Source organism: Lutjanus erythropterus, chromosome 10 (assembly GCF_056507025.1).
Source record: "Lutjanus erythropterus isolate fLutEry1 chromosome 10, fLutEry1.hap2, whole genome shotgun sequence".
NCBI classification, from domain to species: domain Eukaryota; kingdom Metazoa; phylum Chordata; class Actinopteri; order Lutjaniformes; family Lutjanidae; genus Lutjanus; species Lutjanus erythropterus.
This window is the reverse complement of record NC_139326.1, coordinates 16,599,967-17,176,682: the sequence shown is the minus strand read 5'-3', so window position 1 is coordinate 17,176,682 and position 576,716 is coordinate 16,599,967. Positions and strand designations below refer to the sequence as shown.

The following is a 576,716-nucleotide window of genomic DNA, read 5'->3' as shown; positions in this document are numbered from 1 at the left end:
GGTTGCCATCTTGTTTTTTTGCAACCACACAATATGCAATACCAACGAGAGTGTGGAACTGGTGGGTATTGAGACTTGCCTGGTTTGTGCTCGTCTGTTCAGCAGAAAGTTTCTCAAATGTTTCTGAAAACATTGGCAATGTAGTAACACTGATCCATATTTGATCAGCACTTGCTAATTTAACACTACGCACTCGTATTACAGCTAAACTGCGCACTAAAACTCTAAATATACTCTATTTAGGCAAGTGAAATAAGCAATAGTAACAGAATATTGATCTATATTTATCAGCACTTCCTAGTTTGACGGTGTAGTCTGAGTTTTGTGAGCACTGTGTGTTGGACAGACACAATGAGAATGACCTGTCAGTCACATGATAGTCCAACCCTAAAGCATACCCTGCTTTATTGCATATTTTACTCTAAATAGGACCATAATTTACAAAATTAATATCATGCTGAATTGAAGAAGACTTGAAAGTAGCGATTGAGACCATTAACTCATTGGGAAACTGAGGTAATAAATCAAGTGAGAAGTGCACTCATTTTGCCGTTAGAGTGCATACAAACGGGCGTCTTTTTGCCACTAGTGGAGTCGCCGCCTGCAGGCCACGAGAAAGAGTGCAGGGTGGAGCAGTCATCATGGGATGTTGCTCATTGATAATTTTAAGATTATGCCACACATTCTCATCCCTGCTCATCACATATCGAATTTGTCACTGCCTCTCAGCATCTGATACTAACGAAACCAACCACCTATTAGCAGCTGCTGAAGTTTCAATGAACTGATACAGGAAATGTCCCAAATTTATAACAAAAACAAGAAGTGGATTTGCAAGTGAGGGTAACAATATTTGACTATACTGCTTTTGCATAATAAAAAAAATAGCAACACAATATATTGTTGTCCCCTTATATGCGAAAATCACATCTCAGATAAAGCTGTCCCCTTTTAATATGTTGGTGTTAAAAGCCAAATCGTGAAAGCAAAACACGATAGTTCCACCAAAAGTTCCAGTATCTGTGTGAAATTTACCTGCATGTGAATCGGGGGAAGAATTTGAAGGAGAAACATCAAATGCTGAAAAGTGAGGGAGGGAAACAGAAATAGAGAGAGTAAAGTAAAAAAGGAGCAGATGGGAAAACAGGTTTAGTGGAGGATGTGGGGACAAACAAGGAAATGATGGTGGGGAAATGATTGGCATCTCTGATTATCATCATAATAAACCTCACAGACAGTTATGTGATATATTTGTTACATGCTAAATGAATGAGTAGAGGAATAAGTGTGGTTAAATTACTACCTGCTCACTGTATTGTGATTATTGTTGATGAATGAGCCAGATTTTAAATATATTAAAAATGTTTAAATATATTCTAAGTGTTGTCCCTAATGACAGTTTAAGATTAAAAATGTCTAATTAGGGACGGCACTAACAAAGCTAATGTTAAATTGCCATTAGGGACAACTTTAATATGTTTAGTAATTAACAGACAGTCAAAACAAGGTGAAGTATTACCATTCACATTCTGTCAACATAATTTGGTGACAATCCCAATGATGTGTCCGTGCTTCCAGGCCTTTTTGCTTTGTGACCCTTCAAAGTGAAACAGTTTCTACTTAGGACTGCTTGTCACAGGTTGCATATACCTGTAGCTATAAGCAGAGATGGGACCAAGTTATTGTCATCAAATTTGTGACTTATGTCCAAGACATGTGACTCACGTGCAAACTTCTGCCTGTAAGCTGTGTGTAGTCCAACCAAAAATGTAATTTCAGATTGTTTTGTTTCAGTAGTGTCTAGAGGCCTGCAGTGGCAAAACACAATAAAAAAGTTGATAGAAAATTCAGAGAAGGCTGGGTGATTTTAAGTCTCTCCTTCCATCTTGATAATTACCTCACAACCCCTCAAATTTATCTTGTGACCCCTGGATGTCCCAACAGCCAGGTTGAGAAGCAGTGTTTTAAATAATACAAAATCTTAATTATATCACAACCAGCTGATGAAGGCAATTTAACAACTGATTTCACACCCCTATAAGTAACCACACATCGACTACAAATAAGGATGCAGTGATACAACTTTTTCTTCCCTGATACTGATTTCTGTACTTATTACTCCAACCATTGTTCTCTTTTTCTGTAGAATTCATTGGGATTGTTGAGACACGAAAAACTGAGTTGTTTTGCCCGACATGACTGAATAAGTTTAAGTTATGGTTGATACTAGCACTGGTGGGTAGAGTGCTGAAAATCTATACTCATGTCAAAGTACAATTACTCCATTCCATTAAAAATTACTCAAGTAAAATTCAAGATTACCATTTGAGAAACCAACCAAAAAGTACCTGGTTAATAAATCATGAAAGTAGCATTAATGTTGGCATTAGGTTGGTTAACTGTTTTCTAAAGTACACCAATTTAAAGGCCCATTAATGTCAAAGTTTAAGATTACGCATGAAAAATTAACAAAGCTAACATGAGCTAGCTGAGTATATTTTTGCCTACAGTATGTGCAACTTACTTCAGTGTACCTGCAGAGATTTTAAAAGCAGAGATCTCAGTGTTTTCAGCAAGTACTTCGTCATGTAACTGTTGTCTTTTTTAGATTTTGTTATTGGCCAGATGAGGTCAGGGGTTGTTTCTGGAAGCAGCCCCAAGTTTTGCATTTTGCTCCTTCATCATTGCATCATGGTCAAAAGACAGGGGGTGTTTGTTTTTCTTCAGGCCAATACAGATCAAGTGCATCCCCAACACACTGCAAGTACAGGGTTAAAATGTGAGATGCCGGCCCTGTTTGTCACTCTAACATCCACTGGCTGGGATGTAACACAGAAACTGCTGATATTACCATATTTCCCATCTCCCTGTGAAGGAGACAAGAACAGCAGTAATCCTACTGGGTGTTGCGACGGCCCGCTAAAATGACAGGCGAATACCAAACACCCCAACAAACTCATGTAAACAATAGGTTTTCTACTCCAAAGTCAATTCTTCTTCGTGCAATCAGGCTAGACCCCTCATCAAAATAATTACAGCTATTACTTTCTCTTTTCTCTGGATATCATTAACGTCACTCTCCCCCTCGCTCTGATTCTATATCCACAAATTTGTTTCCTTCACTTGTTCTTTTGTTGTCTTTTCCCCTTTTCTCGCTTCTCTGTTTCTCATAAATTTACATCCCCCGTTCCCTTTTTTTATTGATTCTGTTCTCTTATTTTCTGCCTCTTCCTGTTATTTCTCATCTCTTCAGGCCTTTTTTTTCCCAGAAAGCTACAACAATAAAAGGAACGGAAAAATCACACCTTGGCTGTAAGTTTGTGTTTTTTTTTTCCTTTTCTTTCCCTCATAGTCGTCCGTCTTCCCAAACAATATTACAAAAGCAATTCCACACCAGTCAATAGGTTCCAGGATTGGCTCTCATCTGCCTTGTCCCATAGGGGCTGCCATATCATCAATACAGATTTATACTGTAGCCTGGTAGCTAATATACACAAATGCCAATACGCTCGCTCTCTCTAGCCGGTAAAAATACATGGAGCAATCTGGGCCAATTTTATGAACAGTACTAAAAGATTGGCAGTGGAAAGAAAACAAGCCAGAGAGACAGTAGCTGGGGAAAAAAGAGAGAGAAGTCAGGATAAATTAACCCAGGAAAGTTGCAGGCGGGCAGAAAAAGAATACAGATATACACAACCAGCTGTTCTAGAGGAACTGTCTGTCTGGTCCTCAACATTACTAAGGGCACACCGCCATGTTGGAGAAGTGTCAACAAACTAAAATGGTGCCTTCGTAACTCAGGCAGCAGTAAGACTTAACTTTTTAAAGTTTAAAAAAACTTGCTTGTTTCATTATGTGCACCAGGTAGCTGCTAACTATAGCCAGGTTTCAATCCTAATGTAATGCAGATTGTTCTAGAAAATTTTGCAAAAGAAAAAAGTGAGTGGATGCATATTTCTATCCAGTACTATTATGTAAATATTAGGAATTTGACTAATATTCAGCTGGTTGTAGGTCATTATAGCCAAGTTTGTCTCCATTGCATTTTTTATAGATATGATTTTTATATTTCAATCATACAGAAAAACATTTTCGCAATATTTAAACTTTTTTGAAGGTTGCCAGTGTTTGCACTTTGTGTGTGCCAATTGAAAATCATATGCAAAAACATGTGGATGGATGTTTCTGATATTTGGTGTGAGGTAGTTACAGTAGCATATACAGTTAAACCCTCCTAAGTCTCACTGGAACATCTGTCAACTATGTTTAGAGTCACTATCCAGTTAACTAGATAGCTAATGATTGGTGTAGGTTAGTTAGTTATTTAACTAGCATTTTCCTAACAATAGCTAACTTAATTTATGACTATATATGTCACTTTTGCAGGTCCCAAACTTCTGTTAACCATCTTCAAAATGTGTTTTTCTTTTTTAAACATAGACAAACCTTACACATTGCATTGTCTAAGTACAGGATCCAGGAAAGATGAAAGCTGAGCAAGGTTACGTCGGGTACTCAGCCTGCTCAGCTGAGCTGGAGCTCAGAACGAAAAGGGACAGGACTGAGAATGGGTCGACTGCTTTATCAGAACTTTTGACTGAAAACAGCTGCCTGATGTGTAGAAACAACACTGTTGAGACCGCTGAAAGATGCTAAAAAGCTCCGTAGAGCTGAGGGGAACTGCAGTCAGGTGATCATTTTCTGCAAGTTCATCAATATGAGCAACCCCTTTCGCATCGAAAAGAGTAAGTTTTGTCATTGTTAATATAAAATATCAATAAGTGCAGCTGTTCTGTGCCACTTTTGGCTCGTAACATGAGCACTTCACTTCCACAGAAACCTCAGTGTGGATAAGATAAGGTGGCAACATTACAGTCATCCCTTTTGTTGTCATCTGTTCAACAAAGTGGCCCTGTATATTTTGCTAAACACAAATGGAGACTCTATCATATCCAGGAATTATGATGTTAAAGAACCCAGGATTTCACAATGTCAGTCAGTATGATATAGTATCAATACATACCTGGAAAAAAAGCCCATGCATATGTCTTGAGAGGTGTGGTTATAAAATTGTGATAGTGACAGTGATAAATTCCACTTTAGCATTTTGTTTGATCCACCGCGCACACAACTTCACAGTGTGTTCACATTTCATTTTACTGCTTCATTGCTGCTTCAAGGACAGTTCATCCCAAAATCAAAAATACATATTTTCCCCCTGGCTTAAAGGGCTGTGCACCCATCTAGATATTTTTGGTGTGAGTTTCAGACACATCAGCCGTAGAGATGCCTTCTCTCTAAATTAGTTCCAGTAGATCTCTAAAGGAGTTCTAGTAAATTCTACTGCAGAAAGAAAGTAGTTCCTGCATGTAACCGCTCACACAAATTTGATTTTTGGAAAGAGACATTGCTGTTGAGTTTTCCAAATGTTTATCTCGGCTTTTTGAGCACCACAGGACTTACCGTGCGGGGCAGCTGGATTCGCTAGATCATGAGATCACGTGAGAATCTGTCTTGCCAGCCTCCACCAGAGGTTGTGTGAGCCAATCAGTGTCCTTTGTGGGACTAATGGCAGTTACAGGCCTGGTTTTAGGTACGCTGACAATGAGAAGCATCCATGGAAACAACTCGTGTCAAACAATGGCGGCTCCTGAAGATGCTGGTGTAGATACTTCAGTGGCATCAGTTGTATCAGAACTAGAGAGTATTTCTTCCTTGAAAGAAGAGCAGAGAACGGCACTGAAGGCTTTTATCGATGGAAAAGATGTTTTCGCTCTTCTTCCAGCCAGCTTCAATTCGGTGAGTTGATCTGATTGGTTGAAGTTAGCCTGTGTTAGACATGACAGATGGTTCGTCCAATCACCTGCCAAGCGTTTTTACGAAAGCGCCCGCCCTTTTCCAAACAGTTTCTCTGGATGTCCTCCCAGATGGTTCTGTGTAACAAACCATCTGGCGTGTCAGGTTACCACAGGACTAGTGTCCTCTAGTTGAAAGAAAGGATGAAATCTCTCTGGTCGATATTTCCAAACCTCAGCAACTTAAACCAAAACAGTATAGATGGATACAGACCAGAAAAATAAAAGATTTTGGGGTGCATTGTCTTTGTAAGATAAAACCTTGTTTTTCCTAGACTTATTTACACATCTGACTGACCGTGAGAGATTAACCTCCCCGTGACCTTCATGTGATGGTGTGTTTTTATGCGAGCCTTCCTATCTTCAAAATGCCATTTTGGTCTCAGGTAACAGAGGAAGCATTATTTTTGTTTTGATGATCACACTGGCAACTGTCCATTATGTGGCAGGGAAAAAAAGAGCACTGAGGATGTATCCAGCTGTGATGATAGCCTCGAATTGTGATTTACCTTTTGCTAAGACACACACAGATACACACACATGTGACAGGAAATTATTGACTTTGTAGACTGGGACCAGATGCTACTAACATGTGCTGGGGTGTGTGTGTGTGTGTGTGTGTGTGTGTGTGTGTGTGTGTGTGTGTGTGTGTGTGTGTGTGTGTGTGTGTCATAGTGAGAGTGTATGTTGTGGGGGGGCAGCTTAATGAGGCTTTGTATAGCAGGGGAGGCAGGAAGGGATAAAGTGTGTGTGTCTGTGGAGATGTGTGTGTAGGAGGTAAGGAGGAGTCCCTTTGCAATAATATCACCTTGTCCAAATGGACCGTTTTCAGAGCTGTAATGGACACACACACACACATGCACACAGAGGGAGGCTTGCTCCTTAGATGCACAGCTAACAACAGCAGGATCACAGTAGGAAAACATAACTGGGATCTGAAGCAGGAAGGGAGAACAGATGGAAGGAAACATTACACACCCCACACACACACTCACACACACAAAATATCAGTCACTGACACACACACACTGACCTCCTTCTGACTCCCTCACTGTTCTAAAACTTGCAGGCTTGTCACCGGCTGTAGCTGAGAGCATCTACCTTCTTGTGAGTGTGTGTGCAGGTGTGTGTGTGTTTATTACCTGCACACAGCTGTCAATGTGCAGGTTACAAAGGCACCTTCTACAACACGATGCATCCCATAGTCTTGCCATATGTGAGCTCATTCCAGCTCTGTGTCTCATTGTGTGTAATGTGTCATATTACAATCATGTACAGATGTAGTTGTTATAACCTCATTTTTCCTGACATTCTAAGAGGAAGCATTTAGAAAAATAAACGTTGTTGCCTTTTTTTTTAGCTGTGTATTGTGTGCTTGTATAGTAATGCAGCAGAGACTGCAACTTTTCAGTGAAAGATGTTTGAATTGTGCTTTTTAATATAGACATCTAAGTTGGACTGAATTCAGTCTCCAGTGTTGCAGCTGTAGAGCCCTTGAGAAAAAACTGAAAAATATAAAATGCATTGCCTCCATTTCTTATGTGTTTCTCATACATTACTGCTCTCAAGAAATAAGTCAGCACTAAAAGACAGAGCTGTACTTTTGGCTCAACTCTATTGACCACTCGAACCTGTCTGAATACTTATTTAAACATTAAATACGGTGTGTTATCAATCATCAAGTGTGGGACGGAGAGGTGTCATTAATTTAACAAAGTTAAAAGCAAATGCCACTTCACATGATACAGAATTACATTTGAAATCTTATTTAAAATAAATGCCCCTTTCTCAGGACTTGATGAATATTTCTTTCTTTGTCTATGGGTTTTTGTATCAATAAATCAAAAACTTTGAAAAATGACAAGCTCCTAAAATTAGGTCAGAAGTCGGAAAGCTTTGTGAATGTCTGCTGGTGTTTTGCAAGGTCATATATTTGGCTCCACCAGAGCTTAGTCAAAATTCAATTTGCATGAGATGTTAAGATGCACCAAATAAAAGCACAAAGACATGGCAGCAAAATTTGTAAGGTGAAATGTTTTTAAAGCAGTATGAAATGATGTTTTGACTACTCGGGGTCAGTGGACTAAGCTGTAAACATATTCACATGCATTGAAATATTATCTTAGGCATGTTTTTTATTAGAGTTTTTTTTTCCGGTACTGATACCAGTATCAGAAAATGTCCCTGTTGCTGCCTAAAATGCAGCATCAGGTATCGGCGAGTACACAAGGCTGTGCACCAATCCGTTACCATGTAATGTATTAGCCCCGAAACAGGACCCTGCTACCTCCCGGCAGTGTCTTGTATGTTAAATTTCATGGTCAGTGGAGGAGAGAAAGCTTTCCCTCAGCATCAGATTGCACTGTAAAGTAACTGCAAAGCGTTATTGTTGCCTGTAGTAAGCTAAAGGTCTCTGCAGTCTGTGACAGGAGGAGAAATAATCTAGTGGACTGTGTATTTCTCAGTCAAAGTTTCCTCAGCAGTTGCCAGGGTTTCAGCTAAGCTTTCGAGCTAAGGCTGACACTGCAAACCTGACTGACTGATCAATCAGTGCCGTGAGTACTCTGTGTTTATATTGTACATCATCTCTGTTACTGAACTGTGAACAGATGCAGTTATTTAAATTTCAATTCACTTTATGTTCTGATTTGGTTTGTTTTTGTAGGGATCCATGGTAAAATTCTGATTCTTTGTGACTGTGTACTGAATTGGACTGAAGTGTTTTGCGGTTGCGGGGAAAACAAAACCGACTCTTTACTGAGTGGATTGAACTCTGAGGTTTTGTACTGTGTCCAGACATGACCAGTCTGTCTGCATGGGTTGCCGAGTGGAAGATGTAGGTGTCAGAAACTGCATATGCTGGTGACACAGCTTTTTAAACCAGAAGCAGCTTTGCTTATAGAGAAACCCAGTCCCCCAAAGTACTAGCAGACCATTTATTTCAATGTCTGTCCAGGCATTGTTGTTCTCTGTGTTGTCCTCCATACTGCCCTGCCAGTAACAGCATGATGCTTGCTCAGCCACTCTGATGCACTTCCATCATTGGATTTGATGTCATCATTATGCGCAACATTGTCAGCGACTCAAAAGAAATCAGGTTGAAATCAGTTGTGAGCAGCTGGACTGAAGTGCATTTGTGCAGATCCTTTTTGAATCTCCTTTCAAACCACCTCCAAATGTGGTTTGGGTCTGATTTGCAGAAATAGCATCTCATGTGTTTTTTTTTGTGTTTTTTTGGCTATCAAAACTTTCTAAAATGAAATTGCATTCAACCTGGTATACCAAAAAAATGATTTAGTTTGGCCTAAAGGCTCCATTATGTTCACCAGCAAATTGTTAACTTTGTCTTCCTGTTGTTTCGTGCAGGTACAGTAGCAGACAGTTGATTTATCTGATATTTTTTTGGTGAAAACAGCAGCCATTTACAGCTCAAAGCAAGAATGGTGAGAGCGGTAAGACTGAACCAAAATAGTAAGGATCCCCATAAAAACAAAACAATTTGCCTTAAATACACCAAAGTTCTTTGTTTTATCTCTGTAGGTTTGTTACAACGAGTGACCCTTCCACATTTGATCCATTTGTTATTGGTGCAACTTCACGGTGCTCTCCATGGTGAAGACTTCAGATCACTCTGTGCGTCAGGTGACTGATGGCATCCAATATGAAAAAAATAAACTTGAAACCTGATATCCAGATGTGTTTGCTGCATGCAGACACCAACAGGAATGACACACACACACTCAGCGCAGACTGGTGTTATCCTCCTTGGTGCACCTTTGTCCTCTGCTTTAACATCTTATTTCTTTCCTTTCATTTGTCTTCCTTTACGCCTCACTCCCCCCCCCCCCCCCCCCCCCCGTCTCCCACATCTCTCTCTCTCACACTCGCCATTATATTCATATGCGCTTGCCAACAGGGAATAGCTGAGCCTTAATGACAATCCAGCCCATGTGCACGTTCATGTGTATGATAATGTGCATACCACATAATTGCATGTTTCCAGTGTGTGAAGCGTATGTCAGTGAATGAGAATCAGCGAGAGGAAAAATGTGTTTGAAAGTGTGTATATTCAGTTGTCTGCCAAAGCCACAGCACAGTGTGTATAAGTGTGTGAGTTTGTGTTTGAGTCAGATCCAGGCTGGCTGGTCTTTAGGGTCCCAATGATGCTGGAACCAGACCTACCTTCACACACTTTCTCATAATTCCCTAGTCTCTGTCTCTCCAAATACAGTGCTGCCTTTATCATCAGCTACAACAAATAGCCTCACACTCCCCAGAACGGCACACACACACACATGCACAGCACAAATCATTCTTGAGAGGACCGACAGGTGGCTGAGTTTAATTCTGTAACCCTTTTACACCAAAGTACATTAATTACTTGACCCCAACTTTAACCCAACTCTAATTCTAACCAATTTCCCTCGTGTTATTCATGTGTGTTAGAGTGAAGATCGATAAAATCTCACTTTAGAAAACTTTCCCACCTCTTAAGTCTGTCCTCGCAAGGATAGAAGAACAAAAAAGCGCATGCACACACACAGACCGGTGGGAATCATTTCTGTGTGTAATTTTTCCCATTCGCTGCCAGTGGAGCGGCTTGTTTGATTGGTTGCTGCAGTGATAGATGCCTGGCCAGTTTTCTGATTACTACAATCTTCGATCTCCAGGGCCCAACATAATCAGAATAAATGTCCCCTACTGTAGAGGGAATAAAGGTGTATGTGTGTCTAAAAGGGAGACAGACGGATAGAGAAGAAAATAGGTATGAGTGTGTATTGTGTGACAGGGTGGTGCGAGTTTTTGTGGAACAGTGAGTGACAGATGGTGTGTAATGTGTGTGTGTGTAGCATTGATGTAGCAGGACAAATTGATTTTGGTTTGTTTTTTGGTACTCCCCCTCTCAGTTTTTTTTTTTTTCCTTGACATAGTCAGGTGTTTTTGGTGTTTTTATCTCTTTTTAGAAATTTGAATCTTTTTTGCCACTTTCAGATGACCGTGCTGATGTGTGATCCAGTCTGATCCAGTTTTGAGTACTTCAATAAACTGTGGTGAGATGATAAAAGCAGTGATGCTCAATCATTTATCTTTTTTTCTTTTTCTTCTTTCGGCTGCTCCCCATTAGGGGTCGCCACAGTGAATCATCTGTGCCTCCCTGTCTCACTCAACCTGGTATGGGAATTGACACATGCACATATGTCAGTATGTTAGAAATGGACACAATGAGAGCTCCCCAAATGCAAAGCCAAACCATCTGGATCGCCTCCTGGTGGCTGGCTGCCGTGTAGATCATAAATCCTTTCTCCCCAATATTAAAAAATAGGGTATAAGCACATCAAATAAATTTTTCTCTAACGTTGTTTCTGTCATTTTAGGTGGTTCTAATCACGCTGATGTTCATTTTTCATTGCCCTTTTTTTCTGGTGTTCATTGTTCTGTCCAGTTTGGTTTTATTTGGTTATTTGATGCTATAGAAAGGCCCTTTGCTGTGTGTCATCCTCATCCTCTCTCTCCCCTTTTCCTGTCATATTTTCAGCTTCCTATCCCATAAAGGCATAAAAGCCTCCCAAAAAGAATTTTAAAAAATCAGAAAGAAAGGGGGTTTGACATCCCGATTGACAGCTGAGCCCTGATCATGATTGAGTCGGCCAGCCGTGTGGGCGGGAACTCAAAAGCTGAAAACTCCCACCCTGATCACTACTGTTCAGACTCCAAATGATCTCTCCAAACGCAAGACACCACTGCTCTTATTTGGGGTATTTTAGTTTTAGTTCAGTTTTATACAGTGTTGCGTTGTCCATCTTTATCTACAGTCAGTAGATCCTCATTAGAGCTTGACCATTACTGCACTTTTGAGAGGCAAAAACAAACAAACAAACAAGCAAACAACAAAAACATAAGTATGATGTATTTTTAAATCACTTGACAAATCTGAGGACTGAAGACTGTCTAATTTTTTTTCATCCACTCATCACTTGCAACACAAACTCACTATTTATTGTTGCTGTGCAACTTCAAACTCATTTATCACGGGCCACGAGTCAATTTTGGTATCCACTCAGAAGCGATGCATGGTGAATGTTCAGGAAATAGCTCGACTGTCAGCTATTTCTCAACAGGCACTGAAGGAGGCCGGTTACCATGCCAGGCGACATCCATCATCAGCGAAACTGATTTGCAAGTTGAAAACATACAATTTGAGACCCCTCATGTTCCCCAAAAGTGGTTTTAAAACATTCTGAGAGGCATTTACAGGAAAAAGAAAAGACGTGACAGTTTAGTTGTGTTCTGTTAGCAAGCCGTTCTCTGTCTTGTTTGAATTATCTTCTTATGATGCATCTTCAAACACTCAGCATTAAAAAATCTCACACATTAGCACATTTGTACCCCGTTATTATGTGTGTTATATGAAGGCAGGAAACTACAGGCAAAAACAGCTTTTCCTGCACTCGTCAATTTTGAGATTTTGTTCTTTTACTTCCATAACATGTCAGACTAATGGAATGAAAATAAAATACACATTTAGTTGTTTATTTTACTACACATTGTGTATTTACATCTGTAGATTTATCCTCAATTTTCCAACAGTTGCCATTCGATAATGCCTCCTTCGCACATTAAAACATAAAATTCAGATAACTTGTAATAAAAAAAAACTGTCTTAATGTAAGTAAACAATTGGGGAAGTTTCATGGTGATATCTATTAGTTACCCTTTTTACCCTATTCACCTGTTACCTTGCAAAATGTATGGAATTTTACATATCTTCAAAGATTATTTTCTCAAAATGAGTTTTATTAGTACTCAGAGCTAGAAACTTAAACCCAACTTAATTTTTCATTCCTATTTATATTCCCAAGTGTTTAATGCATTGGTTTGTTCATATATCATCCATAGCCTGATTTATGACATTTTATTCCTAAAAACATAGCTGTTTCAGCTGTGACAGTGTTTTCTGATTTACTGAGTGATAAAAAGAGATATCCAAAATTTCCTCTTTAAAAAACGTTGACTCTTGTGTCAGCAAAATGAAACAAGAAAAAAAAAATTGTTTTAATATACTGTAAGTTTCATGGTGGTATTTATTAGATAGAATTGTCCCCCTAGTCATTTGCAGGGGTGGAAGTAACTGACTGCAAATACTCAAATTACTGTAATTAAGTAGCTTTTGGGGTACTTGTACTTTTACTCACACTTAGGTTTGCATTGCAAGATGTAACCAACATAGTTACTAAAATCATAGTTGAGTACTGAGTACAATTAGAATTAATATCCAAACCTTTCATCTGCAAGAGAGTCACGAGCTGTCAGTTGTTTGTTTAAAAAGCCGTTCTCTAAGAACAGAGGCCTCACATGACCCCACTTTACAACTAATGCTTTCTTTGTTAGATAGTCACCAGCAAATGTAATCATATATTTGTAGGTGACACTTCTGCCTGTCAGAGCATATAGAAGTGTCTGTGTGAAGTGAACTGAATGGACAACATGTCATATGGCAGTTCTCACCCCTCCACTGACTGTAGAAGACGATCCTTTCTTGCATTTATAAAATGTAATGTCATTAAAACAGTGATTAACAATAAAGAAATAAACACGTATACAAAAAACACTAACATGGTGAAAGCTGTAACTTTTCCATATATACTTAAAGGCTTATTCATATGTTATTTAATGCCCATGAATTCCCTTTGACAGTGATCTTTATAAGCAACGAACAACAATCACCCCTGACCCATCTTTTTCAGATTTCAATCAAGCTCCTTGCATCACGCAGATCAATACCTATTAAATCAGTATTTATTAGCCTTGAATTGACTGTGGTGTCAACCTAAATATTGAATTGATCAAGATATTGGCGTGTCAAGGTAAACGCCTCAGTATTTATGGCACATGTATGAATAATGGATAGCAAAGGTCAGTGGTTAAAATAAGAGGTTGCAGGTTTAAATCTCATTTGTGAAAAGCATTTATTTGTATAAAAAACTTTTTTACATAGTTCTTTATACAAAAAATGAATCAATAAAGTAAGGGAAAAGAGACAATAATGAAATACTTTAGGCAGGTCCTTCCACAATTTTGACAGCAAAGGCGTAAATGAAGCTTATCATCAAGACTGAAGAACTCCGATTTTGCGCCTGTCTCCTAAGGGGTTTAAAGGTCAGGACATGCGTTCAGGGACCAGGCGCAGGCATAAAAGCAATCAATAAAATCTTAATCCAAAATGCAAACGCTGTCTGTGTTGAGGCCGAAACTGACAAGATATGTTCCCTCATTCTGCACCTACAGTAGTGAGGATTGTGGCTGCAGCATTTTGCCCTAACTGAAGTTTAAGACATGACAGATTCTCAGCAAAAATATGGATTATAAAAAGCTGCTAATAACCTGACATACCTGTCGATTGGCAAAGCTGACTGTTCACTGACAGTGTGCATTGTGCAAGTGTACCTTCATTTGTGTATAGGTTTAATTAAAGCAACACTTCAAATCAATATTGGAATCATCTTTGTAAAAGTGTTTTTTCACTGAGACCTTTGGGAACAGCACAAGAAGGAGAAGTGGTGAGGGATAAAATAGCGGGGAGTAGGAGTAGAAATGGGAAATAATAATGTAATATACTATTGATTCCTCTGTTATTGATTTTAACAACCCAGCCAATCTTTCCAGAAAGAAAAACACACAAGAAAGAAGTAAAGTCCCTTTCTGTCAAATTCGACTTTAATTTGTAGCCACGAACACAAATTTTTCAACAACCCACATAGCGTTTGAAAGTTTTTTAACAATTAAGCTGCGTCTCCTTACAACTTTCAAGGAGAGGAGTGTCAGCATGGAAAGCAATGTACTGCTGTGGACAAGGTTAGCACTTAAACACATAAAAACCACTTAAAAGCCACTTAAAATATATATTCACCTCATTACAGCCTTTTATCATTATCAAACCAAACTTATACAAGCCAAATATTGCTTTCTCAGTCAACCAGACTCAACACACCTCCGGTTTGGAGTCCTGGTGTAGGATGCTAAGCTAATCAATATTAGTTTAAGTCTACACTATAGTTAGAATATGCACTTTACCTCGCTGTCTGAGTCTTATAGGAGCCAAATATTGCTCTCAAGCAGACTCCTTTTGCCAAATGAGTCATTTTAAGTATCTCTTTACATGTTAGCGGTGATTTCCACTGGACATTACTTTTCATTAATGGTATTTGTAATACATGCTTAGGGCCATCATGAGGTAGGCTACTTATACAGTTAATGTTGTGTTCTTCTCGCATGTGTACAAATAACCAATGAAGTTACAGGACCGACATCGCTGGTTGCTACCAAGACTTTACTAATATAAAGGTGCTGTCACTGCAGAGAGATATACTTTGATTTCCTTATTTTGGTAAATATGTGTTGTAATGCAGTTTCAGTTCCATTTTACAGCATTTGCTGTAGCAGAAAGGAGACAAAAGGAAACAAAGAGACTTACAGAGGGTACATACAGACATGAGAGGACAGAGATTGCTGGAAATGTGAATGTTATCTGCACACCTTAAAGAAAAAAAGAGGTCATGGCTGAGCAAGAAAATTACTTTTGTGTCAAGGGCTTAAGAAAACAGGGCTATTTTGAAACTATGTAACGGTGTTTACTGGGTTGTTTGGCGGTTTATTATGTGAGTGGAAAAACATGAATTACGCAAGCTGTGAAAAATAATTCAGTCATTCAGACTAGATTTATACATACTATTTGGTTTGGACACCAAATTAGAACATTTGCTGTTTTTTCTAACATGTGTAAACTTTGCAAAAAATAGGTGATTGACCCTTTTCCCATTCCCAGTAGACTCATTTGCCTGTCTTTTTTTCTGATGTGTGGAAAGCCAAGACTCAACTCATGTTTGAGCAGGAGAGCAGAGAGACAGAGGCTTTTAAAGGTCTCTGTGTGTTCAGCTCTCAGTACCTTTGTAGCTTCCAAATGAATCTTTGTGGTTTTAAGTTTATTTCTCTCCTGTCTCGCTGTTTGTACTTTCAGCTGCATAAGAGTCATGTTAAGTTACTGCTGATGAAAATGTAGCATTTCCTGATTTTGCTGTTTCATAATAAAAGCATTCAGATGACAAAAGAATGAGGGACTTTTATTGAAAAGAATTTATAGGAAGTAATCAACACTAAATCAATGCAAGAAGACATTTTAACAACATTAAACATTTCAAATTTTCCAAATGCAATAAACGCTGACCTCAGCACACTCCTACCCCTATGTGCTTCATCAGTTAACAGAGCTGTGCAGCGACATTCACAGCAACTCATTGCATTAATCTTAATGCAATAAAAGCTTCTCAACAAAAGTAATTTATGTAATCTATATTAAACCAAAAACTGACACGTCGTACTTAAACCAGCTGGGCCAGAGCTCGTCGATGACTCCCCGTTTTGCAATGTGTGCAGGAGAGCAGAGAAAAAGACATTTTTAAAAAATCTCTGTTGTTTCAGTTCTTAGTGCTTTTGTAGCTTCTAACTAAACCTCTGTGGTTTCAAGTTAGTTTGTCTGCTGTTTCACTGTTTGTATTCTTAGGTATCTGCCTTGTTTTACTGTTTCGTGTTGTGTTAATTTTTTGTGCTGATGAAAACTGAACATTTACAAAATTTGGTGCTTCATAATAAAAGCTGTTAAATATCAAAACAACTGAGGACTTTAGTGTGAAGACTCTCTAGGAAATGAAACATTCACCATTTACAGCCACTCATCTCAAGACAAAGCAATTTTTGGACCGTTTAAGTTTTTGCCTTTTCTGAAAGCGTATCAGACCTGTTAGAAAGTTGAAACAATCTATCATTCTCTCATTGGTTCGACTCATGAACTGGACCTTCAGGAGTGAGTATGCCCTTACTCTGCAGCTGCACATCATTCATTTCCCACAGGTAATGCTTTCATTTTTCACTCAGCTTGAAGTAAAATGGTCACACTACAGTGGGTACTAAGCCGTTTCAGCTAGCATTATTACTGCTCCTCCTGGTGGATAGCTAGAACATTGCAACTGGTTTCCATGTGTGGTGCTTAGGGGACGTCATTGGAGGGGACGGGGTGGGTCACATATCAAGTGTGGAACAGCGACCCAGCGCAGATCAGCCACTTGTTTGCCTGGGCCCTGTCACTGTCGGTAATTTTAGATGGCTGGTTTATATACTGCAGTGATGGCCCAGAGACACATGGAAAGAGACGAGGGGAGCAGTGTGTATGAGTAAAAGAAACTCTTGTGAGATTAGTGTGTGTTTGCCATTGCTGTTTGTTATAATATGTGCACAGTTAGGAGTGTGAAAGAGGAAAGTGTTTTTATGAGGATGTGTGTGAGCCGAAGAGAGTCTAGCAGAGAGAGGGGAAAAGTGTGTTTATGTCTGTGTGCATGTGTGTGTGACAGTGACTCTAATTGCTCTTCACCTCTACTTCAAAAGCTTTTAGCCTGGTCAGCACTCAGCCAATCAGAATGCCCGCACAAAAGAGCCAGTCGGTGAGCAGAAGAGAGTCGAGGCGAGACTGTCTCTCAACTAACTGGATTACCTTCACACTCTCTCTGTCGTACTGCGCTGAACACTGTGCTGCACAACTAAAATTAACTAAATTAAGTGACAAAAATTGTGACTTTCCATGATTTCTGTTCCCCTGTCTCTTCCCCAGCAGCCTGAAAGCTGATTGGTTTCATTGTGGATTTTCTCTCTCCCTCTGTTTTCTCAGTATTCCTCTCACCGCTCCCTCTCCTCCCTCCCCCCCCGGTCCTCCTACTTTCACAGCACTCATTTCATTTGCATTGATAAGTATGTTTCTCAATTTGGGGAATAAAGAATAAGTGTCTTAAACTGCCTCCTGCTATCTAGACGCAGCTGTGAATAAGCCAGCTACAAAGCTGGAATAAATGCGTTTGCAATTACAGAGGAGAAAGGGAGAAAAAGAAGACAGAAAGCTTCAGCTGTCAGCGAGATATGTGTGCGCCTCATCTCTTTCTCTCTCGCTCGCACAAATTCAAAGATGCCTCACTCTGTATCACTGTCAGAAAATAAACAAAATTGCAAAAGCGGTTTACATTTACAATACTCAGTGATAAAAACACAAGCGTATCAAAATAATGAGATTTTTTCCAATGACCTTTTCAGTCAATCCACCGTCTGTCACTGAGGAAAGGTGCCTTCATTTGTATGTGGAAATCTGACCGCAGGAGCGTTTTTGTTGTGACAGTACAGTTGCGACTAACAACGCATTCCAGCACATAAGCTCTTCTCAGCTCCCAGCTATAGCAGCAGAGAGATGCTTCATAAATATAAAGGCTCCATTTCAAAGATTATATGGTTCCTGTTCATGGAAGACATTTTGACATGTCGCAGTTGGAAAAGCACAGGTGTAAATAATAAAATTAACAACAGTTGATTTTCATTTAACTGCTCCTGGTATTGTGCATGTTGGCTCGCCGTCACACCACTGAATATAACTGAGCAATTGTCAGTTATTAGTAACACCTGTTTTAGCTTGCTAAAGACATCACGCTAAAGATAGAAGTGGCAGTCAGTCGGTCACTCCACCATTTTTTTTTTTTTTTTTTTTTTACAGACTATTGACTAGATGGACATGAAATTTTGAACACCAACAGGTTGGCAATTATGGTTTTAACTGAAATGTCTTTACAATTATTAGATGGATTGTCTTAAAATTTGGTACACACATTCATGCCTCCCCTCTGGATGATATGTATTAAAATGATCCTTAATAACTTTTTATCTAGCACCATTATCTGGTCAAAATTAATAAATGACATATTTTATGTTTAGCTCTCATTAGTAAGTGTTAGCATGCTGACAGGCTAATTCAACATGGTGAATGTCAGGGTCACAGGTTAACCTTTTATCATTTCTGATTGGTTGCAGAGCTTCAGGGGAGTCTTGTGTAATAGAAGCCACTCTCACAACAAGAGAAGAGAGAGTGTGCAAGCCTATGCCCCAATTCAATACCACATAATATTTAAGCCCTGAAACGGGACCCGGTACTTACCGTACGCCAAATTTGATGGTCAGCAGAGGAAAAGCAACCTACCAGCTTTATTTCAGCATCAGATCGCATTGCAAAGTCTTCATTATTGTAGCCAGCCTGTGGTAAGCAGAGAGTCTTTGGAGTCAGTTTCAGGAGGAGGAATTGTCAGGTGGATTTTGTACTTTCTGTTTCTGGAGTTTCTGTAGGAGCTGCTAGTGATGTAGTCGAGGTAAAGCTGACTCTGCAAACCTGATTAAGTTACTGACTGACTGACCATCGGAACAATGAGTACCCAATGTTAATATTCTACACTTTCTGTTATGCATATAGTTGCTGTTATTTCAGTGTTTATTTCCTGATTTGGTTTGCTTTTCTTCTGAAAGGTCTGATCTGTGGTAAAACCCAGAGCTGACTTTTTGAGTTGTCTTTGTTTTGTTATTGTGAGCTAGATTGGACTGAATTGTTTTAGGATTGTGAGGAAAACAAAATGGACTCAATATCAAGTGGACTGAAGTCAGGCATTGCAAAGTTCATGTATTGGAATCAGTATAGGAAAAAATTGTACTATGACGATTGTATCTCAGTGCTGTGGGTACGATAAGAGGACTTATGCGGCTGGCCCAACTGTGCATTTGAGTGAGCAGGTTATACTTAATACCCTAAAAGACAATTGCCACAGTACAATGTCTCCCTACTGGCTGTCAGGCTTCGGGGTGGATTTACCTGGTCCTGTGAGAGTGTTGAAAGGGGCATGCCAAAGTCATTAAATGTGAGCCAATGATGAGCAGCGGGGAGGCCGCTGGAGGGAAGAGTTGTTTGTTTGTTCGACTGCTGTGTTGAAAGGACTGTGAAGTTCACCGTTTTCCACGCAAGGCTTTGTTTTGGGTTATTGTGCACATGTTTAATATCTATAAAATGAACTGTCAGTGGAGCCCAAACAGAAAGTGGTGATGGACTGGGGAGACTGAGGTGGCCGAGTGACTGGTATCTGATTGAAGATGGAGCAGGGAGCTAACAGGGCAACACACACATCCAGTTTCTGTTGTCTTGTTGGCTGGACACTTAGTTTGTCAGTGTTGTATTGTATGCATGGGTGACCAAGCAATGGAACCCTCAACACAAGTGTTTGCCAAGTTGTGTTTCTGTGACACAATACCTACCCCAGCAATACTTACCCCTGCTGTCTGGCAAGAGATACAGGAGTATCCACTGCTGTATTACCTGATTCCAGAGCAGATTCTTCCCTCATGGTGTAAGACTACTGAACTCATCATCAGTAGCTTTTTTGTAGCATACAGTGACTACAACTTGCATTTTGTTGTACAATCCTGTGCTGTAGAATGAGAAATTAAATGAACCTTGAACCCTTATTATTGGCTGGTAAGTCATAAGGCTCGGTGGTAATTAAGTCACCTAACCAGTGGCGGCAGTCTGGTTCTGCTTGAGGTTTTTGCCTGTTAAAAGGAAGACTTTCGTCACCACTATTGCCTTAGTACAGGCTCTTGGTGGGAACTACTGGGTTTCTGTAAACATATTATTTTATTTTAATATTTTATTATTGAGGTACAGTCTAGACATGATGTGTGAAAGTGCCCTGAGATAGCCTTCATTATGTTTTGGTGCTATATAAATAAAATACTGTCTTTACTTACGCTGTCATGTTCACTGTCACCACACAGTACTGCCTGCACATGGTAAAACCAAAGTATCAGAAACTAGTGAGCAAAGCTCACAAGATACACTTTGAACACTTCATTCTCAGTGGATGAAGTCATTGCAGTACTCTCCTTCATTCTGTGGGACAACCCTAAACCCAGAGCTGGTTTCACTCAAATATATGAATACTTTATTCCCCTGAACCTTAAAATTAGTTTCTGTGAATGACGTTTTGCAATTGTAACTTAAAATAAAACTTAAATTATGTTTGTGTTCCTAAGCAACACCCACACTAACCCACAAACTGCACGCACTTTAAAAATAACGATTTTTTTATGTTAAGACAATCATCTTAAACCTTTGAAGAAGACAACCACTTCAGTATCTCATAATCAGTTTCTAAATTCCTCCACAGCTGTGGGCTCTTACTCGATAACTATGAAGTATACCTTTTTTCCACTTTTCCAATTTATCCTTTGATAAAGTTGCCTTTGTAAAAGCTCATTTCCCCCACGGTCTAACTGTTTCCTCCACAGGATTAGATTACCCAACTAACACCTCCACTCCTCTCTTCCATTTCTCCATGCACCTCTCTTTTTCTCTCTGGATCTTCACCTCAGCTTTCTCTTTTCCTTCGTCTCCTCTCCCTGTCTCCCCCGTCTTCACTCTCCATTTTATTTTTCTTTCCCTGCAACCGTTTTGGTTTCTCTGTTTCTCTTTTTTGCCACCTCCTACTCTCTACTGATTAAGAAAGAGAGGAGAAAAAAAGAGAAGTGTATGAAGAGAAAAAAAACAGTCGGTAGATCGGTGGGAAAGTTCAATTAAACTGTGGGCCTCTGGGCTTTTGTGTTGGTGTGTAAATACGTATGTGTGCGCGCGCCTGTGTGTTTATGGTTGTGCATGCTTCTGTGGGACATGAAGCGCAGTAATTGTGTGTGTACGTGCATGTATTGAAATGTGTGTGGGTATGTGTGCACACTTTGCATCTCTGCTGGTGTGTGTTTCAGTCTCAGCTCTCCAGGATTAGTTTTTCCTCCTTAATCAAGTGAGAGAGAAGCCCACAGGTAATTACAGCTCCTCTCCAAAAACAACAACTGGGCTTCTGCTTTCCTGTTGGACTCCATCACAGACAAATAAAGCCACAGTTAGCTACAATTCTAAAGGACAAACAAAGTCACAGAGTTGTTTCTATCATCCTGCTGCATGAAGCAAAACGAAGAGATGTTTAATTGGACTGAATTTACACAGTTTCACATGCAGGGAGGTTGTGATGCTTCTCATTAGTTTAATATATAAACCCTGTCAGTGATTTAAATTTAGACACTTTTCTTGTGGGTTTTTCAAAATGAGTTTGTCTGTTTTCATATAGATCTGTTATTCTTCTGTTAGGGCTACAGATGTTCAAAAATAAATCAAACAAAGAGCTGGTTGACAAGTATGATTAGTGGAGCCCTCTGTCATGGCTACCACTCAATATTTAAAGGCACAGAAAACCTGTTTTCTTCATTGGCTTTGTACAATTAGTGATGGACTCCATAATGAACGATTTAGAAGTGAGTAATTAAATGGAGAGATTTCTGTTTGTTCTCTCTGAGCTCGTCTCACTTGTTAAATGTTGGCAGGGTTCAGTTGGTAAATGGTGATGTCATGTGCTTTTGTGCAAAAACTTTACAAAAGCACACACATGAAAACCGCAAGGAATATGAGGTGCTGGACAAAAGTACATGTCGAAAAGGAAAAACAGAGTCCGCACACTAGATGTTGAACACATGGTGGTATAGCAATACTGTAAATGTTCATGGGAGCATTATCTAGTGTATCGTAGCGAGAAGGCACAGACTGGCAGACATCAGCTGTGTGTTTATGTGTAAGCCTCTGACAGAACTCACCAGAGAAGTCTGCTCTTTCCTTTATATCCCTCCTGTGATAGACTTGAATGACCGCAGCTCAAGGTAAAGTGAACTGACAGCCTCCTGGGCCTACTTACAACTTACAACTAACAAGCATGTTGCTTGTTAGTTGTTTTACAGAGACTTTTCCCACAGGAGTTTCTGCCATTGATTCAGGGACTCGCTGAACGAACATGCATGCGCAGCTTCACTATGAGAACAGCCAGCAGGAACGCCCACCTCTCAGATGACCTGTGATTGGTTAAAGCCTGCCGTCACGGGCTAGACTTCTTAAAGCCTGAAAACAGCGCCAAACGGAGGCACAGATGTCTAGATTTCTCTCAGACCACTTGATTTACAATATGCTGGAATTATTGCTCTTTGATGCCAAAAAACACGGATGAAAGAGGAGGAATGTGAACCACATGTGTGTATGGTACTGACAGAGTAGATGTTGAAGTGCAGATTTGATGAAGACACATTTATTTAAATTGCTTTCATGACATTCAACTCTGATGGAAACCACATACCAAATGGATACCTTTCTACTATAGCTTTCTGTTTTACATAGTGTGCAATATCTCTGAAAATTGTTGGTTATAAGACAGACATAAACCTGCAGCCATATGTATCCCCTCTACTTTAACCGTAGCTCTAACATCTACTTCTCACATAACCATATTTGTGATGCCCCTCTGCTAACGAACATGGAGTACATTTGAAAATGTACCTCAAACTTAAATTTTAGAGAACAAAAAGAATACAGACTGCTTATTTTATATTCCAGGAACTTGGATAAACATTTGCTTCAAATCAGCCTGTTGCCAAACTCTTAAACTATGTAAAACACCTTGCCAAAACTCAAATAAACAAGCTTAATTTGATTCTGTGTATTTTTGTATTGTATTACAAGCTCTGGTTTAATTTGTGCCAATCCAAAAATCCAGTGAGTAAACTTTTACTCTATGGTTCAGATTCAGTGAACTGTAGACTTGACTGCGTGTTCAGCTGTATATTTTCACAGAGAGGAGCAAGAAAATGTTGGTGTGTGTATGAGACAAAGAAGCCTGACACACAATGATTATCCTTAATGTCAGAGCTTTTGGCATGTACTCGCAAAAAAGTATTCTGTAAATCTTTAAGTGTATATTTAATAACAGCTCTATCCTTGCATCATCAAACAGCCCGTGTTTTATCTGTCTTGTAGCCCTCCAAAGACTTTAATAAGCTTATGTGTTGTCAGTAATTAGCAGCTAATATGTGATGAAAGAAGAGCTGCTAATACCTCATTCCCCCAATGCTCTGGCTTTAACATGCAACAATCAATGGTGTGGGAGTGAGGGAGGGGCCAGGGATGCAACGGGCTGGTGTTTTCTCAAAGATAGCCCTTTTCAGACAGGGTAATTAATGCAGACATGCCATTAGTCCTGCATTTAGCCCATCTGATTATGATCCCAAAACTGCCAAACCAGTAAATTTATACCCTCTTTCAGAGGAAGAGGAATCAGAGTACCAATTATGTTGCATCCAGAAATTGATTGAAATGGCCTTACTATTCATGCAGCATTTCTGATTTGGTAATTTCTTTTAAATCTTTTTTTATCCAGGGAATATTGACTGACTCTAGGCTCTTTTTCTCAGCAGCACTCGACAAAAACAGGAAACTTTCACACAGTTATTGCATTCGCGCCCAAGGCTGCCTTGTACTGTATGACTATAGTCGTTTCCAATTAAACATTTGGCCATTTAACAGCTTCACAGAAAAAAATACTAAACAGTAATTGGCTTGCTCACAGGCACCTCAAGTGGAGTTTTTGATTAACACGAGAACGCTACTCACTCACGCTTGCCAGCCAGATTTCTCCAGCTGTCCACAACTTTCTGTTGCCCACGATGATTTATCATTTATGCAATGTATTCACAACAGATATAATATCCTGGTGGCAAATTGGTTTCTAATACTCTACTGATGAATATCTTTGTGTTTTCCCTCCACAGCGAGGTCAAAGTGCAGCGTCAGCGACAAACTGCACACCCAGAGCTGCGGAGAGGATTCACTGTCTCGCTCAAGGATACTTCAAAAAGGACAGTACGCCTGCTGTCACGGTGGCTTGAACCCAGGTCTTCCAGTTGAAGGTCAGCCCACTTAATCATTGCCTCCACTGTAAATCCCTATCAGCTATCAGGGCAGGATTAGGATTAGAGATCGACATGAGATATGTAACTAGACCACTGACAGGTGAGAAGGGGCCGAGCAGAGAAGTATGTGAAAGGGCAAGATTAACTTTGCACTCATCATGGTTGAAGTATGGCAAAGGTTGCACTTTATGCCCTTCAGCTGAATAACGGCGAGAATGTGGTGAGGCACCTACACTACCCACAATGCAATACAACTGCCAGTGATTTAGTCTGAGATTTTGGTGTGTTATGCTGGTAGCTGCTGATGTTGCAACGCTATAGCTTGCTCTGTCTGTTAGTCAGTTCACAAAACTTTTTATAATCTTTAGCAGCCAAAGGAAAATGAAATTTGGTGTGTGTGCGTGTGTGTGTGTGTGTTTGTTCTAAATGACCTGGTGGTAATGGGAATGGCCTATCACAAAAAGGTACATGGCCTCCAAATGGATTCACAGACTTGCACAAAATTTAGTTGAAAGATTGGTCATGAGCCAGAGGACAGCTGATTAACTGTCTTCACCCTTTGCTTAGTCCTGCCCCCATTAGTTATTGTTGCTAAGACTGCCAAGCTTTCCACTCTCCTTCGCGCAGGTGCTGCTTACAGCTTTGTCGGCTAAAATGATGAGGCTCTTTGGCAGTTTTCAAGTGTAGCTGGCTAATGTTAAAAATTAACCCTGTGAAAGTGTATTAAAAATGTAAAGTTACTTAACAGCTATGTATGTGATATAACGTTAACACTGGAAGACTGAGGCTAAAGCTAGCTTACACTCCAGCAAACATTGGTCAGATGGTGATAGATGACAGAAGTACATTCATTAACATGGGAAAAGGAAGCAGAATCCATTCTTCACATGTGCTCTTGTGTTTCGTGTTTTTAAGCGAGTACAAAAAAGACGCCACTGTCCAGACTCGAAACACTTAGTATCGCTGGTCTCAGAGCAGAAATATGCCTTTCCTTTGTTAGTTGTTATTTCCTCTGTTTGTACAATGAAGTAGTTCATCCATTAAAACTGCTGACACTCAATCACAATGCAACTAAATGTGCAGTCATTAGTAGTATCCTACTCTCTGGAGAGCTAGCCCACAGGAAACCGTTTTAATTTGAAAAAGTGGTCTGTTATAGCCACATTGGTCTTTGGATCTCATGTCAGCGTTGCCACCATATTAGTCTTGCATGGTCAGACCTCTCTCCACAGCATTCTGCGCTGTTGAGAGGTGTGGCTCCACACATACACATTCTGCTATAGGCGAAAAAGTCCTGCCTTGTTTGCATTTACTTAAACCAGTCACAAACAAATCTTTGGTGGCTAATAGCCCAGGATGCAGTGACAGTGCTGGTGCAAAGTAGTGTAGAGGGAGAGCTTGTTTAGGTGGAACATTTGCTCATCGGGGGGCGAGTTCTGGTTTATGAAGACTGCAGCCTGACGCAAGGGACTGATGGCAGGACTTATACCTGCAGTGTGCATCCGGTGAGTCAGACTATCACCATATTAGACAGGGCAGGACTGGCCTGTGAACAAATGCATGTCAGCAGGCAAACAATGAATAAAAAGCACTATAACTTTTTTTTTTTTGTCAACAGATTTCAATGAGTAGTGTCGTGTTTAAGGGTTCATTATCCACATGGAGTAAGAAAGCCTTTTTTTCTAATATCAGTTAGAAAAATCAGTTGAGAAATAAATATTATAGGGCTTTTTATCCAGTAAAATCACTACTCTGCCATTTAAATGTGTTTGTTTACAGGTCAGTCTTGCCCTGTACAACATGGCGGCAACATTGACATAAGGCAGCAACAAGTCAAAGCGGCCAGTGTCACGTCTACATATAATGAGCCTGGCCGCCATCGCCTCATGTCAGCGTTGATAAGCTCCACCAATGATTCTACCTCCAAGCTACGAGTGGACAGTTGATCATTTTTCAGTTTGGCAGGGACCGTGCGTCTCCTTCTCCAAAAACAAAAAACTCCCCTTCACCTGCCCATGAAAACTAATTACAGTGCTTTGCATTTAGTTTTGGCAGGTTTGTTCTGCTTTCTGCTGGACAACACTTTGTTTTCTGTGTTGGTGTTTGATTTTCCGCATGGACATGGGTATTGTTTTGAAATACATCTCTCTAATGGCAATATTTTTCCGTCTGAAAAATCACTCAAGCATAGCGCTGTGTTTTCACTAACAATATTGACTTTTCAGTCATATTTACATTTCAACTAGTAGTTTCCTTGAAACCCTACTGTAGTAAAAATATATACAGCATTTCAGTGTGCTGCATGAACGGCAGGTTCTGAAAAGATCGTCCTGGTTCCTCTGTTGTCTCCTCATCTTTGTCCTCGTGTCGCCATGTGTGACAGGTTTTTGTCTCTCCTCAATGAAAAGCTCCGTCTCTTTGTATTGGCACATGTGATTACAGACTCAACACACCTCGAGCTGATTTTCACAGACGTGAAAGAAGCTTGAGGCCTCTGTGATCATGAGCTCTGGGTGAAATTTTTATTGACTGATTTATATGTTTCTTCTGAAAGTGTGTGAAGAAATTATTTGAGGGGTTTAACAAGTTCATGCAGCAGGAACACTAAACTGCATTCGGACCCTTGTCCAGACGTGCACATCTGGTCTGGATGTATTTATTTATTCAATTATGGTCAGACATTGAAAAAGCTCTTTGTGTCTCACCAGCTTATATTGGATTTCTTTGTGGGTTTTCTCAGCTTTTTGTTTGAATATGCAGATAAATTCAAACTTGTGTAATTCACCAGTTACTGAAGTAGTGACATTCTCCCTATTTATGCAAGGTCACCCTTTTCAATTACCTGTTTTCTCTCACAAAAGGGAAGGCAGTAGCATCAAAATTAGATTCTGAAAATAACTAAACTTTAGAAAGTTTGTCACTCCCATGAGTCAGAGTTTGGACACAGTAATCAGCCTCGCTGAGGGGAGACGATGATTATTAGCAGGCTAGATGAGGCGGATACTTCTGTGTGTGTTTGTTTGTGTAGAACTGAGCTTCTGGCTTCCCCTCATTGACAGAAAACACACAGGCTCTTTCAAGTCGGTTACAGTTTTTATTGATATCAACTAATGAGGTGAAATATAGAAAGTACACACAGCAAGGGTTTGTGCAAATTGGGAAGTTGGGTTTACAAAAATCTGCTACTAATTCCTCAAACCATTATTTGTCAGAACAGTGGCATACAACCATATGAGAAACAGCAATAATACAGCCTGTTCAGTACACTGCATTTTATACATGAAATAATCTGCTGTAAAAACTGTGGAAGTAGACTTTTAGACATGTAGTTTCAGTTGTGGTTGAATTTAGGATTATTTTGGGGGCTATTGACTAAGAGCATTTTTCAGTTTTTTAAAAGACATTTAAAAAATGATTTCCGTCAACAGTTAAAAGACGTTCAGAATGGGTTCAAAAGTGAAAGTTTTTTCACCAGCTGATTGAAGATGTTATAAACATTCCAACACATCCTCATACCTAAACAACAGATCAGGACCATTGTCAGTTACCATCAAAAGGCTTAGTGACCTTTTCTATACTGCATAAGTCACCTGACATAATTCAAATAACATTTCACACATGGTTCATGTGGCAAAATGGTTGCAGCTTGGTTAGATTTAGGCACAAAAACTACTTGTTTAAGTTTAGAAAAAGATCTTGGTTTGGGTTAAAATAACTATGTTACACATGGCACATGATGAAAGTGACGTCACTGTCATAGTAAAAGTATACACATTGACTACACATTGAGATTATGGTGTTTTGTTGGCAGCACACAGCCTATATAGTTCAGTATTCATGACATTTTATATTTAACATTGAATGCACTGAAATTACGTCCACATGCAGACCAGATTTTGCTCACTGGTGCAGTATGACTTTGGAGAAATGCCTTCACAATAATAAGTATTGCCTTTCTTTCAACCTACAACTTAACAAACTCTGAAAATGATTGAATAAATTTGTGTTTTGTGACACACTGATGTTGTAATCATACTTTAGTTGATTAATAATAGCATCAGACTGCTGATTTCTAAAAAATAGAAATCAACGTTGAAGTCCCGGTTGGCGTTTACCGGGTACTTTCATCCAGCTGAACTGCTGTCAGAGTGATACTTCTCTTTACACAAACATGTGCACATTAAACCTTTCCTAGCATCTCAGTCAGTCTTCAGGAACTCAGATTTCTCCAGCAGAAATCTAGGTATGAAACCAGGTTTCTTGTTTACATAGTGTTTATGAAATCAGGTTGCTGACGAAACCACTTTAGTGCATCTAAACAAACTGTCTACAAAGGATAGGAACCAATAATTAATCCCTCTTCACCAAGCACATTCACTTAATATAACCACAGAGATAAATGAAAGATGTACTGTACCTGGCAGATAACATATTGTTCACGTCAAAGGCGGTAGCATATGTTCTCATTTAAACCTCTACACTAATCAGCATATCACATTCTTCTGGAAAGACTAGAGTGTGTTTCTGTGTGCGTGCACAATGCTTGCTCATAACCTTGTTAGCTGCTATAGTCAAACCACTGGACCACTTTGATTTATGAGTGGTGTGTGTAAAATAATGGCATGGTTCTAAAATTAGGGTTAGGGTTAGGAAGTGCTTCGTGCTGTTTCTCTTTTTTCCTTTCTTCCTTTGTGAAAAGAGAGCAGGCCACTGCCCTTAAGCTTTTTTTCCCCAAGACTTTTTACAGTGAAGACACAATTAAACTGAAGCTTCCCCGCAACACCTAACCTCCAGGGTTTTTTTTTTCCCTCATAACTCATGGTTGCCTGTAGTTGTAGTTATTTAGGAATTTTAGCTCAAGTTTAAATCAGCATTTTCCAAACTATCCTAAACAACCACAGTTGTCGCTGAACTAACAGCCCATTACTGCCAAGTTGTTCAGCTCAGCCAGCTTGCAGTCCAGGCTGAGAAAGGCAGGGGTCACCACAGTCTGTGACCTAGCGGGAGCACGGGGCTGGAAAACTACAGGATTGGAAGCAGAAATCGGCACAAGGTCGTGTCTTTTGGCTCGGCAGGCTGTGGATGGCATTCGCGCCATGCTCACTGGCTCAACCAAAGCACAAGCTGCTACACCAGGGAAGCCTATCCATTGAGATTCTGAATAGCCGACCGTGAGGAGAGCACCACATGCAGTGTCAGTGAAGGTTAACCACCAGGTTGCTCTGAGGCGGGTCAAGCCACCTCAGTGTTCACGGAGTCTGGAGCCCCACACGTCTCTGAGGGTGCTGCATAAAGCTTACAAATGAAAGCGTGTTGCTGATGTACATTTGAGGGCGAGGCATGAGGTTATCACATTGGACAGCTATGAGACACACCTTGATCCCGCCACAGGGCAGGGCTGTCTGCACTGCAGGGAGGCAGAGAGGGTGCAGCACTTGCCCTCAGACTGTGGCGGGGCGGAAGGGTTTGCGGGAGAAATGTCTGAGCATTTTTTTTTCCTGTATGTTGCAGAGTAAACATACAGTATATACAGGTAGAGGGGTGTAAAATTACATGGAAAATCCGGAAAAACAAATAGCATATGTTGTAGTCAATGAATCATTTATCATTTTAGCTGTTTTTTGACGGGTTATAGGTGTGATTTTAAACCAAAATGATGGTCTTTCTCTGATAAAATTTATGCTTTTTCCTGATCAATTTACCTAACCCTACCCTGATTTATTGAATAATACATTTAAAATTTCAAAAGACACTCAAAAGTTTTTTATAGAGACTCAAACTGATAAAATAAATTGAAAGAACATAAAAGTTAGAAATTAATTAAGACTACAATAAATAATAACAAAACATAATTAAATGTGGGAAGCTCAAAAACACGCCATAAAAGAGTCTACACAAGTGACTTTTAAAAGGTTAATAAAAGTTGGCATTTAATTAAGTTGTAAATTTGGAAATTTTCATGTTCATGTGTAAAATTGAATGAAAGTAAACTGTTCTGTCGGTTTAGTTGTTTTGAGTCTGTCAGAATAGATACAGAAGTATAAAGGCCAAGTATTGATGTAATTTACATACATTTTCTTTTTCCCATTGTGCATCTGCAAGGGTTGATCCAAACAGGATTTTTCAGACTTACCAATGACTGCCGAGCACGTCAATGCAACACACCACAATCAAGAAGACACTATTTCTGTGAGACGTGTTAGTGTAACAAAACCAGTCAACGTATCCAAGGTTACGGTGCACGTGTGTGTTTGGTTTGTGTATTTTTTTTGTGTGTGTGTGGACACGTGTTTCCCTGCACGTGTTAGAGGCGCAACTTTGCATTCATGCTATTTATGTTAAGTTGCCTGTGCATACTGTGTACAAGTGTATGTGAAAGCAGCATACCTGACCGAGGACAGCTGCATTCACCCTGTGTCAAACCTCTGAATCACCATTCACATCTCAGATTTTTGTCCCCTGACTGGAGATCAAAAATGTGGATCATCTAACATAGCTTGTTTGCCACCTTGTTACATTCATTGAAAAAAAAGCAATTGAAAAAAATCCATAATAATGATGTTAGCAGGCTATGATGTAAGTTCGAAGTCAAACAGAATTCCTTTGTGAAGACCAGTTTAAAGTCTGCGTAAAGGATTTTTGTTTTCTTTTTCTTTTTTCTTTTTATTTATAAATGTTAGAAAATAGTTGCTGAAAACATGTGAAAACACTGAGAACTATGTAGTACTGAATTCTTGAGTTAGACCAGAGCCAGCATTTCACTCACTCACTTAAGTTCCAAGAACCCAACACAGGAAGAAAAAAAAAATACCATCTTGTTACCGTCCTCTGACTCTGGTGGCTCAAACATGTCCAACAAAGCTGCTAGACAGGGTGTCCATGTTTCAGGTTGTTTTCAGTTCGCACTGGTTTTTGACACTCAGGCAGTGGAGCGGACACGCCCCCAGCATTTCAGAGCGGAGAAAACTGCTAATTTTTTCATGATTTTGAGACCTAATTTTCTGTCTTTTTTTAATTATTCAAATTTGGCTTGGAGGTGTGACAAATTGAGAACGTGGGCTGCACAGTGAATTGCAACATTATTGAAATTGCAATATGGCCAAGTGCAATATCCAAATCACTGAACCAGATCACAATTTTTTTGAAAAAGGAAAAAAATGTAGCAATATATTGAAGTGCTATAAAGCTGCAGAGGCACCCTGGCCTAAAACTCTTTTTCTCCAGATGTAAGAAAACATGGTACAGACCCCAACAAATGTCACATCATCCAGATTTCAATACATTAAAATAGGTAGGTAAAAATTAAAATTCTAATGCAAAAGTGATCATTCACACTAATCATATAATAATTTCAGTCAGAATAATCGCTAAATAACTTTTTTAGCGTATTGTGCAGCACTATTGATTGTGAGAACATTTTGCAAAGGGGGGACGTTTAATGCAGTCCTCACTTTTTCAAAGGCTGTGAAGGGGCTCAAACTTGGTTTTGTTTTTTTTATGTTTGTGTTTCCTTATGCAGCTGTCTTGTATCTGTCTTGTGTCTGTCACGTCTCAACCTTCTCACTTCCAGACTATACCTTGTTGTAGAGAAAGAGAAAATGATTCCTTAACAAAATGTTGTCTCTGGGGTGACACCAAAGTTCAGCAGCAGTTCACTTGAAAGAAACTGGGACTCCTCGCTGCTTGTAAGCTTGATCAAGTCTGAATCGCAGCCAAAATCACTTTTTAATGGTGTCATTATTTTAGAAACTTCATCTTCGATTAAGCTGTCTCACTTGGATTGACACGCTCAAATTTAAATTATCACAAGTTGATAGGAATGTATAATAAGCTCCACCTCAGCGGTGTGACCTCGGCGATGACTCCCACAGATATAAGAACAGTTAAAACCAGTTCTCACTCGCTCTTGCACAAAGCCAATATTTCACATTATTTCACTTGCTTTCAATATAACCTCATGTTACTCCAACCAAAGCACTGTCTGGCATCTGTGTCTGCTAATAGGGTCATTAATATTCATATCTTCACAGAGATGAGATGAGAAACACACTGGCGAGCACACATTCACACACATAAGAGAGAGTACACACACTCGACAAAGAGAAATCAGTTGGCTGCTCAAATATAATTACTTGACTGCTGGCTGCCATTTAGGCCGATGCCTCGATAGATTATTTTTGTCAATCTTCTTCTCTGTCTTTCTGTCTTTTCTCTGTATTTCTCTTGATTTTAGTTTTCTCTGTCACTGGATGTTTTCTCTCTCTCTCTCTCTCTCTCTCTCTCTCTCTCTCTCTCTCTCTCTTTCTCTCTTTTCTCAACCATCTGTCTTCTCTGAAACATTGCTTAGCAGATCCAAACATGCTGATTTAATTCAATTTACAAGTGTTTTATTTATATAATTTTCCATATCAGCTCACTCTTAAAAGCTGAACCGAATTGTGAAGTAATGCTGCTCTACATTAGCTTTTAAGCTATAAAATCCTGATGAAGGCCATGAAAGACAAAACATGCAGGTTCCTTTTCACTTAAGCTGCTTCCAAGTATATAAATTCCATCTGGCAGAGTAGCACAGCATTGACAGTTTAATATTGTCCAAGTACATGACTTTGGCAACCTCTTGAGTCCTTCAGTGGTTGTGTTTTACATGAGATATCAACAAGGCAACTGGCATTTATAGCTGAGACTGAAAGGTCATTCTTGACCTTACAAACAGTACTTGACACAACAGTCTCCCGACAAGGTCTATTAAGATGCTGTTCTTGAGCTTCAGATTGTAGCCCAGAAAGAAATGGTTTGTTGTCTGGAAAAGAAAAGTTGAATTGCGCATAACTTTTGCAACAATAAAGTGTGAAATCATCCAGCCAGGCGCTGCATTGGCCCATCAACAACATGCAAACATTCCTGTAGATTGCTTTGAAAGAACAGCTGGTTTTTACTGTTCAGGTTCATTACAGTCATTGAAGGGGATAAAAAGACTGTGGCTGTGATGACTTTCCAGAGTTTTAGCTGGAGTGTGGGGCAAATATTTATTAGTGTCTGTTATATTGAAGCCTTTGCCAAGCTAAATCTCTCCGTATTTTACTTTACGAGTTTTAAAATCTGGTGTTTGTGGTGACATTCCCATGCTGGTGTACCAGTAGGGATCCATTTTATGTCCATCAGCAATAACTGGTTTGCCCAAGCTGACGGGGGAATAACTAGGCCTATGGTTAGAAATACCTAAGAAGCGTCCAAGAAAAGTTTCTGTTTCCAGATAAAAATGAAACTCCATGTTCATAAAAGGGATTACAGTAAAAAAAAAAAAAAAAAAAGAAGAAGAAAGCAATTGATGGTGCGTACAAACACGATTAACCATTGCTGTAGCCTCATTTTCTCATTGAGGAGTGCTGAAAGAAGAAGAGGGACTGAAGGCAAACACAGATGTTGACTTACTGTTCTTGAACAGGTTTTTATTTGTAAAATATTTGTAATAGGCTATGTAGCCACTGACATTTACTCAACCTAAATTTCTGCAGCTATTTCTGAACAGGAGCCTTCCCGAGGTTATTAGTGTTTCCTAGTGTACGACATAAGCACCTGTCAACAGTGTTTGTGTTATTACTCACACTGCTAGAAGGATGCGAGACAAAAGTTCAAATCAGCCTCTTTGGATCGTTTCATCGGTAGCTGAACCTGTTTTCATTCTGAATGCTTTGTAACAGACTACACTCGTATCCAACAACACGACATAACACACAGCAGCGATGCCCCCTGCAAAATAATGTTAGGAGAACTTGTTTTGGTGCAACGTTTGCATGTGGGGAGGCGAGCCCTGGCATTAAAATGGCTAAATCCCCACAAAAGAAAAGGTAACAGCTGTTTACATTTGTACTGTTAACAAACAGTTAAGGGTAACTTGCCATTTTCAGCATGTCGGTTGCCAGCTCACAGGTTGGTGTTGTCGTTTCCCATTACAACAAGGATTTTGGAAATGATAACATGCCAATAGCAGAATGGTAGGAAAATGCCACCTGAAATATGACGATGGCAGGTTGGTGGTGAGTCAGAGTTGCACAAAAATGACTCGGTCATGGTTGAAAGAGTCCAACATTGAGTGTCAGTAGAAGAAGAAAACGACAGTCAAAGTTCAACATTTTTTTTGACCTGTCCATCCACTGCAACTTCCTCGGTAACAGCGTCAAGCTATTTCTTCCTTTCTTCATAATTCTTGAAGCCACTACAGGGGTTTCTCACTTGAATATAGACGTATGTCCCATTTGCAAAACAACTGTCATTTTTCTTGGAAGATCTGTCTCTTTCATTTTAATAATAACAACGCAAGACCAGCACTTTGTTGTTTTAATAGAAATATCTAAATCAACAAAATTAATTGAAATTCGTTTAGAAAAGTATTCACATTAACAAATCAATGATGAATAAATTGTAATTCTTTTAATTTTTATTATGAATAACATGCTTTGTTTGACAGTCTTAACTAGCAGAATAATTAAAATAAATGTTTTATCATTATGTTAGATATTAATCTCTTTCATCTTGTAAGCCTGTCCCTTAGTATTTATCTGATAAATAAAGCTCAAAGAGATGTCAAAAGATATTTTATAGTGTCATTTTAGCAGAATAATTTCTTGTTGTACTTTGTATATTTAATACTTGATAATTCCTTTGATTAATAAATGAATTCTACACAAAACAGAAGAAGATGAAGGTAGCTATTTTAAGATAATGCTGCCCACTAACTTCATTATTTCTCGTCTTTCATCCAAGAAAATCTAAGTCTTGGCTATTTAGATATGTCACGAGCACCACAGGTTAAACATTTAAAGAGACTGGAATAACATGATATAGTAACATTGTATTATAGTATTGGATGGTTGAATGATTAGTTGTGTCTTAAATGTATTTAAATCTTCAGTACATTCAAGTGACATGGGTACATTACATTTTGTAATTTGAGGATAACGGGTGGCCCTTTTACTTTGGCAGAGAGGAGTCTGCATGGCAACCCAATGCACTTAATTATGAGATGAAGTCTCGCTCATTTTGGTTGCCTCCACGGGGAGTCTGTATCTCCCAATCATTGTCCCCCACATAAAAACTGTTGTCAAGCATGTGTGTTGATGCTGCCTCCCTTTTTTTAGCCCGCTCATGATGGTGAAATGATGAATCTTGAACATTGGACATTGCTACCTCAGGCGTTTGCATGTGTGGACAGTTTAAAGGAATACTACGTCAAACACCACATATTTTAACATGAAATTATACCAAGTGCAATGCAAACTCCCAAATGTTCCCATCTCTTTAGATGAAATCTGCAAAACCTCTCACTCTCTGTGAGTGCCAGAATGTCTAGTATATTTGTATAAGTCTGTTTGTATTTACACATACAGATGTAAGAGTATATTTACTTGTATGTGTGTATACTCATACATACATATAGGTGTATGGTGAGTGTGCGGAGAGATAACACACTGATTTCCCCTTGTCTAAACACAGCGACTATTTACCTTAGAAGATTGGAAACCCCTGGCAGTCCTGGTAATCACGACACGGTTGCTTGAGAGTGTGTGCGTGTGTGTGTGTGTGTCAGCGGGTTATTGAATGTAGTTAAACAGAGATAAAACAAAAGAGTGGAAAAGAGAGCTGCCTGCTCGAAATGTTTTTCCAACAAAATTGCTGTCAATGCATGAAAACAATTGATGGAAGTAATTAATAATAAATTTAGGAGACATCTTTAGCCTTGTCCTTGGTAAATAGTAAATGTGTGAGCAGACAGATGGCCAGTGTTTTTGAAATTATGAGTGGTTGAATTGTTTTCAAGTTGGCCTCAACTTTTCCCCAAATGGATTTACAGTGTTTGTAATTAAATGCTTCAAGTATTCCATTACAGGCTGACACAATCCACCAGAACAATGAGGGATTTTTTTTCTTTAGACGACTTTTTCATGTAGTGGCTCCTGGTTTAGATGATTGTTCAAATACCTGGAGGGGTGAATCAAGAACTCACCGAGTGCTTCAAATATCTGACATTTTCAGATGGATATCTGCCCACAGCCGACTCAGACGCAAATAATCTCTATTTTTTCACAGTCCAATGTTTTTTTTTTCTAGATCTGTTGCAGTGCAATATTAACCCCATTAGTCATTTAGTCATTTTAGATTTGTGTATGATGAATAAACAATAATGCAATCTTTTGAAGTACAACTCCCCAAGCCTGAACTATCAGAGAGTGTGTGTGTGTGTGTGTGTGTGTGTGTGTGTGTGTGTGTGTGTGTGTGTGTGTGTGTGTGTGTGTGTGTAGTGACCACACACACAGGAGCTGGCCTTGTGGGTTTTGGATTCAGACTTTCTAAGGACAAGTAAGAACTCAAAGAAAAGCCAAGCTGTCATTAAATCATGCCATTCTTCTAAGCGATACAATAGTGAGATACCACCTAAAAGAATATTACAGATAGTTCCCCTGAGACTGAGTAGCTTGTAAAGACATTTATATGTACCCTGCTGTCTAGTTTACTTGAAAATAAATATTTATCTGCAAAAACACTTTCTTTACAGAACTGTGTACAGACAGATCTTAATTGATCTCTTGATTGATCTCATCTTCTTCCTTTTAGCAACAGCATAAGTTTGCTTTAAGAAGTGGGCGGGGGGCATAATGGAGTTAAAAAATACAAATTTACTATGAATACCTGATACCTTTTAAAAGTTCATGTTTTATTTGTGCCTGTTGCAAAGAGGACTGTACTTAAGTTTGTCTTGATGTTCAATTCTGGCGTTCAGTGTCTACAGGTGGGTTTTTAGGCTGCATACAGCCCCACCAACCTTCAACAAACAGCTAGGGCAGGCAGAAAAACGAAAAACCCAGGACAAAAGCACTCTCTTCAGTTTGTTAAGCTTATTGCTTTGAGCACGAGGTAATAACTAAAGGGGACTCAGACAAGCATGTCAACATTTAATCAACTCTTCTCTTATTTAGACTACAGTGGCTGGACACGAGGTGGACACTGTCTTCAGAGACTTAAGTGGGAAAATTATTCTGAAACAATAAAAGAAATCCAGAGTCCAGACTTTAAATCATGCCCTTGTCTTTCAATAATGCTCCATCCCACTTTAAAGGCAGACTATGCAGGATTTTACCTACAAACAATGCATAGACTCGTAATAATCCCTCTCATTCATTATGAATGACCCTCCTGAATCTGTATCTGCATCCACAGACGCCCCACCCTGCCTTTTATACTGAAATATAACTCTATGAAAACAATTATGTTATTCAAAAGCAGTATTAATAATTTCTTATACACACCTGAGGACTTTAAACAGTATTGAACAAACTTAAAAAAAACTGTTAACACAACATTATATCATCCATGTAAATACATTATGGAGAATGCACTGCTGACCAGACTGAGTCACTAGTCTCTAGAAACAGGTTTTTTTTCTTACAGAGGAAAGGTTGAGCGTTTATTTCACTGGCTTAACTCTGGGGATCCATGATAGTCTGGATGTCAAGACCTCCAAATTGGCTTTTAGGACCAAGAGTGAGGGAGAGCGATAAAGAGAGAGCACTGAAGTGTTTCCTGTGGGTGGTGGAAATAAGAAATGTGTGTAGACAGTGATGGAGAAAAAAAAAGTTTTAAAAGGTTTCTTAAAGAGAGGGAATAAGATACAAAGAAAGAAAAAGTTGGAAAGAAATAGAGTTGAAGTATTTCCTCAGGGGTGAGAGCTGTCTTTTAGATGACTGTTTGAAGATTGTGAATCCATTCTCTATGGATATTTATCATTTCCCTGTGGATGTGCATTCCCAACCAGCTGCCATTTATCAAGGTAGACAGACAGGGAGAAAGAGGGCGTGGCTGCAGGGCAGACAGAGAGGAAGACGAGGGAAAGGAAATCACTATTTGGATGGAAACACTTCTGAGGACGGTGTATGTTAAGTAACTGCTAACACAGGACATCTGCAATATTAATGGATAATTTACATGAGATAAGAGCTTTCTGTAATTACTGTCACAAATTACAGAGATGGGAGCTTGGACCACTCCAATTCCATCACAGCAAAAATGTAAGAAACATCATACTTCACATGAATTCAATGAATAAGAATGACGTGATTGAATGTTGATGACACAGGAAGGCAGCAAAAGGGAGGAAAATTGGACAGCTCAAGGTGGCTGTATGATTACAGAGTTGGCCGGATGAGGTTTGTATCATGGTCTGAGTGAATACTCAATTCTGATTGGCTACTGGGATAGTGGACGCTTACTAAGTAGTTCCAGTGAAAGTGTGTGTTCTCCGTTCTAAGATAATGCACTGGAATAAATAACCATAACAAGAGGGTTTGAGCCAAAACCTGTGTTTACAAGTTGTTGCAGCAAGTTAACAGTGACTGACTGACTAACATTTCTTTTAACCCGTTTGGAGAATATGACAGCTTAGATGTCTGTGATGCAGCTGAACAAGAAACTGAAAAGAAAAAGGAGAAACGGCAGAAGGAGGAACTATGTGCCTCATCCTGTGAACACTCCAGGATGTTGACTGTAACACAGAAGCTATGAGAAGTACGCTGCCCCTCTGAGCTTACTGATGCTTTGTGTCACATAAGCGATCCTCTCATATCCCATTCACCATTCAACTCTCTACTTGAGGCTGCGGGTGACAGTAAACATGGCACATCTTGCTAGAACAACACTAGCTTTCTGGATCACAGCTGAGCCAAAGAGTTGCTGAGTGGACTAGAAATATGTCGTGTTGCCAAGTCGTATCTAACGTTAATCCTATTTACTGGAGAGGTGACCAACGTTTACATTTCATAAGAACCTTGTGGGATTGTAATTATTGTTCCAGATATTCGTCAAACCCTCAGGTGTCACCAGTGAAGCAGAGTTGCAAAATGCATGAAAATATAAATTATTCATCTTTATGTTTTTTTATTGGTAAGTGACCATGGTATGAGCAGGATTATGCCTTCTGAATAGGGATGTCACCATACCAGAACTTTTGTAGCTGATACCAAAACCACTGAATTTCCATGATTCTCGATACCCAATTCAATACTACAGTAAAAAAATACAATAAAATTGCCAAAATTATCATGCTGACACACACTGACAACATTTACAGGCTGTTTAGCAGTTATGATGTTTACCATGTTCATAAAATCTAAGTAGTAAAGTGAAGTAATGCTGCCAACTAATACTTTTTGAGTTATTCTGTCATTAAACATAAACAAACTGATGATGGTGCTAGATGGAAAGAGACAGGATCAACAGTGGGATCACCGGCTTCATTACGAACATCTAAGAGCCATGAATGTATAAAACACTGTGCCACTCTATCCTGTGAATTTGGAGATATTCTACTGGATAAGTGAAAGTTTTGACCTGCTGGTGTCACCAGAGGAAAAGTCAGGGAAAAATCTGTGGGATTTAATGAATGTTTGCACAAATTTCATGCGAGAAGACATCTGCCTTTGTTTGGTTTTTCAGGCACTTATGAATTATTTAGCATCAAGTCAGTCTATTTAACACCAGTCATGATCATGACGTGAATGTTGATATGAACTGTATTCACAAATCAGAAACCGGAAATTATGCAAACTTGAACATGAAATGAACACAGCATAAAATCCTTGGTAATTAATATAGTATGACAGTTTCCTCTTTTGTACTTGTCTGAATAATGGCGTGCTAGAAGACAAGAAAGAAAAAGAACAGAAAAGACAGATGGAGTGGACCTACAGTACAGTATATGAGGAAAGCAGAATAGAAAGACACTTTGGAAAGAAAAACGGTTACATGAGGACACCCAAGATGACTATCAGGCCTTTTTATATCAGGTTTTCCATAAGAGAGGAGGCTCGGTTGGGATTGATGGTCAGCAAATATTATCTGGCAGTGGGATGGGTTTTAAGATTTAATCTTACTCAACTTAATTGAATAGCCTGCACAATCATATCAAACATGCTTTAAATGTATTATCTACCACCTGCAGCTTCCTGCACAAGTCCTGTAATGCGTGGAGCTGGCATGCTCAGTGCTCAGGTATCTCCGGAGTCTCAGCCCGTGGGAGTAAATGGGAGAAAAACAGGTCCTAATATCAGTAATATTTCAGGAGTGAGGAGGATATTGTCAGTGTGTGTACAGATGAGAAACAAACAAGTCTGTCAGATTACTGGTTTTGTACGTGATACAATACATTTTCAAAATCTGATGGGATTCTTAGGAACTCTTGTAGTTTCTCAGCAGCCTCTGGCAGAATAAAAAAGAAACAAGAAAGAGCTCCTTGATAGAAAAAGGCACAAGAGATGTTAAGTATGTGCTTCCTTCGGGGCAGAGTGTAATGCTCCCTGGAAATACTTCAGTTATGTTGTTTTTTTTATATACTTTTCAGCCATTTTAAGGCAAATTCAACCTTTGGATATTTGTAGCTTCTGTGAAACATTCACCGCAGTCATTGACGGCGACATTGACCACCTGGTTCTGACATGAAAATAAAGACATTAAAGCATACTGTTAAAGTTATGAGTCATCCATACACCTTTACTGCCAAGTTCTGTGTAGCAGACAGAATTGATTCGGTCAAAGAAAATTGATATAAACAGTTTTCATTTAAGTGAGCCACAAGTCAGCAGTGTAATGGTGTCTGTTACATGAGTGTGTTGTGGCTTCCCACAACGTGCTTGTTAACAGAGCTGGAAATCTCAGTCCGTCCATCTCCATTTCATCTCCTTCTGGAGATGCTTTTCTCTCTTTTCTTGACATTTTTGTTACAGTTTTTTTTTTCTGTTTGAAGAAGTTGTGGTCTGCAGAACCATGGAGGAATTATAACAATAACAGTGGTGACCACTATAGACAAAATAGATAGAAATGGATTCAGTATCAGTGTCGACTTAAAATGATGTTAGATCTGTTGGTCTGTAATGATTGATTTGGGGAAACTGACCCCCCCCCCCCCCCCCCCCCCCCGGCACTGGCAGTATTGCAGCAAAGAATCCCCCACCTGCCCAGAGAGCATTTTCCCCCATAATCCACCATGATAGAAGAGACATCTCTCAAACTGTTGACAGAACTCCTTAAACTGCAAACAATACTATAAATGAATATTTCTATTAGGAAGTTTTGATCAGTAGAGTTTTCATATTTGTAAAACTTTCTGTGAGTTGAAAAAAAATATTTAAAAGTCTGTGCTGTCATCACAATGTCTATGGGCTGAGCAGAAACTCATGGGCGGGGACAAGGTGGGAAACACTACTGTGCATATTCAGTGGGAACCAGGAAGTAAACCTGGAAGCTAGACAACTTTTTTAGCTTTTGCTCCAGACAATATGCTGTCTAGTTTGCTATAATATATATCCGTGGGAGGCAATGTTAGACTGAAGATGGAGATGGAGTATAAAGAATTCATGTTAAATCAATCTGTGCCAAGGTCTAGTTCCTGAGAGAGCACCTGGGTCAGAGAGCAGGGTTCAGCAATGTCTACCAAATCAGCATATGATGATGTCCTCAGTCAAACATTGCGATGGACAATGATTTTGCTGTTATATTTCTGTTATGTGCTTCAGCAAAACAGACATAGAGATGGAGCTGTGTTACCTCTGCAGCTTCTTCAAGTCACAGTGAGCCCAGGCAGTGACGAGCCAAAAGTGGTGATAAGTGGGATTAAATCTGTAAAAACTTAATGCAGACAACATTCTCTGCAATATATGTAATGCTTAATGCAAAGCTGCCACTCAGCCGCTGTGGACACTCAGCCACTGGCTGCGTCCAAAATTCCTGACGAACATGCCATTTACAACAACAGGTGACATTTATTAGTTTGCCCAAAACCTTGGTATGATAACACTATCTGTGAATTGCATACTTTCTACAGGGAAATGTTGCAGTATGAAGCATGACGGTGGTCAAAACAACATGTCTTTCCTCTGAAACACACACACACACAGCATTAAAAGCAGGTTGGCAGGCTGGAGTTTCTTGGGACAGGTTTGGGAGAGGAAAGGGAGGTAGGTAGGGATTTAATTTTTTGTGATGTTTAAAATGTTCTAAATAAATAACACAAATGTTGAAGTTTGTTTTTACAACTGAAGTTACATTTTTCTTATTACAGAGAGATAAATACCAAAAAAACCTACCTTTGGATAACGGTACTGTATTGGTTCAAATGTGAACAGTCCCCAACCCTAGGCAAGAGGGCTCCTGCAAGAAAAGTAAAGCGGGATTGTCCAGCGAGAAGTTAAATCTCAACTTTTACAGCGATGCAAGAAATCTTTATCCAGCACAGTGCTGCACTTGCCAAACCAATATGTTCGTAAGTGCTCATTCGTTTTACTGATTATCTTGCATTATCTGCACACTGAGTAGGTCTGATACTCCAACAGGTGCCTCTTATCACATAACTCAGGATTGTTTTCTGTTTGAGAAGCAGATAAGACGGCACTTTCCCCCAGGCTTATGGCCACCTTAGGGTGTTCCTTTCATTGTCTGGAAGATGGACTGCCACCTGCACTCATTTTTATAAGGAGGGGAAAAAAAGTTAAGACCACTCCTTGCATCACAGCTGGGTGTTGTCAGGCGTGGTCTGTTGTACTTGACCACACCCAGCTGGGATGTAGTGCTATGCTCCGCTTACAGCACAGTGACATGCTTATAAGTAATGACTTTGGCATTTGTTGCCCTGTTTGTTGGGAAAAGTTGTCCAACCTAAAACTGGCTATGATTTAATCAGTCAGTGTATCTCCTCCTCTCCATATTTTCTTTCTTCCTCTATCCGTTTCCATCATTTTGTCTCTGTCTCTCAATCTCCCTCTCTCCATCTGTTGCTCTCTCCCTGTCTCGTCTTCCCTCCTCCCCCTCCATCTGTCTCAGAGGAGGTTTCACTAACAGGGTACTTGACAGGAGAGAAGAGTGCAGGGAGAGTGGCCTTTTTCTAGCAAGTCAGCTAGTCATCCAAGGCTAATTAAATATCGCTTCTGAGTGCTCAAGTCTCTCTCTCTCTGCCTTCTCTCGCTGTCTCTCTCGCTCTCGTCCTTAAAGTGGGTGCTTTTCTGGAACTGAATTAGCACTCTTTCCTCCTTCTCTCTCGCACTCTCTCTATCCCCTTGTTCCTAGTCATCGCCTTGGGCTCCTTACACTCAAATTAACCTTTCACTATAAAAATCACACAGGGGACCAGTAGCCAGGCAGGTGTGTGTGCCTGTGTATGTGTGTGTATGAAATTTGCAGAGATAGGGAGAGAAAGAGGAAGGCTGTGTGTGTGCGTGCATGTGTGTGTGTGTGTGTGTCTACAGGGTCGACCTAAGCCCCTGTCCATGTAATTGTAAATTAGAGTCTTAAATGAGCTCTAGTTCCCAGAGCTGATCAAGAAAGCAGGAGGAGGGGAGATGGAAAAGGTAAATGAAGAAGAACAGCAGCAAAAAGAAAGAAGGCTAAGGAAAGATGACGAGGAGGAATAAGAAAGAAAATACCGAAGGGAGAAAATGAGGAGAAGGAGAGGAAAGAGACTCATATTTAAGAGTTTAGTATGTTTGAAACAAACCACAACAAACTACAATGTCTAGCCACACTTGAAGACAGGACCAAAAGTCTGGGGACAGTGGGACGGTGCACACACTTTCTCCTTGAGTTTTGATGGTGTCGTACTCGGGTGAAAACACAAACATGAGGAAAGCCATTGCCTGAAGAAGGAAAAACAGCTGGGAGAGATCTTAAAGTCCTGCTGGCTTTCACTCCTACACACTCCCTGCCTTTTGCAGCATGAATTGGGTGTACTTTGTGAGTTGCTGGTTTTGGAAGGTTACAAAAATGCCACGCACATCCTAAAGTCCATTTTAAAATTATTGATGTATTAAAAAACATATAAACGTTGAAACAAACAGATACGCACACAGAGAAGCTTCCGTTACAAGGATTTATTATGTGAGTGATGTTCCAAGCACTTGGCTCTCCCTCAGACTTGTCAAAGTCAAGATCTGGGGTTTCTTGAAGTCTAAAGACGAGCCTGAGTGCTCAAAGCATCACTTACATAATAAATCCTTGAGCTTCTCAGTGTGTGGATGTTTGTTTGAAATACTAAAATGTCAGACAGAGACAAGATCTGAGGATTCAGATGTTAGACAACCCAACCAACAATTTGTTAAACTGGGACGGAAACAAGCAAACAAGCCTCAGATGGTTTCTTTTTTTTCCCAGATAAGTTGTCCTAACCTGCTCTGTGCGTCAGCAAATAGGCTAAGTGATGTGTTGCTTGTTTGAAAAAAAAAATGCTCACCCTGGCTCTGATTTAGCAAAGGATCACGCACTTGCTTCACTTTCAACGTATATTATTTGGCCAAAATCGACTTCAACATCCAACAACAAGGTTGAGAAGTGGCACATCTTTTATGATCCTAAGCACTATTTTTATGGGTATATCCTCAAAAATAACAAGGTTTGGAAGGAAAACGGGGAGCCTTTTGGAGTGTTACAGTGTCCCTCAACTGTCCCTTTTGTCCTAGAAGCTTAGAACAGTTTTTATTTTAGGTAGCAAAGAAAAGTAACAATGACTGAATTTTATTATTGGTTTTGTTTTGTTTCTTACTGTGGTATCGCATTGGGTATTTGTTGAACTTTACTGGTATTGGTATCAACGGCTAAATTTGTGGTATCATGACATCCATAATGAGAAGACGGTGAGGGATTCTGTCCTTGCCGCTGCACTAGTGACTCCTGCTGGTTGGTCAAATACCTTCACTGGGGTAGTTAGATCTGTGGGGTAATAATGTGAACCTCCAGCGCATTTTACTGTTTCAGTGTAGCACCTCTCTGGTAGGAGAACAGAAGCAGCTGTTAACACCATGTGTAGGAGAAGAAACACACTGCTGTTTGCCACCTCCAACAGTGGAGTCAGCAGTGACAAGGAAACATAAGGCATATGTTGTAAATGGACTTTCCAAATTGGGAGAAAATCGGGGGAAAGTAAACTTGAAATAAATCACACAGAATAAATGTGAACTTCAGTGGTGCGCCAAAGAAGTAAGAAATTACTAAAGCTGGCAGAGAATTCCTGCTCATGTATCAGATTGTACACCTTCCTTCATTATGTAGCAGCTGGTATCATTAGCAATAAGGCCTTACTGGTTACAAGCTAACTAACTAGCTCTTGTGTGTCTTGTGTGTTAGGAATCAGTAGGTTTCTTTAAGCAACTGCAGTGTATTTTTTTTTTTTTTTTTTGGAATGGTAACTTTTTTTGCCTGTGCTGTGGAGATAACTTCCAGCTCGAGGTATCACTCCAGACACCAGCACATTTGAATAAGTTCCACCAGTAACCATTTAAGTCAAAGTTTGCATTTTCCCACTTGTACTCACAAAATCTCTTTCCCTGTCCTCTCCCTGCTCAGATTCCTCGAAGGAATCAAGGCCGCGACCCACTCGGCAGCCCCAGACAATTAATAAAAATCTGTTGAAAATTTCACCAGTCCGAGGGAATTTTTGAGGAGGTGACTCTGTGGTAGCATTGGTAGGGAGAGCCAAGCAAGCTTGCCTCCAGGGCTGGAAATTAAGCTTTCCCACTTAAAAATGTCACATACTACTGACAGGCTGTGTCCAACAGGCTGAACACCACACTGTCAGCCTGTTGGACACAGCAGTCAAGAGTGGGCAGCTAGAAATTAGGCCATCCAATTTCCAAGTGTTGGAAATGAGGAGAGGCAAGGGGAGCAGAAGGAAGGTACAAGAGGACAGCAGGGGCAGGAGATGCAAGTGGAGTGAAAGAAGTGGAGTAATTTTTTAAAATTTGGACTTCTTGTCTCTTTGGCTTCTTTGCTTCCGTTTACTTCCTTTCAAATAAATTATGACTTGCATGAAGAAAACTATTGTAATGTCTCAGAATTGTGTTTTTCTTTTTAAGAAAAAGGATATTCTAGTAATAGTCTTGGCACTCTGTGCCTTTGAAGAGCAAGCTACTTTGGCTAGAATACATTTGCCAAGCTAGATTAATGTTGCCCTAGTGAGCTATTAGCACACCTGTCTCTCTCAGTGTTTGTATAAGTTTCTAATAAATAGCTAAGCTGAACTTAAACGGAGAAAGAGAGTAGCCAAAGACTGCTGGCCTCCTCTCAGACTAAGCTTGGTAAAATGTCCCTGTAGTTTATTTGCTTATTTTTCTCAATTCCTGGATATCAGTTGGATCAACAGTTGAGCCAAAATAGCCTAATACTGCTGTTTTACAAAACTTGAGACTACATCAAATACATCAAAGATGTATTCCGAATTCATATGCTGATATTTATTTATTGAGATGATGTCAAAACTACATACTGACCAGCCAGTCGATCACCTGGTCAGTCAAAATTGTCTTCAGTGCATCAGTGCAATAAAAACATGATCTAGTCTGCCGCTATGTCACCCTGGTGATCATTATTAATATAACAGTAATTTATCAACCCACAAACATTAATTAATCAACATCACATGGACACGCACAAACTTTCAAACATTTTCCCACTTGTAAACATATATATAAAACAATTTTAACTACAAACCAGTGAGCAGTTGATTAATATGTTAATCAAAACTCGCTCAGAATTTTGTCTCACTCATCCAGAATGTTCTTCCCCAAACTGCCTAATCCTCAAAGAACAGATCCAAACTGGCCATTGTTCTCCCTTCATATTATGAATATCGTATCATGTGTGTGTGTGTGTGTGTAGTCACAAACCTCTGCTGCTTCTATTTCTTCCTCTGAAAGAGGTGGAGTAGTTATTGACAGACATGAAGGTGAAAGATGGAGGGAGACAGAGAATGGTCTGATGATGTAAAATATTCAAATTCTTAATAATAATTATGGGGGATATAAAATAACCATCCACTGTTTCAAATCTGGTTTTGAATCTCAATTAAATCTCAATCCTCAAATAAAGTACATAACAAAACATATAAATGTGTGTATGTCTTACTCAATTCAATTCAATTCAGTTCAATTCAATTCAATTCAATTCAAAGAGGCTTTATTGGCATGACCATAACAAAGTACAGTATTGCCAAAGCACATTCAAGATCCTCTCTCTCTAATTGACTGTCTGTATCTATACGATGTCTTTGTTTCTTTTTGTCTCTCTGTGTCTCTTGTTTTCATGTGAGAATTCTAATATACAAAAAATATGAGTGTTGGTTCAGTGTGTGTGTGTGTGTGTGTGTGTGTGTGTGTGTGTGTGTGTGTGTGTGTGTGTGTGTGTGTGTGTGTGTGTGTGTGTGTGAGGGAGAGAGAGACAGAGACAGAGTCATGTTGGGCACACAGATGGGAAAGCAGAGGATGATTAGAGTGGTATTACATTGTCACTGGGTTGGCACACACTGCTTTAATTACCAAGTGCAGCAAACACACAAAGACATTTCTAGATACACACATGATTACACAAACAGACACACTGCAACACAAATTCATGCAAACACTAGGCACACACACACACACACACACACACACACACACACTTACCCTTGTACTTCTATACATTTGAGGACCCTCATTGACAATGCAGTCCTCTGCCCCTTACAGCTGAAATCCATGGGGCATGGACACAACGTGTCATGTAGACTGGGCGGAGCAGACTTTGTATGTGTGTTTGCATTTTTTGTTAACTGGTCTTGAATTAATTAAAGCTGTGGTGGGCAACATTTTTGGCATTGATGAGCAATTATACCATGATGACTTTTCAGAATATTGTAAATCAAGTGGTCTGTGACAGAACTAGACTTCTTCAGCTCCTCTTAGCTCTATTTTCAGACTGTAGAGAATCTGGCCTTTGACGGTAGACTTAAACCAATCACAGGTCATCTCAGAGACCAGGCACTCCTGCTGGCTGATCTCATAGTGTAGCTGCATGTGCACTTTCCTTTGGTGACACCATAAATCAAAGGCAGGAGCTCCTGCAGTAAATATCGCTACAAAATAAAATGATCAGAAAGAGAATCCTAAAGAGTCCTGCTAATGAGCAACTTGCTCAGCCCAGGAGTTTTTCAGTTCACCTGGTTACTTTTTTTTTTTTTTTTGAAGATTATTTTTTGGGCTTTTTGCTTTTATTCAGATAGGACAGCTGAAGACATGACAGGAAATGGGGAGAGAGAGATAGGGAATGACACGCAGCAAATGTGCTACAGGTGGGAATCGAACCGGCAGCCGCTGCAGAGGACTGATAGCCTCAACACATGGTGCGTACACCCTACTAACTGAGCTATAGGGGCACCCCTCACCCTGTTACTTTTGAGTTTACCGTCAGCTGCGCTCATTCACGTCTATCACGGGGCTTTTGCCGAGGGCCAAGAGGACCCAGCGGAGCTGAGCCACAGAGCCAACAGACAGCTGCTCAGAGCCGGGGAACTCTGGGTGAGAGCAAACAGTAGCAAACTATATGAATATGCAAATAGTCCCCGCCCCCTCTCCACATACCCCATTAGTGTGTAATGAAGAAACAACCACAAGTCAACAAACAGTGCCTTTGAAGGTCAATCCAAAAGTGAGGACTGGAAAAGTCCTCAGTCCTAAGGCCTAAAACTCAAATTGGTTCTCACAAAGATAAATATATAAGTACACAAACACACACATCCACATTATTGTGCCTTTGAATTCAGATGTTATTCCATAGTAAAACCAAGTGGATGCTTTATGATACCCATTTTGATTTCCCTAATGGCAACAACCAGCTTTAAATGTGACTTTTTAGTTGATTTTGCAGCATTTTAACTCTGTTTTCTTTTTAGTTAGCAGTGAAACACCACATGGTTCCAGAAAGCTACTGATTCATGTACCTCAGGCTGCTGAGAGGAACATCTACTAACTGTAGGGTTGGTGATTTGGTCTCCCTGTCTGTGGTTGAGCACAATACTGAACTGTATGTTCAGTATATGTATATGTATGTACTTAGAAATATGAAATCTCTCTCTGCGTGGGTGAAAAGATGCAATTCAAATTGGACAAAAGGGTCTGCCCTCTATTGATAAAATATATAAAGTGATTGTCAACAGTGAGTCAGGATTGTGCTTTCTTGCTCGTACAAACAAACCTTTATTTTTGGAGAAAGACGGAGTGAATCATAAGTGAGTGAATCACATGAACTCTTCTGTAAAGTTTTCATTGTAAAGCATAAACTCACTGAATGATAATGCAATCTCAAAAATGTCCTTGTTTGTTATATAGTCAGATCCATCATATATCAACAAAATGTTGGTGAAATGACGGTCACAGCATAAACAGTTTCACTGAAATGAATCTTTAATGTTTACATTGTGTGTGCCAGTCTTTTCTTCTCTCACTCAGAACACTTTATATTAGATTATACAGATCATAAAACTGTATTAAAATTTGATTTGCTCTGTAGACACATAAATTGATATTTGACATACAACATGATGGAGGGGAAGATAATATTTGACATTGTTACAGAAGGAAAGAAAAGAGACAAAGCCCAGCTAAGTGGTTTATATTTCTGTTTCATGATAAAAATTGGTGGTGACCATGTGTTTGACAAGCAGGACTAGATATCAAACGTCGCTGCTTTTTTGGGACCAATTGAAATGTGTCTGTAGTATTGATTGCCTACTGTCAGATTTATACTGTTGTCTAATTTTTCTTTGATCAGATCAGAGTTTCAAATCATAATTTAATACACAATTTTTTTTTTTTTTTCATTTGATAATTTCCCAAACTAAAGCTTTGAAACTGTATAATGTTGGTATGCAATTCAGAAACTCTTGTGTTATATTTGCACTGGTTTCAAACAATATCACTTAGGACAAGATTATTGTCTTCATTACAGTTATTATTATTTGTTCAACTTAAAGGGGCAGTTCACTCTAAAATAAAAAAAAAACATATTTTTCCTCTTACCTGTAGTGCTGTTTATCAGTGTGGATTATTTGGTGTAATGAGCTCATGACAGGGCAGGATGTAAACCTGACCTGTAAACCTCTCGTTCATGAGTAGATGCACATTATTACAGTTGGAAAGAATTTTTCACGTGTTTTTTGACACTTTGTGCAGCTGGAGAGTGCCATCTAGTTCCATTATATTCAAGAGACATCTACAGATAATACTTTCACTCTGGAAACTGCAACTCACACCAAAATGATCTAGATGGATAAATAGCACTAATGGTAGGAGGAAACATATGTATTTTTTATTTTGGGATGAACATTCCCTTTAAAAACAGCTGCCCCCATGCTCAGATCCAATACCTGTAACCAGTGTTAGGCTGCCATTGATGTGTGGTTAATGTGTTGAATACATGTACCGACTAAGAAAGAGGAAAAGGTAGAGGAAGAAAATGTTTCTTTTCTTTCTCTGTCTAATATCCAGCTGCAGACAGTGGGGATGAATTGAGGAGGAAAGAAGATGTTGAGAGAGGGAAAAAGAGGAGGAGGAGTGGAGAGGGTCAAGAGCTCAATCTATCCCTTAGATGAAAAGCAAACGGCAACCGGTGCGGCACAAACATGCGTGTCATCCCCGGGAATTGGTCGGCGGTTGGTGGCTCATCAGGGTCCTTCTTTCTCTTTTTCTGTGCAAATGGGAGAGAGATGGAGCAAGAGAGGGAGGCAGACATTTATATTTCATTGGACCAGACGCCGCGATGCCAGTTAAACTGATGTCGCCGCTCTCCTGAGGAGGGAGAGAGGGTAGAGAAAGAGCAGAAGAGCAAAAAAAAAAGGAAGGAGGGACACGAGAAAAGGAGATGAAAAAAAGAAAATGGTGAGAGATGAGTGAAAAAGCAACAGAGAGGGGAGCGTGAGAGGTTAATCTAGAACAAATATCCATAGTGACAGAACAAGAGGGCCGGATGCGGCGAGTTGTTACTGGGAGTGGATAAGTGGGGATTTACACAGCGAGTGGAGAGGGAGGGAGTGAAATTGGAAAACAGAGAGGGACAGACACAGAGAGAGACAGAGATGGCAAAGACGAGGGCAAGGTGAGAGACAAAGAGAGGGAGACAGAACAGAGAGAAGTGGGGACTGAGTCAAGAGGGAGAGCTATGAGTATGACAGATGGAGAAAGATGAATGTTGAGATGATGAAAGAAGTACATGACAGGAATTGCAGCAGCGGGGGACAAATGTATAGAGACACAACTTGAAAAAAGTAGTGGGAAGCAGGGAGACAAGAGAAGGGTATAGCCGATGTGAAGTCAGTCACACTCTAAGAAGTAAAGCCGAGTGCAAAGAAGATGAAGACAGACTGAGATGGTGAAGTTTCTTGATCCTCTGGTGCCACTCGAAGGTATTAAGGGCTGAGCTGAAAGTCGATAAGAAAGCTGTGGTCAAGAGAGTCGTGTTTTTACAGGCGGAGGTGAAGACCACAAACCGCTGTATCCTCCATCCCCCCGTCATCGAGAGTGTGGGTTGGCCATTTTATTACCAGGCCCATGATCCAGTGGGGGGAAAAAGACACAGATCAAACAAACAGATTACAGTTCACACCACATCACAGGGAGTCATCATCATCACATGGTTATGGCGAGCTTTCTGCTGTAACCTGACTTTATAAAGCTGCATTGATTGTGGGGTTTTTTTTGTTGTTTTTTTTTTGGTTCTGTGGGGCAGCCTGCCTGGCATCGTCAGATTAATATGTGTATTACTCTGGAAACTCTCCCCACATTTTCGATTTCCAAGGGGTGTTATCAATGGCCGCAGACTAGGGTTGGGTGATGTCTCCCAAGCTGGCATATGACAGCTATGCAGTCAACCATGGTTTTTGTTTACTTTAGACGCTGTGCACCTGGCATGCTTTGAGGTCTGATGTTGGAAATTACAAATGGGAAATTCCAATCTTCAACACAGCATTAGCAACATGATAAACTAACAACCAGGAAGGAAACACAAATCTGAACATTTCTTTCAACTAAAAAACATTTGCAAATATACTCTGCAGTCATGCTTAATGATAACTTACATGAATTTTATGCCTTGGTTTAGTCCACCAGTACTGGCAGCAAGTACGGTGTAGCAACTTAAATGAGATTTAGAGCTGTGTTATGTCAAAGGTAAGTTCTTGCTCCATAACGTTCACTTTTGAGTGTAAAACTTCCACGAAAAAAATAAGTGAATATTTTTATTTTATATTGTTGGCAAATGACCATGATATGAGCAAGATAATCAACCTGTAGGTGTGCACTATACAGTTTGAAGTCACTTTGCAGAGGCTTCACGTTGGATGGATCGTTGCCTCCATGTTGTGCCTTCAAACCATTCAATGCACACCTACTGGTTGATTATCCCTTATATAATCAACATAGTAGATATAGTAATGCATGATTTTTTTACAAGATTTTTTAATAGAGAAGAACAAAACCTGAAACTGAAAAAAATTCAGGCATTTGTAATGTGAACTCAGTCACTAGAGCCTGTCCTCTCACTTACTATTAGTCCAAATGCTCAAAATAAATCAGAAAGTATTTTATCAATAATTAAATAAGAAGCTTGGTAGAGAGAATTATCACTTTCCTGCATGTGAATGTAGATTTTATCATGGATGGATTACTACAATGCAGGTAAATGTGTTGTCCAGTTTCCTCCATACCCTGCTTTCTCTCAGTAACCTGGTTTCTCATGTGCATGCAAATATACTCAATTAACCATGTTCATGTCGACTCCCTCTCCCTGCTCTTTTCTATAGGCTCGCTTGTCATTCATCCTCTCTACGTGTCCCCCTCTTTAAGGGGTAGAGAAACAGGGAACAGTCTACCTGTTCAACAGTTACCCATCTTCCCATGGCCCTGTTGGCTGGCTCTTTGCCTGCTTCCCCTTCGGCTAGCCCTCCACCTGTTTACCCTTAAGCTAGTTCTTTGCTTCAATCTCCCCCGGCCGGCCCCCTGGTTGTACCACCACTGGATACAACTCCACCTGCTTCACTGTCAGGTAGCATTATGGCTGTTTCCTCAGCTCCTGCAGTCATGTTCTCTGTTCCCTGAGTGTCTCAGACTCCCAAGAACCACATTTTCTGTTGCTCAGCCTGCTAAGCCTTCAGCAAACCATGAGGACAAGCAAGCATCACCTTGGGTTTCCCAGCTTCCTGTTGAGTTCCCTTGGTACAGTGTCACAAAGTACCATTACTGTGGCTCAGCCTGTCTATGTTTTCAACAGGTCTAGATTTCTAGCCTGTAGGGCTACTGAACTTGGTACCGAAGGGGACTGACCAAATTACATCAGTATTACCAACTACTACTTCACGTTAAGTCAGTCTGTACCAAATTTCATCACATCTCAGTGAGAGAGTGCCCTGCAGATTGTTTGAGCCACAGTGATTCAGGGCAATGTCAAGCCACAAACAGTTGCAAGTGTAAGTGCAACACTTTTCAAAACTCAATCCAGACGACACTCGCTGTAATATTTGTAATGCTAAATACAAACCTGATCAGGTCTAACCTGAGCAAACACCTGGTCACTAACAAAATTTATCTAAAAGCTGAAGAGTGTACCACGTTTCATGAAACAGTCTGACAACCAAGTTTTACATAGCACCCACAACATTAGTACACCTACAGCCAGTGCTGAAGTTTAATCCTCCATGGATAACAAAACTTTCATTTAGCCACCAACGACATTGTCACCATCTTCAGGTGATTAATTAGCTAGTTGGATTAGTTGTTATTAGAGATAACTGGACTTTTTTCAATGTGTTGGTGGACAACATGTTATTTAGGATGCTAAAACAGGAGGTGAAATTTATTAGTATGTCTGAAACCTTAGTATGAAACCAAGAGTACATGAATTCCATACTACTTATGGAGAAATATATAATACAGTATGCACTACAGTGGCAATGACAACAATGCAGTACAGTAAGTGCTGCAGTAGCAATGTCAATAACAGTATCATAACAGGAGATAAGCATAAGAGCCTTCTTGGCAGACTGTGACATGTTGAGAATGTCAAGTTGACATGAAAAGGTTTCAATTTTTGTTATGACAGAGAGAGTAAAGTACTGTAAAAAGGTACCATACCCTTCTACTCAGTGCACTAGTTAATTTCAGAGATCTCTGACCCAGCACAGATCTTTGTTACAGCTTCAACATTCCTACAGGCCAAAATTTATGCAAAATCATAGCTACAATCTAGCTGTCTTCTGTGTTGTTTCGAGCTTTCAAAATGTTGCATCTTGATAGAACTTCTTCCTCAACATATTGAAAAATTAATTAACAATCTCAACTCTTATACACTTACTTTACACTTTACATTCACTTCTCCCACTGTTCCAGTTTTCTGCCTCTTAAATGGGGCTTGAGAGCCCCTTTTCTTGATTAGACATGTACTTGTCTTGTTATTGTCAACTACCGTCCAAATATGGATAATGTGACATCATGCTGTGATACTTGAAGAGCAGTTACTGATGGTAAATGACTAAAACATCAACAGTAAATGACTTTATTGTTCCTATAGACAATTATTCAGGCATCAGAGTAAGAGATGGCCAATTTTGCAGCCTTAAGCAGATCAGGATGCAGTGAAGTCTTTATGTGTTCTTTTATCCTTTACTGCCCTTTCTCTGCCTCTCTCGCTGCTACCATGGTGTCAGTGTCACTATACTGCATCCTTACTTGCAGTGACACACCACAGTCAAAAATATTGCACCTGTTCTCCAAGGGCTGTTGAAAATAATCACCAGTGCGAGAGTGTTTGCAGGTGGATTTTTCTTTTTCTTTTCCCACCGACCCTCTTTTTAAAAACCAAAACATCTTTGGTTTTCTCATTAATTTCACTGTGGAATTAGTTGTAACCGAGATGAGAGACACCCAGACAGACAGACAGATGACCAGATGCACATATAGCTAGACAGAGAGACAGATGCAGACAGATAGGGATGATGAGAGGAGAGGGGGACAGATGGAAAGATGTAGATAGATGGAGACAGCAAGTCAGGGAGGATATTGGAGCATTTGGCCTTGAGCCTGAATCAACACAGCAAGCTGACAGCTATATCTGTAGGCTTTATTAACATGGAGAGGCACAAATCCATGTGTGCACAAACACACACACAGATATGTACACACACACACATTAGAAACGGAGTAAACTTACAGGAATATGTAAGTGAGGTTTGCATAACACGTGAAATGAACTCTGAGATGTAGCCAAGGTTCCCAGGCAATCATCGTGTGTGTGTGTATGTGTGCGTTCGCACACCACGTGTGTGCTTGCAGGCGGGAATTGGCACCCGTGTAAATGTGCGAGATCAGGTATCCAGGTGCATCATTTATATCTCTCAGCAGATGTTCTGAAAGACAACCTCCAACACACACAAACACACACACCTTCCTCACCTCTCTGCAGAGACACACATACACACACACCAACCCCATACTGATGGCTTTCCAAGATATTCACAAGATCCCAATGACATAAAAACACAAAAGTAAACAACAGGCAAATAAGGAAGAGAAAAAAGACAGCAAAGTTTATGAGTACAGTCCGTTTAAGTTTTTTTGATGTAGATTAAGCTACTGTATAATATAGATTTTACTTCAAAAGACTACAGGGAAACCTCAGGGGCTTCATATTTAAACATGTGGAAAAAAGGACAAAAGTATGAAAATTACTCCTAATACCTACTCTATGTCAGGCCTGCACACTGTGGTGCTCTCCGTGGTCCTCATAATGTTGCTGTCAGCAGCAGCAGAGTTGTCTCTGGAACTTATTTCTGTCTGCATCTGCTGTACTGGTTCCCACCACTGGGACATCCAGTAATTACCACGTCTAATTATTCATTTCTGCAATGTTTTAGGTTATATCCAGAATATCCTTTGCCGGTTAAAGGAGCAATATGTAGCAATTTTGCGAGTAAAAGTAAGTACAGCAGTCCAAATAGTGAGTTGAAGCAATAAAATGCACATACAGGTTAAATATATATAGGTAGGCTGTCTTCCACTGTAAGTTGATCAGCTGTTTATAACTGTCAATTGTAATCCTGAAAACAAAACCCCACTGCTCTGAAAATACACACTCCAGAGAGACTGAATTTAACTGTTACAAACATCTACTCCTTCTGAAAGATTATTAATAATTCCTTATAGACACTTTTTCATTCAGGGAACATTCAGCATAAATTTGAGCTCTGATTAATGCGAAACGGGCGAACAAAAGCACAAGTTCACAGAACAGAAATTTCAAAGGAGGATTCTGTGGCTGCAGTATTGTTGTCAGAGAAGCAAATGTTTCCTTAATCTCTGATGACACATCATGGTCATTTTCTGATTAATGTTCTAGAGTAATATCTGCAAAGCCTTCTTAGTGGTTCTGTCTTGCCCTAAAAGTATTCATCTTCCCCAGAGGATGACTCAGATTGCTTCAGTGATCTCTTCATCTAGTGCTTCAGACTGGTAGTTTTGGCTTTTAGTCTTGACAATTATTGGATGGGTTGTCCAGAAATTTGGTGCAGACATTGATCTTCCCAAAAGGATGAATCCCAGTTTGGCAAATTTCTGATTTGTCCTCTTGTGCCATCATGAGGTGGAAATTAGTTTCTTTATTATCTCTGCCAGGTGTAAAAACACACTTTTTTCTATGGCTCCATGCTGGTGACAGCTGTGGCCAGAGGCATTGTGTTTTTGGATCATTCTTGTGAACGTGATATCTGAGGAATGCTTGAACAGAATTTCTTCATGCTTTGCACAAATGACCATTTAGAATTCAAGAGTAAAATGATTAAATTTTGGTCTGGCCCATGCTTATGAGCACGATATCTCAGAGGGCATTTCTTCAAATTTGGTATAAACATTCACTTGGAGTCAAGTCAAGTCATGAACTGCTTGTATTTTGCTGGTCAAAGTTGCAGGTCACCTCAACTCAAGGCCATAACTAAAGGATTGATATACTAATCATGACAAAAATCAGTCAGAGTGTTGGTAATTACTTATTGTTTTCAGTTTTCTATTGAATGCACTCACCTTGTTCTTAGATTTTGTTGTTTGCGAAAATTCTCAGCAACTGTTGGGTGGATTGCAATTCATTGTGTGAAAAGAATCCATATTAGATTGACTTGGGCAAATACAGGATTTTAAATTGTGTTTTTTACTTCCAGACTGTGTAAATAGATACTCTCAACAAAATAACCTGTTGAAATGTGATCAATATTTGCAGTGAAAATTTGCGAAATCTGTATTATTTTCTCTTCATTTGGAGAATTTAGGGGGGAATTTGTGTGTCTGTGTGTGAGAGAGCGAGAGACGTGGCAGCTGGCTAACACAGTGGGCATTAGGATCGGTATTCTGTCAGAGTTGGCACTGGGAAGTGACATCACCTGTCACAATGTTTAATTAACACCTTGGAGTGTGTGTGTGTGTGTCTGTGTGTGTGTCTGTGTCATCTCCAGGCCTGTGTGTGCTTACTCATGTGTGTGTATTGATTAATTTGTAAAGTGGCATGTTCATGTAATTTGCTTTTTGGTTGCATACATTTTAGCACCTGCATGTGTGTGTGTGTGTGTCATGTGTGTGTGGAGTTTAATGAGTATCACAGTGTGTGTGATTGTGACAGTATGACACACGCTTCCTGTGTATGTTTGCATACATGCCTAGGTGTGTGTGTGAGTGTGCGTGCGTGCATGTGTGTGTGTGAGTGTGTGTGTTTGCGTGTCATTGACAGCTGAGGTCACTCCTGGGGGTTTTAATCTGGACTCACATCAGGAAGTGGGATGGCTTCAGCTGGTCTGATTGGAGTTTCCGCCGGCAACCCAGAGGTTCACCAGCTGTACCGATGATACGCTTCCTGTTACTGTGGACTCCTCTCTCTCTCTCTTTATTCCTCTCTAACTCTCCCTCTCTTGCTCTTACACACACACGCACACTCAAAGGCATGTACGTAGACACGCTCATGCTTTATCTCTCATTATCCAGCAGTGAGTTGGACCTTACGACAGCCTTTGTCACACCTTGGACTGGTGATTAGATTTTCTTCCATTTCTTTGTTCACCTTCTCATCCGGCTAAATACTTTTCAAATCACACTGTTAGCTGTTGAGTAACGAAACTTAATTCTGGGTTAATTTCAACAGTTATGGCAATAGTTATACATTTATGGTGAGCTACAGGGCAATTCTTAATACAACAGGAACCTTTTATAGTGATGATGTCCAAAGCTTTCATAAATGTAACTGAAAGCAGTTTCTACTGTATATATATTAGGTACATCAGAATATCAGATTTTCATGATTATCGTGGCCAGAAGAGTTCACAGTAACATTTTTGTAATATCTATAAATAATTGAAATAATAATGCTATCAGTCAAATTCATCTTTAACATTGTTTATAGTGTGTTTTGTCTCATTTATCACATGAATTACACTCAAAATGTGCATGTAGGGAGGTGGAGAGAGTCTGCAGCCATTACTGTAAAACAGAGGATAAAAAGTGCAATTACACTAAGAGCATATAGTATGTATAAGAGGTGTTGGGTTGTTTGCATAATATTATCATCTTTCTTGGATGACTTCAAGAAGGACTTCAAGTCTTCATAGAAAGATGTTTCCTTAGAGATCCTCCTATTCAGGCCAGTAAAGTTAACTATTACAAATATAGGAGAGACATGAAATGTCCTAGTTTTGACTATATGATTTGGCTGTGATATTGGTTGTGACATAATAGTATATATATAGTCTGGCATATTACTCATCTCCAGCACTCAGAGTATAGAAACCCTCCATATCTTAATCCAAATTGGCATTTTGCCCCCTACATCTATGGCTTCTTTGTTATTTCCTCTCTCCTTAGTGTTTGTTTGTCTGATTTCAAATTAGCTTTTGTTTCTTTTTATTTCTTTGTCAAGACACTTTTCATGAGTGTTTTCCTGCCTCTGACACTATGGCTCTCATCTGTGAATTTATATTTTAGGGTCACCCGTTTGCAATTTAGAAATACAGCTTATTTTACACACTTTGTTGTTTTGTTATCTATGAAATGCCTCTTGGTTTTAAACAAAACAATTTATTTGTTTACTATTCACCTGATCAAAATGGTGGGATTGAGAAATTTTTTATGTTTAACAGAGATTTTTCTGTAAAAGAAACATCTTCTCCGTGATCTTTTGCTTCTTTTCATCTGTCTGCATTTTGATCTCTCTATCTTACTCTGACTTTTTTTTTCTTCTTTCCATCTTCCTGTGGTTTGACTACTTCATCATCTGGGGCCCTGTGACAGCAAGGCATTAATCCTGGCCCCTCTCACACACACACCCATGCACACGACACCGTAACACACACATGTGCATGTACTGTAGTAGCCCACACACAATATAGCCACACATAGACACCTGCACAAACACAGATATATATTTATATGAACACACACATGTATGCGCATAATGCGCCCATATTCCTGAATATAAACGCATATGCAGTCGCATGGATGAGCACAGAACCTGGTATGGATGACGGCTTTGGAAAGAGATTCATACCCTCTTCAAGCACATAGCTCGTGTTCATTTTATTGCTGCACAGTCCAGCCGGTGCAGTGAAACAGTTCTGACATTTACAACATTAGACAAACTTCAAACGTCAGTGAAGCAATGAAAGGTAACACAATCAATAGATAGTACAAAGTGCTACAAGCAGCATCGTACATTTCCATATAAAACACATCCACTTTCACAGATTCATGTAGACACTGAAGTGGCAACTACCGTGATCAAGGGTTGAAGCCGATACAGAAGAAACTTTTAGTCACTTAAATTGACACTACAGTAGATGCTGGTTCCAAGAAAATATCTGGATTTGAACAAAACATGTTTTAAAAAAGTCATTTTCTCCCCCTCAAATGCAAAGTCAGTGATGTCAAACACAACTACAGACGACAGTAAAAGCCTCATGGGAGCTTCAGTTTTAAATGCTAACTAATACTTGGCACTTTACCTTTGTTCCCGAGATGAAGCCAGTATTTAATGGATGCCTATTTAGCTTACAACATTGACAGAGAACATCAATGTTCAAGCTTTTCAGATATGAAAATGGAGATAGCCCCCTTCACGTGAGAAGAACAGAAGCTAACTTGAAGTGGCATGCAACTTCTGATACCAGTTCCCAGCTCCAAAAAAAGAGACATTAAAGTGGGTACAGACAACTTTTCAGCCCCCAGCTTTTCCAAGTGTTATTAATGTTGTGCTGCTGTGGCAAACACAGCAAGTGTTGTGTTGAGAACTGTTTCTCCATCTGGACAGAAGCACACTATGATGGGATTCCTTGGAAATGCACTTGTTTTTAAGGTATAATTTTGGCTACTGTCAAAACACACTGATCATATTTAAGGCAACACTATATATAACAAGGACAGATGTTGGTTCCAAAGTTGACCACTTTAGTCTATTATCTGGTGGCATTAATAATATCTGAGGAGAACCCCATTACAACATTTAATCATCATTATAATGAACATAATAGAAACTGCATGCTGCATGCAGCTCTGCCACTGTCTAACTGAACAGCCTATTGGAAGTGATACTTTACAATTTTTCATATTGTAAAGAAAAAGAATTCATTTAAACAAGTCATTAGGTGTTTTCAAAGTTATTCTATTAAGCTGAGACAGATTTCGCATTGTGTTCATGTTCAGAGGCTGCGACTCCAGCAGAGGGCTCTCTGTGTGCGAGCAGCAGTGTTAGATATAATCGGCCTAATAGAGTTCACTCACTCAAAGTTAAAAAGCAAAGCAAGATTTGGGGCATCTTTTTTCAGTGAGAGGCTTATTTCACCAGAGCCAACTATTGAAGGTAAAGCCATCATATGCTGCCATCTCTGCCAGCATTTCACCCAGAAGTGTTTTGGATTAAGTATGAATCCGGCTCGCATGCTTTGGGCTTTCACTTGGAATTCAGTCTGACATGTCGCAGTAAACACGCTCCTGAACCTCAGTCCAGCACATTTGATGATTTGGTCAGAGGCCACACTTTGAATCTTTATTGTTTAATCAGATTTTTTATGATGAAAGCAAGGCTTATAGGCAACCAATCTAAACACAGATGGTGTTGTTTTTCTATAGCCATTTCAGTGGGCAATCAACATTTACTTCATAATGATAAATTAAAGCAAAAAAAAAAAAGTCTATTTACACTTTAGGCCAAACTTGAAAGCTTAAGCCTACTCAAATCCAAACTTCTAGGTTATGTACTTTTCAAAATCCAATGTTAAATCCCTTTAGTAGGCTGTAAGAACTTTTGCACATGTATGTATAGTAACCAGAGGCTTCTCTAATATCTATGAATGTTTAAGAGTTACTTAACACTTACATTAAAAAAAAAAGGTACATAAGGCTTTTCAGGCTCTTGAAGATGTTGATTTTAGGAAACAAATGTTAATAAATGCTAGTTGTGCAGCTGATTGCTCAGCTGAACCAGTCAGCTTGATGATGTAACAGGTATTAAGATATCCTGACGGTATGATTTTCAGTACCGTCATAAATACAGATGCTCCTCTTTCTATTAAACCGATACTGAAATGCACTATTCTTCTACTGAGAAAAAGAGTAGTGCATCTGCTCCTGTTCTGGATTATACTGGATTCTGTCCTAAATAAAGGATAAAAATAAAAGTAAGCTTGCAAACAAGCACTCTACTGACTGGTCAGAGTAGCATTTGGTCATGAGTGTGTTAGTTTAGTGAGCATTACAGAGAGTAACGGTGAGTGAGTTGTCATTCTGGCAGAATAAGTACAGAGACAGTGCTGCATATTTACACTTTAGGTTTGACTTTGTCAGTGAATAAAGGCTGCATCCTCTTGAGACTGAAGTGGAGCTCCTGTGTGTCCAGACATTGTTTCCCAGCTGTGGGAATAGCATTGCTACGATAATCAGCTCCACCTACATTATGGGAGTATTAAGTACAGTAGAGTACAGTGTAGTTGAGCCATTTTACAAATTTTAACACAAATATCGCATAGCATATACCCTGTTAAAATGTCAGGGGGGTACGAAGATATGAAAAAATGGATACCGTCCAAGCCCAGTCACAGGCCTACATTGTTTATAATGTAGCATTCAGCTTTCAGACCAATACAAATTTATATCTGGTGATGACAAATGCTTCTTTATATCTCAGTATCTATTTTATTTGGTTTGGTTCTGTAATATCAATGATGCCGTTGAGCATATTGAAAATGTTTGTAGCAATTTATATGCTCTGTTTTCAGGCTTTAGAGAATCTAGTCTGTGATGGAAGACTTTGCCAAATCACAGGATGGTAAGATAGTTGATTGTTGAGTCTCATTACCAGATTGTCAAATATCAATGCTTTAATCCCAAAGTGTTGGTATTTGACAACCTGGGAATGAGGCTCAACAATCAACTAATTTTCTCCAGAATCACTTACTGCAACTTCAATAAAGACAGATGGATAATTCATGAATATGCAACAAAACTGGGACTGTGAAAATAATATATATTGTTTTTACAGTATACCATAACTTTCATGTAGTCATCCATTCATCCAGCCATCCTCAACCCTCACTGTAGACGTCCACAGTTGATTTGCCCTGAGTTGAATTTTTGGAGGAAGTAGGATTGTTGGACCTTGGCACTTGAGAGGACAAGGATGGAGCTGCTTGGTGGCCAAGTTTTTCAGACGTCAGAGCACTAAGCAGCCTCACCAGAGCAACTATCATTGCGCCTTTGAGCATTGACTTAATTAGCAGCTGAGCTCCCAGAGTCATTATCAAGGTGGGAAGAGAGCTTACTCTCCCTGCAGATTTTACTCAGTCTGTCCAGGATTTGCGTAGGCTGCCCCCGGTCACAATCATGCTGCTATAACTCGGCCACCTCCTAAATAACATTTTTCACTTTAGAGTCAAAGATACTGCTGCATCCCAGCCCAGTCCTCACAAGGGCATAATAGATTAAAAACACAGTCAGCCAGTAATTGAATAGCAACATTATAATGAGAATACATGTGAATATAGATTTTATTTTGGCGTGGAGGCTCTGTTTCATATCACTCCATGTGAAGGCTAATTTAAAGACAGCAAAAAGTGAGAGCGGGGAGAGATCAATGCAGCCCCCAAGGGAGAACCAGGAAGAAACAGCAGCATTTTAAATAGGCCGCTCGGCTGGTGATAGTGATATGGAAGCTAAGCTGACACATCAGCTGATCCGGAGCACTCCAGTTGTCTCAGTTAAGTAGCTTGAATTTATGACATTTATGCACATTTTTTCTGCTGTCAGAGGTGACCAAGTAAATTACTTTGGGTCGGGGCTGTAGTTACTATGGGGGCTGATTAAATTCATGAAGTTGGACTTTATATAGGCTGTTATATAGGGGAGGTTTACATCAACCTTGTTTAGTCAGAGCATTGCCCCCTGGGTGCAGTCGGTTTAGATTGGTGTGAACACCGAACTCAAACTCTGGTACAAACCAAACAAACTGCTTTCTGGTCTGTCTGGTCTCGATGGGGTGTCGTCGGACTCAAATGAATTTTGATTTGGTTCATTTCTGGTGTGAAAACCATTTAAACCAATCGCAGAAGCGTACCATTTTTGTGTAATTTCATTGGTTTAAAAAAATGTTTCCTCAAGCAGCACATTTGCTGCCAAAATCTGGACAGGCAGAGGACAAACCTGGATTCATGACAAAGTGAGTAAGCCCTGTTTTTATTAAATTATTTAATACACCCTGTCTGACAAGATGTTCATATGCACGGTCTTCTAAAGTCCTCTGATATGCACCTCTGAATTATAAAATGGACTTACAGTTAATTTTGGTCTTAAGTATGACATAAGCAGAACCTTACATACATGACGTGGAAATTATCTTCTCTCAAAGCAAAGTCTAGACTCAAGACGATTATTTAGGTATACTGCAGTTTGAGACATATATGCATATAGGCTGTGTGAACATTGTGTTAGCTTAATTAGAAATGTCATGGGAATTATCACTTTAAGGCGTGAGGAATTAATAGAGACACACCTCCAAGCTGCATGTTTGGCTTTGTTTGTCATCCCACCATTTAGTCCACCAAATAATACGTGTTGTCTGCTTTCAGTCTCTCTCTTCCTCTTCCTGTGATCGCGTCTTCCAAAAGCTTTTCTCTTTTGGGCTGTGACTTCTGCTGACAAAATCCTCCTTTATGCTGCATTATATAAGAGAAAATCAGTTATTGTAAGGCAATTTTAAGTTGATTTGAGATTTAAGGATCATAGGTGCTTAAATTACTATTCTTTCTTCTCGGTAAGTAAGGTCTTTTTATGCTCATTATCTTTTTATGAATAAAATTAATATTATAAAATAAAATTATATTAAAATAAAATAACATAAAATTTAGGCACACTGTCGGAAATTATCTTCAGACTAAGTTCAAGTGCAAATCTAAGAATATTTTTCTTAATGAGGCCACCAGTATGAACAGAACCTGACAGAGCTCCATGATGTATGATATCCAGCTAGAAATTGAGACGAGTTTGCTGTCTTTGTACCCACTGACTGTATGACCAATAATCAAAATGAATGTCCACCACATGAATTGTGGTTGCAGTTTCTCGCTTTGACTTTTGCCTTTGTTGTGTGAACCTGCCCACAGTCTAACGTGACTTTATAGATCTGGTTTGGGCCAGAGATTCGTTGGTGGGGGGTTAAAAATCCCATACAAACATGGTATTCAGAGACGTGTGATTAATACTGAAATGATCCTACTTCTTTCACACGGATGTGTGCGGGGATGAGTGGGCGGGTGTGTGTGTGTGTGTGTGTGTGTGTGTGCAGTTCCGACTGAAAACTGAGCTTCCTTTGACTTGATTAAGCAGCATAAAAGCAGAGACAAGAAGCGAGAGTCAGGTCCACTACTGTGAGAACAACTGCTGTGTCTATGCCATACAGTATGTGTGGGTGCTGTGTTTTGGTGTAAAATCAACCCTTAAGTGAAAGGTAGCCTTGAATACAAGAAAAGCATACATGGTGGTATGCTTGTATATAGTGGACGTACAGTATTTATTCCCAAGGAAGGCCTTCATGACGTGCAGTAACAACAACAGAATACGACAGCCAATAAAACAGATGAGACAGAACATAATCAGTAAGTGTGCACATATGTCAGTTAGTACGTGACTGCACAATAATGTACACCTGTGTTTCTCCTATGTCGACATATGCACAGGAATATATCTAGTTTGTACAAGGAGTAAGATAAATAAACAGTGAAAACACTACAACAAGCTAAAGAAATAATACAAAAATGACCAGAAGACTCAAAAAAAGGAAATTCTGAACAGGTGGGTGTTGAGCTGCTGTTTTTCAAAGGTGTCCAAACAGATCAGTTCCTGTGGGAGTGATTTGCAAAGTCTGGGAGCCAAAACTTCAAAAGCATGAAGCCAAGCGCCTTTGATTTTAAGTCTGGGGAGAGGTACAACTAACAGGCCCTGGGCTGTAGTAATTCTGTAATGTAAGAGGGAGCTTGACCATGCAAAGCTTTCAAAGTGATAACAAGGATTTTGAATTGAATTCTGAAGTGAGCGATAAAAGAGGGAAAAGGAATTAGACAGATAAAAGGACCAAGGAGACAAAAAGAAAGAAAGAGACACAATGAAAGAGAAGGAGGGAGAGAGAGACACGGCAGTCTGCAGACAAATTGCTCTCGGAGCTGCTAGCTAGCTCGATAAAAGACAGGTCTTAAACTATGACCAAGGTCAACTCCCCTGCTTTCCAGCTCGGCCACACTGACATATTTACACCGTTATCGCCACCATCTTTGTGTCTTTGCTCTTTTTTTCTTGCTTTGCTCCTCTATCGCTGCCAGTCTCTTCCTCTTTCAATCACTCACTCACTGCAACACAACAACACCGCAGCTGCACAGGGCAGAAATGCACCATAGAGATGTTTTTTTTCTTCACCTACACAATGAAGCCATTTCATTACAAGATGCTTAATATTTCTCTTTATGGCAAGTAAATATACAAGGTAGAAACACCATATGTATTGTTCATACAAAAATCCTGCATCGATGCTGTAGTTATGACCCCTTAAAACAAAGAAATGTGTATTAGCAAACCCTCATCAAGGTTCCCTCAAGCAACCTTCGGGAATTTACATTATGCAATTAAAAACTTCAACATTAGATTCAACTCTATTGTCATCACACTCAATAAATGCCAGTAAAACGCAGTGGTTCCTATTTTACCCACTTGAGATTTTTTTTTCCCTGGCAGTGTGCAGAAATCTTAATTTCTTGTTTTTATTCCAGGGTGTTGAAAAAGACCTGAAAACAATCAAATCCATCAATGCATCCTCAACGACCAACAAATAGGTGGGTTTTTTTGTACATTTAAGTGCATAATCTATAGCTGTTACAGCCTTAAAATTAATTCACATCAAAAACAGACACATGATGCTAAGTCCAAGGAGCTCAATAATGGACAAAGCTACTTTACTTTAATATCTCTTCATTATGTTTTCATAATTACACATGTTAAATGTCGCACTAATTAAAAACATCAGCTCTCGTCATGATATATGATGGCCTATTGTTTGTCAGGTTTCTATTAATAGCTCATTTAGCGGTGGGCTTAATTGATTTCCTAGTGCACTAATTGACTGCACGGCCAGAGGGAGATTTGTTTTGGAAGGTGAATCGAGCTGATTGTCTTAGAGTTTAGAAACTGAGACAGTGAGAGAGAGAGAAAATGACATCCGAGTCACACGGATAATTAAGACTGAGTCCCTGACCTCTGCTAACAGTGCCTAATTATAAGTTTAGTTTGGAACAGAGCCATGTGGCACTGTGAGATGTTTATCAAATTTAGTTAAACTATAAATAACGTTCTGCTTTTAACTGTGCAATCTGCATATTTGTTTATCCGTTCGTTTATCTGGTATCATTTGAAAAACTGTTAGAAAAATTAAGTCAAACTGGAATCTGATCTTGAGTTAACAATGATTGATTGGAAACTTAATTATCTAGTTTAGGCGGTGATGTGGGGGAGTATTAGAATTAAAAGGGACCACAGACTGATTTAGTTCAGTCTGAATTTAGGAATCTATCTCATAGAGCGATTAAAAGCCAAGAGAGCAAGAATACAAGATGCCTAATTTTACAAATGAAGTACTGGTTGATCATCTAGAAAGCTGCCTAACTAGCTTAAAGGGTGACTCTGGTATTTTTAAACCTGGACCCTATTTTTTACACATTTTGGGGTCTAAATGATCGCCTCAGTCAATAGGTCAACACATTAGTTTGGACCCGAACTAACCCCTGTTTTTGTCAGCGGAGTCGGGTGGCTTTCAACAGAGTGTTTCTGTTTCTGATTTAACAAAAGGGATTCTGCTCTTGAACAAAAAGGTCTCATCACAGCCAGCTTTGGGGATCCACTGGGCTAATTACAATTTATTTTTCTTTTTATGTATTAGTCATTTAGACCCCAAACTGTGTTGAAAAAGGGTCCCAGTTTAAAAAAAAATACTAGAATCACCCTTTAAGTGTACTGTATATTGCTTTTGAGAAGTACTATTCAATTAAAACCACACTGGGAATAAAATGCCTAATTTCCGATGTTGCCTGTGGGAATATCATCTGTTTGTTTGTTTAGTCTTCATTATGTAGAGTTCTATTGCCATTAGACTCAGAGAAAGTTATTGCAAATGATATGTAAATATATTAAATGAAGCAAAAATCGATTCGCTAACACAAGCTACAGATCACATTCACTCATTATCTTTCACTAACATCCACAGTGACATAATAAATGCCTCATCATTGTGATTATTAAATGAATCCTCGTAAAGCAGCTTGTTATCATGTAAATGATGCAAACACTCATTAGAATATTTCTCATATTTGATTACTGCAGGTTATCAAGGTTTTTGTTGGTGGGAATGCAAATGTATTTCCTGTGTGAGCCCACTGGCAGATAACAGGGTGGTCATTACTTTAGAAATAGCTCGCCGTCCTATCTTTCAGTGCATCTTACGGTGACATTAATCTGCTCTCCAGTGCTCTGTGCAACCGTGTTAAATCCGCTGCAGCACCTGACAGTCGTCTGATCCCGTTGAATAATTCCACATTTATTCAACTGTGCAAATCTCAATTACCAAACTGGGCAAAGTATGCGGCTGCCCCAGGGCCCAAGACGTCGGAACCCAGTAAACATGTTTGATATTTGCGACTGACATTGGCGACCAATGACATCACTCGTGTTGCCTGAGGAGGACATACCTGTAAATAAACAGCTTTACCTGAAATTTGATTCATTTCACTCACCTCAAATTCCCTCTGTAGACTAAACAGCCACCTCTTCATCCAGGATCTCATCCAAACTCTGTGCTTTTTCCTCCTCTTTCTGCCCTTTTTAAAAGTACAGGCTTTATTTATTTATTCATTCATTAGGTTTTTAAATTATTCTGTAGCTGTTTAGTAATATTCATTATGTATTGATATCTAAACATACAGATTGTGGTCCAACTACATATGTTACCGCCTCAAAATGCTGTATTCCTAATCCTTCAAAAACTTTCTTCCCACTGAGGAGTAGCATGTCGTAAAGCGGAGAGAGGCAGCGAGGAACCACAATATTTAAGGACTGAGAATTTACTTTTTAACTAAGCCAGAGCTTGTGATTGTTTAACAGTGGAGAGACTAACAAAGAGTTTTTGGTGAGTTTGAAGTTTGTAGCAGGCTCGTCTTACTACAAGACAGAAACTTGAATTCAGATGGTGTAAAGTTTATTTATTTATAACAATCCATATTGGTACAAGAACACACCACAGGCCTCCTGCATTCTTGGAGATATTCGGGGTCGTCTACCACCAGAACTCTAGTCAGGTACTGACTGTGTGTTGTTCACTGTGCTTGCACAGATATAAGGCTTATGCTCCTTCCTGACTGTCTTACTTACTTTAAAAATTTGTGTATGTTGGTAGAAGCAGTCTTTATGTCTGGTTTGTCCAGTCTTAGTTGGTTTCAGCCAGTCTTTAGGTTTATCCCAAGCTTAATTTGACTGTTGTAGCTAGTTGATTCTTTTTTGAAGCCAGTTTACTTTCTAATGTCCTAATTATGTTTTACTTTACAATACCTTTGGCTTACTCTTGTTTTACTTGAATCTCATGAATCGATACTAATATTTCCAAACCCCTAAATTTAGTGGTCAAAGTAAATTTTTTGCATAGTTTCAGATGAAATATGAGCTAGACATCTCAGCTAGTTGCAGAAGCTAGTGGCACACATTGCAGTATATACCTCCTTATATTCCATCTATTTAAACTCCTTCTATTCACACCTAAATCTTCAATGCTGTTTTGTTTCTTCGCCTGTATTTTGTGTTTCTGGTTGTTCTGTAAGGATTATGTCAGCAGTTTGAGTAGTAAACCCAGACTTCAGTGGCCCCGACATATCAGTAGCTAGCAGGAGAAGAAGAAGTAGTAGAAGGAATCTTGTTGTCCACAGGGGGGCATCTACATATAATATTTGGTGGCTAGAGTCTAACTTTTTGTGGTCATGAGCTGTTGAGCTGTTTCTAATGTTGAACCCTTAATTTGCTGTCTGCTGGCTTTAAGTAAAAGCTTCAGAAGAAAATTCCTGTCTTCAACTTGTATTGTGTGCTTCACTGTGTAGCTGTGCACCTGCAAAAATAGTGATGGCAAAAGACTGTCGGATTTGTGGTCTATTTTTCCTTTGCACAGCTTCCTGTAGTAGTCTGTTTTCTTCCTTGTTTCCCCTCTCAGTCTGTCTCTCCAGCCTAAATGGATCTCTCCAAGGTCTTCTCAATATACCCTTTGTGCTGTTTTGGACACTTCACTATAAACCAATTTACTTAAAGCAACTGTCAAACATCTCACCTTGGGAGGAGACAAGTGTGGCAGCGAAAAGGATGAAAAAGATGTAAAGAAATAGAGAGAGAGAGAGAGAGAGAGAGAGAGAGAAATGAGAAAAAAGGGTGCAAAAAGAAGAGAGTGAACATATCAGGAAATGAAAAGATAAATAAATGAGCGGGTTGCAGGTTCTATGTGAGCACATTTCAGAGTGTGTGTGTGTGTGTGTGTGTGTGTGTGTGTGTGTGTGTGTGTGTGTGTGTGTGTGTGTGCGTGTGCCCAGGCATCATTTAGCGTGGGTGCGTTGTTCGCCTGGTCCACATTTCCCACAAGGCCATGCATGAGCGGGCAAGCGGCTGGTCCCCAGGGACGATGACAACAGCAGTTCCATTGTTGCCACGGTGATATATTGCCAGGAAACCCCTGGGGGCAGGAACCACTTATTTAGACATCAAATTAAGGCTAAAGACACACACACACACAAGCACACCACGTAATAGGTGCACACATACAAGATGCTTCTTCAAGCACACATACACACAAGCTTATTTAGAGGCATTCGTGCACACGCACACACACACGCACACACACACACTAAAATAACAAAGTCTTGCCACTACCTTACACAAACTCTCACATGCACACAAGACAACACATAAATACACAGACACACACACACACACACACACACACACAGGGTCTCAGCAGGAAGCTGACTAAGGATGCAGACACATTGCGGAGACAAATCTGAGAATCTGTGGTTTGTGCTTATTTTTTCTTTGTGGTCAAAAAACACACAACTATACACAGTTAAAAATATAAAAACATGCAAATGTCATCATAACATTAGATAAAGGCTTTCTTAAGGGGCATGGACATGACTAGGACTAAGTCTGCTGATAGGTTAAAAATGAAACGATGAGGACTGAAATTATTTCTAGTACATTTGACAGTAAATATGAAGCTCTATATGGAAACAAGTAAGTGATTATAATCCTAGAAATACTTCTTATCAGATCGATTGATCTGTTAAAATTCTGGAATTGTATTGATTCTGCTTCACTACATTTAGGAGGCAAATATTATATATTAAGCTCAACAACATTATTTGATACCTTCAGTTACTGCTTAAGCTAACTTTTGTTTTTGTTATTTAAAGTATGTGTATTTTGATGCTAATTATTTATTACTTTTACTTTAATGAATGCAGGACTTTTACTTGTAGCAGAGTATTTCTTTATTGTGTTAATCCTACTTTAAAGGTAGAGTGTGTACACTTTATAGAGATTTCCTGGTAGAATATGACAGAAATAGAAAAGATTTATTCATAAGTATGTGTTGATTAGTGTATAATTCCCTGAAAATAAGAATCATTGTGCTTGTGTTTCCTTAGAGTGAACTATTTACATCTACAGAGGGCACAGGTTCTCTTCCATGGAGTCCGCCATGATGCACCGCCATGTTTCTACAGTAGCCCAGAACAGACAAACCAAACAGTGGCCATAGACGTGGAAGTTTCACAGCCATCATAGGTTCTTATACATGCTTGGAGAGTGGGAGAAGGTGCAAGCTCACCACTAGATGCCACTAAATCCTACAAACTGGGCCTTTGGGTAAAATTATTTCTTCCACCACTTATGCCTAAACCAATAATGGGTCTAAGTAAAAACTTATGTGTTGTGCATGTGTGTGTGTGTTGTGTATGTGTAAAGCTCATTCATTTATTGCAGTAAATGTTTATGATCAGGTGCATACAGGTCTGTGGCACACATGAGTTACATTCAGATAATATCAGCTATTTTTCATGTCTTTTTCTTCCTTCTCTCTGTCCTTTCCATTTTGTGTCCAGTGGAATTTGTGCCCTGCCATCATGTCCTTCCACATTCCTGTGGAAAAACCTCACTTTTTTTCTACACTGTGACAGCACCACAGTTGACACTTGTTACATACTGTAGTTGAAACTTTTTAATGGTAGTTTGACAAGTTATTTATTTTAGAAGACAAGGGACAGGGCCAGGCCAGGACTCCAGGGACACAAGACAGGACAGAGTAGTCACTCTCCATTAGAGGTGAAACGGGAATAAATCTATCCACCTGCCTTCTGTGGTCCTGCTTATTTCTTTATGTCCCCTCTCCAGTTTTTCTTAACAAGAAACTAGGTATGCATTAGGACATGTATAAAATGAGTTTAATAAACCCTTGCTCTGCTCATGTTGGCTATTCTGGGTTGAACAGACTCAGGAACAGCCACTAGTCTCCTTAAGGGGTTGGCAGTGGTGACAAGGAGAGCGCCATCTCCTTTCTGAACCATCTCTGCTCACAGTCACCAGACATTTTTATATTTATCTTGCCTACAATTCCCAGTGACCATCAGATTCCACTCACAACTGTTTCATATTCCATCTCATGCTCATGTTTCCACAAAATAATTGAAAATCACTTTTTTCTAATGTTGAACTTCTTTACTCAGCCTCTGCTCTTATCAAGAAAAGTCTTCTGCTTCTCTCCTAATTCCTTATTTTTATTTTCTTTTTAGTGCTTCTCCTTTCCTGACTCAGTGATAACCTTTGCACTCCTTGTTTGTGATCTCACTACAGTTTTAGTTGTACAAAACAGACCACTATTTTACCACTTAAAATAAGCCAGACATGACCTTTATGCCTAACCTAACATGAAAGAGCCAACACTTGGTCAGCTTACATCTTTAATTCAGTAGCAGTATGACAATATTCAATTACTGTGCACAGTTAACAGTTTAATGGCTTTTTTGTATATTTTTTTCAGTCTTCTGAATTTTCGAAATTCCCTTCCTCCGTCGGTTCATTAATTTGTATGTTCCTCTTGACTTTACTCAGCTGTCAATCGCTTCTTCTGACTTAGTGACACTAGTTCTACTACGATTTGTTAGATACTATTAGGTTACTCCACCTCCCTTTACATCCGTATTAAAATATTTCCATGTGTCCGTTTTTCTTCCCATGAATGAATCCTTTTATTTCTCCATCATTATGTGCATGTCATGTCCAGTCAAACAAGGGGCCATCCTTGAGTCAAAGCAAATGTTTGTACCAAATATTAAGAAATTCCCTCCAAGCATTAGTAAGACTTGAGGTTGGACCTTTGACCACCAAAATTTAATCAGTTCATTCTTGACTTCAAGTGGTTATTTGTGCAGAGTTTGAAGACATTCCCTCAAGGCATTGTTGCGATGTCGCATGCAAGAATGGGCTGACCCAATAACATAATGCCTCCGGCCATGGCTGTCGCCCGCATGGGAGCATAAAATAAGTTCTTTTTATGAACCACAGAGTTTTTTTTCAGCATACAGTCATTGATTTGCACAAACCAAAATTAGGTTACAGGAGTAGGCAAGGTTAGCTGTAGACGAGCTCCAGGTCTGCTTGTTAGAAACACATGAACACATGCACACAATGCCACCAATAGACAAAACGTGAGTAGTGGCCATTTTATCATGCTACAAGTTTTTAGGCTGCTTATACTGCAAAGTATTTTAGTTTTGTCTCATGTTGAACTAGCAAAGTCTCAACATTGTAAAGACTTGGTTTTGACAGTCTGGGAAAACATTAACATAAACAGCCTTTACTGACCTGGTGTCTTAGTCCTACTTACATGACCTGTCACATACTTTTACACAGTATCACACAGTCAAAAGCTTATATTTCAGTCCAAATATTTTCAGACTTCTCTGCATCTTACTATCACCACATTGTCCAAAACCTTTTCTAGCCATGCGCATGAAAAAAATGCCTAATGGCACAATCACCTGTCATAAAAAACAAAATATACCTTTATTCTGACACATAACTGTACCAGTCCATCTATATTTCACTATTCAAAATATACATAAACTTAAATATTAGAACTTGTATAACATGATAACAGCATAAACATTTTACCTGAGCTTAAACCTGAGTTTTTACTGTAGTTTGTTATTGCTGCCTGTTGTAATGAACGTGTTGTAAGAGCCGCTAAAGACAGTCGGCCAGGATGCATATAAAAATGGAAATAAGAGTAATGGACAGAAAAGCTTACAGATAAGTGATACCTTACAAGAAAAACAAAGCATGGTGAATTTTCTGAAAATTTCTCCTTCAGTCTGCTCTTGTTCTTCTCTCTTTTTGATCATGTTCATCAGTAAAACACACTCATCTGGAGTGGCTTGAGTAATTCCCAGTAGATGTCTTCCCTGAAGTTGAAAATGAAAATTACACCCCTAGGCCACTGCAGTCCCAGTGAGTTTTAAATTACAATTTAATAACAGGTTTGGACTGTTTAATAATCAGGAATAAATTTGCTGCAGAAAAGTTAGCCATTTATGGCAATTACGGCAATACTGTTACTACTACCACTACACTTCTAGATTATTTGTGTACCTTTTGCATATATGTATAAAGTTGGAACGGCTTGGGAGGGAGAGATGAATTATGGGGGATTTCTGTGCCCAGCATTGCACTGGATACTGCAGAGGAGAATGAAGAGGTTATTCTGATGCGTCTTGGGAGGAGAGTGGGAAGGCGATAGGATATTAGAGGCATGTGCGGTAAATTGACTGTGAAGGTGAGTGAGTGAGGTGAGGAGGTGCATAGTGGGTGATACACCCGACTGTGAGCGCACTGATTGGATAATTGGATGACTGGACCTCACCAGCATCTCCCTGCCTGGAGAAAAAAATAGAAAGGGAGAACTGAGTGGAAGAAAGTACAGCCCTGTGAGGTCAGAAGAATAAGATAGTATGAGATTGTTTCCCACATAAAATCCATTTTGAGGCAAATCTATTTCTACCCATCCTGTAAAAGGGATCCCTCTGCTCTTTCTGAGGTTTGTTCCTTTTCTGAATCAAGGGTCAAAGAACAGAGGTCGCAGATCAGGCCACTGTCAAAGTCACCCTCTTTAGTTCATACCTGCTGATCATCTATTGCATTTTTGCTCAGTCTTACATAAAAGGAAGCACATATTTTCTCTGTCATTTAAAGGTAGAATACAGTATGCAGCACTGTTTGTAAGTGCAAAGTTGGCCCCTCCTCCTCGGCTCAACGAATGAGAAAGAGGCAGAGAGAATTAGCAAGTAAATTAAGCTAAAGCGATCCTCAGTCTGCTCTGCCCATCTGTATATTGTATTTTGGCTCACATTACAGACACTGAACTTCGTATGGGTGATACTATATTAACCATCAGTCATTTAATTGTGCATGAAAGCTGTCTTTTGTTTTTTGGGACACTTTAACTGTGCTTCGGTACATGTGTTACATATGAGTGTAAATACTCACCAAAGGTCTGTTACACTATTTAACATTATATTCACGAAAATGATTATGAAACATTCTGCATCATTGTAGAAGAAATAGTCTCTTCACCCTACGATTTTACATTTTATCATGTATTCAGTTAAATACAGCTAATGATGTCCTGTTTGTGTCTCCTGAAGCAACACACTCGACAATTTTGAAGTCACATCTGTCATTGTTGATCCTCACACAGTTAGAGCTCTTCAGTCTGCAGAGCAGTGGTAAGATTAGCATTTTAAATAACCGCAGGTCTACAAAAGCACTTCCTTTCCTCGATGATATAAGCATTTTCAGTCTGAGTATCCTCGACCTGTCATTGCTTTAGCCACACTATAAAGAATTACTTCAAGAATGCTGCAGGGAATTTAAATTGCAAATCTAAGATGCAAAATTCTAATCTTGACTCCTATTAGCAGAGTACATATGGAGACTAGATCTGAAACTTGACTTGGGACCAAAACCATTCATTAAAGATTTCTGCAGGGTCCCTTAATCATTAAAGTGCCTTCATGTGTACGTGTATATATCCATGCTTGTATGCAATATGTCTGCAAGTACATTTGATTGAATATGCATCCTTACATCTGTTTTTATGAGACTGAGTTGAGTTCTACTTGATTTTCTGCGTAAGTGTGCATTTGTGTGTGCCCTTATGTATGACTCAGCATGGAAGCATATGTGTGTGTGTGTGTGTGTGTGTGCGCGTGCTGTGATTGCCCATTTGAAGTAGTGGCCAGAGCTGAGCAGGTCTATCAGGGCTTGGCTGATTCAGCACTACACAGCACAGAGAGAGAATTAAGTGCTGGACACACACACAAGCACACATACACACACACATACACACACACAAACTTCCTCCTGCCAACTCACCTTACGGCATGCATGCTCATACAGACACTATCTCAGTCTTCACGCACACCTAGACACACATGATTAAAGAAACTGCACATGCACTTTAAACTCATACAGGCAGACGCTACATTACACAAGTGCACATACACACACACACACACACACACACACACACACACACACACACACCCTCGCTTCTGGAGCGCACACCTAATGGAAATAGGATTAGATGTAGCACTAGTTATTACAGGAAAGTGGTGTGTAGTTCTTTGCTCGCACAGGTCGCACTGTCCTCATTGACATGTGTGCGAGTATATGTGTTTGAGAGAGAGAGAAGTGTGTGTGTGTAGGTGTGTGTGTCACTGCAGTCTGTATGCTGTGCGCATTACACATTATGTCCTTGTGCAGGTATAAATGCTACTCACTACAATATGTGCATGTATAGATTTGTGTTCAGACAACTTGTGTCACAGCCGTTTCTCCACAACAAAGCAAATTAATGTCTGGCTGCATCAGAAATTAAATTTTCTGCTCTGTGAGTAGTTACTGTTTAACTTACCTTTTGAATGTCATTTTGTTATGAAACAAACAAGAACCAACCAATACATTTTCAATACTGAATTCATACAATGTTCAATTACATGCTGGTAACTGATGTAAAAGCAATTACACGTCTTTCATTATCACTACTGACAGCATGCTGAACCTTAAACTACCAAACAAAAGTTGTTTTTCTGCAAAGGACTTTACCACTTTACACTTCACACTATGATATTTTATATTTTTATGTATGTGAATGACTTGTAAGTATGTTTAGGGGGTTCTTATGTTTTTATGACCACGGTTAGGTGCAGTCTGTTGTACCGTCACACTTCGTGACTGTGGACTGCCTGTAGCTGGTCAGAACATCTCTAATAAAATTAAAGGAAGCTGTGATTCCAATGTGCTGATTTAACTTATTCGGTTGTTCTTGTGATCACAACCCGCTGTGATGAAGTGCTGAACTACAGTGTGCATTATTATAACAAGCGCTTCAAGGAAAAGAGCATGTGAGCAGTAAGAGCAAAGTCATTTGTCCTGCATAGTGCAGTTCTCTTTAAAGCACACAGTGCAAGTTTACATCTTTGCTTTGCGTAGAGTTCAGCTTTGGTGATCTAATCTCTGACTGACATAGATGCAACCAGTAGCAAAGACCTGAGTGTGGTGTGATGCACATTTGACACGGAAATATCATGTAGTCTATGTTTCACCTGCCTATTATTTAAATGCATCATATGTAAAATCAGTAAACATGTAGTTTCATGACATTGTGCAGTGGTGTGGGATCATGAGAGTTGTTATCTTTACTTTAAAACAACCACTGTAGCCTATGAAAAATCTATCTGACATGACTCAGGCAGAAATCATGTTCATGGATGAGGTAATATTAAAGTTTTAATCATATTATGTTTAGTCACATTCACCACCTTCCTTCATCACTTTTTCTCATATCCGACATGTCCTGCACTGTCCCGGAAGGTGTAACATCTAACACCTAGGTAGCAACTGCTAATAGGAAAGTCACCGCTACCCTGAATGAACTACTGACTTCTCTGCATTTGAACACTGTTGGACACATCTGGCATAATGTAAGTACACAACTCAGCAAACATAATATGAGTATAACATATATCTTGTGTATATTATAGCTTCAAAACACTGAGTTTTGTTGTTTGTTTTTTTTGTTTTTTTTTAGAAGAATCAGCTTATTTAACCATAGAGCTAATAAGTCCTGTAGTTGCATATAATAAAGTTACATGTTACCATGGCAAACATATCGGATACTGCGCCAATCAGATATAAGACCTTGGTTGTATTGCTTCTTATAGGCAGCGACGAGCTATAAACAAGAGTGAAATAATCATATCCTGCTCAAAATAAGATTCATCCTATTACAAAGCATAGAGAACAATCAGTATGCCATCAAGGCCACAGGTTTTACTCTAAAAAGGCACTACTACAGCTGCCCACGTATTTACACTGAGACGAAAGACATAGTAACAGTTTAACATATTTGTTTGTGCTATATATGTTAATATAATCATGTACACACACTTGCATGCTCTGTGCAAGCTGCTGCATATCTGCAAGAAGCATTGATTCGTCTGTACGTGTACTTAAATATGCAGCGACAGGTACACACACACACACACACACACACACACACACACACACACACACACACAGAGGAGGCCTAATGATCAAACTCTGTGGTTTGTGACAGCACGGTCTGGCTCATTGGGAGGGGCAGCTTCAGTGTGTGCATATGTGGGTGTTTTGGCTTCTAGTTACCTATGCATATATTTGTGTATAAGTGTGGAAATCCTGTGGTGTGTGTATGTACAGAAGATGTGTGTGTGTGTTTGTTTGTGTGTTTATCATTACTTAAGAAAGATGTTTGTGTATCAAAATCTGAGTGTAGGTACTCAGGTGTGTGTGTGTGTATGTGTGTGTGTTTGTAGGTGTCCCACGGGGATAATGTGACGAAGCCTGCGGTGTGATGTGTGATGTAAACAGGGATCATTAGCATAGCGACAGCCACTAGCATTCACACTGTGTCTACACCACCTGGGAGCTGATAAACACACACACACACACACACACACACACACACACACACACACACACACACACACACACACACACTCACAAGAAGAATGTGCATAAAGATATGCACCTGAAAAGTAATACAGAGTCACTGCATGTACATTATAAGTAAACAAAACCAGACCTACACACATACACACACATGCACACATATTACATTACACATAACATACATTCAATCCCATCTCATCCCATCCTGGAGCATCCCCCTTGTATCTTTATGGAAATTGACTGCAGACAAGGATTGGCTTTTTATGTCTGATTTATGTTGCCGCTGTTTGTGTGCGCATGTGTGCGCATGTGTGTGTGTGTGTGTGTGTGTGTGTGTGTGTGTGTGTGTGTGTGTGTGTGTGTGTGTGTGTGTGTGTGTAAACTGAGCCCAGACAAGGATTGTGTTTTTATGCCAGTTTTATTGGACAGCCTCTATTGCTGTCAGGACCGGGTAAAGAGAAAAGAGGAGACATGAGAGAATGAAGGAAAGGAAAGGAAAGGAAAGGAAAGGAAAAGGTGTTAAGAGGTGATTCAGAGAAGTGACATTAAATCAGAAAAGGAGGAAGAAGAAAGGAGACGGATTAGGAGAGTGGGTAAGGGAAAATATTTAGTGAGAATAGGTGGCAAGGAAAGGGGGAGAAGTGTAGACATTAAGAGAGCATTGAAGGAATAAATGGAAAAAGATGTTGGAAAAGAGGGAGGAAGGCAAACACAGGAAGTGAGAACAAGGATGAGAGAGATAAAGCACAAAAGCACAAAATATTCTCTTTTTTTTGCCACTAGTCCCACAAAGACAATATTCCTACTAAGCTGTATACATGGTTAATGAAAATGAATATTCCACTAAATATCCATGCAGCTGTGCATACATTATTGAGCACAGATCCCATGAAGCCCCCCCCCAAGAAATTATTATAATATAATAAAATATAATATTATTATACACTATTATTATGACACTTCAGACAGGTTAGTTAATGATGTTACTGAGTAAATGATGTATGCCGATTGTGCCTGTAGATCAAAACAAATCAGAAAAGAGTAAAAACATAAAACACCAGCTTTTAGACTGGAGTTTGGTTTAACAGTCTGTTTTCTTGCTGGGAGCAGAGGGTATTAAACGTAAATCAAGCTAACCTCATAATAATGCTTAAAGTAAACAAGCTAAAACTGATCAGATCTGATTAACAGTGGCCTGCTAAATTTTACTGCTGTCCGCCCTAAGCTGTAATGACATCTGCACCATTGCATACTGTGATTACGGAAAAGTGGAAGCCATTTTGCTTTTTTATATCAAAACAGTTTCACAATTTACAATTTCATTTAGCAGACGCTTTTATTTGAAATGACGTACATCTGAGAGCTGATACAACACATGCAAGGATCTAGTCAGGAGAGAACAACACAAGGAGCATGGCCATGGAGCAAAGTTCAAGTCTGACAGGATGGAGGTGCCTACAGTCAATGTCAGTGGCAGTGCATAGATAGTGCATAGTCAATGAGGAGAGAAAAAGACAGGGAGAAGAGAAGGATGAAAGCACGTGGAGGGGAAGAGGAAATAAAAGAGGTGTTCGGGTGATCAATCCTCGCCTGCTCACAGGAGCTGCCCATTTTTCAACCCCTCGTTTAGCAACCTGTGGCACTACACAGTGGAACTCAACACACTGTGTTCCTGAATGACCCCTCTACCCTCCACCAACCAGCAACCACCCAACACCTCAGGAAAGCATTAAGAGTGTGTGTGTGTGTGTGTGTGTGTGTGTGTGTGTGTGTGTGTGTGTGTGTGTGTGTGTGTGTGTGTGTGTGTGTGTAAGACAGAGAGGCATGAGAGCACATTCCCCTCTGCTGTTTATTGATATTCTGTTTCCCTAAATACAGACCGATCCGTCTCTGCTGTCACACACTTACAGACAGACACAGTTACAAGCATGCTGTATGCACACACACACACACACACTTCCTGGATGGGTCTTGAGGGTTGGAAGAGAGGAAGTGAGAGGATAGAAATGTAAGATGAGGAAGAAACAGGGAGGTAAAGAGAAGTACAAAGGTGAAGAGGAAGATTACAGAGAGAAAGAAGAAACAGAGGACAAAGAAGAGGAAGACATGAGGAGGAAGAACACAAAAAGAAATGGGGATGTAGAACAAGAGGGGAGTGAAGAGAGGAAAGGATCTGAGCAGAAGGTGAAGAGGATGTGAAGAGGAGAAACGCAATCCAGTGTGATTGATAGGCAATCTGCACATCTGTGTCAGCCACGCCATCCTTACCAGATAGAAAACAAGGGATTTTTCTTCCTCTTCTCTCCCTTATTTCTCTCATTTTTCTTGTTTCCACTCACTCGTCTCTGTTTTATCATTATATCCTCTCTGTCTCTCTAGAGTAAGAGGCATTAATTTGCTTCAGTTGATTGCTTTGGAGCATTTCATAGAGCAAACATACTCATCATAACTCTCCTCTTCCACTTCTCTCCCCTGACTCCTCTTTCCTTCTCATCCCCCCTTCTTCTCCCTCTAGTCTCTTTTTCTCTTTTTGCATAATTTCCAATTTCCCCCCTCATTCAAAAAAAAAATCAACTGCAGCCACTGACTATCTACTCACATTTATTTCTCTGTGCTCCTCACTTATTCTTTTTCTTTTTTTAATTATGGTTTGAATTATTTAGTGGCACAAAGTAAACAATAACTTCAGAAGCAGAGTACAAAGCAATTTCGAAGCTCAACTATGAATTATATGAACTGCAATAAAGCATCAGCTCTAACTGGTTAACAATAATATTAGGTTATCATTTGATTTAAAGCTCCAATAACTGATTTTTTTGGGTCACTTGGGAAAGTGAAAACAAGTTGTGAACGCAACACTGACATATCGTTACCTTTTAAGCTGACATGGAAAACTTTAAGGAGCAATATTGTAATTCATTTGGAGTCATGTTTCTAGCTGCTTGATCACTCTAACACTAATATTCACACCATTGAGGGAGATAACTGGCTCTTAAGCTGCTAAATCCTCCATTGTGTCCACCAGCTAGTCTCCAACTGTGTCTGTCTGCTGTATGAGCAGGTAGTATTGTGGCTATGCAGAGCTTTTTTCGTGACAGTAGCTGCCTACTGCTCCCAAAAATAATGCTGTGAGCGGTGAGAGTGAACCAAAGAGGTAAAGTTATAGACTGAGTGGCCTTGTGCCTACAACCGAATCACAGCTGTGCTGATGTTCAGTACAACAGCATGCTTCAAGTGTGATATTGCTTTTATACAACGGTTCTGCAAGTGCCATTTGTTAGTTAATAATAATAAGCAATAACAAATTATGATTGAATGTTTATTTAATCATTTATTTCACTCTGCCAACACAAATAGTTTTGCAACTGGACTGTTGCTAAACATTTTCCTGCACACTAACATTAGCTTGAGAGCTACTTTGTGTAGGTCTACACAGGCAATAGAGCACCCCTTTACTTGTCCAGATGAATCCATAAAATTGCCTCAAGACTGTGTTCAGCTTGGCCCTTTTAACAGACAAAATGTCCATGTTTATTTTTTTGAGGCTCGCCCTGGTGCGGACCCAAGAACCAAACCAAGACTGCTTGAAAAGGGGCGGTCTCAGTCCACAGTCCACTTGGAAGCAGACAAGAATACCCTTTTCAGGCGGTCTTGGTCCACTTCCAAGCAGACTCTGCTGAGGCTCAGTTGTGGTCTGAAAGCAAACAAACCAATGACAAGGTTTTATGATAACAGATGATTTCAAAAACTAAATTGCTGCAAAATCCACTTGATTTGGTCATTTTTGTACCCATAGTATGCACTTAAGTGTAAAAAAAAGACTACCTAAGTACCTCCATCAGTGCATGGTATGGCAGAACACACTGAAAAGCTGTTGATCCAAAGATTCTCGTGGTCAGATATAATGTCTTGCTCATTTCTATGTTATGGGTCTTAACTGTTTAATCCTTGTTTTTCTGGATCCCAATAAACATGCAGACACTAACACTACTGTCGCTCCAGCTGACATGCTAACTGATGTGTTAAAGACAATCTGACAGCTGTGATCTCGCCCCATGCATATTTCACAGGTCTGTTGAGATTTATTAGGCTTTATAATTACAATAACAATTCCTTATTCATTATTAGTCAGAATAATTTTAGAGACACACATGCCTGAGCTGTCTATTTACTCTTAAATATGTAAATACAAAATATGTTCAAGTAACACTTTACTAATCCACACTCCTGTGTGAAAAAAATATATTAATTTTTAGACCTCCTGGCCATTCGCACACAGAACGTGGGGAAAATGTGGGGAAAATAACAACTGCGCCGGTGTGAAAAAGTGTTCAATGACAGTGTTTCTGATGTTTCAAGATTCTTGCCATAACATCTGAGCATAACAACTACTATGTGGTTAAGGTGTGGAAAAGATTGTAGTTATGGGCTAAAAAATATATATATATATAAAAAAAAAAAAAAAAGTCCAGTCCCCCACACCAGAGTCTGACTTATGAACCCCCTGAATCAACCAAATTGAATATTATTCAGGGGGCCAATGGGCCGAGCTGGCTGACACTGTACTCACCACAAAAACAACAGCAGTTTGTCTGTTCAAACATTTAATATGTCGTGTTTATGTTTTCCTGGCAAGAAACACCTTGTTTGCTGAGAGTAAACAGACCTCTCTAAGTAGCACAGATGGGAGTAGCTTAATATTGTTACACCATCACAAAACATCTCAGGGAGGATGCTGGGGTGGATGTTTGGGTTTAATACTTTTTTTAACATGTTTTTTCTTTGGTTTCTCTTCACCATGAGAGGGATGTTAAAAGGAGAGTTTGGATTTTCATTTTTATCAATAGCCAGTGTATCATCAGTATCAGGGTAAAGAATTTTCACCACTTTACCCTGCTGTCAGACAGCCCTTTTCCAGTGGGAAACCACACTTAAATAAGCCAAATATCTCTGTCTCTCACTCAACCAGACTCCTTTGACAAAATCTGTAATTTTACCTTGCAGAACACAGGAGTTGCTGGTCTACCGCTGTGTGACTTTCATGAAACTCAACTAGGTTTTCATAGCATAGAAGTCAAGCAATAAACTAACCACTCGAGGCAGTGGTAGATCAGCAGCTCCCATGTTCATGTTTTTTTAATGGAGTCTGGTTGCCGTCTTACAGCAAGGTAAAGTAATGAAAATATTCTAAATATGGCATACTCTTAAACTGATATTATTTTTTTAGGTGGCTAAAATAAGTTTTGCTGCTGACCTTGTCCATATCAGTTCATTGCTTAGCGTCCTACACCGTACCCCTGCTGCTTCCACAAACTGACTGCCATCTATTCCAGATAACACACTAACTGTTAATAATCGCCTCACACAGACTCACTTCAAAAAACCTGAACTATCCCTTTAACCATGAATTCACCTCTTCTAACATTAACCAAATCTGTTAAGTTACCTAAATGTTTTTAAGTATTTCCTCTGGTATTTTGGCCTTTATTAGATACTGTACCACAGAGAGCTGACAGCAAAAGAGGAGAGAAAGAGGAGGGAATAACATGCCCAGATGAGATTAAAATAAGGGATGTTAATTCATTTTATTTTATTTATTTGTGTATTTGATAGGGGCAGCACATATTAATGAACTTAATGAAGTTGTAGATATGCCAGATTATACAGCAAGTACAAAAACTTACAGTTCATGAGCTGGTATTTAAATGTTGCAACCACAAGTGCATAAAAAAAAAAGATTTTGTCAAAATGACTGCATTCAAGAGGCAGGTCATATTCAAGTCTCAACACTGGTGACAAATGTGTGACTTATGACACACATTAACAAATATTTATGGGGATTTTTAGGGAGTTGATTGTCCTTCTTCCTCTGCCTTTTTCCTGGTAAATGCATGTCAAAGACATAAATGCATCAACTCCTGTGTGTCACATAAGTTTTCCCAGGAAAATCAGCAAAATGTCAAAGCTTTCACAGCGTAGCACACAGTAGCTTGTTACACTGCTGAGTATATTCGCATTCTATGTGACAGTAGAAAGTAACAAAACTAATAACATTTGATTTTATAAAAATGCCACACTTACGTAAACATATTTAAAGAATTAAATATATCTCCTTGTGTGTCTTCCCTTTCTTATGAATATCACCCAGTGGAGATTTATTCTGACCCTGACAAAGGAAGCATTTTTTGATACATTGAATAAAAGATAGATTTGCATAATGGCCACTGTTATGCAGCAGCATCCTGTTATTGAAGCACTCTTTTGACAGACAGGGACAAAAGGAAGCTGGAGAGATGTGGGGACAGGAGAGGAGAGCTGGAGTGGAGGAGAGGCGGGATAGAAAGAGGCTGGAACGACAGAGTAACAGGAGCGGGAAATGTATGGATAGATAAAGGATGAGGGCAAGAGCGGATGAGTCAAAGAAGAGAGGGGTGGGAGGAGAAAAGAGGAACTGGAGAGCAAAGGAGACGACGCCCAGGAGTGTAGACTACGAGACGAGAGAGGAAACATTGGGTAGGAGAAGAAAAAGGATGAGAAAAGACCAAATATATCTAAGGTGCTCTCCAGAGATGCAGTTTTTCATTTTTGTGACTCATCTGTCATTATGACAATCATACAGTCAGTCATGTGTAGAATTTCCTTGGGGTTCATTTCTGGAAAAAAGTAAAACACAAAAGAAAAAGAAAAAATCCTCAAAAAGACATTGTCTTCAGTAACTTTGTGACTTTTCTGTTCAAGACCTGATGCAGATAAACTGGCTTCAGCAATCCAAAAATAAAAAGTATTGTTAATTTTAATGTTGTCATAACCCTTACCTGTCCTAGGCAAAATATCCCACTTAATTTCTCCCCAAAAAACTAATTTTATACCATTTGGCCCACAACAAATGCTGCTTTTTTTGCTCATACATTTAGGTGAATAGAGTAAAGATTTTGATTAAACATGCATAGAGTAACAAATAGTAGGAACAACTTTTTTTCAAACAAAATGTAGTGTTTAGGGATTTAAAATTCAGATATTAATCCTGAAAAAACAAATGTTACAAATGGAAGAGAACAAATACCCACCAGCTGCACCATTTACAGAGTTTAAAATTAGCTTTTCTTCTGCTTCTTCACATTATTAGAGTGAACTTCAGATCCTTTTGTCTGAAATGCCCTTGTATCTTTTTACTAATATTTGGTGGAGCCTTATAAAACTTTTGTCTGTTAACATCCTCTTGCTCTGTCATTATCAGAAAATGATGAGCCCTGCTAGTTAAACACAGGTCAATAAAAATCCATCAGACGAACAAAGATGAATGTAATTTGAAGAAAGATGAGGTTAAACAAAGAATAAAATGACTAAATGAAATTTGTCTAAAGGGATCCTTTCTTTTCCAAATTATCGTGGAGAGACGGTCATTCATTTTCCTTTATGAGAAACGTCAGAAAGAAGTCCAACAGAGTAGACACGGAGTACACACAAAGCCCGCACCTAGTAAGAAGTTTTTTATCTACTGTTGAAATTAACATTCAGTTTATACAAGGTGTAAAACATTTGAGAGCTACAAAAGAACAATTAAAGCACAAACTCGAACACACAAGCACTAGAGAAATCACATACACACAATTAAAGTGTGTGACAAAATTTCACCTGTGTGTCTGTGAGGTTTTTCAAAAGGATGTGATTTTCAGAGTAAAAGACACCAGTTTCTTCACTCACACTCAATTTGCCAAATGTTAGTGAGGCTGTAAAGGTTCAGTAGAAGTGTTTGACTGCCCTCTCTGGTGGAAAGTAGAGCTGAAACAATTAATTACATAGTTGGTCTACATTAAATGAATCTGCAATATTTCTTAAAATATTTTAGGCATTTCTCTGTGCTGGGTCTTGAGTCGTGAGAGATTGCCACATCGACAGCAGTTTTTCAAAGGATGTTGCAGCTTCAGCACAGAAACTTCAGAATAAAAGTACACAACCAAGTGAAACAACAAAAAAACAATCTTGCACTCACATGATGGTATCACAAAAATAAGGATAAAATTGAACACCTAGGTTATCTGTTTGGAGGCCAAACCTTCTTCATGTTGTGATTTACTTTCTTTTTCTTTTTTCTACCCACTTCCATGCAGCGCCCATGTTGACCATTTGAGTTGTCCAGACAGACTGCAGCTGGCTCGCAATCTGCAGTGAGAGTTTCGGCATCTGTTCAATTTATTCTACACACCACAAGTGAATCTAGCAAAAAATAAAAACACTAGTCTCTATAATCTATTTTATAAATGATATGCCACATATGATGTGATTCTGATAAATGATAACATGTGCATCCCATGCTTTCCGACTCTTTTGACATCTCTGACCCTCTCCCAATACTTGACAACCTCCCAATTTTCCCAGGAGACTAGCAATTTTCGTCACCCTCTCCCTGTTTCTTCCCGAGATCACAGTTCTCCCAATTCATGACAAATTGTCACACCTTTTGTTCTTTTTCATTATCACAACAATTTTTTCTGGCACTGCACAGCGTTTAATCTTGGGGGCAGGTCAAAAAAATAAATGAATGAAAGAAAACTGATGAATATTAGTTTATAACAAAAATGTACCCAAGTTCATCTCAGAAGGGCAATGTATTATATATTCTCTCTTAAGAATTAAAAGTCAAATAGAAAGTATTTACTATAAAAACGTTGTTACAGTGTTCCTTCCTTTAAATGTCCCCAAAATGCGGGAAACGAGTAGATGTTTTACTGTGAGTCTGGCCCTGTTCAATTTAACAGTTTGTTAATGGACAGCACAGCAGTATGCCCTGAATCCACGCAGAACTTTCTGCTACACCAACATTACTTTTAAATGAATCGACACACATATTATGGAATCAGTCCACTTATGTAACTGATACTTACCAAGACAGACACTGCGGGATGGTGTGTTTTCAGGTGTCTTTTGTGTTTTTTCTGCAAGTGTTTAATCCACAAGGTGCTCGTCTTTGCAGGGAGCGATACACTCAGTCTGGCTTTCGGTTTGAATACAAGAGAAAAGCGTCCACAGACAGGTCGTCTCTTCTCTTCCTTTTTTGTTCCTTCCCACCTGACAGGCTGCTGGTGACGATGAAGCACTTTCCTAGATTTATTAGTACTTTGCGATGATTAGTTATTGCAATCTAATTAGGTTGTCCACCCTAACAGAGCCAATTATTTTGTCTCGTCTTTATTCGTTAGAGCATATTGAACAGAGATTTGGTCCTAATTTTTGTTGCCAATATTTTTTCATTTGCGTCATTGTCACAGTTTAGTCATGGAATAAAAGGACATCGACAAATACTTAATTCATTTTTATTGACATAATTAATTCTGACACACCCACATAGTCCTTTTGACTTCATAATTCATAAGGTTAAATGAACTTCTGCTGTGAACAGCCAGGCTACTGATTGTGAATTGACAAGAATTGACGCCTGCTGCGTGTCCCTGGCGTCATACTTATGTCACACATGTCTTTACTGGCGGATGTGGTTGGTGCAGCGCTCTGTTGCACCTGTGACCACACCCACCAGTGATGTCACAGTGTACTGACGTGTCCTGAGGTACAATCATACATCACTGCTGCAAAGAGTAAAGTTAAACCACTTGAGGTCAGAGCGAACAGTGTTTTGGTTTGGTTTTGAGCAGGTGTTGCTCGTTGAATTGATCTTTAAAGATGTAATCGGTGAATGTTCTGTACTGCGCTGCGTTTGGGGGACAAGTCATAGTATTATGCTTAAAGTTATGCATAGGCCTGACATTTTTGCCCAAGCCTGACAGCTAAAAAAGCCATTATTTTAACGTCAGAACTCTCTCTCACACACACACACGTTCTCTCTGTCTCTATAAGAACAAAGCATTTTTCACTATTTTCTCCTCGCTTTAACTCTGCTGACAAAATCTATTGTTCAATATTTCTGTTTTCTGACAGATCATTGTGACACACATATATGGAGAAAAGAGCCAGTCAGAGCGAGCTCATATGTGGAAAAACATAATTATTGTGTTCTGTCTCACAAAATCTCACACACACACACATACACACACACACACACTTGACATTGATGTCTCTGAAATAGGACACAGTTCACTTAGCTGTAACAGTAATCAGCCATTAGCTTTTCTCCCTGGGGTTTCCACCTTCAGATGCCTTGAGATGCAGGGGCTGAACTCCACCAACTATATGTCTGTGTGTGCAGCTAAACTGTATATTGTTTGTGTCCGTGTGTCTCCTACTTATGTGGGCATCTATAGTATGCATGCTAACCTTGAAATCGCTTTGACATGATCATTTTATACAGGTGTATTTAACGCTTTTCCCTCCTCCTTTCGTCTCTGTTTACATTCACCCCCTCACATTTCTTTTCTAGTTCTCCTCTCCTATTGAATTAGTCTTTCTCTCATTTAATAGTCCTCTTGTCCATCTACCCTGCTCTCTTCAGCTGCTGTTGACACTTATATCTGCCTGTCTACATCTCTTTTCTTCTCTGTGTATTACCGTTTATCTGTCAGCCTTCTGCCTCTTCCTCTTCACTTCCGTTCCCTCTCAATCTCTCAATGTCACTCTATGACATTGTCATGAATTGTCAGTTTCTTTTTTTCACTTGCCTGCTGCTAATTCAATTAACAAGATGCCATCTCCCCAATTAAGCTTTCCAATTACCGCTCCGCTCTCAGTCCGAATGAGAGTTGTCCCTCCGTTTGGTGAAGGTTTTTCTTTGTGCTGGATGTTGAATTGAAATGGACTTGCAGCCTGTGTGATAAGACCTGCTCATCATCATCAAAAAAAAGAGAAACTATTAAAAAAAATGTTCACAGCTCACTCACTCTGATTGCTCTTGCTCATTACTGTTTGGGCGGTAATAGTGGGTTTGGTTCCACTTTACTCTGACCTCATTCAGACGTACCGTCCTGTGCATTAACACGTAATGTAGCAAAAGTGGTTAAAGAAAATCTCTGACTCCGAAAAAATTGTGCAAATTTAATCGTGACTCCCGTGAGGTGGAAGAGCGCTGCTCTCTCTCACTGTATCCAGTTCTCCATAATATATCCATGCTCAAGCCCTTCTCAGTGAGTGAGCTGCCATTTTGGCTCTCTTTCTTGTTTTACCACTAAACAGTCACTAAAATATGATTCTGCAAGCATTTTTAGCGAGATTTAGGCAATGTAGCAACATAATCTTGATCCATATTTGATCAGCACTGTCTAGTTTGACAGTTTGATCAGTTTAGTGAGCAGTGTACACTTTTTCCTCCCAACTTTATTGAGGTAATGAAGCTTGCATTTGTTTTGGTCTAAGATTGCTGGTGCTGTACTTCTAGGGTAAATGTTGGATACAGCACCTTTAAAGCATCAAAACTAAAGGTACTCTTGCAGAAAAAATTGCCCCGGTGACTGGTGACATTATTAGATTGGTCACATAAAGGGTCACAAGATAAACCTGAGGGGCATGTGATGATTAATGGGGTAAAAAAAAAAAACAGTATGAATTTGAATTTGTTTTCAGTTTTGGACCATTTTTTATTGTTGTTAAATATTAGATTGTTTTACTTCCTCCCCAAAATTGTATTTGACTGCAACATTTTCCTAAATAAACAAGTCAGTTCTAAGTGATTTATGACCGACCTGAAGTGTTTGGTGGTGGATGTATCTGCAGAGGCCCTGCCCTCTGCCTGTATTTCCTTATTTTGTCATTAGTTTGCTGTGCTCGGGACATTTTACCAACCAAAAACATCAATATTTGATTTGTCTTTGTCTGAATATTCCTTCATCTACCACATCTCTTTCCTCTCTAAGCTGCATTATAGCAGCTTGTGTGATTTGCCAGAGTTACAAGCACTGTGTTTATTTACAGCAGTCTATAGAATTTATACTGCACTAATCATTATTCAAATAGTGGAGTAGCTCAAACTGAGGTAAAGGCAGCTGATCAATAGGGAGCCAGAGAGCTGTTATCACTCATTCAAATAAACTGATAATTAATTAGGACTACATGTCATCGCCACAAATGCGCCATGGGACTGGGCACTGTTGCTGTTGTTATTTTGGGCGAGGTGAGACAGCGTCTCCCCTTCAACCTTGATTATCTTTGGTGTTTGTCAGAGTAACATTGTAGAAACCAGCAGCAGGTGCAGAGAGCTGATTAGGCTCTGGCACAGTCACATGATGATGACTCATCGAAACACATGCGAGAAGACGAGGAGGAAGAGGAAGTGGAGGGCAGGACCAAATCATCAGCTTCTCCCTGTATCTCCCCCGATCTCTCTCATGACTTTGTCAAAAGGCACACAGATTAAGAAAAACAGCACTAATTAAAACTTTTGTATAAAACTGAATCTAATTGAGCGGGCTGATTAAGTAGCTTTTCAGATGTTCGCAAGGCCATCGATGTGCCAGAGCTACGAGCAGGGGTAAAACTGCATCAGCTCGGATTGGATCTGAGGTTGTCAAAACACGGTCCAATTAAAAAAGTTAATTCATTAAAACTTGCTGGACTTGTAGACAGACCTGCAAGATGACTGATTTATCTGATGTTTATTTCAGCACGGCTCCCATTCTAGTTTTTTTTTTTTTTTTTCTGAGCAGCTCCGTGTCCTTGCTCTTTCAGGAAGGGATAAGAAATGCTGTACTTCTCAGCAAGTTAACGTGCGGTCTAATTAAAATGTTAAGAACATACTGGGCTCGCAGACATGTAAGATTACATAACTGCTAAGTTGTGCAGCAGCAGCCGTTTCAGTCCACCTTGAAGCACATATCAGATCTCTCTGACAGGATTGCTGCAGAAGGGTCTTTATTGAATTTTGTGCAGGAGTGCAAAAATTGAATACTGCGGGAAAGATTAAACCAACAAATTATTTCTTCAATGGTCTGACTGCTGACGTGAGAGTGAGAGATAATTGTTTAACAATTTTCTTGGGTTTGTAGAGCTGTAACGGTTCAGATCCGCAGTTCAAAAGTTTAGCTTAATTATTACTTAGTTTTTACTAAGTGAAGACTTCAGCTTTCACACAAACAGTAGCTTCGTTCTTACACAGAGATTAATTGTTTATACTCAGTACTGCCAAGTGAGACTGTTGCAGATAACTGAACCAACTGACAAAGCTAGCTAGCAACCTGTTTGGATTAAAGAGAAACAAAGTTAATATGGAATGAGGTCAAAAATGCTGTTTTAAAACCATGCTACTCAATGACATCATCAAAGTCCACTTTACGTTATTGTTTTGATTGAGAGAAAGCTTGCGGTGGAAATTACACACTGCAGTATATCTCAAATTACAAAACATCATGCCAGCAAAATTATGCTAAATGACCAAACGGCATCATTAAGGTTAGCATAACTGGACATTTCTCTCTTATTTTAAATCACATAAATACCTCTAACTCTAAACATATACTTCTCCATGCATTCTCAGATCAACTGTTTCTTCACATGTGGCAAGTCCAGTCCATGTAAATTATGTGCTAAGCACAACACACACAGAGAGGCACAGCTGCATGAGAGGCCAGAGCCTGCTTACTGCTTTATGTGTGAACAGTGTAACAGTGTCTGTCTGCTCATTGGTGCTGAGCAGGAAGTGCACACTGGGTTTTAGAGCTTTCTTACTGAAAACAGCAGCCTGCTGTGGCTGAACACAACATTATGAGAAAAGTGAGAGTGAACCAGAACTGTAAATTGCAGACCAGACAGCTGAACAATGATCCAAAACTGACTGTACAGCTCCATGAAATGTTAGGAGAGCTGCAGATTCAGCTGATTAGCTGATAGTTTTAAACTTTTTTTCTTCTTCCACTGTTTCATAAAAATATCGACTATGGTCACTGCAGCTAGTTATGAATCTAATCTCTAGTTTGAAACTAGCTAATAGTTTCTAAAACTTTAAATTACTGGTGTCCATTGATCTAAAAAGATGAATTAATCACAAAAGTAGGCTTTGATTAATCATGATTAATCAGCAGTTTAAAAGGCAACTATCTACTTGTATTTTTGGGGGGAGATAAAATACATGTATGGTGTTGAAATACAGAAATTTCTAAGTTTTTTGTATTTGACTTTACATCTCTGTTTAGTTTTGACGATTTCTGAATTAGAATCTCACCGCTCAACCACCACTGTGGTGGACACGCCTCTGAGCTGAAAAAACAGTCCAGGATTTTTAGGTGCTTCATCATTAGACTGACTGAAAAAAAGTCTCATGAAGCGCTTTACCCACAACATCCATAATGAACTGCAAACTTAATTAGCAGACTGCATGAAGAGCATTGACAAAATAACTTCTATTACAAAGTGAATGTCAGCAGCATGTCTGTAAATTGTGAAGTAAAATTTTACCCAAATACACTAAGTAGTCTGAACAGTAAAACGAATTCTCCTCTTCACCCCTTAACCCCCTGGCAGGTAAACATCTGTGCTGGAGGACTACAGGAAGATGTTGTGGTCAAATTTAGTAATACACAAACTATAAATACTAATTTATTAACATTGTGCAATCCAATGTAGGTTTAGGTTTAAAGGGGTAGGTTTAAAGAGTATTTAGAGAGTATTTATAGACAGGAGGCATGTGTATTCACACCTGATTATTGTGTACATATTATGTAAAAGATAATTATGTTTCTTTTCATTGTGTAAATTACCCTGACAGCTTAATATCAAGTTTAAAAAAACATCCTGAGAAATCTTTTTAATGAGGTTTCTCATAATACCACATGGAGGTTTGAAGACCCAGAACTATAAAGCCTTTACTGTTGATGTATGAGAAATGTAGGAGATGTTAAAAAAGAAAGTAATAAAAGTAAATTGGGTTTTTCTTTGTATTTTTTAAGACTGTATGCGTAGTATTGTTCTCGACAGACTAATGGACTGACTGGATAATGACAACAATAATCAGCACACCTCAATGAGTAAACTAATGAACAAACGATCTCCGGATTAGAGCTTTACCTCCTGCCGGGCCCACCGACACTAAAATGAAATGCTCTTGTGCTGCAGTGCCGTGAATTACTCTGGATTGGAGCGTCCACCAGATGGCATCGATATGTTCATATATGACAGACCACAGCAGATGGAGGGAGAAGCAGTCAAGGCGACATACTGTAAGAGACACAGAATGGCAGAGTGGAGCAGATGGGGAGAATTACTCAGAGGAGAACGAAAGGATTTCAGAGTAAAGAAAATAAAGTGTATGTACAGAGGGGAGGGAATGTGGAGGGCCATGTGAAAAACCTTTTCAAGTCCAGTGCTATTACACGAGGTGATTCAAAGGAAGCCAAGGGAGAGCCATCCTTTTTACTTTTAAATTCAAATCCCACAAAGTTCCAGTTCTCTGAACAAGCCGCGTTTATTCCAGTCTGTGAAATACTGTTTTTCTTTATTAGTTTGTGGTTTTAAGTATCACATGGAATAATTTTATGGAACAGTCCTTTTTGCTTGTAGCTTAGCAACATATAAACGAAAAATGCCGTTTTGAGAATTGGATCTTAGAGTAAAAGTAGCTACGACAAGTTTGTTCAAGTGAAATGACATGTTGTCAAACTCACTGCTCACTCGTATTGCTGTATGTAAATTCCATAAAAAAGATTCATGGATTTATTTTCCCTTCAAAATCTGCTCCTGTGATACTGTGCTACTGTGCAGCCCAAATAACAAGGTGAAGCTATAGATGGTATATTAAATAGATTGAAATATGTTAAAATTCTATTTAATATTCAGTCTACGGTTGGAGCAAGTTTGAGTTCAGTGACTGTCTGCCTCACTGCCTGCCAAACCCATTAACGTATTGCTCAATTTAACCGTTATAACAATCTACTCCTTCCAGGAAATTATTAAAGATTTGTTACGATTCATAAAGACACTTAGTCATTCGGCAAACATCCTCCATTAATTTGAACTGTAATTTACGTTAAAAGGGCAAACAATAACACAAGTTACAGAGCAGAACGGAAATTTCAAAGGAGGACACCGTAGCTGTACTGTTGTACCATGTTTCCTTAGTCCCTGATAACATATCATGGTCATTTTATGATTTGTTATAGTGACTGTATTACATATTTCTCCTTTTAATAACACCATGTTCAGCCAAAAAGCACTCTGCTCAACCCTGAAGCTGAAATATTTGACTTTTTAAGTTTATCTTTCATTTAGACATGAATTCTTACGGCCTCATGCTCCTTGTCTTTCGCAGTGAATCCAGTCATCAGGGGGTTTCTCCTTCCTTTTTCAGCCCAACGTCTTTGGTGACCCATGCATGCTAAACACATCATGTCAGGAAGACAACAGGAAAAAAAAGAGAGTGGATTTTGAAACCAGCTCAGAGGAAACTGGTGAGCTCTGTCTCTTTTTCTTGGCACGTGTGCTGGTTCTGAGGATTAAAGTTGAACACTGGATGCTCAGGTGTGTGTGTGTGTGTGTGTATGTGTGTGTGTGTGTGTGTGTGTGTGTGTGTGTGTGTGTGTGTGTGTGTATACACCCACACATACACAGCCACTGGAAGTGTAGTTTGGCAGTGGGGGAGCTAGCCGTGGTGCTGAACAGCCGAGCTCGGCCTGATTGTCTCTGTCCATGGTGCTGAAGCCCGGCAGTGAAAATAGAGGATTTTTGCCCTCAGTCAAGTTTGTCAGACTGTTTTTCCTCAGCCTACAAATCTCACACAGCCAGTTGGTGCCATGCCATAGCCAAAGCCAGGCGCATCAGGTAGTGACTGATCTCACCAAGGGTTTATAATGCCTGCAGTATTTCTTGGTTTTCATTGTGGTGCCAACTGTTGGCAACGTGCAGGACTTTGACACCTCAAATCGTGCTTCGCAGCCGGAGTTCACCAAGCGATTAGGTTGCAGCTACAAAAGCATTTTGGGTTTAGGTAAGGGAAAAAGTTATGGTTTCAGTTAAATGTTACTAAATACATGGATTCTTGTGCTTTTGGCTTTTCAGTATTTTTGCCATGTTTGACCAGATATGGTTGCTGCAACAAAGAAAATATGTTGTCAGTCCACATTTTGCAACAAACATAAACATAAATAAAGTATGTTCACTTGAAAATTGTTGATTAAAAAATTCAAGTAGCATTATATTTTGCAATAAAACACATTTGCTGTCACAAATTTGTAATAAATAAACATATTTTCTCACACACAAAGGGTTGGAAGCTGGCAGGTGCTTAAGTTTAATGTACAGCTTTGGATTGTGTTGAGCAATAGTGTGTTTTAATTTGGTTTAAAGCTTTTTTACATAGCTCCAACTTTCTTTACTCTTCTTTGTTTGAATGATAGCTCTGTGTTGGTTTGTGTTACACAAGTATGCTGCCACTTTGGCCAAGCTTGTCGCAAACAAAAGGAGATATTGATTTCAAGAGGCAAATAGTTGTTTTTATTAACCTTAAAATACTTATCATTCAGGATTCACCTGACACAAGAGGAAAAGTGTAGGCCTCCTGGCTCCAGACTACAGTATGGCAGCTTCAGACAAAAAGTGTGACCCTTCTCCATTAGGCACACTGATGTTTGCGTATAAATGCTATATTATCCAGCCACTCCCCCATACTGTCATTCAACTGTATGACGACCTTCTTCTTCACCCCTTTCATGTTTTGCTCTTCAGTTGTATTAAGTGGTTATGGACAAAAATGATGGAATGAAATATCAAAAGTAAAATGTTCATGTTTGCCCTCCCCTTTTTCCCTTAAAAAAAACTAATTTCAACTACAAATCAACTGAGCACCGGACTTCTATTTTTTTCAAAAATGTAACAAATAAATGTAGTCTTTAATTTCCAAAATGAAATGTGAAAAACCTGGCATCTGCTGTGACAAAATAATTACTGGCATGAAAGTGAAGCAGGGATGGGCTATTATTAAAGTTATTAAGACATTTTCCCAGAAAATACTTACTTTTGACTTTAGACCAAATGTGTTTAGAAGAATTAAACGAGTCGCATTTACTGACTCATTTTGTCCATTTCACAGACATTCACAGTTATTTTCTTTCACAGTTATCACAGAGAAAACACGGATGTCCTGCTGTGCACAGGACATATGTAAAGGTGTTTTTTTTTCTGATCTGTTGCTCTACATCTTTTCTTTTTAGTTTTCAATTTCCACACACAGCAGAGTCATCATTTTATCTCTTTTTCCAAATGCAATTCATTCTGAACTTTTATTCATCAAAGTTTATCCTGCCACATATACTTTACGATCCATTTTTATAAGAGTGTGATGGAGATGTCCTCATCTCTCTCATATTTTACAGAACAATCAGTCCATTTCACGTTGGCTGAGAAAATACATTTTTTCTTTTATTGGTCTTCAGTGTATGAAATGAGCTTGGAAAGTAATTTTTTGTCTCTCCTGCTCCTCTCCTATCTGATCTTGATAGAAACAGTAGGAGGATGATTCAGACATTGCCCATTGTCATTTAGATGCTTTTTTATCAGCTGAGTTTCCAATAAGAAATCCACTATTCTGTTGCCCTAAAAGTCTCTTTCCCCAATCTTTTGACTTTAGGGCATCTTGATATTAAGGAAAATGTGACATGTACATCATCTAAGGTTAATGAAAGATTAGATACATAGTGATGAATATATAACCAGGGCTTGACTTGTCATAGTTGATGTTCACACTGAAACCTCACAACACAAAATTTGAAGTTTTCAGAGATGTAAAATAAACTGAACCGAGTAAACCTGACCAACACTTCCATCCAGCCAAGGTATTAATCTTCTGCTAATCTTTTCCAAGACAAAAATCTGAAAGAGAAACACATAATTCAAACAAGGTATTGACTCGCTTGGCATTCTGATTAGCTGATATTTGTGTTATAATGTGCTGAGCATTTGCTATGAACATGACATGAACCCAACCCAAATGTACCCAAATCTTTATCTGTACATGTGTTTCCAGCCACCTGTTTTTATCCACATTTTATGCAAATTTGCACATAAAAAAACAACTGAGTAGAAACACCAGGAATTCAAAGAAGAAAAAAAGTCAAAAAATTGCAAAACATCTTTTTATACTTGTTGAGATGGAAATTGGCATGTCTATAAAAGCAAAATGTGACAAAGTGCAGTGGAAACAGACTTAGTGAATGAAATATGACGTAAATGCAGCATGTGACTTTAATACCATCATACTGTTGTGCTCTGTTGTGCAATGGTTTAATGGCATCTGACTGGAGTATTAGTGTTGTGCATTCATTTCTTCATTGCATTATATTTATTGCATTTTCTTTCACCAATTCTCCATTTTCCATTAGCTTAAGTATTAGTAGTGGTGGTAGAGTACCAGTAGAGAGTAGTCATGAAGTCACCAAACTGACTGTAATGTCAGTTACACAACAATAAAGCTAACACTAATAAACTAATAAACTCTGAAAACTCTTGAATTTTAACTTTTGTAGTGTATTCAAGGTTTAAAAAATGCTTGGACTTTGGATAAAGACTTGTGTAAAGTCACCAAATATCATGAACCAGTGAGAACAATGAATGTGTAACATCGCTCCCACTATCAGAAACAAAACTAGTAAACCAAAACTGCTTGAAGAGAGAGAGATACCAATCAGGCACAGTCTGAGAAAAGACCCAATGGTAGAGCAGAGGCAGAGCGGGTCGTCGACTAATCAGAAGATCTGGGATTCAATCCCCGGCTCCTCCAGTTGACACTGAACCCCAACCTGGCCCTGAAGGCTGTGCCATCGCTGTGTGATTGTGTGTGAATGAGCATTAGCTGCTCCTTCTGATGAGCACTTGGCATCGTGCTGCAGCCTCTGCTATCAGTGTGCGAATGTGTGTGTTGACATGTAATGTGTAGCACTTTGAGCAGGCAGAAGACTAGAAAGGCGCTATACAAATGCAGCCCATTTGAGTGAAAACACCTGTATTGGTGAAGCATGGGAGTACAGGGCAAAGGCTTAAGACTCCAATTATGGCCCATCACCCATCTGCCTTGTCTTCTACCAAAGATGTTTCCCTTAGAAACGCTATGAACATCTGATTATCTGTTCTGGTGTAAGTGCCGACCTGTCTTTGTACCTTCCACAAGCGTCTTTCATCTTCCTTCTCATCATTTGAAGTGCCATGAAAAGGACAGGTCATGAGAGCCTTGGATGTGAGGCTCTCTGTAGGTAAGGGGGCTTAAGAAGCTGCCTCCTCTCAGAGGCATGTCGAGTTGTATACGAGCTGGTCTGGACCGCTCATAACATTAGCGGCAGGAGTCCTGGGCTGCTAATACTGTCACACTGAGAGAGAAAGTCAAGCAGGGAAAGAGGGAGACAGAGGTGTGAGTGTGTGTCTGTGTGTGTGTGCTGCAGTTAAATTACAGCAAGATATACCTCATTGGTTGATGGTGACTACAGGGAATCATGTAGAGAAGCGCTGACATGTGAGTGTTTAAGTGTGTGAACACACACGCATGATTGTAGTTTGAGGGTTTTGTGAACAATATTCTCCATGTGTTGGTAATATAAACAGCCACAGCAGGCAGTACCTCTACTTGTGTGTGAGTGTGTTAAATCCTTAATATAATCACACTGTGGTAGTCATGCACACACAGAGAGCACATACAGAGAAATACACAGAGGGGTCTGTGGGATGAATTAGATGCCGGCATGTGTAATTTACACATTCTGCAGGTCAATATTTTCCTGTTTTGCTTTTATAAGCCACTGAGATTAATTTATTTATTTTATGTGGATACATTTTGTTTGTAGAGGACTTTTTTATTTGCATTTTCGCCCTCTTGCTGTTCTGATGTTGAGAAAGTGAAAAATATATTTCTTTTTTTCCTCTTCACCTGTTTGCCTTATAGAAACCTCTGGTGTTTACCGTTACAGGGTACTGGTTTTCTTTTTGCTTACAGTCACTTTTGTTTACCCTCTGGCTCCCAATGCGCTGCAATACAGTTCAAAAGGGTATAAATTGAAATTGAAACACTGTTGGCAGTGTTCAGTTTGAGTGTGTTTTACTGGTCTATCATACAGATCACTCTGGACTGCATGCTTACTGAAATACCACTTTTCTTCCATGCACCAAAAGAAATAGCCATCAGTGACATAGTCTGGTAACTAATGGGTTAAATGTTTGTTGGTTAGTTAGTTAAAGAAAACAGCATTTTGTGTTAATCATGAAAGAATTTCCTATATTTAATTTAAGATTAAATGCATCAAGATGAGCTTTAACAGAGACTGAAAATTGAAACCACAGTTAAATGAATTAGACTGTATTAGTCAGATTGTGTCTGAGGGATTTGTTCACATGTAAAGGAGCCGGATGGCAACTAAACTAGACTTGACTGCATTTCAAATAAAACTTCTTTTCAGTGGATTTTGATCATTCAGTTTTTTGCTGTTTTTGTTTGTTGGGTTCAACTCTGAAATTTGTCCCTGTAAGAGGTGAAATGCATTGTACAAAAGACACTTATTCAACTAATAAGAGCAGAGTATAAACAGATTTGTTAGGAGAGGTCAAGAAACCATAGTTTTGTATTGTGAACATCTCCCCTAATTAACATATGAGCATGGAGCTAAATGCTAATAACAGCTTGCTAACATGATCACAGTGACGATGCTAACATGCTGATGTTAAGAGTAACTGAGATCATAAACCAAAGTATTCAGCAAAAGTTAACTGATGATGACGCTACATGAAAAGTGATGAGATCAACCAAATTTCTTTATTTCATTCTTAGGGGTGCACAAATGTCTTCACCAACTTTTATGACAATCAGAGACAGACACCAGTATTTTCAAGCACTGTGTCCACAGGCCATCAAGCTCCTAAATTTGGTGGCCAGTGTACATTTTTGTGGTCCAAATGGAAAACCTGTGCAAAAACAATAGAGAGAAGGCAATTTAATGCAACTTAACTCAGCATTCTTTAAGTGGAACACTTGTGTTCTCCTCTTTTCCCATGAATTATGATATGGTGTTTCCTGAAAACATTATTTCCAGTGAAAATTAGTTTGATTTTTTTTTGTCCAGGTAAGAAAACTGGCGACACACATAGCAGTATGTTACGGCCTTAGATGTGTCAAATTCTACCCACTTAAACTTCTGTTTCCATTCACTCCTAAACTTTTGTTGCCATTTTGTTTTTTCATAGACCGCCTTTTGTGATTCTGGTTCTTCTGTAAGGTTCATGTTAGCAGAGTGGTGATTTCACAGGTTAAGTGAACTAACTTTATCTTCTGGAGTTGCTACACCAAAAATCAAGGGATCACCAGTGACAGTAGGCTTCCAAGAACCACGAATACCTTTACTGAATTTCCCGGCTATTCATATAATAGCTATTGAGTCTCTCAGATTTTCTGCTGGAAAATGGCAGTGGTGGGTGAAGTGGAGCATGAGATCAACAGGCAGATTGGTATGGCATCACCAGCAATCTGGGCATTATAGTCGATCTACGTTCCAACCTTCATCTATGGATATGAGCTTTGGTGTCGTGACTGAAAGAATGAGATCACGGCTACAAGCAGCTGAAAGGCGTCTCCTCTGTAGGGTGGCTGCTCAGCCATACAGATAGCGTGAGGAGCTCAGACATCAAGAGGGAGCTCGGAGTAGAGCCACAGTTTCTTAATGTCAAAAGGAGCCAGCTGAGTTGTTTCTGGCATCTGAGGAGGATGCCTCCTTGGGTAGACCCCACGGAGAGATTATATTCCTCATCTGACTTGGGAACATGCCTGGATCTCCCAGGAAGAACTGGAAAACGATGTTGGGGAGAGGGATGTCGGAGCTGCTGCTACGGTTTTTTATTGCCCCACAGATGACCTGCTGCACGGGCCCTAATATTGATTTTGTTTTGGTCACAATGCTGCACAGAGTCTGACCAGCCTTGAGTCATTAGGCTTCAACAGAACAAACCCTCAAGATAACACTTAAAAAGGTCACTGGTTCAATTACTGGCTACACTGGTTCCCCAGGCTGGGCTCTTAAGATGTATTATTTCCTCTCCTTTTGCTCATCAAGTTGGGTCTTAATGTAAAACGTTAACCTTTACATACATGCGTTGCCAATTACTGTCAAGAGTCGCCGACTTTTGAAGAGGTGTGGGGGCTGGATCGCCTGCTTGATTTGTTACCATGGAGACATATAAGGAATCGAAGGTCAGTATCATGGGTGAGTGAGAGTGGGATGTAGTGGCGATCTCTGAGTTAATGTTACATACCAGTTCCTGACATACACTGCAGTGTTGAGTCTGTGGGTGCATGGGTTCATGGGAGCTGGATCAAGTGGTTCAGATCTTTTATTCTAGTCAGAAATTTTGTCCTTAAAGGGAAAATTGCATTCAGAGTACTTTACAATAACATCTAAATACAAAAACACCGTACGAAGTACACAATAAAAAAAAACACTTACTTACATATTACAAGCCATATACAATCATCAGGAGGTAATAGTTCAACATGGTGCAATATAAAGTCACTTATCAGTGCAACATACACAGTACTTACACAGGGATAAGATGCTACTTCATTTCATGTGCAAATTAGGCAATCTAAATGCAGTGAGGGCAGAATGAGACGCTGCTTCTGTTGTACGTTTGGTAGCAGATTTTATACAAAAGGCCTCATCACTTTTATCCAACCACCTTATTCCAACCAGCGTCAGCTACTCACAGTTTTCCTCTCTGCTTCTGACAATACAACGTCTGTAGAAAAACACACACAAGCATCTGCCCATCTATATTCACACACACACACACACACACACACACATACACCAGTCGTCCTTTGAAAGACTAATATTTTAAAAGAGGAGTCAAACTTTGAATAGGTGAGGCCCCTTTTTTACAATCACATTTGAAAATGCTATAAAAATTAAAGTGTCACATAAGGGGTCTCATTCAAAATGCCACAGATCCATTAATCTGAAAACTTTTGGAATAAAAAACATAGTTGTTATAACATAAAAAAGGTAAGAAAGTAACAAGAATATGCTTGATTTTATAGCAGTTTTTTTAAACAGTACATCTCTCTCTCCAGTTGTGCATTGCATTGTTTATAATGTAGGAAAACATACACAAAACATATGGAACTAAGACGAGTAACATGATTTGTTGTAAGGGTTAACACTTGATACACAGCATTTGTATTTGTGCCATGGCAGTTAAAAATGTAATGTAAATATACTTATGTGGGTTTCTTGTCTATCAAAACATTTTGAGACATTTACGTTTTTATCAGCCTAATGCATGTCTTTAATGAATGTGTTTGACAAGTTATTAAATGTTATGACTGAACGTTACTGCAGAATTCTAGTTTTCGTTTTTTTAGTTTTAGTTGTATTTTGCACAGTTGAAAAAAATGCACTAAAAAGGCAAAGATGACAAATGATATACAGTGCAATGGCTTATTTGAAGCTTCCACCTAAATAACATTTTCATTTAAATCCAGCTTTAGTGAACGTTTGTCATCCAGTAAACATCCACAGTATTATGTGAGAAAAGACTGAAATATTTCTGATGAATTTTAGGAACCACTTGTTTGTTGGTTTTGTGTGTCCCTGAACTATTGAATTTCTCCGTCCCTTACTTCCGTCACCATTTTCGAATTTGTTCTGCAACTATAGCAATGAAATGATTTCATATAAGCTGTGGTTTAAATGAGGCAGTTGTCGCTCAGTGGCTATGCTGCTGCCAAGTCACCAGAGTGTAATTACCAGGCACAGCAGGGAACGTCGTTTCATTTTGAAACACACTTTAGACAAATCTGCATTCCAGTAAAATGGAGATACCTCAAGTGTTGGAGGAAATTGTCATTAAGTGTGCATCTAAATAGACCCAAGGGTTTCAACTTGTGCCTGTGGGGGAATTTGGAAAGGCTGAGAAGTTCCTGTTAGAGATATTTGAGAAGTAGTCATTACAAAGCAAGAGAGAGAGAGAGAAAAAGAAAAGGAAAGAAAAAGTGAGTGCAGTGAGTCTGACAGAAAGTTAGAGGAGAACAAATAAAAAGGGAGAACTGAGAAAATTATTGTTGATATAATGAAAGAGAAAGAAAAAAATGACCATCTCTCCATGCAACATCCTCTCACCGCCTTCAACTCCCGGAGTGATGAGGTGTTTGTGGCCTTGAGATGCAGCTGAGTCAGTCGTTGAGCATTTTCTTAATTAACTAGTGGAAAAACACACACACACACACACACACACACACACACACACACTGAGATACAAATTAGAAAAGCACACGTAGCAGCTGAAATATACACCAAAACAGAGGACATGCACCTGTTACCACAATCTTTTACAACAGATTGGGGTTGTAGTGGTAAATATGAAGATGAGTGAACTGTAATTTAACATTTACCTTTTTCTCCTCATTGATTTTTTTCAGTTAATCTGAAAATGTGTAAATAAACTCTCAGCCTCATTTCAAAGAGGTGATAAAAAGTTTACTTGAGTTTAACCTCCACTACACCCCCAGAAAATTCACCTTTGATCTCTTATGTAAAGTCATATTTAGAAAACTTAACACAAAATGACCTCCATGTGATCCCTACTTCATTACTGTGACTTGAGACATCATTTGCCAATTTAGTAGACATCACAAACATAACATCTCATAGGTATATGTGGAATATGCATGTTTGCCTGACAAATTTGGATAATTCGATGCATCATTTTGCATGTGATGACTCAAATGATGAAAAAATGTTCAGAAGTTATGACGAGTTCGACAGTTTCGCTGAGAAATGACTCATCAGTTTTGATCGGCGATGCCATGTGTAAGTGGATATTGTGCAAAATTGTAGAAACTTGTACTCTTTTGCACACATGAGCCAAGAAGTGTGCAATTTGCTTTAATGCAGAAATTCCAGTCTGTTGTGAACAACAAACTAATTGTTCTAAGAATTGAACTTACTGTTTTGTAATTCTCATTTGAGAAATGGACCAAAGTGAATGAGAAAAAAATGTAATGAAGAAACAATTTGTTTTGGAGCATGAATGAAGTGTTTCGGGTGAGTAAAACCTTTTGCAAACATACAATAGAGTTTTGATGTCCCAGGAAACAGCTGTGACAATTGCACTTACAGTTTAGAAAATGTTAAGACTGTTCTGAAATGACTGAGACTGAGAAAAACTGTAATCCTCCTTGAGGGAATTTTTTTTTTTTTTTCCACTCCACTGTTAATTACTTTACACACGGCCTGTATACACATATGCAGTTTGTGGGAGAAGTGGTGGATGCTCAAAAGTGATGGATGCTGCCTAGAATCAAGCACCCTGAGCAGTTTGGGTTTCAAAGCCTTGCTCAAGGGCACCTCAAACAGGAGGTGAGCTGGCACCTCTCCACGCTACCAGTCCACACTCTGCACTTTGGTCCAGTCACCTCTATGTGGTTTATATTCGAGGAATGGCAGACATCTCTACCACCAATATGTCTCGGCTTTCAGCCTTCCCCTGTGAGGACAGTAATGTCGTGATTAGGCCAGGTGAGGTCATGTTGTATTCTACATTTACAGAAACTAATCCATGTGAATTGGCCAGTTAATATAATGTAGAATCATTGTGCATTTTATGAGAAGTAATTTTGAATTTGAGAAACACTATGTCGAGCAGTGATCCAAGTAGCACAAACATTTATCCTTCCATTTTCAGATCCATAGCCATCGCTATAATTAGCACTCTGAGTTTCAGGGTTAATTTGACTGGCGACTCTAAACAGACAGCTGGCCCTTGTCTGGCCCCTGTGGTTTAAATGGGCCACTATTTGTCTTTCTTTGTCTTGTTTTTGACTGATCTGCTGTTTCTGATCTGAAGTTCACATCCTCCTGAAGCTCTCAAGGCCCAGATGAAGCTTGATAGAGCTTATTATCTCTGCATCGACTGTTTCATCAGCCTAATATCAAATAGGTCTGCTTTTTACGCTTAACTGAAATGGCTAAATGGAAACACACAAATAAGACACACCAGGGTAGAAATTAATGAGTTCTCTGGGCAAAACTGCCCTTGAAAGTTCATAAAATGTCTGTGAATTTTAAAATGATGTGCAAATATGGTACAGGCTTTGACGAAAAGTTTGTTAAGTTTCTTGTGAACAACAAAGTTGATGATGAACAATTTGACATACCTGTCTGTAGGTAGGTAGGTATTGTCACTTCTCAGGTTTCCTCACATTGCTTCTCTTGAAATGAAGGAAGGGGAGAGGACAGACGAGGCACAGAGCAAGGGAGGGAATGATGAGCAGGGCAAATAGAAAGTGGGAAGGTAGACATGGGGGGACGAGTTTTCAGAATAATAGTCCTTTTTATTCTACCCCTGTATTTGTCTCTTCTCTCTCTATGGGAGTCTGGGTGTGTGTGTTTGTTCAGGTATTGCGGGCAGTCGTAGAACGTCCATTTTGGTTTTGGGGCTTCAATAGCATTTCAATCTGTTCTGTCTGCCTGATGGGTGTGTATGACCAGCAGACACACACACACACACACACACACACACACACACACACCAATCTGTCCATCCCTGTCTAAGACGAGCTTCTGTTAGCATTTCACTAAGGCTGTTGACAGTTTCTTTTATAAGCACAAAGGCATGTGCACAAGGTATGTACAATAGCTTCAACACATCAGAGATAGATATATAGATGTATAGATAGATAGACAGAGAGAGAGAGAGAGAGAGAGAGAGAGAGAGAGAGAGAGATTTCAAAAATTTCAAAAGAGAACATACTGGCTGTGTTGCCAGTATTTCAGATGCCAGTATTTCAACTTGGCATGTTTCCTCAATCTCTGATAATATATCATGGCCACTTTATGATTTAGTACAGTAGGCCTAATTACATTACGTTTCTCTTCTAAAGATGTTACGTAAGTAAATTAAATATAAAAAAAACTAATTCAAATTCATTCTGTTTACTGTATCATCATTTCATTTGAACTTGTCACACTCATAAATGAGAAATTTACAACAAGTTTGCGCAACTAAGAGTTTTGTGAACCAAACTTGGAGCGCTCATACAGGCAAACTTTAGAGAAAAACATCAAAGAGGTTTAGGATAGTGTACATGCATGAACCTCAGTTTGATATTGATTGTAAGATTGCACAAACTTTGCCCCTCTCCACCTCAACCTTTCCTATATGTCTACAATTTAACGTCAAAATGAAAGGGATACAACGTCCAGAAAACAATGCAGACAAAATGAATGCTGCATGACATCCTGGATACCTGGATGTTTATGAAATTTGACATACCTTTTTGGGTGTGTGTGTGTGCATGTGTGGGTGAGAGAGAAATGGGACACCAGAGTATTTCTGTGTGAGGAAAAGGGACAGGAGGAGTTAAATCAGTGCCGTGACTTCAACATTGATTCAGACATGCATACTGTTATGTGCTGACATAATGACAAAACACTGAATGTACAGTACATCTACACAAAGATGTTTCTCACTTACAGCTACGCATACACAACAAACCCCCTTTGGTCTCCCTCGCTCAAGTGTGTGATTGCAGCGTTTGCTGTGTGACTGTCAGATTGCAGTGCAGCATCAGCCTCATGCATTTTGATAGCATCATAGCTCCTCTTCTCTTATCCCTCTTTCTCCCCCTGAAGCATCGTTTTATAATATGACACATGTATCTTGCACTGTGCGTGTAGCGAACATGTTGAACTGCTTTTGTTTGGTATTATGAAGAAATAACTAACTTTTTTGATTATTGAACAATTTTGTACTTAATTAACGATCCTGGAAAGGCCCAAAAAAGTGGTGCAGCAAAATTTATCTGTGCACCTATTTGCGAGATATTTAATTTGAGAAGTTTGGTGACTAGGACTAGTTGGTAATTGTAGCAGGTGAGCAAGCAGCAAACAGGCTGCATTATTCAAAACAAAATCCAATCATGTCTTCCTCTTGTAAAACCAACCAAATTCAACAAATAATACAATGACATCCATGCATCTGTCAAACTTCTACCGACACAGAGCCAGAACTCAAGACATAACCAAAAACACCCACTTTTTGACATTCCTATCAAATTCCTCTCAGCTTTATATTCCAACTGCCTATCCTGTTTCACTCAGAACCACGACACGAAAAGGAAGATAGATAGGTTACTCTCGATATTCCGTTTCATCTCGACTTTATTGAAAAGTCAGGAAAAAGCTTAGCTAGCGATCTCTCTAATTGTTATTTAACAAGTTTATTAGCTTGGTTGCTAATGGGTCAGTGACTTCTCACCATTTATTACACACAAGACAAGTCTCCATTTAAAATGCTGGTGCACAAGCAGGGATAGATGTTAATATTTTAAGCACTGGCCCCATGGGACACCAAGCAGCTAAATTTGGTGGCCAAATTACATTTTGACCACTTTTCACATGAATTTTGATGAGTTGTTTGAAGGCATTGTTTCTGTGGAAAAGCAAGCTAGAGCTCTTGGCTATGTTGAAGGTAGTGGCACATGCTGCAGTACATTAGTCTGTAGATGTGTTACATTCTCGCCACTTAAACTCCTGCTTCCATTTACGCCTAACTTTTTGTTGCCATTTCATTTTTTCATAGCCCGCCTTTTGTGTTTTGTCAGCTTAGTAAACCCATAGACATATATACGTAGATGCCGCATGTGGCAAGAGCGAACGGAGAAGATGCCTCATTCATGTGCTGCATGGAATTGTACCAACCAGTTTACAGTCCAAACCAGATCTCATGGGATTACCTTTCACAGGTAAGACTGAAAAAACACTTTTGATTGTATTTGGCCATTATAACGTATTTTTACGAACAGAATTTGCTGACTTTGTGGCTAAGTCCCGCACATAATACTGTGGATTCCCACGGTGAAACCAGCCTCCAAACAACGAAGAAGCCTTTCCTATTTAACTAAATTGGCCCGAAGTAAGTACTCTGATTGTTGTTAGTTGCTTAGCTAACTTTTCACATGCTATGTAGGTTTTCCAAAGATAAAGAGCTGAGAAAGCAGTGGGAAACAGCTGTCAGACGGGAGGGGTTTTCTGCTAGTCCATCATCCATGCTCTGCAGTGAGCACTTCAGACCGGAGGATTTTGACAGGACAGGTCAGACAGTCAGGATAAGAGATGGAGCTTTTCCTTCAGTATTCAGTTTCCCAGCTCATCTACACAGGGTAGGTGTATAGGCTGTAAGGATTAGATAATTCAGTGCCACACTATGCTGAAAATGTTTTTCCCTTTCTGAATATGAAGGAATCAGTGATGTATTTTGTTTTACACTGTGAGATAATTTCTATATTTCATCCTTCACTTCACCAGAACGTCTCAGACCTCAAAGAAAGTACAGGAGACCCTGTCACTGGACTGTCCCAATGTGTGTATGTGTGTTACAGTGCCCCCCCCCCGTACAGATATATGTATGTATATATGTTCATCAATCACTGAATATCAAAATGATTAATCAAAATCAGTTAAATGTAAATGTTTGTGCTCTTTATTCAGAAAACCCACCTGTCACATCTACGTTTCAGGATCTGGTTATTATAAACACAGATGTTTAATATTAATATTTCAATATTTGTCATCACAATAACAGTGTTACGTACATTGGTAGCTGTAAAAACTCATAAAAACATTTTTAAAAAAAATACATACGTTGGTTTGGTGCTTACCTATGTTCTAAACATATAAAGAGTAAACATTTATAATCATCACATTAAAAGTTACATACATTGTTTTTGATGCCTGTTTGTTTCCCATATATATTAGTGTGCGTGTGAGTGGGTGAATAAACTGTCACTTTGTAGACAGGTGCTTTATGAAGTTTGATCCATTTCCTTGCATTACTTTATGGGGCTGATCTGCCACATCCAATATGGCGGACACTGCGATGACGTATCGCAGCAACGGGCCAACCCGCTCAATGAGGCGTCTACGTTTATATGTCTGTGAGTAAACCCATATGGTCATATGGTTAATGTCCTGACAACCTGAGAAGTTTAAACAACCAGTTATGCAAGAGAGAGGCACACGATGCTGTATTGATTTTTCCCCAGCTCAAATAAAAAGTAGCATATGTGATTTTTGCTTTATTGGAGAGTTCTTTGTCTGTCCCTAATACAGTATGATGGCATGTACTTAACAATCAAGCTAACAGTTAGACAGCCAGCACTGTGGTATTTATGCAGGATGCTAAAGTTAGCTGTGTTTACTGTTGACCCATTAGTACAGCAGTATGGATTTCCCATCAAAAGATATGAGGCAAACAACAAACTGCTAGCTTCTGGTTATGAGTCTTTATAAGCCTTACTGTCAGACTAAAGAATTAAAACAATGCTTCTGTAGAGTCACTTCAGCTCATCGTGAGGGAGAGAAGGAAGATATGAGAGAGACAAGAAAGAGACGGAGAGAGAAATTGCATCATAAAGCAGTAAAGCTGGCAGTATACTCCAAACAAATCAAATTTGTAGTGTTCAAATCAAATACGGCACTGTGTGCAAATGTCTGTGACTGAGATTTGTTTCTCTAATGGCATTCATGCAAGAGAAGTAAACACACAACAAGAAGGACACACTTAGAAAAAATAGCTGAAGTTGGTAAAAGGTAATTTAAGAGGTCGTGAACTAGATTGTCAAGATTATCTTCATGAGAAAAACATCATGCTCTTGTGGGCATGCAAATCATCACTTTTGTGTCCCAGAAGCAAAGGCAGAAATAGCGTGACATTATTATAACCCTGCAAAACCTCTTAGGAAATGCCTCTTATGTCATTCAGACAACTGGGGCACCAGATCAGAAAATGCTCATATGGTTTGCTCTGGGAGGCAGTTTCAAATTAGCTATTACATCATTTAGTGTGGAAGACTTGTTGAGATCATCTGAAAGATTTCAACTGGCCGGTCTGTGTGCACTGTGGCCATCAAAGAAAATAGGACAAACAAATGTAACTCTGTTTTTCCAGACCCACTGTTTTTTTTTTTGTTCAGTCATGCAGCACTGGCTTGTTGTCATGGATTCAGTGTCAGACAGAAAAGACTCACCGGAAGAGAACAAATCTCACAGTGTCACCTGTCACCTCTCACTCATCACGGTGAGCATGTCAGTGCTAGCAAGCAGTTTGCTCTGTAGCAAACATCGTGTCAATAATCAAACCATGCTATCTCCCACAATTAACGTGACATTCTTCCAAGCACAACTTCTTGTTTATATATATATATATGCTCATTTATGAAAACAGATACAGTGTGCATACTTTCTTTACATTGGCATGGATGTTAAGCAATACATCCTCTAGAAGGCACCCCCCAGAGTCAAAAGTTTCTGACAACAACAACCGTAGCAACACTGAAAGAGGTTGTAATAATGTGCCTGCTGAGAAAGAGACAAAAGTGAAGGCAGCATTGTTGGTGGTGGGGGGTCTGTGCAGGCATCAAATACATTGCAACAACAGAAAATTCTTTTCTTTTGCTAATTTACGACAAACATAATTTCCAATACTTTCAGATTTTTAAAACTTCTTTGTTGTGTCCTGCGGTCATGCTGAACTGCTGGCTACGCTGCTCTGCCCCATGACTAACGGAGCAGCAAAATACTGCATAGCTAGCCACACTCCAAATAAGCTCTCATTTACATAAAGTTTCCCATTGTTGGTCAGTCCTGCATCACGAGGTATTCCGCAATGCCTTGCAAAGCAATTCGCTCATGTCCCGTGGAAAATGGCGGTGGATATCAGTCTTTTCCCCAATGCTTTATGCTCATTTGATAACGTGTCACATTTACTAGAGAGCAAGTCTACACATTGAAGTCAGAGCAGTGGGCCTACAGAGACTTGAGTGCAAATAAGAACACACGTATGTTTTTGTTCTCTCCCTTTTTATTTTCTTCACCCAACAGAACAGAATTTGCCCATTTGTTATATACTAAAACCTGATGAGGAAGAGAGAACGAGCTAGACAGAGCCCACAAGAGAGACGGAGTGGGCGACAGAAAAAGTGGAACTAAACAGAAGCTTAACTTCACATAAGTCATTGAACTTAACTTTATTTCATCCAGATTCCAGGATGCAGTTGAAATATACTGTGAAAATATAATTGGTCTGAGCACAGTCTGTGTCCTGTTGCATAAATCACCCATGTTTGATACAGGAGCGACTTGCTTCAGACGTGGTTGTGACACTCAGAAACAATGTTGGGGAGCCGACTTTCTCACAGCCTGGTGACATTTAATTCCAAATGCTATGGGAACCAGTCCTGCCGCATACTGGGCACCGACTCTTCTTGAAGACACTCCAGCAGGTTGGCTTATCACCCAGAAAGTTAACTAATTCTTTGGTTCTTTAATTTACTAATTTATTTAGACAGGCAGTCTCATCGAAATTAGGGATGTCACAATATACAAGCACTGAGAGCGCATCCTCATACTTTCACAACACAACAAGTCAATTGCCAGTGACTCCCAAAACAATATGTGTTACCTGTGAGTACTGGCAGGGACAAGCTGAGCAGATCTTAACTAAGTTGCAGAGTATGTGTGGGAATTTGATCATTACAGCATCAGCTATGTGACGCTGACCGATCAGGTCCGGTCTTGCTGAAAACTGTCGACCGGTGCATCCACACTTTTCACTATCCAGTAAATGTAACTACACTTTTTGTGTGCTTTTGTACAGTTATGGTTGCAGCCTCTCTCTCCCCCTAGACTTGTGTTTTGAGTGTAAATCATATGCCAAAAATAAAACAAAGCACACATTAAACAAAATTCTAGATGAATTGGCTCATGGCTTTTTTTTTTTTTTTTTTAAATTTCTGTATACATTACACTAATATTATTATTGTGAATTCATTTGACTACCTGTTTTATTGAATTATTGTGGCAGCCCTAAGTAAAATAAAAGTGTCTTGTTCAAGAGAAACCTGTGCACATTGGTGCGAGCAGCAGCAGAGAGGGTTTCCAGTAACCAGCTTTTATGATCTGTTACAGTCAGGCCACTGAAATGAAGCAAGTACACAAACACAATGTGGAGCAGCCATCTTTACTCTGAACTAAGTTGTCCAGTCTTTAAAAAGTTAGTTTGGTAATGATCAATCCTCCTCACCTCCTTCACAGGACGTCACTAATTGTCCATCTTAAATGAGTTTTTCTCAGACTTCATTTTAAGTTTTCCTCAGAACTCATCTTGAAACTGAATGCTTTGCGCAACTCCAAAATAAATCAAGTAAATTCATTCCTTATCTCATTACCGAGATGTCAGCATCTTTGCCAGGATGTGAAATATGGAAACCGTTTTAAATTATATTAATAATTCTGTTTTCCACCAAACCATTACTGGACTTCTCCAACAGAAACTCAACAAAAAAACAAACTTGGACTTCAGCTTACATTAATGTCAATAGATCACACATTTGGGATGCAATGTGTAATTGAATTTGGGATGAGAAATTAAAGTAGTGCTAGTTTAATGATAAACTGTTCATCAACTGGAGTCTCTCACACCAACTGAAGCTCAGATTACACTTGTAGTGTATGCTAATGTGTTTGCGAGTGTGTCTAAGTGTGTGCATCTCTTTCCTACCTGTCACCATAGTGTTGCAGCTCAGTGACTGACTGATTGTGTGCTCTGATTGGGTCTCTGTTGCCAGGACACGGAACATTAGCTCTGTGATTGGTGGATTTTTTCCCCCCTTTTTTCTGACACATCACAGTAAAAAGTCACAGCAAGAAAAGCATTAATTGTAGTGATGGAAAGATTATTTTCTCTTTTAGAGTCACTTTTGTAGACTTTTTAAAACAAATCCAACATGAAAACTACTTTATTAGGAGTTGTGAGAAAGGAACTTTATTTATCTACTTTATCCAGTGGCTTAACACATGATTTGATCAGGGCTTCAACTTCAAAGACCAATAAATGAGACACAAACGAATCATTGCCTCTTTAGCAACTTAATGTCCAAATTCCAGCAGCAATTCACCACATCCTGGCATCTAGTGGCGCCCGGATAACATAACATCACTCACAATACTCCTAATGACCCCATTCGCAAAAGAGATTACTTGCAAATGAACTAATCACTCGCGAGTTGCACATTGCTACAGGGAGAGGAAAAAAAAATTGGGTGAATTAGTAAGCAGTTATGATGATGGAGAGCAACTGACAGTTAGTTATGCAGCGAGAGAGATTCGAAGTTGTGTTTACCCGACTGTTTTATGTCTTCTCCGCATGTCTTTCTGCTTCGATGAGAGAACTTTCCCAGGGCTTAATGAGTTTGGAGCCTTGGGCGTTTTAGATTGATGTGATGTGGGTTGAAGAGGTAACTTTTAAAATGTATTCTGGTGCAGTGTAATCATCAGTGTAATCCATGTAGTTAGTCCTATGTAACATGGTCTGTGTTTTCATTTAGATGCAAGTGAAATGTGATGTATATAATACCAAGAGTTGAACATCAACTCTTTTTTTGAAAGGTTGCAGAGAATAAATAAAAACTTACCTGGTTAAAATTCAGTGGATGTTGCAATACAGTTTCTTACTTATATAGGTAATACCTTACCGTACAGTACGTTACACTGTGGCATTTTTTATTTAAATGGCAAACAGATGAACAAATGGATGAATAGATGAATGGATTGGTGGGTGTGTATTGTAATTTGTGCATATTTATTATGTTTTGTATATGAATTGTAAAACCCTAATTTCAAAAAAAGGCGGTACATTGTCTAAAACATAAATAAAAACAGAACGCAATCATTTGCAAAAACCTTTAGATTTTTATTCAGTTAAATACAGTACAAAGACAAGATATTTGTCTTGTTCAAATTAATAACTTTATTGTTTTGTCTAAATATACTCTGAATTTGATGCCTGCAATGCATTTCAAAAAAAGTTGTAGACAGGAGTAACAAAAGACTGCGGAAGTTGTGGAATGCACAAAAAAACCTGCTCCACGGGCTAACAGGTTAATTGCTGACTTGGTATTAAAGAGGCACCCTCAAAAGTCGTTCAAGTGAGTGGTGTATGTATGTATATATATATATGTTATTCCACAATGAAAAGGCAGCATATTTAAAAGCTTTTCTGCTTAGTTTTGTTCCTGTCATGGAATTGTAGAAGTTCAGAAGTTCATTTTAAGCATTTTATATTTCCCCTTTTCATTCTTATATTGCACAGAAAAAAACTGAATTTTAGTTTCACTAACTACAATTCCTCAAACAGCTCCAAACAAGCACCATGTGTTGATGAAGATCATGTGATGTGACAGAAAGACCAGAACAGCTACAATACTAAATGGACCTTGAGATAAGACTGTTTCATCAACTATTATTTCTAAGGTCAAGTATGGCCTTTGCATTAAGACAAGTGCATTTAAGAGGAATAGTACAGTAATAGTATAATAATATTTGTTGACACAGAGAGGCGACTTCCAGGATCTTAATCTTTACAGGTTTAAGGATGAATGCAGCGTTCCAGGTCAAAGATTTCTCTCAGCACAGTCAGTTTTTACTGAGAGATGTCTGGAGGCTAGGTGACAGCTTGGATAACACACACACACACACACACACACACACACACACACACACACACACACACACACACACACACACACTCTGTCACACTCTCCTACATGCATTCTGTTTCATTCACACACACACCAGAGTAGTTAGCAGTGTGGCTAGCACTGTCAGACCATGTGGTGTGGTGTTAATCACACCTATGTCCATTAGCACTTCAGCACAAGGCGCCCTCAGCGTGCATATAGACACGGGTATAGACACACTCACACACGCACACCATAGAGAGAGAGGACATGCAGATAGTTATGAACAATAGAGAGAAAGAAAGAGGGCTGATGTTGACTCGTTTTTCCATCAGTATAACTACAGCACTGACTGAGAGAAGCTACAAATATTCATTATTTCCCAACTTGACAAATGTTCATGCTAAAAATATTTTACTTTTTTGTATTTTAGTTAAAATATGTTTAGGAATGTTTTAAAATATTTTTCATCATTTCATAACCCCATACTGAATCTAACACTTTGTATAAGGAGTCACTATTTTGAGCCTTTTGAGGATTAACAGCCTGTCTGAACAGCTGCGACTTCAAAGAGGTGTTAAAAGTGTCAACAATGTCAGCAAATGTGACATTATGGAGGAAGTCAACGCTTTTTTTTTTTTCTTTTACAGAAGCAGCTACACTGAACGAGTTTTTAAAAAAATGACTTCACATTCTTTCTTTAGCTGGTGTTGCTAATATTATCATCTTGTAAAGGTATGGCAAACATTTAAACAAATGGTTACTTATCATGGCTCCGTAGTGTGTGAGATGAGATAGCTGGTAGTCAGATCCAGCACTGATGGAGCTAACCAGCCATGAGCAGCTGCTATCAGACTGTTTATGTCTGCGCTGGAAACACAGAGGGCCCCATTTTACACCAGGCGCAAAGCGTATGCACTGCTACCTTACACCAGCGCAGTTTCCTTTTTTTGCCACATCTGCATGGCAGCGAATGAACTTGTGCTTAGTCTCTAAAATTGCAAATTGATGGCATGGCGAGGTGCATTGGGCATGTTGTGCACCATGCATTGGAGACAAAACCACTTGCGCCTTAGACCAGCTAAAACCTGGTCGAAGCACAAAGTCTGAGGCCCAGTACGTCCGTCTGCACAAGACAGCAACTGGCGCATTTGGCTGTAGCACACACATACTAATCACAAAAACACCTTTCATTTATGCTACATTTTCCCCACACAGGAGTGCGGATTAGTTAAGTGTCCTTTAAATATATTTTCTATCAGAAATAAAGTGTACAATGAGCGTGTGTGTCTCCCATTTGGTTGAGGTGCACACACACATCTCCACAATCACAAGATACCTTTTGTTTACGTTAAAAAGCATGTGTGTGTCTCTAAAATTATTCCCACTAGTAAGGGATCAGGAATTATTATAATTTTAAATCCTAATAAATCTCAATAGACCTGTAATTTGCGCATGTGACGGGATCACAGCTGTCAGATTGTCTTTAACAGATCAGTCAGCATGACAGCTGGAGCAGCTGTAATGTTTGTATCGGTGTGTTTATTGCGATCCAGGAAAATAACAAGCCATTATATCTGACCATGAGACTGACCCGACCCAGGGAGAAAAAGGTATGTGTCAGAGGATGATGTTGGATGTGTTTACCCGTTTGATAACCCGTGTTCTGATTCTGTTTCCTAAACCCACCGTGGTGTGGCAGAGGAGCAGTGGAGCTACATAACAATGATGATGGTAATAATGAATTAGAAAATACTATGTAATTTCAAGGTGCTTCAATCTAAAACATAACCAATTACATATCTGCATGACAATTATAGTTCATGTATTGTATTACTTTTTGCAGTTAATGTAAAATAAACTGCTGTCTGTCTGTCTCTGTCTCCTCACTTGAAAATCTTTTCTCTTTGTTTCCACCTGGTAAATCCACCGTAATGCTGCCAATGCTTGCCCTCTGGATGCACCTGCTTCTTAAAGGTGATGAGAGCTGGCTTTCTGATTGGGTTACTGTATGTTCGTCCTGCTCTGCACTGCAGGTTGCAGGTTGTGAAACAGGGCAGGATACCCCTGCGCCCCTGGCAAAGGTGGATTTGAACACGGCTTGAATAAATACACACAATTACACAATTACACAAATCGTTGCACAGTTTTGAATGAAATATTTCATTTTGCAAAAGATCTGAGGTGTTTTGCTAACTGTGCTTGGGATTGGGTAAACTGTGTGTAGTGCTTGACTATAAATGCATTGCGCCATGCACTTTTAATTTGCACTTTAGATCAGCGTAAGATAGGGCCCAAAGAGTCTGCTGGAGCTTTGACAGTCACTATAAAGTACATTCATGCCCTTTGTAAAAGTTTCTGTGTGGTAGCTTACCTGTGTTGTAGCTGAGTGAACTATTAGCAGCTCAGTGAGGCTCTCTGCTGTCTGTGTGTGTCTGTGGAGGAGTGTCAGTACAGAGCTGTACTCGCCACCGTGAAATCAGTATAAAGCACATTCAGGACCCTTTGTTAAACTTTCTGTGTGGTAATGTATCTGTGTTGTAACTGAGCTAACTGTTAGTGGGTCTTTTAACAGCTTAGTGAGACTGAGAGCGAGGCTCTCCAGTGTGTGTGTCTGTGGGGCAGTGTCAGTACGGAGCCGTGGCCACAGTGGTGAAGCTAGTTTCAAGCTGGATATTCAAGAAGACGCTCCTGGATCCACACAGTGTCATTTATGTGTATTTGTATAACCAACCTAAAACTCACGGCGGTGTCGTAGCCCTGCTGTTGGACTCTGTTTATCATGGACCATGGATCAAACCACTCAAAATCAAAAATATCAAGTGGAGGAAAACAAAAAACAGCATAACTCTTGTGAATGGTGAGTCTTGATTAGCATGTATTTGAAAATGAGTTTCACAGGCTCACACTCAAGAGTGGGGTGGGGGGCAAAGTTGTTGTTTTTTTTTGGTTGGTGACGAAGACGGCATTATATGTCACTTGCCTCCCGATTAAAAAAAACAGCAAAATTCAGTTGCAAAAGCAGCAAACCCAGGGCCACTGCAGAGGACTGACGGCCTCAGTATGTGGGATGCACACTCCACTCCGCCTGTGAGGAGCCGTGATGGTCATTTGTCACTGTTTTCTAATATTTCATAGACCAGATGATTAATCAATTAATCAAAAACATAATGAAGATAGTGAGATATTAATTGTTAGCTGCAGCCCAGCTGGGGTCAGACCAATGTCCATGTTGTCATCCCACCTTCAGTTATTATATGATTAGAACATATAAATAAAGTGCAACAAAGACAAAACTTATCTCTGTCTAAAAATAGAAACCTGTCAGCTTAAAATAATGGAAAAGATGTTTGTGATCATTTGAAAAGGGGTTGTATGAGCTACTTTTCCATAGTCAGAATATTATCCACAATATATGGTGGTCAGCATATACTGTGGATAATACTCTGACTATGAGGACTGAGGAAGCAGCAGAACTGTACTGCTGTGGACGGGGTCAGCGGCAAAGTGTATCTTAGCCTCCAACAAAAGGTTAATCTAAAAACGTAAATATCAGTTTAAGTGTTCTCTGTATTTAGAATATTTTCATCATTTCATCTTGCCATCAGACAGACTAGAAGCAGGAAAAAAAGATATGTAAGCCAAAGTCTCGCTGTCTTTGAACAACCAGATTCCAATGGCAAAATTTAGTAGTAATTTTACAAAGCAGAACACATGAGTTGCTTGTTTACTGCTGCCTTCATCAGTTTGTGTTATTGTTTGACTTGTGTTTTAAAATGTTAGTTTGGATTCACTAAAGTCACATAGAAACACAAACTAACGCATGAAGGAAGCAGTAGACCTCAACTCACATATTCTGCAACTCAAAATGACTGTTTTTGCTAAAGGATTCTGGTGGCTTTGGAGAGAGCGATGTTTGGCTTTAGCTTACATCCAGTCCAAGGCAGTACATTCTTTAGTTTCCGTGGTGGTTCTCCTCTCTGCTTCTCCAAACTGAGGGCGTCTCAACCGCCATCCACTGCAAGTAATACGCTGACTACTACTTCATACAACCCCACGTCAAATAATCCAAACTACCCCTTTAATTATGAAAACAAGGTGCCATAACATCATAATGTTAACTTTTTATGCTTCTTTTTGCTGTTTTGAATGACAACCTAATTGTGCACTGGCGGGTTACATATTCTATCAGGTCTGCCTAATCAAACTTACCCACGGATGAGCTTCAGAAAAAATAAATCTCAGCAGAATCACATGCTGTAGGTGTCTATTACTGTAGCTTCATTACAATTTCTCATTTCTGCAGTGTAGCAGGTCTCTGCTGGGCAGCTGGAATTTACATTGATTCTGTATGCAGCGTTGTCGTGTTTGTTTTATTGTCCAAGCAAGGCCATTATTAAAACGGCAACGGCTGTGATGTGTTTTCTGATTGGATGCTAAAAGATTACAGTCGCGATGAATAATAAAATCAGATGCACTAATGTGTGGCTTTCCTGGAATTCCAAATTGGCGGGCTGTCTGGGGACTGAAACAGAGCAAAGAGCGGCAATTTGTGGACTGAAAGCATGTGTCAAATTCATGCTTAAAACATGATAACGCTGAGGAAATTTTCATGATGGTGATTGCATGTTTCCTGAACTACTTTTTTTTTCACAAAAGAATGATCTTGAGCTTGAGCTTCAAAGGTGCACGGAGTAGCAGATTTATATATGTGGAATGGGCACTCTGTTCCCCGTCTTCTCTCAAAAAAAGAAAAAAATCTGTTTGTGTTAACAATGTCACTTCAACTTCAAATATTTGAAGTAGTTCAGGGGCACTTGATTTACCTCAGCAGACTGGAACAGCCGCCAACGCAGACACATTACTGGTGAGATTAAAGTAAATCAAGCACCCCAGTTTCTGCTGTGTTTGCTGTAGGATCAAGTGGCAGGGAAGGAATGGAGCTTTCTGTCTTGATCAAGATTTAAAAGGCTGTGTGTGTGTGTGTGTGTGTGTGTGTGCGTGTGTGTGTGTGTGTGTGTGTGTGTGTGTGTGTGTGTGTGTGTGTGCATAAAGTATACTTTCATGTGTCACAAGGTTGAGACCAGGACTCACCACCTCTTGCATGTTTCCCACCACTCTCATTCCTGTCACCCTCTGCCGTATGCTATTGAAAAGTAAACCCCAGTACCATGAAATAATCTTTAAAAAATTGACCTGTTTTGGTTATGGAAGGCCTCTGTAAAGCCAGCCTCCCCGCGCCCGCAGTTGAAAAAGAGACTGCTGAACTAAATAAAAAATCCACATCCCTTCACTTCACATCATGTTTTGACTCAGAGACTAAATTTCACACCCAAACAATGCCAGGGCCTTTCATATACATTTACAGTAGCCTGAGCGCATAAAAGGCTTGTGATTGGTCACACAGTGTGAGTGCCACTGCTCCAGGACTTGACTGTGCAATTTTGTCACCTCCCAGTATCACTCCAGTGTGGGTGTGTCCACATACGTGTGTGTGTATGTGTGTATGTGCAGATCAATATGTCGCCGAGTCAAAGCCCTCTACTACCCTCAAGTGGTCAAAATGCAGAATTGGCAGGACTTACCTGAGAGATACAGGAAGCTGTTTGCAATATGACATTGTGCGTGCGTGTGTGTGCGTGTGTGTGTAGTTATTCTCTGTGTGCATTTACTTGCATGTATACACTTATTTGTATTTGGGCCTTACTTATGCGCCACTGTGTGTGTCTGTATGTCACGCTTGCTTGCATGTCTCTGTGTGTGTGCCTAAGTATAGTGTGTGTGTGTGTGTGTGTGCATGCCCATGCCTCTTATTTAAACTACAGATTAGCGGATAGGGAGGGAGCGGCAGAGCAAAACGAACAAATATACAAACAGTGTGGTGGAGCTGTGGAAGTGGTGGTTGAGGTGTGGAACGGGGGAAATGAAGGGATGAGGCGTAAATGAAAAAGCAAGAGAGTTCCTGGCCGTTCAGCATTCAAAAGAATGCAAGGGGCCACTCTTGCAGGCTGGGTGGCTGTGGTACTTCATTTAACTGCAAGACAATGAAACATGATTCAGGAAGTCTAATTTAAGTGACAGATTATCAAGTTTGAAGGATTCTCAGATGCCAAAACACAGCACAGAGGTTTATGAGGAAGGATTTTACAACTTTAGAGAAAAAAATTTTCAAACCGTGCACAGTGGAAATACAGCATTCATATTCAAAGTTGTAACCTTTTTTTATTGGATATCTCAGGTTTTTTTCATACAGTAGTCCTGTGCATTGGCACCCCAGCTACATTAATGAGTGACCTCATTCAAAAGAACGAAGGGGCTGCTGTTTTTAATGCAGGACTGTTGTTTGTTTGATTTGGGGGCAGTGATACACAAATCTTAATTATGCATTATGCATATGCATGATAGGTCATTTGGAGTGTTGATTAAAACTATGTCTTCACAAGGGGCAGCATTAACATTTGGGCACTGGGGACAAAGTACATCACTCAACATTCAAATGAATGGAAATGTACCTGAGTTAGCCAAAGGCTAATTTTCACTGGCATTCCCTTTGCCAGATGTTGTTTGGCAATCTACACGCAATAAAAATATCTCAGTTTGTGAGGGAAGGACAGCAGCAGACACCAAACAATATGAGGGAAATTCAAAGAGAGCCACAAAGGACAGAACAAGCTAAAGATTTCAGACTCTGGAAAGAAAACTAGTGAGAGATGTGTCTAAAGACCCCAGAACAACTGCCAAGACACTAGTGAATGACTTAGCCAAGTCAGGAATTGTAGTCTCAAAGAAAACAGAGCAGATGAGTAAAAAGTTTACTCGATTCCTCACAGATTTGGTCTTATGTTTTATGTTTTTGAAAAAGTACAAAAATGTATCACTTATGTTAGAGCCTCATGCACACCGCTCCAACATGTAGAGGAAGTTTGACAGGCCTACGATGCACTAGTTACAGCTGCTAATCAATGATTGGACAGTTGCTGCTCACAGGAGGGGTGTAGCAAAGGGTCCGTACAGAAATACGATGACTCTGTATCACATTCCACATTCCAGCCAAAATCTCAAGACACACCTGTATTTATATCCATGCAGAATAGCCTCCATAGCCAACCTAACAAACTGAGGCAACGAGTACTAGCCAATCAGAAACACAGTTCTGAGGCTGCAGGTGGGGGAAAAAAGTGTTGATTAATCAGTCCCATTGACGATTCACACAATAACTCCCACGTCCAGCAGCTCTGCAACCAGCGAAAACTGGGGTTTGCTCCAAAAGAAGAGTTTTAAAGGATTTTTATAGAGTATAGAATTTTCCTCCATATTGGGAAATGAGTGCAATAGTCAATTACCAATTCATTTATAAATTTTTGTATAGTTGTGTATTATATAAGCAGTAATAATGTATGGTTGTGACAAAATCCCACAGCACACCAGGACTGGCCTCACAGCACACCACTGTGCCTCAGCCTCAGTGCAGTATCGCAGTTGGCCACAAATCAGTAGCATGACTTATTGGCACTGTCCAGCTCTGCTAATACATACATTGCAAAATTAAAAGTTTGAACGGTAGAGGAAGGCTCTAATCTGCCATAGTAGTTATACTTTTTTAATTCTAAGGAGAGGAACATATGAAATTTTCATTATAGTCACTTGTCTGTGTTAAGTGTTGGTATAAAGAGAGTATATAAAGAGTCTTAACAAAGACAAAAAAAAAATAAAAATATGTTAAGAGAGAGGAAGGGACAATAATACTGGGAGGGGGACTAAAAGTAGAAGAAAAGCGGATAAAAAGTGGACTAAACTAGCAAGGGCAGATGGACAGAACGATAGAAAGAGAGAGTGAGAGGCTGAAAACGGATGAGAGACAGAAAAAGGGTGATGAAAAGGGAGAAAGGTTAAGTGGGCAGCGAAAATAGAAGAGCGAGAAGGATGTGGGCCAAAAAAGAAAACACAGCCAGAGAGGACGATGTGGAGAAAAACAGCAACGCTGAGTGAGAGATGGACAGAGTCGCAGAGAGAGAGAACAGACAGAGGAAGAGAGAAATGGACGGATGGATGGATGGATGGAGAGAGAAAAGAGAGACAGAGGCAGCAGAGGTGGTGAACCGTTCATGTGGAACTCATCTCTCTCCATTGTTGACACTCTGTGACCTGTATCACACACACACACACACACACACACACACAGATAGTGCTCGCTGAACAGGTTGGAATGCACACACAAATATGCAGCCAAAAACTGGAGGGACAGGAAATAACCGCAACATTTAGTCCAACGGACAACAACAGATATTTGATTTCTGTTGATCTGAAAACAAACCCGATTAAGAGAAAAGGGCTTTAAGTAACTTAGTTTCTGATATTAAAACACATCAAAAGTTTCTGTCTGCAACATGAAGCATTGTTTTCAACTACAAGTAATTATGACTATGCAAAACGTTATGGGCGGGGCTATGTCAGTCATTGATCTGTTTATGCTATTGATGTATTTACACTGGAAAGAGAAATAATGCCCTTCATAATATGTTTTGGTATCTGAGCTATTTTTACTGAGCACGGTCACATTCATTCTCAGCATTATTCAAGTGTCTATTTTCACATATACATATATTTTATTGTCCCCGTAAAAATATTCTCCTTACAGCCAGATGTGTTGTGACAAGCTCGGTGAGATATAATACAGGTAACAGGAACCATAAGTTACTCTGCGAATATAATCCACTGAGAGACTTTTGAGTAAACGCCATCAACATGTTATTAATAGTAATAAAAAATGAAGAGTTGGTGTGAGTTAATTCCTTTTGTGCAGGGAGGAGAAGTCGTCAATTTGTGTGGCACAGCCATGTTTCAAACCTTGGAGGAGAAAAAAACTTGACAATCTGATAGCGTATTCTGCGTTGACTTCATAAATGAGGGCTTGTGTACAAAATCAGTGTGAATGATAATGTTAATGATGTCAGCAGTGGTTGCTGTTCAGCAGTGCTCAGCGTGCTGCAGTGAAGCCACAGGTGCACCAGCCAAAGAGGACAGAAGGGCCTTCCAAGGTTTCCGAATTTTTGAAGCACAGTTCAGCTTCAGTCCAGAGGTCACGTTAACCGCATATTATAAATATCCACTTGAACTCAAAGATGAACTAATCAGGTTTTGGCGGTCAAAGGGCCTGGGTCACTGTGAACTCATGTCCGTCTCATTCTTGTGAACTTAATATCTCAAGAACGCTCTGCTCAAACATCCACTTGCATCGACTATGAATCACTTAAGACTGAGCGATCTGGGGCCGTTGGTGAGTCACTAAGTATCTACATTTCCAAAATAACATTGATAGAGTATTGAGGTTTTCCAATTAATTTGAATTTATGATAACAATGTAATAAACCACTCAGTTTGATGATTAAAATTATGTTGATGACTTATTCCTGCTAGAACTGCTGTTGTAAATTTATTTTTACAGATAGAGGATAATTGATTGTCTGCTACAGCACTTGCTATTAGAATTTGATTTGAACAAAGTATAATAACAATTAACATACAAAAAAATTAGTTCCCATTAAACCATCAGGTACCAACCGTTCCCTCGTAGCAGAGAGTGCAGGGGCAGAGGGGTTGTGTAGTTGATTATGTCCGTCTGTCTGACTAATTGATCCTTTATCTGACCATTGCTCTGAAATATAAGTCACCTGTGCCTAACAGTATTGATCAATCCATGCAGGAGACGGATTTTTAATTTCTCTTGATGAGTTGGTTCACCAATCGCAGGTGAACAAAACCAACTGGGTCCATCCCCCAGTTAAAAATTAACAAATCACCTCCTGCCCCCATTCCCATTCGTCAAATAGCAACATCTTTGTCACACCCCTCGGTGTCCCCTCTTGATGCATAATGTACCTTTTAGCATCTGCATGAGATGCTGTCAGAAAGACTTTTTAACACATGATTAATGTTAATGTACGGTCAGGCAACAAAAGTACTTGGTTAGGTTTAGGAAAAGATCATGGTCTAGGTTAAAATAAGTATGTTCCATGTTTGTCACATGACATAAGTGAAGCAAGTCACACACACATAATGTTCTAGTTTAGAACTTTGACATTTGGTTTCACATGGGACAAACTTTTTCTTTTTGTTATTTATTCAGCTAATTAAAAGGAACTATACACGGTTTGTTTGGATAAGGTTTCACACGTTAACAAGCTGTTATATTGAATATGATTAAAAAATGGCTAATTTAGTCTTATTCAGGGTACTGTTTGTTTGGTATGAGTGTAATGTTAGCAATGGTGGTAACAATCATGGCACATTTCAGCACAAGTCTACATGATTTGGGAATCAGGAACATTTTTTGTACAGCGGGAGGTTGTTTTGTATGCAACATGTATGTGAATGCATCATTTTCCGTCTGAGTAAAATGAAATCAACAATGTAGAAAATGTTACATGTGAGAAAACAGTAATGTGTCTTACACAAATGTGGTATTTTAAATTTTGAGTTTTGACTTCAAAGGTGTAAGAATGGAGATGCAAAAGACTTGTTGATGTAATTTGTGTACTTGTCTGTTTTTCTTGCGTCTGATTTAGCTGCTGATGTAAAGCAGTTTAAAATGGCATCTCAGTAGTGTTAAAGGCAGACTCACTCTCTCTCTCTCTCTCTCTCTCTCTCTCTCTCACACACACACACACACACACACACACACACACACACACACACACACACACACACACACACTTAGGTAAATCTCCAACAGACAAGACTTTAAAAGGTTTCAGAGTGTAGCAGCACTTACACAGATTACCTCTATCTCTTCACTATAAAGGCTCACACACACACGCACTCTCTCTAACATTCAATTACCTCTATCTATTCACTATACAAGCGCGCACACACACACACACACACACACACACACACACAGACACACACATAATCATTCAATTACACTAAACTTGCTCTATCGATTTTCATTCACAGTGGCACACACATTCTGTTCAGCCTCGTGTGTATATGTGTGTGTGTATGTGTGTGTGTGTGTGTGTGTGTGTGTGTGTGTGTGTGTGTGTGTGTGTAAAAGTGGTTTGGAGTATTGATGGGCAAGAAGGTGGTGTGTGTGTATCTTGCATTTCTATGTTTGTGAGGACCAATTTGAGTTTAACACCTTGCAAGTGAGGAAATGTACAGAAAGTGAGCACATTTTGTCCAGTCCTCACTTCTACAAAGGGCAGTTTGAGGGTTAAAACTTGGTTTCAAGCTTAAGGATATAGTGTTAGGGATATAGCTGTGATTGTTAAATGTTAGCAGTTGACTTTGAGGTTGAATCTAAGGAGTGTTGTACACCATAAAATCTCAGCATATCTGAATCCGACTGGGGTGAATAGGAACAAAATGCCAGTTGATCATTGTTAAAGAAAAAGGCAAAATGTTACTTGTGCAGCCGTGTAGTGCAGGAATTGCTTTGTGGTTGGGTGTTGGATTCCACTCCCATTGATAGTACACAATTGGTGTGTAATTAGATATACTGCCTGATGTCGTCTTTCCTATCAACATGTTCCACAGATACTGGAAACTTGTAGGAGAAAACAGAAGCGGCATTAGATGACCTGTCACAGTTTTTGCCAATCTCCACATAGCATCTCCACAGTTCTGTTAGATTTTTGGGAACTAACGACAGAGCTACGGCAGCTGTGTGTGTACAGTCCTTGGTTATTTGCACCAAATAGCCAATTTAACAATTACACATATGTTAGCTGTAAGGCAAGGTTTATTTAAGCACCATTCAACAACAAGAATAACAACAAACAATTAAACGTGCCTTACATAAGACATGAAATGCATTCAGAGGAGAAATTTTCACTGCAGCTTACAGCTTCTGGTCGGTTTTTCAGTTAAATGCCTCAATTCATGCTGCACAGGACAAAAACTGTCTCATCCTCATCCAAGACACCTTCGCACCATGGGTCGGCCATCTTTCAATAAGGTCCTCACAAGTAGTGTGTGCATGTATGTGAATGTGAGACCTTGAAGGAACAATGTATTTGAAAGGTGTTCAGATTAAACAATAGAATGCTTGTTTATCTGGTCTGTGTGTGCTGAATGTGTAAGGCCTGCACTCTATTCACACACACACATGCACGCACACACACACGATTGAGTCAATTTAATGCAAGAAAGCTATCATCAAGTGATTCACATCCACATACAAGAAATGTAGTCGCACGCATGTATTAAGTAATTAGAGCCCAGTATACACACTCACACACACAGACACACACACACAAATAGCTTTTGTAACCATCTTTCCATCAGGCACTGCTGTCATGAAAAAGGTGTTGTGGTAAAGTAGCAGCTCATAGTAATGGAGGCTGGTAAGAGTCCAATACGTCTTTGAAGGCTTTTACAATCAGGGATCAGGGGTGTGTGTGTGTGTGTGTGTGTGTGTGTGTGTGTGTGTGTGTGTGTGTGTGTGGGTGCGTGTGTCTGTGGGTCACTGCTCTCAGATCAGGTCCTGCTCAGCACCATTTTGATTTCCCCACTGAAATCACCACCTGTACCTGCTCAACACACAGACACACACACACACACACACACACACACACACAGATGTTTCTCTGCTACCTCTATTTACTCTGTGCTGTTAATTTTTTTCCCTTCGTTTAGCTTTCTTTTCTTTCTCTTCCTTTTGTATTTTGTGTTTTTTTCCACCACTGGAAACCAATGCCCTGTTGCCATGGGAACACTGCATGTCAAACAATCAAACTAAGCAAAATAAAGAGTTGTTATAAAAGTCTGACATTTTTGTTTCAAATATTTTTATTATGAAGCCTGATTATAAAAGAGTAAATCAAACACAGTCAAAATTGATGGGATGAGAATTTAAAGGTCGGGATACATACAACAAAATGTCATCTGCATACAAGGATATAGTTTTAACAGTATATTCTGTGTTGTCTCCATGTATATCTGGATGGCATCGAGGCCTAAATACACACCTGCCTAGTTTCTCTGCAACAACCAAATTGGGTAGACAGTGTCCGGTTTATGAGGTTCCTTGCAGTGGGTACCTTTTTTTGTGGATGGAACACTACAACAGAATCTCAGCAATAGATATATTTGTACAGATCAATTCATATTACATTTCAGATGTAATTTGTGCGAACAAGAAATGGGCAGTGGTGGAAGAAGTTCTCACATCTGTTCCTCAGGTAAAAGCTGCCTGGTTCAAGGACACAAAAGCACACATTGTACCTTCAGTTTGATATTTTTCACCCTTAGTTGAAATTCGAAGAATAAATGTCAAGCATAAGCTAGGAGGCACGGACTGTGCTTTTCATCGCAGGTCACTGCATAGTACGTACTCCTAAAGCAACAGTGCCCAATCTTAATCAATAAATTTGTTGATACATAATGAATCATTGTGTATTCACATGTGTGAATCACAGCACTCTTTGCACCCTTTGACGTTTTATTCACAGTCAGTTGTAGAAAATATGATTATATGTTACGAATTATGTTTTTTATTTAGAGTTTTTAGTTTACTTATTTAGTTTAGCTCCCCTTAAATTGACCGCTGCAGCCAGCACGCTTCAAACCGCTCAAAACACTCAACTGTGACTTCGAAGGCCAGCTGCCTCTGTTCGCAGCTCTCAACTTACTTTTTCAATTTTCATTGTACAAGTTTGAAAATGTAATGTTGCTTTTCTGTTTAAGAAAGAAAAATGTCAGATGCAATGTTCATTTGTATTTGTTAACATGAAAAGAAAAAAGTGTTGCAATTGCTTTTCTGTTTACTGGTTTAAGAGAAAAAAACGATTGAACCGAAGTGACTGGCATTTTTCATTATACAATATGAAGAACTTTTGATGAATTTTACGTCATACACAAAGCCAAAAACATAATGGCAGAAAACTTTCAACCTTACTCATTTGTCGTAAGACGATCCATTGAGTTGACCTGAACCAGCAGCTACACTTTATTTCAATGGCAGTATTCAATCAGAAATATGGAGAAATGCTTTAATGAGCAGATCCCTGTTTTATTTGCATGTTCTGCTAGCATGCATACAAGGACACACACACACAGAAATAAACAGATTTACAGCCTGGTAAAATTATTTTTTACATAACTCACTTATTTAAATCATATCGTGGCCTTAAAGTTATGCTAGGTCGCTGCTTCATTCAGCTGCTTCAGCTTCACTCACGCTCCACCTCTGTGCCCATTTTTGATAGATATGCACAATAAATATCTGGGCGGTATTGGCCTCTTCAACTATACTGGTCTGAATCAGTATCAGCATATGTTAGATGGTTATAGTAATATCTGATATGACTGATTTTCAAAGCATTTAATAGAAATTCTAGGGCAGAATTCTCCATAAAATCTTATATATATTTATAAAGTTTATTGATGAACTAATGAACATTTAAAGAGTCAGAGCTGGTGTTTTTGTTGTAATAACGATGTCGGTCAGGTTTAGTTCAGTGAAAGCTTTGGAATATTAAATCATCCATCCTTGTTCACTGCATCTCAGCTTTTCTTAGCAAACACGATTTATGTTGCACATTTCATTCGTAGATGCTCAATGTACTGCGTGGAGAGTGGGCCACAAAATTTGAGAGATAAAACCAATTAGGTTACCAAGTAAAATGAATTAAGACCGGCAATCCTCCAGTAAAACAGTAAGGCATGAGAAGGAGGAAAAGATCCATTAGAAGCAGTTACTATCAGTTATCATATTGGCTGAAAAAAGTCCAAATTGTGCATCCCCTTTTTTTTTGATTAGCCAGGAGTCATCCATTGATACAGTGGTTCCCAAAGTTTCCCTGGCATGCCCCCCTTCAAAAGCCAAAACAAAGTTACATCCCCCTATCCAACAAGCATTATAAATAATTAACAATAATCAGGGAAGCAATTGATACAAAAAAAAGGATTCAAGTTGAACTTTGGTGACATAACATCATCAAATACATTTAATTTTGTTCACTCTGTATTTCTATCTTGATAATCTACGTCCTCCTGCACACCGTGCAGTTTGAGAACCACCACAGTAATCATAGGGCTGGAGGCTCGATCCCTGTCTCCATCCATCCACATGTTGTAAAGTGCTTGAGATAAAAGCGATATATAAATTTAATTTATCCAACTATATATTTTACAGCCTGTAACCATCACGTACACTGTTGAATTTGTGTATAAATGCCAGTCAAGGCAATGAAATACAGAATGATGCTGTTGTATGAAATCCAAAACTTGTCAGTGCTCGTAATGCGCCCTATGCATTGTTACCCCACTGCATCCAGAGACCTGAGGGTGCAGTGCTTTTAACAGCAGTCACTTACTACACAACACTTGCTGCTAATATAGGTCAACAATTCCAATTCTTGTGCGAGTGAGGTTGAAGTAAAATCGATTATTAAGTTGAGATGAAAACGAGGCCATCGTGTGCGGATATCCTGCTGTATCACCGGACAAGGGAGGAGCTGTGACCTGATTAGAAACAATGCAGTGAACGGATGACAGTGAATGTGTGCTGACTTCCAGAATAACTCAAGGTTGAAAACAACTTCATGTGGCCTTCTTTTAAAAACTTCCACGCATCTCATCAAGGAGAAGTAGGGCAGAAAATCACTAAACAACAGCCACAAAGGCGGAAGAAAAAAAAAATCACTGCCAGCTGCAATTGTTTGCTCACGTAATGTCAAGTTTTAATACCTTTCAGTGGCCCTCGCAGATGTTTATAAGACAAAGAAAAAACAGCCAAACAACCCCTCACTTTATTTGCCTGTTTTGTTTGTTATGATAGGTGTTAAGTAAAACCCAAAGGCGAGGTAGTTGGGCATTACACCTGGATCCCGTTTAAACCCTGCAGTGTGTTCCTGCCTGATTCCTCATGTTGTTGTTTAGCTTTGCCGTTATTACTTTTCCTCCCAACAGATGGATCCAAAATGCAACAGGAGAGCCATGGAGGAGAGAGGGGGGCGGGGGAGGCGAGAGAAGGGGATTAGAGAGAGGAAGAGAGGCGATGTGAAGTGAGGTGATGAGAAAATGAAAAGAGAACAGAGACAAGAGTGCATGGGATTCAAGAAAGAAAAGCTAAGGAGACAGAAGAGGAAGGGACAGTAGATTCGCCTGGAGGATACAGAGGCAGGAAGGCGAAAAAAGGGCTCAGCTTTGTTTATAACACCCTCCAACGAGTGTTAGCGGAGGGCTTTCGTTGCCTCAGGTATGACTTAGCATGCACTGGTGAGTCACAATGCTGCCAGAAGGTGTGTGTGTGTGTGTGTGTGTGCTTAAGGGTTAGAGGAGGACCTTACAAGTATCAGGCAAATATTGTATGTGTGAGAGCATGACTTAGCCCCTCAGGCCTATTATCAGCATGTGTTCATGAATGTTATAGTATGTGTTGTTAGTATGAGTGCATGTTTCTTTGTAAATGTTGGAGGCACTTTGATCAAGCTGAGGTTATACAAACTGAACAATATGTGATTGAGGGAGTTGCCGCTCGGCGAATGGCAGAATAGGTAATGAGTTAGAGGAGCTCTGCTGTCGTTCTGCATGTTGTTGACATTTGTTGTGTTACTTACCCGTCTAAAACTGGGGAACTTGCTTCTGAAACTGACGTCTGACTCAATGTGCACTGTATCCAGTTCAACATGGGCAGTACTACCACAACTGAAAGTAAAAAAAGCTAAAAATGAGACCGACAGCGGAAAAAATGGTGCCTAGCAACTGACCTCCTAGCTAGCAATGACCCCACGCATGGCGACCGCCGCAAGCCAGTGGTATCTCTGTCATATATACAGAAAAAGGAGTGGATTGATGCAAACCTGACAGCACAAATTTCATCCGGTCACACAATTCAAGTCATTGAAACATCAGTGAAGGACTTCCAGGGAAGAATTATTACACTGGAATCCACAATGAATAACCTTATGAAGGAGAACAAACAACTCATGTTAAAGGTCGACGACCCCAAGGTAGATCGGAGAAGGCCGAGGCCATCCAGCCCACTTCTTTCATTGAATCCTGCTTAGGAAAAATATTGGGTGCCGATGCCGATGCCATGGCCAGAGCGCTCAGGCTGGCCATTCAGCGGATATAGTACGGTGCACCTTGTCTCTTCATAGCCTGCATTCACCACTTCCTGATGAAACACAGAGAAATACAGCTTGCACGAGAGAAAGTGCCCTGTCTTGCAAGAGCTTGGAGATCCACATCCACACAGACTGCAGTGCTGACTGAGAAACGCCAGGTACTGCTTCAGTTGGCTCGGGTGATCATTGATGGAACCAGGCAGTAGTTGAACGCTCCGGCTGAATCTGCTGCTTTTTTGGAGAACAGACAACCTAGTGGATAAGACCCCTTTATTAACCACAATATGAAGAAAAACTCAGGGGACAGAACTTTTTTTCAACTTAACAACTTAAAACTGAATAACATTTCCTACTGCTGTATTTTTGTTGCTCATGTTTTTTCTAATTTCATACAACATGTTCAGAAAATAAGGACATATGAAAAAGGTCAGAGTTATGACCACTTTATGCGGAGCAGCATAACATTTTTTAGTTGTTTTTCAACTCCATGTCTTCCAATTTTGTTACATACATGTTAAACTGCATCTGTTGTGGCTGATACCAGATGCTTGTCATAGCAGCCTCCCTGTTTGTTAAACTTTCAACTGATGAACAGGGTTTGACCAACTAAACTATATGTGTGCCTTGAATCTCATACATAAGTTGACTGTGGGGCAGCTTATTGTGTTTAAATGTGATCAGAGGGCTGGACTATTTTATTAAATCCTGACGGCATTATTTCTGGCTGTACATGAAAACATCATGACTAAAAACGTAGGTCTTTAAATTCTCCTTCAGCCTCATCTGACTCAGAGTCTATATATGAATTATAATTCATCTGCATTTTTCTGTTCTTTAACCAGCAAACAGAAAAGCGATTGCAATTCTTTTTTAGCTTTTTCTTTTTATCTTAATAAAATACAAATTGTACATTGTACCATTTTTTCTCTCTTAAATAAGGCAATGAAAAAACAACAAATAGCAGTTACAATCAGCTTGTTTCATTATCAGACTTGTGCAGTGAAAATTGAAAGTCGAGAGCCGTAAACACAGGCAGCTGGTCTTCAAAAAAGTTAAAAGTTTAATGTTTTGAAATGATTGTGAATAAAATGCCAGTCGGTGCAAAGACTGGGATAATTGTGTGTATGTTGTGATTCATTATATTCATCAATTAATTTATTGATTAGGGTTGGGCTACTGTTACTTTGGGTGAACGTCATGCTATGTTGCTACCTGTGATGAGATGCACAATCCGTGTACCTTGCTGTGCACTTGGCATTTATTGTTCAAATTTCAACTGAGGGTGCAAAATACTAAACTGATGGCTTTTGCGTCCTCAAACTGGAACTGAAAGTTTTCTTTTTTCTGTTCTTAATTTTATGGGAACCTTGCAAAGCCTATGCAAGAGGGTTGATCATGTCATGTTCTACAACTAAGAGGTGCCAGAAATTGGAAAAACAAAAGTCTGTAAGGCCAAGTCAAGACAAAGTGTAGTTTAGCTTGCCATCACTTACTTTATTACAAAAAATTTCTGCTCTCAGATGAGGTGTAGTTTGTCTTCTTCCTAAAGATACAGAGAAAAGAATTAATAATATTTAACAGAGGTTTTATGAATACAGAGATAAACCAGGGAAATGTCATGCATATCTCGTCAAAAAAACAAGTGGAGTCTCAGTCTATAGCAGGTATGGCTGCTGCTGAGGGCAACAGGGTGTATGAAAGCAAGTTGAGAAATGATTCCTTCATTGTGTTTGAGGTGTTCAAAAATGCTAGGGAAGTGTGGACACTAGATGGAAATGTAGCAAAAATATGCTTTTTAAAATGAAAACGTAGTAGTGTGGATGTAGCCTAAGTCCAAACTGGGTTAGCTCTTGTCCCGGCTCAGGGTTAGGTTTATTTATATATCATATCACTTATCAAAACCAGACAATTCGCTTTACAAGGACAACATGAAACAAATGAAATTTACTCAAAAACCAAGCTGCATTAAATTTGAACTGAATACTGAAATGAAATGTACAGACGCAGCCTTCAATGTGTGGTTCATGCTTTTTGTTTGCCGTCTGACTGACAGTGAGTTTGGCACCGTGAGGACTGATGACTAATCAGTAAGACACTGGCTAATCAAACACACAGACACATGCACAAACACATACGTAGAATAACACACATGGCTCAGGCTATAATTGTCAGTGATTGCATTTGAATACCTGCCCATGCTTTCACTGATTAGCATTGTTGCACAAATTGCTGTTGGATCCCTTGTTCCTCAAACCACCAACCTATCACTAAAGTATCTGGTATGTAGCTATTTTCCAATGATGTCTGTAACATCTCTATCTCCGCGTAACCTCTGTTTCCAACATGAAAACACAAGTACTTTTTGTTGTTGTTGTTTTCCACTCCAAGTGACTGCTAGCTGCCACAGTTTCTCTGTAGTGTGTTCAAAGTTGTTCATAACCCCAAAGATCACCGCAAACCACAGATAATTCACTGCAAAGAGAAAAACATGTCAAAGGTATGCTTGGGAGAAAAACAACTTTTCATTCTTTTTATGAGTTGCACAAATGCTGTCTTCTTGGAGACTGCAGGTTTCAACAAGGCAGCAGTTACAACTGTAACACGTTTTGGCCTTTGGTGTGTAAAGATATTATCATACTGATTATACAATAATAAAATAAAGCATTTATCATCCCTAAGAGACAAACAGAGAGAAAGAAACAAACAGATAGACAGAGAAATGAGGAAAGGAAGGGAATTTCTTTTCCATCACGATGCAAACTGCTCCTGCTCCTTTGAGAGTGCACACAAGTGGGAGAGGCAAAGAGAGGAGGAGGAGGAGGAGGAGGAGACGAATAAATGAAGAGAGGAGAAAATGAAATGAGAGGACAGGAGATGACGGGCTGCTTGCGTTGATCAAAGTGTGAATATTCACAGCACTCTCCTCTCCAAGATTAAATACTAATTACTCTCAACAGCTGCTCAATGAGCTCGCTAAGACTCATTATCACAATGTACTACATGTGTACCACTTTAGAAACACAGACCTTCATTGCTAAACAAGACGTCCACCGCAAGGAAGTAAAAGCAGCACCTTCTTGGGTACAAATATTCCTGCAGGAAAGTTAAAAACTTTATTACAAACAATTTGCTAAGACCTTCAGGAGAAAGATAGAGCTGCTTTGTTAATTAAACAATAAAAGTTTATCTGTCACATCTCCAGTAATTATTTAGCAGCTATTGGATGTGACACAGAAGTGTTATTGCCATCTCAAATTGTTCCATTATGTGAATGACATAAAAACTGTATGAGTTTCTTCATATGTTCATTAATCACCCAGTGTACATGAAATACATAGTATACTTCAGTGAAATTCACATCGGCATGGATGTGTGACAGAAGGTAATTTTCAAGCTTTGAAAAATCAGTGCTTTGCTGGAAACATTGCTCTATTAAACAATAACAATCAACCAATTAAAGGGAAAAAAAATACATTCCACTTTGCATGAGAGGGTTGATACTATTTCTTTGCCAAAACCAGTGAGAAATAAATCGTCCCACACATAACACCTGGTAAAACCACTATATGTCACTTTTACAGTTTGGTTTTTGCACACATGAAATAAATGAGATATAATTTGTTCATTAGTGAGCTGCAGGGGTGTTGGAAGGTGATTTTGTTTCCTTCGGGCAGAGCCAGGGCAGCTATTCCCCCCTGTTTATAGTCTTTGTTCTAAGTGAAGTTAACCAGCTGTTGGCTATAGCTTCATAATTAATGCACAGACGTGAAAGTGGTATCAAATGGGGCGCCCCTCAATTTGCAGAGCGTGCACCCTATGTGCTGGAACTGTCACTCCTCTGCAGCCTGTGGCCCATTTGCTGCATGTTGTCCCCTCTCGCTCTCTAGCCCTTTTCCTGTCATATCTATGGCTGTACCTATCAAATAAAGACAAATTTGCCCCAAAAAACCTTAAAAACATCATGACTTTAAAGCCACTATTTGTAGAATATTACTGTCTTTGTTGTTGGTGCCCCCAGGTGGTGGCATTTAAAAAAACAGCACTTTCTAAGATGCTATAATTACTTAAAATCTATGCCTAATCTATTACTGTTTAACAACAGCCTTGACGTAAATTCTGCTTTTAAGACATTTGTAATGTTCAGTTCTTGGCAACATTGTTGGAAATTCAATTATTTTCCTGCGGTCATGGTTAAAGGTGGTGTTGTACTGGGCCACATTGTAGTGAGAAATATTTTTTTCTTTCTTATTTACTTATATGAGGGAGGCAGAATAAAAGTAACACCTCTCAGTATAATACAGCACAACAACACTATGGTGACCTCAATTCTATATCATATAATTTAATCAACTCAAAAGATGAACATTGTAGGCATCATAAAAGTAGGTTTTATGGCTGAACACTTGTTTTGCACTTTAATAGCATTAGATTGCACAGGTATACATAATTAAGTGTTATAACATTGGTCACTGGTAACATTATAAGGTTGAGCAGTTGGGGATTGTGTGAAGGGTTGCTCTTGAAATGCCAGTTGGTGGGGAGTTTTCATTCCAAAATAGAGCACAGGCCCATTGGTGCTGATCAACAACAAATTACCACGGACATACAATATTTCAGAATGGTCATTTTGTGCTGTGTGGCAGCACAAATCTTACTTGTTGCCATTTTGAGAACTCAATCCATTTCATCAATTGCACCTGCTCTTCTTCGAACTCCCTCCGCACCATAACTCTGGACAGTATCCCGAAGTAGCAGAATCACCATAATAACATATAAATAACAATAAAAGAGTGTGGCAGATGGTGGGTGAGAATGTCACACAAATGGGTCAGCTTGTTGGGGAGTGGACCACACTGCACAGTTTTCACACAACAGAATGAAACACAGTGCGGCTGAAATAGATGACTGCAGCTGAACTTGCACAATAAAGGCTATAAGAGTCTAAAAACAAGGACGGCGAAGCAAGCAGAAACTAGAATTTCTACCTTGCCAACCAGTCAAGTTGCAGTTTTAATTCTATTCCATTCAAATGGCTTTACTGGCATGGCGTAACATATTGCCCAAACAAAGTATTTCTGAAAATGCTAAACATATAAAAAAAAAAAAAATGAAAACAGACTATAACAAGTCACAGTTTACACCATGTCTGTCAAGACTCATTTAGTGTACGTAGTAAAGGTATTAAGTGTATTTTTGTCAAAATTAAGTTATTACTATATTGACATGTATGATTCCAGTGAATAATTCCTAGTGAGAAACAAACTGTCTTCACTTAGAGACTAATTTTACAGAGAACTGAGAGCTGAACATTATGATGTCACAGTGAAGTTGACCTTTGACTTTTTGCATGTAAAATATCATCACATCAACATCACCATGCCTGTCACTACTGCAGAAGCATAAAAGTCTCAGAAAGTTACCCGGGAACTAAAAAATACCGTATTCAGCTGATAAATGGTGTTCAGCTGAAACATGTTTCCCAACTCTTTCACTTATTTTATTCTACTGAATTAGCTGTAGTTTATCCTGCTATTGTGGCCATGACTGTGACAAGAATCCCGAGTGCATAATGGGTGGAAAGCAAATTGTGTGTGTGTGTGTGTGTGTGTGTGTGTGTGTGTGTGTGTGTGTGTGTGTGTGTGTGTGTCAGAGGATGTTGCTTTTTGTTTGTTGTCTGCGTGACTGGCAGTCGGGCAGCATGAGAGTTGACGGCTAATCAGTGCATCACTTCCTAATGGGCTAAAATGTACACATGCTCACACAAATGCACACACACACACAAATGCACACAGGCACAGCAAGGAGTATAATTGTCTGTGATTGCATTTGGATACCCATCCACACTCATGCTGATTAGCAATGTGGCGTTAACTGAGAAAGAGCTGCAGAGGGAACGAGAGAGAGAAACAGAGAGTGAGTGAGGGAGACTTATTAGCTCGCACAGTTGTCTGCATATTGCTATTAATGAGAAATTTTAACCAATTAAAGTGAGCCCAAATCCACTAAACAGCAGCCCAATATATTTGCACATGGCAAATTAACTCCAACACAGCTGCCATATCAGTTTTAATTTTACAGTTTAAAGTTCTGACTCGATACACTATTTTAGGACACATCATCTTTCAAGACAGACCGACGGAAAGATAGATAGGGTCAAGCTCACATGAGACACCAGTTGGTAACAGGTGGCAAAAATCCACCAGACGTGTGTGCAATCTCAGGAGACCTTTTTCACAGCAGATATTTTGACTTGTTGCACAGGTGTTGCTAATAAAATTAATGATGCTTCTATCCTCTTCAACTTTCCAAGTAATCGCCCAGTCACACAGCGTTCAAAATGGCAAAATTTTGCAACAAAATCAGTTCATTTCACTGTGATATTTATTTATTTATTCATTTTAATTTTTTTTTTTTGTACAGATAAAGTAAATCTGTGTAAATGTATCACATGAGCTTCAACTTTGGTGAACTTTGACATGCAAATTTGCACTGTTGACTAATAGCAAGCTGGCACAAATACATCTCTTGAATAAACTCTTATGTGTACTTGCTGGCCTGTTGTAACCAGACTAATAACCTTTCTAATCAGAGAACTTTTTCCCTGATTACTTCAATACCTCTTTAATAATTAAACAAGAACAAAATTCCAGATGGGAATGAACGCAGAACAAAGGAATTAGAGGGAAGTTTCGGGGGCTACTACAACTTACTTGCACTAGCTAGGACGTTCGTGGCTAGCCTGACAAAAAGTCAGCACAAGAGGAGTTCACATGGGTATCCTGAGATCAACATGTGCAGTACTAAGTATAGACTGGATTTGTGTAAAGTACATTGTATACCTCAAAGGAGCCCCCAGCTTGAAAAAGAGGTCTGACCAGGAACAGGTGGAGAAGAAGTGACCAGGCAAATATGTCTGAGAGCGGTCTCATATGAGGAGATCTTGAAAGAACCACCAACAACTGATTGAGGCAGAGAACATTTGTCAATGGTCTATACGCCACTGGACCAGAAAAAGGCTTTCCCAGCTCCAACTTCTTCATCAACAGAACGTAGTGTGGATGTTTATTGTCTGAAGTGATGAATCACAGTTCACTATCTGGCAGTCTGATGGACGAATTTGAGATAACTGCCTGAATGCATAGCGCCTGCTGCAAAGTTTGGTGGAGGAGGTCCAGGTCTCTTTGTTCTAATAAAGGGAATCTTGTACAGTATAGGGTGCTATGTTAGACAAAATGTGCATCAAACTTTGGCATAACAGTTTCAAGAAGGCTCTTTCCTGTTTTGATGTACCATGTGCAATGCCAGGCCCATAAAGAAATGTTTTTTCCAGATTGATGTGGAAGAACAGTGCCCTGACCTCAACCCATCCAACACCTTTGGAATAAATTTGAGTGTGCAAATCAGGCCTCAAGGCAAAATATCAGTGGCTTACCTCACTGATGCTCTTGTGGATGAATAGCAGCAGATTTCTGCAGCCAGGTTAAAAAATCTTGGAGGAAGCAAATCAGCATATTAATGGATATGGTTTGTTCAACAATCACATATAGTTGTACTGTTTTGGTGTACACATACTTTTATGGTGTAGATAGACGAGATAGATGTTTTGACGTATTACTCCACTCCATATGAGGATTTATTTAAATGCACCAATATTGGCAGAACTGAGATTTGTTTTTAAGGCCCCATTTTGCTATTTAAACCCTCAAGATGCTGTTGGTACTTACATCAACAATAGATTTTGCAGGCAATCAAGCATAGAGACTTCCATATTCAGTCAAATTAAAACACCAAGCAGGTCCTCTGGGTTCATACTTGAATGTGAGAGGCATATTTGTTATTAGAACGTATCATCATATCTGAATTGCAGCAAATTATTGCTAATAAGCAGATCCTGCACGTAGCATCTCTATGAAAAGATAAACAGTTTTCACCGCAGTCTCTCTCGGTCGATCACATGAAAAGACTGAAGATGTCTCGCGCTTTCTATGTGCGCAGATGGGAACAGAGGAGGAGATTGAATTGGTGAGAGGGAGGGAGGGCAGAGAGGAAGTGGGAGAAAATGGAAGCGGGAGACAGAAAGATGAGAGTGGGCAGGAGAGGAGGAAGGAGAGTGGCAAAGATGAGGAGATGAAGGAGGGGGAGCAGAAAAAGGAGTGGGAAGAGGAGAGCAGTGAGGGAATGATAGTCTTAATGTATCTGCATGAGTGACAGCCATGTATGAATATTGCATGTGTGATTAGGGAGCAGAGAAGATGGGGCATAAATGGCTTGTTAACCAGGCCCCTAAATACTGGCAGTACGATGGAAAGGAGCAAGGGGACAGGAAGCAGAGAAGGAGAGGGAGGCACCAAAGTACTGATGGAAAAGAGCTGAGACCGAGGGAGGAGGGGAGAAAGTTAAGAATGGAAAATTGATAAGAGAAAGTAAAAGGAAAGAAAAAATATTTAATCTTTTATTAGCCGATACGGCAAGACATGGTGAGAGGAGAAGTGGAACAAAAGCATAGAGGAAATCAGAAAAAGCAGCCAACACTGGAGAGGGACATACAGGTAGTCAACCTGGACACCCAACAGGCTTCAAGGACCATTCAGATTGTTTTGCATATTTGCATCAACTACAAATCACCTATTTTACATCTCTGTCAAACCATTTTACAAAACAGAAAATGCATTCTTTGTCCTCTACGTAAGGACCCTTACTGCTGTCCTGGAATGGCCTCTCCTACCACTGTTATACTGACAACACCCAGCTATTCTTATTACTCCCCACTTCAAATTCTTAGGTGGGGACATGCATCACTGCTTGCCTAGCAAGTGTCTCAGAACAGATGTCAATACACCACCTAAAGCTCATCCTGTACAAGACTGAGCTTGTGTTCCTTTCAGGGAAAAGGATCCCTGTGTTATGATCCTTTTATCACATTTCACAATACTGGGATGCTACCAACTCGGATAACAAGGAACCTGAGTGTGACCCTGGATGATCGAGTAGGGTGAGTGAGTGACCCTGCCATTCACACCAAACATTGCCGCAGAAGTTCTATTCTGTACTCCTGGAAGATCAGGAGGAGCTGTCCCTTACTGGAGATGCCTGATGGTGCTCATCTCGGTACTTCATTATCATCTCCTGTCTGGACTACTGCAACTCCTTCCATGGCCGCGCCGCTGCACCTGCTACCAGAAATCTACAACAACTGCTGCCTGTCTGGTGTCTCAAAGTTTTCCTGTACTTCTCCATTTCTCCATGCACTTCACTAACTCCCTGGTGCAGCTCAATCTTTCCGGTCCTATCAGGTCGGTGGTGCGCTCCACTCTGATGACTTGGGATCCCACCTCAGCCAGCATGCCCTGGCCCTCTCTTTCATTGCACCATCCCATTAACTCGTACATAAGAATCCTTAGTCCTTGTTGGGTGGGTTACCAACACTGCCGCAGACCCATGATGCCTTTCATGTGATCCAGTCCTGACACTGACAATGCAATGCCTCTGGGGCGCTCTAAGGACAGTCTGCCCTGGTCAACGGTCACACCCGGAGCAGGGGCTCCGTTCCTTCCCACAGGTAGTGAGGGTGCAGCCCAGAAAACAACAATGTCCAGGTGAGGGAAATTAGATCATGCCTCATTCTATTGCCACAGGTCTCAGCTCTTTGTGTCAATAATCTTCTCAGGAGAAAATTATTTTGAGACAAAATAAAGAATGTGTAGTGCATTACATTGATTTTTAGGACATATATTGCTGCTCTTGGGTGGAGCATCATGCTGTTGCCAGTTTTTGTATTCTCTCTTGATTTGGATCTGTTTGGGTGTCCACATTTTGGATCTGGATTATTTATCTTCAGGTCTATTGCAGACTGCTTTTGAGGGTTTTTGGGTGCCATTAAGTTTGGGTATTTTCTGAAAATGTTTTCAGCTTTGGGCAGGTTATGGGTAGGCCCAATTCAAATCATTTTAATGCATGAAAACACCTTTTAAAACAAAAGTACTTTACTATGCAACAATAAAGGAAAATGTCAATTGATGTACAACAAAAAAGATAAATAATTTATAGTCAAGTTTCTAAAACATGCAAACCCACTAGTATGTATATTGGTTTGTGGAGATTTATTGATAGTTACTCTCAAATATTCTATTTTATCCAAGAGCCTGTGTCATTAATTCTCACTAATTCTCACTAATTGTTGGCCAACAGTAAACAAACAAACAACACTTATGGAGTTTTGCAAGACTGGCATGAGCAGCACCATTTCTAATTACAATTTTCTTATCATTGTTTTTATTGTTTGCACTATTCTGGACAATTTTTTTGGCAACTGTCGGGTTTTGTTTGCAGCATCTCAAACTTGTTTTTGGCAATATGCAGTTTCTCTCAGCACTCTCGACCAGTTTCTGGCAGTGCTGTAGCTGTGAATGGGCAGTGTTGGACCATGCTAATCGAAAGTGGCTGCATGCCCGATTTGGCACCGTGTCACATATCGACAGAGCAGCGGACACTTTCTCAAGTCCAAATTCTTGCTGCAGGACATTTTCTGGCAGAGGGAATTAGCTGTCCAAGCCAGACATACACGCACATAGGCACACAAACACTGACAGCGCACAGACTCTCACAAACACATACAGTCGCACACAGTAGGACAGACACTCATAAGTGCAGGAATGTGTAAGCAAAAAGGACAAATGAGACACAGACTTAGTGGGGGTGGGTGGTTCTGGTGTGAACATGTAAATGACAGGCGTATGGACAAGAATAACCAGCCAACACGTCCCTCTGTTTTTCTTCCCTCATGTCTATGAATAAAAGATAGACAGGACTGCTTGGAGTGATTTGGTTACATTATCATAGGGAAATATTGAGCTTGAGCTTACCTTTAAGTTACCTTCTAGTCATTTGAGTCAGTCTGATCATCACAGCCTCTTCTCCATCTCATTCATATTTTTTTTCACTCTTATCTCTGGTTCCATTTTACATTGTACATGTCAGAGCAATCTTTTAGTTAAACTGAAACAATCTCCAGCAGCAACTGAATGAATGCATCATCAATCAAGTGTTCCTCAAAGGTTTTATAAGCTGGAGCTCACTTTAGCATAAACTAAGTTCATCAGTAGTGTGCCACAACCATTATTATTATGGGATCATAATAATAGCACGATCGACGGACCTGACGCTGGCTGTAGCTAATTTCAAATACTACTGGACCAATCAGACTAATTTGTTTCATGACTATGTTGAAGGATCTCTGTGATTCACAATTTTTGAAAAATCTTGAAAAAACATTTTTATTATGAATCCACACCTGCAACAGCTGTGGACACAGGCATTATGTTTTCAGGTCATCCTATATCTCAAGAATGCATTGAGTGAATTTTTTAAACGAATGTTCTCTTGGACTTAAAGATGAACTGATCAAGTTTTGTTGGTCAAAGGTCAAAGTCGTGGTGACCTTCATACACACTAATTCTGACAAATTTTCACACAATTATCTAATAGATAAAATGATGATGACATTTTATATCCAAAGCATCAAAGATCAGCTTCACTGTGACATCAGTCCTCTGCTCTGTAAAAGTGAAAACAGCTTGTTTCTCACCGGAAATTATTCACTGGAATCACACATGTATAGTGAGAACTTCCATTTCAGCAAAAATACACTAAATACCTTTTTCTAAATTCCTTCAAAGTTAGAGGTCAATATAGTGGTGAGTTCCATATTAAATTCCCTCAAAGTCCTCGCTCTATACATTGTATGAATCTAGACAGACATTGATGTAAACTTTAACTTGACTGGTAGGTGGAAACATACAACTGCAATTTGTTTTCTGCTGTTTTATACGACCATTGACTGCTGACTTCTCACGCTTCTCAACCACCCACTAGGGGCCGCCAGTGATCAACAACTGCTTCAGTTTGAAATCTTTTTTCAGTCATGGTCAACGTATGTGGGGGGTCATGTTAGTGTTGGCAGAACTCTGCAAATCTCTGTGGGCTGCATCTGGCTGTTGTGTGGCCAGATGTAGTAGGTGCTTCATCTGTTGCCTTTTGTGCTCTTCGGTGAATATCAATCAAATAAGTGTTGGGTTGTTTTTGTAAGATATCTCTCTTTTTTTTTAATTCTCAGAAATCATGTTTTTTTTTTATTGTGCACACAAGGAGACAGCAAAACTGGTGTTGATTTATTCGTTTTAAGAATGGTGCTTATCTGCTTCTACAAATGTCTTTGATTTCCATTTGAATTATACCAGGGCTATCTGCAACTAATGTTTATTTTGCTATTATTTTTTTTGATGAATCCATAATTCATTTAGCACATAAAATGTCAAAACATGATTACAAATTCCCAAGTCACCAATTCCCAAAGTGATTATGATAGTGGTGTTTGTCTTTTTCTCTATTTTTGTATTTTTTCTGACAAACAGTAAAAGAAAACTAGAATGAAATAGAGAAAGACAAGCAAAATTACACTTTTTACAAACTATAGTCAGCAAATAATTTGTATTTTTTACTCAATACCTGACTAAACATATTTTCAGCTGCGGTGGTGGATAAGTTAACTGCTTCTCATCTTTCATATTTGAAAATTTGTGAAAATGTTTGTTGATTTAACAAAGGAACTGATGTGCCATTGGTCTTCCTCCTCTTCTTGCAGTCTGTGTGAACATACAGCCTGGGAGACGTGCCTGGGCACTGACAGATGTACAAGCTGCCTCACATGCTGTTTAGTATTACAATAAGAGCTAAGCAACTGCCAGGATCACATTAACCCCTTGAACAAACACATACACATGCATATCAAAGCTTTAGCCTTGATCATACTCCAGGACTGACGCGGGCAGCTGCAGACTTGCACACAGAGTCACACATGCTTATATCCACTACAGTCGGAGGTATACGTATGCAGACATGTTCCACAGATGTGCACAAGAGAACATCAAGGCAACATCCTGACAGCAGAAAGACGGGCTCATTTGTTTGCTGTATTTGGTTGAACAACTTGAAAAAAATCAAAAAATAAAAACTGTGTGCAGCCAAGAACAGGGCAAAGGATGGGGTTAGGTTATCTTTATTGTCCCCTCGGGGAAATCTGTTGTGCAGGTACAACAATAAATACACCACTGTACAGTACATGACATCAAGCAACATGTTACTGTTGCAGATGCATGAGGTGGAGCTAGTATGGACTACTTTATATACAGTTAGCGAGTTTAGTCCAGTGGTTCCCAAGCTAGGAGTCAGGCCCCTCCAAAGGGTCACCAGATAAGTCTAAGGGGACAATGAGAAGAGTAAGGGGAAAATAAAGAAGAAAAGTTACACAAATCTTTTGACTTTTTCTCTAATCCTTGATTTTTTTTTGGCCAAATGTTGGAGCATTTGAGCATTTACTGAAATGAAATCATGTGAGAAATTAAGAGGGAAAATGGCTTTGCACTTTTGGTGCAACTCATAGGCATCTGAACTGTGACATGACTGGACAGAAACCGCTGGAACCACTGGTTTAATCTTTGACAGTGTGTGGTATTTTGAGAGCTTGTCATATTATCCACCGTGTCAAATTTTCATCTCAACAAGTAACTAAAGCTGTCAAATAAATGTAACAGTATAATGTACATTATTTCCTTCTGTCATGTAATGGAAAGTAGCATAAAATTTAAATATTCAAGTAAAGTAGAAGTACTTCAAACTGTTCTTGAGTAAATGCACTTAGTTACTTTTCACCACTGCAGGATATACACATAAAGATATATAGACAGAGTCCTTACAATAACCCTTGCTACAAATATAGAGATAGAATACTACTTACTATTTGCATATTCAAACTTGTTTGTTTTTTTTCACCAAGGAGGACATTGCATTGACTAACAAACATTACATCCTTTGAAGATTTACCCTAACATTAACCATAATTACTATGTACTTAATGGCCACCTCTAATCAAAACCAAGTCGTTAACCTAAAATTTAAAGGTGTAACTTGTGGGTGTGGGTGTGCATGTGAATCCTCAAAGTTAGCAAGCAAAACATGTAAACATATTGCTCCCAAAAAAATAAATAGTTAACCTTGTGGGGACCAAATTTGTGTCCCAGTATGAGTGTTGAGTATGTGACTGTGGAAACAGACTTATGTCCCCACAATGTGATGAATAGGTAGCACACACACACTTCACCCTCCTGCCAGAAATCACATCTCTCTCACAGACCATTCTGTTGTGTACTGGCGCCCCCCAAACCATTTTTGCATTTTGCTTCATTGAAAGCTAATGAAGTGGGGTAAATATGATCTTTCATGCTGAGGTGCCTCTTCTTAGATGCACCGGCCAGACAAAATATGAAGATCATTCCAGATGACAAATACCTTTTTACCGTATTCAGCATGCTGTCAAGGAACACGCACGTGTCATTTCTTTTGTGAGACTCCCATCAGTCGGGTGTTGTGTATTTTTCAGGAGAAAATGGGGCGTGTAAAGAGAGAGGGGTCGCCTGTGAAGACTTTCTTCATGCAATGATCACAACATGTAATCAACATATACTTTGAATGATTGCACTTAAATGGCACTGAAGGAAAAGTCTCCAGTGCTGATCTTTGCTGTTCTTTCGGTCAAGAAATACTCTATAGTACTGGTATAATGGATGTTATTGCAGTATCTACGCTAACCTCTTCGGGAGCTGTCATTGTTTGTTTGAGACGATCCCCACAGGATGCTGATTGGCTGCACCACTTTTGGTGCAGACACAAACGGACAACTTGATAAGATGGATTCTTGCGTGATCTACCTCGCAAGGTTACATCAATAATAAATTTAATTAATTAAATAAAATGTACAAAATTTTGTTTGTATTTGTTTTTCTATTTTGTAAACTTACAGAGAGACCAATCCACACACAACATATGAACATTTCCTCAAGTATTTGCCACAATATTTCTGTTGTGTGTATCTATTTGTAGGAAACCCCAAGTTGCCATGCTCTTGTGGTGGTATGTGATGGTATCTCTATTCAACAGATGGCAGATTCTACTGCTCTGGTAACTTTGGGACAGATCTTCATTCTGTGAGAGTTTATTGCAGTTTGTGAGGGAAATTAAGCGTCTGGTCAAACAGCATTACAGTGTTGAGAGTGGCATTATCAGCTCCGAAGAAATGGCCTCAGCATTTAGAAATGCTTCTGACCAACTGTGGCAAAACTAAATAAATAAAATTTTGAATCAGTCATGAAGCTTCATAAGACGTTTATTGTATTTGCAAAACATGTTCACGCCTGACAAGTCCCAGCGTCTATATAATTAAAGCTATGAAGCTTGAAACATTTAAAGGGTGTTATCAACAATGTTTCTTAAATGCTACAAGACTGAAGGCATATTCAGGAAACAATGCACGGATTGATACAAAAATAACTGCTCTCAATTTTTATTTTCTCATTATTTTTTTGTGTTCAGGATGTTTTACCTACCCAAAATGTCGGTATATGACGCCCTGAACATGACACTCTCATATACTATAATCTTACTGTAAATGTAAGACCCTGAAATGAGACATTCAAGGCTGTATCCAGGATTCCTGAAACACTGAGATCGCAAGTCAGTTGTGCGGATTTTTACACTTTACAGTAAGTTGTAATCCTTGAAGTCTGTGTAAAGGAAAAGGGGAATTTTACCTTCTGAAGCTTTCCCCAATGGTATGAATGAATGTATCAGTATCATAATCAGCTCAGCAGTTTACTTCGGTTCCAGCAGCCCGACACAGAAGAAAAAAATGTTATCCTGTCTCAAACATGGACTCAAACATGTCAACCACTGATTGGTCAGAGAGAATTGTCACTAGAATCATAACTTATGTGACACAGAGCAACAGAGTCGTCTCGTCTCAAGTCTGAATTAGGATTTTCCCAACTCTCCTGTATTTTTCAGCAGTCTTGTCTTACTGCATTCAGCCTTTTCTAAGACAAAATTTGTCTCCTCACTGTGACAAAGAGCCACATACTGAGAATCAAGAATACCATCTCTTTGATATTTCCTATTGTTCCTGCGTTTGTGTGTTTGTGTTGCACTGAAGATGATGTCGCAGCAGTTTCGCTTTGGCGTCGCTCTGACAATCAGCTACTGCCTACATTGAGAGGAAAGTTAAGAAAATTACCTGGTACCAAAAGTGAGTCACGGAAAGTGGAGCCAAGCGATACCATACAGTGGAAACATAACTAAACACATCACTTTCCCAGTGGCTGCTTCATAATAAACACCAACCCAGTCGAATGCAACAGTAAGAAATGTTTGTTTGACATAAGCTTAGGTAGGCCACCACTACCAATAAAAAACTCTATACAGCATATAGAGATAGGGTTTGGGTCGAATCAAACCACCCAATCAAATATGCACCATGCGCACTTTAATAACTGTAGAACATCCCCAGGTTACTAAAGATCCCAGATTCCCAGAAAAAATACAGAGGAAATGACATCAGTGTCTGAAGGCAATGTTTTCAGCATGATTTAGCACTCGTGTTCAATTATTGGTTACAAATCAGCTGAGAATGTTAGTGTTCAAATGCAGCTCTTGCATGACTGCTATGGATAAGATAAACTATGATATGACATTTCCAAGTAAAATCCGAGATGCAACAAAAGTTTAAGAGCCCTTTTCCAGAAAGGAAGGAGAGAGCGAGTGAGAGTGGGAAAGGGAGATGAAAAGAGAGATGATGTAACGTATGAGAGTAAGATAGTATAGAGCACAGAGAGAAAGACAAACAGTCAGGGGAAAAAAGAGAAAGTTTTATAAAAGTGCTCTAAGGAGCTTATCACTCATATGATAATCATCATTCAATTTGATCGGTTGGCTGATAGAAGGTCAAGAAGGCAGCTAGTTATAATTGTGCCTCCCAGCTCAGCCCGAATGAGTCGTTTCAGGTACTGTGTATCGTGTGCATCTATATGTGTGTTTGTGTATTCTTGTGCTTCTATCTCTGTAAGGACCAGTTTGAATTGCAGCCTTTGAGAACAGGACATTTTTAGAAAGCGAGGGCATTTTGGATGTTTGCGTATTAGAGTGTTTAAACCTTGGTTTTAGTGTTTTGGTAAGAGTTGAGTTCAGGTGAGGTAAGTTGTGGGGTTAGGCAAGGTTAGGAGAGAGACAGACAGCTACAGGCAGACAGGTAAAGACAGAGAGATGAGATTATGTCCAAGTCCATACTAAGCTGTAGTTGACATTATCGTGGATAAAATAAAGCACAGCTGTGCGTGAGGCAATTTTGTGGAACAGTATTTTCTCTAATCAATTATACATTTCTGTAAAAAAATAAAACTATCATTTCCATCTGATGTTTGTACTTCAGACTTGCTAAACCCAGCAAACTGCTCACATTTTTTACAACTGACAGTTTTGAATTCTATATATGTCTGAATATTTTCAGTCATCCAGGTCACGGTTATCCAAGAAAGGTTGAATTAAAGTGTTTCTAGGGCGGCCTGCAGTTTTGACAGTGAGATAAACAGTTCAGTCTTCTGAGTTTTGTGTCACTGTGGACACTTAAAGGAGGAGTATGTCATATATTTATTGTAATAAATCCTTAAAAAACAAATTAAAGGTAGGGTGAGTCATGCTAGAGAAAGACAGCTGATATTTGAACACAATATCCAAATGAACACATCCCTCCTTCAGTGCTCCCTCAGCAGGTCCACTCCTAAAATTTGTGAACGCGCAACTAAGCAATATGGCAGAATCCAGCACATCTACAGCTGAAGGTAAGTAACCAGTAGCCTCAATTAGGGTAAGCAATATTTTATTTCTATGAAAGTACAAGTGTGAGAGGGATGGAGCTGACAGACAGATGCTGAGAGCCGGGGAGGTTTTGGGGGAGAGAGCTGGGGACGGACCAGAGCTTCTGGTTGAAGAAACTCCGTAGTCAGACTGATTTAGCTGTGATGTGGACTCCTTTACTGGCAGGAGGAGAACTCAGAGTTTATTGTCAAACTTTTGGAAGTTAAAAAAAAAAAGCAGATTTACCTTCACTCCTGCTTCAATCTGTCTGCAGAGCGACCCACAGAGGAGTCACAGACCCATTTACTGGTGAGAGGAGAATTCAGTGTTTGTTTTTTAAACTTTTGGGATTAAAAAGTGGATTTATCTTCACTCTTGCTTCTCTGCCTGTCTGCTGCAGCAGGGAGGAGATGACTGTGCATGGCTGTTTGTAGTAAGCTAATTAGTTTCTCTGTCCATGTTGACTGCTGACTGGAGCAGTAATGTATTTCATTTTTATTTTTTAGTTTTCTTATTTTATTTATTTCTATTGCATGTAGTTCCTAATCTGATCCAAGTTATGGTTTAATTTAGGACAATGAAAAACACTGCAAAAAATATTGGGGCACATACTGTGCAGAAAAAGATTTGAAGGTTGGAAAATAGCAATCAATCAAAATTCAACAGTGAGATTAAAACAGGTTCTGTATTAATGCAAAAAAATCTTTTATAAGAGGTCAAGTCAGTCCTATTGAAATCCTGCTGCTTTCTTTCTTGTATTGAAATTATGTCATTCTGTGTGTCATTGAGCAAAACGGAGAATCTGTTCTCATCTGTTAATGTTCACATTATATGCTGGAATAAAGTCATTGTCACATAATGTGTTACTGAAAAAACATAAGGTCAAGCAGACATATCCTCAGCTTAGTTATTTTTCAGAAGCAATTGTAATTCTCAAAAGAGGACAACAATGTGATTTATGATGAATCATTTCATATTCACGCCATTGTACACACTTGAAACATGACCGGAAACAGTGAGAAGCCTCATCCGTCATCGCTCTGTCAAGTTTTTCTCCAACGACGCTTTCAACAAGAAAGATATTGATGCACCACTGTCACTCGTTCTTAAAAATGACTGATGTGAATAAAAAATATTTAAAGAAATTAGTTCAGTCTTGAAGAGCAGTTGTTCTCCTGTGCCTTATTTGCTAAATTGAATGATGAATTGCAGGTGAAGTCTATTTCTATTTGTGTGTGTGTGTGTGTGTGTGTGTGTGTGTGTGTGTGTGTGTGTGTGTGTGTGTGTGTGTGTGTGTGTGTGTGTGTGTGTACATGTGTTTGGCTGGGAGAGACAGAGGCGCAGGTGGTGAGTTTCAGGCATGGAAAGCCTTTGGAGACTGCTCAAACCACCAGGGGCCATAAGAAAAAACATTTTTACCTCTGTTCTTTCTATTTTTCATCACCACTCTGTCTTTTTCTCGTACTCTTTGCCTCTTGACTACATGTTCTTCTTTTTTTCTGTATGTAGTCCTTCATGCTCAGGTTTCCTCTCTATGCAAGTTGTGTACACATAGCTCCATCTAGTGGTAAGTTGTATGCATGGTTTCAGTTTCACATAGGCTGTACATCACTATTATGGAAAGGTATGTTTTTGTTGCAAGAGAAAAACCTCTGACCCATGATTTGACTTTTTAAAGGTAGGCATAAAACATCTTGTTAGAAAACATATTTGCACAAACTGTCTAAAAAACTGCTTCTTGAGTTCATTTAAATGCACCTATCGTATAATATCTGCTGTTCGTAGTATCCTGGTTTTGTTTTGTGAATGTAAATATCATGGTCCAGTTTCAATAATGAGACCTTATCCTGATTTTGAGAAACCTGGATTACTTTCATAGAAATCAGGATACTATGTCATGTAAACACCACCATCTTAGTTTCTGAACATTCCTTGTTGGTACAGAACAGAGTGCATGTAAACATAATCAATGATATTTTCAAAAATATTAAATAACTTTGTATGTATGTATTTGCTCTGAGTTAAATGATACGGTCTGATTAAAGAAACAAGATATTTACCAGTGAGCTGTAGAGGTGCTATTATATTATATATATTATATATATATATATATATATTTCTCCTTTGTTTATGCAAACAACACTTTCAGATTTTAGAGGGAGCTACACGCTGTTAGCTGTTATCCACTGCCACCAGTCTTTATGCTATGCTAAGCAAATTACCTCATGGGTCCAGTTCCATACCATTAATATTCTCATAGAATTCTTGGCCGAAAAGTGAGTAAATGTATTTCCTCAAATGTTGAACTCACAGCAAGGAGGCTCTGGATTCAAATCCTAGTTCGAGCATGGCCTTTCTGTGTGGAGTTTGCATTTTCTTCCTGTGCTTGTATGTTTTTTTTTTTCTGGGGGGCTCTGGTTTTCCCCACCATCAAAAACATGTATGCTTGGTCAATTCTCCAGTCAGTACCCCTGACCAGAGTTGGTCCCAACTAACACTAAGATGGCTTAAATGCAGAGACTGAATCTCACCATGTTGTACTAATTGACCTTTACATTTAAATATGCAGTTTACAGACATAAAGAATATCTAAACTTTTTCTGCTGCTCTCTCTTCAAGTCCTTCTCACCCTCCTCACTTCCCCTTCTTCCACAGACCCACCCTTGTTTTCTCTCCTGCTCTTTGTCTCAGTTCCTTCACTTGTTCTTCTTCCTCTATCTCTCTCCCTTGCTTTCGTTTCCTCCCTTCCCTGCCTCTCGTTCTCTTATTGTCTCGTTTTTTCTCCCTCCACCTCCTCTCTCTGCCGTGGGCAACCCGGCTGTGATGCTGTTTTAGATCCACCGAAGGGATAAGTGTTGGAGCAGAACAGACTCTGCTGTTGCTGCATGAGTGTGTGTGTGTGTGTGTGTGTGGGCATGCATGAGTGCTATAACCCAAACACCTGAGGACATCCTTAAGATATTTTCTGTGTGTGTGTGTGTGTGTGTGTGTGTGTGTGTGTGTGTGTGTGTGTGTGTGTGTGTGTGTGTGCAGGAGCAAAGACAAGTGTCACCTGAATGCTCCAAGACTCTCCTAATGCCTTTATTTGTCAAAGTGTGTGTGTATCAGGTGTTTGCCCATGGGTTTCACCAAGGGATACAAATGTTTGCCTTGCAGCAGCTTTTGATCTATGTCACAAGCTAACTAGCTAGATAGCTGCTAAGAAAAAATAAAAATAATATATATATATATATATATATATATATATATATATATATATATATATATATATATATATATATATATATATATACATATATATATATATCAATTCTATCTAGCACCTTTGGGATAAAATGGCCGGGCCTTATCACCCAACTTCCAAGACCAACCTCACTAATGCTTGTGGCTGAAGGACAGCAAATCCCTGCAGCCAGATTCCAAAATCTTGAGGCTTAGCATATTTCTGTAGTGTCCGTGGTAAATGGGATCTAACATTCAAGTGGTCACATACTTTCACCATACCGTTAAGATAGATTTATGCCCATTTATGCTAATAGTGCTGTGGGAAACACAATAACTTTGATCAGTAGCAGCCTCAAAAGTCTTGATGCTGACCATGTTAAGGAGAGAGTAGCTCAACACCCCATGTAGACCTGTGTGTCCAGAGGATGCCTTGTGCCCCTAATGCTTCTGCCTCTGATTATTCCCTACATGTGTTTAATGGGGAGATGAGCGAGAGCAGCAGGTCTACAATTGGTAGGCTCTGATGGGTCGACCTTTTAAGGGAGAGAGCTAATGGCAATGTCTAGAAAAGCACCATGAAAATGCCTAATGACCCAGCCATGCTACAGACTTTCTCTTAAAAGCTCCTCACTTTTCTAACTTTTTCTAATTTTTCTATATGTGAAATGACACTTTGGGAACACTATTTCTGCGGACACATGTTGAGGTATGATTTAGCCTCTAAACCAGTCCTAAGCAAGGATGAATACGGCAAAAAAGCATGTAAGCAGATTAAAACGTAAGCATCCATATAACTGACAAATTTAGGACAAATGAGTAATATCACAATCTACAGCCGATTAATATTATGATAAAGTTGAATCAATACCCCACTGACAAATTTAACAATAAAGTAAATTTGTTACATAGCTATTGTTCTGCATTGCATTTCATATTAAAAGTCTTTACTACTTTGTCTTCTCTCTGACCCCTTCTACAACTGTGCTGAAATCTGTGCAGCTAGTGGTTAACTGTAGTTTCGGTGGGTGGGTATTGGTTAGGTTGCTGGTTTAGTTGATTGACAAGCAAAGGGGGCTGATTCTATTTGAATATGCTGCCTTCAGGGACTCATCGTAACCTCCAAATTCTCAGAGTCAAAGTTGTATAAGTTATAAGTTGTATAATAACTTAGCAGGCATAGATATAATGAATCAAACTGTATGTGCAAATTTGTATAAGAGCCAAAAAAATGTGGGGAACACCATCAATTTCTGTGTATACATTCATTCTAAAAGAGAAGTTGCTTCCAAGTGGTAGATTTTATACATTTAAATTTTCTGTTTTGCCTTCTCTTCTGCTCACTGTAACTTGTTATGCTATTATTTTATCAGGATAATATAATATCTATTTGTGATATGATACAAACTCCAACATACAAAATCTGTTTATGGATATATTTTTAACTATTGGCTTTTAAAAACATTGTGAGAATATCAAAGTTTACTTTCATTTAAGTAGTATTAGTGGCCTATGGTGGTTAAATATTATTTTACTGTTGACATTTGAACACTTGTACATTTTAATAATAAAAGAAATGTAGAATTCTGACATTTCTGACAGCACCTGAAGGCAGCATTAGTATGGTGGGAGAGGGTGGTTTGTTGACTGACTTGGGGCTTCGGCTGCGCTGTAGCTGCCACTGGCAAACTACCTATCAGCTGCCGTGTCACAGTTATAGCTATTCATTTGACAAGTTGTCAATAATGTAACTCTCGTCGTACAGCTGTTGCCACATGTTCTGGCGCAAGGAAATGGTTGTCTACAGATGAATTCCGTGTTTTCGGACCAATTTTTATCAGAGCACGACGTGGTTTTAGCTAGCATTAGCTTAAGTTACAAGATTGACAAGATAGACGGCTGAAGTTCCTTCGGAGTGAGATGGGTAATGCTAGGCTAAACAGAGGTAGCTTCTGTAGCAGGCTAGCCAGTTGAGTGCGACATGGAAATAAGAATATTTCCAGATGGATTGCGACCATAAAATAAATTGTTATTCATTCGGACAGTCGTCTGAGTGCTGATCGTATAGAGCTGAGACAGCATTGTCGCAGGGCGTAGCTGTCAAACTCGCTCGTCCTGACTGCAGCGCTGGCCTAGGAAGCTAGCAGCTAGCTAGCTAGCTAGCTGCACGTCTGGCTCCTCTACCAAAGTAAGTGTTTGCACACGCTCACAATTTTTTGACAGTTTTATCTACGTTATCTTTTCAGCGTTCACACACGTAAACGTCTAACTTTATGTTGCTGAAATACATTGGCTTACACTATTTGTATGGCACCTAACGTTAACTCGTATAGAGGTAGGTCTGTGAGGCTGCTAACGCTAGCGGTTAAGTTAATCTATTGAAGCTATAACGTTAGCTAATGGTAGCACGCAAGATCACGGCCTTGATGAGTTTGTTCTGCAGCTAAGTTTCTGATATTTGACTGGGTATGTCCGGTTTTACTGCCATTTTGGAATTTGCTACTTGAAATAATAAGCTTTAGGTGAGCACTGAACTTATCATAACAACAAACAGCATCCAGAAACTGTAGCATTGTATACTTGACATTCATGTCTGGAATATGCCTAGTTGTAGTTGTCCAAATATAAAACTGATAACGTAGTCTGTGTGAAGATTTTAGATGGGGGAAAAAATGAAATTGTGGAGCTTCATTGGAAACCTTTAGAGTAAAGTACTGTGTAAAATGTTGTGGTATATTGCAATGTATTCTTGTGTTTGTTTTGCAGAAGTTAAGAGATTATTTCAAATCCACTAAAGTAATAGGTGGCATATCCTCTTTCACACTTGCTGTGGGAAATGTTATTACAACAAAGTGCATGCTGAATGATTCAGTGTTTCTCTGCTGACCGATCACTATACATAAACGTACTAAATAGAGTAGTGTATTAAAGGAATAGTTGGTTGACAGAAAATTAATCAACAACCATCTTGATGATCAGTTGACAGTTTAAGTCACTTGCCAAGTGGGCGTTTAGTAGTTTCAGTTCCTCTAATGCAAGGATTTGCTGATTTTCTCAGTTTTGTTATATTGTGAATTGAATCTCTCTTTTTTGCCTCTCAGGGATCTGAGAAGTTGTAATAGGCATTTGTCTCTATTTTCTTACATATAGACTCTACCAGTAATGGATTAGTCAAATGAATAATTGACAATAAAAATCCCCCTTGTTTTTTTGCGTTTGGATGTTTTGTATTTTTGAATCAGGGTTGAGGTCATTAACCTTTTATGAATACAGATCAACAAAAAAGATTCATAAAGTCTGAATGAAAAGAAATCTATAAACTTATTTAAATTTAGTATGAATATGAATCTCAACATAATGGGTGGAGTTGTCACCAACCAGTTTTGGAGCAGGCACCTTTGACAGTGATTATAGCCACAGCTGTGTACATCTTTTATTTTTTTTGCCAGTCTGCCATGAAGGGTCAACTGGTAAAAGACTTGGAGAACAAGTTTTGTGTGCAGAGTGCCTCCTTTTTCAGCCATACAACCTATACTCGTTCAGAATTGGCATAGACTTGATCGCACCTTCCCTCATAAGTGTGCTTTGGCTTTTTCTCTTGTATCCCTCCCTCGTGATTTGTAGTTTCACTAACTTGTTCCTTTTATAAATTATGTAGTTTTTACTTTCACATACAGAAGTATTTTTTCTGTTGGAGAAAAGTCTAATTACATCCACAGTGATTCAGTGATATAAAACATTAAAAACAAATAGTTTTATGTATACAGCATAAAAGAACACATTTCATCAATTGCAATCTAACATTTTTAAAACCAAGAAAAACATGTAGACAAGTTTTTATTACTGTTACAAACCCGTCTGATTTCAGTTTTGGTTAAATTAGGTTGTTTGGTGAACTGGTTACATATAAAAAGGAGGAGGACCCCAGCAGTGACGTAGCCTGTGTATTCTAGGTTATGATTGTGTAAGAAATACAGCACCCATAATTCATCTCTCAGTTTGATATAATACTGTCTTTGAGGCAGAGGGAGAAGGGTTCGGCTGAATAGCAGCAGTTTGGATGAGGAAATTTGATTATTCTGCTTTGCCTCTGCTGAGTACAAAATGTTTACATCTTCAGTAAAATTGATCAATAAACACTAAGCTTGCATTAGAAATATCATGCAACAGGGCTAAAATCTCAGTAGTCCTTTTACAGTGAGACTCTGACTGTATTTGATAACTCTCACTGAGAGTAGCCCCATTCTTTAATTAGATTTACAGATTTTATAACCTTTCTCCAGACAATGGTTCCTCTGCACTGCAGCTTTATGTAAGACTTGAATCTTCATAACAGTTTATGCAACCATTGAGACCATGTACCCTATTTAATTCATCACACTTTGCTGAGAAAAAGAAACAGGATCATTCTGTCTGCTGACATTTTGCCTTTAACTGATTGAAGCTTGCATGTTGTTGATGGCCTTCCTGCCAGCCATGGACACTCTGACGGACACATGCCCTGCGGTTCACCAAAATGGGACTGCCCATCGGGAATCTCCAGACGTGAGACCAGCCGCTGCTGTTTTGAGACTTCATTTCTACCATAGCAGTCAAGGAGCAGACGAATGCAGCTTTCTCAGCTACCCACCGGGGGACTATGTGGCTGAGGAGCTGTGTATAGATGCAGCCAAAGCATGCAGTGAGTAATCGAGTTGTAAAAGCCTGCATTATGCACCCCCCATTCATGTGTTTTGTCGTAACTCGGGGCATAGGTTCCAAGATAAGGTTATCAAGAGACCACAGTGAAACCTATCGGCAGAAAAAGTGTCTTCTTTAATCATCTCTGCTTTTTATATATTCTATCTGACTTTCTTTACTCTGTTTGAGGATGAGCTAAGATATGGTAGCTTTGCTTTGCTTGGTGTTTGTTTTTTCTCTTTTTCGCAAAGATATTTAAGAATCAATAAGTATAATGCAGCTAATGCTTTCGTTAGTTGCATTATACAGGGCTGGTCAAACCCCTGCAGGAGGAGGGGTCTGACTAGCCGGCATGTTGTAGTAATCACATGTTATGTGTTTGATGATGAACCAAACACAACTGACATTTTAGACAATCTTAATTGACCTTTTGTTCACCTGTGTTGGGACTAAAAACAGCTTGTTTTCTAAAGCATAACCTATTATGTACTTCTGAGTTGCCCTTTAATCAACAGCTTCTGGTATTTTGCAATTTTTTTTGTTCAGTTAATTAGTACAAATGAATAAGAAAGTTTGTTTTGGATAAGGCTAGTAACACACAGTATAGCTCACCTGTACTGTTTTAAAGAATATTGTAAATAATTAAACAAAGTGAAACTTTACAGAATATAATGTGGTTTCTGTTTCTGTCTTGCTCTGCTTCAGGTATATCACCTCTGTACTGCAGCCTTTTTGGTCTCTTCCGAGAGCGAGACCGCTTGTGGTTTTCACCCAACCACATCTTCCAGCTTGACGAATTGGCTTCAGAGGATGTGTTTTTTAGAATAAGGTAGCATACATTATTTTGCTTATGCATTGCCTCTTCTTCTGTCTCTTCCAGATTAGAATTTAAATGCCCTTGTGACTGACATATTTTTTTTATTACTCTTTACTTCAGGTACTACTTCCCTGGCTGGTACAGTGGTGGGGCATCTCGGGCATATCGACATGGGGTCGCCAAGGGGTCAGAAAGCCCTGTCCTTGATGATTTTGTGATGTCATACCTTTTCTCTCAGGTGAGCACTTGCAGCATACAGCCACCCTCTTTTATTATGTAAACTGGTTAGAAATTAGATGGGTTTTTTTTTACATGTGAATCAATTAAACAAATACATTAAAGAGTAGGGTTTTCAAAAGTATCGATAATTCAATACCTTTTCAATATGATGTGTTTAAAATGATACAATATCTGTTAATTATAGTATTTAAAGTAGCAAAACTGTAATAAAAATATTGTGAGTGCTGTGTACCAGCACTGTGTGAAGGTTGTTAATTAAAAAGGGGAAAAAAAAGTAGAATTAATATATAGTTATAATGTTCTATATTATTTTCAGTGCCTAGGACTGTTTTTTTTCTTTTCTGGTATTGTTACAGTTACATTCAAGAGCATGTTGTACTTGTTTGCTCATACTTTGCCTTGCAGCCCAGTACTGTAGATTAGACATGAGAAAACAAGCAGCTCATATCTTTGACACGTGCAGTCATATCAGTTTATTTTGCTAATAAGGTCACATCTTCAAATTGCTTTCAAAGGAGAAGTGTGTAATTTTCAGTGACATCTAACGATCAGAATGCAGATTGCAACCAAGCGGATTTCCCCCTACACCGCCACTCCCTTTTCAAGCGAAAGGAGGCCGTCACATGACAAAATGGCGTTAACACTTATATCGACTAGTCTTTCAAGTGATGAGGTTTGTTTATGGATAATCTTAGAAAATGTGTTTTGTTGTTAGTCTCTATAGGTCACGACTTTCGTGTAAAATGGTGAATATAACTGTTATTTGCTCTACAGTGTGGTCATATTTTGGTGAGCAGCTTTGCATGGTGATGTACACTGACATTGTCGAATTAATTGTATTTAAGTGTGATAGTACAATAGTTATGGCTGGACGTAGGGCTGGGCGGTATGACCCAAAATTCATATTGCGGTATAAATTGAATCCCTTCACTGTAACGGTATATATCGCGGTATAAATGTCGCGGTGTAAAACTTATAATGGAAGTGTTTCCGAATGGGTTTTGTAGTCCCTTAGCAAAACTAAATTGATTTGACAAAAAAAAAAAAAAAAAGCAAAGATATAATGTAATTTTTTGAGCATTTATTGTGCAGAAGAACAACAGAAGTAAGGATAGTGCCTCAGAAGTACAAAAATTCTTACAAAAATAAAGTGGATATTGTAAACAGTACTTCAAGTAAGAGAGGTTTTCTATAAGGCAAATGGCAAAAACAGTGAAAAGGTTCTGTAATCCTTGAAAAATCTGTTAAAAAAAAAAAAAAAACCCAAGTAAAGAATGTGAGTATTTTTTCCATCACAGCAGGTCAGTGATCAGTGTTTCAGTGACCCACTGTGGATCAGTGAATAGTGTTTTATTTATGGCGGCCGCCACATTAAAAACATCAACACCACGACATGATTTTCTATTTTTGGAATTGCGCATTTGCACAACTCTCGCGAGAGCAGTGTGGAAGCTTCGCTGGAGGATGAAGAGGAGTTATGTGAAGCTTTCCAAAGGACCAAAGAGAAGTAACAAAGGTATGTATTTAAAAATGTACTTTGTTATATTCCTGGTCTGAGCAATATGAATAATCCTAATCCAACACAGTTATATTTACAGTTCTGTGCTCTTCGTGTAGTGATGTTAGTGTTGTGTGTCGTTTGATGAGTAATCTCAGAATAACGTGTAATTTCTGAATAATGCGAGTCATCATTACCTGGGACGTTACTGAATGATAGTAAATACTGCAGTGGAACAGCATCATACAGCACGTGTTACTCTGAACAGCCTGTACATCATAAACTGCAGTGATATTAGCATATTACCAACATAATATCAAACATCTCATTAACCTTGAGTGTATTATTTCTTCAGAGACTTGTTGAAGAGATGACCCTGGAGGAACACAGGCAGCTCACCACTCAGTTCCTGAGGAGGCAGCCAGGACTGTTTGATGCCCTGATGATGCATCAGCTCAGGCATGGTGCCCCACCTTTTACTGGAGTACCAGGGTATCATGGTGTGCTTGTGGTAACTGTAGGAGTATGCTAAGGGGGCTGGGGTTGACAACAGGGAGTACCGTTACACAGCCTGTAGGCATTTTATTTTTTGGCAACATGACTCTTTAGTGCAGGGGAACCAACTTGTCATTCCCAGCTGCTGCATTTGGAGCATCAGGGACAAGTTCTCTGATCCCACTGGACATCACGCAAGTTTCATACCCAGAGTTTTCTTCCAGGCCCTCTGGAGTGTCAACACAGGACCACAAGTACTCACTAGCCTGTCTATATATCATCAGGGAATCAACCAAATGTTTAATTTGTTCTCAATTATATAGATTATTTATTTTGATATTGCAAAGTATGTTCCTTATTTTTATATTTTTCTGCTAATATTACATATATAGTTTATTTATTCAGTCCAATTTTTTATTCAATGTTACAGTGAATTGTACATGGAATTAATAAAAGATGATAATTAGTTATACCTGCTGTATTAATTGCAATTATATACATATATTTACTGTTTAGTAAGTTATTTCCTGCAGTGTTGGTACATTTTCATGACCACTTCAGGTTTCACTAATGTATATTATCATTACAGGGGTCAGCTGTACCTTACAATTTTGTACAAAAGATGAATCTAAAAAAAACACCACTGACAGTAATGACACCAGCAATATAAATTGTTATTTACACAAACAGTTTTGGTCATCCCTGTCAATCTTGACAATACAAGAAGAAATGCTGTCTTACAATCACAAACCTGAAGCTTTTAGTGTTCGAACAGACAAACATTTCTGCAGCTTATTCTGTCTACATCAGGGTTACTTTGATAAAGACAGAAGAAGTTGACGAGACGTTTGTCTGTTTGAACTGAAGACTAAAAGCTGGGAGTTTATCATTCTGTGGTCCTTTTATTTATGACTGAAATGTAGGCATTAACTATTAAAAAGAAGCTGATCATCAGATGTGCATGATTTATTTTTTGCAGTGATCGACATGTAAACATGCTTACAATTATACAGTAATGATGACAATACTTCCCCGCAATGTCTGTAAATTTTCATTTCTACTTCAGATTACACTAATGTGTATTATCCTTACAAGAGACAGCTGTGCCGCACAATTTAGAATGAAAAGATGAATATAAAATAGAACACAAGAATGCAAATAGAAGAAGAAATGTCGGTGTACAATCATTACTTGCATCTTTTAGTGAACAAACAAGCATTTTGACAACTTACTCTGTCCTCATCAAAGTCAACTTGGATAAAGACAGAAGAAGCTGTCGAGACATTTGTCTGTTTGAACACTAAAAGCTGTGAGGTTATGGGGGTTATCGTTGTCTTCCAGCTCTTTCATCCTGTGGTCCTCCCTGAGAATCACACTGATTCAGCTCTTTGCTGTTGGATGAAACACGGTGAACTCCTGTCTAAATCATTCCAAATCAGCCATAATAAAGGCAAATAAATGTGTGGCACTTACGTAGACCTCTCCTGATTTGTGTCTGCACCAGTTCTGATGTGGCACGTATGTTATACTGTTACCTAAAGCTGTCTCATAATAAAGTGCAATTGCGTGTTTAGGATGAATTACCTGCCCAGCAGAAAACAGGCAGCGTTGGTTTTACTGTGAAAACAGTCCCAGTGATTTCCATGTGGTAAATGCCACACCAATGTTAGTCCTTGTTTTATGCAGTCTCGCGTCACGCTGCCGTTTGGTTTCTTCATGTTTTCGCTTCTTTGAGAATGAGAGTTCACAGTCTGCTTCTTTTCCTTATGGTAAATAACAACTATGATCATCCACTGATCAAAACTGTGGTTGTCAGCCTTCAGAAAACAAAACAGTTTGCAAGTAAACATTGTTGTCTGTCCTCTTTATCATCCATATTTACGCTGCGGAGTTTAGCTAATGCGTCTGTTCTGTGCAGCTGTAGAAAACATGGCGGTGCAAGATGGCGGCCTCCGTAAAAAGCGACCCGCTTCCTATGTAACTATAAATGGCTATTTCTAAGGTGACGCAAACATAATGATTATGAGTTTAAGTTGATTGATAATAATAACATACTTGTGTATAATATATTCCATTTCTGTCACTGAATCCCCATAAATACACACTGTACCTTTAACAGAGACAGAAGTAACAAATTATAAAACTGTTACTGTTTTTTAAACCTTGTTTGTTTATGGATGTATTTGGTAAGAAAGATTTTGGTCTGTTGATATACTGTAGTCTGAGCTGGAAAGAAGAGGGCTGTCCACATTTGCAAGTGGCACTAATAAGAGAAGTGATTCGTTCAGTGAGTGCAGTTATAGCCCTGATGTGAGAGGGAACTCACTTTGGGAGCAGTTTTGCAACTTGCATGCAAAAATCCGCACCTGAGTGTGCACAAAACCTGAATAAGAGAGCAAAATTAAACCAGCATTTGCAGTCTTTTAGGTGCACCCCAGGTTTTTTTCTCTGCTGAAGGTATGACGGATCACAGCAAGCTCAGAGCAGACATATTGTCCATACATGTAATTGCTGGCTGGACCGCAGGGGCCAGCTCTGTGGGTTGCTTGGTAGCAGAGTAAGTACGTAAGTGAAGAAGTTGCACCATTGGTCAGTCAATAGAATGGTCCTCAACTACGTCATCAGGGGCCATTGCTTTCACCTTGTGCAGCACCGAGGGTGTGAGTTTATTGCAGGCACTGACCGAACAGCCGGTTGTTTCTATTATTTCCCTCCAGCCTCTTTTCTTTCCCCCTCTCCTCACTGTACGTCTGTGCATTCATAAAGTAAAGTACCTAAGTACATTGAATCAGAACAGATTTTGATGAGACTCACTGCTTGTCTGTCTCTGGTCCCTGCATTCTGCTATATGCAAAGCCACACACATTTTGCTTAAGGTGACTATTTTCAACTCATGCTTTCAACAGGCACTTAATACAGTGTTGTCTGCCACACTGTATTAAGCATGCATTTTTAGGAATTATTAGGAATTCTCCTTTAGGTGCTTTTTAACATGTTTAACAGCTAAAGAGCCCAGAGCTACTAGCACTAGATACAGGTCATTTCTCAACTGTGGTAGCCCTGTAGTGTCAGACAGAACAGCTAGTAAAAAAAGCACATTGACTCTCACTGTAAATTTAAAGAACAAAACAGTGCCATAGTAACCATCAATAAAAACTTGACTGTGTTACTGGAGTAATGTTTTAGTGTAAATGTCCTGTTGGTGAGTCAGGTCAGTCATCTGTAGTATTGTAACTGTTCATAGAATAATTCATGGGCAGTGTGGGTCTATAATACATATTATATTTACATTTGACTCAGTAAATGCAACAGTTAGCCCTCATGTATATGAAATTAAAATTAAATAGTTTAGATTTCATTGTAAATGTATTTTATAAATGGGTCTTATGGCATGCTGTATGCCCAGGGTCTGATCTGTTAGGTTTCAAGTGTTGTAGTACTATTAGTAGCGTTTGAGTCTCAAATGTTGTTGTTTTTTTTTGTTTTTTTTATCAAGTATTGTTATACTACACTGGGTATTTGTATCAAAGTCAAAATTTTGGTCTTGTGACAACACTACTGTTCAGTATAATGGTGGTCCAGTCACTAGGCTTCACCTTGTCTTGTTTTCAGTGAAGTTTGTGTATTAGTCTGAAACAGTTAAGTCTACCACACAAAGGAGAATTTCTTTATTTTGAAAGGTTACAGTCAGGATGGCAGTAAGGCTCAATTATTGACAGTGCAGCGCAGGAAGTTGGAACCTCAAGACTTTGGCTATTACCAGGTTTAATGTGTTGATTGATTTCTGGAATTTGACAAAATGCTAATTTTAGGGAGGAATACACACTATTTTAGCACTAGGCGTGGTACCATGCTAAAGAAAACAATCATAAAAACTCATTTTTGTGCATTGAAAACGCATTGAAACTCAGTCACCATCTTGATGAGTGTCTTTGAGGTGCTAAGTTGGAAGTGGTTTGTTTTTTCATCTGAAAAGTTTGATGGCACAGCTCTTATGCTTAATCTTACAGTTGATCTTACAGCTGCACTCACTTTCATTTCCAACATATAGGTATGTATGCTGCGCCTGTCAGGTCGGGATTATTTGCATCCCCGGTACCAGGGATGCATGATGAATATTGGGCAGATAAATTATTGGCTAATATTGGCCCAACCAGTTACATTGGCCTAGATTGTCAAAGCATTTGATTTCAGGTCTTAGGTAAATATTATATAAAAGCTGAATTGTATTTGTGAAGTTTGTTGATGTACTAGAGAAGAAAGAATTCTGTAAAAAATAAATCAGCATTTGAGGAGTCAGAACTGTTCTTTGATTCAATTAGATTTGGTTCATCCATCTTTGCTCACTACATCTTTGCCTTTCTTACCATCATCTGTGTATAAACTACAGCTTATATGACTTAATTTTTAAAATACAAAAATGTGAAATGATCTTATTTTCTCCCTTTTTTTTGGTAGCGTCTGAATTGTCTGAATTGATATTGTGCATCCCTACCTGGTACCTACAATACTGTAGAAAAACAGAGACTTCATGTTTTCAGAATTTTGGCTTGAGCTTGCTACCGAAGTCACTCTCATTACATCTCTAATTCGCACAGTATCCGCTAAAGTGATAAGTAATTGTTGTTACTTGTCAATACTTTCCGATGCCCATTGGTGCCTACTGAAGACATAAATCTTAAAACTGGTTGCAAATATATCCTATTATTTAAAAAACATCAAAAAGTAATATTTATGGTACTAGTTAATGTGGAACTCACTTTAAATAAACTGCCGTGCCCACATTCATAGTAATTACGTACATAGTCAGCCAAGGCAACGATATGGCTCATCATTTGTTTATGGGCTCAGTGTGCAATTTTGCCCCAGGGCAGGTTAATCTGGCCATGGATGCCACAGTGTCTCACAGTTTTACTACTTTATTAGTGCATTTGAGGTTCCAAAATCACACAAGAGGAAGGTTTTCCCACCATGGTTAGTAGACCAAACTCATGCAGGATTGAGGTCAGATCGCTGCATGGCCTCAGTCAAGAAATTATTTGTTTACATCACATTGTAATAGAAAGGAGGTTTGCTTTATAGGTGAATCCAGGTAACTCAAGCCAGTAATATGACTGGAGCTGAACTCAGGGTGAACTGAAGGATTATGTGGAATTATGCCTGTTGAAATCTGCGCTGTTGGCACGGGAAAAGCCTATAAGGCAGAGGGGAAGCACCATTGCGTGGGTCATTTGAGGGTGTAGCACACTGTGTTTGCAGCTATTAAGCCATTACACATGCTTTCATTCACTGTGGACAGATGCTGTGTTTTGCTTTGTGAAGGATATGTTGAATTCCTCGCAGTCTAATCTAGCCCTTGTGTTTGTGATAAAGTAACGCTGTTATGACTTGCAAAAGGAAGTGTGTCGCTGGATCTGCCAGTTAGAGGTTAGCATCAACATTAAACAAATCAAAAGCCTTCCTTTTTAAATGGATGATGATAAATGATAGAGTCTGTGGTGAACTGATTAACATCACTCGTTTGTGGAGGGTTGGAGGAGGTACACAACACTGAAGTGAATAACTAAAGCTAGAGCGACAAAAGCACAGACCTCTACCAAGGCCAAATCTGCAAGTGCAGCCATTATATAAATCTGAATATGCAGTTTTTTCCAAAAGTATGATTATGTTAAATTATAGTTGTGCTCAGCTGAAGCCTCATCATTTCAGCTGTACATTTATTATGTACCTCAAAATTGAAAATACTTGACATACTTAAGGCTACTGCGGAGAAATTTCATATTTTTTTGGCCCCTGTGAACAAAAACAGTAGTGTTTCCTCGATAATCACAAAATATAATGTAAAAAAAAAAATCTAATTATCTGGCTCATATACTACTCACTGTGACTTTAACAGGAAAAAATACAAACACAGGCTTGTTTCATTTGATTTCAAGGAGAATCCGTCCTGGTGGAAAGTATTAAGGATAACTATATAGAAATAGCCAATATTTTCACAGATGGTCTTGTTTGCTCAGTGGTAAAGTGACTCTTTGTCATCGTAACACTTAATCATTTTCATACGTAGGACATAGGAAGAAATGTTGACATGTGTCTGATGAATCTGATTCAGATTGCTCCAGAATTCTGGGTTCTTCCTTGACCCATTCTAAACACTTGCACCACGTTTCATGAAAATTGGGCCACTAGTTGTTTTTGTAATTTTGCTGGCAAACCAAAACGAAAACATAACCTCCTTGGCAGCCATCGTAGAGCAAAGGTTTTCAAACTGTCAGCCATGCCTCTCCAGGGGCTGTGGGAAAGTTGCAGGAGGGGTGTGTAGAGGGGCGTGATAGATGTGAGGCAAACATACAAAGTGAGGTGTAAGAAACAGATATAACAGAAATCTTTATCTCAGATGTCCATTGCGATTGAATATCCATAAGTTTGCTTATGCACATATACTCTACCTAAGTACAGGAGTGTGACTGTGTTAATTTCATCTGTGTGTGCAGTGGAGGAATGACTTTGTGACTGGTTTGGTGAAGATCCCCAACTCCCATGAGACTCAGGAAGAGTGCCTCGGTATGGCAGTACTTGACATGACAAGAACAGCCAAGGAGAGACAGCTGTCACCACTGGACATCTACCACACTATAAGGTACAAGTGAAAAACAAAGGTTGTTTTTGAGCTGATTATTGGGGAATTATCTGACACCTGCTAAGCACTAATTTATGTAATGATGTAATTAGTGCCGATGCAAAACTGTAATTTTAGCACAGATGTCAAAAATAAAAGTTTTCAATTTCATTTTCAGTACCTTCTGAAATTAAAAATATTGAGGTTCAAGATCCACTCCTAATGACTCACATAGTGTTAGTTAAAGCTGAAAGTTTGTATGTTGAAGTTATTTGACATTAAAAAAAAGTTTTGTTGTGCAACTTTAATGTTAAAACCTCTAATCTGTGCCACCCTGTTCAGGTCATGTTGAATATTGGTGGCTTATTATGAGCATAAGAATAAGAAAAACATAAATGAAAAATGTCAGTGACGTTCTAAAAATATTTGCAGCAGGAAAATGCACAAGAGATACAAAATTTCAGACACTGACACATAAAAAAATCATTTTTTCCTCTATGTCTAGCTACAAGTCCTTCTTGCCAAAGGACATGAGAGCTCAGATCCAGGACTGCAACTTCTTGACACGCAAGCGAATCCGCTTTCGCTTCAAGCGCTTCATCCAGCAGTTCAGTCAGTGTCGGACAACAGTGCGTGACCTCAAACTCAAGTACCTCATCAGCATGGAGTCCCTGGAAAAGGCCTTCTACACAGAGACCTTCCAGGTCAGGGAACCGTCCAGTGGACAGCTCATTATCCTGGTGGCAGCAGACAGTGGCATCCAGTGGTGTCGAGAAAAATTGAAAGATTCTGATCAGGTTGGTATTTTAAGTGCTGTCGATAAGGTTTGTTCTTTTTCCTTCTTTGGTCCCTTTGGAGGCATCACTGATAATATTGTTACAAGAGTTTTTTTCTCATGCTGTTTGTTCAGGAGCTGCAGACCTTGTGTGACTTCCCCGATGTTACTGACATCAGCATCAAACAGGCCAGCAAAGAGGGTGCTGCAGAGACTCGGGTGGTCACCATCAACAAACAAGACGGCAAGAATCTGGTAATTTCACTTTATGGATGCCTGTCTGAAGTCTGTTGTGTGCAGATGGAGAAATACTTTTTTGTCCACAGTGTGCAGCCAGTTTCTGTGACCCTGATTTACCTCTGAGAGGGGTGTAAAACTAGAAAAACCTAGCAGCCATAGGAAAAGATTTACAAGTATCTGACTTTCGACACCCTCTACTGTGAAAATTAAAATATGCAGTTTTGTGACAGTTGGAGATGCTGGAGGTTTACACATCATGTATAACAGTGGCTTTTGCATATTTCAGGAGTTGGAGTTCCCCAGCCTGTCTGAAGCCCTCTCCTTTGTGTCCCTCATTGATGGCTACTATCGGCTGACTACAGATGCACATCACTACCTTTGTAAAGAAGTGGCTCCTCCAAGGCTTGTGGATGCCATCGCTTCCCATTGCCATGGGCCCATCTCGTAAGTGACGAAAAACAAATCACAACTTTTTCTACCAGCAGCATTATACCAGTCACTTTCTTTCAAAAAATAAGTTTGACTGGATAAAAGAAACATATTTTTTAATTAATTTGAGCACAACCCATGTAGCTTAGTCATGAAATTTGTTATAGGAATGACATTTTATGGTTATTTGCGTTGCCTTCACTGCCTCACTTGTCTGACAGGCTAACAGATGACTCCTCAGGTTTTTGAATTCATTCGCCAATTTTTCAGAACTTTCCATAAATGCCTGGCACAAAAGGACGTACAAATGGCCACAGACATAGAGACTTTTTTATATTGGGGAGGCAGTAGCTCAGTCTGTAAGGACTTGGCTTGGGGACTGTAGGTTTGCCAGTTCAAGTTCAGCTCAGACCAAAAAGTACAGGGTGGACTGGCAACCGGAGAGTTAACCTTGAGCAAGGCGCCGAACCTCCAACTGCTCAGGGTGCCTGTTTCTGGGCAACATCTTTCACTCTACCACCTCTCCCGCAAAAATTGCATGTGTATGTGTGTATACAAGCCTGTGTGTATTTCGTATTCATTATTTTACATTATTAACGCTGCTATTCTTCTACTTTACATGTTTGCAGCTGAACACAAAGGATATGATACATGATTTATATATTTTAGAAACACTTTCAAAATTAACAAGCTTTCCTAAGCTGGCTTGTACTTATGATGGATCCTAGCAGACAATACTGCATCTCTCAGCTGTTCTGACTGTACTGTATGTTGTTTTGTTGCAGAATGGAGTTTGCCATCAACCGGCTTCAGAAGTGTGGAAATAAGCGAGGGTTGTACATTTTGAGATGTAGCCCGAAAGATTTCAACAAGTATTTTCTGACTTTCCCTGTTGAGGTAGGTAACACCTGCCTGTGGTAGTTGACAAATTTCACTATTTATATCGACTTAGAGAAGAGTAAAAATTAAAATACAGTAGAAATGTCTCCTGTCTGTATTGTTTTGCTTTTCTTATGTGGGACTTCGTTTGGGTATTGTTGGAAATTGATAGTGGTGCCAGTATAGTATCTCAAATTTTGGTACCAACACCAAAACATTTTTCAGTACCTTACTTTTTAGTACAACTTTTCATTGCTGTTTTTAACAATTTTTTGTAACCCTTTTAATTCTGTTTTATTTAAAAAAGTCATTCAAACTTCTCAGATGAATCAGTATCAGAATCAATATGATCCTTAATGTACGAGACAAGCATAATAAAGTAAGCCATTTTAAATCAGGAGGCATCTGATCTAAGAATAAGTTAATTAGACTACGCCCCGACTGATGGCACTGTGTTATCATTTTAATGGCACCAACACAGAGGGCTCCGCTCTGTGCCAGCTTCAGTATGTGACTGTCTTTAGTGTTCAATGTTATGAACACAGTTTGGTCACATTTGGGACCAAGCTGCACTGTAAAAGGCTGCATGTATAGTAATGCTTTTGATGATGTTGTATTACTGTCAATTCCATGACTGAAACTTCAATCATCTACCCTCTTCTTTGTGTCCACCAGGTGTACGATGCTGTAGAATACAAGCATTGCCAGATAACCAGATCTGCCAGTGGGGAGTTCAACCTCAGTGGAACCAAAAGAAACTTCAGCAGCTTGCACGAACTACTTAGCTGCTACCAAAAAGAAACTGTGCGCTCTGACAGTGTAATTTTTCAATTCAGCAAGTGCTGTCCGCCTAAATCCAAAGGTAAAACTAACAGACTCTTGATTTATTTAATCTGAGAGATTAGTAAACATTGGGGCTCATTTAAGAAAATTTTGGATTCTTATCTTAGATTTCTAAATTCTAAAATTAAAATTTGCTTGAAATGTTTAAATTTTTTGCTTTGAAGAGCTCATACGAACATGTCACATCAGATTCTACAAACACTCTTAACTTGAAATGATCCATATGTGCCTATTTGAGTGCATGTGCACAAGACTTGTAAATTAGCATAATTAACACCCCAATAATACCATATAAGGCTAAACTTTCTGTCCTATATGTTAGGAAATGGCCATTTATGAAAAAGACATCAAAGAGTAAAAAGAAAAACCTTACAAGTTCAGAGTTTGACGTCCTGCCTTCAGAGATCCATGGAGGAAAATCTGTCATTTCAACAGCATCAACAGTGGAATTAAAAAACATTTTGAGATGCATGCATAGTGTACATACTGCAGGGAGCAAAGAGGATGTCAGGAAAAGATTTTGTTCTGCTGACCCTGTGAATTGCAAAAGTTATGAAATGAAAATATTCAATATGCTAAGAGGAAAACACCCCTTTTATCCCTATTATCCAGTGATTTATAAGCAGCTGAGACAGAGTTTGGACTTCTGTTAAGAAACTTTGTCTCCAAAGAAGGAATAGACTGCCCTGCACAAGTTAACACTTATCTAGTGCATCCTAATATGATGCTTATTATTAGTTTTCAAATAAAGCCAGTGCTCTGGCCAGTCATTAATAGTAAGAGAGATCATTTATTTTCTGTACTGGGATGCCTGGAGTACAAACTGACAATCAGGATGACTCAGAAGTGTCTTTGCTTTCATAATAAAACCAGAACTGGTCTGATTCAGGATTTTGGTAAAATTGTGAATCAGTTTCCCCAGAAACTCATGATAAAGAAATGCAGAAATGAGTTTCAACATGTCACGTATTCCATCCCTTTGTCACGTTGTTGTCATTTCTCAGTCAGTCTGACTCATAAGTTTGATCACTTTCAACTTTGCAAACTTGAAAGTTTGGATATCTATAAGATTGTTTTTTTTTCTCTCCACCAACAGAAAAGTCCTGCCTCCTCGTGTGCAGGAGCAACAAGGGCTCTGAAGTGCCTCTATCTCCGTCACTAAATCGACACAACATCAGTCAGATGGTGTTTCACAAGATCAAGAAAGAAGATCTGGAATTTGTAAGCTTTGTTTTCTTGTTCAGGACTATCATATGTCTGTATTTCCTTATCTGTCCATGATTTTAAAATTAAAAGTGCAATAATGGTGTCTCTTTCAGATGGAGAGTCTAGGTCAAGGGACATTTACCAAGATCTTCAAAGGGGTCCGCAAGGAGCTGGGAGACTATGGATGTGTGCACCAAACTGAAGTTGTTATGAAAGTCTTGGACCAGGCCCACAGGAATTACTCTGAGGTGAGTGGCTTTAAAGATTTACCTCCATTGCATTTAGGCTGAGAAATAACCAGCTGCTGGTTCATTCAGGCAGTGGCTGATAATTTATTTTACCCTGGCAGGTTTCTTGCCCTTGTTGAGATGTTCTCTTTTCTAATGTTCAATCTCTAGTTTCTAGTGTTTCAGTCATTCTTGACGCAGAAATGCCAAATATTCACTGGTTTCAGCTTCTTAGATTTTAGGATTTGCTGCTTTTCTTTGTTACCTTTGTCAAGGCTGTCACTTTATAAGATAGCCACTTGATTTGTCTGAGACATATAAATGTGCTTTGTACAGAAGGAGAACTGTGGATTTTGTCTTCCATCGCTTATATTATCAGATCATGAAAAAGGGATCATTGGATGGCCAGTATTCATATGAACATCTAACTGTTGTTTTCTGACAGACTTGAAAAATTGTGAACCTTGTAGGCCTATGATGGTGTACCATTCTGCTTATCATAGACACATAAATGATTTGGTTTTCTGTCTTCTCTGTCTTCTCTTGTACTACAGTCTTTCTTTGAAGCTGCCAGCATGATGAGCCAGTTGTCCCATAAGCACCTGATCCTTAACTATGGTGTTTGTGTCTGTGGAGAAGAAAGTAAGTCAGCCTTAGAGGCGCATACTCAGCTTCTCATTCTGTAAGCAAAGCGTTAGGTCCTCATTTGTCCTTACGGTGCGAAGCAAAAACACAAGTTGTGTATAGTACTTATTCATTTGACAGACATTATCAGCTTATGTCCTTAATGTCTAATGATGTCAAGAGTCTACCATGCCTCGTTATAATCTTGACCAGACTCTATTAGCTTGAGGCTCAGAGCAGTGATTAAACCATGGGCATGGTGGGCTATTCTTAGGAGGATTACAATACCCCGCCCAAGAAACCCTTTCACCTGCACCGCTCCTGCTTCACCTCAAAAGACTTCTGATACTGTAGGCATCTGTTGAGGCTGCCAGGCACGTGCCTTTGTTATTTTTTGTCTTTATTATCATAATTGGCATTGAGCAATTGGAAATTTCAATATGATTAGTGAAGAAAAATCTCCAAAAATGGCTGCTTGCAAAGTATGTTGCATTTTTGGATCTTTTTGCTTGTCGGGTTGTGTATTGTTCTTATTTCTTTGAGTTTCTGTGTGCATATTTGGTAAGTCCAGTTTAAATTTTGGGTAATTATTTGTCCAGACTGATGTAGCTGTTAGTATTATCTGTACTAGGACCATAAAGACACACCAAGATATATTTCTAGTCATTTTTAAGAGGACATTTTTTAGTTGTCTAAAACCTTTAGCATAAAAAAACCCAGTGTGGAGCATTCAGAGGTTTTTACACTTGAATATAATCACCTGAACATATCGGGATATTGTCTTCCCTTTAATCTTTTCTCAACTGAAAAAGTGAAAAACTGTGATTTATCAGAAATAATTAAGAAACAGTGAGTGATGTTAGGCACACCAAAACAAAAACACTTACAACACAAATCAATGGAAAAATTAAAGTAAAAGAGTAAAAATAAACTATATTGTTCTTTATTTTTTAATCTTTTGCATTCCCATTAGCTTCCACAAAGTGGGGACTAGTCTTTCTGGAGTTCCCACAAAAACAACAACATAAAAAAAAACACAATTTAAAATCACACAGAATCAAGAAAAAAATGAAATGCAACATAAGCTAAATTTAAAGATCGGAAGGTAAGTGAAATGACTCACTTGAAACAATAAGTAGCAGTAACCTATAATGGAAACAAAAACAAAATTTTCACAAGCACAGCACCAAAAACAAATTAAAAAAAGAACAAAAAAGGTTCCAAATCAGCAATAACAAAATAACCTCTGAGACTCAGCAATTTTTGTTTTAGTGACTAGTTACCACCGTTTGAGTTTGTTTCTGAAGTGTCTTTGAGAGAGAAACAAAGTGGCTCAGAAGGGTAACGACATCATGTAGGGTCACATGAAATTGATATGTTAAAGAACTGGGTTGTAGTCGTTTTTTTAACCTCTGTTGAAAAACATGTTTTCTGTCAGACATCATGGTGCAGGAGTTTGTGAAGTTTGGTTCTCTGGACACCTACTTGAAGAAGAACAAGAACTCGATAAACATCCTATGGAAGCTGGAGGTGGCCAAGCAGCTGGCCTGGGCCATGAACTTTCTGGTAGGAATTTATGTATAGTGCCAGATTTCATGCCAAATCAAGTAGCAAATTGTGTGCTCCTCCAGTTTTTGTTTTTAAAAATTCATGCATTTATTGTGGTACACAAATGGTAATAAAGAAAATTAAATTGTAAAAAGAAACTAAGAAGAGTGATTGACTAATTGTTTCTGGTCAGAATGGGTTAAATGCAGAGGCTGAATCTTACTTTATATTGTATTCTATATGATTGTGTAACAATATAGTTGACCTGACCTGAATTGTTTTCTCAATTGTTTACTCTCTTACTTTCTGAACCTACAGGAAGAAAAGCATCTTGTCCACGGGAATGTCTGTGCTAAAAACGTTCTTCTGATCAGAGAGGATGACCGAAGGGCTGGGAATCCTCCGTTCATCAAACTGAGTGACCCTGGCATCAGTGTCACTGTCCTGCCCAAAGAAAGTGAGTTTATGTGTAGCCTCAGTTTAACTGTAATACTGTGTTTATTCAGCAGAGGGCAGCTAATCAACAAGGTTGAGACTGCAATGAGATGGTGCCTTGTTAGATCAACATGGCACTGGATTACATTATTTTGTGCTTAGTTACAGAAAACACAGGTAAAATGAGGGGGTATTATGCTATTAAAATAAAGAGTTTTGTTAAACAATATGTTCTGTTTCTGTCAGTGCATGAAATCAAACTGAAAAACTGAAATTTTGCCCAAAAATGTCAGTGCTTTGATCAAAATGCAGAATTTACTAATATATGTGGGTTAAATGTTTTTGTTTATGATCAGTCTTGATTGAGAGGATCCCTTGGGTGCCCCCTGAGTGTATCGAGGACCCTGCCAACCTGAGCCTGGCTGCAGACAAGTGGAGCTTTGGCACCACTCTATGGGAGATCTGTAGCGGTGGAGAGAAACCTTTAGCAACACTGGACAACTCTAAGGTAGGCGTGGATGGTACAACCCTGTTTCCAGAAAAAGTTTGGATTCTGTGTTAAACATAATAAAAAACAATGCAATGATTTTCAAATCATTTTTGACCTACATTCAATTTAATACAGTACAAAGACAAAATGTTCAATGTTCAAACTGATAAACTTGCTTTTTGTAAATAAATACTTATTCTGAATTTGATGCGTGATCCCAAAAAGAAGTTGGGATGGATGCATCCATCACCTTTTCTTTTAACAATACTCAGTAAGCGTGTAGGAACTGATCTTGTTGATATATGGCTTTCAGTTTGCATGGTAGAGTGCTAACTTGCATTTGTAGATGCAGTGACAATCTGTGTTTGTTAGTAAATTATTTTCCTAAGAGTTCCAAAGCCATGTAGTATCCTTTAAGCAATTATATGAGTGATCAGAGATCACAGGCGGTCAATCTTGGTTTTCAGCCTTGCCCATTACATGCAAATTACTCTGGATTTTCTGAATCTCATAATGATGTTATGCATTGTAAATGCTGAAATTTCTGAATTCCTTGCCACTGTGCATTGTCTTAATTTCAATAAAGATTGTTTTACGTGCAGTACAAATGCAGAAGCTGGAAATTTGGTGGTATCGCACATTGCTGCTCAGTTTCAAATAGTGGTCAATGCTAGGGATTTTCACCATTGCACCATTGGTTGACTAACCAGTTAAGTGTTGTTACCATCACTGGTTGGCACCAGAAGTCAGCAGTCCCCCACCTCTGTCTCCCCCCCTGCTCTAATGCTCAAATGTAAACCAGTGAGGTGGAAAGTGGACACACAGCATCTCATAAAATCAGCGTGGTTTAGCAGTATTTTGATGTATAGGATGAAAATCAGGCTTTATGTAGGCTTCAACAGAATGAACTGGTATAGAACCACACATCTGGAGCAATGTGTGACCACATTCAGCACAGCCATCTGAACGCTAACCAGCAAGGAAAGAAGGCTGCTAGCACTGGTAATGTTAGCAATCCTGTGTGACAGCTTCAGACACACCATATTTTTTCAGACAATGTTTTACCCCCTGAATTTGTGCTCAATTTTGTTTTCTGGGTGTTTTCTTACTTTTAATTTTAAAATTTCTGTTTAATCAACAGGGAAAGTAGTCACTGGGAACATCCAGCATCAGTGTACCTTAATTCACTTTAATATAGTAATATAAATCATATATATGTACTGTCATAACCACTTAACATGACAGAAGTAGGTCACCTTTCAGGTTGCTCCAGCTCTGGGTGGAAACACAGGGTGTGACAGTATCTCATAATCTATCTTTAACTTAATCTTTCCCCTTCACTACACTGTAACATAGAATCTAAAATGTGTCGTTTTGTTTAGATGAAAAATCCAAAACGACAGTTAAATCAACAGAGGTTTTTCATACTGTTTGTCCATTATGTATCATCTATACACTGTACTAACTTTGAATTTTGTTTTACAGAAAACCCTGTTCTACGAGGACCTCCACCAGCTTCCTGCACCGAAGTGGACCGAACTGGCTAACCTGATCACCAGCTGCATGGACTACGAGCCCACATTCAGGCCCACATTTCGCGCCATCATTCGTGACCTCCACAGCCTCTTCACACCAGGTTGGTATATGCTGAACTTCAGCTAGCCAGTTAAACTGCCCCTAATAGTGTCGCAACAGGGAATCTAGGTCACACCAGTGCTGAATCTCAAATATGTTAAGACACACACACCACCTGACTACACACACATTTATCATGGCGTCTTCAGATACATGTCTGTGAAAACAGAGACCTGCCTTCATGCAGTCATCATTCCGCTAACTGGAGTGTGGTTGTAATGGAGCAAGAGTAGTGTTCAGGGAATTCTCCAACATTTTGGGAATTTTTTTCTGTGGGAATTTGGATGAGAAAAACAAAATGAATGCAGAGATTGGTCCCAAGACATGATTAGCCTGGCTTTTTCCAGGATGTCATGATCTGTGGCATTTATTCTCTGTATGTGCTTGTTCATGTAACCTGACCCAGGCCATATAACAAAGATAACAATAATGTCACATCCAAATGTGGGTAGCAGTATATAGCTGTTAAAAAATAATAGGGAAGGAAAAAATGGTATTGGACCATCTCTAATTTTTGTTTTTGTGTCCTCAGACTATGAATTGATCGTGGACAGTGACATCCTGCCAAACAGGACAGTGGGCTCCGGCTGGTCGACTGGGGGTTTTGAGAATCAGGAGCCGGCTCAGTTTGAAGAGAGGCACCTCATATTCCTACAGCAGTTGGGCAAGGTAGGAAGAAGTGTGGAAAATGTAAATGTGTAGATGTTAATAAGTTTGCCCTGCCTGCCTGAAATGAAGTGTTTTAAGATATTTAAGTGTTGCTTTATATCTGAAATTCTACAGGCAAACATTTTTAGCATGCTTTCTTTCCTCAGAAGGGATTGAACCCTATAGTTTGTGATATGTTGTATTTACTAAGTTTTTGGCAAATGTGGTTTCCGTTGAGTTAGTTTGATCATATTCTTGATAAAAGGACTTGCATTAAACCTCACTTTAGTCTGCACCTCACTGTGTGTGCACTCTCAAAGTAAGAAATGAAGTACATGGAAAATTAAGCTATGAGTAAAAACTTATGGCTGGTCCTCTCTTCAAGGGAAACTTTGGGAGTGTGGAGATGTGTCGATATGACCCGCTTCAGGACAACACAGGAGAGGTCGTGGCTGTGAAGAAACTCCAGCACAGCACTGCAGAGCACATAAGAGACTTTGAGCGAGAGATCGAGATCCTGAAATCTCTGCAGCACGAGAACATTGTCAAGTACAAGGGCGTGTGTTACAGTGCAGGTACAGTTGACCTGACGTTAATTCTTTGATTCTCCTAATGTTCAAGAAGCAGATTTACATAAAACATCCTCTACACTTCTCTCTACAGATTTGCTTCTTAAACTGCAGAAGCCTGTCTGAATACTGAATACATTTTGTTGTTTTATGTTTTTTTCCTCACTTTCAGTAACAAGTAAAGCAAGACTTTGATAATTACACCAAACTCTGTTATAACATAAATGCATTTACTGTAACTATACATACAATAAGTCGTGTTGAACAGTAAATGGTCTGTCATAAATAGACTTCAAGTATTTGACACCAAATATGATAGTTGGTACATTCCTCACCAAGTAAATTTTACTTACTTTACTAGTTGTAATTTTTCCATTTTGCATAAAACGATTTTGATCTTTTTTCTTTGGTTGTTGATGGACATCTACAAAATATATCATCATTGTGTCCACCCCCACTCAATGATGAACAACAGTTTCATGACAGTTTCTTTTTGGCTTCTTTCAGGACGACGAAATCTGCGTCTCATCATGGAATATCTGCCCTTTGGAAGTCTGCGAGATTACCTCATGAAAAACAAGGAGAGGATCGACCACAAGAAGCTTGTGCATTACACGTCTCAGATCTGCAAGGTACTCTTTTTGTCCGGTTTTGTCAAATGATGACCACTGGAGCTACGGATGCCAAATTCTTTTGAATGTGATATCTCAGGAAACTTAAAGGAATGTCTTCAAATTTGGCACAAATGTCCACATGGACTCAAAAGATGAACTTTATAGATCTTGGTGGTCAAAGGTCAAGGTCACTTTGACCTCAGATTCATCCCATTATTGAATGTGATATCTCAGGAATGAATGAACACTGGATTAGATTTTAACCTTAAACATTCAAGATGAAAAATTTTGGTGCAAGAGAATTAAATTTCATTGAAGTTTAGAGTACAACAAATTTGAGACTTAAAGAGTAGTTTAAATGTAATGTTTCTTAATGTTAAGTTAGTTTTAAAGTGTGGTATATAATTTAAAGTTAAACCAATCTGAATTAAAAATTAGTCCTTGTTGGTGCAACCCAGCCTCACACTCAAGGATGAAGTGATTAGGAGGAGGGAGGGGTGATGGGGTAACTGCTTTGGTAGTCTGTTCAATGTGAAGCCGAACTGCTGTTTTTATTTTGATAGTTGTTTGTGTCTATTACATGACCTTTTACTATGAGGCAAGAGAAGAAGAAAACAGGTCCGTTTTATCCCCACCTCCTACGTTACTTTATGCCGTCTACAAGACTCATTATTAGAAGGTCACTCAGCTCAATTTAGGTGAATTATGTGACTTAGGTGAATACAATCTGCTTCCAGTGCCCTTTCACGTGGGCTGACTATTGAACCAAACTCCATTCTAAAATCTGTATATATCTTATGTTGGTAGGGTTGTATTTTTTCACAGTAAAAACTTTATTTAAACCATCATTAAAATTGTATTGATTGGCCATTTGTTATGTCTGTGGATGGCCTGAAGCCACAGATCTCTTCTTGTGCTGTGGAAACAAAAATTGTAAACTGGGTTTAGGGTTAAGGTTTGAGGTGCAAATTGAGATGCAGCAGCTTTTGGACACGGTGCTGCAACCCCCCCACATTTAGCTCTGGACCTTTAACACCAGTTGTTTTCACCCAAAACAGTTCAGACCACTGAGCAGGACACACAGAGGGGACACAAACAAGAAGTGTTGTGTTTATGTGTGAATTATTTCAAAAGTGGAGTTGGCTTCTCTTATTTTCAATTACATAATGTATTGAGAAATAATTTTATTCTCATTTTATTAGGGGTGACAACTTCATGTTTTCTTTTAAAGTTGGAGTGGATTCATCTCTGTATTATTAGTGTGGACAGATACTTGTGAAAACTGCAACTTCATTTGCTGTCTGAGGGTTACGACTGCAAGGCAGTAATTCCAGTTTTTCTGTGTGTTCACAGGGTATGGAGTACCTGTCAAGTAAGCGGTATATCCACAGAGACCTGGCAACACGAAATATCCTTGTAGAGAGTGAACTGAGGGTGAAGATCGGAGATTTTGGCCTCACCAAAGTTCTGCCCCAAGACAAAGAGTACTACATGGTCAAAGAGCCAGGAGAAAGTCCCATATTCTGGTCAGACTTGTGTTGTTTTTATCTTTTAAGTATTTTTGTTGCTCTCTTCATCCTCGTCATAGTGCTGCACAGAGTGCTGGCACAGAAGAAGTGTGATTTTATTTAAGAAATTATGTACAATTGTTGTTTTATTTTTTTTCCAAACCAGTTTTTGTAGAGATTTTATATTTTCCTCTTGTAGGTAATGCAAAACTAATGAATATTAATGAGGTTATTCCCGTTCAAAACCTGTGATACCTGTCCTAGTGTTTAGGTTGATTGTAAACTCTTAAGATAAGCAGAACAGACAACAACTGACAGTCACGTTGCTTCTTTTTTAGGTATGCCCCTGAGTCGCTGACTGAGAGTAAGTTCTCTGTGGCATCAGATGTCTGGAGCTTTGGAGTGGTGCTTTATGAGCTCTTCACCCACAGTGACAAAAACAGCAGTCCTCCTGCAGTAAGTAGTAATACACACTCACACACATACATTTACTGGCTTTTTCACTGCCTGTCCAAATGAATTCATGTCCAGTTTTTTAGACCAAGTGTAGAGCGTAAGTGTTTTATTAACCAAAAAAAGGAGTATTGAAAACTCTTGCGGCACCCAGTCCTTCAGAATGATCCAATAACAATTGCGCTATCTTTGTTTTGAATAGTTGAAACAAACTGTAGAGTCAAGGGAATTTCTTATTGTTTGCCATCATACTGTAAATTGTTTGCTCTGTTAATCTCTTCTCATAAGATCCCATTTTTAATTTAAGAAAATAAGTGTAACTTTATGGGCTACAGCTGCCTAGAAGTTAAACCTGTTACGTCTTCCAGCAGTGTTGCGTAGGGAAACTTTGAAGAGTTCCTCATTGTATGATGACTGTCATTTAACAGTAACTGGTTATGTTACAGCGTTACCACCTGTGAAAAGTAACTCTTAGCCAAAAATTAAGACCAGTTAGGTGCGCGTGTTTGATATGTTGTCCAGAGGGGACGTACCTTACCGTAATTGCATAGCCTAGTCTACGGCCTGTAATCTGTAATTATCTTTGATTACAAGTAAACATAAAATCAAGAGAGTACTGGGCTCAATGCACATAGCCTAACCCAGCAATAAACTGCATGACAGAGGTAACGTTATTCGTGTCTTATTGTACATTACCAAAATGTTTCTTAACAACGCATATCAACACAATGCTTGTCATTCTTTGTAAAAACAAACTGGTTTAAGCTTGTCAACTAGCCTGGTCAGTAAAACTGGAAACAGACCCTACCTTAACCTCAAGGTGTGTGCATAAATGAGGCCAACAGTTCTCATTGTGGGGGTGTTCCCTGGGGGTGTTTGTGTTTTAAAGTCTTCTGAGCCAGAATACGACACAAGTAAACATTATTATATTTTGCTACAGCCTTAACCACACAGTTTCAAAGTTTTATCTTATCTTATTTGCCTGTTTATAGTTGGAGCTGTTTGTTTATCAGTAAGGATGGAAATCCTTGTCATTTCCTGTAAATGAAATTCATTTAATTTAGTAATGAAGTTACACCATTGGTCAGTCAAGTGTACACGCCACCAACACAGCTGCTCTCAGTCAGCACACTTCACCCTGAAAACAAGCTGCAGCTGAAACACCTCGCTCACGATCTCTTCAAGTGTTTGGCTCTTTATAAGCTCTTCTTATTGGAAATTATGTTGAGCTTGGAGCCATGTTCATGTGCACATGTACATTGTCAGAACTGGGTCTGTATGTTGTGACAGTATGCAAACAGCATGTCAAGACTTTAGGAGGCTTGGATTACACCAGATGAACACTGTTGAGGCATTTTATGATTTTTTTTTCTAGTTATTTTTATGTTTGAAAACTGGTCACCAGTCACTTCCATTGTTTGGGAGATTCTGCAACACTGCTTCACTGTCAAACTCCAGCAGTGTTTTGCAGACGGACCAAAAATCCTGACCCTCAGCTGGCATGAGGATGAGTAGATAATGACTGAAATTTAATTTTTGAGCAAACTATCCCTTTATGTCTGTCTTTATCTTGACTGTCACCATTCTCTTCTCAGGTGTTTATGTCCATGATGGGGAATGACAAGCAGGGACAGTTGATTGTCTATCACCTTATTGAGCTCCTCAAATCAGGCAGCAGGCTGCCTCAACCTCTTGGGTGTCCCGCAGAGGTAGGAACATGTACTGCTGTTTTCTTTCAGATCGGATCCACTTCTCACATACATGTACACTTACAGATTGTGTGTTTGTGCATCCACAGTCATGCAAAATACAGGGATGCATGTATGCATTTACACAGTCTGTTTAATCTGTGCTGTTGTATTTGTTTATTAAATTGTTTTAACCTACATTTAAAAGCCTAATCGAGGATGCTTAATTCGTATTAGCCTTAGATGTCCTCTTTACATTGTGTTTGTTGCACTGCTCCTCCATATGTAAAATGGTTATCTGTATTGTCCATTTTAAATAAACTGACGCATAAATAAAAACATACAAATTGGCAACTAATATTAGATGTCATATATGATATGTATACCTCCAGCGACTGATCTGACAAGGTCTGAGAAGCTAATGTATTTGGTGAGTTTTGTCATGTTTGACACTGCACAAAGTACCACACATTTCAGTGCCCTTTAAAATACAATTTGGTAATTGAGGAATGATATTCACAGCTTCAAATGGCTCTCAATAAACGCAATATTTTTGGGACAGTGTTTAATTTGGACTGTTTATTGAGTGTTTTCTTACTTATAGATTAGTCAACTAGTCTATGAACATTTTATGCAAACTATTTATAAGTTGATTGAGATGGGAGAAACCTGTCATGCTCCTCATTTATGTAATGATTTCATGGCCTCGCCCTTAGAGAATTCAGGACTGAGTGGTGTTCAAGCCACTTATTTGCTTGGTCAGTGCAGTGCCTTACAGATAACATTGCGTTGTGAAAAAAGTTGAATCAGTTTGAAGTTTTTTGCTGGACAAACATCCATTTTTTTAATTTAATTTAATTTATTTTTTGTAGTGAGCTTTGCTGTTGCACTGCCAGACAACTACAACAACTCTCCCCACACTTCCTGTCTCTCACTGACTGTCAGAATAAAGGACACATTCATCCACAAATAATTATCTTTCTTTCTGCTTTTTCTCTCAGATACACGAGATCATGGAGGAGTGCTGGGACAATGACCCCTGCTTACGTCCTTCTTTCAAGGAACTCGCTCTGCGCATTGACCTGTTCAGGGACAGTAAGGAGTTTTAGACAGAACAATCACCCAAAGTGCCGTGCTCCTCTTCAACCAAGTCACTCTTAATATTGTTGCCCCGTTTGTGGCAAAAGGACAAAGGCCAAAGCAAGATCTTTCTCCTGCTGAGTGCAGATCGTGACTGGAAGAGTGGTGGTTCGAAACTAGGACCAGCTCAAAAACTACTGCCATGGTGCCTTTAAGGAAGGCAGTCAACCCTCATTTCTATAGTGGAGCGGCTTAGTGGCCAGCAGCAGAACGGAAATGGAGGCTTGGATTCAAGGAACTGCTGAAGGTGATATTGCTGAAAAAGAACGTGTTCGGTGTAACGTCCTGAATTAAGGTTGAAAAGAAGAGTTCAAGAGTTTGTGGAGACTGTGAGTAGACTATCACCAGGCCTAAAGCTAGAGATGCTTGTGTCAAACAAGTTCTGTGTGTGTGTGTGCGTGTGTGTGTGAGAGAAAGAGAGTGCTTGTGATGTGTCCATACAAACAGCTAGCAGGGCTAGCTCTCGCCATCCCCTTTTCCCCTCACCTGAAGAAAAATGGACTTAGTGTTTTCTATGTTTGTGTGTATATACCTTCAGTATATTTGTGTAAATATGTCCAGAAAAATTTTATAATTTTATAAAATGAAAATATAGTAAATACTATATTTCAACTGCCAGCAAGATGTCAGTGTAAATGAAGTACATACAAAAGTGATTTAAAAATCTGTTAATTGTTTTGTTTTCATTGTGAGAGGTGGTGTGAAAATTAAAGAACAGTTAAATTCAACAACATATCTATTGAGCCATGTCTTCACTATCACCTTAAAACTACTACTTATTTCCACAGTATAAATTAACGTGTTGGTGAAACAGCACATTGTGTACTGTGACACCAAAGCCAGCTAAGAAGTTAAAAAAACTACATATGGTTTTGAAATAAAATTAAGATGAAAGAACATTAATTACAACGGAATAAATAAGCTACAGTTGATGGTCTTCACAAGATAAGTTTTCTGTATTTGGTATATGGTTCACACTGCACATGTGAAACCTAGAAGAAAATAAAGTTGATCATAAAGATGACACATTAAACTACCCTGCTCCAAATTCAAGACACATTTTACATTCACCCTGCTTCAGTGTCTAGCCTGTTGGTGTCTTAATTTTTTTAAGGAAAGTTGTCCACAAAGTTTATTCTGGTTTCCACAAAAGAGTGCAAAAAGAAGGATTTGAGGTGAGAGTCCAAGTATTTCTTTCATGTTGTTACAGATGTGTGTAGTTTAAGATCAATTGAGTGCAGGGGCAAACAGACAGACGCTGATACCGCAAAACTAGCCCTCATTATGTAACTGCAGTAACAGAGAACATGGAATACGGGGGCACACTGAGGGGTTTTCACCATGTCTTAACTTCACTTTCACACCAGAACATGACTGTACTTAAGGTGCAATCTGCTTGAGTAGAAATCTAGCAATAAAACTACTTAGAAAATTGAATCTGTAATTAGCACCAGAGTTCAAACTACAGTCTCTGGGTATTTTTTTTTTTTATTTTTGTGCAAATTATTGTGCTTTAGCACTACTATTTACCTACACTTTTACTTTTTGTCTTTGTCTTGAAGCTTAATTTAGCCAAATAGCCACTGGCATTCATGAGCATCGAACACTACTACGGATGTACTGTTGTTAGTTCAAAACAAATAATTAGTAATAGAAGGTGCAGCTATTTCGACACTTTATTTTGAAATCCGGACATTGAGTGCACTACGAATCAGTTACAGCTTTATGAAAGGGCCGTGTCTAGAAGGGAAACCCAGACGCACGAAAGATCTCGCGAGAGTGATCATTTTCAACCAAACCATGATTTTTCCTTACCTTAATCATACATTTTTTTGTCCTTTGACGCACTCAGATCGTAACCATAGCGTTGCAAACATAACTGTCTTATACAATATGCACAATGTAGATATAACGCGTAAAAATCTCGCGAGAGTTTCGCAAATCTCGGGTTCCTTTCTAGAAGTGACCTCATGAAAGCCGAAGACGTCTGACCGGCGAAGGTCGGGTCCCCGAATGATGAAGGTAGCTTGCAGCTGTTCACGCAGTTCTTAGCGGTTGCGTGCTCTGACGCTTGTTTGATATACTAAGAGGCAAAGGCAAATTAATCGCACACATCCACAATACCGCTCGCCTGTTTTCTGTTGTTTTTATGCGATTCCCTTAAACCTCGGAGTAAGAGCGCACTGCAAATTAACTGCGCAGCTACGACTTTGCCGCAGTACAAAAGGAGTGGTGAGCTGGAGGCTGAGACACTAACATGCCGAGGACACACGGAACAGGACGGTAGCGGAAAAAGGTCAGTTTGAAATTTAAGTAACTTTATCATTTTTGTTTAAAATTTCGGTGAGCTAAGCATTATTCTACTTTTGTGTTAGTTTCATTTTGAAGTAACCGTCATAATTTGTGTTTAAATGCCTTGGATAGAGTGGCTGCAGTTCAGAAACGCCAGTGATGAAGTCCTTGTTTAAAATATTCACTTTTGTTTACTAAATATTTTGGTCGCCAAGGTTGTAGGCTGTACTTTACGCTGCTGGCGTATGGCACTGATGTTTCTTATAGTTTTTTTTTTTTTTTTTTTTTTTTTTTAATATGTATGGATGAAGAAAAATATCAGAAAAAATCCTCAACAATAGGAGTTATTACTGAACCGATGTGTTTGATTGCATGGTCACTATATAAGTCCATTCACAAAATGCCCGAGGCATTTATTTTAATAAAGTTGACACTCTACTTTTATTTGTCTAAATTGAAAACAAAAAAGAATGGCTGTCTGTACCAGTAATTAAAGGGACAATTCACCCCAAAATGTTTTCTTTCAGACTGTAGTGTTGCATTGTCCATGATGTAGGACACCATTTTCTTTCTGCAGAAACATGAAACAAGCTGAGTGTAGCCTAATTCCAATTCCATTATATTTAAGAGAAGACAGATGTCACTACAACCGATATCTTCAAAACTTGGTAACTCCCACAAAAACAATCTAGATGGATGTATTTTTTATTTTTGGGGTGAACCTTCTCTTTCTCTTTGACAGTTTCTTGCTTCTGATAAAGTAATACAACAGTTAATGTTTTTCTGTTCGTTTTGCATGCTCATTTTCATGAGCTCTACCTTGAGCTTTATCATTTTATTGCATGACAACCATTCAGCAGAGGCGGGAGAGAAGCCTGCAGAGCAGCTGGTGAAGATGAAGTCCAGTAGAGCCAGACCTCCTGATGGGGGTTACGGCTGGGTGGTGGTCATGTCAGCCTTTTTCATCATGGGCCTCACTGCTGCCGTCCTCAAGAACTTTGGCCTCTTCTTCCTGGACATCCAGAGTCACTTTGGAGTGCCAACCAGCACCACCTCATGGGTCACCTCCACTACGATTGCCATGTTTCACCTCGGAGGTAAAGATGTGTTTTTCAGCTTGATGTTGTTTTTGACTTAAGTTATAGTGTGTAGTGTTATAGTGGTGTTTCTAATTTTCTGCTCAGCTCCAGTGGCCAGTTTCCTGACTTTGCAGTTTTCTCAGAGGGTGGTCATCATAGTCGGAGGCCTGCTGGCTTCCTCAGGGATGTTGATGGCATCTCTTGACCTCAGCCTGCCTGGGCTCTACCTCACTATGGGCATCCTGCAAGGTATGACACTCAGGACATCCTCTGAACTCGAGGAGGCCTTGTTGCTCTTTTCACTTTTAAATTAACCACCTACAGAGACACTTGTTGGTCTCTTCCTCATTCCTTTCACCCTCAACAGCTAAATTAGCACACCCACATTAACATCAGAATTATTTTCAACACTTCTGAAGTGTCTATATGGGTCGACACTACAGAGTTTAGAGTTAAAAAATTAACATTTCTTAACACTAACCAGTGCCAGTTTTTTCTATATCATGTTAAACATTAACTTTCTTATGCTGTTTAACTATACAAGTGTTGCCCCCATATTAACACTGTTAAGTCTAAATATAGCTCTTCAGGATTACCAAAAAATACGTCATATACACATTTTCTCTAACATAACATATGTTAAATTCTCAAACTGTGCAAAAATATGATGGTTTTATAGAAATTATGCTTTCCTAGATCAAACCAACCAACAGTTTAATGTAGTTTGGCTTGGGTGACACGGATATTGGGGCTTTCACAAAACATTAACACAATGAAGTCTTGGGTAAATAATCATCAGTAATGTGGATATAATGACTAAGTTAGTTAGCTAGAACAGTCTGCTAAGCAGGGCTGCACAATTAATCGCAACTGCAGTAAAATCGTAATGTGGCCAAGTACAACATTCAATTCACAGAGGCAGAAGGAAATTGCAATTTTATGAAAAAGGAAAAATGTATGAGAAAACAGCTTAATAATGAGGTACTGTAGTGCTGCACAGGTGACTTGGCTTAAAATCTTATTCTCCAGATAAAAGAAAACATGTTTGTTTGGTACAGACTTCAATAAATATCACATCATCATGATTTTTTTTTTTTTCAGTGAACATGAAAATTGTAATGCAAAACTGATCATGTCCACTAATTGTATTACATATCATAATTTCAATCAAAATATTCGCAATATGACTTTTTTTTATACTAAATCGTGCAGCCCTACTGGTAAGTTCAGAAAATAACATCACTCAACTGTAATGCAACCATTTAAACCAGGAAAAGACAACACTTAACGTCATATCATGAAATAATGATGTTGAAAAAATAAGATCAAGTTTTTCAGTGAAGCAATTAAGAAATTTATCTGTAGGTCAGTTGCCAATGAAAATAATCTTTATTTGCAGCCTTGATGCATATGGTGTCTGATTCCATCAAATGATTATTTTTTAAAAAATCAGATTTTATTGTTTTTATACCAAGTTGGCAGAAAGAAAATCTGTATGTAGGTGTGTCAAAGGTAGGGATCCAGTATTCAGCATTGTTACAAATATTGGAATCAGTGTTTTCATTAAATCAAATTGTCATTTTGTGGTCTCACCCAATGTCCCACCCACATCATGATCTGATTGGTAGAAAAGTTCTATTTTATTTAAACATGTTGTCACCACCTTGTGAAAAAATGGACCTCATAGGCTTTTCTATGACGTTTTGTGGTAGAGTTTATTTTATTCTAAATGTTGATTTTCAGTTTTACTGTAATGTGTATCCATTTCCTTGATTACTAATAACTGCTATCTGTACCGACAGTGATAAAAACATATCGGTTGACTCCTTGTCAAAGGTGACAACATTTTTTGGCTGATACAAAAAGATCCCAAAAAGTTTAGATGGTTAAAGGTTTACTTCTTCTGTTTCCAGGAATAGGCATTTCCTTCTCATGGATCCCTGCCACCAGCATGGTGAGCCACTACTTTGTACGATGGCGGCCCATCGCCTACGCCATCGCCAGCTCAGGAGAGTGTGTCTTCTCCGTCATGTTCAGTCCCTTCTTCCAGTGGCTGATTGAGATGTACAGCTGGCAGGGCAGCTTGCTCATCATCGGAGGCCTTCAGCTAAACCTTTGTGTCTGCGGCGCTCTTATGAGACCCCTGGACACGGTCCAGAGCCCGCTGCAAGAAACCAAAAATGGACTAGAAGGCGATGCTGTTCTTCTCCCTCCAAAGAGGAAGGTTCTCTTCCGGTGCTCTCTGATGAGAAAACCTGAATTTTTCCTCTACATCCTGTTCGCAATCTTTGCGGCTGCAGGGTTTTTCATACCGCCACTGTTTCTGGTGCCCTTCGCCAGCAGTGTGGGGATGGAGAAGTACTGGCCAGCCTCACTCCTCTCTGTCCTGGCACTAGCAGACCTGGCGGGGAGGCTGATCTGCGGGTGGATAGCCAACATGAGGCTGTTGAGGAACCTGCAGCTTCTCACCATGGTGGTCACCATGCTCGGAGTGGTCCTCCTGCTGCTGCCCATCAGCCACAACTACTGGGCTATCTTGGTCTTCGCCTCCCTCTATGGCTTCCTGTTTGGCTGCGTGGTGGCCATTCATGTCACCTCCATTGTGGACATTGTAACCCTGGAGGGATTTGACAATGGGCTGGGGCTCTTCATGCTTTTCAGGAGCATCGGTGGCTTCGTCGGTCCACCTGCTGCAGGTGAGCAGTCTTTGTTTAGATCATCAGGTAGAGAAAAAGGCCACAGACAAAGGAGTTTAGAAAAGATGCAAGAAGAATAAGTGTCAACGCTGGTTCCAATATGATACCTGAGCATCACTCCTTTATGCGATAGTTCAGGGACTGTCGACATCATTAAACCATTTTCTATGTGATGAATAAGGTGTCCCAGCAGCTCAAGCAATGGAAAATATGTGTAGAAATCCACTGAAAAACACTGGAAAGTTGTTTGATGCAACACTGTTCTAAAAAGACAACTTAAATAAGCTTTTTTTATTCATGTAATTTATTCTTAATAGTAGAATAATTCACATGGAAAATTCCACTAGAGAAACTTTGCAAACATCTTTCTAATTTGGTTCTAATTACTGGAAAACGGGAAATTCAATGGAGATATTTTCCTTTAAACCCAAATAAATGTTAGTTAATTACTGTTTTTTTAGTGGAAAAATTAATTGTGAAATATCTGAAGATGTACATAAAATTAAAAATTGGTTGTGGTCCTCAGAGGACGTGTCATCAAAGTCGGCTTTGACGATTCCCTGTCATTTCTTCTAGCAGATGACATTTGTGATTTTGAGTGAAATGTCACAACAATTATTGAATGTGCTGCCAAGAAGTTTGGTACAGACACTAATGGAGTCCATCAACCTCTGCTGCTCTTTGTGTTCAGTGGTAATTGTCAGATGTTAGTATGCTGATGCACATTGTGGTTTAGCCTCACAGAGCTGCTAGCATGACTGTAGACTGTCTTTTTCTATGCAACATTACAGCAATTTAAAAAGTTAATCGGAAAGTGACACGACAGTGGTTTCTGTCATTGTTCATGTCATAATAATCACTCGTTTCACTGGATGCCCTATTCTGTTTTTATGTATGTCACTCTTTTTGTTTACATTTTTCACAGTTGGCACTTATCAGAGTATCTCCTATATTTTTAAATTGACTTGCAGCATAAGACAAAGTTATCTAATCATTCCTTTAACATACTCAGACTCCTTCTCATAACAACATCCATTCAAGGGGACTGATTACTTACAGAGCTATCACATTTACGAAGGAACATCTTCACGCAGGTCCAGGCAACACTGACAGTCTGCGTTGTCCTGAAGGAACTGATATGTCTGCTCATTTATTCATCAGCCCCCTCCGTCTCTTATTCTTCTCGTGCAGGCTGGCTGGTGGACGAGACCAACGACTACAGCGCTGCCTTCTACCTCTCAGGCCTCTGCCTCATTTCATCAGCAGTGTTTGTCGTCCTGGTCGACCGCTTCATTGAGAGGAGAAAAGCTGTGGAGGCTGAGGGCCATCAGGCAATCAACCAGGAGGACGAGCGAGCAGAAAAAGTCAAGTGAGACTCTTTCGTAAGACATTTTTACCTCAGCGAGTTAAAGATGCCAGAATGACTTGTTCAGTGTTTGATCTTGTGCCAGCTGCTGGGTGTTTTGACCTACTTTAATTTGTGATGCAGGTATAGGTCATTAACTCCATCAGTCCCAGCAGAAGTCTGCCATCCTGGCATATGTTTAAGTAAGACTTGCACGCCGACTGATCAGACAATCGACAAAAGTTCTTATAAGCAAAATGAGTCATCAGGCTTGCTTCGTGACCCGTCCTTGTGTGTCTGTTACGGTGATCCAGTCAAGTGTGAAGGTTAGTCAGGGGGAGTTTGGTTCTGTCCTGTTTTACTGAAGTGAAAAGTCACTTCTTTTATGTGTTTTCATGCCATTTCAGAGCCAAACTCTTAGTTTGTCCGCAGCTCATCTTGAATACTACTGGACTCATCAGCCTTATTTTTTAACACATTCATGACTGCACTGTACGTGTTAAATTTGTTAACACTCTGGTGTTATATTTTTATGTTTTGGACAAACAATATAAATTAATTCACACACGTTAATATTTTACTTCTGGGGCGACGTTTCAAATGGCTCTTGCTTGACTCATCGGCTGTCTGTTGCATTTTTCTAAACAGCAAAAAAATGACACTAATCAGTGTTTAAAGGACAAGGCTAGTGATTCTATTTTTATTAGCAATAAATCTCAGGAAAAGACTATCACTACTACCTCAAGACTGTGTGTTTCTGGATCTTTTAAGTGAGTTTTTTGGCCAGTAAAGGTGCACCATGACAACGAAGAAAATTCTTGTAACACATTTATATAATTGTTGATTTTGGTCTTTTCATGGAATCTATTGATAATTAGAAACATGTAGAATATCGCCAGACGCGTCCTGTGACTGTGTTGCTGCTCTGCCTGTATGAAATATCACAACAGATGAAGTTTTGAAGGAATCATTCAGGCGTATTAATCTTTTTGTCCTCTCAAAAGAGCTGATTTCCTTTTTAGGAAGTCATCAGGAGGGCAGGAGGTTCTGTTTGAAGAAAAATTTGAATTTTTTGAAATGATAATGTATTTTAGGAAAAAGCAGATACATTATTACTCTGTTAGTTTCTTGGAAGCCTCGTGTGGACTGGTGTATATTATCAGGGCTGTAACGTACATGTAGGTCAGGCAGCAGTGTGGAGCCAGCTGTAAATAACTCAGCCGTCTGTGATAATTGAAGTGTTGGCTCCTAGTATGTTGGCCTGGCTCTTAAAGGGCATATTCTGTTGTTACAGTCATGGTGTGGCTTTTTAGTCGTCCATTCGAATCAGTTCTTCCTATGCAATAGAGACTGAAGATGAAGTCTTATAAGGAAATGAGGTTTGGTAACATTTAACTACTTAAAATATTTTTTTTCTATCTTTGAAAGAGAACTTGAAACCAAAATAACTTTTGTAGTTTGTTATTTGTTCCTGAAGTACTGTAGTACCAGTTCTCACATGCACAAATGTCCTGCTTGAAAAGTTGACTTGTTAAAGCCATTTCATCAAGGAATTAGTTTTAACAGTCTTTCCAAGTTGAATCAATTGTTTTGTTACTTCTGTAATTTTTGATGACGAGGTTCTTTTATGTCTAAAATATTTTTCATGTAACCAGTACATTTAGCAGTTAAAGAATTTTAAGAAATAAATCACTGCACTGATGGTTTTAAATACCTGGCTTTTCCCATCTTCTGTATTTTTGTCTTATCTGCCTTTGTGACATTCCAGAGTTAAAGGCTGGTCCCAAACAGTCTGCTCGCGCTCTCAGGAGCTGTGCACCCTAACATGAAACTGATACCAGGATGAGGATATTTGTAGTGACTTTTAGGAATGTGATATGTGTCGTTGTACAGCTCTGCAGTTTAAGTACACTTATGCAACTTAATTGTCAAATCCGTTTCAGCCCCTCACACTGAGTTTGTTCCCCATGGCTAAGGACATTAAGTGTATTAGGCCATGCCTTCAAAAATTACGGTAAGTGATACCCAAAAATGAAATCACAAGTCTTATTTGGGGTTATTTAAGTGTGCTATGTACCACTTTTTGGTGAACATTAGATGAAATATGTGCCAAAAGAAGCAAAAAATGCCCTTACCAAAAAATCCACAATGGTGGTGGATTATTATATTCACAGATGGGTGTGGCTTATATCCTTTGAAATGGCTTCATCCAAGGAATCCTCTGTACTCTACTCCTAATGGTTCTTGAGTTATTAGCCACTAGGTGGCGGTGTTGCCTAAAATGAAAACTGAATCCAAGCACGTATTTAAAGACAAATGTTTAATACAGACATTTTTTTTCTACCGACAAAACAGTTGAGATTAGAAAATAATTAATTTAAAATTAAGACTATCCTCATCTACTGTCAAATGTCACAACACACATTAAGACATTTTCATACAACAGATGCATATTAACAAAAACCTACACTGAACTACCGCCTATGTTTTATCAGGTATATGAAAAAAGGGAAAGTCAAGGCAGCTATTTTACACAACAGAAACTGAGGCACAAAGGGTATTTTTATAGAAGTTGGGAGTCTAGAAAGCAACTGTACTTGACTTATAGCACAGTATTTCAGAGGTGTGTTACGGAGCAGCCTCGGCGTCGAAGGGTGCACTCATTTTGCGACCTGGAAAAGCAAAAGTTGCACCTTTGGTCCACTGGAAGAGTTCGAGTAGGGGAAAAACCCCTGACCCCTGTTAAAAGGGTACGATCCAACAAAGCCCAGTCCCAGTGTCTGCCTGACAGACTTTAACACCCACTTGTAATAATTCGGCTCGGGCCCTGGACTGATCCGTTGTCAGATCGGCAAGTTTGAGAGTATTATTGTTAACAGGGATGACCAGGAAAGTCTGAAATCATCAAAAACAAATTAACTTTGGAAGAGCAGCAAAGAATGTCCAGTTTTTGTCCCACGAAAAGCCTGACAGTGATGATTTTTTTTTTCTAATTTGATCAAACTATAACATTAAGGTGATTAATCTGTGAGGAAAAAATGTCTCAGTTTTATTGAACCACAACTGACAAGCCTCTGCTAATGTGATTTCACTAAGTAGTGTTTTGAGCCCTTGTACCCTCCTCCTCCTCCTCTCATTTTCACAGAGCAAATGGGTGTTAAGTCTGAGGTTTCAGAGCTTAGACCGGACACTGGGACTGGACCACAGGGAGCATCTATGAGGAGGCCCTCTTCTCCTCATACGGAGACTCGTAGGCCTCCATGGGTGGGCAGGTGCACACCAGGTGCTGGTCGCCATAGATGTCATCAATCCTGGAGATGCTCGGCCAGAATTTGGTCTCGGGCCTAATGAAGGGCTGGAAAGTTTAAAAAAAAGGAGGAGGGAGGATAAATGTAATGACAGTCATTTAATGGGGTTTAGTACACTGCAGACATAAAGTGATTTACAGTAGGGTATTGAAACATGGTACAATAAAGTTTATCAGTGGTGGTGACAACGTAAAAAAGTCATGTAAAATTAGTGAATTCAAAAACATTTCTTAAATGCTTTAACAATTCATTTCTTAATTTCTTTGATGAAATGCTTAAAAAATGTCCATCTCAGTTTCTAAGCGCTTAAGACAATGTATTTTGATGTCCTACTCTGTTTGGTCAACAGTACAGAATCTAAAGGTGTTCCATTAACAGTGATATAAAACAGAGAAAAATCAGCAAATCGTCACATTTAAGGAGCTGGAACTAGCAAATTCTTGTCATTTCTTCTTGAAACGTAAATCCACTGACTAATGTATTATTAAAAATAGTAGCAGATTAATTTACTGTTCATTGATGAGTCAACTAATAGTTTCGGCTCAGGTTTTTTGTGCAGAAAATAAATCAGCTCTTTAATGCAAAAAAACCAAATATTCCCTGGTTCCAACGTCTCACATGTTGGTTGCTTTTCCTCATCACAAATGTGTGAAAATAATGTTTGATTTTTTAGGCAAAACAAGACATTTGAATTATAGATGCCTAAGATTTGTGTTTGTTTTTTGTTTTTTTTTAGAGAATTGTGACCAAGATAGATACTAAGCAACCATTTTTTACTGCAGTTTCCTGTTAAGCTAGGCTATGGGAAAATTGTGACAAGTTTAGAAGTAATGTATGCAGCTTTAGAGGCTGTTGTACATTATCTGAATAAAAGAAATCATAAATTAGATAGCTGGCTGATGAAAAACGAACACTTTTTTGCTGTTCTCTGAGCAGGTTTTGGAGGAATAACCATTTTGTTGTTGCAATTCTTGCTTTTCACCACTAGAGGGCGACGCAGACAACACATTTCTTATCTTAAGCACCTTAAAAACCACAGAGAAGTTTAGCAGGGAGTGTGTGATGGGGTCAGAGATGAGGATACTCACCAAGGGGAAAGCAGCGTGCTCCCTGGAGTAGGGTCTGTCCCAGTTGGAGGATGAGATGCAGGCCAGAGAGTGAGGAGCCATCTGCAAGCAAACACACGTGAGAACCTCACATGTCAGCCTGTACATTACTGCTTAATATATCAGCAGCTGTAATGCATTTTTTCACCTCATACAAAAAGACAAATGAAGTCAGCAGCGTACCTTGAGCGGGTTGATGCGAGAGTCCATCCTTCCCTCCTCGATGTCTGCGATCTCCTGTCGGATACCGAGCAGGGAGTCACAGAACCGATCCATCTCGGCCTTGTCCTCCGATTCTGTGGGCTCGATCATGAGGGTGCCAGCCACAGGCCATGACATGGTGGGTGCATGGAAACCTGGACACCAACAACCACAAAAAAGAGAGAGAGAAACCAGAGTGCCCTTTTATTGTATTTAAGGGCCCAAGATAAACATATGATTCTGAATAGTCAGTGTCTAGAAGAAGGCACCAATAGCTGCAGACCACTTCCACCAAATACTGTAGTATAACTGTAATTTTATGGAAGCTCATATTACAATTAAAGGCAAAATATGCAGGATTGTCCCACAAAACAAGGCATCGATCTCAACAGACATGCTGCTCTCTGCCTGTTCCTGCTTATTTTCTCATTACTTTGCTGTGCTCAGCACACTTTACCAACTCTATATTTGTTCCTGGGACTGAGACTCAACAATCAACTATTTTTCTGGTTGTGTTTACAACTAACAAATCCCATTTAATCTACCTGTATATAATTCAGCCTACCATAATCTTGCAGCCTCTTGGCCACGTCGACAGCCTCAATGTTGGCCGTCTTCTTGAACGGCCTCACATCCAGAATGAACTCGTGGGCGACAAAACCTGTTCAGACCAACACAAAGAACATCAGGGAGAACATTTTAAACATCTACATGAGCTGATTATATTTCTTAGAAGCATAAATTCTCTGCAAATGAATTACCAACATCCCCAGAAAGTGTAAAATGATAGAAATAATGCTCTTGCAGCCATACCTTTCCTGCCTCTGAAGAGGACCTTATAGTGACCTTCCAGCCTCTTGGCCATGTAGTTGGCATTGAGGATGGCCACCTCTGTAGCATGAAGCAGTCCTTTGGATCCCATCATCTAAATACAGAACACAGGAGTGATGTTAATAGTCATTTTCACTGATCATAAAATTAAAATTATAATCATTTTATAATTCAGACCCACTGCAAAACTAAATTTCATCTAATTGTAGCTCAGGTTTCCCTAAAATATTTATGTAATGTTCTGAATTGAAAGACTTGGTCTGGATAATGATACAATGTACTGGTCAGAAGGTCAGTTCTGATCAAAATGTTCCTTCAAAGTTGTGTATCAACTTTCTCAGACATCTAGGTAATAAAATAATATCTTAAAAACAAATTAAACTGTTGAGAGTTGTTTCACTCAAAATGTTAGCAGCACTTAGTAGCTACCGACAGCATCATCCTGACATTCCTCCTTAGGCAGTTTATCACAAATTCACACTTCGCACACTAAGTTCATGTGACTGATATGACATTCACATGACAGCCAGGTGACTTTTAATGATTCGTATGTGAAAACACGTGAAGAAATTAGGTTTAAATGCCTGAAAATGTCTCAGTGAACAGAACTGATGTGAGTTACATTAAATACCTGAGACCAAAAAAAAGAGTTGCCTTTAACTCATTACTTCCAGAGAACAAACATCACAACCATTACTGTCAAAAGCATTTTTATACAGAAAAGAACTGTATGATTCCAGTCACTTAGTCAATAAGATTTTATTTTCTGAGCTGATTCAACTGCTCTGAATTCTTCCTCCTTTTATTACATATTACCGTCTGTCTTGTGTCCTTCATCCCCTTGTATGTTATTGTGAAACATTTCATGTCAAGATAACACAACATGAATACAACATGAAAACTGATGATCTGGGCTGACCTTGATGTAAGCCCAGGAGATTGGCAGGATGGCGCTGGAGCCCCAGGGCGCAGCGCTGATGGTGCCCAGCGAGCTGCCGGTGTTGACTGACTGCATGGGGACCACCGGGTGGCTCGGCAGGAAGGGGGCGAGGTGGGCCTTCCTGTTGAAGAGTAGGTAAGTGTCATGAGAACATACACAGGTGTGTGTGGGTGTACACTCTCCGTCTTAGATACTGTCACTTTCAGGATTACAGTACATTTAGCACCCTGCCATAAATGTTAACACGTTTAGCTGAACAGGCACAAACCAACATGAACATTTTTCAACTTCACCCAGAGAGTCTATACGCTGACTTACACTCCGATCGGCCCCATGCCAGGTCCTCCTCCACCGTGAGGGATGCAGAAGGTCTTGTGCAGGTTGAGATGAGACACATCAGAGCCATAATCCCCAGGACGACACAGACCCACCTGGAAAAAACGTCACCATTGTTACTTTTAAACCTGATAACCAATACAGGACAGAAAAAAAGGGAAAACTACTATCATTACGAAAATTTGACAACATTTGGCTATTTGCACACCACACAGACTGCCAGTTTGGAGTAAAGGATGCTTAACCTTGACTTTACAGGCTGACGTTGTATACACCATAAACCCAAGATGTTATGGGAAAAATGAATATATAACAGATAATAATCTAATTTATTTAAGATTATTAATATTAGACTAGTTTAAGTTCTCAGAAAAGAAAAGAGGGCCGGATGGGATTATTTTTGCTACAGCTTTGTTGAGCATTTCAAATTTCAAAATAAAACATTTATTTACATGTATGGCAACTAAAACCGTATTACACCACAGCACTAGTAAGTAATGAAACAAACATGCAAAAGTCTTAGCTAAGCATCCTCTTTAACTTGATCTGTCCAATTACTGTATTAATCATTACCACAGCATTTGTAGCAGTAAAATAGGAGCACGTTTCCATCTTATAAGTCAAAGGGGGCAGGGTCCGTAAGCCTGTCAGGGATTGGTTGAAGTAGTACTAGCATAAAAAACATCATCTGCATATTGTGGAGGCTAAGGGTTATCTATTTACAGCATGATAACACACACACACACATCTATAAACCTTTATCCTATTAGCCTTCAGTTTTCACAAGTAATATTTTAGTTTCCATGAACAGCAGTCACACTTTTGAATTTTTACATCACAGAACAGAAATATTTTGTTGTCATGTTATGCTGTTTGTTTCCTCTCTCACCTGGGCGTTCATGTTGGCGCCATCCAGGTACACCTGCCCACCATTCTGGTGAATAAGATCACATACGTCTCCAATATGCTCCTCAAATACACCAAAGGTGGAGGGGTAGGTGATCATCATGGCTGCCAGACTCGCCTTGTGTTTATCCACCTGGTAGGGGGGGCAGGATTTTGATAAAAAATTAAATCATGTGTTACCTGTGACTTCTGACCTGTGATGACCATTATTTCTTGAAAAAATAGCGGTCAAAATCTGTGGAGCAATGGCTGTGACATCCTGACGTTTCATCACTAGTATGGGTCAAACAGTCCAGTTCTCACCAGGGCCTTGAGGTGTGGCAAGTCGATGTTGCCGTCCTTGTCCACCTCCACCACCTGAACCTTCATGCCAGCCATCTGAGCGCTCGCTGGGTTGGTGCCATGAGCCGATTTGGGGATCAGACACACCTGTCATGAAAAGAAAAATATAAATGTAGAAGGGAAAAAAGGGAATATTGAGTATCAAGGAGTCGTGACATAGTTGTAACCTGGATGCTTCAATTCAAGGTATGCATCAGCTACAGTAGATGGGGAAAAAAGTTGAAGTATATGCTATATTTAGAGTATTTTCACAGCTTTACTTTGCCATCAGACTGTTTTGTCTGACAAAAATAATAATTTTACCTCGCAGAACACAGGAGTTGCTCATCTCGTCAGGGGTTACACTTTCTTGATCAAGTAGTTTGTGTTATTGTGTGACTTCACTAAATCCAAACAAGGCAATGGTAGACAAGCAGCCCCCACGTTCTGTGAAATTACTGTTTTTATCAATGGAGTCTGACGGCTTCAGACAGAGCGATGTCACAGCTTCAGGTTTCCATCAGAAAAGCTGTCTGACAGCAAGGTGAAGAGGTGAATATATTTAAAATATTGCATACCCTTAAAATGATATTGATTTTCTCCATCTACACTAACACTAACTACGGATAATTACCTCATACAACCCCATTTCAAAAAACCCCAAACTATCCATTTAAGACAGGCTGAATTATTAAAGACAAATGATATGTGGGGACTAAGTGTGGATTGAGAGGCTTTCAACTAAAAGAGGTGAATATTATTATAACTCATCTCCTTGAGTGAGTTTGAATCTAATGCTGCTCTTTTGTACAGAAAGTCGAGCAGAGATTTTAAAGCCAAAATATATTAAATTCAAAATGAAAACAAAACAGCACACAGCTGGTGGCTCGGCCCATTTCCTGTTAATAAATACTAGCTGCACTGTTGTTTTACTTATGAATGTGAAATGTACAAAAACAGAAGGGTTTTAAATCTGAGTGGGAATTTTTTTGATCCAGGAAACACCCACCTCTGGCACTAATGTGAACCTGCCACGAACTGATTTTATCCCTCATGAGGGTGATACTTCTAACATTTTGTAACTAGGAATCTGGGTCTCTGTGACCTGTGGGTTGGGTAAAGTCAACGAATGACTGACTGAGAACTGCAAGTCACTGCTCTTACAGGCTCAGCTGTGGTTTCCCAAAGTCTTAAAACCTCCAAATATGGGATCTTGAAAGCAGGTAGCCTATAGTGCCATCACAGCGCTTTCAGCCCCTCTGTTTGCACAAACGGTTGTTAGTTTGGACCTTGACTGTTTCAAGGGATCACGCCACTATCTAAGATGTATTAACGAGGGGAGCCATTAAAAAACAAAGGCCAATTGAATGTGCAGGGAAAAAAAATACTTTAGTCAGCCAGTCCTTAATCTGAGGAGATGCCTTATCTTCCCTTGTCACTGAGCTACTGCCAATCAGCACGTCAGGATACTGAAGGAATTTCCAACAAGAATACCTGAAACACGTCAGTCTGTAATATCAAAATGACCTGTGGTAGCCTGGGAACAATAAACCTATCAGGATCTCAGACTGATGGGGCAAATGTACTCTTTACTAACCTCTGTCAGTAGGCAATCTGTCAGCATAATGAAAGGAACTACTGGTGATAAATCATTATTAGATATCAGCCCTGTAACTGTGGTCATAATGACAGAACATACATGACTAAGAACAGCACTGACATGATTGCTTTATTGCCACTTTAATCTTCTTTAAAGCTTCATTTTGAATTTGGGTTTGTGCACCAACTGAGGCTTCATAAACAGTATTTTAATTTCTCCTGAGTTCCAGAGGTTGTTTTGGCTCCTTTCATCCTCTCTGCCTTTTAACTCCTAAGAAAACTGAACTGGGGGACCAGTATTACTTATTAACAGACCGGTACAGCCCAGGACACAGACTAAAATAAAGACATTTCCCACACAGCATTCGCCTGTTTAACAAACTTTCTGGAACTTGCACTTGATGTCCCATTGGTTTCCCAAAATTATGCTTTTTATTATGTTTTTATGATGCTTATGTTTTATGTTATATTATGTGCTGGTTGTTGCTGTTCTGATAGTCTTTTATGCTCTTTATGCAAAGAAAATTCCACCAATAAAGATTTTAATTCATTCATCATTTCATTCATTTAGGTAATGGATAACGCATATGGGCTTAGCTTTGCATAAAGACTGGCTGTCCTGGCTCTGTCACAAGGCAAAGCTCACTAATTTAAGTTATTTCTCATTTGTTTAATCCGTACAAAAACCAAAGTGTAAAAATAACACGTCTTAGTTTGTACAATGGGTTATGTGTCAGACTATTTCTTGGACTGTGACTTCCAGGAGTTTTGATGTCACTGTGAGGGTTCAGACTCCAGGAGGACACTGGATTATGAGTGAGACCATTTTGTTGGCGGCAACACTCATTTTCTTACCTCAGTTTACTATGGATTCTCTAGTGCTGATGCTAAGCTAACTGACTGCTGGCTATAGCACATGAGACATGAGAGTGGTGTCACTTTTTTCATGAACCCACGACAAGAAAGCAAATATGCACATTTCCCAAAATGTTAAACTATTCCTTTAAGTATATTTTTTTCTCTAAATTGCTGTGGGACATTGCATGTGGCTCTGATTCTAACATTCCTTTGTGCTGTCTTGGGTGACAGAATCGGACAAAAGCCTCAAGTCTTATTAAATCCCATTAACTTCCACATAACACTAATTCACACTGATTTTTTTCCCCCCTCTTAACAGCAGCACACTTACACTTCTTCCGCTCTCTCCCTTTGAGTTCAGGTAGGCTTTTATGGCAGCCAGGCCAGCGTATTCTCCCTGAGCACCACTGGAAGACAAAGGCAAACACACCGTGGTCATGTACTACACACCTACACACCTCCTTACCTCAGCACAGTTCAAAGACCAGTCTGCACACATTACCAAAAGAGGAGAGAAAGGTGAATGAAAAGCTAGCAGTATGATAACTCTCCAAGCCAATGAAGTGTGGTGTGCTATTCATAAACCCTGTCCGCAGCTGATAAGTGGTGATCCACAGCAGAGGTGGATGGGTGTGTGCTTTATCAGCTGGGACCTGAAATATGAAGCATGTTGTTCCTAACATTCGACTACTAGATACTGACACCAAGTTCAAAGGGAAAATCAGAGCACTCACACAAATAATGTCTCATTTTGTACTTTTATACCTTCAGTCAGAGTTCTCTTAACAGTTCAACCTGATAACATGTGCATAATAATATACTGTAAAATCATGTTTTTTGAAGTTGAGTAATCTGTAAACTGCATTATTATAATCACATATAACTGCATGTTGTTCAGCCAGAAGAACATTAATTTTTAATGAAATCATTTTCAGATGACTTCAGGACTCAAATATTAACAAACGTGGAAAGTATACATTTTTAACCCAGTGTTTTTGGTAAGAAATGCCTTAAGTTGGTTAAATTATTGAAATGTAAATGAAGCATCGCTTTATTTTTGTGAGGCAACAGTAAAAATTATTCCGTGACTAATCAATGCGGTTTCATTTTATTCTTTTTTGCCACAGGCTGCAGAACTCACTGGCCTTCATTGTCCATGCACAGACTTACTCAAAGGCACATATTAGTTTACTGTCTATTCTTGGTCTAATCCCCTCTTATCTTAAATCATGTTTCGACCAAAAGTACCCAGAACTTTTAGCCCCTCAAACTACTTTTTACACATCATATTTATGCACTGGTGAACAAAATTCTGGTCTGCAGCTGCAGATTTTTAAAGAAGATGGCGAAAACAAAATGCTATGAGTGCAACTTCACCCACAAAGTTCCTACTGTTTTGGAAAGTAACGTAATGTCTCCAGAAACTAAATGAAATGTGGCTTAAGTGGATATATCTCACTCAAACCTAGTAACTACTGTTTTTGCTCAAATGTTGGCTTTTATGTTTTCCTGAAACCACTTGCAGACAAATTTGCAGTGAAATAGGCTGATTTAAAAATGCAGCGAAGGGTTTGGAGGCAAATTCACTTGGAATATGTCATTGTATTTTTAGCTGGATTTGCATCCTCCTGTCTGGCCTCTTAGGCATATGATTCTGTGAGTTGATACTGAAAATTTCATTTACTGTGTTTTACTGTGTTCGCTTTATGTCTTTGGAAACATTGTACTGCTGCTATCTTGGCCAGGATTCCCTTGAAAACTTTGTTGTCTCAACAGGATTTGTCCGGCGAAATAAAGGTTTAATAATAAAAAAATCCATGATGAGATAAGCAACTTTGTGTTGCAGCAATGGTGGGTCTTACCTGTTTGGCTGGAAGGAGATCTTGTCATAGCCCGTCACCTCACAGAGGTCTCTTTCCAGCTGTCTGAAGAGCTTCTGGTAGCCTTCAGCCTGATCCAGAGGCACAAAGGGGTGGATGTTTGCAAACTCCCTCCAGGTGATTGGCTAAAGAAAGAGAGGACAGCAGTGAGTCGGAGACTTTCCAACTTTCCAAAACCACATCCTCTTGACCACAGAAATAGTTGCTCATGGAAATGTTTTAGTAGTTTACTTAGTGCATATTATAAAAAAAAAACATCTCCATTACAAGTGGACTTGATGATGAAAGTTTCCTGGCCACCTCTTCACTTAGCTAATTTGTTCTGAAAAAGTCAGATCTATTGAATTACTCACCATGAGCTCTGAAGAACTGTTCAGCTTCATGGTACAGGAGCCCTAAAAAAGAAAACAACATTTTATCACATCATAACTCTCACCTACAGCGTGAGATCAATTTCAAATTTGGACTATCTTCAGGTCGTACTGACCAGAGGGATCATACTGTGCACCAGGGAGATGTCCTTGTTCTCCAGACGCTTCATGTATCGCACAATGTTGGTCTCAGAGTGATAACTGAGGACACAAAGTAATCACAAAGACAGATATAGCATTAACTGAGGGCATATTATTCTCTGATTCTAATATCTGGAATGTTATTTATGTTACTTACATTAATTCAAAATGAACACCAATAACCTGCTTAATAAGTGCCTTATTAAAAGTATGAAGCTTTTTTAAAATTATTTCACAATGTTTATGGCACTAATAAAGATAATATGTACCACCTCTAGCAGCCAAGAGAGATGCTCGTGTTGCCACTAACATTTAGTATTGAATCTACACCACTGATTTACAGTTGTACATAGACAATGCACAGAGCCTACACATGTGCCCTTACATCAGTGTGAGCAGTTATACTTGTGTGCTGGTGTGTCTGCATTTTTATGCTTTACTTTGTTAAGTTTCTTTGTGTACTTCAATTGCGATTAAAACTGGCTGGATCATATCAGAGTTGGAGCTAATATATGTTGAAAGAGTGAACAACAGCAATCAAGAGATGTACAAAATGTACACATTTACTGACTTTCTCAGTTAACTTCTCCTCAGTTTGGTCCAAAATAGTTAAATTCACGTTCAAGGAGCGGCCAGAAATGAGATGATACCACAGTTGTTGTGGTCTGCAGCATCACAAATTTCTGGGGGAGGTGAACATCAGGCTATGGTGTAGGCTGCGGCGTAGTACAAACCACGCTTAGACTGATGTATAGTTAAGATCGTTATCGTTGAAGCTTCTATTGCAGTAATACTGCAGTTTGTTACAATGCTTAAAAGCACACTAAATCTTACTTTCTCAGGAACAGCAAATACTTTATTTAAAGAAATAAATTTAGAGTATTCAGAGTATTACTTCCTGGCTATACAGATCAATGGCAGCCACATGTTTATTATGGGCAGCAGGGGATAACTACATGACTTTTGGTTGAAAGTTTTTGAACTGTTACATCATACAATGATTTAAGCAGCCACATTAGGGTTGGTTAAAATACTCTGAAGCCAAATCCTTGTTTGTTAAGCCAGCACAAAAAAAGTAGCAGGTACAGAAGTTCTTCATATCAGATGATTTGTACTGAAAAGTCTGAACACCACAATTTTGTCTGTTATGTAATCTGGTGAGTGGCAAGTTCAGTGGTCGATAACAGACAATAAATATAGAAAATCGTTCCAAAGATTCTGATATTTGTAGCCCAACATGTCGTAAAGACATAAAAGTGGTATCATATCTGTGCATTTTTGTTATCATTGGTACAGTGCTACACTATGTGCCATAGTGTTCCAGCTTAACTGAGAAGACCAACCTGTTAAAGACCTGGTGTGTGAGGTACTTGCTTGTCCTCTTAAAAGGACTTCCCATGATCCCCTTCACACGCTCACCCATCTTCTCGGCGATCAGCTCCTGAAAATGTAGCATTTCAAATTAAAGCAGGTGGCCTTTTATTTTGACACTAGTTCTATAAATAATAACCACCAAACAACCCTGAGGCAAAGACACAGGTGAATCTCACTAAATTTAACAAATGAAACATAAATAACGATGTGTTAATAACAATCAACATACGGCTGAAGATTCACAGCCAAAGACCCAGAGCAAGTCATCCAAGTCCCTCTCTGTCACGGTTTCATCCAGAGAGACACCCAACTGTTGACACAGAGAAGAAAAAAAATATTTTAACAACTGTATGCACATGGTATTTGAGCCTGTCTTAAATTTTATGTTCATCTAGCACTGTAGATCATTTCAGGTTGATTTCAGGTTGACTGTAGTAGCTTGAGTAGAGGATAATTCAGTTGAAGCAACAGCTTGTTCTACAGCAGATGTTTAATTACCCACGTGTAGTAGATTAGGTCCTGAGTACTGAAAATAAACTCAGCATGATTGGGACCAAGGCAGTGTGGGAAAGTGGCTTATAAATACTCAGTTTAACTTTCCATTATTGACAGAACTCTTCTTTTATTTATTTCCGTTTTTAAAAATGGTTCCTGATTACAAATTGGTCATGTAATCTCCATGCTGTAATTTATAGTGATGTTTCATGCTGTTGTACACATTTATGGTCACATCCTGCAGTGCAACCACAAAGGCAAAACACTGCTTGCAAATATAATAATGTTAACACCCCACAGGCTATAATTACTTTATTTGTTTTGAAGCTGCCAAACCACCAGTAAAGGTACAAGAACATAATGAGCTCTTACCACTCCCTCAGTGTAGACTCGGAGATTTATCTGCCTCTGTGCGGCTCTCTCGAAGATGTCTTTGGCTGCCACGCTACAGTTGATCTTTAAAGTGTCAAAGAACATATCACTGTGCAGCCGGTGTCCTGCTCTCTTCAGACCTGAAACAAAATCACATACAGTTACTGAGTGTATTATTTTGATGTATAAATAACTGAATGAATGTGTTTATCTATCCATAGAAGGTGGAAACGCGTATTTAAAAAAATGAGAAGACTTTGTTTTTAAACCTTTCCTATATGAATGATGACATACTGGTCTTTGTCCAATGGATCATTCATCTATAGTGTGTATAAGATGTAGTCATGACTGAATGTATGTTGACAAAACTTGAAATGATGAAATGAACCAGCTCACTGTCAAACACTTTAGCATTACATACTTAATTTATTAATGAATCCATCTCTTTCTTTTATCTCTTAAGAGGTCATATCTGGCATCTTGGTGAGATGTTGACAAAATTTGGAAAATTACACATCTCACACTTCTGTAGAGAAGAAATTTCACAAGTTGGCAGACATGACAATGTCCAGAAAATGATCTCAGTGCTGCGTCAATAAAAGCTTGATTTCAATCAATAAAAAATAAATAAATAAATAAAATAATTTACCTTCAGCAAGGATCAGAGCAGCATTGTGTGTCCTCTCAGCGATGTGTTTGAGTCCCTGAGGACCGTGATACAGTGCGTACATAGCTGCCATGTTGGCCAGCAGAGCCTGGGGTACAGAGTTTTGGTCCACATCAGTTTATTTATTGAACAACAAATAAAAAAAACCCACACACTCTTCTATAACCAAAGATTTGTTCCAAATGATTTAGCTTCTTACATTGTTTATTAATTTGTGCAAATGATAAAAAATAGCTGTGCATCTGGTCATACCTGTGCAGTGCAGATGTTGCTGGTTGCTTTGTCTCTACGAATGTGCTGCTCTCTGGTCTGCAGAGCAAGCCGATACACCTCCTTACCAGCTGCATCCCTGAAATAGAAATATAACTTTTTTTTTAAAAGTGTTCCCAAAGGAAGCTCTGATGTTTCCTCCATTGGTTTTAATATGAAGCTCTGTAATTTTCTAAAGGGTACACTACACTTCTCACTCAGGAAACAAAACCTGCGTCTTACCTGGTGACTCCAACCATTCTGCCAGGCATCATCCGGACCAGGTTGTCTTTTACAGCGAAGAAGGCAGCATGGGGGCCACCATAGCAGAGAGGAACCCCAAACCTCTGGGAGCTGCCCAATGCAATATCAACGCCAAACTCCCCAGGAGGACGCAGCACACAGAGGGCCAACAGATCTGTGGCACAGCAAGCCAGTGCCTGGACAAGGAAAAAAAAAAACACTGTATAATCAAGTCAATGGTCATCATAAGACAACTGTTCTGACAAATCTGCAATGTCACATAAATGTCAGAGATGACCACTTCCTGTAAATCAATGGTCCAACCCTAACCAAATCTTGATAGTGGTTTATGCACAACAGAGGTGGGACAAAGTCATTGTTTTGCAAGTAACAAGTAAGTCTCAAATCTTTAAATTCAAGCCCCAAGTCATCAAATCATCAAAAAGGCCACACCTCTGATGTACAAAGCCAGTTCCTCTATGTAAATATACTACAGTGTCATCAGCATAAAAGTTGAGGTAGAGCTGCTGAGAGAAGGGGCAGGCATTCACTTCCTTGAGACAACTTGAGAATTAATTCGGATATCAGAGATCTCAGATATAGACTCTCCCCTGGTGACAAATCACAGCATATGCATAAAAACACGGCAGCACCTCCACTGAGGGAAAACTACAGTTGCAAACCTTTGATCTTTCTTTTGATAATAAGTCATTGCAAATCAGTCGATTTAATGCGCCAACATGCTGCTTCCAGTCTATCATCATCAAATTGCATAATTTCTGGATATTCAAGAGTAAAATGATTCATGTAGCCACTTCTTCCTTCTGCATTTTCAACAATCAACTTGCACACTTGCCTGCAAGCACCTTGGTTATGCTTTTACTTGTTTTCAGTGGTTAAAGCTCCCTTACCCCTCCCTTGTGTGCCCGGTCCACAAGAGCTGTGAAGTCTTCCACCCTGCCGTCAGTGTCTGGATACTGGAAGAGGACACCACTCACATCCTTCCCACTGAAGTCCATCTCATGAGGCAGCTTCAGCACAGTTTTCACCCCAATGTAGCTGCAACGTAACAATGAAAATTGTTACGGGGCAATATAGATATTTAATAATGCGTGTTAGTAAGAAAAGCTGTCAGTAGTGGTTTTCTGTTCTCATACAATAAAAGAATGTTCCACTATACACTATACATACTTGGCTCTGGTCTGCACCACAGCGATGGTCTGGGGATGGCAGCGTGGGTCAATGTAGAAAGTTCTTCTTTTGTTCTGTCTGTGAGGAGTAGACACAAACATAAACATAATGAGAGTATTTTGTCACATCTGCTACAAAGGAAGATAACAGCCTGAATACTCCTGGTCACTTGTATTGGACGAAAAAGATTCCGTTTCTAAGTTATACATGTCTGTATTATTGCAAATGCATCCATTTTGCTTAGTTTGTACTTGTGGCTAAAATTTGACTCAAACAATCATGGGACAATGATTTAGATTTTTATTTTTTTTTTTATATGCAGAAGTCTGATTATAGAGATTAGCCTCCTACTCCATTTTCACATCTCAAGTCGGATTGTTAACAGTGAACGACACACGGAAGAGGACTGGATATCCACTATCCGTATATCGACTGGCTACTCCACAAGACCTGAAACATTGGTCTTTGCCCACAGAAGCCAAATCATTGTCATAAAATAGCTGATGGGTTCTGAGGTTGCTACTTTACTGCTTGTGTCTGTGATCTGCAGTGGGTCCGATACCTGTGGCAGAGCTGCATGGCCTCTGCAGCAGCTGTTCCTTCATCGAGCAGGGAGGCGTTGGCCACAGGCATGCCTGTGATTTCACAGATCATGGTCTGGTAGTTGAGAAGTGACTCCAGGCGACCCTGAGAGACCTCAGGCTGGTATGGTGTGTACTGAGTCACCCTGAGAACAAGGCACAATGAATCAACAGAGTGAGTTTGGACATGAGGACAATAGTGCAAAGTTGGTGACATTCAAGGAACTGAGACAGGACAGTGGAATGCATTGTATGGCCCTCCCAGTACTTGGATTTCAGACAAAATATAGCCAAGTATGGCTGGTTTGGATTTGGGTGAAAGAAAATCTTGTTCAGCACAAAGCATCATCACGTGAGTGAAATCCTAATAACATCAAGTCACAAGGCTTCCTATTAAGGGCACATTACTCTGTAGCATCATTACATTACACAAACATCATTAGTTATCTGTGATGGTCAGGCTGAGGCGAGTCATCTGAGGGAACTCACCAGCCTGAATTCTCCAGGAGATTACGCTGGATGGGCGGCGGTACTGAGCAGTTGTAGTAGCCCATGCCGATGTAGGACCTCCATACTTTGTTCATTGATGCGATCTTCTGTAGAGACTCCAGAATCTCATTCTCACCTGTAAAATATTTAATATTCCAATTATGATTAGGTCTTTTGCGTCTCTGCTTTATTGGACATGACACTACTTGGTAGGGTTGGACTATCGAACAATTCAGTCCGAAAAACAATGAGATTTGTCTGCACTTTTTTTGTTTTTACTACTACTGGATAGTCATATTAGTAGCAACATTGGATTTACAGGATTTTGGCTCAAACTCCTTCCTGTCAGACTATTCAATGTATAAAGTGTTTCTCAACTGAATTTCCAGAAACTTTTCTACATCACAATCACAGGCCAAAGACTGCATAATAAATTGTGGTTGGAACCATCATGTCACCCGGTGTTTTGTGGACTACTGTTTTGAAGCCTTGAGTTTGGCATCATGGCTGTTGCCATCTTGGGGTTTTTTTTGGATCTGGACCAATACTTAAGTGGAATGGATGTCCACCAGTGGGACTAAACCTCAATGAAATACAGGTTCTCTGTCAATGTAAATAGATAATTCAGTGTTTTGGTGTTAGCAGTTTCATATGTGAAGTAACAAGCTTCAGACACAACAGTACCTGACCTCATGTATCACATATAAAAATGATCACAAGTGCAATTAGGTACACAGATTTTTAGGTTAGGAAAAGCGAGTTTGGGACCAGGAATCAATATTGGTTGATATCGCTCCCGAATCAGAGAGAATAAGTCAGCCTGGTGTTGACAAATCCGTATTATGAAGTAGAATTATACATAAAACAACTGCATCTTTCAAACTGTATATTCGTGTCTGACACAGCACGATAAAAATAACGATAATGTCAAACAAGATCTGATGAAGAGCATCTTGTCTCTCATGTGAGGAACTGGCTGTCTAACTAATAAGATTAAAAAAAAGATCAGTGAGGCATATGACCAATTAGAGCTGCCACACACTCCATGTCGATATTAAAAAACCTCTTCTACCCACAAAATAGTTAGGCTTTTTTCAAAGTAAAACTGAGTAAAACTGTAGAAGAAATATTTCAAGAGGAAAAAACACCTTAAAACTGAACTAAAGAGAAAACGCGTATTAAGACATTTCTGTCCATCTCAAGCAAACATCAAGATAAGAATTACACTCATGGTTTATTTGCAGATGGCCAGTTATTTAGCCTCATTCCCCAGTGCTCTAAGATAGCTCTGCCAATGCACAACCAGTCTCTGAGATTCCTCTGGCCTTCCTGGCTGCCTAGCAACTCCAAGGAATGGACAATACTGCCCGTCTGAACTGAGAGCCCTAACTACTCCCGTTTACGGAAAAGAAAGACACCTTTAAGTGCCAGTACACAAGCGGATATTTACAGCTTCTTCCAAAGACTAAACAGTGCAGATTCAACTTTGTAAAAGTGTTTTGAGGTGATGAATCAGCCAAATTCACTACAGAAAATAAAAATGTAGTGGTTAAGGATTATCAGCAGGTTCAGGGTGAGCTGTTAGTGTGTATTTTTGTGTGTGTGTGTGTGTATCGGTTTGTTTCAGCAGAGCGGACCGCTTTCCCATGGTCCCGGACTTCTACAGGGCAGCAAAAAAGCCTGATTCAGAACCAGGAGGTCTATTGTTGAAGAGAGAATCCCTCGCTGGCTTTGCAAACTGAAGCCCTCCAAAGCTGAACAAGCAGAAAACCAGCACGGCCTCCAGTTTGTTCCTTCAGCATGGCTTGTCGCATTATGAAACCTGACAGAGTCAGAGGAGGGGCCGACTGACACAAGGGCGGATCAGAATGACTAGGTGATATTTAAAAAGCCACAGTACCTGAGGATCAGTAACTTAAGTACTTTAACAACTCTCAAAGTTGGATTATCCAGTGGCTCTGTTGGTGGTGTTGAAACTGTCTCAGATGAATGATTGTCATGGTTGTTATCAAATCAACGACTGCAGTTTATGGTTGCAGAGTCATACAATAGAGTCGTGTCAGCATTTATTTATCATGCACAATCACAGGTGACTCAGCACACCTTAAATTAGATAGAATGTAGGAAAGTCTATACAAGGTTTGGATTATGAATCAATATCATAGTTTATTGACGTTCAGTGGTATCATATTGTCACATGATGCAGCTATTATGATAATTGTTTAATTAATTTAGTTTTTTTTTTTTTTTCTTGCAACCCTAGTTTCAGCTTCTCACTTGTGAAATTTGCTGCTTTTCTTTGTCTTCCCTGTTTTTTGTTTTTGTTTTTGTTTTTTTATGTTTCTAAACTGGGTTCAAAATGAACTTTTTGGCTGCTGGTCAAATGGCTGATGAAAAAATCAATGGTTTGTTGCAGCACTGATCCATTTATCCATTTATCTGTACAAGTGATGAGTGTATATTAGTGTACATAGTTTTGTTTTGCTTTTTTTATTTGAATTTAGAACATTTTTAGAACTCCATCTCCCTCTAGTTTTGACTCTTGCGCTGATGTAACAAATATGGAATCAATGTTTACCTCATCTTATCTTATTTAGATTTTGTGAGATGTGTTGACACCAGAAAAGATGTTCTTATTATCATTACTAAAATATTGATTTCAACCACACTGTTGAGGCCAACTGTATTCTTTGAATTTTATACATTTACACACTCAAAATAGCCTCAATCCAACAAATTAATATGAGCCTCACTCCAGGCTGAAATATATTTGCATTAGGAAGCAGCTGCAACAATTGAGCAATTAAATATTTACCAATAAATTAATCACCAACTGTTTTGGTAATTGATTAATGGGCAAATAGCTCAAAATTATCAGATTTAAGCTTCTCAAATGTGAATACTGTCTGTTTTCTTGACTCCTCTATGACATTAAACTGATATCTCTGGGTTGTGGATAGAGCTGCAACATTTATTTGATTAAATGATTTGTTGCCAACTATTGATTAATTGATTAATCATTTTGAGTTATTTTTTAAGAAAAAATGTCTCTGATTCAGAGCTTCTCAAATGTGAATATTTTCTAGGTTTTTTTTTACTCTTCTGTGATCAGAAACTGAATATCTTTGGGTTGTGGACAAAACAAGACACCTGAGGATATCTTCTTCGGTTCTGGGAAAGACTAATTGACATTTTTCATCATTTTATGACATTTTATTGACTGATCGATTGATCCATACAAATAATCGAAAGATTAATCAACAATGAAAATGATAATTAGTTGTCCTATTAGGAAACATGTAACATTTATGTGGTTAGTCATCGTTTATTTATTCATCTCACCAGGGATTTAGAGAGGAGATGTTTGCTGGAAATCATCTGTAATAAAACCACCCACATTACTCTGATATGTTTGATAAGAAATAAGCCAAAACAAACTCGTTAAACGGGAAAGACTGTGTATCTGGTGCCCGAATGGACGCATATTGCATGGGAGACAAGAGGGAAAAAAAGACACCCAGGCAAATCCCATGCAAAACATATCCAAGTCACCTTATTAGGAACCCCCTCGGCTGTGATGTAATGTGAACGCTGTAACCAGATTGAACTGGACTTGGGACCGGAGCTCAAGGCTAAACTTTACACTCCAGTTGCCATCCTATGAGCATCGGCTTCCCAACAGGAGATTGGTGCCGCTCGCCGAGTTTCGCAAAAACAACTCCAAATATGTTCAAAGGAAGACTTAACAGGGAGAGCGCTCCACGGCACACAATAGAGGTGCAACCTACATTTCAGCCACTCACTTGGCTTCATTTAACGCCCGTTTAATGTGGGGCAAAACCCCAGCATGCAAAATATCAGGAGAAATACAATGTTTTCACATGCATTTTGGTGATATTTAACATTATAAAACGGGTTTGGCGCTGCTGCATCGAGGCTGATCGCAGCCGTTCAGCATTGGGATGTCACATTATGGGGTTGTTCTATCAATAACGTGAATGTAAACTTACACACTGGATCATCCATTTTCATACTCCGCTTCATACGGATGGAGCTGGGAACTGTGTTTTCAATCAACTGGTCGATCGACTGTGAAAAAAAAAAGAATTTAAATCAATAAAAGCGCGCAAAACAAGGCTATGAATGCCAAAGAATATCAATGGAAAAGCGAATGCTTTCATGATGAGCTTTAACGAAAAAGGAAAAGCGTGTTTCTGCGCTGAATTTATTTTGGAAATGAGCACTAGTGAATCTTACCTCGACTCCCACAGCATCCAGCATTTCTCTCTTCTCCCTCTCACCTGGACCGATATGCCTCTCTGCGAAATCATCATGTCTGGGTAATATTCTCTCTATCTGTCTGGAGGAGACGGCTGCAGACGTCCTCAGAGCCCGGGCTGCTGTGGTGGTCAGGTATGCCCCACTGTTTCGGATCCTGCACTGAAGTTTCCAAACCACGCGGCTCTTGTCATTCACATGCCTGCACGGTGCGCCGGGATTCACCGACTTGGCCAAGAAGATCCCCCAGGACTTGGCGCAGCTCTGCATCTCTAAATCACACAGCAAGACAAGTCTGCAAAAAAAAAAAACTGGTGACTCCTCGTCCTCCCCTTCGCTCGCTCGGCGGCAGCAGCAGCAGAGTTTCCCCCCACTGAGACTGATGCGATCCCTGCAGGAGACTCTGCCAACTCCTTCAAAACTGCAGAGTTTATACAACTGCACAGTTGCACAAGAGCGGACCAATCAGAGCGGAGATGCTGCGTGACGCGATGAGGAGCCCCGGTCAAACAGCTGCTAAACTTTCTCACGTGCCCACCCTGCACTGACAAAGAGGAGGAAGAAACAGAAGAAGAAGAGTCACATCAGCAGCCAGAGTTAAAGTCTAACCTGAACACCCAGAGCTCACACACTCAATAAACATCAAGGTGTGCTCAGTGATAATGAGTGAGCGCAAGTGGGTGAAATGGGATATAGTGACACCCAGACCTCCAGTGGTCAATAAAGTGGCATAGGTCAGAGGTTCTCAAATTTATCTCAGACAAGGACAGCCAAGGATAATTTGGATGTAGCCTACTTTTGTGGAAGAGCAACAGAAACGTATGAGAAAGATGTTAATATTTGCACTATGTCTGTACAGAACATCCATACGTGCACCCACAACACCAAAGTGTTTTTTGCTCTTAGTGCGTACAGAAAATAAAATGTGGATTCTGAGTTCTTGAGATAATATTCAATAAAAATAAATAAATCAATGAAACACCACTAGAAATGTACAACTATGGCAACAAATCTAATCCTCTGGAGAGGATGTGGCCTAGTATGGGACTTTTCCCCCATTTTTTTGAGAAGGAAATGCTCAGGGCATTTGAGCCACACCAGTTGATTCTTGACAGTGTATCTATAAAGGGGTTAGAGAAAAATTAGATTATATATAAGCCATGAACTGTATAAAAGATAACATTGAGACTGCAACTCTGTTTGGACATTAGTTTGATAGATTTCTCCTTTTACAATATACCTTGCAAAGTAAACTTTTGAAAATAAATAAATCTTTGTTTTATATCATGATAATTAGGATAAATGAATCTGAACTTTTGATGGACCCCTTGGCAGAGTGCATCAGACCTCTGTTTGAGATTCCACTGCCACAGATGGTTATTCATTCCTATTTTACAGTTTAAAAAAAATAAATTATAATGTAACATCCGTAGAATAATTCCTGGTAATGATGCCTCTTCTTACCATTCTTAATGGCACATAGTTTAGTGCTTCATGAGTTTGTACAAAGGAATCAAAGCTTCCACTGAAAAGCCCTAAAGCAAATACTGCTTTCAGCGGAAACCAAAGTTGGCCCTGTTGTTTGTTATTATAAACCCATCCTGTGATGGGTCTGGGCAGATGCCTTCTTCGATACCACACATGTTTTGGCATTGCCTGAGCTAAAAAGTGAGTTAATTGTTGGACTTAAGTATTCCAAACTCTCTTCAAAGTTTTACAGAAACAATTCAGACTAGACCCAGCAGAGTGAAAGCAGCTACGATAGAGCTATGAAGCAACCAATGTAATAACTACTAAAAGATCAGTTCTGTGACATTATTTGCACAGACTGATTTTGTTCAAATGTCTTCTTAACTTTGCACTGAATATGTTGTATTTGACATGGCAAGATTTTAACTGATTGGCTTAATACACTACTGATGTTTTTATATGACCTACATAAATTAATAAGACCATCCACAAGTAGATCAGCTGTTTCTATATAATTATTCCTAAAGCCTGCCATTGGGTAAACCACCCCATTCACAAAAATACATTTTTGCTGGTAGAGAATGAACTTGATAAACCATCAAAGACCTCATTCATTTTCTAGTAACATCCAGCAGAGTAATACTGTTCAGTATGTAGCCATGGGTTAAATACCAGCGTGATGAATGGTATAACCGTCACCATGTTGCAACTTTTTTTTGGCAATTGTTAAAGTGTAACAGAAACATTTTAATGTGCCATCCAAAAGTTTGCTGAATGATTAAAAAAAGAGGCCTGAGGATAAGAGCATAAATACTGAGCAAAAAAGATTGATCAAACGGATTAACATTGACTAAACTACACAGCAAATTAATAAACCGCAGTGACAATACATCATCCTTGTTAACAAAGTGTGAGAGAACTGATCGAGAAATGTGTCCAAACATGTTACAGAAGGTGCAGTCAAACCGCCTGAGAGAATTTAAACTTAAACCTGATGAGGAAAATATAAAGATAAAGAATGTGTCTGGTGCTTTTGGTTCCTAGATGAAGAATTGTATGAACTTTAGTGATCCTCTGACATTACCTCTGGCACCACCATGAGCTTCACACTTGTGGTTTTGAGTGAAATGTCTCAACAGCTTTCAGATGAAGTGCTGTGAAAGTTGGCATTATCTCAGTGATCCCTTTAGTTTTCATCCAGTGTCAAAATCAGGTCAGAATTCTACTTTGTCTTCCACTTTGGTTTATGAGCAAATACCTGCAAAACTAAAGTCATTCAGCTGTACTCTGTGTCTATTGCAAATCAGCAAATAGCGGTACAGCCTCACAATGAGAGACAGTCTTGGCAATCTTGACACTGAATGGAGGAACATCAAAAACTTTTCATTGTTGTTTTGTTATGATCCTTTTCCCTCCCAGAACTGGCAACCATTGAGCTTGTGTCCTCTGAGCAGTTTGTTTTGGCTGCTTGAAGTTCTGATTTACAGTTGCCAAGTGTTGATTTGCTCCTGCACATGAACATGATTCAGACAGTAAGAATTTAAGACCGAGATGCCCACACATGTAACACAACGTGAGAACTTTTGACTTTTATTGTTGGTTGACGCTACAAAACACAGTTGTATTATGCATTATGTTTATGTGCATTGCTAATCAATGTTAACGGTTCATGTCATTTAGTTGCCCTTGGCACAAACATGCTGCCTAACAGGTCAGACTTGCTAGCCTTTGACATGTTCTTCTATTGAGAGCAGCCCAAAACATCGTACTGCACCCATTTTTGCTTTATCATGACTATAATCATGATAGGCAGACAGAGTCCTCTCAGTGAATAGAAGAATGAAGGTGTGCTTTTAGTCCAAGAATGGACTGTTGAGGTGGCAAGGGTGGCAGCATTCAAAAAGATTTCCTGTAAACAGTTTGGAGGATTGGATGTATACATTACAAAATGGGGCAAGTTGCGTATGTGGTGATGACAAGACGTTAACTTTAGTTTTGGCAGTCTGTATGTATACTTTGTGATTGATATTTTGTATTATGTTTGAGAAACGATAAAAAACCTGTTAAGCTGGAAAACAAGTGCTCTACTCTCTACTCTGTATGATGTTGATTCAAATCAGGTCTGAGACCTCAGTGGAGCAGGAGCATCATTTAGCTTTAACACTGAAAAACACTTAATAATGGACACTTGGTCAGAAGAATTTTAGGGAAAGTTCTCAGAGGTGACTCGTGAACCAAGCAAGACAACTGCACAGAATCAAAGACCGGAAACTACCTGAACAAGGACACAAAGGCTTACAGCATCTCCTGTGGTACCGAAAACAACTTTAAAAAGGCAAAGAAATTAATTATACATTGTATTTTAGTGTCTATAGATACAACTTGATTTAAAAAGTCCTGCGTTCATGATCCTACTTAAGTTAAAGTACAGCTTAAATGTAGTTAAAAGCACTACAAGGAGAAAAATGTACTGAAAATACTACAAGGAGTTTTTGACTGGTGATGAAACAGATTTTAATTAACAATTTAATAGTGATACCTCTATCTGAACAACATAAGCAAAAAAGACATTTTTTGAGAATCTTGGCTATTCATAATGCCTGCCACTCGGTCGAATTATCAGTGAAATCAGATGATGTGATTTATCCAGACAGACATTTTCCCAGACAAAGTTACAGTGAGCAGTAAATCAACGATTTAAAAAGAAGCAAGAGGAGATTTTTCTTTCAAGCAAAGTTGCTTTTCTCTAGTATTTGCATCTTAGTAGAACACTGGACAATTTTACATCTTTGGACTAAAAACAATAATTTGCATCCACGTGAATCCATGTGAGAAGATTACAGGAGAAATATGACAGAGGAGTCAGAACTACACACTAATTTTTGTTAGAGATCAGTGCTTTAAAAAGGTTTTGACACACTGGTTTAATTTTTAACAATGTATTGTATTTTACAAGCTTCATGTATGTTTTTAAATATAAAATTTAATCAGAAAAGTAGTATGGAAAATACTTTCCACCACAACCTACAGTTTGTTTAAAAAGAAAAAAAAAACCACTATGGAACAACAGAGTGAAAACAGGCTTCCTGAGTTGCTGTGTTTGACCTTGGGAAACATAAAAGACAAACTTCTCTTGATTCATTAATTATCAGGTTGCTACAGTTGCTGAAATATGGACTAACAAAAAGCTTCTGTGTCCCACACTACTGATAAAGTTAAACAAAGGGGACAATGATAGTGAGTACTGATGGTAAACAGGAGGAGCTACTTTAATACAAGCCACGGTTGGAATGACAAAGACAACGAGTCCAGGTTAAACAAATAAATTCACTATTTCACCAGTTTAATAGGACAATTGGCACCAAATGTCTGCTATCAGTGGTTTTGTTCTTCTCTCTGTGAGTTTCACCCAGACACTCAGATATGGGTCTGATGAACTGGTTGTGGGAACATCATCAGTTTCTAATGCAACAGTGTTTTTCACTTCCATATGCATTTTTGTTTTATTTTCTTGCTAAACAGGGATATCTGTCCTTGACATGCAGGTATGTAATTACAAATCAATCAATTTATTTTATTGTAGACTTAACTGTATTTTATTTAAAAGCAATGTGTCGAGTAATTAATTAGTGTATTACATGGAACTGTTACTAAATACTCTAAAATAATTAGGAGTATATAATTTAATATCTATTTGTATTTAAATTTTTGTAGTTTAATGAGGTTGTATGAAATAATCAGCCCAACTGGAGCCTGAGGTAATAGCAAGAGTAGTAGTCTTTTATATTTATTTATACTTTTTTTTTCAATATTCATTTAGTAGTATTTTATTTATCTGATTATAAATTTAAAATCTTGGTTAAAGCAATTTGGTAATTTGTTTGTTTGTTTGTTATTAGATGTGTTCTTCAAATAAAATGACTTGAGAAATTTCAGTCAGCGAGTTGTCAGAAGAAATGCAGCTAATGATTTTAATTATCAATTACTCTGCAGATCATTTTCCTGATTAGTCAAACGTTTTTGTTGACATCATCACATCTTATATTGTCCAAGCAACTGACAAAAATTCCAGGTTATTCAATTATCAAAAACGTGAAACAGAAAACTAGCAAATCTCGACTTTGTTGAAACAGCAACCTGAGAAATTTGGGCATTTTTGCTGAAAAACAAATAGATGAATTGACTAATTGTTGCAGCTCTAGTTGTCAACATAGATTTCTGTCTACAGGTACCTGTTTGTTGCCGTTGGAGGATGTGTCCTGGCAGTCGTCACGATGGGCATCTACAGCGTGCTTCTGTTCACCTCCACTTTCGTCTTTATTCTGCTCGTGTGCTCTGTGGATCCCAGCTGCATCCACACCTGGACGTTTGGTATCCAGATGCTGTGGCAAACCTTCTGGCACCTGCTTATACAGTACAGGGAATACTACCTGCATGAGCCCGTCTGCACCAGGTACTTCTCTCATACTGTACGAGTTAATCAGTATGTAAGCTGACACCGTGCTTTGCCAAAGCATCAAATATCAATTATGAACAATCAACTTAGCTGTGTGGTTAATAATGAATATATTGACAGAATAAAGCTCAGTAATATTTTCTTATTGTCAACAAATGCCAAGAAAAAACAAAAGCCACTATGAATTCATCCAACTAACAAGTTTCACTTGATATAATTTTAATAACACATCAATTACCTAAGTGGGTTCACCAGATGGTATTTTCCTTTCTTCTAATGAACATGGCTACTGTATTTATTTTCATCAATCCACATACATCATCCTGCTGCTCTCACTACACCCAAAATGCACCGCCTACTCCGTCTGCAAAAACTACAGCGTCCAGGTATTTTATGAAATCATTCATCCTTTTACATAATTATAATTTACTAACCCATTTTTATAATGTCCTCAGTATGAACCAATAGGCTTGGCGCTGTGTGCCACAGACAAACTTTGGAAGTCTGAAACTAATGAGATGGACTAACACATTGTTGGTTTTGGGCTTTTCATGGGATTTATTGGCAGTAACCTGTGTTGAAAGATTACAGATCACAGGAATCTACTGCTTAGTCTTAATACATTGCCTAACTATGTAATGTTGATTGAACACACATTTTGAAAGAAAAAACCCTGAATATCATATGAATGTGGAAAATAAAAACTAAAAACATTATTCACTATTTAAAGCCAACTGTGTACCAAAGTAACCACTTCTGTGGATATAATCAAGTGCCAAAACATTTAGGGACAGTGGATCTAGAATGAAACCATTTGTTGTCCATCAACTGGAAAACAGCTGGAATTGGAATTTCATTAATAATAATCAATAATCTTACCATAAGGTGCATTTAGTAACTGTCCTGGAGCTTTTGACCACATCACACTGTCCTCATCAGCAGAGTGAGTTTGCTCAATCACCATACAACTGTTGATGTCAAGTTTTCCTCTGGGATTCCTCATCCACATTGGCTTTTTGTCAGAAATTGTCAGCTGCTGTTTTCACCTTTGTAATACGATCGAAAGATCCAGAAAAGTTACTAAATGGACCTTACGGTGATTTGTCAAGTGCCGTTTCCACTCTTGAGGACAAACCTCAGTTATTTGATGTTATTATGCTCTATTCTCTGGGGGAAAAAAACAAAATGCATTCAGATATTAAAACATTTATTCCCTTCATCGTAATCAAGTTAACATCTTTTGCTTTTCAGGTTCTTTTTGTCAGTATCCTCTTTGATGCTGCTCACTCAGAGAGTCACCTCAGTGTCCATGGACCTCCAGGAGAAACGAGTCATGCTAACGTTCAATGCTTCATCCAAAAGGAAGGCCTGTGAGACGCTTCTCCCTGTCATCAGCTACATCCTCAGTTTCACTACACTGCTTGGTGGTCCTTTGTGCTCCTACAGCAGATTTGTGTCCCAAATGGCAGCAATCAGGCTCAACCCTCCACCTAATCCACTGGGTGTGGTCTTCTTTAAGCTGTTGCAGGTGTTACTACTGGAGTGTTTAAGGTATTGTCTTGTCCATTTTCTGAAACATAACCCCTACAATCCCTCTGACGCCATCCTTCTCTACGGCATCCTGTGGGTTTGGGCTCTTGCCATGGTTTTGAGGATCCAGTATTATTCTCACTGGAGGATCAGTGAATGCCTTAATAACGCATCTGGGTTTGGCTTTTGGGAAAATTCACCGGGAGACACCCCGGACTGGAACAGACTGTCCGATGGTGATTTCTGGACCATCGAGGCGTCGAGCCGCATGTCAGAGTTTGCCCGTCGATGGAACGCCACAACAGCTTCATGGCTGCGCAGATTGATCTATATGAGGTGCAAGCGTTTCCCTTTGTTCATGACTTTTAGTTTCTCATTGTGGTGGCACGGTTTGCATTTAGGTCACTTTGTGGGAATGTGGGCCTGGGCAGCAACGGTGAAAGCAGATTATCATATACACAGACACCTCCATCCCAATCCTTCATCACCATGGAGCAAAACTTTCACTTGTTTAAGCTGGATAAACACTCAAATGACTGTTGCTTGTGTTGTTATAGCAGTAGAAATAAGAAATATGGCTAGTTTAAGACTTTTGTCTGCAACATACATGGGTCTGTTTCCACTTTTTAATATAATTCTGTTCCTTATCTTATTGAAACGCAACAAAATTTACTAATGCAGTCATGCGAATATGCCCCCATACCTATATATTTGTGATGTGAAGCGTCCACTACAATGTGACAGGGTTGTTCTGTCATTATTACTGTTACATAAACTTTAGGAGTAAAATCCGGACAGGGCTGTTCTCTGCTAGCATTAATTAAAGATCACCTTTAAAATTTGAACCTTAATTGAGTAACACTTTTGATATTATAATGTAAATGACACGAGGTCATGTTAATTGTGCAACCTGCACAGAGTATATACTGCATGAATGAGAATGACTAATTTATTCAACCGCTCACAAGAAATTTGCAGTGACTCCCTGCAAACAAGCTCAGTCATGCTGAGTGTAAGCTACCTGCCTGAGAGCTGAAATAAACCAGTAACTCATGAAGACAGTAGAAAGCTAACACTAGGATCAAGAAGGAATTAATAAGGAACAGCCTGATAATTAATAAATCAAGAACAGACTAGGTAATACTATATTAATAAATCTTTCACCATAGTGACCACTTTCTTTTTGAGCTGTTTCTGGTAAACTCTGAACCAGCAAACTAGTGACAACTCATTAATTACTAATTATTTAATCATCAGTTACTCATGTTTGTGCCCCCCTGAAGTAAAGTGATACACCACAGAATGGTTGCTAAGTAATCCCACATTACTTTACTAAAATGTTATCGAAAGTTGAGTTAAAGCCCAGATATTTTTCTCTGTAGTGGGTGGACAAAAATTAAACTGAAAGGCCAGTAAGTACTTTGAAAAGTGGGCATTGTTTTGGAACCTTTCTGCTCCCTAGTGGTAAAAATTGCTCAGTGCAGCTTTTAGGTGTATTCAGAAACAATAACATAATACTGTATATTAAAATGTCAACATTTATGCATGTTTATTATGACAAAATATTGCTGGTTTGTGTGTGTATGTGTGCAGCCACTACAGGTCCACTGAGCAGCACTTGAACATACTGCAGAACTATATTTGTATGTACCAGGAGGTATTTCAATTATCAATTTAATCTCAATATAATCAGGCCAAAAGTGATTATGTAAATCAACAAATGTAAAATATGTGTTATGAGTCAAGAAAATGTATCCAATAACTTGATTGTGTGGATCAAAATCAGTTTCTAAGTAAATCTTTTGCAGCTTTGATTTGAGTGAAAATCTCAAAGGATACTGTCCAGTGTTGTATTTATATGTAATAAAATCTACAGATAGTCACTACAAATTACATTTGTAGTGACTATCTATGTCACTTATCTGAATGCTTCCTCATTTTGCAGCAAAGTCTCTCTCCTTTCTTTCCACAAATTGCCAACAACAATGCCTAAAAATAACAGCAACCCAAGGTTTCTGTTTGAAACAAATTTCCTCCAACAGTCCTCTGGTTTGTTGATGTCCAGTGTGTAAATCTAGAAAACAGGAGAACAAATATCACATTTTAATGGAAAACCCATCTTTGTTTGGCTAGGATAATTAGAAGACCGGTTACTCCTGGTTTTCATTCATACATTAACATCACAAATTAACTGAGCAGAACATTATCTCACTGTGGAATCAAATTGTAATAATTAACTGAGCATTCAACACTTTGTTCCTCACCTGATGTGTCAGGTGAAGGGCCACTGTGGACAGTACAGCGTAGTAAGGCAGAGTCTGTTCAGCATTCACTCCAGCTACAACCAATCCCGACATCATGGCCACTGCAAAGCCGCTCAGCCACGGTTTGGTTTGCTCCTGGAACCTCAGTGCAGTAGATCTGACTCCCACCTTGACGTCGTCTTCCTTATCCTAGTTATCAAATAGAGAACAGTATTTAGAATCAGTATACTGACCTACTTTAAAATGTGAGCCGTTAAGCTTATGTTCAACACAAGAGTGACTGAAAGTGAGAGCAAACTAGTCTCTCTCTTTGTCCTCTTGACATTCATTTCTGCACATCCAAATTAATAGTTTGTCAGTAGTTTCTCATAATAGTCTAATTGACAGTAAATGTCATGTGGTTTTTAACACAGAGCGAGGACTGTGAGCTTGATTTTGATTGTTCTCAATTAACTGTAATAAACTTCAGACTGATTGCTGGAGCTGTGTGCCGAGTATAAAGAAAAAACGATGCCTGGATAACTTGACGAATACAAAACAGACTCTCAATTATATACTCATCACTGACTAAAATGTCACTTCAACCAAATCCATATTGAAAAACTGTGAACCTAGCTTGAAAATTAATGAACCATTATGTGAATTTCTTTACTAAATGTCTGCAAAAGTGTCCAAACAACTTTTGTGTCAAATAAGTGCTTTATAGGAAACATAAACAAGAACAGTGGAGTCCCCCACTTCACCTGATGTGCATATATGGTGTCATATATCAACGTCCACATCACTCCTGAGAAATACAGCGGGAGGCACACGGACCAATCACAGGAGCCTTTGACAGCGGACCAACCGAGCAGCGCTCCCCAGTTGAAAGTGAGGCCTAAAGAGTGGAGAAGGAAGGAAAGTGAGACCAACTTAAGTTTTGCTGATGAGAAGAAATATTATCTATAGACATAACACACCACAGGATAATCTTATGTTACATATACCCAACACAAATTGTGGCCAGTAAGTGATCCTCTTCATCAGTGGGTAGGTAATGACCAGAGATAATGAAGCGGCACCCAAAGCTATGCTGTGGAGAACAGTGTGAAAACTGAGCCAAGCAGTGTCAAGCCATGAAATATATCAACAACTCTGCATTATGCAGGAAGAGCACAGGAAACGAAGTTTGAAAACAGCGGTTCTTGACTAACCGACACACTTGATTATTTGTTCCATCATCTTTGTTTTTCTTTTTCAATAGATCTAATAAAAACATGGGAGATCACTGGGTACCTGTAATAGTTGAGACACAAGAGAACCCCAAGTGCCAGAGAGAGCTGCCCTCCTAGAAAGACTAGTGCCTGAATCCGTGAGATCTCTCCTGATGCGATGGGTCGAGTGGCCGTCCTGGCCACCTGCATGAAAACATCAGCATCAGGTTTACTGCCAAGCAGGTTTACAAATACAAGCAATTTGCCTTGGTGCTTTTAACAGGAAAATATAAATAAAGAAAAAAGCAAGCGCTGCAAGTAAAGAAGCAATAAATGGAAAAATATTGTGAAAAAATATATACAATATGTTATTTAAATCAAAGAGCTACAGTGCATAATGTGAACTTCTGCACATTCCATCATCACTTTCAATTAGTCAGTGCAGAAATCATGCATTAATATAGTAGTAAGGAGCGTGTTACTGACTGTGACTGTGTGAGTGATGGTGACGCAGGTAAACATTAACAGCACTGCATTGGGTACTATGGCTTTGTTATCACTGTCCATCGTTATCAACATGTACGAGCAGCTCAAAAAGAGCTAATCTGTTTGGCAGTTATTATACTAAGTTAAATCAAACTATTTGCATAACAAAATCGACCTGTTGCTCTTACCAAATATGTGACTGTATATAAGTTTCACATACCTTTTTGTCAAAGTCTTTGTCCCACATGTCATTGATGGTGCAGCCCGCTCCTCTCATCAGCAGAGCACCTGTACCAAACAGGGTGAGCATGCCCAGGTGGGGGAGACATCCAGGGTCAGAAGCCAGAGCAATGCTCCATGTACACGGGAGGTACAGAAGCCATGTCCCTACAACACACAGATACACCATAGCTCAAGAAAAGAAGCACTGAAACAAAGCAATGAAGAAATGAAGGCCAAATTGATAAACAGTGAGTCTTCGACATTTTTTAGGCCGTGGTCTGGTGGGGAAAGCTAAGCAGGGCAATTTGGCTCGTGCTGAGGGGCCCTTAAACAAGACATTTTCTTTCAACAACTTGCATGGTGCTGGCAAAACAGACAGTGTAAGGTCAATGTGTGTAAATGTGTGTGGCTATGTGAGTATGAAGCAGACTGCTTTCTGAAAAGAGGATATGAACTAGTCTGCCTTTCCTCAGTATCAGTCACAACTTCATAGTACAGTCTTTGTGTTCAACCTCTTAGTAATAACAGTAGTGTCACTCCACTCTAATTGGAGTAGAAATGTATGTTTGTTTGTTTGTTTTTTATGTATTTTAGGTTGCTGTGACCTTTTTGTTTACCTCTGTTTCCAGACTAGAGGTGAACAATTTTGAAAAAATATCTAATTGTGAATATTTTATCTGACATTGCAATTGTGACATGATTTGCATTATTAGAGGGAATGATCATTTTAAAATGAAACCTGAATCACTATAATGAGATTTTTACGGAATCTGTACCAAACAAAGATTATTATTTATTTATACAAATATTGTGCCATATTGTGATTTTGATAAAATTTCAATTAATTGTTCTGCCCAACTGCAGACAGGCAGATCTAATGTCACATTTTGTTAACTTGATTTGCACAATAATGCATAAAACATCACACTGGAAGTTTAGACAAAATTATAAACATGTGTATGCAATCATATGATTTTTTAAACCTGATACAAATACCTTCAATAGACAATACCATCTGAATAGTGACCATTAACTTTTGGAAAAGTCAATCAAAATGCAGCTGAAAATTAAGTTAATTTTTGACTCTCTATCTCAAAGCCATTAAGCACAGATTTAACAATATTCCCAAAATTTACACTAAAAAGAATAACCAACCCCAACATTGGTTTATAAAACTAACATAGGGCTATATTTATATTATGTCCCTATACATCAGTTTCTTAAAAAAAAAAAAAAAAAAAAAAACATACATGCATAGAAAGATGTGATTTTTCACTACAAATGAATGTACAAACCAATAGGTTTGTCCAGCCTCATCAATCGGAGGTATGGTTGGACGGGTGCTGGTGCTGAATTCACAATTGTAGCAGCTGACAGACTGAATGATCTTCTTCCATAGTGCTGTGATTCACGTAGTCTGAGCGATGGGTAGATTGCACTCTGGCTATAAAACACTTTCCTCAGCACACTGGAGTCTGAGTAGAGACCATTTCTAGTCCTTCCTCCTTCCGTATGAAGGCAGCAGTTTGTCAGGGAGTAAAGACAGGGGTAATAAGTTCCATGCTGAATCCTTCTCAGGACATTCAGAGTTAACCGGCTGGTCAGCTTGGCTGGGAGCATGGTGTTTCTCTGAGATCAGACTGGCATCATCTTTTTTTCCCTCAGAAAACGTCCGCCCTGAACGCACAAATAAACACACACACAGACAGGTTTTGCAATGGCTTTTACACAGAGGAGGACTAATTTGCTGCAACAGGCATTCCTTTTGTACTAGAGTGAATCACCTGCACAAAGACAAAGGTGTTCGTGTGTCAGAGAGCAGTCTCCCTTTCAGATGTTTGCGTGCCTGTAGTTGCAGCATTAAGTATTATATCTGTCTGTCTGATTATTATTATTACACAAGCTGTTGCTGGTAAAAGTAAGTTAACTGATAAGAAGATTAAGTCGTATTGAAAAAGGCACACACTAATTATTACTGAGGGTATAATGAAAGCTAGCCACAACTTTGCTAACACTAGCTTAAGGTAGCAAACGTTTCACATGACATGAAATAGCGTTAACTTGTCTTGAACATAATAGAGGGCGGTGGAAAAACACTTACACAGTAGGTCAAAGTAGAGAGAAGAGAATTTTGACACTAACCTCTACACAGGTTGTTATTTGGTCACTACTACTACTGTCGTGGTTTCCTGTTATGGTACGCCCGATATATTGGTCCGGAGGAAATAATGTCAGTACACGGAACCAATGATAACCGCAAAAGATACAACCAAATTTTGTCTTTGGGGCAATTTCTGTTGTTAGTTAAAATCGGTATGTTGAAAACACAATTATTTAAAGTAATTTTAAGTGGTTGAGTTCTATTTTGAATGTGATTTTTAAACCAGATGTAGTATTTTATTTATGCTTTTCCTGTTTTATGGATACTTTACAGAAAACATATAACTCTTGTGACCTTAAAACAAGTTATATAAGAAACAAAGATAAAAGGAATCTTTAAGTTTTCTTCTAAGTTTGTCTGCTGTTGTCAAAGTTTTGCTAACAAAGGAGCTCATGTTTTCTTCCAGGGATGCTGTTATCAATCGCAAAGTAGCGAGAACAGGGGGTGAATAGATGGGTCATTTGATAGATCAGTTCATGATTCGTTAATAAGAATGTGAAACGTTATTACACACACCACACACGAATAGTACTTGGAAAACGGTTTGATAAAAGAGATAATATAATAGCAAAGTAGCCACAAAGCGAAACTGAGGTACTTCCGGTCAACCGTGTTTCTGATTTCACAATAAAGGCCTAAACGCACCAATAATGAAATAGTAAAACTTAGCATGACATTAAAGACCATAATACTATTTTGTATAAATTGCAGTATAATGTGATTTTAGTTTTAGTTTTTTTTTTTTTGTTTTGTTTTTTTATAAATTTGTTTTTCATCAATCTGCTCTTGTGCCCTGTTATTAAAGGAAGAATTATCAACGAAAAAAAAAAAATTATAAAATACACACAAAATACCAAAAGTACACAATTACACCCCCCCCCCCCCCCAAAATACACTCTATGAATTTCTGCACATGAAAAAAAAACATATGACATATTCTAGCATGACTTTCATCAATGTAGGTTTAATATATCATGTTTAATTTCAAGGAAAACTTTTTTGCTGTGCTATAAACTCTATAAACTATATAACTAAATTGTTTAATCAGTTACAAACTATTCTAATGCATCGAGTGAGCTTTTTTGTTTTTTTTATGTCTCTCTAATACGTTTTATTTTGAAGGTTAGGTGATCGTAGACGGAAGTCTGGTTGTGGCTAAAATCCCTCGATTTCTTGTTGGTGGAGGGGGAACACAAACCAGTTGTACTCGCGGGAAAAATGGCGGAAATGTGTGGTCCGTTCACGGTATCAACATCAGCGGTTGAAAACATTGCCCCATAAGCTTCATCCTGTGATTTTCGACATGCGTGAGTACACAGTTGCACTGAGTATTTTCGCATGTTGTATTTGTACAGTTTTTCCTTCGGTTGAGTTCTTGAAAGAGTTCGTGCCTGTTTAGTTTAGTAATGGAGCTGAACTCGGTTTTACGTCTTCTTCCTGTTGAACATACCGTTACATACCGGTGTCCTAAATTGTTTCTAATTCATTGTCATTACTGGGGTTCAAATTAGACCTTGAGAAGAACAGTACATCTGTTGTTGGTGGTGTTTAATTTCATTAAAATCCCAGCAGAAAACCCTGGTAGTACAGTTGACTAACAGTGGTATCAAAGTATTAAATAAATCTGTTGCGTTAGTCTTGCACCTTGTACAACGCAATCATGTATATTTTTAATCCTCTAGGTGTGTCACTGTGCTTTTATATGTAAGGCACTGGGATTACAGAGGAATGCAAGATGCAGAAAGGTATATATTAAAGTCAAGTCTCTCACTATGTCAGGTGTTTTAATGTAGTGCCTGTCTGCTCAAATTAAGTTGAGTATTCAACATTGTTATTTATCCCCTCAGATTCAATGGACTTTTCCACCTCTGTGAACTTGACACACAGTCAAGCTGCCACTCAAGAATCTCCAGTCAAGTCTCTCCAGTGTTGTCACTGTTCTCTCCTCTTAAAATCAAAGGTCTACCTTTTTGAGCACCTCAATGAAGTGCACGACATGGATGTAGATACTGCTTTGAGAGAAGCTGGTTTAAAACACCCTGGGACTGACAAAACCAGCACTGACAATAATGGCAACGGTTCAGGAGATCATTTCGAATGCCAGCACTGTGACTTTAAAGCTTGTAGTCGGGATGTTTTAAACAAACATGAGAAACAATGTCAAAATAAATCAGAGAATCAGAATGTGAAGGGAAATGTAATCAGCGCTGAAATCCCGGAGAACAAAACCCATTTGACAGACCAGCATAAGGAAGCTGCAGGTGCACAAGAGATTTCCTCCGCCTTATCAGTTATGTCTACCTCAAAAGCTAAATGCACAGTTAATTCATCGAAGGATCTAAAAACATATGAGAGGACACTGCAAACCATCACCACGTATTTTACAGCTTCTTCTGAATCAAATAAGAAACCCCCTGTAAAGTCAGATGACACCCCAGTGCATCTAGATAGCACCAAAGGGACCCTGATTTTGCAAGAATCTCCCTCAGACTCAAGCCCAAACAGTAGTGGTGTGTTTAAAGTTACTGCAAAGCCAATGATAGACCTCTCCAAATCTTTTTCTGACCGTTTTTTGCTGGATGACCACCTTGTAGTTAGTGATCTGAGACCAACGAAGGTTAAGGAACAAATCAAAGAAGTCATTTCTAACAACACTGGGAAGAGGCCAAATAACGAAAGCTTAAAACATTTTCCTGCTAAAAAGACCAAGGCTGACCAGGAGGAGACGGAGAAAGAAAGAGAAAAAACAAATACAAATACAGAACAAACAGGCAGCACAGACTATTCATTTGAATTTAGTGAAGATGAAGAAGAAAACGAAGATACTCTTGTCAATGGAGACACGGAAAGCCCAAGTGTTTATTTATGTAAGCACTGTGACTACAGTGATGTGAGCATCGGTCGTGTGTCAACCCACTATCAGAAAAACCACCCTTTCGTGAGATATAATGTTGTCTACATTCAGGATCGGAGTGATCAGAGTGCTACCTTTCGGTGCCTGGAATGTCCAGTTGAGTTTTTAAGTGTTGGTCAGCTAAAGAAACACTACACAGAAAACCATCCAGGTGCCCCAAATGTGTTCAAGATGCAATCACGTGAACTCAATTTGGTTTTCAAATGTTTTGTGTGTCCATTTATCACCAATGCATTGAAGACTTTGAAAGGACATTACAAGCAAACACACCCAACACATGCAATGGATAATTCCTTGATGTACTGCAGATATTCTGTGACTAGTTGCCAAGAGAGACCATCACTGTTCAATGCATGTGAAAAAGCGACCCGTTCAATCAGCCCACAAAGTCCTAAGAGTTCCTGTGCACCATGTAAGGAAGTCAAAAATGCACCTTCACCTCAACATCCCACCTCCAAAGGACAAGACGTGACATTGTATCATTGCAACAACTGCAAGTTTAATCATAAGTCAGCTGTTGTTATGCATGTTCACTACCAAAAATGCCACCCAAAGGAAGCAATCACAATAGACAAAATCAAACAGTCAGCTCGCATCACAGTACATACAACACTGCAGGTGATGCCCGATAAGCCTCCCAACTCTGTGACAAAAATAGAAAAATCTATACCTCAAAAGAACATTTCAGAACCTTCCATGGAAACAAGAAACAAATCTGAGCTTGCACAGCAAAAGAAGGCTTCATTGTCTTTGAGAAAATCTGAGAACACACCAGAAGCTTCTAAGACTCATTCAGAATCTGCCAAGACTGAGAAAGTGGAATCAGCTGAAGACACATGTAAAGGAGTGAAGTTAACTATCAAACGTAAGAGAGAAGCATCTACTGGAAAGGACAGTGTATTCTGCACTTCACCAAATAAATTGTTTTACTGCCAGTTCTGCTGTTATTCAAGTACCAACATCAAAAGCGTTGTTGGTCATCATAATGCAAAACATGCTGACCTTGCACCAACAGACATTGAAGGGATCTTGTGTTATAGTGCTAAGGTGCAGAAAAAGAAGCTTAAATCTGAAGCTGAAGCCAGAACCTCATCTTCTAATTCTAAAACTCCTAAACATGTTGGGGTGTGTGGTGAAGAACTTCAGCACAAAGAGGATGTGGCAGCTGATGCTTCGGTGATGAAAGTTAATGCTTATGCACATGCAGAAAACTTGTTTTACTGCCCAAAGTGCAACTATGGAAATTCATCTGCAAATGGAGTATTGTGCCATCAAGCCAAAGTGCACCAAGGCGTTAAATTCAGTAAGGACAGCATGATTGAATATTCAGCTTTGATTCGTGATGAGATTAAAAAATCAAAAGCTCAAGGAAAGGAGTCACACTCATCTACGCATCTGCCTCTTCCTCTTATGCTTGAGGGCAATGAAGATGCATTTTTCTGCCACTTTTGCAACTACAGACATAGTGCTGTGCAAGGGGTTTTGCGGCATTACCTCAAAAAACATCGTGGGTTTATGGTTAAGGGCGAGCAGGTCTGCCAGTATACCTCTGTGCTTCTCAAATGGGCAAAGACATCACACGCAAGAACAACTGCAGACCAAGAAGTGAATCATGAATCCCCTGGGATAAAAGGAAATAAAAAGAAAAAAACAAAGGAGCTTGACAAAGTTTCAGAGTCACCCTTACAAACACAAAGGATCCTTCAGTGCCACAGATGCCCATACAACACTGAGTATGTGAATGTTTTAAGAAGACATATGTGGAAAACCCACAAGGCAAATCGTTCAGTCATGCAGATTTTGAGAGTGTGTTTTCAACAAGGAGCTTTACAGACAGGGCATCACTGTGACGTGTGTGTTTTCTCTCACAAAAAAGCGGAAGTCGTCTATAAACACTACCAGAAACAACATCCGGGACGTATACCAAACCTTGAGTATGTGACTACTCGGTTATATGTAAGTCCTGAAACATGTTCTCCGAAAAAGAAGAAAAAGAATCCTCAAATAAAACGCACTGATGGTATTGGTGACAGTGATGACACTGATAGCACCTTATCATCTCAAAGATCTGGACAAAATGAAAGCAAGGTGTATTCATGCAGAGCATGTTCATTTAAAGGTAGGTCAATGACAAGTATCGCAAACCACTACCGTGCTGTTCATCCTTGGTCTGTGAAAGAAGATGGCTCAGTTCTTGATGTCATCAACAGCAAGAAGCAAAGTGCAAACAGGCAGATGGAAGACCACAATGAAATACCTGTGTCATTTGACAGCTATCAAGTGCCTCTTGAATTTGATAACTCACCTGGGTCATCTCATGAAGCAACAGTATCTTCCACTGAGCTCAAGTGCCCTTACTGCTCCTTAATGTTTACTAGTCAGCATGGTCTCCGCGTTCACTGTGGAATGAAACACCAAGAAGCTGTAACTGAAAATTTATATGAACAGCAAGAAGAGCATGCTCAAACCCAAACGCGTCTCCATGTCTTTAAGTGTCTACATTGTACCTACTTGAACACCAGTTATCACGGAGTTCTCACTCACTGCCAGATGAGGCATCCTGCTCTCGAATCCAAGACAGACAGTCTTTACATGGATGAAATGCAGTTACACAACTTGGAGGACTGTTTGAAAAGAAATGGGGCTGATTTGAGACTTAGTGGGTACATGTGTAAAACCTGCCCAGAAATCTATGCAACGGTGAAGAAGCTGAACAGGCACTGCAAGAAAGACCATAATGAGACTCTGGCAAACACACCAACAAAAAAGCCCAATTCAGCACCTAAACCATCAGCTGTGATTAAAAAGAAACTATCCAAGGCCCACAGCCATCAGGTGTCGGTGTCAAAAGCTTCCTTTTTAAGTAAGAAAAAACTGGCAGTGTTTCGGTGCCAGCAATGCTCTTATGGTTGCACCACAAAAGTTGGCCTCAGTCGACACATACATTTTCGCCACAACGTTGGATCTGTTTCAAAGGCTAAGGGTAGTTTACACAAGTGTGCACTGTGTTCCAGCTCCTATTCAATGAAAAAGCATCTTGGAAGCCATTATAAAAAGAAACATGGAAAAGAAGTTTTCTTTAAATACTATGCACCATACATGCATGTCCACAGGAGGCCAGCGCCAACTGTTTCTGACTGGACTTTGACACAGCAACCAGAAAACACTTCTGATGCATGTAAATCTAGCGTGACGGCAGAGACAAACAAAATATTTGTCTACAAGTGTCCGAATTGTCCATATGTGAATGCTAGCTACCATGGCATTCTCACTCACTGCCAAATGCAGCATCCAGATGTCCTAGCCAGGGCAGACAAACTTGAAACCGATGAAATACTTGTAACCAACATGGTCAATTGCAAATTGGGAAAAGGTTGTAATGAAAGAGGGTACATGTGTAAAGAGTGCCCACAAATCCATGTGTCACTGAAGGAACTGAAAATTCACTGTGAGAACAACCACAGTCAGGCTAAGGCCGCAGGTTCTGAACTTTCAGCTGAAACTGAAGCTAAAAACCAACCAGATCTTGGCTCTGACAGCTCTGTATTGGTGACTGGTGCTTTGGAAAACAAAACGTCAGCTGTGAAAGCCACAGAAATTGGCCTCGGTCACCAGTTGGACACTCCTGAGACATGTCAGTCAAGCACACCATCAGAACAGAAGAAGGAATCGGAATACAAGTGCCACGTTTGTACCTATACAGGATCGTGTCGAAAATACCTGCACACTCACTATAGAAACACTCACAGATTTGACAAATTTACCACACACAAACTGCTAGCAAAGTACAACAAACGTAACAGGTTCAGAAACCTACTTGAAGCTGAATCTGAGGAAGGTACACATGTCAAATGTAAGCTGTGTCCAAACATCATGTTTGACTCATCTCAGCTGCTTATTGCCCACTATAATGCTTTTCATAGCTCAAATTCCATATTGGACTTCACCGTTTTAACACAAGCATCAAAGACAACCACAGGACTTTACAAATGTTCCCTCTGCAAGAAACAAATAAATGGAATTAAAAAGCTGTGTCGTCATCTGGATAGCCACTGGGAGAAGAAGATGACAAAGGGAGAGGCTTCACCTGTTATTACAACAACACCAGAGGCCAAATCCACCAAAGTAAGTCTGCCAATATGGTCATTTACACTCTCTTCCACTCTTTGCTTTGCAACATGCTTTAGCTACACTTGTAAGTTAAAAATTTGTTGACATTTGCTGTGTTGAATCTTTCAGTTCTGTGGCCAAGATGAACTGGTTATATTAGACACTGTGGATGAACTGGCCCAGTGGTATATGACACCAGTGGAGACCTTCACTTTGCCAACAAGTCCTCTGTCATCATCGTCACAACCCACTGATGTGGAGCAACCAGAGCAGGAATTGAGAGAAGACAACAAATACACTTGCAAGCAGTGTAGGCGGTCATTCAATTCGCTGAAAGGTTTGCGCTCACATGAGCGCAGCCATGCAGCCCTGGCAGCCATCAAGAAACTGGACCTTCAGTCTACCTCATCATTTAAGTACAAGTAAGAAAAAACATTTGGTTCTTTGGAGTTTGGAATTAGGACCAAAATGACCAGAGAGTCAACCAGCATTTAGCTATGTCAAAAAATATTGCTTAATACTGTCTGTTACAGTTCAAGCTTTTCAAAACAAAAGTTACACATTTGTTCATGTAAAACACACATTGTACATTTGGGTTTAGACTTAAATATAAAAGATCTCTCTGGCTGGACACCTTTAAATACTCTTTACAGAGCTCATTAATACTGTCATAGTATCAGCAGCAGTACAATACAAATTTAATTTCCTTTATGTCTAGAGCGCCCAACATGTATTTGCTTATTGATGAACTTACTGTGATTATATCTGACTGTATTATTATTATTTTTTCCATTATTTCAACAGCATCAACAAGTATGTCCTCTACAAAAATGGGACTATACGGCCTTTCCTATGTAGCTTCTGTAACTACAGGACAACCGTCATGGGCCTGTGGAGGAGTCATTTTATGAGAAAACATCAAGGTGAGTAACCTTTATATAATGTATTATTACCATTACCTAACATTCAATAAATTGGCAGGGGTATCTTGTTATGATGATGCATCATATATTGTCTCTTTAACCTACAGACAGATTCCATTAAACAACATAATAAATTATCTGTGGACTTTGTAGGTTATCATGACCAATATGTGGCATGTTCAAGGGTATCTTGGCATACATGCTATTAAAATAAGGTCACTAGTATACACTCAGCTGCCAGCTTGTTACATACACTTAACTACACACTCTGGATGTCTTAATATTGTATACTTACAAGAAAATAAAAGGGGCCGTGGGTATTGCATATTCTTAGTATTAAAAATTGTTTTCAACTATAAAAGTTGCAGCCAGGTTAAGCAGATAATATAGCCCAAATGCTAATGATCATCTTTACTGCACAGATTATGTAACACTTGTATTGTGATATCGCAAGTTGTACTGTCTTTCTTTTCATGTACGTGCTGCTGCTGAATATCCAGAAGTATTGATGGGTCCGCCTCAGACTGACAACCAAACTGACGAGAGGGCTCAGTGGGCTGATGAGGAGACCCCTAATTCATCAGAGGAATTGAACAATTTGGCTGAACTTGATGAAGACCCTGATGTTACTGAAAGCAAGTCATCCCTATCACGTTTCATGAATCATACTATATGTAACTGTCAAAATGTATATTAAATACACGTTTTTGCATTGGTTGCTAGATTTACAGAGACTGTGACTTATCATACTTTGACAGGATCGCTGTACTTGGAGCCCCCAGATGTGCAGCGACAGCTGGCCCACTATAGCTTGATGGCACAGGGTGGTGACACATCTAAAGCAAATGTACAAGAAACCATGTTACCTGACAGTCTGCTTCACTGTGAACTTTGCAATTTCAACACTGAACACCTGTCTAGTATGCGACGACACTATCTGAATCGCCATGGAAAAAAGATCCTCAGGTGTAAAGACTGCGACTTTTTCACTGGGTTAAGGTAAGTTACAATCACCATGAGTATTTTTCTTCATGTAAAAAAGGCTGTTTTTGTAATTTATTTATTATTGTTATTGTTGTTATCATTATTATTATTTCTTCTGTCTTTGTTAGGAAAACCCTGGAGATGCACGTGGAGACAGGCCACTCTACCTGCCAGTCAGAACCTACTCATCAGAAAGACCTGCACTGCCCTTTCTGCCTCTACCAGACCAAGAACAAGAATAACATGATTGATCACATCGTCTTGCATCGTGGTAGGTTAGATGCTCGACAGGATTCAGTAGTCCCACCCACTGACACTCTGATCTGTCATGTTATGCTTAGTCTTTTTGACTTTTGTGCTTTCAGAGGAACGTGTTGTGCCAATAGAGGTGCGTCGCCCGAAGCTGTCACGTTACCTTCAAGGCATCGTCTTCCGCTGTCACAAATGCACTTTCTCAAGCGGTAGTGTTGAAAACCTACGTCTGCACATGAGGAGGCATAATGACATCAGACCCTACAAGTGTCGGCTGTGCTACTTTGACTGCACTCAGCTGAACGACTTGGAGGCACACCTGAGTGATAAGCATCAGGTGAGGATTTACAGCTAAACCACTCTATGCATCACTGGAATTCCTTTGTGTCTGAATTGAGAAATTATCCACTATGAATGCACTGGAATTTGGAAAAAGTAAAAGGAACTGTAGACATCTTCGTTGTTTGACATTTTCAGTAGCCATTGTAAAAATGCATTCATGGAAGGGTTCAGAGGGTATTGCAGGTATTACACAGTATTACACAGTAGACTCTTTTCGACCACACTTCCTGAAGCCACAGTAACTAAACTTGCAACTAAAAGTCTCTTCACAAACATGAAGATGAGAAAAATACTCCGATAACAAATTGAAGAATTATGGCAGCATTTAGGAAGCATTTTTCACATGTTGGTGCTCACTGCACATTGGCATACACTGGTCTCAGTTGCCCCCACCGCTCACCCCAAGGCATTCACAGACTTTGTAATTTGTACCCTCCTGTAAGTCTGCAGCTCTGCAGACTTTTCTTCAGGGAATAACCTACAATACACAGTATTGTGATGTTAAAACGTAAATGACCTTGGAATTGCATATCATTTAAAAAAGAAAAATTAACAAAACAAACTCAGTGAGATGATATATGTTTTTAATCAAACTAGGGTTGTTGCGATATACTGGTATTGACAATATCTGTAAAATAAAATAAAAAAATGAAGTATTGATTTGATGTTAAATGTCCGTTGTATTTCTTTTGTGCAGGTTTTGAGGAATCATGAGCTTGTGGGTCAGATCAGCCTTGATCAACTAAAGGCAAGGGCTGGAAGGATCCCAGAAGAGGAAGAGGAACCTTTGTCTAACTCAGAGTACCATGACAATGACAGTGAAGATGTAAAAACAAAGGAGTTCCATACAGACTGTGATGGAGTTCCACATGAGACACAAGCCGAGGACCTGGCAGAAAATAACATCAGGGAGAAAATTACACTACATCTCAAAGAACATTGTCAGCAGCAGAATGGCCGGAATGGAAATGAGGAAATCCCTGTTAAGAGCTCTGTATCGGATCTTTGGTATGAGAATACAAAATCAAACACCACTGTCCAAGAGAGGCATGAGCGGGACCTACAAGAACAAGCAGAGATTGAGTTCTTGCCGGATACTGAAAGAGGACAGAGGATAGAAAATACAGCAGAACAGACAGTTGGTGAAGGAAATGACGCAGATATCCAAAATGAGGATATCAATCGTCCAGAGAAAGAGAGGCAGACAAATGAGAACCGGACCAAACCCAAACACAGACATAGTGAGGTTAGCAGTGTAACGTTAACACAATGCAAAGAGGAGGCAGCAGAGGGGAGCTCAACATATGGTAAAACAGCTGAAAAAGCACATCCCCTCAAGCTGCAAATGAAGGCGCTAAAGCAGAGAGCATTAAACATTGAGGCTAGCATAGAAGATGATATACTACGTCATATCCTACTGCTGGACGAGGATGGCAGCATCCGCAAGATACACAAGAGGAAAGATCAAGATAGAACGGTTAAGACTGAGCAGGACACTGGACCTGAGGCTTTAGATAACGTTTTATTGCTGGAGAAAGAGGGCAGCACTTCAGTTCACAACAGAAAAAAACAAGTTAATACAGAGGCAATTTCAGCCTCTGCAAATATAAATAATAGGCAGGAAAATATCAGGACTCAAGAGCGTTTTACAGTTGAAAGGCATTTGCTAAGTCTTATGCCCAACTGCGGACAATTTAAGATGAGCAGTAAGGAGATCTTGGGTGTTTCATTTACAAACTGCAGAGAGAAACAAGTTCAAAATCAGAAGAACAGTGAGGAGGTAAGAGACCTGCATGGGGAAATGCCGGTACTTGAGCATGAACGTCTTGAAGAAATGGACCCTCTTGATTGTTGCAAGGAGGAAAACGCGAGTGGTCATCTTGAGCAAAAACAGGACAAAGCGGATGGGATTATTGTTGAAGATGATGAGAACCAGAACACGTGTCAGGAACATCAGGAGAGTGACCGGATAATAGAAACTGAGAATCCACATGTGCCCAAAGGTAAGATATTAAATCAATCATAGTGATAGATATTATCTATCTATCCATTGATATATGTCTGTGTGTCAGTATTGTATAAAGTTTAAAATTCTGCTATTGTGAAAACTATTGTTTACCATGATGTAAAATAGAGAAAAGCATCAAATTATCACAGTGAAAGAACGGGCAGAGTATTGAGTTGTAATTCTTTGAAAAATGACTAAAACGATTGTTTTTATCAGAAAAGTTGCATATGATTTTTCTGTTGCTGTAGTCAACGAGCATCAGAGTCCCAGAAAAGCAGCACTGTCTTCGCATCTTATTGATTGACATCTTTGTTATGATACCAACACGACCACTTCTTATATCTGTATGGCACGTCTAGTGTATTAAATATTGTGTCAACTGTTATATGTTCATAACTAAATGGAGCACATGAGAATATAAACTAATTAGCTCTGTGTGGGTTTTGTCCTTTTTATGTCATGTCTAGCCTTACAGAACAATACATACCATACAGTACATACAAAATAAAAAAAGAAGCCTCATGGCTGTGACTGTGGGAAACACTAGTGTTTCAAAATTCTGAAATGTAAATATCCATTGTATCACACATTTAATGACAGATTTCATTGATCATTTTTGCCTCTCAGTTGTAAATGTAAGAGATTCAAGCTTTTTGATCCCCTGACAAAGCCTTAATCCTGAAAGGTGTTGGCTTTTGTTTGTTATAGTGTCTAACATGACCATGCTGTGACAATAAAAGCATTTTAATCATTTTAAGAGTGCCATGGAGTCCAGGAAGCACTCCTCACATTTTTAGTGAATTTGATTATTTTTACTTGTAAATTTGATCTCCTTTCAACCTACACAACTAAATATTGCTAGTATCGTGCATAAAAGTCAGTCTGGAAACCTGTTGAGGGTTATTTTGAACAACTGGATTTGCTTAGGTTCTTGAAGATGTTTTGCGTCTCATCTCAAGAGGCTTTTCTTCAGTTCTGAAACGTTTTTAGGAACCTAAGCAGATCCATTCGCCTATGATAACTCTCAACGAATTCCATGACCTGCATGACTGAGAATCTTCACAGACAATCTGGCAACCCGTTTTTGATCATTTTCATAATCAGGTTTTGGAAATGACGTGACTCAAGCCTAACTAGCTGCAATCCACAATTACTTCCATAAACGACTACGTTCATTTCTCTCGTTCTTCAGGTGGACTCACGGTCCCGGTTGAAGCACCTGCAGAGGAGAAATCGTTTACCTGTGAGCTTTGTGGACGAAACCTCAAGGACAGCTCTGAACTGGAGCGTCACATCATTCGGCATAGAATATAATGTTTTTCTTTATTTTGTGGATGGCAGCAAGGGCTTCCAGTGATTATTTTTGTGTGGGAAGCAAGATTTTATTTTAGTGAACCATCCTCTACTCACTGACTGTACTATGTGTTTCTAAACCACATGGTTCCAAATTAATGTTTTGTACGTTTTAAAACCTTTTCTAATTAAATGTTTTTATGGTACAGCTGTTACGGATAGAATTTAATTTGTGATTCAGTAAATAAAAGTGTAAAGTGTTACATGTTGTTATTAAGATCTTTAGGTTTGTTTTGTTTAAAGAAATGTATATCCATGATTAACCATCATGCAAAGATTCAGATTTTTTATTCTTTATTAAATATGTTCTTATTCTTTATGTCAAGGCCAAGGGAGGTATTGATCAGAGGTTATTACCATAAAACATGCAAAAATCATTGTACTGTGAACTACTGTCTCTGGTATTGAAGATCCTTGTTCACTACCAAGACCTGGACCAGCCTCAAAACCACTGACTGTTGAAATACTTGTGCTACCTTCAGCTGCAGTTGGATATTTGAAAATAAAGTTATATGCCCTTTTAGAAAAGTAAATACTTTCACAAAGTTCAATAAAAACAGTATTTAGATTGTTTTTTTGTGTTGATAATAACCTATGTTTACTTTTTGAACTCTCTTGTATATCATTTATATTTGCTGTAAATAAACTGAAAGTGTGTCGCTACAGTGTCTTCATGAAGTTTAATTAAGTTGTCATCACTATTATTTTGTTACTTTTACTGCCAGAAAGCGTAAAATGCTTGCCTGTGTTAACCCCAACATTCAAGTCTAATATTTTCACAAACTGCATGGGCAACGTTACTGGCCTTATTTATTATAAACTAGCTGGCTCTATGGAGGAGCATGAAATTGATATAACTTTAGTATAAATGAGCTGATCTGCACCAAACTTCACATTTGATAACACTCCCGGCCTGAACACATCTACATGACAATATTCCATAATAGTCATAGCGCCACCACTTGTATGCACAGTACTGTAAGAACTTATAAATGATCATGTTTCATCATAAACTAAACTAAGTGCAGCTAAAATTATCAGTTCATTAATTAATCAGAAAGATTTGGGGATGAAGGGTGATCACTTCACAGTATTACCTTATGTAGGTAGTTATCTGACCAGTACCATCAACAAAGGGTACAGTGTCTTTATAGATACATCAACAAGTGTTGATATTAGTTTTGCACACTCACAACAAGCAAGTCAGTCTAACTATTGTTAACTTAAAGTACACGTTAATCTAACTAGTGTGCACTCATTACAAATTAGATTAAGTATTGTGGACTCAAGTTATTTTACTTTAAAATCTCAACTTTACTTAGTTTTTTGAGGCAATGAGTTTGCATAATTTTTTGAGTAGACCTATCTTATTAGATTTTACAGTGCAGTCTTCCACAGCTATTACCCTGACTAAGAATTTAATTATTATGAATGTAGTAGATGTCTGTGGGATGACACTAAATATTTGACCGAATCACAAAGCAACAGAGGGATTCATGATAGAGGTCACACATGGGGCCAGCAGATCCCGAGCGAGCCAGGAACCCGGAATTACGAGCTTACGAGAGCCACCTGAAGGCAGCATTCTCGTCTGTGTGCGTTGGTTACGACACATTCTTGTCATCCAAATGTAAGAGGACACCGCTTCCTGGTGTGGACTAGTAATAATGGGCTGATGAGAGACAGGAGGAGGTAGAAGTGCTCGAGTCCGGTAAGTCTTCGGTTTGATTGTGTTGCTCTGATTTGTGATTTAGTCTGCTGCGTTTGTGTCGAAGCTGACAGAAGGTTTCGGTTCGCTTGGTCAAATGGACTAGTTATGTCCGAGAAGAGGTGATGCTGTCAGCCTCACTGGATCGATATCATTGCTCCACAAAGTAATTGTAGGAAATGCGTTTTTAATGGGCTAAGAATGCAAGTTTCAAAGCCGATCTCAATTACAAATTGTTTGGATGTGAATGCATTTACTCAGGAGACTGGGATCAACTTTGATCTAAGTATTTACTTGTTTCCTCCTTCCTTGAGTTACACCTTTTTTTTCTGTCTTTCCTGGTGACTTGCTGTAAGAAGTAGTAAATGGAGTAAATGGATGATTGCATCTTAACTGCCACACGTCTACTTGTCTATCTTCAATCTGTAGCTGATTTTATATAATCCATAGTCATAGTAATCATTATCCATGCACTGTTTTTACTTTCAAATTACTTTTACATCTCTTTGCATTTGCACTACAGTGCCTCCCTTAGCACACACCTTACTACAATAATAGCTCTCTGTAGTATGTGTTGATCAGATTATCACTTCATCACTGTTTTTTATTCTTGTATTATGTGTCATGTAAACTACCGGATGCCTGCATTTCCCTCTGGATCAAGAAAGTTTCTATCTACACTTTTATTTGTTTATATGGCGTGGATGCTTTCACCAAGGGTGGCTGCTAACTAACTTAACTGATAGGATCCTTGGTTAGTGAAAAGTGTTGATCATTGTTTCCCAAAGTCCAAATTGATGTCCTAAAACACGCAGTTTTGTCCACAACCCAAAGATATTCAGTTTAATGTAATATAAGACTAATGGAACCAGAAAATGTACTGAGATCTGCAGACTGCAACAACAAACTGTCTGTGTTAATGCTTTATTTAACAGGTCCCAGTGTTTCCTGTAGTCATAAACTCATAGGATGTTTCCTGTTAAGAACTGTATAATCTACTAGTAATTACAGTGAAGCTGAGACAGTGTTCAGTTACTAGATTTCCAGTTAAGTCAAATTAAGTGTTAGTATAACCTACAGTACACAGCAGGCCACTTAGAGACACACACATGTACAAATTGTCTACAGTCATGCATACAATTCAACATATATGGAGATTTATGTTTCCAATAATATATTAATAATGAATACATTATTACAGGACATTCAAGAAAATGCTGTCTGAATTTTGTATGTATATGCCCTACAATTGGTTTCAAATAACCATTTTTTTCCAGGAAACTTTGAAGGAAATTTCAGACCTGTGTGTTGTAACAGTGGCACTTCCCCAACGGTTTACTTGTTCCTGTTCCTTGAGATTAGAAGTCATATTTGATGTACTACTTTTTCTTTCATGTCAGTGCCGCTCTTCTACTTACTTTTACTTATGAACAGGAACAGAAGAGACACTGTTTTCAGTCGGAGGAATGTCAGTCGTAAACAAATCTGCAGAGGATGGCGGCTCCTTCTCTTCAAAGGTCATCAAAATTGTGTTTGTCATCCTGCTGCTGGACCTGCTGGGATTTACTCTGATTCTACCTCTGCTGCCTTCCATCCTGGACCATTATGCACAAACAGGGGTTCGTTTAGTTTTGTTTTTCCAAGAAATAACATTTACATGATAGTTTCTGTTACAACAGGGTGTTGACATATCACTGATGTGGACATAAAAGTGATACAATATTAATCTTTATTTGTAGAACATGTTTCAGAAACACAAGGCTCAGACACAGATTGACAAAACTACAACAATAAAAACACAAATGGAAACCCTATAGGTGATTAAAGAGCAGGTCCATTATTATTATTTTTTTAGACTTTTATATCATTATGGAGCTTCCTAGTAGTGTCCCAAACAATTTTTTTGTCAAAATACTTGTGTTTCAGTGTCAAAATGCTGTTTTTCCAAGCCTTTTTGAAAACAAATCTTTTCCCACGTGACCTGACGAAGGTTTCAGCATGCTGATGTTGCAAGACCCCTTTGGTTGAGGGAGGGGAGGTTTTAACCTACGTCTCGGCTTTTTGCTAATAATGGCTGAGTGGGGGTGTCCATTTGAAAAACCTGGAAAAAACAGATGGAGTTGACCTTTCAAGGTATTAATTGAAACAGAATAAAATGCGTTAAATCATTGCTCTGGTAAAACCAATTAAAATGTGAATAAATGTTAGGATAAAACAACAAGAGAGGGGATTTAAAAGATGATTACGTCCATATTTGCATTACATTTGATTGTTTATAAATTACACTAAGACAGTTGTACACCACCAGTGGCCCCAGTATATATCATTTCCAACAGTAGAAACTGATTCTACTGTGGTTTTAAAAAAAGAGTTAAAAAGGATTGTGAATGTAAAGTATTAGACACACATTGTGCAGAATTTGATGCACATTTTCTGTCACATCTGTTGAACAAAGGGAGGCTTTGTGTGAATAATCTGTTTCATAAAAAATGTAACCAGTTCATGAGTGATTAGATTAGCGGTCATGGGCTGTGTCTGTGTGCTGACTCATACTGAACTGAACTCTTCACTTGTGTTTGTATTGTCCCAGTGATGTTGTATTTTCCCTGTTTTTTTTCTCGGTCAAACAGGATGTTGTATATCAGTCTCTGCAGAGTGTTGTGGACTGGTTCAGGGAGGCCGTGGGGATTCCTATGGAAAAGAAATACAACAGTGTCCTGTTTGGAGGTATATCCGACCGATTTCACATCCAATATTAAATATGTGGAGCTCTGCTTTTCTTTTTGTGATACTGTGTTCAGTTAAACATAGAATTTTAATAACCATTTTAATAATAATAATTTGAGTGCTCTTAAATTTGCCTTTCAGGTCTGATCGGGTCGCTGTTTTCTCTGCTGCAGTTCCTGTCGTCGCCTGTGACTGGGGCTCTGTCAGACCAGCATGGCAGACGACCCTTGCTCATTCTCACCACAGTGAGTTAAAATGCGACATTCCTCCACTTTTTTCCTTACTTTACAATATAAATCTCTGTGTTATTTCATATTAGAAGCCATATAAAAAAGAACATCAGTGTAATAATATAATTATTGCTTGTTAAACATGGAGTCATTCACTTGGCACAGTTCATACTTGTGGAAGAAACCGTGCTGTCTTGCCATCAACGCAGATTCATTCAGATCTAACTGGTGCCTTATTCTCCAGTTAGGGCTGATGTCCTCCTATGCGGTCTGGGCCATTTCCCGGAGCTTCAGCATGTTTCTTTTGTTTCGAGTAATTGGGGGCATTTGTAAGGGCAATGTGAGCCTCTGCACTGCCATCGTCGCCGACCTGCCTTGCCCGAAAGCCCGGAACAGAGGAATGGTAGGCACAGACCTCACTGCACAGTTTTCTGTCTCTTTTCTTCAGATATTACTCTGAAGTCAGAGCGATATTCATCAGAATTGTTTGTCTCTGACCCTCATGTCATTGTTGTACATAATGCTCATGATTAGCAAGTTAATGCTTTTGTAATTGTAAGTCACACTTGATAAGACCGTCAAAATATAACTTTAATTTTATCATCACCAGGCCATTATCGGCATTGCCTTCTCCTTGGGCTTCACGGTGGGACCTCTGATGGGTGCCTACTTTGCTGTCAGCTCCAGAGAAACAGGAAGTGTCTTTTATCAGACTCCAGCTCTGCTTGCCTTGGCCTTCAGTGTCGCTGATCTGCTCTTCATTTGGCTCATGCTGCCAGAGACGCTCACAAAGGATATCAAGGTTGGCTATGGAAACATACATACTGTCAACTGACAAACTGAATCACAGACAGTTTTACTCTTTTATCAGTCACTCTGACTAGATTGCACCTCTTGTCGGGCTGAAATTAGATGAAGCAATGCTGGGAATATAAATAAATAAATGAATGAATAATGAATTCTGTGAGCTAAAAACAATATACGTTCACACTAATAGACCCTTTTTCATAGCAGCTATTTTGACATATAATAGTAGGGTAACCACGGTGATTGCTAGTGATACCAATTAAGGTCCTTTTCTGTCTAATGTAGAGGAGCCTTTTAGAGTGAGCCAACATGCACAATGGCAACACTAGTTGACCTGAATAGCAGGGGACCTTAATTAATATCGTTGTAACACTTGTGTTTACCCTGCTAAAAAAAAGTCTATTTGATTTAAAAATGCTGTGGAGAAATCTAACTGTAATTGCCAAGAATCTGTTAAGTTTTCTAAAATCTGAAAATCTGTCTCTTTGTGAGGTTTTTTTTTACACGACAGCAGCAATTAACCTTTTTCACAACAACCATTTTGACACAAAATAGTTGAATAAACACAGGAATGGCACCTTAATTAGTATCATTTGTAATACCTGTGTTTATACTACTATTTAATAAATAAATATGGCTGCCGAGAAAAGATCTATAACCCAGTATTATTCTGAGTATGATAGTATTTTGAATTTGATGTGGGTCATGTAAACAGCATACTTTGTTTGGATATTTCGATTTAGGCCTTACACAACACAACATTTTCCAGTGATTGGGATTAGTGGGATATACCAGTATTAGTTGTTTTATTGGAGCGTTCTTTGTATATGTAAACCGCACATTTGGAATATGTGAAAAAGGTGTAAAGCTAAGAGAAGACTGAAGGAGCTGTCAATCAAGTACAGTCTGTACACGCCCACTGACAGGAGGTTAAATCAGGTAACATGAGTGAAAACCCCAGTGTGGGTCGGCTATGGATGTGTAGGGACTTTAAAACGTAATATAAAAAAGTAAAATATATGCTAAAATCTGAAAACCTTTTCTTCTCATTTTTCCTGTTTCATCTTAGGGCTCTTCGTCAGGATTCGGGGACTCCAGGGACCTTTTGAACCCATTATCTTTGTTCCATTTTTCAGCTGTTACCAGGACAAAGGATCCGCCTTCAAAAGAGAGTGAGTACGGCACACGCTGGATTCCTCCTTGAGGCAGAAGCTTGCACCCATTCGACCCATTTGTAAAGCGATAACTGAACTTTAGCACACTGATAGAAGGTGGAAATTATTTACAGGAATGCAAAAGCTTCGGGTGTTGGGCCTGGTTTATTTCTGCTACCTCTTCCTGTTCTCTGGCCTGGAATTCACGCTCAGCTTTCTGACTCACCAGCGCTTCCACTTCACAAGGTATGAACTCAAAGATAAACGTGTGCACTCTGTCAGTTATAGTAAATGCACCTGAACTGCAACTTCATGGCGACATTTTTTCTCTCATTAGTATGCAGCAGGGAAAGATGTTCTTCTTCATTGGTGTTATCATGGCTTTGATCCAGGGGGGCTATGCTCGCAGAATTAAACCTGGGCACCACATCAAGGCTGTTCGTGTGGTAGGAGTACTTTCTGTTTACATGACAAATAGCTTTGACTGATTTACTCTTTAAGCTGGTGAAAGCCCAGTGATGTGCCAGTGCACACTTTATTTCTTTAATTAACCATGTTTTTTGTTTTTAGGCAATCATGATGTTAATCCCAGCGTTTATTCTCATCGGGCTCTCATGGAATATAACCATGCTTTACGTCGGCTTGGCATTATACTCATTTGGTGAGCTCATTTTACACTGTATGTCATGTTAAGACAAGTTAAAACCTTTATTGTACTCAGAAATGTGCAAAATTAGTTAAACAATGAACAATGCAATAAAGCAACTGAGTATATGATTTCTATGTTAAATATCAATAGTTGAAATAGTGTCCAGAATACTACAAATCATGAATCACAAAATACTGGCTTTAAAGGTCTGGTGTCTAAGATTTATGGGGATCTACTGGCAGAAATTAAATCTAATATTTATGAGTATGTTTGCATTAGTGTATAATCATCTGAAAGTAAGGATTGTGTTAGAATGAGGTTTATATCTACAGAGGGAGTGGGTCCTCTTCAACAAAGGCTGCTGTGTTGCACTGCCACGTTTCTACAGTAGATCAGAACTGACAAACCAAACACAGGCTCTCGAGAGGGCCTTTCGTGTTTTTGGTACTCCCACACACTTAGAAGGGGAGGGTGAAGCAAACGTTTGTTATCAACAACCTCACTGCTAGATTCCGCTAAATATGACACATATGACACTCCTTTAAAAACCAAAGGGATGAATACCACACAGTATGTGTCAGAGTCCCTTAGAATAAAACAAAATGGCAACCACATTGCACTTGTTCTGCAAATGGTATTTTGGAAATCTGATTTACATTTTTTTTATTATTAACTAAATAATAATAATAAATAAAAGAAAACAACTTAATATTAAAATGGAAAACTAGAAGATACAAAGGCAGATTTATTGTATAGACCTGGTAAAGAAAGTTTAAAAATATTAAAACAAAGCACCACCAATCACAAGAATTACAGTTTGTCTGCAGCAGGAACATATCCACAGACAATGCATGGTGTGAAATGTACCTAAAACTTGAAATGTATTTATATATGTATTTATTTTAAATGCAGTGTATTGTGTTTACATTTGATGTTATTCTTTTTGTTACAGCGGCTGCAGTAGTAGTTCCATGCCTGTCAACCCTTGTTTCTGACCATGGTGAATCCCTTCTTCATTCTCATTTAACAGAAACTCACAAACCGTTTAAATTTTGTAGTAAAATGTGCACACTGTTACTGATTATCTTCTGTGGATGTTCCTACAGGCTCAGCCAATCAGAAGGGCACAGTGATGGGGATTCTGCGTAGTTTGGGTGCTCTGGCCAGAGCACTGGGACCAGTGGTGTCATCCTCTGGTAAGAAAGACAGATGGCAGTAAAGGCACCAAATGCTGCTAAAATCTGAAATTTGTTGTCTGTTTATTTTAGCCATTTTTGAGTTTTTGTTTTTGAGAGAATACTATTTGAATGCCTCAGTTGTAATATTTTATTCAGATGATAAAATAGCATGGAAACTGGGCATTGTGACATATTTTACAGCATTGCGTATGAATAATTTTGCTTGGTAAAAGTTGCTCTTTGCACCGTCCTCATTTTAACCTTTCTGTTTTCTTCACAGTTTACTGGATCGCTGGAGCTCAGACCTGTTTTCTCCTCACATCAGCCTCTTTCATTATCCCTCTGGCCCTCCTGAGGACAGCTGCGAGGTTAAAGGAGGAGTGAAAGACAAAGACTTAAAGGAGGCGTTTTTCGTAGTCACAATGAATGTTATAATGTTTACATCTGCTGGGAAAACAAGCACTGACGTATACCTTTGATACAAACAAAAATAATAAGGGGATTTATACTTTCTGCACTGTTTGCCAATGATCATCACATGAAACAAAATAGAAATTAATAGTAATAGAAGACGATGCACATGCCAAAACAGTTATTGACGTTATTGTATAAATGAGGAGTGAGTGGACATAATGCCCTTTAACAAGGACATGTAGACCTGTGTGAAATGTATAGGTGAGGGTGGATTACAAATAACATTTATGCTTGTAGAATATAGATATCATTTTTATAATGCAGTATTTTATCATTCAGATTTTATATTTTTCAAAGTGTCATTGTATTTTAGTTCACTTTAGAAATGTGGATATTCTATTTTCTTGTAATTAAAGAAGAATGAATGAGAAAGTCAAGATGTGTCTATGGAAATGAATTACTCTTTTCTTTAAGATTGTACAATTCAATTCTAACTTTATTTCAAACTCACAAAAGGGTCCATCGTACAAAGTGGTTTTCAGTAAAGGTTTTAGTGGTGGAAGGTGACCAAGTAAATTTACTGTCCTCAAGTACAACTTTGAAGTACTTTACATTATGTACTACTACTGATAGTATACTGATAAACATACATTTTACTCCACAACATTTATGTGACTGCTGAAGGTTTTTTTCAGATTAAAATGTCACACAAAAACATGTGAACCAACTATAAAATAAGGTGCTTTTTTGTAGATTAATCTACATAGATACAGATTCTACAAATGGGTAAAAATTAGGTACACCTTAACAAGCTACAACTAACTACAACTAATGCTGTTCATGTTAATGCATGAAAAAAACAATGCAAATACTGGAAATGGTGAGAAAAGTTTTTTTTTCTTGTAATACTTACAATATAATTTGCTGATGATACTTTTTTTTACTGTTACTTTGAGTAAAAATCTTAATGCATGATTTCTTTCCCTATAAAATAGAATTTTAAATGCATGGATTGGATTTATTCAGAAATATTCACTAAGGATGCACAAAATAAACAAAAGTTCAGGATTAAAGGTGTTATAACCACTCTGCAAGACTGTGTCACCACATTAACTAATCATTCAAGTAACAATGCCTAGTTGATATTCTGCTTTACTGGTGCAAATTTACAATTAAATTTGTTACAGACAGTGAAGTGAAAGCCATGAACCTGGGGCTTTGGCTGGAGGTTTGAATTGGTTTTGAAGAGTTTTCTCTTTTTAAGTGGCATACTTAGATGGTGACATGTTGTGGAGGATAATTTTGGTCAGAATTACAAAATTTAAAATCGAAATAGAAAATTAAAAGAGATGAAAATCAATAACATATCAATACATAACATAATAATTTTACTACACTACTGGGGATAATCTGGTCATAATTAAACTTAAAAAGAAACATTTAATTGAAAAAGCAATAATAAATTAAATGTAAACTGATCATCTGAAGTGTCAGCATTCCGTTATGAAACAGTAAAAGAAAATAATTTATATTTGTCAGTTTTCTTGGGTAAAGTTGATTTGTTCCGCTGTAAACCAGAAGATGTCGCTGTAGGCTCTCATGACTGCACACACTGTAAACATCAGCTGTTTCACTCAGGTTCGACTAGCTGCTAACTGCTATGCTATCAAACAGGTTGCCTGTAGCTTGGATAGCCAACGCACTGTAGCTGTTCATAAATGCACCACGGGTACAACAGGGAGTTTGACAGCACATGGAAGAGCGAGTGAACATGCGGACATGTGACTGCATATAGGAAAACCTGAAGATGGACAAGGTAGGAAACGGAAAGTAACGTTTTGGGTTTTTTTTTTAAGCTAGCTAGCTCAACTAGCCACTAACGCTAACGTTAGCTGGTGCATGTAGTTGGACGTAAGCTAACTTTTAGCAAACTTTAGCTGTTGAAAACGCTAAAGTGATACTTGTGATAAACTGCTTGTTTTTTCCACACCGATAACCTTTGTGTTGTTGAGTTTTGTAAATCGTTAAGTTTTAACGACAAAACTTACGACTGTGTAATGTTGTCTGTGTCTGTGGTTTATTTGAGATACCAATTAAATAACTTAGCTAATCGTTAACGATGGCTGATAAGAATCAAAACTCGAGCGGAACACATGTCATTTGAGTGAGGTGTCAGTCAAAACGTGGATAAAGTGATCAGTGTGTTGAACTAACTGTGGCAGTGCGTGGTCAAAGGTCGCTGACTTTTTGTGACAGACACTCTGCACTTTCCCCAGGAGAGCAGGCTGTCATCTGCTGTCCCGTCTTCTGACCACAAACAACATAGGAGACAGAGGAAGGAGCCCGCTGAGACACCCACAGCCTCACCGCCGCCTCTGATGTTACCAAATCCTTATGTGTCTGACCAGAGTTTGAGAGGGTAGGAGGATAATCACACATCTAGATTGTTATCTCGATCAAAGTAATCGATCACCCAATGATCTGAGGCTATAGATCCTAACAAACGAAGTGTATGGTTTTCGTGGGACACATTGCTGAGAGGTTGGCTGAAATTTTGATGTAGAGCTGCAACGATTAACTGATTATTAATAATGCAAGCATATGATAATCTTAGATTATTGTAGGACGGGGCTATATGGACAAAATCAAATATCAGTAAAATATATATATAATGTAATAATTAACACAACTTCTGATCTTTGTTAAGGACCCGGTCAGGTGTGAGCCGAAAGCAGAATGCATCAAATACAAATGGAGTGGCAGCAGAAAAAGGAGGAAATGTACCGAGGAGTCATGGCTACAGCAGCAGCCGTCGCGTTAGAGAGACCAGTGATGACTTCTTGCAGAGAGACAGGTCCATACGGGATCCACAAGCAAAGGTTGGTTTCATTTTGAGTACCAGAAATAATAGATAAGTACAGACTTTCTACATAACATTATTTTCAGTGATTTTTTTTTTTTCATGCATCTCGACAGACATCAAAAAGCCACAATGACACTAATGCTCCAGGCAGAGTTATGGGCAAGAACTCGCTGGATACACAGAAAAAAGGTAGATATCACAGAGGGCATTGTTAGTGTTCGCTTCAGGTGATTGATAATATAATTTTCCTGAACATAACTTATAATCTTACACTTAATTTCTCTCACTTTGAATCATCATTAAGCAAATTTTGTTTGTAATTGGCCCACAGGTTTTAGGGGTGCCCGATCTGCCCCGAACTCTGCAGGGAATTCAAAACCAGCGCAGACCGATTTGGTCCCATTTGAAGTGAAGATGACTGATTTCCCAGAGTTAGCTGGTGTTTCACTGGGCAAAGCAGGCCCTCCTCTTGTTCAGAGAGAGTGCTGGGGTCCAACTCCTCCATCCACGAGCCATCAAACACAAACATCGGCATTTTCCTGGAAGGTGAGTTCACTGGAATAGCTGTGACGTTGTACAGTCATCTGCTTCATTTGCGCAGAGTTATACTCATGAACTTTGTGCTACTGTGATTTTTTGTTGAATAGTCTGGCAGGAGAGGATCCCCAACACAGCCTGGCCCCCAACAAATAGCCACTAATGTTAAATCAGTTTCCTCTGCTGCTACACCAGGTAGGTGAAAGTCCCTGTGGTCAGCCTTACTATGAGGCAGTGTCAGTAATATGTCAGATATTATCAACTGATTTTCTTTTGTGAACAGGTCAGACAGTGGTGACCTCGTGGGCTAATGTCGCCTCTCAACCTCCAAAGAAACCTGTCCCTAAAGAGAAGACAATCAGCAGCAACCATATGGAGGTGAAATGAGATGTTTGATGTACTCTCAGCTTGATTTTTGAAAAGTCATTATTGTAAAAGCAGTTAATTAAAAAGATCTTGCATATTAAAAACCCTTGCATTTTATTTACAGATGTTTTTCTTTGCAGTAATGTTAATTATAACTTTTTGTGTGGGTGATTGCTAATTGTCAGGAGACATTCTACATCTATAAACTAAAAGTGACACTGAAGGAACATTGAAAAAAATGTTGTAGAAGCAGGTACATTGTATTCATCATTAGCCATCTTAAAAGTGAAACATTATCTACATTATCAGGACAGTCTGCCTTTTTTATCCAGAATCTCCACAGTCATTAAGTCAGTCGTCATGGCTAACTACAGTTACATATTTCACAACTCCATTACAAATGCTGATAAATTAATGTTGCGTTTTGTCCATTAAAGGCATCAGCCACTTTCCTTGGTAATAAATTGTAGTTGTCAGGTAAACCTCGTTCTCTGAGTATTAATTTTGCTTCTCATCAGCCAGAGGAAATTGCTGCACATCAGGAAGACGGAGCCCCAGGGAAGAAAAAACGGAGGAAAAAGAAAAAGGCGGCTAAAGGTGCTGGTGAAGATGCAGACGCTGGGATAGAAGAGCCAGCAAATTATCAGGAGCCTCCAAAATTTGAGGTAAATAAAAATTGTTTCTTTGTTTAAGCATTGAAAAAAATTTTGAAAATGAGTGTGTTTCTAATGGATGGAAGATTATTTTTGTTGTCTTTTTGTTTTGTCAGGATGAGGAGGAGTTTCCGGGCTTGACTCTTTCTTTAAGTGGAATTGATAGATTGATAACAGGCAGCAATGCAGCAAAACTATGCAATGAGGTACATGTCCTCACATGTCGTCACAGAGGTTTTCACATGATAATTTCTAATACTGTGTCTTTTAGAATTTGCTAAAATAATATATAGGTGGATTTTCAACACATGTCAAAGAACATTAACATTACATACACACAGTAACATTCGACAGTATGTCATTTCCAAAATTATGTTGTGTTTTTCTCAGGAAAACCAAAGAGAAGGAGTTCAGCGTCAGTCTGCTGAACAAATCAAGGAAAAATCACCTGCAGCAAAAACTCAGCCTACAGAGATAGTTAAAAAAGGACTGGTGTGTATTTTTGTATTATATTTTTAAATATATGATATTTTCCTGGAGAAAACGCTAAAGATTGAGCCTGGTTTGTACCCCTGTTCTTGGTTGCCCAATTCGTAGAAAGCTGAAAAGGTGTCTGGGAAGAAGAGCAAAGTTCCTGTTCAGCTGGACATAGGAAACATGTTGGTCGCCCTGGAAAAGAAGCAACAGTCTCAAAAAGCCAAACAGGATGCCAAGCCAGTCATCCTCTCAGGTGGGTTATGGTCGGCATCTTGGTCGGTGCTACAGTGGGTTTCTCATGTCTCTCTCTTTCTTGAATATAGATTATTTAAAAGTATATTTTGGTTGATAACTCTTGGTTAAGAGATCTATTGGTGCAGGGTATTAAAGCCTTGCCCAGAATAAATAAGTCTTAAAATTACTTCTTTGTAGTTGGTGGAGGATTACCTGTTGTCCAGAAGCAACCATTAGGCCCAAAGAAGCCTCCCTGGCAGCAGGATAAAATTGCCCACAATCCCTTGGACTCTACCAGCCCTTTGGTGAAGAAAGGCAAACAGAGAGAGGTGCCCAAAGCCAAGAAACCCACTCCTCTCAAGAAGGTAAATCTACTCACTTATTCTCGAACAAACACAGATGCAGTACATTTTGTAAGAATGTAATTCAGCTGTACAGCCATGTTACTTTATTTCTGTCTGATGCTCAGGTCATTTTGAAAGAAAGGGAGGAGAGGAAACAAAGACGTTTGTTGGAGGAGAGAGGGCTGCTGCCCGAAAATGAGGTCCAGTCTGCTAATGATGCTGCTGGAGAAGAACAGTGTGACACAAACGCTGCAGGTGAGATTATGTAAGAAAAGCAATGGAACAGAGCTGCAACGATTAAGAGTTCAGGAGATTGCGGTTGTAACCATAGCTGTAAGCAGACTCAGGAAATGGTTGATTATAGCTAAAATTTGATTTGTATTTTGTGCTTGTGAACACTCAGATGAGGTTGTAAGTCCTGCAGAGGAATCTGATGAACAGTCAGAGTTAAATGGGACAATCCAGATGTTAACAGAGGTGGATGAAGAGACCAACAAAGACGAGACTGTTGAACAACAAACCACCTCACATGTACCCTGCACGGCCAATCGTCCCAAAATCCACAGCAGGAAATTCAGAGAGTAAGACGTCATGATTCTCTGTATCACAAGTTGTAATTTTTGTTTGTCTGTGATTTTAATCACTTCTTTCCCACATTTTTGTTAATTTGAAATGTATATTGTTGTACGTGTCAGCTATTGCAACCAGATGCTGAGCAAAGACGTCGACGAGTGTGTGACCACTCTGCTAAAGGAGCTGGTTCGTTTCCAGGACCGCTTGTACCAGAAGGACCCCATGAAGGCCCGCATGAAGAGACGGATTGTAATGGGACTCAGAGAAGTCCTGAAGCACCTCAAACTCAGGAAGGTCAAGTGTGTCGTCATCTCACCCAACTGTGAACGCATCCAGTCCAAAGGTACTGTGTCCTTGTGAGAGCTTCACTGTGTATGACTTGTTTTATGGACCCGTTTTCACATTTTCTCTTAGTTTGTGCCGATCTGTACTGTGCTGTAAAAAATTCAACACCTTATTGAAGGACCAGTGTGTACGATTTAGTGGTATCTAGTGGTGCAGATTGCAAACACTTGGCCTTACCCTCCCCTGTGTAAGACAACCCACAGTGGCAGCAAACTCACAAAAAACAAGAAAAACCCATATCTAGAGCCAGTGTTTAGTTTGTCCATTCTGAGTTACTGTAGAAACATGGCAGCGCCACATGGTGGCCTCCATGGAAGATGACCTCTTTCCTACCATTGATAAAAATGGCTCATCTTTAGGTAACATAAACAGCAATTCCTGATTATACGTTAATGAAAGTATATTTATAAATAATCTATTTCTTTTCTGACATATTCTGTCAATAAATCCCTATAAATCTTACACACTGAACCTTTAACACAGTCTTGTTCTTGTTTTGTGGAGAAGTGCTTCATGTGTACATAGACTGACGATAACAGTGTTTGCAAGACATGGTGTTATCTTGACTTTAATTTAAACCTGAGGGCAGATCTGGACAGGTTAAGAAAACACTTCAAAAAATAGATGCTGACATTGACGGTAAAATTACATATTTTGCAGGAGGCTTGGATGAAGCCCTTTACACCATCATCGACACTTGTCGTGAACAGGGGGTGCCGTTCGTGTTTGCCCTCTCCAGGAAAGCTTTGGGTCGCTGCGTCAACAAGGCAGTGCCTGTGAGCCTGGTGGGCATCTTCAACTATGATGGTGCACAGGTCAGAAACCATACAAACAAGACAGTTGTTTTTGAAATGAGCTTTGATGTTATTACAATGTGCAAGTCAATATATTATTTTTTATTATTGAAGAACAGTATTACGTACGAGCTGAAAATGTTGTCTGTCTTAACCACAGGACATCTATCATAAGATGATCGAGTTGTCGTCTGAGGCCAGGAGAGCGTATGAGGTGATGGTGTCGAGCCTGGAACAGACAGGCCAGGCCGAAGTGGAGCAGGCAGGGAACACTGAGGCAGAGCTGCAGATCAGCACCCTGACCAAGGAGGCTGAGTCCAGTCCTGATACCTGCCTAGAGGAACCAGAATACAGTAAGTTTACTGCCCTCACCCAGTATTCATGATATCTGCTCTGTAAAACAAAGTGAGCTGTGATTTCATGACTTGACCAATTAACCCCATTCTAGGTAAGATGCAGGGTCAGAGGATGCAATTTTGCCATCAAACATCAAATAAAAATCAAATAATCATTTTCTTGTGTTTCTTCTTCTAGTAAAAATTTGGAAGAAAATGTTGGAGAAGGATTGCAACCACAAATATCTGAACTTTGAGGAGCAGCTGAGCTCCATGCACTTGGAAAGTGAATGTACTGAAAACACTGATGAAGATGAGAAGAGTTGACAGTGGCAAAGCCCTCCGTGCCTAAAAAAAAAATCTAACCCACTTGTGCTGATCACCAGCTTCGAAGAAACTAGGATGGACACAGTCCCACATGCAGAAAAAGAGCAATCCAAGGCGCTCTGCTGTGTTGGTTCTCAACCAGAGGATTTTTTTTATCAGGAAATTAATCATGTTGCAGTGTATTTGCAATGAATCACAAATTCCTTTCTCTTTTTTTTTGAAGTCATATTTTTGTGTCTGACATAACTGGGCAAAGATGTGTTTTTTAAGAATGTGTTTGTGGGTCACATATTTACTAGGTCCAAACCAGTCACTTGAAGAGATCCCACAATATGAATTTTCACCCATGTTGTCTGTGAACATGCCCAGAGAACATGCAGGGGTTTATGTACTGAATGTGTCAAATATCAACTAGTCTTAAGGCACTAAGCAATTATCACTGTTTTGACTTGGATCCATTGTGGTGCATTTAGTTTTTCTTTTACCAGTCAGGTTTGAATTATATTCCTGGCTCTTTTTTGCCTTTATTTGACAGTGTCAGTAGAGAAATGACAGGAATGAACAGAGAGAGGATGGATGACATGCAACAAAGGTCAAAATCAGACCCTGGCATTGCAATTATATGGTCAGTATCATATATGGGTTTTAAAAAGGGCCAATGAGGTTTTAAGCCTGTGAGATACTAGTTGTGTATCACTGTGGGAGGAAAGACTGTATGAAAAATCTAAGTTTGTGTATGTAGATCCAAAAAAAGTCCCGCTCACAGTTCCCATAGTGCACGACACTGATGCTTCCACTTGCTCACAAATTTGTATTTGTAATGTAATTTCCTTGGTTACAAAACCAAGGAAACTTTGAGCTCTGAGTTCCACACAAGGCTTTTTGCTTTTAGTTTTTACTCAGATGTTCACTAAAGCCCTTATTTTTTTTCTGTGCTTGTGTAACTTCACTGTTGATATAATTTTCACAATCACAAACTGTTTTTCACAGGTTTACAAAGGGTGATACAAAAACATTTGAATTATTTCTGAACATTATTTCACAAGCTCAAATCTCATTGACCCTTATTTGAGCCCCCAGTCTGCAACCCCATGGCCACCGTGACACACTAAATTCAGTTTTTAATTGAACCATTTTTATTTACCAAAGTACTACACGTTGGATGTAGTACTACCTGTTGTGCTTCACTAGCTATTAGGTGTAAATGGCACCATTTCATTTTCTTGTAACATGGAAAATAGCAGAATAATGTTAGGAAACATTATCTGCCGTTAACCTGACTTTGTTTAAGTTGTTTAGTGAGTTTTCTGTTGACCTACATAGTTAGGGGAAAAAACTAAAAAAAAAAAAAAAGATGGAAAAAAAAACTGCACAAATTCTAATAATCTAAAGTGCAGTCACACATTGAAATAAGCAAGTGACAAAATTTGAGATGGGCAAAATTAACAGTCAGATTTTGGAGGACTGAGATGAATATTGTAGACATGATTATGAATCAGAATCAGAAATTGGGTTATGTGACATAAAGACTCAAAAAAATCGTAGCTATTTTTTGACAAATGTCTCATGTAATCATTTCAGTTGTGAAAGGTCATGTGATGCCTGACGTGGTAAAGCAAATGTTTCAAGTCTTAGGTTAAATGTAGAAACGTAGGGTTCTTGGTGAATGTTTTTTTTATTGGAAGTTGGTATTGGATTGGTTTTATAGAAGCTCAGCCTGATAGCATGCAGAAGTCTTGCTGAATTATGTCTTGTTACAGTTCTGTAAGGAGGAGATGTTTACAAGGGGATAATAAGCAGTTTCATGGGAGACATTTTGACATGTTAAAACAGGAAAAGCACAGATGTACAAACATCATTAGTTATTGCTGCTTTCCATTTACTAATGTGCCTGGATACATTATCAAAGTTATTATAAACACTTGTGCTTTTTCTGCTCCGACAAGTCAAAATGTCTGCAGTGAAAAAAAAAGTTTGAGCGCAGTCTTAAGCTTCATATGAATCTTACAGAAGAAATTCAACATTTTAGGATATATGCTCATTTGCTGTCTGGTGGTGGTGAGATGAGAAAAAGACACTGCTCTCATATCTGTAAATTAAATATACAGAGCTCCAGCCAACAGCTGGTTAGCCTAGCATAACATAAAGACTGGAAATCAGGGGAAACAACCAGACAAAATCTGGACTATTCCTTGGCTCTGAGTACTCCTCAGGAAGTAACTGTTTGCTTCCAGTAAATAGCCCAGCACATAACTCCCTGTAAAATGGCAAACTGAAAGTTTTACTCTTTGGTTTTGGTTGCCTTTAAACAAACAAGATATAAATAATGAAGCATAAATAGTGATCTTTAGGCAAATGTTCACAAAAGGTCAGCTGTTTCTCCCTCCTTCTGGTCTTTGTGCTAAGTTAACCAGCTACTGCCTGTAACCTTACCTTTTAGATAAATGTCATAGGTATCAATTTTCTCACCTAATTCTCCACCAGAAAGCAAATAAACAATTCTCAAAACATCATAGTTATCCCTTTTATGCTCTACGAAAAAGTGGTTCAGTAAATTCTGTGGTACTGAGAGACCAAACTGTGAAACAATATGAATTTAGAATTGCACAATGAAAGACCCAATGTTGTTGTAAAGATATATTTTTTTGATTCAGCTTTTATAAATCATGGAATTTAAGTTCTGTATGTAAGATGGAGTACAGACAAATTTCCTAGGAGAATGGAGATACAAACCATACATTATAATTTTTTATAATAGAGGTGTTTCTGGTGTTGCATGTTCAATAGGAAGATAAAATGAGAGGAGAGTTTGGAGTTGATAAATATTCTTCGGAGTATCAGTGTAAAATGTCATTTGCATAAAGAGAACAAATGCATTGTTTACTTTGAGTGAGTATGAGTCATGAATCTAAAAAAGGAAAAGTAGGGAAGCAAGCACACTTCCCTGCGGCATCCCAAAGTCCGCAAACTACAAATCTAAAATCTAACCACCTTGGATCTGTTTAGATAAATGTAAATAAAAGCAGAAAATTTAACAAGAATTGTATATTTTTGTAATTTTAAATGATAAACATTTCTCAATAAATATTACAATAAATAAGTGAATTTTAATCTGAATAAAGAATCTTTGAAAACATTTATTGATAACTGATGCATTGAATATACTTAAACATTTTGTTTATTTGGGTTAAAGAAAAGAAGAAACATCTTCCAGACGATAATTTTCAAAACCATATTTCAGAAATAAACCAACCAAGAACAAAATGCATGTCTACTCTTTAAGCTTCTGTCCTTAATAATTAGTTTAAACTGCACTATCCAATTGCCATTCAAGACCAGACAGTCCTTAAAATGTACTATAAACACAGATTTTAAAATGCTTTATTTCTATGAAACAAAAACACTTAATCATGAGATTTTACCTGTGTTAACACATCTGAATTGTCTTACTACTACCCTCCTTCAATGGGAAAAAAAGATTTCTTAAATCCCATGTGAAAGTCAGTGTAGTCTGTTGGCTCTAAATGTGAAATGTCTCATTCAAAACTGCCGTCCTGTCCCATATTAAAACTGGAATATCATTTATTAGCAATTTAAATGATCACATTCAAAACATTTGTGATTATAAATAAGATTAAGAAAAAGAACACCAAATAAAAAGTATAGATAGGACGTGTCACCCAGGAACCATGAATGTCATTCCAAACTTTTGTGCCAATCCATCAGGCAGATGTCAAGCATTTTCACTGAGTAAGTGGAAACTTAACTTACTGGTAGGGCTAGAGGGAAAGTAAAAGGATCACCACTGTCATGACTCATTGGATCTAGACTGCGAGTATAAACCTGCTGTTTGCCGCTGATTTCCAGCAGAATTATCCTCGCCTGCTGTCTGTGTGTTATGATTTTCAAAATCTTAGTCATTGTGGGAAAACCTAACCTGGTTATGAACAGTACAAACATAAAAAAATATCAGCCATCAGCTTTTCTTTTATGGGGATTTAGCCATTGTCCCTGCGGACACCAAAACAAGTTCCTCCTGACACTTTTGCGGGGGCACTGTCACTGAACATCTGTAGCAAATTTCACAGCGATCCATTTCAGTAATCAAACAGGCGAGATCAAGGTGATGCTCAGCTGTTCGCCACAGTACAATAAAATCATATTTCATGGAAATCAATCAGATAATAGTGACCCACATATAGAATATCTACAGCATTTTTCTTTAACTTTCAAAAGTTAATCACCGGGGATGTCTGCCATATATTTGGTTGCATTGCAATGAAACAAAACTTTACATTAAAGGTGTTCCTGGAATAGTTTCTACATATCCGCTGTTGATAAGTTCTGTGCATGGTCCCTCTTTGTTGGGGACAGTCACATGGGGATTTATTGGCTTCTGAAGGACACACTCTACATAGTGGTTACTCTTCTTTATACATGAAGTGTCAACTGACACATTTTGTGTCTGCAAGAGGACCATATTGTCCACCTCTTTCACCCTGCTGTAGTCCTGTGGTATGTTCTCCTCTTGTCTCTGAACATCCATGTAGTCACCGCTGTTAGGTGGGAGATTTTTACTCTTAAGGATGAGAATATCGTCACAACTCACCTCTTTCACTGTGCTGTAGTCCACCTGTTTCAACTCCTGTATATTTTCCACATGTCTCTGAATATCTACATAACCACTGTTTGTGAAGGGATTTGTGGCGTTTTCACGGTTTGATGGACTCTGTTCCGTCACCTCTGTCTTTACAAGGTTTATACTTAAACACTGCTGTTTCTCCTGGAATGGCTCCATGTTAGATAAACTCTCCCCTGAGAGAGACTTATTGATCTTTACAAAATTATCAGTTTCATTCTTTGTTTCCCCAGCCTGTGCCCAGCCATTTTGGATGACGGCTGACTCTTTACATTGGATTTCCGAGTCAAAGCAGACGCCAGCAGGAATAATTACGCTTTTCTTCCTTTTTTGAGAAGTGGAGTGATCTGGCAGAAGCCCGCTGTCATTCTCAGTCACGATTAGGTAGTCCTCCATCTGTTCCTTCCAGGCCCCCATAAGAGGAAAGTTCTGGTTGATGATCAGGGCATTGATGACGTCTTCAGATTGCCCGTTCTGGAAGGGTTAGTTTGGGTTAATTCAATGCATTATGACCTCACTATTGTTTTCTATGGAAGCCCATTTCTGCCAGTATCATAAAACAAGAGGGAACTACATTAAATGATTAAAAAAATCACCTTGTATCTTTGCAAAATAATTACTTAATTACTGTAATTTTCTTGACATACAAGGTCATTATTTAAAGAAAGTTTCTCAGAATGACTTAGGATCTCTTTTTATTATCACATTACCAGAAATCAGCTTCCATAGTTTTCGGATGCCATGTAAGTTTGGATATCTTGAAAATACGATGCAGATACAGTATTACCTTGAGAAGCTGAAAATCAACTCCTCTTATCTTTGGACCAGGAACAGGAGGAAGAACACACCGCTTCACACTGGAGAACAAATGAAAGTGAGCCATGAGACAAATTACCTTAATTATCCTGTCTTTACATAAGCAGTCATGCATTTTTTATTGCATGTGATACATACTATTTCCTCTTTATGACCAAGATGCACATTGCTGCTATGAAAGGCACTGCAGAGAGGGTGGAAACCTTGATCCGAAACGGCCTTTCACTCTGAAGATCTAAATGCAAAACAAAGAAGCATTTTTCATTGATTATTAGTACTTGCAGCAGTTTCCACCTCACAATAAAGACAAAGATGGAGCAAAGAGCTTGTGAGACTTACATTTAGGAACTGTCATGTAGGTGGTGTTACTCCACTCACTCCAGGAGCTATGATCTAGTCTACAGCGCACCTGAATCATGTACATCGCCCCGGGACTGACGCTGTACAGACTGAAATGGGTCTGTGTACCTGACGTGTACTCCTACAGAAACAAAAAAATATAAAATAAACATTCATCTCATAACCAGGTCTTCAATGATCTGAAACATTAATTGCAAATATATGTGTTTTACTTGAACTGGTGTATTATGTGTCTGATTAAATCACAGTACAGTGATTTACTGATTTAGTGTATAGCAAATATAAAACAGTATACAAAGAAAATGTTTGTATAGCACATACAGGATAGTGTTAGTGTGTACTATGGAATTGGGTCAAGGCAGTTGACGCTACACGGATCCCCTTTATTGCCCTCCGCTGGCTGGCTACATTACAACTTGTATGTTTACCTTCACCAGAAAATAAAGGCAGCTCCTTCCTGTTTGGACGGCTGCTGTTCATACCACAGCAAGATTTATTCTGCAGCTGCAGCTGCTCTAAAACGCAGCCACGAGGCACGTAAAACAGGATGCGTCACCCCTTATCTTAGCCTCCAATCAGTTGACACCAGGTAGATTTTGCAATCTATTTTAAAATCTTTCTGATTACCTAGGCAGAAAAATTAAGTCTGGCCCTGAGCGTCTGAACTTTTAACTAATTCTGGATCAAATGGCAGCCGCAGATCCTCTAGCAGGACTGCTCCAAGATTTTGTGTGCCCCTGCTATGAGAGCCCCCATCTTTTGATCCCAGTGCAAGGTACTCGTCTATAAATTTGAAAGAACTTAAAATTACAGAGTATTTTTATTTTAATATTGTACTTAATTATATTTATTACCCCCAGTTTGTTTACCAGCCAGTCCCTTGTGTGTAACATTAAGTTAAACACACCACTTTTCACGCTTTATGATGCGTTTTATTAGTAATTTTCAACACAAAGATACAGTATGCACATGTGTGTTTTGAGCATGTATGGGTGTGTGTGTTTTCAAAGTAACATACAATCGTGCTTAATACGGACAAGTCTGGCCTTTCATGTATGTTTCCCCCTTTACTTTGATAATGATGGCTGAAACGGAGTCAGTGGGAGAGTTCAGTCATGTCATCTTATGGGCTTATGTCAGCAGATTATAGCTGATGATAAAGGCCTATGTTGCTATTGTTTATACATAACTGATGTAAACAAACTCGGGCTTATTAATTATTATTACTAATTATTTTTGTTGTTGATCATTTTTACAATATTTTGTTTTCAAACTAATCTTTTGTTCCAGAAAATGGAATCATCACAACTTCCCAAAGACCGAAATGTCAGATATTTACATTTGACATTTTACATGAGCATCATCCACTGAGAAACTGAAAAAGGTAAAACATCACTGTAATACTAGCTGACCACAAAAGAAGATACTGTTTATGTACAAATTATTTCAGTGGTTTGAGGAATTCAGCTTTTACCATTTGAAACTCACCTTCCACTTGTTTTCTTGCTTGACTCTTAGTTGATATTTAATGGTGACCCAGCCGGACGTGGTGTCTGTGTTATGGGGAGGCTCCCATCTGATGTGGAGAAATGGATAGTCTTCTCTCTCCTCCAGCAGCAGCGTTACATTTTCAGGGGCGTTGGGCTTCACTGTTGAGCACAGACAGAACAAAACTCAGGGTCTATGGTCACACAGGGAGGCTGTGCTTTGCATTCACCTCACCCCTGTTAAACAGATATAATGTCCAGTGTGTTCACCCCCTTTGTTTAGAGTGTTAGCATTTCAATTTCAATGCTGAATTGAAAATTGATTGAAATGACCTTTCAATTTCAATCAAAATCAAGGGCAGGATCTGCGATTCTCCCTGTATTTTTTGCATGCTGACCCAGTGACAGCCATTAAGATTACATAGAAATAGTCAGACTTCTCACTGATGGTCTCATTCGCTTGCGTAGGTCATATACAGGCACCAGTATTAAACTGATAAGCAGTTAGAAAATCCCTGTTGTACATTTAACTACCCCTTATAGTGAAGGAAAGCATGCACTTTTCTGTGACTGCAGCACTGTGCTGCCACCAAAGGCTCACTTCCCACAACAAACCCTCTCGTCTACATATTAAGATTCAGACCTTCCCTACAGAGGTGCTATTGGATTTTTGCAGGTGAGAACTCGATTGTCTAACAATGGAATAGACGCCATTGCTAAAAAAAAAAATAAGTTTAAAAGAATCAAATTGGATCAAATTATGACCTGAAAAAGTCAAATAAAACCATGCATTTGGAGACTCATGACACCTCTAGTATAAGTGTGCTAACATTTGTTAACTAGAACTAAAAGCAGTGTATTGTAAGTCAAAGTGTTGGACAAATTGAAATTTTGACATTAGATGAAAAGTCAGGGGATCACTAAAGTTATTATAATTCCTCTTGAGAGAAACACAAATGTCTGTATCAAATTTCATTGTAATCCATCCAATATTTGTTGACATATTTCATTGGATAAGCTAAAATTGACTTGTGGTGCACACCTCACCAGTGTCTGTACAAAATTCCATGCCAATCCATTCAATAGTTGTTGTGACATTTCAGTCTGGACCAAAGTGGTGAACCAACTGACCATTCCTAGAGCCGTGCTGCTAGCATGGAAAAAAACCTGATCTCTGAGAGGACTTGCAGTAGGCAAGGGCGTGTGCAGGAACCACTATCTGTGATTAAACTCACACATGGGGCTCATGAAGTTGGAGATCAGTGTCTTTAGAGAGTTATAAGAATCCGCAAAATATTTAATTTCAGTGATATGTTTGAAATATTTCATCTAATTTCAGTCTAGATCCCTGAAACAAAATCCTTTTACAGCGGAGTTATTATTTTCTTCCATGTGACAGGATGTTGTTAAGTACAAGCGCATGCAGATCACATACTCAACAGCCTGCATAAACAAACAAAAGATGTGAAATCTGATCCGAGACTGTACACGTTTTACACTGGGCACAAACCAGTTCCACCTCATTCTGTGCAGGTTTTTATTTGTGCCTCGTGTCTGCCACCTGGTACTTTTCCATTCCTTACTAAGCCTTAGAACGCTGCACAGCAAAATAAAACTGTACCAATCATTAGTGAAATCAATACAGATAATTTTCTGCTGTGTTAACGTCTACTCTAATGAATACACAGATCTCGTAGTTGTCAATAGTTCAAAGTGTATTGCTCCTAGTCTGACACAAAGTCACTTTTGAGCTAAGCAGGTTAAGCTATTGTAATTATAATTATTCATAATGTATAGTCATTTGTTTTCACTTTGAATTAAACTTTCATTCTGAGTCACATTTGATCAGTGTAGAAAAATCCTCATTATATCCACTGTTGTCCACAAGAATTATATTTTACACATACCTCATAACCCAGAACTTGGAGGATATTTCCAAGATGTACTGACATTTTCCTCTAGTTACAGTCCTTCTTATTTTGCATTTTGGTTTTATTACTTGGCTTTCTTGTCTCTATTTAAGTACAGATTGTGTTGATGTTTAAATCTTTTGCTCTTTTTATTTTTGAGTGCACCTATTACAAAAACCAGTGACACTGAAAGAATAAGAAGAAGATAGTCGGTATCTGTCTGAGGTTTGAGTAACAACTTACCGATGTCCATCACGTCCATCTTAAATGGGTCTGAAGTGGCATTCCCAAGGGCATTGGAGGCCACCACTCTCAGGTAGTAGTCCACCCAGATGGAGGTGTGGTTCTTGTCAAAGAAACAGGAGTTCCTCCCTGCTGACTGATAGTCCGGACACTCATACACTCCCTCTAATCTGAATGTAGACGAAGCAAGACTTTTACTGATCAGGTTATGAGTAAACGATGCTTAAGGCATTTTGCTTGTATATGTATACAAATTAAAATTGTGCCAGTGCCAGGGAATACATGTTTGCACTCAGTAAACAAATACAGGTAATAAATCTAGTGCTGGCTGAAGTAACGACTGTGGTTGACACACAGATTTTCATGTTTTGTTCTAAGACATAAAATATGTCAAGTAATACACCACTCGTGAATTTTTTAACTCTTACGTGTCTTAGAAAAGGCGGTTGCAAACAAGTGGCTAAACTAGACCACAGAGTCACTAGCTTAACATTAGCTTTTTACTTCAGGTGACTGCATTTACACTTAAAATGTAATAAGAACTATGTTTATTTGTGAAGATTATCTTGCTGAATAAAAGTCCAACTATAATAAACTTGTTGTCACAGAGTTCATTTTCTGCAGTAATCAAAACGCAATGAAAAAAATCCAATTGGCCTTTTGTGGAGGAAACCAGAGTGGCAATAACACGTCACTCCTGCAGCACTCTACAAAATTTCATCGAGACTTTGTCGAGATATTTCAGTCTGCATCAAAGTAGTTTCAAGACCAACCCACTGATGCAGCCATGCTTGAAAAGACTTAAATTATTTGGATTGGTATTTTGCCCTCAGGCCAGGGTGAGTAAGGGTCACACAGGTAAAGCAAAGTGAAGTCTGCAGGTTTCCTTCCACTGAAACAAAGATTTTAGCACAAGCATGTGAGCAAGGTAGCTGGTATTTTTCCACTCACCTGTCTACACTGACAAATCAACAAAAACAACAGCTTTACTCTCACTTGCTCTCAGTGTGGATGATAAAATTATCTAAAAATTAAGGGAGCATCTGGTGGCCTGGTGGTTCAGACACATTCAATATACTGTGATTTAAACACCTTTGTAGTTTTCATTCCCCTCTGTCTCTCCCTCACCTACTGTGATCAGTCAAATAAAGAAAAAAGTTCAAGTTAAAACATTAAATTTAAAAACAGCTTGGTTGCTGACTGACGGACTGACCTTTCTCTCTCATAATAGAGGCGGGTTGTGGTTGGCAGCCCTCCGTCAGAGCCTGGCTCCCACCAGCAGGTGAACGTCTCCTTCTCAGGGGACCTGCAGCCAAGCAGGACTGGTTTCCCTGGTGGAGATGAGCCTGACAACACGTGACAAACAATCATTAGCTCCCAATGTCCAATTCAGCACTAATACTATTTAAAAAGAAAAAAAAACTTTAGGCAAAGTAAGACTGGTTCACCCAAATTCCATACTAGGGCTGCACAATTAATCAAAATTTTATCGAAATCACAACATGGCTTTCTGCAATATTCATATCGCAGCAAGTGCAATATTGGTTGAAGGCAAAATGTGTGTCAAAAAACTGAGGCAGAGATTTCCTGTTATACAAATCAGATTCTACAGACTGTGGAGGTACAGATTCCTGCAGAAAAAAAACATCACACCATAGTCATTTTAAGGTTTTTCAATCAAAAAAAGAGTAATGATATAAAAATGATCATTACCTCTAAATCATGTCACAATTGCAATATCAGTCAAAAATAATCACAATTAGATTCAGCCCTATGCTATACATTTTATTCTCACCTGCTGTACCTTTAGTGGTATCTAGACATGCAGATAGTTTTGGTTTTATTTGCTCAGGTTTTGAGGACATGTGTCTGCAAGATAAGTTAATTTTGTTTATGCTCACAGCTTTGAATAACTGCACTTTCAACAGTAAAATTCATTTTCCATAATCAGTGTTCTGGATGTCTTGGATAATCCACAGAACAAGAAAACCAGTGTGGATTCCAGAAAGTTACATAACCCCCTGCTGTATTTTTTTCACTTTTTTTTACCTTTAACTAAAGTAAACTAACAGGCTGCTGGCTGTAAGTTTATATTTATAGGACCAGTGTGTAGAATTCAGTAGCATTTAGCAATGACCTTACAGATTGCAAAAACCTTGTCTGCCAAGTGTGCAGGAAAACCTATGTTGGCCCCAAAACCTAGGAAAAATGCAAAAAAAAAAGCTGCATCTAGAGCCAAAGTTTGGTTTGTCCCTTCCTTCTCTGGAAGAGGCCCCACACCTGCAGATATAAATGGCTTATTTTAAGGTAAAAAAAAATCATAGCGGTTTTCATTTTCTGGTGCTTATACACTAATGAAAACAAGCTTATGAGAATTATATTTTATTTCTGACATATTCTGCCAATACAGATGTCTAGAAGGGACACAAATATGTATTTTTTCCAAAGAAAGTAGTTCCAGTTAACATTGGTCAAAGTTAGGTCTGTGGATTATCCAGAGTACAGAGGTTGCTGTTTTTAAACTGCATTTTTCAATGTTGTGAAATCTCAGAGGCAGATTTCCAAACCCAGACAAATAAAAACCAAAACTAAACTACAAATCTACATGTCTAGATCTGCATACCACTGTTTTAAGCCAAAGATGACATAATCCAAGCCTATCAACTTACTGTTGCACTCAACAGCTGCAGACAGCAGCAAGAGCAATGTTAACCCAAGATCTGTCCTCATCCTGACACAGACTGTCACGCTGTGTGTCCTGAAAAAGGAAGTGACATCACCAGCTTGTGGTTAATGAGGTGATATAAACCCGTGGCTTGGCATACACGTCTTGTTTTTACCTAAAACAAGGAGATATGAGGGGAAAACAATGAGCCCAACCAATAATTGTTTGTACATGTTGGAACCAACACATGCAGGCCATCAATGGGCATCACATGGTGATGGCAGATGATATACGACTAAAAGTATCTGAGAATTAATAAATAAGTGGTGATTGAACCTCTGATGTAAGACTAGATATCATCTTTGATTTTTGATACTGTGATATGACATTAGTGTTGTTTTTTCCAAGTCTGCATTACAGTAATGTGATGAAATTTTCTGAACTTACCACACTGCTCGAGCTGCTCTATTATTCTATTATTTGCCTTTACCCACTTAGTCATTATATCCACATTACTGATGATTACTTATCAAAAATCTCATTGTGTTAATATTTTCTGAAAGTACCAATGGCCATCCCTGGAATATTATCACAATATTGATACAGAAGTTGTCAAAAACATCATGATATTTGACTCTGTTCATACTGCCAAGCCTAAAATTTGACTGACAGCAACATACAACCATTTCAACACCCAAAAATTATTTAAGCTTCACAAGTTTGTAGGTAAGATATCTCAAAGGTGAGGAATAATACTGGACTTACCAGAATCAGCCAGACAACTGTCTGGTGGTACTGTGTTAAATTTGTAAAACAAACCTCGAATCTTCAGTTTAAGAATACTATTGGTTTATATAAACTCATCTGTCTTGCAAATATCGCTCTGTGAAATAACACAAATGGACTTTATATACTTCCTCAATCCTGGGAGTTCATCTTCATTTAGATCACACACACACACACACACACACACACACACACACACACACACACACACAGACACTGTGCACAAACTTATAAAACACCAGCATAGCCTGTAAGTTGGAAACTCTAAAATGCATGTCAGAGTTTTAGGCATTCCTTTTTCTGCATGTTTTTGGACTCCTGCAATTTGAAGGAGGTTGACTAATGGGCTCAGAGTCAGCTCTTCGCAGATTTATGTTCCCTGGGTCAAACTCAAAAATGGCTTTTCTTTGACACACAACAGTAAAATGCTTTTTGCAATTAGTCACCTGAAGAAGTGTGGGAAAACTTTCTTCACTGGCTGCCAGTCTGTAATTTACTGGATGCCACAAAGGGGATAGCCCACACCTTTTCACTTAGTATAATCTTGTTTTGTATGGTAACCACAGGGACGACAAGCTCAGCCCTGATTAGTCTTAACAGGATCACTTTGGCAACATCTGACCTATTTCTCAAATCTAGACCTTTTTCAAATTTCAAAATTCCTCATGTTAAATATTCAACTTTACTCTCAGATTAAGCTGTGTCTCTGTGGTAATACTATTTTAATGTAATATAATATTATTTATTTGCAGATTATTTTATTTAAAAACAAATGTAATTTAATCAACTAAATGACATATCTTAATGGTTGATGCTTAATAAACTTAAAATGTAATAGGAATAGGAATAAATCATTATGATGATTAGACCCTACATCAGAAACAAAAAGTAGTACTATTTATGTAAATACTGTGCCTCTAAGGTGAATTACTATTATACAAAAATTACACCATACATTGTTATGATTCGTTTCAAAACAGAAAAAAAATATTGTATCATTATTATTTCTATTATTATTAAAGGTTTATTGGCAAGATACATGCACGAAATTCTGTACACGACATACCACAGAGATGAAGAAATCCTTTCTGCGCAACTCCTGGTGCAAATTATTCACTTTTAACTGATTATTCGATTAGGAGAAATGCAATTTGATGACACTATGATCCAGTTTTTCGTCATATTATCACAAACATTAGGTTACAAAACGGATTATCATCCCGGTTTACAAAGTGAACAATATATGCTATTGAAGATGAGTAAACCTGCGCAAATAAAGGTAAACGCAGCTCCGCTGTTCACTCACCTGTTCAGGTCGGTCGTCTACCTTCGCCACTCTGTAAATAAACTACATTTAACTGATAACAGACACACCGACAGGAGGAAATAACCCTCTTCAGTCGGGAGCTACATTACTGCAGGCGACCATCTCACACCTGGCAACCGGTGTGTGTCACCTCAGGTAAGAATAAGGAAGAGAGGTGTCCTCTGGTTCATGAAGGGGAGGGGCTTGATCTCCGGAGAGCAACTCCAAACTGAAGCGGCTCACTTTTAAAGGGATAGTTCACCCAAAAATGAGAATAAAGTCATTATCTACTCAGTCTCAAGTGTATTGAGGGTCGGGTTTATTTTAGTCCATGAAACACTGCTGGATTTCACAGGAAAACAATGTTGCACAATGTCCCAAACAATGGAAGTGAACGGTGACCAGTTTTCAAACATAAAAAAAACAACTGAAGAAGAAACTTTCCACAACACACGCAATAAAATTTTCATTTTGGGTGAACTGTCCCTTTAACATATTTTATGTTCCTGCCATAAGCATATTAATATTAAAAATAAGTCGATGCAACGAGAGGCGAATATTTAAAATTAGTGGAAAAAAATCTTTAAATGAATAAATAATGACAGACATTAAGTTGAAGTTTCATCAAATATGTCTATGTAATATTTTTTTTTAAATTTCCTTTTTATTGTTCGTAAGAACAAGAGATTTAAGCACTGAGTTAAAATAAATCAAACGAGGGTTGCAAACTTAAAAACTTCTGTTCATTAAAAAAAGAAAATATCAACATAGTTAAGAGTTGTGTGACTCATATTGTGATAATGAATTATATCTTTAACAGTGAAACAGTGACTAACATTAGTGATTTTGAAAATATGATTATTCATATCCACATATCTGGAGATGATTGAATTCACTGGATAGATTTTATTTTAAATTTTGAAATTGATTTCTTTGACTTTTGTAAGGACTACAAAATTTATTGGATAAAAGCCATGTTTATTTCTTCCAAGTGAGTTCTGATATTTTTTTTCCTCTCAGGATGATTTTGATTTCACTTTGAATACAACATAATATTAACCGATATTAGCTGCTAGTAATGAGTTACAAGGCGTGGCTTACTCTTTGTACACAGGCATCCAAAGTTAATCGAATAACTTATCCTCAACGATATAACACACTTTTTAACACACCTGAGAAGTGTCACACAACTCTATTTCCTATTACAAAAAAATCTTCAGCCACAGTGGGTCATCTTGATGCATAAACAATCTTGGGCAGAGCTAAGGTAGCAGTGTGTTAGTAAGGTGTAGAGTCCAGACTTTTTGTCTTGAAATGAACTGTCAAGTGTAAGAAATATAGGAGACAGAGACAGGCAGTTTATTATCAGGTAGTTTGAAAATTCAGGAAATGATCAAAAGAAAACTGCAGAAGATTACAGTAAGCTATTTTATTTTATTTGTTTTAATTCTAGTATGTCATTACTTGAGTAGTCCTGTGACACAGTGAAATAGATAGATAGATAGATAGATAGATAGATAGATAGATAGATAGATAGATAGATAGATAGATAGATAGATAGAGTACTTGATTAAATATAGCAGCAAAGTCACACAAGTAACCAAACAAATTAGGAAGATATAGGCCATTTATAATGAATGTCTTATTAGAAAGTAGTACCAACAACCTTTTAACTTTGGTGACTGAGGGTCATACAGTTTTCCTGCACAGCAACAAAGATTTGTGCACAGCTGACTGAGCACACTGTACATGTGTGAACAAGGGGGCTGGTAATTTTCCACTCACCTGTGTACCAGAGCCAGGCTCATAGCCCGTCTGACTCGAGGCTGCAGTAAAAACATGTGAAGAAGGCATATTGTTGCAGTCATCATTTTATCACTCTGGTTTCAGTTGTGTGAACATTGGACTGTTTTTGTTTCTTATATTTGTGCACCACGGCTGCAGCCAGCAACCCCTGGGTCTGCTGTCTACAACACCGTTTTAAGAACAACAGTTTTACCTTCTCTTGCTCTCAGTGTGGGTGACAACCGCAACTGAAACTTCTTGGAGCATCTGGTGGCCTTGTGGTTAAGATTCATGCAGGACTGTATACTGTGAAATGATGGACCTTTCTTTGTTGTATGTCTTTCTCTTCTGTGACCTGGTGAAACATGGCGAAATGCTAAACAATCCTTTCTCCAATTCTCTGTCATAATAGACTTGTTGCATAGTCAGCAGCCTGGCAGCCATGAACAAGTAAACGTCTCCTTCATAAGGGGTTTCCCCCAGTGGAGACATGTCTGGCAAAATGTGACAAACAACCATTAACTACCAATTTCCAAATATTTAATAATAAAACAAAACAAAAATGTTGTCATGGTAAGACACAGGAGGCGTTTGTTCCTTGCATTATATGGAATACATAAGCACTGAATGGAAAGCGAGATCCATTTTTTAGTCTGATCTGAATTATTTTCCCTCCTATGTTTATGACTTAAGAACAGGCGAAAAAAGGTTTTGCCAGGATAATCTTCTTTTCATCTGTCAAAAACAGGATTTGTTTATTGTTGTAATGCTCACTGCTGCCACAAGAGGCTGTACACCAGTAACACATGTTCTAAATAGGTCTAAACGCATTCATGTTTTCTTCCAGATGAGTTTAAAATTCTCTATGCACTGGTAACACAAGTATGTGACATTACTGTCATGTCTGTCTTTCTGGCACATATCCTGCCAGAAATGATCATGAGCAAAAAAAATCAGCTGCCAAAGCTTTTTTCCACCGGTTTTCCCACATGAAAATTAAAATTATCCTGACAAACCTTTTGTTATCACCTGAAGAAAATATTTTAGATCAGACTTAGAAAATGGATCAGCATTTTTTTCTCATTTGTCTTTCCATACACCAGTCGTTTTCAGAGGTTAGATTTTATTGGTAAAATGTACCTTAAATTCTCAAGAATAAGTCTTTTAGGTTTTATTGGGAAACATTTCAGCAAACCTACATGTATGTATATATATGTATATGTATATATATATGTATATATATATATATATATATATAGTGTGCAAGGGCCCCAGACTTAGCTTTTGGTGGGAGAAAATCATGACGTCAACTTTCTGGGTGTGTAGTCTTTCTAATTTTGTATCTTCACAACAGTTTTATAACAAACTGCAACTGTGTTGACTTGAAAAATTATCTTTTAAACTGACAACACACATTATGTATGACTCCTAGCACAGTTCAGACAGGATCAAAAATAATTTGTCTTGCCAATGTGTCTCACTGAGAGTCTGTATACCATTGTGACCTGAGTCTGTGCGTGTGTTGGTGGTCTAATGTAGTGGCCATTTATCATGTCCCAAATTCCTAGGACCCTTAATCAGCAGAGTATCTTGTTTTGACTCATGGTCCACATAATGAAAAACCCAACGTATCCACATTTAACGAGGCAGGTGAACTTGAACTAGGGTTTATTGAACATTGATTACAGCATCACAGCATGTGATCCAACTTACAGACTTATATCTAGTACATATTCAGATAACACAATCAAAAAACTACAGCGATCCAAACCTCTGCTGATTTCCAACACACATTTCCACAAAACCTGCATCACAGTATTATCACCTGAACATATAAATAATATAACAACAAATGGAGCAATATGAGATGTGCTTAAGTGGCTCTTACATGTAATATTCCTAGCTCACTTTTACACATGGCACTACTTTTTTTTTATGATAAAGTAATGAGTAAAGGGGGGCCCACACAAAGAGTGGCCTAGTGGCCCACTACCACCTTAATTCGTCACTGGTTAAAATGCGTTTATCTGCAGTTCCTCATCTTGACCCATACACGATCTTTGGCAAAGGCAGCCTGCAGCTGCGTGAGGGGAAAAACCAAGACAGCGCGGTAGGTGTGTCTGCATCACTTCTGCCGTTTCTTCCAGGAAGTACAGTTTTTTTTTTTTTTGTCTTGTTGTCAAGTGCATTAGCATTGTCTTTGGTCTGAGAGAAACGCGTTAATGGTGAAGTTTTCTCGGTGGCTGCCATGTCGGATTCTTTGGATCGGTCCACGAAGATCAACCTGTTTAAGGAGCCGGTGGTGAAGAAGCTCTGCGAGGTGCTGGACAAGTCCACCAGCAAGGGATGGCGAAAACTTGGAGAGATAGTCGGCAATGACCGACGGTTCAAAGTCAGGTGGGTTCAAACTATTTCAGACTGTAAACTTTATAAAACTACAGGTGTATTGTTGTTAATCCTATAGTGTGTTATTTTATAAATATAGTGCCTAGTAAATACTCACAGGATTATGAGATAACATAACAGATAAAAGGGACATTGTCTAGGAAGTCAGATGAATTATTAAGAGATTGAATGTAATAAATGTAGACTAATACATGTTAAAGGACAATCCCAGATGAGCCCCTTTCCTGACATAAAATGAGATGTTGTACTTCCAGGATCGTGCAGTTTAAGATCTCAAAGTACAGTATAAGACATTAAACGCCCAAACTGTCACCATTGTACCTTCAATCATAAATGCAAGACAGAATTATTCAACAAACAAGCACGGAAAACTTTAGACAAGAGTTCATTCAGTTTTGATCCTTGCCTTATTCTAAGAAAGCACAATCAGTTTAAATGGGAAAGCCTCATCAAATGCAGAAATGTTCGCCTAGTTTACAAGATTATACCTGGTTTAGCTCCTCCTCCTCTGTCTGGTTGCTTCAATTTCAAATATACCTTAAACAGAGCCACTAGAGGTGCAGCCATGGTGGGTCTGCACAATCCCACACTTTTTCTTCTTGTGTTCATTAATTGTATTATAAATGTTTTTTACTGTAATGTCATATGTCTTAAACTGTTGCACATGTTGCAGTATTATTATTTTTTATTATTCTAGGAGGCCTTAAAAACAGCTGGTAAAGGGACCACAGATGAAAACTAGCCTTTAACAAACTCTTGTGCATTTTTATATTGAGTGCTGATTAATGTACATTTACTCTTGTTTAAAATTTTGTCTGTATTTCTTGTAAATTTGTTCTTTGCACGTGGTTCTCTGTAAATACATTGACCATTACTGACAACTGTAGTCAAAATCGTTGTATTTTTTTTTAAAACATATTTTGCCAATAAAGTTTATTCTTGTTCTGATATACTAAACATGACGTTCTGTCAATCTCCTGCATCGTTCTCCAGCTCAGACGACATGGACATGTGCTCTCTGAAGGTGTTGCAGCTGGAGGGCAGCCCGAGCCGCATGCTGCTGAGGCTGATGGGAGAGCGAGGCTGCACCGTGGGTCACCTGACGGACTACCTCCAAACTCTGGGTAACACGGAGGCCCTGCAGTGCCTGAAGCCAGCAGGTACAGTAAAACCTTTCAAGTGAGGTTGATCTTTGTTGTCTGTGTTGTATTTTTAGTTTAAAGGGAATTTATGACTCATCCCATGGTGTTTGGAAAAAGTATATTGCCAGGCGTATTTGAATTCAGTGCAACAGCAGAGAAGCGTTGGAGGCAGCAGGGTTTAATGAGTTTGGATTTTGGGAAGAGGAAACTCCAGACTTGTATTGTTTTCTATATTATAACTAAGATGTCCTTTTAACCAGGGTGATTTTGATGTGCAACATTAGATGTCACCTCCACACAGAAATTGTCTACCTTTGCTATGAGTATATAACTTATCTGAAATCAGTGTAACAAAGATAAGATGAAGTGTGAATTCATAGTGAAAGTATTGTAAATGTACAGCCTTGCAGATCCTCATTCAGCCCCAGTCTGTCGCTCTTATATCTGGCCACAATCTACGTCTCAGCTGCCACGCTGTGGGCAGATCTCCGGTACAGTACCAGTGGTTCAAGACCAAGGAAGAGGTGAGCTGCAGTCACCCCCCGTCCACACACACACACACACATGCAGATATAAATAGTTGTTTTTGCTGAGACTTCTTCATCTCTGCTGTGTTTGTTTCTTTGTTGTCAATGCTGAGTTTGTGTGAGATGTTTTATGAAGCAGCTGCACTGATTATTTTGCATCATCTCCTTGTTGTTCTTCATACTTTTGTCCTTTTGTTAAGTATCTTTTAGTTTGCAGTTTAAGTGCCAAATTAACAATTTTGGCCTTGAAATCTTCTTCATCAGCACTTCTTTATTTTCTTTGCTTAGTTATCCAAACCCCAACTTATATCCTGGGACGAGCCACTCGAATGGCAGATCTGCATTCCTAGGTTGAGAAACATGTCTATATTATTTTTAATTAGTCCATAATGTTGACATAAATACCATAGGTTTCGCATTGCATCACCTTGTGCAAACCTGAATACGAAAAGAAACTGAAAACCTGAACCCGAAACTTTTACAAAACTACACAATGTTCACCTGCACTGTATTCTGTATAAAAATATTGGGTGACTAAAAGTGAACTGGATACTGTCAAACTGCTCACTTTTCCCCTTTTCCACTGACATCTGAAACCAGTTTTTTTCCATAGCTGACCATCCAAAATTTCAAAAGAGTTTCAAAAGAGAGTTTGACTGCTCTGTGTTTTAAAGATAGCATTTTGTTTTGGCGGCATTCTTTGTTTTAAATCCTCTGAAGTTGCACTTTGGTAACCATGCTTCGACCCTAAAATCCTGCAATCCATCTCATGTACTCATGAGACACTGTAGGATATAGGATACTTCAACAAAAGACTTTTGAAGAGCGAGTAGCATTAGCAGAGGAGAGTGAACATGGGTGGGTGAGGAAATTAGATTTCAGTTTACAGATGGGGGACTGCTGTTTCGCGTCTGAGCTGGAATGACGTTACACCAAGCTTATATGTAAATGTGATTCACATTTTCACAACTTCAGGTGCCAAACAGCACCTCTCCGGACCTGATGATAAGTCCAGTCCATCTGAAGGACGCTGGGTTTTACATCTGCAGGGTCAACTGTGGGGACGCCTATGAATTCAGCCAGTGGGCTCAGGTGGACGTCCTGAATGCCACCATGTCTTGCGGTAAGATGTCACAGGTGTTTTAGAGCCTGTTTACACCTGGCAATAACGTGTCTCGTGTGATCCAATCACGAGTGGACAGCTCTATGTATGTGAGTTCATATCTGGCATTACAGTGTGTTTCCATTTGCGTCTTGAGTTGTGATGTCACATGTGATCTGATGTCACTTCCCCGCTCCATATGCAAATGAACACATTGAGCATAATTTCCATTTTCAAACACCAAACACTTTGTTGTTTGGAACAGGTGACAAAACAGTACTAGTCAACATGCTGGGACAAATAGACACAAGAAAGAAGAAATTAATAATTTAATGTATAACATTTGCTGAATTTACAAGAAGACCCAAATAATCAGGAACTTTGTCCTAACTCAACAACTCAAAGTTTTCTTGGGACTTTATCTACGGGTGACAAAGAAGTAATCTATATTTGATATTGTTGACAGTATTTGTAAAATTTTATGTTAACCATCAATAATATGTTGTCTTCTTTCATACATTTAGCGTAAATGGTTGGCAGGTAGATGCACATCAGACATGGAGTAGCCATCGGTACAGTGATGCCGCGACGATCACAGTGGATCTCATGCATGAATCATTCATTTGATTTGAACTTAAGCTGTGTGGGCGAACAGTTGAGTACCCTCAACCACTTGTAAGCCAGTAACCACAAAAGCTAACTCACATTTTGTGTTTTGAAATATTAATAAAAAGAAGAAAAAGTATTTCGCTTCATGGAAGCACAGAAAAAAATGTTAGCATACAACTATTTAATAGTTTTAAATGTTTACACTTCAAGATGCTCGGGTTTCCAAGACTGATTCTTTGTTCTGGGGCCTCAACTTAAGATAGGTCTGACATGTCCCGATTAGTTGTTTAACTGATATTCAGGCTGGATTATTCCAAATAGATGTGCACATGGACATCTGCAGACACCACAGACCTGCAGTGCACCCCCCAAACTTCTCCAGTTATTAACACCACATTTCATCCAGCTCACATACCACTGCTCAGTGGACCAGATAAGCACTATACTTGTGTGTGCATAAAGGCAGCATCTCCACATCCATTTTTGTTCCTCAAAAAGCAAAAATCCATTAAATAAATGTCCAAATGATATTTGTTGCACAGAAACTGAACCCAGTGGCCTGCTGGTCATTCCAGCGATACTCCAATTCACTGGTCTGTTTTTTTTTTTACTGTCCTTCGGTGTCATTTCTGTTCCTTTCCGTTTCTTTTCTTCCTTTTTCTGAGTGATACTTCACCTCTCAAATGTCAGTGGCTTGTTGGTTTGTGGTTTGCAGTTCAGTCTGCACACATATCAAATTAAAGATCAAACGCGATTCATCAACACACCCAGGAGGATAAGAACAGACCTGGCTGTCAGTGCACATGTCATGACTATATATAGGATTTTCATATTTTCCTCCCACTGCTTTGTTTAAGAACAAATATAAAATAAAAATAAGGAAACATTCATGCATGAGGCCCATTGTTTTTTAAAAGGTAGAAACAACTTAATGTTTTGCATTTAATGCTGAATTTACAAGAAGGTACAAATGATTAAGAACTTGCCATTTTGTTTCTACTCGCTCAGCATCTCTCAAAACTGTGCAATATTTAGAGGGGATATTGGTGAAATCAATTTATCTTGGTAGGTAAGAGAGCACAAACACATCATTTACATTACAGTGAACCACATGGAAATCAGACACCTCTTTCACGAATACTTGAGGGACAACAGCTAAAAAGGAGGTCTTTCAGTGTGGCCCGGGACACATTGTGTACACACTGCTAAAGAATGTGGTCACATCCAGCCCAGATCATCGCTGAATGTGGTCAGAGCAATCAAACCTCATTGCACCTTAGGTGCATTCAGATCTGCACTTAGAGCTGTCCACTTGTGATCACACCACCGAAGACACTTGTTGATACTGTACCAGGTGTAAACTGGCTCTAAATCTCACTTTGACTGATGTTTCCTGCTCTGTGTGCTATCTTTATAAATTTATTGTTGTTTTTTTCCACCTTTATTTGAGCCATTTTTGTGATTTTACTTATATTTGACGTCTGGATTAGTTGCAGGACAGGATATGTTTATGTCTTTAGAAGAGCTGAACCCCTATTTTAACTGGATGTAGTAGATAATATGCTAATGATGCCTCCTCTTTCTACACCAGGGCAGAGTTATCATTCCTTGGAAGGTCGGCTTAAGATGGTGATCCAGCCTCAGTCGCAGCGGCTACACGTTGGGGAAAACCTGCAGCTGGAGTGTGGAGCCGTGGGACGGCCGATCCCTCGATACCAGTGGCACAGAAATGGTATTCCAATCCCCAGTGCCACAAAGAGAAAACTCATGGTAAGTGGATTGCTGTTAGAGGGATTATGATGTTCCTCTTAGAAAGAGAATCTGCTTTTAACTTCTTGTGTGGAAACTGTTTTCTCTGTCTATGCATTTCAGATTCCTCATGTGATGCAGGATCAGCACGGCAGGTATCGCTGTGAGATCAGCAGCAGCACTGAAAGAATGTGGACCAATGAAGTTGACGTTGTGATAGGTATGTAACATTTACGTACATTTTTCTGATACTGCCATGACAGCCCAGTACAACCAGCTCTCATGTCATTACCTTTGAGTCATTATTTGCTCTGTTCTTGACTGAAAGCACCGAGGATATCTGTCCAGGTTTCAGGAGCAATGGAGTGCTCTGAAGGTAGAGTTGAAAGGATTGGTGCATGATGAATCTGGTGGAAATTGGGTCGCGATTAGTGGGCAATTTCTGCTGGAAAGTGTTGATCTTAATTTTGTTCAAAAGTCTAATATGTTCCTGTAACTGCATGTGGATCATGATCTGGAATATTGTCACATTAACACAAAACAGCTTGAGATTCACAGGGTTTGATCTTTAGGTTTCACGTGCATGAATTTTTGATTTGATTAATGCCGTTACTTTCAACTAATTTTACATTTAAGGTGCAACATGTAAGAATTTTGGTTTAAAACAGTCAAACTGAAGTTATCATCAGAATGTGAAGAAAAAACAGTTTTGACCTTATGTCAAAGACGTCTACTGCATGTGTGTGCAGAGATATCGGTTTAACATGTTAATCAGCTAGCCCCCGGCTCATCCTGTCTCGTAATACCACTTTATACCTCATGAGGTATGAAGGTCATTTTTCCATCCGTGATTCTGTTTTCACAGCAGGAGGAGAGCTGCATTTGGAAGAAACTTGTCGTTGACTGGGTATATTCAAACGATGTGAAACCGATTTGGTGCTGAATGACATCAACACCAAACAGGTGCACTTACAAGCTTTTACAAGTGAACTGCGTAGGCATATACATTAAACAGGATACTCTCTGTGTTTCTCTGCAGTATGTGTAATTTTAACTTCTCACGCAGCAGAGTGAACAGGTGAGGGAGTGGTAGAGCGTGGGGAGACTGTCCACTTGTCAGCAGATACCGTTAGTCTCTCAGATGGATAAAAAAAAAATGAAAAATGCCAAATGGGTCACAAAATATACTTGGGCACACACCCAAATAAAATCCGTGTGTCTAGGAAACACTGCAGAATATGAAACATGCTGTTTACAGACGGGTCCGTCGTCACGAGTTTGTGGGAGTGACAGACAGAGAGATGGGGGTTGCGTCTAGAAGGAAACCACAGATTTGCGAAAGATTGTGAGAGTGATTGTATTTAAGAGAAACAGTGAGAGAGAGTTTTTAGAAAATCAAGGGCTCCCTTCAAGCTCCAGTTACCAGCAGTCAGCGGTTACTCAAGCGACAGCGCTGTCCTCGATTGGTTTGAGTATGACTCTGACAAGTAGCCAGTTCTTACATATTGCACCTTTAAATGATAGCTGTATTCTGTATGTGTCTTTCTGTCAACAGATCCCATGAACAGACCAAAACCAACAATTAATTGATCCTGCTATCTGAATCCTGTCGTATTTTCTGTGTATCAAAGCCAGATATGGCTCATTGCTCTGTCATAAACTATGACATGGACACGAGTGACATGTTCTTTTGTTTCAGTGAACACACCAGTTTATTTTCAGTCAGTCCCACACACTGCTATAAAGACTCAGAAGAGCAGCTTAAAATAGCCCCCAACAAAAGCACTAACTTCTCCTCTTTGAGTAAATTTGAAATAGTAGTGATCTAAAGATAAACAGACAGCGTGGGGAGGTTGGAAAGTATCGACAGACAGACTAATGCATTGTTGTTTTTGGTGTTTTTTTGGGGATCTGTTGACAAAAAGAAAAACATAGAATAACACTAGCCATAATCTCTAAATTTAATTACAACCAGTTGATTCAATTGCATGAAAGTCAGACGTCTTTTTAGGCCTACCTTCCCTTTGACTAATAATTTTTTCCTGAATCAAAAAAAATATTTTTCTAACACCGATGTAAAAATGTTCCGCTTATAATGTTGGTTAAGTATTTGTATTTTTGATTTCTAGATGACGTTTACGCCATTGGAGGAGGTAAGAGTGAACATACTCATCGAGTATTTATTTATTTAACTGTTTGCACACATATTTTCCATACACAGTAACTTGTCATATAATCCTTTGTTGTGTGTTTACTATAATTTACAATTTCAGGTTCCAGTGAATTTTTCCTAAATAGTATACCAGAACAACTTTATGGTAAGAGTCTTACAACACACTTCTGTTTGCTAGTGTTTGTGAATTACCAAAATATGATCACAGTGTTCTCTACTGTGTGTTTCCACTTATTCTAGTGATTACTCTGACTGATGTAAGGGTTTTTTAATATGTCAACCTTGTAACTGTTATATCTGATAGAACCATCATCCCCCCCCTCAACCAACTTAAACACCAACTTAAACTTGAAGCTTCCTTTAACATGATATGATGATGATGATATAATCAACTTCCTTCCTGTCTGCATTTCTTTGAAATAGTCTTTTGTAGCACCTCTATCTGATTTACCAGTGAATCAGTCAAACATATTGTGAATTTATTTAAGGTCAGTTCTTTCCATGCTGCAGCATATTGTTGGGAAAAGAGACTAAAAATAAAATACAGGAATAATCAAGGGAAAAAACAGACAAACAAATGGGTGGAGGTAAGTTAATAAAAGCATAGAATATCTTGTTAATATTATAACACCAACAGCATTGGACAAACAACAACATAAAATATAAATTTAATAAAAACCAGAGAGTGATCAGGTGTGTCTTCATGACAAAAACTGAGTTTTCTTTCTTTTTTGTTTGACAGTTTTAAAGATATAAATGGAGGGAGAGTATCTGATTGTTAGTGACAAACTGTTCCATGATTTGGTGTGTGTCATGACAAAGGATGTTGAGTAAAAGCAAGACAACAAAAACAAATTAGATTGAAACTGCACTTGAGCAGTGTTCTCGAGTAAATCCTGACTGACTGACAGCTGCAACAAAATTAAACATCCATCAGCCACAACAGACGTTCTGCAGGGCAACTGTCTTGCACTACACAGTGATTCTGTTGATTTTTGTTTAGCACAGATATATCATGTTGGAATATGTTGAAAATTTCTTAAAATAATGACTGAGATATAAAATCATACATACTAAATCAATATTTTGAGATAAGCGAGTCATTATTTTTAGGGTGTTTTTCACCATAATGACTTGCAGGATCTTTCTTTTTTTCAACACATTGGAAAAAATGGGCTTCCATAATTCTGATATATGTAGTTTACTGAGGAGAAAATGTACAGTTTAGTCATTGGGGATCATTGTATTAAAGTCATAATATTGTTAAGGATGTTTGCAATCTTGACAGTTATTTTAAAATTCCGCTTCACTGTCATGTATGAGTTGTTCTTCCCTCCAGTAGTATCTGGGATAACAGTATGGTTTCTCCCCTCTTCTGCGTCCCGTCACAGCAACTGACAAAGTGGCCCTGCTGATCGGCAATCTGTCTTACCAGAACCACCCGCAGCTCAAAGCTCCCATGGTAGACGTGTACGACCTCACCAACCTCCTGCGGCAGCTGAACTTCCAGGTGGTTTCGCTGCTGGACCTCACGGAGTCGGAGATGAGAAACGCCGTTGATGAGTTCCTGTTCCTGCTTCACAAAGGCGTCTATGGTATGTTGGGATTTTACAAACCAGTGGATGCTTCCAAAGCATCAAATATTCACAACGTAAAACATGTATTATGTTTTAGGTGATTATAGTCTTTTAGAATGACAGATCTTTGACGGTTTCGTTAAGGAAGGATTGATATGCTCACTTCCCTCTTTAGGTCTGCTGTACTACGCTGGTCATGGATATGAGAACTATGGCAACAGTTTCATGGTGCCAGTAGATGCACCGAACCCGTACCGCTCAGCCAACTGTCTGTGTGTGCAGAGCATCCTTAAACTGATGCAGGAGAAGGAGACGGGCCTCAATGTGTTTCTGCTGGACATGTGCAGGAAGAGGTGAGTCCTTGATTAATCGTTTGGTCAAGAAAAATAGATGTTCATGTCAGAGCCCAAAGTGATGTCTTCAAACTGCTTGTTTTGTCCAAAACGTCAAAAAATTCAGTTAATTCTCATGAAAAGTAGCACTTTTTGACATTTGAGTAGGTAGAAAATTGTTTGAGCTCAAGTTTTGTTACTCACATAAAATTAACCTTTACATCCCCGTAGTGTTTTTATCCAATGTGATGTTTCCCTTAGTTTAAACTTATGAATGTCTTTTTTTTTTTAAAGATGATAGACGATATTAGGTAGAATATGAGGTGAAGTAGATGGTATGACATTCAATAAAGGCAGTGGTGGAATAGAAGTACATTTGCTCAAGTACAAATTTGAGGTACTTGTGCTTTGTTTGTCTACTCCACTACATTTCAGAGGGAAATTTTGTACTTTATACTGCATTACAATTGATGCTGTGTTACAAATTAAACTAACCAACAAGTTGTGCTGAAATTATTATTTTATTGACTGAAGATTAATTGGCAACTATTTTGATCTTTCAAATTATTTTCCAAGCAAAAACATCAAAAACAAACCATGCTGTATATTTGCAAACCAAACAATCATTTGATCGAGAAAATAATGAATGAATTATGAATGAATGAGTCATTACCTTGGTTTGTATCTTGGAAGTTTCATAGATTTATTAATTTTCCAGGAATATTCATGACGACAGCACTCCTAACATCGTCCTGAGGGTTACGGCCAACATCGTCTTTGGATACGCCACGTGAGTTTGAGGCACCAATTATCATTCAAAATTTAAAACGGTACACTTTTTTGTCTCTCAAGATTATAAACTGTTGTGTTCTTCGTTTTGCTGTTCAGATGTCAAGATGCCGAGGCCTTTGAGCTCAGCTCCAGTGGCTTCACCAACGGCGTGTTTGTCAAGTTTTTGAAGAAGCGACTGCTAGACGATGAGAAAATCACTGTGGTGCTGGACAGAGTCGCCGAGGGTGAGAGACGAACAGAAACACAATATAATAACATCATATGTAGCCCTGCAAGAAGCTCAGAGATAAACAGTGAAAATCCTAGTTACATCAGAAGTATTATACATAACATATAAGTTAAGATTATTCCCTTCAGTCTTGAGCTCTTTGCGTAATCACAAATAGTAAAACATACATCTTAAAATTAATTAATGACTGAGGGATTATTAAGTTATCATAAAGAATTATGATAAAATAATTAAATGACAGTTTTGCTGTGTTAATGAATTGAATGTGATTGCTTTACAGTTACTGTTTCCCTCAGGATGTCTTGCAGATTATTTTTCAATAGAAGGGTAATAAAGTTAATTAATTGTAGCATTTGTATTAATTGAACTTTTTGTATTATTTATGTCAAAGTTGTATCAGCTTGCTTGTGGGCTAATGGAGTTTAGGATATGGACAAGATATGTCTTTAATATGAGCTCAGGGTGGATAAATTATATGTACTTAAAATAAAATGCTACTAACAGTGCTCCCTTTGTTTGCACCCATTTTCAGCTTGTGTTTTGGATATTTTGTGAGGTGTTACAGGTCTTACAGTCAACACAGGCTGTTGTTGGTCCGGTTACATGCGATTTATACCTTCTTGTGTCCAGACATGGGTCAGTTTGATGCTACGAAGGGGAAGCAGGCTCTGGAGATCCGCAGCAGTCTGTCAGAGAGGAGAGCTCTGACCGATCCTATTCTGCCCGGCGACAGCGCTGATCTCGCCCACGCTCACAGCCGCCAGTGGGCAAAGGCTCACGGTGAGATTAAAATGCAAACTCTTTTACTTTCTTTTAAATGTTTGTTCATCACCTGTTATCGCTGCACTGGGAAGCCCCCATTTGCCTGCTGCAGAAGTGCACACAAATATTGACTCACTCACACTGTACACACTTGCACATATGGTGGCTTTCCTGGACAATCACACTGTTGTTTGAAACTGTTGTTGGGGCAGCAGGAGGGAAGACTGATTATCACCTCCTCTTCAGCTAATTAACATTTCTTTATGGAAAACAGAAGTAAAAAAAACATTCATTCCTGTAGTTTTGTTGTAATTATTCCAAAGTGATAGACTTTCGGTTGATTGTTCCCTATTGCAGTGGTTTCTAAGGGTGCGCTTTGCCAAACAAACAGATGTATTTCGGCCAATAACGAGAAGTGGTCGCACCCTTTGTGGTTCCCAATTTTTGCTTATGATGTCTGCGTGTGACCCTTTTATGAGGTTGCAGCCTCAGTGTTGACACAAGTCATGAACAGTTCAACCAAAGACTTATTTTTCTGTTGGTTGGAAATTTCTGCTGTATCAAATTTTAAGTTTCAGGGACTTTTCCCCGTCTTTCCGGTTACTTTTGTGTCTGATATAACAATGACGTTTAGTGGTAATTTCAGTAATTTGTTGATTGTTGAAGGATATTATGCTTTTTGGCACATTTTTAACTAATTAGTCACAAACTTCTAGGTCAGCGAGCAAACACAAAACACTGATATTAAACAAGTAAGCACACACAAAGTGGATGTGCTTCATGATAAATCAGTGAATGTAAGTTAATACTCAGGACATGGAAATGAAAACCAGGTGTGGCTTTTGAAATGTTTGGGGTTTTTTTGTATATTATTCCAGAGCTTCCAGAGAGTATGTGTCTCACCTTTGACTGCGGGGCTCAGATCAAGTTGGGCTTCGCTGCAGAGTTCTCCAATGTGCTCGTCATTTACACTCACATCGTTAAGAAGCCCGAGGACATGTCCTTCTGCCAGGCTCACGTCACTGACTTCTCACAGGTTAGTGTGTTGTTATGTTGTCATAAACACTGGTTATTAAGAAAAAGCAGATAATTTCACACCTTTCCCACCAGTCTAACAGGAAACTTGTAGGGAAACTGGAAAATTAAATAAGAGCATAAGACAATAATATTATAGATAAAGCAAAGCCACAGAATGCATGTACTTTGAATGTATGTGTTTTTGTGGACTGTTCACTTCCTGACTGCAGGACCTCGATGTGGATCCTAAAGAGATGAACAGAGAGACTCCAGAGGAGACGGGGATCTACTTTCTATCCAGCAGCCTGCCGCAGCACTGTCTTTACACCAGAGTCAGCTCACTGCAGAAGCTCAGGGTAAAAACTTGGTCTTGGCATCTCATGTGTTAAACCCTAATGTCGCTTGTCCCTCACCCTACTTCTGTTTTTGTGAAGTTTCACATACTTGCACCTCTTTCAACCTCTTTTCATTGCTCAAAATTGATGCTATTATCCTTCACATTTCCCCTCCAGTCAGCTGTCAGCATGAATGACGACGCTGAAAAGCAGCACAACTTATATGATCCACTGCACCGTTTTTTATAAGGATATTCTCAAAAAGGACAAAAAATAATCATCCAGACCTTCAAATCTGCCCACTCTACAGAGTTGACTGATTATATATGGATATATTTTATAATGAAATGGAGTGTAATGAGTTGGGTTGTGACTGAGTCTAATTTTAGGCCAGAGGAAATGATCAAAAGTTAAGAAAATTATGTTAGTTATAAAAGTCTATAAATTAAAAAATCATTTAAAAAAAGATCCCATCCTCTCCTCACTCTGCAACATCGTAGTATCTAATTTTTCACGCCCTGTCTGTCTACAGCCATGCTAGCTGCACTTAGGTACAGCAGGGCTTTTTTGTTCTCGGGTATAATATTTACCATGTTCACCACCTTAGTTTAGCGTGTTAGTATGCACTGAGTAGCACCAAACATGATGTGCAGCTGATGCTGATGGACGTGTCAGACGTGTTGCAGGTATTTGTTCATGCTGCTAATCCACGCAGTGCATGCAGAGGTAGTTCAGTGTGTAGAGGAAAACACTGACCTGCTGGTGGTGCTAGAGGGAAAGTCAGGGGATCACCAAAGTCGCAAGGATTCATCCTCCTTGAAAGTCTGTACACGATTTTGCTTAGTTTTTTTTCGGTAGATGTTGAGAAATTTTACTGACAGTCTGACGTTTCTCGAGCCTCGCTGCTACTGTGGCAAAAAAATTAAATGAACAGTTAGAAACAAAATAATCTACTTCTCTTTCTTTCATTTGTGTTCACACAACATAGAATATCTTTTATTCTGTGATCATGTGTCCATCCTAGAAAGTATTGGGTTAAAGGGACAATTCACCCTCAAATAAAAAAAAAAAAAAAATTCTACTTTTTCCTCTTTTTTTCCTCCATTTATACTGAATACCAACCGTAACTGGCCACTCACACCAAAACAATATAGATTGATAAATAGTACTACAGGTAAGAAGAAGAAAATTATGCATTTTTGATTTTTTTTTCATTACCGGCCCCTTTCAATAGAGCTTAAGACAAGTGAGTCTGGCCATAAAAATGAAAAGGGATCCCACTGTGTTTCTTAACAGTGTTTCTCCTCTAATCTGACATACAACAGGAGGATCTGGTTTTTACCGTGTGCCTTCAGGGCACCTTCACTGCCATGGATGACGGCCCCGTCCACTGGACCAAAAGCATCGACATCGGCAAACCGCTGATCGCCCGACTGGACCTGCACCGGGCCGTGCGGCGAAATAGCTGCCTGCAAACGTGCCTGATGCCCCACAGCCCATCCCACAGCCCCTGTCACAGCCCCGGGCCTGAACACCGCCTCCACCTCCATCACGGGCTGCACCAAACCCAGGACTACAGCCGCCTGTCGCCGCAACACCACTACCTGGACACTTACGGGGCGGTTGGAGGTTGTGGAGACTCCTACTATGAGAACCTCAGCCAGCCTCGCTATGAAGCTGAATTCAGCTCAGTTGGTGGGCTTTCAAGCTCACCGGGCAGGTTCAGCATCCCTATAGAGGCATCTGATGACATCACCGAGCTGCAGACTGTGTTCATCAACAGCCTGCAGCTTCATCAGCAGTGAGACGGCTGCTGCATGTCATCAATATTCCTGAGAAGAGAAGTTTTAAATGTCTGATGTTGTATCTGGAATACTGCTGCTCTTTCTGTTACATGTTGTGACTTAAAAAGATTTTTTAGAATATTAGATTCTTCAATTTATAAGCATTATTTACCTCAACAATCTGTACACTGACTTTTGTACTTGGTTTTGAAAGAATTTTGTAAATAAATTTTATGAGAATGAAACTGTGTGTTTCAGTGAACTTCATATTTACATGAAGAGGACTTACTGCTGTTATCATGTGTTGTCTAGGCGTCAGTTTACTAATGATTCTCTGACTTTAACAGAAAAGCAAAGATAATGGATGGTAAATTGTCAAGACTGGATATGTTACAGTCCTTTTGTAACATCATACCAAAACCTTTTCTCAGGGCTGGGATTGTTTTAGTATGTGTACTGAGTATGAGCCATTCATTCATTCATTCATTCACTGTCTGTAACCACTGACCTTTAAAGGGTCGTGGGGGGCTGGAGCCTGTCCCAGCTGACATTGAGAGAGAGGTGGGGTACAGTTCATCACAGGACTGACAACCACTCATGTTCACACCTACGGGCGATTTAGAATCACCAGTTAACATGTTAAAGCTGGAGTACCCGGAGAGAACCCACTCAGGTCATGAGCCAAATAATTACAAATTAAAGAGGCATTACAATTAAGGAGGTACAGTGTGAAGCAGCCTGCACACCAGGCCTTGGCTGCTCTCACTGCAAGTAGAGCATTGCAAACATTTGTTTATGTAATCAGTTTAAATTTGCATGAGATTCCTCTGCCTCAACAGATATTTTATAATTGATCAGACAGAGGTCTGGCATGGTTGATGTCCATACCTGAATGTAAAACAAAAGTACAACAATGTCCTTGTATTAGTACTCGTGACAGACGGAGCCAAACCCTGCAGAACACATTATGAGTAGAAAAATAATTTGACCCTTTTTTGCTATCCCATGGTGTTTCATCAGGCCTAGACTGTTTGATAGAAGTTCAATTTAAGAAACACTGAAGGAAAGAAATGAAAAGGAATTAAGAGAAATAACTTGAAACAGCAGAAATTAATAACAATGTACTAATGTGGAAAGAATGGAGAACAAATGAGGTACAAAAAACACTATGAGTACATCTCTGGTGAAGAAACTGATCACAAATAAGATTAATCCAAGTACCTATTCAGAGAACTTTGTAATTGTCTGAATATGAATGGTGCAGTTCACACTTTCTAGCAACCTCACAGAATTTAATTGTCCTATCAAGACCATACACAAAGCATTTCTTATCTTAACCAAAAATATATTATTGCATCTTCAGTCCCCATTTTCTTGATGAAAGATGTTCAAACAAATTATTTTGAGCCATCATGACAAATGATTTATACCCTGACCGGTTTTCTAGAAATAATATTTTGAATTTATTTGACCAATCAACAGTATCTAAATTGAGGACAAAATTCATCAAATGCCCAGTTCCACCTAAAACAAAAGCAATGGACTACAAAATAATGAATGAATGAGAGCAATGTGTGTATTCAGTGTGCAATGATACTGAGTGATACTGAAACAACAGAATATCTTTTTATTTCATGCACTCATACACAGTTATTCTGGAAGCAAGTTAGAGAATGGTTAAGTAGAAAAACCAAAGACCTCTATAGATTAATCAGTAATGAATTCATGTTTTAAATAGTTTATTCAGCCTTTTTTCAATTTTTGTTTAGTTTATGTTTAATGATGCTTAATTTGTGCCGATATTGTTTTGTTTGTCTTTTGTTGTTGTTGTTGTTGATGATGTGTTTTGTGTCTCTTGTGATTTGTTCACTGCATCCAGTAGGATGGAGGAAATATTTGATATTTGCCTTTCTTATGTTTGTACATTCCCTGTTTGAATAATTTAAAAAAAAGCCGTAAATTCGGACAGTTTTTGGTAGTTTTCTTTCTTCATACTGTGCTACAGGCAATTTGAGTGTGCTGCCCTCTTGTAGACACAGTAAGTAACTACAGCTGAACTCTAGTGAAAATGAATATTCCCCCTGTGTAAATTCAACTGCTCCTTATGTTGGATATACTGTTCCTATTTTTATATTTCCCCTCTTTATACTGTTCCTATTTTGATATTTCCTCTGTTTAAAGTGTTCCTATTTTTTATTTGTTTACATATTTCCTTTGTTTAAATTGTTTATTTTTTTTATATTGCCTCTTGGTTATATTTTTAGATTTTATTTTTATATTTTTTATTGATGCTTCTTTATATTTTTCCTATCTACTTTGATGCTGTAACACTAACTTTCACTGTTGTGGGACTAATAAAAGAATATTTTATTTTATCTTATCTTACTAAACTACTACTCACTCACAAATACAACTACTGCTGTTAAAACTAAAAAGTGCAAAGTATTCTTTTCAAAAAACAACTCAGAGCACCAGTTACTTTTTAACTGCTGATGTTTATGCATTACCAATAGCAGCATTAGATCAAGTTGGGTTTTATTTTTTTCATATGTTTATCATGATTTCCATTGGCCTGTTTGTGATCACATAGCTTTGTTGGCTACAAAAATATATATGACATGCTTGGATATTGATTCAAATTGTAATCAGCACCAAATGGTTTTTAAAAGTAACATAAGTAAGTATAAGTATATTACATAGTGCAATGCATAGTTGAGTACAAGTAAAAATACAAACTAGAAAATTTACTCATAAAGTACAAGTACCCCCGAAAGCTACTTAATTACAGTATTACAAGGCAGGCAGGTCATGTGACCTTCAGCTCTCAGGTCCTCTCAAATAACAGAAGAGGACACCTGAAAAGCTCTACAGCAGCAACATAATAGCACTCAGGTTGGGACAGGTGCAACATTTTTTTTAATCAGAAGACACACAGAGGGCAACATCTTTCTTTAAAAGCACAACAGTGTTTATTTTAGCATGTTCTGTCCATGCACAGCCCTGCAGGACAGGACACTGCAGCACAGCATCGTGACATGAACCCTGTCTGGTTGAATAATGGATGTAGTCAGCCTCCCACTGGCTGCAGGGTGATGTTATGGCTGCGTCACTTGCGCAACTGAGGGAGGAGGGGAGGGCTGGTTACACGATGCAGCAGGCAGAGACACGAGAAAGCACAAGTGAGAAACCTACCTACAGAGAGGACAGAGGGATAATCATCATGTCAGCCTCCTGGAAGCAGCTCTTTTCTCAGATCCTCCTGCTTCTCGTCTCCTGCAGACACATCAATACAAGTAAATGACTATTTGGGTTTAATTTTGACTATGTGTGGTTGTGTTAACACCTTATTCTGCTTTCTGTAAATTCACTAAATTGTCTGCAGCCTTGTGAGGAGTAGAAGAAAATGTCATAGGATTTCCACATCATCACGTACTAATGTACAATCTACCATGTTTTGGTTAGAAGTTGCTGATTGTCAGTATTTATTGTCTTTTTGTCTCTATTTCATTGTCCCCCAAAATTAAGCTTGTCCAGCTGTAAAATCCTCTAAGACAGCATTTACATCATCATTATAAGTCACTAAAAAAAATCAAGAGCAATGAAATATTTTAGGATACAAAAATAAATGCCAGTATGAAAAAACAAAATAACAGAAAAAGAAAAATCTTTTTTAGATAGCTGTGTTCAGGGACATCACACAGATTAGTATTTAGGGAAACTGATGATTCAGTTAAATACATTATGTCTTGTACTCGCCCCACGTTTACTGTTGGCTTACTGGCTGTACCCAGTTACCGCTGATGTAATACTAAAGAATACTTTTCACCTTTCTCTGGAATCTTAAAAACGGACTGAATCATTGTCAATTTCCACGGGCTTCAGTAAATTAATATCTGTATTTCTTATTATAATACCACTACAAACTGGAACAAAAGGAGGACTTTTTGAGGTCTTATTTTGGTCTTTTTCTACATTTGATCCTGCCCTTGAGAGGATGTATTTATAAAGTTTTGTTTATTTTTGTGCATGCTTTATCTTTATCAAAATGACTCAACCATAACCCTGGGTCAAAATGAGCAACACCGTCAATTCCACTGCAAATACCACAGAAACCTTCAAGCATCACATTAGTAAACACCAGTGGTGGAAAGAGTACTGAAAATCTGTTCTCAAGTACAAGTACTGTTACATGTGACAAGTGAAAGTACTGGTGGTAGAAATATACTTAAGTAAAAGTACAAAGTATTTGCTACAAAAACTACTCAGAGTATTAGTTACTTTTAACCGTTGATGTCACAGTCACCTCTCCAAACTACGGTTGCAAATTTTGCATGTTTTCCTTAACCAGTAGTTGAAACGCTCAATCATTAATTAATCATCAATAATTCAAATTAAAAACACATTTATTTCCTTGTTTTCATTTCTTTTTTATTTGTTACTCATTTTAAGTCTAAAATGACAATGTCAAATGAAGTGGAATTACTGCCATGATTATTGATTAAATATTCATGTTTACATCTTTAATTGGTTAAATTCTTATCAGCAATTAATTGATTACGAATTAATCGTTAACATCCTTACTCCAAATGGGTGCTGCCACAGCGTTTTGTGTTTCATTTGTATCTCATTGTTTTCATTGGTCCATTTGTCATCAGATCACTTTATTGGCCACTAAAATGCAAATTAAAGGTTTGATATTCAAATTGTGCTCAGTACTCAACAAAGATTTTAAAAGTAACTATAGATTACATCTTGTAATCTATCATTAAGTACAAGTAAAAGTATAGACTTGAAAATCTACTCATTTAAGTACAAGTACCCAAAAAACTACTTGTTTACAGTAACTTGAGCATTTGTAATTAGTTACTTTCACCCCTGGTAGCCAGCTCACAACACTTACTGAGGGTAAAATGTCCTCAAGAAATCCAGTTGTCTTTGACCACCTGGCAGTGTTGGGCAAGAATATATTACTGTAATTTTATTACTTTACCCAGTAACAAGTAATGCAAGGGATTAAAATGTCCAAAACAGTGATTATATTACAGTTACTAATCCAAGTTAAGTTACTGAGTTACTTTCTGACCTGGGTAGGCTATTTTATGATAATGTGTATGTGCAGCAGGTCAGGGCAGGTCATGTCAGCTGGTAGCCAAAAAGTTAAACAAAGGATGGAATTTGAAGGCCAAACTCAGAGAGGGCGACTTTGTTTCCACCACACCCAACATCTGGACTGCGAACAACAAAATATCTCTGGGTAATTAACAGTTCACTGGATCAAAAGTTCAACTTCGGAGCTCAACAAAACCGTCAACAAAATGCAGTACAAATGTCCATTTGTCCACTGATTATACGTCATGTCTGTCTCATTATCATGAATGTGATATCTCAAGAGCGGCTTGAAGGAATTTCTTTAATTTTGGCACAATTGTCCGCTTGGACTCAGTGATGAACTATAGTATTCAAAAGGTCGCAGGTCAACTTCATTGTGGCAACATAATGTTCAGCTCTCCATCAGTCCTCTGTAAAAATAGTCTCCAAGTGAAGACAGCATGTCTCTCACTGGAAATTATTCCTACCAAAAATACTGTTCTGTGTCTGCTGGTATAATTATTTGCTTTCTTGTCAGAGACAACTGGCCCAACACCTACGCCCAGGGTTTCCATCACTCCCCGGCAAACAGATGAGAGGAGCGTTGTGTTCAAAGGTAACTGTTTTCAAAGTATCTGTCCATATGACCACATTTTATTTCTCAGCATATTGTGTCTTCCACCACTCAAGCTCAATCTGTAGTTCAGGCCATGATGAGTTCTTGGTCGTTCAAACGTAGTCACGCTTTTCTGAACGAACAGGTGTCTGAATTTCCGCCGTGTCTGTGTCTCTCCACACAGGTGAAAGTCAGACTGAGAAAGTTGAACTGTTGAACCCTGTCAGTCTGACACTGAAGTGTACCTGGGCTGGTAATCACGACAAACTTCCAAACATAACTGGGTTCTGGAGACATGATGGGAACGAAATTGAGAACAGTCGCGTCACAGTGCAGTTGGAGAACGAGCAGTACAATCTCAAACAAGTGTATGTACTGGACTGTAGACTATATAATGAAAATAAATACTTTATTTAATTTACATGAAAGTACAGCACACTTTGTTACTATCATTACTATTTTTTGTTACACATCAAATAAAATAATCATTTTAGGACATTCATCCAACATTTAATACGTTTCAGTGTAAAATATTGCATTCAATTTTAATTTACAGGGTCAACATCGACAGTGAAGAGGACCTTGGAAATTACTCATGTGTGTTTGGAAATGAAGCAAAAATATACTTTGTTCTGGCAGGTACAGATCACATCCTTTAATGAGTTATATGTATAAACTGTACTATATATCACATTTCACATTTCCCAGGCAACATTGTATTGTTATCAGCTTACCGAGCCTCTGCTGCTCGTTCATGTTAAGTTTCAATATTTACACTGACTAACCATTATTATGCCCGTTTTCCTTGCCGCCCACCAGCTCCACAGATGGGTGAAGTGCGAGACAAGCCGATTGTCAGCTATGTGGGGGACTCTGTGGTGATCGCATGCAAAATGGAGGAAACCAAACCGAAACCCAGCACCTGGAACTGGTATAAAACAAATGGTACAGAAAAGGTGTGTGAGCTGCTTGTGACCTTTTGCGTGGTCCTACATGAGATTTGTGTCACTGGTGACTTTTGAATTGACACCCATTCAGCATTAGTTTTACCATCATGCTTCGTTTTTTGTTTTGAGCACATCTGTGCAGGTATGGAGGGCCTTTAAATACTTAACTGAGGAAGACACAAGTCATAATAAACTTTATATGAGACTTCAGTCATAACATTGTCATGTCAAAAATCCTGGAGAATCACTTCAAAACAAATGTTGATGTTGAGAAATATAATTAAATATAATCTTAACTTTCAAGTACTTTGAATTAATTTCCAAAAAGGGGGAAGTTCTTCAATGACATGACAAAAAGATGGCACTTATCTAAAGTCAGCAGATGCAAGCTTCTTTAAAAATGTTGACGTGTTTTCAAATGATAGAGCAACTATTTTGTGAACATGAAATCTACTAATCAAAATATTTTCAACAAAGTGCAATGGACACTCCTTAATAATGACTCTACAAGTAGCCTCTTTTATATTTAAAGTTTTTTTTTTTAATCTCTTTCACTCAAAAATATAGTTTTTATTTTTAATCTACAGTGGTGACATGATGACTAAAAGAGCAAAAGATTTACTTGTTTTTCAGTCCTGAACCTCTTCCCTTCCTGTGAAAAAATGGAACTCATCTAGTTGACTTCTTTCATCATTTTGTCACCTCTGTGAGAAAGGAAGTGCATTTTTTTTCCTTTTTACCAATAATTTAAACCTCAACTCCTTGTTACTTCTGTTATTTATGCATTGCAGTTTATAAGCAGCGTCTTACGCGCTTTAAAAGTGCTTAACGAACCATTCATACTGTGCTGGCAATGACTTTTTGTCCCCTTTTTGAGTTTGTCCTCGCAGTTTCAATGAATTTTCAAAATCCACAAATGTTGTATTTTGATATCTCCTCCAGGCATAAGTGTGCATGCATGAGTGTGAGTCAGTGTGTGATCACTGGACCTACAGCTTGTCTGCAGCTAATCTCGAATACTACTGGACTGATTGGCTTATTTTTTTTGCACTTTCATGATTGTATGTTGAGGCCCTCTGTGATCCATGAACCTTGAAAAAAACCCTTTTTTTATGGCCACAGGTATGATGTTTTCAGGTCATACCACTCTTGTGAACACGATATCTCAAGAACATGTTAAGAGAATTTCTTCAAACTTGGCACAAATGACCATTTGGACTTGAAGGATGAACTGATTAGATGTTGGTCAAAGGGCAAAGGTCAAGGCCACAGTGACCTCACTATACACATTTCTGGCCATAACTCTCCATGACAAAATTACACACAAATATCTAATTGGATAAACTGAAGACATGATTTCATTTCACATCCAAAGGGTCAACTTCACTGTGACATCATAATGTTCAGTTCTCCATCAGTCCTTTCTACTCTTTTGTAAAATTAGTCTGTAAAAGAAGACAGCACGTTGCTCAAAGAAAATTATTCACTGGGATCACACATGTAAAGTGAGAACTTCCATTTTGCAAAAAAAAACCAAAAAAAAAACCAACCACTTAAGTTATTTTATAATTACAGGTCAATATAGTGGTGAGTTCCATATATAATTCCTTCAAAGTCTTCGCTACATCCGTCATATGAGCCTGGACAGACATGGATGTAACTGTAACTTGGCTGGTAGGTGGAGGCATGCAGCTGCAAGGCAGTAATTCAGCTGACATCTCACTCTTCTTAACTGACCGCTAGCGACCACAAGTGACCAACTGCTTCAACTTAAAGTCTTGTTCCAGCTAGAAACATCATATGTGGGGGTCATGTTAATTTTGGCAGAGCTTTGCAAATCTCTGGCAGTTCTGATGTTCTTTTGTACTGTTGAAGACTTACAAACATAGGAAAAATACTTAATCCCAAAGGCTTGAGAAGACAATGAGACAGTCACCATCTGTTGAAAAATGACATTTTAACATGATTATGGCCTTTCTGACCCATCGGACTGATTTTTATCCTAGGAGCAGATTCCTGCTGCAGAGCCTCACCGGTATGAAATCAAAAATGAAGAGAGGAGCACCAAACTGCTGGTGCACAACCTGACAGAGGCAGACTCTGGCTTTTATTACTGCGGTGCAGTGTACGCCATCAAGACCACCATGGGCCACGTGGAACTGAAGGTCAGTTATACAAAGTAGATAAGGATTTCTAGCTCAAGTTCATGTGTTCACTGCTACATTTCAGTGAGGAATATTGCACTGTTTACAGAATGTGATGTGTCAGTGTTAATCCTTTGTGACATAGCAACCAATTGAAAACAGTATAAAGACAATATATAATATAATATTTCACCTCATCAATTTCTCTGATTTTTGTAAATATACACTACCAGTCAAAAGTTTTAGAACACCCCAATTTTTCAATTTTTTTATTGAGAATTATGCAGTTTAATGTGTCATTGTACTCTGAAATGAAAGCATAGAACAAATAAATAATTGAAGTTAAAAAAAATAAATCATGGAATCAATTTATAAACCAAAATATATTCTAAACTTTTGATTAATCAAAGTAGCCACTTCTGGCAGATATAACAGCTGAACACACTTGTGGCATTTTTTCTACAATGGAAATCAAATATTCTTCAGAAAGTTCTTCCCAACTCTGCTGCAGAAGTTTCCATAAATGTGTGGCACTCGCAGGTTGCTTTGCTTTCCCTCTTCTGTCCAGTTCATCCCAAACCAGCTTGATGGGGTTAAAGTCTGGAGACTGTGTTGGCCACTCCGTGTTTTCAAGCTTACCATCTTGTTCTTTTTTCCTAAGGTAGTTCTGGTATAGCTTGGACTTTATGTTTTGGGTCATTATCTTGCTGTAGGATGAATTCCTGACCAACTAGGCGCATACCAGAGGTTACTGCACGGCACTGCAGAACGCTGTGGTAGCCATTTTGTTTCAGAGTGCCTCTCAGTCTGTACAAGTCACCGACCCTGGATCCAGCAAAACGGCCCCAGACCATCATGCTTCCTCCTCCATGTTTGACAGTTGATGTCACACACTGAGGAACCATCCTTTCACCTACACCTAATTCTGTGTGATGAACTGAAGATTTCAGATTTTGATTCATCAGTCCATAACACCTTCTCCCAGTCTTCAGTAGTCCGTTGGCAGTGTTTCATGGCCCAGGCAGGCCTCTTTTCCTTATTCTGACATCTTAGCAATGGCTTTCTTGCTGCAACTCGACCTGTCAAACCTGCAACCTGAAGTCTTCTCTTCACAGTTGAAACTGAGACTTGCTTACTACGACTACTATTAAGCTGTGCTTGAAGCTGTTGTCCTGTGAGCCGCCTATCAAACAAGCTGTTGACTCTCAGAAACTTGTCTTCTGATTCTGGTTGTGGCTTTTGGGTCTGCCATACCTTTTCCTCCCTTTTCCATACCTGTGCCTTTTGATGGTGAAGTAAACTGTATTCACTGACACCTTGACTTTCTTCGCTATTTCTCTGTAGGAAAGACCTACATTTTTAAGTGTTACGATGGTCTGTCTCTCTTCCATTAATTGCCTTTTTCTTGCCATTTTTATAGCAACACACTACTTTCTGCAGTACAATACTGTTCAAATAATGCCTGGTACCACAGTGTGTTCCAGCACTACTTTTATGCAGACAGAGGGGGTTGTAAGGAATCAAGAAAAGTTGGGACACCTGTAGGAATTGGTAGCACCAACTTTCAAGGCTTGATCAACCTCCATTGCTGCAGAACACCTTTAAGTTGTTAACCCATTTCTTGTTCCCTGAAAATGGCCTTTTTGTATAATTCTGAAATGTACTTTTTTTCAGTTTTGGGTAGTCTTACCTGTTTTTTTTAACCTCTGGCAGTTCACCACTTACCTTTGTACCATTTCAAGCTATTCATTGGACTTGAACTGCTTGAATTTCAATAAAAAATTGGAAAAATTGGGATGTTCTAAAACTTTTGACCGGTAGTGTATACTTGGGTATGAAGGGGCAAGGTTGGGACGAGGTTCACCACTTTGTAAGACCAATAATTCTACAAAGAATATCACTGCATAGGCTCGGGAACACTTTGTTTATCTGGGGTTGTATCTAACAACTGTGATTACTTGTTAACCTTGAACATTTTACATAAAAAAACAACAAGCTAATAAAACACAACAGACCAACAAATATTCTCAAACATTCTGGCCTGTGACAGATAAGATACTGATATTTTAGTCAGGTATGAATGAATGAATGAATGAATGAATGAATGAATGAATGAATGAATGAAGACTTTAACTCGTAATGTTACAATTACTTGAAGGTCATCAACTTCTACGAGCCTTTGAAGCCCTTCATAGCCATCGTGGTCGAGGTGATCGTCCTGGTCGCTGCCATTCTGCTCTACGAGAAAAGTCAGTCCAAGAAAAACTACACAGCAGGTAGTCAGAAAGCACTGAGATTTACTCGTTTGTGTCAGTGTGTAGTGTGTTGTGCAGTGTGTTGTATATTAATGTCAAATTATTTGCCTTATTCTCAGGAAATGGGACGAACGACCAAACTAGCACACTGTGAGTACTATGAGAATGTTGTTGTCATTTTTGTTTAAGTTTGATGTTTGCTGTTATTCATGATTTATATTTTTTTACGCCCCATCAGGACACAGGGAGAAAATAATGCATCAGAGGGAAGTTCTTCAATGAGACAGAGGAAAGTCTGAAGACTGCAGTTACTTAAATCCAACTGACCCAAGCTTCTTTAAAATATTTGGATTCTTTTCAGATATTAAGACCTTAAAAGCAATATCTCAGTTCTTTTGTGTATATGAAACCTATTATTAGTAAAATATTTTCACCAAACAAAAGGCAATAACCTCCCCCTGATGATCACTCCACAAGTAGCCTCTTTTATGCATAAGTTTTATTTCTCGCTCCAATGGAAGATATAGTTTTTTAATAAATATTTTCATCAGTAGTGGCGTCAGGATGTATAGAAGAGCGAAGCATTTTCCTATAAGTGTTAGTTTCGAAAACTCTCACCCACTTCCTGTGGAAACACTGACACACGTCATTATGTCTCAAAAAGTAAACTCAAATTCTGACCTCAGCCTCTCTTTACTCGGTGCATTATGGTTTGTGAGCAGTGCCTTACACTCTTAAACACACTTAACTAACCAGTAATGCTGTGCTTGCAACAACTTTTTGTCACTTTTCAGTTTGTCAGTGCAGTAATGTGTGTCTAACATGCTTTAACACATATATCAAGATAAATAATCATATATGCAGAGGCTTGTGTGTCTTTTTCATGTTAATGTCTGAAAACAGAATGAACATGTTGTCCCGTGATCATTTCACTTACATGTCTTTAGTTATCAGCCTGCATTTAACCTGAAAGGTGTGTCACTGTCTATGTAAACAAGCAAAATAAAACTATATACGTCACAGTCATTGTGTTTGTTTTAATAACTGTCTGTAGCTATCAACTTGTGTTTGACACATTGTGTTAGACAATATGGATGTTTTGTTAATTTTACAGTATGTTCACAGGTTTTGTCACGTTCTGCTGCACACGTGAAAAGAAAATGTACTCCAGAGGGATCTGCATGCAGTCTAATAAAGTGCCTCAAGTGTTGTCAGTAGAGTCAGTGTTGGTTGGCAGCCAGATTGAGGCGTTTTTAATAACTGCCCATCATAAGTGCAAGGTGAAATCTGTGTAGTGCTCCTTTAAAAGAAAGTGGTTTCGAGTTAAAAAAAACAAAAGTCTTAAACAGTGAATGACAGAATTTTAATAGTAAATCACATGACAGTCTCTAAAGGCTTCATTCAACAGAGACTCCCGGCTTTTGTTGCTAAAACTGGGTGGAAAAATTAGAGTTTTAAAAAAAAATCCATTGCTGAACCAACTCTTTAGGATGGCCTTCATATCAGGACAGTGACACTTTGTCTTTAGTACTGAGGAGACTGGAGACAGCACATTATCTCTGGTAAGGCATGCAAGGCTTTGTAAGAGGTGTACGTTTGTTAGCAGGCCCCAAATCCCAAAATAAGTAAGTAATCATTGACAAACACACAAGAGCATCAACTTGACAAGCATGGTTTTATTTCAGCATAAATACAGTCTGCACAATTATAATAAGAGATGTGCGTATAGTAATTTTTCAGTACTTGGTTCAGTTTCCTGTTTAACACAGCCTTACAAAGGTTCTTCTGTTTTTTTTTTTAATTGAAGATTACATTTTTTACAGTTGGACAATACTTCCTCATGTCTGCCATGTTGGGCTCTTTAAAAGCACTCTCTGTTGATTTATTGAAATGGCATTGGAGAAGACAGACTTAAGGGAATCTCCACTAGGACAGAAACCTGAAGAACTCTACGGCTGGTTCATGAGGAACTGGACCAGAAGTCTGATGACGCTGTCATTCAGACCCACCACTTCTCCGTCCTGCACGCTGTCATAAAGCCTCAGGCTCTCTGTGCCCCACAGGAGGTTTTTCCTGGGGTTGTTGGCGTCCGTCTCCACGGAGAGGGCCACTGTGTTGAGCTGGTAGCAGAAGAAGGAGAAGAACTGGCCGTCTGTGATCACAGCCTGGGACACAAATGGTCTGGTGACATCCTCATGGTTCCAAAAACCTACAGGAAGTGATAGGGAGGTATGAGCACCAACCGCATAAACATAAAGTCGGCCATCCACTTATATAATTTACTCTTATTTCCTGTTTAAAGCACACCTGGTATTTATTAGTTGTAACACCTTATGATGACTTTAAAACATAAAACTTAAGAACATAAATCTATGAGTATCTATCACAAGAATACAGTATATTCTGCATCCTAAGTTCTGCTGTAGTAAGAAATACACCTGATATCTCTTTTCTGTGTTGATAACTCACCCTGGTACATGGCCTGAGCTCCTGTCCAGGCGAAGAGGCTGGCAAGTCCATTGGCCCTGAGGAAGACCTCAACCTGATCAGACTGCTGCTGCCGAGCCATCCGGTCTCTGTGGTATCGGTCAGGCACCAGGTGGAACTGCGTGTGACCGTAGCATGCTGGGTCTGGTAGCTTGGCACCTGTTAACGAGACCAAGAGGATGGGGTTAATGTAAACAGACAAATCAGCTTTATAATTCAATATTTTAATGTTGTCCATATCTGATTGATATAAAATAATGAAACTGTTCTATGTAACCAACAAGGATGTACTGTCTTTGCTAGAAACATTCAGAGCTGCAACAATTAGTCTATTAGTCAACTGAAAAATAATTAAGCAGCTGTTGCTAAGTAAATATTCAAGCAATTATGCCAAATATTTTTAGGGTTCTTACAGATTTTTGAGAGTAAAATTCAGGCACTTTCAAGGAACCTAAACCAAAAAAATTCCAGGCTCTCTAAGACTTCACATCACATCTATAAATGTAATTTCAAATTCTTTTATACCCACAGTAATCAATGTATATGGTCACTTTTTTATTTTACCAGCTGTTCTCACTACCTTTATTTGTATGTTTTGATCGTGATTACTTATTGCCTGCTAATTTCAAGAGTAACAGACAGTAACAGACAGAGGCCTTATTTAGTTATAAATAACAAATATGATGACAGGATCATTTCATTTCAAATATTCAAAGATATTTGGTTTTAATGAGTGTTTGTGTCAATGAAACACCAGACTATATTGAAAATCAAGCATTTTCCAATGTGTATATTCAAATTAAAGCATATTTCTGACCTTGAAATCATAAATGTTCAAATGAACCATTTTCCAAACTTTCAGGACTTTTAAAAGCCCAGTCTGATGGTTTCAGCTTCTCAAATGTCATGACTTTGCAGTTTTTTCTTCTTTCTTTGCATTACACTAAATTGCATTTCTTTTAAACTGTTGGTAGAACAAAACAAGAAATTTGATAACTCTGGGAAACATGACAGAGATTTGTCACATATGTATATTAAGGAACATGTTATTAATCTATGAAAATTGGACACCCCTTAATTTGGAACACAGAGCATACAAAAAAAATGCAAGAAGCATCCAGAGGGCTACAACTGTGTGTACAGCTACACCATGTTAGACTAGTGGAAATGTTTAGAGCGAAACACAAAAACCAATGTTTGTCTCCAGTAATTGTATCTCCAAAATCTGCATGTTGGCGCCCCCTTGTGACAGCAAGGGGTAACAGAATAATCCAACTCATATCACGTAACAAGCATACAACATGATGCATTTATGTTCTTTTTTGGCTACTAAAATCATCAGTGATCAGGAGGAGGAGTTACGACACAGTAGGTGTGACTGGTCTCTTGTAGTTGTGTTACCTGTAAAGATATGATTGTCATACTGTCTTCTGAACAGAGGCATCAGGTTTGGAGCTAATGTGACCTCAGGAACTTCAGCTGCATACGAGGACTCCAGCGGGACAAACTAAGAGTAAATGAAACGACAGAAAATGATTAGAACAAAAATCACATATATTATTAAATGTATTTATATTTATTTTACGATTTCTACCTGTGGCAGTTGTTGTGTTATCCTAATCTGACTCTGCGGGTGGTCATCAATCTGGAACCTGGTTGGCTCTAGCCGGCCTCTCCGGTGCCCCTTTGGGATGATTCTCTGCCCTCTCCTCCAATAGAAGTTTACCTGGGGATTAATATCTGATGGAGAAACACAAACAATATGACTCTCAGAGGTGAAACATTTCTGGAATAACAGCAATCTGGTGAGGACTGTGCTAAAATTAATCTACTGTAATACTCTGATCGTGATCTGAAGCTAGATACTGTCTAGGCTTTTGGTTTATGTTTTATTTTTGTGTCTGAGAATAAAACCTCAAAACCTTTTGTATGTCACTGAGAGTCTAGCCAGATTTATATTCATAACTTATCCGTTGGTCGATAGTTCTTTATTCAGGCTAAGTCGTGAATTTGTTGCTTTTAAACTGTATGTCACTTGCACTAAATTCTCAGCTGCTTGTGTTTCAATGTTTTTCAAGTTTCAGTTTTTTGTTTAATGGAATTAAAGGTTAGATTATGTTTTATTTTTGACAGAAAAAAGTACTGTTCTGGTATCAGATTTAGTTTCAAAATTCAGCTATCACATTGACACTCATATCTAAACATAATAAATAATACTCTGTCCTAGAAATTCTTTTAAGAGCTGATTATTTTTTATAATGATTTAATTTCATAATACTTGATTAAACGCGTATTCTATTCTAAAATGGTGAAAAAGGCACTCTAAAAATTGAGTGACAACAAAAAATAGCTTTTGTGTCTGAGCAGCAGTCCAAAATTCAAAATATATTATATTTACGGCATAAAAATACAGAGAAAAGCAAACCCTCCGTTTCAAAAACTTGCACTAACAAATATCATTTTTGTTTGACTGTTTACGATTAGTTGTGGACTCAACACTTCAGCACTAAACTGAAATGAACTATGAATGTGTCTAATTTGCCAGCTGTATACATCACTAATAACTGATTCTCAAATTTCTGTTAATTAATGCTGTTGATGTTCTCAAAACCAACAACAATCACGTTGGTATAGAGGTGGTGACTCAAGAGAGTATCAGGAAAGTGCTCTATTTAACCTGTTACTAGTCCATATATCTAACAAACCAGTCTTAAGTTGTTTGAGAGAAGCACGAGCCCTGAAAATTATGATTTCAAAGTGCTTAACTGGATGGCAAGGCAGCTAAATTAAGAAGCTTGACTGATGTCAAATCAATCATCCATACCCAGACTGGAGTGGAGGAACAGTGGATTGTGTTTGGCCAGACTGTAGGTGAGTCCAGTCACCAGGTTTCTCAGAAGAGGTCCAACCATCAGCTCCTGCTCTCTGTACAGGAATGGTTTGCGTTTCTTCAGGTGCCACTGCTCCTGTAAAATCACACGAGTGACCAAAGAGCGTATGTCCGCGAACGCATCATTTTCAATGCCCGGTACTGTGGTCTGAGCTGCGGCTGGCGGCGAGATCTCCTCCCCCGCGGACTCCTCCTGGCCCAGAGTGAATTTCTCGGGCAAGCCCGGGATATAAGCGGTCTTGGTGAAGTGCTGGTACCATCTGTCCGCGTTCCGTGCGAAAGTCTGAGGGTGAACCACAAATTTCTTTCTCTGGACACGAGTGATGAGGGAGAGCTTCTCCTCCACAGGAGAGGCACACACCTTCCGTACCTGCTCCTCAACCTGACGCAGCCGGGCAGATTTGCTTTTAGCCGTGAGAGAGGGGACGATGGGGGGATAGGCGGGCTCCTTGGCCGCAGCCTCGGTGTGGACAAGCTTATGGTTTCTAAACGAAGGCAAGTTTTTAGGGAATAGCAAGGGCAGTCGTGTGCGAGCCGCCATGTTTCACATATGACTTCAACTTGTTCTTCCGGTCAATTGACATATGAACCAGCAACCTCCCACAACACCGCCCCCTAGCGCCTGAAAGATCATAATAAAAATGTAATTCTCGTATTTAACTATGTTTAAAGCGTGTTCGTGTGTGTAGGAACTGAGAAACGTAAAGGTAAATACTCTAGTTTGATTCAGTTTGAAGGCGTACTGAATGATTTAGTCTACTTTTATACAGCTAATCATGTTAGCATCGAAAAACATTGCTGATCTTGAAGCGACCCTTGTACCCATAAAACTGCCCCCTTTGGACGCATTCTTAGTGTCGTAAATTTGAATTTTACATAATATTATCGTGGAAATAATAAGACCCTTGGAGCCTAAATATACACGACCAGGTGTAAAATTTGAATACGGTAAACGATGAAGTAATATATAACAATTTATAGGAAAGGTATAAACTTTTTTGGCTAGAAAATTACTTTATACTTGAATTTCGCACCTGAGGCGTATTTTTACGTCTGATCCCGACATTGCTAATCAGATTACCCCTTTATAAATTGATTTCGGATAAACAAAAACCTCATACCTTTCTAAGTATACGTGTTTTCCGGCAACCTATTCTAAAAGGAGACAAGTCGTATTCACGACCTAATTCAGGACGGGCAGTGTAAACGTTACAAGGGGCTTGTGAAGGCAACATCGACGTACAGTGCAGTTTTCCGGTCTTATATTGAAGGGAACCTTTGATTTGCGAAACTCTCGTGAGATTTGTACGCATAGTTTATTCATTATGTACGTGCGACAAACTAATAAAAGACAATAATAATAACTAATAATGTTAAGTGTTGTGGCTAAGATCTGGATAGGTTTTGGAACAAAACTGTTGGGTAAGATTTGAGAAATCTCATAGTTTGGGTTATAATCACTCTCGCGAGATTTGTCAGGGGTCTGGGGTTCCCTTCTAAACAGGACAGGCACGACCGAGTTGACGTCTGGGAAGATTGTTGGACTGTGCAGTGTTGTGTCAAAAACTATACTATAGCTAGTTAGCTAGCTATGTATTTTCGTCAGATTTTACGGGCGCAGTTCGTCGGAACCAGAGCGGCTTACCTGACCCGTTTGCACCGTGTTTGTCGAGCTGAGGTAGCTGGTCTAAAACTAAACCTTCTTGTTCTTATTCTTTTAAACATTTTATTATCGGTAGCTGCGGCAGAGCATTATGACAGCACTGGTGGTGGCTGTGGGAAACCTGCAGTGCCTCACCACCAAGAGGTTTGGTTTGTTGTGCCTATCATACGTTGTTTTGATACGTGTTGTGTGCATGCTAACAGCAGTTATCAGTTCAGAGCGTTTATTGTACTGTCTGTCACGTGTCACCGACCCACAGAGATCACTGTGCACAAAAAGTGACGAGGTGAGGCTGGCAGAGGAGGCCAGCAAGAAGTATGGTTCCCCAGCTCCAACCATCTTCTCCAAAGTGATTGACAAAAGCATCCCTGCAGATATCATTTATGAAGATGAGAAGGTAAACAATCAGCCTCTTCAAAACATGTTGGAGTTATCTCATTTGGCCAATTCCACGTGGAGTCCAGAGATATATTAACATATGTTTGCTGAATTGTAGATAAAGGAATTCAAAGTAAAGTTGTGCAATGTAACACTTTGCGTATGTTGTTTTGTGTCTGTTTATCAGTGTTTGGCATTCAGGGATATCAGCCCACAGGCCCCTGTTCATTTCCTGGTCATTCCAAGGGTCCCCATTCCCAGAATAAGTGAGGCCAAAGATGATGATGCTGCGGTAAACTCATCCCTCCTTTCTTCTACACCTGTGGATCATTATTTCAAAACGATTGGCATTAATGTGTTCCTATAAGAGTATCCACTGTTCTGAGAAGGTTTTCCAAAGATTTTGGCTGCAGCCACAAGAGCATTAATGTGGTCAGACACTGATGAGGCCTGGCTACTCATATCAAAGGTGTTGGATGGGGTCAATATCAGTTTCTGTCAAAGTCTTAGACCAAACTCAGAAAAGCATTTCTTTATGGACTTTTGTCATCATAGTCTAATAACTTTGTTATCTTTAATGGAAACTCAGGGGCCAAGCCCAAACCATTAAGAATATAGCCCTAGACCAAAAGTAAGCAAACATGTGTGAGCATGTATGTCAGCACTTACACTTTGAGTGTTATAATGATATGTACCTACAACACTTATTTGTTTCACTTCACTTAAAAATCCTTGAACAAACACTGCACAGATTCCACACAGCAAGCCCCCAGCCAATCCCCAGATTCAAGCCACTCATGTTGTATGTGTATATTAAGTCTATTTGCTGTTGATAGCAGAGGAATAGCATCTCATTGCCGCAACTTGAAACCACCCCAAATCATCGGTACTTAGCAAAATAAAATAAGAGCAGCTGCAGCTGATTTTAATGACTTTTATGTGGGGATTTGATTGTATTGTAGGGCATACAAATAAAGAAATAACAACATTTCATATACCCTCTGGAATACCAACCATACATACTGTATATGCATCCTGAGGTCTATTGTTTATTAGTTATTAACACGTATGACCACAGACCTTTTCCTCCTGTTTGGATCTATAAAGTATTTCTGATTCTGTGACCTAAATCTAATATTAAAGTGGAGCAACCAGACAAGGCAGTTTTATTCATATCACTGATTTCATTTAATAACAAACATAATTTAACATGGCTTTCATTAAAATGCACAAAGCAAGAAGTGATAAAGATAAAACTTATATTTTCAGGACATAGTCTTCCCACCAGGGATTAGGTCCAACCTGGGTCCTTTGTCACAAAATTTCCTCCATGTCCAGTCACACTCAAAATTCTAATATTTGATAAGCCATAACAGCTACAACACCAGCTCAACTGTCATCCCCTTTCAACTTTCAGCTCTTAGGACATCTGTTGGTTGTTGCCAAAAATGTGGCAAAGCAAGAATCTCTAAAGGAGGGATACAGAGTGGGTAAGTCATTTTATTTATTTGATAAGAGAAATGCACCTATAGTCATTTACGTGAACAGGCTGTTTATCTTACTTGCACATTGAATTCTGGGTATGCTTCTGTCCTCTACAGTGATCAACGATGGAAAGCACGGTGCTCAGTCAGTTTACCACCTTCACATCCATGTCCTGGGGGGAAGACAGATGAAGTGGCCACCGGGATAATGGCTTCATGTGTACGTTTAAGTGTCTGTTAGTATTTTCTGTCTCTGTCTTATCGGGCTTCTTTCTTATGTTTGATCCCATGAGTGTGACATGGTGTATGATGGGTGTAGTAGTTCCTCCATGAGTTCATATTCTCATCCCAGTGTTTGTCAAAAAAACACATCACCAAACAGAATCTCACATGTAAATATATTGATCTTGACAAATGTAAAAATGATGATTAAAGTAATTATGTTTGATACCGCTGCAAATAAAGACACTATTTCTAATATGGAAAGCTGAAAACTCAGTTCTTTAAATTGTCATTGTGTAGGACATAATACAGATAAACAACTACCAGCTACATAATATATTTTTTATCAGCAGACATTTCTCATATTCTTCTTTGTCAATGTGTATTACATTTTCTTTGCATACATTTATACTAAAGGAACAGGTAAAAACAACCACTCAAAAAAGGGGACCAGACCTCGCAACACTTGAGCAAACAATCAAACACCCCAGACACATAAATAATTGAATTAAACATCCCTAAAAGGAGACAATGAATTTCAAACACATAATAAAAAAAATGACAAGTATATGAATCCTAAACAACACATTTGAATATAGATGTTTATTAAGAAACTCACACATGGGAGGCAATGGAATCCTGCTCTACTAAATTTCCAAGTATTTTGTAAAATTATTTAAGGACCAGTGTGTAGGATTTAGTGGAATCTAGCTGCAAAATACGTGAAATGTCCTGTCAAGAACCAGTGTTCGGTTTGTCCATTTTGGCCTTCTTTAACACTGAAACATGCAAACCTCTGTGGAAGACGACCTGCACGCTTTGTAAATATTAACAGCTCATTCTACCATAACAAAAACATAGTGATTGTTATTTTCAGGTGATTATATGCTAATGAAAACATACTTGAATATTCTATTCCATTTCAATTATGTATTTTCTTTACCAACATGGTGTTTGAAAATATTAAGGGAGAAAATGAACAAAATGGTTGTGGTTCTCACTGAAAGTCTTTAGTCATTTTTACTCTAAGAACACCGTTTTAAGGCACACAATATAATTTATCTCCAGCATTCTTTCCAGTACTTCTTTTAGCATTACTGGCATTAATGGATCCCCTCACTTGTCTCTCACAACTTTCACACATGGCGTGTGCCAAGATACAGCGTAAGCAGTGAGAGTCGGAGCTGAGTGTTGGAGACAGCTGTGGTGTGACTGGGTGGTATGATTCGGTGACCGAGGTGCCCTTGAGTAAGGTAACTGTGGGTCATTTGAGGCGGGGGGGTTGAACTTTCCCCTGTATTTACTTAAAAAACAGTGTTAACCTCCTTGATCACGGCGCATAGACAGACGCAGCTGTGAGATTACAGAGCTCAGCAGAAAAGAGGAAACAAGGCTTGTATCAATGACGTAAAAAACATAAGGAGTTTGATATTTTGACATTTAAAACTTATTCCACAGTGTGCGGTGTGTCAGAATGATCCCAAGTAAGAATTGCTGTCCCTTAAGGATTTCCCTTATGCACACATTTCTTGATGTGTCAATTTGAAAAAGTAAGAGTTGCACAAGTTTTCTTCAACTGTTGAATAACTTTTTTCTGGGTCAAAACATCATCTGTCCTCACAAACCTGAGACAACTTATCTAGTTTTATCATTATTTCTCAGGCCTTGTCATGCATATCTGATAATGGCTGCAGGTTTAGGATAGTAAAAGTCTAAATCCCCCCACCCCCATTAACTCAGGCCTTAACACATTGTTTTATAGGATCCTTCTATCATAGTTTAAAATGTTAAATGTTTTGGACTGTCAACAGTGCTAACCTTTGTCTACAGTTTCTAAACAAAGTAGGTTTATGCCTGGTGCAGACTGTGTCAGGTTTCAGGTCCTCTTCCTCCGTGAGTCGTAACCTTTGGGTTAGTTTGTTGAGTCTTTAACAGGTCGGCACTGCCTCTGCAACAGGTATTAAGGGGATTGCACAAGTCTCTATTGCTCCTGACGAGGCGTGAGGGCAGGGGAACTCCTCTGCACTCACTCAAGTACCCTATAGGCTGATATTCTCTGCAGGGGGCAACAGTCGAGCGCCTGCACCAGGCAAAGGTTGATCCAGGTCTTTCCTGAAGCTGACAGCAACTGTCAAATTGATGCCGATCAGCTCTGTCCTCGGAGAAGGTAGCTATCATTTACAAATTGCTTTTATGCTATATTACAGTGTGTGAAGTGTGAAAAGACTTATGTGTATGGTGTCTTGTTGTCATGCAATGCTGTGGGGACTGGATGTCTTGTATGTGGGTTTACACACAGGAAGTCTTTGTTCATTGACAGCCATTTTTTTGCTTTTGCTTTTTAATGTCAGAACGTAAAATTAATTTTACAGTGTAGTTTAAGCTTGAACTTTAAACCTTGAGCTTTCGCCATCTAAGTTTTGACAGAAGCAAAATCAATTCACTAACCTTTGGAGATGCACAGTATATATGTCTGAGTGACACACAAGTAAGAGATGATATAGCCCCCATTCAGTGTGAGCAGGCTCCTCTGCTTTTATTGTTTTGTCAACAGAGTCTCTCACAAAACCTCCTCCTCCACAACTGACTCTACTAACAAGCTAAACCGACAGCTGCAAGGATGAATTATACCCTCATGGATCTCATCTTTACTTATTGAGACTAAACATCTGTTACTACTCTGGATTTTCAGTTTTTCCTGTGAGACCTCTTTTTTATTAGGAAATTTGACTAAACTTTAACTTCTCCTTTCTAGGTAATGTATAAACCCAGATAATTAATACGACTGAAGTCTCTTTTTTTGTGCTGAACAGGCACTTTAATTGAAAATTGCACAATCCAGAGCAAAGACTTCACTGCTTCATATTGCCACACGGTACTTTTGTAAGCTGTATGAACTTTGGTCCACAGAAATCTTGACCAAAGTTATCTTAAAGTTATCTGAGGTCAGACTGAGAGTCTGCCAGGTTGGCAGATCTTAATCTAGTACACTTCTATCTACAAAGGTATCATGATAAATGTCAGTGAATGTGCCATTAATTTGTTATTAAATATTATTTGAATGATTCCTTTGGGCAGTGAAGTTATTTGAATGTGCAACTTGTAACCATAAGACATTTGAATAATTTCCATTGTTGCAAGATATACACACTAGATGGCATTATTTCATCGTCAGCTGTGCACATGTATTAAAGAGATGATTTAACTGGTGATGGCTGAAATGCAGTGTATTCCTCTAAGTGTGACTGTTTGTCTCAGGGGTGCTCACAAGTGGGGCAAAGATCATAAATAGTGCACGCATGCAGATGTTGTAATTCTTGGCACAAGTTTTCACAAGTTTCGACATGTAGACTGTTGCTGTACGTGATTACTAGCGATGGCTCATTGGCTCTGACCTGTTGCAATGACTTTGGTGAATGTCAGTGTCATATATTTAAGCTGTCTCATAAAAGACAATCTTATCTGTGTGGAGGACCTTTTGTGGAGGATATCTGGAGTATTTTAATGCTAATTTTACTTCACACCCATTCAAGATTTTCTCTGTCATTTCAGATAATACAGGATGAGCCTCCAAAAGGATTCGATTAGTAGTGATGGTGTCACAGTCATGGATGTTAATGGTGAGAGGTATGTAAAATGACAACTGTCCCAAAGTGAAAAATGAATCTTTAAGCATTAGCAAGGTGATTGTCATGTAGATTTAATACATTTAGGACAAATTGATTTTAAACTGTGGATCTAAAAATAATGTTTAAGCATTTTTTATCTTATTTGCGCCCTCTCAATGGCTTTTACAGCATCCCTACCCAAAAGGCACAGACACCATCAGACTCCACAAACTTAGAGACTCACTCCAACTTGATCCTCAACGGAGAAGCGACCACAGCTGAGCTCAGTGCAGCATCAGTTTCAGAGAACCAGGAGACTAATTCCTCCTTTAACACTGAAACGCCGGCTGAACCTGCCAAATCTCCTGAGCTGGAGGGAGCAACTGAAGAAGTCTCAACAGGTGAGAATCTGACTGTAATGTTACAAGACAGGAACTGTTCTGATGGGGAAGATTTGTCTGAAAAGTGAAATTATTGGAGACTAAAATGTTTTTTGTTTTTTTTTTGCTTGTTGGTTGGCCGATTGTGGAGCACAGTGGTTCCTAACACTGCTGCGGTCACAATACAAATCTAAGTGTTGGTGAGATGAGCAAGATAACAAATAAGAGAGGAAACATTTTACAGCTCCACAAATTCAGTTTATTTTGTGTGACTTTTTGTTGGGAAATTCTGGGTAGTTTTACCTCTTCAGGCCTCTAAAACTATTCAAATAATAAAATCTGAGAAGGCAGCATCACATGACGAAGCAACCTGTAAGAAAGAGTTGTAAGCCACTGTATTAGATATTGTACTGTAGATGCTGTAGTGTATTAAATCATCAAAAGGAACATTTCTATTTCCAACAATAAGTTACATCACATTAAAAACACGGAAAAAAAAGATGATTAAACATAATAAAATAGGTTTGAAGAAAATATTCAAGGGAATAACTGATTAATTAGCTCCTCTGGCAGGTTTTTTTCCACAGCATTATGTTTCCTTTGAACTTCAGTCTTGATTATGGAGCAGATAAGAGCATCTGGGGGCATCTTTCTTGTTGATAAAAAGCTCAAAGGTTGTTTCAAAAGGCTTTTCACCATGCAGTGCCTTCAAAATAATCAGTATATCTTGCAAACCATTCCTAAAATTGATAGGAAACCAGTGAGGGGAAGCTACAATTATCTGCTCTGTTGCATTTCCTTCCTGACTGTCGCTGGCAGCAAACAGAGTGCAGGGTTTCCCCCAGTATATTGCATGCCAGGTGGCCCCACTGGGCCTATGCGTCTGGGATTTTTATTTTCATGGGATATATCTCTAAGATGTTTTTAAACAACAGTCACAGGGGGTCACCTCAGCTGATATAATGGTTGGAAAGCTCATCAGTGGCGTTTGTTGGTTAACACGTGAGAACCCTTCTGGTGTCCCCCATGGGACTTTATTTTGGGAAAAATATGTAAGATAGTCAAAGGTCAGAGACGAACGATTTCTTAAACAGTTCGAATTGTGCCATGAATTACAGATATGATGTCTGTCGATTTAAAAGATAATTTTACAAGCCAAGAAATTTTGTTGTTGTTGTAAAAACACAACATTTCAAGGCAGTACATCGTCAGACTCATGTAAAACTGTACCATAGTTGTTGATTTTATGTTGAATTTTGTGTTAAATAAATGATGTATTTATAACAACAAATTAGCACGTCAGCTTTTAGCACTTAATCTTCTCGATTCTGCAGTTCTGGCCATGATTATGTTATCACAGAAACTATCAGGCCTTAATGCTGCCATCAGTCTGTCTCGGCCCAAATCAGGTCCCCATCAAAGAAGACCCTTTGCACCCGGTTGCCGTCAAAAGATAGTTGCCACTGAGACTAAAGACTTTGCTAGGGGAAGGTTTAAAGTGGATATGTCTCCTTGCACTCCTGGCACAGGTTCGTCTCTGTCGGTGGAGGGACAGCACTTTCTTTTGACAGTTACCACAGTTAAGTTCAGGAGTGAACTCCAGGCACTTTCTATCAGTCCTACATGCCTTTGATGGAGGGCAGACAGATACATATCAGTTCAATATCAGTCTCCAAGCTGGAGGGGAGGGCCAACTTACTGTGCCCACTCTGGTCATTGCAGCTGCACAATGAAGCAACGCAAAACTTTAGGCACTCAGAGCAGCTGTTGTTGGCTACAGTGGCGTTCGTGGATGACTGCCAATCACGTCAGCCACTCAGAACCTTTCATGGTGAGAAGATCAGAGCAGCCAAATGTAGGCTAGGGTGTGGTATTTATTGCTGGGACACATAGGTAGCCTGCATGTCACGCATGTGACTGTTTATACAAAGTCTTGACCTGCGCAGAGTGTGAAGAGACATAACCATTTTGTTTACTGCTACTGGGAGTCATCCAAAAATTCACAGAACCATGGTTATCTTGGTTACTTCTATTTGGAGTCTGTACAACCTCTGCAGCAGCATTGTGAAGAGGCTGCAGATGTGGAATGGCCTCAAATGATGCCAAAGCATAGATAAGTACAGTCATATAAAGCAGTAAAAACAAATGCAAATTTATTTCTAAATTGATAGTAACATTTTGACTTTTAAAATTGTTTTGACTTTTTAAATGGTTTCTGTGGCAAGAAACAAAATTGCATAATCTTGCCGCATTTTGCATTTTTTCTTCTGTTTTTTTGGCGTCCAGCTTTTAAAATCCGGGAGACTCTCAAATAGTCACAGCATTTTGGGGAAAGGGAAGGGGGATATTGTGTGTGTCAACATGTTAAGAAAGAGAGCATGCTGTTTAGCAAACTGAGGAAACAGTAGACTAGTGACTCCCGTGTTCTGGGAGATAAAATGACTGTTTTTGTCTGATGCTTCTGAGAAAAAACAATATAACTCTTTCAGTTACTGGTCGGAAAGGGCTGTCTGACAGCAGGGCAAAGCTGTGAAAATATTCTAAATATAGTGTGGTTCACTTAAACTGATACCAGTTTTTTTAGGTGGGTAAAATACATTTTGCCACTGGCCCCTTCTGCAGCAGAGCATTGCTTAGCTTCTGTGCCAGTACTCCTGCCTGCCTCTCCAAACTGGGGATGTTCTGTTCATCATATACTGTAGGTAACACACCGACGATTGATAAGTACCTCATACAAGCCCATTTCAGAAAATCTGAACTACCCCCTGAAATACAATTTAAAAAAATCAAATGAAGGGGGAATTTTAGCACAGCATTTGTGCATCTTTGGAAAACAAATACCGCATTATTGTGTGTGCTCTTTCATGCTTAATCCACTAGCTCAAGTCGTCTTTGTATGAAGACCGTATTACTTCCCCTCACCAAACCTGATTGGCAAGTAAACATGGACGTAGCATAGCTTTCTGCTTTGTCTCAGGTAACAGTATAGCCTTCCCCTGTTCACCATGCAACCTGCAAATCAGGTTGCCTTGAGACAGCAGGTGTAACAAACCCACAGGGGTAATGCAGGGATGTTTGCTGTCCTCTCATACACCTGACTCCTCTGCTAAAGAGCAAGCTTGCTGTCTCTTGGTGTGGCGCAGGTGTCCTCTGAATTTGACTTGCGATTAATGGCGGGTAAACGTGGTTGCCCCTGTTGTCCTAATGCAGAAGAACCCACGGCAGTTCCCCTGACAACGGCGAATACGGCAACAACCTTGGCCCCAGCTGACGAGCTATGGACTACCAGCAGAGACAAGGCAGTCAGGCTGAGGATGGAGGCCTCAGGTCCAGCCGCGGAAACTCCCATCACCATCCATCAGATGTTCCTGGAGGCGGTGGACAAGTACGGGGATCATCCAGCCCTGGTTTCCAAAAAAGAGGGCCAGTGGGTGACCTTTACATGGAGGCAGTACTATGAGCAATGCCGGGCAGCCGCCAAAAGTTTCCTCAAGGTTTGTTTATATGCAAATAGACTGCAAAAATGTACTATTTCTGCAGTGCAGTCAGGAAATATTTGGGCAGTGACACATCTTGGTGTGTTGGCTCACTGTTGTTTACATCTCTTTTGGGTCAACAGTGAATTATAGCCTTTTTTATACAACTGAATTACTGTAGGCAGTTTCCATTGGTGTGCATAGACTTCAAGTTTAAAACAAACTAAATGGACAAGTTGCCGTAAGATCTTATTAATAAGCTGACCTCAAGGCAACTTGGTATCTATCTGGTGATGGTCTTGCAGGGTTTTACTGTAGCCATCTCTACTGCTTACTTGCTTCAGGGGCTTTTTGTTTTTAGTCTGGTCTTCAGCAAATAGAAGCAAAGCTGAACGTCAAGTGTAAGGTCAAGTAGAGTCAAAACTATGAAAAATGTTGCTATTACTGTCTGCCTGCACTGTTTGTGATATTTTACAATTTAAAAGAAAGCTAGTATGACAATGAATTACACTGTTCAATGTACAATGTACTGTTCCAGCAAAAACAAGCCACACAAAACCTTTAATTCCTGGTTTGTAAACAGTACCTCAGACTTTACTCCCTCTCTCAGGTGTGAGAATGGGAAGCTGAAAACTAACACTTAAGTGTGTGAAATTCACAGCTTGTGTTACGTCTCCTGTTTCATGGACATGTTTGTGTCCTATGAGGCGGCTTTTGAAACAAGATGTAGGTCAAGAGTAATAGAGGCACTGTGCCACACTGTCATTAAAGATGCATGTTTTTAAAAAACACTCACGCACACATTGTCTTCTTTTAGTTGGGGCTGGAGCGTTACCATGGTGTGGGGATTCTGGGATTCAACTCCCCCGAGTGGTTCATCTCGGACGTCGGCTGCATCTTTGCTGGGTAAGATCACATTCAAGGATGTTCCACTTTTATGCTTGAGATCCCTCAGAATTGATGTGCAACGTCAGGTGAGATCCTAAGATGTTCATTCAACCATGTTCATGTTTAGTCATCCTCTGTAGTATTTTATATTCTTGATGTGCTGTTTTAGATTGGCATCTCTTTAAAATGCCATTTAGGTAGTTTCTACTGCACAGTTCTTTGTGTAATTGTGTTATAAAATGTATATATGATTTGAATTAGATTTCTGTTTAATTCCTGTTTTGTGGTATATCTGTCTTATGTAATGAGGCTTTACGGTTAGTATGGATAGTGTGTAATTATTTGCCAGTTTGATATACAAACTGTAGGGAAATAAAAAAAAAATCTGATCTTTCTATTCTCCTGTGTTTGATTTGAACCACAGGGGTTTGGCAGCTGGAATTTACACGACCAACTCGCCTGAAGCTTGTCAGTATGTGGCCGACAACTGTGAGGCCAACATCCTGGTTGTGGAGAACCAGAAACAGCTTGACAAAATCCTGCAGGTCAGGAGCTTTATTACAACATCTACACTTAGTGTACTTGTAATAACTATTTCCAAAAGTAGAAAAAAATCTGTCCTCACATCAGGACTTCGTTTAATTTGCTTTCCTCAACAGGTAAAAGATCGGCTACCTCATCTGAAGGCCATTGTCCAGTATAAAGGCGAACTGCAGCAGAAGGCACCATTCCTCTATACAGTACGTTCACTCATTCTTTCTTACTTGTGGTGTAACAATTGCAGTTAGACACGTGACTGAACTCAAATGTCTTGAACTGCGCTACACAGTTACAGTGCCGTTATATCAGGGTTTAGACACATTTCTAACATAATCTGTGTACTTCGGTAGTGGGCAGAGTTCATGAAGGTGGGAGAGGATGTGCCCGACGAGCAGCTGAATGCCGTGATTGACAGTCTTCGGGCCAACGAGTGCTGTAGTCTGATCTATACCTCTGGAACCACTGGGAACCCTAAAGGAGTCATGCTGAGCCATGACAATGTGAGTCATCTAGACAAGATAATTTCATCATCTTATTTTTGATTGTTTTGGAACCTTTTCTGTTCTGTGTGAACAGTTTGTTTGTTGATTTATATATTTATATTTTGAAAGTTCAGTGTCTGATTACTTCTGTACCACTTTCTCATGTGCAGCTGACTTGGACCGCCCGTACAGCACTGTCTACTGCAAATATTAAACCAGCTGAGGAGGTGGTCGTCAGTTACCTGCCGCTCAGCCACGTGGCAGCCCAGATGTTGGACATGTGGATGTGTATTTGTTTTGCCTTCACCACATACTTTGCAGAGCCAGACGCCCTCAAGGTGAGGATGCCTGCTGTTGTATGAACATGGGATTAATAATAAAAGTTTCCTATGTTTACTATAATTCCCATTCATTTTTCCAGGGTTCTTTAGGTACCACACTGAAAGAGGTTCGTCCAACTTGTTTCCTGGGGGTTCCTCGTGTTTGGGAGAAGATGCAGGAGAAGATGAAAGCTGTCGGTGCCAAGTCATCCCCAATGAGGAAGAGGGTGGCGGACTGGGCCAAGTCCATAGGCCTGCAGTACAACTACAGTGTCATGAACGGGTGAGACAGCAGCCAGGATCCTTTGATAGAAATCAGCTTGTCAGGTGTTCAGGGTTTCCCCCCAGTGTATTGGAAGCCTGGTGGCCCACCAGGCCTATGTTATCCAAATGATCACTGTAAGATGGTGTTTAACTCACTTTTAAAGCGGTTTTAAAGGGTGAGACCAGGTTTTCTCAGACGTTGGCATTCCACTCATCCCAGTCTCCTCAACTGTCTTATCAGCAGTGGCGCCAATTCTTCATTTTAAAGTGAATATTTAAAGTCTTTCATTTCAAAACAACATAGCCCACATAACTACATAAATAGATGAACAAGACTTACATGCTCATGTACAGCTGAGGCTGTTGGGACCGACATTATCTCTGTGTTTATTTTATGGAATTGCATTGCATTCACAAATGGAAAAGCTGGAAGTCTTATCTCATAGTTAACGTACTTAATTATCTCAAAATTGTCCCTTATTATCCCATAATTGTGATCTTATAATTGTGAGATCTTGGTTTCATCATCACAAGAATTGTATTATTACACTTGATGATTTTTTCATTTTGAAACCAGTTTTAGTTTCTAACAAGTCTTCTCCTCAGAAATATAATCTGCGGCCCTGGTGTAAATTTGACTTTATCTTTGGGTTATAGGGAGAACCTTGTGCCGTGGGGCTTCATGCTGATGAACAATCTGGTCTTTAAGAAGGTGCGTGCAGCACTGGGCTTAGACCGCTGCAAGATCTGCCTCACGGGCGCTGCCCCCATCACCAAAGACACACTGGAGTACTTCATGAGCCTGAACATCCCTGTGATGGAGATATACGGCATGAGTGAAAGTTCGGGCCCCCATACCGTCTCCGTTAATGAACAGTACCAGATCACAAGGTGAGCAACAAAGCATTATGGAATGAGTCAACTAAAATCAAAATGTGCTGTTGATATGAATGTTACAAGAAGATGCTGTGACAACCTTTCTCTCCAGTGAGTGTTGTACTTAAAGAGGAGCTACACAGATTTTACACATTTCTGTTGACAAGTGACTTAACTGGAATCAGCGCCGGTTGTGACCGATGGTGTGGAGCTTACCAGACCGGCGTATCTCTGCTTGAGGCTGCATTAGCAGCTACTAGGATGACACACACAAATCAAAGTTGCATTTGGCAATATCATATTTAATATAGGCAATATAGATTTCATCCTCAATGAAAAAACAACTGGTGTGTTGCATGTAGAAGCATTTTGCACCATTTTATCCTATGGGGTGCAACACCTTACTACAGTATTTGGGATATCTTTGTTCCAGTTTTGACCCCTTAATGAAATCTAACAGAGTCATGACCAGTGTTTGAACCAGCTATCAAAGCACCACACAATTATCATATGTTTAAATATTGAGTGACATCTTTTGGAAACTTGAGGTCTACAAAGCAAGCTGTAAAAACAAGACTGACGTGTTCACCTCATAAAGTTGGTAGTTTCAGCCTATTTACATATTTAGTAGATCTGGACCAACATTAGCATGCATTTGAAGTCTTGTCTCCAGCCATTTGATGAACGTGGGTCTCCACCAGTTTCTTAGGGATATATGTGCCTTTTTTCTTGCTAAATGCTTCACTGTGTGTTTATGACTGAAAACATCTGCTGCTGGAGATATTTTGGGGAAATATTCATAAAATGACGCACATAACATCAAAAACACATAAATTAAAGGGGTCGATTTGGGTCGGGCTGTATATACAGAGAGCACACATAGGCAACTGTATTAAATATTTTTATATTTGTTATATCAGATGCATTTTATTCACATGCATATGTCGTCTCATTTCTATGTACTAAACTTTAAAGTAGGGGTGCAGTTCTTGTGCAACTTTTTGCATCAGGTCTAAATGAGCTTGTTGTTATGATTTGTCTTTCTAGTTGTGGAAAGGTGATGCCAGGCTGCCAGACCAAGCTGGACAACCCAGATAAGGACGGGAATGGAGAGATATGTTTCTGGGGTAGGCATGTCTTTATGGGCTACCTGAACTCACCTGAAAAAACAGCAGAAGCCATTGACAAGGATGGGTGGCTGCACTCTGGAGATCTGGGAAGACATGACCAGCACGGCTTCCTCTACATCACAGGAAGAATCAAGGGTAAGCTGCGGTCAGAAATCAGCTTCTTCACATGTTCTTTGTTTGGGGAAAAAAAAATCACCACAGGAAGCATGGAGCATTTACTCACCTTTGTCAGCTCCCCAGTGTTTGGTTGAAAAAAGATGAGAGCATTCAGGAGCCATACATAGTTATTGTTAAGCAACCATCCAGACATTAAGAGTCAGTGGTGGAAAGTAATTCAGCACATTCATTCAGTATTATTTCTGTCATTTATCCTCACTGTACCGGTCCTTGTAGTGAACTGTAGTGAAATATTTTACTACATTTATGTGACAGCTGGAGTTACTAGTTACATTTTAGATTAAGATTACTTAATGATGCTATTATTATAATATGAAGTATTATATCATAAGCTTAAGAAAACAAATCATACTGGATTTTTAAGACTGGTAGTAATATCAATATCAGGAATTTTGACTGATAATGATTAATTATTCCATCATTATTCCATCATTATTTTTTTTTTTATATAAGCACATAACATGAACAAGCAATCTTGTTACAGATTCCTTGGACTGGCCTTTTTAAAATAAATGAACTGATCAAGATGCTTTACAGTTGAAAAATCAACTCGCCAATGCACTCTGGTGGACAAACTGTGTAATGGTGTCACTGTTTCTGAATGACCTCACACCTAGTTTTGTAATTTCTGTACAGCAGTATCTTTTGTTTCTTATCAGCTGACATATACAGCAATACTGATAAACTGGACCAGCTGATAGCTCTTATGAAATACAACACACTGTTAAATATCAACAATAAAGTGGTTCCCAACATGTCTGGCTTGTGACCCCTTACAAAAAAAGCAGTGAAGTCATAGATTGTGTCATTAAAATTGCAAAATTTAGGACTAAAGTGGTATTATTATCCAATATTTTTTTTAAAAAGCAAAGATTAGAGAAAAGTCTGAAAATTTATAAAACATTGTGTGGCAGAAGTTTTTTTTTTTCTTGTTTCATCTCCCATTAATCACTTCACAACCTCTCAGATTTATCTTGTGACCCTTTAGAGAGGCTGGACCCTGGAAACAGCAGGACTATATGATCTAACCCTGTATAAAGTAGTTAAAACAATCTTGCCCTCAACCAGCTACAACAGCAAAAGGCTGTAGTGCACAACACATTGATGCATCAACATTAACAATCTAATAATGACTCACAGGGGCCTTTTTTTGCAGAACACCTACTTTGACTTTTAATATTTCAAGTACAATTTACTGAAAATACTTATTTACCTTTACCCAGCTTAGACCCTGTATATAGGACTTTACCTTGCATTAGAATATTATTTATTTATTTATTTATGTTTGTCTTGTATGTATGTCTTTCAAAATATTTAATATGGATTTGATTATGAGCTCATACAAACACTGTAGGAGGAGAAGAAGGTAGGGTGGTAGAGAGCATAGTTGCAGCAGACTTGGGGAAAAGGAAGGTGACCCATGCTGACAACTGGGGAATTTTGCTTTGCATTTTGCTGGGTGTCAGGCAGTTTTATTAATTAACACATTCACAGTTAGCTAGCTGCCACTTAGCCAAGGTTTGCAGGCTACTGTAATATTAACCAGCGTGCAGCTGTTTGAATTTGAGCCACTAACAGAAGCTATAAGTGTTGGGGTTGGTTGATGACTGAATATTTTTTTCATTGCTTATTATTCTAAAAAAAAAGACAAAAATAGCACATCAGATTCAGGAAAACAACACAATGCAATGTTTTGTCAAAAACCACAAAGGTCATTGTGTTTCTTCTTTGTCTTTTTGCACAGAACTGATCATCACTGCCGGTGGAGAGAACATCCCTCCTGTGCCCATCGAGGACGCACTGAAGGCTGAGGTGCCCATCATCAGCAACGCCATGCTGATTGGAGACAAGCTCAAGTTCCTCTCCATGCTGCTCACTCTCAAAGTAACTGGGCCTCCATTCCTGGAAACTGTTACAACTATTAAATATATAAAACAAATACAATGAATATCCTTCTCTCTGTTTCCTCAGTGTGTCGTGGACGACAACGGGGACCCCACTGATGAGCTGAGCCCTGAGGCTTTGGACTTCTGCAAGCAGCATGGCGTGACAGCGACCAAAGTGTCAGAGATCGTAGCCAATAAGGAGCCAGCTATATACAAAGCCATTCAAGAAGGCGTGGAGCGCATGAACGCCAGAGCAACATCCAACGCACAGAAAGTCCAGAAGTGGGTCATACTGGAGCGTGACTTCTCTGTTGGTGGAGGAGAACTGGGTGAGTCACTGGAACGTGTTTTGCTTTCTTATATGGCTCTTCCTTTTGACGTTAAAACTGGGTCAAAGGTCTACAAAGGACACTGGCACTAAGGAATGAGGAAGTTTTCACTACAATCACTCATTAACTTCCTGCTAAGTTTAATCAAGGTTATACTGTAATCAGAAAAGCCCTTTAACTGTGCTGCATGTCAGACAACATTCCAGTGAAATAATCTCTCCCCCAGAAACCTTTTTACAGCTACAAATGTGCGGGTGTCGCTCAGCAGACATTGAGTCTATAGTTTTTAATCTATAGAGATTTAGATAAATAACCTGCTTTTCTTGTTTGTCCTTGCAGGACCCACTATGAAACTGAGGCGGCCCATTGTTGTGAAGATGTACCAAGAGAAACTAGATGAAATGTATGCTGTGGCAAAACAGTAGCCTGAGCTGCACTGCGATAATAAGAGATGATAAAGCTGAAGAGAGGTGGTCACGAGAGACTTTGGGCATGTTTATGAACATTGTATTGTGCCCAGACGTCTTGCAGGGAGATGTATAAACCTTTGATCATGTGAATGTTAAAAGTGCAAAAGAAATTTAAGTGGAAAAAAATCAGATTCTGATTGCGCTGTATTTAATGGCATCAAGGTTTGTGCTGCTGTGTGTTAATATCTCAAGTTTTTGCTCCAAATCTATATTTAAGGTGTTAAAATGTACATACATTTTCACAGCAGCTGCGCACATTTTGTAAATAAAACATTTAAATCAGAGCCAAGATCTTGCCATTTTCTGTGTGGCATACACATCTGAATTGTCAACTAACTAAGCATCAAAGCCACAGGCAGGGTGGGGAACACAATCATCATTAAGGGAGATTAACTTTTACATTTTTTCAACTTTTAAAGGAAATTTTGTAAACCATAACCACTGTGGCCTGAAAATTAAACTCTCTTGTTTTGGCCATAAGCAAATGTGTTTATTTTTGAAGCAGCAGAATGTATTTAAAGATTTTACAGTATTAATTGCCAGTTTCTGGTTTAATGTTTTGTGTGTGAGATAATCCCTATCTGGGAAAGCTTAAAGTTTAAATAATTCTATTTATAATATGTTAAGAATATCTATGGATGCAGTACCGGTAGCTCACTTGGTAGAACATGTGCAGAGGTTTGATTCTGACTGTTTGCCACATGTTGTCCCTCCTCTCTCCTCCCCTTTCTGTCTGAAAGCTGTACAATCTGATAAAGGCCAGCAAATTATTTAAAAAAAAATAATATCAATGGCCTTAATTTCTCCAATCACAAGCATGTGCAAAATGTAACACATTCATTTGAATTTGTGCTTCTCCGTGTACAGTTTAGAAAATATTTAAATGTTTAAATGTTTTTGTGATAGATGTTCCATGATTGTCAATAAAAAAGTGAGTGTTTTGAACAAATTGACCAAACTTCAAAATGGTGTGCCTTTTTTTATTTTCATTTTTGCATCATTGGTTTTTGTTTATGTGTACAGTGTGTGTAGGAGGGATCTGAACTGCTGCTATTTATTTTAAAATATGATGGAACATGGTGCAAAATGAAAGGAAAGCTTCATATCTAAGAAGTTTGAATGAGCGAATGCTTGGCCTTTATATCGCTCCTAGAGAACTGATCATCACCACCGGTGGAGAAAACATCCACACTGTGCTCACTGAGGGACACAGCGAAGGCTGAGGTGCCCATCATCAGCAGTCAAGGCAAGTCAAGGCCACTAAATAAAACAATAACAATAATAATAACAACAATAATGACCCTTCTCTCTGTTTCCTCAGTGTGTCATGGACAACATGGGGGAACCCACAGCGACCAATGTGTCAGAAAATGTAGCCAGTAAGGAGCCAGCTATCTAAAGAGCCCTACAGCCCTCAAATGACACCGTAGGCAAAGATATGTACTCAGGCGTTTTAAGCCATTAAAAACAATTCAAGAATGAAAAAAAATAAAAACACAATTGCATAATCTTTCTGTACTTAAACTGAAATGTGAGAAAGCCACTCCTCATTAGCTTATACTGCACCTGAAAAGCCTCGTGGCTGTAAAAAAAAAATCACGATTGACACCAAGCTCTAAACAATGACAGAAATGTGTGACCTTTGTCTAGGCAGTTGCAGTTTTGTGAAGTTCTTTAAAACCAGACTGAAGTTTGGAAATTAGACTTTACCTTTAAATGAAGCACTCAGAGTCGCAAGTGTCACTGTGAATAGGAAAAGGCATCTGAGGTCAAAGTGCTGTAACAGTAGACAAAGAACACGAACATGCTGACAGTAAGATAAAAGAGACTTTTAACTTTTTGCAGAGGAGCAAACAAAGCACAAGGAAGGAAGGAACAAAAGAATCAATACCATCCTAGAGTTTTGATGAGACTCAGCAATAACACTGTGGACAAAATGATGGCAGGAAAGTAAAATAAAATTAAGTGCAATTAAAAAAAAAGACAGGAAAATAACAAGATAAGTCTAAGCAAAACCTGTGTGTATTTTTGGAAAACAAATACATTGTGTGTGTTCTTTGATACTCTCACTCCAGTAACTCAAGTCTATTTTAATTACAATGATATAGCTTCCTCTAAAGAAACCGGATTGGTAGGTAGGCATGGACATTCCACCATGTTTTGTTTTGCTATGCAGATAATAACATAGCCTTCCCCTTTCCTGACACACAAACCCACAGAGATATTTGCAGTCCTGTCACACCTGACTCTTCTGCCGAAGAGGAAGCTTGTTGCGTCTTGCTGTGGTGTCTTCTGAACTGTCATTAATGGCAGGTAAATGTGGCTGTCCCTGTTGTCCCGGCACAGAAGAACCTAAGGCAGTTCCCGTGTGGACATCGACTGTGGCAACAGTTCTTTCCCCAGCTGACCAGCTATGGACCACCAGCAGAGACAAGGCAGTCAGGCTGAGGATGGAGGGCTCAGGCAGAGCCTCAGTCGCTCCCATCACCATCCATCAGATGTTCCATGAGACGGTGGAAAAATTCGGGGATCATCCTGCCTTGGTCTCCAAAAAAGAGGGCCAGTGGGTGACCTTGACATGGAAGCAGTACTATGACCAATGCCGGGCAGCTGCTAAAAGTTTTCTCAAGGTTTGTTTGTGTGCAAATAGACTTGTTCTGCATATATTGTACAAGACAATACAGTGCAGTCAGGAAATATATGAGCAATGACCCATTTTTTGATATGTTGGCTCTCTATTCCAGTACATTGGATTTTGAATAAAACATTATCTGTGAGATTAAACTTTTAGCTTTACTTTTAGATTGAATCTATCCGTTTTGGGTTAACAATGTAGGAATTATAGCCTTTGGTATACAAACTGGACTACCCGCTTCCTGCTTGCTTCAGGGCCTATATGCTTTTAGTGTCATCTTTAGCAAACAGCAGCAAAGCTGAAAGTCAATACTTAGATGTCAGAGTCACTGTTTGCTGAAGTAGAGCTAAAATCATGAAAACTGTTTCTGCCTGCACTGTATTTAATATTCTCCACTTACTGTATGAACTAAACTATTATGGCATTGAACTACAGTATGGTGAAGCAATTACAAGCCACATAATCAATTCCTAGCACCTGGTCTGTAAACAGTACCTCAGAATTGGCTCCCTTTGAGAGTGGCCGGCTGAAAACTAATACTTCAGGTGTGTGGAATTCACATCTTGTGTTTCATCTCCTGTTTCATGGACATGTTCATGACACATTCCCGTCATGGCGTTTGACACAACTGTAGGTCAAGAGATAGTGAAGCTCTGTGTCACAGTGTCATTCATTAAAGATACATGTTCTTTAAAAAACACACAACTTGTCTTTTAGTTGGGGTTAGAGCGTTATCATGGTGTGGGGATTCTTGGATTCAACGCCCCTGAGTGGTTCATCTCAGACGTCGGCTGCGTTTTTGCCGGGTAAGATTGCATTTAAGGATCTTCTGCTTGACATGCCCCAGCCTGACCTCATCTGACGCTCCACATTTATCTGTGTTTATGTTTATCTCAAAGTCAATCTCTGTATGTGCCCATACCTGTTTGCATTGTCCCAGTTTAACATTAACCTAATGGTGTCAAGGCTCGTCATTTCTTCACAACCTTATAGTAAGCTATGGACAATGGCGCTTTATGTATTTGTCTAGTGTCATATGTTTTTAACATATTTTTAATATTACCTTCTTTGGCTAGGACTTTGGCTATGAGTCCTGAGAAATAGTTTTTTTTTCTCAATTAGACTTTCCCTTTTTAACTAAGATTACAAAAAAAAGAATAATGAATGAATAAAATAAACACTGACTTCAATAATTTTGTCTCAGTAAAAAGAAACTCTCTGAAAATTAGTTTGTGATACACACTATGGCGAATGAGCAAAATCCACAGCAAATCAAATGCATTTTTTTCTACTAAATCTGACTTGTACCATAGGGGTCTGGCGACTGGAATTTACACAACCAACTCACCCGAAGCTTGTCAGTATGTGGCTGCCAACTCTGAGGCCAACATCTTGGTTGTGGAGAACCAGCAACAGCTTGAGAAAATCCTGCAGGTCAGGAGCTTTACTGCAGCGCCAGCCTTTAGTGTGTCTGTAGTAATTATTTGCAAAGATAGAAAAAAGCCTCTCACTCTGTGACTTTGTTTAATTTGTCCTTTTCAACAGGTTAAAGATCAACTACCTCATCTGAAAGCCATTGTCCAGTATAAAGGAAAGCTGCAGCAGAAAGCACCATTCCTCTATACAGTACGTTCGCTCAGCAAATATATTGATCACCCAGATGGTGACACTTTATTTAAAGGGTGTTCATAAGACTGACATGATCATGAACATGAAGGACACTGTTGTCGTTAAGTGTCAGTCAATAATGTAATTTTTAATGAAAGTTGTATTGTGAGAGATGTATTTGTTATGACAACTTGACATTAACCAATGATTATGTTGTCTTGATAATAATACATTGTTAACAAGACACTGACAGGTCATGTTGTTTCAGTTAATGTTAAGTTGTCAAAACAAAAACATTGTTGGCTTGAATAATGTCAAGTTGTCATAACAAAGACATCTTAAACAATGTCAAGTTTGCATTTAAAATGACAGAACTGTTTACAGTCGTAAACAGTCCTAAAGATTCATTCATGTTCATGACTAGGGTTGAGTATTGGTACTCTGTACCTTTAAGGTATTGGCTGAAATAACCCAATACCAAGTAGTAGTGAAACCTCTCCAGCCAAACAATACTTGCATTCAATCCTTTTGGCACCCAGATCCTGAAAAATTACCATTTATATGGTTTTACTCGCAGCCAATCACTGCAAGAATTCTTCATTAAAAAGAAACTTTGAAAAAAGGTATCAGATGAAGTACTCCATTGGTATCGGTATCACTTTAAGGGTACTGGTATTGGTACTGGCCTTGTAATTTTTTAAACGCTACCCAGACCTATTCATGACAGGCGTCATGTTGTCGTGTCATTGTTATGACAATATCATGTCAGTCTTATGCGAACCCCCTCAGATTAAGTGTTACCAAGCATATATGTCACATCTGATAATATACTCTATGTGATGCCTACAGTTGCATTGTTGACTCTTTTTTAACACAATATGTTAATACCTGTAGTGGGCAGAGTTTATGAAGCTGGGAGAAGATGTGCCCGAAGAGCAGCTGAATACTATAATTGACAGTCTTCGGGCCAACGAGTGCTGTAGTCTCATCTATACTTCTGGAACCACTGGGAACCCTAAAGGAGTCATGCTGAGCCATGACAATGTGAGTTATCTAGACAAGACACTCTGCTTTTCTTATCTTTGATTGTTTGCACACAATTTAACTGTTATTTATGTTATTTTCTTCTTCTTCTTGCACCAACTAATATGCCAAGTATTTTTCCGATGATGACTCCTCTTCCTCTTTTTAATGTGCAGGTGACATGGACAGTACGTACAGCACTTGATATGGTTCAAATTACACCAGGTGAGGAGGTGGTCGTCAGTTACCTGCCGCTCAGCCACGCAGCAGCCCAGTTGTTTGACATGTGGATGTGTATTTGTTATGGCTTGACCACCTACTTTGCAGAGCCAGATGCCCTCAAGGTAAGGATGCCTACTGTTGTATAAGCATGTAACTAATAATAAAGGTTCTGTAAAGGACTGTAAACCCCATTCATTTTTCCAGGGTTCTTTAGGTACCACACTGAAAGAGGTTCGTCCAACTTGTTTCCTGGGGGTTCCTCGTGTTTGGGAGAAGATGCAGGAGAAGCTGAAAGCTGTCGGTGCCAAGTCATCCCCAATGAGGAAGAGGGTGGCGGACTGGGCCAAGTCCATAGGCCTGCAGTACAACTACAGTGTCATGAACGGGTGAGACACCAGCAGGGATTCCTTTGTTAGAATTTAGCAAGAGCACATGGCAGGTGTTTATTCCATTTGTCAATAATACTATGATATAATACCCCTTTTTAGAATCTTTTTTATCTGAAATCTGATTGGTCACAGAATTGGCAGTAATACTTGTCATCTTATGAATTTTTTTTCCATAATAATGAGATTATGAGATGTTAAGTCATAACTATGAGACACAGCCTTCATTTGTGTTTCTTTTGCAAAAGCTACATGCTTCCATATACACCAAAGTGTTGAAATTTTGACTTAATGATGGTACTCAATGTTAAGTTAAGTTAAGTAATTAAATCACCAAAGTTGTCACAATTCATCCTGAGGGTAAACATGAATGTTTATGCAAAATTTTATCCAACAGTTGTTGAGGTATTTCTTTCTGGGCCAAAATAGTCAACCACTTGACAAACTGACTGACAACTGATGTTTCAATCCTTATTTTTGTTGGGTTACAGGGAGAATGTTGTGCCATGGGGCTTCACGCTGGCAAATAATCTGGTCTTTAAGAAGGTGCGTGCTGCAATCGGCTTAGACCGCTGCAAGATCTGCTTCACAGGTGCGGCCCCCATCACCAAAGAAACTTTGGAGTACTTCATGAGCCTGAACATCCCTGTGATGGAGATTTACGGCATGAGTGAATGTTCTGGCCCCCATACCGTCTCCTGGAACCAAGAATACCGCATCACAAGGTCAGCAACAAAGCATTATAGAATGAGTCAAATGGGGTGCAGTTGTAGTGTAACCTTTCATCAGCATCAGGTCATGACAGGTCTAAATGAGCTTGTTGTTAACATATGATTTGTCATTCCAGCTGTGGAAAGGTGATGCCAGGCTGCAAGACGAAACTGGAAAACCCAGATAAGGACGGGAATGGAGAGATATGTTTCTGGGGTAGGCATGTCTTTATGGGCTACCTGAACTCACCTGACAAAACAGCTGAGGCCATTGACCAGGATGGCTGGCTGCACTCTGGAGATCTGGGAAGACATGACCCGAATGGTTTCCTGTACATCACAGGAAGAATCAAAGGTAAGCTGTGGTCAAAAAAGCTTCTGTTCGAGAATCATTTTTGATATGTAAAATGGATTTGCACAGATTTACTCATTTGTGTCAGCTTGAGCATTTGCTTGTGAGCATTTGAGGCCCAGTAGTGTTGGTAAAAACTGCAAAGGTCTTTTTTTTTTTATTTGCACAGAACTGATCATCACTGCCGGTGGAGAGAACATCCCTCCTGTGCCCATCGAGGACGCACTGAAGGCTGAGGTGCCCATCATCAGCAATGTGATGCTGATTGGCGACAAGCTCAAGTTTCTCTCCATGCTGCTCACTCTCAAAGTAATTGGGCCTCCACAACTGCACACTGTCACAGACACTAAATAAATACAAACAGAAACAAACACAAGAATGATTTTTCACTCTGTTTCCTCAGTGTGTCGTGGACGACAACGGGGACCCCACTGATGAGCTGAGCCCTGAGGCTTTGGACTTCTGCCAGCAGCATGGCGTGACAGCGACCAAAGTGTCAGAGATCGTAGCCAAAAAGGAGCCAGCTATATACAATGCTATTCAGGAGGGCGTGGAGCGCATCAACACCAGAGCAACGTCCAATGCACAAAAGGTCCAGAAGTGGGTCATACTGGAGCGAGACTTCTCTGTCGGTGGAGGAGAACTGGGTGTGTTTGTTTTGCCTCCTTTTGGCATTAAAACCAGAGCATAGGTCTACTCATGGTGCTATTATTAAGGAATGAGAAAAGCAGTTATTACACGTTTAATTAGCTTTTATTCAAGGTCATGTTGTAATCAGACAAGCGTTGGGACTGCGCCATATGTCAGACAACATTCCAGTGATGTTTGTTGGATTTGATGATTGGAGTGATTGAATCTCTCCATGACACACATTTCTAAAACTACAATACATCAGATGTTATCATTGTGCGAGAGGTGTTCTTGTTCATGTCTTCTTCATCTTTACTTTAATATTTAATTGAAATTAAACCTGTTTTTCCTTTTTGTCCTTGCAGGGCCCACTATGAAACTGAGGCGGCCCATTGTTGTGAAGATGTACCAAGAGAAAATAAATGAAATATATGCTGTGGCAAAACAGTAGCCTGAGCTGCACTGCGATAATAAGAGATGATAAAGCTGAAGAGAGGTGGTCACGAGAGACTTTGGGCATGTTTATGAACATTGTATTGTGCCCAGACGTCTTGCAGGGAGATGTATAAACCTCTGATCATGTGAATGTTAAAAGTGCAAGAGAGATTTAAGGGGAAAATTCAGATTCTGTTTGTGTTGTATTTAATGGCATCAAGGTTTGTGCTGCTGTGTTTTAATATATCAGGTTTGTGCTCCAAATCGATACTTAACCTGTTAAATGTACATTTGGTTTCACAGCAGCTGCGCACATTTTGTGAATAAAACATCCAAATCGGAGCCAAGATCTTGCCATTTACCATGTGGCATTTAAAGTTGAATTATACAGTTAAATCCAGCACCAAAGACACATGCAGGCTGGAAAACACTGGAAACACAGTCATCATTTAAGGAAGCTAACTTTTAGATGTTTAATCATGTTTAAAGGAAATTTTGTGAACCATAATCATAACCATAATTGTTTTGAGCATGAGCATTTTTTTAAAAATTTTTGAAGCAGTAGTATGTTTCATTAAGATTTCCTGAGTTTCCCATCTCATGTTCTGTACATTGGCACCACTGTGCTAATATATAGCCTCACAGAGTCACTAGCATGGCTATAGACTCATTGTCTTGTTTTCTAATAAATTACTTAAATTAAAAGTATAAGTATGAGAATTTTTAGCAATTAATTTTCTGTCAATTATTAAACTAACTGCATTAGCCTTACAAAGATTATTTGAAAAGGATAACAAATCATGAACACATGCAGTATAAAATGCTATGACTCCAAACCTTTCTGCTTACAAGTCATAGCTTCTGAACAATTTATAACTTTTTCTTTTACTTTCAGGTCAGCATTTTAATTTGTGCAATACTTTGGTTTATGACTCTGTAAATAACTTAAAATCTCATGTCATTCCCATCTACCTCCACTTTACTACAGAAGGCTACGGCCTTACTACAGTAAGCATCAGGATATTAGCATGCTAATGTTAGCAGTGAGCTCAGAGCTGCACAGGTAAAGAGCTGCATGGTAGACTTTTATTTTTCTTGATGGATACTGTTTAAATACACAAATAAATAACTTTTAACAATTAATTACTTGTGTTTTAAATCATTCTGAACCTTGTGAGGCCAATGCTGAATAGGCTTGTTATACTTCTTGGCCCTCGGCTATCCTTAGCCACTTTTCACATGCACAGGTTGTGAACACAGGGTTAACCTAAATCCAGGGCAATGATTCACTCCGCTATTAGTCCTGGGTTAAATGTCAGTTGGGGCAGCAACTAATTCTAGAGTGATGTGATGACTCTTTAACAGCCTGCAGCCCCTGGCACCTTTTAGCATTCTGTTTAGTCTCTAAACCCACCACCACTTTAAACATGCAGAACTCAAAGTTGCCAGTCTCTTGTGACCATTGTGTTTTAAAAACATAGTTTGGATTCACTGAAGTCACAAAGACAAAAACAAACTAACAAATCAAGGCAGCAGTAGACCAGGAGAAATGACAGATTTGACCCCATGGCGTTGGGCTGGTTGACAGAGAGTGATATACACTCAGAGAAGGCTGTCTGACAGCAAGGTAAAGCTTAGGACCTTTTAAGAGGACCCTCCCCCCATGGTATTTTTCACTGCTACTAGTTTTTGAGATGCCTAGCATGTAAAATACACTACAATATAAGCATATATCAATAACTGTTAAATTAGTTAGTCAATTTAGAAAATGAATGGTCTTTGTGCATAATTACAGTGTGTGAAACAAGGCTCGAGGCAGTTAAAGCAATAATGTAGAAACATGTAAACTATGTCCCTCAGGGTGTAAATTCATTTACTTGCAGTGTATCTGTGTCACAGAACAGCTTTACCATTCTGTCTATTGTAATGGTTTTTGCTGTTTGGCATATCTGTGCTGTAGCTCTGTTTATTTACTTAAAAATGTGAAGGAAACATTCAGAAAGTTTCCCTTTACGTTCACACACGTATCAGGTTGCATTCTTGAACAACTGGTTGTTTTGGTTTTCATTTCAGAACAGTTCTGATAAACCTACAGTGGCATTTCACCTACATTTGTGTCAGGACAGTGGACTGAGAACATCTCGTCCTCCAGCATTGTTTGATGCTTTAAACTGTTTTTACAGGGCTGGGCTAATGGCTGTATGTTCACTACAGGCATTTTGACATCCATCAAGATGTACTGATGCTGATGGTATCAGATCTAACACATATGTTACATCAACACATTCATCTGCTTTTTTCTCAACACAGGCAAACAGATCTTAATCTTGCCCCTGGGTGGGTGATAACATATTTGCTGTTGCCTTTCATGACCTCTAATCTATGAAATTTTCTATAAAATATTTGACTCAAGATGTAAAAAATATTACTTAAAAACGTCTACTGGTGGTTCTGGTGAACACAAAAGCAGAAGCTTTTTCAGGTGAAGTAAGAAAAAGGTTAGTTTTACAAAGGAAGTGAGCCAATGACATTATCTCTCTGTTTTCATTAAATCTCACCATCAAACCCTGAAAAAATCGTGAAGGGTCCCTCATCAGCCCTTGAAGCCCATAATACAAAACAAAGCCTTTCCATTTGGAATGGGTGAGAACACAATTGAATGCTCGTATGATCACGAAGTCAGGATTATTAGTGATCTGTAAGAGGCTGGAAAATTATCATTTGAACAACTCAGAGCTAAATATGGCCATCTAAACATTGTATACCTTTCTACAGATTAGACTTCACTAACAATCTAAATTTTCCTGAAAGTCTGCCAAAATCTGCCCCATAATAAAAATTATGGCCCGCTTTTAAAAAGGATTATACTCCCTCGACACAATAAACATTGACAGAATTAATGGTGTATGAGACAGGGACCTGTGGACTGGGAGGAGGTACATCTGTTGCAGTTCAGTAGGGAAAATATTTTTCAGACAGTCAGTATATGATCCTTCACAGATTGCAACATGTAAGAAAGAGGTTGGGCGTTGCATAGATGCATTTGGCTCTGCCCTCCAATATTTAAATTCAGTAAAAAGTCTCACAGGAACAGAACTCTATTCTTATTGCACAATTGATATTTTTTCTACACAAATCAGATTTGTATACTTTTTCTATACTTTTAATTTAGGTTTTAGTAAGTATGTTGCACTCCTGACCACACCTTGATCACTGGAATCAAAACCAGCGAGGTGTTTTACTTTGACAGATGATGTCAAACACACTGTGGTTTTATCTTTGGGTAGGGCCTGAAGTTCTACATGTTTAAAAAGTTAATCTCATGAGTACAACAAACATTGTCTACCACGTGTGATTAAGTTTCAATTGCTCTTTAAATACTGGAGAATCCTGCAACGTTGAAACATGGGATCCAAAAATATTTGGTGTTTGAGATCTTCTTCTATGCATAAATCAAAAATTGTCTGACAGAAAAGTTATCATTCTGCACTTCCAGCAAAAAAGATCCTTCATGAGTTTCATTATTGTTTATTTTATTGAACTGATACAGTACATATTTGAATATAAAATGCTCATGTGTATACACAATGCATCATTATAAGACTTCATTCATTCATTCTGAGATATTAACTTGTAGCTGTAGGTAAAAACCAAATGGAAGTGTTTTAACTCCACTCGTCTTTCTCTTAGTGCTGCCACATACGGCACAACACAGCTCTCATGTGGCTGGAATCATGTACTACAATCAGTTGAAACACCAACATACTGTAAATAAATGGCACACTTTACTGATGGAGGTTTTCAAATATATAAAATCAAGAATATGTTAAACAAGAGTTAATAATTAATTCACCAGACATATTAGGCTACGAATGGCAGTTAGTTCCAGTAGTAGACTTTGAAGGCAGGAAATAGCGCATTTTTATATAAGGGTGAATTCACAGCAATGAAAAAAGAGCACCTTTTCTTCCTTAGCTCCAGTGGTATCAGAGCACAGAGACAGTTTGGGCTTTATGTGCATCAGGTTAAAAATATAAATTTCTGTCATTTCTGTTGTCTCCCCAATACAGTAGAGGTGAACTGGATTTTGTTTGTGTTCCTCACAGCACTGAAACATTTACAAAACATCTCTTTTCAGAAGTAAATTCCTTGTTAGTCATCATTCACTGAACATGCAATCAACAGTTTTCATATGGACCACTGCTTTGATAAAAAGTAGTTCCAGTAAAAACTGTGAGATCTGTGGGATTATCCATTATATAACGGAAACCAGGTTGACAAGAACACTGAGTGTGAGTTGTGGACAGTAAATCCAAAACAAAAAGTTTGATTTACTGCTGTTGTATTGGGGTAGAGACAACAAATTCAGAGGCAGATATCTCAAATTTAAGAAAAAATATCTGCATGGCTAAATACCACTAGAGATTGAAGAATATGTGTATTTTTTGTACTTTGGATGAAAAACAAACTTTTTATAAGTGCTTCGCCTTCTTTCTTCTCATTTGGTAGTTATGGCGACTCCCTTCTTGACCCAGGCATTGCTGTTGAGCAGAGAGAGCATGAAGCGAGCCACGTCTCCTCTTGCTACAGTGCTGCCTGCAGGGTGACCATTGCTGTCAGGCACAAAGTACCCCTCATGGGTCAGAAACTCTTGAGCTGCAGAGGATAAAAAAGTATTGCATTTTCATTTGGTCTTTCGAGTACTGTGAAAAGTGCACAACCGCCAAAATCAATCAATATATTGCCTGACAAAAAAAAAGAGGTCCATTCATTCTCATAACATTGAGTAATCAGAGCACATGCTAATAAGCTGAACTGTGTCAAAATGCATCCTGAGGCAGAGGAGCCTCTTAACATTTCCTTGAATGAAACTCAGCCTCATATGCTTGTTAAATAAATGTTCTGTAGTCCTTTTATAAGTATGTTTCTGCCCCCTGTTGGCCATTGCTCGTCTGCTTTTACCTGAGGAAGGCAAGTTCTTGAGACCAGGCGGACGAACCACAGTCCAGTTGACGTCTTCAGTTTTCTGCAGAAAGTGTTCCATCTCGTGCATGTTGGCGAGGACACTTCGGATCATCGGCAGCAGGAGGAAACGGATGAGATAAGACGACTGCGTTCCAGAGTTAGCTAACAACAAAAGAGAAAACCAAAGTGAAACTCAGAGAGATCCTTTTCTTTAATTGGTCAGATTTTACCAAGAATGTCCATGGAAGAAAATGTCTCATTCGGATTACAATCCTTTAATGTGAATACCAATTTTGTATAATACGTTACGAAAGAAGAAGTAAGAAGTAATGGCAGAGTCTGAAAAACACTTAAAATGCCCTACACACCAAGACATTATTTTATAAATAAAAAGGCTTTAATTGTAGCACTTAAATCTTGAAATTCATAATTAGAGATCTATAGCATGCTAACAAAATTTGCTGTTACAACTCCAGGAAAAAATAAATAAAGTCTAGCAAGATGTGGAGCATACTACTATTTTATTGAACACCTATCAACATATAAACCATAGCATTACATTAAACAAGGCACAAAATACAACAAAAACCCTCAGCAGGTTCTGGTGTCAGAGCCACGTAAAAAATAGCGTCTTGATAGATGCTGCACGTACGCTCAGTGTACCAGGAGGTCATAGTGATGATCCTGTTGACCCGGGCCTCTCGCATGGCACTGATCATCGCGTTCATGGACAGCGTGTAGCCCGTCACTGCCGAGAAGAAGGAGGCCGGGAAGCCAAGGCAGGACATGATCACATCCTGTCCTTTGAAATGAGCCTTCAGGCTGTCCTTAGAGAAAATATCAGCTTCCACCACCTGAAAGTTGCAGACAGGGAAATATGACTAATGCTAAGGTGAACTTTAATATATACTTTAGGACTTCAGGAGCAGTGCATGATCAGAAACCCAGAGGTGCTTCCTGTATTGTAAAGATATGTCAGTTTTAACAACTACAAGCCATTCTTCTTGTGTCTCATTGTACTCTCTATGTAACTACTTGCTTTGTGCACTGCAGGTTTTAGCAAATGTTACTCAAACAAGAGTAAATAGAGAATTTACTGGGAACTATTTTCAGCTGTGGATTAATACATATTTTGTGCTCTAGTGAGTATTCACAGCAGCAGGATGGTGCATGTGGGATTGACCCAGAACAGTCTAGTGATACTGTTTGTCATACTAAAGGAACATGTCGCTCAGTGCACATTTGTGTTTTTCATGGATTTTGGAAAACTCTGGAGCTCTAGGGCACAGAGGAATAAGATACATCAGATGATACTTGCAATACAATAAATTATTTGTTGGTTTTGGTCTCTTCATGGGATTTGCAGACTGTGAGAGAAATACAAAATAACACCAGACAAGTTCACATTGTTATCTGCAGTGCTGAGTGCTCAGTTTGAAACCCAGACATTGAACCTACAAGAACATTTTATGGCTACTGTTCAGAAACATATGCAGTTCTTAAGGTTTTACTGCATACAACCCATTTGCACCCAATAAAACATTTATCATGTGGCTTCACACTGACTGGACTTTGAACCAACATGCACTGAGCAGCATCACAATACGAATAACAGAGTGTTACATTACCTTGAGATTGTCATGATGCACAGTGAGTTTTGCCGGGTTTCTGACGATAGCCGTGACTACGTGGCCCTGTTGCAGTGCCTGATTGACCAGATACTGTCCAGTCTGCCCAGTGGCTCCCAGCACAGCAATCTTCATCCTCAGACTATGACACAGAGAGCTCAGTCGAGGCAGATCAATAGATGGTGGGCTGAATGCTCTGACATCTCAAACTAACTGCTGGGGAGTTCCCTCCCCGTTTCACAATTCAAGTGTGAAGAAATGATTATTACGGTGAAATAAAGGGCCCTCTCTAAGACTTGTCGGTTTGTCATCTGATAGATTCTGTTTAAAATGTAGACATATAATACACTGAATCACTGTCTATGTATTAGTCACTGATCCCAACAGAGATACTTATCTAAAAAGGGTAAATCATATAACTTGATCTGTGGATTATCAAGAGTAACTAGGTCATGATTCCTGTAAAGAGACATTGCTGTTTAGTTTTTTAAATTAATTTTTGGTGCTTAGAACACCACATGCCAAGTGTCATATAGTTCCATTATATTTGAGGGAAATTTCTATCTGGTTGGAAAAAAAAAAAGCAAAACAGTGACCTTCCAGAATTATTTCCATTCTGTAATTTACTGATTCCCTGAGGCCTGTCCTGGGAAGTCCTTCAAATCAATCTGATCTGCCAGTTTGCTTTAATGACGATATCAGCCTGCATGTGACGCTCACATAGAAGCATAGAATAAGAGGAAAACTGTGATGCTGCAATAAAAACAAAACAACCTAAAAAGGCACAGTTTTGGCTTGAAATCCCACTGATGTCTACAACTTTCTCACAGTGTCTGCCAATTCGGCTGTACATCATCAATGAATTTACATGCTGTAGTTACTTTTAGTAAACTCAGAAATGATTTGCTTTGCTCTGAATTTGAGTTATATACCAATTTATATGTTCTGTCATTAAACAAAATAAATAATTACAAAAGCTCAGAATTGTTTCTATAATAAGTAGAATAGACAAACAAAACTGAAACTACAGCCTCCATAATGATTAAGTCCAAACATCTCTACAACTGTTGCGAGAAAAAAAAGGTTTATTTATAAAATAAGATATATTACAGGACTGCTGTAAGGTTTTTTAACGGTGCTTAACAAACACTGAGTCTATGGCTGCCTCATTCAAGCTAGTAGTCTATATCTAACCAAGCGGGGTGAAGCTGACAATGACTTGAATTCGCCCCTTTCTTAAAGATATTTCCAACAAGCGAAGCGACACACATTTTAATACATTTCTTCAAAACATTACAGTTCGGCGTTAGGCATTAATCTAAAGAGCTGCGTGTGGTTGCTGGTTAGCTAATGGTTAAATAAGAGCAGCATTAGCTCTAGCTAACTCACCTTCGCCTTACGTCCGTACGTCCATTGAGGGAGGCGTTCAAGAGCGGTAGCGTTCAGGTGTGTTTGTAAGTCAACGGTTTTCAAAAGTTTCGCAAATATGCAGAGGGAGTTTACATTTAAATGAATGCTAAAAAACTGCGTCCCAAAATATATGATTGTTGCTGATGTGAAATTAACACCAAGCTAATCTACTCTGTTAATGCTAACTAAAACATGTAGCTAACCTAAGTTAGCGTCAGAAAATTAGCTTAGCTATTCAGTGACCACTTGACAACCATCCCATAGCATTGAGTAAGTACCCCAGATTTGCAGTTTACACCCTTTCAAATTGGCAGTTTGGCAGCTCAGCTGTAATGTTTGCTTGTTTTTCCACGTTTCACATCAAGTTCATATGAATTTCTGTATTTTTGTCAGACTAAATTAAGATAAAGACAACACTAAGGTGAATTAATAGGTTTATCAATAAGAAATAATATTCCATAATTACTGTTTACTTCTAGGTCTAGGATTCCTATCTGTTACTATCTATCAAAATGATAGGAAATTTGTGTATTTTGTACTTTCGAGACAGTTTCATGAACTCAACACTAAGCAGAAGTTGAATAGTTACTTTTTGTGATTGATAATTGCTTTTTATAAGGTTTATATTGGGGGAAAACATTTCAAAGGAAAGAGTAAGATAACTGACTACAGAAATAATTAAAAATAATAATAAATAATGAATGATATGGGGCAATATAACTTGTTTTGGGTGATATTTTGTGCTTTTTTTTCCAGCGTGATATAAACAGATATTGATGATTTCAACACATTGCCCTTGCTCTGCTCATCCTTAGGTAAGATTTCGTAAGAAATAAGTCACAAGTTCCTGTTGGAAGAAGTGCTTGAGTTTTGGTCTAATACAAACACACCTGACCAACACACGCACACATAATCCTGGACTCCAAAAAAAGCACCTGTAATCAAAAACACTTCCAAAAACAAGTCCAAAAACAGCTCCTTCTTGCCATCCATCTTCACCTCTGCACTTTGGCATCTTCCTAAATAAAGATCAGTCTAGTCGCATCAAGTCATTAGCTCAAGTAATCCACTTGTGGCTCAGTGCCTTGATTATACGAACGCACAGAAGGACTAAAGACTAAACCAGCTTCAGCACAGACCAAGGGAGCTGCATAGTGGAGATAGCTTCATGCATGAGGCCTCTTTGGTGAGTCACTGGGCGCTTCTGTCATTCATCCAACTACAATGAGCAGTCTGATTGACACCCTGCAGTTTCTGACCTGATCTTGGTGGACCGGTCGAGGATGAAACAGAGCAAATGGCGGTTTAAATAGTCACTGAACCTGAGAACTGACAGCCAATCAACTTGGAAGCTGCTGACTGGATAGACGAGGTGACCACGTAAGTAAACTGCTAATTTGGAGACCTTGTAGTAGAGTAACACTTTTTAGATTTCTACAGCAGTCAATTAAATTCAGTGTAGGTCTCAGTTTTGGTCTGAAATGTCGTCATGTTCCAGACGTGGTTCAAAAAATTGTTGCAAGTACTTCTCAAAGACTTTTAGTCCTCTTAAAATGCCGGGTTTGCCTTGTTGTTTGGCCTGCTGCTAAATATCTTTACAGGTGACGAAAGCTACCCATCTGTTCCTTTAAGTAGGTTAAAACCAACAGGAAAACGAGAAAACTATCTTCAGACACAACATGATGAAACTCGCAGTCTTTTTTAAAGTTTTGTAGATTGTAAACAGTAATTCAGGCATCATTTGTTTACCTAGAACTACAGAAGAACATTTAAAAATGCAGTTTCTATAACATATTTTTTCCATTTCATCAAAATAGTGAAAGCATGAGAAGATATTTCCTTTATTTAGATGACAGATTTATTAATGTAAGCCTTCGTAGAATTCAGACCAAAACAGTCCTCTGTTGTGGGATTGAGGCCAATCACTGAAGTAGGAGTGCACCGGTATAACAAGATTAAAAGGGCACACAGTCAAACGTCCTGCAGTTTCAGGTCTCATGCTGCCGCTGGGCAACTTTCCATTCTTTGAAGGAAGAGGGTTTCTTAGAGGCCAAGACTTGGAGCAGAATTATTTAGTATGTGTGTGGACAGTAGTGAACCTGTAGCCCTGTCTGAAAATGGAAACAGAAACAGTCAGATTTGTGACTCCAAAGTCATATTTCCCCTGCTTTAGAAAGTAGTTTGCAATTCATCTTTTAGCACTTCAACAAAACAGTGATATATCTGCTCATACTGTATATTACATGTAGTAGAAATAGATGAATGAACTAAATCTTCTTTTTTGGAATCACTTTTAGCTGCTGTGATGATTATTTGGCTTTGAACAGGAACAGTCATGGGATGTGGCGTCACAAAGTCTGACCAGTTCCACAAACACTCCAGAAAAGGTACCCATGATCCTCCAGACAGACCCAGCCTTCTAAGATTTGCATGAATCATCTCCCCTCAGCCTGAACAAAAAGGATAAATGGTCCTCTTGTTGCACTATAGCTGTAATTTCCCCATTACAGTATATATTTTATAATAATATATCTATTTCTTTTTGTCTTCCCGTTCTGCTGCGTGCAGCCGTGACCAGTAAGCCACATCTTTCTTACCTTGTTAGTTGTGTTCTTGGTGTTGTTGTTGATGTTTGCCAGATGTTGAAATGTCTACTTTTTTTTACTGAGGTAGAATTGATGTAAACAAACTGGAGACAACATCTTCTTCAGCAACTGTGGAAAATAGCGTCACATATAGAAAAGAAAAATCTCTTTAATATGATTTCTAAAATCTCTACAGGTCATAGAGTTTAAACTACAGTGAAATGATAAGAGAAAGGTGTTCAAGCAAAAAGTTTCCAAGTTACAGAACTTCCTACTTTGGTCAGGACATCAGGCTACATCTCAGATTGTTTGGTCAGTTTGTTTATTTTAAAATAGAGCACTGCAACATGGCAGAATATCATAGTAATATTACACAAATCTGTTAATACAGATTTTGGAGTATATCACAAGTAGTGCTCAGATCCTCTCCATCAGTATAAGTAGTAACACCACAATGTAGAAATAATTACAAAAAAGTAATTATAAATAACTGTTGAGTCTTTTCACTTCTTTTCATGTCATACCTTTGTTTTTTGTGCCGTATTATGGCAAGTAATATCTATAAATCTAAGTGTAAGTATCGGTGTCAGTATTCTTACATCCTTATTTATGTAATCCTAATGATACCCATCCCTGATCACATGTAAAGCCCTTTATGTAAAACTTTACTTCAGTAAAAAGTACAAAATTATTTGCATGGCTGATTTCAGAATAATGTATATATTATTTGAATATAATAAGAGATGCAGTCACTTTAATGTTGCAGCTAATTTTATCGTAAATACTCTCTTAACCTGTAAGAATATATCAGATTTTATTTTTTTATTATATTCTGTAATAATAATCTGAATCTGCAAAGTAACTTGTAACTACAGCTATTAAGTCAGTATAGTGGAGTAAATATGATAATATTTCCCTCTGAAATACTCTATCCAGTAAAGTGCCTCAAAAGTGTACTTAAAGTACTTGAATAAATGTACTTAATTACTTTCCAAAACTGCATATGTGCTCTCTGCAGTGAGACGTTCTCTGATCATATGTTCTTGTGTGTCTCAGCTCTAAGAGCTGCTGTTCTGATTCAGCGATGGTACCGTCAGTATGTGGCCCGCACAGAGATGAGACGGAGATACACCTGGCACATCTTCCAGTCCATCGAATACTCTGGAGAACAGGCTCAGATAAAGGTCAGAAAGTATCAGAGACCATCCAGAATACTTTACTTAAGTAATAACATAAAAATAACAACTCATCTTTCATGTTTCCTCTGTGTAGCTTTATAATTTCCTCGGCTACCTCATGGACAATTTCACACCATCAAGCAATGAACGTAAGATTTCCATCTTGACTGACAAACTTTATTTTCCTGCTTTAAAAATCTTTTGTGAGTTTGAACTGTCGTCTTGACCTTCCCTGCAGGAAATTTGATTTCGCACATCTTCCGAGAGAACGAGGTTTGTCGGGATGCAGAATGGGAGAGGTACTTCTGCTACAGGAACATCGAGGTGCCAGAGATTTACTCAGGACCTCACCTCACCTTCCCTCTGACGGTGGACCAGGCAGTCGGGCTGGTGGAGGCCTTCAGGAACAAAAAAGTAGGTGCACACCAATGCATATAAGTCCAAACTGTGAAAAAACTTCACTTGGATCACAACTCAGCTGAGTGGTCTTTTGACTGATGGAAATGATTTTAAAAGTGCTGCTTTTTTAAATTTCACTGGGCCAAAATTAACATTACACACTGATGTTATACTTACATTTCAAACTGTTCCTTAAAAAAGGCCAGTAATTAAATGAGATTTCACTGTGACCTTCAAAAAGTCTCAGGTCCACAGCACATATCATTTGCCTTGATATGTGCTGTAAATTTTTACTGTGATTTTAAGAAGAAGTTTCAAAAAACAAATCAGCTGCATCTGGAGAATTTTTAAATACAAATTAAGCTAATGCTAATGCTTTGTAAAGTCTTCTTCAAAACCAGTTTGTTACTTTGCTATTTGTTTACACACAAATATGTTTATTTAATGTTTTTATTTGCTGTAGTGGATGAGGAGTTGGATATAATGGTATTTATTTTAATTAATCCTAACCCACGCGCCACATCTGAGCCGTTGTGCTCTGTGTTGCTTATGAAAAATGTAATACATATCTTATTTAACCCTTAAATAACATGTATTATTACTTTATTTACTTTTTTCAAGTTCTGTGCATGAAATAAGGACAAAAAGCAATCAGCATAACAACTAACAAGTCTCTGTCCCAGTAGCAGCTGCACTCGCGCTACGTCCTCCAGCTCCTGCTTGAGACGTGGAAACAGCTCCGGATGTTGCCAAATATCAACCGCATCTCCACCTGCCAGAGCAAAGAAATCACTATTTGTGGTGAGCTGAAAGAAATAGTTGACTTTTACATAGAGACAGTAGAGAAGCGATTGGAAATGAGGAGTTTGGACTGTAAAACAAGACATTTATATGTCAAATTGTTGTCTGGTAAACTGTGATGCATATTTTTCTCTATTTTATAAACCAAAATGTATAAAATATCTCATATTTTATGATCAAACAATTGGCAGTCTTACTTAATTGTAATCTTACACCCTTGTGGCAGAACATCCCAAAAGATTTTTTGATAAGATACAATAAGAAGAGCCTCTCTGTTGTAAAAGTTTTAGCACTTTGAGACAGAAGTGTAGACAGTGTCCTGCTGTTTGCTGTCATAAATGAACTGTGTTAATTTATTTACATGTATCTTCTTCATCACAGGTGATTTGCACGGGCAACTGGAAGATCTGCTGCTGATTTTCTATAAGGTCTGGATGTCATCCTCTAAAATCTTTTCCAATATTTCACAATTAATTTTCATTGAAATTGTTAATATGCTCTGATTTAAATTATTTATAAAAATATTCTCCTCTTGTACTTCAGGGCCCTAAAGTAAATCAGTAGTGCGGCAGCTAATTTGTTTTCATCATTAGTTAATCAGCTGATTATTTCTTGTTTAGTCTACAAAATGTTAAAAACAGTTAAAAACACTAAGGTTATGTCTTCAGTGGTCTTGTTTTGTCAGATTAGTCAAAAATCTAAAAATTATTCCATATGAAATTATGCAAAATTAAGAACAAAAGCTAATTCCTACATTTGAAGACCTAAAATGAGGAAATTTCTGACTTTTTTCTTGCTTAAAAAACCTGAATGATTAACTGATTATCTTTTTTTTTTTTTAAAGAATGTGTTGATCAGCTAATTGATAAATCAACTAATTGTTTCCCTTCTAAACTTTAGTTTTTAGTTTCACTGCAACATGGTGTAGTTTTCAATGTTAGAAATCAATTAGTGAGTGAAAGAAGATCTGCTTTCACTCATTGTGCAGTGAAAACAGATTTGTTTACACTGAGATTACAGCTTTATTTTGGTGGTTTACTTTACAGAATGGCATGCCGTCCTTGGACAAGCCCTATGTGTTTAATGGAGACTTTGTAGACCGAGGCAAAGACTCCATTGAGATCCTCATCATCCTATTTTCATTCCTGCTTGTCTATCCCAGTGACGTCTACCTCAACAGAGGAAACCATGAGGACCATATAGTCAACCTGAGGTAAAACTGAAAATAAATTAGGGGACGCTGAATTAATCAGGTTTAGTTAAAATCCTTAATTTCTAACTGATATCTTGTGTTCTTCTTATCTTTTTGTAGGTACGGCTTCACAAAGGAGGTGTTGAGTAAATACAAGGTGGGTTTAATTCCTGTGAACCTGAAACCCAAATGTGCTCCTTTTCTTTTGTTTACTGCTTGGTATTAACTCCTCATCCCTGATTATCAAACCAGCCAACACTGCCAAAATGTGTCCTAATCCCGACTGTCTTTGCAGCAGCAAATTTAAATGGTTTCAGTCACCTTGGCTTACACATTCGCAGTAAAGCTTGATATAGGCCAATACAATACTGGTCACTCCTCCTCGCAGATAAGAGGATTTGAGGTCATTAAACCAGATGCTGGACATCTGCCTCTGTTGGCTTCTGATGAGTCAGGGAGGTTGCGGTGGTCCAGAGACACACAAAGAAAACCTCAAATGTCCCAAATCTTTCACATTTACAAACTATCAAATAAAGATATCTACACTATCAACTGAAGATCAGCTATACCATCAAGATTCAAAAATACAGAATACAATAAAAATTGAAGTTCAAATTTCAATTTTTGAAAATATTTTTTGTAACAGTTTTCCTATAATGTTACTGAAAAACTCTAGATGCAGGACTTTTTTTTAATTCCCAATTTTATTAACTGAAAAAGCAGCATGTCATGCTTCAATGCAAAATTTTAGCTAGATAGCATACAGTGAAGGAAAGAAAAGGAAAAAAAGAAAAAAAATATGATAGAAAGAAATAAAACCCAAGGTCACATGCAAAAAATTGTTCCAAGTATAAATATATATACAGTATGTACAAGATTGAAAGACAAATAAAATTAAACTAATAAGTTAACTAGAACTCTAGAATCCAGAATGTGGGCTGGGAGTTTTGTGTGGGATGGCAGAAAAAGTTGATCATAGAACTGGCAGGAAATGCAGCATTTTCACTGAAGTTAGTGGTCTCAGTCAAACTTAAACTTTAGATTTTGTTTTAATGAAAATGAATAAGGAATTGATCTCAAGCGAAAAAAAGTCAAACAAATGCATGCCACAAAAAGAAAGAAAAACTCAACCCTAAATGTTGTCAGCAAACTGAAAAAAAGAAGAAGTTAAGTGTGCTTGTGCTTCTCCTCAGATGCACGGCAAACGAATCCTGAAGCTGCTGCAGAAGATTTTCAGCTGGTTGCCATTAGCAACTGTAATCGATCAGAAGGTGCTGGTTCTCCATGGAGGGATCTCTGACGCCACAGACCTTAGCCTCCTCACCAGACTGGACAGACACAATGTGAGGAAACAACATTTGCATCTGTGATAATAAAGGCTTTCATTGATACTTGATCAAACACGGGCGCGCCTACTTTCATTAAATGTTAGCTCTGTTCTGTTTTTCCCAGTATGTCTCAGCGCTGAGGCCTCCAAAGAAGAGACACCAGAGCTCAGCGGGGACATCCATCGACTCGGACATGGATGAGGACGTCTGGTCAAGCAACAGGATCTTCCAGCGCAGGGCCTCCCTCACGTATCCCAAACCCCTCGGAACCCGCGACAGCTTCCAGAACCGCTCGCTGCAGGACTTCTCGGATCGGATCAAAGGGAACATGGTGGACGAGCTGGAGATCCGTAGGAAGAAACAGGCCATTCTCAACTTAAACAGACCAGAAAAAGAGATGGCTTTGTCTGCGTCCACAGACTCTGTCAACAGTGACACTTCCAAAGAAGAGTGGAAGCAGGTGATGAATGAGTATTGAATAGAGGTGCTTGCTCAAATATATGTATTTCTATCCCATTATTTGTTTCAGTTTTATCAGAGGAGGTGTCACTGTTTCCAATTTGATATTTTATCTAGGAGTCAAAGTCATCATTCCTGATTGCTTTTGCTCTGTGAGCAAGTTTGTTATTTGTTGCTCTGGTGTCTCAAACCGTCCCACATGAGATATTTAGAGGCTCTGCCATGTGGAAAAAAGTTAATTTGGTCAGAGGTCACAGCCTTTGTGCCTCAGCTCTGTTCCAGAGGTCTAAATCAGGCCTGAGTCACAGCCTGATAAACACTCTGTCAGTGATCAACACACCTCGGAGGAGGTGCTGGGGATTGTTACCTGTATGGGCCTTAACATACTGTAATCCACCACGTCATTAATCCTTCTGCCGTGAGTTCAATCTTCTTTTCAAACTGGCCGTCACCACATTAAGCACAGGCGGTAGAAGTCAGTGGTGTCATTTGGCTCTGATACATGTTGGTGGTTTCGATTGCAAACTGATTCAGTCATAGTAAACAACTCAGGGTGACCTAGCAGTGACTTGTCTGAAACATGAGGTCATGCTTTCAGGCGTTTGTATACATGAATAAAGAGTCTATAGCCATCCTAGCAGCTCTGTGAGGCTGTACTATGGCACAGCAGTACTTTGAGCTAAATGCTAATGTTAGCATGCTAACATGCTCATAATGAGAATGGTAACTGCTTAATTTAAGCAGGTATAATGTCTCCCGTGATCACCACATTTGTGTAGCATGCTAAATTTTGCTAACTTCTACTAAATTCAAAGTACAGCTGAGGCTGATGGGAATGTCCTGGGTTATTTGTTGAGACCTGTAGTTACTGGTGGTAATAGCAAGTGCAGTTCAATATTACAAGTCACAGAATCACTATTGAGTTATACAGAACTATTGTGGTTTTTAATAAAGAAGTCAGGCAATAATTTGTCTTTTTCCATCATTCTGTGAGTAACAGTGATCTGACTTTATGCTGCACATGGCATGAGTCTGTGAACAGCAGGACACAGTGAAATGAGTTATAGTAGTAATTTATTTAGGTTGTTAACAGTTTTACTAAATGGGATAAGATAGAGTTGGTTACCTTGCTGAGAAGTTAATTGTGTGCAGCCTGTCTCCTGCATCTCTTTTATCTAACTGCTCACTCTTGCTGCTTGTCCGTGTTCCTTTACTCCCTGCAATATTTCAAACTGATCTGTTGTCAAAAAATGCAGAAAATGACCGTTGTGGACACATTTTTGATGAATGATAGTGGTCAGTACTAATGTCATGGACAAACGCATTGCGTTTTCTGTGATTACTTCAAACTGAAAGTGAACTCATGTTTAACCAGTGAAATACTTTTGATTTGAAGCAGCAGCAGTAGGAAATGTTTGCTTTGTATTATCAGTAACTCAGTGCAGCAGTTTTTCCGGGTATGGCGTTGTTACAGTCTGCAGGAATCATTCTCTGTGGAGAACGAATGTCTGCACAGATTTAATGAAAATAATCCAAAGGTTATTGAGATATTTCAGTCTGGTCAAAATTATATGTCATCCATACACTCTCTGATAGCATAGCATTAAAATATCAACATGAAATTAAGAAAATAATCGTATGAATGAATTATAGAAACATCAGTAAACCAATACATTGTTGTACACCATGGAAACAGTGGATATGATCAACGTCTCCAGAATTACTAAGCTGTTTCCAAAGGTTTTCTTTCCAGAGACATTCCTTTATCAGAGTTCCGGTTTCCGTTTTTCAGTTCAATTCTTTAAAGTTGAATATCTGCCTTTTGTCATTCCTGTCTGCCTCCAGATCCTGGACCTGCTGTGGAGTGACCCGATGAACCAGGATGGCTGCATACCCAATGAGGTGCGGGGCGGAGGCTGCTACTGGGGCCCTGATATCACAGAGGATTTCCTGAACAGACACAACCTGCAGCTCATCATCCGCTCCCATGAGTGTAAACAGGACGGTTATGAGTTCTGCCATAACCGTAAGGTGAGCCGAGACACTGAGACGGCCAACAGTGCACTTCACAGTTCACTGCCTGAATTCAGTACTTAACCAGCTAAAAGATTAGTGCGACATGAGTTAAATTTCAAACTAAAATCATACGAATGACTGTTGTTAAAAATGCACTGAAATGTGAACTCTTTCTCTCATTTCACTTAGGTCCTCACTCTGTTCTCTGCCTCTAATTATTATGATGTGGGAAGCAACAGGGGGGCTTACGTGAAGCTGGGTCCAGACCTTGTGCCTTATTTGATTCAGTACCAGGCCACCAGCATGACCAGAGAGCTCACTGTGAGACAAAGGTACAATATTTATATATATATTTATATAATATTTATTGCAATTATGTTATTTATTCTACAGTGAGTAGAATAAGTAAGTGTTGCAACTAGTTCATTGATTTATTAGTTAGTTGCTTTGTCTATAAAATGTCAGAAAATAGTGATAAACATCTGTGTCACACAGTTAAATTTGCAAGCTACAATCACCCGAAACAGGGAAAATAAGCAAAACTCTGACTGGAACCAAAGAAAGCTTAAAGACATATGTTTGTATGTGGTGTCTTACTTGCAGTATTACCTTCAGAGCTTGACAGGCATCCAGTTTGAAGAAGCAGCAGCAATGCCGATGTAGGAAGCAAAGCAATGTGGACAGGGTTTGCAGCAAAATGTATTTTAGCCAAACAAAAAAGGCCCACACAAAAAAATCAAGCTCATTTTAAGTGTATGCTATATTTTCAGTGCTTAACCATGCTGTCAGACAGCCTTTTCCAGCCAAAGACGACTGTTATAGAAGACAAATATCACAAAAGAATGATATCTACCTTGATCCGTTAGTTTGTTTGTGTCATTGTTTTTTATCTTGTTTGCAGTGTTGGGCGAACTGAGCGCTCAGCCCTCAAAGTCCTGCGGGAGCAGCTGTTTGCGCACAAATCTGACCTCATCTGTGCCTTCAGAAAGTTCGACCCCGAGAACACAGGTGTGTAGTGTCACTTTCACGAACCAATTCAGTCCTCAGCAGATCAGGTGTTGCTTAAGTTTACTAGAGATTTCTCACGTATTTCCCCTTTCCCTTGTGGTTCTCAAAGAACAATGTCTAGCGAAGGAGAAATGTGAGCTCGCGCTTTTGTATTTTGTGTGAAGCATTTAAATCCCTGTTGAGGAAAAAAAAAAAACAGATGGGCTAATCCAAAATTCAACCTGGATTATTGGACACCTTCACAGAAACTTCAAGTGAAACTGTTGTTGTTCACTGAGTTACTTTCATTCAGCCCTCTTTCTCAGGTACATAGCACATAATAAGGAAGTATGTGATTTTCTGTCATTCAGCTCCCCACCTTTTTTCTTTTACTACAGATTTATTTAGGTTTTTGCTTTTAGGGGAAACTCTCTCACTTTATAAATCAATTTCAAGTAAAATTTTCTTTAACATGCTTTAAATTTTATTCTGGATCTTATAAATAGTAGTTTAAATGTTGTAAATGGACTCAACATCCACTGCATCTTCATCAGCTGATAAAGTAATGAATAGAAACCAGTAATAAATCTACAATGAAACATGTTTGTCAAAAGATTGAAATGACAAAGTTTTGATGCTGTCATGGCTGTTGTTGCGTAGTTTATCGTGTTATGGCTGAAAGAATAAATATTATCATTTTATTTTATCATCGTGGAAAAGATAAAAATCAAACTTATTTATCCTCATAAAGGATGAAGATTAATATATTGAAAAAAAGATGTTTCGGATCAGATCCTGACTGGTTTCTAAATCTTTAGGTCAATAGATACTGTGACTTACATTTTATATTTTAAAAATCTTAAAATCTCTTTAGACTTAGTGGGACATATAACAGTTGAATAATACCTCAGGCCATTATGTTTTTTTTTTATTCTTACTAAATGTTTTATGATGTTTGGTTTTGATGCAGAAATTCCCTTATCCAATTGTCAGCTAAGGGAGATGATACAAGTAACCTTAGCTATAAAAATAACTTTACCACTCTTTACCAACAATCTAAAGGTGGCACTATTTCTAAAAAATATATCTTTGGCTTTTCTCTATTGTTGATTTTTTGTCTGTGAGGTTGAGAATTTGTCTTAAATCTAATGCTGTAATAGAAATCAGATAACGGGTTAAATTCCCACAGGTTTTGTGTCTGTGAGCGACTGGGCCACTGCCGTGGAGAGTGTGATGTTCCTCGGTCTGCCGTGGAGGATGCTGCGCTTTCAGCTGGTCACCTGCAAGACCACCGACGGCCTCATTAACTACTACGAGTGGTTCAATGAGCTCGCCATCAAAGGAGCCAACACAGACGTAAGGACGCAAAGCTGAGTTACCCGGCTGGAGATAGATGGTGGTCGCAGATGTATTAGTGTCGGATTCAGGATCGGTTAAATAATATTGTATAAAGTTTGCTGAATCAGACACGCTCTACTTTGTCATATACTTCAGTGCTGTTTATAGAAAACAAAAAGCTTCCAACAGGACTTTTCTGACTTGTTTTTAATAATTTGTCCTCTTGCAGCACATTGATCAGAATCTGCTCGAGACTTTGTATCGCCACCGCTCCACCTTGGAGACCATTTTCAGAATCGTAGACACAGACAACTCAGGTAAAACAAGTTATTCATCACTGAAACAAGATACTGTCAACATCCATACACACCAGTGCCTTCTCTCTCTCTTTTTAACAACACACTTTGTAAAGCATATTTTGATGTTCTCTTGCTTGTTAGAGGGAAAATCCACCTCACCATGTCCCTTTGTCTTGTGTTTCTGGGATTGTTTTGAATGTTTTACCGCCAATCCTGCAGAAATCAATGAAATTGTTATTTTTTAGGCTTAACGTTATACATGAACATCTAATGATCATATTGAACAAAAGCCATTGCAGATGTTTAGTTCAGTTTATATTCAATTTACAAACAGCATCAAAAACAGATGGCTTGACCCTCAGTTTGGGGGGGTTACATTGTCAAGTTGTATTATGGGAAATGTAGGATCCACTGTTTTTGGAGCGTGACCTATAGAAAGGACTAAACATTGTGATATCTCGACCTCTGCTGCTTTGATTTCAGCCATTTTCTAAAAAATCTGTCAGTTATGAGTCCCCCAACTTTATGAAAGTTCATCTATAGAGTCCCTTTAATCCACTGGTTCCCAACCTGGTTGGTTATGACCCCACTAGGGGTTGTCAGACTTAATGGGGCTTTCCATTTTAAGGAGTGTGAGAATACTTAAAACATAAATATCCTTAAGGTCTGTATATCAGAATTTCATACATTTTTTTGTAAGAAAACTGAGTTAATTTGTCATTTTTAAAGTTTTATTTATTACTTATTATAAACTTTAAAAAAAACTATATTATACAATATATATATCTATATTCACAGAGCCCTCAGTCTCTACTAAACAGTCTTGTTCCGCAGTATAAAAGTACACAATTAAAACACAGAGGAAGACACTGAATTATTCAAAAAAGAAACCTATTATGTTGTATGTATGATTGTTAAAAAAATCGTAAAAAATATCAGATTGTCTTTATCAAATATCTTTGATGCAATATTTACAGGAATCTTTTACACAAGCTTGCTGCAGTGATTACATTCAATAATTAGGTTGGGTTAATTGTACAGTTTTATCAGTTGTTCCATACTGTAATTGTTATTCATTGAATACAATATGAAATATCCATGAAATATTTTCCTTAGTGGGGGGGGGGGGGGGGGTGTCACGTTATTCAGTGATAAAAAAGGGGTCCTTTAAGGAATAAAGAGGTTGCTTTTTTCTGAACATCTTGAATACATTGTGACTGTGAAAGTCACAGAGAAAGTCCAACGGAGACAGTCTGGCGGAGTGGAGGTGTAAAGTGTGTCCCGATAGAGACGTCTGCAGAGTTCAGATTCTGTTAATCCACCTGTGGCGTGCAAAATAGGCCACAGCATGTTTCTCCTCCTGAATCCGCCCGGTTAAGACGAGGATTAACCCACTGATCTAGTGGTCTTTCCACCCTCATCCTCTGATCACACACACACACTGTGACACACACACTTTTTCCTCCATCAGTATCTGCCTGTTTCTGCATTTTTTTATCCTCTTTCGCCGTCCACTTTTTCCATCCTGTCCTTTTACTGCATCTTTAATCTCATCCTTTCTGCCCTGTGTCTGTAATCTTTCACCTCGTCAGGCTTCATCACCATTGAGGACTTCCGGCAAACCTGGAAGCTGCTGAGCGTCTACCTAAAGATGGAGATCACGGACGAGGCCATCACTGACCTGTCCCTCACCATCGACAGCAACCACGATGGCAGCATCGACATCGACGAGTTCATGGAGGCCTTCCGCCTCACGGACAAAAAGAGCCGTCTGGAACGAGGACGCAGCATGTTCATGGGCACGGCCTCCGACCTCACCAAGCTGGACGGAGACCCCAACATTTGAGCACAGAGACTGAACACAGAGAGCAACCGCAGCTCAGACAAGACAGACGGCGGGAGGGGAGGGCGGGGAGATTCAGCCAACGCAAGCTGCTTTAATGACGCACATTAAGACGTAGGACGCTGCTGAGCAACAGCCGCATGGATCACCGGGGATTAGGAAGAGGTTAGAGTTCAGGGTATTTGACAGTGAACGTTCATTTCACAGTTTGAAGCTGTTTCATTCACTGAGGAAGAGTGGGTGAAATCCAGCTTTATAAAGAACAATTTTGTCTCTTTTATTAAGTTAGAATAGTTGAAAATAAGCAATATTCACAAACAGAAACAAAAAGTTATCATATTTAGACTGCATGATTATTAAAATAATAATATTATATACTGTGTACACAGTTAATATGAGGGGCACTTTATATCCTTATCTAATATTATTTTTAAGAAGAGAAAATTATTTTGCTTGTGTGAAAAACTTTAAAGATAAAACACCTGCACACTCCAGATGTTTTTAAATGGACATTTTAAAAATGGGCCCCACACCTGCATATCTTAATAAGTTGAAGTTTGTGATAACAGATGTGGTTAATCATCCAACCTGACCAGGACGAAAACATCTTAAAATTATTAACGATTTAAAAAGTACAGAATTAGTTAATCAGTCCTAATGGGTGGGAGCACAGTGACAACAACACATCATATTTATCAGCAGAGTGAATCTCTGTGGATTGCAACGAAAGGTGATTTTTATCATCAGTTAATCTGCTAATAATTTTTTCAATTGATCACTTTATCGACATGGGAACACTGTTTTCCTAGATTTCCTAGATCCCAAACTGATGACATGAAATGTCCAAAATCTAAAAAATATTCAGTTTACTACAAAGTTAGGACAATGAAAAACTTGTTTGAAAACTGTGAACAATAAATTATTTGGATCTTTGATTATAAAAGGATTCAAATGATTAGTTAATTATCAAAATAGCTGGACAGTAGTTTTCTGTCAGTCAGCTAATCAATTAATCTACCTATCATTGCAGGTCCAATCCAGAAAATTTTGGAAAACTGAAATTCACACTTCTCTAGAAACCAACACTCCAAAACCCAACGATTTTCAAGTTTAATGATATTCAGTGATATAAACCAGAAAAAAAGACAGTAAATCCTCATATTTTGCCAACAGGAAACAGTAAATGTACCATTTTTTCCTTGAAAAAAATCACTAAACAGTTATCAAAGCTATTGACAGTTATTATCTGTCGAGCGACAAATCGACCAATTGACTAATAGTTTCAGCACTTATCATTATCGACATTATAGAAAGCTGTTGACAAGAAGACACAGAAAAATTATGAACATAAATAAGACAAAATCTAAAATAAATCAATATTTATTTAGTATTCATAGTTTGGACCTCGTGTTGTCAGAGTTTAGAGTGTAAAGATGTAAAACAAAACTCGATAATGTCACTCAGGGAGGTATTTATCCTCTCTGAAATAATTCAGCTCCTGTGTTCGCCTGTATTGTAAAGCTGTCTAAGTCAGTGTGCAGGCTTTCATTTCATTTAGCCTTTCATCCACGTGTGATGTGCAAATATCTAGAGTTCCTCTAAAGATTTTACAGATACCAGAAACTAGAAAAACATTCTAAAACATATATGATATAATATATATTATAATTATGAAATTCTGTGATAAAACAATGAATAATTGTGCAGCTCGGGGATTAGTTGCACTATAAATATTTGCAACTAAATGTTGCTGGTGCCTTAGCGGTAGAAGTGTTTTAACTTCTAGAGGTTAAGTTAAGTCTAGTTTGCACTGATAATGTTTTGTATGAACTGCCAACAAAGTACTGTGGTCCCTCGTCATCCCGGGCGGGAAACAAACCGTCACCTTGTACAGAACGGAGAACTCATGCGTTTATTCATTTGATGTCACTGGATGTAGGATATACATCTGCCTCCAAATTGTTGCCGTGAAGCCCACAATATATAACTGTATTTTAAAGGGATGGTTTAATAGTTTTGGAAATATACTTCTTCACTTTCTTGGTGAAAGTTCAGTTTGTCTTTAGTTCAATCTCCTCAATTTCAGTTAAGTAAAGATCCCACATTGTTTAAAATGGCTTAATTCAACCAAAAGAAACATGAAGAAAATCTGTGCGCACGTGTAAAAATCTGTTGTGTGTAAAATGTAAATTTTGTTCAAGTGTTTTTTTTTAGTATGCTGATCATGTAAAACATTTACTGTAAATACATCTCACAGTCAAACTTGTACCATTTATTTGTGTGTGTGTTTGAGGCGAGTGATGTTTATGAATTACAATTTACAGAACAGTAACTGATCAAAAAGTGGTATATTGGGGAAATTATGACATATATAGTTACAGTTACAGATGTGCAATGTGCTTTTAATGTGCTCCATATAATCACATAGTTTTATTAAGGCTACTTTAGTATACAATTAGCAACTATTTATTCTTTATTATTATTTATTATTTACTTGACCAATATCTTAAAACCCAATGATATCCAACATACTGTCATTTAGGACAAAAGTATGAAATCCTCTATTATCTGAGAAGCTGGAACAAGTGAATATTTGGCATTTATTCTTGAAAAATCACTTAAATGATTGATAATTTATCAAAACAGCTGCAGATTAATTTGCTGACGGTCAGCTGTGGTTGCATTCTGCAATAAAAAGCTGTAATTTTAAACAAAATATATTTAATAAAATTGAGCCAATTATCCAATGTATAATATAACATCTCACATCAAATTACTAACAATATTATGTTGTCATTCATTGCCCATACTGACCGGGCACATTAGTTTTCAGAATCACCAGCAGGAGGCGCAAAAGACCATTTTAGTACAACTTCAAGTTTGTACTGCAGAGCATAAGTATGTCTACCAGTTGTACAATCTGTTAGTTAACCAGGAGCCCAGCGACTATTAAAAAATAAGTCCATAAGTCCTGTAATTTTAAAATGTAACATATCCACAAGGATTGACCAAGAGTTTTAGCTGTTAAAAGATCAAATAAACAGATGCCAGCTGGGATTTCTAAAAGCACTACACCCTGAATCTGACCTGCAGCAACAGATAATGTGAATTCTTGAGGTTTAAACTGTATTATCCCTCTCCAAGTGTCTGTGTTTGGGACTGTAGTTTTCTTTTCAAATGATAATCTTTCAAGTGGGTGGATATGAGGTAAACATGCCCAGAGCTGCCCGCTATTTATGGGGTTGGATTAAAAGCATTACACAGGCCAAAGCTTACGCACAGTCATAGTTTACCTGGACTGTGGCATTGTATTTATCTTTTCATCTAACTCTCCACAAGAAAACAAATGAGCATGTATATTTCTCAAAAATGATCAACCCTCATAACATGTGAAAACAAACCCAGCATTTTTCCCCAGAGATGGAGGCTGACATGCCGCCGCCTGCCCTCTGCCGCTTCTCACATTGAGCCAACCACCACCCCCAACGCAGAAACTCACACGCTAGTGACAAGTGGGACAAAAGACAGAGGCAGTTAAAGACCTATTTTTCCAGTGCGTCGGAGGAGTGGGGGGATCCATTGTTCACTGTCTGCAGGTGGTCTTACAGTTGTAAAGCTGCTGGAGCTCCGGCCTAATGAAGACATTTGAATGAAAGATTCTCAGTCAGCCAGAGTGTCTCCCTGAGATAGATCAGTCACTGACTGAGGGCCTAATGCACCTTCAAGTAACATTAAAGTGCTTCATGTGTCTTAAAATGAAGAATTAATCAGACACTGATAGATATGAATTTGAATTAAAGGGACAGTTCACCCTAAAATCAAAAATACATTTTTCCCCCCGTCCTGTGCCGTTATTTGTCCATCAAGACTGTTTTGGTGTTGGAGATATCGTTCTCTTCAGTATAGTCGAACTAGATGGCACTCAGTAGTCAGTGCATCAGTGTGTCTCCGTCTAGAAATCATAGGTTTGTTACTCAAAATAATCCACAGACCTTGTCAGCAGTTTAATGTAGGAACTACTGACTATCACTGTATCACTGAGCACTCATGGACAAGAGGCTTGTGCTGATGACAGCGTGGAGTGCTCCATTAATTTAGTGCTCCATGTCCGAACTGTAACATCTATTACTTTAATGTGGCACTTTTTTGGCAATTTTTTTGTAACCTTTGTGTGTCTCCATTGTGTACTGTTCAAATATAAAAAAGAAAACAATTATTTTGTATTTAAAATGTGGCAAAGAATTAAAAAGATGTGCAAAAAACAAATGGATCGGTTTCAGAATTAGAACATCTTCATGTTCTTTTATGAGACTTTAATTTCCAAAGGATTTCCTACAAAGTTTCTAGTAATAATGACATAATTCGGTACAAATAATAGTGGATGCAGAAGCTCTGAGAAGGTTATAGTTAGGAACGGTATAGTTAACAGTTTATTGTGCTGAGTTTGGGAGCAATTGATGATTTACAGAGGAATTTCCTTGAAAGAATTTCTCAAGTTAGAGTTAAGTCAAAGACTCTAAGCAATTAAAAATCTGGACTCTGCCAAGTCCCTAGCTATAATTTAACCCATATAACCCAGTTCATTTAAGGACATGTCCTAAGAAATTATTAAAAGCTGCTTACGATGTAAAATGAAAATGCCACCACCAATCAGGTGAAGGGTAACAGCAGACACTTACATGAATTCAATAAATATTTGTAACAAGGGTCAAGAGACAACTTTGGCTGTGTCCAAAATCATTAACTCATTCACTACTCCCTCCTCATTATCTCATTTCAATCAGGAGAGACGTCATTCTGAGGTATGAAATATGTTTTTTGACGTGCACAATCAGGATGAGAAATGTGGAAAGTCTTTTAGCAGTTAGACCCCATAATGACGTCGTCGTGTAAAAGGGAATAGTGAGCCACACCACACAGACGCCATGTGCTTGTTAACTAATTAATTCATGTGCTTGGGGTGCTCAGCCAGACACAGACTGTGCCTCATCATGTAAATTTAAAATGAAAACGACTAAAACAAGTACAAAAACAAGTTGATGAAAAGTGTAACTAGACTGTATTATAGTTTGTTTCTTAAATTTCTCTGCTGTATTTGCGTGTAAACAGCAGTAAACAACTTAACAAAACTGTTTGATGGGTCAGACTTGGATAAAAACAGGATGCACAAGGAGGAAGGGCAGTTTAAAAGGTGCCCAACTAAGACAATGAAAATGGATGCTAATATGAAACAAAGGGAACCTAGACTTCAGAGAGCGTGAATTAGGGAACCAACAGAGAAAAGTCACGGTGTCAGCAGACAAGAGCGTAGGCGCTATGTTCAATCAAGTCCCAAAAAACAGTGAATAATGTGCACCTAATGGAAACTGAAGGCGGAAGTGCGTACGAGTTGACGCCTGTAGACCCTGAAACGATGTCAAGGGTAGAAATGTTGATGTGAGTTCTCAGAAGAGCCCAGAGGGGGAGAGTGTAACATTCCCCCCCAAGGCCACAAGTTAGAATAATGAACAGAGGGCTGCTGCTGACACTGTATACCCCACACATTTAAAGCCGCCATTCATCTCTGGTACAGGTTGAGATAAATGACAGAAACGTGTGACCTCCTCTACTTCAGAAAAACCTGCTGTACTTGTTGCAGTTCAGCCGTAGGTTTTAACATGTGAGAGATGCGAGCAAAACAGTGTAGAGTCACAGCTTTCTTGCTAAACGTAGGCCTATCTTGAGGATTTTCCCTGAATTTATCGAACGTTAAAGCAAAAAGTGAGTCTGGAAAGTCCTTTCTCTTTAATCTTTGACTGTTTGTACATGTAGGAAAAAGAAATCTACTTTATCAGACAACTTTGGCCCAGCTCTAAGGCCTATTACTGAATGCTTAGTCATAGTTAAAAAGCAATTTCTTCTCTGTAAACCATATTCAATCCAGCGTTGGCAGAAGTAGTCACAGCTTTAAAAATAAAATGACATTTTTATTATTAGCTAAATGTGCTTGAAGTATTAAAAGTGAGAGTGGCCCCAGTGACTGATCTATTTTAATATATGACATTATTACATTGATTCTGATGCATTAGTGTTAAAGTAGGATTTTACTGTTGTCGCTGAGGCCAACCACAAACTTTTCTCTTCTTTGTGAAGAGGTCACAAGGCAAAAAGGTTGAACAGTGGCAGATTCAGTGTGTCTTGTACAAGGTAGGGCACCAGTGTGGTCCTTTTATAGATTGCATTTGTTTTATTGTACATCAGCTACTACAAGTCTGTAATAAAACACACAGGGAGCTATTTAATCATTTAAATGGATGAAGAAGCCAAAAATTTTCTAGTATGTGGAGCAGCCTATACAGCGCTGCAATGTGTTTTGCCCACTGGAAGGGTACCTTAAAGGGTGTGCCTTTTGACTGTATCACCTTCTGCAAGGTGATACAGTCGGCAGATGAGATTCGGTAGAGAGAAAATAGTTCCTACATGAAACTGCTCACAACAAGTGTAGTGTTATCTACTCCTACTGCATTCAAGAGAAGGCAATCATCCATACTGCTGACATCTCCAAACTCTGCAACAGACAACAAAACAAAACAGATGGATATATAGCATTACGGGCCAGAGGAAAAATGTGTATTTTTGATTTTGGGGTGAACTGGGGTGAAGAAGGAGAAGAAGAAAGAAAGAAAGGCCTGTTATCTTAGCTTAACATAAAGACTGGAAAAAGTAGGAAACTGCTAGCCAGCAACCCAAAAGGTCACTATTTAACAAGTTATATCTTGTTTGTGTATTTCATAAAACAAAAAAAATCCACTGGTTGCCTGGTTACCTCATGTGGCATCAAAACTCAAGCCTTATATCCAGTTTTTATGCAAAGCTCGGCTAAGCTAAGATACTTCTGACTGAAGCCTCATATTTATCACATAGATGTGAGAGATTAATCAGATCTCCTCATCTATCTATCTCATCTAAGTAAAGAAAATAATAACATACTGTACGTTGTGACTGCAGCCTAATCATTCTCTGCTTCCCACCACAGCCACACCACGTTCTGGTTTGGTTATGTTAGTCTATCTTCATGCTTTGTCTTGCCTGACAACACCCACACCCACCATCTTCACTCAAATTCATCACGCACCTTCGGTTTATGGATTTCCAAACACCATGTTGTGAGTATTTAATCTGGCATTTTAATTTGGTCCAATTTGGTTTAATTTGATAATAATTTCTGTTCTCTGTTATCCCTAGTGTGTCTCCATTGTGCTGTGGCGACTTAAGCCAGGTCTTAATACCTGTGAATGGACAAAAACAAGAAGAAGCTCTTCAAATCAAAAAGCGAACAATTATTTTGTATTTGAAATGTGGCAAATAATGAGAAAGATGTGCAAAAACTGATTGCTTTCATTATTGTCTTCTTCGTTCTTTCACGAGTCTGTAATTTTCAGACTTCCTACAAAGTTCCTAATAAATAATTTGATAATTTGATACAATAAAAAGTGGAAACAGAAGCTCTGAGACAGCTTTAGTTAGGAACACTTTATTGTGCTGAGTTTAGGATCGATTGTTGACTTCTAGAGGAGTTTCTTTGTAAGATTTGCTTTGAATTAGTTTGTTTTGTCCACTGAAAGGGCACTGTTTGCCACATTTTGTGCAGTAGAAGGGCATCCCAGAGGGCACTTCACGTTCTGTGCACTGGAAGGTCATTTTCTACCATGAGGGTATCCCAGAGGGCGTTTTTGTATTGTTGTTTTCAATAAGGGGGCACCAAAATCTGACAAGTAACTGCCAAGTAAAAGTAGTAAAGTGAGTGAAACTTGAAATATGCTGATATTCCTCCAAGAGTAAAACATACGGACACAACTTTGGCCTTCCACCTAATTATTAGTCAAGCAGGAGTTTGTTTTCTCCAGAAACATGACAAGCAGAAAATATGAGTCACAGTAACTTGCGCCAGATATGGAAGCAAAGAGAGGCCATAATAATGCATTTTATAAGCAACTGAATAAGTAATTGAAAACAAAAAGTTTAAATTTAAAGCAGTAGTAGGAACTATGTCCATTTGCTTTCTTTCAGGGAGCGAGTTGAGAAGATCAACACCGCTCTCATGTTTTTAAGGTGATTGGCAGTAGAATCAGAATCTGAGTCTGGTTTGTTGCCAAGTAGCTTTTCACAATCAAGGATTTTGCCATAGTGTTTTGATGCATAATAATAAAAACAGCAGAAAGAAAGAAAGACCTGTAAGCTTAGTATGAAGAAAAGTTGGAAACTGCTAGCCTTCCAGTACCCAAAAGTTTACTATTTAACAAGTTATATGTGAGTTATACGTGCAACTTCAAGTTTAGTAATTTGAAAAACATTTTCAGTGTAGCCTACAGAAATTAAGATAGAAAGCTCAAAAAAGTCAGATTAAATTCAGGTTAATTTACCTAATGTATCTTACTAATATACACTTGTTGTATATGTTTCATCTGGATTATCAGTTTTATTATCACAAACTGATTTATATTTATTTCTCCAGCAGTTTAAACAAAAGACAGCAGACAACCATTTGAACTTTGCACTTGACTGCAACTTTTATTTTTTTGCAAATACACTAGAAATGTTTACAAAAGCACTGTAGAAACATCTGTGCAGTGTAAATTATCAAAACTAAAAATGGATATTACTTTGAATTCATTTTGCACCTAACATGACAAGCAGGATTGTCATTTTCAGCAGCAAAACAAATTAGTATATCTCAAGAGGAAATGTCTGTTAGTGACTTCGAAACATCGAAATGGGGAGATGCGGTTGTTACACCAAAAGCAAATTAAGGAGAAAAATAATAATAATAATAATAATAAAAGGATGGTATGGCACAAGTGCTCATCCCTGATGGAGGGCTTCATTCATCTAGATAGTTAACACAGCATCAATGCCTTACTTTACTCAGTCTTCAAGATAATCAGCCTTCCAGTAAAAAAAAAAAAAAATCACTCCAGTTTTACAGAAATGGTGCACTGGCTCTATAAACACAAATTTACTCACACAAGTTCTCATACTCATCCAACATAAACAATCTTAAACCATTCATGAACAATCTTTACAGACATTTTACAGGGTTCTGGCAGCACCCAGTGTGGCATACTGGTCCATTACTGGTCCATCTTTTAAACTTTTTTGTATTTTGAAAAACAAGGACTTGATCAAAAATTAAATGTGCTGAATAAAAAAAAAAAAAAAAAAAAAATCACACTACAGAAAAAAAAGGAAATACTTTTGTCTATACAATTGAAACAAAAAAAAAATATACATAAATATTGTGTGGCCCCTTACAAAACATCCACAATTTATTTCATACAGTTTGGTATTGCTTTGTCTTACATAATACTGAGATCTGCTCACAGAGAGCATTGATTACTTTTGTTTGCTCTTGCACTTGGTGACAAAAAAAGCAATACCCATCAGACTACCAACTTGTGAAATTTCTCCTTTTTTTAAAACATTTGCCTAGATGTAAAAAAGGCACATACACATATCTGTTCACACTGCTGCAAATACTTCACATAAGTGGTGGCACGATTAAAAAAAAAAAAAAAAAGAAAAGAAAAAAGTAGGCGATGGTTTTGTGGCACGGCCGTTATCACAGAGGAGAGTAAACACGGCGCTGGGGCAGATCTATGTGGGTTATCTTTGGTCAAGCAGGGACGAGCCAATGGGCTTGTGAGATTGGGCTCAAAGGTCAGGTGTAGTAGAAGTCAGATGGCGGAGGAGTGATGGCTCAGGTGTGTGTTTGAACGGACACTGTAAAAGCAACACACACGGCTCTCAAGCGGGATTAAGGTCTTTCAGGCTCAAGTCAAGAATTTTAAAAAGGTGGATAAGGATGGAGTTTGCACATGGTGGTAGCAGCTTACATGTAGGTGGTGATAAAAAGGCCTTTAGTGAATTGATTTAACTTTAAAAAGGACTACTTTACTCTCCACCACAGTGTTATTCGTCCCAGTATCAGACTCCTGACACCAATCTCAGATGGTACTGAAGCAGCTCGCCCTTTTTGTGCACCTCCAGCAAACTCTCAAGTTTACTAACCCTATAATATAGTGTGATATGGTCAGATCATCTGCTAATAGAGTGGTTAAATGTGATAATGTGATAAAAAAATGTTGCTAGTGATAACTGTAATTGCTAATTCCAATAAATGGCAGCAAGCTTTGGGCTTTGTATCTTGTGCTCAGGTGTCAAATAAGGGTTGGCAACACAGAAGGCCTTCAAGATTTGAAGAAGAAGGTGCCCCTGTGGATCAATCTGAAACTGAATATGAGCACAATATGGTAAATACCACGTATACAAATACAAGTCCATAGGTTATGGCATTTTTAGCAGCAATAACAAATACAAAAGTATATCAAAAGAAGACACTCCATGTGCTGAAAAGCAAGAAACACAGAGGCATGGATGTTTGAGTGGACATCCTTCATCATGACCAAATACTAGTGAGGACAAACAATTGAAATGTGTTGAACATAATGGACCACCTGCATTGAAATGACCAGGACAAAAAGAAAAACCCACAAACAATGAAAATACACAGGGCACAATTTCCAGGCAAAGTGCAGGGAATTCTCCATGTTGACAGTATTATGGCCTTAAATTCACTTCCCATTACCACTGGGTTTGACAGGTGACGAGACAAGTGTGGTGGACAGAGAAATGAACACACGACACGAAACATAAGACAAACAGTGATTCAAGTGCTGTGTGCTGCGGTTTTGCCTGAATGCCTACAGCTCCTTGGCAAACTGAATGACTGCACAGCGGCAAGTGGTGCACAGGGCTCCCTCAAAACCCAATGATTCCACTTTTTTTTTTTTTCTTTTTGTTAAATAGTCACGGCACTTGTCAGTGTCTTTGACAGATCAGCTGTAAATATATATATAATAACAGGACAAAAAACACCTGGTAGCCTTGTGTGAGGACTGGTTTTAGCAATCCAAATTGTGCTTTCTCTAATAAGTAACAGTGTAGACGTGCAGGAGCGGTTGACACCAGAGCAAAGTTAGTGTCTTTCAGCACACCCAGGAGGACTGCTTGCTGGATTTTGGTCAGAGGTATCTCAACATTTCCCCTTTACATATGTACAACAACGACAAAAGAGATATTCCAGCTTATTTGAACAATGTATGAACATAAAGAACACACTGAACCACTGTAAGGCAGAAAGCAGGTTCAAGTCTCCCTTGTAAGTTCTGTGGGTGTTTTTTCCTTTTTGTTTTGAATGCGTGATGATGAAGCCTAAAAGGTACAACTTTATGAAGCTACCGTTTGCATTCCTAACAAATTTGCAGCTAACTAGTCATCATCTTAAGGAATGATAACTTGGAAATCTAGCTGAGGTCTCTGAATCTTTTTTTTTAAAATTAGTGTTCTGGAAAAGAAGGTAATGATGGCAAAAACGAGGAGAGGAGGGGGGGCAAAATCACAAGTATTCCAGGTGTCACACTACACTGTGCCTGCATCAAGAAAAACAGTTGCCCATTGTCCATCAAAACAGGACACTCAAGTGTAAGAAGTGCACACACACGTTCACTAACTGATACTGGAAGTGCATTGTGTGTGTGCGTACGTGTGTGAATGTGTGTGTGTGTGTGTGTGTGGGTGGGTGCACTAATTCATCTTAGGAAAAAAAAGGCAAAAAATACTATAAATAGTTTGGCTCAGTCTGTTTTTTCTTCTTCTTCTGTTTCTTTTTTTTCATACAAAAAGGATATGCTGAGTTCAGTTTTGTTAGCAAAATCATTTTATCTTCCTCTGAGCCTGCAGGAGCTCAGAGAGTTTTGTCCTAAGGATTCGGTTTACGGGGGCTTTTTTTTAAAAAAAAATCTGTTGGCTCAAAGTGTTCTCCTCACACAACACTGACGGAGAGGAAAAGAGCAAGAATACGATGGTAACAACACCCACTGTTGTTCAGATGAATACTAAACACTCTCTTTGAGCCACATCGGTCAGCAGAGTCTACTCCGAAGATCATGCATCTGTGTGCAACAGCGACACCTATGCTACCGTGTTCCCTCAGGAGATTTGCGGAAAAAAGGCGTGTCCCAGCCGGGCCCGTCCAGATTCCCTTCATCTTTAGGAGCCAACCAGGACGGAAATGAGGAATAGAGTGTGGGAGTTTGTTTGTGTTGCAGTACGGCAGGCAGTGAGGGCCATGCTCAGCAGGTAGAGTAGAGGAGGACAGACAGTCATAAGGGGGCTCAGTGAGAGGAGCAATGTCTTTGTTGACTAAACATTTACTGGGGCTTTTGTCCCACCCCTTTCCCTATCCTCCCCACCCCCCCCAAAAAATAAGTGACTGTGTATGTAAACCCCCCATGGTAATGTAACACCCATGTGCTGCTCCCTCAGCCCCCTTCCTGAGCTCCACACTTGGGGAGGGGATTCTCGATCAACACTTCTGCGCCTCCACTGGAGACATGGCAATGTAGGAGCCGTTCCTCACTGGCTGGTTGGCAGGCGTTTCTGACGGCTCGTCGGGTTTGTCGCTGACCTGCGTGTACGCCGTGTCATCTTTCACCGTCTGAACGGGAAGAGTCGGGAGGACAGAAGGCGTTAGTACAAACCATCGAAGTGGCAGGACATCCAAATATTCTTTCATTCTTAACACTGACATTAAAATGGAGATAAATGTTCTGACTGAAATGTCCACAGTGAACCACATCAATCTAAATATGCACCAGTTATGACAACAACCACCACAGAAAACATTAACTTAAAAATAAACATATTACACAGTGAGGTGAGAACTCAAATGCAATATAATGTCCCATAAAATAATTAAAAATGATGATAAAAGATGATGAATAATATAAATTAAAAAGGAGAATAGCAAACAAGGCAAAAATTAAGACTTACAGGAAAAGAATGAAAAGCTTCAGTAAAATCAATACGTTTTACTTCATTCTAAAACAGAAAAGGAAAAAAAGGGGGGTTACAGAAAATTAAAATTAGAACATGGTTAATACAACACTTTTTCACATTGCAATTACGCATATTTTAAACATTATCTCAATGCTGAGCTAAAAGTTTAAACTTTAATGCATGTTTGCATGAGAAAGGAATAGTGTGACATTTTGAGAAATACATTTACTCGCTTTCTTGCCGAGCGTTAGAAAAGAAGATTTATATAACTCTCATGTCTGTAAGCTGAATATGAAGGTGCAGTTGGTTAGCTTAGCTTAGCACAAAGACTGGAAACCAGGGCAAACAGCTAGCATAGCTCAGTCCAAAGTCCAAAACCCACAGCCTCTAAAGCTCTCTAATTTAACACATCATATCTTGTTTAATTTGTACAAAAAGTGTAAAAACAGCTATTTCTGTTGCTTAAGATAGCTGTTTTTGCCTGTCTTTATGCTAAGCTATGCTACCTGTCACTTAGCTGTAACTTCATATGTAATTCAAAGTACTTTTTTGATACCACATATTTAAAACAATAAAATGTCTGTTAATTATGCATTCAGTAGTATAGAAAGTACGATTAAAACGATTAAGAAATTATCCAAATCCTGACCCAAAACCTCAGTTCAGTACAGTCTTTATTATCTTGCCTGACTTGGCTTGCAGCAGAACCAGATGTTGTTAAGTAAGTTTTGCTGCAACAGTGCTGTGTAAAAAAAAAAAAAAAAGAAAAATATCATCTATTTTGTGTGACTGGGAATTATTTTTGGCCATGGTATTGAAAGAGGTATAGAGTATTGTTTTTTTTATTTTTAATTATGGCTCTTCCTGAGGTTTATTCTATTTTTTGGGTCTAAAGTGTTGCATACTGTGCAGATTGTAAAGCTCCTGAGGTGAACTGTGTTGTGCTGTTGGGCTAAACAAATAAAATCTGCATTGACTTCTAGTATTGTATTGGAGTTTAAAAAATTATGTCATTGTGACAGCATTATTAGACACAAGAGATCTTCTCATCTAATTCTCAGCAAAAAAAAGTGAATAGTATAAAGTATAATATCAAACTATTCCTTGTACAATCTCTCTGGACAGTGAATAACCTCAACCACAGTCATCTGTAATCTGAGGGCACTGAGGCCAGGGTTCAGATCAACAATCCTGCACTAGTAGAGATAAGAGGTGAACATGCTCTGTACATCAGTCTCGGGGCTTCTCTAGTTCAATGCACTCTGTTACCCAATAGTGCTCAAACCAGCTTATAGCTACACTAACCAGAAGGGAAACTTAGACGTTTCCTTCCTGAAAACAAGGATTCATTGACACAAAGATGCACCGACTGTTAGAAAACATTCAGCGAGGGAAAAAAAAACACCATTTGATGCGGAATTGAGGAAAACTGCTCATGCTGACTTTGCTGCGCAGGAATCATGCAATGTGTTAGTTAACATGCTCGGGGTTAAACCTGCAGTAGCTCAGGAAACTGTTAAACCATGCAAATACAAAAAAAACACACTCTCATTGACCGTGACATATTACCACTGTCTATATCTAGTATCACTCTTGTGTAATCTGCGAGCTAATGTCAGTGGGTAGCACACACTTTTCAAACCGGGGTAACTGTGTGGATTAATACTACACAATAACGATCCACAGCAACAGAGGTAAGTTCTTACCTTCTTCTGGCGGTTTCGGCAGAACAAGACGACGAGCACCAGCAGTAAGATGATGCCCATCCCCACGATGAGCAAAGGGAAGTTTGACACAAGAGTCACGATGAGGAGCAGCGTCCTCATCTGGGATGCTGAGTTATCGTCAATAGTGGCCGTCTACAGTTGAGAAGAGAGATGATTATTGATTTGCGTTTCACTTATGAGGGCAGATTTGTGTCGGACTGCACTAAATGAGATGCTCACCTCATTGACGAACATGATGGGGAAAATGGTTTCGTTGATTAACTTGGTTTTGCTGCAGGACGGAAAGAGACAGACAGAGAGAGACACGGAGGTCAGGGAGGACATCTGGCTCAACATGTGGCCAAAATGAGGACAGAGTGTGACAACGGCAAAGTGGGTCACCAGTTCATCAAAGTTCGACTTACGGGAAGCCTTGGACTCTCTTCAGGATGATATTGAGCTGAGCTCTCTTGCAGGCACGAATGGGAACACCTGTGGTCTAAAAAAATAGATAGGTTTCAGTTAATCTTTCTGCAGCTGAGAAACTTTTTCATTTCCTATCCTTTCCCCTTCCTATTCCTTTCCTCTTATTCTTTTCACATATTGGAAGAAAACAGCTGGCTCAACCATTAAAATCTGGCTCCATGATTTAATAAAGTTATCTGTATTTGAACCAAACGATTTAATAGAAATATCTTCATTTGCTCCCATGCCATATCACGTTTTTGTCTTTTGTTGTTGAGTGCTGTATGACAGAAGAGAATGTATGTACAATCTCATATAAACAGATATATATTTATATTTGTCATGCAACTCTGTAACTTTTTAAATCCAGTTACTGGTGACCAAATCCCTAATCTCTTTGCATGCATGTTTTTATTTGTTTCTTTGTATATAAAAAAAATCTCTTTTTATCTTCAGCTGAGCATTGCTTATGTTAAAATTCACATTTTGTGAAGCATTTTCTCTTAAATGACGAAAGTTGATGAAAATAACAAAAAAAACACAAGGAGCTATTACTACGAATCAGAACAACTCATTCTCATTTGGATAAATAAAGTCATAAACCAATACATCAAGGTTTGGCACAGACTCCCACACATGATCTTAAATGTTCACCATACCGGTTGGAGGTCGAGGTACGTCTCGTGTTCGTCCTTATTGGGGTTGAGCCCCTCAACAGCGTTGATGTACTTCGGGTCGGCTTGATAAAAGTGGGGGAAAGACACCACGATGGGAGCACCTTGAAGGAAACAAAACAAACACAAGCGTCAGGCACTATTTGTGTCCTGAGATGACTCAGTCTAAACAACAAGGGCTGAAAAACGATGAAAGAAGAAACTTGAGATAAGATAAGAGCTACTTGGTGTTTTGTAGAGATATAGGTAGATATATGAAGGAATATCTGTAGCTGATATGGTGCTGCAGATAGCATAAGGAATGTGTCTCACGTTGTACTGCAATAATTAGCTCACACAGCAATGACAACAGTGCTCCTGTAGCACTTATCACACCTGTCTTTACCTTTCCTTTGAATATATATATTTGATGCTTATCATAATTTTACTCTTAGTGGAGTTAAAGCTATATTTACATTACTTCTATATCCTCTTGTATGTTCACTGCACAAATTCAAAAAGAGAACATTTCAAAAGTCCAATTTACATAACAGAAAGGCCTTATTATGAAGGATACAAGATACTATCATGGCCACAATGCATTTTGTGTAAATCTTGTCAAAACAAAAATGACATCATTAAAAAGTCAACTAAAAATATTACCTTTGTATTACAGATTATTCTCAAATACAAACTCCTTACAACACTTTACACTAGGAAGTTAAATACAAAGTGAAAACTGTCCTCAACAACACTAAGATCACAAAAAACCCCACACTAACATTGATTAGAACTGCAATTATTTTTTTCCTTGATTTTTTATTAATTGTTTAGTCTATTAAATACCGGAAAATAGTGAAAAATGTCCCCCACACTTTCCCAGATAATGTCTTGTTTTGTCTAATCAACTGCCACAACAGAAAAGACATTCAGTCTCCAATGATTTTAAAGAACAGAAAAGCAGCAAATCCTCATTTTACAGGTTATATTATTCATTCTGTATAAGTATGAAAGTCCAAATGCTGTTTCAAATCCTTCTTCACACTGCCAGGAACAGAATTATGGGGGGAAAATGCTGAAACCTTAATTTATTTCAAACATATTCAATCTAAAAATGCTGTAATCAGCCTAAAGAACATTGGTGCTGTTGATAAACCTGACACAGCTGAAAGGAAATTGTGGTTTTCAGTAACATATTTTTTCTTTTGCATTGCATGTAGATGTTTGTGGGAGAAAAAAAGCAGCTATGGCAGCATTTAAATGATTTTTTTGTGGTTTAAGCTCTTAAAAAAAAAAAAAGAAACAGGCAGTTTCAGAATGACACCACTTGGCACATGACAACAGGGCTTGGTCTTGATTGGCTCTCCATCTAGCATCACATAAATTCATCCAATCAGGCGTGTTTGCCTCTTATGAGTCAGAGAAGCTGATGTAGACACCCAATCACATTGTAGCATAGCAGGAGTTAAATCAGCTTCAACATTTTCTGAAATTATTCAATACATGTAGTGTTTTGAGACAGCTTAAGACTCATTATGTTGGAATAAAACTGCAAAAAAATAATTATCTTAAGATTTTAAGTAAATAAAGTGCGTGTAAATTCTGGGGCTACAGTAGCAGATCTGTCAGTGATACACTGTCTTCATGTGTCAGGTTCAGCGAGGATTGTCTTATCAGAGCAATCACACGCCACTCGATGACCACCATAAAGAACTTCAATGGCCTCCACACACAGTCAGCACAGTTAATCATTGGACCATGTATTGAGTAAAATCTGCTCAAACAGTGGGAGTGTCAGACACCAGGCAGAGGACATGGTCACTGACTGAAAGGACATTTTTGGGGGTAGAGATGGGGGCAGGGGCGGACTGTGTCACAGGGCTGGTTTAGAATCATCAAAAGGAAGTGGGTCACACTCCATGGCAACTGCGGGGGAAATGGGGCAGTCCCTTACCTTCTCGACAAACGCTGACTTTAAGCACCCCGGTGCCGAGACAGTCTCCAGCTGGCACACAGAAGCCCTCGTTAGTGGGGTTGTCTTTGGGGCTCATGAGGACGTCACTAGGGGGTGCAAAGCGGTACGCCTGGATGCCTTTCACTTCTACGTCTTCCACATAGGCTAGATGAATAGACCTAAGAGAGAAAAAGAAAACAAGCTCAGTGCCTGCTTTAGGGAATCATAAAGTAAGAACTCAAATAAGCATTAACAAGAAATTGTCAAGGAAGAGCTTAAGAGCCATCAAGAAGAAGGAAATGGCAGACAGTCAGTGCTATAAAAGGAATAGGTGGTATTCGCTTCCTGTATAATCATTTCTTAAAGCCTCCCAAGTATGAGCTGGTCACATTCTTGGACTTTTCCCACGTGTGTTGTAAGTCTATCTTCAGCCTTATCAGAAGTTGTAATAACCACAAACTCAAGTCTTTATCAGTGGATGTGTAAGCATGTTGTGTATGACTCAGCCGCAGCTTCCTCACTTCAATATCACTGGACATTCCTGTTCCCGCCCTGTCAGGATGCTGTGACTGTAAACAAACTTATAGCCACATAAGCAACACGTGCATACCTGCAGAGATCAGCAGCGAAGATGTAAAGCAACTCATTCCTGTTAATCAGAGGGTGGAAGACTGCGCCGTCTGTACCGTTGATCATGTTGCTCTGATTGGAAGACCACCACGACATCTCCCTGTTGATTAAGAAAAAAAGGTTTTTAGTGTTATTTTCATTTTATGCTATACAGTTCAAAGGAAATACTGTACTTTTTACATCACTATATTTATTTGACACCTAAAGTTACTAATTCCTTTTTTTCCCAATAAAAGAAGCTCTAGTTAGCCGTTTTTAAAAGTCCTTTACTTAACTCTTCAAGGGTGAAAGGGGTAACTCATCCAATATTTCACAAAAAAGGAAAGACTCAGTCCAAAGTCCATACAATGAAGACATTATTCATTCTTTGACCCTGCGGAGGGGCCTGACCTGTAGGTTGAGAACCACTGGACTACATAACCTATGCTAACAACTGATTACTGAGTCTCATTCCCAGGTTGTGAGATACTGATTTTATGTGAACCTGACAATCAACTGTCGTACTGATTGTGAGAGAGCCAAGAGGAGGAGCAGACGTCTAGTTTTCCCTCAGACCACTTTAAGTTCAATATGCTTTAAGGTCATTATGGAACTTTTGCACAATGACAACAAATAGCTGCCTTGCTAGCTTTAAGAAATATTTGAAAGTACTTGGAGTATTTTTAAACTGCTGTGTTAGTACTTTTATTAAAGTAAAGGATCTGAATACTTGTGCCAGTGTTGAAATCTACCTACAAGTGCTGATTAGATTCAAAGTACAAAGTCATTTTGGATATCCAAACATTAATTTTGCAACTGTGTTCCAACTAAAACCAGAGCGCAGAAGCCCTATTGACTCTAAAGAACAGGCTGTGTAACAAGACATATATAATTATATATGAATATCACGACTGGGAAGAAGTTGAGGCCATGTGCTGAAGAATGTTTCCTGTGACTGGGGAACACAGGAAAAGGTAGAAGGATCTGTTTTTTCACAGACACTTGACACTGTCTGAATGGAGTGTTTACCTCAGGCCGTTCCATGTGTCAATCTTGCCATAATCCAAGTAGTTCTCCTCGCCGGTGTGGAACACAAACTCTCCTTCATGGGTGCCATTTTTCTGTGGAAAACAAGTCAAGGCACGAGGTTCAGACAGCTCAGCTGTGATAGAGAACTTTTCAGGATACATTTAAGAGGTAGTGAGTCAGATACAGTGTTTAGGTCTGTTGACAAAGGACCATGGGAATAGTGAAAGAAATGCTGCTTTGTATCAGTCATTATCATGCCACTTAAAGTGTTCTCAGCAGACTCCCACACCAAAAGGCATGAGTAATCGATTGAAGAACATAAAAACTATGGTTTAATTGGAGGGTGTTTTTACATAAACAGTTTTGATGTCAGTCAAAAATATATCTTGATATTTTAGAGGGTGCCTTTATTTTTACGATTATTTTCACTGTCAATTAATCTGCTTATCATCTTTGAGAATAACCCATTTTTCTCTAGAAAATATCTCAGTATAGTGAAAAATGCCATTTTATATTTCTAGTTTCTACAATCTGATCTCATCAAACTGTTTGTTTTAGTCAACCAACAGTCCAAATCCCGCAGATATTCAGTTGAATATCAAATATAACAAAGAAAAACATCTATATCTCATGTTTAAGAGGCTGCAGGCAGTGAAATAAAAGGTAATTTTCTGTTCATCAACTTATTGACTAAGAGCTCCCTTAAGCTGCCCAAAATGCTGCCCTCAGGATCACAAGGCTAGTGTTGTCACCAAGTTGCAGACGTTGCTATGTAAACAGGAAGTTCAAGCATCTTACATCAGCATATGCCTAATCTCACTTCTCTTTGATGATACTACCACAGACTCCTTCACTCGTCAGTTGACCTACCCTAACAACCAACATGCAAGAGCTCACCTCAGGTGTTTGAACTACAATAATGTCAAACTTGCCTCTAAGATTAGACTCAGAACACCATCAATCTTACCTTCCACATCAGCCCAAAATATTCGTCCACATCAGGCTTCATGGAGTGGATTTTTGAGAGAAGAGGGTCTTTGAAGCCCCACAGAACCTCGTGAACAGTGCGGGTCATGAACACGTCGACGCCCAGACTGTTCATGTACATAGAAACCAAAGTTCGCACGAAGAAGGAGTAGGAGTTCATCTCATTCATCACCGCCTGATGACACAAGACAATGAAAGTCAAAAAGAGAGACTCCCATCAGACCCAATTCAATTTCTGTCTTTTTGGGTCATTTAAGTTAACTTTAGTTTGTTGGTCTTGGCATCACATAAGTGAGTTTATATGTTCAAGAAATAAAAATGTCACAACAAAACCAAGAGGACAATGGCTTGGGGTTTGTTAGGGGAATGATAGCATATGGGAGACAATCAAATGACTTTATGACAAGTCATAATAACACACACTTATCCTGTACAGACACCACGTCTTACCACAAAAGGGATGTTGACAGTCCTGACAATGTCAACCTCGGGGTCACCGGCTGACTTCTCGGGCACAAACACAAACGTTTTAGGATTTAGGGCGTAAATCTTGGTGCCGTTCTCCAGGAAAGTCACGTTTTCCCGCGGCCTGTATTCCCTGGTGTGGAAAGGACATCGGTCAGTTGGTCCAGATGTCTTTTGTTTTGATTTCACACTGAACTAACAAAATAATTCCAGATGTACCAGATGGAGGGCAGCCTTCCGCACACAGGACTTTAACCAGCATATATTAGTACACACATTTCAAGCTGCAGCTCTCCATATCAAACCTACCTGTAAGTATAGGGTCCGATTTGTTTAACAGCTGCCTTCCCGCCTGCCAAGAACACCTCCGGATTGGTCACATTGAAGAAGTAATACTCCATATAAACAGGTGGAGGGGGATTCTTCCATGACTCAAACACTTGGCTCTTCTCTGTCAATGTAATTTCCTATCAACAAAAGAGGAAAACACAAATTCAGATTGAGAGACTATGACATAAAGCATGCAGATTTCACACTTCCACTCAAAGCTCTTTGCTGCTCTGAACAAGTGCCATCTGAGAGCACACATGGCACTTTTCTGCAAGGAGCCGGTGCCGGGGCCAAGACCCCGAAACCCAGAGGGAGACAGCGAAAAGTCCTTCATAGCTGAAAAAAACGTCAGGACAGGCAGAAAATTTTCTGCAGCCAGTCTCTGACCTCAGCAAGCCTGACTGTGGGGTACTAGTCAGCCCACACAACCCCGCAACGTGTTGTGGTAATTAGACAATATACGTCTCTGCAGCATTAGCAGTACATGTGGGATGCCGGGTGAGTTTTTGTCATCACACCACGCAAGCCAAAGCACCACCAAAAAGTAGAGGATAGTTTTGGTTTCACACGTTTTCACTATGATCATGTGGACAAAAAACAAGCCTGAAAATTGAAGTCTGTGGTTAGTGTGTGACATAAGCCTGGTTGCCACATGTCTGAACATGAGCAACAGTAACCTTCAACTCGACCACTCAACTGAAGGAGACAACAGCCAGTATCTTGATTGAACTTAAGGTGTTTGTGTGCTAGGAAAAATAAATAAGCAAGCCTTTTCCACACTTAGAGGATAAGTTAGGAAAGGAGAAATGACCCATTTCCTCTTGTTTCCTTTTTAATGTTGAGCTCCTGAAAACTCTCAGTCCCCAGAGTATAGCAAGGTGCACTTGAGAGAGGCTCTTACGTTTTCTGAAGTCACAGGGACTTACCGTTGAGAAATATAGCATAGGGTGTGGCAGGCACTTCCTGTTTGGGTTATAACTTCCGACCTTCAAACATGTTTTGCTCTATAGAATTGTTTCTACAGGTTTTGTTTGCTGCTTTATAAAAAAAAAACATATTAGAGGGGTCAACCAAGATAGATTTACCAGACCAGATTTAATCTTTTACTCTTATATCATTTAGATATATTATAAAAATGATTTGAGAGGTTTAGGGTTTAGTAGTCTCTTATTGTTTAGGCTGTCCTAGAGACTAAAATAATGTCTTCAAATGTCTCCAACCAACAGACCAAAAACCAAAGATATTCAGATTGAAAAGCAGCAAATATTCACATTGGAGAAGACTATTGGAATATTTTTAAGTTAATTTATTTTCAATAAAACAATGAATTAACTGACTGTTTGCAGCTCTAGAGGGATTTGCTTTTGTGTTCAGCATCTTTACAAGTGAATAATAATCACTTGACGTCACAGCTGCTAACTTCTCCCATAAAATGTGCTCAGAAACAGAGAAGACGCACTTAAGAGGAAGTTGAGGTATTTAAGTATTGTGATTCTCCTGAGTCTTGATCATTCTGCCTCTTAATTAAGAGCTCAAGTGAAACCAGGTAATGCAGTAGAAGCATTATAACCATCAAGAGCTGTCAGTGCACTGCAGGTCACTGTAGGAAAAAAAAAAACATGCCAAACCAGCAGCAACGACCTAATTTGTTCCCTTTTGGAAACAAAATGCAAACTGTCTGCTCTGGCTTGACAAACTAACGAGTGACTGTGGCCTGAATCTGTGTTTGCCAACCTTGAACAAAGGTCTTTCCAAAGGCCTTCATTAAAGTTATATGAACATCATTTATCTCCCAGAAAAACCTTGATCTATCACAAAAAAAAAAGAAAAATCACACAAGTGAGGGCCAAAGTGGAGAGGTTCGTCAGTGTAATGATAATACAGGTTGAACAAGTTTGAAAGACTCAAACTAAACAGTGACGGCAACATTAGCAGAACCTTAGTCAAACAACTTTGGGAAATGCTGAGGTGTGGCGTGACAAGATCCTGCTTTGAACGGCACACGGAATACAGTTAAAAGGGAAAAATACACAATTAAAACAAGCAATTCTTTACGAAGTGCCTCCTGTGTCGACAATTATGTGTGTCATTGGCACATTTTGAGCTAAAACGCGTTATGGTTTACCAGCATGACCTTGCTGTTGAGCACTTTAAGCCCAATCAGTCATACTACCTTGAAAAGTCTCCTCTCCTTAACAGAGCTGAGAGGAGTGGCACCAGTGGGTGTTTTTCTTTTTTGCTGCGTCGTCTGAGCAGAATGACTTGGAACAGGCCGAAGCTGGAACAACAACAAGGCACTACGAGGTTGCTCCCAGGCAAAAATTATGCCCTCGAGGCAAACAAGTCTGTCAAATTCCTTGCAAGGCTCATGCGCTTGCCTCCCTCCACACCCAGCTCAATAGATATACGGAGTCTGTGTCCTGGAGGTAGGTTTTTACTTGTCCCAAACAACTAGGCTACATTATTATTAAAGACTGAGAGCCACATTCGAACATCAGATTAGGTAGATTTTTGGAGTCAGTTCAGCATGTCCGGGCCCGTCTAATTCAATGGGCAGACTGTGGCAAAAGAGGATTAGCTATGCTGTCATTTCATGTAATCGCCAGCCACATCAGAATTATGTCCCCCCGTTGATGAACTTTGACTAACTCCTTTAATTTGGATCCCCTGGGATGCTGCCGTGAGTCGGAATGAGAGACAAATGAGACCCAGACTTATATTTAACCCCAGGAGGGGGAAATCATGTCAGTGAGGCAGCTGTTAGTGAGTCCCCTACTTGGACAAACAGCTTGTCGAGATTTTCTGGCTTTTTCTTCTTCTTAAGGAGAGGGTGGAAACTGACTTTGTGAAGAAACAGAGAGATTTTAAAGTACAGATAACAAGTTGCACAGAGCATCCCGCACAGTGATTCATGTCAGAGAAAGGAATGTGAGGTATTTAAACGGGTCTGCATGGTGGGATAGGATAGGGTGTCAGCTGCCAACAACCCCACCCCATCTGGCTGCCACCACATCACCCCTACATGCCTTAAAATACAGAAACACGCAGACATTTGTCGTTTCAGTCTGAACAAACACTAAATGACCCATCAGAACCACTGCACAAGAGAGTTGTCACAATTTTAAACTTCAATACGTGACTAAAAGAAAAGTCTTTGGTGCACAAAATAAGATGATTTTTTTTTTAAATTAACAACTTAAACAACAACAGAAAAGGTCACTGAACACTGTCTGGTTTTGCTGAAAGGCAAATCTTAAGTATGACAATAAAGACTGATCTGAACTGATGTCTTCAATGAGCATTGAATCATTTCTTATAGCTAAGGTACTTTTTATACTAATGAACAGATATCGTATTGAACCTGTGGTATTGAAAAAGTAACGATACTTTGGACTATCCTAACCTACATGGACTACAAGACATTAACAAGTAGAATTCTGTCTTTTCACTTTGAACCAACATTAATGATCTCCCCTCTTTAGAAATATAGACATATCACTACAGAAATCCAGTGATTAAGTCACAGTTTAACAGTCCTGCACATTTCTGTATACATCAATTCCCACGTCAGAAATAAATGTTTAGCCTGACAGTGTGTGCTGTTAAATCATTACAAAAAGTCAGCTTGTTCACTTAAATAAAGCCTCTATGTTGGTTAACTTACTGATACAGAATTCTGCTTAAGACAGACGAAGAGCTGCTCAAGAAACACTTCTCAAATTATCATTTATCTGTCTTTAAAGAAACAGAGGGATGTGCCGATCAAATTAATGCAGATCAGTCTGACTTATTCAAGTTGGGTGCTGGATTTTCTGAAGGATGGATAAGAGCCACTCATCCTCCATGTATAACTTAATGTAGATCCAGCGCTGGAAGTCCCTGACTCCCCTGTCCACTCACCCAGCCTCCCTTCCCCCATTCCTCAAGACCTGGACACCTCCCCCCTGCCCAGCGCGTCCCTGCTGGCTGAGATTTCTACTATTACTACCGTAAGTAACCCGCCTCAAAATAGACAGCCACGGACAAGTCAGTAAATTAAGCCTGCACCACCAGAAATGTGTCACCGGGTCATGCGCAAGTACAGTGCTGCCGGCGTACCAAAAATGCCGTGGTATCAGTCAAGAGAAACAACATATCATGCATTTCCCCCCATTTTTCCACTGTCCAGTCCTTCTAATAAAAAGCTAATTGAATCATGTGATGACTGGTCAAATCGTGTAAACACTGTAGATCCGTAAAGGAATGTTAAAGGTTTGTCAAAATGGCATAAAAATGAGGTAAGGTCATGACAAACTGAAAGTCACACAATCGTTGTTCACCTGGTGGGAGTTACAGGGGATTTCTATCCAACAGCTCTGCGTGTATTAACAACACACACGTTGATGATCTGTCTTACTGCAAGCTTGGACAAAACCCCAAAACTGCACAAGCATGTAATGGGACTTACACGCTGCACAGCCCCGGGTCGTGTGGATTCATTCTGGGTTCATCCCGCTAGCTCCATGGAGGGCGTTCAGAATTCAGCAAAATATAAATGACACACGATAAAATAAAAAGATTTTACACAAACACACTGGATGATCCTGTGACCCTGCATGTAGTACCAGTGAGATGCTGAATGCGCATGATTGGTCACACTGCAGATGAAACATTTAAACCCCTCAAGTGTGACAGATGGGAGAAAACCAATCCAACCATTACGATTTAAACGTTAAGATGGTTCAACTCACCTTTTTTAGCCGGCTGTGGATCATTGTTTGGAAGACTTGAGCCACGACCAGGGCGATCCCCACTATGAGGAGGTGAGCGCACACGATCCCGGTGGCGTAAATGGCACAGGATCTCCGAGTCATGATGCCGGGCGGATGTCTCTGTCCTCTCGGGGCTGATAAAACTTCACTGAAGTCGTTGATAACTTCCCACCCAGAAGAATTTAACCAGAGATAGCGAAGGTGTGGGATCGCGAAACAGCCTCGGACCCGTCTTCTCCTGAGCAGCAGCAGCAGCAGCAGCAGCTGGGATTTAAACTTCTCTCTTCACCGACCCGGGGTGCTCTCTCCGGCGAAGCTGGGAGGATATAAAAAATACTGAGTATTAAAAAATGTTGGCACTTTTCATCAGAAAAATCACCTCAGGAGAAGGAAGGACTGTGCTTCTCGGAGGCGGTAGTGAAATGAAACGGCAGCTCTCAGCACATCGGGACGTAGAAGCAGAGCTGTGTCCACCTCCTCCCCTTCCTCTACGCATTAATGAACTCGGTCAGGCGAAAAGCGTCGTTTTGGGGAGGCTGCATGGGCGGTGGGTGTGTAAGAAGAAAAAAAAACTAAAGAAAAAACAGTGATGGAGCTTTGCTTACATGGCTGATGTCACCATTTCAAACAATATTACCGTGCTGACACAAAATAATATTTTACATTTATTTCCATTTATGTGCGTTTTTCGCACAATTGGTTGTTTTTGGGGGGTTTGAATAACGTTAAACAGCTTGATTCGGTGTTTTTACACTTTTGCTTTACTGGTGTGATCATATTTGAAGTTAGTGGCATGTATATACTTGCAATACGGCTGTCAGGATTATGAATGAATTAGCAGGAGCGTGCTCATGTTCTACATGGACGCGCGGGTGGTAGTATCCACCTAATGAGCTTACCAGGAGTGTGTTGATGCACATGTTCAGGGAAATGCTTTAATATGTCAGAATAACATTAAAACTTAAGCATCATCTGCTCCATTCACAACACACACAGAGAAATGTGAAGGCAGCGCACATCCGTTACCTTTTATAAAGATTCCGCTATATCGCCTCATCGAGTCTCCTTAAATAAGCACAGCGTGGACATGAATAATGTGCCATTCAAGCAACCAACGATCGTTGACGCCAGTCCTTTGTCCGACCAGCTCGAACGCTCATTGGCTGCAGCTCTCCCGGACCACCGTTCGAAGACCACCCACTCCGCGCGCTGATTGGTCAGAGCCTGGTGAGTGTGATGTTGAATTTGATCGACTGATTTCGAGGCGGGGCTCCTATAAAGGAGGAACCGGCGGCGTGATGCTGGCCACTGACAAGAAGTGGATGTTGAGCGGCTGCTGCGGAGCCTTCTCACACCACAGATGATGTTATAGTGGAATTTCTGAAACATGCGGATGATAAATGACTTGCATTACGGTCATCACGGGTATACGACCACTAAATATTGAGTAACATGAATTATATGAGCACAAAAGCCCTCTCCTTAAAGAAAAATGTCACTGCAGAGTTGAAAAAATTCAGTTTAACTTCAGACAAGGTGTTGGACTTACTTCAGTGGATTTACACACATGCCTGCATGCAAAACTCATCTAATGCAGTAACATGCATGCATTTTGTCTTTTTGTGTGAGTTTTTCACACTGGATTGAAGCAAGCAATTCAGTTGGAAAAAGGTGATGTCATGTATTAAACAACATTCAAATCAAAACGTGATCAGTAGAGAGGGGATGTCTGCAAATTTTGCAAGTTCACGGTCAACTGAATAACAATTAAGGACTGTATTGTTGATAAAATGGAATTTAGCCTTGAGACAAGGTGTTGGAGAAACAGATTTCTCACTGAAATGCATGTTTTCATCCATAAAACCTACATTTAAGTGGACGCATGCTAAAGTCCTTGCATAAACAGGATGTTAGAGCAACATGGATGGGTTGTATGAAGCGAAAGTTGACATTTCTTGTTTGAAAGTTACAGAACTCAGTTAAAAGCAGGATTGCCTGATGGTGTTTTTTGTTCCTGAACATTAAATATTGCGTATCTGACCTCCAAAAGCAGTCCCATGTTAATCAATTACATGACAGCAACATTTTGAGAAAGGCCCTTCTTCTGAGAAGTGGCGCCCTATGAACAGAACATTTTTATGTCAAAGTTACAACAGTTTCAGTTGTTTTACAAGACAGATTTTAATTTAGGCTATTTCCTGTCTTGATCGAGCTTTTCTCACTGCTTTGAAGCAAACAGTTTGGTTGGAAAAAGGTGGTGTTATGCATAGTTGTGGGGATGTTTGCAAATTTTACCAGTCCGTTGGTAATTAAATAGCCACACCATTCGGATAAAACAGATTAGCTGAGTATTTGAGTGTCAAACTATTGATGAATAACAACTACGGATATTCATTATGTAGGAGTAGCACAGGGCCTTTTACATGTTTGTGCTGAGGGGCCAATTGTCTAATAATCCATCCATGTGCAGCAATGATCAAATACATATGTGAATGCTGTAGGTATTGAACTGAAAATTAAGCTTGAACATTGACTCTGACCATACTGTATGTTTGCTGCTGCTATGGTGAAAACAGCTCCTTATATACAAATATATGTTACTATTTCAGTGAAAACAGAGATGGTGTGAATTCTTAATGTACCATGCATAGGGAAAAAAAGCAATCCATCAGTTTCAGCACAGCAAACAGATCTGTGCTATGCAGCATTTGGCTGCTGGTTGGAGAGTTTTCACAGAGCTTTAGGCCAGTGAACATTGATTTTTTATCAAATTCATCTGTGTTCATTTTTCGCTATGATTTGGTCCTAGCAGCAGCAGGAACTCTAGTGCAGTGATAATTTGATCGCAAAGGCAAATGCCAAAAGTAAAGAAAAAAAAAGAAAAAAGAAAGAAACGTAACATCAAAATCTAATGTTGCACCAATGGGCTTGGAGCCACTGAAGCCACTTTGACACAGCAGTGGAAAAATTCACTTGAACATCGGCCTGTGCAGTCTAATGCATGCTGAAGTTAAAGATGTTTCACACCTCTAAATGCCATCACTTCTTCATTGTCAAGCTCATGAATGGGTTTACCAGAATTTGGGCCGAAACACAATCACATTTTGATGTCAAAAAAGGTCAAACATTCCGCTGGGATTCTTCGATGCCTTTTGAATTCTGTGGCATTCAAACCATCTAACCGGTAACGCTGAAACAGGACACTGGGAATTGTGAGCCACCACCATCCTTATTTACAGTCAACACCGGCTGCTTATCTCAAGAGCATGCTTTTGCTCAGAATGATAGTGGACAAGATGCCAGTTCAGATACCAGGTCATTCAGTGAAATGAGAAGGCTGGCTCAAACTGCCTCCACTCCCCAGCTAAACTGCAGGGTTCCTACACATTTTACATTTCAAAATTCCAGACTTTTCCAGACTTCCGGGTAAATTTTACAGAGCATATGAGTGTATGTGCTATTATGGTGCAGAATAATTGCAAGAAGATTGTAGTTAAGCTGCTCAAATAAATCAATTAGGCCGTAAGCATATGAAAAGGTGAACGACACACACACACACCTTTGCTATTGATTAAGACTCAGAGTTCATCAAAGTTGAACTACATGTGAAGAAAGGACGCAAGTTCACACATGCCAGACTGTGCCGCTACTCCTACACAGAAAGTGGGACACTGTAGTGTAAGTACACTAGCTGGTGCAAACCTTAACATATTGAATAAATAATATTATTTGAAAAAAGTTAAATAAATTAATTTTCAAAGCATCTGTGCAGCCTTTTTATTCACTGCATAACTTATAAATGTTCAGACAAGCTTAATATTTGGTTATTTGTGATCTTGTGTACAGTATACAGCATATACAATAGAAAGATACTGCTGCATTTTTTCTCAAACTAATTTTGTCTTTTGATGTCCAGATATGGAACAGTAATAAGGCACTTGGGGAAGCTGTGCGTAGAAGTGTGCATTTAGTCGCATGCCACAGTGCTTTTGACGATATCAACAAAATTCTGAATTATATATTTTAGAAAACAGAATAGGGGCAATAGTCTGGATACACAAATATTTTTCCATTCTCTCTTTTCTTTTTTCCATACTTATCCAGACCTGGAAATTGCTAAAATCAAATTCCATACTTCTCCATACTGAGTAGCTGTAACCAGTCATTTGCAGATTCACCGGGCTCACTGACTGGGCTTTATTTGGTGTTTGGGTGGTGGCCAACATGTTCAGATACATCCTGCCCTAAAATGCTTTATGTGCAGTAATGGACGGACTGAAAGGTGAGCACGGTCATGCAGCCGCTTCTTTCATAATCCATTCATAAATAAAGTAGGACAAAAGACTACAAATTTTCCTTGGGAAGAGATATACATCATTTTGTTTGATGTTGCTAACTGGAAGGAACTGGCTGGGCTGGACTCTTAACATTAATGTAATTGAGTGTTACCGCATTGTACTAAGCCGTATGGCAATCCCAGAGGATGGGGGCTGCAGGAGGGGGGCGGCATCTGTTCAAACAAGAGAAGTAAAAAATGCTAAAGAAAATCATCAGGGGGGAAGCATAACAGTCAAGTAATGCAGCAACATTGTTTCTGCCAAAAGAAAGGGTGGGAGGGTGAAGTGGGGTAAAACAGTTCAACCTTTGTAATGGTCTCTTTTTATGTTTGGTCAGCAGAGCGACACTGATTTTTTTTTTCTCATTTTTTGTTGTTGGACTTGTTGGACGCTAAGACACCCAGCTTTGAAGGCCTACACAAAGCTATTTGATGACTGCAGATTGTCTTTTATGCGTGATGTACAGCATCATAAAAAGGGGTTAATGATGAGAATAAGGCAATCATTCATACATAACACAACAAGGAGACTTTTATCTAGAGGCTAAATAATTTTGGACAAGTTCTTCGAATTGATGTCCGTTTTCCCAACAAATCATTCATTGTGTTTGGACCCCACCAAAAAACTTGCACCAATAGCTTTTGGTCTGCACTTTGAAGACACGGCGAAAGTGCAAATCTGGCTCAACAGCACGCACATTTATATGGACACAGATGACCATTCATGAGTTTGGAAAAGAAAGTATTCTCTGAATGTTTCATATATTCTGCACAGTCAGCGTTTCTGAATCTTCCGTGGTAACAGTACAAAATGGGTAATGTGCTAACTCATGTGGGCTTTACTTCACATTGTGTTTAGGAGTAATTTAAGGTCACTATCCTCACACACCCAATGATTATAATAAGAGTTCAGTTGAGAGTCAGAAACTCACCAGCTGAGGTTCATTTTTACATGGTGAACAGAAAGTTGTTATCCGGATTCACTGAGTGACTTCAGACATGTTGACAACTGAACAGTAAATTCTGTTTGATGGGTGGATTTACTGGGAACTTTTCAGGGGCCATATGTAAATGCCTTGTACCTGTTAAAATAAGGTATCAAATAACTCACACAGTATGCAAACAATGATTCATGCCTGTCTGACTCATATATCCTTCCAATGATAATTTTTTTTGTACTGTACAAATAATACGCCCTGGTTCACAAAGCTATCTGCGGTGGTAAATTTGTCAACAAGGCAGCAAAGATAAACAGGTGTGTTCAAATTGAGACAAATACTAATAAGAGGACAGGTACATGTCTCAGGTGCTTGTTGGGCAGATGTACTGACCAAAAACAGGCTACACCCTCCTACAACCATGCAAGCACTTTTGGCTGTACTTGATTGGTCGAACACCGGTGGGTTGTTTACTCCCGGATTTCAAACCGGAACAATATGGTGGCTCCTTTGAAAACTCTCTCATATATTACGTAAATAGATGACCGAAATCTGTTTCTGAAAATGAAATAAGCCTTCTGAGGTTGACAATGGTTCGTTTAAAAGTTTTTGGGAAGTTTCCTAAATGTGGTAAGTTGTGTGGATGCCACTGACTTGCATAAAGTAACCCTTATACTTAATATAAATGAGGTAAAGTTGACATTTACCTTTATCTTTAGCTGAGGCTGATGGGAATGTCATTGTTTTTGGAGGTATATGACCAGAAACAAAGTTACTGGAAAAAGTGGAAATTTTTCCTAATGGATGTTAGATGGAAAGCCAGAGTTATTACTATACAAAGTGATTACAGTTCATCCTGAGGACGACATCCATTTTGTAGTTTTCAAAATATTTCACTTAAAACCACCAATGTCGCCTTCATGGTGGCACTAGAAGAAAAGTGGGATCACCAAAGTCGATGCTATTCATTCACTGGACAACATGAATGTCTATACCACTTCCAATTTGGGCTAAGAAACGTTTATAGCCATTGTGAAAAAAATGTAAAATTAGTTAAAAAGAGTTAGAATTTTTTTGTAAAATCTAATGATAATATCATCTGAATTTAATAAAGATATTGCACAATGAAAGTGATATGTAAATTCTTAAACTTAAGTTTATCTTATGTGGAAAAGCCTTCCAACCCTGTTTAAACCAAGCAATCTCAAAACAAAGTGGTAATTATGCACACATCAAGGCAGGTTTTCAAAAATATATAAAGTATTTTTACTTGACAGCAACAATCAACTGTCCGAACAATGTGAAAAATGTGAAAACTAACCACAGTTCGCCAGTCGCATTCCATCATCTGTCCTCCCTATCTACAGCTCCCTCCTTATGTCAAGGCAGCAGAAACAACATAAACTCTTTATGTAAATACTGCATGACATGGTAAGCGGTGTCCTCCACCCCACAGGGGCTGCACCACGGTGGAGCCTGGTACCAAACATTAAGTCACGGTACTTTGGAGGCTGAGACAGTCTTTGTGAGGCCAGAGACTGATATACAGGCATAGTTGTGGGAGTGGAGACTTGTGAGGAGTGGCGAACCTTTTCACTGGAGGTGATTAATGTAAACTGAGCCATTAAGGGCTATGAGAAGAGTACACGACTACACAGAATTTATTTCTGGGTTAATCCATTCCTTGCTCTCCTTGGAGAGAATCACAGAGACCGAGAGAACATGCTGTCTTTTAGCAGACAAAAGAAATGTTAAGGAATATGAGAAATCCACAAGGTGCTTTCAGAAGAAAAGCTGAGATTGGATCCTACGTCCTATAATTTAACTATACCACAGTAGTGGAAATAACTGAATACATTTACTCTAGTACTCTACTTGAATATAATTTTGAGATACTTGTACTTTGAGTATTTCCATTATCTGCTACTTTATACTTCTACTTAATGATTTTCAGAGAGAATTATCATACTTTCCACTTCTTTTATCTGGCAGCTAGTTACTTTATCAGATAAGATGTTAAGTATATCATAATCTTGTAAAATGCAGTAAACCATTTAACATTAAACATGTGGTCACCGACCTTTAGGGCCCTCTCACAAAAAAGTAGTGTCTACTTTGGGACCCTTGTCATGTTTCAGATTTGTTTTTAAGTTTTTAAGCTTGGGTGAGGTGGAAAAGTTGGTGTATCAATAGAAACAAAATGCAACAAAGTGCAAAGGAAACTGACTAAGCAAATAGATCATGATGTACATTAAGCATTTAACTTAAAACTTTGACTTCTGCTCCACTGAAACATCAAAAGTTGCAGCAGACCGATATGTGCACGTATTTATCTTGGTCCACCTAATGATGGCCTACTGGCAGACGGAGGCATAAAATACAGTGCTTTTCAAAATTGCAATGATGGCAAACAGCAACTTTGCGAGTTGTTTTGGACACATTGGCCAATACAGGTGATGTGCTGGCATTCTTGCGCATCCCTGGCATTATTCACAAAAAGAGAAATAAAAAAAAACGAATACAAATTTGTGCCGCAGAGCTTAATTTTGTAATAATTTTGTTCCCCGTTCACCATTTCATGACTCCACAATTTTATCCTGTGACACTATTAAGGGGCCCGACAACCGAGTTTGGGAGCCACTACTACATACTTTTATATAAACTGTTTAAAGTAGGGAAATCAGCTCAACCATGTGACTTATGGTACTCATGATTGCATCAGTATTAACTAAAAATGTACACTGAGGGACAATAAATGTGTTTCTTTGTCATTGTATGCCTTTACATGGTATGACTTTCTAGTTTATTTACTCAACAGCAGTTAAGTGATGGACTGACCATAGAATTCCTTTGTCCACCTAGGCGTGGTTCAATTCCCACCATTGAGCTAATAGTGTTTTGAAACAGGAGACAGCAACTCATTGTTCCCGCATGCAGTGACAAAGTGTTAATTTAAGAAATCAAGGACGAGCAGTTGTCACACCACATTACAACAACAGAAGAATCTCCATAGGAACTTATTTTGAAAACATGTAAGATGTTCGGTATGATTTAGATTTTTCTCGGTGACCCTGTTTAGCCCTGCTGTCCTCAGTTTGAGAGGAGAGTTATGTAACAATATATGCATTGTGCAGAGTCTGACAAAGCCAGCCCACAATTTAGCTTCACTCATTTAAATGAGAAGTGAAAACTGAGGGTGCAAGATGTACTCTGGCTTTGTGAGGCTAGATCACAGTAAATAATGACAGTAAATGATGAAGAATGGGCGGTAAAAGCTTTAGACTAAAGTTTGTTATTTCTTAAATAAGAAATGGTAGCTGACATGTACTTGTATATACTGCAATTTATTAGTCTTGTGACTGACAGAAAAATTGATGGCAACAATTTTGATAATTGATTAGAAATGTACTAATTAGTAAGTAATAGTAATTTATCAAACAGAATTGGAAAAAAATTATTTTAGCTTTCAAATTTGAGAATTTGCAGCCTCTGTTTTATATATTTGTAAACTGAATTTCTTTGGTTTTGGGATGCAGGCAAAAAAAAAAAAATAAGAGTCAGTGTACACAGCTAGAGAAGCAAAATGACAAAAATAATAAGTAGCATGCATGGGGTCAAAGTGGAGTCAAGATCTTGGCTGTTCATGCCAGGGAGTATTGTACTTCCCTTCTGGTGTATTGTTTTCTACAGTTGCTCAACATCCTAAAGACTGTGAAAGGTTGTTAAAAATGGCAGTCCAGACCTTTTTACTGGGAAGCCAGCGTGCTAGTAAACCTTCTGATTTTACCATAAACACAAACATTTCCTGTGTATTACACTGGTTTCCTTCAATTGTACTCGCACTGCTGATGAGAAGTAGAAAGTCTCTGGAGGAAAATAAATGTTGTCCTATTGCTTTGTTTTTACAATTGTGCATTTGAGGAATAAATAAATAAACAAATAAAAGAATGTGTGTTATTGAACAAACAATCAAAAGTGACTTCTCTTTACTGTCACCCTTTCTGGATGAGAAGTATTATTTTGATCATGGATCAAAGTGGGATCTGTTTGCATGTTGTATCAATCCAGTGCTTCTGCACTGATCACATAATCAGTGAACACAATGCCTTGAAGTTGTCCACATCCTAATATGTAATCCCACGCTTTTTTTTTTCCAAGGGGGCTGAGCTTTCCCAAGTCAGGCCATCTTCTTGCAACCATTTAGAACACTGTTTGCAGACAATGACCAATTACACAGGTGTCGTATTTCAATATTTATAAGCAAGGATGCATGAGAAGGAAATCCGTGTGAAGGGGAAAGAAAGGTGCGGCAAGAAAAACCTTGGAGCACGCACACAAGTTTCAGGCGTTTCCACGCTACAGTTCAGTGTGCAGACGAGAACACGAGACCATGGCAAAAAATAAAACTATCCATCAACCGAGGTAGAGCTCCTTGTCAAGTCAAGTCAGGTCAAGTCACTTTTATTTATATAGCTGAGTATCACAGATGACAATTTGCCTCAAGGGCCTGTACAATGTGTACAACATATGACACCCTTTGTCCTAGATCCTTGATTTGGATCAGGAAACAAACCCTAAAACACGGAAGAAACCTCAGGAAGAGCAGCAGAGGAGGGGTACCTCAGACATACAATAGACACCATATGTACAGAATAGATCAGCAAAATTCACTATATAAAGAAATTTTGATGGCAAAAGTACAGAAGTATGTAGATTATAGATAATGGTATAGGTAACGGTACATCTAATTTTTATTAGTATTCAAACTGGGTGGTAGTTTAAGTTCGTTCAAATCTCAATGGAGCAGCTTTTTCAGTAGTGAACTACTTAAGGTTATGTAGTTTAGGTAGTTAACTACAAACAACATGTTCACAGTATTCTCTTGTTTTTTGTCATACATACTGCACAATGCCACAGCTCACTGGCCACATTGTCTTTTAATGACAATCGCGATTTGATAAAACCACCTGTGATTTGTGACCAAGATGTCAGTGATTGAATGCTATAAATTTCTGTATAAATGAAGCATTTTATTTTGTCCCTAAAACACATCCTGAGGCAGCCTAAGGGAGGACTGGCCTGCCGTCTTCTCTAAATCAAACACACCTACACTTCACTCAGTTAGTTCAATTGTATTTTGGTGTCGTAACAATGTGAGACTGATGCATAAGTTCTGTAGTTTGACAAGCTACATTTTTTTTTAACATTTTCCTAAAACAAAACAAAACAATGCACTGACTCATATAAACGCAATCCCTTTCAATCATCAGTTATGACCCACTAGAAGTGTGTGGTGAAGAATCTATCTGCAGAGACCCTGCTCTTTGTCTGTATTTCTTTATATTCCTGTGTATTTTGCTGTGCGTGGGAAGCTTTACAAACCCAAATTGTTGGTATTTGCCATCCTGGGAATAAAACTCTTATCTTTCTCGTGCATTTCAAACATCTCTGACAAAATCCTACAAATTCTACCTTTAAAATGTAGTTGAACTGATTTAAATTGCTCGTAGTTTAATAAACTATCATTTTAAAGTAGTCTCCCCCACACTGTGTGAAACATGAGTGAAGTGTATGGATCCAAGAGCACATTGCACAACTTTGGGTGTTGCCCATATGGTCCAGCCTCAGCCGCATGACCTCCTGTCCACCGTGGAGACTTGGAAGGAGGACAGGCCACACAAACACCGAAGAGGCAGCGCAGCATTCACACAGACAGGAGAGACATACAGAGGAAGAGAGGTAAATGAAGCATGTAAACTAAGCACATATGCCTTTTAACTGCTATCACATACCAAATGGCATCTAAAAATGTAAACTTTTCAGGAGCTAAAAGGAAGCCATGTTTATAGCTTGCCCACCATGTGTGTTTGAGTTTATCCAGGCAGGAATAAATCACTTTTATTGGCCCAAGCATTGAACAATTTTCCTTTTCCTTAGAAGGCCAGGTAGCACTTTAATGTGAGGTAAACACATGAAAATGTATTAGAGTTATACATTTTCCCATGACAGCTGCAGTTAGAGAATTTAGTTTACTGGTCATCTCATGTAAAAAGCTTATTTAAGTACTTAAATGGCAGCAGCAGGTCCAAGCTGGTCGTCTGACAGTGAGAATACCAGAGGTGGGACTATGTCATTGTTTTGCAAGTCACAGGTAAATCTTTGCATTCTAGTTAAAAGTCGTGACAAGTCCAAAACAATTACTAATACTTCAAATGTCAAACAGAGTGGGAAGTTATTGTGTCTCTGCCTGTATTTTTTGACCCATACGTTTTTCATATTGCAATATCATTTTTTGTTTTTTATTGATGACTGAATAGTTTTTGAACACATACTTATCTCTCAAAGTTATCTTTTTACTGTTCAGTAACAGCGTAACTAACATACTCTTTAAATCTTTGGACTTGGGGAAATGTATCAAGTATTTTCAAGTTAAAAGGCTCAAGTCCAAGTGAAGTCAGAAGTCAGTGGTGTTTAAGTCCAAGTTGAATTGCAAATCTTTTTTTTTAATTTTGTCTGAAGTCATCAGATTTGTGACTGGGTGTGACTGGAGTCCAAGCCATAGGACTTGACTCACCTCTGGAGGATACACATAAACTGAAAGGTTCAAATGCCAACAAATATCTCAATGTGAGCGCTTTTCTTGATACATGCTGTAGTCTTAAAAAGAAGAACAGCTGATTCTGGTCTTCAGCTGACCAGAAAGGAGAAGAAAAACTCCTAACATGACACTTGGCCTTTGCAGGTCACTGTATGTCACCCAGTCTGACTTGACGGTATGTGGAAGAAAGCTGTTAAAGCACTTTGTTGGTAGCAGTGAGAGTCACATGAGAGAAATTCCATCTTCAATCCAAAGTTGTAAATTCCTCAGAGAAATGGCACCATACTGAGGTGACATGATCATGACTACATTATCCATTCATAGTGCTGTGTTGCTGCTGATGCATCATGTCAGTGCCTCAGAGCAGTCCTGTGACACCACGAGGAATCTATGGGCAAAAGGAAGAGGCTCAAGACAACCAGAGCAATAAACAAATCCATTCACAGTCTACACAAGTTTCAACATAGAGCCTACTGGAGGCTGTAGTTGCTGACATCGAAATACCGCAACAGTTGTGCATTTATTGGATTTTCATGGTTTCATTGTGACCAACAAAAAAAGATGAGCAATTAAAGAAAAAAATATCATAAAAACATTGTTTCTGTACTTGCTTTCAACAGTGTCTTTAATTTAGTAAGAACTCAACAAGTGCTCCTGCTTTAACTTCTCCATCAACAACAGGATCTCGCAGGGTAATTATGCAAAATTTAATTGAAGCTGTGTGTGAGGCCTTTAGATCTCTAATGCCTATTCAAATGTCAAATGTCTTATGGCTGCATTCAAGCTGGCTGTGTTGCTGGCGAACAAACTGAAACAGTGCATTAGACAGTTCACTGACTGCATTCAAACTGTTTACCAAGTTAGTTTGTTGCTATAAATAGGGATCATCAGCGCTGAAAGAGAGGAAACAGTAGTCCCTCTGTCCCAGCAGTGTTTTCTCTAGAGTTTGATCAGCAGGAGAGGCCGGGGACCTCAACTCCGGCTAATTAGCTAATTTGTCAGCCCTGAAGGGAGCAACATGTGATTAAATTTAGTCAACAACAATCACTTTGTTTATCAGAAAAAAATGCAAGTAGATTAGCAATTAATTAATTGTACATTAAGCAGTGGTGGAACAGACAAAGCACATTTACCAAAGAACTGCAAATAACTTCAGGTTTGTCTTTTAATTGAGTATTTCCATTTGATTGTATTTCATGCATGAAAACTTTGTACTTAGTTTGCATAGAAAATGTATAATTATCTAAAATATTATACTGAAATAGATGAAAATACAAAACAGTTAAAATAGTTCCATTTCAACAAGCTACAACATCCTGCCTGTCCTTTTATTTTTGATATTTTAAATATATTTGGTATGTATGCATTTATATGTACGTAAGGCTTTTACCTGTGGAGTATATTAACATTGTGGTATTGTTACTTTTACTCAAGTAAAAGATTTTCACTGCTCCAAATAAGCAGTATTTAGGCAGTATATACCAGCAATTGAATATTTTCATTAAGTGTGATTATGAATGACGGTTGAGTGGGCTCTGGTTCAGGATGGTATGATCGACTGTGCAAATTTTCTAACAAGCAGAGCCCCCTAGTGCTCAGACGCAGGAGGGTCCGCACAGAGGAATTATGACTCAATTTTATAACTTTTATAAACGTGCTCCTGGTTTACATTCATTCTGTAAAATGAGAGAAACAGCTGGGCTAGCCTAAAATGACAATGCCTGTTATTTTAATGCTACCTCCTCTCAGTGAGCTATATATATATGTTTTTATTTTTACAACTGTCACTCCAACCACACAACAGCTGTAACCAAATACTTAAGCAGTCTATAAATGCACTTAATGGTAGCCAGCGATGGTATGTAACTAAGTACATTTACTCAAATACTGTACTTAAGTACAAAATTGTGGTTGAGTATTTCCAATCATGCTACTTTATACATTTAATCCACAACACTTTAGAGGCAAATATTATCATTTTTAATCCACTAAATTTATCTGACAGCTTTAGTTATCACCTACTTTTCAAACTAATGTAGAAAACATGTTAACAGTGGATCATGTTCAAGTTCATCATGTTTTGTGTGCAAAATAATAAGAACATATGAAACTACTCAACATTAGGCTGTAAAATAGTTCACAGTAAAATGTTAATTACACATACATGCATCAGTAATAATAATCCAATAATACAATGTATGATGGTAAATTTTTAACCATGATGAGTTTGACATTTTAAGGATTTTGCTGATTATAGTTATGTTTTTAGACTAAAGTAATATTTTCAATCTCACACCATACACATACCTAGGATAGCGAAAGAATAACACTGATTTAAATTAAAGCATCTATCTTACATTAATGTATGTTCTTTTAACAAGATTGCTTTGCCAATACCTGACTGTAAAGACACTGTTTATGCCTTTAATTTAATGTAAACGATTGTCTAATGCGTTCTTGTTTCTCATAAAACTCAGTCCAACCTCCCCCACCTGATCCTCCACTGTTGCCATAGTTACCCAGCAACAAACTAATGGGAATGGTGGTGAGCCAGATTTGTGACTGTCCGCCACTGTAAGTGAGATGTTATCCAAGAAAAAGCAGAGATTGTTTTCTGTTTTCTAAGGTGGATTCGATAAATAAAAGCCTACTTATAACGAGGGATGGAGGCAAAACACACGCAGCCCATTTTTCCTTGGTAAGTGATATTTAAAGGATTAGTTGGCAGCAGTATGAAGGAATTTTATTTATTTTTTACGTTTGCAACACTGTTTTCCTGTGAAACTCCAGCAGTGTTTTGCGCACTAACAAAATAAATCCAACCCTCAACCAGCATGAGAGTGTGTAGATAATGATTAATTTTCATTTTTGGGTGAAGTATCTCTTTAACTTCGTTCTTCTGGCTGGCTTGATACATGTAATATAACCTGAACAGTAGTCTATGTTTCATCTTGGCTAATGAATTATTGTTCAGGATACATTAAAACAGAGTACAATAGCCTCCAAACTGTACTACAGTACAGTAGGCTACTTTGCATTTCCTGGCATAACAGCTATTATATATAAAGACAGAGAAATAAGTGGATATGAGGGGAGGTGGAAAATACTTGGAATTCAAAGGAGGAAACGGGAGAGGCAGGAATAGATAAGACAAACATGTTACAGTCTATCACTATAGGCATGCAGAGACTGTATTTGAAAGGGTCACTGAGCTGCTTCATTTAGACAAACCGTACAGGGTACAGCCTGATGAATTTCTCTGTTGAGCAGATAATCTGAACTGTACCTTTTATTTTGGTTTAAGATTTAATTACCTACGAGATGAACCGTGAATACTGTGACATTACACCTTGTTGGCCTGTTGCTAAGCAGAGATGAAGAGATTATTGACAAATATGAAGATGACTAAAATGGTCAATATGGATAAAATCTTCTGTCCTTGTACTAAATTTCTGTAAAGGATATAAAATATATTGGATATGAAATGTTATCACTTCATCATTTTATCCTACAAACATTTGTGTGAAAGTTTGTCATAATTAGTACTTGAATTACAATACAATATGGCCAACAATGTAACATTTGTGTCAGATGTAATGAAATTCCCTCTAGGTGTAATAAATGGGATGAACTTGAAAATACAGTCACCTTGAACTTTGACCTTTGGCCACCAAAATTCAATCAGTTCATCCTTGAGTTCAAGTGGACGTGTGCGAAGTTTGAAGAAATTCTGTTTCAATGTTTTTGAGATAATGAGTTCATGAGAATGGGACAGACATATGGACAGACAGATGGACAACTCTAAAACATAATGCCTCTGGCCATGACTTTTGGAGGCATGGAGATGATTTTGTGCTATCAACCACTCTTAAACAAATAATAACAGTGGCTGTCCTGAACATAAGCATTTTGTAAAATGTCTCTATTAATGATCCAAAAAATTAAAAACCTGTCAGTCTCTGCAACATAACACAGTTTGAACAGGTTTTGGGGCCCCCACAGTAGATCTGCAACTAATACTACCAATGTGAAGCTTATGAAGTGCAACTACAAGCAGAAAAACAGACTTTCATTGCAGATTGTAATTTAATCTGGTGGAAACTTGTAAAAAAAAGCAGAAAACTATTTTAGTGGCACTTGACCTGAGCTCAAACTGCACTGTGATGCTGCAAAATATGATACCACGATGAACTGCTGCAGGCTTCTCTTACAAAAACGGTTCAAGTTTAGAAATATGTATAAGAGTGTTCAAGTGGGAAAATGTTTTTAGAGGATCATAAAGTCCAAACACACAGAGAACATCTTGCACATGGTGCTATCCATCTATCTCACCCCAACAGAACATATAATAAACCCAATAATGAAACAACATGAAAAGAGAACACATCAAAGCAGCCTGAATTATCATTGAGCCCTCACAGAGAACATAAATTGTCTTATTATCTCCATTTGCCAGAGATACACCTGATCTTCACAAAGTGCAGGATGAGCGTCCAACTGGCAAAACATAAAGGGGGATATATAAAAAAAAACAACTCAGAGAGCAACGTGCATGTGGCTGAAACCTGCTCGAATATGAAAAATGCTCAAGTGCAACGAGAGTTCAACTCAAATATCTGAACTGCTTCACGAGATAAGTAAAGTCCTTTTTTGTAAATCCTCAGGTACAAGGAGAGGTTGCACACCAAGTATCTTAAAGCCTCGACAAATGAGAGCTGTTCAATCGGCAATTGTTTGCATTTGGTAAACGTGAGCTTCGATGACTTCGGTGATTGCTCGTCAGTGCTATACAAGCCCCAGAGAGGTGTCTCACCGCTTATCTTCCATGACACTCCAAAGCACGACTCCAGTCAAAAGCCTAGGAAGTGGATCTCTAAGGAGCATGCTTGCTTCTCGAAACAGATGACACAGAAACAGATTCGCAGAGAATATGTGACTGCCGTGGAGGAAAAACTCAAACAGCATCCTCTAGCTATGTACCCACACTACAAGGACCACATGACCCCAGAGGTAAGTGGAGACAGCAACAGGCCGGACTACCAAGCAGTTACATGCCAGAACTATGAGGCCAGTATAAATGGTTGAGAGTAGGCAGATGAATGAATGAGGCCTGAATGAAGCAGTGTGTTATAACATAATTGCATGGTGTCTTCCTTTCTCTCCAGTTATTTGATAAGGTGGTATCTGTTTTGGACCCAGACATGTGCGCAAACAGCTCCTCTGCACTTCCTACGCCTACAGGAGACCATGCTGAAGATGAAAAAAACTGCAAAGAGCCAAGTAAGGAAGAAGAGGATGTAACAAAACACAATATAATGCAAGTACACAGGCAGTTTGACATTATCTACATTACTTTGGTACATTATTGAATTAGAAATACCTGAAAATAAACAAATGAATATACAATTCTGTCTGTAATAAGGCTACAAATTACTTCTTAAACATTTTACAGCAGCCCCAGTGTCCAAGATCCAACTTCCAGAAACCCTTATGTACTACAAATAAATGCAAATGGTATCAAGAAATGCTGGACGGTCAAAATGAATCAACTGAGCACCCACAAGGACAAGAGAGTAGACACCAAACATTTCAGCAAATGGTTTGTCTCTCTGGTAAGACCCTATTTGATACATTAAAAAAAATAACATAAAACATTACTGTTTGCCAGGCCCTACACAATATTGTTAAAATGGTGATACACAGGACTTATGTTTGACTCTTGCAGGACAAAGAGACAAATGTTACCAAATCTGGGGAAAACACGACGCTTCATCACCAACTTTCCCCATTCAAGTGGAGGACGCCGCCATCAGTGTCTCAGGTCAAGAATGAAATCCTGTCACACAGGCAGGACAATTACATTTCAGAGGCCTCCGAACCAAATAAAGTACAAAAAGATTAAAGTTCACCAAATCTTCAGCCCAGAATAATAATGTCATTTTAGATGGCTCACTGATCAGAGAAATCCAAGAACATAGCGCTTAAGAATGATATCTAAAATAAGTCATAAGATTAGTACTACCATCTGCCAGAAAATCTCAAGACAATTCATGCCCCTCTCACAACAGTTGGTTTGTTGACAGAATGAGGGGCTAAAACAGATGTATGTAACCTTAGCTGTCAGGAGTTATGTAATCCTCAATGGACTATGACTGCCAAGAGTAAAAGGAAAAACCGTACATATAGAAGAGGAGTTTCAAAAGATCAGTCAAGGGTTAATCATTTGCATACAGGAAATACTATTCAAAATCACTCTGCACAAAGAGGAGAAGAAAAGGAGAAGTGTGTCTAAAATGTGTCACCTTTTTAGTCAAAAAGAAAAAAGAAACTCAGGAGAGGGTTGGGTTTTTTTCTGTTTGAACATACAGCACAAAGAAACATAGACAGTTATGCAATGTTTGTGAAGGCTGCAAGGTTAATCGGCTACTATAGATGCTGAATTCTTGTTAACTATTCCTCCTTTTTGTATGTTTGTTATACTAAATGTACAAATACATGCTACATCTACACTATGCCAAACACTGATTATATTTAATTGGGAATGATTCATGGTATGAAATAACACAAACACATCAATTTTAAAAAAACAACAACTTTATTTTAAAAATAAAAGACAATTAATTACAAAATACACCTGATTGGTGATTTTTTTTTTTAAATAAAAGCATCCATTGACAACTTCATCTGGGGAGCATTTCCAAATAAAAAAGCACATCCTGAAAGACAAAGAAGAGACAAAAATTAAATTAATTCTGAGGAATGGCATTACAGAGATTATGATCAATCAATATAATTTTATGAAAGCTATAAAGTCTGTGAGCAAAGCAGTACAGGGAAGCTGTACTGCTGAAATGGATTTTGGTTGCTTCATTACATCCTCCTGAAACCTCAGACTTGTGTGCAACAGTTGATGAAAAAAGTCAGTGTGAGAAAATGTTTCATCATTTGTCAGTGATCAACTGTGGTTTGTGTGAATGTCATTCTGCTCGCCTACTCAGTCCATATACAGTGTGGATTATAATATACAGCTAATATAGTATCTTGAAGAAAAACCCACAAATGGCTCAGGCTAGAAAAGCAGGTGGGTCTTATAAGATCTAATCACAGTGATCACTTTTGCTTTTTTTTAAACAAAAGATAACATAAGTGTTTAGTGTTATAAATTATAATCTGTTGTGCTGTCTTCATAGTAGTAACTGTTTATAAATGTACAACGTTAACAACTTACTGATAAGAGGAGCCAGCCTCGGGTTTGTTTTGTTCCAGTGGTCACTGTTGGCTGTTTGGGTCAGAGGTCAGGAGAGAGTGGACGGGTGACCTGCGGCCCAGCGAGAGTAGCTGTGGGGAGGAAGTGTACCTCGCTGCAGTTGCTGGACTCCATATAAGTGGGACTAGAAAAATCATAGCATACAGTGTATATTAGAGAAGTTAATATAAAAGAAAATCTCATTCTCTTTCATTTAGTTGGTCTACTTCAGGACTAGTCAATGACTTTTTTAATTGATTCAGACTGAAAAAAATGTGCCAAGGGGGTTCACATTTACATTTCCTGTGTTTGACCTGTAAAATTAGCAATTGTAATGTCCTTTTATTTTCACCTTATTTTTCCCCAACTTGTCACAATTTTTCACAAAACAAACATGTAAAAGAGTAAAGGAATAAACAAACACAATGCTGCATTTACATCTTTTTCCATTCAGTCTGACTCTCCTAATTTTTCTCTGTTTAAACAGCCAAGTTAAAACTTTTATTAATAACACGTCTTTGTATTTAACGACACAACCAGTGAATGGGCTAATTAGCTCCTCTCTCATTTGAAGAAATTATTAAACCCTTTTTTCTATTTATAAGTCTGGGACCACTGTCACTGATAAAACCCTACTATCTCACATCAATATAGCTTCGACAAACTATATATATTTGGGGAAGAAGGCAACTTTTTGGGAAAAAGACAACTTTTGGATTGAGTGTGACAAAGAAGTAACAAACACTCACTCTCACTGGAGGATTTGTTGTTCATTATTTTGCCGTTCAGCTCAGCTGTCTTCAGGAAAAGTGGCTCGCTGTACACAATGTATGCACAAACAGACACGCATTACATCACATTACACAGCCTGTAGCACTTTGCGGCGCCTTGCATGTTGCATGAGGGGGTAATAGGTCACGTGGGTAGATAATGTGACCGACTCATAGCCTCCAGGCAAGTGATTAAGATACAATTCAAACAAAAACACTGGGATCGTTAGGTTTGGACGCGCTCCCTACCTGCCGCAGGTTTTACTTCTCAATCTGGAGCCAGCTTTTACTTCTTTGGCCTTGTCAGTGCTGCTGTAGGTGGGAGGGGAGTCATAAAATATACAGTGAGACATTACACAAGAACATATCACATCCCATGAGTCCATAACAAGTAGATTAAAAGGATGGTTCACCCAAAAATGAAAATTCAGTTATTATTTACTCACTGACATCCTGATAGAAGATCGGGTTTAGTTTTTTTGTCCACAAAACACTGCTGAAGTTTCACAGGAAACAATTGAAGTGAATGGTGACCAGATTTCACCGTAAAACACAAATAAGAAAAACAAAAAAACAAAAAATGCCTTCATACTACTTATCTGGTGTAATCCAAGTTTCCTTGAGCCCCAACATGCCAACTTGACTAAAAGATACATGATTTACACCATGTTTTTAGCCTGAATCTTCACTGTAGATCCTTAGCTTGGAGCCATGTTCATGTGCACATACATACATTCTGCCTCATGTCTGAACTGTGTGTGTGTGTGTTGTAACGATGTGGGAGTGGGATGTCAGGGCATTAGGAGACTTGGATTACGCTAGACAAGCAGTATGGAGGCATTTCATGTTTATTTTCCATCTGTGTTTTACGTATGAAAACTGGTCACCAAACACTTAGATTATTTGGGAGATCCTGCAACACTGTTTTTCTGTGAAACAGCAGCAGTGTTTTGTGGAATAACAAAATAAACCCAACCTTCAATCAGCACGAGGGTGAGTAGATCATGAATGAATTTTCCTTTTTTATTTGAGTGAACTATCATTAAGATTTTTTAAACCAAACAGGATTGACTCATGCATTCTTTCTATGGTATACTGTATTGTAGCACAAGCAGTGGAACACAGTACTGTTAATGAAACCACTCTTGGCTGGATCACCCCTCCTCCTCCTCCTCCTCATCCTCCACTCCAGTGACTTCCTGCTCACTTAGTAGCATCACATGATTTTCAGATGTGACCTAAACTAGCCTAAGAGCAAAGCTAATCCTTGCAGTGTGTGTGGGAACGGAGCCAGACGTACAATGTGGTTCTGTGCACTCTCTCCGGTGCAGACCTCCTCCTGTGGAAGCTGTTGCCGGCAGCGCTGTTATCGGTGTGTGGTCTGTGGTTCTCCGAAATCACTTCTCGCAGCTCTTTGACGAGAGACCTGAGCTCCCGGGCGGAGTGCTCATTCTGCCTCTCTGGCTTCAGTAGCCAAAGGAGGAGAGAGACAAGAAAGATATTGTCACTGTGCTGCTGTGGTGACGTCATTATCTGATCAGTTCACACTCGAACAGAGAATCCAGGACAATCTCACAAAATCAATTTTTGTGACAGCAAGATTTTTTATCATGTCAATATCACATCAGTAAAAACACCTAAAACTACATTAACACTACAACACAAAGCAAACCAAACAGTATTTCACTGCTGTGATGAAATGATTTACTTTAAGGTTCCTCTCCTTGCCACAGGAATGTAATGACGTGTGTGTTTTTGATTTAAAGGCCTAGCAGATGTGCTGAGCTTGTATCTGTGTAGCCAAATAAACAATGATTCACAAATGCACTTGATGGGCTGGAACCGTAGGAGATAGGCGAGCTATAGGGAGTTCCTGACTATACCGTGATCCGGGTGTTGGAGGCTTGCTGGGAAAAGGGTGGAGCAGTGACTGCATGGGACGGGGAGTCCAGGTCAGGTGGAGGTAAATTCAGACCCGTGTGCAAATTTTGACCTTTGAGCTCCTACAGAGAAGATAAAATTGGTTATAACTCATGATTTGTTTAAGGGTACAGTAAATCTGTATAGATTAAAGACTTTAAGCCATTACTATCAAACATGCATGATGAAGAGAAAACAGCCAAGAAAGCATCTAAATTAAATATGGGTACTTTTAAACACACACAAACTGCATGTAGGGTGGGTAAGATTTATTCCCTCTTACAAAAAGACTTTTTGCATATATTTATCTCTACCTTCAGGTCCAGGGCATGTTGCAGTTTCAGACGGAAAAATTCCTGTTCCTGCAGCTGGATGAAATCTTGACAGTCTGCGAAGCTCTCTGACATCTTTAGAAAGATACAGAGCAGATGAAACAATAACACACTAATGGACACAAACTGAGACAGGACAGGACTGATAAAGTTCTTTTTTTTGAAGCTGAGTTTATAAACTAAAATTTTTGTTTTGCTCTAGAGGGAGATAACTTTGGAGAAAAGTGACAGCAAAACTTTTAAGAAAACAGTACAAATTCCTGTTCTTTAACAATTCTTTGACAAAAATTGGCGTGCACTGTCTTGACTTGACTCTAAACACCAGCAATCAATTGGTTGTAATATAATGACTAAAATAAAGTGCAAATGAGAACCACCTTGTGAAGGATTGCCTCCAGCTGGCTGATCCGCTCCCTTAACTGTTTGTCTTTGGAGCGAAGGGCCTCCAGCTCATTGACAAGTTGTCTCTTCTCCTCCCTGACGAAGGTAAGCTGCTGGAGCTGGCGCTGTTGCTCTAGGCTCTGGTAGTGCTTCTCCTGGATAGGATAGGATACACACACACACACACATACACAGACATATATAAAACATATTAAAAAGCTTACTCAAAAGACTTGTAATGGCTGAAACGGCTTTAAACTGGAAAAAAAAATAAACAGGCTCAAATCAGTTCACTGTTTATTTTGACCTCTGTCAGAGTCAGATCTACTGTATATTTGGACAAATTTCAAAAGTCATTGATAAAAGTCTTGCAAAGTTAGCATGTTTTATTTTACCATTACTGATTAGAGTCACTTTTAAAAGGAAAACTTTTTCACCACCTTCTGAGAACTCACAAAGGGGATCTCTGACACCGATCCACAGCAGCCCCATTAACAAGGCTGCCTGCAGACTTTTGTTTAACGGCGATTATCTCAAAATGCCAGATAATCTGGCTGATCAATTGCTCTATCACTAGTAACTAGAAATTTAACTTAATTTTTCGTTTTGTTTTGTTTTCAGATTTCAGACTTTTATAACTATTTGTGTTGTTTTTTCTGAATACTTTAAACTCTCATGCATTCTGTCCTCAATCGTCATTATTTTTTCTGAATGTCAACATGTTTTTCCCATCCTAAATGTCAGCAATGCTAATTACTGACTGGTGTTAAATATATATTATGTCCTTGTGGATAGAATAATGCAGTTAAATGATATTGCTTCCGACATATGCACAAATATGCATGAAGTAATGAAATTATGCATGACTTTTCTTTCTTTTGATATCAGCATTATACTGTATATCAGCCACTGTCTGCCCCTGCTTTCTAAGCATCTTCATCGGCATCAGCCATGGAGAAAAGCATAACTGTGGACCAATACTTCCTACATAAAAGTAATTTGAGTAACAAACTGTATCGATTGTTCATGTCAAGACATCTACATCTAACTTGATCATAGAAACACAACACACAGATTACATTCAGTTTTTCACCTGGTACAGCTTCTCCATAGTCTCTTCTAAATGTTGGATTTTGCCCTGCAGGGAGTCGATCTGCTCCCTCCTGGCAGTGATCTTCTCCTGCATGTCCATGGCTGCTTGGAGTCCTGAGGTGGAGGCAAACCCACAACAGATGAAGCCACACAGAGACAGAAAGAGGAGTGAGGTGATCAAGGCTTTGCACATATGGACATATGTTCATGGTTACACATGTCAGATTATATCTCTCAGACCATCATATTTGCAATTGCACTGAACTACACCGATTGTCTTTTGTGCAAAAGTTGTCGGCCTTCCTAAATTTCATTATGAGCCAAGTAATTCACTGTTATCTTTCCACTGGATCACAAATTGGATGCAAATCAGATGGATTTTCCCAGATGTTTCTTTGAGCATGAGATCTTTTAATTAAGTCTCAGTTTAAATCATCTAACCGTGTCCATCAGCTCCTTCCAGTGTCCTCAGGGTGCTCCTGACCTGGTCCAGCTCATCGTGGACTTTCCTTAGCTGACACTGAAGCTTCAGCACCACACCCTCGTGCTCCTCCTTCTTACAGCTGTGGAGCTGTTGCAGCTGCTTGTGCTCCTCTGAAATTGGGCCCGCACAAACACATTATTACATCCACCAAGGGAAACACAATCTAACACATAAGAAAGCACACACAACAATAGAAGGGCTTGGTTGACAGTGAAAACATACCAAACATGGTTCTTTGTTTTTTTAACACAGCAGGACAAGAAGATAATTTGATTTGGCAAAAAACTGTGAGAGCTGAACTCTTTCTAGAGACAGCAGCACTGTCTAATTCCTGGTGAATGAAAGCACCTCTTTACACTAGTGTGTTTTTCAGAGAAAACAAAAGTCCTAAAGGCCATGGTGGATGCTTGACTTCATATAACATGGTAAAAGTCCACATGGAATATTATATTTATCTGGTAATTAATAAACATGAGTATTTAGTTATCCAGGAGGACTACCATAGAATGTTTAACAAGATGAAAATCTTTCAATTTGATTCTCTACTGTCCTCATGTCATAGCTTGAAAGTAAAATTTCAAGATCCAGTTTCAGGTTTCATTAGAAACCAGAAAACTTATAATGCACTGAATTAGGGATACATTTCAAATTATACTTGGTTTGAAGTGTGTTATACGAACAAGCTTGTCTTAATTCAGTAAAAGAGAGAAATCTGCATTCAGAAGTACAGTTGTACTTGTTTGTTTAACAAGAAAAACAGTTGTATGAATATTTATTTTCCTGACATTATGTGAGTGTATTTTGTTTATTTATTAGATTTAAAAAGCTATGACAACTTGTGAAAGGAGGACGCTCACTGCTCATATACATCTTCCAACTGAAACTACAGGAGGATTGGACCTTCACTAAAGTAGTATTACTAGTTATTACACTAACTTCAGCAGATATTGTAACAACACAATAAATAGATATCTTTGACATAATCTCACAACTGCGAAGTATAGAACAGGAGGGAAAAAGAACTAGTCAAAATCCTTGTACTTTATCTGGATTACAGACTATATATTATTTTTTCATTAACAAACATACAATGTATTAATTGAACTGTTCCATAAATGTAGATTGTGTTTTACTTGGATTATGTTTGTTTAAATGTGTATTTATGTAAGGCTGTGTGCGCATATGCATTTAATTACTGTATTTGTTAGATGTTGTGTTGAAGATAAATGTGTCTGAATAATCCCATATGGTCATGTAAACAACCGGAAGTGAAAATAAAAGTATTTATCCATTCAGTCATTATTATAGTGAGGAAGATACAGTTTGTTTTCATGACCGTGGTTTCATTAATATGATAGATACTGCTCTCCTGTGTGGTGATTCATATTCAGTAAAGCTCAACTCACTGGTGAGGGCGAGTAACTGCATGCGCTGGAGCTCCAGCTGGGTGCTGAGCTGCTCTTTCTTCAGAGTTTCCTCATGGACACGCTGACTTTGTTCAGCCACAGAGGCTTGTGCCTGCCTCTTCTCATGCTCTGCAGCAGCCAGGTCTGACTTGTGCTGGTCTAACTCAGCCTGATCGGTGTATGGCACAGTAGGAAGACAAAGAGCAGGAGGTTAGTGATGATGTATGTGTAGTGTGAAAGCTTCTGTGATCTAACCATATTTCAATTAAGATTTGTGCCGTGTTCCTCCTGACCCTGAGCTGCTGAATCTCCAACTTGTGCTGGTTTAGCTGGTTGCTGAGGAGGCTGTTTTCCTGGTGAAGGTTGTCAATAGTGCGGCTGTGCTGCACTGTCATCTGCATGCTGCTCTCCATCTGCAACCTCAGAACATCTATCATCTTCTGTCGGTCATCCAGCTTCAGCCTCAGTGTCTCTCTGTCTTCATGCAGGGTCTGACATCGACTTTGAGACTCTTCCAATCTGGCAAGATGCTGGAGAAATCAGTTAAGCTTAATTTGAATGAGACATCAAAATGGGCAATTCACAGGATCATGATTTATATACAATATAATCTAAATGGTATGTTTCAAAAACCTATTAGTTGGAAGCTTATCCACACACACACACACACACACACACACACACACACACACACACACACACACACACACACACACACACACACAAAATGGTTTATTACCTGCTGGGCTTCTTGCTGCTTGAGCTGGATTTCCTTGTTTTTCTCCTCCAGGAGTTCCTGGGATTTCCTCCCCTCCTGGGCCCTCTGTTCCAGCAGAGCCTCTAGGCAGGTTTTCTCCTCCCCAGTTCTGCGAAGCTGCTCCCTGGCTGCCTCCAGCCGCCCTCTTAGGACCTGTGCCTCCTCCTGCAGCTCATGCTGCTGCTGCTTACCGCACCTCTAAATGATAAAAGAGGGGGCACAGTGGGTTGACTATTTAAAAGGACAAAAAATAATAATCTTTTGATGGCATGAAGAAACATGATCTCAATGATGGGAGAGAAACTGGCTTGACAGGGAGACAGAGACAATGTGAGTGAGTCCAGAGGTAAAAACGCCACCAAAATGAAATCAGTCCTTGGACTTTGAGAGCATAAACCACTTGAAATTTACAAGGATTAAGTAACTCTAACAGCCACATGCAAGACCTGCCCAAAGCCTTCTATTGTTGTCATTAAATAATTAAATAAAAATGTGTAGGGTTTAATCAAAATGCTGAATCTAGGCTACTTTAGAAACATAGCAACTTCCATGGAAGAGGACCTGCCGAGGACCCTCTGTAGATATAAAAAACTTATTCTAAAGTTATGTGAGCACAAAAAAGTGATATATGATATATCACCTTGTTTATCACAATATATCATAATATACTGAATCATAACCCCTGTATTATGATATGTATCATATATCAGATTATGTCCAATACACAGCCCTAGTTATTCCATCATCAAGTACCATTCAAATTACATCAAGTCAACCTGACTCTTCAGTTTCCATTTTAAACAATGTTCTTTAGTGTAAACATGCATCTATATGAGGACTTTGGGGACAATAACAAGAGAAACAGACAAAATGCTGGTTTCACATTCATGGTTTGCTGCAGCACCTCAAGCTGGCCAAGCTGGAACTGAAGCTCCTCTGCCTGTTGCACAGATTGCTCTTTCTCTCTTTGGACGTCGATTAGGCAGGACTGAGCCTGAGTGAGCTGCTGCTCCAGAAAACAAATCTACAATGTCACAGATCACATTAAAAAATATTTTAGTGTTCATTCTGACATTGGAAGAATCTGCATTTTCTTGAAAAGACAGGAGCTACGTCAGTGTTGCTTCTGTACATTCATTACCGTTGTAATCAGGGGTGGAATTTAAGAGCAGCACAATCCTGGTACTTCCTGCTGTGTTTGTGTAATCTACTTTTGTTTTACTGATCTATACACCCAGTGACGTGGATACATATTGACCTTTAGCAGCCCCCATGTGTAAGTTATGACATTATAGCTCATAATTTTATTGTACATTTTTTCTTTCCCCTTACCTTATCTTTATGGGTGGAGAGACTTGACACAAGTTCACTGACTTGACACTGGTGCAGTGACGTCTGTCTCTCTGCAAGTTTCCTGGGCATAGAAATTAAACATTTTTTTTGACAAATGTAAATATATTGAGACACTCAACACTGTCACACTCTCAGACAAAACAGGCCAGATGATTTAGGAACAGCACTTACTTTAGCATCTCCAATTTCACACTTAGGCTGACACTGTTGTTTTTTGATGAGCTCAGTTTGTCAGTCAACAGCGCCATCTCCTGGCCAAGACTTGCAATTATGTCTTCCATTCTACGAGAGAGTGAAGTAAAACATGATCAATATCACTACTGTGTTAAATATACTAAATCTTTTTATACTTAAGGTATATTTTGGTTTGATGATATGTAGGCAGTGAAGCGTGAAAGATAGCATACAACAGTTGGGAAAGGTGAGCTAATATAAAAAAAAAAAAAACAAACAAACACCATAATTAACTACCTTCACTGACAAGAACTTAATTTGGCTGAATGCACTTGCTGTTGTGGTCTGGTGCCTTTAACACTGTGATGACTTATTTGTTAGGAACACTCATGTGACTGATGGTTAACAGGAGAAACCACATGACAGCATATTTATATCTTCATATCTTGAACTTAACCACTACTTGGTCCAGATGAGACATAAAATGTGCTAAAACAAAATTGTGCATAAAACGATACTATAGGACAGAAACAAAATATATAAATGTTGATAGTTACAACTTATGATTTTAGTATGCAAACATTAAAATGGGGCTGCAATTAACAATTATTTTCAGTACTGATCAAAGTGCAAATAGACAACATTTTGCTATAACTTACCGTTATGAAATAAATGTTGATTGCATAGTGTAATGGCTAGAATAGTTTATAAGCTTCCCTTTCATTGGTCTGTCCCCAGCACAGTTTTTCCCAGGAAATTAATATCTTCATTATAGACTAAATTAATGAACAAATTCATGTTTTTTTCCTAACGTGTTCTGCGATTGGTAGTCCCCCTTCCACTGTGAGTTACTTGTTTGTGCAAAGCAAACGGCAAACTATGTTTTACTGTGCAATGCATGTCATTACAGTTGCTTTCAATATACATGTTTCTTTCTTTCATACTTCTTTCAAAAATGGTATTGATCATTTCTCCACAAAGCTAGGCTCTGGTGTTGTTTACAGCTGTTGTCGTTGTGACCTCGGCATACAATAACACTACTAGGAAACACTAGAGAGAGGTTTGAAAAGTTGTCTGTTTCCACTTTAATGTTAATGTAATTTTCTTAATTAATTTATGTTTAGTCTGTAAATCGGCAACTCCACTTTATAATTTACAAGGGGATGTCTTCAAATTCCTTGTTTTTTCAGACCTGTCAAAATTGCTGTATATTTATCATATATGACAAGACAAGCAGTAAATACTTACATTTAAGAAGCAGAAACCACATAATATTTTGCCTTTTGATGAATAAAAACAGTTGCTGATTCATTTTCTGTTGACTGACCTAATGATTAATCAACTAATCATTGTAGCTTCACAGTATATTACCTTTCTTTTTGCTTATTTACTCCACTGCATTCTTCACTCTCCAGATGTTCTGGTGACTGCCATAAAACAGATGAAAAAAGAATCAGGCATAATAGGAGGGACAGTATAAGGTGGAGTCTAAAACACACTGAACACGGTCCATAACTGACTTTTAGTACTTACCAAAAGAAGTCTTTCCTGAGGCTTGTCTGTCTCATCATTAGCTGTTAACTTAGCAGCTGGGGACAGCGGTCTTGAACTAGTTGGGATGTTAGGACTGATGATGCCATTGTTTCCACGCTGTTTCTCTTGAGATAACAGCGAAGAGTACATCTCCTTTACATTTCGTTCCAGTGTTGCTACTCTGCTGTTAAGCGCCAGTGTCTCATCCTCCGTCTCTTGCAGCTTCTGGTCCCCTGTCCTTTTGATGTTTTGGAGCTCCTCCAACATGCACAGCATCTTTTCCATCTGACCAACGTGTTTCCTTGAATCCTTCAATCTACAAATAAAAAGATCTGTGGGTCGAAGTGATTGAAAACACCTTCTATACTTAAGTAAAACTGTATTCAAATGTTCACCTGAGGTCAGACAGGACATCCTTCTCCATCTGGACTTTATGCAACTCAGTCTGCAGGTTTGTGATGGCTTTATCAAAACTGACTGTCTCTTCTTCAACTTGGTCAGGTGTCTGCATTTAAGAGTGTAAAATAATACATTATAGAGAATGTATTACCAGTTCAGATAGCATCAAAATAATAAGAGTCATGGCTGAAATAAAGGTATGAACCTTGTTGAGATGCAAGTCAGACAGCTGTTGCAAACAGTCATCGACTGGATTTTCAAACATTCCCTCTTCAAGAGAGCTGGTATCCCTTTGGGCCACCCCTTGGTTTAAACTGTCCAGATCACAGACCCAGGGCTGAGTCACTGCCTGCTGCTGGGCTGAAAGAGCAGAGGAATCCCCAGGTGACTCATCTGCCAAAACAGTAAAGGAAGAATAAAAATACACACAGTGAATGTTGTCACATTTAAGGGTTGGTGGAACATGCCTTGTGCAACATCTACATAGGCCAGGGTTTTGCTTATCTTTAATTGTTTTTAAAACACTTTGCTTTCCAAAAACTTTTTCTGCTACACAGCTCTATATTTAGATTACACCTGTTCTTAAATCAATTCACTGAGATAATTGAGATCACAGCTTTACCACTTGTGGTGCTTTTCAGTCATTATGTGTGGTGTGAAAAGTGAAAAAATAAGCCCCTACTTAACAAATATTTTTTCAGTCTGTTAGGCTACCCCTGATGATGCGGTTTGTACTCACAGACATTAAACCTGTGGCTGAGGCAGCTTTGTCCAGGTGAGCTGTGGATGCCATATGCACTACCAAACCTCTCCAAGGTTAGTTTGGTTGCATTTTCCACCTCATCCTGAAGTCTTTGGGTTTCTTTAGTGCACCTATCAAGCTCCTCACTGTAAGAAAGAACATCTTATTTCTTTCATTATTTCAAAGGATGGAGAGTATAATTCACAGTATTGAGATAACACTGTGAAAAAGTCTTCCTTTACTTACCAAGTAGATAAAACAGACAAGTGACATTTAGAAGTAAATTTTACTTGATGAAATTTTACTTGAACCACCACTTTGTTTTTGTGTTATTTACAGTATTTGTTGTGACGTGTATATCTTAGGTGCACTGATGTAACTGTGGTTTTATTTTGATGCTACTGCCAATTGTATGTTTTAATGTCTTATAGCCTGAGACCATGTAGGAAACAATATTTCTCACTTTAAAATACTATGAATTGTCTGTTTTGTAACCATTTTTACATCAAAACAAAATACTGGTCTGCTCATGAGTTGGGAGTTGAGCTGAAGTATCAGATGAGCAAATAAGCGGAACAGAAGTAGTTGGCATTTTGGCGTTGCATGAAAGAATTCACAAGAAGAAGAAGAAGAAGAAGAAGAAGAAGAAGAAGAAGAAGAAGAAGAAGAAGACGACTAGAGTTTTAGTTACCTCAACTCATCCAGTGTCAGGTTGTTAAATCTCAGCCGAGGAGGGGCGTCATGGATCTCTGTGAAGAAAGTCGAAAAAAAACAACTTCAAGTACTGAACAATACATAACGGTAAGAAGACAAAACTGTACGCATAACAAGTTGGTTAACATAGATTTTCCCTACCTTGCGAAACTGTGACTTACCATTTACACCAGCGGCTGTTTGCGTTAGTTTTGTATATTTCGGTGGAGATTCATATTGTAAAACACAAGCGCCATTAATGCTGGAAAACCCCGATGACATCTCTGTTCACATTAATAACCACGCCGTTGGTACAGCTAACCGTCTGATAGCAAGGTTATAACCTCCAAGTACCCCCTCGAAGCTAACATCAGCAGCTAGCTAGTATGTTTCATGGTAAGTTGTCGTTAAACGTAAAGTTTCATCACCATGGAAACAACATCCGTTGCTAATGCCTAGCTAACGCCATGCTATTGATAATTTGATGTACATCGGCGTTAATAGTTAACATAGTTAACACTATCTGAATCGATTTGTTAGTCGGGTATTTGGTAAGGTAAAGCTGACACTGAAATGCTGTCAAAAGTAACGTTAGCGCCGACTCTTTGAAATAATCCATCAGCATCCGGTTATTCCTACAGTTTATCATGACGTAAGGGCGTTTTCAGCGGTGCATGATGGTCCTTGTTGTTTAGAACAAGGTCTTGGGTTGTTTGTTTATTCAGGGCGGACCCTCTCTTTTCAGCAGGATTGGGATCTTGTTTTTAATATTTTCCGCCCATCATAAAGAGCCAAAATGGAAACATGAAGAACTGAAACGTGGTTCTAAGTTGCAGAGCTGTTATTATCCTGCACGTCGGCGGCTCCTGGACGAGGTAGGACGACCGTTTGTTGAATTAGGCCAGCAAGCTGGCTAAGTTAGCTAGCATTGACATCATTTGTTTGCTACGCCTTCCCCTTTTTGGCAGTTATAGGTGTTGCTGTTTACCCGAACTTTGTATTTCAAGAGCCGAAGAAAGTTATCAGTCTAAAGTCTTTTAATCCAGTCTCTTCTGAAATTATTCCTGCTATGTTTAATCATGTGACCTACTTTCTGTTGTTCAGTTTACATTTACCTTATCCCAAACTAATGTCAACATTAAATTACTTATCCACAGTATATTCTTTTTGCACATTATTCCCATTAAACAGTTTATGTTACTGTATAAATGGTGTTATGACCAGATAAAAGCAGGAATTTGGAAGTTTTTGGGCGGTGGAGGATCTTACTGCCAGTGATACCTGACACCCAGTAGGTGTGGTCTAGGAGACAACGTTTATATGCTCTGTTCGCCTCACTCATATCCCTGTGTTGTTAATATTCTCTTGGATTGCAATGCAGAACCATTGAAATATGTTGTTTTCCAGGATGAGGGATCTTCAAGCCATTGACAGTCTGCTCTTGAAAGAGCTGAAGTCATGTTGTATGAAGGAGTACAACTTTCTTCCCAGAGAGACTGGCTTGAAGCTGATGGAGTCAGCCTCCACAGAGGTAACCCAGTGACCTAATTTTATTTCTCTTGCTGTGAGTGCAGACAATGGATGTGCTTAAAATAGACACTGTTTCCATGTCTATATGTCATATATAATGATGTATTTTCAGAGTCTCAGTGGAGTGTCTGCAAAATGCAGAGACACCAGAGTGGAAGAGCTGTGGGGGCTGACCAGTTTCTTTGGCTACAGCACCCGAACTTTTGTTCAAGCTGTCAATTTGCTTGACAGATTCCTCACCATTATGAAGGTAGGAGTTTAACAAAGCATCATCTTCATTATTATGTATTTTACTTAGTGAAAATGAAATGCAAAAATTACCACTGTGACTCATATTGTGATCACAATATCTGTCAAAATAATAGCAATATGATTCATTTGTCCATCTCACTCAGCCTTAATCTGCAGATCGTTTTGTTTTTTAACCTCAGTCTCTGCACGTTTTTTATCACCAGTGCGAAGACAGCACATTGACCTTGTTAGACTTTGAATCATGGGATGTTGACTCACACTTATGACTGCTGTGTTATTGTGATAGGTGCAGCCCAAACACTTGCCCTGTATTGGAGTTTGCTGTCTTCACATTGCTGCCAAAATGGTTGAGGAAGAGAGCAATGTCTCGCCCACCCACGAACTCATTCGCATCAGCCAAAGCAAGTTCACTGTGTCAGACCTCTGTCGCATGGAAAAGATCATCTCAGAGAAGCTCAGCGTGGAGCCTGAAGCAGTCACAGCCTTAACCTTTCTACACCTCTACTACTCAGCCTTCACATCCCTGTCTGCTGGAAGGTAAACATTTAAATTTTTTTGGCTTTCTTTTGCTGTCATTGCTGGTGCATGGCTCCAGTTTGCATGGAGTTGGTCAAATAGATTCTGTTTAATGAGGTTTGTACTTGCGGATCACATTAGGATTCCCTCTATATTTTAAGGGAGGAGATCCCAAGCATTGGGAGACTGGAAGCCCAGCTAAAAGCCTGCTTATGCCGGCTTGTTTTCTCTAAGGCAAAAGTAAGGATACAGGTGACAATTTCACAGCATAGCAAAATTTGATGCCCGGGACTTACTAACCTGCTTTTTTTCTCTTTCACAGCCATCAGTGCTGGCACTGTCCCTCATTGCTCAGGAGTTTGACACCCTCCAGTCCAATGCCTTGTTGAAGATTGTCCAGCAATTCCAAAGACATATAAAGGTAAAAAAAAAAAAGTGTAGGGCTTCCAGGGTTACAGGTTGCAAGGGCTGCAACAAGCAACAAGAGTGAGTTGCAAAAGACCATGCTATTGTCTTCAAATGGCTAATTTCATCCAACCAATTGTTATAAGACTCAGAGATTCCCCAGTCCACATTTTGTGTCACTATTTTAGCAGCACACTATGTTTTAAGACTAGAATGGCATATTGAGTGGCCTTTAAGTCTCTTATGTGGCTAATATGCAAAGGTTTTGATATTTTGACTGCTCCACTTCCAGCATTTCTTATTTTTCTTTGTTTTTTATTATAAATATGATGCACCAGTGACAGATAAGCCATCTGGAAGTTGGGCAAATGCCAGAAGGGCCACCTAACTGTGGATCACTTGGGTATCATGGGTTGTAATTGCATTGATAAAAATAATAATAGTAATAATAATAATAATGATAATTTTGTCTTTGATGTTTTTGATTCAGAAGTTGTTTTATGCATGCTGTTGCAAATGCCAAGGCATTTGTTTTATCCCAGTCCGTCACAGCCACGTACTCATGTAGTATGTGGGGAAACAAACTACACATGACTTGTTGATGACAGTATTTTTAAAGACTATTTCTGTCTGCAGCTTCTCAGATGTTTCCTGTTTGTCCTCTTCACAGATCAGTGACAGCGAGCTTCTCCACTGGAAGGAACTTGTGGCCAAGTGCATGACTGAATACTGCTCAAGTGAATGTAACAAACCAGACAACAAAAAGCTTGTTTGGATTGTGTCCAGGAGGACAGCACAGAATCTTCAGGCCAATCACTTCAGTGTACCTGGCCTGCCAACTATTCCTGAGGGGAGCTGGGATGAGAGTGAGAGGTTAATAGACCACTTTCTCTATTTGATTGAATATATTGTGTTGTGATGGTGAGATATTGACAAACTGGTGATTCTTGAATATCCACAGACTAACTTTTAGGTCTGTTGGATTCCTCTCATTCATGTATCCTAGTTCTTAGTTGAACTGGATACATAAATGTGCACTGGAGAAGACAGTCTAACCAAACTACAGCAAGCCTTAAATTGCTGCAGTTTAGCTAATGGCTAGTCTTAATATGTCACTCTGGCCTTAATTAATGCCTTAGATGGTTAAGATGATTATGATCACCGTGGCTGCAGTTAACAGTTACTTTCTTTGTTGATTCCTTCTCAGCCACCAAAAGTGATTAGACACCTTTGAGTTATTTTAGTCATTAGTCACTTACAAATGTTGAAAGGAAAACTCAGTCGGATTTAAGAAGAAATTTGGATTCAATGCTTTGATTGGTTACCAGTTTTAAATTTGATAAAAAGCTATAGAACTATATAAGACAGTAGTTCATGATTAGGGATGTCACATTTAAGGACAGTATTAATGGCCTGCTCCTCTCTCATAGTGAGGACTCCTGCGAAGACATGAGCTGTGGGGAAGACAGTCCGTGGGGCTCGCCAGGAAGTGATGGCGAAGGAGCCTTCTTCCCCTCCACCTTTCTGAAGGGTAGAAAGTGATGAGTCGTCGTCGTGGAGTGGCGATGGATCTATGTTTGTTCCCTGAATTGTAACTGATTTAAGGTGGTGGTCACCATGTTTCATAGCAAACCTGCGTGTTTCACTTGTCATAGGTATGTTAAGTGACAGGTTTGGGTCATTAAGTGCCTGTGTTAATTCAGTTTACTGTCTGTTTCTTTAAAAACACATATCGTAATAATGCAAAATTGCAATATACTGGCAGCTTGATGGTAATACATCTGAATGTCTTTTTTCCAAGATGTTCTCTTAGTGTTTGTTTGTGTCCGAACTCGGCACATTCCAGCAAAAATAGTGAAGCACAAGGGAGAATTTATGGATGTCACTCATGAGGTACACTCACTGTTGAATACCAGCTAACACACTAGCACATCCTCAATCCTTTTTTTAAGTTTTTATACTTGATTACATCAATAAATACAGTATTCTGCAAATGTATGTTATACACAATTCCAATGTGACATATATGCCATTGTAGTGTGAAAATATCAGACTGTATATGCATGGATACATTGAAATATGATTACGAATGGATGTCATTTATGTTTACCAAAATAAGCTTACTGTAAAAAAAAAAGTTTGAAAAAATGTACATAACCTGTAAAAAAAGAAGAAAAAATTATGTTTTGTGTATGCTACATAACGTGTTGTTTTGGATATAATGTGAAACATGTTGGAAGGGTGAGAAATAGTCCTTCCAAATAAAGAAACATTTCTTTGGTCTACAACTTGTTTTTTGCTTCTTGTAAACTTCTTGTCTGTGTTTTGAATTATCCACTAGTGGGACATATTGTATAGTTCTTATGGTTAAGTAGAAAGATTTTTATTTATAAGCCTGTTTTCACACTTGTATTTAAACTCAAATATGGATGTGTCAGAATCACAGGTGATTTTAGTCAAATAGAAGGTGATTGCCATTCAATGACAACAGCTGTATTGTGTCATATTTTATTGCAAAAAAACCCAACATGAGCATGATATGAGTATGTGTTACTTTTTTTTAATATATATATTTGGCATTTTATGCCTTTAATGACAGGACAGCTGAAGACCTGACAGGAAATGGGGAGAGAGAGTGGCCATATAGAACATGTCGATGAAGTAAAATGTAATTACTCAAGTGGAGTACAAGAGCTTCAAATTTATTAGTTGTTTGTACTAATTGTTTGGTACAAAAAATGTCAGTAAATGGTGAAAAATGTTGAGCAGTGTTTCCCAAAACCCAAAGTGATGTCCACAAATGTCTTGTTTCGTCCACAGCCCAAAGGTATTCAGTTTACTGTCATAGACGACTAAAGAAACCAGAAAATATTCACACTTGAGAAGCTCAAATCAGAGAATTTTGATATTTGTTCTTAAACATGACTCAAAATGATGAATCAGTTATCACTGGAGATGCTCCGCTACACGAAATGGAATGGGACCTTAATTAGCATAATTGGTAACACCTGTATTTACCCCACTATTTCATATTAATATGGCTGCAGTGAAAAGAGTCTATACAGCGACTTTGAAATATAGTTAGGTATGAAATAACATAAACTGGACTTACTCAAGTGAAGTACAAGTACCTCAAATTTTCTCGAGTAGTTCATGTTAAAAGGACAGTTCACCCCAAAATCAAAAATACATTTCCCCCTGGCCTGTAGTGCTTTTTATCCATCTAGAGTTTTTTTTGGATGTGAGTTGCCAAATTTTGGAGATATGAGCAGTAGTGATGTTTGCCTTCTCTATAATGGGACTAAATGGCACTCGTGCAAAAAAAATAAAAATAAAATCAGTCTCTCTGTCTATAAATCATGACTGATTACTCAAGATAATCCACAGGCCTTGTTATGAGCACCAGTAGTTTCTAAAGCAGTTCCAGTAGATTCTGCTGCACAAAGAAAATAGCTCCTACATGAAACTGCTCACAACAAGATTATCTTGAATAACTGGGTCATGATCTTTGGAAAGTGCCATTTAGTCTCATTATATTGGAAATGGCAGACATCTAAAACTCTGCAACTCACCATAAAAATGTAGATGTATAAACAGTATTACAGGCCAGGGGGAAATATGTATTTTTGATATTGGGAGAAACGTCCCTTTGAAGATCAGAGGACACATGTTAAGGGGTTTCAGGTTTTTTTTTTTTTTCCTGTGAATTTCAGTGTTCTTCAGTTTAATATTGAACATGCTTTCTTTTATGCTGCGGGCAGCGAAAACACTGTGTGTTTGAGTGAGTGAGTGAGTGAGTGGGGGTGGAGGTGGTGGTGATGCTGCTGCTGCTGGTGGTGGATGGGGCTTGTCTGTTAGCTGGCTGGATGTGTTGACGCGCACTTCTGCTCCATCTCCTTGATTAAACCGGGAGGCAGCCTGGAGGGGAGTCACCGCGGAGAGTGAAGCAGCAGCAGCAGCAGCAGCAGCAGCAGCAGTAGTCTTAGGGGGGGCAGGGCATCAGGCAGCAGGCAGCCAAAGGAATGAGAGCGGACCGAGCGGCGGCATCTTCACCATGCAGCCCACCACCACCAGCCGTCCATTTTACACCACTATGTGAGCCGATGAGCGCTAGTGTGTCTGTGTCCTGCAGACGGGCTGAAGCAGTGTGCAGTCCCGACGATGACAACATAGGCCAACGCCTCGCTGAAGCTACATACAGGGAATGAAAAGGCTCCCAAGATGGTCCGCATCGCCAAGGCCCTGGGTTTGGTTATTCTGTGCGTCGCCGTGCTCATACTGTCGCTCATCAGCTATGTGTCCCTGAGAAAAGACAGCCTCTTCACCTCCTCTAAATATTACATGGGAGGCCCCAGGATCATGTTCCACGCAGGATTTCGGTGAGTATTAATTTTCTTTCAGTAGAGATTGTAGGTAGTGGATGTGACGCAAACTTAAGGCTGGTGGTAAATATAAACAGAGGAGTCAGGCCTAGTGTGCACCATTCAACCTGGATGTGATGCATGGGCTTAACACATCACTTTCCCTTCAATTTGGGACATATGCTTCCTGTCAATCAACCAGTGAGCTGCTGTCCAAGGTGCTGATGTAGCTGGCCATGGGCGATGCATGGCGTGACATACAGCAGAATACAGAAGCTATACTGTAAACCTATGCATTATTAATACAATCCGCTTTGTTGGCCAAGTCTATTTACTAGAGTTTTAACAGTAATTTTAATTTTAGATAAAATACTAGACTAAAAAATGATACTCGATAATTCTTTTGATACCCTAGTAAAAAGAAAAATAAGTCCAAGGGACATAAAACAGGATATTTTTTTCACTGGTACTGAAAAAGTCACTGAACACTGTCTGGTTTTGCTCTCAACCAAATTTCAGGCAGGTCAGTAAAGACTGAACTGAGGTCTTGGAATGAGCACTTCTATCATTTTTTTTTATTGCTTTGGTACTTTCAGTATTATCAGCATAGATACTTAGATATTTTTGACACCTGTAATTTGTACGCATACATACATATCATTATTACTCAGGTGTTTCATTGCACTCAGTGTCAAATACAGTTGGACTAGAAATAGAAATAGAAATAGAAATAGACAAGCTAAAATCATATACACATAGGTGAAAAAAATAGAAACAAGTATAAATAAATATATATATAAAGCAACAATGAACAACAAAGTCTATATACAAGTCAGATTGTTTCTGTTGCAAACAAGAATGTAAATAGTGGAAATAATGCCAGAATAAATACAGATTCATTAATGTAACAGGGTACTTTATATGTACATGAAGTAGGTGGATATGTACATCATGTATATGTATCTTCACAATATACACAGTGTGCACAATTTATATTTGACAATGATAACAATGTTATGTAAATGTGAAAAAGCAGCATTTTTTAAAGGTATATTATGCAGGATTTTTCTAAAACTTGTTCAAAAATAAGCTTCAGGTTTCTGTCTGCTTGATCAAGGGCAGGGCTGAACTACACATACACACATACACTAAACTACAAACACATTATGTCCCTGCAACAACGTGACTGTGACATATAACTTGTGATACAATGTTACTATTAGTTACACTGCTGCTACATTATTAAAGCGTTACAATGTAACAGGTATTCTTTGGTATTTTTGCAGCATTTGTTCAACGTACCCTGCATGACATTTCCTGTACTTCATATAATGCCGTTGCTGCGACCTTGATAAAATGTCACAACTCCAAAGAGTAATATTGGGAATAGCATATCAAATATAATATTTGGAATGCTTGCAGTTTTTGCAATATTGATACTCTGGTATGAGCTGTACTTTCTCATTCTGTCTTCTCTCTGACAGTGAGTTGACACACACCGCTGCAGTGTCCACATAGTCCCATCTCCTCTCACTAGTGCCGTCTTCGTTTTGTCACTTGTTTCATTTTCAGTAGTCATTGTCATGTTATAGCCTTGTGATATTTATCCTTCAATAAAAATTGAAAATTTTATGTCTTCAATATTGAGTACATTTTCATCATGATATCAAAAATTGTACTGAATATCAACATTTTTTAAGGTATTGTATCGAAATAATGTGCTGGCGGCTATTTCCACTCCATTTTTCTTTATACTTCTACTTTTAGGGAAATATTGCTACATGTGGTGCACAGCTACAGCCACTAGTTAGTTTGAAGACATATACAGAACATATGATCAATGGTAGAAAAGTACATTTAGTCAAGTATAGTCCCCATAGTGTCTCATTAATATATTTTGTTCTGATTGTTGTTCACAGGTCTCAGTTTGCCATGAATTTCCTCGACCCCTCCTTTATCCCCTTAACTAATGCCCTGAATGAGGAGCTCCAAGGAAAACCATCTAAATGGAAATTCAACAAGACTGCTTTTTATCAGCAGAGGTAAGAGATTTTAATTCTCAACTATTTGAGTAGTAGTAGACAGGATTTGCTCTGTCAAAGCTGAAGCCTGGCGAACAAGGTGACCAGAAACCATGACGTTGTTAGTGTCAGATGGTTTCTAGAATGTTAAAGAGCCTCAGCATGGATGAAAGAAGTATTCAGATTTTTTCTTTAAGTCAAAGTACTAACACACTTACATACCACACTGTTAAAAAGTTGCCCCTTAGCTGTGGAAAGGCCACCCCCTCAAGGCAATGGTAGTGTAACACTTGCTGTACTGCTGAACGTTTCTGTGGATAGACTAATGAAATATTCTATCTGTTTCAAATCCATCAATTACAATGCACTAAGTGATAGCTATGCACTTAGGAGTCATATCTTGTGGTTGCATTACATTTTATTTAATAAGGCTGTGGTCGGTTGTTAAATGGTTTCTTTTCATGTTGATAATGTGTGATGGTTGGATGTTGTTAGATTAGATAGTACTAGACTAGTTACTCCCTACAGAAATAAGACAATGCACATGTACATCTCCTATAGCTTCCTGCAACAGCGTTAACATCTATGTCTTTTTCCAGGAAAGATATCTTCAGCTACATTGACATTCCCAACAATTTCTCCCTCACAAAGAACAGCGTGCGTGTCGGCCAACTCATGCACTTTGACTACTCCAGCCACAAGTATGTCTTCTCCATCAGCAACAACTTCAAATCTCTGCTCCCAGACACTTCTCCTATCCACAACAAACACTACAGCATATGCTCAGTGGTGGGCAACAGCGGCATCCTGACAGGCAGCCACTGTGGCCCAGAAATCGACCAGGCCGACTTTGTCTTCCGTTGCAACTTCGCCCCCACGGAGGTGTACTACAAGGATGTAGGCAGGAAGACCAACCTGACCACCTTCAACCCCAGCATCCTGGAGAGGTACTACAATAACCTGCTGACCATTCAAGACAGGAATAATTTCTTCCTCAACCTGAAAAAGCTGGAGGGAGCCATCCTGTGGATCCCTGCCTTTTTCCTTCACACGTCAGCCACAGTAACCAGGACCCTGGTGGACTTCTTTGTGGAGCACAAGGGCCAACTGAAGGTTGAACTGGCCTGGCCAGGAAACATCATGCACGATGTCAACAAGTAAGATTGTTGATCTGATTGTTAGTTGAGAATTTGCCAACTAAAGTATAGATCAGGGTTGCAACTTTGGGTGATTTTAAAACCTGGTTGGAGTTTACATGTAACAACTGAAGACAGTCACACTAGGTGGATTTAACTTTAATTACCTTTTTCGTTTAATAAAAATAAAAATACTATATAGCATAAAGTCAGACTAGTTTTCTGATTTAAAGGTGCAATATAGAGTATTCAGTCTTCACTAGATGTCAGCAAATAACTGTTTCCTGTGTAAAGATATCATGGCATATATATATCATATGTCATGGCAAAGGTGTCCTGAGTAAAAGATGACATCACACTCCCACTGTGTATTTCTTGTAAACCAGCTTCTCTGTTCTTTGTTTTGACATCTGGTCTGGCTGTGTATGCATGTTATTGCATGGGAGTGCCCATTTGTGTGCATGTGAGTACCCCTCTGTCCTCCCCACATCCATTTTCAACATGGTGGCCTGGTAAGAATCTTCATATTACAGCTAAACAGTGCGCTATGCAGATTTGTTTTTGACTGAAATACTGGTTGCATTTAAGTGCTATTCCTAGCAATTTGAAGAGGACTCTGAAACAGCATTTAGACCTTCATTTTGGAAAATAAACTGTAGCTACATTTATTATTATTTATTTATGCAATGTTCACTCTCCTTTTCTCTAGTTTTTGAGCAGAAAAACTAAAATGAGCTGAAAGATGCTAAAATGCTCTGTAGAGCTGAGAGGAACTGCAGAGTTGGGTGATAATCTATGAGTCTGACATTAAAATAAACCCCTTTCAAATACACATGGTCATTTGATCAAATGTTAATATAAAAATATTGATTATTGCAACTTTAAGTGAATACATAAAATATGAAAAAGGGTGCTTTTGGGAGATCTTGTGACCTCAGTATTTCTAAAGTAAGTGTAAAATGGATGAAAATGATAAACCATAATCACATACTGTACATTAATTGAGGGGGGAAATTAAATAGACCAGATAGAGAACATACAATCATAAGGGAAGTGGGATTATGGTGGGGTAGGATGATGAAGGTTTAATCATGGTATTCTGCTCTCAGAAATAAATCATAGGTGTTTGGATTTAATTCTGGATGACGGACCTTTCTGTTCCTTCACAGATACTGGAAGACTAAAAACCTCTCCCCCAAACGTCTCAGCACTGGAATCCTCATGTACACACTGGCCTCTGCCATGTGCGACGAGATCCACCTCTACGGCTTCTGGCCCTTTGGCTGGGACCCTAATACGGGCAAGGACCTTCCTTACCACTACTACGACAAGAAAGGGACCAAATTCACCACCAAGTGGCAGGAGACCCACCAGCTGCCGAGTGAGTTCAAGCTGCTCTACAAGCTGCACAGGGAAGGCGTGATCAAACTCAGCCTGACGCACTGCTCGTAGACACACACGCAATGAGTGTTGGATGGTTTAAACGGTGGCTCCAGAGACTGTGACCCAGATACATCTGCTCAGCTCAAACTTCTGTTTATGACCCACAATGCATGATATGTGTTAATGCAGTTTATGACACCCTCATTCTATGAACACACGCGCACATCACATGCTGTAATTTCACATGAAGATGTCAGGCTCACTCGGGATGTAATTCACAGCGTTGTTGCTCATTCGGTATATTGTTGTCTTTGGTACTACTTTAGGATTTTTAAGCTGCTCAGTTGCCTCCATTACCCTCCTTTGCATGGCTGCTGGCCGTGGCTAAACAGCTTGAACAGAACAAACGTCTATTGTAACTGGAGTCCACAGGGGATTCAGCTGTGGAGACACAAACATTTAAATCTTCTGGTTCTGTTTAACACAGTATTGATTGATTAATCGCCTTTTACAACAGTATACTGATTCTGTACACTGAAATCACTGCCTAATCTCAGGGAAGGAGTTAGATCAGTGTTTTTTTGTAATCAGATTCAATGCCTCAAGAGAGGTGCAGTTCCTGTTTTCAGGCCTTTTTCCCCCACGAGGTGTCAGACAATCTGCACTGCTCTGGAAGATGGTATTTGTTTACAAGACTCTATATATATTATATATACTCGTGTGTCTTTTATTCTCTGTAGACAGTGTGACTGTCCACTTCAAATTATGTTGAGACTCTTCAAAGTTTTGGAATAATAATCAACATTCCAACAATAAGCCATAAATTCATGGATAGGTGATGGTGTGTTGTCACTATAATACTGATTTTTAGAAAGCGGTATGGGCCTACATTAGGTTCCAAAATTTCAAAATATATTCCAACAAGACGGCAAGTCCATAGCCACGCTAGCGGCTACATTCGAGGCACAGAACTTTGATGTTCCAAAAAATTAATTCCTGACCATCTTAAAAACAACACAACAAAACAAAATGTTGTTTAACAACACTTTGTGCTGTTCCGAATGTAGGGCATATTTATTATTTAATCTGCTGCACTATAAAAAAAGAATTTTCACCTGTTTCCAAAGTTGATACTGTATTCATCTATCGAGGAAAATGGACATAACATATTTCAACACAAAAAGAAAAATGTTTTTTTGTTTAAAATAAAAAAAAGCATAGATGACGACAAATAAAATTCTTTAAGTTTGCTTAACGTTATACAAAGTCAGCAAAGACATTTCTTGAGAGTCTTTATGGAATGTGGAAATACCTTCAGAACAGTGGTTGTCAAAGATTACAGGGTGAGAGTCATAAAACTGGGGCTAAAGTTGCACCAGCTATCTGTTAACCTGTTAAGTTTGTGTATAAGTTCTAATTAACTACTACTGTAGCTAATTTCAAACTAGCAAGTTACAAAATCAGGTTGCAACCTCATGGTGACAACGAGACCTCAGGAAGTCACTGCTGCTCCTGGCATTGTAACACCCTGTAAAAACCACATATTGTCATTTATACACATGTCTTTTGTACATTTGAAACGAATCAGATACAGTATAACAGTATAAGTGAGCTTTAGAGGTTCTGGTAGTCGAACTTTGTTACCTTTGGACTGAGCCAGGTTAGCTGTTTCCTCAGTTACCAGTCTTTATGCTAAGCTAAGCTAGCCTGCTGCTGACTCCAGCTTCATACTGAACGTTTATGAGAGTAGTATCGATCTTCCTAACTAACTCTTGCAAGAAAGCTAATAACTGTATTTTGCATAGCCTACTATTGAAGTATTCTCTTAAAACCCAATCAGTAGATGAATACTTTATTAATGTAAGCTTTAATATAACTTCCAAAGATAAATGTTTTGCATATACGGAGAAATATGCAGTTATATTTCTGAATTAAGCTAGTAGTTTTCAAGCTGATTAACGTTAGTAGGATTGGCAGATTCGATAACCTGCTATTCGGTCATTTAGTCTACACTGCTGGCATTTTTAATTTGACGTGCATTATAATTTTGCAAACTCCAAATTCAAATCTCCAAAGTTAATGTTATTACATAGTTGTATAAACCTAATTCTATATTATCTATTTAAAATCTAAACAGGTCATACACTAGAAAGCTAATGTAAGCTTTGTCAGTTGGTTCAACTAGCTGTGCAACACCTGGCAGTTTAGCAGGTGTAAAAATTTAGTAACAGATATTTCTATAAGAACTAGTTTGTGCGGTTAAACCAGTTTTTTAGGTTTAGGTTTATAGGATTTTTACAAAGCTCCAGATTTTTGAAATCTCCACTTAGTGAACACAGGTTAGTTTAAATTTACAAATAGCATCTGGCTCCAGAAAACATAACTGTTGGATCAATGAAAATTTGAATTTTGTAAGTCTTTTGTAAGACTTTATAAGTCAGAGGGCACCAGATTTCGACCAGCTTGTAACCTAAATCACAGCGCTAGCGTGGCTAAAAAAAAAAAAATCAGGAAATACATTTTGGACAGTTTCTTCTATTATTTAATATGTACCAACAACAACTGGAGGTTTACCACCATTTCAATTGCAAAAATACTAAAGAAGAGAATACACTATTTATTACGGAGCTTTTGTTGAGTGGGGGAAAGTTATTTATTCATTATGTAACCATATCAATTCCAATATTTGTGACATAAAACAGAGAAATGAATGAATGTTATATGACTTACTGCATCTTGTATAAAGAGCATGTTCCATTTAAATGGCATTGCATGTGAGGCACTAACAAATCTTTTAGGCTAGTTTTATACAACCTTTTTGAAGATTGTTTTGAGGGTAATATTTTGTTCTTTGCTATTGTTTGTATTCCTGATGGTGTATTCCTCAAGGATATCGCCAGTGTCTTTGTATGAGAGAAGGCTTAAAAAAAGAACCTTACTGCTATATTCCACATGGGACCAAACCTCTACAGATCAACCTAAAAATGAACAAGCTTTATTTTTTTGTAAATGTAGATAATCTTGTGTTCTCAAAAACAGTCCACCCTATCATGCCAGACTCAAGCAGACTGGTGGATATGGAGTTCAGGACTGGACTGGACTGGGCCCAAACAATGAAAGCTGGCCACATGACCATCTCATGACTCTGCAACATGTGCTCCTTTCATGCAAACCCTGGTTTAGGCTGAGGTTTAATACACAGAGCGAGGCAGTCATTCACACTTACCAGATGAAGTGTGTGCTTTTGTGCTCATACAGATTTACCGTGGAAGGCATTTGCTTGCCATCCTGTCTCATACAAAGTGTTTTTTGTCTGTCTCCTTAGGCAAACTTTAGTGTCTTGTCTCCAAATCACAGTGCAGTCATGACAACAACCATGGAAAAACATATCCGATGAAAATGTTTGAATAGCTGAATTTTAGGCCATTTAATTGATGTCATAGATGTGTCCATTTAAGAACAATTTATGTAGTCCCTTCATTAGGAATGTGTAGTTACACCAAAGACCAGAGGAGAGATGTTACTTTATCTTGATACAGATTGATTTGGGATTTTGAAAGCTGTATGACAACTAACAAGTAGTATTATTGTAGAAGTGAAATATCCCTTTTTTGGTGTTGAATTTGATGTTGAATATCACTTTTTGTGGCACAAAAGTCATTTAAAACTTTTGCTTTTATGGCTTCAGCCAAAGTAACGTGGTGGAATTTATTTGTGACTCCATGAATGTCCTCCTATAGATTGATTTGTTTGAAAAATCCACTGGCGCTGACATGAATGCTGGACATTTTCCTCCTAAAGGTTTCTCTTAATTTTCAAAGTCAATGTGTAGAATGTGTGTAAACGATAATGATGCTAACAAAGTCTGTGAGGATTGTAATTCCAGTCAGAATAGCAGTATTAGCTTTTTGTGCATTACATTTAAATGACAAGACAGTGACATACATAATCTTAACAGAAAACATCTTTATTCCAAATGCAGCACTATACAGGATTTGTTCCGACAACCCTTTAACATTCTTGTACTTGTGTTCGGACTGCATGGCAACGTTGTTCCATAATGCATAAAAAAGCTTGGCTGCTTATGTACATGTCGTATAAAAGTCATAAATCATGTAAGGGACTTTACTATCTTGGTTGTTCTAAGAAAAACTACCATCCATATAAGAAATGTAACCATGTCTTAAATGTTTTTTGATTATACTCCATGATAAATATACGTTATGTGCCTGCATATTCCCTCCATCAATGCCTAAATGTGTCAAATAAAAACAGTATTTTTCTCTGATATGACCCATTTGAAGATGATAAGTGACTTTTTTTTTTTGCTGAATCACAACCACTTTGTGTCTTTAAAACATCCAGTTTTACCTGTAAGCAGTTACTATAACAATCTTTAAAGTCTAGTACTTCTCTGTATAGAGGCAAGTATTAATGCCAGGCATAAGGGAAAAAATGAGAGGAGGAAGATTTTTTTAAATTACATTATTCTCACCATTTTGACTCTAAAAATGCAAAACAACATTCAATTTAATTCTCAACATTTTAAATATATTGTCAATATTTTGACCACCTCATTTTTTCCTCTTATGCCCAACTCTAACACTCCCACGTCTTTCTCACTTAATTCACAGGCTGTGAATAAATAATGTTACAGTGAATAGAAAGAGAGGAATTCTAAGGAACTGTAATAACAATATTGCATTACATAAAATGGGACAGATTTTGAAAGATCTAGTCCTCTCATATATGGATCACATTTTAGTTGATTTTATGATCTTCTGTCTCACCTAGCAGCTCCAGAAAACAGTAACCTCCTGTGCTCTGCAAAGTAAAATTACAGATCTTGCCAGTGCAGTTTGGTTGAGCAAGAGAGAATGATGTTTGGCTAATATAACAACAGTTTCCTGTCAGAAAAGGCTGTCTGACGACAAAGTAAAGCAGTGAAAATATTTTAAATATGATATGATATTGATTGTTTTAGATTAGCCTTTTTTTAAGAAGCCAAAATATGTTTTGCTCTGTTTAACTACCGTGCTGGCACTCCTCTCTGCTTCTCCAAAGTGGGGGAGTGTTGACCGGCATCTAATGTAGGTAACAGACTGACTATCAATAAGTACCTCATACGACTCCACTTCAAATAATCCTAACTATCCCTTTAAAGATGCTGTGTTAACTGGGGCAAATAGCAACATCAGCAGGCACACCTCCTTCTCACAGGGGCCTCCTGCACCTCGTGGCTGGAGACGGGGCTGCCGTTGGGTTCGGAGGTGTGGCCTCCATGACTGCCCTGCTCCATCCTCTTCATCACCAGATCCAGCAGGGTGGTCACTGCTTGGTTCACATCAACACCCGTCATCGCGCTCGTCTCAAAGTAGGGGATGCTAATGAGAACAGACAGAGGAAACAGTGAAACAGTTAGGATCTAATATAAACTGACATTTACTGGCCATATCCTGTGCATGTGTTTGTGTTGAGCAGCTATTAAATCAATGGTTCACAACCTTTTTTTTTAACTCCTGACAGTATAGAACCTACTTGTATCCCATGTCACAGTTTGTATATGTTTATATTAGTCCTGTGGGTCCTATATTGGTCTATTTTTTCCTAAATTTTACAGGCCAGCAAAAGTAAAATATTTGACCAGGAGAAAAGAAAAAAATAGAAAAAGGTAAAAAGGTAAATATAAGTTTGTGAGGTACAAATATGTTTTCCTCTATAAATCTCCCAACACTTTTCTCGCAACCCTTTGGGGGAAAATCACTGAGTGAAATTTGAAACTCCCAAGAGGAAGATCAATGGAGCAGGACTGAAAAGCAGCTCACTAACACCATCTTGTGGTGTACGAGTGACAGAAGCATATTTAGTGCAGTCATCTACAGTGGGTTGACAAAATACTGTAAACACTTGACTATGTAAATGAGACACTCATGTAATATTCCATATGTTACACACAGAATGTCTTAGCTAAATAATTAAACATGTCATAGTCAATAATCATGTGGCTGTAGTTAGAAGTTGAAATATACCAAACCTGATATGTAGGGGTTGACAAGTTAAAGACACGTGATGTGATGAAATGTAAACACTCACATAGGGCTGCAACTGATGGTTATTTTCATTATTGATTAATCTGTCAGTTGCTTTCTTGATTTGCAGCTTTATGTTCACATTGAGAAATTTATAGGACAGCAAACACCATCTTGATTCAAGTTATTAATTTCTGACACGTTTTTGTTATGTTGGAAAATAAATTTTGTAAATAAATGGCTGAGCCATAAATTCTCTCTCATGAAGACAAGATAGATAGATAAGATCGATAATGATAATGATTTGGGGCATCTGACAGTAGTTTGCATAACCGTTCAATGGCAAAAAAATACATGTTGCCTGATGTGTTAAACTGTAAACTTTAACAGCTGAGGAATAGCCCACAGGTTACTCATATGACAGTCCTGTTATTTTGACAGCATTGTCTGTTTTGGTGTGTATTTACAAAGCATCTTACAGATGGCTCTGCTCTAAAAAGCACAATATAAATAAAGATAATTCATTCATCTGTTCATTCATTAAGCCCGTAAACATCTGTGTGGTCTATATGGAAAAAACAGGCAGTATTTTCCGGTGATCTGAAGTAGCATGTGACGTACAGGCGTAGAGGCAGCTTTGCATAGGAGTGTGTGTTCAGTCGCACGTCAAACATCCTGCACTCTCTCACACTGTGGTAAACATTTTGGTGACTCTGGCTGCCTGCTCCACATGCCATGAAAACACTGCAGAGTAGAGTTTACTTTAAAAAAAAATCTAATTTTATATTTCAGAAAATAGAATAGAGGCAGCAGTCTGGGAATATAAATATTTCTCATGCTCTCTTTTTTTGTCCCATACTTACCCAGACCTGAAAGTTGCTAAAATCAAATTCCGTTCTTTCCAATTCTGTGTCGGAAACCTGTGTTTAATTCCTCACCCATATCTGTCTGCCAGATCTTTGGCCTGTCTGGCGTGAACATCCCTCAAATCTCGGAGGTCCGCCTTGGTTCCCACCAACACAATGTCTGGACTATCACAGTACGCGTTGGCCTGTAGCTGACCTGAACCGACACAGGAAGACATTTTACACCATGTGATGCAAACAGACATGCATGAGCAAACATTTAACACTGTTCAGAAATTCCCTTAGTCAAGGTTAGAGGGGCAGCTTTGCATCTCTCATCATCTGGCAACAAGAGGGAGAGCATTGATCTGAAAGAGTATTGATCTGAAGCAGAACAGAGCAGGCTGCTGAGATGACACATACTCATCCAGTTCCTGACGTTGAGGAAACTTTGCTGATTGGTCAAGTCGAACATGAGCAGGAAGCCCATGGCATCTCTGAAGAAAGCTGTAGTGAGGCTGCGGAACCTGAAAACAGATGGACAACTTTTGTTACTCAGTATAAAGCTCCCATTTTGTTTTTACCCATGCTAGCAGTCGGTCGGTCAGCCATTAGTTGAATGGATTGTCATTATATTTTGTACAAACCTCCCCAGGTCCCCAGAGGGTGAATCCTTGTCACTTTGGTGATCCCCTGTCTTATGTAGCACCAATATCTCTATAACTATTCTATCGATTGGCACAATATTTTATACAGATATTAATTTTATCCATAAGATGAACTATACTGACTTTAATGATCCCCTAGCTTTGCCTTTAGTGCCTCCCTGAGGTTGAGAAATGAGATTTTTTTTTTTCCATTGGATGAATTGCCATGAAATTTAGTACATACATTTTTTCATTTCAGGCTGAACTGTAAATATGTTTCCACTAGAACCATCATCAGGTCGCATTTTTAATTTGTCCAGTCTCTTGTTTTATGACCATATACCAGAAAAACTAATAACATTCCCATCCCATGGGAGCCCATGGCTTGTTTTTAGAACTAATTAGCAAATGTCAGCATGCTAACATGCTAAAGTAAGACATGTTACCATTGGCAGACTAATTATACCATTTTTCAAAATATTCTGATGGTAATTTTTGTTTGTAGAAAAATGTGCCAATCCTGGTCAATAATTTGATTGCTTTCAGTTCATTTTTTAGGTTTGAATTTGCTGGTGGTAAGGAGAGCAGTGTAATGTCTACATTTCTCAACTGATTTCAGTGTGTTATATTTAAGAGTATCTGATCTAAATGGAGTAGAAAACAAGTTTTTTTAAGTACTCCATGTAGATCATGAACCCCTGAATATAAAAATGACTCACTGACATCAGTTGAGAAATGTAAATGTTTTATCCCAAAAAAAAACCAACCAAACACTGGCTGTAAATAGGGCCATTTGAGTTTTATACACACTTTAAAGGGTGAGGCGAAGTGTTCGCAATCTGTAAGCTTACGACCAGATGCCACTAAATCCTACACACTGGTCCTTTAAATAAACATGTCTAAATGTGAACAGGAGGTTAGATAGATATACCTCTCTTGACCTGCTGTGTCCCAAAGCTGAAGGTGGATTTTGAAGTTCTTCTCAGTCGTCCCATCGGCGCCTGTCCCCGTGTACGTCTGAACCAAACCACAAAGTATGACAATACACTCAACATTATACATTTGAAGTCAAGAATCACAACATTTTAAGCTTTATTGGTGTTGTGTCCAGTAAAACAAGTATGAGGAACTATGCATCACTCACCACTCTCTTTTCCCTGAAGTCAATGCCCACTGTGGTTGTGAACTTGCGGCTGAATTTGTTGTCAGTGTACCTGTGGAGGAAGGTGGTCTTTCCCACCCCTGAGTCTCCCAGGGCCAGCAGTTTGATCAGATAGTCATAGTCCAAGTCAGCCATTGTGCAGCTGAGTGCTCCACCTGTCACAGAGTTGAACTCACAGTATAATGCAATACTGCTTTGATGTATCTTGTACTAAACCATATGAGGTTAGAGAAAGCTGGCAAGTGGGTTTGGCTATGTAAACACTCGTGGGTAAGCCTAAATAATAGTACCACCTAAGCTGCAGTTTCGAGTCTGAGGGTGCATCACACAGGCTTAGCGGGACGTCATAACTCCCCGCTCATTAGGCACTGATCAGAGAGGGACTAGCACATGACTGGAGCTGGCTTCCACATGAGCAGTCAAATGCCTCGCCAGAGATTTCTCAGGCTTTGCTGAGTGAAAAAACACAGTCTGTTTGGCAGACAGAACCCCTTTTATTGACTTGAAGAGCTGTGGGCAGACAGCTCAACACTGCATGACGCCGCTCAGGTCACTGCAATGCTTTGGTTACACTTTCAGCTGGGGCCAGGGTAGGCCAATAAAGCCAGCATGGAAAATCAGATGCAGTTATGTAAGAGATGACTGAGAGCCCCCAAGCGCACAAACAATCCTGAAGAATATCATTTGTTTTCTTTCATAGATTCTAAAAATCCTACTTGCTGGCAAAAATTTGGGATGTGTGAGTGCATTCAGGAGACGTTCATGGTCATTCAACTCAGACTGCAGCACCATAGCCGTGAAAAGACACGGGATACTACCATGAAATCTGGAGTCATTTCCCATGTGCACGATTACCGGCATTGTGTTCTTTGCAATCAGCAGAGTGAGGAGAGGCTGAGTAATCAACCCTCTAACAGCAGTCTGATTTGACAAAACACTATTGAACAGTAGTACGGCAATTTCCTAAAATACCCCCTGACTAAAATACCCACTGACACAAACAGTTTTACAGCTGCCTTAAAATGACAAAAAAAAAGTATGGTACCTTACCAGTTTATCTGCAGGAAGCGCCAACGTCCATTCAGAGGTGGCTCAACTCGTCCTGATTAAATAAAATAATCGTTATCATGATTCGATGACACATCCTGAGCCTTTTCCCCTACTTACATGTGATGCAGGGAGGAGTTTCATGCCAGAAAGAACCAAGCGGGGCAGTGCTTACAGACCTTGTGTTTTCTGGTATTTATCATGAGGAAAAAAAAGGCTCTTTGAAACTGGACTGTGGCCCCTGTTGATGAATAATGTGTGCCTCTGTGGATTTCGGTGGAAATTGTCCAACCAAGGAGTGGGCCCCACCTCTAGAGGCTCAGCAAAGTAATCCTGCTTTTCTAAACAATGTGAACATATGAAAACAACAAAATTTAAGACTTAACTTAGGTCTCTTAATATTTTGTAAAATAAAAGGGCAACATAATATGGTCACACACAATGTTTAAAGCTGCAGCAAAATCGAGCAGGTTGTACAAAATTTGACACCAATATAAACTTTTATAAACAATATATTCTTATTTATTTACAGAAAGGCAACTGATGTGCACATTAACACTGAAATAAGGGGGTGGGGGGAAAGAAAAACACCCCACAAAAAAATTAAAATAAATACCAACTCAGTCAAGCTCAAGTTTTCTATGCTCCGTTTTTGTTCAGATTATCAGAGGTGTTGACCAGACTCAAAAAATGGAGCGTAAACATCAATTATTTATATTGCAGACATTAAAACAAAACAAACCTTGATTAAAGGGTCACTTATTAGATTCTTTTAGAACATTCAATCCCCACTGAGAAACTGCTGAAAAGCATGTAAGTGAACCGCCAGTTAAGATTTTTGCTCGTCTTGCTTATTTTCATGGCTGTAGTTTGTTATATCCTGTCCTTTTAATCAACTCAATCGTTGATCATTTAATTAATACAAACACCTAATATTAGTGTGCATCTACTTCTAACCACTGTTCCTTTTTCCAATGCAATTGTCTAATTTTTGGCATGATTTTCTTTTAGATTTCTTCCTATTGTTACTGTATACAGACATATTTTGCTATATTTGTGAGTGATGGGTCAGAAATCAGTGACAATTTGGCCAATTTGTACATGTGTAAAATAATCTGAACATACTGGAGTATGTATGGAGGACCACGGGTGTCATGAAAGTGGTTCTGTTAATTGATATCTAATTGGAAAATAAAACAAGATTTAATAAAAGATTTTACAAATTAATAAATGAATCAATGAAATTACAAAGCACTTCATTGATTGATATTTAAATGGGCAGTGGAAATAATTATTACATTTACAAATGATTATTTTAATCCATCAATATGTCCATCAAATAATACGTCATACATAAATTACCTAGTAATTTAGTGAATGTATTTATGGGTCAAATAATTTATTTGTGAAATATTTTGTTAAATTCTGTTTTTATGGTTCAATTATGTACCAATAAAAGGAATGTTTGACAGACAGATTTATGACACTGTGGTCCTTCATATCTTTGTAGCTGCCTTTTTAATTTTGATTTTTGATTTTTAAGGGCTACTGTAAAATGCTGTTAAGTGTTTTTTCTATTATATTCACTTCCTGTGTATATCACATTTAAACAACCCAGCAATATGAAGTAAAAGATTTTCTTTTACAGAAATAACATAAAATAGGTCACAAATGTCCCTCTCTAACTTGGTTTGAAATACTTCAACAAACTGTTTGCCTGACTACCTTTTCCTGTAGCTTTTCTGTCTTTGGTCGTCAAGCTTTTTCCTGCTTTTCTGGACGACGCAACTTTCAGGACCGGCTTCTGTTGCTTCCATTCAGACATCAACTCCCTCTGAACATCCGGAGGCAGCTCAGAAAACACCTTAGGGTCCACATTTCCTGGGAACTCACAGTCAGAAGACCGGGGGGATGACGGTCTCCCTTCTCTCATGACATTGTCTCCTGGGAGAGCATTTGTGCCCACAAGCCACTGGTGATTCACGGTGGTTGGCCTGTCAAATGGATCTGATTTTGTTATAGGCTCTTTTATGTCTTTAACATTTTGTAAGTCTGTAAATGATAGTGGAGACTTGTTTTTTGTCATGTGAGGGACATCAACAACTGCAACTGAGCTCACTGAAGTGCTGGGGAGAGAGTTTATGAAGGCAGAAGATAACAGTTCCTTCTGGATTTCCTCAGGGAGAAGACTGAAGACTTCTGGGTCAACATTTGGGGGCAATCGATGTGTCACTGAGTTATCTGTTTCATCAGAGTTTGACCTCGCTGTGCTGCAGGATACTTTCTCTAGCGGTGGGTCTTCTACAGCAACAACCAGGCTCTGTTGTCTTTTAAAGCCATGCAACACTGCCTCAGAGCTACGGCGACTTTTAGTGGTTACTGTCTTTTGTGACTGGTGTTGAGAAATCACGTTGTGTGTGCTGACCTGATGATCCATGCAGTGGCGATCCCCACTCGTAGAGGGACCGTCCTGTTGAAGAACAAAACAGGCAAGGAAAAATTATTTCAGGAAATTCTGAGTACTGACACGCTGGTTCTAAGGAAGGAAAATTTTGTGGGCATCATGCATCACAGTGTGAAAGAATAAGATCCCTTCAGCATAACAAGCATGGAATAGGGAGCCTGCAGGCTTCATCTAGTTTAAGGAACAGTGTGTAAACTTGTGAAAATCCCCATCTAGAGCCAGTGCTTAGTCAGTCTGTTCCAGCCTACTGTAGAAATATGGCGGTGCAACATGGCAGACTCCGTGAAAAAGGATCTATAAATAGCTCATTCTAAGGTAACAAAAACACAACGATTCTAATTTTCAGGTGATTATTACATAAATGAAATAATGATGTTATTTTCCATTTCCGCCATATTCTGCCAATCAGTTGCTTTAAATCTTACGCAGTGGACCTGTAAATGTAACTCTTTTAAAGGCCTTTTATTATCACATATGATGCAATTTAATGCCTGTTTTACAAATGTATCATCCAAAGAATGAAAATATGACGGAAAACCAGTAGGGACAATGTGGCCCAGAATAAGTTATTATAATATCACGTTTTTCCAGTACTCTCCAGATATGAGTAATGTATAATAATTAAGTAATTCCTTAGTTAATCAAATTAATGTGAACTGGACCTGGAGAAGCACCGAAAAATGGATGGATGTTTTAACAAACTTTGGGTTTGGCATTTGAAGATGTCACCTTGAGCTATGCAAAGTTATGACTGGAGTTTTAGTCTATTTTTGGACATCTCATGGGACAAATAATTAACTGATTCATAAAAAACAACTGGAAGATTTAAGATGAACTGATAATGAAAATAACCATTAGTTGCAGCCTTGTAACAGTCAGAGAGGGGGGTGTTAGGGAGGAAGAGAGGGCGAGACAGAAACAGAAAGAGAGAGAGAGAGAGAGAGAGAGAGAGAGAGAGAGAGTCACGTCACTGTACTACCTGGATTTGTGTTGGGTAGATTTGTGTTTTTCTGGGAGACATGCTATGCGTGAAGAAAGATGTTATGGAGCCCTTTCTGCTGGCGGTTGCGCCCCTGGTCTGCAGGTTACTGAAGCAAACATTAATGAGGGTGAGGTGGAAAGCAGCACTGCTGTCCACCATCTTGTGGAAGAGCTTCATGGCCAATGGGACCAGCTGGACCACAGCATCATCAATGCTGCCTGTAGAGACAAAAAGAAAATGTTGGACACAGAGTATTTAGCTGAGGAGGATGATCCTAACTGAGCAGAGAAACAATCATGTTCTTATTTAAGTTTAAGGGGAAAGGGCTGAAAATACTAGACATTACAGAGGCTTATTTAGATACGGTTAGACATCTAGAATTCTAGATATAACATGACCTGGATGACAGAGAATATTCATAAAAATTACAAAAATATTGTTGAGTTTGTGAGTTTAAGTTTGATATCACTGACATTACAGAGGATTTACTACATTCATTGGCATCTCTGCTAAAGAATTAATTTTCTTTCTTTCTTTTTTTTTAACACACATAAATACACACACTTTTTTTTACAGTGAGTTAAAATGCTGACAAAGTGTTTACATATGCCACCCTGAGCTCGTGTAGTTGGGACATTACAGGGTCCACGAACTTACCAGAGGTGATTTTCTGTCCTATGTGGGTTGGGATTGGAGACTGACGACTCTCACGACTGAACCACTTGTTGGCCGCAGAGTATCTACGGATGGTAAGCCGGAAGGTTTGAGGATGCCTGCCATCTTTGTGCATCCTAGTTTTCAAACAGACGACAAAGGTTAGATTCAGTTGCTTCAATGAGAGGCTTTAAATAGGCGACACGTATCCTACCTCTCCACCAAACTGCTCAGGAGTTCTTGGATCTTTTCCAAAACTTCTTTAGTTGATGATATTTTCTTGAAGGAGTCTTCATCACTAAGAGACTAAGACATGTAGAGGACACTAATTAAGGAAAAGATATGGTAAAATATAACAAAATATAAATACCTGTTTATATTCCTGTATGTACAGTAACTTAGTCTTAATTCAGTAAGTTCTGATTTCATCATTAGTCCTACTATCTGTTACCTTATTTTTTTATTTTCTTGATGATTAGATAAGTCCCATGCTTGCAGTAATTAAAAAAAGATATTGGGACTTTCACTAAAATTAAAAATGTACCATTTGGAGACACTGCTATGTGGTGGCATCAGCTATTTCATAAACTCAAGGAAAGGGAGACTACATTCTAAATTTATATGACCAGTGTTAAGGCAGTGTCTGAAAGGAAATGTTTCAAGCCAAAAGTGTGATATTTGGCAACGCTGTCATATATTCCCTCATGATGAGAAGATACTAGTAATTTCCTAGCTTACCTGAGGGGCCCCAGTAGGGGTGACAGGTGAGTCATCAACACCGAGAGCTAGATTCTTCAGGCGCTGAGCACTGGGACCTCCAAACTCTTTCACCAAGTCATTCAGTGGCAAGAGCTGTAGGTCTTTCACACTGACCAATCCCAGGGCTTGCAGTCTCTTAGCAGTTTGGTGACCGACCCCTGTGAATACATGACAAGATCACAAACGTATCATCAGGGATACTTGATACAAGCCAAAAACTCATCAAAGAGATTTGATTTAAAATACAGTCAGACATAAATTGAAAATCCATACCTGGTACTTTGCGGAGACTGCTCAGGCAGCCCATGATGTCGCTGACGTTCTCTGGCAGCAAGGTGGTTTGCTGATTGGGTTTGAAGGTGCCCGACACTAGTTTGGCCAGTAGCTTGTTCGTGGCGATTCCAGCACAACCAGTTAGACCCAGTTTGCTGTGGATGGCTTCTCTCAGCTCTGCTGCAATGTGTGAACCTAAAGCCAACCTTGGATGATCACTGGCTTCGACATCTGCACCTGAACAGGAAAAAGAAAACTGAAATTTGTTATCTGTGGTTGTGAAAACATGGTGTTCTTCAAGAAAATCCAAAATTTTGCTTTTCATGTGGCAGGAAACTGAAACTGCAATGCAAATATTTACAAATTTTAGCTTCTTGGTTTGTTTCACAACTCATTTCCCATGTTCAATGAGCCAGATGTACATAGATGCACAGCTGCACATCAGAAGCACAAATGTGACTCACTGAAACGGTTGTAGACGTGTCCTTTAAATGGAAAGCTGCTCGAGTCTGGTGTCTCTGCTAGCCTTTCTTCTACCATCTTTGTGATGTCTATGAAGTTTTCATCAAATCCAAGCCTCTCTACCAGTGGACAGTAGGACATCAGCAGCTCTGGGTGGAGAACAAGAAAAGGTAAAGAAAGAAGAGCACACAGAGAAAATGTACATGGTGGTTATAATGCATGTGCAAATGCAATAGTAATATTGGTAGCAAGCTAAGAGATATTGAGAAAATAATAAAAAAAATATCTTGTTTCTGCACTGCATTCTGGCTTATTGAAAATACCGTAAGTGAAGAAAATTTTGAAGAATCAGTCTCTAGCCCTTCATTTCTGAGGGACTGATTTCAGACTGATAGTTAAATCATTCTCTGCTACCACCTTACAGTAAATGGACCCGCAGATGAAATTTACTGTCAGCATCTGTTTATTGAGTGTGTCTGTGGTAGATTTTTACTCTAATCTACTTTACTAAATAATTGATTTTCTTTGTACAATACAGCTTCATACGTAGAGCATGTGCTGCTCCTGCCTACCTGTCACTTTGTATGACATTTCTCTGTAGTGTGTCAGATCTTCTCCTTTGACCATCACCAGCTGTGGACATTTCTCCTTGGCGTCATTAACAGACATCAGCTTGGTGACGCCCATCTCCCTTGCCACATAGTTGCAGGTGACTATGAGGTATTTCTGCTGAATACCTGTTGATAAGAGAAAAATTATTGAACCACAAAACTATTCTGGGCTTAACAGAACACACATCTGCTATGGAGGGTCTATTACAGTAAATAATTTTACCTAAAGGGACTTCTCTCAGTGCTGGGTTTCTGATCATTTCCACCTGAGCATAGAAGCAGTCCAGGTCTAAGTGCAGAATGACCCTGTGTGCAGGTGTTGGTCCGGATGTCCTATTTGAGCTCCTTGAACCTGAAACACAGTTACATATACGAGAATTACTGACGCATATAGATAGCGAAAGACAGAGACACGTTTCTCTCTGCATGTCACAAATTAACTGAGAGCCAAAAGAAACTGTCTGGACTTTGTGGTTTCAGTTTCCCAGTCCAGTTTCCCTCACGGTCCTCATACTTAACCTGAAGCAGGACTGAGTGGGACTGAATCCACGAAACTGTTCTCCCACTCGGTTTCATCCTCTTCCATCTCGTCCTCGCTGTTATCCATGTCCATGTGTTTGTAGTTTTGTATTTGCCAGATAAGACCACTGTCGCTGTGGTTGCAGTGAAGAAAGTGTACCAAGACCATGCACCAAACAGTGACAACACTCCTTCGCTGTAGGTTCCAGCTCAGGTTTGTGCTACAGCGCCCTCTGTCGACGCGGAGGGATTTATGTGACACAATGAACTGCAAACAAACTGTTCAAACAAGGTTTAATCAACCCTCGTGGCTCAAAATGTGCAATATTTACTCTGAGATTAAATTAATTAGGCAACGGTTTAGCATAATTTCAGGAATAGCCTACTTGCGTATGTTTTTTTTTTTTTTTTACCGTTGCGACCTGAGCAGAGTCTATAAAACTGAGGCAGCGTCAGCAGAAGTTCAGTTGGAGCCTCACCTGTTGGCCGACGGTTAACAAAATCAGTTAGCTAAACCAAACGGTTCTGCGCGTCGTAAAAAGTGGCATTTCGGTGATGTTTCCCTCGTCAGGCCTTTTTGCTGATATAAATTGTCCTTTCATAAAACGTGGGCTTTGTGATCGGCCTCACTGTTTGTACAAACATGCCACAGAATTGTTTGGTGCCTCGTTTGAATCGACAGTTGACTCTGCAGGTGAGTGGCTTGAAGGTAGCTCTAACGTATGCAAGCTAGTCACAGTTGAAGCTAGCCTATGCATTAGATATCTTAGCTTGTGTAATTAGTTTTGCTTTGCACGTCATTTTATTTTATTTTTTCCGCATTCAAATAATATGGGAAACCCATTAGTGTCATTGTGTGTTATCTCAAAACAATGAGAAACTTTCTCAAAATGATTGAGTAATTTCAAAATATCGAGTTAGCAACTTAAATGAGAAACTTACAAAAATATAGAGTTAGGCTAGTATCTCAAAATAATGAAAACCTTTATCAATATAATGACTTGATACTCATTATTTTTTATATAAATTATTTTATTTATTAATATTTAGACAGTCGAAATGTCTGATTATAACGACTTTTTTTCACAGTAGTGGAAATGGGCCTCCAAAAAATTAGGGTTTAGAATATGTAGTGGCATATTTTTTTTTTCATCATGATTTGGTATTTTCCTAGGGGATTTTTACCTTTCCTGATTTAGCTTGAAGCAGATTCCTGATCAGGTGGCACACCACAAGTCAACTGCTAGGGGAAATTGGTTGGGAAAATTGATGTGACACTTGATTTATATAACTTAAAAAACGTGATTGAATCACCTGAACTTAAGGGAAGTACACTTGCTATGAATTAGGCCAAGGCCAAAAAACAAGGATACACAGGTATGTTTGGATGTGAGTTGAAATGTTAGAGGGAGGAGGCTCTCAGGAGCCTCAAAACAGTGTATAATAGAGTGCATTGAGCCCCTTTCTTCAGTCTAACCTCTGGTTTGACTCATGCTTGTTGATTTTTCTACACCAGAGAGATCAATGAACTTTGTATGGCAGAACTTGTTGCTCCTCCAGTTATTCTTCCTCTGATGATGGTTTGAACTTTGAAATAAGAGTGATAACTGGGTTTTTTATTGTAAGGTTGAATGTTTTCTCAACATTTTCTCACCACTGCATGTCCTGATCAGTGTAGTGTTAATTTTATAACGTGTAAAGCCTGTTTGTGGGTCCATCATTGTAGGTAAGAAAAAACAATGGTTTCATAAATATTCTTTTTGTCATTGTTGTTTTTTTCCCACTACAATCAGTTCAAACTACTTTATTCTTCCCTCAAGTGACAATTTCCAGTAAGCTGGTATTCAAAAGCTCACTAAAATACAAACAAATTAGCATATGGAAATATAAAGATGTTTGCTTCTGCACACAGCTAGAGATCACAACACAGCACTCTCCATAGCTTTTATATCTCATCCAGTCTCACCCTGTATAACTGATAAGTAATGTTTTGTATTTCCTTTGAACAGGAGTACAAAATGGCTATCCATATGTTGACTGTGGAACACCAGTGAATAATGAGACCAAAGATGACTGTCTCCAGGAGCTTGAGCGTATCAACAAGGAAATTGAAACTGTAAGGCACGAGGTTGAGCGGGAACAAAGGCGACTGTCGTGCTACCAGACCGTACAGGTAGACAGTAGAAACACTGTGCCCAATTACACTGTTTCCGAGTCTGAGACTGCAGATAAAAATGTAGACAGAGGATCTTATGGACTGTCATCATGCGCAAACTCTACTAAAACATACTCTCAAGCAAGGAAGTATGTGGTTGACAACTCAAAACCAAGAACTGATTTAGAGTATGACCCTCTATCCAACTTTTCTTCCAACATAAGGTCTTACAGCTCATCCAGTAAAGAGCAAAAATTAAAAAATGAACAAGGTTTGAAAAGGGCAAGAAACACTGTGCCTTGTGACCAAAAGAAGCCAGTCACACATCAGGCTCAGCTTGGTCGATTACAATCTCCAAAGCCAATTGATGACTCTAATGAAGACAGTGTTCTTATTATTGACATCCCTCCTTCGCCTGACAAAAAGAGAGGCAGAGTTCAGAAACCTGTTGATTCTATTGCTGGAAAATCCCTTGAAGATAAAGTAGAGGAACTGACGGTCAAAACATCGCCTATTTTACATAATTCTCCAACGCTGCACCATGCAAAGTTGTGCAAGGTCACATCTCCACCTCAACCGACGGTAACAGAAAATACATGCGGTACTGAAAACAATCAAGGTCTCTCGAAGCTTTATAAGAGCAAAACATTTGAAAATGTACCAGTTGATGGGTGCATAGTTGACTTGACTGGATGTTCAGAAGATCTGGGAAGAGAGAACCAGAAAATCACTCCCTCTCAGGCTGATGTAACAACAGTGGACAAAAGTCCTAAATCTGCAAGTCCTCCTTCCACCACAAACCAGCAAGATCAAAACAGGAACAGTCTGGTGGTGGGGAGGGAAGAAAACAAGTCACAGGTTTGTTTGTCTCAGTGTGTGCTGCCCCATAGTGTTGAGAAAATGAATCCACTGCAGCCATGTCATTTTCCACCAAAGAATTCACTTTTTTATGAAACTCCTGCTGTGAAATCAGACTTGCCATGCAGGCAATCCACTAAGCAGGCCCTGACAACAGAGCAGTCAGTTCAGAGCAGAGTTAGTAATCAGTGGTCTTCCACAAAATGTGTACCATCAGTGTTGCCACACAGCCAGGAAACACCAAGCAAAATTCCAGGACAAATGCAGGTTAGAGCTGCAGTTAGCCATCCTCACCCTGAGGGCTACATGGATACCGCAGAGCCAGCTGCAGGCAGAGGCCATAGTCAGGCTCAGAACAAGTCATCAGCATTGGGTTTGACAAACAGAGCCGAATTATCATCCACATCAACGAAGCAGCTTTTGGAGAAAATGAATGATGAGGAAATTATAGTCATTGATTCCAGCTCTGATGATGAAGATGAGCTCAACTATTCAGATATTGAGCTATCTGACAGTGACCCAATGGAGGAGTGCTACAGGATCTTCATGGAGGCATACAAAGAAGATAAGGGTAATGATGAGCAGCCAGATGCATCTGTAAGTATTATGTAGACACTCCAGATCCAAGACCAGTAAATTTCTTTCACAGTATAAGGATCTTTTCCCTCACCTTGTCATTTTTAGGTTGGACATATTGATGTAGAGAAGCCAGAAATCAACATCAAACCCCAAGCATTTCCAGGAAAGAAGAGAGTGGCTCATGAAACCAAAGACACAGAGGTACTTGCACATGACATGGCAAATCTTAAGTCTTCATATATGGGTTGGTTCCATCTTTTTAATAGCATAAAATTCTGTAAAATTTTAATGATATTGCTTTAAGAACACAGGCACACATTGCACACCACAAAAGACTATTTTCATTTTTTCCATAATAACTTAAAAGATACATGGTGTCAAAGACATTTGATAATAACATGTAAAGGTAAGAAAACTGACTTTTAAATTGATCAAGTATGCATTGTATGCATATGTATTAAAACTAAACACATTTGATAATATGTTACAACCTGTAGATATAAATATAAGGAGAATATTTCAGAATGGAAATAAATAATTCACTGGGGCACTACTCTGTTGAGATTACAAATAAGAATTTCAAGCCAAAATTGTAATTTCAAGCATGTTTTTTGACTTACCTTCTCTGTTTAGCAGCCAGTGGCTAAGAGCAGACCTCAGCCTCAGGTGCTGGTTCCCTTACGTGGGCCTGTGGTGTCAGGATTTGGCTCCCAGCCCTCCACCACCTCCAAGATCCAGCAGGTACAGCAGAGGGCCTCCATGCTGACTGCCTCAGTCAAAGGTGCTCAGGCTTTTGTTTCCTCAAACTGTCAGAGGAGGCCAGAGACCCCGAGTGCACCTTCTACTTCAGTTCAGACCCCTGAGAACCCACAGCCTGCTCCTGTGCAACATGGTAAGCATTTGTTGGTTGAAATGGAAGATATTAATTCAGGTCCACCTTGTTTTTGTAAATTACCATTAAAATGTTGACATCAACTAGTGTGCAAATACAGAAGTAAGTGTGGGAAAACAAAGTACTAATTCCATCTGATACAAAATATGAAGCCATTATTAAAAGGACAGTTCACCTCAAAACCAAAAAAGTATATTTTTCCCCTGGCCTGTAGTGCTACATATACATCTAGATTCTTTTGGGATGAGATGTCTTTCTTCTCTCCAATAAAATGGGACTAAATGGCACAAGTCCTGTGGTGATTAAGGCACCAGAAAATACACTTGAAAGACTAAATACCAGTATCTCTTTCCAAAAATCATTATCTGTTTACTCAAAATCATTCACAGACCTTGTTGTGAGCAGTAGCAGATTCCATTTCCTATTTAACAGCTTTAAAAATGCCTGATCTGATCACAATAACATTTAATAAAATGAACAAACTTACAGATTCTGCATTTATAAGGGACTTGAGAGAAAAGACTTTTCATCTTTCATGTAAGCACAACACAAAGCAGATTAGTGATTTTTTTTCTTCACTCTGACAGTGGAGGGCACTAAAACACCACAGCCAAGCTAATATGCTTTAAAAGAAAAACATGAAAGATACAAATATGAACCACTCTTTGAATGTTGGATTTCCTGCAAGCATATGTTTCACTGGGAGGAAATCCTGCAGCATGCGCTCACTCATTCACTCTTGTGAAGTAGTGTTGCTTGTAGTCAGCCTCAGTGTTTTAATGTGTAAATGATGGACGGCCTTCTTTTTTTTTCTGTCATTGTTAAACAAAATGTAAAAAATGTAGTTAATGATGTGTGGTGGAAAATCTGAAATTAAAGACAGACACCATGACCAAAATTGTCTTTACGGTGTTTTAGTCGAACTTTACAAAGGATCAGTACACAGTCACACAGAAAGTGTAGAAGGAACGATAATGACTTAGGCATGTACATCTGTCTCACAGGGTAAAGAGATGAAGGAAGTTGGGTCAGGATGAACTTGGAAGTGCTTATCAGGAGAGTCAGGATGTGCTTGTGTTATCAGAAGTTGTTCCTCCAAAGAGAGAACGGCTGTGTGCTCAACGATGACTAACTATTTAGTGCATGACAGAACATTTGATGAGAAGCAACTATCAGCAACAAAATAGTTCAGCATATAGTTTTCTTACTGTAGATGGAAAACATTTGGTTAACATTACCTCTTTTCATGTGTTGTATTTTAGTAGTTTTAGTGCATCTTATCTGCATGTGTGTTTTTGTCTCATTCTACAGCTTACATGAACTACATACCTTTGGGGACTGCTGTGATTGAAGTGGGCAACAACTTGCACTTGATCCTCCCAGAGGGTGCCTTCCCTCTCCCCGTTACTTCCAGTTCCAGCCCAGTTACAACAGTGCTAACCCCAATCAGTCAAGCGCGGGCGAGCACTATTGCTGTGAAACAAATGCACCACCTGTCTGCAGTTACACCTGTGCAGAGATACCGCGCAACAGCACCTGTGCTCATTCCTGCTCTGGCACGTAAGCCATCATCAAGCACTGCCTTTGTATCGTCACATTCAAACCCAGCCGCTTCCACGACTCCTCAAGCTGCTACTGTGAAGGTGAGAAAAGCAGCCTTTATTATAGCTATTATAGCTATTAAGACTTGAACTAAACTTGTGTGCTGTGAGTTTGACATGTTTCATTTGTTAAATATTTTTTAGCCAGTGCCTGCTAAACGCAAATCGAAGCAGCAGTGTGAGGCGGCCAAAGACAAGGTGCCGCAGGACATCCGACAGCGTTATGTCAACATGTTTACAGAGGAGTTCCTCAAAACAACAGCTAATGTTAATGAAGCCTTTGAAAAGGTGAGCTTAAATGTCATCCTCACTGATAAACGACAGTCTAGAATATTAAATTATTTAATTTCTGTCCTCATTATTGTTGACAGGCACTTGCTGAGGAGAGGACTGTGTATAATCGCAGTGTGAACCAACTCAAATATCAGAGCGTTGCAGTGAATGCCCTGAAGAGGCTGAAGAACCAAAGTTCTCTTGCTGTTAAAGGTGAGAACATCCAAACTGTTCTTCATTAAATGTGTAAATGATGCTAATAAAGCATAATTTAGTTATGTAATCCATTTATATTTTTCTGGTGCAGATGAAAGTGAAGTCATGAGCCAAAGGTTCAAAGGCAATATTCCACTTAACCTGAAGAAGTTGAAAGGGGTTGGTGAGTATTGGTTTCCTTTGAATAAATATGTCATCTCATTCAAATATTTAAAGCCTCTCAGTAAATTTGTATTTCTGGCAGATGATATGGCGTTGTATGCGAGCTTGAAGGACTATATTTTGACCGAAGAAAGGCTGATTGAGAGCAACTATCCTGTTCAGCACCCAGAGAAACCTGGTTGTGCTGCTCTTTTTGCTGACAATAAGAAAGGAAACCTGGACCGTAAGCAATTATGTGTATTCTTGTTTCGTATCACTAGAGGTTACACTTAAACTTTGCTTTACAATGAAGGTTTCTTTTCTCAACACATTTGCTTATTCTGTTTTGTTGGTTAAAGCCCTCAAGAGGATCTGCTGTAGATGTGGAGCTACATACTCTGTGAACCAAATGGGCAAACACATCCGTAAAGAGGAGTGTAATTACCACTATGGGAAAGCAGTCACAAATAAAGGTGAGTATACCACAGTTTTCTGCTTCATAAACATTCCAACTGGCTCAAAGTGTTTGCTGTATAGTTTACACCATAACTGTTAATAGTGCCAGGTGGAGTGGAGACCCGCTACAGTTGCTGTGAGGGAGTCATGGGAGCACCTGGATGTCAGGTGTTTAAGGTACGAAAACGGGGTGATAGATTGTTGTGTAATTTGGTTCTCTAAATTAATACTTTCTGTCTTTTCCTTACCAGCTGCATGTCCATGATTGCCTCAGCCTGGAGGGATTTGTCACGACTGTCCCCAGACCAGCCTCTGATACGAGCTGTCCTGGGGTCTACTCTTTGGATTGTGAAATGGTGACGAGATTTTCTTTATGTTCAGCACCAAATTGCCACCATTTGTGGTAGATTCCTTAGATTTCATAATTTAACCTGGTGGTATGTGACCACATAAATTCTGACATACACAAAAGTAAAAACTTTTCAGTAAGAAAGTGTAGCTTTGTTAATTGACAAAATTAAATATTCTTTAACAAAACAATGCTTTTATTGTATTTTAAATATAGCATACTTAGTAATACAATTAATTGTAACTTGTTACTATTTAAGCACCGTGATTGTGCCCTCATGTACTTGATGTCAAAACATTAATCAGTGCATCTATGGATGGGGTTAGAAAGACTTCAAATATTTAATATTTAGCTGGTATGCAGTGAAAACAAATGCATATTGTGTTCACTTTTGTCTTCACAGTGTTATACCATTCATGGTCTGGAGCTGTCCAGAGTGACACTGGTCAACTCTAGTCTGCAAGTCGTCTACGACACCTTTGTCAGACCTGATAACGAGGTCATCGACTATAACACCAGGTAATGTAATTGGATACTTGGAGGGTTTTTTTCCTGCTTTTCTAAAGATTCAAAAATGCTTTAAACACCTACTTAATCTCTGAAAAACCAAAGCTGATAGGCAAACTGGTAAGAACCTATACATTGATATTAAAGCACTTGTACTGTCTTAAATGGGAATTTAGAGCAAATATAGGAATGCACAGTTCAATAAAATGGTCTTGCTGCCAGCTGAAGGGCACTGGCATTTTACATTACAGTATAAAAGATAAAATATCCAATGATTATGACTAATACAGAGTGATGAAATCAAGTACTGTATTCATCAGTGTGTTTTAAATATGCCAGATGCTCTGTCTGTAGCCTGTGTGACACTTTACTTGTCAAGGTTTTCAGGCATCAGTGAGGAGGATGTGAAGGGTAACCGCACCTCCCTCAGAGAGGTGCAGGAGACCTTACTGAGCTTCATCAGCGCTGACACCATTCTGATTGGACATGGCCTGGAAACAGACTTCTGTGCCCTGAAGGTGACTACAATGAGCTTTTTCAGTTTCTCTTTAGCGCTGAACATTATTCTTTCATAACCTGTGTCAACTGCAATCATAGGTGACTTGTGATTAGAAACAAACCCATGTTATTTAAAACCAAGCTGTGAACATGATTGTAACCAAAAGCCAGTCACATTCAACTTGACCACCACAATTTCTGAAGAGTCTTTTTTTTTCAGGAGTGTCTTTGTTTATAGTTCATGTATAACTTATTATTCATTCGAATGCTGTTTTTTTCTATTTGCTTTGTTTTTAAGTGAATTGTAATCTTTTTTTTTTTTTTTTTGTTAGTCCATGTCATCATCTTGCAATAGTTACAGTCTCCTTTTGGCAGATTAGTGATGAGGTGGGCTTTTTATGATATGGATTATTATTGGGTGTTGGCACTAAAAATAATGTAAATGCCTCACAAGAAAGTGCAACCTCTGAACTAACTTGACTATCAGAATTACAACCAATTCAACACATTTGTATCACAGAAGGGTGAATACCAGCTTTTCTGAGCTACACATCTTTTTCATGGCAGCCATATTGATATGAAACTGTAGGGTAAACACAGGTGTTACCAATGACACTAATAAAGAGCCTTTCCACTGAGCTAACATGCACAATAAGCAGCATCCTGACTGTGTCTGACCTGAATTGGTATTAATGGTAACACCTGTGTTTACTGTCTATGACAGGGGTTTGTCAAGTTGGAGTTTTTTTGGGCAACATAAGAATATGATGTAAAAATGGCAAATGTATGTAGTATGTCAGGGGAAGCAGTCTCATAAATCAGGACATGTCAGAAACATCACTGCATTGACCAAGAGGAAGTGTGGTCTTGATTTATATAATCGAAATAAGGTGTTAACAAATGCTAGTTGGGATTCAACATTATATGATTCACTTTGGTAGCAGTGTTTTTTTTTTTTTTTTTTTTTTGTGACAGAGTAAATATTACTCAGTAATTATAGAGGCAAGCCCCAGTAACAAAAGCTTCAGATATCTTCCTCTTTACTGTAGTTGCTCCATCAGACAGTAGTGGACACATCGGTGGTCTTCCCCCACCGTCTGGGGCCCCCTCACAAGCTGACCCTCAACAACCTTACTGCTGAATACCTGAGGAGGATCATCCAAGAGAGTGGTGGGTCATCATGGCAGCCACCATCCAAGTGTTTGTTTTATTTGAATGTCAATTAAGATTAAAGTCCAATATACAGTCTAAATTCAAATAAAGAAATGGATCATAATCAGGCTGAAGAATTTTAATGTAGAGACCACTAAAACCTATGTATTTCCAGCAATGTAACTGAGCACTAATGCATGTGTTGGCAGTGTGTAACTTTGTTTAAACATATTGTATGAATATTTCTTCCAGTTTGTGGCCATGACACTGCAGAAGACGCCACCGCCTGCATGGAACTTATGCTATGGAAAGTCAAAGAAGATGGGAAACTGAAAAAATGATGGAAATAAAACATAACCCCACAATACACACCCTCAGACACACAATGATGCCCTTATGCAACTTTGAATGTCACATCTATTTGTGTGAAGCTCTTTTGGCTTTTTCTGATGACATGGGAGTGCTGTTTATTTTTTAGTTTGATTACATTTATTGATTTATGTTAATATATTATTTTCTGCATGTTCAGTTTTCATTAGCAGCTCATGTGTCCATGTCTGTATAAATAATAATCGCACTGTTGTGTGTTAAGAAAACCTGAAGGGGTGGGGTTTCATCAGTAATAACCAAGTAAAGGTGCATAATGAAATTCCTTTGTGTGTGGGTGTTTTTTTCGCTCAAACTTGCATGAGCCAATGAACTTTTAGCTTTTAATGTCAAATTGGCTTCAGGTGCACTTATGCAAATTAGCACACACCTGTCAGCAATTGAAGTAATTTCTGGTGGTACTTGAAGGAACAAACAAGAAGCGTGTCCACATATTTAGGAAAGTTTATGGTGACAAAACAAGTGAAACTGTTCAACAAATTTGTTGCCTCTTAACATGTAGATGACTGTGCCAACTATCCTGGACACTGTACAGTGACTTTTTGAATATATTCAGTTGTTTGCCCTAATTCTGTCAAAATGGTGGCAATTACTTGTCCCAAATCACAAATTTCATTTTGGAGAATTGTGGTTACATTACATGCTTTAGACCAGTGTTTTTTGAATTAGAGGGTGCAGAGCCACTGCAGAGTGGAAGAGTGGAACAAAGTTGAATGAATATGATCTATGAAAGGAAAATAAACAAACAAGGGTTTGCTGATTTAATCCTGTGAACATGTCACTAAAATTCAACATTTGAATCATGTTTTTTACCTGTTCCATCCCAAATTACTGTTAATAATTGATCACTGCTTCTGACCAATAGGACAGCCAGTCAACTGTTTTTCATCCATTAGTTCTGTACCGACTACATTTCAACTCAGTCAGTTACTCAGTCTTTCTCTTTGTCTTTTCCTTTCTGCCACAGCACCTCCGGAAGCAGAAACTGCAGGTCTTGATGAAGATAATTATGAAGAACAGAACAATGGCAAGGAGGAAGCCCAAGACATCCAGGCTGTGATACTGGTACCAGGTGAGCTCATGGGCCACGACCCTCAGGTGCTGGGCTCCTTCGTTTCTCATGGTGTACTCAATCCAGAATACAGCCTCATCCAGAGGGTTCATTGGTCTATCGTGGTGGATACTGGACAGCTGCATGGCATTCTCCTTGTACCTGTGAATTTGGATAGATGGGGCTGAAAATGTGGATTCATGTGTTTTGTACCAAAAAGAGGTAATACAAAGGAAAAAATGGGAGATTTTCAGTTTGAGGCCAGTAGATGAGGGGGAAGCCTGTCCAGTGGTTTTGTGATGTCTTTGTGGCCTTGAAACTGTGTGGTGGTAATTCTAACCTCTTTTACATATGCAGTTGATCCTTAAATGTTCAGGGACAATTTCTGCATGTAGTCATGTCTGAATGGCAGCACTAAAGAGTTACAGACATATACACAGTGCAGACTTTGGGGGGAACAGAAAGAGACGAGACAAATATATGCATTGTGTACACTCTGAGCTAACATTTTATCTTACACACTGCTGAAAGTACAGATCTCTGTGAAGATCAAAGAATTTTTAAACATAATAGTTCAGTATAGACTAAGCGTTATAGTGAAAGAGTGGCTTCATTGGTTGTGATGGAAGACTCTCTAGGAAATGGCACTTACAGGTGTTTATTAATTGAAAATTGACATACCTCCCTCTGCCTGTCACTAATCTTGGATCACTACCTTTAACTATAACTAGCTGTCCATGATTACCACCATCTACAAGACTGTCCCTTGTCCTATCTATTTCAGCATGGGCATGGGAAGTGTGAAAAGATGCCAGACTGAAATATTCCTAAATGAAGCTGGATGTGTGAATAGAGAAAATCACTAGTGGTGACTGAAAGATTATCCCAGTAATTTACTGAGCATGTGTGAAAAAGTCTTGTCATACTTTATTAGATAAGGAAATGCCATAAAGGAGCACCAGATAAGGGCTCCCAACCTGTATTATTAATGAGAACTTTCCTTAAACAAAAATGGCAAGAATATACTTGAAACAAACTAAGTACTCAGAAAAAAACATGTGGACTGAGCTGATAGGTACTGTAAAAGAACTTACGATTTGTCATTGATGACAGTGTTGATTGCATCTCTTAGATCCTCAGCATTCATGAAATTCAGGTCAGCGATAATTGCAGCTTTCTTGGCTTTCACATGGACCATGTTGTCTGGCTGGTCAGCGAACATGGGGATGCCCACCATGGGAACACCGTGGTAGATGGCCTCATAAATGCCATTTGTGCCACCATGGGTGACGAAAGCTCTGGTCTTGGGGTGACCTGATAGGGTACCAAAAAATCATCAAACATACATTACTTTCTCCAATCAAGACAGATTGTTAAAGAACATCTTTTAATTTCTGTGTGATGTGACTACTGTAAACATGCACTGACATCATATATACAAGCCCCTACCTTAAGGATTTATGCTGAAGTGCCATTTTGGTGAACCTTTTGTCACTTTTGCTGCAAGTCAGGCATAAGCTGTGTCCCAGTTACATACTACTTAATAAATCTAAGCAGATTTTTAGGAAGTGTAAGTGACATAAAAGCATACTCAAAACAGTCAGTATGTTAACTAATCCTTGAGTGTGCTGTCATTAGATGCTATTGTCCCACAATGTTATGCATAAGGAAAATAACCACAGCTTGAAACTATTAAAACTAATTATTTATGGTACTGAAACAGCTAAAGAAACAGTTCCATTTTTTGGAAAAACATTATCTTTATGTTAGTCAGCAGTGGCATTCCAAAGTTGCAGTTTCAGCGACATCTGATGACATACGTGTTTCATCATTTCCTGCTGGTATTAAACAGGTAAGCAGTTTTTTTTATTAACTGCAAAAAACAGTATACTATAATATTACTATAAGTACATAATATGAATTGAATTGGGACACAGCTATAGTGTGTCCCCTCCCTAGTGTGCTTTGCTTTAATAAGTACTTTTACTTTTACTGATACTTGAAGTGTATAATCATTTTTTTAAATTTTGCTAATGGTTCTGTTCTTTTACTTTAAAATAAAAATTTTGAATGCAGGAGTTTTACTTGTAACAGAGTATTTATAGAGGGTGGTATTAATATTTTTACATAACTTAAAAGATCAGAGTACTTCTTCCATCATTGGAAGAGTGAGTGGGTGAGGATTTCTGTCTCGAAGGTCTGTTCTGTAGGTTTTTTAAAAGTTTCACTTACCCAGCAGGTCATTCTGGGGGATCCAGTCATATGTTCTGGTGTTGGCACCCAGAGTCTTTGGTTTTTCTCCACTGTATCTCCACAGCACCTTTAAACAATGGTTAAACCACTTTTAGGCACTTTTAACACAGTGCTGCTTGTGTCATAATATACTACACAGCAGTACAATTAATAATGAATGCAAAAATAAAGAAAGAAATCCCTTCAGATTTCCTTAAATGGTATATATTTTTTATATCTTTGATGTTTCTCCTTGCCTTATGTCCTGTCCCAATATCCTAAACATTATATTACAGTAACTGCAAATCATGTGATCATGTTTTACTGCTGAACCCTGCAGGAAGGTGTTAGTTTTCAGTGTGGTATGAAAATCAACTTGAGACTTGAACTATACTTCAGATGGGATGCAGATGGGTTGCAAGTAAGGACATCTGACAGTCACTGCTAGCATTAATCTGCTGATAGCGATAGAGATTTCCACTGTAGTTTTTTGCTTGCAACTGCTTTGCCATGTGATGACAATGTACCACTGTGCCATTAAAACTATTCAGGGGACATGTGAGTTAATTCTAGCTGGCACATAGTTGTAGATTGTCCTCTGACCTTCTGTGGGATCTGAGCGAGGGCCGAGGCTATCATATTTGCCTTCTCTGTGGTGATGTTCTTGATGAATGATCCCAAAGTGAAGACCACGATGCCAGCATCTCCAGAACTCTGCACAAACTCCTCCATATCCTGCAAGAAGAGTAACATTTTGTCAAAGCAAACCAGCCAGCAGTTTGGCTTTCCTCTGCATTATAATTGATTATTCTCTTCGTTGTATCAGGGATAGTGTGGGGGTTTAATAAAAGATTAATTGGACTGTGACAGTGGAGACAGCCCTACCTCTGGTAAAGGTTTAGCAGGTTTGCAGTGGATCCCACCGACAAATTTAAAATTAGGGAGGAAAGGACGAGGGAAATCAAAATCCCAGTAGGTTCTCATCAACCAGATGTCTGCTCTACCCATCATCTCACAGGCGCTGGTGGGTTTTCCTGTCAAAAGCAGTGGATGACAGCCGCACATTACAAAGCATTGACAGTGCTTCAGATGAGATTACTGACTTTCAGATGCTATTTAATTAAATATCAAATTGTTGACAAGGGGATATAAAATCATTGTAATAATCCAAAGTAGTTAAAACTTTGGACTTTATGTGGTCCATAAAAATGTGCTGTTATACACAGTGCTTTCTTGTAGCTCAGTTACTCACTTTTGATTTCAGAGTAATATTTATCCAATTCTTTCCAAAAAACATGATCTATCACGATATCCTGCAGTGCGTAGAAGAGGAAGTTCCACAGTCTCTCTGAAAAGTCCATCTTATCAGTTAGTTTGCTCATAGCGCCAGGGACAAAGGAAGGTGGAGCAGGCAGCTGACCACAGTGTCTCTCCCAGTTATGGGCTAGCGAAAAGCGCAGTGAGAAGACTAGGGGGATGCCCAGAATCTCTGCTAGTAAGTCACTGCCAGGGTAGAGGGGGTCAGACAGGAGAAGGTCATATTTTCCCTCCTGTAGCCTCTTCATAATGGTGTCTGACTTCAGCACACCATCTAAATACTTCAAAGAATACTGCAGGTCGACCTTCATCAGGTCCATGTATCTGATGTAAATCTGCAAGTAGCTCATATGATCCATCTCGTACATGGAGAAGTGAAGGAACTCATCCATGAACTTCTCTATGACATCCATTGAGACAGAGACATTGAAGGGTTCATAGTGGAAGTCGGAAGGCTCACTGGTGCTCATGAACATTGACGCGCTTGGGGCCAGAACCGTCACGTGGTGTCCCCTGTCGATCAGCGTCTCCAGTATGGGCTTCATGTTAATCCAGTGGCTGCCTTCAGTGTACCACACCAAGATTTTCCCTCCATTTGCGCTCCATGTCGTACAGAGTATCAGCAGCATGCAGACAGAGAGACGCTGCCCCGGCTTCATAGTGGCGGTTTGTCAGGGGAAAAGTCCGTTGTGGCCTAAAGTACTCCTAGAAAAATAATCATTAACTAAACATAATGAACTCTGGCTTGTGGCTCCTCTTTGTGCTGTGTGACACATTAGATAACGTATGCAGCCAATGCAAGTGGTTAGAGGTAAAAGGTAGTGGCTGTACAATTAATAATCATTATTTAAAAAAAATCTCTAACTTGTACAAGAAATCAGAAAAGACAGATTTCAGATCCCCAGATCCTTAGCAGCATAATGATTTCAACTAAATGGGTTTGGGCATTTGCATAATCTGAGGAAGCTGTGTGTGCATGTGGGCAAAATTTTCTAGGACTGTATTTTGACTGAGAAAAGGTTGATGGAGAGCAAGTATCTTTTCCAGCATGTAGAGATAACTGGTTGTGCTGTTCTATTTGCTGATAACAGGAAAGACAGTGCAGGTGAAATATTCTCACATCAAAAATCGTCATCTCAAACTGCACCCTGAAAAAACAAGTTGATGTTGTTCTCATATCACTAGAGGGCACACTTAACCTGTGCTATAAACTAGGAAGAAGGGCGTCCTTTCTCTGCCGGCTTTGGACTTTTTGCCTTTATTTTATTGTGACAGCTGAAGAGCAGACAAGAAAGGGAGTAGAGAGAGAGACGGGATGACATGCAGCAAAGGGCAGCATTTTTTTTTGCCAAAAAAATACACTTAATAACTTTTTCTGAAATTCTTCATCAAAGAAAATCTTCACTTCATATGTGAGTCTGGGTGGACATGGGTGCAAAAAGCAAATTTCCTGGTTGGTGGCATACAACCATAAGGTGGTAATTCCAGTTTTTAATGTTTTTTAGGAGTATCAGTGTACATAGTTCATGTTTTAAGTTATTCATTGGGATGTCATGATTTCTGTTTGTACTGTTTAATTTAATGTTAAAATAGCTCATGGTATAATATGGCAACAGTGCAGCTGGTGGATCTGCAATAGCCCTTGTGCTGTGGGTGTCCTGCAGAAGCCGTAGTCTGGGCCTCATCCTGACCAGACACCCCCATCTCCTCCTCCACCTGTGCTAGACACCTGCTCGGCCATCTCCGAGGGCTGCATTCATGGAGGGCAGTGGGGTCCTAGTCGGGGTACACAAGACCCATTCTGAACCCTAACCCAAGCGTGGTGCTGCGGCTTTGCTTCACCCTCCACATGCCTTCAGGTATCCAACTCTCCCCTCTTCTCTGGGGTTTCACTGTCTCACTGTCTCTAGGTCGAGGCAGTAAAACTACTTGGTTAGGTTTAGGAAAAGATCATGCTTTTTTCTGCCATGTCGATGTAAATAGCCACATTGGCTATGTCTGTCAAAAAAAAAAAAATCTATAAAACAAGACATTTAGTGCATACCTGCAATATTAGATAATGTCTTTATTTCAGAGATATAGCAAAGAAACACTGCATGAAATAACATAGGGGATCAAGGAATACGTGGAATACTGAATGATCAGATTAATTTATTTTGGATATATAGAAGATAAAAACTCAGGTCACTTTTGACGTATGTTGTACAAGGGGTTAAGGGCACCCGTTAGTGCACAGTTTCATGTTTGGAAACCTAGAAGGCATTTCATCACATTTTCTTGCACACTGGGCCACCACAGAGGCCACTTTATCATGTTTTATTTACAATAGGGGCAACCCAACTCTGAACTGAACACACCAAACTATATTTACACTGACAAATCAAGTGAAACAAATAGTCACTGCTCCTCCTAAAAAATAGAAGTTTCACACAATTACACTTTCTGAATCACAAATTCCAGCCTGAGAGACTGTGATTACATTGCATTCTTTACACCAACAAGTCAGTCAGTTAACTGTTTATTTTTTCACACATCAGTTTTTTACCAGCTACATTTCAACTCAGTCAGTTACTCAGTCTTTCTCTTTGTCTTTTCCTTTCTGCCACAGCACCTCCGGAAGCAGAAACTGCAGGTCTTGATGAAGATAATTATGAAGAACAGAACAATGGCAAAGAGGAAGCCCAAGACATCCAGGCTGTGATACTGGTACCAGGTGAGCTCATGGGCCTGGACCCTCAGGTGCTGGGCTCCTTTGTTTCTCATGGTGAACTCGATCCAGAATACAGCCTCATCCAGAGGGCTCACTGGTCTGTCATGGTGGATACTGGACAGCTGCATGGCATTCTCTTTGTACCTATGAATATGGATATACAGGGGTGAAAATGTGGATTAATGCAGCATGCATTTTTAACTTTTATGCTTAAGTTTCTTTCCCTCACCAAGAGTGGCAATACAAAGGAAAACATTTTTTTTGGTTTCATGTATTGTGACAACTGCATTCTCCAACAGAAAAGCCATTGTATTAGGGGAACAGGCCACTGAGAGGTTTTGTCATCTCTTTGTGACCTTGTAACTCTGTGGAGTTAATTGAACTCTATCATACTGCATAAAACTATGGCTCCTGTATGGCACGTCATCAATCTTGCTTCTGTATAATTAATGTAGAGTCTCCAAAAAGGCAAAATAGAAAGAAAATAATTTTTCAGAAGCATTTGATAGCTTAGAGAGACTAAGGGCAGATAGATAAGAGAACTTACGATTTTTCATTGATGACAGCATTGATTGCATCTCTAAGGTCCTCGGTCTTCATGAAGTTGAAGTCCACGATAGTTGCAACTCCCCTAGCCTTCATATGGATCATGTTTCCTGGCTGGTCAGCGAACATGGGGATGCCCACCATGGGAACACCATGGTAGATGGCTTCATAAATGCCATTTGCGCCACCATGAGTGATGAAAGCTCTGGTCTTGGGGTGACCTGATAGAGGACCAAAAATCCCGAAACTTGTAGTGCATTCAGAAAGTATTCAAACTCCTTTACTTTGTTCGCCTTCTGTTATGTTGCAGCCTTCCGCGGTACAAGAATAAAGTACTTAATATAGTACCAAATAGTGTTTGAATTAATTTTTTTCCGCGACATACACACTACAATTCCTTAATGACAACATGAAAACAGGATTTGGGCGGCAAATTAAACCTGTTAAGTAAGTTTTACTCACCCAGTAAGTCATTCTGAGGGATCCAGTTGTATAATCTGGTGTTGGCCCCCAGAGTCTCTGGTTTTTCTCCACTGTATTTCCAGAGCACCTAAAGTCAACAGCAAAAAAAGTTTACACTTTTCACAACTTATTTAATTTTCTGTCACAATATACTGCATATCAGTACATTTATATATAAATAAAAATGTATCCAACGTATAAGTATAAGTTATTTAAAATCCAATCACTACCCTGTCTATCAAGTCTTCTTAAAATGGTATATATTTGAATTCATACTTTTTGATTTTCTCCTTGCATTAAGCCTTGTCCCAATATCCTGATTCAACCAGAAAAAATACTGTCATTATAACTTTATTATTTATAGTTTATTATTTTCCAACACCAGACGTAAACCTGGAGGTGATCATGGGATCAGTTGTGTGTACACGACTGGACTCATCAGTCTGAAATTTTATTGAGCACTGTATGCTCAAGGAGCTCTCCTTGTTGTGATCGCTCAATTTCTGAAAAAAACTTCCATGTCAAAAATCCTTTGTATAAACTATACCGACTGCTGACTCCTCCATCCTCTTAAACGATAGGGGCTGCAAGTAATCAACAACAGCTAGGCTAAAACCTTCTTACCTCCTAGCAGTGTAGGGGAGTAAATAACATGTAATTAAATTACAAAATAAATGTAACTGTAATCCATTACACTTAAAAAAAAAAAAACTAACCTCGAATGAAACCTAAGCTTCCTTGAACCTATCAACAAGGTCAGTTAAAATAGTTGGTTGTAACTTTTGTAATCTTTAAGTTGATTGATTGCCTATTTTGAGCTAGTTTTAAGTCCCTGCATGTTGATTATTCAACTTCTACTCATATGCTGTGAAAAAAGTCAGCAGACATGTAAAAGTATAATCAATCTACAGTTAACTGGCTAAAACACATAAATCTTGAACAGAATACTCTCATAGCTGTTAAAACTGCTCTCAGGGGTCATTTAAGTTAATGGCAGTTGGTTTGTCCTCTGACCTTTTGTGGGATCTGAGCGAGGGCCGAGGCTATCATATTTGCCTTCTCTGTGGTGATGTTCTTGATGAATGATCCCAAAGTGAAGACCACGATGCCAGCGTCTCCAGAACTCTGCACGAACTCCTCCATATCCTGCAAGAAGAGTAAGATTATGTCAATACAAACCAGCCAGCACTTTATTTTGTTTCCTCTGCAGTTTAATGCAGAAAGAAGATAATTTTTCATTAACTAAACAAAGCTGAACTCCTCTCTGTGTATGGCAGGAATACTGTGGTGGTTTAATAAAAGATTAATAAGCCTTTGATAGTGGAGACAGCTCTACCTCTGGTAAAGGCTTTTCAGGTCTGCAGTGGATCCCACCAACAAATTTGAAGTTAGGGAGGAAAGGACGAGGGAAATCAAAATCCCAGTAGGTTCTCATCAACCAGATGTCTGCTCTACCCATCATCTCACAGGCGCTGGTGGGTTTTCCTGTCAAAAGTAGTGGATGACAGCCGCACATTACAAAGCATCAGCAATGCTTCAGATGAGATGGAGTGCACAGTGCTTCTTGAAGCTGACGTACTCACCTTTGATTTCAGAGTAATATGTATCTAATTCTTTCCAAAAAAAGTTGCCCAGCACGATATCCTGCAGTGCGTAGAAGAGGAAGTTCCACAGTCTCTCTGAAAAGTCCATCTTATCAGTTAGTTTGCTCATAGCGCCAGGGACAAAGGAAGGTGGAGCAGGCAGCTGACCACAGTGTCTCTCCCAGTTATGGGCTAGCGAAAAGCGCAGTGAGAAGACTAGGGGGATGCCCAGAATCTCTGCTAGTAAGTCACTGCCAGGGTAAACGGGGTCAGACAGGAGAAGGTCATATTTTCCCTCCTGTAGCCTCTTCATAATGGTGTCTGACTTCAGCACACCATCTAAATACTTCAAAGAAACCTTCAGGTTGTTTTGCATTATATCAATGAATTTGATGTAAATCTGCAAGTAGCTCATATGATCCATCTCGTACATAGTGAAGCGTAGGAAGTCATCCATGAACTTCTCTATGACATCCACTGAGACAGAGACATTGAAGGGTTCATAGTGGAAGTCGGAAGGCTCACTGGTGCTCATGAACATTGACACGCTTGGGACCAGAACTGTCACGTGGTGTCCCCTGTCGATCAGCGCCTCCAGCACAGGCTTCATGTTAATCCAGTGGCTGCCTTCAGTGTACCACACCAAAATGTTCCCTCCATTTGCGCTCCATGTTGCACAGAGTATCAGCAGCACGCAGACAGAGAGACGCTGCCCCGGCTTCATGATGGCGGTCTGTCAAGGGAAAAGCCGGCTGTGACCTGAAGTGGTCCGAGAAAAATAATCATTAACTAAACTAAGCTGAACTCTGGCTTGTATTTTATCTTTGTGCTGCGTGATACATTGCTATACATCTAAAAGATAAACCAAGCGGTGGGTCAGAGGTAAAAGGTAGTGGCTGTTTGCAAAAGCATAATGATTTCAGCTAAATGGGCCGGGACATAATCTGAGGAAGTTGTGTGAGCATGTGTGTGCCTGTGCAAGAATTTCCTTGCATGCCAGCAAGTGTAGGAAGGCACTTTTCAAAGGTAGTTGTATTTTTTCTCAGCTGATATTTTCAGCCACACAAGCCACCACTTTTTTCCAGACAAAAATATCTCAGAAACTATTAGATGCGTGGAGAGAATATTTGATTTTTGTGATCTTTGACTTCTCCTCCCATGAGTTTAACATTTGTGGTTTTGGGTGAAATATCTTAACAATTTGATGCATTGCTGTAAATTTTGTTAAATTGATGTCAGGATGTCAGATTGTCTTGTCAGGATGAATTATAGTCACTTTGGTGATACCATCATCAGGTCAAATTTTCAATTTGTCCAATACTTTGGTTCCTATCAGCCTCTGTTGTATGTCGTGTTTAATGCTAATTAGAAAATATTGGCGTGCTTAAATAAGATGTTGAACATCTGTGCATCTAAACATCAGCCTGCAAGCATTGTGAGCATGTTAGCATACTGATGTTAGCATTTAGCTCAAAGTACCTCTGTGCCTAAACCCTTGCTATCTGTAGAATGAGGCAGCTGATTTCAGAAACCGGCTGGGGCCAGAGAGGTCAGCTCGGTGTGAATATTCGGGAGGCGGGGGTTGTCGACCATGCCTTTAGGAACCAGTGCAGTTGAGGCTGTGTTGTTCTTGGGAAATGTCACCTCAGACTGTTTGGGTGTCTAAATCTTAACTCTGGGTACTTTGGCCCCCTCATTAACATTGTAGATTCCTTTTGACGCTGGATTCAGGAGCGTCTGGAAAAACAATAAGCATTTGAATATTGAATTCAATGCCCTGTTGAGGGAGTCAGTGCCCATTCAGAGTGGGCAAGTGTGTACTGTGTTGTTCTCAGACCTCCCCTGGAGACATAGAAGGTGTGTGAAAGAAACAAACGATGGGTCTATCAGGGTGTTGTGTACAAAATTGCGTAATCATTGAGCCTGTACTTTTTGCCCTTGTATTTCATTTTTTGGGAACTCAACCATCCGTCTTTCCTTTTACATCCCTGCTGCTTCCTCTCCTTCCGTCCGTCTTCTTCACTCTGTCTTTCCACCACAGGCTAAGGGTTACAGCGTATTGCTTTTTGAAGTAGATATTTGCATAATCAGATTAGGATGCGTGATTGTCAGTGGGCTCCCCCATCAGAGGGTGCTCCAGAGGAGAGAGGGTGCTGTCCAGCGCAACAATGAATGACTCCCCTCCTCTCTCACCCTCCAACCAGCCTGCACCTGCATCCCACCCACCCATCAGGGCTGCAGGTCGGCCGCGACGGCAGTCCTCGCTTGGACTTGCAGCCGTGGAGGGATGAGAGGGAGCGAGAGGAAAGGCGAAGGCGGGGGGGATGGTTCGAGTGCATGACGGGAGTGGGAGGGCAGGGGTTGAGCTGAGATATTTAAACATGCAGAGTGTGAATTGGCTTTAAGGGGATAAAGAGCTCAGGGCCTATCGGTTGGCACCCAACTCCAGAAATTCTTTTTCATGGGCGCCTCAGCCGGGAGAGCGAGGGGCTGCCTGCACTGATCTGGCCCATTGTGATAACAGATTCAGACAGTGTGCTAGACGCTGATAAGGAAATGTGCTCTCAATAGACGATTACCCACATACTTGGGAGAGAATAGTCAATCAGGCAAATATACTTGGTGGAGGGAATGAGAAGCATACAGATTTGTTATTATTTTCAATGCAGGGTTTCATAATCCTGCTGGAAAGTTGAGGTTGGAGTAATGCTCATACTGTGATTGGGTGATTTCTGTAAATAAGGTGTATCAGCAAAATGCATTTCACAGTCTGACAGCAAGTACGCACAAGCTGTCACACGCCTTCCTATCCAGTTTCAAATGATGATTGCATAATTGAACATTAGGGAGTCTGAATTACACCAAAACATTTAACACACTAATAGTTTTTTCTTTTTATAATATTACATCTCATATTACCAGGAAGTCCGGCTATTAATAAGCAGTAGGTAGATTTATTTGGCATTATTTCAGTTCACCATGAAATTGCTCAATTCGCCATGAAATTGCATAAGTGGTAAATACCTCCCAAATTCATGCTGTGGGAGAGACAGACTGCTGCTGTACAGTTGTTTCCACTCTCCCAGCACAATATGATTTATTTGGTATTTTTGCAGGATTACAAAAGAGTCACCTGTCAGTTCCCACGGGCCTCCAGTCAGTGTGTCCAGCTGCCCTCTGCTCCGTTTACACACCATTAGCTAGAGTTTAACGGCCGGGGTGAAAGCGCTCAAAACCAACTCAGTGTTTACTCTTCAGCTCAGTTAGTCGCAGCCTTTTGGCCTGAAAATGGAGACACATTTTCTGCAGTCACAATAGGCGATTGGGCATGTAAATGCCTGACCTCGGCTTAAATGGAAACGGGTGCAAACAAAACTGCTGATATTGAAACTGGAGCTGAAACAAATAGTCCATTGATCAGTTTGTCGGTTGGCAGAAAATCAGCAACTATTTTGATAAGAGATTAAGCACTTAAATAATTTATGAAGCAAAAAATGCCAAATATTTCTCCAATGTGAGGATCTGCAGCTTTTCTCTGTTTATTACTGTAAACTAAATATCTTTCTATTTTAAACTGTTGGTCCAATAAAAGAGATTAGAATGTGCATTTTTCATTATTTTTTGACATTATATAGACTAAATTGATAAATTGAAAAAAAGACATTTTGTCAGTAATGAAAACAGGGATTAATTGGTTGCCCGGATCATTTTTGTTTTATTCTTTTACAAGTAATTTCTTCCTTTATATCAAATAGTTATGACTTCAGTGCTATCAAACCTCCTGTGCAGCAACAAAGTGGCATTTTCCTAAGAAAATTACATCTGCACGTTGGTCAACTGGTCAGTGTTTGACTCCAGGATGACCTCCAACCCTGGGGTCACAAGTTAAGCTGTCGCTCTCAGCGCCTCCCTCTCAGGCCTCTGGTCAGTGGACGGTGAGCAGAGGTCAGCTTTGTGTCCACACGGTCATCTCAAAAGTTGTGGACAAATGTTTCTGGGCTTATTGAGCACGAACAAAGAGGCAACAGCTCTATTCTTAACTTCAGATCAGTTGTGTCAGTGTCAAATAATTTCACAGTGTGCCCCAGTTCCACACTACAAAATGATTGCCCTGGTATACTGTTTTGCAGTTTGTATCCAAAAATCAACATACTAAACACTTAATGCATGCATATCAATCAAACAGAACAGTGTTTTTCGAAGGATTTAATCTTTTTGTTTGTTTGTTCCTGGAGCTGTTTTACCACAATTATTTTTTTTTTTCCGGCTGTGAGCAGCTCCTCCATTTTCTTGTGAATTGCATTGTGGGTGTTTTTACTGTGCATACTGTTTTGAGTAACCTATAGTAATTTTTGTCACTTTTCAGTTGAACAAACTGCAGCTCAAAACATGCTTAAAATTAGAATAATACTCTGAAAGTCAATGTTTCATAGCTCTAAAATGTTTCCTGCCGTAAAAATGTCTTTTGTCCATATGTAATCCGTTTTAGTGAAAAAATTCAAAAAGTGTTTTTTCTTTATTAACAAATCATTTATTAAATAAATAGTTCAAATAAATAACACTGTATATTCACAAGCAAACCAAAATAACTTACAAAAGAGGTATCGGAAGATAATTAGCACACTCTTCACATTAGACAATCAGTTCATAATCTTTGGCTATATGACATGCGTATTTTACAAAACTCATATGAAAACACATTTAAATAAGAAGATATTTGTGTGGTGAAGCATGTAATTACTAAAAGAGGATTGTCAGTTTTGCCGAAATTCCTCAGTACCACGAGTTGGTGATCAACAAATACTGAACGTTGTTGTGTAAAGTGGTGAGAAACAGGAAAAAGTCTTTCTCAGAAATGATTCTTCTGAAGTCACATAACCTTGATAAATGAAAAAAGGTCAGATTTAGTCATCTCAAGAAAAAAAAAACAGCATGTCGATTAAAAAAAAGTGCTCTTGGCTATTTTGAGATGATTGCAGTCGGGAGAATTGGCTGAGCCATTATCTATTCAAATGCTTTGCTGAATCTATCGCTTGAAATGAGAAATTCCTTAATCCCCTCCATTTTCCTCATCGGCAAAAACACCCTCTCATTGCAAAACTAAATTAGTTCCAAGCAGCGGGCGACAAGGAACATTAACATGAAGACATGAAGGGAATATTGTACATCCAGGTTTTTACACTTCCATGCAAAATACAAATTAATTTTCACCCGCAAATAATATTTCAACACTGATCAGCATGGAGGCTGTGCCCATGTATTCAGCCATGTTTGCAGTCCATTGACGCACACACAAGGGTGACAAATGCAGAGACAAAAATGAGTCTTGAGGAAGGACAAGATCAGTTTTTAAACCCAGGAAAAGTATCAGAATGTCCATTCGAGAGTTTCTTTTTCTCGTGTCTGTGGTTCTACCAGGCCTCGGAGCTGTCGCAGCTGGATCCAGGTGAGGGGACTTCTGTGTCGCTGGTCAGGGCCCAGGGATGTGGAGGGGAGTGCAGCTGTTCCATGTTTCCTCTGAGGAAGGTGAGCAGAGCGGTGGGGGAGTGGCTGGCCGGCTGACCGCTCTGGCTCTCCAGCAGCTGCACCAGGAAGTTGATGTAGCGCATGGCCAGGCGCAGGATCTCGTTCTTGCTCAGCTTCTTCTCCGGAGGATGGGTGGGAATGAGCTTGCGGAGCTCGGCGAAGGCAGTATTGACGTTGTGCTGGCGCCAGCGCTCCCTCGTGTTAGTGAACACCTTCCTGGTCATGATGCTGAGTAGAGCTGCAACAGTCAGTCAACAGAAAATTAATCAGCAACTCTTTTGCAAATTGCATGATCACTTCCAGTTCCATAATGTAAAGATTTTATGCTGTTCTTTTTCATACATGACACAGGACAAAACAAGATAACTAGAGATGTTTCTTTGGGCATTTTTCAATTTTTATAGACAAAACGATCAATTAATCAAAATAATCCTAGTGCTGAGGTGACTTAGGTGGTGAGGTCTCTCAGGAGATAAATGTCCACCTTACTGTTGGTATTTGCACTAAAATTACAGCTATTGATAGAAATTATACTAGAATTATTCTGTCGTTTGCTGCTTCTTTCTTCAAAATATAATCCTCATAATTTGCTTATAATAGGAATTCACTTTAAACATAGATTTTGGTCACAGTTTAACCTGCACTTAATTTACAGCATTTATAAACAGTATATACACTTTTGACAGATGCTTTATAACATACTATAATGTAGTTGTAAACAGGTATTTGTCAATAACTCCTCCTGTGGTCATCCCTAAGACATAATTAATGACAATGTAGTAAAACACCTGTGATGATGTTTTCATATGAGAGGTTATAACTGTTTAAATGCTGACAAATTAAGAAATATTTAAATGTACATTACAGCTACATTATAGAGCATTATAAATCATTAATTAATTCTCAAATTATTATTGTGAGCAGATAATTTGATCATTAATGCAAAGTCTGATATGAAAACGCATAATTTATTTACCATTACACTATCACTGCAAGTAAAGACTCCACAACATCCCCTGGCATTTCACACACTGGTTGATTAATTATTTACGTGACCAAAGTGGAGATGTGGCCTTAAGGGAAGGAAAAAAAAATCCTTCACCATATGACAAGTCGCTCACCTGTGTGTGTAGAAATGTGCAGAAAAATCTCAGTTGCAGGTCTGTCCTCCGCAGGTCATCAGTTGTCCAGGAGTGAATGTCCACTCAGTTATGTCTTCTCATGCTCGCTGAGAAAGATCCTTAGGAGTGAGAGGGAAGGAGAGGAGAGAGTGTAAGGGAGGGAGGGATGGGGAACAGAGAGAAAGAGAGTAGGGGTAAGACTGCTGCATGCTCGCATCCCACATTTTATAGCAGGGTGAACCCTATTGTGTGACGTGTGCTGTCGTGGAGCCTCTGTGGCATTGTGTGAAGTGGTGTTAAAACATCAACCCCCCCTCCCCTCTAGCATTTAGAACCAGTGCAGGTGGCTTTATAATAATAATAATAATAATAAACTTTACTTATACAACATCTTTCATACAAATATACAACTCAAAGTGCTTTACAGGAATCCAAAATAAAATAAAATAATTGAAGTAATAAAAATTACAAAGCAAATATAAAAACAAAAAAAAACAAAAAACAAACAAACAGTTAAATTAAAAAGATCAAATTAATTAATAGGAAGATCATAAAAATAATTTGTGAGCAGTTTCTTAAAACTATGGTAGGAATCTTTTTTTGTGGTTCGTTTTAGGAATATTAAGTAAGCCTGCACTAGAAGACCTAAGAGGTTGGAACCACTAGGAGCTTTAAAAACAAGTAAAATAATGTTAAAATCAATGCCCAGTGACACAGCCAGTGTAATGATGCTTAATGTAATGTGATCTCTCTCCCTGGTTCTTGTTGAAACCCTGCCTGCTGAATTTTTTTTTTTCAGCAATCCTGAATAAAGTGCATTACAATAGCTCAGACCAAAAACACAGAAGTAGTAATCTTTTTGGCATCTTCCAGTGTAAGGTAGGATTTAACTCTAGCAATATTTCTTAAGTCATAAAAAACACTTTTTGTAACATTGTTCATGTGCAAATATAAATATTACTCAGAATCAAGACAATCAATAACACTCCAACTTGTTCTGTAGTGCCAGACTTCTAAGTTTGCTAAAAAATATATTTTGTCTTCCAGTTATGTGAATTTCTGCTTTGTCATCATGTAGGAAAATTACTGCAGCCTGGAGAGGCATTTTCATCAGCATAATAACTGATCATTCACATCATGATCACCAATAATTTGACAAAGTAGTAGCATAAATAAACAAAATAATAAAAGACAGTGGCTTGAACCCTGCTGAATATCAGAAAATGCTTTCCAGAGGTGTGGTCACTGAGGCTTACAAAATATCTTCTGCCTGTTACGTATGTGCTATGATTATGATTATACTGTCCATAAATCATCACATTAAATTATTTTCCAGAGGTGTTTCTGCACAACATTTGAAAGGATTCTGGTTCTTTCTTTGCAGCTCCCAACAGCCTTTTAAGTGACTATTTGTGCTGCTTTTATGATTCATTGCTCATTTAATCCTTGAAGGTTCGCTCTAAAGGTGACAAATACATTCCCATTGAAGTGAAACTGAGACGTTCGTCTCTCTGATCCTTCTCTTACTGCTATGGACACTTGTTCCTTTCTGTTTCTCTGACATTAGGCATGGACAACCCACCTTCCCCTCCACCGTGGAAAAGACCTTGATATCACTGGCCGCTCTGCTATTGAGTTCAGGCTGATTGGGCCACAAAAGGTAAAAATACCATATCCAGATTGACAGTTGAACAATATGGGTTTTGTTATGACTATGGTAATCTTGTTGAGCCATTCCAAGGGGCCACACATAAATTACAGAGGAAACAGGGAGAGCACAGCATCCTGACTCACCTCTCTTCCAACCTCTCCTCACTCCTCTCTCTCCCCCTCCTCTGCCTCCCACTTTCAACCTCCGTTCAGATAAAAAAAACAAGTCTAGTTTAACCAATTGTCACTGTTCTTTTTACACCCTTCAAGTGTTGTTTCAAAGACGCAGCCTTCCATAAAAGTCTCTGTGTGGAGTAGGAATTTACATAATCCGATTAGGGGCTGGGATTAGCCCGGGGCCTGGAGAACAGTCCCGATGGGGGCCGTTTTCTGAATCGGCCATTCATGGGCCCTGCTGCACGTCCAAGAGGCTGCACCTGCAAGCCAGGCACCGCCGCTCTCTGGCTCCATCCAGCCTCCACTGCAGGCTGAAGGTCTGCAGTCAGACACACTTGCTGCGGGATGTTTTGGCCGGTTCATCACACCGACAGGGCCAGGTGAAGATTATACCTGATTGGTTGTAATTTATCTGTCAAGCAGGTTGAAGCTGAAGGCAGAGTAGGCAGGACAAGGCATGAAGCCACTTGTGGAATTAATTAGTTTGAATTTAATGTAACATTTGGATATATAAGCACGCTGGGCATATATGACAAAATGAGGTGACTCATAAAGCCAGTTTCATAAGGGCCAGTCTGGCAAAGAGCTTCACTGACAGAAATTACTGCTGTTATTACTGCAATTACACTCTGTGTGTTTATTAGTCTAACATGTGTAGACAATTAAATTACTGGACAGAATTGGTGCTACATCTTTGGATTAGAGCTACATACTCACTGGAATCACCTCAAATGTGAGCATTTACTGTTTTCTGTATATTATTGTCAGATGAATATCTATGACTTCTGGATTGTTAGTCTGACAAAACAAGTAACTAAAAAGAGTGTACCAAACCATCTGAATAAATGTCTTCATTGCTTGAATTATACTGAATATTTTCCCCTATTTTCTGACAGTTTATAGACAAAAACATTAATTGATTTAATTGAAAATGTTATTGGTAGAATAATTAATATTGACACTAATTGTTAGTTGCAGCTTTACCTTAAATTTAGCGTCCACGACTGCAGATTTACACTACTATACATACTGGAAAAATGTATTTGTCCTATCCTGCAGTTCAATAATACATCATGCCATATAACAACAGCACAACTAACAAAATACAGAGAAAATACAATACACTTACCTTTAAGAGAAACACCTTAATAAACCAGAAAGCTTCTGATTAGTTTATTGACCACACTGATGGTCTTTGTTAGCTTGCTCCTGTAAAAAATGATTATTTACTATTCAGGTTATTTCAGTACAGAAGATGTAGTCTTGTCTTGTGTGAGAAGTTATAAGACCAGTTACTGGTTCACCAGTAATTATCAACTGCCCTGATAAATTCTGGATAAATGACAGTGATGAAACATGTTCTGACTGTCTGGCTTCTTTGCTAAAATGTAGACAACCAATAAACAAAAACCTTGATGTGATTCACAGCTGACCAAGCATGACTATTGTGAACGACGGCTGCTTACAAGTTGATGTAGTCGATCAAATGAGTGAAAACACATTCGGGTTTCCCCGCAAGAATGATTTACCAGCAGATTTTATTGTAAAGACGTACAACAAACCGTGGCATATTATAAATAGAGTACATTATATGGTTGCATTAGGAATTAGGAAACTTTAACTTAATATGAGAATAAAATGAGAAAAAAGAAAAGAAGGCACTAAAACAGCAAACTTCCATCAGTAATTTTAAGAATTATAAATAACTAGAAGTAATAAAAAAACAAAAACAAATATAGCACAAAATATATGTTTATATTAAACCTGAATTAAGAAAAATAATTAAAAAAATGCTGCCTATGAAGCTAACTGTTCTGTTTAGGCACATATTGGACGTGTCAATATCAATAAAGACCAATAAAGCTGTGATAGGCCAGTATCCGGCTGATAATATTGGCCAGCTGATAAGACGATGTAAGATTTGGTGGAGAGGATGTCTGATGACTGTGCATGGTGCCTCATTAACATGTTGCAATGTTGGTTATTGTGTCAAAATACTGTTGCTTCTACTGAAACCGTTTTCCTTCAGGGATGCATCATTTGTCCCATCATAAATCAGTGCAGGTTTAAGCAAACAAATGTGCACCTCAGTCCCCTGCTGTTATTGACAGCAGAGAGGAAACACACAGGTGACACAGTTAACTGCTGTCTGTGATTAAAGATAACAGCTCTGTGACCTTTACAGCTGCAGTCAGAGCAGGATCCAAATCTAAACGATGGCTTTGGTTTAAACAGGCTGTTAATTCCCACAATATCTGTCCTTTCCCATTCAGTCCAAGGCTTAAGTACAGTCAGGGGCAATTACTGCACCATTATGCTGCTATTTACCTAACCTTCATATGGGGACTCCTTTAACCACCCTGCCACCGCAGCATTTGTTCCTGTGCCATTAAAAAACAAACCATTTAGTCCATCTCTTTGTTTGTCCACTGCTTGTTAGAAGGCAGAGGCCAGAGAGACAGACAGAGAGAGATGTTAAAAAAAACAAAAAACCTGGTGGGTTATTGATGGTGGCTAGCCAGTGCTGGATACGGCTGTCCAGAGGCAGGGAGGCTCGGAGTCGATGTCCCCGGGGGTCGTCTTTGTCTGGGGATCATTCCTGAGGGAGCTGGCTTCACTCTGCTGGCTCGTGAAGATAAGCACTCTCTCCACATGCTGAGAGACGATGATAAGGGGATTGCTTCACTAAATGAAAAAGAAAAAAAAATAATAGCCCCACCATTGGAGCTGCTAAAATGAGAAGCTTTATCAGTTTAGCTGGGAAAGACCCCCGATCCCACTCCTCCAACCATAAATCACAATTTGTTTTTCAATACTGGGCATGCTCAGTATGGGAAAGAAACAAAACAAAGGCGAAATGTGCACAAATTTGTAATCTTGATGTTTAATCTTATTTTGTGAAAAGAAACAGGCAACACCCCCTATTTATGATGCAAGCAGTATATATAAACTTGTAATAACATTACAATTACTACATAGTTGTCAGCACATAAAATGTTTTTTAAGTGCTTTTTTATGTAGTATTGTTGAAGACTTATTTGCAGCTGTGTTATATTGCCATTTGTTTATACACCAACATACAGTTTTAAGTGCTAACAGGAGTTATAGGGTACAGAGCAATAAAATAATGAACAAATGTTTTAAGTTTTGATTTAATAAATAACATGTCTTAAAACAAGCAGTAATAAATTATCATTAACATACAAATATTTTCAACTATTGGTAAAACAATGAAAATATCAGTCTTTTACATTAGACAAATAATTATTTTGCCAGAAACTACTGCAATTTACTTATTTAATTTAGGTTACGCTGCTCTTTTCCCAACAACCAGCTTTAAAGGAAAAATCGGTCAAAAACATTGTTGCTTGTTAAATACTGAATAAATAAATTATTATAATATTAAATTAGTCAAAAAAGGCAACTTACTTGACTTGCAATGGAAACTTTTTGCAGTCAAACTTAAGTTATTTCATCTGAATAATAAACTTCAATTATGCAATTACAACAGGTAACAGGAATGGAAAAGCATTCATGCCTAAAATAACTTAAGCCTTGTCTGTCCATCACTCCTGCCGGGCACCCTCTCATAGCTTAGCCTCCCCTTCTTCAGTGGTGTCAACACTGCAAAACAAAACACAAGGAAAACCTGAGGGAAACACAGAGGAAACAGAGCGTGATGGAAATATGGCATTTATGTTTTGTTCCATGTATTAATTTGAGGAAGGTTATAGTCTCCTCATTACAGAACTGCTGGATGGAAACACACCAACAGACACAATCATTCACCTGTTCCAACTAAACCTGCAGCCTCGCCGCTCCTCTTCCTCTCTTGTGATATCCAGCACTTGAACCCATACTTAGGTGAAACGGCTGTTGTCTCTCTGGTGTTGGTGAGGCAGTCGTCGCTGCTTTGACTTTGACCCCACAGCATGACCTCTGTAGGGGGGCTCAGACCGAAGGAAACGCCGTGGCTGTGTTTCTGCTGGAGGTCACTGTCGACTGTAGGGTTCATGAATATGTTACTCTCAGCTGGCTGCTGCAGGACAGAGCTGTAACTGAGAGTGGAGTCGAGCTTGAAAGGGCTGTCAATCTTTGTTTGAGCCCTTTGTGTCCACTCATCGTTTGCTCTTTCGACAAATCCACCCATGACTCCAGCTCTGCCTCTCCAAGAAAGAAGCTTCACCTCCTCTGTGCCTCTTCTGTACTCTTTCCAATGATCACTGCTGGTCCAGCTTCTCTGGACGGGAACATCTGGGCTGCCAAAGGAAGAACTCAGGTCGAGTCTGAAATCTGTGCTGTCAACCTGCACCGTCACATCTGGGTCAGAGGAGGTGGGTGCAGCTTTGAACGGGAAGCTGATGCTGTGGTCATGACAGAAATGTTCTGGATGGGGGTTAATGGGGGGCTCTGGTTCTGCATCAGAGTTCATTTGCTCAGGCTCAGCAGTGGCGGTCCAGGTGATGTTTGGTGGACTGGCCAGTTGGTTTGTCTCAGTGATGACTGTATGAGACTCTGGCTGGTTGGGATCTGGGGTCAGTGTGTACAGGGAGGTTGTGTCACTGAACAGCTAAGACCAGGGACAGAAGAGGAGCTGAATCAGGACAACCAAACAACACATTGCGGTTCTTCAAGTACTCTCAAGACATTTTTCTGCCCACAGAACTAAGCAGTTAAACTTTTCTTCAAACAGCTGAAGTGGCTGTCAGTGATCATAACACCAAACCTGTTTGAATCACTGAACAAATCAAAGACCAGGCAGTGATTCATGCCTGGAACTAGGCCAACCTTGAGGACTTTGTGTGGCACCTCAGGGAGCAGCTCCTTCAGCTGAGACAGAGAGGCCCCAAGGAGCCACTGGAGGGATGGCGCTCTCTTCAACATTAGCTGACTAACCAGAGGGTTAATACATGGGAACTGCAACAGACACTCTTCCTCCTGGACAAAAAGAAAACTAAATGTCAACACACACAGTTTGATTAGGGGGTAAAAATTAAGCCATCTATGGTGTAACATTGGAGGAATAAAAAAAAAGCTTAAGTTGAAGTGGCAGCAGGAGCCTTTCTTCAGACATTTATTCTGCTCTTATCCTGCATGAGCTCGGTTGAAACAGTAAATGAAACTGAAGGAAAACCCTCTCCACCAACTACTAGTCCAATCTGTGTCACTTAGATAAATCACCTTTGAGGGAATCGCAGTCAGCCAGTCTCTGTCCAGGTAATCGAGAGGCTCCCTGTCGCTGGACGTCAGGCTGCTGAAGCAGATCTGACTGATCCATTTAGCGATTTCCATCACCTCAGACACAATCAACACCTGACAAATACAGAAAAATATTAACTAACTAAACTAACAAACTACAGGTTGTTGAGAGATGTAGAGAGAGTCAATTAAAAATACTATTTGTACCAGTAACTACCAAATAACTACCAAATGATGTGGTTAACTTTTACTAGCATTAGACTTTGTTGAGATTTTTTGACAGGACATGAAGTTAGTATAGACAGTTCTGGTTGAAAAAATGTGTGCTGTGTTAATGTTCTACCTTCACATTTAGATCCTCGGACTTCATGCTGAACAGCACCAGAGATGAATAAACCAACACCAAGTTGCTGAAGGCTTCGCTGGAAAATCTGCCATCACTCAGACAGAAGCAGAAGCAGCAATGGTAAGCCTTTGTGTGCAAGGGATGTGTGTGTGTGTGCGTGTGCGTGTGTACTGGATTTATGTGTGTGTGGACACTGACCCTCCTCCCTGGCTGTCTGGGCAGTACAGGATGAGCCAACAGCAGCTGTATTGCAGAGAGAGCGCAGTCAGCCTCATCACTATTCCCTCACTGGCTCCCTCCTGATTCAGTTCATCCTCCTCCTACAAACACACACACACACACACACACACACACACACACACACACACACACACACACACACACACACACACACACACACTTCATGAGTTGAAGTAAAAAATCTAATACCTTTTCTAGGCACACAAATGGTTTATTTCTCTCACATTTTGTTCAGAAGTTTGTTAAATTCTGTGTTTCTTCTCCTTTGCCAAAATAATCCATCCACCTGACAGGTGTGGCATATAGAGATTCGGATTAACTGTTTTATTAGAGCATGAGGAGTGATTGGTTTGGGTCAGAGTTAATCAAGTAAAATTTAATCGATCTACTATCAAATAAAGACCTGAAATCTATCAGATTATTTTTTGAATGTGCGCCGCATGTTATTTCATGTTCAAGTATATGTGTTTAATATGTTTAATATGATGTCCTTTACATCTGTATATGTTTCATAGGCTATGTAATGCTGTAAGACAATACACAATATGTTGCTGTGGACATAAAGCTTTGATTTAGGGGGAAAAATACATTTGGCATTGTTTGGTATAGGCAAAAACATTTTTATAACAAAAATGTCCATAGTTCAGTGCTTAATAAATATCTTTTTCCAAACTGCAGATTTTATAGTATCCTTTTATTGTGACCAGTCCAAGACACACCTGTGTAATAATCATACTGTTTAATCAGCATCTCTACTTGCCACACCTGTCAGGCAGATGGATTAACTTGGCAAAGGAGAAGTGCTCACTAACATTTAACAAATTTGTGTATAAATGTCCTATGTACAGAAGAAGGCTTAGATTTTTCACTTCATCTCATGAAAAATGGGAGCAAAGTGTTGCATTCATTTTTGTTGAGTGTAGCTGCAGAAACTGAATGAAGAATTTTTCAGCATTTCCATGCAATACCAATGAAATTCAGTGGAAAGAGATAAAAAAAAAAACATGGAGGAAATTCAGTATCATAGTGTGTTTCCTTTAAAGCAGTGGTTCCCAGCCCCGTTACTTGTATCTATGAAAAGCTGAACCCCAGTCTGCACGGACATGCGCATACACCAAAAGAATAAGTGATTTATTCCAAAGCTTTAAGATAAATTTGAATTGTTTCCATACTTGTAACCTTTACCTTTGGTAAATGTCTCTCTTCTAGTATAGGCTGGGTTGTTTTAACAACCCAACTGGATAGCTTACACATTCATCCTTACCAAAGAATAATAATGACTCAAAATCACAGAGCTTGTATACAGACTTTTGTATAAATTGGGATTTTAGTTCACATGAGTAAATCTAATTTTGACAGCCTCAGAGCAGACAAAGCCCTGGGAACCCCAGGTCGAGAACCAGTGCTTTAAAGAATGCTGTAGGTGTCTTTGTTCCTCATACCTGAATGAGGACAGCAGTGCTTTCATCCACTGTAATCACAGCGTAGAGATGAGTCCTACCGAGCATCTGCAAGGATGGACAGTGTCTCCTCTCCAGCACAGTCAAGTTAAATCTGTAACATAACACACAGACGGACACCTGTCTCCATAAAGCATTAAATTATAGCTTATCATCTCTCCAGTAACACCTCATCTTGCCTCCATCCATACACTTATTTAATAGGTTATCATATTTAGAGCATTACCTTCCAGTAGATATATGGGTTTTGTTTAAATATATGTTTAAATATGGAAATTGGGTTGAAATCCAGGTCTCTTCTTTCCTACTGGCTGTAAAATGTACCGTGACTCAAGTGTCTGTAGCAGGAGTGGACAGTTGAGAAGCCCCTCTGTCACAATCAACACATATGACACATTGTCCTCCAGGCACCACAAGGTCTTCTCCATCTCTTTTGGTAAAAAAACAAAAACAAAAGACAATGAGAAAGAAAAAAAAATCACACTAGGCCTCAGTGTACAATGATGTGAATAACATGTATTTGGTGTGAGCTGACCAGGGTTACAGATGATTGTGTTGAAGGTGAGGTGACTGATGCTCCTCTCTCTGCAGACTGTGGCCCATGGTGACTGGCCTGGGTGGTCGTACTCCACCACCAGAGAGAAACAGCTCCAGGGGAAGTCTGGACCTACATGCTGCTCATACACCACCACACACACACACTTGTGTATGCTGGTGGAACAGGATGGGAGTGTGAAACAAACACTTTGTTCAATATAGCACGTAGCAGCATGAAATACTTCCTTTAACACAGCAAACAATTAGCGTGTACTCCAGTGTGCCAAAGCACATTTGTTCATTACTTCCACTGTACAGAGTGACACTTTCACCTAATGAAAGCACCACAGCCAACAACATCAAACTATAAACACATTTTTGCTGTATATATTTTACTAATACCAAGAAACCACCACAAAATCTGGATGTGAATTATGAGGAATTTGCTGACATATATGTGCGAATGATGTGATAAATACAAAAGTACTGATAGACTGTACATTTCTACTAGCAATGCAAGATATGGATTTTTTAAATGGATTTTTTATGGATTATTACCTGCTTCTCATGGTCAATACCACTAAGGTAACCAATAATTTCACATTTTTTAAATCTTGAAAATAAGTTCATAAAACCTGAAGTTTATGCTCATCTGAGGGTGAGAGAGGCTTAAATGTAGGGAGCAAAGATGAATGATTTAATATTCCAGAGCCTTGACCGAACTAAATCTAATTGACATCATTATTACAACAAAAACAAAGAACAGTTCTGATTCTTTAAATGTTCATTTGGTTTTTCTAGTAAAATTCACCATTAAACTTCACAAATACACACTGGCTTTTAGAGAGCATTTTGCCTAAGAATTCAAATTAAATGCTTTGACAGTCTGTCAAATCAAAGATGACTGGAGCCGATAAATATACCAATATAGCTGGATATGTCAATATACACCGATAAATGATCAGCCCAGATATTTATTACGGATGCATGATTTGTACCTGCTGACCACCCTGGCACCATTCAATTTTTTCTTGTTCCCATCAGGACGAACTGCAGTTAGAGCAACACCTGAGACAACAAAAACCATCAACAGTTCTAACTGTGTGTCAGACTCATGAACATGTGTTTGTATTGTTAATACAAGGAATATTACTAACTTTTGCCTTTACTTATGAATAGTGGATTTATAACCCACAATCAGAAATGAAAATGCTAAATGAAATCAGTTGACCTATGCTTGTATTTAGCCACAATATGGCGGCTGTATTTTGTTTATTAGTAGTGCGGTTGATGGGTTGATTATGAAATGGCTGAAAGAGATCAAGTTTTGCTCACCAGTCACTTGGCTCAAGCTGTTAATGATAGTAGACCTGCTGTCATCACAGTCAACTGATATTATGACAAGAATCTACAGAAAGACAAATCAACTACAGAATAATATTAAGTGTTTCACAAATAAACACTGAAACATTTTGGATAATGGTGAAAGTGAATATGAGTAAATAGTATACTGGAAATTTGGATTTTCTCAACAGTGTGTACATTCATGATCTGTAAAACAATGTAACTGCACTTTATGTTATCTTCATATTCTTGACTAGCAGTTGTTTACAACAAGTGGAGCAAAACAATAGTTCAACATTTCCAAACTCCAGTAATTAAAATGCACTTAATACAAGGAAACCAAAAAGTGTGGTTGCAAACACTGACTTTCTCTGTGATGTTCTCTTCTTTCCTATCATGCAGCCATGCACTCAGCAGCTGCTGCAGCTTCAGCAGTTTGAGGTTGAGCTCCTGTTTCTTGTGACTGAGGTAGAGGATGATCTGCAGCCTCTTCAGCAGCTGCTCCAGACTCTGCTCTGCACACGTCTCAGCCGCCTTGGTCAGGTACTCTTCAGTGTGTAAGGGAAAGAGCATAAATCAGGGTGTCTGCCGGGTCTTTCCTTCAATTGAGTTTTGTTTTTCAAATTAGTTTTTGAGAAAATACTATATTTATCAAACTAACAACTACAGAATGAAACCAACATGAAACCAATAACTACTAATGCAAACTGTGAAACCTGGTCACACTTTGTCAGACCACACCCAGCTAATGTGGTGTGGTGTTTCTTCATCAAGAAAATTTCACTTCTAAAACTAAAAAATGTGTCTGTTAACAATATTTTAATCTATTATGTGTAAGTACAAGTTCAGTTACATCTCAAGAACAGAGATGCAAGAAGAACTTGTGCAAGAAGACACTCGAATGAGGAACTGAGGTTTTAAGAGTCTCATGGGAAGTCAGAAAAACATAAACCTGCTGTAAACAACCACCAGCAAACACCTGCCCTCACCCAATATTGTTATGTATTCAGATCAAGAGCATCGGCAAAGTCTCACTCTGCACTAACAATGTTAACTTCCTCAAAAGCAGAAGTGCTCTGCGTCCTCATTTATAAAACTGTGTGTAGGATTCATCTTAAAAGATGGCGTAGAGATGAACCTAAGACACTGCTTACACACAACAATATTCTGATTTATAAAACAGGGCTTAGGCACGTACTCCACCAGCTTCCCTCTATGAATCACAATCAACTTGAGATGTACCACCTTTTGCTGACATCATTTAACACCCATAGTTGCCTATAAATGGTCAGTGAAACGCCCCAAATTAATATTCAGTCACACTGACTGCATGAAGATGATTACTAACAGAAAGGCAAAAAATAAATTTCACACAGTATGAAATCAGTGTTTTTGTTGTGGAGGCTGAGACCAGGTTGTTTGGTGGACACAGTGTGGACGTTACAGATGCCAAGAAGGTATCAGAGTGACAGAGTGACGAAACCAGCATGGTACCAAATTATAACAACACCAACCAGGTAACCTTACAAGCTTTTCTGAAACACTGTAAGTAGGCAGATACATTAAACAGGAGACTGTGTGTATAATGGCGGACCTGTCTGTGAATAGCATGAGGTTATAAACTCTGCAGTGTTTCCTTCATACATAGACTGTATTTGTATCTGATTTTGCCTACTTATCAGTTGTTTAAATATCTGCTCTACATGTCACTCTGCTGCTACTGTGAAAACAAAAACACAGATGGAAAAATCCAAAATGTGAGTTGTGTTTTTAGAGAACTTCAGACACAAACAGGGAGAGAGGTGGGGCAAACTCTAGTGTGTGTGCAGAGACCAGAGGTGTGTGTGTGGTTTACAAGCAAGGTGATTAGATTCAAGTACTTTGTGACTAAACTGTAATATAAGGTGGATAATTTAGTATTATTCTTCTCGACATGACTGAGAGAGACGAGCGCACAGCTTTAATAATATAAAATCCATTTGTGGTTTATTGTGGCAGGCTGCCACAAATAAATTAATGTATGGAAAACACTTCTGTTTTAACCCTGGATTCTTTCACTGGTTTGAACTGGGTGTAATGACAGTTGATTAGTGGTTTGCTTTCTCTGTCAGCAATGTCAATCAAATCTAGTGAAACCACACCCACACTGTCCTTAAGCCAATTCTGCCAAGTTTTAAGTGTTAAACTCTTATTAAATGATATAAGGTTGTAGTGCTATTAACTACTGAATGTGTTATACGGACCCAACGCAGTACTGAGATCACACTTCAGCAGCAGCTCCTTGAACATCACCAGCAGATGAATCAGACGTGCCTGGTTGAGAAGCAGCTCCTGATCTGCATGAAACACCAGACAAGCAGTTAGATTTTACACCTTTTCCAGTGAAGATAAACTAAATTAATATCTCACGGCTACAATATACAGTTTAAAATCACAAATAAAATGTGTGGAATTGTGGAAATGTGTTTCTGCATCATGAAATGACATTTTGTACCTCTGTCCAGCTCTGTGCTCTGTCCATGTGCCCTGCAGAGTGCCTTCTCCTGCTGCTTGAGAAGGAAGTGTGTTTGGTCTGGAGTCAGGCAGCTGAAGTCTCCCCACATCAAGAAGTTGAGCCCCAGCTGTCTGGCAGAGCTCAAACAGGGCTGAGCGAAGGCGAGCAGCTCACAGTAAGCACCCTGCTGGCTGTCTGTAACGGAGCAAGAGTACAGGGGTTTATGAAACAAACTTCAGCTCCTACCTGAACCACACTTTTCTCCAACAAAAGTCCCATGTTTTTGTATATTCAAACTGAAGGTGCCGTGATAGTGTCATACCAGTAGCTTGGACTTGTACCACACTGCTGTCCTGTCTGTCCAGATGGATGGACTGACTCAGAGCATGTCTGATGGGCTGACCCGTCTGCTCTCGAGTAACATTTCCTGATGCAGCACCATTCATGTATGTTGGCCTCCTGTCTGATCTTTGCAGCTGCTCTGGAGGCAGCTGAGGTGCTTGTTGGACAACTTGTGATGCTGATAAGGACATGAGATGAGATTATAGTGTGTGACAAGAACAAGCCATAAGACCACAAGTACAGTAAGGTAAGTATCAAAGTGAAACATCTTGAACTTGAACCCCAAAAGATTAAAGAAACAAGTACTTATTTACATTATCAATAATTCTTTATACTACAAAAGAAAAAAATATATATTTAAAGAACTAGAACCAGAGATTTTTGCCATTTTTAAACCTTAAATATTGATTGCCAAAATAGTTGCTGACTTTATCAACTGCTTAATTGACAAATAATTTAAGCTATGTGTTGACAATAGTTTTAATGATGAACACTCTTTATATTAGCACAAGATTTTTCAATTGTTTTGAAAATATATTAAACATAGGGAGCCTCTAGGCTGTAAATCAGATATTTTTTGCAGCATGCATATACACAAAAACATCAATATTATCAAGAGAAAATTTTATAAAAGTAGCATTACAAGAACTTAAGGAGTTGATGAAAATCATCTTCAGGCTCTGTAAGACGAACAGCTAATGATTGTGTGATCTGTTCAGTCACTTCAACCAAATTACACTCCACAGCTACACCACAACTCTACCTGGCTGAGGGCTGGCTAAGTTCTGAGGTGCTGCAGTGACTGGAGCTGTCTCCTGACATCTCAGTATCATGAAGGTGGTCAGAGGGCCCAGGTCCTTCTCTGGTGGACATTTGTAATTGTCTCTGACATTCAGTCTGGAGGACGTGGCCTGCTCGGGAATGCAGGCGCTCTGCTCTGTGCTACAGTTATCACTTCTTGTGTTTATGTTGTTCTTATAAGCAGAATTCATGGCTGAAACTTCTGAAAACCTCTGGTCTGAAACTTCATCTTTGGTGGAAGCAGCAGGTTTTGAATACATGAAGATTGCAGGTTTTACTTCCTCATTGTTTGTGTTGACAGTGTGCATCAGGAGGGTGTTTTGACATGTATCAGCAGACGTGATGAGCGGTGAAGCTCTGTGAAGAATTGTGTCGTCTGCAGCAGCTTCAGCGTGAAGAGCAACAGATTTCTCCAGGTGAGGTGACTCAGTTTTGTTTGTTGAATTCATCAGGGTGGAGGGTAAGACTGTGACCAGACCAGAGGAGATAAGATAACATCAGAAATCTGCTGCAATCTCTAATTTTAATCCTCTAAAATAGTACAACTAATTTCAAGCAGTACATAAAAAGCAATAGGCTATACACACTTACTATATGGTCTGCGACTAACAATGATTTTATTTTTGTTGGTTCTATACAATATCAGAAAAAAGTAAAAAATATCGATCACAATTGACAAAAGCCCTACTGTTTACATACTGAAGTTGATTTGTTTGACCATCTATTAAGGAACAAAACTGCCAAAAACAAAACAAACAACAACAAAAAAAAATTACTCAATAAACGAATTAATATGCTATTAAATATACCGAAAATAATATCAACCATAAATGCCAGCATTAATTAATAGATACTTTATTTTTGATTTGGCAGGTTTGATCATCAATACTATATCAATCAGTCCAAATCCAAAATATATTCACTTTACTATCCTATATGACCAAAAACACTTGCAAATATTCACATGATTGAAGCTGTAACATGTATATTTCTGGCAAGTTTACTTAAAAAGCAATTATCAAATTGATTAATTAATATGCTTATTATCAACTAATTCAGCATACAGTTTCAGCTCTGTTTACTATAAAAAGAAATGTGCATAATATGTATTGTCTGTATCCTCTACTAAACTACAGAAATTTGATAACTACCACGTTCACTTGGATCCTCTGACAAAACTGATTCAATTAAACAGAGTACTTACACTCCACATGATCAGGTGACACTTTTTTGAAGTCCTCCGTCTCTTTCTGTTTGGTGGAGGGAAACTCAGACCTCATGCTCTCTGTGAACTCACGGTTGATGCACAAACACATCTGTGGGACTCCCGTCCCCGTCTGGGACTGAAGTTTGTCACCACCGCAGGCGAAGCTTAGTCTCTCTAACTTTGACACTTTCAAAGCTTCAGACAGAGGCTGGAAGTCAATAGCTGGCTCACACATTTGAGGCTCTGTGGAAAAAATACATCAGACTGAATTTTTAATAACACCATTTGTAGAGTTATTTGTAGTGTAGCTCTATAAAACTAAAAACCTTAAAGACTAAACAGCCTCTCATACAGTGTATGTCAGCATTTTGTGACAGACATAAAACTGCCAAAAATTATTGTGAACAATGAGCTAAATTACATGCATTTGCGTATATGTTGATCTTCATAGCAAACAGTGACTGTCTACCTCTTAACATGGCAGCAAAAGCAGAGAAATCCTGACTTTTAGTTCCATCAAGACCCATAAATTACCATAATGAAACCAGACAGTTTCATGGGTTGGACCCTTCGTAACAGTGCCCATGTCTTTAAACTCCTGCCCCTACTCGCATCCAATTTGAGACTGCCCCCAGAGGCTCAGAAGACATTACACAGTTGTTTTCAATGGTGAGCAGATGAAGCCTTATGAAGCTTTGGGTCTTTCCTTTTGTTCGTGCTGACTAAAGATTTAAAGCTTTGAACTGAGGAAGCACAACAACATCTGGTGGTTTGCGAAATGAACAGCAGCTCTTCAAGATTGAGGCCAAGGCACTGCAACACCTTGCTGATTTTAGAGTTTCAATTGTGTTTGTCTGTGATGAAAGTGCACAAAGCCTGTGTGTTGTTATGCTGCAGTAAATATAAATTGTTGAGTGATACTGGAAAATTAATTTTGTCAAAAAAAGTTAGTTTGACACAGAGTTTTCATGTCCCTAATTGGTGTAGTCTGAGGACTTTGAGGTTAATATTATGTGACATTACACATGAGAAGTAATTTAGAGATTGATATTCATTAAAATATTGCTTTTATTACCTTATTACTTGGTATCAGGTAGAAATGTTCCTGTTACACGTCTTTCAAGTCCTGATCACCACATTTTTCTATTATCAACCAGTGTGCGCACTACATTGTCTGCATTATAAATGAAGTGGCTTCTCAAGCACCTCTGACGTTTGAGAACATATAAATATATTTTACATAGTTTTAGAGGGTGAGAAATCTGCAGAAGCCTTAAATGTATACCATAATTTATGTAGATTTTATATAAAGCATAAGATTACACCTTGATATGAATGTTCTCAAATGCATTTTATTTGTTTGCTTTACTGTGTGAAGTTACGCTCAAAATTGAATAAATACATTTGTTTGAAAACAGTGTTCTTCATAAGAGTAAGATAAGCTTCAGAGCTTTGGTATTGTAATGGTGAATTGGTGGAATGGCCCTTTAATTAGAAAACTGTTAAACTAACTAATTAAAACCTGTGATTACCTGCCAACACAAAGCCCACCACAAAGGTTGGATGCTTCTCTGCCCTCCACAGCATCGCCTCCATCTCACTCTGAACTCTCGCTGACACCAAAGATCTACATGACAAACGTTAATGTTAGAAGAGTTTTTCTGCACGGTAGAACACTTAGAATAAAAATGAGACAAGTGCTGTATTAATAACTTGACCACATGGTAACTTGGTATTGTCACTCACTGTCTGCAGGGCGGCAACACCTCTTCCTCCTGGAGTTCACTTGCGGACAGAAAGATTTGGGTTTGACTTGTTTTGGGAGTCGCTATCAAAGTCACGTCCAGCTCCATCTCAGTTGGAAGCATCACATGACCTTAAAGGAAGATTACGTTTCAGCACACGGCAGCTACAAGCCTTATAAAACATACTTAGAAAGGTGAGTCATAACCGTGGTTGGTGGGTTTGACTTTTGAGGGCAGTGGTGAAAAGCAATTAAAATACACTTACTTAAGTACAATTCCCACAGACACTTGTACTTAACTATTTTAAGGTATTTTATACTTTACAGTTACAATTTTTTATACTCTGCAACATTTCAGGGGCAAATATTGTACTTATTTACTGTATTGCATTTATTCAATTTAATTTACAGCTACTAGTTATTACTTTTCAGATTAAGATTTATTTAAGCATTACGTAAGAGATAATGTACATAATTACTGTGAAATAAATCCCAACAGGATGATGCATGATAATGACCTGCTCACTATACATTATCCCACTTATTACATGCTTAATGAGTACTTCAATACTTTTACTCACTTCACTACTTAAAAGTTGGAATCTAGGGCATTAACTTGTATTTTCTTTGTCCTCTATTTTGTCATTTATGGTTTACTGGATGGGGATACAGATACAGAATACACAGACAATCCGAAAACAGCCATCCGATGCAAGTATCATAGTGTACATAGATAGACATTTAAAAATTAAAACAGTGAGGACAAAAGAAACCTAAGTAGAGTAAATCACGATACCATGAAGCAATATAAAACCACTTAATAATGAGTTACTGCTATTTTTATTTAAGTAAATGATTTGAATGAATACTTCTTCCACCACTGCTGGCAGTTATTAAATGGTAAATATTGGTAAAACAGCCATTGCAGAAAAAATTTCTGATCAAACACAATAAGTTAACAAGTTAGTTGTTCATGATGGGCAAGTGAAGCCTCATGAAGCTTTGAGACTTTCTTTCTATTTGTGCTTAAAAAGATTCACAGCTTTGAGGCTTCAAACTCGGCGAACACAGTGACATCTGGTGGTTTGCAGAAGTGATAGCAGCCCTTCAGGACTGTGGCTGAAGCACCACCACACCTCACTGATGATTAATCGTTTTAGTCTCATATGTGTGCATTAAAAGTCTTGTATGTTATTAAGTCTGTAAGCCTACTTTTGATCAGAAAGGGTGGCATTAAATATTAATGTTACTGTGCAACATGTTACAGAAAAATAATTATGCGTCGTCCAAAATACCTAGACATAAAATATTTTTTATGTTTTTATAAACAGATTAAACAGTTTCATGTTCTTAAATTTCATGGTTGATATTTTGTGTGATATCACATATGAGTTGCAATGTGATGTGACTGGAGAGTGATATTCATCAAATTAGCCTGTTATTTCATAACATTATTACTTGGTATCACAAACACATGTTCTCATATATATGATTATGTCATAACAGTACGTTTCACAGGAGTGAAACAAGCTTCGGCACTTCGGTATCATCCGCCCATCTCTAGCTGTTGTGTTAGTTTTACCTGCCAACTCTGACTCTGTCAGGCTTTCATTCATATTGCTGGGCTCCTCTGGAATCTCATACTGACTAATGTCCACCCAAACTGGTACATCTAATTGTGAAACGTGGAAAAATGAGACAACAGTCTATCAGTTTACTTTTCTGTGTCTGGATTTCTTTGATTTAGGAAACATTTTCATCTTATCGTCACCTTTGTGAAGCACATCCAGGACTGGAGGTTGCTCGCTCAGCTGTTCAGGAGCAACATTCATACGATGATAAATACTGGAAAAGGCTGTGCGGTTTTCTTGGCTTAGATTCAGTGTGTCAACTACCATTGGCAACAGCAGAGACTATGAAGAAAATAAATCATATATTAAAATGTTAAAGTGATTTCTAAAATGAATAACTAATTAGACATGTATCATTTTAGTTACCTCTTCCTTCATCAGTGACTCTCTACCAAACTCCTCATGAATGTTCACACATGTCTGAATGTCACTGGTGTTCACATCAGGAGGCTTTTCATAAGATGCACAGTGTCTGAAAGAGTTTGAACATTTAAGTAAATAACTTTATTGTCTGTTAATGAGCAAATTTTAGGATGTGACAAGCACTGAACATACACACCTGAATATGGTGTCCTCAGAGATGGCATCTCCAGTTGAGCTCAGCAGAGGGTCGGCCACAGGAAGGGTCCTCAGCCTGGACAGTTTGGTTTTCAGTGTAGGTAAATGTCTCTTGAAATGTGGCAGGTGGTCAACAAACAGCTCATCTGGCAGGAGAAGATCTTTGACAGACGGAAATGTGTTTTTTGAGTTTGAAAGATGATCAGTGTCACAGTCAAAACAGGAAATGCAGAAATAGGCAAGTATAAAAGAAAAGAATGACAGGAACACAGTTACCTGAGTTCTTATTTCCAGGTTTCATCTGGTCAGTTGTCCACTTGACAAAGGTTTCCTGACATGGATCATTAACCTGTGACTGTGTTAAAAGCCAAACATACTCATCCTGGTCTAGATCCTTCAGGGAGTCAGGGTTAGAGCTGGGTATCACCTCTTTAACCCAGTTCACCTCACTCAGACTCACATTAAATCTAGAACAAAAAACACTGAATCACTTTTTGAGCAACTTAACACTAGACATAAATGTTGAAATTATGACTCAAACAATGAATAAAGAGAGTATAATGCACAGTGAGACAGTCTTTAAAAAAGACAACCTTTCTGGTGAATTAACCAGTTGCTTTTTTCCTCCCAGGTCTTCGAGCACAGAACCATTGACAAATAGTTTGCAGGTTGAAATCACCTTTCCTACAGCAAGAATAAAGTTTGTTAATGTTTTTATATGTATAAATCAGAGCAGTGAAAGAAGGAGTTCAAAGTTAATTAGCTTCTCCCGCGAATTATTTACACAATGGACTGGGCTACAGCACCTTGGACTATATATTTGTGTGAAATCAAATCTAAACCCTCATCATGTCACATAAAATATGCTAAAGCCAGGGTCCATGTCACTCAGCGTAGAGGTTATTATGACTTCAGTTAGGCCACTTGTGTACCTCTGATCCACGGTGTCCTGTAAGTGACCTCAGGCAGCTCTCCACTGTGGGGGTACAGGTCAGTGGTACCAGAGAAGTAAGGTGTTGGCAGTGCCAGCAGGTTCATCATTACTTTCAGACTGGTGGTCGTCTGAAATAAAAACAAGAAGGAAAGCAAAGAGGGAGGCAGGACAACATAACATTTGGGTTTAAAGTACAGATGAAAAGACACTCTAAAAAGCAAGTACTACTTTTCTGATAATACTATAATTTTGAAAACAAGATTTTTTATAGTGTAGTTTTGCTACATTTACTAAAGTCACTGATCTAAATACTACTTCTGATGAGGAACCTGTGAGGTTTAACTCGTTGTTTTTAACCCCTTTTAACAATAATTTTTCTGAATTCCAAAACTGTCCTGGGATCATTTCTTTAGTGGACCAGGAAACTCAACTTAAGGTATGGGAAAAAAAGGACCATTTAGGTGGTAAAACTCAAGCAGGTATGACCATTCTCAGTGCAGAAGTCATTCTTTCAGATATTAAAAAAGTTTGAGAAACTTTTATGCACTAGACAAGTCCCAATCATTAAACACTTTATGATATAAGTGATAAATGTTATGCTTAGAGCCATTTTTGGGATTGAACGTGATCTAAAAGACTTTAAGAGGCATTTTTAATTTCAGCTCGACTTTCATGATAATTTTTTGAAGGAAAAGTAATAAGCCACACACTCACCTCAAAAACATAGTCAAGAGCTTTATATCTGTTAGCAGAGAAAAGTTGAGCAGAAAAGCAGCTGTCATTTTCAGACCTATAAAGACCACAGAGAGAGCAGTACAAACATTATAGTCAGGAAAATTTTATGATTTTTGCTTTCCAGCCATTGTTTTCACGACAACAAAGAACAGATCAATGTAATGTCTTATGTCACCCCAAACAACGAACTTTAAGTAAACTCCTGAAATAAGTATGTCAATCACCAGTGGTGGGAGAAATATTCATAACTTTACTATAAAAGTAGTAATACCACACTGTACAAAAGTATTAGCATTAAAATAAAGAACCAAAAGTTAATGGACAACTCATGCAGAATAGCCCATTTCAGAATCATGTTTATGGATGTTATTACTGAATCATAAATGTGTAAATAACTTTAATGTTGCAGTTGATAAAGGTGGAGGTAATATGAATGACTTTATGAACAGCTGGATACCATGTGAATCTACCGCCAGGATCAATAAAGTCTCATCTTAACCTATGATAATACATAATAAATTATTTGTTGATTATACTTTGAATTAATATGACGTTGAATCTGCAAAGTAGCTAGTTACTGAAGGTATTAAATTGGTGTAGTGGAGTAAAAAGTACAATATTAAATTATTAATCCAATATTGGATTAAATTAGAAATTCAGCTAGTCGCAGAAAATGGAAATAGTCAAGTACAGGTACCTCAAAATAGTACTTAAAATACAGTTAGTATACTTTGTTAACTACTTGTCACTACTGTCAACCACAAAATAAATAATTCATGGCCGTTTAATAGCAATGTTAACTTGGGTAGCTAGCTTAATGTTAACTACCTCTTCCGAGTAAGCTAGCAAAATTACAACAATAGCAAACTTTTCTTTCGCCTTAAACTTATAAAATGCTCTGCTCAAACTTAAGCAGGCAGCACAAATTGAACAAATAAAGCAGACTGTCTTGGTAAGCATCAAACTTACATAATAAATGCGTTTTATTTTGGTGTTTTGACAGGCGAGGTGTCGATCGGGAGCTGCTGCGTTCATCAGCACAAATGAAGCCAAAGATCGTTTATTGAGCCTGAATCAGTTGTTCGTCTGAACTACAAAGGTGGGCTTTAACCGTCACGCATGCGCTTTGGGACAGTACAATATCTTTGATAGGGGAGAGTGGGGTAAGATTAGTCTGTAGGCACGTTGACCCAGACCAGACTGTGTCCTGGTCTGCAAATGTGTATTATACATTTATTATTATTATTATTATTATTATTATTATTATTATTGTTGTTGTTGTTGTTGTTGTTGTTGTTGTTGTTGTTGTTGTTGTTGTTATTATTATTATTATTATTATTATTATTATTATTATTATTATTATTATTATTATTGTTTATTATACAGGAAAAGATTAAAAGTAACATAATAAAAATCAGTTACAATTAATCGGGCCTGACTCAGTTAAAACTGGTTTACAGCAGGTTCCTGTTCTGCAGCACATGAAAGACAGAAACACATCACAAAACAGTAACAGTCAACAAAAACAAACAGCAACACGAATCATTTAAAGAGGCAGGGACTTGAATGAAGTGTGCACACGTTATGGGTTAAGTCAGTGGTTGCAAGTGTATCCTTCCATCAGATAGTGTTTATATGTCTGTTTAAAATGTATTGTTCTGATATAATATGATATCTCATTCCAGAGTTTGGTATATGTGTGAAAAAATGATCTCAGACCATAGCTATTTTTGTAAGCTGGTACTGGGATAAGTGCTTGGGAGACTGATCTAGTGATGCGTTCCTGAGTTGCAAAGTTGGACAGTTTTTATTAATACTAATGCCTGATGTAAAGCCCCGCTGAGGCTACAATACATGTGCAGAAAATAGAAAAAAAGTTTTATTGTTCCACAACTTAGTTTTCATAGTTGGTGATATTTATTTAATTATTTATTCATTATTTATACATTTTACATTTTTTGATTTTCATTTTAATTAAAGTCATTGTGTTAAAAAAAAATCCAGTAATTATATAATGTTCTCAAATCAATTAATAATTGAGTTTAACCCTGACTCACACGAGAGGAAATTTTTGTCCATTTGTATTTAGATTTTTCAATCATTTTGGCTGTGTTAATGCATATGGCATACATTTTGGCCAGGTTGTGTATTTTTTGGGTTAATTTTGGAATTTCAACCTCAGCCCCTATAATAACTCTACACACATTTTGTAATCAAAATACTCCAGTTCATACCCAGAGGACATTACTGTCCCATTGACTACCAGCAACACTGCATTTTTTTTTTTTTTATCTCATTGCCTTTGTTTCGTTTTCAGGCTTTCATCCTGCAATCTTTACTTCAAAACTTTAGTTTTTTTTTTTCTTCACCAGATGGCGCCATTTTTACTATGTTTGGCTTAGGTTTTAGTGACAGGCTTTGTTTCTCTTCTCCCACAGTATGCAGCACTACAGGCCAGCTGAGTTAATGAATAGAATCGAGGTGGTATGGGTGTGTTGGTTGGGATGTCAGAGTGTGGTGTGTATGTGTGTGCTGAGAAATTAACATGTCTTGTGTACTCAAATCTTTATCAAGAAAAATAGTCAAATGTAAACCCATAAAATACATAAAAACTGTATTTTTGATCTATTGGCCATTGCAGCTTAAAATCATGAATTATAATTCAAAATAATATGTGTGTATATATGTATATATAATAAATGATAAAAGGACTGTGACACTGAAATAGTTAAACAGAATTAATTTTATCAATTACACCTGCTGTGAATCTTACGAATCTATTGCATTGTTTCTCAAGTAAAGACAAAGATTCAGGTGTTCATTAAAAGTTAGCATCTGAATCTGATTTCGAGCAGTGGCATGTAACTAAGTACATTTACTCAAATACTGTACTTAATACTTTAGACTTCAACTGCACTACACTTTGAAAAACAATATTGTACTTTTTGCCCCACTACAATTAAATTGATTTATATAACATTAGTTACTAATTACTTTGTATACTAGGATTATTACAACACATCAAGTAATAAATTGATGTGCAATAATTATAATCAGTCATATAATATTCATTATTCTGAAATGGCCCATTCTGCATAAAGAGTAGTGTTTCTTTTTGTACTAAGAACATTGTGATGCTAATACTTTTGTACTTTTACACAGGTAAGATTGTGAATACAGGACTCCTATATGTATGAGAGCATTTCACTGTATTATTGATATTTGTTCTAAAGTAAAATATTTTCCACCCCTGTTAAATCCTCATGAGTGTATAACTTTAAGAAAACCTATTTACTGCTTTTCACTCTTTACATTTTTTTTCCTGTAAGAGCACTGTATGCTTTTCACCACGTGGAGGCGCTATTCACTACGCTACAAAAGACAGTACAGACTTGATCCACGGAGCGTTAATGGATCTGAGCAGACACCATTAGTACAGACACTTTACCTAAAACTTTTGGTCAACCTCATACACATTATAGCAAACAAACAGTCTTTTTGTTCTGAATGTGTTCTGAAAGAGAAAAAATAAAGTTTTGAAAACGATGTACAGCAATGACATTGTCCACTTGACAAAGGTGTCTTGAGATCTGTGACTGCACTAAAAGCCAAACATACTCATCCTTGTCTTGATCCTTCAGTGAGTCAGGGTTACATCCCCTCCACATCCCCCTTGACAGTCAGAATCATATTTAATCTTGAACAAACCGCACTTGAATAAATATAAAAAAAAATATGACTCAAACAATAAAACACAATGAGAGTAAAATGATGCACAGTGAGACACTGTTTGAAAAAGACAGAAACCTTCTGTTGAATTAATTAGTTCCTTTTTTCCTTCCAGGCCATCAAGTACATGACCACTGACAACTAGTCTGATGGTAGAGATCACCTTTCTTATAACAAATGCAAAAAAGTAATAAACAGAAAAAAAACCCCTGTGTTGGCCTCATTTAAGGTAATTTGACACACTCTTAAGTAGCTTTTATAAAAAAGTGTCTACGTTAGTTGCATTCTGGCATCTATCTACCTGTACACAGATGTATGTGCCTGTAAAGACAAACAATCATTCTCTAATAACAAAAGTAGAGGCCTGCTTGTCTGCGGTGAAAAACTGGATGTCATGCAGTCTCTTCTTTCTTGAAGTTACGTTTGATCCTATACATTCAGTTTTGATCAGCAGATTGAAGAAGTTACTAAGATCGCCTTTTTTAAAATTTGTAACACAGGTCCCTCTTGTCCATTGTCTTAAGTCTCTAGTATAAGAGTAATCTATGTACTGTTATTCCAGGATTCAAAGGTTTATTTGTCACATATAAAGCTGAGGAGAAGTGTGCCTGACAGGGCAGAGGATGGAGTTCTCCGTCTTTATGGCCTGAAAAAAAAAATGCACATGATAATCAAAACATCTCAGTGTCAGCACCTTATCTGAGCATAGAGAAAAGTCAGTCGCTCTTTACCACAGCGACACCTCTTTTAATATCTACATTAATGCTCTCATGCGATGAGAGACAGGAGAGGATGAGGATGAGCAGAACTGGGATGCTTCGCCTCCTTTGGTGGGTTTATGTGTTTGATGTTGTCCTGAATCCAACAATGTTACATTTCGCCTGCTAAATCAGTCTTTGTCTGCTTAATTAAAATGACCCTTCCTGCATAGATTATAAATCGGTGCATTTGTTCTTTAATTTCCATTTGATTATGCTGAATGGATGGTCAATTTACATTTGCAAGGACTTCATCTGGCCCCTGCAGACATGTGGCAAGACTAGAGTCTTTTAGCTGCAGCCATGCATCATGTGAGAACGTGAATCAGAGGCCACTGCATGCACGGTTTTGTTTTACATATACTCGTCTCCACTTTTAATATACAAAAAGGTCCCTTTTCCAGCCATGCAAGAAACTGGCAATATGACAATATTTGACTGAAAAATCCCCTTGGCTTTTGGTGGAGGCATACAAAAATTATGAAAAGAGGGATCACCACTGATTACAATTCATCCAGGGCATGAATGTCTGAAGCAAATTCCATGGAAATCCATCCAGTGGTTGCTAGTTGAGGTGAAGATCACAGAGGTGCTACATGAAAAGTCAGAGGATTGACAGAATCATGAATGAATGGCAAAGTGTCTATAATATGACATGGTAAACTATCATAAACTATAACATGATAATCTACACAATTTAAACTGAAAGGCTGAAATATTCTGTTCTTTGTTTGAACATCTTTTCCAGTGATGCTATAGAGCCTACATGCTTGTCCTTGAATGCTCTACATAGACTGATTGAATGTTAGCACAGCAGTCCTTATTATCCCCCATTAACCTACATTTAACAGATGCTTAGACATTAAATTGACATGTCTGCTAAGGTGTAGCTCACTGTGTGCTGGCCTGGCAGCTCTTCATTGACTAACATCATTGCATGTTAGCTAACACACTACTCCACCGGCAATGCGCAGGAAGTGGTTTGGCTCACAATCAAAAGGGTGAAGGGTGAAAAGCAGCTATTTGCTCATCATCTCAAATGAAAAAAAAAAAAGAAAGTGTTATCTAAGCAATGCGCTAGAAGGGCATATAACATGAATATCAAGGGATTCAAGTATTGTTCTACAAGGTAGACACATTGCCTAGAGGCCTTTACTGTGATGCACTGAACTTACAGTAATACCATTATCAAAAAGGATAAAATAGTAAAGATGCATACAGACACATCGTTATATACAGACACATGTCAGTATTTTACCCCAAACAAAGTCCTATTGGTGAGGACACACTGAAGTATTACTGCTGTATAAATATACTGTATAGTGCTACAAACACTTCATGAGCAAACAAATAATTTAAAATCTAAAATCTGCACATTTGCTAATATCATAATTCTTTACTCACTACAATCAGTAGACACTTGGCCTCACATTTTAATTCATTGTTTTGTGAAGAGAGTGTAGTGCGTTGTCATTTTTGCATCTGTTTACTGTCTAAATAATGGCTACACAATTAAGGGTTTTGTGCTTCATTACAGCTGTTGGCTTTGAATGAGAATGCACAGTGTGTGTGTGTGTGTGTGTGGGCGAGTGTGTGTGTGTGCGTGTGGGTGGGTTTGGGTGAGTGTGGAGGGGGATGGAAGGTGTCGAACACATGCATGCTACTCTTGCTTGTTGTTCTCTCCCAGCTGGACGCTTGGCGGATGCATCAGGAGAACAGAAGTTCTGCGCAGACCCCAGAGGAGAACACAGAACGCAGGCACAATCCTTGGACGTGTTCACAGTGAGTATCTTTACTCTAAATCATCTTTCAGTGGTACCGGAATAAAATGTATCACATCAACAACATTTTGTGAAAATAGCTGTGAAAATGTTTAGTTTTACAGGTCTGACAAACAGTTTTTTATTATTTGTACTTTGACATGTGGTGTGGTAGAAGTATAAAATAACATAAAATGTAAATAGTCAATTAACTACTCAAAATTACACATAAGTACTACAGTAAATGTACTTTCCACCACTGCCAAATAGCTGTCTTTTGGAGAGGAGATTCAGTAATGCTCCATTTTAAATAAAACAGTGAAATGAAACATACTTTGATCTCTGATTCTCCTAGAAAAAAGACAAAATGAAAAGAAAAACATTAATTGAACTGTTTATATGTCACCTGCCCAACACACTGAAAAAGAAAAAGTAAATGAAGATTCACTCCTCATCAGTTGAACAGCAGTCTAATCAGGCCAAAATGCTGTCCAACAATCAATGCAGGTGCTGGGGACATGGTTCAGGTTATGACAACTCCAGATTACAATTATCTTTAGTGATCCTGGAGCATTGGTTCATGATAGTCTTCTCTAGAAGCAGCCACATGGGCACCTGTAACAATTATTTTTTATTTAATTACTCTTTTACTTAAAAAAAAAATGTCTAGACTCCTGTATAATTTGAAGTTGATTGAATTTGAAAAGGCAAGTTGAGATATTTTTTAAGATATTATATTGAACCAACAACTCTTCAGTCACACTGACTGACATTAGAAACAAATCTGATTTCCCTTTACATTTTCTCAGTGTGAAAAGTCAGTTCTTCATTTCACAGAAAGAGCTTACAGCTATACAAAAATAAACAATCGCAACTTCTTTTAAAGTGTATTGGAGACACAGTAAGTTTCCATCATATATGTTTTCTTCAAACTATAAAAAGGAAGTCTCAGGCTCTCAAACAGTGCATGCTGGGAAGTCTGTTAATATGCTGATCTTGTTGCTTTAGAAACTTAATTTAATGAGCTGATTGAACTCTATGCTGTAGATTCATTCAACTCATCATTTCAAGTAAAAAGACTTCAATTTAAGTTCTGAAATATTCTGAAAATAAATACAAGAAAGCTTAATTAACTAATGTGAATAAATATTAATAGTAAAACTTGTATATTTACATTACTGAGGAAATATTAGTTGATTCTACTAAATTACTATATGATTTTTTGCATGAAGAGAAGGGAGGAGAACTGTGACAACATAAGCGTCAGGTTTTGTCACATGTACCACACAGTGTAATGCAAGAGGCTGGATTTCATTTCAAGGCTGGTTTCATTCAGCAGTGATACACATTTAGCATCTCCACTGTTTTATTTTAGAGATTAAGCAAATACAAAATAATGAATAACATGCCTTTGATAGTCTGTACAGAGAGAAAGACCATACAAGTCAGTGTGTGGGCTAAAAACCTCATAATGACATGCTAAACAGTGTAAATGATCGGTTGGGAGCCTCACGAGTCAAACAAATACACACCCACAGGCTCTTAGCATTATGTGAGTATAACCAGCCACAAGCCCTGCTGAACCAATCAAGCAATTCACTGATGCATTTAGTTCAACAGTGATTACTAAATGTCTGAAATCAAGTTGTTCATTTATTTATCGTTGAGTCAAACATCACTGGTAGGAGTTAAGTTTTCATTATTTCCACCATAACTTACACATCTTCAAGTATATGTATGTATGAGTACAGGTGACAATTATAAAATAAAATGTTATATCTTGCCTCAACAAAAAAGCACAGCACTTTTGTTTTTGCTCCCGTTTTGCTCCCATGAGTTGAAATAAAAACTAAGGTCGCCCCTGTAGCTGAGCTGGTAGAGCATACGCCTGTAGCCCTATGTGAAATAGCCATAGTTCTGCGGTGAATGAATAACTTTTTTCAAGATGAAACTGCACATTTAAGAGTGGCCTTTCATTGTGACCAGTCCAAGACACACCCGTGCAATAATCATGCTGTTTAACCAGCATCTCTGTGTGCCACACCTGTCAGGTGGATGGATTATGCCCCTGACTTTGGAGAAGTGCTCACTGACATGGAGTTTACAAATCTGTGAACAAAATTTGAGAAAAATAAAAGCCTTATTGCACAGACGAGGTCTTAGATTTTTTACTTTAACTTATGAAAAATGGAATCACAAACAAAAATGCTGTGTTTATATTTTTGCTGAGTGTACAAACTGCAATATTGTTAACATGGTGCTATTTGGAGGAACAACTGCTAACTATATAATACATTTATAATGTCATTTAGAGGGAGATGATACTGTCTAGAAAGACTGCAGCATTGGCTCTATTTTACTGATATTTTTAGTGCTACATTTGGTTAAAAAACAAAACAAAACACAGTTCTGCCTAAAACATGCCAAACTGATAAATCTGATACAAAACATGTCATGTTTCTGTCTGTGCAACACTCACGTTCTTGCAAAGCACACCAAACCCTTTAACCTTCATCATTACACATTCAGTTTTAACCCTTTAATCATGAATGACCCCCTGGAGATCAAAACTATGTCTTTGGCATGTTTCCCTTCAATACTTAGGCGTGCAAATTCAACATTGCATGAGCAAAATCTGTGTCACGTTCAGACAATAAAGGACCAGCCCTTACATGGCCATATTGAGGATCATGAAAGCCTATGTGATCAGACGGGCAGCTTTCCTTGCAGAGGACCAATAACTGATCTTCATAGTACAAAGCTCCGCAGCTGCTTTTCATGTCACTTTCATTGAGTGGAGGGCCACAGTGCGAGCTCTATAAAGTGGCTGGGCCTATTCAAGGGACTAAAGAGGACAAAGCTGAGCTCGCTACAGCGGTGCCACAGACTCACAACCAAAATAGGACAGAAGCATAAGGGAAAAGGGAGGGGTGAGGTGGGGTGGCTGGGTCATTAAGTGCAAGAGAAGCAGAATGAGAGAGACAGAGATGTTAAATTCATCTGCTGTATACATCTGATAGAAACTGATCAAATGTGAATCTATGCAAATGTTGAAATTACAGCTGTTGTATTGGATGATGATGATTGATGATGCAGGGAGTGAGACAAATGAAAGATGAAGCTATATCAAATCACTGAGGACGTCTCTGGAACATTTTCATGTTTCCCCCTCATCCTGTACACTTAATGTCATTTGAAATACCCTAAACCAGCCAAGACAAGAGGTTATTATAGTATAAGATTTATTTTTTATTTTACAGTTGCTGTAATCTTCTCTAGGTATTTTTAAATTTGCATGTCACAGTTTGTTACTGATTACTACTGATCCCGAGCTTGTTGTGTCTGCCACTGAACATAACTGGCTCAAAATGACAAAAACCTATTTGGGTAAAAACTGACATAAGAAAATAACACGAACTCAGGGTCAAAGCGACCACCTGGTACTGGATAAAGCTATCCCAGTATGCATCAATACTATATTGACCCAAACAATACAGTAAGAATAATAGGCTACAGAACAATAATTCAACAATATAAATGGATCTGTTTTAAAACTGGAGAAAAGTTTAGTTAACTTTGGCCTCCAGTCTGAGTACACTATCTAATGTTCTAAGCTAATGTTAGCTAGTTAAGTTTGGTAATGCTAGCTGTGGCTTATTTATTGGCATTGACCGCATTTTCAGTTCCTGTCTTTTATGTGTGTACACATTGCCAGCATACACCATGGATGAAGCTGTATGGTGGTCTCCTCATGCCTCACAGGGAGCTCTACAGTAGTATGCATGTCTGTGTCTCCATCTGGACACTCCTACAGATGACTTCCCATTTCTGCTTACTCATCCTGTCCAGCTTGGCGGTTTCATCCCAACTGGGTGAGTCAATGTACCTCTTATTGTTAAGTTAACCACTCCCTAATCATCATGAGTGATTCAAGGCAGTTGAGAACGCAGTTACAACAAGCCATAGACACAGAAAGAGCCCGACTCCCTGGTGAGTTCAAACCCAGAACCTTATTCATGTGAGGCGACAGCATTAAACACAGAATACTAACCATCACCAGAGTTACAATACCCACGGTTGGGAGGGTTACCTTAAAAATGTGCTCCAATACAACGACTGATTTCCTGTTAAAAAATGTAGTCAGTAACCTAATTCAATTATCACAATACTAAAGTAGTGTAACTTGATTTATTTCTGTTACTTTTGGAGTACCTCATGTGAAATTGATTAGCATAATCTTAGTTAAAACTTAGCTTTTTTATGCAACTTAACTTTTTTTCCCAAGACTAACAATACCACAGAGTAGAAATACTCTGTGACAAATAAAGTCCTGCAATCAAAGTTCTACTTGACTATAAGAATTGACTGGTTAAAAAACAATTTTTACAATCAATTTATTACTGATGCGTCTATATGATCTACATAAGCAAAAGAGACCATCAGTGAGAAGATGTCTTAGAAGTACTTAAATACAGTACCTGCCTCTAATGTCCATTTATTTTTGATCCTGTGTACTACAGGTTTGGACGATGTTTTCTTCAGCCCGCAGGACCAGACAGTCAGAGAGGGAGAGGGAGTTTTCTTCCAATGTGTGTCTGGTGAAAGTTCACCTCCTGCAAGCATCACCTGGCTCAAAGATGGCACAATGGTCACAAGAGGCAGACAGATTCAGGTGAGCACTAATACACCTTTAGAGTGTTATATTAAACAGCTCATTCGAAGGATATTGAACACCACACAAGATGATTAACACCTATGAATTAATAATGCTTTAATGCAGCAGGATCCTTTACACAACTGGTGGAAAGCACAGACTAAATGGACGAGCTCAGTGGTCTTCGCAGCACTTCTGTCTGTGCGAGAAGATAGTCACATTCATGAAAAATGTTTTAATAATTTACCAACATTTGGACATGACGAACAGAAGGGGAAATTTTGATAGGGTGTTGTTTAAAAAGGGAGTTTTTTTCATATAATCCTGGCCTAAATATTGATTTTGTTATTAAAGTCATCTTTTGACTTTATAAAGTCTGCAGTACACAGATACCTTTAGCCTTATTTACTTGAGTTTTTTTCTGTGATGTGATTGTTTTCCTCGATGTAAAACTGTTTTTCTCCACTCTAAGTTGTGTAGAAACATTTTTTCTCCATTTACTTATGGGATATTATGTTTATTCTTTGAGGTTTCCTTTATCTGAACCTAGTCTGAGCCAGGGCTGTTTTAGTATTTTCCTTAAAATAGTATCTACCTGGTTTTCCTCACCATTATATGTTTGATGAAGTTGTATGCTAGACACTCACTTTTTTGTGACTCTGACTGATATTTATATGAAGATGTTTTTGCATGATAAATGTATCATCCCGTTCTAATGTTGAAATGTTGTATGACATAATAATGTTTCTTCTTTGAATACACTGCTACCCTTAGCTGTTTTTAAAGTCTGTGTAAAGGGAAAAGGGAGTTTTTCTTCTTCTTCATGGTTGCTGAAAACATGTGAAAAGTCTGAAAACTATGCAGTACTGCATTTTGGAGTTAGACCGGTATACTTGATGGAGCCATGGTTCCCCCAACACTATATAATCCCCACGAAGAGACACATGTTTTTCGTAGCTGTCCTGGGAATAGCCTTGGTAAAGCAGTGCCTTGGAATAAAAATGATGAATTCTCCTGCGCCTGTAGAGGTTGAACAACAAGGCACTGATTGAAATGTTCAGTGAGAATACAAATAGGTGAAACAGAGCATTCTTCCATGAGTCAAACTCTGTCTGTCTGATTATTGTTTTTTTAGTCAAGGCAAGATGAAAATGTAATATCATTGTACCCTTTGTCCCAGATATATTACACTGCATGCTTCAAGCTGTGTTTTTGTGTTTAGGGTGAGTATGGTGGTGGTAACCACAAGAAGACCTCAGGCACTCTGCATCTTTTCAATGTAACATTAGAGGATGATGGGATGTACGTTTGTGTCACACACAACCCTTTACTGAACATCAGCAAGAGGAGTAAGCCAGCTAAACTGACTGTGCAGGGTGAGTTTATGTCGTCTATTCTCACGCTTGTCAATTCATACCTGCAAATTGCTACTTAATGTCTCAGCAGATGCAGGTCAGCATCAGGAAGATCACTAATATCACAAAAAATGTTGTATTAATTGAAAATATCTCTTAAGAAATATTTCCAAACAAGATAAATGGTTAATTCCCTATGGAAATATTTTTATTCTACTTTATTCAGGGCTACATTAAATTACTTATTTACATACATTTTTTTGTAGTGGGGTTCATAGCTTAATGTGTCGGCACTCTACCTTGCAGGCATCCCGAGAAGACTGCAGATCATCCAGGGCCCTGACAACATCACTGTTGCCATGGGAACAGAGGTCTCCATGCGCTGCGCTGTTCGTGGCTTCCCTGTTCCCATGGTGCACTGGTTCAAAGACGGCTGCCTCCTGACAAACTGCTCGGCCTCGTTCAGCCTCCAGAACAATGGACAGCTGCTCACATTCAGGTCCAACAAGAGGAATATTCATTCTTTATTGTCGTTTGTGCCAGATTGTAATGATGAAACAAGACCCGTGCACTGTAAAAACTAGAAGAGTGCACTCAGTTGACTGCAGGTCCCTCATCAGGCAAAGATGGTGAAGCACCTACTGCAAAGTCATCACAACTGCCAGATGTAACAAGCAGAAATTTACTAATTTCTGCCAGCATTAACACAACATTGTCCTGAGCTGAAACAGGACTACAAATTGAAACAGTTGTTGATCACTTGTGGCCCCAAGCTGAGAAGAGTGAGAAATCAGCTGGTCATATAAAACATAGCAGTGAAAAAATATAATTACTGCCTTGAGTTTATATGGACCTGAAACTTTGAAGCAATTAATAAAAGTTGTGCAGTGTATTTTCTCACTGTACATGTGTGATTACAGTGTATAATTTGAAGTGAGAAACAAGTTTAATCAGTTCATCTTTGAGTGCAAGTGAAGTGTTAATTGAGATATTGCACTTACAAATTACAAATACAAATATAAGGGCATAAAAGTCAAATCATTTTCATGCATGCACACACGGTTACATGATATCCGTGACAATGAAGGTTATTTTGCAGAGTGATATGTCTGTAACAAGTTGTGATCCACACAGTCTGAAGCTTTGATGCTCTAAAAGTGCATTATACACCTGTCAGACAAAATTTTAAGTCTTTTTTTCTGTTTTTTTTTATCAGGAATGTGACTAAGGTGGATGAGGGCTCGTATCACTGTGAAGCATCCAATGAGAAAGAGTCAATCAAGTCCCAGCCAGCTTTCCTTCTTCCAGCTGGTACTGTATGCACAAACTAAATTACAGTAACTTAAATAAATGTAACGCATTTGGTGACTTCTACTGTCAAAATGACTCAAGAAATATAAAACTGTTACTCATGCAACATGATTCTTGAAAAAAGTACACACAGGAACAACACACATACAATTTAGTGACGTGCATGTTGTGTTTCCAGAGATGGACTGGAGTTTTGTCCAGCAGCCCACAAATCTGACGGTGAAGAGAGGAGAGAATGTCACAGTCACCTGCAGGCCTCCATACAGCAGACCAGCAGCTCAGGTTTCCTGGTTCAAAAACAACCAACTTCTCACTCCTACAGCTCATGTAACTGTGCTGTCCAGTGGAGACCTCTTCTTCCACAGGTGTGTGCGCATGTAGTGGCTATTTAAAGAGTGTGTGAAAATACATGTAGCTTAGCATATTTAAGTACCGGAGACAGACAAGGAGCAAGTAGTCTGAGGTTGAAGAAGGGTCAGTCGATGAGACATTAGGTCACTGAGTGATTTCACATAAAGCTAAATACAACAAACCTACCACAAATTGCAACATTCCTAATTTGTGAAATCAGTGAGCAAGTCTTTGATCATCATGCTTTCAAAGTTTGTACAAGCTTGTGTGTCTTGATGCTATTGTCTGCAGTGTCCAGGAGTACGACAGTGGGAGCTATTTCTGCAGGGCGTCCAACATCCACCTTAAAAGATTTCTCACCTCTAGAAGAGCAGCCCTAACTGTGCTGGGTATGACATTACAACAAACCAGCTGCCATACTGTACTGTTGCTTCATCCATGTGTATAAAAATTCTTGCCTCTTCCCGGCAGCCCCTCCATCAGTGAAACTGTGGCCCAAGGTGTTGACGGTGCCTGTGGGTGCTCGGGTGGTGCTGGAGTGTCAGGTGTCCGGTTATCCTCTACCCTCCATCAGCTGGGTGAAGAGAGGCCACTCCAAGGAGACTGGGGGCAAGATTGCTCTGGGGTGAGTTAAGATGTTGTGAGTTTATTGAAAAAGAAAGACAGTTAATAATGTTTTCTGCCTTAAAAATAACAAGAAGTACTTCAACAGCCACCTTATACTATATCACCGTTTGCATCTTTCTCACACAGACTGAGAAATGCCACTCTCTACATCCAATCAGCCAGGAGCTATGATGAAGGAATGTATGTGTGTGAGGCCTCCAACATGCTGGGCCAAAGCCACAACACCACAATACTGAGAGTTGCTGGTAATTTTGACACTAACTTAAATGTGATGTATTGTATCAGCTACTTCTCAAATCACCAGTTGAATCTAGTAGAGGAAACATTTTGTTTTCTAATGAAAAGGTCATGAAGTGTCAAACAACCCTGAGGGAAGATTCAACTTGTTGATAAACCATGACAACTCTCTCTCTCCCTGACAGCTCTCATGTGTAGAATATCCCCTTTTAAAGGTCAATTTCATTTTAACTGTAATCATTTACAGTTACAGAAAAAAAGACAAAATCAGATTACAGCTACAGTTAATAAAAATGGAGATTATTTATCTGGAGTAAAATGCATTTCAAAATAAAGAACGATACACTACCATGTGCAACATGTTAGCGTTAACGTTCCAGTTAGCTTACTAACCTGTCAAAACTAGTACTAAGAAGTAGTTTGGAACTGTTGGTAGTATTGCTGAGAACTGGGATGGTGTGTGGGTAAAAACAGAAGCCCCAGAATAAGTTTTTTTTCGGTTTACTTCAAGTTTTAATATGTAGTGTGAATAGCATTGCAGACCACATGATGTTGTGGGCAGAAAAACACTGTTCACTATTCCTAGCTTGTCCCTTTAATACTGAATATTCTATGTACTTCAAGTATTTACTGAGAGACTTGAAGACAGACTGCAATTATGCTCATCATTATACAAGTTAATATAAATATAAAGCAGTGTTGTTGGTTTATTTTGATTTGATGTTAGACATTCTGTCAACATCTGTTCAGTAGTCTTTTTGGGAGCAAAATAAGTCCAATAAAATACATGTATCCACGTTATATATTAGACCCCACAAACCTCTTAAACGTGACATTGTACAGTGGTGCATCTTGTGCACAAAACAATGGTCAGGTGGCACAAAATTGTATTTATTTGCACAAAATGCACAGTGTATTATATTCAAAGTGGTAGATATTGGTAGAATACTGCGATGATGGTAAAATCATGCCAAATTAATTTTCTGCATCTTGTGGCACATAAGGTGACACACAAGGGTGCCTTTTTTTCCCCTAAAATAATAAGAATGTGAGTGAGCATTCCTCTTTCCTCCTCCCAGTGAGCCCCATCATAGTGACCTTCGTAGGTCAGGTGAGCTGCAGGATCGGGACTTCGGTGGTCCTGCCCTGCAAGGCTGTAGGGATTCTGCCCATCACATATACCTGGTCCAGGAGCAGAGCAGAGACACAGTCTCCCATTATCCCCACCGAAGACAGACACATTGATGGTGAGTCCAAAGTGTGATTGGATCCATTTCAGGTTCTTACTGGATGTTGTTTTCAGCAGCAAACATGAATAGTAGCGTTGGAAGAGGTGGAAACACACATGGAAACTTTTTTCTGAATATGTTTGAGCTCACTGTGATTTATGATTTATTCATGGCCTTTGTAGAAGACGGAGCTCTGCATATTTCCAGCATGCAGTATTATGATGCAGGGGAATATTACTGTACTGCTGAGAACCGAGCAGGACGACATCAGAGACGTACCATCCTGACTGTCACAGGTATGTCCACATCTACTCATCATTTCCTCTTCTATGGTAGAGTGAAAAATACTTCATGTCATTAAACATATATGCACACCTGCACATCTGCTTTGAGGATTAAGTAGCAAATAGCCACTTGTGAGGCCTTGTGGTGCTCTTATTAATGATCCACAGAGAACTACAATCACTCTCACATGCATGTATACTTATATACTTATATGACTAGATGCTTCCTTGACCCAACATACAAGTTTCTTTTTCTTGCTGATTGTCTTTCATGCTGTCCTCTGTCCAAAGTTGAACATCATCCAGCTGATAGAGGCAAGCAGACAAGACTGGTTGTGTCTGCTGTGAGTAATGATGTTGTGAAAACCTCTGCTGTGGCTCATGTGGTGGCACTGTTTGGCTTTCAAATCAGTGTGCAGACTATTTGATTTTCATGTGTGGTCTCTTGTCCAGAAGCTGTGAATTATTCTTGACTTTGTGTGCCTTTGCAACTTCATATGCAGTGTCTTTCCACTGCTCTGATATTTGTGGCCTATTACATGCTTATGTTTTGTGGCCTCTGATTGTATCAAACATTATGCCTGTCCTGAAAGTAACTGTCTTTGTTTCCATATTTTCCAGAGCACTACCACTATCAAAGAACAGCCACTTTCCCAATCCAGTGACTCTGTAGCTGAGCAACACCTGAAGACAACACATCATCCAAATCTACAGGCACAGCAAAACGAGGGCACATGTATGTACTGTGATTTTCATCGCTCCACCCATCAGTTCTGTGGGTTGTGATAACTTTGTACTCATCAAAGTAATTGCCCAGATCTTGTTACAACATCGCTAAAAATATAGGGGCTCCCCTATAGCTAGAGTGTGTACCCCATGTATTGAGGCTAAAGGTCCTCTGCAGCATGCGCCAGTTTGACTACCGTCTGTGGCCCCTTTGCTGCATGTCATCCCCCCTCTCTTTCTACCCCTTTTACTGCTGTATCTTCAGTTGTCACTTTCAAAATAAAGGTAAAGGTAAAACCCACTGACTATTGTCTCACCATGATTTAGCTCTTAATTAGCTTTTTAAAAATGGGTCAACTATCGCTTTAATATAGTCTGGACCTAAAACATGTTTGAATCTTAAGTTGTGTCGGTGTGTTTGAGGGGGAGACAGAGGGGCAGAGAGACCATGCTGCATGCAGGGTACATACGGAATAGGGAGAAAGTCCGCTGAATCAGAGAAATAAAACAGTATTTTGTAATTGTTTCACAGCAGTGATGTTCTAAGCACAACTTAACAACCCCACACTGCTGCAAAGCCCTGTGGCTGGTTGCTGCAACGCCTGATTGCGTCAGAATGGGGGCTTTAGAGTGAATTAACGTTATATAAATACCATTAGCAGTATCCTTTGTCCTTATCAATACTTCGGTACTGACGATTCAGGAACCAGTACCAATTTAGTACCAGTCCTCAAAACCCACCCCTATTTGGAATATGAAAAACCAAGGCATTAACTTTGTTTTTTCTTTGTTTTTGTTACTATTTCCAGGTACCTTATCACACTGTGATGCTACGACAAACAGAGATACAACATTTTCTGCATTTTCAAAGGGAGCTGGGGCTGAGCTTAAGTTGCCACCAGGGTCATTTGGCGGTCTTATAGAGCACCATCTGAATCAGCCAACAACCAATCCAACCCAGCCATTAGTCACCCAGATGCAGCCTCCTATGTTACCACCTCCTCCACATCCGGACTTCCGCTCAACTGATCTCCACACCCAGTGGCCAGTGACTAGTGATCCTCTTTTAATTTCAAATACAGGACCACCAATTACACAGAGGCAGACATCAGCACCAGTCACCAATAAACTTTTGGGTACCACAGTTCAGTATCTACTCCCTGAAAGTCAAACCAGTTGGACATTAATATCACCACGTACGCAATTTCAGCATCAAGTCAGTGATGAATTGTTGATAGAGTCTGATTCTCAGGGCCCTTACATCCTTGCTGAGTCTGTAACCCGTGAAATCACAGAGTCCTTCACTGAGACCTCTGTGTCACAACCACCATCAGATCCTCCAGTGGGTAGAAGGATTGGCTCTCTCAAACTGGATTCTTATTTGCTGACTTCAACACAGAGTCCTGTAACCGAAACTGAGACGGGCCACTCTGGTTTGGTCACCAAGTCTTCAGCTTCACAAGCTGAATCGCACCAAACTCAACCTCACCAGCTGGTTACAAGAAGTCAGTTATACCAATCTTACCATGAGCCATCTTCGACCCAGATTTCTCAAATGACACTTGAGGACCCAGGTCAACCTCTACATCAGAAAACACATGGGCAGCCTTCATCCCTTTCACAAGTATCTAAATCTGATACTCAACAATCATTCACTCAAAGTTTTTTTCCAAAGTTCCATCTTGAGCCGGCGACGATCCAGCATTATGTGCCTTCCACACAACCTCCACCTCCTTCAGTCACAAAGCCACAACAAACTGATATTCACAGTCAGCCTTCACTCACAAGGCCTAAAGCAACTTCAACCATATCTACACCCCCTAAAATCCAACCTCAGTCATCTCCGACACAACATCCATTGCTTGACTCACAAGCTCCTCCACCACCTGCAGAAACTTTTCCACTCCAACACAAAAACCCTCTTAAAACCCAACCTTCGATCTCAACCATCCATCCTTCAACAATGGACCCTGAGAATCCTGTTGTCCATCAAGTCAACATGTCCGATCAGGTACTGCTAAACACGAGCCAGCAAGGTGACCCAGTTCAGTCAGCCAAGTCAGCCAATGACACAGAGCTTACAGAGTGGCTGAAGAGGAACACGTCCCAGTCACCTATGACCAGCAATGATCCAAGGTAGGTAAGATAAAAAGATGGTGGAGTGATGGGTATTATGCAGATGGAGTAAGATTTCACTTTATTTTGTGTTCTACACCCCAGGGTAACGCAACAGTCTCCGTCATGGCTGCCCGTGCTGGAGAAACATGACATCCCCATCGTGGTGGGAGTGGGTGTATCTTTGGCCTTCATCTTCATCACTGTTACCTTCTATTCCGTGGTCCAGAAGAATGAGCCTGCACCAACAAGCCGAGCAGGTCAGAGATCCCCAACCACGTCATATGTCACCACACATATGTCATATTCAAAGTAAAACCTTTAAAAATCCTCATACTTCAATTCTTGAATAGTTTGACATCTTCTGAAATATGCTTGTTCGCTTTAACTGTAGAGTGTTGAATAAGAAAACTGATACCACTCCACTTCCTCCTGGACTGGGAGCTCGAAGTCAGGAGTCAGCCAGGTTAATGGACCGCTGTCAGCTGCATGACTGGGTGGCACTGCATTAGCTCTATTGGCTACTGTGACAAGGCTAATGCTAAAGACTGGTGGACTGCTCCTCTAAATATTAGACTAAAGACAGCAACCAGTTAGCTTAGCTTAGCACAAAAACTGGAAACAAGGGAAAACGGTTAGCCTGGCTGTGTCCAAAGATAACAAAATCTGCCTAGTACCTCTGAATCTCACTAATTAACACAGTCTTCTTTGTTTAATTTGTTTTTCCCTGTTTCTCCCATGTTTCCAGTCTATGTGCTAAGCTATGCTATCCAGCTGCTCATAGTAGCTTCATATTTAATAAACGATAAATAAGTGGTGACAATGTTTTCTCCATCACAGAGTGAATAAAGCATATTTACCAAAAAGTCAAACTTTTCCTTCAGAGCCAATTTACATGTCCTTGACAGCTCAGAGGAATCTTGGTGTCCCCATACGACACGCTGAACGTCGAGCTGCAGGGCGAACATATGAAAACAGGTAAATACGCTATAATAAACTCCAGAACAAAACAATGATTAAAACAAGGCCTTGCAACTGGTCTTTTTTAACTCTGCAAAAGATGCAGTAAACCAGTGTGCTGTATTTCTTACACAGAGCTTTTGAAGATGATGACTGTGTGGCTGTGATTGAGCAGAGCCCCAACACATCAGCCACCCGAGCCCGACCTCCAGGACCGAGCCTGGTCACTGTGCAGATGGAGCCCACATTTGAGGATCTTCAAGAGGACACGCAGCCTCCTCTGGACAACCAGTCAGTCACCGTGGAGACTTATCCAGAGCCCATTCTTGACACAAAGGTTTGATAGCACAGAAACACATGAACATGACACTGAGAAAAATTTGTCCAGATATATTTTTAGTCTGACTTTAGGGGGAATTTTGGTCGTCTGGGCATAAACGGATGACAGAACTAACAAGGTAGCACTGTGTGATGTTAAAACATCATCACATGTCATAACATCACTACTTTTACATGTAATATTGTGTGTTTTTCATTAAGTTTTCATTAAGGAGTGTGTTTCTTACTATTTCAGATTGATCCCTCTCTGGAAGAGGAGAAGGGCTGCAGTTTGTCCCAGCCTAGCATCCAGCTGCAGTGTGCTGAGGACTGGACCAGTAACAGAGGAGACAACCACAGCCCATGCCAAGATGCCTTGCCTCCTCCGTCATCCTTACCCTCGCGTTCACCTTCCCCCTCTCCACCATCCAGACTCGAGGAGGGCCTGCGCTCCTCATTAACCCTCCAAAGTTCTGAGGCATGTGCAGCGCCCATCCATCACAGCCTCAGCATCTCACACGGAAACCCTCCCCTGCTTCTGTCTCACCATGTCTCCTTGGGCCTCACTACAGTTGCAGTTGATGTCCATTTTTACCCAACAGCCACTGCTTCAATGGCAGTGGGCACTAGCACTCACATCAATTCAGTCTCTAATTCCACTTCAGTGGCTGCACCTCTGTTCAGTCCCCCATTAGTTAACCCCCAGGTGAATGACCAATCAGCTTCCAGATTTCAGAGTAAGTAGCTACAGACTGAAGTCATGTAAGCAACCATTTCTGACTGCAAAGTCAAGATGAAAAAATATACCTCCTAAGTTGCTAGATATGCTAGAAAGCATATTTAAATGAAACTCATTGTAAAATAACTTGTCGTGTTTACATCTCTGCTTTTATACAAATTAAATAAGAAAGATACAATATGTTAAAGTGATAGTTCAGATTATTTGATGCAGGGTTGTATGAGGTACTTATCGATAGTCAGTGTTTTACCTACACTGCCACTATAAGGTCCACCTAAAAAAAACATTATATTAATTAAAGTGTAAGCTATATGTAGGCCACTTTACTTTGCTATAAGACAGCCATTTCTAGCAGGAAACCGCAGATATACAAGTCAAATATCACTTTCTCCAAACCAATGAAACTCCACAGCTGAAAAGAGTCATTTTACCTCACAGCACACTGGAGTTGCCGGTTTACAGCCGACCTAACCTGTTGGTTTATTTGTCTTATTGCATAACTTCAGTGCTTTAAAAGGATAGTTAGGATTCACTGGAGTTGCTCAATAATGCAAACAATGATATTTGACTCATATAATGATGTTTTTCCATCAGAAAAGACTGTCTGATGGCAAAGGAAAACAGAGAAAATATTCTAAATATAATGTACACTTAAAATGATATTAATTTTTACCTGTACCTTTTTTTAAGTGGCTAAAATATATTTTGTTGCTGACCCTGTCCACAGCAGTACATTGCTCAGCTTCTGTGCTGGTGCTCCTCTCTGCTTCTCCAAACTGGGGACATGATGACCGGCATCCACTGTAGGTAATATACTGACTATCAATAAGTACCTTATACAACCCAACTTCAGATAATCCAAACTACCCGTTTAATTACTGAGCCTCAAGATGCTGAGGTGCAAAGAACTTTTTTGAACTTTGAACACAGCCAGGCTAGCACAAAGCAGGCCACCTGTGATGAACTGGCGACTTGTCCAGGGTGTGCCCCGCCTCTCGCCCAGTGTCAGCTGGGATAGGCTCCATTGGATGGATGGAACTATGGGGCTAACATTAGCATCCGGTGTTTTTGTGAATGTATGTTTGATTGCTTTAGCACAGCACTTTCTGTAATACTCCCTGTGGTTACATTAATTACTGTCATGTTACAGTTTGACTGTAGTACAAGCTACTTCTGAATACTTCTAGTCTTATTTCTACTTTATTTGACTTAATGAATTAAATTTTTTTTTCCTGCTGAGACATGAAAGAGAAAATTTACATGTGCAGTATTAATGAATGAATTTATTACTTCTTTAGGAATCAAATGTTTCATTCTGATTCATATTGTGTTATTGGTTCTGGGTTAGTGCGAGTCAGTGAAACTTAAACGTATTGTACAGTATTGAATTCTTTCGTGAAACAGCCAAGGATACTTTATTTTGTCACAAAATGTTGCATTTTGTTTTTGTGACTGTACACATTCTCATGCTCATTCTGGTATACGAAGCTACTTGACTGTTAAGATCTTTTTTCTGAAACCAAAGGAGGGTTAGAGGGGCTCTATCAATAAACATTTAGACAATACTTCCAAAGTCCCAGTGATATTTGTGCATATATCTCGACATGTTTTTGAACCTTATGCTTTATGTCAAAAAATTAAATTGCTGCACCCCTTGGGGGGGGACAAACAGGATTTCGACCCGAGAGCTTGAGCACAGTGGTGGAGTAACTCGCTGCCTCTGTGGAACTGTGAGATTTAACAAGCAGCTGTCTGGGGAAAAGGTTTTCAAACCGTGAGGCAAGATGAGATGTCACGTGAAGTCCAAGATTTCTGTTGTTTTTAAAGTCAGCACAGTTCATGGTTGAGTTTTAGGAGATGCTTTTATGCCAGACAGAATTATAAGTGTATTTTTCTGGCCTTGTTCTGTGACAATGGAGGATGATGACAGCTATCACTGTTGAGCATCAAGAGATTAAGACAGTCAGGTCTCAATTCTTCCTACCTGTCAAGTTCAAATGTCAATTGCTGCATCATTTTAACTTTGATTCCATTTACCGTGTAATTTGTGTAGAGTCAATAGTTTTGAGTCTCTCTGGAGAGAAGTAGGCCTTTTCACAGCAGACATTTTGACTCAAATTGTTAGCAGGAAAAGCACACTCATAACAATAATGATGGCTCTGTTCTATTCAAGTGTCCCATTAAGCCGTCCTGACAGTGCGACAGTGAGTCACTTTCAGTTTTGTATGCTATCTCTGCCCAGTACTGAGAAATCTAAAGTTGTAACCACTAAATTTACACAGAGGACACAGAAGTAACAGTTCTTGGGACAGCTGTAAAACCACTGCAGTGTGTGCGTGTGTGCGTGTGTGCGTGTGTGTGTGTGTGTCTGTGTGTCTGTGTGTCTGTGTGTCAGCACTTTTCTCACACTTAAGTGGTACACCACCCTCTGCATCCTGTCAGTAAGTCACTGTGAGAAACACACACACATTCACAAAGCAACTTGATATTTCAAATGTGGTTTATCCAAAGTCAAATAATAGTCAAATACTCATGTAGCAACTGCGTGCATAATGTGGTAACAAGGCTGTCAACAGTCATGCTAGTAACAATTTATTATACATGCATATGCATAACATACATATACAATGAAACAGGTAATTTGTACAAGTGTTTTTGTTGGTCTTCAAGAGAGTACAGTGATGTACTGTACTCTAAAAAAGAAAGTAAAAAAAAAAAACCAAACAAACAAGAAAAATAGTCATATGGAGTTCAACAAATTAAAATTAATTTCTTCTTTAAAGTCTTGCTTTTTATCTTCTTCTCCTATTGATCTGTACCAACTAATTATAAATGTATGTTCATTTGCACTGCTATAATGTTGTGATTGCAAGAAAAATGGAAAAATAAGATTGCTCTTATGTACTGTACCAAGGCGTGGGATGCACCCAAATCTATATGGCTTTCAGGAAAGCACAAAAATTGTAATGGACATAGATATTTCTTCTTTATAAAGTTGCTCATTTGGGAAAAGTCAGCTCCATGATTATCTTGGCATTGACAAAAAGCTTTCATATACGTTAATACGTAAATAAACTGCCAATTTAATGCACCAAGATCATTTCCTTCAACTGATACTTTCATATAATTTGTCTGTTAAAGAAGTTTTTGATTTATAAAACACAGACTAAAAAGTTTCTGTTTTTCAGTATGTAACAGTCAAAGGGGTGATGGTGGTGTGCTTCAGACAGTTCATAAAACTTAGTTAAGTTGAAACTAAAAAGAGAGATAGATGACCAGTAAAGTATAAGCACTGTAGTGTGTTACGCAAAAGTTATTTCAAGTAATTTGATCAGACAAGCGATATTCCATTAATGCTGATATAGAGAACAACATCACTCAGACTAACAGATAGAGACCACAGAGATAGGAGGAGACAGGAGATCACTTTCACACACTTTTAATCTGACAACGTACACAGAGTCAGAAAGCACAGCAGTTTTAACAGCTTTTGATCTGTTTATCAGGCAATATACCCTTGCATACATGCATATGATATGCAAATATTTGCACAAACATATACCTGGTTTACACAGATCAATGACTGTATACCATCACTTTCTGAGCAAATATTTATTTTGCTTGGCAACATTTCAGTTTCAATCCACTACTTATTTTAGCAGAGCCAAAAAAAATAAATAAACAAACAAAGAAATCAAAACCTGTTGTCAATTATTATGGTTCACTAATAAATGGCGTTTGTAAAACTGTTGTATAAGAGCAATATCATTCTCAAGGTTGTGCTGTTGTACTGAATAATCAGCTCATCTGTGATTTTCTTTGGCTTTATGACTGAATCATAGCTGTAATGATATTCAGCGCAATAGCATTCCCTCTCCTGTTATATTGCTTTAGTATGAGCACGTGGAAATATATTTCATAATTAATTAGATGCCAATATTCAATCATTTTGATGCTTTGTATACACACACACATTTCCAGTGAATATTAGGTTAGAAAAAAAATATTTGCCTAGTCGAACATCATATCCACTTCTGGACTTCATCAGATTACAGAGACAGATAATTTTGTTGGTTAAACAGATACAGATACAAATACAAATAATGATGTGTCTATGCACCTACACCAAGGTGGACTCTATCCAACAGTAACTTGCAATTAGGAATTATATTGTGAAATGGTAATGAATAAGTTGATTTCACCAGATCTCCAGAAACGATGTCATTTGTCAGTTGTATTTTCAGGAGGTAGACCTGCGTAAATGTAGGCAGGCATTAGTAAGACTACCTTCTCTGCCCAAGAGCAATAAATCTGAGCTGAATGGGATTATGACACATTGACATAGTATCATCTCCCTCAGGCAGCATAGTCATAAACTGATTGTGTGTAATGAAATCAGATCATGAGTTGAATATTCATTAAAGTTCAGTGGATGGTTTTCTTGGTTTTGCCTCCTCCTCATTTCGTGGGACGTGAAAGTCCACGTATGGACACCACTTGGTGTTGAGGCACACCAGTTTTCTCAGAGTGGAAGTTTTGACAATGTTGAAGCCCGTCTCGCCCCCAAAGGTGCTGGGCTTCCAGTACTCAGGGGAGCAGATGGGGTTTCCCATCAGGCCTTTCAGGGAGAAGGGAGCGCCCATCTCCACCATACTCTCACCAAATATACCATTGGCACGTGCTTTCTCCAGCAGCATGCCAGGGTAAAACTCCAGAGCATCTATGTCACCGTAAAGTTCTTCTAAACCTCTGGCCATTTCTACATCATCTGTTTGGGGAGGAGAAAGAGCTGTTAATTAACTTAAAAACTGTTAACCAACTATACCCTACTGTCTGCCCAATTCCATGTGAATGCAGCATCACTGTTAACTTGTCATGTTACACTACATCCTGTATGTGACACACACTGATTTTTCAGTAAATGTGAACGAGTTGCCATGAAATTTGGTACAGACATTCATGATGCACAGAGAATAAATTGTAGTGAACTTTAATAACACCATATGTTGATTATGTTTACTGCTTAGTAGTGATGCGCAGATATGCTCTGACTTCATCCAAATCCAGATGCAAGCATAAATCATCCACCCGCCACCCACCTAAAGAAAGTATTTTCTCCAATATAGAAACCTGGACTCGCAACTCCACATGTCCCTGTAGGCTACGCTACCTATTAAATTATGTCAAGCAGTGCAAGCTTTGCAGGTAATCTCTTTATTTGCTTAAGAAACTACTTTCAGTAATTTTAAATTCTCCTTATGTACAGTAATGTCTCTGCAGCCAATTTTATTCATATTTAAGCAGAAAAACTGTAAAAGTGAAACATTGTAGTTGTAAATTTAATAGGACAGAAAACTCCTTGCTGGAAACAGAATTAAATAGTCAAAATAAAAAGTTGTGCTGCTGTGCCTTGTGTGCAAATGCACACAGAGCGAGAGAGATATTTGCAGCAAATTATCATGCAGCAAAACTAAAAACTGTAGTGATAATAGGATAGGACAGCTGAAGATATGACAGGAAAGAGGGAGAGAGAGAGGGGGGATGACATGCAGCAAATGTGTCACATGCGAGAATCAAGCCAACGGCCGCTGCAGAGCTCTGACAGCCTCAACACAGGGTGTGCATGCTCTACCAACTGAGCTATAGGGGCCACCTGTAGTGATAAACTTGACAGAACAGAGGAAACTCTCCAGAGGAAGCAGAATTAAATAATCAGTTAAGCTGTGCTGCAGTGCACCTTGTTTATTACCTATCTGGTATTAATCATAATGTTAACTATTATGACCTGGCTTGTGATCCGTGACTTAAATGCAGTCCTCATGGTTGAAACTGTAGTCCGCACATCAATACTACTTAGATTTATAACTTAATATCTGCAAAATTATGAAAATAGTGGAAGTCCTATCAGCTATTGTTATACTTTGTTTTTAGTGATAATTATCAGATGTTGACATAACAAGCTAAACTAAAATGATGAACATGGTAAACATTATACCTGCTAAAGATCATAATTTTAACATATGTTATAAGCATGTTGATGTGAGCATTCACTGCTGCTGTTTTGGCAACAGTTTAAGAAAACATAATCAGTGTATTCAGTTACTCAATCTCAGTATTCTATTACAAAATATACTTCTTCCATTGCTGCTTATATGAGATACCAAATAAGTCAAAAGTAAAATTTTCAAATGTTGTTTTATCCTATATTTGTGTGAAAATGAGAAAGAATGCAAAAGAGTTTTTGAAGCAAGTTATGGTTACAATATTATTCCCACTTACTAGTGAATTCGTAAAAAGAGGTGTATGGCTTTAGGTTAAACTTCTTCCTGTATTCATTGAAGGGCTGCATACGTGTTGCTCGAGACTCTTTGATGACCATTTCTGACACTTTGATCACCACTTCATGAGAGTTTTTCCCTCCACCTATCTGCAACACAGACAAACAGTTACAACAATGTTCATTTAGTGAACACTGGATAAGAATTTAATTTATAATACCATCAGCCAGATGCCAAAATGTGAGAGGTTAAAAAGTCTTCCCTCTTGTCGCCAACAAGGCAACAACACTCAGCAATCATCACTTTGCATCTTAATTCTCAGCAAACAGGAATAACACTTTGCATGCAAATGGTGCTGCAGAAAGATATGTGAGAATGTTATATATCGTTTAATTTTAGGAAGTGGTTATGAGGCGGTTTTTTTGGTTATAAATACGTGTCATGTCAGATACAATACTGGGGTCCACACAAGAGATCCTCCCAGAGTTCTCAGATCTTTCATATAACCCCGAGCAGCCATGTGTGCTAAAAGTCACATCAGAGGACCTTATATGAAAAATATTTGCATCCAGACAGTTGAAGGTGTTCAACAATGAGGCTTTACATATCAGTGTCACCATCTTCCCATTACAGACAAGTGTCAAAGATTCAGCTTCCTTTACAGGATTTCCTGTCAAAATATCTTTGTTTGTACTGTGATAAATGGCAGCCTGATAAGTTTTACGGCTTTGACACATTTATGATTTAACCCTCTCTAACAGTGTAAATATTAATCAAGTCAATATAAACATTCATACTACATAATACTTGGAAGTATTCAAATCCTTCTTCTACCTAAATAAAAGTGCCAAAGCAGAAACATAAATACTCAAATAAAAGTAAAAGTGCCTCTTTTAAAATCCTGCATGACATAAAATAAATAAATAATAATATATAAAAATAAATATAAAAAAAATATAAAAAATAATAACCCCTGTCAAACATCACTTATGACCCACTAGAAGTGTGTGGTGGTGTCTCTATCTGCAGAGGCCCTGCACGCTGCCTGTATTTTCTCATACTTTGCTCTATACGTGATGGTTCTGGGCTTCACTGCTGACAAGGTGTGAAGTCTACACACACACACACACACACACACACACACACACACACACACACACACACACACACACACACACACACACACACACACACACACACACAAAGGCAGACCAGATTCTCTGATTCACTGCTTTCTTATTGCTAACACCAGTCCTTTTCTTCATTCACTCTCCACCCCTCTTTAAATGATGCGTTTATGAATAATCCTGCATATTCTACCTTTGAATCATTACTATCATTATTATTACAGAGGAAAAATTACATTTTAGTGTTGCAGCTGGTCAAGGTTGAACTAGTTTTTACTACTTTATATACAGTTAGATAGTTTAGTCAAATGGTTCCCAAGCTAGGGGCCAATCTCCATCAAAGGGTCACAAGTTAAATCTGAGGGGTCATGAGATGATTGTGGATGGTTGGTGCAGTGGATATTTGTTACCTTTTTGGACCTTAAATGGTTATTTCCATTAATAAATAAAATAGCCCAAACCAACACAGGGTTTTCACCCAGGAGACTAAGTCAAGTGTTCCATCTCAAAACCAGAACATCATTAAAAGTTGTAATGTATATTACATTATGTGTGTCATGTGACTTTTGTTATGCAATTTTCGTCTTGAGTCGTTTCAATGACTTCACATGACATATGTAATGCAACGTAGTTATTATCACCCAAACATGATCTTGACCTGAACCTACCCAACAGAGAACGCTTCATAGCATTAAGCATGTGTTACAAAGGCTTTTGGCTGCATCTGATACTTAAAGTACCAAACAGTACCTTATGCTTCAGCATGAGACACAGAGGGGGGTTGACAAATCATTGGTATGTGATGAGTTGTGATGAGAACAGACGCCCAGATGTTACAAGTTGGGGTGAGAATGGGTTGATGGTACTTATCTACCTGTCCAGCGGGTTGTCGTGAGAAGGCATCCACCAGTTTCTCCACCCCATAGTGCATGAGGAGGGAGGTGTTGTACATAAACTGCGGGTATGGGATTTCATCTCCATCAATGTGAAAGCTGTCAGGCATCAGTGGGTGCCAGTGGTAGAGGTGACAGAACTCCAGAGCGATGCGGTTGCTGTACTGGAAACGTGCGTTGAAGAGCAGGGTGGGGTCGAACGTCAGACTCAGCAGGTAACCACTCAGTTGCTGCACATACTCTTCGATTATGATTTTAATGATCTCCCCTGGAACGCAAAAAATGTCATCACGTCATGTCATTTGATGCCAAACTATCTTTTTTTTTTTTTTTTTTTTTTTAAACAATCAATCTGAGAAACAAATGTACTTGCAATCTGAACAAAGCCTACAATCCACTCTTTGTAGTGGTTAAGTATGAGAACAATATACACCAACAAGTTCAGGAATAAAACAAACAGGCAAACAAGTACTGCACTTCTGCTGGACACTTCTGTGGTCTCATCTAACAAAAACTGTCTGTGTCTAGAAGCCACCAAGGCGGGTATATCGATATTTTTCTCAGATGTATTATAAAATTCTGAAAAAAAAAAAAATCTCATTCATGGCCTCCACCATTTCTGACAACGTCTAAAAACATGTGACTTTGATCTTTCAGAAAACGTCCACTTTGGAGTTTGTGAATAATACAAGAGGGTGGTGTTCATACAATATGTACTCTTCTCGTCAACATGGTGAACACTACACTTTTCAGGAAGTGAAGATACCAAAGGCTGAGGGGAAATAAAGGTCTGAAATTAGGTCTCCTTAACACTTAAAATGAGGAAATGACTGGTGCTACTTATCAAGGCCGTGTGTCAAGATAGACCACAGCTAAATGCATAGATCTGAAGCACTTAGTCCACAAAACACATAAAAATGCAACACATCACTACCTCTGAGCATGTGGACCAATCCAAATCATACTCAAGTCTGGACGCTAACAATGCTGCTCAGAGCGTCCAGCGCTGCACATGAGACCATGCTTCAAGCTTCCATGTGAAGCTAAAGATATGCTGTAAATTCATACAACAAAGTCGAGCTAATGCTAATAAAACGTGTCAACTTGTGGAACCAATGTGGAATAAATAAGATCTTATCATGCACACGTAACACCAACTAAGACGCCGCTGCTGAGATTAAGAATGACCAGCAACCACACAAGTAGCCAAAGCAATGGGCGCCATTTCTGCTACAAACTGAATACCACCATGAGATTAAAAAAAGGAAGACTTTCTTTTCTCATGCTGACATTTGAGCTTGAGCACTGAGCAATCTGATGTAGCACATCTGGGTAGGTGCTAGAGAGGACAGGAGACGAAAATGTACGAAAAGACGAAATGTAACAATACATTTCTGGATTGTTGTGTTCATATAGGTAGTAATTTAAAATCTCTCAGATCTCAGACTAATGTGTGATGTAGGTTCTAAACTTTGAAGTAGTTAACGTCTTACTATTATATTGTCCAATTCAGCTGACTTGTCAAGGCTCAAGGCTTTTGTTGATATTTAGCTAAGGGTCCAAATAATTTTGCTCGCTTCAGACCTAATGTTTTTTGTTCTGATTCTTTCTTTCTTTCTTTCTTTCTTTCTTTCTTTCTTTCTTTCTTCCTTCTTCTTCTTCTTATTTTTCTTCTCTAAAACCACAAGATCAGGTTGTTTTCAGGCTTCTGCAGAGGCTCGATGATGAGCTGATCATTTGAATCAGGTGTGTTGGAGCAGGGAAACATGTAAAACATGCAGGGCAGGGGTCCCTGAGGACCAGGGTTGGGGAACACAGCTCTGGGGGTGCCACAAATTTAAAAAGTTTGTATCTCATAATAGGCTGCATGGATTTGTACTAAAATTGTTTCGTGTGATTTTGGGTTATGACTTAGTTGATGCATGAATTTTGATAGTAATTGATTAAAGTGGGTGTGATTTACTACAGCAAATCTAAATTTATAGACATTTCACAATCCAAACTTCAAAAAAATCAGCGGTACTTTATCAACTGTGTTGTCTAGTGGTCTAACGACATGTCCTTTGGTCATAGGTCCCCCCCCGCTACACAGGCATGTATAATGACACTCACATGACCTCAAGGAAATGTAATTAAAACTGCACATTTCATCAGAAAATAGTCAAAATTGCAATATCCAAATCAACCCTTAAAATCTTGTTCTCCAGATGTAAGTAAATGAGCGTTCTCGCTAATTGTATCGCATGTTACAATCACAAGTTCAATCAAAATATGACTCGCAATATGACTTTTTTTTTTTTTTTACCATATCATGCAGCTCTAGTTGTAATATCAAGTTTTTGCAAATCTTTATTTTTTGTTATTGCTTATTGCACATACTGGAAAAATACTAGATTTTACTTTGCACATCCCTGCACAACACTGTATAGCTCTCTAATTCAAATAACATATTGTGCATGTTTTCATAATATCTTTCTGTATTTTAACTTGTAGTACTTGCATTTATCATATTCATATTATTCTGCTTACTCTGTATGTTCATTATTATGCACCAGATCACCAAGTCAAATTCCTTGCATGTTTAATTACATATTCATTTTAAAGACTGTACAGCTCTTCATTTTAGAATGTATTTTACATATTCAATTGTAAATGGTTACAGAACCTGTTTCCCTTTCTCTTACTTTCTTTATTTTTAATTTATTTTTTATCATGTACTAAAACACCAAAGCAAATTCCCTCTATGTGAAAACTTCCTTGGCTGTTAATTTGTTTCTAATCATGATTTGACAATGTTATATAAATAAAATGTTAATTACTTATATACAATGGAGACTGCACTGAAAAGAAAACAATCTATAAAACACTACCAATTCTGCAAATTAAAACGGTCGATTTTTAAACTAATAATGATTTAAAAAACTGTCAAAAGTGGTTGAAAATATGAACAAACATCAGGTCTATAAATGTAGAATTATTTTTGGGACAAAGCAGCTCTATATTTGTTCAAGTCATTCTGTCACAGAGGAAGAAGATTTGCCAATATTCACCAATAATGATGAGTCTGGCGGTCTGGAAGAGCTGCTCATCGTCCCAAGTGGGATGTTCTGCCTTCAGGATGTCACAGACTCTGTTGTGCTCTCTAAGCCATATGGTGGCGTACATGGTGAGACCCGGCAGGATGCCAAATAACTCCTGACCGGTGACGAGACGCTGCTCAGGAGGGAGATGTACAGGATAGACCATGTGGACAGGGGCTTCAGATACTGTAGGAGGGTACATCTCACCATTTACTAACTGTGAACAAACAAAAACCGGATACGAGAGAAATGTTTTAAAGGTTTTAAGGATGAATTATGAATATACTTAGTTAATTTCTTCAATGCTGAGCCATTCAAACTTTTGAATACCCCATCCTAATTGTTCATAAACAGATTTTTTTTTGCTGTAGTTTGCTTTATTGTGCACAGGTCATGGCAGAGTAGTTAAAAGCACAAACAAGTCATATTGATAAAAACAACCTCCTCAAGCGTAGTGGTGTATAGATAAAGGTGGTTTGAGGAAGTTCCCTATCAAACTCTGATCACAAGCATGTTAAGGCAAGATAACATGCTGAAAGCTGCCAGCTATGCACAAAGTGAGAGACAGGATTGTCTTTCTTTTAACAGTATTGCTGCTCAGTATCGCTGATATCTAGAATATCTACCATAATATTCTCAGAAGCTTGTGTGACAGGAAGTAAAAGTTATTCAAGAACACAAGAAGATTTCTTGGTATGTTATAAAATACCACAGTGCTCAAACCTGAATTATATGATTTACATCAAAAACAATATTAATTACTTTTTACAATAAAAATAACAAATAATTCAGTGATTAACAGAGCTAATTACTTAGTAGGAGGGATAAATTAAATTTGGTGTTTCTGGAAGTGTCACTACAGTATATCACTTTTTGGGAAATTCACTATCCTGTAAAGAGACCACTTTGATAAGTAAATATAAACAAATACGTATCAATAAATATGAAGCTCCAGCCTGCTGGTGATTAGCACAGTTTAGCATAAGTAGATGGCAGATGCTGTGATGCTACTTGAAACAAGCGACCAATGGCAGACTTACACGTGCAGTGTGCACCCAGTGAGGTGTGGGTTAGCCTAGCTGGCTTTGGTAAGACGTTTCACTTCACAATGATGCAACAAAAAGAATATATTTCTACATCATCGTTTTAGTGTGGATCAAATAAATGACTTTTCGGCCTTCATACAGAGCCAGGCTAGCTGTTTCCCCCTGTTTCCAGTCTTTGTGCTAAGCTAAGCTAATGAGCTGCTGGCTTTCACTACTATTTAGAGTAACTTAAATGAAGTGATATTGCTAATCTCATCTAACTCTTAGCAAATAACCATATTATTCCCCAAAATGTTGAGCTACTTCTTTACTACCTGATACTTCAGTTTTCCGTCTTTATGAAGCCGTAGTTGAAGCTGTCGCGTGAGGTTGTCTCCATAGATATTGCTCGCATCTACCTGCACGAGTAAGAGAGGGGAAAAAAAAGAAATTTGGCAATACATTCAAAAGGTAAACATTCACAACCAATAAATTACGAAAGAGACACAGCTGTGTGCTTAATTCTTGACCGGTTGCTGTATGTATCTCACCCCATGTCCTAAGGCCTTGGTGAAGCCCCCTTTAACTTCATGGTTTGTCTTGAAGAACTGGTGAGTGAAGTGTTGGGCCATGAAGGCAAACATCAGATTGGTTCCCTGAGGGTCTGGCCTAAACGTCTTTCTCTTAAAAAACCTCTCGGTCAGCACTTTTGGATCAGGAAGAACAGGTTTACCTGCAGAGAAAGAAACATGTTTCAGATTTTCTCAGGAGCACTACAGTCATCGGTGTATAGCCGTGTAGTTCTCACCTTTGGTTCCCATGGGAAGAGGACAGTCTTCAGGCACGGGAGGGAGGAGCCGGGTGTAGTAAGAGATGTTGTAGTAGGACTCCCAGTTGAGGTATCCATATTTGGTGTTGTAGGTAGGAGGACTTGGTATAAGGTCGCTTCTGACTTTGATAGAAAGTGACAATGTATTTAGTGATCAACAAATCAGCAATGAATTGATCCCACTACTGTGGCATGTATTGTTTGTGTAACCAAAACCCGAAATAGTTTATTATGCTGTTTCATAAAGATCCACTGTTGTCCAGCATCTATTAAAAACACACTGGGTGACATGTTCCTTCTATACAATGAACCCAGGCAATTTTATTTTTTTAGCCTACATACACTGTTCTGCAGCTTTAAATACTTGCTATCACACCAAATGTATATTCATCCACACCTGAAAATAGTCTAGAGAAAATGCAGCATTTACTTTTATGAAAGAAAGACTATAGTGCCCAGCTTGTTCAGAAATTAACTTTTTATTAAATGAAATTATATATATATTACCTTGGGGTTGTGTGTCACAGACAGGGTAGGCTGAGATATAGACTAACACGTCTTTTTTTCTGTGAGATTTGTTGACAATACAAAAAGTATAAAATAAGACCTTTAATTCTGCCCTTAGTCTGAGTTGGTTACAACAGCCAAAAAGTGAGAGTATGCAATTTATTTAGCAAAAGAAATCTTGATACTCATTTATCTCTAGTATCTTAGTTCCTTTTGTATGCTCAAATAATCTTCACGCAAATCTGTTCTTGCACTCTCTCAAAAGTTGTTGTGCATCAAGACAGAAACTCCTGATGCAGGAATATATTTCCTGAAATGTGTCTCCACCTCTGAATACAGTCTACCAGAAGAACCAAAACAAAAGGTGGAAACAACTGCAAACAATGATGTTGATTCATGTGCTGTGGTCTGTGGGTCTGTGATTCTGCAGATTGAGAGATTTATTCATTTATTTTTACTGTTAACATTTTCACCTACCTGTCAGAACTACTCTCATGAATGTGCCTCGCAGGAAAGAGGAGTTGATGAAATCCCAGAACCAGTGGAAGTGGGTGAGGATGTAGTGAACCACTGTAGGACTGGGCTTCAGCATGAGACGAACTCTGGTCCAGAACTCCGCTAAGATCAAGACAGACGAACAAGAAATTTTGTACCACTTCTAATAGAGCACATTTTGGTGATTAATAAGTTGTTGCCAATGTAAATAAATCATTCAACAATGCATCATAGATCATTTAAAATAAGAAAACTGTTGTGTTGCTTGGTTGTAAAAAAAACATTTGGCTAATATTTATATTCTTCTAATATGACACTTCCTTTATGTTGTTAGTGTTTTAACTTATAAGGTGGTAGAGAGACTTCATAGATTATAAAAACCCTTTACTAATCTTAAAAAAAAAAAAAAAACATTTATAACTGCACACTCACAAATGTTTGCTGTTGGCTTATTAGAATGTAACAAACCTTTGACCCTACATTTATAACTTATTTGTAACAGTAAATTTTATTTATCACACTTTTAACACTTTTTATCACACCAGACTTTCACTTGGGCCACATGTTGACACACAGTCTGAATTTGCTGGACTTACGAACAGTGCAGTTGTCTCCGTAGAAGCCAGTGCGAGTGCAGTCACATTGGTAGCTGTCTGTACCGAATCTCACACACACTCCTGAGTTCTGACAGGGGTAGTAGCAACAGGGATTCACTGCAAACAAGGAAAAAGGTCATTTTACTCTGTACGAATGAATAATTGGCATAACGTAGCGCCTGTCTGGTTAACAGATGGTATAAAGACTCAGAGTGATACTGAAACAGGCCTGGGAATCTAAAGACAGACAGAAAACCTGAAAGTGAATTAATTTACATGCAATTGTGTGTCTTAATAAAACAACCAACCCTAAATTTCTATTAACTCACATCACCACTAGCTACTCCAAGATTATAACCTGCAGTGGCCAAAAGGTTTATTGATGTCTGAGTAAAAACTACCTTGATAAATAAAAGTGTTTTATAGCTTTTTGACACAGAACACAGTCTCTTTACAGGAACTAGTTACTAAACTTCTTTATTCAGATTCTGGGAAAGTAGTTGCCACGGCTGCCTACCAGCTCCCTCCTATATCTTTAACACTCTTAGCTGTTGTCATATGTCTTCCTGTACGTCCTTCATACTAGCAGAAGTTCAATGAGATAATGAGACAGTACAGCTTTTTCTTCCTCATTAGCTGTGAATGAGAGGGTAGATAAGCGTGCCCACCCTGCATGAACAACAAAAATGTTGGTTTCTAAAGGGAGAAAGTATATGAATGCTTGGATGCTGTTTCAAACTATACTGATGTGTTGAAGAGGGGAGCAAGGAAAAACCCTGGCCTCTATAAATAAATGAAGTGACCTGAGCTTACTCAAATCAGAACAAATAGTTTAATAAAATAAATAATCAAAGTTTAATCAGTTTTATACGTATATGTAACTGATTGGCCTGTAGGAGCTTTCTTCCATCTTATGAAAAGGGTGGGTGTCATCATGAAATCAGCATGAAAATATCTGTAAATCCAACTTCAGTCTGACTGCAACAACCTAATTTATTTCAAGATAATTGTGTGCTGAATTAAGGTCAATGTTATCCTGACACGCCAGATGGTTTGTTACACAGAAACATCTGATTCTCTGGTAAGTTGTAAGGATCCCCATGAAGTCCAACTGCCTTTAATTCATGCATATAATTGATTGTTTTACTCCAGGTTTTGCACTTTTTCCTGCTAGAGGCAGCCACTTTGCAGGATGTTTTGCCTCTCAGTCCAACTACAAGGGACGTGTCCTGGTGAGATAGTGACATCAGTACATACCCTCTATAATGCTGTAGATTAAATTACACCTCAGTGCTTCAGTAATGTAAATCAAATAGTATAGGCTTAATGAGTCTAGTACTTTAGGTACATTCTGTTGCTAATGCTTTTGTACCTTTATTTAAGTAAAATTACAAATGCTGGGCTTTTACTTATAATGGAGTATTTAACTGCTTTAGGGACAATAACCTCTTACTTTCTTTGTGTTCAACTCAAATTTACAACAAACTCCACAACCACAGCTGAAAGATTAGAGTTGAATGAGCATGCTTCTTTGAATTGCAGCACTATGTTCCTCATATGGGGGACTGACATAAATTCCTGCTCTCTTTAATTCAGCATGATGTTTCAGCCATCATAAAGTATGGCCACAGGAGGCAGTGTTGTATGGACGCTACTTTGCACAAGTGGCCTTTACTACAATTCCTGATACAGGTCATCAGATATTCTGCTGTCGTTCTGTTGACCTGCACCTTGTTTAAAGACTGAATAACTCAGGCCATTAGAAACTGTGATCCAACTGTGCCTGGAAATTTAACAAAAGAATGCATTTATTGATATCTATGCATTTCTATTGTAAGGTACTCTTTAAAGACTAAAAAACATAAACAGTGACAGTAACAACCACTTTTACTAAATACCATCCATACTACAGCTCCTGATGATGATGGTTGCAGAAAATAGCAGTATCTTAGTTCTGTACAAAGAAATTAAGAATCACATATCATGAAATACACCATTGTTGTAATTACTGCATCCTCAAACCAAATTATCAGTCCAAGCCTAAAGACTTGGAACCAAGTTGTGATGGAAAAAAACAGACGAAACTGCTCACCAACACTTGAGTCCTCAACACATGATGAAGTCTGCAGCAGCAACAGGTTGATAAACACACAGAAGGAGAAGATGGCAAACTCTATAAAAAATTGAAAACAGTTGAATGTTATGTCTGCATAAAACGATCAAATTGAGCAGGTGTTTTAGGACTCACTGTTCATGATTCTCCTGGGTGGTTTGGTCTCTGTGAGAGCTCAAAATTAAGTTAATATGAGAGAGGCTGCTCTCTCCATGACAAAGGCCTGCCTGCTCTGACTGGCTTTATAACACCAGCTACAGAAAGTGGGCGGTAACACAGTTTCCTCTACTTCCTCCATTTAGTCTTCAATAAATCATAAAGAAATTTGTCACCAAATTATTTTTGATTTGATCATTTCTGACAAGAACTTGAGGGTAAATTGTTCTCAGTGTAATATTTTAACCCATTTACTGCACATTTTATTCAGAGTGAAAGGTTCTGTCTGCATATAATGAACATTATTGGCTTTATGTGTTATTCAAATCATTTAACAGTGACAGGAAACAGGGTGAAGATTCAGGAAATTTTCAAAGAGCTCTATCGCCACCTGCTGGCAAGTGAATATAACATGCAGGCCTTACCTGTTAGAGTCTTTTTTTAAAAAATAAATAAATAAATGAATAACTGCAATACAACTACAGAGTTTTACAGATAGACATGTCTGTATTAAATAGTCTTGTGCACAGAGTACCCTCATTACAATTTCTGTATGTGCAAGGTATTAAGACCTTGAATTCTTTTTATTTAAATACAGTGAATTTTTGTTGCATCATGCCAAACAGATCAATGTGTCCTTGGTGCCGAAGACATAAAACTTAAACTCAGAGTGTCAGGACCTCTTTTTTACCTGATGATGAGCTAATTATGGAAACTACAGTGATCTAAACATCTTTTAATAGACTGGGCACAATTCATCACTCCAGAATCTTTCAGGCCACTTCTCTTCCTCTTCTCAGCTGTCAATGAAACAATGAAACACACGGTTATGTGTTAGACATTTATGAAAATAATTATTGTTGTCATAATAATTAAAAAAATAAATTGCCATGGACCCGATTGTAAAAAAACATTGTAAATAAAATACTTGATTTATGATTCATGGAGATCTGCATTCTACTAAGTTTGATCATCTATTTTGCATTGTTTTATAGACTTTAAATTTTACACTTTGATACATATTTCTGCACATGTATCTCACATGCTTTTATTATCTCACATACTTTTATGTGTGCATTAATGCAATTCAGTGTAGAATCAACAGCAATTATACTGCAGATGCTGTTGTATTACCAAGTATCCAATCCATAAGCAGATACTGAGTTTACTGTCTCACCACATGGTTCATTTAGTAGCTTTCCCAGTTCTCACTGAAGTGCATATTTTCAAATTTAGATTTTTCTGAGCAGTTTAAGGACTTCTCCTCCATGTTAGCTTAAAGTTCAGAGATAAAGTTCATTGATTGTTTTTCTCCTTTAATGATTAGGGCACCTTAACATCCTCTACCCCTCTTTCAGTTCCTTGAACATTTTTGGGTGGTTTTAGTGAGAAACAAGCACTTGTTTTCACATTACACATATAGGAGATTTATCCAGCTGGTCCAGGAACCAAAATACCAACTCTTCAATGACAGATCCACCCTTTAAATTGTTTCTATTGAGACAGAAAAACACCCTGCAGTAACCAGCCGTCCATCACAGGAATAATGCAGAAATCATAGTATATCAGATTTGTGTTGCTTGGAGATACAGAAACAAAGAATTTGCCTTTTTTTTAAAGAGCCAAACAAAACAATTGAGTTGCAAGGTTCTGATCTTTGATAGCTTCCCACAGAGACATCATCTGAGCCAAACCTATCTGAGATTTTTGAGCGCTGAAGCAACTCCCCTGCATAATTTCCTTCATACTGTAGCAATTTTAGGACTAGCTTGTCTGCAACGTCCACACGGAGATAAGTCAAATCTCGACCAAATTTATGTTCAAATAATTGTTTGTTGTGAGTGCACAAAAGTTAGACTAACTTGTTTACTTGAGTGTGCAAAACTAATATCAACACTTTATGTATCTATAAAGACACTGTACTCTTTGTTGATGGTACTGGCCAGATAACTACCTACATAAGGTAATACTGTGAAGTGATCACCCTTCATCCCCAAAACCCCACACAGTTTCTCATCAGATCCAGATCCAGTTTTTTCTCGTTCTGAACTTGAATGGTGAGTTTACCAAAAGGTGAGGAATTCATGGAAGTTTGTTGGAGTTTGTTTTGTTTTTGTGCCTGTTTTTGTTCCTTTATTATAGGACTGAAGAAATACAATTTAATTACCCTTTCTGAGTACTGTATATGGAGGGAAAAAACAAAACCAATACATTTTGCCTTGAACCTTCTTTTCACTAGTTTGGTTCATTTAAACTTGTCAAATATTTTAGTGTGGAAATATATTTTAACTTGAATATATGTGCTTGCTATAGATCGTACAATGCAATACAAAGAAGCAGTGCTCTGTTTCCTAATGTAGCTTAAAACATCAGGGTTTCAAATAAAACTTTTGATCTTTCATTGAAGTAGGAGTAAATGAGGAGCACTTAAATGCAGCACATAAATTTTACTCTAAAAAGTTTTGGTTTACTTTGGTTTGGTTTACATATTTTTCCTCTTATCTGTGGTGCTGTTTTTCCATCTAGGTTGTTTTTTGGATATATCGGTGGTAGAGATGTTTGGCTTCTCTCGAATATATTGTGATGTGGTGTTCAAAGCAGCAAAAACTGTGTTTGAAAAAGTCAGCTGCAATGTCTCTTTGCGGAAATCACAAACCTGGTTATTAAAAATAAGCCTCACACTACCATAGTGCTGTAGGATGTGTCAGAACAACTTTCTCTATACTACAAAGAAAGTAGTTCCTACATGAAACTACTAACAACAAGGTCGGTGGATTATCTTGAGTAACTGGGTCATTTTTGTCCCATTATATTGGAGAGAAGGCAGACATTTCAGCAGTCACTATCTCCAAAACTCTGTAACTCACACCAAAACAGTTTAGATGGATTTACAACACTAGAGGTGAGAGGAAAAATATGCCTTTTTGAATTTAGGATGAGCTGCCCTGTTAAATATTTTCTAGTTTTCTGAGAACTGTTTCAAGTGTGAATACAGCTCACTTTAAAAAAAAAATCGTTCTTAGTCGCTGCATCAGTCACAGTCCATAACTGTGATTTTTACTCTGCAGCATGCTCATAACTATCAGTTCTTGTTTATTTTTTCTTTCCAGTACTATGGGTTTTTCTGTTTAGTCTTGGAGTTTGTTTGGACTGTGGGCGTCCATATATCCGTACATCACTCTTCACTGGACGACGTTCAGTATACCAACCAACCAACCTCAGCAGCTTCAAACAGCAAACTGTATTTGAGTTACGTTCTGTTTCAGAGACATGATTGATATGAAAAAGAATGAGAGGCATCAGGAACTAATTATCAAATCATCATTTCCCGCCTTACAAGTGCCTGAAAAAGACTTGTATCTGTGCAGGGCTCGTAGACGAGCTGCTGGTTACCATGGTGCTGTTGGCGCGGGGCTGGAGGCCGAGGCTCGCTGCTTCCTATAGCATTCCTGGTAATTGAGATCAGATGCTCCTCTGAGTGGAACCTGGACTGGGAGTAACCTGGAAGCATTTATTTTATGGAGAAGATGTTTAGTTAAGCCGTGCTCCCGCTCTAAATGAGCCTCGGTCCGGCTCTGGTGATGAATACGATTGGTGAAAGCACTGAAGGCTGGTTCCTGACTTCTTCCTTCCCCCGGATCAGGTTGCAGATTAGCACACTTCCTGTCCAGTTGTGGAACAAGCCAATCTAAGTGACGGAGCAGCGATAGGCATACAGGAGAGGGCATCGTGGGTTATCTCAGATGGGGTTTCTGACAGAGCCACACAGCGGTGGGGTCTTCGACAGCCAACAGGTATTATTGGTTAAAACTGTTAGAAGAAGCGGTTGATTGTAGGAGGACGATGTCATCTGGTGGTCCACTCACAGGCAGAGGAAGAAAGAAACATTACTCAAGTACTGTCTGACTGTACTTAAAGCTGCATTAGTCAGTATTTTCCATATAAATAAATGAGGACGTAAATGACTTAAACGCACTGAAAATCATCATCTGAAAATGTATCTGCTTCACCTGTCAGCCACAACAGGTAGCCAAATCACTCACTTGTTCTCTCACTCACACTACAGACTCTAAACAATTTGCTAAATGTTAAGCAGTAAAGTGAGATTTCAGACCTTTAGGGATCATCATCACCGACAGATGTAAAATCACACAGCGGAGCATTGCATTGTGGCAATCAGCAGAAAAAACACATTGTGGATCCACTGTGGATATTTTGAGAGTAGTATGTACTAGATACATTTTCACACACAGTTTAGACACTAAAATAAAATGGCTAGCAGTAAATATGATGCACTGCATAGTAAATAGTGAGTGATCTTGGATCCAGCTTACCAGTCAATATACATGGGACATGTCTGTCACAGAAAAGTGTGTCCATTATAATCAACTGAAGCTGCTACACTGACCACTGTGTGCAGCATCGTGCAGCTCATCTCTGTTTTTATGCAGGCGGTTTCTTTATTTCTCTCTAAGTGCAGTTACACAGCCCTTGAAAAGGAAAAAAAAACATATTTCCAGAAGCAATGTATCAGAGCAACCTTCTGGGTGTTTTTACACTGTAAATCAATCAAATCAAGTGTATCAGTGTAACTATAGTTGACACTGTAGCAGAAGAAGCAAAGATGAAGTCTGTGCAGCAGGTAAAAAAAACCTCTCCTCTGCCTCGCCTGTGTGACGTGTTGTGTTCATGCCCCAGGTATTTTGGCTGTAAGAGAATAAGACAACACTGTAGTGCTGTATGAGGGGATAATAAATCACTGGTGTGTTTTCTGCTCTACACTATTATTTTCATTTCATGCTGCAGAGTTAAAAGTCTAATTTTGCTTTGTTCACCAGTTAGGGGGTAACTGTACAGAATAACTTAAGTATTACTTTTTGATATTCTGCAAAACAAACAAAACAAGCCAAACAGAGGCATACAGAGGCTTGCTGTAAGAGAACAACAAGGCAAGTGCCAGAGGGGAGGTCCATTGTGTTTATGGCAAAGAACCACAAGATAGACATAATGACATTGACGGGATTTATCAACAACACAAGTAAAGGAGACCTTCCTAGAACAGGTTATGACAACTTGCAGTTGAGTTCGCAAACATTATAACATTTCTAATCCCAAAAACTGCACTGAGCATGAAGTAGAACTGTAATGAGCATCCATGCTCATTTTACCCATACTTTGGGTTGGCTGTTGTGCCATAGGAAGTTTTTTTTTTGATGGGTCATTGTTTCAAACAATAACAATTAGATTTCATTTTATTTTCATGAGTATCCAACACCCTCAGAAATATTTTTTAGTCAAATACACTCAGTTTTTTCAATAAAATAATCAGATGTAAAAGAGAATCCCATGTTACCCCTGTTCTCCCCTACAGTCTATTTTGATGTGGGCCAGGCTGAATTTACTCATCGATTATCAGTCACCGGGTCCACATATTGTACTGTGAGCTGGGGTTAGGCCTTCGGACCTTTACACTACATGCTGCACATGATCAGAGATGTGTGGGAGGAGTGAGATTTGGGCTCATTCATCAGCTGTCAGAGAGCTGGCACAGTTCACTAAAGAAAAACACTGAGTCCCTTCACTGTAATGTAGTCACTCCGTGCACACACCACATTTTAAGTGTTCACAGTTTCAAGCGTGTAGGATCCGGTCCTCCAAAGTTAAGGGCGCATGAAACACAAACACCAGGGTGCAGTCGTAGCTGACTATCCATCCACGTCTTCAGATTCTCAAAACAAACAGTGCTGGTCGTGCTCCAGGTTATAGATCCCTTCCAGCACTCTTTTTCCTCAAACACTCCTCTGTTTCCTGCCCCGCCTTCTGCACTTACCCTGATCAGAGTGCAAGCGTGCCCACCACCAGCCACCTCTACTTGACACAGCTCAACTCCGCTGCTCTGCACCGGAGCTGCTAGGATCAGCACAGCGGCAGGATATTGCAGTCGGCATCAAACTAAACACACAGAGCGTCCTGCACAAGTAATCTCCTCGTTGAGCCTATTTAATGTGACAGTTTAAACACTTGAACTCAGAGCTGGCCTGTCGGGGGAGGCGTTGTCGGAGGTGGTTGGGTGGGCTGCGGTGGGGTGAGCGCGCACTGACCTGAAGGGTTTTCCGTGATTAGGAGCCCCGCTCACCTCTGATTGCTCCGGGTCACTGCAGGTGAGTGCGAGTGGTCGGAAGGAGGTAATTTTCCTCCTGGAGCTGGTTACCTGATTGAGTAAGTAGCTGATCTCTGACACTGACCCCACTCCTCAAACATTATGTGGAGCTGAGGTAAAGAGCTGGAGCCTGATCAGAGGCGAGACCACGGCTAAATTAAATCACACAACATAACAATGTGTTCTGCACATGAAATTGAACCTTGCGTGAAATATTTTTGTTGTTACATAGAGTGCTGTGGAATTATTGTGCTTACAGGAACCTGTCTGAACTTTCTGCCTCTGGCTTATTTTATTTCACAATTAGTTGTCAGTGATGATGACAAACTTCTCTCTCAACTTTCTTCTCACAGATATGTAAGAGAATACAACAAACAAACAACGAGCCGCTCAAAGAAATTCTCCTTTAGGAGGTTGATGGGTCAAATTCACTCAAGCAGTGGAAAGAAAGGTTAGAGCTCAGTTTCAACAAAAGATCAGATCTCTGAAGCTGGTAGAGGTTCAGGTTTTTCTGCTTGCGTGGGTTATTCCAACAATTCGGTATTACACTTCCATAAAGTTGGAGGGGCTCATGAGAAACAGACAGAGAAAAGAATGATCAAACCAAAGCGGCAAAAACCAAGCTATCCTGACTCCCCACCTGTAACTACACTGGTCCAATAAAAATAATGGCCATTACACAGATGTCTTTTGAAGATTTCTCTCTTTTGTCAGAAGACAAAGTTACAAATACATCGATCAGTCATTTTAAAGTCTTTCAAGCGAGTGTCTATTGATAAACAGACCCACATACGTTAGCACAGCATAGCAACAAGAAAAGTATCATACCGTCCATGTAAAGGCACGTTATATTTTAACATATATTTTAACACATATAAACAAATAAAACAAATGAAAATACAAAATAAATTACCTTGTGTGCCTTTTAGACAATTATTTAATCAGAGTTGTCTTTTTCACATATATTGCTTTTTGATTATTTTTTTTTAAGATTGCATGAACTCAAACATTCATGAAATAAACATCTCAGTCACATATGTCTCTTAGTTACACCACTGCTAATGCAGACTTTCTGTTGCCAAACCCGAGATCAATAAAGCAATTTTCTCCGAATTTAAGAAAGCTCCTCTAGAGCCACGAGAGACATTACACAACTGTTTTCACAGGCTGAGTAGTGCACCTCAAGAACATTAAACTCAACTTCATGAGCAAAATCTGTGGAGTGCCCTTTTAAAGCTTGCAGCTTCGGTGGAAATATACAGTATAACTAATGCAAATGTTTCCACGCAGGTAACAAGCAGTCACTGAATGGTTTCATGAGTATGAAATGACTGCAATGTGCAAAATCAATATTCCACTCAAGGTAAAATCATTTCATACCAAACAGTACAGTATCTAAATTTCCTGTGTGACATATATCTTATCTTACAGCTCAACTGTTTACTTAATTATTTTGTTCTCTACTGTTTACTTAATGTCTTTTTTTATTGATGCTTCTGTTATTATGTTATCCCCTTTTGCTGCTCTAACACAGCAGATTTCCACATTGTTGGATGCAACACTCTCTACAACCATTATCAAAAAGACCAAATGAGGGTGTGCATCTCTCTTTAAAAATCAATGCCAAGAAGCACTGAAGGTGTTTCTGGCAGCTCACGGTAACCCAACATCATATAAAAGCACATGTTTTTTCTGTGTTTAATTTATGACATATTGTCTGGTTAGACCTGGACACCTACAGCATAATAAAGCCGTGAAAATTATTCTTCTGATTGAGCACTTTTACTTTGGTTAAGTTGCTTTATGTTGGTCTTTTTTTATTTATTTTGTTGCTCATCTGTGGTTACTATAAATAATGGGACAGAAACATTGCTCTTAACACTTATGGATGAGCACTGGAAGTTTCTTGATTTGTGGTAGATCCTTTTGTTCACTTTTGAAAACAAATTATTTTTATTTTTATTTTTTTTTTTTAACTTTTGTTCAAAAATTTTATTGCAGTACAACCATAAATATTAAGTTTTCCATCAAATAAATAAATGCCCATAAAAAAGTCCCATGTACCCAGGATGTGAGTCCTCTGCAGCAGCTGTGGGTTGGCCCTTGGCTGCATGTCACTCTCTCTTCCCCTTTCCTGTCCTCACTTCAGCTCTCCTATAAATTAAAGGCATAACCCCCCATGCCACCACCCCGATCTCCCAAACAACCAAAAAACAAAAACAAAAAAAAAACAAGAACAAACAATTGAAAAACAAAAAGGTAAAGCTGTACCACCCACAACTTGACTGTTTAGGTTCACTCTCGCCATTCTTGTTTTTGGTTGCAGCAGGCATCTGTTTTCAGAGAAGCAGGTGAAACCTGTTGTGCACTAGCTGCTCCGCATCAAACAGCACACAGAGAACGTAGTGGAGCATTTAGCTGCTGAAGAGCCAGATGTTGATTTTGTTTCCTCTGCCTCCAAGTGGCCAAAAAAATTAGTTATTTCATGTTTAAATGCTGTATGTACTAATCACTTGTAAGCCTGTGCTGTAAGATGTGTTTTTTTGTCATCTAAATTTCAGCACAAACCAATATCTATGTGTGGTTTTGGGATAATCGTGAAACATCTGTATTTCTGGATGTTGTCTCTTTTGGTGTGGTAAAACAAGATGCAATTGAGTATACACTTAATTTTACAGTGCTCACTGGCCACTTGAGGGGTTTCTACTTTCACCCAGCAGAGGAAAAACATCGGCTCTCTTTCCTCCGTCCTTTAGTGGAATTGATCAGCTGCTTCCTGGCTGTAAATAAAGAGGCATACTGTAATCCACTTGATAAATATCAAGCAGAATACGGCAATCAGCTGAAAGCAATTTGCATGTCTGTGTTCAAGCCAGCGGCTCGTGATTTTCTCTCCTGTCATCTATCATAGACCACACGCTTGGGCCAAAATACACAATACCCCCAAATTGCTGTCATATGGAGTGCAAGCCCTGAAAAAAACCCTTCATTTTTCCTTGTCTGTACTTCAAATAAACTTGTATTTGTTAAATAACTGGAGAGGGTTTTTTTCACCGCAGTGCAACTTTTCAGAGAGAGGGATGGTGTAATGTGCCATTTCCTTTGTTTGTTGAAAGCTTGGCTGCAGGACTGTAATCTAGATGGGTTTGATCTCAGAGTGGATGCAGCCTGTTGAATGTTGGACGCAGCTGAATGGTGAGTCTTCAAACGTCAAACCGATTCTGCAACAAGCTCCCATAGGCAAACATTCACTGGCTGGAGCCTCTTTAAACCTTTTCTTGTATTATTCATGTGCTTCTTGACATCCTCAGCAGTCACTTGCTCTGAAAAATCTAACATACACACATCAAGACCACAGATTTAAACATTTAAACATTTGGTGGACACTTCTGTCCAAAGTGTCTTTCAACAGTTGTTCCTAACCTTTGTCTGACATGCCGCCACAGCAGTCAGATGACCTGAAGAATTTCATCAGCACCATCCATCATATTCAAAATGTTCTCTTATAAACTGATTACAAACCGGATGTTTTTTAACACTATTAGAAAAGAGGTTATTGCCAAAACAACTGAACTGTCAGTGATCGTTGCCTTGGTCAAGTTTGCATGGTTAGTGCTATCACAACAATTTTAAGTTTATTCATCACTTTTATCTATTTAAAATGTTTATGCATTATTTTAAATGACTCATGCGTTAAGTGTTGTGATATATTTGATGTCTCAAATCAAAACTCACCTTCTATTTTAGTATGCAATGATGTTACTCTAGTTTTATTGTTTGTTTGGCAGGTGGTTTGTTTACTTTTTGTATATATTTACATTCTTTTGGATGTCAGTTATTGTATGCACTCAAAGCAAACATTTTTATTTTTGCAGAAATCATGGCAACTATTCTAGTAGCAAATAGACCTTAATTGTTTGAATTTAGTGAAAAGTAATTTTATATGTAAATAATTAAAATTTGTTCATTTTCTGACAGAAAAGTCTGTCAATACAGACAAATGATATGCTAGCTAGCAACAGCTATATTAGCATAATGTGTTCATGTTCATCATAACCAATAACCTAAAGATAAAAATGATGTACTGTAAGTTTAAATTCACAGTCATGTAAACTTTAGACAGTGGTAGAAATTTACTGTAAAGTGACTTTCATACCTCAAAATCAGTCTTCTGTCGAGGTGAAATGATCCTGCTCCTTTTTCCTACTGAGCATGTGCAGAGTAAGTGTCACCACTGTAGCCTGTGTCTGATTGGAGGAACTGAGTGTGTTACCATCGCTCCCAGTCTCATAGCTAGGTAAGGCTGAACTATTTCAATTGTTGCATTGTAAGCCTACTTTTAGCTCTAACTATTTCGACTGTTTACCAATTTCTTTGAGGTAACTACTTAAATAACTATCCATTTCTTTTGGCTAACTAAGTCAACTTCTCTTCTTGTTTTGCGAACTGTAGCTTTCATGCACTCTCAAGTGTAACACACGGTGTTAATGTGTTACAGCTGACTCAGATTGATGGGCAGCTAGTTTGGTTACTGTAAATTTACCAAAGTATCGCATTACAACATTTTTGTAATCCTTGCTGTTTCCTGTTCTCCTTAACACAAATGTAAGGATATATATTTGTAAAGAAATTTTGCTAAATTCAGTTAAGATAATTTGTGGTTAATTACCTTGGGCTACCTCTGGCTAGGATCAGTTGGTAATGCAGGTTTACAAAGCAGGTAAACCACAGTTACAGTCATGACTGTTTTAAGCCCTGTCCTCACACAGACTGGCCTCAGATCCAACTCTTATCTCAACCATCTCACAATATTCACATGGACTACAGATGCAGAAATTCTACAGCAACAAGATAAGACCTTTGTGTTGCATTTAGGGCTCGCTCCGCCCTTCTCCAAACATTTTCTTTCAGCCAGTGCGCCAAGCAGAGCATCAGTCATCCCTGTAACGTGGCTTTGTGCTGTTCCTCTGTAACATGCCACCAGAAAGAGGTATGAATCATGCACATTGAATTCTGTCTGCCCCTCGCCCAAAGAAATTACAGAAAATTGAGAGAGAGTTGGAGGAAATCATGAACTGCAGGCACTTGACTCTACAAAAGAGAAGACATTGTTGTTCATGTTTAACCATGTAATCTCTTGATCGCAAATGTATTTATTTATTCCCTCAACAAGGACAATACAGATAAACATTGTTGAGAAGGGGTAATGCAACAGATGTAACATAAAGCACCGAGCTGAAGCTAATTTGCAGGCCTTGTCTCTGTTTATGCTTTTAAATTGGGGTTAAACAACCACACAAACAAGTGGATAAAACTGATTCTGCATAAAAAACAGCAGAAGAGATAAAACAGAAGGTGTGCATGTGTTCATGCATGTGTCTTATGTTTATGTGTGCACTGATACATGTGGAAGAGTTTGTGAATATTTAGATATACATGTATGTGACCAGAGAATCCATTCAAAATTCATTGTTCACATCTTTGTTGCTCTTTAAGTTGTTGTTGCATTTGCTATTATTTCACTATCTCAAATTTATTATCTTCTATAGCCTTTCTTAAAGCCCTTTTCTGGTTTTCACAAGATCTCAATTGATCTTGGTGAGGCCACAAACTGTTGAAATGAGGCTGTACTTCAAACTAAACCTCTGTATAACAAACAGATTAGTTTTATGGGATGAATATGCTTTTTGTGGCTTCAGCAGCTCTGTGTGTAGACATGACTACTCGCAGCTCTGGCCACATCAGAGTGGACAATGTCAAAAAGATAAATTATGCTTGATTTTCTTTACTGCATCAACTTTTACTGTACAAAATATATGGCACAAGCATGAAATTTACTTAGGATAATTTACTGTACCAACACATGATAACAAAGTCACTAAATCTTACAACTCATGAAGATCTTACATATGTGTTTGTGACTAAATAAGTGAAAAGTAAAGTTAAAGAAGAACGTTAATTAAGAGTTTATGCTCGAAAACTCAGCTTATCTGCACCATCAGGGTGTGTGTGTGTTTATCATATTTAATGGACAGGTTACCTTTTATTATCTTATTTTGTAAAATAAATTCTGCCTTTTTAGTGCAGCTGTGTGTTTTTGCACCTCCATTTTGTCACTGCATAAGAGCCAGTTGGGAGCTCGTCCAGGCTTGAATGACTCTGATTGAAATATTGCTGAATCCTGATTGGTGCACAGACATGTGCAACATCACCTTGGTATTGCCGAGCCCCGCCCACTTCAAACCAGCGAAAAAACCACAGAAAAAAACTGCACATACCAATTTTCTGTCATGTGGAGCAACTTAAACTGGCATAAAAAAATATCCAAGTAAAATTCCATCAGAGCGAGAAGCTTATTGGAAAAAAAAATGTTTCAAGGCCTTTGATATTTCAAGATAACAAGATAATTATTGTGCAATTTAAAGAGACAGGGGTAAAATGAATTGCTAAATAATTAAATTTGCTACCACAGCAGCTCTTGGCTGTTACACACCTCACGCAAACTGCTGCAGCCCAGTTATGATGGTTTACTGCTGAAGCCAGCTGAGAACATATTTTGATTGAAAGAGGCCAAAAAGTATCCTTGAGTCCTTGTGCACAACCTGACACTGTAGCCATAAGAAAGATCAACACAGTGAGTGTGTTCAGACATATTTTCAGAGCAAAATTACTTGATTTTATTTATTTATTTATTTAAATTTTGATTTAGATGTCAGTGTTATTCATATTATCCTGTCTGTCGATCAAGAAGTCAAACCTAAAACCACTTCAGAACAATGAGTCAAAAAACCACTGACAGCAACTTCTGGCAATGCAAGTCTCAGAAAAAATCAGTTTAGCTGTCAGATCATTTGATGTCTTTTGGCTGCTCAACTTAACATACTCTAAATCAATCCGGTGAAAATTACTTACAGCAGTAGCTTATATTACATTGTTTTACAACAACAATATTAGAAATGGTACAGTCCAGAACTGCTCTATATGAAAAGTGCCCTGAGATAACGTTTGATGTGATTTGGTCCTGTATAAATAAAACTGACTTGACTTGACATACAAGACTTTTAAAGATTGTAGGAATGGCTTTGATTTTGAAGGTCGGTGTGTTTGTTATCCTAGCATTGTTATTCAGTTATGACAGAAGCAGCCCACGTTGTTTCCTAACGCTCAGCAGGGTAAATAAGTTTTGCCCTCATATGAACCTCTCTGCACCTCCACAGCGAGCGGACGACGCACGTCATACATTGTTAACATACCAGCCATCAAACTGTCCACTGGGGCTCATTGGATGAGTCTAATAGCTTTAGCATGTGCTATAGTTTGTTTGTATTGTGGCAGTGTGCTGCTCGCTTATTGTCTTTGTGGATCACAGACAGCTGAAGGAAGCCCAGCCACACACACACACACACACACACGCAAACGCACGCACACACACATGACCAGTAGCGGAGCTGTGGCATTCACACATCCACAGAGCTGTACAGGATGCAACAGGTGACCCATCCTCGGATATGACCATTGTCAGGAGGTTGTTGTACATTTCATGTTGCCAGATTTTCAAGGAGAAAATCCTTTGAGGGTGAGGTGCAGGAAAACACATGTCACACCAATAAGTGGCAGTTGAATACTGGACAATAATGGACCTCCAGAGGAGGTACTGTTCATTTTCCACGCATCATAGATAAGAATTTCATCTGTTTTATTCATTAAAGGTTCTATGTGTGAGACTTATGGGGGTTCATTGGCAGAATATGTGTTGCCTAAATTAAATGAAGTTGAATTGAATATAATATTTCTAATCATATTTGCATCAGTGTGTAATCACCTGAAAATACAAATCATTGTGTTTTTGTTTCCTTATAATCTAAAGCGGGCGCAGCTCCTCTTCCACTGAAGTCACCATGCGGCACCGCCATGTTTTTACAGCTCACAACAGACAAACCAAACACTGTCTCTGACATACTATTGTGTTTTTCATGAGTTTTGCAGCCATTGTAGCACGGGTGGGCTCAGGTGGGTGCACCCATATTATAAAGAAAGACACAAAAGTGCCCTCTTGGATGCCCCTATGCCAGATAAAATATAATAAAGTGCCTTTATAGGGGACAAAATGTGATGAAGTCCCATATAGGCTGCCCTATGTACAAAAAAAATTATTTTGCCTCAACGTGCCTCAAATAGTTCCCAGTGTGTTTTTATTACAAAGTTGTAGTAGTTGCTGTACAATAAAACAATTTAAATCTAATCATAATTAGTGATTACGATAATTAATACAATAGAATAACAAAAAGTTTGAACATTCGCATCTTATGATATGGTTGAAAGCTCCACAATTAACAAGTAAGTAGACATTTTGTGTAATGTAAATGCTGTTTTAAGGGCTTTCACAAATGAATTCGAGGTAAAACACTTTCAAAGTCAAAAATATTTGTCATTAAAAAAAGGTGAAAGTTATATCCACCCTGACTCACCTTAAAAAATAACTGTCTCTGTAAAGGCCTTGTAGGTATTGATGTAACAGAATTAAATCAACACTTCACTGGTCAAAAAGTGGCCAAAAAATGGTCAAAACTGGTTTAAAAAACTGTCAGTTTTGCACACAATCACTAAAGAGCGATGATAATGGAGGTGAAATAACACTCTTCCCTCCTTTAAGTCCTCCTCCATGTTGACCAGCCCACTTCCAGCTGACCCTGCTCCATCTGGTAATTACAGTTAATGCACAGAAGTGCGTTACACTGACAATACAGAGAGACCGAGACAATGCAATTCTGCTGTTAAGAGATGCTTTTTAAGTGATCAATAAGAATTAAAGTGTCATTGATTTCATGGAAACCTTTACTTTAAGACACTTTGTTCCCTCTCTATATATATATGGAGAGTTTAGTGGTAATAGTGAGAGATATCTAAAGCTTCAGTGTGAGACCTTCAACACAAGAGTCACTGTGAAATCTGCAGGTTTCCCTGTTTTCTTCAGATGACTTTAACAAACCAAAAAGTCACAACTTGTATGATGATATCATGTATATGTTGCTTAGTTATGTGGTTAATGTTTCATGCCCTCATGGACACTGAACATACAATTTTAGTGTCAAAACATTTGTGAAGTTATTGCAAATTAAGACATTTATCTTCTGTCCCAGGCTCACAAAAAGCCCCCCCCTACTATAAACCACAACTCAAGGTCTTCATAGTCATCAAATCAGGGGAATTCTCCTAAAGGAGAGTGAATGTTATATTTAAAAAAAATCCTTGTATGACCAACACCACATAAAACTTCTTCTCTATCTCACCAAAGAAACAAACGATCCTTTTCTTTTCATGTATGTGCAATATGATCAAGTTATTAACAGGGGGTTGAAAAGAGTGGTTACATTTCAAGTTATTGCATCCAAAAATTCATCCTTCAATTGCTAAAAATTTCTCCTAGATTCAAGATCAAATGTTTTATTGCCATCCCAGCTTTTTAAAAATATTCGTTATTATCATACTGTCATTGTCACAAAGCCTGACAGCACTGTTTAATATAATCTCAGATGAGCTGCCAATTAGCCTTAATAAGACCTGTTCACTTTACATTGAATTTACTGTGAAGAAAAACCCACAGACTAACAAAGCATCCCATCCCTGCCATCTCTCTAACTTTATGATAAATGTATAAAAAGATAAAAAAAAAAAAACATAAAACACAATTTCTGAAAAACAAAGAATCTGCCACTGTCTTTTGTTTGACTTTATATCCAACCATCATTTTTTTTAGCCAGACGACAACAAAAGAAAAAAATCCAAAAAACAAAAACGAAAACAAACAAACAAACAAACAACAAAAAAAAAAAAAATACTATTTTAATGCATCAAATTATACAATAATAGACATGTAGACTATACCAGGCTAGCAAACAGAGGACTGTAACTGTAATAAATTCAGCTAAACAATAAGAAAAATCCAGCATTGTTTCAAAGGAGACCAATATTGACTGTTTTTTAAGTAGGATCTTATAAAGTCCCATGCTCCATTAAAATTATTATCAATAAGTCCAAAAACATCCAAAAAGTCAAGTTTACATAGTTTTCAGCTTTTTAGGATCATCCACTTGGCTGAGAGTCCAGTCCGTGTGATTATGTTATTTTAGAAAGACCAGCCCCCATTAAAACCAGTAAACAAACTATTGAACACAGAACATGTGTGTATTAAAGTCCCCATTCTCTCAGTAATGTATTACTTTTACCTCACTTGCCTGTTTGACCTTCGCTGTGCTGAATTTTTTATACAGACTCTAGAACGCTGTTGTCACATTCAAGAAGAATATCTGTGCTCACCTTAAATCTCAGTTTAACGTGCATACTGTATTATGTATTTTAACTTTTGTCAGATGTTTTTGGAAGCTGGAGCAACAACAAAGGAAGAAACAGGGCTGGCCGTTTTGATTGATTGTAATTTATAGTGATTTTAGTCTGATGGTTGATTGACTATGAAGACTTACTCTTTGCAAAAAAAAAAAAAAAAAAAAAAAAAAAAAACATCCAGAAGGGATTCTTTAGGACAGAATCCTTGTGTGTCTATTGTGGGGGTTCTTGACATCAAAAACTTACATATTCGTAGATTCTGGATTTTTAACATGGGAGATGAAGTACATGTACTCTTTAATCTTATTTTATAACTTATTTGGATTTGTGTGCATCCAATAATCCAGTGCCCCTGTATGCCCCCCTGTAAAGGAGCTGAGCATTTTGTTTGAGTTTCATTGAGTGTATGATAGTAGCACAAGGAGGGACATTTGTGCTAAAAAGGCTACAAAACAAGCTTGATTTATCTGTTAACTTCAGAACTTCATAATGTACTTTTGTACAGAACAAGGGCTGTTGATTTAACACTTTAGATGGATATCTTTCTTTGGTCACAGCTTAGATAGAGGAACTTGAGCAGGACTGCAAAAAATGTGATTAAAAAGAAAAAATCCTTAAAAAATAAATTCTGTTTGATGATAATTAGCAATATATAGCAGTCATCATCATCATCATCATCATCATCATCATCATCTTTAACACTTCTTACCCTCCATCACTTTGCAATCAGCAGTGAAGTGATTTCAATAAAACTAAATCTGCAACCATCACTTTCAGACAAAAAACAGACATTATCAGAATTAACTGGTGGATGTTTTCAGGCATATTTTAACTGATTATCTTTTTAAAATTAATTCAATCCCTAAATATTCTGGTGAGCCTACAGAAAAGGAGGGTAAACCCGGGAGGGTCTGCTGGGCAGCATCACATCCTGTCTGACTGAACTGGGTGTAAACTTTGAGTCGAGGCGGGGAGAAGAAAGTACAGTCTGTCTGGGAGGTGCCACTGTTGGTGCCACTGGTTTGATTCCCACAAAGTTAATGAAGTTGGATTATATTTTTGTTGCCTTGTAGACAAAGAAAGAGACAAGCCCGTGCGGAACTGCTTGGATATTCCGTCTGTGATGTTGTGGGAAAACTTTTATTGGACGATGTTTTCGCCGCTTCTTCTTCTGGGACGTTTTCCATGTATGAAGTATATGTTTTTCTTTTATTCCCACAGGCCATCTCTTCTTATTTTGCTGCCTCCAATATTTATACCGTAGCTGGTAATTAACATAATCTTGCATTCCTGTTAATTTCGACGAAATGAAGGACAACACGGACTCCGGATTGCCACCCAAACGCAGATTTTTTGGCACTTTATGAATGCAGCTGTAATCACCCAGGGGAGCCTCAAGTACTTAAATGGGTCCATCATGAGAACGAGACAATCAAGCTCCTTTATGCCTCAAGATCAGCTGCAGTTTCTGCACATTGTCTCTTATGAATAGACCGATCTCCAATTGAGCCTCTTCACTTTGGAGATTTTTCGATTTTCGATTATACAGCTATTGAAATTATGATGCGTCGCTTTTTTTTTTCTCTCTTAGCTTGGTGGCTCGGTTACTTTTTTTTGATTGCCAGATGAAATTGACACTCGGGTTGCCACTTATCAAGCGAAGCATTTCAATCCAGCGCTAATTGCAGATATAGTGCCATCCTTTCTTTTCACTGCTGTTTGATTGCATGGGAATACAACCTCCCAGCGCGCACAAGAAGAATGATCGATCGTATATAGGTTTTTTTTTCTTCTAATTGCATCAAAATGTCTTTTGTTGCCAGGGTTTAAATGCAGGAGAAACTGTTATTCGCTGTTTTGGACCGGATATAGTGTGGGCTGGGGCAGAGATGCGTAATGCGCAGAGCAAGCTCCATCTTCTCTCCAAATAGGCAGCGTTCAAGACCCGAAAATGGTGAGTCACAAACATCTGGACCGGTTTGGTTTGCAACCTTTTGATTTCTTTGCTTTTCAGTCTGTTGGTTTCGTTGATTCCTCATCTTGCTCCCCATCCTAAACTTTTTTTTGCATGCGGGATATAACTATCGCAGGACTCTGGAATTGGCTCAGGTTTAAATCATGAGGAGACTTAAGTGTACCTACAGGCTGTATGCATCTATGATCAGGGATGTTGTGGAGAGAAAACCCACCAAAATTCAATCTACTTTCAATTCAGTTTGAGGATTAGAGTTCACATAATGCAGCACCTTTAGCCTGAGATAAATCTTGTGTTATACAAATTAAATTAGACTTAAAATACTGAATGACCATAGCCTATGCGTGGAAGCACAAATAAATTAGCGGTAAGTAAATGTACAAATATATTACAATACTGGAGAAAATAAAGCTTTTCTGGAAATCTAATTATTTTAGTTAGTTAGTGTTATTAGTGTTTTATTTCCAGGACTGGATCTTCGTGTTTCTACGGACTACTTTTTTCAGTGACTCTACTCTTAAAATACATCAAAACAGAAAGAAAAACATAACAAGAAACGACGAAACCAGTCTTCTATATGAAGTAAAGTTGTCTTTTTGACGCAGTCTAAGTCGGAGGTGAAGAAGGAGTCCGGGGAGTCCAGTCCGTCGGAGGCCGCCTGTCTCTGCTCTCCTCCCGCGGCCAAGAACCAGTGCGCCAGCTGCGGCATGGAGATCCAGGACCGATACCTACTGAAGGTGGGAAATAACGAGCGGCCTGCAAGAGAAAAATAAATAATATTTACTTTGTCGCAGAGAATACAAGTCCGTCTTTTATGTTTGTTTGTATTTCTTATTTTACTCTTTATTTTTAATTTCTTTATACCCCAGATTGATCTCAAGCAAACAAAAGCAAAATAGATGAATGTGGTGATAATTTTACTCAGGCATTTTCCGTTACTGACAATTTTGCTCCTCGAGCTTCGTTGATTCTTTCTTTTTTTTTCTATTTTAAGAAAAATAGAGAACGAATTATTTTGTTAACATTCGGGGAGTTTTTAATTCGTTTTAATTAAAATGTATTCATGGTTCTTAAACATCTTGATGAAAGACTGAATGCATGCATCGGCCACACACACTCAGACGTGTGTTATTCTCTAAAATGTGTGTGATTGTGTTCTTATTTTAAATCTCCACAGGTAAACAACCTGAATTGGCACTTGGGGTGTTTGGAGTGTTCAGTGTGCAGAGCGTCTCTGCGCCAACACAACAGCTGCTACGTTAAAAACAAAGAAATCTACTGCAAACTGGATTATTTCAGGTAAGATTAGGTTTTATTTTTGCAGATACTAGAGATGTTAGCTTTTTTTATTTTTTATTTTTACGGGCTTTTATTTTTAGATCATTTGGTGGAGTTGATTATATCAAAATAAAAGAGTCAGTGAGTAGGCTACGTCAGAGAGAAATTCAGTTGTAGATTCACTTAATATTATTTCAGAATAAATGTGTTTTGTCTTCTAGTAGGCCTGCATTAATGACCAGCTGACATCTTTTGATTGGAGTTCAATTCAAATTTGTCGATCACCGAAATGAAATTAATTAATTAATTCAGCGATTCAAGTTTATTCAAACGAGTATTACTTGTTTTGCTTGGTTTTTTAACTTGTTTATTCAATTTTATTTCCATTCTTTTTACCCCGGTCGATTCATGTCAAAGTAGTTTATTTTGTAAAAAAATAATAAGTTGTGAGCTGCCTGTGCATTATAACTAGGCCTACATGGTTTATCCCTTTAATTTCGTGACCAGTTCATTTAACTGCGGATGTCTTGAATTGCGTTTGTCTAGTATTTGAAAAACAAATAAATTTAGGAACAATATCCTCGAAAAAAGAGACAAATGGAAAAACGTGTTTGATCTCTTGTTCCTCCGCTATATAACTGTGTCTCCGCAACCTAAAATACTGATACTATTTTCTCTTGATTTGAATTAGCCCAATCCTTTCACTGTATATTATTTGAAGCGCATAATAACTGTCGTCTTTCACGTTAATAATAAGAAACATGAAGACAAACAAAATGTATATTGTATTCTGCAAACCATAATTGTCTGTAGACATGAAACATGATATTTTAATGTTTCTACACTTCGTTCCTAATAAACCTGAAAAATAAAGGATCAAATAGCCAGTGAACAATTGAAAAATGACTGTGACTTATCATTATTACTTATTAATAAATATATTATTTTGTCCAGGTGATAAATTATTGGACATAATTTGGTTTACTTTTCTGGGTGTTTTTACAGCTAATTGATCTTTGTTCTCCAAGATCAACTTTGGACTCAAGTGTAACTTGATTTGGCTTCAAAATGTGGGTAATCACGATTTTCTCTGTGAAAAATATGCTCTGCATAATGGGCCATAATGACTTTTTGGTCTGCAAAATCTTAGAAGCAAACCACTTGAGGAGAATATGTTTTTGAAACTAATTCTGAGATTGTTAAAATCCAACATTGTGTCAGTGTTTCTGTCTGATCTCAGTCAGATCAGATTAATGAACAAACAGCTGGATTGCAAACCAGGCAAAGTGAGCTACTGCCCTAAAGTTCCCAATGCATTTTAGTGGGTTTTGGTCATTTGATTGATTGATTTACTATGTGCAATATTAACCATATTATTATCTTATTTTGTGTCCTTGTCTCTGAGTGGGGACTTTGTATCAAAATCTAGCTTTAGGACCTTCATTTGTTTGGTTTATATTGTGTTTTTATGATAACTGACAAACAGAAACTTCAGGCTGTATAGTTTCCACTGTAGATGGGAGGAACATCTCCTCTCACTTTTTCAAAATCCCACTTTCGCTACCTCCATTTTAAAGTTTATTAAAAATCTCTTAAAATGTTGTCCTCTTACTGTTAGAGGAGGTCTAAGTTGACAAAAATGTTGAGAAACTCATCGAGATCGCCTTCAGTCACAGCACAGGGCCCACTGCAATAATTATAAGCAGCAGTGAGTTATTAGTTCACCGTTTTGCCCTGGGGATAAACTTGCAGGCTACATACAGACTGGGGGAAATCCTGCATATTTTAGTGGAGCAGGTGAAGCAGCTGAACTTTAGTGTTTAGTTTACAGATGAAGAGTCTGTCTAACTCCTGACCAAAGCTCCCTGCAACAACAGTAACACAGATGTTATACACAACACTGCAATGATCTCTACAAAGTATTATGAAAGACCATCAAACAAAGATGTCAATTATATTTTCTACTGTTCTGTCTCAAATTGCTTTACTAGTTTTACTGTATTTAAATGAAATGTTGCTACAGCCTCAGTGAAGTGTGTGGCTATATGAGGGAAAAAAATAGCAAATATTGCATGGGGTTTGGTTAGCAGATACTAAAAAAAAAACTGCATACCATCAGGATATTTCCAGGCTCTGCAACCTGCAGCCAACCTTCACCCATCCGTTTCTTCCTCACAGTAGGTTTGGCACTAAATGTGCCCAGTGTGGCCGCCAGGTATACGCCAGTGACTGGGTGCGGCGGGCTCGGGGCAGCGTGTACCACCTGGCCTGTTTTGCCTGTTTCTCCTGTAAGAGGCAACTGTCCACTGGGGAGGAGTTTGGCCTGGTGGAGGGCAGGGTGCTCTGCCGCATCCACTATGACATCATGCTGGACAACCTCCGCAGAGCTGCAGAAAACGGTAACAGACGTTATGAAAGACGTATCTCTCATGGTAAAGGAAATATGCAAGAGTCAGGGCTTTAGTAACAAACGGAACAAAATATTCTGGCAACTCTTTGTCAAATGAGCGCTTAAGTTTCCGATGTTCCCTTTAAGTTTCCTCACAAGCTTTTTTCCACGCTGCATGACAACATCACAGATATATTCTGTATGAGCTCAACCCAGCTCTTTGCAGTCAACACTCTTATTGAGTGAAATATCAAAATACAAGGAACCATTTTTCATTTGATTACCATGTGCCTGATTTCCAACATGAATTATTAATATTTAATCTCAAAGGGATAGTTGGGATTATTTGCAGTAGGGTTGTATGAGGTATTTACAGATTAGTGTATTATGTATCAGTGTATTAGGTACAGCAGATTCCAGTAGGAATCGCACAACATATCAATTTAAGTGTAAACTATATTTAGAATTTTTTTTCTATTAGCCTTTTGTGATGGGAAATTGCGGTCACATAAGCCAAATGTCTCTCTCTCCAAACCAACCAAACTCCATAGGCAAAATCATTAATTTTTTCCTGTCAGATCACAGCAGTTGCTCGTCTACTGCTTGTCTAATCTCTCATTTTGTTTGTGTTATTGCGAGACTTCTGTGTTTAAAAAAGTTAGTTTGGATTCACTGAAATCACAGAATAACACAAACAAACTTAACATATAGAGGCAGTGGTAGACTTCAGATCATGTGTTCCGCAAAATAAAGTTACCGAGTTCGCCTATGGAGTCTGGTTGGTTTTGAGAGCGTGATATTTGGCTTATATAACGGCAGTTCCCCATCAGAAAAGGCTGTTTGACAACAAAATAAAGCAGTGAAAACATTATAAATATACTGTACACTTAAACTGGTGTTGATTTTTTATTTTTTTGGCTAAAATATCTTTTGCTGCCGTCCCTGTCCACAGCAGTACATTTAGCTTTTGTGCTGCTGCCCCTCTCTGCTTCTCCTAACTGGGGACATGCTGACCAGCATCTACAGTGGGCAACACATTGACTATGGATAGGTAGCTCATACAACCCCACATGAAATAATCCAAACTTTTGTCCACTCAGCCTGAGGTGAAATGATGGACCTGCTTCAACATCTGTAAAGTTAGGTTGACAGAATTTGGAAAAAGGCGGAGTTGTAATCACAGCCAGAAGCTGGGGAGAAAAGAAGAAACAAATTATTATCATTATTATTATTATTATTATTATTATTATTATTATTATTATTGAATTGCAGTTTGGCAAAGAGAGAAGTCCGAATCATGAATCCTAAAATTCATATAAACCTTGTTATTTCCTGTATTTCTTACACTGATAATACCTTCTCTAGTGGAAGACTGTATTCTCTGCTGTCCTGTCAGTGAGGAAAATATAGGCCGTGATAGTATAAATACTTTGGACTGTGGTTGTTGGCAAGAAAACATTTTAATTATGTTCATCGGGTTGTTTGGACAAATCTTCAATTTTATGACACAGTTTGAGAGCCGTAACAAAATTGGCCTGTAAACTCATAATTGTGTTGTTTTGTGTAATTTCACAATAAAATGAGTGAAATGTGAGTGAGAGCTGTAGTGACTGTGTTCTGTTAAAGGAACAGGACTGACTCTGGAGGGAGCGCTGCCCTCTGATCAGGACTGCCAACCAAAACCAGCCAAGAGGGCGCGGACATCGTTCACCGCCGAGCAACTACAGGTACACTCTGCTCTCACGTGTCTGTGTGTGTGTGTGTGTGTGTGTGTGTTCAGATACAGTGCAGTGTTACCTGTCTCTGTATATGTCATCGTGAGATCTTGACTGAAGGCAGTGTGTCCTCGCAGGTGATGCAGTCTCAGTTCGCTCAGGACAACAACCCTGACGCCCAGACGCTACAGAAACTGGCAGAAATGACGGGACTGAGCAGACGAGTCATACAGGTAGGACATGACAAAACATGCAGTTACACTATGATGCAGTTTTACATTTATTACACCAGTGGGTCCCCACCCAAAACCTTTTTGAGGGGTTGTGTGATAAGAAAGATGAAAAATGACATGATTAAGCTCCTCAACATCTAAAACATCTGGTTGTTTTAACTTTGTTTGTTGAAACAATCTGAAAAGGGGAAATCACTCTTTGATTGAGCTTTGGGGTGTTGCAATATATCGTGCTGATGATAACTGTGATATTTAAAAAAAATGAATATTGACATCATCTTAATAATACACACATGATAATATTGTGTAAATAATCCAGTGCCATTTAAACATACTGTATGCTCTTAATCATTTCCTTGTTTCCCGTTGTCACTTTGGCTTCCCAACGCCCTTCTTCAAACACACACACACTCTAATCTGTCTAATTCTTTTGCCAAAACAGAGACAAAACGCCCAAAAAACAAAGCTGAAGATGAATTTCCCTGATTACATTATTATGAAAACATGTATCATTATTTTTTTAAAATGATAACAATAATTCTCTGTAGATGTCAGACTAATATCGTTATCAGGAGTTCTTTTGGCCAAAATAAATCCGATTTCATGACAGCCCTAACTGAGCTAACTACAGTTTGTAGATAAGCTAAGTCACCATATTCTGTCTAACATGTCTAAAGTTATAAAAAGTTTTGGGAACCACTCAAATACAAAATGCTGCACATTAGTTTTTTGCTTTTACATGTTAATATGTATGTTGTATCTTACATTCACAGAAGGTTTTTAAAAGGCTGATAAAGAGACCAGCATTTTTTTAAATAAACAGACTACTTTTTGTTGATGTTCATCTTATTTAGATCTGTTGAATTTCATTATGGTGAGGTGAAATAATCTCTGAAAACTTATTTAGACTATAATGGGTCCCAGTGTTCTTGCTTGTAAAACCTTAAAGGCAGACTAATTCAGGATTTTCCCCCCAAAAATCCATAGACTCATACAAAAACAATCCCCTGCAGTCATCACCCACAACCCACCAAAAGTGTGTGGCAGCTCCTGCATGCATATCAACCCCACTCTCCACCCGTACCCTCTTATTTTCTCATTATTTTGCATTTGCTCTGGACGTTTTATCAACCCAACCCATCGGTCCTGTGAATGAGGCTCAACGATCAACTTTCTGTCGGGTGCATTTACAAACAGAAACCGACTGACTTAATTCTACATATTCTACCTTGAAAATGATGCTGGGTTTCCTCCTGAAATGGCCAGATTTAAATGAGGATTTTACATAGTAATATATTATTATTATTTATATAATGCCAATCAATAAATCAATAGCCCTGGTCCTCAGGAACAAAATTAAGTATGGCTCTGGGTTGTGAACTCTCTTTGCATGTTGTTTGATTGATCCAGGCCTCATTTGAGCATCATGTCTGGTCATGTCCTGTTCTCCTAATGGGAAATGAAACTGTACAGAATTCACTAAATTAGTTTTTTCCAAAAACCTCACAGATGTCACTGTTCAGTTGTGTCCTTTTTTGAAATGAGCTCCCACATTCAACAACTTCATAATTATGATAAAATGTATTTTATAACATTTTTTCTGTTCAAACCTAAATTCTATATGTTTATATAAGCCATTAATAAACTTTACTGCGACTATTCAGATCAAATAAATCTTAATTTTCAAACAGTACTGGTTATTCTGGAAAAGGAATGACTTAAAATGTGTAATACCCCCTGATTGAAAGGGTTAAGTTGTTGGGTAAAATCCTCCTGCAGCACAGCGCAGTGATTTCTCTGGCACAGACGCGTAAACAAATAAACAGGTGGGGTCTGGCGTGAAGGACAGCAGTCAAACCTTGACCCTGACTTCCACAGTGTATTTCTGCTTTCCGCACGTTCACGTCATCTCTCATGTTTCCCAGGTTTGGTTTCAGAACTGCCGTGCACGACACAAAAAGCAGCCGCCTCAGAGCAGCTTCTCTCAGAGCGCTCCGCTGTCCAGGATGCCTCCGTCGCTGCCAGACGATATCCACTACTCACCGTTCAGCAGCCCCGACCGACCACATCTACTGGCGCTGCACGGATACCTGGACAGTGAGTGTCAAGTTTTTTTGTTAGTGCTGCTTGATAGACAGACATGAAAATCAGGTTTTTTTCAAAGAAGAATGACACCCACTGCATTATATGCTCCATTTGCAGAATATTTAATAATTTATTTCCCAACGTTTAACTCTCACGTTAATACTCAACTGTCTCTAGGTGTTTGAATAGTGAACCAAGGTTCAGAGGTTTTTATTTGTCACACCAGTGTTGGAATGCGACTAAAAATATTAACTGCACTGATTGAGTTACTTGTACTTTACATGAGTGTGTCTATTTCATTTTACTCTAAACTCATATGGCACACAATTTATCTATCTAACATCTAACATTTATTCATTAGCTGCAGTTAGAAGTTATATTACAGATTAACCAGATTAAAATTTTACGTAGTAAAACATATGATCAGCTGCTACACATTAAACTACACAACAGTATATATTTTAGAATAGTTAGAATCAGCTAAATTATTGTGTTTGATACTTTAATTACATTTCATATTCACATTTTACTTAACTAATGTTTCAAATACAGGAGTATTTTATATTTCAGTATTGCTTTTCTGTTGTTTTACTTAAGTAAAGGATCTGAATACTTTCTCCACCACTGACAATAGTTGTGGTGAAATGCACTATAAAGTTTAAAAATTAATAATAATCCTAAATATTTGCAGTTTGTTCTGGTCTGAAGGTGGGCTGTGCAGTTTGTCAGGACATAAAAACGTCAAATGCGTATATATTTTGTCCCAGCTAGAGCTGCTATGATTAGCTGAATTAACAAACACTTTTCATAATTCATAATTTGATAATGGGTTTGAGTATGTTTTTAAGAGAAAAAGGTCAAAATTTTGTGATTCCAGCTTCTTAAATGTGAATATTTTCTGGTTTCTGGATTCCTCTTTGACAGTAAACTGAATATCTTTGGGTTGTGGACAAAACAAGACACTTGAGGACGTCACACTGATAGACATTTTTCACAATTTTCAAACATTTTATAGAACAAACAACTAATCAATTAATCGAGAAAATGATCGACAGATGAATCGATTATGACAATAATTATTAGTTACAGTCCTGGTCACCACTGTAAGGCAAAATCTGCAATAAAAATTTTGCAAGATTTTGAAAATAGGAATTTACTGTAGCTCTTTCTCCTGTTTCTCACTTTTTCTTTCTTGTTTTTCATCATCCGAATCGAAGACAAATGTGATGTTGTGACACATTTGAAAAACTGTACTGTTAAATATGCATTCAAAATATTTTCTGAATTTCTTCACAGTAACATGTTCAGATTGATCGACAAACTCATGATTGTTTTCTCTTCTTCTCACAGCTCATCCCTTCTCCGTCCTCGCTGCCTCGGGCCACTTGACCCATCCGTCCATCTCATTACCACAGCTTCCCATCAGCCGCTGACCCCTTGCATCTACTTTTTGCGGCGTCACCACTCTGATGTTGTCAAACAAATCCTTTGGGACGTACTGTCAGTAATCTGCTCTGTTTGGGAGTTAAATTCCCTCCCCCGGGGAAGCAGGGACCTCTGCGATCTGTTTCCAATCAAGCCGGATTCTTCGCTGTGAGACTGCTGAGCTCAACTTTGTCTTTTAAAGACATCAGACTGTGGCGATTGGAGAAATGTCCTGCCTCCATGCCAACATGGGAGGTTTTTTTGTCTTGTTTTTTATGATGCAGAGACGACCACTTTCATTTTATTTTTCCTCTTTTTGATGGGACACAAAACATTGCATCAGGTCAGAATATGTTTTCTTTTGTTTACCCACTCATACAAGGTATTTTAATTATATTGCTGCAATATGAGCTCTCAAAAAGAAGAAGAAGAAGGAGAAGAAGAAGAAAGGAGTGTTGTAGCAGTATTACAGTAAAACCTCAGCATTTTGTTTTGTGTTGGTGATGAGCACATTTGCAGCTTTACTGTTGTTTGTTGTTGTGTTGTTGTCAGAAAATGAAAACTCTTATTTATTCAGAACAAACTTCACTTTTAAAAAGCACTTTTAAATGTGTCTTGAAATTGAATAATTCAGTGATTGTACATTGTAAATACGGCTACAGTTTAATAAAAATGTATCAGAGCTGTTAATGAAAATGTTAGTGTTTGAATAATTGAGGATCAGGTTGATTTAATCATGCAGAGAGAGCAAAAACGAGTGCTTTGTGTGTGTGTGTGTGTGTGTGTGTGTGTGTGTGTGTGTGTGTGTGTGTGTGTGTGTCTGAAAATGTCAGGACAAACACACATTTTCAAAGTGAATGCATCTCCACTGGATGCACATTATATCAGGGCACTATTTTTACACTAAGAGCCACAGAAATCGAAAGGTCTCCTGTCAGAGGCCAAGTACCTGCATTAACCTGCTATTGAGAGCAATATACCACGACGAACCTGCACATTATCTCCAGTTTACACTCAACGGGAAGCCTGATCAATCCTACTGTGAAAATGATTATTTGGAACGACATTTTCACTCAAAGCGTGGTCATTGACCGGGCAGTGTGTTGGCTTTTGTGAGGCCTTTTAACACAGATTATCTACAGTTGTAACATTGATTGACAGCACTTAAGGGCAGCAATGGGAAGAAAGAATTGGATACTTTGAGTCAATTAGATCTGGATTATCCAAACTGGATCAATGTGGGTTTTTTAACCGCTGACGTAAATTAAAAGCGTGTTCCACGTCCATGCACTTCTAGTTTCACAATCTTCAGAGCAACTAGGATACAAGCTGGTTTTGTTGATATTTGAATCAAATCTGATGATCATCTCCCATTTGGTACTGATTTGTTTTAAATAAAACACAAAATATATCCAAACCTTGTTGATAAGGATCTCTTAAATAGGTTTCTAAGTAGTTGCTCAACATTTTGGGAAAAAAAACTTACCACACATCTGTCCATCAGCATGAAGCTACAGCCAGCAGCCAGTTAGCTTATCTTAGCAAAATGATTGGAAAGAGAGAGAACAGCAAACCTGGCTGTAAAATAAAGTGTATTTCCCAAAATGCAGAACTATTCCTTTACAGAATTGTTACCAAATCTGAAGGATATTTTGCTGTTAAAAATAAACCTGTCATTGTGCTCTCTAATGTGTAAATAATGACACTACTATTTTTATATAATCTCAGATATATCTTTGGCATTTTTGTACTGACACTTCTTGTTACCTCTGGCCAGCGTATTTTATACCAATATATCTGCAGTAAGAAAAAAACAAGTAATTTATCAGGTTCTGCTTGAAACTAGTGCTGAAATTAATAATTGTTTTTTTTAATTAACTGATAGATTAATCAATTTTTCATTAGGTCTGTAAAATGTCAGAAAATTATGGAGGTCAAAAAGGTTACAATGGGATTTTTTCTCTCTGCAATTTTGTTACATTACCTTACAATATATTTTATGTTCACTGTGATCCACTGACAAAGGCTGAGCTGTTTTATCATATAGTATTAAGTATTACGTAGTAGACCGCTGCTGGTTGTGACCACAGCATGAGTGGCTCAGGTCAGCATCACTGCAGCAGCTGGACAGAAAACTAGCGGGGCTAATTAACCTTCCTCTTTGACTGGCTGTTGCTGAGGCTGATTGAAACAGACAAGCTGTGATTATCACTGTAGCCATGATAAGACAGAGCTTTGGCTGCCACTGTGATTGTGGCTGTAGTCATGGCTGTGCTTTGGTTGTTATGACTGTGTGACATATAAGTTTATAATGGGTCTAACACTGACTACATGCAGGGGTTGTGTGTATGCAGTGAAGTGACCTGGTTGTGCTGGCTGAGCATTTTTCCAGTGCTGCTGAACTCCTGTGACATTGTGTATCAGATAGAAGCATCACAAGTTCAAACCCCCTGTATTTCATCGATGCTTTCTTGGTTTGTGTTAATTGGAGCAGTACAGAGTTTTACCGCTACCAAAGCCATAACCATAGTCATAAATACAGCCATAGCCTGGAGTACTTTTAAATACACATTTCCCACCATGACCCCTCAGGATCTCTGTAGAAAACTGTCTTTTGTCCAACCAATAGTCCAAAACTTAAAGTAATTTAATTAGCTATTGCATAGATAAAGAAAACCAACAAATCCTCACAACTGAGAAGCTGGACGTGGATTTTATTCTACATTTTTCCTCAAAAGAAATTAAATAAAATAACGTGATCAAAATATCTACTGAAGAATTTTCTATTAATCAACTAATCAATTAACTGTTTAGCTCTGGTTGAAAAGATAATATGCTACCAAACATGTTTGATCATGTTTCTTGTTTGTTTTTTTTTGTTTTTTTTTTATCACTTTGCAAGATATGAAACCGTTTCTAGTGATTAACACGTCTCAAAGAGAAATGATATTAGACCAAATAAATCTATTGACCTGAAGTGTAAAGTTGGACCTGAGGGCTGGTCTCAGGCTAGTTATTTCTAACCTAACAATCCTACAAACTTCAGTCAAGCTTAAAGGAATAGTTTTGGGACATTTTGAAAAATATACTAGCATGTGTGTAGTCTCCATGACATCTCCACTGGATTTTGCCCATTGCCATCTTGGCAGTGCTCAACTCCACCTAACTCCCAGCTACAGAAAAAAAAAAAAAAAGATAAAGATAGAGGAGGTAGAATGAGGGTGGGAGCTGAGGTGAAACAAAAGGAATGTGTACATGTATGCGGATAGCCATCTGAGACAGCACCCACTTGTCACTCAAAGCCTGCACTTAATTTTGCATAACATTAAGTAAATAAAATAGATTAAGATTTAGTTGTCATGAGGGGGTAAAGTTGCTGTAAAGTTGGACATTTTATCAAGGGTCTATGGAGATTGACCCACAGTTGGAGCTGACTTCAAGTGGCCATTCGAGGAACTGCAGTTTTTGATACTTGCATGTTGACTTAGAGGTCTGCACAGGTTACCCTTTGGAAACAGCCTGGCATGCTCTTTCGGGGACTACTCATTATTACGACATCCGATTATTCTGAGAGCAATAGAAAAATTTCTCTTGCAGCCCATTATCCCAAAAACAAATGCCCATTGCTCCGAAGGTCCATTGCTCTGAAAATACACACTCTTCCACAGTTGTTAATTAGTCCCTACCAGCCCTGTCCATGGTGCTGAATCTGCAGGGGGGGATTTACCTTTAAAGGGATAGTTCATGCCGAAATCAATAATGCATATTTTGATATTTTCCCCTGGCCTGTAGTGATATTTATCAGTCTATTTTTTGTGTGTTTCAGTTGCAGAGTTTTGGAGATATCAGCTGTGGAGATGTTTTCCCTGTCTCTAATACAAAGGAAACTAGATGGCAATAGTCACATGGTGCTCAAAGCACCAAAGAGATACATTTGAAAAATTTAACACCAGTGTTGAACTACTACTTTTTTTATGTCGGGGTGAACAGGCCCTTTAATTTCTCATCTTACATCAACCGATATTTCAAACAATTTCACTGTGAAAAGACAAATTTCCAATGTTATAATCAACCCCACCACCAAAACCAATGTAGACTAATCAAAAACGCAGTAGAAGATGTGATAATAGCTTACAGTCTTCTTGTCGTCTTGGCTGTTCCAACAAAATCAAACGTGTGATATTAATTATTCCATATTAGGGCTAGGGTTGGGGTTATTTTTGGAGCAATAGGCCTTTGGGGCAATTTTGTTTAATAATGTTTCTTTCATTTTGAACACGTTTTCTCCGAGGAATTACAGCAGGTGAATACAAACACGCAATTTGAGAGAAAATGCAGAAGGAGTGTGATCACATCTGCAATAATACAGTTTCAAATTACAGCAAAGTTTCGCCTGATGCAGGAATGTTAGAAACACAACAGTTTGACCCACAGCTGCCTTCACACAGACAGCAGAACTACAGCAGATAAAAACATACACACAATGGTTCCCTTGTACTCCTCAGAGATTTAATTAAAGATGCCCAAATGTTGACTGCACCAGGTGTGTGTGTGTCTCTCTGCATGTGTCAGATTTTTTGGTGCATGTGTCTGTGTGTCTTTGTGTGGGAGTGTGCTGTATATCCGAGAGTACCACTTATGAGGCAAAAAAAAAGGATACTGATGGAGTGCTCTCATTCTTTCCTAAACTTTACCTTTAAATCAAACTTTTTTTTTTTCCCAATCAATCACTTTCAATCAGTTCAATCCAGGAAGAAACCTGTTCAGGAAAACGATGCTCCTCCTTGTGAAATCTGAGAACAAAAGCTGTCTTCATGCTGAGCGGAGAGATGATTATCAGGCTGACACAGTTTGGGCCACCTGCCAGTACTACACTGTAAAAATGCACATTTCTTCCCCATTAAAGTCCTTCTCCGACACGAGCGCTTAAGGCAGCGTTTAGGCATGTCTCTCTCCATGCACAAGCATCCCTGAGCGTTTAAGCCGCCCCGTTTTGTCATCATGTCATGCGTCCGCCTCAGTGATTGGCAGCTTCAAGTGGTTACAGATGAAAGCGGGCCCCCCATGCTAATGAATAGGCCCCTGATTGCAGAGCTGCTCGCTCTCTGAATTACAGCGTCGCCCGCCTAATGAGCAGATACACTGCAGTGCCCCTCGTCTCAGCGTATTCACATTTCTCTCCTTCACGCTGATGAGCTCTCCCCTGCACAACAGTCAACAAAACCTCTGTGGAAGATTGCAACGTGGGCCATCTTCATCAGCACCCTCCTCCTCCTCCTCCTCCTCAAGTTTATTTCAGATGCTGCCATATGCTGGCAGGGTCTGCTAATTTTTTGTGAGTTTTTTTTTCCCTGCTTCACTCGAGGATATTATTCCACTGAACTGATGGAGCCATGCAAAGTATCTGAATGGCTGATGAGCACAATAAAGTCTCAGTCAAATTTTAAATGAAAAAATGTGCATAATAGTCTATATTTTATAAAAAGAAGCTATAAATGTCTTATTGTACCACCAAACTCAGCTAAATATGTACTGTATGACTATTTTAGAGTAAAATGTATCTATGCAGATGATACCCAACTTAATATTTTGCCACCGCCTGATGAAATAAGCACTTTACACTCACTGGACTGTACAGACAACAATATTGGAGACTAAGCCTTATGATTTAAATTATAAAAACAAACAAACAAGGTTGTTCCATTTGTTTGTTTTCTCTAAAACATCTTGACTTATAAAAAAACTGAAACCCTCTCTCCACAATAGGCTGTGTCAACATAACATGCGTGCTAAATTGGTACATTGGCTTAGCTGAAATCATTTCACCATTCATCTAATTTGACTGTTCACTGACCGAAGTCTAAATTAACTTTGCCGCTAATAGCTAGCAACTGGCACCAGAGGTCTGTCTTGATTTTCCACCAAAATAGTGGGCAAAGGGCCAGAGTAAGAAAAACACTTGTTTCTTGTGATTTTAATGTTGTGAGCGTGGTGTCTTTTTTTTTCTAGCGTTCCAGAAACCGAAACACAAGAGCAAAACTAAGAGGGATAAAATAAACTTTGTGTATGTTTATAACTTTTTGACATTAGCATGCCCAGCTAATTAGCTACAGACTAGCAGGCAAAGAGATTATATTCTAGTGCAGTTTGTTTGTTTCTCAGCAGGATTACAGAACAAGATTATAGAAAAAGCACTGGCTCGAGGTTTTGGAGCGGATCAGAATCATAAGGCAGATAGACAAATTATTCTTTAATTTTGTTAACATTGCAATAGAAAGTATTTGGCCTTAGCAAAGGTCTGTGCTCTTTGAGTTTGATTTTAATTAGTTATTTGATGCTATAAAAAGGGGGTCTCATGTCATGATTGAAATTTATACCCTGCTTGTGGTTGAGCACCATATGTTTGTCCAAATGCCTCTATCAATATTACAACAATGTTGTAGGAGTGTCTATTTTATTTCAATGAGACTTTTGTAAATAATCATCAGTAATGTGGATGTAATGACTCAGTGGATAAAGGTATATAATAGAACAGCTTGAGCAGTTTGAACAGCCATATCATGGTATAACAAGTCTAAGATGAGATCTAGTCTCATATCACAACATTGATTACATTGATATGTTGTCCAGCCTGGCTAGAAACATTTAAAAATAACCAAGGTGCCAACATAGCTGTTGGTGGAGCCCTCTGCAACGGCCCCAGTTCAATTCCAGCCTGCAGCCCTTTGCTGTGTGTCATCCCTTCACTTTCTCCCCTGACTTCAGCTGTCCTGCCCAATAAAACCTACTACTAACAATAATAATCATCATAATCCTAATCATAATATCAGTGATACAAAACCTATATGTAACCAATACTAACTGTCTCTTGGCCAGTGGCCACCAACTGCTAGGCTAAAACAAAGCTCAGCTTGAAGCAGTGTTGGAGAGTAACTAGTCATATGTTATTTAATAAATAATAAATACAAATAAATGTGAATTTAATCAATTACAGTTACTGAAAAAATATGTAGGCTAATTAAAGTACTGTTACTAAACAAAATGTTGCCGATTACAAAGGGGTTCAGAATATTTTTAGAGGTAAACTGGCAGTAAAGAGTAGTGTCAGTAAATTTGAATGGGGCTGGCAAGCTTCAGCTGATTAAGTCTACCAGCGACATGCAGCCAAAAAGTAGATGGACAAATACTAGAAATGAGAAAACTGCTCTTGCCCCTCTTTGTCAGAAATGAAGGATCTATTGCTTTACTATGAATTTTTAGCAGTAAATCTGTCACAGGTTTTTGTAAACATTATAGTGAGTTAATTTAAAATCTGGTGACAGAGCACTTTTGAACACTATCACTATCTTCAAAAAAAAACTCTGCACACTTACGATGATGCAACTTGACTTGCATCAGATGATGATACATTTTGTTTTCTGAGGTTTTCATCCTTGTTCTCAGGCAAATAAATGTGCTATCCAGCTTCAAAATGTGTTGTGAGTTTTCCTCCGACAGCAGCTGCCTATTCCTGGAAGTGTTTAGAGCATCATATCTAAATGTAATGTCATCCATCAGCTGTTTGGTGACACAAGAGAAAACCAGCAATTTGAGTTCCTCTCAGACAGACTAAATTTGTTGTTCAAAGCTGAACTATCTGAGGCTTCGGAGCAGGACCACGTCAACAAACACCGCTGCAGTGCGAGTGTTAACACGACATGAGTGAACATTTTTAGGTGAAGCGTCCTTTCTGTAGGCAAACTGGACCACAATGAATTTACTTTGTGGCTTGGGGTGTTTTGTTTAAATGTGGATATTGCACAGGCCTACCATTTAACCCCGGCTATAAAAGCTCTACAAAACTGGATTCAGTATCAAGTTTCCAAACAAAGCCAAAACAAAGCAAAATGAATTTATTTGACCCTGGACCTGTGGGCTGGTACACAGTGTGCAATAGAAATTCTGAGAAATAAACAAAGAAACTTTTTTTTTTCACGTGTACACAGAGCCTTACAGTAGCACATGAGAGCAGGAGGAGGGCTGATGAAAAGCAAGGAAATACAACGTAGCCGAAACATATGATTCACTTCATCCAGGCTGACGGCCAACCATGCACTATGCAAAAATAAACTCCACGGCAGGTTCCCAGAATGTGTTTATTTTGGAGGGGATGACAACGGCTTTTGAAATATCACAGCACTTCATTTTGATTTATAAGAAGCTGGAGCACAATCTAAATCACTCTCCCGAGGCATGTTGGAGGTAGAAATGCCTGTCTGCTGCGTGTTAGGAGGAGGTAGTGGAGCTACACACTCAAAGGCTGGGAATTCTGGGAGTTAATGAACCCAGAACTATGAATCTAACTAACTTTACATACTGTACATGTTCTTCATGATGATGAAATAAGTTGGACTGACACTGTCAGCTTTGAAAATGTGAATTAGTATGGAGTCGCTCATTTAAATTTTGAATTACATGGTTTGTTATCAGCGAGTGCAGACCAAAGTGATTTTGGACATGTTTGGATCTACAACCATGCAGTTAAAGCAATAAAACATGGGACGTAGTGCATTTGGTAAATTAAACTTACCAAATTCTGTTGGAAGTACAACAAACACATCTTTCTTATCAACAAAAGGTCTGAGTGCAGTTGCTTCTTTCTTTAACAGAAAATATATTTCTCCTTCATTTAATACTCACATGAAAGCAGATTCAACAAAAACAGTTGCTATTGGCAGAAGTTAGCCTTCAAGGTTTTCTGTGAGAAAGCCCTTGTTAAACCCAGAAAGGGCTTTCTGACAATTTTTCAATAATATTATATAATTTAGTTTAGCAGAACAAATATAAATTGAATAGAAACATAAATTAGCTTGAAATTCCCAAAATTTCCAAAAACTATATTTATCTATACTGGCAGAAAAACTGTAAAATCAATCATCAGATTTTCTAGGACATGTCTAATCAGCACCTGTTTTATTAAACCAACAAAACACAAAGTCTATCTAGTATGTTGATTTGTATTGTAGATACAGTCTCACAGCAGCCTGTTGAAATGTTTTGACCTCTGCACTCCACTGTTTGTTTCTCATTTTCGCTCTGTCTCCCCATCCTCACCCCCCCAAATGAACCTGCCCTCCTCCCAGCTGAAGGAGGCGAGCAGCATTGTGTTGAATCACACGTCAGTTGGTATAATTGCAGGGGGTCAGTGGCAATTTCTTTTGTTTTTCAAATTATTTTTCCACATAATGACTATTATTTGAAACAAAAACAGCCTATAGTCTGCACTGGTTGTTGATTTGAAGCATTGAGTGACAGTTAATAACAATATGCAGACTGAAATATGGTCATTACTTGACATCTAGTGGTGGTGACACACAGCTGGATGTGGAGGATGTAGGTCAATACTTTGCAGGATTATTTATTTTCTGTGGTGCACGTATTTAAAATTAACTCAACAAAATGGTTGTAACAGAAAATTTTCTTATGACGTCACTAGAAATAGTATTATATGATATGTCCAGCAATACCACAGGGTTAGTGTGGCTTGTGGTGGTGGGACCCAAAGTGATAACTTTTCATGTGGCCCAAAATTCCTGGCAGCACCCCTGTCTGCGCATTATCTATAGGACAAGATGAATTTCTGCTACTTTCCTATTCGTGATATATCAATAATAATGTCTTCTAGTGTGTGATTATCAACATGTCCTGTACTTTAAAATAAAAAGAGGTAAGATAACACATTCTTATATCTAATTAATATGAACTTAGATGATCATACACCAAAACACATTGTACAGATGGATTTATTTCTCTGTCAGCCTTGTTTATTTTGGGCATGTGTTTCATAAAGATCTTTCTATATGTTTATAAATCTTCATGTACAGTATGATGTCATGGTGTAAAAATGCGTCTTATTGAGCTTGTAGTGTTTAAAAATACATATTGTAGTATGTTTTTTTACCCACAAGGCGGCAGTACGTCCATGCAGCAAGTGCATCACCTGTAGTTATCTGAATGTGACAGTAGCCCATCACAGATTTAGGCCTTTACTTTGGAGGTACAACATTCATATGTTCCCAAGGGACATTATTTGAAAAAGGATATATGCTATACATGAAATGACATGTTTGCATTGCCGCTAACACCTGTGCAATGTTATTCAATCCAGCACGATACTGAAACACTTAATGCCACGTTTAAGGAAATGGAAGTTTTCTTTTGTTGGACTCGATTCAACTTCATTGTGGACAGCTGGTTAGAGTTATAGTGTTCATGTTATTGTGTCGAAGCAAGATAGGCGATAATGTCTATGTTCAGATTACAAACAGCACAAAAGAAACTTTCCACACTGAACAGTCTAAAAATAATCAACCAGCTTGCAATGCTGATATTAAATCTCCTTGCTCTTAAAGTTTCGATTTGATCATGTGGATGATCTCAACAGCTTAGATGGGATTTCTCTCAGTTTTTCAGTGTTTTTTTTTGTGTGTGTGTGTGTGTGCGTGTAGGGCAGTGCTGGGAGGGGCTGGGTGTAATGAGAAGTATGTAAGGCACTAAACCAGGTCAGTGTCACTGTGCGATCTGATCCTACAAAAAGAATAATGCTCACCAGAGACATTTTACAATACAGTAACAGGGGATTAAATATTGTATAACAGAAAGAGAGGGCTGAGAGATAGTTATCAAATGTACAAAAAAGGTGTGTACGTGTGTGTGAGTGTGTGTATCTTTTTCTGTCTGTCTGTGTGTGAATTTAAGCTAGGTTTCCAGTTCAACCAGACCCACACCCTGCATTTCTCAGGGGTCTTTTCTTTCTTTCCATTCTGTCCCTCCATTGTTCCTGCTTCCTCCCGTTTCTCCCCATCCCACCGGGCCGTCCTCAGGTGGAGCCGGCTCCTCACATCGCTCACGGTGCATTGTGTCCACACTCAATGGGATCACTGTGGAGACAGCACGGTCCGTGTTTCAACATGCTGCCACACCGGTTTGTCCTCCAAATTTCAGCACACAGGTCAGACAAAGACCTGAGGAGGTTGATGTCACCGTATGTCACTGTAGATATGAGGCCAAATATAGCTCTAACAGGAGTGGAGGCAACATTATAGTGGTGCTTCAAGGTCAAACCACTGCTTTTCTTTCATGATTATTTCTGATTGACATCAATTTAATAGCTCTAATATTCAGAGTATATATTGTATATTTGGTAAAATCTAAAACAAGCAACATTTAAAGAGACTCTGACAAACACCTCAGTACACTGCCAAACAATGTTTTCAGTTTTTTAAACAGAGGGAATTGAAGATTTGGACAAAAATCTATAAAGCTGGGACGCACCAACAACAGTTAATTTTTAAACTCCATTTAAATTGTAGTTTAATTCAGTTTAATTCTGTTGCACCAGAATTCAACATGTGATCCTGCGTTAACTTTAAAATTACACTTGAGGAATTTTAACTTTTAAAATAGTTGCCTTTTTGAGGTGGAAAAATAATCAAGTTCCTCAAACAAAGTTAAGTGACGGACTCAACCTAATTGTGAAGTGTCTTTCTTTCACTCCAGTTAATCCGTTAAAACAGTCGGTCATATGCTGTCAGGTCGTCTCTTTGTTCCTTACTGTGCTGTTGGCCAGTTTTTATCTTCTATTATCTGTCCATGTTGCTCCATTACAGTAACTCAGTCAACAAGTTTTTCTCAAAGGAGGAGAAATTAGAGCAAACGATCACTAACTAGCAAAGAATGTAACATGTTTGGGTTTTTGTTAAATAATAAGCAATGTGATATTTTGCTGACTTTTTAGCAAGAATACATAACAGCCGAAACAAAATTGTTCCCCTCCTCTTTTATACTGACTAGGTCACACACAATAGGAACACAAATTTATTTATTTATTTATTTATTTATTTATTTATTTTGTAAAATCTTTTAATATGGTAAGCAAGCATCTCCAAACTCATTAAACAATTTGTTTACATCAATAAACGTGTATTTACTAAACAGAATTTTTTTTGTTGTTGTTCTTAATTTTAAATCTAGATTTACCCATGTCAAACCTAATTTTGCTAAACTGTGATTAGAACTAATCTACATATATCTTTGTTGTTGCAACCTAGTGTCAGAGGAGAGTTTTATGCTTCTCTGATCAAATTATTGTCCCTCTTTGGATGTTTAAGTTAAATGTTGATTTAATGTCACAGGTACATGAAAAAATCAAGTGTCAACTTACAACTGCAGTTTGCCAACTTATCCTATCCTATTGCCTAGTTTGGTTTATGTGCACCAGAGTTTGTTTTTTTTCACTCCTCTACAAGGTGTCAAGTTGCATCCTCCTCTCTGTTTCTGTGGGATTGGACGTACCAACAGTGGCTCCACCCCCAACAGAGACAGTAGAGCGTCTGGAGCCAAACTCACCTGTAAAATCTGGTCCAGTAGCAACGGTCACTCACACCATCAGGGTCAAAAGCTGACGGAGCAGCACAACAGAAGACATACTGAAGAACTGAGTTTGATGTAAGTACTTTTTTGGTCTTTATTTTCTGTTCTTACACATCAAATAACCATGAATGTCACAGAATGAGTGAAACAGACACAGGATGAAGTAGGTTTAAAAAAAATCTCATTGTGGGACTAATAAAGGGATAGCTTATCTTTAAAGCTTACAGCCACTCTGACACAGAAACTGTCACAGATGGAGGGATGCCTTGACAACTAGTAGGTCCTCCATGAACTATAATGTTCAGCACTTGTAGTTTAACCATCATCAGTCAAGGTAACAGTCTCACCATGAGGTCCATTTAGGAGCAGTGCTGAGAGATGGGTGGATTACTGAACGAAACCAATAAGCCTCTGTTTGAAGGGGCTGTTCATTTCTTGTTGGACAAATTCATACAAGCCCCCACAAAGAGGCACAAAATGATGACAGAGAGATGCAAAATGACTACAGAGAAACAGAAACAAACATAAAATAACTGCAACAAAAGCAAAACATCCTGAGATATTTTTTCCTCAAAGTGATCCAAAAAGTGACACAAAAACTAGTTTACTCTAAGTTCCCTCTTGAAATTCTTTCCTGTTTATTCTTGGCTGCTGTTTTTGAGGTCAAGAATAATTTTTAAGTCTGTTTGATCAATTAGAGGTACATGATTTTGTCTTACACATTGACTCAAAAGTTGTATTTCTGGCCTTTGATATGAGCGCTGATAAAACTCTGATGTTGATCTTCTGCAGTGGACACCATGGCATCCACCCTGTCTGTGCGCAGCTTCTCAGTACGTCAGCCGTCCTTCTCCAGCATGTCCGTGAGGGACAGTGGACGCAGCGTCCGCTCAAAGCCTACCATCCCCGCCAGCACGCTGTCTCTCTCTCGGTCCATCTCAATGGGAAACGGCCTCAACATGCTGGGCTCCAGCCTCTCCTTCAACGGCCTCGGCGTGGCCGCCAGCGAGAAGGAGACCATGCAGGGCCTGAACGACCGGTTGGCCAACTACCTGGACAAAGTGCGCTCACTGGAGAGGTCCAACGCTGAACTGGAGCTGAAGATAAAGCAGCTCATGCTGGACAGGGCTCCTAAAGGGCATGATATCGAGGGGATGATGGCCCAGGCACACGCCATCGGGCAGGAGGTCAGTGAACAGTAGATCAGGGAGCATTTGATTGAGTTTTGCGTTGTACAAACTGTTCAACCTCAGATTCCCTCCTAGGTTTAATCAGATAAAGTTTATATATAAATTGTCTTGGTCACAAGATGACCTGATAGACCTGATAAAGATAAAGTGTTGAAATGTTGTAATGGAACCTAATATATCATTTTTGGGAGCACCTATTCATTGTGTGGGCACCTTTTTCTCTTGACCCCATTATCTGTATCTGTATCTGTTCAACCAGACGCTTTCCATGCTGTCGTCAGAGATTTATACTATCGATATGAGTCTGTTAGTGGTGAAAACAAGCACTTTTAGGGGATGAAATCTGACGGGGTGTTGTAGATTGTTTCTCGCTGCATCAGTCTCCCTCGATACTGGACCAATTTCGAAAACAGGTTGTTCCCATCAATCACACACGAACAAACACATGGGGAAATAATTCCTACAACCGTAAGAGCGTGGTTGTTAATTTAAGCCTGAAATTGATATTAGTTGATCAGAAGCTGCTATTATTATTTATGATAAAACTCTTTACAGAACAGCCTCAGAGCTGAGTTTCAGTTCAAAAAAGTACGAGACCTATTTACAGAACAAGTTTTTTATGAAGTTGAACGAATAAACTATACACAACTACAGATACTGACACATTTTGCTCTGATGATATTAGTACATTATCTGCACCAGACTCAACCCCATTGTTTCATCCTTTTGCCGGTGCACCTGATGTTGGGATTCTCAAACTACCTTGAAGCACAGAGTTCAAATGAAAGAATAATTTTAGGATTGTTGGATAGGGCAGAAATTTAACTTTCTTATTTTAGTTTGATGGACACATAACCATCCCCTGAGTCCACACTAACCTTTAAAGCCGGTGCTTTGAAACCCTGATGGCACTACAATGACATTTGGAGATATTGACATAAGACAGAAAGGAAAACTTGTGACAGATTAAGTAGTCCATCTTGTCTTTAAGATAATCAGTTGAAGGCAGTGATGAGAGCAGGACAACAAATCTCCTGCAGCAACGTTTTTAACAGATCCGGGATGTGCATCAGCAGCCAGATGGACCTGGCTTTAATAATCCAGCACACTAGCATTGTAAAAACCACATATCATCTCTATTCCTCTATTGCAGCTCTTAATGAAGTTTCCACCTTGTTCCTTGCTCAGGTGAGAAAGAAGACACTGGAGAACGCCCGGATCATGCTGGAGATTGATAATGCCAAGCTGGCGGCTGATGACTTCAGGGTCAAGTGAGTGTCACACAGAGGTTCCTTTCTTTTACTTGCCTGTGAGTGTTCACATGGGAGCGCCAGACTGCAGAGCGCTGTGAATAAATGACCTTTATGTCAGGCTGCGAAATAAGAGCCGCATTCCCACGGTGCTAAGGCACCCGCAGTAGACGGACAACCGACAGTGAGCGCAGGATGTGATAGATCGAGCGGGTCAGTCAGTCGTCAGTTTCTGAACAGTCCACAGTTGGCAAGGTGAAGCTGGAGGAAAGATGGCGGCGTCAGGATACACCCACTGCTGGTGTTTTTCACAATGTGTTGATGGTATGTTCTGTGGCCTGATGTGAAGGAGTGATACATCAATTGGCAGTGATTTATGGTATTTGCAGCAGAGTGCATATGTACTTTTCATGCCAATGTTTTCATGAGTTTTCATGGTATTTTTCACAAATGTGCATCCATTCCGACTAGTTTCATGCATCCTGTGCTTGTTTGCGTGTTTGTGGCTTTCATGTTTTATCATTACTGGTGGAAAGTATCAAAGCACATTTACTCCATTACTGCACTTAAGTACAGTTTCAAGTTACCCATACCTAAGTATTTCCACTTTATTCTACTTATACCAATATACCAAGCACTTTCACTTTTATTTTTTAAATGCCATGATCCCATGCCATTTCATGTCATCAAACTACATCTTTTGTTATTGTTTTAATGTGGGAGAGACCCCTACAGGCAGACCTTACATACTGCATGTTTAAGTATAGTTTGCTGATAATACTTCTGTGCACTGAATGCTTTTCTTTTACTTATAATGGAGAATTTTTGCAGTGTGGTATTTCTTTTACTTAAGTAAGCACTTGTTCCACTGCTGGATATCATTAAATTTAAGGAACGACGATAAACATCTTTTTCCACTGTAAGATAAATACCTGGAGAACAACGCCAGACGAGCACTATGGTTGCTTTCTTTCTTTCTTTCTTTCTTTCTTTTTTTTTTTTAAATTGTGTTGTCTTAAAACTGGTCACCATTCATTTCCATCATTTGGGCGATTCTGTGGCACTGTTTTCCTGTGAAACTACAGCAGTGTTTGTGGACTAAAAAAAACTAAATCTAACCTTCAGTCGGCATTAGGGCGAGTAGATAATGACTGAATTTTCATTTTTGGGTGAACTATCCCTTTAAGATTGAAGCATATTCAGTCCACTGCATGAATAACTAACAGGGCCATTTACTTTCCATGTTTTGCATGGCAAAATGTTCTGTTTTGTCTGAAAATGTAAAATAATGTTAATAATAATAATAATAATAATATGGTTTGACATTTTTATCTGAGCACCTTCATCAACTGACTTCAGTCAATTATTTTTACTGATAAAGGCTATTAAAATTTGGCTGAAAATGAAAGCTAGTAAGTAAGAAACTTGTGTGAAGATTATTTTTGAATCAACAAGGTCAAAGTCACACACAACATTCATATAGACTGAACATTTTCATTTTGTTGATGCATCACATGGATTGAACTTTTGGATAAAGTTGAATTGCAACTTGGCAAACTGAATACTTTTTGATCCATGTGCACAAAAACACGATCCGTGACTGGAATGTTATATTAATTCATGAGAAGCAAAAACTGTAGCTAGTGCTGTATATGTCTGTTGACGATCCCTTTTCCTCTTACTTCACTGTGTTTTCCTGCAGATGGGAGGCAGAGGCCACTTTGTGCCAGTCAGTAGAGAGGGACTGTCAGGCTCTGCGGAGGGCAAAGTCCGACCACGACCAGATCATCTCCACTCTGCGAGGAGACCTGGACAGCCTGAAGGAGGAGCTCTACTTCCTCAAGAAGAATCACGACGAGGTGAGATCTCTACCAAGGCGAAGGGCACATCAGACATGATCAATGACTGTTTACTCATCAAGATAATCACTTTACAAGTTGTCAAGTGTCATCTTGTTTAAATGTAGGATGTCAGTAAAGGTCAGTGAAGCATGATGGGCTCTTGGAGTTACGTGAAAGCGACTGTTGTAATACATCCCAATATTCCATTGTCACAGTCGAGGTTTAACTTATTCAGTGTCTGAAACATGATAATATAAGGTATACGGACACGCCCTTTTTCTTTGCAGCCACTGGGCTTCAAGATATCAAGACAACACCCATGAAAGGAGTATTTTAGGCCATCCAGCTACAGGGATCATGTGTGTTTAGACAGTAAGGTGTGGTGCCCAGGATGTAGACTGAACCTCCTTGTAGACTTGACAATAAACAATGAGTTTATTCTATCTGGATATGTGCCTTTCATATGCTAAGGTGATCAAAATTTTACGACGAACAAACAAGTTAATCAGGAACAGTTATAGCTCACTGTAGCGTGGCAGTCAGTTCTAAATAACTGCTGTGTATTTATTAGAAAACTTGGTAACACTTTACAATAAGACTACTTTATAAATGTCTGAAGAGGCAGATTTGTTTCCAAACTTAGATGACTGACACAGCTCTAACCTAACCTAACACAGGCCTTCTGCACTAGAAACAGGTTGTGTAGTTACATAGTCAACAGGAAATAAAATTAGTGGTGCTAAAGGGAAACCTTTGAATGAGTCAGAGTTTGTTTTAAGGCCTAACACGACCATGTCATGGCATTTTAAATGCCAAATGTATATTTATTGCTCTAAAAAGAGAATGCCCTGGAATTTTCTTGTGAATTTTGTATTCAACAGATTGTTTTCACTTGTTTCAATAAAACTGGGTTTGCAAGGCTCAGTCATACATATAATATAGACTATTATTTGCCATCAAACAAGCTTTTTATCCCATAATGAGTATGGGATAATTCTTAAGTACTTTTCCTTACGTAGGATATTGAATACAGAACTTTTACTTCTAATGAAGTATTTTATAGTGTGGTAAAATCAGTCATTAACGAACACTGTAGCCTTAGATTTACAGCTTACCATCCAAACAGCTCTGCAATAATAATGTTTTTAACACTTGTGTGAGGTAGAAACTGACCTGTCAAAAGCATTAAACAGAGCTTGGCCTTTTCCCTCTTCATGCCATTGCAGGAGATGAATTCTCTGAAGGCACGTCTAGCCAACGAGCAGGTGAATGTGGAAGTGGATGCGGCTCAGGGTCCTGATCTGGGGGCCATCATGGCTGAGCTAAGGGTCCAGTATGAGAGCATCGCTCGCAAAAACAAAGAGGAGGCCGAGGCCTGGTACCTCAAGAAGGTCAGTCACTGCATGAAACATATTTTTCTGGTGTTTGTACTTCTATTTTTTGCTTTTACAGTACATTAAAGTATATATTATTTTAATGTCCATGTCTAAAGTTAGAAGCGGTGCAGTCGGAGGTCAAAGAAGGTAATGAGGCTTTGCGCTGTGCCCAAAGTGAGCTCTGCGAGAGACGACGTTTCCTGCAGGCTCTGGAGGTCGAACTCGACAGTCTTCGGAAGCAGGTACAGTACTGCATAAATACATGGTGCAGAGGTACAGTCAGGACTTCATGTAAAACTCTGTAAATAGTCACCTCATTCTCCAGGGATAATACTTAAAGGGATAACAGATCAATACAGGGGTAGACCAGCAACTCTTATATAAAGGCAGTTCTCTGTTGGAAAGAGCTGTTTCAAGCTGTGAAAATATTTTTAATATAAACTACAGATTTTTTTTAAGATAGAGCTTTTTTGAAGATGCTAAATTACTTTTTGTCCACAGCAGTTCATTGTTTAGCTTCCATGCTGGTACTCCTCTGTGTTTCTCCAAAGCGGGGACATGCCAGCAGTCATCTACTGCAGGTATCCACTGTGATCTACTGTTGATAAGTGAATACAGACTTAAATTCATCTGAACTGGTCCTTTAACCTCTAGCCTCAGTAATGATGTAGCAGGGTGGTCTGTTAAGTGGAACAAGGACTCAGACTGTCAGATGTCCTACATATCCAGTTAAAGAAACAACAAACCCCTGTTGACTCTGGAGACCTGACTCCTGGTGTGTAGCTCTGCAGAGATTAAGGAAGTTTCATGTTCCATTCCTCCACTTCTTTGAAGCTCAAACCAGGCCTCGCCTCTTCCTTTCTTTACCCTGCACACATGTCAGACCTATTTGTAGATAACAGCTGCTTTCTCTTTGTCAACAAAGAGCTTCTAGCAGTACAAAGTACACAGCAATTTCATTCTGCTCCAGTAATCAGTCAGTGTGGCAAGACAAGCGAATGTTTTGTCTGTGTTCCCGCTACAAGTGAACACCGATCAGAGCATATAGAGGTGCCCAGTGGAGGCAAATATAGCGCATGGATGTTTGCCTACAGTAACAGCGAGCACACAGTATTGAATGCATTTATCATTACCCTGTTGAAAGGCTCTAGTACCTCTGGTTGAGTGATGAAGGGTAGTGAAAGGATGAGCTCAACAGGCAACCTTTAAGCCGAAAGCTTTAGCCTTTTGTCCACAGCAGTGTTTACCTTCATTGTAAACTTTGCCATTATTTAAATGTGCACTCTCTAACATTTAAAGCTGCATTCCAACCATTTTAGGATCTTTCAGCTCATTGTTTTTGGTTTTACTGCCCGCAGCTTTACTGTTTTGGTTTGCAGCTGTAGTGAGCATCATTTTCAACTGTAGTAGGCAGCTGTTTTCAGCAAAAATGGTCTGATAAACCTACTGTACACTGTCTGTCCAGCACCAGAGTAGCAGACGGAAACAAGTAGTGATTAGCTGGTGAACACAGTGGAGCATTTAACAGCTAAAGCTAGGTATGTTTCTCACGAGTTGTCAGAAATGTGAACGTTAGTGTTACTGCTGGATGCTGGATGTTTGCTCACATTTGCCATAATATATTTAAAAGTAGATTTTATGTAAACCTTTGCAACTTGTTCTGCTGTGCATAATATATAATGATTGTAAAATTAATCGTGATTGTTCTGCTCTAGCTTCATATTTAGCGTAAGAGATGTGAAAGTGTCCATCTTTTCATTTTGGTAAGAAAGCAACACATCACTGCTGACGTCTTTAATGTGCACTGGATTCTACTCTTTAATTATCCTTTATTTATTCAGGAAGGTCCCATTAAGATACTGTTGGAGATCTCTTCTTCCAGGGAGTTCTGGTCAAGACAGCAGCAACTTGTTTTAGCTACAGTCAAACTGAGATAATGCCTGTAGAATAAAGCGTCATCTACAAAGAGAAAATCAGCAGATTTAATGTAAAACACAGGGATTACCTGGGCTGACAAATCTTTCATGTAGTGTTTAATCTTAGTATCTCATACATGTTGTGGATGTGAGTTATTGATGATAACCTGCTGCAGGATGCACCTTTAATAGATATGAAGGGTCGAAATGCTGTTTGGCCGTGACATTTCAGAATTAACAAAACATCTGTTTCACTGTACATTTTGTCGTAATGTAGGATAACTTGTTATTTACTGTCACTGATTATTTACTTGTGTGTTTGTTAACAGGTAGGTGTGTTGGAGGGAAACCTGGGAGAAACGGGACACAAGTACTCTGTGGAGATGGACCGTCTTCAGGCCACGCTGACCCAGCTGGAGGATGAGTTGTCTCAGCTGCGTTTGGACATGCAACGCAACAAGACCGACTATGAACAGCTGCTGCGCATCAAACAGAACCTGGAGATGGAGATCGCCACCTACAGGAGGCTACTGGAAGGAGAGGAAATGTAAGTGAGAACTGAAACCTTGATTATTACTCAAAACTACAAACAGTAACATAACTTTTCTCAAGCGAGAAGTTTTGTTGAAATGTATTTGTATGTTTTTTCTTTGCCAAATTTTCACTGGTTATGTGTGTAAAGAGAAAGAACTAGTAAGACCCTCTTTTGTGTGACTGTATCCCATGTAAAACAGAGGCATCATTGCTCCAGCAGCTAACAATAGCTCAGTTATGCGACTTTTGGGTGTGTCGTCTTTCTAATTACATATCTTCACAGTGTTATTAAGTTGTCATTCTTTTGTCCCACAGGGTGAAAGAAACACTTCCCCCTCCTAAAAGTAAGTTCAGATTATTTTAATTGCTGAATATTGGAGTTCTTTGTATTAAGTCCTCTCTGCAGTTTTTTTATTTTTTCACACGGTGCTGTGGTAGTTCTTGCAGGATGTTAATTGTAGAAAACCACTTGCAAGTCTGACTTGTTCAGAAAATGTAAAGGGGAAAAAAATTTCACTGAGTCATCATTTATTTGCTGCTGTAACTTCTATTTTTCGCTTTTATCAGATTCTGTGCGGGTCATATTCGGGGTGATTGAAGACCCCTGTGCTTTGCATTGAGATCCTGCATCACCCCATTGGGGTTTATTTCACAATAATGACCAGCTCACTGAACATTATCCCTCACATAGCTACTGGCTTTTGCTATTTTTTCCCCTGATACTGCTGAAAATTTTTTTAAAATCTTATCTACCTGATCCTTTCCTAAGTTTTGTAGACTCTCTCTTTTGCCTACATGAAGTTTGGCCACAGGTGTAGTCACTCGATAGCCACAAAGGATCTGATAAGAGCGAAAAACAGAAGTTAACAAAAACACTATCAATCTCTGGCATTTGATCTTTTCTCTTTTCCTTCCCTTTTGTATTTTTTGGCCTGAAGTCGGTACACACAAGCATGTTATGTGCAGTTTACTGACATTAGTATTATTATTACATTTTAGAGCACTGACGGCCAAAGTTGTTCAAATACTGCATTTGAGCACAGCCTCACAAACTTATAATCACAAAGTAATACTCATGAAAAACTTTTTATTTTTATTTGCTAACTGTTAAAAAGATGTTTGTCATTCAGGGTTCGTGTTACTGAAGTTCCTAACCAAATCTTTGTTTTAATTCTTTGTTACAGAAGACCCTGATGTAAGGACTAGGAAGATTGTTAAAGTTGTTACCCAGACCATGGTCAACGGCAAGGTGGTGGATGAGTCAAGTGAGGTGGAGCAGATTGAGGAGCGTAAAAAATGAGCCTGAAAAGTTTGTGCAGAGATGGAGCAATAATGTGTCTTAAACCCAAAGTGCCTGCTGGCTGTGGAACATTTCACAACTTATTGTTTTATAATTTCCTTAATTTGATTCATGTTTTAATGGCGTAAAGATGTGTGTAATATTTAGAGGGATTTATTAGCAGAATATGGCAGACACTGAATATAATATTCCTAAGTATGTTTTCATTAGTGTATAATTGCCTGAAAATAAGAATTGTCATGTTTTTGTTACCTTACAACACTTTCCTTAAAGCCCCCCTACTTATATCTAAGAAATTCTCAACCTGCACACACACACACACACACACACACACACACACACACACACACACACACACACACACTCACACAAACTCACATACACGCCAAAAGAATATTAATTCCAAAGCTTTTGTGTCTTTTCTCATAGAAGCTCAACAGTTTTCCTTTAACAACCCAGCAGAGTAGACCTATACACACTCATCTGAGCCATAAATATCTACAGAGGGCATAGGTCCTCTTCCACGGAGGCCGCCATGTTGAACCGCCAGGAACAGACAAACCGAACACTGGCCTTTCATGTCCACTTCCCGGCTTTTTCCTGGGCTTTTAACCACATTTTACACCACATTACATCTCAGTCTTCCACAGCAGAGTTTGCTCAGTTGCTCACAATGTGAAAGAGCTGAATAGTTGGTTGCT

General features: G+C 38.9%; 34 protein-coding genes across 45 annotated transcripts; 20 read left to right on the top strand and 14 right to left on the bottom strand.

Moving 5' to 3' along the window:
- The first annotated feature begins 108,615 nt into the window (after positions 1–108,615).
- LOC146320252 (THAP domain-containing protein 2-like) lies at positions 108,616–140,749 on the top strand. The gene is made up of 4 exons (XM_084729053.1): positions 108,616–108,695; positions 108,920–109,120; positions 109,255–109,312; positions 140,537–140,749. The coding sequence occupies exons 1-4, from the start codon at positions 108,616–108,618 to the stop codon at positions 140,747–140,749; spliced, it is 552 nt and encodes a 183-aa protein (XP_084585179.1).
- Positions 140,750–155,126: 14,377 nt separating this feature from the next.
- jak2b (Janus kinase 2b) lies at positions 155,127–184,532 on the top strand. Its single transcript, XM_084728446.1, has 24 exons — positions 155,127–155,687; positions 157,944–158,180; positions 158,885–159,008; positions 159,117–159,234; positions 167,724–167,869; positions 168,354–168,645; positions 168,759–168,878; positions 169,150–169,307; positions 170,078–170,189; positions 170,847–171,033; positions 172,111–172,235; positions 172,334–172,468; positions 173,002–173,089; positions 174,510–174,637; positions 174,938–175,076; positions 175,411–175,562; positions 177,030–177,180; positions 177,712–177,848; positions 178,213–178,402; positions 178,904–179,028; positions 180,364–180,536; positions 180,857–180,974; positions 182,567–182,680; positions 183,661–184,532. The coding sequence occupies exons 2-24, from the start codon at positions 157,949–157,951 to the stop codon at positions 183,766–183,768; spliced, it is 3,372 nt and encodes a 1,123-aa protein (XP_084584572.1). The 5' UTR covers positions 155,127–155,687; positions 157,944–157,948; the 3' UTR covers positions 183,769–184,532.
- A 1,227-nt stretch (positions 184,533–185,759) lies between these two features.
- Positions 185,760–191,447, top strand: LOC146320250 (monocarboxylate transporter 13). The gene is made up of 5 exons (XM_084728445.1): positions 185,760–186,095; positions 186,952–187,188; positions 187,276–187,419; positions 189,084–189,866; positions 191,058–191,447. Exons 2-5 carry the CDS (start codon positions 186,987–186,989, stop codon positions 191,237–191,239), a joined length of 1,311 nt encoding a protein of 436 aa, XP_084584571.1. The 5' UTR covers positions 185,760–186,095; positions 186,952–186,986; the 3' UTR covers positions 191,240–191,447.
- Positions 191,448–194,141: 2,694 nt separating this feature from the next.
- gldc (glycine dehydrogenase (decarboxylating)) lies at positions 194,142–214,365 on the bottom strand. Its single transcript, XM_084728442.1, has 25 exons — positions 213,928–214,365; positions 213,681–213,759; positions 209,671–209,806; positions 209,163–209,327; positions 208,601–208,678; positions 208,321–208,468; positions 207,410–207,606; positions 207,170–207,266; positions 206,900–207,005; positions 206,251–206,390; positions 205,613–205,693; positions 205,353–205,450; positions 203,985–204,069; positions 203,851–203,892; positions 203,480–203,622; positions 201,949–202,024; positions 199,143–199,268; positions 198,823–198,972; positions 197,916–198,028; positions 197,577–197,718; positions 196,640–196,751; positions 196,392–196,487; positions 195,809–195,981; positions 195,608–195,688; positions 194,142–194,566 (listed from the first exon to the last, which is right to left on the bottom strand). Exons 1-25 carry the CDS (start codon positions 214,216–214,218, stop codon positions 194,426–194,428), a joined length of 3,096 nt encoding a protein of 1,031 aa, XP_084584568.1. The 5' UTR covers positions 214,219–214,365; the 3' UTR covers positions 194,142–194,425.
- Positions 214,366–218,826: 4,461 nt separating this feature from the next.
- mboat4 (membrane bound O-acyltransferase domain containing 4) lies at positions 218,827–222,158 on the top strand. Its single transcript, XM_084728443.1, has 3 exons — positions 218,827–218,963; positions 219,647–219,871; positions 221,126–222,158. Exons 1-3 carry the CDS (start codon positions 218,842–218,844, stop codon positions 222,078–222,080), a joined length of 1,302 nt encoding a protein of 433 aa, XP_084584569.1. The 5' UTR covers positions 218,827–218,841; the 3' UTR covers positions 222,081–222,158.
- A 770-nt stretch (positions 222,159–222,928) lies between these two features.
- coq2 (coenzyme Q2 4-hydroxybenzoate polyprenyltransferase) lies at positions 222,929–227,249 on the bottom strand. Its single transcript, XM_084728444.1, has 7 exons — positions 226,865–227,249; positions 225,568–225,734; positions 224,944–225,065; positions 224,655–224,740; positions 224,412–224,545; positions 223,669–223,857; positions 222,929–223,478 (listed from the first exon to the last, which is right to left on the bottom strand). Exons 1-7 carry the CDS (start codon positions 227,187–227,189, stop codon positions 223,323–223,325), a joined length of 1,179 nt encoding a protein of 392 aa, XP_084584570.1. The 5' UTR covers positions 227,190–227,249; the 3' UTR covers positions 222,929–223,322.
- A 1,645-nt stretch (positions 227,250–228,894) lies between these two features.
- Positions 228,895–241,279, top strand: LOC146320246 (uncharacterized). The gene is made up of 11 exons (XM_084728441.1): positions 228,895–229,037; positions 229,413–229,475; positions 229,578–234,769; positions 234,884–235,176; positions 235,559–235,677; positions 236,178–236,312; positions 236,436–236,676; positions 236,790–236,932; positions 237,027–237,250; positions 237,953–239,258; positions 240,456–241,279. The coding sequence occupies exons 2-11, from the start codon at positions 229,466–229,468 to the stop codon at positions 240,575–240,577; spliced, it is 7,785 nt and encodes a 2,594-aa protein (XP_084584567.1). The 5' UTR covers positions 228,895–229,037; positions 229,413–229,465; the 3' UTR covers positions 240,578–241,279.
- A 909-nt stretch (positions 241,280–242,188) lies between these two features.
- On the top strand, positions 242,189–249,920 carry LOC146320245 (solute carrier family 75 member 1-like). 2 transcript variants are annotated; one of them, XM_084728440.1, is made up of 13 exons: positions 242,189–242,327; positions 243,759–243,943; positions 244,955–245,051; positions 245,193–245,296; positions 245,526–245,684; positions 245,892–246,083; positions 247,158–247,260; positions 247,377–247,488; positions 247,580–247,688; positions 247,813–247,903; positions 248,844–248,891; positions 248,998–249,087; positions 249,350–249,920. In XM_084728440.1, exons 2-13 carry the CDS (start codon positions 243,791–243,793, stop codon positions 249,451–249,453), a joined length of 1,362 nt encoding a protein of 453 aa, XP_084584566.1. In that variant the 5' UTR covers positions 242,189–242,327; positions 243,759–243,790; the 3' UTR covers positions 249,454–249,920. The 2 variants fall into 2 exon arrangements, with proteins under 2 accessions (XP_084584566.1, XP_084584565.1); XM_084728439.1 differs by lacking the exon at positions 242,189–242,327 and adding an exon at positions 242,374–242,610.
- A 1,201-nt stretch (positions 249,921–251,121) lies between these two features.
- LOC146320244 (uncharacterized) lies at positions 251,122–257,450 on the top strand. Its single transcript, XM_084729506.1, has 18 exons — positions 251,122–251,299; positions 251,760–251,902; positions 252,191–252,362; positions 252,460–252,535; positions 252,678–252,892; positions 252,994–253,078; positions 253,167–253,261; positions 253,768–253,914; positions 254,019–254,108; positions 254,293–254,394; positions 254,500–254,632; positions 254,812–254,978; positions 255,083–255,212; positions 255,361–255,538; positions 255,653–255,873; positions 256,536–256,690; positions 256,830–257,022; positions 257,204–257,450. The coding sequence occupies exons 1-18, from the start codon at positions 251,291–251,293 to the stop codon at positions 257,329–257,331; spliced, it is 2,439 nt and encodes an 812-aa protein (XP_084585632.1). The 5' UTR covers positions 251,122–251,290; the 3' UTR covers positions 257,332–257,450.
- A 3,818-nt stretch (positions 257,451–261,268) lies between these two features.
- prlrb (prolactin receptor b) lies at positions 261,269–271,700 on the bottom strand. Of its 2 annotated transcripts, none has more exons than XM_084728436.1 (9): positions 271,544–271,700; positions 269,456–269,544; positions 268,000–268,132; positions 266,787–266,956; positions 264,635–264,795; positions 263,126–263,267; positions 262,925–263,021; positions 262,758–262,827; positions 261,269–262,444 (listed from the first exon to the last, which is right to left on the bottom strand). In XM_084728436.1, exons 2-9 carry the CDS (start codon positions 269,514–269,516, stop codon positions 261,623–261,625), a joined length of 1,656 nt encoding a protein of 551 aa, XP_084584562.1. In that variant the 5' UTR covers positions 269,517–269,544; positions 271,544–271,700; the 3' UTR covers positions 261,269–261,622. The 2 variants fall into 2 exon arrangements, with proteins under 2 accessions (XP_084584562.1, XP_084584563.1); XM_084728437.1 differs by having other exon boundaries at positions 269,456–269,626; positions 271,544–271,694.
- A 3,779-nt stretch (positions 271,701–275,479) lies between these two features.
- Positions 275,480–290,109, top strand: malt1 (MALT paracaspase 1). Of its 2 annotated transcripts, XM_084728434.1 has the most exons (17): positions 275,480–275,725; positions 276,728–276,894; positions 277,279–277,400; positions 278,379–278,526; positions 280,706–280,884; positions 280,987–281,083; positions 281,192–281,239; positions 282,993–283,016; positions 283,137–283,181; positions 284,428–284,631; positions 284,789–284,966; positions 285,664–285,735; positions 285,834–285,961; positions 286,597–286,746; positions 287,607–287,764; positions 287,976–288,101; positions 289,406–290,109. In XM_084728434.1, the coding sequence occupies exons 1-17, from the start codon at positions 275,577–275,579 to the stop codon at positions 289,883–289,885; spliced, it is 2,475 nt and encodes an 824-aa protein (XP_084584560.1). In that variant the 5' UTR covers positions 275,480–275,576; the 3' UTR covers positions 289,886–290,109. The 2 variants fall into 2 exon arrangements, with proteins under 2 accessions (XP_084584560.1, XP_084584561.1); XM_084728435.1 differs by lacking the exon at positions 281,192–281,239.
- A 2,903-nt stretch (positions 290,110–293,012) lies between these two features.
- emb (embigin) lies at positions 293,013–301,936 on the top strand. The gene is made up of 9 exons (XM_084729505.1): positions 293,013–293,157; positions 295,491–295,568; positions 295,753–295,936; positions 296,125–296,207; positions 296,388–296,524; positions 298,522–298,680; positions 300,818–300,935; positions 301,034–301,064; positions 301,153–301,936. Exons 1-9 carry the CDS (start codon positions 293,013–293,015, stop codon positions 301,211–301,213), a joined length of 996 nt encoding a protein of 331 aa, XP_084585631.1. The 3' UTR covers positions 301,214–301,936.
- A 634-nt stretch (positions 301,937–302,570) lies between these two features.
- Positions 302,571–306,939, bottom strand: mrps30 (mitochondrial ribosomal protein S30). Its single transcript, XM_084728431.1, has 5 exons — positions 306,226–306,939; positions 304,996–305,141; positions 304,803–304,908; positions 303,384–303,560; positions 302,571–303,123 (listed from the first exon to the last, which is right to left on the bottom strand). Exons 1-5 carry the CDS (start codon positions 306,830–306,832, stop codon positions 302,864–302,866), a joined length of 1,296 nt encoding a protein of 431 aa, XP_084584557.1. The 5' UTR covers positions 306,833–306,939; the 3' UTR covers positions 302,571–302,863.
- A 610-nt stretch (positions 306,940–307,549) lies between these two features.
- hint2 (histidine triad nucleotide binding protein 2) lies at positions 307,550–310,310 on the top strand. 2 transcript variants are annotated; one of them, XM_084728432.1, is made up of 5 exons: positions 307,550–308,098; positions 308,214–308,351; positions 308,520–308,624; positions 309,750–309,822; positions 309,934–310,310. In XM_084728432.1, the coding sequence occupies exons 1-5, from the start codon at positions 307,883–307,885 to the stop codon at positions 310,023–310,025; spliced, it is 624 nt and encodes a 207-aa protein (XP_084584558.1). In that variant the 5' UTR covers positions 307,550–307,882; the 3' UTR covers positions 310,026–310,310. The 2 variants fall into 2 exon arrangements, with proteins under 2 accessions (XP_084584558.1, XP_084584559.1); XM_084728433.1 differs by having other exon boundaries at positions 307,586–307,969.
- Positions 310,311–313,477: 3,167 nt separating this feature from the next.
- LOC146320238 (long-chain-fatty-acid--CoA ligase ACSBG2-like) lies at positions 313,478–325,822 on the top strand. The gene is made up of 14 exons (XM_084728429.1): positions 313,478–313,665; positions 313,836–314,047; positions 317,237–317,520; positions 318,320–318,408; positions 318,815–318,935; positions 319,050–319,130; positions 319,281–319,430; positions 319,583–319,750; positions 319,834–320,015; positions 320,654–320,887; positions 321,920–322,137; positions 323,924–324,063; positions 324,151–324,394; positions 324,734–325,822. The coding sequence occupies exons 1-14, from the start codon at positions 313,601–313,603 to the stop codon at positions 324,817–324,819; spliced, it is 2,274 nt and encodes a 757-aa protein (XP_084584555.1). The 5' UTR covers positions 313,478–313,600; the 3' UTR covers positions 324,820–325,822.
- Positions 325,823–327,072: 1,250 nt separating this feature from the next.
- LOC146320237 (long-chain-fatty-acid--CoA ligase ACSBG2-like) lies at positions 327,073–333,212 on the top strand. Its single transcript, XM_084728430.1, has 12 exons — positions 327,073–327,494; positions 328,217–328,305; positions 328,813–328,933; positions 329,045–329,125; positions 330,002–330,151; positions 330,307–330,474; positions 330,557–330,738; positions 331,230–331,463; positions 331,586–331,803; positions 331,970–332,109; positions 332,204–332,447; positions 332,796–333,212. Exons 1-12 carry the CDS (start codon positions 327,171–327,173, stop codon positions 332,879–332,881), a joined length of 2,037 nt encoding a protein of 678 aa, XP_084584556.1. The 5' UTR covers positions 327,073–327,170; the 3' UTR covers positions 332,882–333,212.
- Positions 333,213–336,379: 3,167 nt separating this feature from the next.
- Positions 336,380–340,020, bottom strand: LOC146320236 (flavin reductase (NADPH)-like). Its single transcript, XM_084728428.1, has 4 exons — positions 339,459–340,020; positions 338,483–338,684; positions 337,828–337,992; positions 336,380–337,521 (listed from the first exon to the last, which is right to left on the bottom strand). The coding sequence occupies exons 1-4, from the start codon at positions 339,591–339,593 to the stop codon at positions 337,364–337,366; spliced, it is 660 nt and encodes a 219-aa protein (XP_084584554.1). The 5' UTR covers positions 339,594–340,020; the 3' UTR covers positions 336,380–337,363.
- Positions 340,021–341,876: 1,856 nt separating this feature from the next.
- On the top strand, positions 341,877–355,756 carry ppef2a (protein phosphatase with EF-hand domain 2a). Of its 2 annotated transcripts, XM_084728427.1 has the most exons (18): positions 341,877–342,248; positions 343,166–343,255; positions 343,437–343,445; positions 344,510–344,637; positions 344,726–344,780; positions 344,870–345,045; positions 345,717–345,831; positions 346,213–346,259; positions 346,878–347,044; positions 347,144–347,180; positions 348,217–348,366; positions 348,476–348,811; positions 350,656–350,841; positions 351,016–351,158; positions 351,728–351,834; positions 353,003–353,169; positions 353,381–353,468; positions 355,043–355,756. In XM_084728427.1, exons 2-18 carry the CDS (start codon positions 343,204–343,206, stop codon positions 355,294–355,296), a joined length of 2,217 nt encoding a protein of 738 aa, XP_084584553.1. In that variant the 5' UTR covers positions 341,877–342,248; positions 343,166–343,203; the 3' UTR covers positions 355,297–355,756. The 2 variants fall into 2 exon arrangements, with proteins under 2 accessions (XP_084584553.1, XP_084584551.1); XM_084728425.1 differs by lacking the exons at positions 341,877–342,248; positions 343,166–343,255; positions 343,437–343,445 and having other exon boundaries at positions 344,514–344,637.
- Positions 355,757–363,816: 8,060 nt separating this feature from the next.
- Positions 363,817–381,362, bottom strand: scarb2a (scavenger receptor class B, member 2a). Of its 2 annotated transcripts, XM_084728423.1 has the most exons (13): positions 381,098–381,362; positions 376,347–376,504; positions 376,023–376,170; positions 375,553–375,747; positions 374,586–374,677; positions 373,558–373,677; positions 372,948–373,126; positions 371,000–371,118; positions 370,301–370,374; positions 370,116–370,167; positions 369,876–370,028; positions 368,164–368,211; positions 363,817–367,828 (listed from the first exon to the last, which is right to left on the bottom strand). In XM_084728423.1, the coding sequence occupies exons 1-13, from the start codon at positions 381,218–381,220 to the stop codon at positions 367,697–367,699; spliced, it is 1,593 nt and encodes a 530-aa protein (XP_084584549.1). In that variant the 5' UTR covers positions 381,221–381,362; the 3' UTR covers positions 363,817–367,696. The 2 variants fall into 2 exon arrangements, with proteins under 2 accessions (XP_084584549.1, XP_084584550.1); XM_084728424.1 differs by lacking the exon at positions 368,164–368,211.
- Positions 381,363–395,455: 14,093 nt separating this feature from the next.
- Positions 395,456–399,297, top strand: fam47e (family with sequence similarity 47 member E). Its single transcript, XM_084729504.1, is given in 6 exon segments — positions 395,456–395,688; positions 397,655–398,000; positions 398,156–398,307; positions 398,443–398,602; positions 398,716–398,740; positions 398,743–399,297. Coding segments are annotated over 6 exon segments (798 nt in total). The 5' UTR covers positions 395,456–395,653; the 3' UTR covers positions 398,823–399,297.
- Positions 399,298–399,565: 268 nt separating this feature from the next.
- Positions 399,566–412,853, bottom strand: LOC146320232 (uncharacterized). The gene is made up of 23 exons (XM_084728422.1): positions 412,455–412,853; positions 412,271–412,328; positions 411,577–411,725; positions 411,043–411,230; positions 410,834–410,943; positions 410,439–410,754; positions 410,277–410,332; positions 408,903–409,013; positions 408,711–408,792; positions 408,283–408,402; positions 407,361–407,576; positions 406,915–407,151; positions 406,622–406,790; positions 405,173–405,325; positions 404,733–404,845; positions 403,636–403,794; positions 403,241–403,333; positions 402,890–403,009; positions 402,307–402,470; positions 401,256–401,318; positions 400,986–401,053; positions 400,219–400,381; positions 399,566–399,706 (listed from the first exon to the last, which is right to left on the bottom strand). Exons 1-22 carry the CDS (start codon positions 412,552–412,554, stop codon positions 400,260–400,262), a joined length of 2,967 nt encoding a protein of 988 aa, XP_084584548.1. The 5' UTR covers positions 412,555–412,853; the 3' UTR covers positions 399,566–399,706; positions 400,219–400,259.
- Positions 412,854–412,990: 137 nt separating this feature from the next.
- On the top strand, positions 412,991–417,263 carry LOC146320231 (cyclin-G2-like). 2 transcript variants are annotated; one of them, XM_084728421.1, is made up of 8 exons: positions 412,991–413,147; positions 413,680–413,803; positions 413,915–414,052; positions 414,341–414,591; positions 414,732–414,810; positions 414,893–414,991; positions 415,646–415,848; positions 416,406–417,263. In XM_084728421.1, exons 2-8 carry the CDS (start codon positions 413,681–413,683, stop codon positions 416,515–416,517), a joined length of 1,005 nt encoding a protein of 334 aa, XP_084584547.1. In that variant the 5' UTR covers positions 412,991–413,147; position 413,680; the 3' UTR covers positions 416,518–417,263. The 2 variants fall into 2 exon arrangements, with proteins under 2 accessions (XP_084584547.1, XP_084584546.1); XM_084728420.1 differs by lacking the exon at positions 412,991–413,147 and having other exon boundaries at positions 413,648–413,803.
- Positions 417,264–418,935: 1,672 nt separating this feature from the next.
- LOC146320230 (alpha-N-acetylneuraminate alpha-2,8-sialyltransferase ST8SIA3-like) lies at positions 418,936–428,173 on the top strand. The gene is made up of 4 exons (XM_084728419.1): positions 418,936–419,354; positions 421,256–421,378; positions 421,957–422,514; positions 423,663–428,173. The coding sequence occupies exons 1-4, from the start codon at positions 419,197–419,199 to the stop codon at positions 423,943–423,945; spliced, it is 1,122 nt and encodes a 373-aa protein (XP_084584545.1). The 5' UTR covers positions 418,936–419,196; the 3' UTR covers positions 423,946–428,173.
- Positions 428,174–428,696: 523 nt separating this feature from the next.
- Positions 428,697–434,837, bottom strand: LOC146320229 (ras-related protein Rab-27B-like). Its single transcript, XM_084729503.1, has 6 exons — positions 433,610–434,837; positions 432,542–432,714; positions 432,329–432,414; positions 431,174–431,277; positions 430,844–430,967; positions 428,697–429,260 (listed from the first exon to the last, which is right to left on the bottom strand). Exons 2-6 carry the CDS (start codon positions 432,692–432,694, stop codon positions 429,071–429,073), a joined length of 657 nt encoding a protein of 218 aa, XP_084585629.1. The 5' UTR covers positions 432,695–432,714; positions 433,610–434,837; the 3' UTR covers positions 428,697–429,070.
- A 73-nt stretch (positions 434,838–434,910) lies between these two features.
- Positions 434,911–440,464, bottom strand: poli (polymerase (DNA directed) iota). Its single transcript, XM_084728417.1, has 10 exons — positions 440,331–440,464; positions 440,035–440,163; positions 439,773–439,937; positions 439,203–439,349; positions 438,739–438,975; positions 438,445–438,623; positions 437,921–438,012; positions 437,710–437,843; positions 437,050–437,270; positions 434,911–436,076 (listed from the first exon to the last, which is right to left on the bottom strand). The coding sequence occupies exons 1-10, from the start codon at positions 440,422–440,424 to the stop codon at positions 435,288–435,290; spliced, it is 2,187 nt and encodes a 728-aa protein (XP_084584543.1). The 5' UTR covers positions 440,425–440,464; the 3' UTR covers positions 434,911–435,287.
- Positions 440,465–440,840: 376 nt separating this feature from the next.
- On the top strand, positions 440,841–450,656 carry LOC146320227 (uncharacterized). 2 transcript variants are annotated; one of them, XM_084728416.1, is made up of 16 exons: positions 440,841–441,024; positions 442,340–443,940; positions 444,028–444,123; positions 444,559–444,814; positions 446,126–446,457; positions 446,560–446,703; positions 446,787–446,901; positions 446,996–447,067; positions 447,149–447,289; positions 447,405–447,518; positions 447,605–447,678; positions 447,753–447,857; positions 448,254–448,369; positions 448,737–448,875; positions 449,905–450,025; positions 450,260–450,656. In XM_084728416.1, exons 1-16 carry the CDS (start codon positions 440,886–440,888, stop codon positions 450,346–450,348), a joined length of 3,654 nt encoding a protein of 1,217 aa, XP_084584542.1. In that variant the 5' UTR covers positions 440,841–440,885; the 3' UTR covers positions 450,349–450,656. The 2 variants fall into 2 exon arrangements, with proteins under 2 accessions (XP_084584542.1, XP_084584541.1); XM_084728415.1 differs by having other exon boundaries at positions 444,556–444,814.
- A 168-nt stretch (positions 450,657–450,824) lies between these two features.
- Positions 450,825–455,689, bottom strand: LOC146320226 (UDP-glucuronosyltransferase 2A1-like). The gene is made up of 6 exons (XM_084728418.1): positions 454,930–455,689; positions 454,563–454,711; positions 454,281–454,412; positions 453,678–453,765; positions 452,540–452,759; positions 450,825–451,607 (listed from the first exon to the last, which is right to left on the bottom strand). Exons 1-6 carry the CDS (start codon positions 455,651–455,653, stop codon positions 451,322–451,324), a joined length of 1,599 nt encoding a protein of 532 aa, XP_084584544.1. The 5' UTR covers positions 455,654–455,689; the 3' UTR covers positions 450,825–451,321.
- Positions 455,690–457,263: 1,574 nt separating this feature from the next.
- LOC146320225 (UDP-glucuronosyltransferase 2A1-like) lies at positions 457,264–461,058 on the bottom strand. The gene is made up of 6 exons (XM_084728412.1): positions 460,296–461,058; positions 460,049–460,197; positions 459,727–459,858; positions 458,713–458,800; positions 458,252–458,471; positions 457,264–457,848 (listed from the first exon to the last, which is right to left on the bottom strand). Exons 1-6 carry the CDS (start codon positions 461,017–461,019, stop codon positions 457,563–457,565), a joined length of 1,599 nt encoding a protein of 532 aa, XP_084584538.1. The 5' UTR covers positions 461,020–461,058; the 3' UTR covers positions 457,264–457,562.
- Positions 461,059–464,803: 3,745 nt separating this feature from the next.
- tal2 (T-cell acute lymphocytic leukemia 2) lies at positions 464,804–467,125 on the bottom strand. Its single transcript, XM_084728413.1, has 2 exons — positions 466,943–467,125; positions 464,804–466,059 (listed from the first exon to the last, which is right to left on the bottom strand). Exon 2 carries the CDS (start codon positions 466,043–466,045, stop codon positions 465,707–465,709), a length of 339 nt encoding a protein of 112 aa, XP_084584539.1. The 5' UTR covers positions 466,046–466,059; positions 466,943–467,125; the 3' UTR covers positions 464,804–465,706.
- A 4,675-nt stretch (positions 467,126–471,800) lies between these two features.
- On the bottom strand, positions 471,801–490,586 carry shoc1 (shortage in chiasmata 1). The gene is made up of 28 exons (XM_084729050.1): positions 490,576–490,586; positions 488,321–488,396; positions 487,605–487,734; positions 487,266–487,356; positions 486,949–487,139; positions 486,674–486,833; positions 486,481–486,586; positions 486,255–486,396; positions 486,066–486,155; positions 484,486–484,615; positions 484,272–484,366; positions 482,737–482,982; positions 481,495–481,998; positions 480,712–480,909; positions 480,390–480,584; positions 480,139–480,231; positions 478,262–478,443; positions 477,887–477,959; positions 477,550–477,619; positions 476,550–476,725; positions 476,339–476,444; positions 475,997–476,108; positions 474,513–474,634; positions 474,312–474,399; positions 473,951–474,082; positions 473,558–473,707; positions 472,559–473,339; positions 471,801–472,393 (listed from the first exon to the last, which is right to left on the bottom strand). The coding sequence occupies exons 1-28, from the start codon at positions 490,584–490,586 to the stop codon at positions 472,308–472,310; spliced, it is 4,536 nt and encodes a 1,511-aa protein (XP_084585176.1). The 3' UTR covers positions 471,801–472,307.
- A 7,723-nt stretch (positions 490,587–498,309) lies between these two features.
- LOC146320222 (uncharacterized) lies at positions 498,310–509,529 on the top strand. 2 transcript variants are annotated; one of them, XM_084728410.1, is made up of 18 exons: positions 498,310–498,460; positions 499,109–499,260; positions 500,465–500,618; positions 500,904–501,096; positions 501,814–501,908; positions 502,087–502,273; positions 502,551–502,648; positions 502,731–502,884; positions 503,013–503,131; positions 504,203–504,370; positions 504,535–504,648; positions 504,928–504,980; positions 505,258–505,372; positions 506,172–507,498; positions 507,583–507,737; positions 508,386–508,455; positions 508,573–508,774; positions 509,012–509,529. In XM_084728410.1, exons 1-18 carry the CDS (start codon positions 498,316–498,318, stop codon positions 509,498–509,500), a joined length of 3,990 nt encoding a protein of 1,329 aa, XP_084584536.1. In that variant the 5' UTR covers positions 498,310–498,315; the 3' UTR covers positions 509,501–509,529. The 2 variants fall into 2 exon arrangements, with proteins under 2 accessions (XP_084584536.1, XP_084584537.1); XM_084728411.1 differs by having other exon boundaries at positions 508,362–508,455.
- Positions 509,530–513,818: 4,289 nt separating this feature from the next.
- On the bottom strand, positions 513,819–526,686 carry ptgs1 (prostaglandin-endoperoxide synthase 1). Its single transcript, XM_084728409.1, has 11 exons — positions 526,573–526,686; positions 526,417–526,497; positions 524,325–524,441; positions 523,711–523,851; positions 522,706–522,849; positions 522,449–522,630; positions 522,233–522,316; positions 520,843–521,089; positions 517,774–518,060; positions 515,774–515,921; positions 513,819–514,262 (listed from the first exon to the last, which is right to left on the bottom strand). The coding sequence occupies exons 1-11, from the start codon at positions 526,577–526,579 to the stop codon at positions 513,913–513,915; spliced, it is 1,788 nt and encodes a 595-aa protein (XP_084584535.1). The 5' UTR covers positions 526,580–526,686; the 3' UTR covers positions 513,819–513,912.
- A 17,386-nt stretch (positions 526,687–544,072) lies between these two features.
- On the top strand, positions 544,073–555,442 carry lhx6b (LIM homeobox 6b). 3 transcript variants are annotated; one of them, XM_084729502.1, is made up of 9 exons: positions 544,073–544,284; positions 544,921–545,051; positions 545,678–545,809; positions 546,250–546,371; positions 548,532–548,749; positions 550,366–550,466; positions 550,592–550,687; positions 552,613–552,784; positions 554,123–555,442. In XM_084729502.1, the coding sequence occupies exons 2-9, from the start codon at positions 545,049–545,051 to the stop codon at positions 554,203–554,205; spliced, it is 927 nt and encodes a 308-aa protein (XP_084585628.1). In that variant the 5' UTR covers positions 544,073–544,284; positions 544,921–545,048; the 3' UTR covers positions 554,206–555,442. The 3 variants fall into 3 exon arrangements, with proteins under 3 accessions (XP_084585628.1, XP_084585626.1, XP_084585627.1); XM_084729500.1 differs by having other exon boundaries at positions 544,074–544,284; positions 548,529–548,749; positions 554,123–555,441; XM_084729501.1 differs by lacking the exon at positions 544,073–544,284 and having other exon boundaries at positions 544,326–545,051; positions 548,529–548,749; positions 554,123–555,441.
- Positions 555,443–566,554: 11,112 nt separating this feature from the next.
- krt1-c5 (keratin, type 1, gene c5) lies at positions 566,555–576,324 on the top strand. The gene is made up of 9 exons (XM_084729499.1): positions 566,555–566,683; positions 567,401–567,795; positions 568,987–569,069; positions 570,751–570,907; positions 572,116–572,280; positions 572,382–572,507; positions 574,511–574,728; positions 575,031–575,059; positions 575,900–576,324. The coding sequence occupies exons 2-9, from the start codon at positions 567,409–567,411 to the stop codon at positions 576,013–576,015; spliced, it is 1,281 nt and encodes a 426-aa protein (XP_084585625.1). The 5' UTR covers positions 566,555–566,683; positions 567,401–567,408; the 3' UTR covers positions 576,016–576,324.
- The last annotated feature ends 392 nt before the right edge of the window (positions 576,325–576,716 follow it).

Coding starts and splice junctions, on each gene's coding strand:
- hint2 (XM_084728432.1), top strand. CDS start 307,883: ATGTATTTTCGTCAGATTTTACGGGCGCAGTTCGTCGGAACCAGAGCG. Junction 308,099..308,213: donor CAGTGCCTCACCACCAAGAG/GTTTGGTTTGTT, acceptor ACCGACCCACAG/AGATCACTGTGCACAAAAAG. Junction 308,625..309,749: donor CCAAAGATGATGATGCTGCG/GTAAACTCATCC, acceptor TTCAACTTTCAG/CTCTTAGGACATCTGTTGGT.
- shoc1 (XM_084729050.1), bottom strand. Junction 482,983..484,271: donor GGTGGGCTTTGTGTTGGCAG/GTAATCACAGGT, acceptor TTTTTTCCACAG/AGCCTCAAATGTGTGAGCCA. Junction 480,232..480,389: donor GAGCACAGAGCTGGACAGAG/GTACAAAATGTC, acceptor TGTTTCATGCAG/ATCAGGAGCTGCTTCTCAAC.
- LOC146320226 (XM_084728418.1), bottom strand. CDS start 455,653: ATGAAGCCGGGGCAGCGTCTCTCTGTCTGCATGCTGCTGATACTCTGT. Junction 454,712..454,929: donor ATATTACTCTGAAATCAAAA/GTGAGTAACTGA, acceptor TGCTTTTGACAG/GAAAACCCACCAGCGCCTGT. Junction 452,760..453,677: donor CCCCCAGAATGACCTGCTGG/GTAAGTGAAACT, acceptor GTACCCTATCAG/GTCACCCCAAGACCAGAGCT.
- coq2 (XM_084728444.1), bottom strand. CDS start 227,189: ATGCTCCCAGCCAAGCTGACCAGCCGGTTAACTCTGAATGTCCTGAGA. Junction 224,546..224,654: donor CTGGCCACAATTTGTGTTGG/GTATATGTAACA, acceptor TCCACTCTTTAG/GCCTCACTTTCAACTGGGGA. Junction 223,858..224,411: donor ACACCATATATGCACATCAG/GTGAAGTGGGGG, acceptor TTTGATAACTAG/GATAAGGAAGACGACGTCAA.
- ptgs1 (XM_084728409.1), bottom strand. Junction 524,442..526,416: donor TGTTGAGGACTCAAGTGTTG/GTGAGCAGTTTC, acceptor CCTTGTTTGCAG/TGAATCCCTGTTGCTACTAC. Junction 522,317..522,448: donor CCAAGGCCTTAGGACATGGG/GTGAGATACATA, acceptor TTACTCGTGCAG/GTAGATGCGAGCAATATCTA.
- LOC146320250 (XM_084728445.1), top strand. CDS start 186,987: ATGAAGTCCAGTAGAGCCAGACCTCCTGATGGGGGTTACGGCTGGGTG. Junction 187,420..189,083: donor CACTATGGGCATCCTGCAAG/GTATGACACTCA, acceptor TTCTGTTTCCAG/GAATAGGCATTTCCTTCTCA. Junction 189,867..191,057: donor CGTCGGTCCACCTGCTGCAG/GTGAGCAGTCTT, acceptor CTTCTCGTGCAG/GCTGGCTGGTGGACGAGACC.
- poli (XM_084728417.1), bottom strand. CDS start 440,424: ATGGACATGGATAACAGCGAGGACGAGATGGAAGAGGATGAAACCGAG. Junction 437,844..437,920: donor CTGAGCAGTTTGGTGGAGAG/GTAGGATACGTG, acceptor TTTGAAAACTAG/GATGCACAAAGATGGCAGGC. Junction 436,077..437,049: donor TCTACCCAACACAAATCCAG/GTAGTACAGTGA, acceptor GTTCTTCAACAG/GACGGTCCCTCTACGAGTGG.
- malt1 (XM_084728434.1), top strand. CDS start 275,577: ATGTCGGATTCTTTGGATCGGTCCACGAAGATCAACCTGTTTAAGGAG. Junction 281,084..281,191: donor TGAAGTTGACGTTGTGATAG/GTATGTAACATT, acceptor CTTGACTGAAAG/CACCGAGGATATCTGTCCAG. Junction 287,765..287,975: donor ACGTCACTGACTTCTCACAG/GTTAGTGTGTTG, acceptor TCCTGACTGCAG/GACCTCGATGTGGATCCTAA.
- mrps30 (XM_084728431.1), bottom strand. CDS start 306,832: ATGGCGGCTCGCACACGACTGCCCTTGCTATTCCCTAAAAACTTGCCT. Junction 304,909..304,995: donor TAACACAACAACTGCCACAG/GTAGAAATCGTA, acceptor ATTTACTCTTAG/TTTGTCCCGCTGGAGTCCTC. Junction 303,124..303,383: donor AGCTCAGGCCATGTACCAGG/GTGAGTTATCAA, acceptor CACTTCCTGTAG/GTTTTTGGAACCATGAGGAT.
- LOC146320232 (XM_084728422.1), bottom strand. CDS start 412,554: ATGTCATCGGGGTTTTCCAGCATTAATGGCGCTTGTGTTTTACAATAT. Junction 412,329..412,454: donor AACAGCCGCTGGTGTAAATG/GTAAGTCACAGT, acceptor CTTTCTTCACAG/AGATCCATGACGCCCCTCCT. Junction 402,471..402,889: donor CCTCCAACACCCGGATCACG/GTATAGTCAGGA, acceptor TGGCTACTGAAG/CCAGAGAGGCAGAATGAGCA.
- LOC146320237 (XM_084728430.1), top strand. CDS start 327,171: ATGGCAGGTAAATGTGGCTGTCCCTGTTGTCCCGGCACAGAAGAACCT. Junction 330,152..330,306: donor TCATGCTGAGCCATGACAAT/GTGAGTTATCTA, acceptor TTTAATGTGCAG/GTGACATGGACAGTACGTAC. Junction 332,448..332,795: donor TGTCGGTGGAGGAGAACTGG/GTGTGTTTGTTT, acceptor TTGTCCTTGCAG/GGCCCACTATGAAACTGAGG.
- krt1-c5 (XM_084729499.1), top strand. CDS start 567,409: ATGGCATCCACCCTGTCTGTGCGCAGCTTCTCAGTACGTCAGCCGTCC. Junction 569,070..570,750: donor GCTGATGACTTCAGGGTCAA/GTGAGTGTCACA, acceptor GTTTTCCTGCAG/ATGGGAGGCAGAGGCCACTT. Junction 572,281..572,381: donor AGGCCTGGTACCTCAAGAAG/GTCAGTCACTGC, acceptor CCATGTCTAAAG/TTAGAAGCGGTGCAGTCGGA.
- ppef2a (XM_084728427.1), top strand. CDS start 343,204: ATGGGATGTGGCGTCACAAAGTCTGACCAGTTCCACAAACACTCCAGA. Junction 345,832..346,212: donor CAAAGAAATCACTATTTGTG/GTGAGCTGAAAG, acceptor TCTTCATCACAG/GTGATTTGCACGGGCAACTG. Junction 353,170..353,380: donor TCAAAGGAGCCAACACAGAC/GTAAGGACGCAA, acceptor GTCCTCTTGCAG/CACATTGATCAGAATCTGCT.
- jak2b (XM_084728446.1), top strand. CDS start 157,949: ATGTTGTTGATGGCCTTCCTGCCAGCCATGGACACTCTGACGGACACA. Junction 159,009..159,116: donor GATGTGTTTTTTAGAATAAG/GTAGCATACATT, acceptor TCTTTACTTCAG/GTACTACTTCCCTGGCTGGT. Junction 159,235..167,723: donor TGTCATACCTTTTCTCTCAG/GTGAGCACTTGC, acceptor CTGTGTGTGCAG/TGGAGGAATGACTTTGTGAC.
- lhx6b (XM_084729500.1), top strand. Junction 550,467..550,591: donor TCACCGCCGAGCAACTACAG/GTACACTCTGCT, acceptor GTGTCCTCGCAG/GTGATGCAGTCTCAGTTCGC. Junction 550,688..552,612: donor TGAGCAGACGAGTCATACAG/GTAGGACATGAC, acceptor CATGTTTCCCAG/GTTTGGTTTCAGAACTGCCG.
- gldc (XM_084728442.1), bottom strand. CDS start 214,218: ATGCAGAGCTGCGCCAAGTCCTGGGGGATCTTCTTGGCCAAGTCGGTG. Junction 205,694..206,250: donor GAGTCTACACTGAGGGAGTG/GTAAGAGCTCAT, acceptor CTGTGTCAACAG/TTGGGTGTCTCTCTGGATGA. Junction 204,070..205,352: donor ACACACCAGGTCTTTAACAG/GTTGGTCTTCTC, acceptor TTGTGTCCTCAG/TTATCACTCTGAGACCAACA.
- LOC146320229 (XM_084729503.1), bottom strand. CDS start 432,694: ATGGCTGACTTGGACTATGACTATCTGATCAAACTGCTGGCCCTGGGA. Junction 430,968..431,173: donor CAACGTCAGGAACTGGATGA/GTATGTGTCATC, acceptor GTGTCGGTTCAG/GTCAGCTACAGGCCAACGCG. Junction 429,261..430,843: donor GATCTGGCAGACAGATATGG/GTGAGGAATTAA, acceptor TGTTCTCATTAG/CATCCCCTACTTTGAGACGA.
- scarb2a (XM_084728423.1), bottom strand. CDS start 381,220: ATGACTCGGAGATCCTGTGCCATTTACGCCACCGGGATCGTGTGCGCT. Junction 373,678..374,585: donor GACACATGGAACGGCCTGAG/GTAAACACTCCA, acceptor CTTAATCAACAG/GGAGATGTCGTGGTGGTCTT. Junction 367,829..368,163: donor AAGCTTTTCATTCTTTTCCT/GTAAGTCTTAAT, acceptor CTTCCCGTTCAG/ACGGTGAAAGATGACACGGC.
- LOC146320236 (XM_084728428.1), bottom strand. CDS start 339,593: ATGAAGATTGCTGTGCTGGGAGCCACTGGGCAGACTGGACAGTATCTG. Junction 337,993..338,482: donor GACCTCCTGGTACACTGAGC/GTACGTGCAGCA, acceptor TTTTGTTGTTAG/CTAACTCTGGAACGCAGTCG. Junction 337,522..337,827: donor CAAGAACTTGCCTTCCTCAG/GTAAAAGCAGAC, acceptor TATCCTCTGCAG/CTCAAGAGTTTCTGACCCAT.
- prlrb (XM_084728436.1), bottom strand. CDS start 269,516: ATGAGGACAGATCTTGGGTTAACATTGCTCTTGCTGCTGTCTGCAGCT. Junction 263,268..264,634: donor AGCAAGAAAACAAGTGGAAG/GTGAGTTTCAAA, acceptor TTGTTTCTGTAG/GAGTACACGTCAGGTACACA. Junction 262,445..262,757: donor TTGATTTTCAGCTTCTCAAG/GTAATACTGTAT, acceptor TAACCCTTCCAG/AACGGGCAATCTGAAGACGT.
- LOC146320225 (XM_084728412.1), bottom strand. CDS start 461,019: ATGAAGCCGGGGCAGCGTCTCTCTGTCTGCGTGCTGCTGATACTCTGT. Junction 460,198..460,295: donor ATATTACTCTGAAATCAAAG/GTGAGTACGTCA, acceptor TACTTTTGACAG/GAAAACCCACCAGCGCCTGT. Junction 457,849..458,251: donor GCTGTCATCAATGAAAAATC/GTAAGTTCTCTT, acceptor CCATATTCATAG/GTACAAAGAGAATGCCATGC.
- tal2 (XM_084728413.1), bottom strand. CDS start 466,045: ATGACCAGGAAGGTGTTCACTAACACGAGGGAGCGCTGGCGCCAGCAC.
- LOC146320252 (XM_084729053.1), top strand. CDS start 108,616: ATGCCTCATTCATGTGCTGCATGGAATTGTACCAACCAGTTTACAGTC. Junction 108,696..108,919: donor CATGGGATTACCTTTCACAG/GTAAGACTGAAA, acceptor CATGCTATGTAG/GTTTTCCAAAGATAAAGAGC. Junction 109,121..109,254: donor CATCTACACAGGGTAGGTGT/ATAGGCTGTAAG, acceptor CCTTCACTTCAC/CAGAACGTCTCAGACCTCAA.
- LOC146320230 (XM_084728419.1), top strand. CDS start 419,197: ATGGTCCGCATCGCCAAGGCCCTGGGTTTGGTTATTCTGTGCGTCGCC. Junction 419,355..421,255: donor ATGTTCCACGCAGGATTTCG/GTGAGTATTAAT, acceptor TGTTGTTCACAG/GTCTCAGTTTGCCATGAATT. Junction 422,515..423,662: donor ATCATGCACGATGTCAACAA/GTAAGATTGTTG, acceptor GTTCCTTCACAG/ATACTGGAAGACTAAAAACC.
- LOC146320244 (XM_084729506.1), top strand. Junction 252,363..252,459: donor TACGGGATCCACAAGCAAAG/GTTGGTTTCATT, acceptor GCATCTCGACAG/ACATCAAAAAGCCACAATGA. Junction 255,213..255,360: donor GTGTGACACAAACGCTGCAG/GTGAGATTATGT, acceptor GTGAACACTCAG/ATGAGGTTGTAAGTCCTGCA.
- LOC146320246 (XM_084728441.1), top strand. Junction 235,177..235,558: donor ACCTCATCATTTAAGTACAA/GTAAGAAAAAAC, acceptor TTATTTCAACAG/CATCAACAAGTATGTCCTCT. Junction 237,251..237,952: donor ACCTGAGTGATAAGCATCAG/GTGAGGATTTAC, acceptor TCTTTTGTGCAG/GTTTTGAGGAATCATGAGCT.
- LOC146320231 (XM_084728420.1), top strand. CDS start 413,666: ATGTTGTTTTCCAGGATGAGGGATCTTCAAGCCATTGACAGTCTGCTC. Junction 414,592..414,731: donor ACATCCCTGTCTGCTGGAAG/GTAAACATTTAA, acceptor CTATATTTTAAG/GGAGGAGATCCCAAGCATTG. Junction 415,849..416,405: donor AGCTGGGATGAGAGTGAGAG/GTTAATAGACCA, acceptor CCTCTCTCATAG/TGAGGACTCCTGCGAAGACA.
- LOC146320245 (XM_084728439.1), top strand. CDS start 242,526: ATGCAAGTTTCAAAGCCGATCTCAATTACAAATTGTTTGGATGTGAAT. Junction 243,944..244,954: donor ACCATTATGCACAAACAGGG/GTTCGTTTAGTT, acceptor TCGGTCAAACAG/GATGTTGTATATCAGTCTCT. Junction 245,297..245,525: donor CCTTGCTCATTCTCACCACA/GTGAGTTAAAAT, acceptor CTTATTCTCCAG/TTAGGGCTGATGTCCTCCTA.
- mboat4 (XM_084728443.1), top strand. CDS start 218,842: ATGGGTCTGATGAACTGGTTGTGGGAACATCATCAGTTTCTAATGCAA. Junction 218,964..219,646: donor TATCTGTCCTTGACATGCAG/GTATGTAATTAC, acceptor TTCTGTCTACAG/GTACCTGTTTGTTGCCGTTG. Junction 219,872..221,125: donor CATGAGCCCGTCTGCACCAG/GTACTTCTCTCA, acceptor TTTGCTTTTCAG/GTTCTTTTTGTCAGTATCCT.
- LOC146320227 (XM_084728415.1), top strand. CDS start 440,886: ATGTTTCCCTCGTCAGGCCTTTTTGCTGATATAAATTGTCCTTTCATA. Junction 444,124..444,555: donor ATGAAACCAAAGACACAGAG/GTACTTGCACAT, acceptor TTCTCTGTTTAG/CAGCCAGTGGCTAAGAGCAG. Junction 450,026..450,259: donor GAGGATCATCCAAGAGAGTG/GTGGGTCATCAT, acceptor TATTTCTTCCAG/TTTGTGGCCATGACACTGCA.
- LOC146320238 (XM_084728429.1), top strand. CDS start 313,601: ATGAGCCTCCAAAAGGATTCGATTAGTAGTGATGGTGTCACAGTCATG. Junction 320,016..320,653: donor AACTACAGTGTCATGAACGG/GTGAGACAGCAG, acceptor TTTGGGTTATAG/GGAGAACCTTGTGCCGTGGG. Junction 324,395..324,733: donor TGTTGGTGGAGGAGAACTGG/GTGAGTCACTGG, acceptor TTGTCCTTGCAG/GACCCACTATGAAACTGAGG.
- LOC146320222 (XM_084728411.1), top strand. CDS start 498,316: ATGAAGCTGTATGGTGGTCTCCTCATGCCTCACAGGGAGCTCTACAGT. Junction 502,885..503,012: donor GGGGGCAAGATTGCTCTGGG/GTGAGTTAAGAT, acceptor TTTCTCACACAG/ACTGAGAAATGCCACTCTCT. Junction 508,456..508,572: donor GGGCGAACATATGAAAACAG/GTAAATACGCTA, acceptor TTTCTTACACAG/AGCTTTTGAAGATGATGACT.
- emb (XM_084729505.1), top strand. CDS start 293,013: ATGCAGCAGGCAGAGACACGAGAAAGCACAAGTGAGAAACCTACCTAC. Junction 295,937..296,124: donor CAGTACAATCTCAAACAAGT/GTATGTACTGGA, acceptor TTTAATTTACAG/GGTCAACATCGACAGTGAAG. Junction 300,936..301,033: donor CAAGAAAAACTACACAGCAG/GTAGTCAGAAAG, acceptor CCTTATTCTCAG/GAAATGGGACGAACGACCAA.